General features: G+C 50.8%; 4 protein-coding genes and 1 long non-coding RNA gene across 12 annotated transcripts; 1 reads left to right on the top strand and 4 right to left on the bottom strand.

Annotated features, from left to right (window-relative positions):
- Positions 1-29,948: 29,948 nt before the first annotated feature.
- GOLGA5 (golgin A5) lies at positions 29,949-65,356 on the bottom strand. Of its 3 annotated transcripts, none has more exons than XM_036411575.2 (13): positions 65,190-65,356; positions 62,331-62,904; positions 58,749-58,979; positions 56,125-56,344; positions 55,564-55,687; positions 52,518-52,721; positions 49,601-49,771; positions 45,264-45,392; positions 41,161-41,259; positions 39,096-39,321; positions 35,520-35,625; positions 32,294-32,357; positions 29,949-30,415 (listed from the first exon to the last, which is right to left on the bottom strand). In XM_036411575.2, the coding sequence occupies exons 2-13, from the start codon at positions 62,872-62,874 to the stop codon at positions 30,335-30,337; spliced, it is 2,199 nt and encodes a 732-aa protein (XP_036267468.1). In that variant the 5' UTR covers positions 62,875-62,904; positions 65,190-65,356; the 3' UTR covers positions 29,949-30,334. The 3 variants fall into 3 exon arrangements, with proteins under 3 accessions (XP_036267468.1, XP_036267470.1, XP_045427895.1); XM_036411577.2 differs by having other exon boundaries at positions 58,749-58,976; positions 65,190-65,351; XM_045571939.1 differs by having other exon boundaries at positions 62,331-62,907; positions 65,203-65,351.
- A 2,516-nt stretch (positions 65,357-67,872) lies between these two features.
- LOC118704190 (G-patch domain and KOW motifs-containing protein) lies at positions 67,873-69,065 on the top strand. Its single transcript, XM_036411580.2, has 2 exons — positions 67,873-68,488; positions 68,600-69,065. The coding sequence occupies exons 1-2, from the start codon at positions 68,107-68,109 to the stop codon at positions 68,605-68,607; spliced, it is 390 nt and encodes a 129-aa protein (XP_036267473.1). The 5' UTR covers positions 67,873-68,106; the 3' UTR covers positions 68,608-69,065.
- An 11,594-nt stretch (positions 69,066-80,659) lies between these two features.
- Positions 80,660-207,094, bottom strand: RIN3 (Ras and Rab interactor 3). Of its 5 annotated transcripts, XM_036411571.2 has the most exons (11): positions 206,731-207,092; positions 175,551-175,752; positions 166,012-166,129; positions 140,747-140,819; positions 135,758-135,849; positions 127,362-128,921; positions 125,123-125,431; positions 111,818-111,949; positions 105,228-105,391; positions 103,073-103,441; positions 80,660-80,693 (listed from the first exon to the last, which is right to left on the bottom strand). In XM_036411571.2, exons 1-10 carry the CDS (start codon positions 206,772-206,774, stop codon positions 103,121-103,123), a joined length of 3,015 nt encoding a protein of 1,004 aa, XP_036267464.1. In that variant the 5' UTR covers positions 206,775-207,092; the 3' UTR covers positions 80,660-80,693; positions 103,073-103,120. The 5 variants fall into 5 exon arrangements, with proteins under 5 accessions (XP_036267464.1, XP_045427891.1, XP_045427892.1 ...); XM_045571935.1 differs by lacking the exon at positions 80,660-80,693 and having other exon boundaries at positions 102,402-103,441; XM_045571936.1 differs by lacking the exons at positions 80,660-80,693; positions 206,731-207,092 and adding an exon at positions 182,884-182,888 and having other exon boundaries at positions 102,402-103,441.
- A 10,988-nt stretch (positions 207,095-218,082) lies between these two features.
- Positions 218,083-220,770, bottom strand: LOC123651252. The gene is made up of 2 exons (XR_006739845.1): positions 219,950-220,770; positions 218,083-219,810 (listed from the first exon to the last, which is right to left on the bottom strand). It is a non-coding gene; the product is annotated as an uncharacterized LOC123651252 (long non-coding RNA).
- A 2,987-nt stretch (positions 220,771-223,757) lies between these two features.
- On the bottom strand, positions 223,758-331,139 carry SLC24A4 (solute carrier family 24 member 4). Of its 2 annotated transcripts, none has more exons than XM_036411674.2 (17): positions 330,554-331,139; positions 328,698-328,808; positions 261,995-262,071; positions 258,635-258,709; positions 257,565-257,649; positions 256,943-257,046; positions 256,210-256,284; positions 253,151-253,176; positions 251,287-251,340; positions 249,589-249,731; positions 245,864-246,033; positions 244,612-244,810; positions 232,439-232,605; positions 227,980-228,094; positions 226,150-226,262; positions 225,680-225,745; positions 223,758-225,114 (listed from the first exon to the last, which is right to left on the bottom strand). In XM_036411674.2, the coding sequence occupies exons 1-17, from the start codon at positions 330,684-330,686 to the stop codon at positions 224,962-224,964; spliced, it is 1,866 nt and encodes a 621-aa protein (XP_036267567.1). In that variant the 5' UTR covers positions 330,687-331,139; the 3' UTR covers positions 223,758-224,961. The 2 variants fall into 2 exon arrangements, with proteins under 2 accessions (XP_036267567.1, XP_036267568.1); XM_036411675.2 differs by having other exon boundaries at positions 249,646-249,731.
- Between the last annotated feature and the right edge of the window lie 103,784 nt (positions 331,140-434,923).

The following is a 434,923-nucleotide window of genomic DNA, read 5'->3' as shown; positions in this document are numbered from 1 at the left end:
TGATCACCCCTAACCACTCTGCCTGCCTGCCTGATTGCCCCAAACCACTCACCTGCCTGCCTGATCGCCCCTAACACCTCTACCTGCCTGCCTGATCACCCCTAACCACTCGCCTGCCTGATCACCCCTAACAGCCTCTGCCTTGGCCCCTGCTGTGGTGGGTTCATCTGGAAGGATGCCCAGAAGGTGGCTCGGCTGTCTGGTCTAATTAGCATATTATTATTATTATTATAGATGGTTTTATTATTATAGATGTGACTACTCTATTTTAATTTTAAAAATCCCGCCAGTACATACCTTTAAACACACACACACACACCGCCCCCACGGGATCCAGAGCACATGGAGAGTGCATGTAGCGGTGGGTGTCTGCCAGGCCAGCTGGCTGGACTATCGTGGGGAAGAGTTATGGTCCCCTCTGACCCGTGAGACTCTGACACTCGGACAGGCTACATGTGGGGCCTGAAGCCACACAGCAAGCCCAGGGCAGGTGCGAGCCCTGCCCCCGCCCCCGCCCCCGCCTCCGGACCGCACATTTCCTGCGGCACAGACTGTGCTCCGGGAGTCCTCAGGGCCTGTCAGCACGCCCTGCGCTGAGGGACAGGGTGTCCCTCCACCTGAAGATGTAATCTCTCCCCTCATCGCCCTCCCCCTTGGCCTGTGCCTGTCGCCAGGAGACTGGCTTGATTTGCAGAGAGGCCATGGTTACAGCTGTCCCCGGGGAAGCAATAAAGGGTGAGAGGGAGATAAGGACAAATGCAATTTCCGAATTACCTGCTATCTGTGGCAGAGGCCACACTGTGACCCCCTCCCTAGCTTCTGAGGAGGCTAAGGGCCCCAGGCTGAGGGGTCACATTGGGGAGCAGGAAGGGTGGGGGGTGGGGGGCAGTGCGGGCTGGGGAAGCACCCCCTTGGTTCCTGTCCCTGTGCTCTCAGCCAAGTTTGGAGCTGGAGCTGGAGAGGGACCCTGGCTGGGGCACGGGCACCAGCTTTGTGCACAGACAGAGCTGGATGGGAAGCCGGTGCCAGCTGGGCTCCCTCACCCGGCCTGGGACATGGGGGTAACAGCAGTCCCTGCCTCACCATAACTGCCTGTCCCCTTGCTGTCCTGGTTTACTTTCTCATCGCACTGTGCAAAGCAGAGACTGGACAGGCTGCAGAAGGACGCGCTGTCCCCTGAGGGGTGGGCGGGGTGGAGAGGTGGGGGCGGCCACATCTACCGAGTGTGAACTGTGCCACACACAGGCTGGGTCCCCTCAACCCCACGGCAGCCCCGAGACTGCCTCTGCTCCACCAGCACGGCGCCGCGGCCGTGCCCGATGGCTGCTTTCCCCTGAGTCTCGGAAAGCAGGGAGAGAGAGGCCTGAGCCCAGGCATCCGGTCCCCGAGTCATGGCCCTGGGAAGCTCCCCACTGGGTTTCTGGGCTCTTTCCTTTTCTGAGTCCTGTGCTCCCTTCTCTGCTACCCCCTCCTCCCGCCTGGGAGACTGGTCCAAAAGGGTCAGGCTCTTTCTGCTGCGCAAGCCATCCTCATGGCCCCGCACGTGTGAGCTGCGCTCTACTGTCTGCAAAGCCTCTCCCCTCCCCCATGCCACCAGCGTTCCCGAATCCCTCGGAAAGGACAGGGCTTTGCACACATGGACCACTTTCCCTGCACATCCCCCCTGCGACGCACCTGCCATCGGCCCAGCGTACAGAGGCTACAGCCGAGCCGAGAGAAGGAAATCCTTTGCCTGCATCTACAAAGCTGGGGTGTGGCTGGGCCAGGACTTCCTCCCAGATCTCATGGCCTCCAAAGCCCAAGCTCGTCGCCATTTTGGAATTGAACTTGAACTAGGTCTGATCCTGCTTCCATGAATGGTGTCAATCATGCTGACACCTGGTCTGATCTGGTGCAGAGTGATGGTTAATCCCACCTTCCCCAGCCCCTCCCAGCGGAAAGGTCTGCCGTTCTTCCTGGAAGGTTCAGTCCTGCCAGTTCCTGAGCCAATCAGAAAGCATTCATTCATTCATTCATTCACTCCTCCCTTCCCCTAAGAGGCATGAGCACGTGCTTGTCCCAGCAGACACGTGGACGCCGGTTTCTGAGTGTTCGTAGTCACGGAGTCACGGGTCCCGCCCTGGGAGAGTTCGCCGCCGGGTGAGGAGAGAGAGGAGCAGGCTGGTCAGGAACCTGCCCCCTCTGTGGGCTGCACATGGCAGCGGCCCACACGGACCTTGGTGTACCCAGCACAGAGGAAAACTGTCTGTTCTGAGTTCGCTGCTCAGCAGTTTCCATGGATACCAGATCACAATAACAAATAGACCCAATCAAGTGCAAACCAAGTGTCTGTTTCAATCTTTGCTATGATCCGCTTCCAGCCTCTTATCCCCCCTGCATTTATTTCAATGGCTCATTCAACGCTAACGGAATACCTATAAGGCTCTATACTTGAACAAATAAGGTAATAATATTTGTAACAATTGCCACCATAAAAAAAAAAAATAACATGTATCAAAAACTTATTTTGTGCCAGGCACTGTTCTAAGGATTCACACGCATTCATTCATTCATTCATTCATTCCCCCACCACAGCCCTTTGTGGAAGGAACTGCTTTTGTGCCCTATACGGGATGAGACAGAGGCAATAAGGATTTTCCCCACTGAGTGATATTGGGCAGGTAATCATCATCAGATTTCTGGGTGATCTATATATATAAAAGGCTAATATGCAAAGTGTTCCCTCAGGAGTTTGACCTGCAGACCAGGAGTTTTATCGCTCCCTATGAGGTGTGATGACCACCAGGGGGCGGTGCAGAATGAAGGAAGCCCCAATTGGCCCTGACTGCCAGCCAGGCTTAGGGACCCTACCCTACCCATGCATGAATTTCGTGCACCAGGCCTCTAGTGTAAATATAATCAGAACTAGAGTTAAGACTCCCGCCCCAAAGCAGGCCACCTCTTCTTCCTGGTTCCTGATGTCAGCATCAATCTTGCATGTGCTTGTGGTTTTATTTATTTATTTTTATTATTTAAAAAAAATATATTTTATTGATTTCTTACAGAGAGGAAGGGAGAGAAATTGAGAGCTAGAAACATCGATGAGAGAGAAACATCGATCAGCTGCCTCCTGCACACCCCCTACTGGGGATGTGCCCGCAACCAAGGTACATGCCCTTGACCAGAATCGAACCTGGGACCTTTCAGTCCGCAGACCGATGCTCTACCACTGAGCCAAACCGGTTTCGGCGATCTTGTATGTGCTTGTGCTTTTAATGCAAAGCCCCATGAAGATATAAACACACCACCCCTAGGCTCAGGGCCTGCAGTCTGGCTCCAAGACTGTGCCCTCGATGGCCCAGCCAGCATAGCTCACTGGTTGAGCATCTACCTATGAACCAGGAGGTCACAGTTGGATTCCTGGTCAGGGCACATGCCCGGGTTCCAGCCCGGGGGCCGGTCTCTGTGTCCCTGTGCAGTCCCTTCGCACGTCCCTGACTTCTGGACAGTGTGCCCGCCAGCAGGGAGGGCCGCCCGGGCCCCTGGGGCCACCTCACCCTGCTCCCGCCTGAATCGGTCGGCACCACATTGCTGCTGTTTCCCTCATTTCCATGCAGAGCATTTGCCTCCTTCCAAATCGGGACTGAGCTGAGAAGAAAATAGCTCGCAGCTGCCGGGAAGCTGCCTCCTTTGAGGGGCCACGCAGGGCTGCTTGCCTGGGTGTCCATGTGGCTTCATGACCAGCGTGGCTCTCCCTCCAGCATCTGTTGTGGACCCTCCTTGGACATGGGCTGCAGTGCTGTCCCCCGTGAGAAAAGGGACGCTCACTTCCCCCTGGGATCGCCCCCGTCAGTGGGGGACAGCGGGCAGGGGTACGCACTCCAGCCTCCCACAGCTCAGGATGGTTCCTCAGAGGGTCCCCTTTGAGTGGGGCCTAGCGGCCTCCACAGGGACCAGCTTGCTATGCACACACATGGTTGGCGTCCCCTCCTTGCCTGTCGATGGTCAATCTCCTTCTCTGGCTCCCTCACTGGGGCTTCCTGGGCTCACCTCCCGAGTACACGCCCTGCACCCAGGCTCCGCTTTAGGGAGAAGCCAGAAGTGAGACCAGAATGTGGGTGGGGCTGGCGGGGAAGGTGAATACGAGGAGGGCGGAGCCTTGGCTTTGGTGTCAAAAGACCCAGCACCTCGCACCACGGAGCCCAGTGAGCCCAGTCTGCCAGGGAACGGGCGTGGAGGATGGCAGGGACTGCGTGGCTTGCTTTGCAGATTTGGAGACAGCGGGTGGCATTCACTGACCATTTCTAGACAAACCCAGTCGTCCCCTGAGAGTGTGAGCATCTCTCTGACTCGTTGGCGGTGAAATATGAGCGGAAGCGATGTGTTCCACTCTGGGATGAAGCGATTTGGAGCCAGGTACTCCCTGTTCTCTTCCTGCACCGGCCAATCCTGAAGCTGGATGTGGAGAAGGAAGTGCCAGGAGACGGAACAGTGCGACTGTTCAGACACACATCAATCAGGGCTGGGGCATGAACCTGCATCCCGGGTATAGAACCCAAGACGAATGCTGTACCACTGAGCAGCTCTGGCCAGGGCTGTTTTAAAAGCTCATTTAAAGTGGTGTAGCCCAGCCGAAACCGGTTTGGCTCAGTGGATAGAGCGTCGGTCTGCGAACTGAAAGGTCCCGGGTTCGATTCCAGTCAAGGGCATGTACCTTGGTTGCTGGCACATCCCCAGTGCGGGGTGTGCAGGAGGCAGCTGGTCGATGTTTCTCTCTCATCAATATTTCTGGCTCTCTGTCCCTCTCCCTTCCTCTTTGTAAAAAATCAATAAAATATATATTTAAAAAATAAATAAATAAAAATAAAGTGGTGTAGCCCAGCCGGGGTGGCTCAGTGGCGGGGTGGCTCAGTGGTTGAGCGTCGACCTAGGAAGCAGAAGGTCATGGTTAGATTCCTGGTCAGGGCACATGCCTGGGTTCCAAGCTCCATCTCCAGTGCGGGGCATGCAGAAGGCAGCCCATCAACGATTCTCTCTCATCATTGAAGTTTCTCTCTTTCTCTCCCTCTCCCTTCTCCTCTGAAATCAATAAAAATATATATTTTAAAAAGAAAGAAAACGGTAAAAGGGAGCAGGGTCTGTGGACCAGACAGGTTCCAATCTTGGCTCCAACGCTGGCTATTTTTCCTTGGCCCAGACAACTGAATGCTCTGGCTCTCAGTTTCTGCATCTGTAAAATGGGGGTGACAGTGTCTACTGCTCGTGTCGAATGAGAGAATGTGGGTGGAGCCCCAGCACCCACCTGGCACGGAAGCTGACGGCCTTGAACCGGTGGCTGCTAAGCTGCTGTCCAGGAGAGGAATAGCAGGAGGCAGGATTGCTGCAGGACAGGGGGGACAGAGGGCTTGAGGCTGTGGCGGGAAGCCTGGGCTCCCTGTGGGAGGGACAGATGGGGTGGGGGCGTGGCTGAGGTGGGGAGCTTCAGGGAGGGGGGTGAGAGGGTGCTGCTACCTAGGTTGGCGGCCTGAGAGGCTCCTGGTTCCTGGGGCGGCGTAGAGGCTGCTGTGTGCGCTGGCCTCCACGCTGAATCCCCATCCACAGGTTGCCTGGCAACCATTGTTCCTGTAATCGCCCTTGCCTTTGAAAATAAAAACCAATTTCCTTTATGAGATGAGCCCGCGTTTAAAAAGGGTTCACCACCATGTTTAAATAGTCCAACTTCGTGCTCAAAGACGTATGAGCAAGGATGTACCCAGAGCACTGCGTGTCACAGGAGACGCGTTTTAGAGGCGTTGACCCCACGTGCCTGCCAGGAAGGTGTGATTAAGCCAAGGCCCTCTCTCGCCACAGAACAATAAAAGCCGCAGCTGGAGAGCGGGGTGCGCCAGCGCGGAGACGGCCCCACAATGCGCGTCTCAGAGCACAGGCTTCATTGAACAAAAGAGAGCGTGTGGGCACACCCGTGTGCCCATCAATCGAAAACATTCTGGAGAAACACACAGCAAAATGTGCACAGCGATTTCCTCCGGGGAAGAGATTGTACGTGATTTTAATTTTATCTCCATCTTTCGGGATTAGCTGATCATGAACATAAAACCAGCCTGTATTCCTTTTTCAATCCACAAAACCAGTAAATGTCCTTTCTCTTTGCAAACGGAGAACTCTAACTCTGGGGGCCAGGGGGCCCTCGGGGGGCCCATGAGGGTTGAGATGACAGGGCCAGAAGGGCCAGCGGGGGCCAAGCAGGAGGGGGCGGGAGCCGACACTTCGCCGGGGTGATGAGCCCTCCAGGTAGCGAGTCCCCCGCTCTGGTCTGGAAGCTGAGGAGGAGGACCAGGTGCCTCCCGGGTGCCAGGAAGTGGGCAGAGTGAGCCAGTTCACTGTGTGGGTGGGAGGGACAGGGCCTGGACCACATGCTGAGACCAGCTGCCGAAGGTCAGGGCAGAGGGGAGTCCACCTCCTCTGACCACTCCTCTCCCTCCCCCTCTCTCCAGGCTGTGTCCCTTTAGGTCCTCTCTTAGCTTCACACTCTACACTCAGCTTGTCAAACTCGCGGCCGGTGGGCCGGTACTAGTGGGTGGGAGGTGGATGGATACATGGATGGATGATGGTTGGATGGATGATGGTTGGATGGATGGATGGATGGATGGATAGATGGGTAGATGGATGGATGATGGATGGATGGATGGATGTAGATGAGTGGGTAGATGGATAGATGAATGAATGAGTGGATGGGTGGGTGGGTGGATGATTGGGTAGGTGAGTGAGTGGGTGGATGAATAGATACTGGGATACATTGTTCCTTTCAATATATGAGCATATAATTTCTCCCACCTTAAAAACAAACAAAAACTCCCTTAACCCCACTCCGAGGGGGCATGGAAAGGGATACTGTGGCCAACCACCAGGAGGCGTTCGGTGCCTGTAAGTGCGCAGGTCCTTTCTTTTACTGTATAGCAAAGCTCCCAGACCAGGCGTCTGCCATGCCGGTCTCCATTTCCTCTCTGTAGACTCTTTAGTCAGGTTTTCCGCTCCCCTGAAACCGTGCTGGACCAGGTGGCCAAGGACGTCCGCCCTACACATCTCTCATTACTGAGCTCTCACATGTGGCACCCTTCGTCCTCTTAAAAAATATATCTTTATTAATTTCAGAGAGGAAGGGAGAGGAAGAGAGAGATAAAAGCATCAATTATGAGAGAGAATTTTGATCAACTGCCTCCTGCATGCTCCACTTTGGAGATCGAGCCCACAACCCAGGCATGTGCCCTGACCCCGAATCAAACCATGACGTGTTGTTTTATAAGTCAACACTCAACCACTGAGCCATGCTGGCCGGGCAAGAATATGCATTGTTAATACCATGTGGTACTGTTCTGAGCCTCAGTGTCCCCATCTGGAAAACGGGGATGATAATATAGCTGCTGTGCAACTCTCACAGGTTGTGTGAGGTTCATATAAAATGATGCTTGTGAGTGGATGTCCTTTCAAACTATAAATGTTAACTATTCTCTTTTTCCCTCCTCCACTCTTAAGTGTCAACATCTCACAGGACAGGGACGGAAATGAGGACTGTAGAGGTCATTTGTCTAACTCATTATTCTGCAGGTGGGGGTAAGAGACACTTAAGTTTAGGACTCCAGAGTCAATCGCAACATGTGTCGGATGATTTTGGACAAAAACTGTGGGCTGTCCTCTCAGACTGGTACCTCCCTGTAGGAACAGGGTCTGCAAGCATCCATCTATCTTTCAATCCATTCTTCTACCCATCCTTTCTCCCATCCACCCATCCACCCATCACCCACCCATCCACCACCCATCCATCCAACCACCCACCCACTCATCCATCCACCCATCACCCTCCCATCCACCCACCCATCCACTCATCCATCTATCCATCACCCACCCATCCAAACATCATTCATTCTTCCACCCATCCTTTCTTCCATCCACCCACCCATCCTTCCATCACCCACTCATCCACCCATCCACCCACCCATCCATCCATCACCCACCCATCCACCCATCCACCCACCCATGCATCCATCACCCACCCATCCAAACATTATTCATGCTTCCATACATCCATGTATCCTTTCTTCCATCCATCTGTACATCCTTTCATTATTTTTTCCATCCACCTATCCTTCCCATCACATATCCTTTTATCCATTCATCCTTTCGTTCTCTATTCACTGACCCTTCTTTCCATCTGTCAGTCCATCCATCCTTCCACTCATCTATTTATCCTTCATCCCATGACTCATCCATCTATACATCTAGTCAATTTTCCAACTATTCATCTTCTCACCCCGCCATCATTTTACATAGACCACATCCCCAGGGTCTGCCGTGTGCCAGGCTCTGGGCTTGGAGCTGGGATCACGAAGGCATCTACCCGCCCTCCTGGCGCTGCTGCCAGCCCTGAGGAGGGGGCGCGGAAAGGCATACTGTGGCCAAGCACGCAGGAGGCTCGGTGCCTGTAAGTGCGCAGGCCCCGGAACTCATGGTTAAGCAGCTTTCCAGAGGTTCCACACTAGTGAGTGGGGGCGCCGTCCCCAGAGCCCAAGTTTCAGTAAGTATTCCTCTACCCCACACGCTGCCCTCCTGAGAGACCAGCCTGATGTCAGCTGTGGGCAGAGGATGCTAAGGGGGGAAACGCCAGGGCCAGGATTCACGCAGTGAGGACACCGTGCTGGCCATCCTCCTGGCCACCCCTGACGCCAGTTACCTCTGCGGGAGCCAGGCAGGCAGGAGGCTGCGGAGGGGGAGGGAACAGTTCATTTGTAGATGTGCAGGCAGGCCAAGCTTTTCGCATTAAGCCCCTTTATCTCCTGGCAATTGCAGTCGATCGAGGCAATAGAAAGCAATTGGGTTAAGTGGTGAGTTAATCAGGCTGCAGCCATCAGGAGCCACTTACTGCCTCTCACTGTGATCCAGTTCTGCTTACCTGGGAATCACACCTCCTCCTCCTCCCCCTCCCCATCCCCCTCCTCTTCCCCCTCCTCCTCTTCCCCTCTTCCTCCTCCTCTTCCCCCTCCCCCTCCCCCTCCTTCCCCTCCTCCTCCTCCTCCTCCTCCTCCTCCTTCTTTGGCGCAGGCCTTCCACCCTCAGCTCGCTCTGCAGGATGATGGAGTGACAGAGTATTAGGGCTCTGGGGGGATCTGGGGCGGGGGGGTGGGGGGGTGGGGGGGGAAGAGAGAGAATGTGATGAGTTCTGTTTCTCATCTATTCCTCCCAACCATCCCCCGGGGCACAGGCTCACCTGCTGGGCACAGAGGCTGCCACTGCCACTCAGAGCAGTGAACTTGCTCACCTGAGTTCCAACCCAGACGGTCTGATGCCCAAGCCTTTGCTTCGATTCGTTTGAGTCACTTCTAAATAACCGTATCTTCAATATGACTTTTGTAGTTGACATTTTTCCATTACACTAACCAGCCTCCCGAGTCTTCTCCATTTTATCTCTTAATCTCTCTTTGTAATTTGCTCCCCTTCACCCGCCCTCCCTGGCCACCAGGTTCAGGCCCACATCACTTGGTGCCAGAGTCCCTGCCTCGCCCACTCCGCCCCAATGACCTCTGGGTCCCCGATCTTGATGTCCTCTACTTTTCTGCTGTGATCTTTCTCAAAAGCAAGCCTGGCCACGTCTCCCCCCTGACAGTCCCAGTGGCTCTGTCTCCCGGCAGCTCTGGGTCTCCCAGGGCAGAGGGGCGGAGTGACCAGGGGCCACCGGCTGTCTTCCCGCCAGATCTGCTCTGGAACTCAGCCCCAGGTTCACAGGGTAGCACACAGGCCCCGTCCTGCCTCTTCCTCAGCCCCACTATTTGCAAAATAAAAATATAAGGATGGCCTGGCCCCTGTGGCTCAGTGGTTGCGCGTCCACCCATGAACCTTGAGGTCAAGGTTCGAATCCTGATCAGGGCACATGCCCTAGGGTTCTCGGCTGGGTTCCCCATTGGGGTGTGCAGGAGGCAGCCGATCAACGATTCTCTCTCATCTTTGATGTTTCGATCTCTCCCTCCCTCTCTGAAATAAACAAATATATGTATTTTTAAAATCTAAGGATGGACACGGATAATAATTTAATAAAAATAAATAAAAAATAAAAAATAAAAATTCCTCCTCCAATAACCTGAAAAAAAAAAATAAATAAATCTAAGGATGGCGGTACAGATGCAAAGACCTTCACCCTGCAACTCCGCCCTGTCTTCCCTCCCACAGCACTTCCCAAGCAGAACATGCACTTTCAACCCTCTGCCTCCTCAGGGCCTTTGCGCACACTCTTTCCTCTCCCCGCAAGCCCACCCTCTCCTCCTCATCCTTCTGGCTCTTCCCAGGACCAGCTGCCTCTTGCATTTGAGGTTTGGGCGTCAGGACCCTCTCCTCACAGAGGTTATGTTAAGTCGGGTTCATGTAAAGCAGAGCCTGAGGCGGGGAGTGCGGTGAGTGAGCGATGAAGGACGCACTGGAGTGGGAAAGGGAGACTGAGGGAGTTGGGGAAGCAGGAAGTGTGTGACCCTCAGTCTGACCCCACGGGGAGCCTCAGAGTCCACGATAGCTTGGAGCTCTCCTTGACTCCAGGTAAGGGGTCTGGGCTTTGAACCCCTGCACCAGTCAGTCAGTGGCCTTGAGCCCCCATCCCCTGCCAGAGGGACCTACACTCAGGCCTCTCCTGCTCAATGGCCCGAGGGCAGTTCTCTGAAGAACAGTGTGCCCCCTAAGAAGCAGAGCCAGGTGACGGATCACAGTGTCTGCCCCAGAGGCCATCCTCCCCATCCCCTCCAGGGAGTCTTTCCTCCTTATTCGTAATCGCAGCCCCTTACTCTGTTTCTACAAATAACTTGTGTCTCATTTTCTTACTTCTTCGCCTGTTGGTGGTCTCTCCGGAGAAGGAGGGCCTTCATGTCCTTTCTCCAGCTCTCAGCACAATGCTCGGCATTAGCACTAACAGGCAGTATGGAATGATGAGAGAATGAATGAATGGACAAATGAACCAACGAACAGACACAGCCAGTAAGTGGTCAAGTCTATACCCAAACTTAGAGCTCCAAGCCCAGTTCTTTCCACTCCAGAAACAGAAAAACGTCGTCCTGGGAGGTCACCATGGACAGGAGGACACTGAGCGGAGCAGGGCCTCTAGCAGGATGTGAGAGCCACCTGCAGGGCCCCGTTAGACCAGTCTCCTGGGGGTGGGGGCGGCACTTTATTGGGACAAATACCACCTGGACAACACAGTAACACGACATCCCATGCCACGAAGCTGACAGGCGGGGGCGTGAATAGACGAGCATCCTCCGGACTCACAGACGGACTGGGGGAGCGCGTCCCAGGCCTCCCTTGTCCCCATGATGCCGCTGTGGCGCTTCGCGGGGCTCTGTGGTTGGCCCTGTGATGGGGCAGGGTCCGACCACCAGGGCCCAGAGAGGGAATGGCTCTCCCACAGCTGGTGGGGGCAGAGAGGAACTTGACCCCAGACACCCCGTCCCCTCACCTGTGTGTTGTGCAAGGAGCCCATTTCATGGCGGTGGGCTCCGCTCTGTGCCGCTCTGCCCGCTCTGCCCTAACCCATCCCGCCCCTCAGGCCCTGTCCTGCTGCTCTTCAGTTGCAAAAGGTCCCTGCAGGTTTGGTTAAACAGCAGCTCCCCCTAGTGCACTGAACACGCCGGGTTGATGGTGAAAGAGGGAAAAGCTGAGTGAGCAGAAAGAAGAAAAGGAAAGGAAAGGGACCTTTCTAACAGTCTGGGAGCTGGGAGCTGTGGCTGGAGTCCCAGGCGTCCTGCTGATGCTGGCCCCGGGGTTAGGAAAGGAACTTGGGGCGGGGAGCACACAGCGCTGGTGCAGGTGGGAGCACACAGAGCTGGAGCAGGTGGGAACACACAGCGCTGGGGCAGGTGGGAACACACAGCGCTGGGGCAGGTGGGAACACACAGCGCAGGGACAGGTGGGAACACACAGGGCTGGGACAGGTGGGAACACACAGGGCTGGGACAGGTGGGAACACACAGTAGTGGAGCAGGTGGGAACACACAGTAGTGGGACAGGTGGGAACAGACAGTAGTGGAGCAGGTGGGAACACACAGGGCTGGTGCAGGTGGGAACACACAGCGCTGGTGCAGGTGAGAACACACAGCGCTGGTGCAGGTGAGAACACACAGCGCTGGTGCAGGTGGGAGCACACAGTGCTGGTGCAGGTGGGAACACACAGCGCAGGGACAGGTGGGAACACACAGGGCTGGGACAGGTGGGAACACACAGGGCTGGTGCAGGTGAGAACACACAGCGCTGGTGCAGGTGGGAGCACACAGTGCTGGTGCAGGTGGGAACACACAGCGCAGGGACAGGTGGGAACACACAGGGCTGGTGCAGGTGGGAGCACACAGCGCTGGTGCAGGTGGGAGCACACAGGGCTGGTGCAGGTGGGAGCACACAGGGCTGGTACAGGTGGAAGCACACAGGGCTGGGACAGGTGGGAACACACAGCGCTGGGACAGGTGGGAACACACAGGGCTGGGACAGGTGGGAACACACAGGGCTGGGACAGGTGGGAACACACAGGGCTGGTGCAGGTGGGAACACACAGTGCTGGTGCAGGTGGGAACACAGCGCTGGGACAGGTGGGAACACACAGGGCTGGTGCAGGTGGGAGCACACAGCGCTGGTGCAGGTGGGAGCACACAGGGCTGGTACAGGTGGAAGCACACAGGGCTGGGACAGGTGGGAACACACAGGGCTGGGACAGGTGGGAACACACAGGGCTGGGACAGGTGGGAACACACAGCGCTGGTGCAGGTGGGAACACACAGCACTGGTGCAGGTGGGAACACACAGGGCTGGGACAGGTGGGAACACACAGGGCTGGTGCAAGTGGGAGCACACAGCGCTGGAGCAGGTGGGAACACATAGCGCTGGGACAGGTGGGAACACAGAGTGCTGGTGCAGGTGGGAACACACAGTAGTGGGACAGGTGGGAACAGACAGTAGTGGAGCAGGTGGGAACACACAGTACTGGTGCAGGTGGGAACACACAGTAGTGGAGCAGGTGGGAACACATAGCACTGGTGCAGGCGGTGTGCTGTGGAATTGTGCACCTGAAACCTGTATCACTTTGCTAACCAAGCATCTCAATAAAGTCAATAAAAAGGGGGGTGAGGAGAGCCAGCATTCCTTGGGGGCCTTGGGAAGAAATGTCCCAGTATTTGTGACCAAGAGGCAGTGCATCTAAACACCAGTGGGAACCAGAGCCGGCGGCCCAGCCCCAGCCCCTGGCGCCCTCTCAAGGCTCTCACGGTGGCTGCATGGGAGCTGGGTCTCTGGCACCAGCTGAGCCAGCGGCCTTCACTTCCTGGATTGGAGCGGCTGGCCAAGCTCATCACTGCCAACCGGAGATGCCCCAACCAAGTCCAAGAAGCCAGCACAAAGGAGGAGCTGTGGACCCCCATGGCCCGCACCTGACTGAGACAGACCCGGAGAAGGATGTGCGTGTCCCACCCAAGCGCGGACCCAGCAGGTCGGGAGCAGGGTTGGGCTGTCCACTCCCATCTCTATTGCCCCTATCAATGCAGTCATTCCCAACTCTTCCCAAGCCCCAGGAAACATGGGGGCAGAGGAGCACTCAATGACACTATAGAAATGCCTTCAGGAAAACCCAAAATGCCCAGCCAGTGATTCTCAGTGGTTGAGCATCAACCTAAGAACCAGGAGGTCATGGTTTGAGTCCCGGCCAGGGCACATGCCTGGTTGTGGGCTCCATTCCAGGTGGGGGCCATGCAGGAGGCAGCCTATCAATGATTCTCTCTCATCCTTGATATTTCTATCTCTCTCCCTCTCTCTTCCTCTCTGAAATCAATAAAAATATATTTGGAGGAGAAAAAAAAAAGAAAGAAAAATGCAAAATCTCTTCAGGACACATCACCCAGCTTTTTCCATAAATAAATCGCCAGGGAAACAACGAGGGAGGGGCATAGACGGCAGAGGTGCATCAACCCCATGCAAAGCGCAGCCTCGCCTGGGTCCAATTTGACCAAACCATCGGCACACGAGGACATTCGGCGTTGATCGGTATTTTGGCGGCAGTAAGAAATTGTTCTTCTTAGGTGTGACCCGATATCAGGGCCACGTTTAAAATAAAGAAACCTTATCTCCTGCACAAGAGCTTATAGAGAAAATGATGCGGTGTCCGAAGTCCCTTCTCCACTAACCTAGGGTGGGGGGTGGCAAGGGGTGTGTGCTCGAGGCCAGATATGATGACGGTTACCTGGAGATTCACGATCCTGTTTCTTCTAACTTTTATGTAATTGAATTTTCCCTCATTTAAAAGATTAGCCCACGAAAGAAGGAAAACAACATGTGATTCAGCAGAGTGCGGCCGTGAACATGGAAGAAGTGCCTGTTTTTAATAGTTGCCTTTATACGACTGCACAAAAGAGTGACACCTGGCTCGATAAAATCTACATATAAAATCATAATTACAAGCCATCGTGTGGTGCCCTGGCAACGTGACAGCTGCTTCCCTGCTGGCTGTTGTCTTGGAGGCCGTGGATCAGCATGTGTGTGTGTGTGTGGGGGGGGGGGGGGCGCGGGGAGCCTTGCAGAGGAGGGACCGCGCCCAGCTGGGTCCGGGCTGGGCTGGCCAGGCCGCTGCAGCCCAGGACGGGTGCGGTCTGCCCCTGCAAGGAGCTGTCTCTGTGCACAGCCCCCTCCCGGACACAGCCCCCTCCGGGACACAGCCCCCTCCCGGACACAGCCCCCTCCCGGACACAGCCCCCTCCGGGACACAGCCCTCTCCGGGACACAGCCCCCTCCCAGACACAGCCCCCTCCCGGACACAGCCCCCTCCGGACACAGCCCCCTCCCGGACACAGCCCCCTCCGGACACAGCCCCCTCCCGGACACAGCCCCCTCCGGGACACAGCCCCCTCCCGGACACAGCCCCCTTCCCGGACACAGCCCCCTCCCGGACACAGCCCCCTCCCGGGACACAGCCCCCTCCCGGACACAGCCCCCTCCGGACACAGCCCCCTCCGGGACACAGCCCCCTCCTGGACACAGCCCCCTCCGGGACACAGCCCCCTCCCGGACACAGCCCCCTCCGGACACAGCCCCCTCCGGACACAGCCCCCTCCCGGACACAGCCCCCTCCCGGACACAGCCCCCTCCCAGACACAGCCCCCTTCCCGGACACAGCCCCCTCCCGGACACAGCCCCCTCCGGGACACAGCCCCCTCCGGGACACAGCCCCCTCCCGGACACAGCCCCCTCCCGGACACAGCCCCCTCCGGGACACAGCCCCCTCCCGGACACAGCCCCCTCCCGGACACAGCCCCCTCCCGGATACAGCCCTCTCCGGGACACAGCCCCCTCCGGGACACAGCCCCCTCCCGGACACAGCCCCCTCCCGGACACAGCCCCCTCCGGGACACAGCCCCCTCCCGGACACAGCCCCCTCCCGGACACAGCCCCCTCCCGGACACAGCCCCCTCCGGACACAGCCCCCTCCCGGACACAGCCCCCTCCCAGACACAGCCCCCTCCGGGACACAGCCCCCTCCCGGGACACAGCCCCCTCCGGACACAGCCCCCTCCCGGACACAGCCCCCTCCGGGACACAGCCCCCTCCGGGACACAGCCCTCTCCGGGACACAGCCCCCTCCCGGACACAGCCCCCTCCGGGACACAGCCCCCTCCCAGACACAGCCCCCTCCCGGACACAGCCCCCTCCCGGACACAGCCCCCTCCCGGACACAGCCCCCTCCCAGACACAGCCCGGCCGCTGCGCCAGGACCCATTGATCAAGAGCAGCCTGGGGGCCGCTGACACGCAGCAGGCGGCCTCGGGGAGACAGAGCTGCGTGGGCGGAGGGTCAGACCCACAGGAAACGTCAAAGCCAAACAGGAATCACATCCATCCTCCCGGCGTTCGGGAGGACAGATGGGGTGTCCTCGCCGGGAACAGGCAACTGTGTTCTTTCAAAACCCCGGCCAAGAGGCTGATCGGGGACACGCAGGCGCCTGGAGGACCGAGTCGCTTCTCTCCCCGGGTCAGGGGCCACTCGGGAAAGGTCACGTCGGATTCCTAAAAGGCGGGTATACATTCGTGGGATAGAGCGGGACGCCCTGACGGGCACAAGCAATGGGGACCCCATCGGGCAGCGCACAGAAGGAGGCACGCCAGTGAGCCATTCACACCGCAGCTTCGCCGGGCACCAGGCATGAAAATAACCTCGTACCGTTTGGGGCCCGTCAAGTTGCCCGAGGTTTTGGAAAACACTCACTCTGCCCGGTTCAAGGGGACCAGAGGGACGTGGCAATCCAGCCACACGCTTGGATCGGGGGAGGGGGTGACTTCAGGGGACGTGATTGGGGTCAATGGTAGATTCTGACGATGGATTATGGATTAGAGAACGGAAGCATTGAACCGAGGTTAAATTACTGACGTTTGTAACTGTTCGGTGTTTACACAAGAGGTTGTTGGGAAACACAGCCTGAGATATTTGAGGGTGAAGAGTCACACACCTGCAATTTAATCTCAAATTGTTCAGAAAATAGGGAGGAGGACGAGGAGGGTGCAAAGGGGGAAACATTAGCGCTTGGTCAATCTGGGTAAAGGAGGAGTTCTTGGTGCTGTTCCTGCAATCTTGCTGTAAATTTGAAATTATACCAAAAGTAAGGCTGGGCCAGTGTGGCTCAGTGGTTGAGTGCTTACTCATGAACCAAGAGGTTGCCGGTTTGATTCCTGGTTAGGGAACATGCCCGGGGCTGCAGACTTGACTGCCCCCTCTCCCGTAGAGAATGTATAAGAGGCAGCCGATCCATGTTTCTCTTTCACATCGATGTTCCTATCTCTCTATCCCTCTCCCTCCCCATCTCTAAAATCAATGAAAACATATTTAAAAAAATAACTTGTAAGAAAAGTAATGAAGTGCTGCTCAGTGCTGGCAGAGCCCTTGTCGGGCTGAAGCGAGAGGAAACCAGCGTATCCATGCTGATGGAGGACGAGCGACACATTGCACTTCCGACCCTGCAATTCCACTGCTAGGTAGGTAGTTAGCCTGGGGCCGTGGCCAGCAACCTGCGGCTCGAGAGCCACGTGCGGCTCTCTGGCCCCTTGAGTGTGGCTCTTCCACAAAACACCACGGCCTGGGCGAGTCTATGTTGAAGAAGGGGCGTTAGAAGAAGTTTACGTTTAAAAAATGTGGCTCTCCGAAGAAATGTCAATCGTTGTGCTGTTGATATTTGGCTCTGCGGACTGATGAGTTTGCCGACCACTGGCCTAAGGAAAGGAGATGAGCACAAAGACTGCGCTGAAAGATGGTCACGGAAGCGCTGCGGGCTCCGCAGCGGCCCCGGGAGATGAACGATGGTGCGTCTGCAGGATGGAACACAGCGTGCCCATGGAGTGGCTGCTCTCCTAAAGCCCTGAGGAAGAACCGGCTCTGCGACATCCTGTGAGCACCCGCCAAAACCAGACCAAACTGCGGGCGTGGGCGTGTGAGCCTGTGTCTCCACTGCCGGCTCCTTGAGGTCGGGAATCAGTGCTGTTCTCTGGTCGGAGTCCTGGTGCCCCGGACAGTGCCCAGGAAGAGTCAGTTGTGTGGGTGAGTGAAGAGCCATGGTGTAAAGGACCTGGAGCAATACTCCCAGGAGGGCTGACTACCGGCGGTCTTATCTTCCTTTTCTATGGAAATGCTCTACAAAGAATGTTGACCAGTTTTTGACCAGTAAATTGTTTAAAACAATGAATGCTAGTACTTAAAGCCGAAACCGGTTTGGCTCAGTGTATAGAGCGTCGGCCTGCGGACTGAAGGGTCCCGGGTTCGATTCTGGTCAAGAGCATGTACCTTGGTTGCCCAGTGGGGGGTATGCAAGAGGCAGCTGATCGATGATTCTCTCTCATCGACGTTTCTAACTCTCTATCCCTCTCCCTTCCTCTCTGTAAAAAAATCAATTAAAAAAAATTTTTTTTAAATGCTAATACTTAAAGCAATTGAGAGTTATTTAAAACAATTGTAAATTATTTAAAACAGTGAATTCAAGGCAGGAAAAAAAGTAGCTTCAATCTTGGGGGGAGAGGGGTGTAATTTGATATAGGATCTGTCTGAAAAAAATGTCCTAAACCCCCTGGACATGACCCCAGCCAGCCCTCAAAGCCCACCAGGACTCCCCAGCCCCCGGCACGGAGCGGGCTGTGACCCGGAGCCGGTCCCCAGGTCTCCGTGGCCTCGGCTTCCTCCCCTGTGGGGGGTGAGGATCCGTGTGGCACCAGCACAGAGCGGGCAGTCAGTGCCCCTCCTTAGCCCCTGGAGACCTGGCAGGGCAGGAGCAGGTGGCTGTTCCATTTGAAGACGGGAAGACGGAGGCCCGGATGCTGGAACCCGAACCCCAGAGGGGCTGGTTTTTATGGCTTCGGTCCCTCCACCCCCGCGCCCATATTCCCGACGCCCTCCTGAGCCTGCCCCGGCGGGTGACCCTCGCACGTGTCCCCCGTCTGTGAGCTCCTGGAGGGAGCAGGGTCCCGCCGGGGTGATGAACAGCCGATCTCAAGTGCTGGCTGAGCCGCGTCACCCCTGGCCCCGGGGCGCGCCCCAGCCGACCCTCTCGGCCCAGAGCCTGTCCAGGCCCGTCGGGAAGACACGCAGCCGGCGGCTGGCTCGCTGCGGGACGGCGGCTGACAAGACCCAGGCTTCGTGTCCAGTGCAGAGCGAGGGGAGGGCTTTTAGATGAATGGGCCTCCTCCAGAGCCGCTGTGAGCTGACAGAAACCCTGAGCGGAAAGGACAGTTCCGTACGGCACCCCCCTTCCCCCCCCAAGGCACTTTGCTGCGTGCGGCACATCCGGGAAAGCCCACGAACCAGTGTGGCTCCCCGGTTCTAACGTAACGTCTGTAGGTCCCAGAGGTCACTCTGAGGGTCAGTGGTGGTAAAACACACAGAGCTCAGACACATGTGCCGCTGAGGCCATTGTTTCTAAGTCCACACCGTGTGCCACCGTCACCACCGTCCAACTCCCACACCGAAGCCCTGGGCCCGGAACAGGAAGGCTCGCCGAGGGGTGCGCGCTGTGTGTGCTCAGTGCACAGGGACAGGCAGCCTGCGTCCCGGTGTGGGCAGAGTCCGCTGCCCTGAGCACCCCTGTGCTCCGCGTAGCGCTGTCCCGCCCTCCGAGCCCCTGCCTCCTTCCTGCTGGCACACTTGCAGCTGGACACACTTCCCAGCGCCAGCCGGGGCACCGTTCCTCAGCGGTGGAATGGGACCAGAAGTGACTCGGGCGTGATGAGAGAGAATCACTGATTGGCTGCCTCCTGCACTTCAACAATGGGATCGAGCCCGCAACCCGGGCATGCGCCCTGACTGGAAAAAGAACCGTGACCTCCTGGTTCATAGGCTAATGCTCAACCACTGAGCCACACCAGCTAGGCAACGTTTGTGTTTTTAAAAGAAAGTGGGAGGGTAGATATTTGGATTTGTTTATATATGTACTAGAGGCCCAGTGCATGAAAATTCATGCACTGGGGTGTGGGGGGGGAGTCCCTCAGCCCGGCCCGCGCCTTCTCACTGTCCAGGACCCCTCAGGGGATGTCTGACTGATAGCTTAGGCTCGCTCCCCTCCTAAGCCGTTAGTCGGGCATCCTTAGTGCTGATGTGGAGGTGGAAGAGGCTCCTGCCATTGCCGCTGGGATGGCAGCCATGAGCTGGCTTCTGGCTGAGCAGCACTCCCCTGATGGAAGCACACTGACCACCAGGGGGCAGCTCCTGCATTGAGCATCTGCTCAGGTGGTCAGTGAGCGTGCTGTTAGGGTCAATTTGCATATTACCCTTTTATTATATAGGAGGATAATAGGACTTCTGAAAAGGATCCAGAGAAACCCAGGGCCCGTAGGTACCTATTTTGCCTGTGGATGTGTGTGTGTGTGCAGGCAGTGGGGGTGGGAACTAGGCAGATGGGGGTCAGGGTGCAAGAAAGACTGCCAGGCTGTCTCTTCGCACATTTTGATGTTAGAGCCATGTGAAAATATTACCTGTTCAAAAACTTAACTAATTTCTTTTTCCATTTTTATCGTAACTCAGAGTTCTAGTATGCCCCATCCAGGCTTTTGATGCTGACTCTGGCCTGAAAGCTGCCCACTGAAGGTAGAGTGGCCCAGGGTTCGAGATGTCGTGTGGCCTCCATGCACAAAAGGCAGCCAGGCCACACCCCCTCCCAGGACTGCTGCCCGCATCCCGCCTGCAATGCCCAGCCGAGGGAGGCCCAGCCCTCCATCTGCCACTCAGACAGGCAAGCTGTTCACCCTCTCCCTGCCAACTGAGCATCCTAATTACACAATAAATACTAATTGCCCGGGACCAGAATCTTCCGCCGTCGTAGACGTTAACCAAAGCCCCGCCTAACGAGCCTCACCATTAATTATGTGTGCTCGCTGCTCCAAATTTAATTAAGCCTTGGCAGGAAATAGCACTCGGCAGAGGGTGATTGAGGAAACGGAATTTGCAGAGATGCCCTCTTCTCATCGGGTGGCCTGGCAAAGCTGCTCCTTCTAAGCGCCTGGGGTTTTCCCCATGAGCAGGAGACCCTGGGGAGGGGAGCCTGCACTTACCCAGCTGAACCAGACATGGTCGCACAGGTCATCCCAGCGAATCCTTGCAACCATGGCAGAGCTCGGTCCCTACCTCACAGAGGAGGAAACAGAGGCTCGGAGGGGACCAGTGACTGGCCAGGCCATTGGCAGGACCAGTTCGGTCTGAGTCGCAGGCTTATCCATTTCCACTACTCGTTGCTGGAGGAATGGTCTTAATAACACGCTGACCTTGAACTTGTAGGCCCCCCCCCCCCAAAGCATTTCTAAGCAATGTTTCATTTTAGTTTCATGTTTTTTTACTAAGAAAAAAGCTGAGGCATGTGAAGCTTAGAGAAATGGGGATGTACATGCAGCCCCACAATGGACCTGGGTCAGATTGCCGGGTTCTAGTCCTGGCTCATCCTTCCGGGGTTCCTTAAACTTCTTGAACCGAAGGCTCAATTTCTACATGAGTTAGAGTAAGCATTGCTAGCTGCTACAACAAGCAACTTTCAAACCTCAGTGGCCCAGAAGAGTAAGAGTTCATTTACTGTTCACTCAGAGCAAGTCGGTGGCCCTCAGGGGACCTGCCATGAGCAGTGGCCCAGGGACCCGAGCTCCTTCCATCTATGCAGAGGTTGTGAACGCAGAATCCACTGTTGTACCTTGAGATGAAATTCAGAAGGCCCATTAACTTAAATGGGGGGAAATACATAATTATTTTCTTTATTCTCTAACTAAAATTTGGCATATTTCTTTAATGATAAGTCTAGACAACAACCATTTACCTGTGAATTTGCTACCAATGGAAGTCACAGATATTTCTATATCACATTACAGTTGTTGCAGATGTCCTAGAATTATTGACACCCATTCACGACTTTGAAAGTGGCAGTGTTAAACTGCCACTAGCTTTGCATGTGATCAAAGACTTCCTGTGTATAGATGCTTGGTTTGAAGCAGCAGGCCTAGCTATCATTACTGAACAACTATCTATCTCTATAAAGTCTAAGCGACCAGTAAGGAGGAACAACTGGTCACTATCACACGCACTGAGCAGGCAAGTGAGTGGTTAGGAGTAAGCAGGCAGGCAGGCGAGCTGTTAGGGTCAAGTAGGCAGGCAGGTGAGTGGTTAGAAGCAAGCAGGCAGGCAGGCAAGTGGTGAGGGGCGAGCAGGCAGGCAGACAGGTGAGTGGTTAGAGGCGAGTGGTCCCAGATTGCCAGAGGACTCAGGCAAGGCTGAGGGACGCCTCCTGCACCGGGCCTTTAGTTAGTAATAATTGTTCAGCCACAAAGTGGTAGCATTGCAACCCTCACGTGGGTGACCTCTACCTTGCTTCCCAGCATTCCCTATTGATGATTGTTTATTGATCAGTAAACAACTAAGCCAAGATCTGGCAGGAACCAATTTAACCAAGTGATTAATCTTAGCATCACTGGCATTGTGTGCCTCCTGAATGGATGTGTCAACCCGACATCACCGATACAGTGTCCATCCCCAAAATATTAAACCTGGATCTAATCATTAGGAGTCAGACAAGTCCGTACTGTGGGCCCTTCTACAGGATAAATGTCAAGAAGTCCAGGCATAGTTTAGCTGGGTCCTCTGTTCTGGGTCTTTCATGGCTGCAATCGGCAGCCAGGGCTGTGGTCTACTATGGAAGCCCGACTGGAGGAACATCTGCTGACAAGCTCACTCAGCAGAATTCACTTCCCTGCAGTTGTGTAACTGAGGGCCCCAACTTCTTGCTGCCCATCAGCTAGAGGCTGCCACAAGGTGCTGCATGCTACCCACAGTTCCCTGACACCTAGGCTTCCTCAACACGACCCCTCACTCCATCAAGCCAACGAGGAGAACCCAGCCTGCTAGGATAGAATCTTGCACTGTGTAATGAAATCACCAGGCTGGTGTCCTAACACCTTTGCCTTCTAATGTAACCAAATCGAGACAGTGACATAGCATCACGTCTGCCATGTTCTGTTGGTCCCACCGGCACTCATGAGGAGGGAATTACACACAGGCATGGACGCCAGGAGGTGAGCAATCATTGTCAGTCAGCTTAGGGTCTGGCTGCCACAAAGGGATGGAAACTATTCAACAACTGCCACCCCTACCCCTACCCACTGCTGAACACTTATTTACTGAGTATTTACAGGTGAGCACTAAAGCTGATCTCTTCCTAATTTAACAGTAGTCATCCTGGGAAGGACGTGGATGGGATGGTGCTAAAAGGGCACTAGAACTTTTTGCTCTGTGTACGGGAATGCTTGGAATTTTTACAGTGAGCGTGTATTATGTAACTAGAGGCCTGGTGTGTGAAATTTGTGCACTGGGTGGGGGGTGTCTCTCAGCCCAGCTTGCACCCTCTCCAATCTGGGACATCCCTCTCACAATCCAGGACTTCTAGCTCCTAACCACTCACCTGCCTGCCTGCCTGATTGCCCCTAACTGCTCCCCTGCCAGCCTGATATTCCCCTAACCAGAGATGCCCCTGGAGGCCACTGGCCTAATTGCCCCCAACTTCCCTCTCCTGCTGGCCCAGGCACCCCTAACTGCCCTCCTCTGCTGGTCTGGTCGCCCCTAACTGCCCTTCTTTGCAGGCCTGATCCCCCCAACTGCCCTCCCCTGCAGGCCTAGTCACTCCCAACTGTCCTCCTCTGCAGGCCTGGTTGCCCCAACTGTCCTCCTCTGCTGGCCTGATCGCCCACAACTAACCTCCCCTGCCAGTATCTTATGGTGACCATATTTGACCACATGGGGGTGGATATCTTGTGCAAGGGCATGAGGGTCAATTTACATTACCTCTTTATTCTATAGGATATAGGATTTTAAAATACAATTAAAATTTAAAAAAATTGCATACACAGTGTGACTTCTACTATAAGCTGCTTTTTTCTCCACTTCTGGACTTTCCTACATTCATACACATACACAATGAGGAAAAAAGACTGGAAGGAAACAGGCCAAATGTGAAGACTTATTAGTTTGGACTGCTGGTCTATCAATGCATGAGGCTTTATTCTTTTTATTTTATTTTATTTTATTTTATTTTATTTTATTTTAGAGAGGAAAGAAGAGGGAGGGAGGGAGGGATGAAGGGAGGGAGAGAGAGAGAGAGTGAGTGAGAGAGAGAGAGAGAGAGAGAGAGAGGGAGAAACATCCATGATGAGAGAGAATCATGGATCAATCATGGAACGGCTGCCTCCTGCAAGTCCCCTACTGGGAATCGAGCCCACAACCTAGGCATGTGCCCCCGACTGGAATCGAACCTGGTACCCTTCAGTTTGCAGGCCTACGCTCTGTCCTCTGAACCAAACCATCTAGGGTGAAACTTTATTCTTTATACTTTACTGTATTTTTCACAATTAGGGGATATTACTTTCATAATGAAGAAAACACCCAAAGGATTTAAAATGTTTTTGTAGGTCTCATTTTATGGCTAAAAATAAAGCAAACCCTCTTGTTTACCTTCTGCAGAAAGGCAATTTCCTGCCTGGGTGGCTGATGGAGCGTGGGCTCCTAGAGAGCAGAGGGATAATCGGATGGCAGCAGGGAGCGCACACCTGCTTCCTCTCACACTGATAGAGAACAATTAACTCTCATCGGAACATATCTGGCTTTGCCCCAGGACTAAGTGTTTTTTGAAAAAAAAAAAAAAATATGGCAGGTTTTCTCCAGCAACTACAAAACTCCTGGAAGATTCTAGCCAAGATGGGAAATAGAAGACTCTGTCCCAGACAGATCTGGTAAGCAGACATGTTCAGCAACCAGACAGTTCAAGCCCATGGCTATCTGAAAACAAACAAGAGATATGTTTGATCTCATTTTTATAGCTAATTGGAGGGCCTTAATGTGTTGCTAAACTTGTTTGCTTGTCTGTAAAATCATGGAATTGATTACGAACTTCTATCAAAGTCAACTGACCTGACCACATCTGCAGACAAAACAAACAGAACTCAGACACCCCCTCCATTCCTCCCCAAATGAGGCTTTTCAAGCTTGCTGCAGCAAGGGAGAATGTGTCCTCAGGGGCACCTCAATAGGGGAGACTAGAGGGGCTTCTTACCAGGTTTGTGTTGTGTTGGATGATCATGAGAGGCCAGCCCTAGCCGTTTGGCTCAGTGAGTAGAGCATTGGCCTGCAAACTTAAGGGTCTCAGGTTTGATTCCAGTCAAGGGCACATGCCCAGGTTTCAGGCTTGCTCCCCAGTAGGGGGCGTGCAGGAGGCAGCCGATCAATGATTCTCTCCCATCATTGATGTCTCTCTCTCTCTCTCTCTCTCTCTCTCTCTCTCTCTCTCTCTCTCTCTCTCTCTCTCTTCCTCTCTAAAATCAACAAAAATCTATTTAAAAAAGAATCAGGCGCCAGTCTGGGTTGGATGCTGTGGAGAAGCAGGGGCCGTGTGGTGACTGAGTGCCTCCCTGATGCATCCCGGAGGAGTTCCAGGGGGGACGAGTTGTTACTGGTGAAGCAGCAGCCATTGCCCAGAAAGAAGCGATGCTTGTCCGGGTGTTTAGCAATTTTCATGCTCACAAGAGTGGCCTTGACAATGTGTTGTTCTAGTGTTGTTTATGCTCTGCTGGGAGCATGGCTGGTTGTCAGCAGGGCTGTTTTCCAGTTTCTCAGCCCATATATATACCACCCGATAAAAAACTGACATTTGAATTCATGTTCACCTTGGAAAGTGCCCTTTTTATCTACGAGGAAACTCCATGTGGCTCTTTCAGCTTCCCCATTCTTAAAGATGAGGAGATTGAGGTCAGGGATGGTTAGTGACTTTCCCAGCGCCACAACTAAGAAAGCAAGCCAGAAGCTAGCAGCTGGTTTTAAGTTTATATTTCTTTGTTGTCACATGGCACTGTTCCTCGTTAGTCCTAGTTTTGAAATTGTTTATCCCAGAATTTACATGGAGTACTTGATAAGTGCCTTGTGCTCTTCTAGGCTCTGGAGATACACTAGTGATGAGGCAGATACATCAAGCTTAGAGTCTGGCTTAGAGTTCGGTCTCTTCGGGCCTCCAGAGGCCCTGTGCACCCCTTGGCCAATGGTCCCTTCACCCATCTCCAAGCCCAGCAGTTGAATCATTCTGATTTCTGACTCTGTCATCACATCTCTGTCTGACTCTGCTGCTTTCTTCTCCGTTTTTTTAAAGACCCTTACTTTGGGCACAGCTGGGTAACTCAGGATAATGTCCTTGTGTTATAATCCTTAATTTAGCCATATCTGCAAAGTGTCCCTTTTGCCATTATTCATGGGTTTCAGGGATATCTTTGGAAGGGTCATTTTTCTGCCTTCTGTAGATACCTACCCTAATATTTATATATTCTTTTTTGGGGGGAGTAGGGGGGAAGAGCAGGAGGGATTCCAACTTTATAGAGAAAGTGGCATTTTTGCCGAAACCAGTTTGGCTCAGTGGTAGAGTGTCAGTCTGCGGACTGAAAGGTCCCAGGTTCGATTCCGGTCAAAGCATGTACCTGAGTGGCGGGCACATCCCCAGTAGGGGGTGTGCAAGAGGCAGCTGGTCGATGTTTCTCTCTCATCGACGTTTCTAGCTCTCTATATCTCTCCCTTCCTCTCTGTGAAAAATCAATAAAATATATATATATATATATTTTTAAAAGTGGCATTTAGCTGACACCAAGAGGGAACAGGAGCCAAGAAGGGAAGTGTCCTAAGCAGAGGAGACCAAAAAGTGATGGGAGAAGGCACAAGTTCATCGATTTGGAATTCTTTGTAACCTCAGTGGAAAATTACCTTCTCAGGTTTAGCCTGCCCTCACATCAACAAAACATATTCTGTACTATTTAGCATTTGCATGTGGAACAACTATAGTCTCTAGATTTATTCTGAAACATAGGCTTTTAAAGGTTTTCCCTAAACAAGGTGATGGGTGGCTCAGGGGCAGAAAGTGTTACTGAAGGGAAACGAAAGGGGATTTCAGATTCAAACTCTTTATGTTGACCCACAGGTCCCTACCAGATCGGCCCCCCATTGGCTCCCGTGCCTCCCCCATGGCCCTCACTGTTCCAGCCATGCTGGCCTCCTTGCTGCTCTGCTCCTGTCACACACCAAGCATGCCCCAGTTCAGATCCAGGTCTTGCACAACTGTCACCTCTGCCTTCCTCCCCATCACCTCTTTGTACCTTCACTTCATTTGATTTCATGGCACTTACACTCAGTGATGTGTCTATGGTCTGCCTTCCCTGTCTGAATGTAAGTTTCACCAGGGCAGGGACTTCTGTTGTTCACCACTCTATTCCCACGTCCTGGAAGGGCCAGCACACAGGTCCCCATAATCTGAATGACTTGGTAGTCTTGTTATGGCTTAAAATTATTTTACCACTTAAAAAAAAATTCACTTCAGAGAGAAGGGAAAGGGAGAGATAGCAACATCGATGATGAATCATTGATTATCTGCCTTCTGCATGCCTCCATGGGGGATTGAGCCTAAAACCATGGCATGTGCTCTGACCAGGAATCATACCGTGACCTCCTGGTTCATAGGTTGACACTCAACCACTGAGCCACACTGGCCGGGCACTTTTTTTGAGGCATCTTCTATAAATGAGGCTTCTGTATATAATACACTTGACACTCGAAGTGTTCTTACAAAAGGCAGTTTCGCTTACTGTGAGGCATTAGAGTCCGTGTCTGTGGAAGTGCAGACTCATTTACTCTGTGTTTACTCAGGAGTTTATAGAAATTAACGTGTTAGGAACAACCGCGAAGATTTCCTTCTGTCACTTCTTACAGCCTCATGTGCCTCAGGCCTTTAGTTCCTGACAGTCTTCTTTGGCTTTTCCAGGTCTTTCCTTCCAGTCCATCCGGATCAGGATGCCCCTACTGGCCTTTTCCAAGACAGCTGGCCTCTCGCCACGGGAGCTGCAGCAGATGAGGCACATTTGAGTAGTCCAGTGGTTTGCCCACAGGGCGAGATGGATGTAAGCCTTCCTAAGTCAAGGCCAGACTGCCCAGCCCAGCATCCTACTCCCCATCAACAGCACAGACAGGGTGAGCCTGGTTCCACACATTTTAACAAAGCCCCGGCTCCTCCTTGAAAGTTTTTGTTCCGTAGCAATAGAAATGGTGGGTTTTGGTAAGCACCAAGTCTGGAGAAAGGGACATTTTCTTATGACAACAAACTGGTTTTTACACTGACACATGCATACAGAGCAGTACAAGAGCTCTGCCAACATGTGTGTGTATGTGCACATACATAGGAGGTCCTTAAATGACCACATTGTGTTAGGAAGGAAAAAAATTCGGCCCTCACACAATCCTTTTAATTAGGCCAAAGGTTTTGTGTTCTCTGAGGGTAAGGGACAGCCCTTAAAAATCCCCCGAAGAGTCTGTTAGTGGTCAAGAATACCAAACCTGAAACTCATGAGAGATTTAAGGAATAATCTCGGAAGCACTTTGTCAAACTATTTCCAAAGCCAAGAATGTGTAAAAACTGAACAAAAGATTTAGAGCCATACCAACAAAAGCCAGGACACGCGGAGACGGGAAGTCTGGAATACACGATGATGGAGCATGTGCTGTTTTCCATTTCAAGTATGTAACCTGGTTTTAATCATTTTCCAGAAATGTTTCCAAATTAGAGGGAGGGGGGCAACCTTTAAAAGGTATTGACAAACCCCGCCTGGCTCACTGGTTGAGCATCGACCCATGAACCAGGTCACAATTCCATCCCTGGTGTGGAGCGTATAGGAAGCAGCCGATCAATGATTCTCTCTCATCTCTCTCTCCCTCTCCCTTCCTCTCTGAAATCAATTAAAAAAATATTTTTAAAGAAAAACATTGTTTAAAAATAAGATATTAACAAGAATAAACTTTTTACTCCGTGTAAGACCAGATCTGACTCTGCAGCTCAGACTCTTGACAGGCTAGCACCCTTGAGAACAGACCTGTTACAAATCCTACAGGTTTGTGAGTTGACACCCCAAGCGCCTTTTCCATTCATGCTAAGTGGAGAAAAAGCCCAAACACACCTAGAATGGCCTTTAAACATTTTCTGGTACATGCAGCAGTGCACCCAAACGCTTGAACAATTCTTAACTAAAGTCGCAGGTCAATGGACCTCACAGAGAGATCTCATTAAGAGCAGAAACTCCGGTCAGGTTTCTGGAGGGGCATCGGCAGGCGGCCTCAGACACCTCTGACTGGACGGACTCTCCCTCTCACAGCCCGAGCCTCACGCGGGGTGAGGCAAGGGGAGGTTACGGTTGTGGGGATGTGAGACGTGGCGTGTTATTTATGGATGGTTGTGTTTTTTCCATGTGAACTGTAAACTACTTTTGTCCCACCATGCATATTGATTACATTTGAAGAGAGCCCACGAGAGCCCAGGGGTCAGTAAAAGAACTGAGACGTGTAGAAAAGAAGTCAGAACAGACATTATACTGGACTTAAAGCAAAGGAAGTGTCTCTCTTCAAAGAATAACTCTGTTCTGTCTCTGCACTGGAGTGTTTTAAAAATGCAAAGGTTGCTGAAAGATTCGATTCCTAATTGCACAAGCAGGGGCTGCGATGTCCTGAGGCAGAGGCTGGAGGTGTAGGCTGAGGAAGGAAACAAGGGCGGAGGGGGGCGATGAATGACAGAGTGGAAGGAATTGGGTGCAGGGGTCGGGGAGGGGAAACCCCACACTGGGGAAGGGGCAGCCCACTGAGAACCAACCGTGAGTGATGCCAGCTGCTGCCATTGCCTCTGTCATCTGGCCATCTGGAAAGGTCTGGTTTAATGGGAATAAAAAAAACTATTATTTTTAAAAAGATAAATGCATAGTATATTTTATAAGAAGATTTCTTTCTACCAATCAGGCCTTTAACATGTCAGAAGTAAATTTGCAAAGTTTGCCCTGGCCAGCGTGGTTCAGTGGTTGGAGTGTTGGCCTGTGCCCTAGAGGGTCTCAGGTTCGATTTCCAGTCAAGGGCACGTACCTGGGTTGCAGAGTTTTTTTATTTATTTATTTTATTTTTTATTTTATTGATTTTGTACAGAGAGGAAGGGAGAGAGATAGTTAGAAACATCAATGAGAGAGAGTCATCGATCAGCTGCCTCTTGCACACCCCCTACTGGGGATATGCCCGCAACCAAGGTACATGCCCTTGACCGGAATCGAACCCAGGACCCTTCAGTCCCCAAGCCGACGCTCTATCCATTGAGCCAAACCGGTTTCGGCTGGGTTGCAGGTTTGATCCTTGCCTGGCACCCCTCCCCGAGACTGGGATGCATGCAGGAGGCAACCAATTGATGTATCTCCCTCACATTGATGTTTTGTTCTCCTGTCTCCCTGCCCCTCCCTTATATTCTCTCTAAAAAATAATGGAAACTATATACTCACTCCTTGGGTGAGGCATACCAAAAGGGAAAAAAGTGTATTTGTAAAGTTAAATACAGAAAAATACAAAAGCAGACTGAATTATCAAAAAGAAAACCTTTATTTATGTCACTAAATACAATTAGCTTCCCTGATTACAACCCATAATGAGTATCAGTAAAATACAGGCTGGTCTGTAGAGGTGAACCTCCCAGCATCTGTGTGTACATATATACACGGAGCCACCCATCTCAGAAAAAGCAGAGCTGAGCTTGTTAAATTATCGTCTGTTTTAGAAACTCTTACCATTTGACGGAAATTAGAGGAAGATTTAGGTAGCAGAGTACTTGTATAATAACTTAAAAAGTTAAAAGCTTGTAGTGATAAAACAATCTTGGGCGCCCTCTTGAGGAATTTGAAGCAGTTGACCTTTTACAGATCCAATGTCTGGAAACAGACAACCAGTCATTGAAACAACTAGGTCCAGTTCAATTGCCATGGGGCTGGTCATGGTGCATTTCCGGTGTGTAAGTCAACAGAACAATCATGACCCAGAGGTGGAGCAGAGCCTAAGGAAGAAAAGATAATTTGTGGATTAGTCAAGGATCCCACCTTCACCACAGGCCCAGGGTGAGGCGCATGGAGGGCAGGGACGTCTTAGTTGTCTGTGTACTGTGTTCCTGTCCGCCACTGTGTGTGCAACACTCCAGGGGCTCCGTACGTGTTTACTGGGGACTAATGAAGAAATAGATGTACAACCGATGGAGGGCAATAGTTACAATTCCGGCACATTGCTCAGTCGAATGGAGAAAAGTCCTCAACTCATTCATGATAAGCACATGTACCCAAAACAATTAATGGCTAGAGAGCCACGAAGTGGCCGGAGAGGCTTTTTAAGAGCAGTCAGAGCTGGCTTTCTGCAAGAGGGCTCAGCCATGCTCGACAGGAACGCTGTGCCGGGTTCCAGAGGTGACCTGGGGTCCAGCACAGGACCGCCACCGACAGTCCCACTGCTCCCGCGTGGTCAGGGACAACAGCACGAGGTTCCATCGCCCAGGCATCGCTGGGTGAGGCACCACGTCTCAGGCTGACAGAGTCCGTGTTCCTCAAAACCTCCACCCGGAAATCAGCCCAGATGTGGACATATTCTGAACCCTTTCTGAGGCCAATCTTTCCCCTCTCATTCGCTCCATCCCCCTCTTCCTAAAAACTTTTTAAAAATATATTTTATTGATTTTTTTTACAGAGAGAAAGGGACAAGGATAGAGAGTTAGAAACATCGATGAGAGAGAAACATCGATCAGCTGCCTCCTGCACACTCCCCACCAGGTATATGCCCGAAACCAAGATACATGCCCTTGACCGGAATCGAACCTGGGACCCTTGAGTCTGCAGGCCGACACTCTATCCATTGAGCAAAACCTGTTAGGGCTTCTTAAAAACTTCTTATTTTTTAAGTAACTCTTCCCTCTAGTGGATCAAAAAGAAATTTCTTTCTCAGGGTGCTTTCATTCCTTTAGAAGAAAAAATTGCCTGTTTTAATTCAACTCAACTACTTTTAGCATCCCCATTCAGAACGGTGAGTTTTTTAGGCTCACAGGACACGTGAAATGGCATGCCTGACTCTGGTAACCATTATTAGAGCTAAACAATATGAAAGAAAATAAATCATCCTTGAGACTGTTTTAGAAAACAAAACACATGGGAAGCAACTTTACATCAAGATAAGAAATCAATTGTTTTGTATTGTATTTTTTATCTTAAGAGGGGCTTTAGCAATGGAGGTAACTGTTAAACTGCACTGAAGTTAATTGTAGGACAAGTCTTTGAACAATTTACATTTTAGAAATAACAAATTGTTATCTTCACTTGCATTACTAAAAATGAATTCTCTTTCAAAACTGATTGCTAAACTTTTAGTCAAAAAGACCAGCAGCTGCCTGGCTGGTATACTCAGTGGTTGAGCCTCAGGAGGTTATGGTTTGATTCCTGGTGAGGGAATATGCCTGGGCTGCAGGCTCGATCCCCAGTAGGGAGCATGCAGGAGACAGCTAGTCATCATCATCATTGATGTTTCTGTCTCTCTCTCCCCCTCTCCCTTCCTCTCTGAAGTCAATAAAAACATTTTTTTTAAAAAAGAACAGCAGCTGAAAAAATCAAGTGCAGCATTGCTTTTTTATTTTTTATTTTATTTTTTAAAATATATTTTATTGACTTTTCACAGAGAGGAAGAGAGAGGGATAGAGAGTTAGAAACATCAATGAGAGAGAATCATTGATCAGCTGCCTCTTGCAACCCCCCTCCCCTCCACTGGGGATGTGCCCACAACCAAGGTACATGCTCTTGACTGGAATTGAACCCGGGACCTTTCAATCTGCAGGCCGACGCTCTATCCACTGAGCCAAACCGGTCCCGGCAAAATTGTTTTTTTAAACAAGTTCACTTACCATATATATAATTACAAAAACTCGTGCTATGGGGTATCTTCGGAGAAAAATTCCCAGGCGGATACTATGTAAATGGTGGTGGGGTGGAGAGAAGAAAAGAGAGTTAGACTGACAATAGATCTACCTGTAGTAATATCTAATAATGCTTTTTAACATTCCACTCATTTATACTAGTTCTGTGGCCACCATAAAGATTTATTTATAGTAGATTAAATTGTTATTTGAAATAATCATATAGAAATGCCTTAGTGCAAGCAAATACTACTTGGGTTTAGCTGTTAAACAACTTGGTCCCTCTCTAAATCATTTTTCTTTTAGGAACTAAGTAAGTTATAAAACATAAGGCAAACGTGAAAACAAGAATAGGAAAGTCTAGTTCGAATCAATCTGCAAATTACTAATCAGAAAGCTTTTGTATTGATACCTGCTTCCCAACGACACAAAAGTACAGAAACTCAAGTAAACACTTAAACAAACGAAGTGTGAGGAGCAATCTGATGTCCAGAACTTGCCACTCATGCCTTTTTACATTTCCCCCTACATGACGGACACAGGAACAAGCAAATACACCTTCTCTGCCTTTCCGTTTCTTTGCCACTAGCACAATGCCTTGCATACTGGTTCTCTAAAAGTCATGTAGACTGAATAAAGTTGAAATAGATGTGCATATTAATTTGGAAATGACTATGGCATCCTTGGTCCATGGCTTTGGGAATCTTAGTAAATCCTCCTCCTAATATGTAACACCACAGCTATATTCTGATACATAAAGGTAAGAAAAGATTGCTCTTTTATGCAATAGTTCATTGAAACTGTGATTAATTATAAACACTAAAAGACAAAAGAGTTTAATGCTATATATAAACTATTAAAACATTTTTTCCTTAAAAGATAATAAAAGATTATTAATCTTTTATTATTATACTACTTAGCAGTGAAATTATTTATGGTTAGCACATGTATGAAAATGATAACGGGGTGGTTTAGATTAAATATGCAGGAGTCGTCCCTGAGCCTCAATGAATGTTTGGTGGTTTCTTCCAGCAAGTCTTTTGCTTCATTTGTTCTGACTGCTAAGTATGGAGCTCCACCTTTATCTGGGTGATTCTAATCTCGGCCTTGCCAGCAGATGGGTTTACATCCAAAATAAGAATAGCTTCTCGCCTACTCATTTTCTGTTCAAATCCTCCTTTATGGTAGGATGGAAGGGTAGGTGTGAAATCTTCTGTGATTACTTATTCTACAGGTTTCCAGACCTGAAATGCACAGTGACCTGCAAAAGCTGGACTCCCAGTCCTACAGCATCAAGCTTTTTGCATCTTTGGTCGATCTCCATGTCCATCCACCCATTTGGTCAAGGGAGGTGAGTACTCAGTGTAACATCAGCACTCGCCAAGGGCAGCCACAGCACTGCGGCAGAGGGAGACCTAAAACCTTTCTTTGACAATTATTTAAGAACTTTATTAACAGGTGCTTGCAGTCTGTTGACTTAAAAAAAAAAAAAAATCAAGTTGTAAACTTTTTTTACAAATTAAAAATGAGTTTCTTAAAAAATCTCAACTTGCCAGATATGTAACAATTTAAAAACCTCTAAAGGTGTATTAAGAAAAGCTAGGCTTTTTTTTAAAACGTGTTTGTCATTACCAAAAAAGAGACAACTTTAGGTAAAAATAATAAAACCCCCATGCTGCATAGCTGGTCACGAGCAAAAAGCAAATACTTAAGGTCTTCAGCTCCCATCTTTTCTGTTGTTGTTATTAATCTGACGTGAGGCTATTTTTCCATTGCTTTTCAGAGTGAAAGGGAGATATATATGTGTGTGCGTGCATGCCCCAGGGGCAGTAAGCAAACCCACAGCCCAGGACGTGCCCTTGACTGGGAATCAAGCCCAATACCCTCAGGTGCATGGGCTGACGCTCTAACCACTTAGGACACTGGCCAGACTTGGTCATTTAACACTGCTACAATTTTATATCCATTTCTTCTTGTTGGATGACTAAACTGGATAGTAGAGATAATAAGCTGGCGTTTACTCAGCCCTGCTCTGCTCAGCTTTGGGAGCAGATGAATTCTCAGCTGGTGGACCAGCTGCTTTAGTCTCAGTGCCATCTTGTGCTTGGGGTTTTCCAGGCATCTGCACAAGTTACAGCGGTACTGATGTGGAGGTAGCTGTTGACCTTGGGTCTCTGGTAATCCTGCCGGCAGTTGTGTACAGGGCACTCTGACATGGACAGCACCTACATGCTTGTGGACTGCTGCACATTTACTGCCTTGCACTAACTCCACAGCAGCCTGTAACATTTGCTGCCTCCACATCGAATGGAGCATCATTTAACTACCTCAAACCCCACAGCCTCTCCTTCTCCTACACTGTGAGGGTACTTCCTGGGGTTCTTCTTTATGGCCATCTGGTGTACAAACACATCTTCTTTGGGGTCATTCCTGTTGATTAAACCATATCTGTCTCTTACACTGAACCATTTTACTGTTTCCAAAATCTTCATTGCAATGATTTTGTCTCTGCTGGCAGGTGCCCAGGATATGAGGCTACCTGGGCTGGCATGCCCTATGCCACTGCCCGTAGTGCCAGGCTGGGTGTTGACAGTTCCGAGGGCGGGGGTGGCGGGCCTCGCTGCTGACGGTTGGGGTGATGGTGACTGGGGCTGTCTGCAGGAGTCAGACAGGATGTGATGGTAACTAGGCCGGAGCGATGGCAGTGGTGCTGCTCGAAGCTCTCTAGGGTTCCCCGATAGAGACTAAAACATTTTCTATATAAGGTAGATGTCTGCTAGTATAAAAAGTTTATTTATAAGTATATACATAACATAAATTATGTATTATTTATGTAATATATAAAAACATATTGCAATGAGTACTGTTCGTTTGTAGCATCTTTTGTTCTAATCACATGACAAAGTATTGAGATAAAGCATTCAAATGGATGCATTTACATGCGATAGAGACTTTCTCAATGAAATTTAATGAGTTTTAAATAGAGTTTATTACAGAAAGAAGAGAAATGGTCAGGATTAATCATCTTCAGTAAGTATAGACACTGGCAGATCTCTTAAAGCAATTTCATGACACTGAAATACCATGAAAGGAATAGGTAAATGTCACTTTAAATATCATCTCTATCTGATGGGACTCACAATGATGGAAACCACTAGAAAAGGTTATATAAATATTTTATGGTCCATCACTCATCGTTACTGGCAGAACTTACCTAAATTGGTCAATTGAACTAGCAGCTTTGCGGACTCTTCCATACATTCCTGCCAGACTGGTGTCTGTGTCATTAAAAAGAACAGGAACATTTCGTAGACGTGCCCCTGTTTAAACAAGAGAATAATGAATGGAGGTACAGACAGCAAAGATAAATTTTTTAACAAAATTACAGTTGATTACACATTAAATTACTTATGAAAGAAATTCTCAAGGCCAACTTTCTAAGTATTACATCAGAGATAAAATCATTTAAAAAAAACAGGTAAATTTGATTATATGAAATGTTTGAACTTTCATGCCCAAAAAATCAAAATGTAAAAACTAAAAAAATTATTTCTCTACGAAATTAGCAAAATTTAAAGTTTATAAATACCAAGTGTTGTTAATAGTCAATATTAATGGACACAACTCCTGTGCTAGTAAGAATGGCCTTTCTACAAAGCCAACTCCCACATTTTATCTCCAGCCCAGACCACTCCCAACTCTAGACTTGTCCAATCACCTGTTCCATTTCCATCTGGATACCTCAGTCATCTCAGACTCAGCATGCCAAGACCATGCTACTGACTTCCTGCCTCTGATGCCAACCCACTCGTCCTGCAGTTCTCCCCATCTCAGACATGAGAACTCCATCCTTCCAGCTGCTCAGGCCCCCAATCCTGACTCCTTTCTTCCTGTCACACTTCACAATCTGCTAGCAAATCCTGTCAGCTCACCTTTAAAATGAACCCTCACAATCCCCACTCTGTCCTGAACCACCCCCATCTCTCACATGGATTAATACAACAGCTCCTCCTGGTCCCCTGCCTCCACTCCTAGTTCTTTGTAGTCTAATATGGACACAGCAGCCAGAGGTATCGTGTTAAAATACAGGCTACATCAGCCACCCTTCTCAAGACCCTCCAATGGCTTTCCCTTCCTTCAGAGTCATCCTACAGTCTAAACAGCCTCCTCCAAGTTCTCTGAATTCACCTTACTCTCCGCTCCCCTACTCCTGCGGCCCTGAACTCCATGCTGTTCCCGCAACATTCCCGCCTCAGGGCCTTTGCAGCTCCTGCTCTTCTCCCTGCCTCACTGTCTACTATCTTACTTCCTAGCTTTTCAATGAGGTCTCCCCTGACCACCCTAAAGTGCAATCCCATCTCCACAGCTGGCACCCCATGTCTCCCTTCCTCGGCAGCACACATCACCACCTCACATCATCCATTTACTGCTGTGTCCTCCCCCTGCATTCCTCTCCACGCCACCAGGATGGAAGATCCATAGGGCAGAGATTTTGGTCTCTTTTGTGGCCCAATGTCTAGGATAGTACCTGGTACAAAGCACTTGTAATTATTTGCTGATTCTGCCACCCAAAATAAAAAAGCCTTCAAATGTGTATACCTATTGACCCAGCAATTCCATTTCTTTTTTTTTTTTTTAATATATTTTATTGATTTTGTACAGAGAGGAAGGGAAAGAGATAGAGAGCTAGAAACATTGATGAGAGAGAGAGTCATCGACCAGCTGCCTCCTGCACACCCCCCACTGGGGATGTGCCCGCAACCAAGGCACATGCTCTTGACCGGAATCGAACCCAGGACCTTTCAGTCCCCAAGCCGACGCTCTATCCATTGAGCCAAACCAGTCTTGCCAGCAATTCCATTTCTAATCATTAATCCCAAGAAAATAAAAGAGACGTTCAGAAAATATTTTCCTCAGAACTACTATATTAGCAACAATCTAAATTCCCAACCATAAGGAGAACTGATCAAACAAATTACAGTATTTACACAATAGATTTCTATAAAGTAATATATAAACTATTGTATAAACTATATTATGAAACTTATTAATATGAAAAAAGTTAAAAGTCAATAAAACAGATAATATAAACACATATAGGGAAAAAGTCTAAAAGGACTTTCTAGGATTAAGGCTGTTGAAGCTTACACTAAAATCTTTAACAACCCCCCCCTTTTAAAAAATATATTTTATTGATTTTTTAAAATATATTTTATTGATTTTGTACAGAGAGGAAGGGAGAGAGATAGAGAGTTAGAAACATCAATGAGAGTCAGTCATCGATCAGCTGCCTCTTGCACACCCCCTACTGGGGATATGCCCACAACCAAGGTACATGCCCTTGACCGGAATCGAACCCGGGACCTTTCAGTTCCCAAGCTGACGCTCTATCCATTGAGCCAAACCGGTTTCGGCTCCTTCCCCCTTTTTTAAAGTCCTCACTCGAGGATATGGTGATTTCACTGGTGATTCCTTTTTTTTTTTGAGAGAGAGAATCATGCATCAGTTGCCTCCTATACATGCCACAACCAAGGATCAAACCCTGGCAGGGAATGGAATCCTCCATCTTATATGAGATGACACTCCAACCAACTGAGCCACTCTGGCCAGGGCTTTAATGTCCTTTTTGAATATGTATTTTGGGAGTACAGATTCTCTATTAAAATATGACTACTAGAGGCCCGGTGCACAGATTCACTCACTGGTGAGGTCCCTCGGCCTGACCTGCGCCCACTTGCAATCTGGGACCCATCGGAGGATGTCGGATAGCCTGTTTTGACCCGATCCCCACAGGCCCAATCCAGACAGGAGAGAGCCCCATTCTGTGCATTGAGCATCTGTCCCCTGGTGGTCAGTGCGTATCATAGTGACCGGTGGACCTGTCATTCTGTTGTTAGGTTGTTCAGCTGCTTAGGTTTTTATATATATAGATGTATCAGCTTTAATATTCATAATTATAGCCCTAGTCAGTTTGGCTCAGTGGATAGAGCATTGGCCTGCGGACTGAAGGATCCTGGGTTCGATTTCAGTCAAGGGCACATGCCCAGGCTGCAGACTCAACAATCCTCAATGGGAAGTGTACAGGAGAGAATCAACAATTCTCTCTCATCATTGATGTTTCTATCTTTCTCTCCCTTCCTCTCTGAAATCAATAAAAATACATAAAAAAAGAAAAATAGGGGTTCTTCAACCTATTGCTCATAAAAATTAAAAAATATGTATTCATAATTATGGATTGGAAGATTATTAAAGCAAATTTTGCTTTAACATTCCTGAAAGTCCCTCTGTATTGAATCATTTGCGTTGTCTGTAACATCCTACTGAGCATCCTATGTATTTCAATATGACTATGGATCCTTGGGCCTCTTTCCTCCAAGTCCCACACTAGTGAGGGATATTAATCAGTCCACAGTCCAATTTATTAATGATCATATCCAACAGCACATGGCCCATCTTCACATAAGAAGAAAAGTGGGTGCTTTGTTGGATGAAACCTCTTTCTTAATAAAAATGATATTCTTTTAACTTATCAAAATCATGTTTGAATTAGCAACATTAGAAATTAAGGCAACAAAACATTTTTGTTTTTAATCCTCAACTGAGGATATTTTTCCATTGATTTTCAGGAAGAGTGGAAGAGAGAGGGAGAGACAGAGAGAAACATCAATGTGAGAGAAACACATCGATTGGTTGTCTGTCCCATGCACCCCAACCAGAGCCCAGGCCGGGGAGGAGCCTGCAATCAAGGTCCATGCCCTTGACTGGAACTGAATGGCTGCTCTTTTTTTACCTTCGCCATTGTCAACTCCAGACATATTGATGGCAGAGGCAGTGCTCCCAGCTCCAGTGGCCGATTTCATCTGCTGCTCGAGGCGCTCCAGCTGGAAGACCAGCGAGTTCTTCTCGGTGCTGAGGCTCTCCAGCATGGTCTGCTTCTGGATGAGAGTCTCTGTCAGCTGATGGAGTCGACTCTCCAACTCGGACTGGCTGCTATTGCTCAGGGTTTTATTGGTAAGCTGAAAGGCAACAGTTCATAAAAGCATTACATAAAACCAGGCATACAACACAGAAACCACACTGCCAAATCCCCACAGGTGAACTATAGTGTTCACTGATTTCTCAAAACTCTGTAATGGTTCTTTCATTGACTACAGAAGCAATTTTCAAACTTATTAGGGAGCCACAAAATCAACTTGGTGGTTCAATCAACGCCTTAAAAGGTAGAACAGAATGGACGTATCAGAGCGTACAGCACATAGTATGTGAGAGTATTATCTTATGAAACTTCTGTATCAGTTTTGTACATTGTAAGAATGTGTGAATACTGAGACATGATATAAACCTTACTTCTTACTGTAACATCACGGTCAAAAATATCTGAAAGCATGCCGGGACCGGTTTGGCTCAGTGGATAGAGCGTCGGCCTGTGGACTGAAGGGTCCCGGGTTCGATTCCGGTCAGGGGCATGTACCTTGGTTGCGGGCACATCCCCAGTGGGGGTATGTAAGAGGCAGCTGGTCGATATTTCTCTCTCATCGACGTTTCTAACTCTCTGTCCCTCTCAATTCCTCTCTGTGTAAAATCAATAAAATATATATTAAAAAAATATATATCTGAAAGCACTGATCCCATGAGACATAGTTGAAACATTTCAACCTGGATAACTCAATGGTTGTGCAAAGACCACTCACTTCTGGTGGTTTTCATCCCCGCTCTGCAATTTCCTTGCTATCTGACTTGAACAAACTGCTACACTTCTCTGAATCTGTTTCCTCAAGTGAGGACGAATGTGCTTGTTGTCTGTCTCCTTGTGTGTTAACTGAAGATAACAGTGACTGTTGCACATGGTGTTTAAGGATATTAAATGAGAATTTTCCTAGCAGGGTCTGGCTGACAGTTCTTAGTAACTTCCTTCATTGCATCTTCTATTTATTCTCATGTGTCACCAATTCCCTCCTCCACTCAGCTGTCCACATTTCCTGCTTGGAAAATTCAGTCCCCTTCTCTTATCTAGGCTCTACCTGCCTTCAAAGTCTCTTCCTTGAAGCCTTTTCCAACAAGTCTAGCCCAAGCTGACTTCAGCCTTCTTTTAGACTCCCGCAGACTGCCATAGCATTAATCAATCACTTTGGTAACACTGTTTAAAAGAGTCCATTACTTATTAAGTCAATCGCCTGAAGAGAAGGGAGGAAAGGACAATCTATAACTACAGAGTAAGTGAATGCATGATTTTGGCAGTTAGTGATCAAGACTGGTAAATCTGGGTGCTAGGCACAGACTGTTTTCCTTGTGTTTCTCATTTTAAGAGTTACAAAGAGGTCTTGCTGACTTCATGGAAGACCTATCAATTGCTAACAGAAAGATTTATCCTTGGATTTCTCTTAAGAAAGAGAAAACATACTTATGAAACTGGCAATCAGCACAATCCCCACTGAAGTTAAGAAAGTGTTGAGATAATTCACATCTCCTCAAGTGACTCTGGCTATAAGACCTATAATAATAAAAGTGTAATATGCTAATTAGACCGGACAGCCAGACCTCCTTCCGGACAACCTTCCAGAAGTCGTCAGGCTGCTAGGGCTGAGGGCAGTCTCTGTGGCTGCGAGGGCTGAGCCCCTTTGCACAAATTTCATGCATTGGGCCTCCAGTACTTCTATAAGAAGCAAGCCACAGAATGCAGCAAGTGCAGACTCACAGGCATTAGATGGAAAGTCTATATCAGGTTGAAAATAACATTGTACCACTGCAACAAGAAAACTCAGATAAAAATATGGAAAAGATCTTACTGTATTCTCTGGAAAAAATGTGCCTTTACAATGAATGGTACCTTTGCCCAAGTTGTAAATGACACATACCTGATTCCTAAGTTTCTGAATTTCTTCTTCTCGATCTTTAATTCTGCTTTGCAATGTATTCTTTGTTCGATAAAGATCTTCTTCTATATAATGGAATTCCTACAAAGTGAGGCACAAAATAAAAGTTAAAACAGCGTACCCTATTCCATCGCCAGAACCTAAAACAGTGCCTGACATATAGTAGACACTCAATATGTGCTGAGTATATACTGAATGAGTAAATGAACATATTAGGATGGGTCTAATGAAAAGTTATACTTCAGCATCATGTATCAATCTGTATATGCACGTTTAAGCACAAGTCTTTACGTGGTCTTTGTTTTAGATTTTTCTAGAACTGCTACTGGATCATATGATAAGTGTATGTCTAATTTAAAGGAAAAAAAACCTGCCAATTGTTTTCTGAATTGTTTTCCAAATACCTGTACCAGTTTGCATTCCAACAGCAATATGAGAGCGTGCCAGTTGTTCCACATCCTTCCCACATTTGGTGGTGTCAGTCTCTCTAAGTGTAGCTAATCTGGTTGGGTATGTGGTGCTAGCTCATTGAGGTTTCACTTTGCATTTCCCTAAAGATTAATGATGTTGAGCAGCTTATTCACATGCTTATTTGTGAATAAACTGCTCAACCCCATTAATCATAAGGAAATGCAAAGGCAATATCTTGTACCTTTTTTGCACTGTCATTAATAAAAGAGGGAGAAAGAAACAAAGAAATACCTCTGGGTTCACTATCAACTGCATTAAACCACTGCTAGTCTGTATAATAAATATGATCATTCAGAGTCAAGTCAGAATTTAAGAACAAAACACATTCCAGGAAAGAAAAAGTAATTAGTTAGCTAAATACCTTCAAAAGCATTATGTAGCATAGGGAATATAGTCAATTATATTGTTAATAACTTTGCATGGTGACAGATGGTAACATCCTGGGGATCCTTTTGCAATGTATATAAATATCAAATCACTATAATGTACACCTAAAACTAATGGTATATTGTATGTCAATTTAAAAATGCATTATGCTTCACTGAGCTGGGAGCTTCATATAGCTCCTTCAGTAAAGAGAGCTGAATGAAGACATACATGTGAGATGGACTAAACTGCCAAAGACTGCTTTAGACATTTAGTTCAACCTGCTCATTTCACAGACTGTGAAAACTGAGATAAGTGAAAAAAAGTTAAAACAGCCCTAGCTAGTTTGGCTCAGTGAATGATACTGGGTTCGATTTCTGTCAAGGGCACATGCCTGAGTTGTGGGCTCAATCCCCAGTAGCGGATGAGAGCAGAAGGCAGCCAATCGGTGATTCTCTCTCATCATTGATGTTTCAATCTCTCTCTTCCTCTCCCTTCCTCTCTGAAATCAATAAAAATATATTTTTTTTAAAAAGAGAGACTAAGCCTAACCAATGGACACAGACAACAGAGGGGGGAGGGAATGTGTGTGTGTGTGTGTGTGTGTGTGTGTGTGTGTTTGGGGGGGGGAATAGGAAGGGTAATGGGGAATAAGGACAAATATGTAACACCTTAATCAATAAAGAAATTTTAAAAAGAGAGAGAAAATGAGGAAGGTAATTAGGGTAGGAGAATAACAATTTACAGGTATGCCTTATTTCTAAAGTTCTAAGCTAGCACAAAATTTAAGTTTGAAATGATCTAAAACTGATAAAGAGCACTACAGGACATTTAACCCTAAAATTAAGTACTTCACATCAGAACATCTGATTACTAAATAAACAGCCATAGCTATATTCAGCTCCACTTTCTTCTACTTACCTCCCTCATTTTATAAAAGGGCACTGGAAATGAATGTGGTTGAAACCATGTGCCATAATAAAATGAAAATTATCTCACTAATCATCAAGAACATAAAATTTTTGCCTTTAAATATATATTAGATCCTTAAATAAATTAAAATGCAATTTCTGAAAGAATAGCTAATCTTGTAATTAAATTAAGATAGCCCATGATGTACTCTGTAGGTTGCTACTCAGTTTTTCGCTTAAAAACAGATTTAAGTGCTACTTTCAAAATAAAAACAAATATATCTCTGAGAATTGAACCACTTCTAATCCTAATGAAAGAATCAATCCTAATGAAAAAAAAATCGGCCAGGCTAGAATGGCTCATTTGATTGATTGCCATCATGTGCGCCAAAAGGTTGCCAGTTCAGTTCCCAGTCAGGGCACATACCTGGGCTGCGGTTTTGATCCCCAATTAGGGCATTTATACATGGCAACCAATCAATGTTTCTTTCTCACATTGATGCTTTTCTCCCTCCCTGCCTCCCTCCCTTGGGTGATTAAAAAAAAAAAAAAATCTTTAAAGGACATAAATATGCAAAACTGGAATAATTTTATCTTCTATAAAATAAACACAATAGTGATTTTATTATGTGAAATGAACTAAGATGATGTAAATTAAGTGCCTATAACAATGTCACTGCTCAGTAAATTATAGATGTTACTAGTGGCCTGGTGCACAAAATTCATACATGAGAGGGGCCGTTCCTCAGCCCGGCCTGCACCCTCTCCAATCTGGGACCCCTTGGGGGATGTCTGACTGCCTTGGATGATGTCCCTGGGGTTGGGCCTAAACCAGCAGTTGGACATCCTTCTTGCAATCCAGGACTGCTGGCTCCTAACCGCTCACTTGCCTACCTGCCTGCCTGGTCACACCTAACCACTCTGCCTGCCAGCCTGCTCACCCCCAACTGCCCCCTCACCAGCCTTCTCATCGCCAAGTGCCCGCTCCCCCCATCAGCCTGATCACCCCCAACTGCACTCCTCTGCTGGCCTGATTGCCCCCAACTGCCCCTTCCATTGGCCTGATCACGCCTGCTTACTGCCTACTGCCCCCCGCCGGCCTGCTCACCCCTGGCTGCCCCCCATCCCAGCATGCTTGCCCCAAACTGCCCCTCCCATTGGCCTGATCACGCCCAACTGTCCCTCACTGCCAGCCTGCTAACCCCCGATTGGCCCCCCCTGATGGCCTACTTGCCCCCTACTGCCCCTCTTGCCAGCCTGCTAGCCCCCAACTTCCCCCATCACCGGCCTGATCACCCAACTGCCCTCCCCTCCTAACCTGAACACCCTAACCGTCTCTACCTCAGCCCTGCCACTATGGCTTTGTCTGGGCAGTGGCCATGGAGCCGGCTGGGGTGACCAAGGAAGCCAAGCTTCCCACCCTCTCCAGCCGGTGCCACCATCTTTGTTGCATCAATCTGCATATTCCCTCCTTATTGGCTGTGGGCACAGCCATCTTTATTGTGAAGTGATGGTTAATTGGCATATCACTCTTTTATTAGATAGAATTAATATTAGATATAGAATCTTATTCTGAAAATGTGGCTACAAACTTGTTTAACTGTATTAATATGAAACCTAGAGGCCGGGTGCACGAATTCGTGCACAGGTTGGGCCAGGCCGGCTGAGGGGGAGGGCTATGGGCAGTTGCCAGCCAACCCCAACCCCTGGTCAAACTCCCAGTTGAACTCCTAGTCAAACTCCCGGTTAAGGGGACAATTTGCATTTTAGCCTTTTATTTATAGGAGCAGGACATTCAAGTAAAATATACTTGGGGAGCAGACAACTGCTAATTGAACAATGAAAGAGAATCTAAACCATGATTTGTAAATATAATCTATATAAGAACTTTTTCTCAATCAGAAAAAGTAATCTAATATGGTACTAATGTTATATCTTTATTAACTAGCAATTACAGTTGTGTCTAGAAAGTACAAATGGAGTAAAGTACAAAAATCAACTGATTTTTTAAAAAAGTTTTCTATAGGTATATACTCTGACAAACAAATATAAAAAAATACAGAGTAATAGTAAAAAAAACTCTGGGACAAGAATCATGGATTCTATTCTATTCTGTAATTAGTTGTGTGAAATTAGGCAAGTCTCATAACAATTTTGTGCCTCTATTTTTCAGCTGTTAAAACAAATGAGTGTAGGACAGCAGTGGCAGTCAGGCCTGTCTACCACTAGTTCTCTTAGCATATCCCCTAAAAATGTCAGGAAGCTGCTTTACTGGGATGTGCCCTCGTGTGACAGCTGGGAGACAGTCTTCTCTGATAATCAATCTATAATCCTTACCTGCTTCTGTCGGTCCAATTCCGCCTCAAGTTCTTGTTTAGATGCTTTATGTCCAGCTATTTGGTCTTGCAGATCTTGCAACTGTTCTCTTGTTGATTCTGCTTCACTGACCTGCTGAGCCTCCATATCCTAAAAAGATGAGTTTTATACGTGAAAGCAATTAACTGTCCAGTCCAATATGTACTGAGCAATTATCACGCACCATGAACTGGAGTCAGCAGGCATGGGAGGGACAAAGATGAAAGAGACGGTATCAGCCTAAAAGGAGCACATAAACTGACACTTCATTATATAATACCAGAGGCTCAGTGCACAAAATTCATGTATGGGGGGTGGGGGGAAGCGAGGGGCGGGGGGATTAGAGGGGGTCCTAAGTCTGGGGGGCGTGGGGGGCGGGGGGATTAGAGGGGGCCCTAAGCCTGGCCTGCATCCTCTCTGACCCAGGACCCCTTGGGGGATGTCTGACTGCTGGTTTAGGGATCAGGCCTAAACCAGCAGTCAGACATCCCTCTCGAATCCAAGACTCCTGGATCCTAACTGCTCCCCTGCCGGTCTGGATCACCCCTAACTGCTCTCCCCTGCTGGCCTGATTGCCCCTTAACTGCTCTTCCCTGCCAGCTTAATCACCCCCTAACTGCTCCCCTGCCAGTGTGATCGCTCCTAACCACCTCTGTCTCGGCCCCTGCCACCGTGACTTTGTCTGGAAGGATGTCCAGTCTTATTAGCATATTACCCTTTTATTAGTATAGATGGCAAATGGTGAGAGCAATGAACAGGATAGCATAGCTGCCATATTTAGGTCTAGTAATAATTAATGTTGTTTTCTAATACTTTTTTAAATCGAATTTATTTAAACAATACAACAAAATTTAATCAACAATATAGTTGCCGTTGTTTTCTACTACTTGTGCCCAACGCTCAGGAAGCATTTTAATCCCTCTGTTGTAAAATTCTTGTGATTTTGATGCAAAAAATTCGGTCAATGCATTTTTGAGGCATTCTTCATTATTAAATTTTTTTCCAAGAAGAAAGTTTTGCAAAGAACGAAACAAATGGTAATCGGAAGGGGCAACATCAGGAGAATATGCAGGTTGAGGGAGAACTTCCCATTCCAACTGTCACAGTTTTTCAGCAGTGGTTCTTGCAGTATGCGGTCGTGCGTTATCATGGTGAAGAATTACGCCCTTCTGATTAATCAGCGCGGGTTCTTTTTCTCTTAAAGCTTGGGCTAACCTTTCCAATTGGGCACTATACACTGCACTTGTAATGGTTTGGTTAGATGGTAAAAGTTCATAATGAAAAATTCCTTTAAAATTCCACCAAACACACATCATCACTTTTTTCGCATGCAAGTCAGGTTTTGGCGTGGGCTGCAGAGCCTCATTTTTGTCCAACCATTGGGGCCGCCTTTTCAAATTAACATACAGCACCCATTGTTTATCTCCGGTAACAATTTGCTCTAAAAACGGCAAACGGTTTTGACGAGAGAGGAGCGAACTGCAAATTGTGACTCTTTGATTACGGTTGTTGTCGGTCAACTCATGAGGAACCCATTTTCCAAACTTTTGGACTTTGCCAAGTGCACGCAATTGATTGGAAATTGTTTTTTGTGAACAATTTAAAGTTGTCGCAAGCTCTTGTTGGGTAATTTGAGGATTTTGCACCAAAAGAGCTTGAAGAGCTTCTTGATCAAAATTGGACACACAGCCTCGACCACTCTTGTCATCTAACGAAAAATTTCCCTCGCGAAATTTCTCAAACCAACGCTGGCAATTTCTGGCGCTAACTGCATCTTGACCAAGAGCACTACAGATGTTTTTTGCAGCCTCACTTGCTTTTCTTCCTAATTGGAACTCGTAAAGCATGCAGTGCCGAATATGCTTTTCATCCGCCATCTTCTTAGCCCTAGTTTTGCAACAAAAACCAAACCAAACACAAACTTTTTCAAGCAAAACTTGTTAATTGCACTTCACACGTTCTGTAGATACCACGTGTTTGAAGGTTATGTCAATACAAGTCAACGCCAAGCAAGATTTTAAACGAATGTTTAAAAACGACATTAATTATTACTAGACCCGATAGCACATAAAGTACAAGAAGATGGGGGTGGGTGTGGCTGAGGTAAGGTCAATGGGGAAAAAGGAGACAGATGTAATCCCATATGTAATACTTTATTTTTTATTATTATTATTTTTAAATATATTTTATTGATTTTTTATAGAGAGGAAGGGAGAAGGATAGAGAGGTAGAAACATCAATGAGAAGAAACATCGACCAGCTGCCTCCTGCACACCCCCTACTGGGGATGTGCCCACAACCAATGTACATGTCCTTGATCGGAATTGAACCTGGGACCTTTCAGTCCGCAGACCAACACTCTATCCACTGAGCCAAACTAGTTTTGGCTTATATGTAATACTTTAAACAATAAAGAATTAAAAAGAAGAAGTATGAGAAGACAGTGCCCCATTGGGAGATTTATATCTGTATTTAAAAGCTAACAGTTTCTAAAAGAACTGAACTGCCTGGCCAGCATAGCTCAGTGGTTGAACATATAAAATCAATAAAAAATATATTAATAATAAAAAAAAGAACAAGAACACATGTTCTGGAATCAGACAGACTAGGGATCGCATCCTGGCTCTGCCCCTTTATAAGTATGGGAAGTTACTTTCCTCCATCATACCTCTATTTCTTCAAACTGTCAAATGAAGCTATATTATTTCCCTTACAGGGTTATAGTAAAGAATAAATGAAAGGAGATATGTATATATAGGGGCGTGTGTGTGTGTGTGTGTGTGTGTGTGTGCGCGCATGTGTATAGAGATAGAGAGAGAGAGAGAACGCACACGCGCGCACACTTAGTGGCTTAGTGCAGTGCCTATTATGAAAGTGCTCAGTAAATGATAGCTACTGTAATTATTAACCATTCTTCAATTTTGCTAGACCTAGACCTAATACTATAATCTTTATTATAAACTTAATAAGCTTCTTGAGAAAAGGTAGAAATTGGGTTAATGTCATCAATAAGGTTGGGGTAAGGATGAGATACTAATTCAGAAGAGGAAAGGGAAGGGAGAATGAAAGAGATAGAAACATCAATGATGAGAGAGAATCATTGATCAGCTGCCTCCTGCACGCCCCCTACTGGGAAGCAAGCCCAAAACCCATGAATGTGCCCTGATAGGGAACTGAACAGAGACCTCCTGCTTCATGAGCTGTTGTTCAACCACTGAGAGCCACACCCACTGGGATATTAAATAAACAAATCATATTTTTCACAATTCTACCCAAAAGATATGCTATAAAGAAGGCAAGGCCTGAATAAAATTAGCATTTACTCAATTTCTAAATTCATGGGACTAAAACTGTTTAGAATTGAAAATTATTTACAGGAAAAAAAATCTTACTTTAAAGACTACAAGGACAGAAGTCTTTATTAGCTCTTCTAGTTGGCCAAAAGAAAAAACAGAAATAATAGCAGTACTGAGAGCCTTTTATACATATCCTTATTCTCAAAATAGCCTTTATCTGCATTTTATAAATGAGAAGACTCAAGCTCAGTGAGATAAACTGTCTTGTGCAAGGTAACATGTCAATTAAGGGCCCAGGATGAGACCTATCTCCAGATCTGATATTCAGGCCCATGCTCTAGACAAGCTAGCCTATTCTCACAACTTCCACACTTTCCTTTGTGATTTATGTATGTCTTACAAATCAATAATTCTGAATTAATGCATGGATGAACGACCTTTGTGAATTTTTTTTTTAAAGAAGTCTTGCTACCCTGTAACTTTATCTTCTCTCATCCTCCTATATTTATGTCAAAGACCCTATGTTTAAATTAATGGCTCAATTTACTCTTAGATTAAATATAGTAGTTATAAATAAACTATAAAATTATGTATAGATTATAATTAAAAGACCATCCCCGATCCCATTTTAATATCAAAAAACATTCCAGTTATACAGACAAGCCAAAATCTAATTTGTACTTAATTCTTAAGAATGTCAGATGCAGAAGTATGAAGATTCTGCCCGGTTCCCTGTTACAACTCCAAGCCTAGAAGATGCCTGGCACATGGCAGACACTTGGTAAGCGTTTGATAACTGAGTGATTCTTGTTACCTACATTTATTATTGCCATAACTTGAAGTCAATCAAAGGACAAGATACCTTTTGCTTTAGGTTCACTTCTATATGGTAACTATTATTCCAGAAGTTCCACATGTTATTTCACCAATACCCTTGCCTTAAAGTAAGGAATCCAGCACCTCTTAAACTATTAACAGCTGGGGTAAATGGCTGTCTCTGAAGTAAACTGTAAGGAATCTTACCTGTAACTCAGACCTCAGCTGATGTATCTGACCCATCAGTTTCTGTATTTCTTCCCTTTGCATCTCCTTTTCATGCCGAAGGTCTTCTAGCTCCACGCTATGAGCAGTATTGCTGTCCAGGCCTTCAAAACCAGATCCTTCCTTTAAGCTGTTAATCAATTTTTCTTTAGACTATTACATTAAAAAAAAGAAAGAAATATTTTAAAGCAAAGCAGAGATTAGCTTGTATATTGAATATCATCTATCATACTAACTAAACCACTATGGAAATATTCCAATTATATTCTTCATAGAAGAAACTAATGGAGGAAATCCATTGGGATAAAAATAAAACAGCCTTGCTATATAATGTCCTTGGATTTTAATCCCCAGAACCATGTTATTGAAAAATTATTAAGATTTTTCTCATATTGCCCTAACCGGTTTGGCTCAGTGGATAGAACGTTGGCCTGCAGACTCAAGGGTCCCAGGTTCGATTCCAGTCAAGGGTATGTAAATTGGTTGCGGGCACATACCCAGTGGGGAGTGTGTGGGAGACAGCTGATCGGTATTTCTCTTATCAATATTTCTAACTCTCTATCCCTCTCCTCTCTGTAAAAAATCAATAAAATATATTTAAAAAAAAAAAAGATTTTTCTAATATTTTTTTCTCATTCTTTCTCACCCTTATTTTCCCCAAGACAATCCACTCAAATACTGATGGAGCATCTATGATGGGTTTGGCATTGTGCTAAGTGTCCTGTGTAATAAAAATAGTGTCTCTCACTATTATATATATATATATTAACCTCACAGGGTTAATGCCCAGAACCTTTGCTGAGCTTCAGGCCTTTATTTCTGATTGCCTTCTTGAAATTTTCACATCAATTTTTTTAGAATACTTCCATTTTATTATTATTATTTTTTAAATACTCACCGGAGGATATTTTTCCAATGATTTTTAGAGAGAGTGGGAGAGGAAAAGACAGAGAGAAATATCGATGTGAGAAACACAGATTGGCTGCCTCCTACACACCCTCTACTGAGGTTTGAGTCCACAACCTGGGCACGTGACCTGACCGGGAATCAAACCATGACCTCCTAGTTCATGGGTCGATGCTCAACCACTGAACAACACCAGCCAGGCTTTATCTCCTATCTCTTAAATCTCTAATACTTTATGCACCAGCAATAGAGAACTAACTGTGATTCATTAAATATGCCATGTTCCCAGGGCCCCTTGCTATGTCACAGGCTGCTCTATCTGAAATCTCTTCCCCACCACGAGTCTTACTACTCATCCTTCAAGTTCCTCTTCACTCCCGGGCAGATTTTAAGGGCTTAATGCATCAATAACTCCATCATATCAATCACTGCAGTGTCTTCCCACTAAACCAAACAGTCTTTTTAAGAAAGAGGAACATATTTTAAGCTTTGTACCTCAGCACCTACCATAGTGCCTAGGAAATAGTTAGGGGCTCAATTAGTAACTTTTAAGTGAGTTAATAAATTAGAATGATACCACAAAAATAATTAGAAAGAAGAGTTTGAAGGAGACAGACATGATATTTCATGAAGGTGGAATAAAAAAAGGTGCTTATAACCAATAGGAGGTGGGGGATAAAGGAAAAGATGGAGTCAAAATGAGACCGCACTTTCAAGCTCTATTGAAGATGGCGATGGAAGTGGAACGTCAGAAGATGTTCCACGGAAGATGGCGATACTTACCGAAATACGAGAATGAAGAAGAAGCAGGTTTGAAGGTTGGAATGTCCCATGGCAAGTATTTGAAACTGGGGTAGAAAAGTTAGGACTGGACACATGCTGAAGTCACACTGAGGCAGAAGCAGAGAGAGTATATGATAGTGCAAAGTAAGAAAGAATAACAAAAGGGGTGTAAGAACTTGAGAGAACACTTCCTCTTTGGAGGTTGGGGAGAAGGCCCAACAGAGACAGAAACATCAGTGAGAGAGAAAAGAGAGGTAAGGCAGTGCAGGTCACATCAGAAGGCAAGAGTGTCAAGAAGGTAGGAGGGTTAACATTATCAAATGCTCTACCAAAACCAAAGTGGGTGGAAATTAAGAAAAGGACAGGAAATACACATTTAGGTCATTAAAAACTTTTGAGAAGATAATTTCAGAAAAGTAGTGAGGACAGAAACTGCATGGGGGAGTTAAAGTTAATAATTCTAACATGAAGACAGTAATTATATAATAATTCTGTTAAGAAAGGAGAACAGGCAAAGGGATCAAAGTGGTCCAAAAAGCCAAAATGCTTTTTCTTTGTTCTTCCACTGAGAAAGCACGTGCTCTTGAGTAAGCTGAGCCAGAAAAGGCAGCAGCAGACAGAGCAAGAGGACAGACTTGTGGAGAAAGGGCTTAAATAAGATGGGAGGAAATGGAGTCAATACTCAGGCGGAAAAATTACCCTAGAAAATGAAAGAACATGTTTTCCCTCTGATGTGAGAGGGAAAGGAAAGAGAAGTTGAAAACTATACTTGTTGACTTCATTCTTTTTTAGTAAGGAAGGTAAGGTCACCTTGGATCTAAGGAAGGGGAACAAAGATGGATGAGGCAATTCTGAGAGCTGGAAGAAACCTAGACCAGTTATTTTAAAAAATTCAACAAAGGATTAACAAGGAAGAATAAAATGGCTGTTTTAACAACAAACATTAATATTCTCAAAGTGATTATTAAGGTGATAGGTGGAAGACCTGAACTAGGTAGTGGCAGCATGAATTTTAAATAAAAAAGTGGTAGAAATAAGAGACATTCCTTTCTTTTTATAGTATTTTTAAGTAGAGTACTTAGGAATATTGTCCATGTTTAGCCAATCCAGCTAAACACGAACAAGTCATCTCACAGACTTATAGTCTCAAAGTGTCTCCCAGTTAATGGGCATAATACTTAACATTCAAACATGTACATTTCATGTTTACCTGGAGTATTCGAGAAGCTTTTTGCTTGTAGTCAATTAATTCCTGCTTACAGGACTCCAAGTTGGACTTATTCATCTTGACTTGCTGCTGGAGCTCATCAACTTTCTTCTTCTCATCGGAATACTTTCTTTCTGCCAGAGTAACTGCTTCTGCCAAGTTCTGACGTTCCACTTCCATTTTATTCAGGCGTGCAGCAAACTCACTCTGAAAAATTTTTATATCATCCTTGTAACAGTCTGCTTTGAGATATATTTTACAACCATCTGTTCAGGTATCTGATGGGACTTAGTAGCTCAGCCTGATAACATAACAGGCAGGTAAAAAACACTCTTCAGCCAGGCCAGCATGGCTCAGTGGTTGAGCTTTGACCTGTGAACCAAGAGGTCATGGTTTGATTCCCAGCCAGGGTACATGCCGGGTTGCAAGCTCAATTGCCAGTGTGGGGTGCGCAGAAGGCAGCAGGTCAATGATTCTCTCTCATCACTGATGTTTCTATCTCTCCCTTTCCCTTCCTCTATGAAATCAATAAGAATATATATATTTTTAAACACACACACACACACACACACACACACACACACACACACAAAACACTCATTTGTTAAAAACTGTGCTCCTAAACACAGCAATGTATCAAAATAATTAGGGAGTTTGTTAGAAATACAGCCATCCAAGGTCTCCCCACGTTTATTGAATTGGAATTTCCAAGACTGGGCTTGGAAATCTGTTTTTTAAGAATTTCCCAGGTGAATCTGGTCATTTGGATACCAGATCTGATCTGATATTAGCTGATCAATGAAGAATGGGGTTTACAGAGAACTAGAAAGTCTATTAGAAAACAGATGAAAGCTCTATCCTCATGGTCGGCAAATTGTGGCTCAAGAGCCACATGCGGCCCTTTAGCCCCTTGAATGTGGTTCTTCCACAAAATATCACTGCCTGGGAGAGTCTATTTTGAAGAAGTGGTGTTAGAAGAAGTTTAAGTTTAAAAACTTTGGCCCTCAAAAGAAATTTCAATCATTGTACTGTTAATATTTGGCTCTGTTTGCCGACCACTGCCCTAGCTGATTTGGCTCAGTGGATAGAGGATCAACAGGTGGACTGAAAGGTCCTGGGTTCAATTCTGGTCAAAGGGCACATGCCTGGGTTACAGGCTTGATACCCAGTAGGGAGCATGCAGGAGAAAGCCGATCAATGATTCTCTCTCATCACTGATGTTTCTCTCTCTCTCTCCCCCACTTCCTCTCTGAAATCAATAAAAATATATTTTAAAAAATGAAAATAGAAGACCTAAGTAAACAGTTATATCTTTTCAAACAGCATAGCTAATGTTTTCCATTTTAAAATTTCTAATAAGCTAGTCAATGTAATATTTTAACTTAAGAAACTTAAAGCACACTCAAGAAAACATGTCTGTCGCTTACTAGCCTATGTGGTTCTGAGATTTATAATTTACTCTTTTTCTCAAAAGCTCCCATCATTGAAATAATGCAGGAGATGAGGCAGAAGTCAGAAAGTATTTATCGTTACATGATAATAAACTATAGCCCACAAACCTTTGATCCAATATTAGCTCCTCTTTTAAAGAAAAGGAGCAAGAGAACTACTACTGCTGTCTACTGAGCATGTGCAATGTGTCTAATTCAACTGGGAATGGAATTTTTACATTTATTCATTTTAACTAATTTAAATTTAAACATAAAAACTGTCACATTATATTAGTTAATTTAATTATTCAATTCAATTAACAACAGATTTATTCAGATATAATTCACATACCATAAGTTTCACCCTTTTAAGGTATATAATTCAGTTATTTTTAGTGTATTCACAGAGCTATGCAACCATTATCATTACCTAATTTCAGAACATTTTTACCCCCAAAATAAATCTTACAGTTAAAACATAGGTTTAGGCCTATATTCGCTGTATAAGACTACCCCCCACTTCCGAGGCAACACCAGTTCTTTTTTTAATAGACCGCCTCTTTAACTCAGCCAATCCAAGCAGGCTTTTTATGCATGCAAATTATACATGTTCTGTCCCCGAAGCTACACTGTGTTCTAGTAAAAAGCCTGCTCAGATTGGCCAGAGTCAGAGAGGCGATCTATTAAAAAAAGAACTGGTGTTGCCTCGGAAGTGGGGGGTAGTCTTATACAGCGAATATAGGCCTAAACCTATGTTTTAACTATAAAATTAGGGGGCTGTCTTATATGCTGGAAAATACGGTGTGTGTGTGTGTGTGTGTGTGTGTATCTATGAATCTGTAAGACCAAAACTCCAACACCTATGCCCTACCTCATTATAATGGGACCACTCTCTGGGAGTGGACATTGGGCATTAGAAGGTAGTAAGAGCTACTCAGGTAATTCTAATGTGTAGACAGGGTTGATAATCACTGAAGTAGATGCAAAAATTAATTTAAGAGTAAAACTAAATATTATGTACAATTTTGTCTTAAAATCATCAGATTAAACTGGAATCACTAAAGGCTTAAATACAAAGAATAAACCAGATGCTCCAAATCAGCTTTTAATCAAATAATGGTAAGGTTGGTTGCAAACCACATTAAAGGAAAGATGTCTACCTCTAGTGAATATTAACTATTTTAAGCCCTCTCTCCCTACCTCTCTCTCTCTCTCTCTCTCTCTCTGTCTCGCAAGCCAGCACCTTTCCCGTACCCCTCTTCTTCCCCACAGAGGTGTAAGGCGGGCGCATTACCTTTGCCTGCCTCTCTCATAAGCTCCAAGGGCCCTTCTTCCTGCCTTTGTAACTTGTGACAGTGTAAGCCCACGTGGCCCAGCTACTTCTGTAATTTTCTAAATAAACTTTTTCTTATAATTTGATAAACAAATAAATCTATTTTAATTGTATTCAATATATATAAAATTAAATTTAGCAAGGATCAAGCTAAATTTTCAAATACTCTGTTATGTCACAGAAACAAAATTTTCTGAAATACACTGCAGAACTTTATTAAAGAGTAAATGTGCAATGAAACAGTGTAAGGTCAAATAACAAAAGAACTGTTGTCTCCCATTCTAACCTGCATTTGCTTATAACTCTCCTGCTCTCTCTTCAGAGTGGCGTCCGCTTCATGCAGTCTCTCCTGAAGGGTTTGCAGAGCTTGATTCTGCAGGCTACTCCCTTCGCTGTGATCCTGCGTTATTCTAAACGAAAATGCATCACTTGAAATAACTCATTTGCACAAAGTACAAGTGACAAGGTAGAATAATTTTTAGAGTGTTGTCTTGTTAGCACAAAAGGAGTGGTTTGACTAAAACATTCTTAAAGAAATATTTTCCCTCTAATGGAATGTCATCTACATTTTTAGGTAATATAAATATAACTACACACCACTTATATTTGACACTCTTTAAATATTTTTAAATTCAGAATTTGCTAACAATGCATCTCAAGATTCAAATAATAAATCCACTTTTAACCCACATATTTCCAACATTAATAAAAGCTGAATTTTGGAAATACAAATTCCAAAAGTTAAATTTTCATTAGGTAGTATGCACTACAGTGCTTATCATTACTTGTATTGGAAAAAGAGAATCATCTAGCTCATTTTTTTTTCATTGTTAACAGCATTAGCTACCGTGACTTTTCACTCTGTAAAGCTTCTAAAGCTTCTGTGCGAGTCTTCAGTAGCTGGTCAGCTTCCTGGAGTCTCACTTTCAGCACAGCCAGCTGGGAATCCTTTGCAGCCACCGCTTCAGTCAGGTCATCTACTTGGGCTCGAAGTTCTCGAGTTATTCGATCACTCTTTGAATGGTCAACATTCCACTTTTCAACTCTTGCTCTTGCTTTGTTTAATTCTAAAAAAAAAAAGTTGTTTCTGTATTAGAGCAAACATTTTTTTCAGAACACACACAAATTCTCCTTTAAGTCTCTTTAGAACTTTACTTCTTGCTGACATTAGAAGCTTACAAATATCTTTTGCTCCCATTTTTCAAGGCCAATATTCACATCTGTACTAGTATTACCGGTAACAGGTTGGAAAGGTGCAGGATGCCAACTGCTCTTCTATAAATGTTTTTTTCCGGCAGATATATCATAAACCATTTGGAGACCAAAGAACCAGAGATAGCAGAAAGTTTTAGGCCAGTGAATTTGTAGAGTTCTGCTAGAGACAACAAAAAATGTAGACCCCAATAAAGGTAGATATTGTACACCCCAGCAAGACCAAACCAAACCACGGCAGCACAGAAAAGAATGTTTCTTTCCATTACTGTGGCAAAAAGATTCTTTTAACCTAGGAAACTGATTCAGAAAGAGCAATGCAGTACAGCTTTCCATACCCTCATATGCCACCTATGGTTGAGTTTTCCAGCAAAACAAACTTAGTTTTTAATATTGAAGAAAATGCTATAGGATCTCAAGAAATGCTCTATCTCTATGTCTACATTAGTGTGGGTAAAGAAAAGCTTTTTCTAAAGTCAGTCTAACAAGACTTAAACTACCTTCCTAATGCATTCTTCAGGGCCTTCATCCATGTCTTGGCAAAAACTTTTCTACCCTCCCACATTTCCTCTAATCACTCCCAGGAATCAAGGCAGATTTCTTTCCTTTTTTTTCTCCTCAGCCATGCTTACAATAACACTAATATATTTCTCCATCATTACCTCTATCATGGGATTACTTTTTATTTTTATTTTATTTTTTGTTATGGAATTACTTTTTAATTTGCCCATTTCTGAGCAATTGGAGGGTTTTGTACCCTAGGGCCACTGCACTGCATAATCCATATTCATTTTATGTCCCCTAAAGCAGGGCAAAACAGTGCCTCACTGGCTAGTGTCCACTACCTTTGGTTCATGAACAATTCCTAGAAGGTTCAAAACAGATCAGCCAAATGAATCAGATGATTACTAATGTTCTGTTCTCCTGAGTTCTTAAACTTCATAGCTCTTAAAAGAATAACCAACACTAGCTGGCTTGGCTCAGTGGACAGAGCATCAGCCCATGGACTAAAAGGTCTTGGATACAGTTTCAGTCAAGGGAACATACCTTGGTTGCAGACTCAATCCCTGGCCCTGGATCGGGATAGGTGTGGGAGGCAACCAATCAATGAGTCTCTCTCACATCAATATTTCTCTCTCTGTCTCTCCCTCTCCCTTTCACACTCTCTGAAAATCAATGGAGCCCTAGTTGGTTTGGCTCAATGAATAGAGAATCAGCCTGCTGAATGAAGAGTTCCAGGTTTGATTCTGATCAAGGGCATGTACCTTGGTTGCAGATTCCTGGACCTGGTTGGGGTATGTGCAGGAGGCAATCAATCAATGTCTCTCTCACATCAATGTTTCTCTCTCCCTCTCCCTTCCACTCTCTAAAAATCAATGGAAAAATATCCTTGGGTGAGAATTAACAACAACAACAACAAAAAAAGGCACAAACTTTGCCCCGCTGGTGTGGCTCAGTGATTGAGCATCAACCTATGAACCAAGTCACAGCTCGATTCCCATTCAGGACACATGGCCAGGTTGCAGGTTTAATCCCCAGTAGGGGGTGTGCAAGAGGCAGCCCATCAATGATTCTCTATCATCACTGATGTTTCTCTATCTCTTCCTTTCTCTCTGAAATCAATAAAAATATCCTATATAATGAATGGCTAATAGGCAAATTGTCCCTAAGGGTGGGAGTTCAAACAACCAGGAGTTGGACATTCACTGACCACCAGGGGTGGCCTGGAATATGGCGGGTGTCAGTGATATGGCACTGGCAGTGGAGGTGCTGCCAGGCCCAATGGGCCCTGACAAGAGTGGGACCGTGGCAGGATGGTGAAGCAGGTGAGTGGACAGAGCTAGGCCAAGGATAATGCAAAGGGAGACCCTGGCCAGCAGCTGATAGCTGCTAGGGACTTTACCCATGCACTGATTTCATGCACTGGGCCTCTAGTATTGAAAAAAAACAAAAACAAACAAACAAAAAAACATGACCAAACAAGCCCATGTTTTCTTTTTTGGGTTGGTGAGATGAAGATTGGTCCCATCTGCAAATCTGGACCCTGTATTTCTATGAAAACACTATTTTACAAGTCTCATCTAACATATTTCTTGTATGTGTCATGACTGGGAATTGAACCCACAACCTTGGGGTATCGGGATAAAGTTCTAATCAACTGAGTACATCTAACGTATTTCTAATAGCTTAGCTATAACCAATGTTTTAGTTTATTTTTGAAATTTTAACTTTCTAATCTTGGGCAATATAAGGCCCTACCTTCTTGAGTTTCCCTGGCTCTTTGATGTAATGAGGCCATTTCTTGATTTAAAGACTGAACTTCATTCCTCAGCAGTTGATTCTCCAGTTGAAGATTAGACAGTTCATGGGATTTGCCATCATCAGTAGATAATGATTGGTTGTGATTAATGCAGGAAGCATTTGATGATACAGAGTCCTTTGAAGAATCCTCTTGGATTTCATGGCCAGAATCTGAATTACTAGAGGCTTCTGTGAAAAGGGAATACATTTTTGTTACATTGAAATGCTTACTACATAGATATTAATAGTCTACTTTGGTAGAATGCCTTTTGGCTCATGTGGACTACTATAGCTAAAATACCATAAAAAGAAAACTTAAATTCTCAATAGACTTTCATCTGATGAAATTTCATTCTTATTGATGGAACCTATAGGCTTATAAGGATCCTGGATACACTGAATGGTAATAAGGAATAGATACAAGAATACAGTTCTGCCCCAGTTGGTGTGGCTCAGTGGTTCGGTGTCAAACCATGAACCAGGAGGTCATGGTTCCATTCCCAATCAGGGCATGTGCCAGGGTTTCAGGCTTGATCACCAGTAGGGGGCATGCAGAAGTCAACAAATCAATGATTATCTCTCATTATTGATGTTTTTATCCTTTTCACCCTTTCCCTTCTTCTCTGAAATCATTTTAAAAATACACTTAAAAAAAATAAATAATAATACAGCCCTAGCTGGCTTGCCTCAGTGGATGGAGCTGGTCAGCCTGCGGACTGAAAGGTCCCAGGTTTGATTCCGGTCAAGGGCACAAGCCTGGGTTTCAGGCTCAATCGCCAGAAGGGGGCGTGCAGGAGGCAGCCAATCAATGATTCTCTCATCATTGATGTTTCTCTCCTCCCCTCCTCTCTGAAATCAATAAAGAAATATATATATATAAAGAATACAGTTCTGGAAAGTATAATATCAGGGATAATTTAGGTGACTAGAATTGGTCTCACTTTTGTCTCCAAACTTTTTTGAAAAAAAGAAGTCTCAATATTAAAATATTGGAAAGGCACAAAAGAACAGCTGTGGGTTTCAAGGCAAGAAGAGTTAATAATAGGTCAGAGCAAACTGGAATCTAAATGCCTTATTCAAAGAAACCCTCAGATGAATCAGGAATTCAGATTCATCCTGTTTTTAATTTGCTACTAAATATGATGCAAATATATTTTTCCTTACTAAAAAAAAAAAGTAGATACTAAAATATGGACTATAGTTAATTATTAAAATGGACTCAAATAATGACTTTACAAAGGAAGCTAAATCAATAATCCACTGGGGAAAAATGATAAAAAATAAAAATAAAAAAAATTAAAAAAGCGTGGTCATTTTGAAAAAGTAGGTTTTCGCTATTCCCAAAATATGAAACCCAAATAGTCAAATATTTGAAAAGATGCTTAACCTCAAAGAGCAATGAGAGAAGTAAAAAAGTAATGACATTTTCACACCTGATTAGAAAAATATAAAAAGTCACACTGAAAATTATCAAATTTTGGTGAGAACACAGAGCAAAAGAAACTCTTAGTCACAGCTGGTGAATTATAAATTGGTACAACCTTTTAGGAAAACAGCTTAGTGTTTGTTACTAGTGTATTTGAACATTGTCACATCCTGCAATTCCACTTCTAAGGATCTGAGAGTGAACTTTTCAACCTGGGGTGATTTTGCCCCCCAAAGGACATTTGCTAATGTATGAAGACATATTTGCTTGTCACAACTTAGGGTGCTACTGTCATCTAATGTTCATAGGACAGTCAGTCCCCTACAACAAAGAATTATGCAGCCTAACTGTCAATAGTCACAAAATTGAGAGACTCTGCCTTAGAGAAACAAAACAATTATAGTAACTCCCATGTATTAACTGGTTCTCTCACTAACATCCCTGTCAATCAGGTTGATTCCTCCTTTACAATTAAAATGTAAGCTGTTTTCCTAAAAAGTAGAAAAATAATTCAAGTCAAATCTAGGCTTAAAAGACCTCTCTTAGCCGAAACTGGTTTGGCTCAATGGATAGAACGTCGGCTTGGGGACTGGGGGGTCCCGGGTTCGATTCCGGTCAAGGGCATGTACCTTGGTTGCGGGCATATCCCCAGTGGGGGGTGTGCAAGAGGCAGCTGATCGACTCTCTCTCATCGATGTTTCTAACTCTCTATCTCTCTCCCTTCCTCTCTGTACAAAATCAATAAAATATATTTAAAAAAAAAAAAGTCCTCTCTTAGTATCACATTGCTACGGTACTTGCAATTTTTACTGGCCTAGCAACCACCTAAAAGTCAAAAAAAATTTAGATGCCCTGACTCCATCCCTAGAAAATCTGAATCAGGAGGTCCGGGGAGACACCCAATAATTCATTTTTTATTAAGCACACAAGTGATTCTAATGCAAGAAGTCCAGGGACCACTTTTTAACAAAAAATGATTTATAGGAATCTATCTCACACTCCGGGTTCCCAGGACAACACTAACAAACGTAAAGGATCTCTGCGGGGGATGCTCTCTCCAATCCATTCTTAAAGACCAAGCTCCAATTACAGACCCTCTGAACCCTGACCTGAAAACTTAGGCAATTAGTTGCTTTCTCCTTTATATTTTCAGCACCGTCTGGCAATACCTCAATTACTGCATTTATGACACTATATGTAAATTATGTTAACACGTCTATCTCACCCACTAGATTCTGAACCACTTCATTCACTTACACAGTGTATTTGAAACTATTAGGTTTCGATTAGGTTCTCAATATTTGTGTAACCACTGAAAAGATAGCTGAGAAGAAATTTAGAAGTGTGCATTAATTAATCAACTGCTACTACATGCGCCTGTCTTAAAAGCCCTAAGTGGTCACCTTTATCACTTTTTTATCTTACAGATACAAGCCATATTTTATTCCCTGGCAGCCAAGACTGTGGGAGAAACTGTAACATTTAAGAACGTAACAGGCTTCCATTAATCACCAACTTTATAAGGAATCCCTGTAGGAACCTATCATGTTTATTGCCATTTAAAAATAGTTAGTAGGTACTTGAATTAGCCACATTGACACGTTAACCTCCTTCTGCAGATGAGCAGATGTCCAGGTAGAGGTAATTTCACAGCAATTTAAATGAACTTGGATCACGGTTCAGTCTGTTTTACTTCTGGGTGGAATACAGAAAAAACTGATAATGAAGAATATATGTAGGGGGGAAAAATATATGTGAAGTACAGCCTCCTGTCATTTTTATAATCCCAATGACAAAAAGAAATGAACTGAGAAAGTTCCAAATCCAAAATTACGTTTTCTTTCGTATTTCAGAAAAAAATTTTTTTTTTCTGTACCTTAAAATATGTCAAGAGGATCATTTTGGATGTAATTTCTCAGATGCTGGGGTAATTAGCCTACAGATAAAATTCAAAGGTCCCTACTATAACTGCATATTGACTGACAGAGAGCCTGCCCTTCCACCAGTGGGAACAGGTGACAACACGAGGACGAGAAACACTACCAGAACGTATTGGGCTGGGATGACACATCCAATGTGCTTAACTCTACAAGGAATGAGGACTGATTAGCTACCATGGCTTTGGCTCCCAGCATTTTCTTCAGTGGCTTTGACGGTGGTTACGCTGGTGTTCCCGGCGCTGGCGCTTGTAGTCTGAGAACTCTGGAGGGCAGGGGGCCTGCCCCTTTCTTTTTTTATTTCCACCCTCCCAGCAGGTTCCTTCTGTGAACTATTAAGAAAATCAAACAGCAGCTCATCATCAGGTTCTGACTTTTTTCTCCGAACAAACTGGGACGAAGGCCTGGGAACAGATGAGTTTTCAACAGAATGGGAGGCCTCCACTGATGTCCTCAGTGCTGCTTTCACATTTGTGGTGCCAGCTAGGATGGTGGCTCTTTGATTCCTAATGTTATCAGCGGCTGAGGAGATATAATTAGCTTTAGATCCAGGCTGGTAAGTCAAGTCTGCATTTTGCTGGTGAAGTTCAGGATAGTCGGTATTTTTGCTGTATATGCTGCTGCTGGTGTTCTCTTTTCGACTGAGAGCTGTTGCAGCCCCTTGATCGACTCGGTTTAAAAGATCTTCTGCTTTTCCAGCAAGGTCAGCAAGCCAGGACATGATGGCAGCAGAACAGTCCTATGGGTGAACCTGTAAAAAGGACAAGAAGTGATCAGTGTGGTGTAACAGCAGAGTCTGGAGTCAGGGGACACGGCCCCTGAGTCTCAGGCCATTAACACCCCAAAAGGACTGGTCCTGCCACTGGGCCCCTGCCTCACCTGGGTTGAATGCCTAGCTCTGCTTCTTACTAGCTATGTAATGTTGAGTAAACTACTTTATTGAAACTGAGACACTTTATCTAGAAAATGAGTAAAATAAATGTACCTACATTATATTTTTAAAATGAAATGATACATAAAAACACTCTGAGGGAAGTTTGGTACACAATAGGCACTCAGTTTAGTAGTTCCTAGTGCCATAATTACAACTACCACTATTGTTATTACTCCTATTTCAACAAAAGGATAAATGTTAATGGAGCAAAAGCACCCAAAGAGCATCTAATACAGCAAAATTTCAGTGCAACCCAATAAAAAGAAACTTCTGATTAATACAAAATCTATTTTTTAAATGCAGCACTAAAATGGATAATTTAAGGTGTGCACATAATCTGTCTAAAGCACACTTTCAATAAGTTAAATACTCACTACCTACCATGTGCACATTAAGCGAAATTAAGAATTTAAAAAATAGGACTGCACAGACATTCATTTGATTATATGTTTGAGTACTTACAGCTTGACACAATGAATCTGAGTAATGACAAGCAATTAATCCGTGGAATATAGAAGAAAGAGTCCTGTATTAAAAAGTTAACAAACAGCCCTAGCCAGTTTTGCTCAGTGGATAGTGTTGGCCTGTGAACTGAAGGGTCCCAGGTTCGATTCCGGTCAAGGGCACATGCTGAAGTTGGGGCTTAACCCCCAGTAGGGGGAGCGCAGGAGGCAGCTGATCCATGATTCTTATCATTGATATTTCTCTTTCCCTCTCCCTTCCTCTCTGAAATATATATATAAAAGATCAAGAAAGATAACATTTCTTGAATGTGCACATTGTTCCTTTTGCCTGGAACACTTTCATTTTCTCTCTGCTTCTTACTCTCCCCTTGAATTGTCATCTGCTCCCCAAACCTTTTTCTTTCCATGTAAATCAGGTCTTATCATTCTGTGTTCACACATACTCTTTTCTGTCATAGGCCCTTCTTTGTTTTATAATTATGTTTCCTTTTCTTTCTCTCCCTCTCAGGGAAGGGGAGGAGGTGGGTAAAGGCCCTATTTTGCTCACCAATTAATTCCCAGCATTTAGCACACAGTAAGCACCCATAAATACTGCCGAATGGAATTTTTATGTCAGATGCTGTGCAAGCATTCAGCACATGACTTTCACAACCACGTTATGCGGTAGTAGCAACACATGTATCTTTCTCCCCCCCCCCCCAAGTGGTTTAGAAAGATCTCAGTTGACATGGCAGCTCAGATACTCAAGCCTACATCAGCCAGACCCATTTTTTAATCCCTGCCTTTCCCATCTAGTCGCTCAGTATCCGAATAACCTCAAGAAACCCTCCAAAGCAGTTCCTTATGAAAGAAATGGGACTACGAACTCCCTGGGTAGTTCAGAGAGTGTAGGTGAAATCAAGTGAAAAAATGGAGCTGAAATGCTTTGTAACATCTAAAACCCCTACAGACGTAAAGGATCCCTTATTCTCACGTAAACACTGGTGGCATCGCAGGCAAAGTCTCTCTGCTAATAAAGCACACACACTTATTAATTCCTTACAAGGCACCTCTGATTTTAAAGTTAACAGGGCTTTAAAGCGTGGCGTCACGGTAATGACCCAATTAAACAAATACCGAGAAGGGCCCTGGGCACTGACCGGCCCGGTTGACAAACATCCCGAACGGACCTGAGAGGTCCAAACCCCTCAAAGAATCCCATGGCCGATGCCCCGGGGCCCGGCCGCGCGGGGGTGAGGAGAGGCCACGGGGACGGGGACGGGGATGGGGCTGCGGCGGCAGGGCCGGCCGGAAGGACAGGCGTCCGCACAGAGGAAGGGAAGCTGGCGTCGGAGGGTCGGTCCCAGGGAGTGACCGTCAGCGGATCCCAGGGAGGCGAGTGCAGATCCCCACTCCGCTCCCACCACCTACCTGGTCGAGCCCCCGGAAGGCGAAGAGCGATCCTGCCAGACTGGGGGCGGGGAAGGGAGGAGAGGGGAGGCCCCTAAACAAAGTCGGCTGAGACCCCTTTCCTCACTCAGGCCACCGTCACCCTGCGGGGACCAAAGACTCCGCTAAGGGGACGCCGCCCCCGCGTCTCAGGCCATGAACGCCCCAAGCGGACCGGTCCTGCCCACCGGGGCCCCGCCACCTCCTCACCTGAGGAATGCGGAGCGGCTGCACCTGAGGACTCCTGGGCCGCCCCCGCAGCAGCCCGCCGGGAGAGCGCCCAGGCTGAGCAAGCCGTGTCCGCACCTGCCACGGCCCCGCCACGGCCCGGCTGCTCTTCCGGGAGACGTGGAAGGGCAGCGAGGACCCCGAAACAGAGTGGCTTCCGAGCTGCCTGAGCGGCCGAGAGCGGAGAGCAGCCACCTGGAGGCGATTCAGGCGGCCGCGCCGGCGGCTGCGGGGACCTCGCGCCTGGCCACGCCCTCTTCCGCCTGGGGCAGGGCCGGGCCTCGTGCGTGTGACGTCACTCTATTCCCGCTGACGACAGCCAGCACGCGGCGGACACAACATTGGAGACCACGCCCATCCTGCCGGCGGGGCGGAGTCCCTCTGGCGCTCAGGTGGGTGGTGAGAGCCGTGTCCAGCCCGGAAGGAAGGTGAGGCCTGAGATGGGTGGGGCGTGAGGCTCTAGCGGACCAGGCGACGTTCCCCTTTCTCTTTTCCTGGCTCTGCCCCGCAGGTTATGGGTGAGGATGCTGAGGCCCAGGGCAGGAGGTGAGGATGCATATTAGTAAAACAAGATCCCTGACTTCACGGAGCTTCCTTTGCAGTGATGGAGATAGATATTAAGTAAATCAATGAGTGAACCAGACAATTTCAGAACATTATCAGGGTTGTGACTACAAGAAAACAGAGAGAAGTGACTGGAGGTGGGGGAGGCACTTTTAATTGTGTGGCCAGAGAAGGACTCTGAGGAAGTGACAATTGAGCGGAGACCCAAAAGCAGTTTTGTAGTTATATTATTACAGTTCATTGAATGTTTGAAGGCAGTCTAAAATTCACGTTCAGTAATTCACCAGATACTCAGCACATACTGTGTCAGAGGATTGGGCTAATTTAGCCCTAATGGCAAGTCTACAACAGAGTCCCAAGGATCCTCATTTTCATGTTGAGGAAACTAAAGATCAGCGAGAGTAACTTGTCTAAGATCACCTGCTCTAATAAGGAGTCCATATGACTCCAAAACCTGTGCCATTAGACTTATTGTCTGAAGATTACATATCAGGAGTAATCACAAGTTTTCTTCCTCACAAGTCAGGATTAGCCAAGTCTAGTGGACAGAAAACATTTCAACAGCATGGGAGGTAATAACAACAATAGCATTTAACAGTTTTTGTGTCCTTATTAAGTGCAGAATATTTTATTAAGCATTTGAATGTGCTTCATCTCATTTAATTCTCACAATATCTGCCAGGAAGGTGCTCTTTCTGTTAAGGATTATATATCACCACCTGTCACCAGATAACTGCAATGTGTCCTTTCCAGCCTCACTGATGTCAACATGGATCACGTGACTTCCTTTGACCAATAGAATGTGAATAGAAGTGACTTTCAACACATCTGAGCAGAAGTGTTAAGAGTCATTATGTGTTTTCACTAGCTCTCTTGATCTTTTTCTACTCTCATGAGAATTCCCTGTCCCAGATGGGGCTGCTCCCTCCCTCCTTTCCTCTGGATCCTGGAAGGATAAAGAGATGTGAATCAGCCCACATTTAACATGTCACATGAGTGAAAAATAAACCTTGGTTTTTCTTTCTTTTAAAAAATATTTTAAGAAATATTTTTTGTTGATATCAGAGAGGAAGGGAGGAGAGAGAGAGACAGAAACATTAATGATGAGAGAGAATCACTGATAGGCTGCTTCCTGCATGCTCCATATTGGGGATAGAGCCCGAAACTCAGGCATGTGCCTTGACCAGGCTTTGAACCAGGACCTCTTGGTTCATAGGTTGACGCTCAACCATTGAGCCACACCAGTGGCAAAACTTTGCTTTTGGATACTACTGGGATTTGAGATTACTTCTTATATAGCTTTACCTAAATAAATCTGATTAATATGTACCCCCATTTTAACAGATGAAGGCAGTGAGCTTCAGAGAGCTTTAGTTACTTGCCCAGAGTCAAGTTACATGGAGTAAGTTGTACATCTGGGATTCCAACCTAGGTCAGTGTGACTCCAGAAGCAATGTTCTTAACCACTGAAGAGGTGAGAGAGAAGTTGGAGTAATGAATAAGAATGTCCAGTGAATTGAGATGGCATGATAAAGACGCAGAAATAAGATGATCTGGGTTCTTATTTGGCTATCAACTACTTTCAAGTAAGTTAATCTCTCTGACCCTCAATTTTATCGGGGGGGGGGGGGGGAACGTGTGGAGGGGGAAGAACTGGACTGGCCAGCATAAAAATAATAAAATAAAATGTATAAACCCCTGGCTGAATTTGACATCCACATGGGAAAAAGTAAATCTCAACCCTTCGCTATAGGACTGGATGCTTGTATTCCCCCAAAATTCATGTTCAGCTTGATTGGCACGGCTGCCCAGAGATGGCCGGCAGACCCGGGAGATGGCCTGGGTGCAGCTCCCAAAGAGAAGGGTTTCTTGAAGATTGTGGAAGGAAGGAAATTGCAGAGTGTTAATCCCTCTGAAGCCCCCAAGGAACTCGTCATTCCTCTGATTCAAGATGGCCCTGGGCCGAAACTGGTTTGGCTCAGTGGTAGAGCGTTGGTCTGCAGACTGAAAGGTCCCAGGTTTGATTCTGGTCAGGGGCATGTACGTTGGTTGCGGGCACATCCCGGTAGGGAGTGTGCAGGAGGCAGCTGGTCGATGTTTCTCTCTCGTCGACGTTTCTAGCTCTCTCTCTCCCTTCCTCTCTGTAAAAAATCAATAAGATATATTAAAAAAAAAATGGCCCTGGAAGGCTGCCACCAGCCCAGGCTCCCGGCCCATCTGTTGAGACCGTGGTGGATGGGGCGCTGCCTCAGGCTGTGAAGATGCTCACTGAGGAATCCAAGAAGTCTCTGGATGAGAAAGAGCATGAGGGTGTTGACCCCATACTCCCATCTCCATGATCCAGAACAGACGCATACCCAGTGAGAAAGGGGCAGACAGGAAACCCCGGGCCAAGGCAGTACCCAACGAGGCAGATTATGAGGCAGTCCCTGTGGAGGCCGGTGGGCTGGCCATGTTGCAGGGCATGGGCTGGAAACCTGGCCAGGGCATCGGCTGCACCTTCAGTGAAGTAGTGAGGCTCCATGTCAACACACCGAGGCCTAAAGGGTTAGGACTGATCACCAACCAGATAGAGCTCCAGGCCCTGGCCCCTACCAGCCCCCTCCGCCTGCTGAGGCCAGATGCGGAACACGAGGAAGATAAGGAAGACCAGCCTCCAGGACTTGCCCCCGGAGGAGCTGTGGTGGATCTTTCTGGCCCTCCCCGAGGCCTCTATGGTAAGGTGGAAGGCCCCGATCCTGACAGTGTTCGGGCCACTGTTCACTTGGCCGGGGGGGAACTGCGTGGTCACTGAATGAGGTCACTTTCTAAGGACTGTTTCCCAGCAGGAATTTGATAAGAGCTCCTGGGATCTCAGCCAGGTGAGCAAAACTTCTCCAGGGAGAACAGCCTTGTCCTGGAAAGACATGCTGGAGACCCTTGTCCGCAAGGTCCAGGGCAGCCGAGTGATGGCGGTGCTGGGGCCACAGGCTGGAAGGGTGGGCCGCCTGCTGCACTGGGACGGAGAGCAGAGCCAGGCCGTGTTCACCTGCGGGGAGAGAACCAGCTGGTGGAGCCTCACTGTGATGCTGTCTGCTAGTACGTGGGTCCCCGGGACCCAGACGAAGACTGACCCATGGATTCACTCCTTTCCCCAGGCGGTCACCAGCTCTGAGCTGTGAAAGCCTGTCTGTGTGAAGGGGGGGGTCATTGTTCTGTCCTGCATTTGCATGTGCAGCCCTGGACGGTACAAAATGCATAGACCGGAAGGAATGCCAGAAGCAAACCTAGTATTTACCAGCATTGGTATAAAATGAAAATCATTTTAAAAATGATAAAGGTTGATGCTATCAAGAGATGTTAGGTGTTTGAAGAAAGGATTCACTACCAGTGGAAGTGTACCTTCAAACACTATGGCTACTAACTAGCAAATGGGTATGTCTTAAGACTCAGTGTTTCTTTTTTTTTTTCTTTTTTTTTTTAATATATTTTTTTATTGATTTTTCACAGAGAGGAAGAGAGAGGGATAGAGAGTCAGAAACATTGATGAGAGAGAATCATCAATCAGTTGCCTCTTGCACACCCCCTACTGGGGATGTGCCCGAAACCAAGGTACATGCCCTTGACCGGAATCGAACCTGGGACCCTTCAGTCTGCAGGCCGACGCTCTATCCACTGAGCCAAACCGGTTTCGGCAAGACTCAGTGTTTCTACTTACAGAAAGTAGCCCAGAGAAACACATGTTTATATACAAGAGGAGGAGTATTAGGATGTTTATTGGAACATCATTTAAAATGATTTTTAAAAAATCAAAATAGACTAAATGTCCGATAGTAGGGGAGTGTTTATAAAGTGGATATGTTTTCTAAAAGTATAAAATATATTGATTGGAAAGATATGCTAGCTTCCTATATTGGTTACCTTGTGGTGTGGGGAGAATGGAACAGCACAAAGGGAAAATTTCATCTTTAATGTTTTGTTTGTTTTAAGGGGAAAGAGAATTAACAGATGAACAGAATATTAGCTGTTGATGGCCTTTGATAGGTAATAAGATGTCTTGTGTTATATTTTGTATATGTCTGAGGTTCAGTATCTACACTTCAATTTCTTGCAACATAAATCAGAACAAATTTTAACTTAATTAATATGTAGCTATAAAAGTCACTTGGGGAAAAGATTATAAACTGCAATGATACCAGGTTTCCAAAATGGAAATTCAAGTGTTAAATAAGCAGGGAAAATAAAAATTTGGAAAAAACGATTAACCATTGGCCAATCTTACTTTGCCAGATTTCTAATTTTTTTTTTTTTACCATTAATAGATGTAAAAATGAATTTTGCCCTATTTGGGTGGTTCAGTTGGTCAGAGTGTCTTCCCATACATCAAAAGATTGCAGGTTCAGTTTCTGGGCAGGGCACATGTTTAGGTTGTGGGTTCAGTCCCTTGTGGGCTGGTATGGGAGGCAACGGATCAGTGTTTTCACTCTCATATCTATGTTTCTCTCTCTCCCTCTCCCTTTCTCTCTCTCTGAAGATTAAAAAAACGAAATTTTTTTTTTTTTTACTATTTTGATGTACAATTAGTTGTTTATACCTTTGTAACGTTAAAATATAATTTATTTTTTTAAAAAAAGAGTAAAGTCCATCACTCCACACAAATATAAGGATGAGCAAGTGAGTTAAAGATTATATTTAACTCATTCATGAGGAAACTTGTAGGTCAGAAAATAGTGAAATGAGTGTGCAAATGAAGGCAAAACTGGCTTATTTCTACAGTGAAAGAAGTCAGTCAATCCTCCACTTGATAGAATTAATTTGAATGTCTTTGGGCAAGAATCATTTGCATTGTGGTTACCCAAAGTTTACAGAGATGTAAGAAAAATTCCAGTAGAATTTTTAGATATTAGATACCCTAGAATAGGGGTGTCGAACTCAATCAGAGAAGGGGCCAAAATCTAAAATCCAGCCTAAATCGTGGGTGGAATGGTTTACTGAACAGTCATAAACTGTCATTGTGATGGAAACGCAGCGGAGTGCAGTGATGACAGCGTGGTGCGGGCCACATTGCAAGGCCTGGCGGGACGGATTTGGCCCGAGGGCCTTGTGTTTGACACATGTGCCCTAGAAGGACATGCTCTGATATAGAATCTAATTTTCCATTGAATCAAATACTTTTTTGAGAGTTCAGATGAGAAATAATATCAAATTCCGAAGGAAGAAAATGACTTCCTTTTGAACATAAATATAGGGTGTTCTCACCCCCCCCACACACCGTCCCTCCTCCCCTCCCCCCCCTGGGGCCACAAACATACACTCAGGTGTGACTCTGGTGGAAGGGAATGACTCCCAATGGAACAGAATGCAGTGTTCCAAAAAAAAAAATGTGCACCCACTTTAACAGCTGACAACTCACTGAATTTCCACCTCTTTTCAAGTCTCACTGATTTGAAGAAATGGCTGAAGAAGGTCTAGGCTTTGAGCGAAGAAAATTTCCCCACTCGGCTTTCTATGGGGATCCATAAAAGATAAAGGTACGGTACACGACCAACAACGACTGAGGAGTCCAGGGCAGCTGTGGAGAGAGAGATGTACACCCCAAACCGAAGGGACGATTCTTGTTGTTTGCGCCTCCATCGTTCACCTCAGTCCTGGCGCTGCTGCTGAGGAAGCAATGGAACCGCAAACACCGAGATCTGCTGCTTCTGTTTGGGCGCCTCCTCTGTCCACAACTGCTGCCACGCCTGGAGTGTGGCCCAGACACCTCATCCTTTATGTGTCCCCAAAAGATAGTCCAGAGGATACATTTCCTCTGCTCAAAGCTTACCTGGCTTCACCCATTACGTCAAATCCGCTAACCCTGAAATGGAGTGAAAAATGAGTTATCAGCGTTAAAGTGTGCTTACAGTTGGGGGGACACCCTGTAGTGTATACATTTTGGGGACACCTCAAAGCACATATATTTCGAGGAAAAAAACAAGATGGTGGCGTAGGTGAGCAACTAATCTGCCGCATCGCACAACAATTTCAAAACTACAACTAAAAGACAAAATGTCTATCACCCAGAACCACGGGAAAGTTGGCTGAAAGAGAAAGGAGCACAAGCACTGAAAAGCTAAAAAGACTGGGCGTGGGGCTTTTTTTCAACCCGAAGGGAAACAAGCTCCCGATCACTTTGAAATCCAGTTTCTGGGGTCACTCGGGGGACCCAGACACCTAAGGGGAGGAGCTGGTCTGTCGGCCATCGGGTCTGAAAGTGAGGGTGACTTTTTTGCAGAGGTGTGCGCAGCAATCATTGTTTACTGCGCTGGAGCGCGTGGACTTGGAAACACTGAAAGGCAGAGATGAATGATGGCAGTCATCGCTGTTTGCCACACCCCAGCCTAGTGATGTCCTGAGACCCCACCCCACCCTTAGGCCCCTCCCCACCCTGAGGCCGCACCCTGCACATTCTACAACCCCACCCCGGCTCCACACAGCTGCTTTTGCATAAGCAGAGAAAATGCTGAGAAAAGGAAGGAGATCTCAAACAAAAGAAATGGAGAACAAAAGACTGGATATAGAGTTCAAAACCACGGTTATAAGGTTTTTCAAGAATTTCCTAGAAAAGGCTGATAAATTTAACGAGACCCTTGAGAAAATGAAAAAGAAATTAAACCAACTAGAAGTTAAATATACACTGACTGAAATAAAAAATATTATACAGAGACCCAACAGCAGACTAGAAGAACACAAGAATCAAGTCAAATATTTGGTTTTGTACAGAGAGGAAGGGAGAGAGAGAGAGAGAGTTAGAAACATTGATGAGAGAGAATCATTGATCAGCTGCCTCTTGCTCAGCCCCTACTGAGGATATGCCCACAACCAAGGTACATGCCCTTGACCGGAATTGAACCCGGGAACTTTCAGTCCCCAAGCCGACGCTCTATCCATTGAGCCAAACCGGTTTCGGCAAGTCAAAGATTTGGAATACAAAGAGACAAAGGACACTCTTCCGGAGAAGCAAGAAGAGAAGAGAATGCAGCAAGTTGAAGATAGTGTAAGAAGCCTCTGGGACAATTTCAAGTGTACCAACATCAGAATTATGGGCGTGCCAGAAGAGAGAGAGAGAGAGAGAGAGAGAGAGAGAGAGAGAGAGAGAGAGAGAGCGCGCGTGCGCGCGCGACACTGAAAACCTATTTGAAGAAATAATGACCGAAAACTTCCCCCACCTGGTAAAAGAAATAGACTTACAAGTCCAGGAAGTGTACAGAACCCCAAACAAAAGGAATCCAAAGAGGACCACACCAAGACACATCATAATTAAAATGCCCAGAGCAAAAGACAAAGAGAGAATCTTACAAGCAGCAAGAGAAAAACAATTAGTTACCTACAAGTGAGCACCCATATGATTATCAGCTGATTTCTCAACAGAAACTATGAAGGCCAGATGGGAGTGGCAAGAAATATTCAAAGTGAAGAATAGCAAGAACCTACAACAGAGATTACTCTACCCAGCAAAGTTATTCAGAATTGAAGGGCAGATAAAAAGCTTCACAGATCAGAAAAAGCTAAAGGAGTACATCATCACCAACCCAGTATTATATGAAATGCTAAAAGGTTCTTTAAAAAGAGGAAAAAGAAGAAAAAAGTAAAGATAAAAATTAGGAACAACAAATACATATCTATCAACAAGTGAATCTAAAAGTCAAGTGAATTAAAAATTTGAGGAACAGAATAATCTGGTGAATATAATAGAATCAGGGGCATAGAATGGGAGGGGATTGATAATTCTCAGGGGGACAGGGGTGTCTGTGTTGGGGGTATGGAAAGAGACTGGACAAAAATCATATATCTATGGATGAGGACAGCGAGGGAGGGGGGGTAAAGGGCAGAGGGTGGAGTGGGGACCAGGTGGAGGGGAGCTTATGTGGGGGGAAAAAAAGAGAAACAATTGTAACTATCGGAACAATAAACATTTATTAAAAAAATAGAATTTTTAAAAAGCACATATATTTCATGAGGGGGTACACCTGAATGTAATATATTAAATGTGGTTTCTACCCCGGGAAGTCCCTCAGAAACAATAAATCAGAGTCTCATCTCCATGGGGACACTGGGGCGCTGCAGCCATTTCCAAATCAGGCTGCCCCTGCCTCGCACACGCTCCCCTCTGCACACTCTGGACACTTGCTGGGAGGGGCGGGCAGGGCTTCTCTCTGCCCCGTCACCCAGGCCGGGCAGACCCAGTGTTTATAGAAAAGTGAGCAGGGGAGGCAGGTCCCCGTGTGGCCCCAGGAGCCAGCTGCACAGAGGCAAAGCCTGAGGCCACCTGCCTGGAAGCCCACCCTGGCCTGCAGGACGTGGGGCCCGGGCCGGGCTTGGCCACGCTCTGGGTTAACAGTGAGCCTGACTCCAGGGTCCACCCAGGACTCAACGTCTTTGTAGTCTGGCTGGTCTGGGCTTCCCCTGGGACCACCAGGCTTCTGGGAAAGGGAGTTGAGTTTCCGGACCACGAGGGCCCAGCCCTGAGAGAGTGCGTGCATGTGTGTATCTGCTCACCCGCACACGCACACGCACACGCACGCTTTAATGGAGGTGATGTAGCTAACACGTGTTCTAAGGGGCCCGCTCACATAGTGTCTGCCTCTGGGAAGTCTGTTTGCATTGTGAGCGTCCCCAGGCCACAGTGGATTTGTTCCAAAGACAGCAGTTCTGGAGGATCAGACGGAGTCCCACATGTGGTGTGTGACCCTTAGGGCTGGCGCAGCGTTGTCACTAACGGACAAATGGAAGCAGCCCGGGAACCTCGTTCCTCTCCTACAGCCGCTCCAGGCTCCGCAGGCCGACAGGAGAGGAGGCCGTTGTCCCTGAGGGCACGTTGGTAGTTTGAAGGCTCGGGAGCTGCTTTGGTGTCGGGAGGAGGAGGGGGCCACTACGGGTTCTTTGCCTTTTCGCTACAAGTCACCGGTGGTCTTTTATGGGTGGGCTTTTTTGTTGTTTTTTGAATTGGGGGGGGGGGGCATTTTTTTAGAATTTTTTTTTGATTTTTTTGTTTGTTTTGTTTTTGTTTTATATACGAGGGAGGGTATTTGGTGAGGAACTGGTAAAGGGAACGGAATATCTAGTGTTCGGAAGAGGGAGAGCCTATTTGGAAGGGGGTGGGGTGTCCAAGGATGACCAGAACTGAAGGCGCTTCAGCAAAGCCGGGCGAGCCGCTGGTGACTTGTCTTCTTTCTTCTTTTTGTTCTTTTTGGGTGGAACAGCTAAAGGGTTATCCCCAGATAACCAAGAGAAGAAGGAAAAAAGAAAACAACACAAAACAGCCAATAAATGAATTGAATAATAACAAATGACACTACCTTAGCTAAAGGTACTTGGGAATCAGAGTCCTGCCCAGCCCAGGAGAGATGGAAACAATACCCATGGCACAACCCGAACCAGGACTCGGTGAATCATTTAGGCTCCGACTCCGTTTAGTTAACTCAGTGGCACCCTTGTGCCAATGCTTCCCTTGGCACGTGAGGAGAAGTCTATATTGCTCTAGGAGCTGATGTGTTAGATCATTTTTCAGTTTCAATGTGTTAGATTATTAAATAAGATGTTTATTAACTTAGGACTTGGCTTTTCCCTCTCATCCTTTTTAAAAAATATGTTTTTATTGATTTCAGAAAGGAAGGGAAGGGGAGAGAAAAACAGGAAGATCATGCTGTTTCTATCATGGATTGGCTGCCGCCTGAATTGAGCCTGAAACCCAGGCACGTGCCCTGACCAGGAATCGAACCGTGACCTCCCGGTTCATGGGATGATGCTCAGCCAACTGAGCCACACCAGCTGGGCTTCCTCATCCATTTTAATGACAGGCTCCCTGACACCTTGGCTCACACACAACTAACGCCTGCTCCTGTTCCAAGAGCTTGGAACGCTTAATGGTATGTTTCTATAGTAAAATTGTCTACCTCCACTATTCACTAGTAATTTTTTCTTAAATCCTCACTGGAGGATATTGTTCCATTGATCTTTAGAGAGAATGTGGAAGAGGCGGGAGAGAGGGAGAAACAGAGGGAAGGAGAGATAGAAAGAGAGGGAGAGGGAAAGGGAGAGGGAGAGGGAGAGAGAGAGAGAAACATCCATGTGAGAGAGACTGGTTGCTTCTTGAATGAATCCCAAATGGGGCCCAGGATCAAATCTGCAACCGAGGTACATGCCCTTGACCAAGAGTCAAACCTGTGCCCCTTCGTACCGTAGGTCAGCACTCTAACCACTGAGCCAAAACCAGCCAGGGCTCACCAATAATTCTTATACATCTAACATAACCTCTTATAGAGGATAAGTTTGAAAATAATGAAAATAACTACCTCTGACAAAGCAGATAAGTCTCTACCTCTTTTTGATGCCAAAACACTCTAAACTTCAAGAATTATTCCTGCTTCGTTGGTTTCGCTCCGTTGACAGAGCATAGGCCTGTGGAGTAAAAGGTCCCAAGGGCACAATCCTGGAATGCGGCCCAATCCCTAGTAGGAGGAGTGCTGGAGGCAGCCAATCAATAGTTCTTTCTCATTATTGATGTTTCTCTCTCTCTCTCTCTCTCTCTCTCTCTCTCTCTCTCTCTCTCTCTCTCTGCCTTCATCTCTGAAATCAATAAAAAATATATTTTGAAAAAATATTCCTGTTTAGATCCCTACACATCCTCTACTCTAAACCTGCCCTTCATGGCCTTTAAATTATAGTCTTATCAGAGCAGACAATTGGTCTAACTTTCTGAGCATGTCATGCACACGTACATGAGCATAACTGATTTACCAGATGATTTGATTGAGGGTTCAAGTCCATAGAGGAACTTTGGTTACTTGGTTACTTCTTTCCCCACAGCGCCACCTGCTGGTCAAAGCTCACAGCACAAGATAAGGACTGACTACTCAATGCAGGGGCCCAGGGACCAGGGACCAAAGCAGCTGGAAGTGCAGGCAGTGCTCACAGGGGGTAAAGTTCAAGCCCCATAATCTGTCTGACCTGGATTCAGATCCCAGCTCCACCACTTATTCTCTGGGCCAGTGCTTAACCCTGTCAAACCTCACTTTCCCAGCTCTGGAAAGGGGATAGGAGTCGTGCCTACCTCCCCCGGCAGTTAGACCTAAAGGCAGTAGATAAAGCAGGGGCACTACCTAAAGGTGCTGAGCCCAGGAAGCACCACTGCACGGCTGCCGTTACTAATATTTACACTGACATGCTCCTTCATGGAGCCCAACCACAGTTTGGATCAGTCAAGCTTTTCTTTCTCTGAAAGGGTTGCTAACTCAATTAGGCTGATTATATTCATTAAGTCAATGTAACACAAGTTGAGGTGATAAATGTCACAACATTTAAGGAGCCAGTATGAAATCCTGAGGCAACAGAACCCTTCTAGATAAAACAAATGTTAGTAAGCTTCATGATCATCTACCTGCAAGAGAGCATTTCATCTGCTGTACAGACTGGGAATGCAAGCATCAGTCCCCACACAGGGGGCATGCGTGTGCACACTTCACCTTTGCATCCTGAGTGACACACCAGGACTTGAAGTGGTGAATGCCACCCGGAGAGGCTTGTGCACACGTCACACTCCGAAGGCGGCTTGTCAGAGGCCCTGGGGCCTGTCTGGTGCTGTGACACCAGCTTCTGAGAGCACAGGAGTCTCAGGCACGGCCCTGGTCCTCAGAAAGCCCTAGTGTCCTTCCTAACATTTAGCTTTCTCAGGGGGCATGTTGGGCAGGTTTACAGCTAAGTAATCTACCCAATATTATTTAATTAAAAGTGAATTTAAAAAGGAAGTCACGTTCAATTGGTTATAAGATGCACATTTTCACCTCCAAACCTCACATCTCTGAAATCAGGATGCAGCTTCAAGGATCTCTCTCAGTCACTGTTGGCTAGGTGGCAATTCTGCCAAAATCATCACTGGCACCACCCATTCATTTATTTTTATGGGCACATAATTGTGCAGCTTCTATATTGGGTATATAACTGACAGTTCTCAGATCTGATAAAACACATGCAGCTCATGCAACTAGAAATCCACTGCAGAGCCTCTGGCTCACTCCCATCCACAGCCCTCAATGACCAGGCACAGCGCCCCCTGGTGGGAGGACTCAAGGCCAGGAAGATAGGAGAAGAGAACCCCACCTGCTATTCAGAGGGACAGAAAGATCAGAGTCCCCGAGGCCTTGCTGAAGACCTTGCACATGTCCATCACGTGTTAAATGCACTGGGATCTCCCTCCTGAAGTGCCTTATCCTAGGCCTGGAAGATACAAGGAACCCCAAATCATACCCTCTTGAGCTCTCTCTGTGGGAACTGTATGGAGATCTGCTATGGCCATTCCAGGACCCACCACCTGTGTGTGATGGGGGAGGGTCTCATGCTGAAGGAACTAAATTGTTCTGGGATGAGACTGCCCCAACACTGACGCGAGCTTATATTTTCTATCTGGTTGTTCACATATCTAAGGAGGGAGCACACGCCCTTCAGGCTCCTCACACGTGTGCACACCCAGCACGCCATGTGGTTGGTGCTGCCCTGTCCACGAAGGAGACCTGAGGTCCTTCCCTTCGTTTCCCGCCTGCAGCCAAGTCAGCCTCCTACCTTTCCCCACAGGCGCACTGAGGGTGACTCGCTCTTCCGCCCACGTCGAGCACGATGGCGTGGCCTCCACGGGCTCGGGAGGACAGTCGGGGGTCGTCTTTCCTGGTTTTCTCAAATCACTATTTTTGCGTTTGAAGAATTTGACAATCGCTCTAGCTCGCATCCAGCGCTTTTTCCTATTGGAAGTAGAGGTTTAGGACACTCCAACCCTCACTGTCCCTCCAGCCCAGCAAGTGGTTGTTAATTTGGGGTTCAGAAGGATGGAGCTCTTCGCTAGCAACATGATCTTCCTATGTGGGGCGCAGGAGGCAGAACACAATTTGCAGTGAATTCACACAGACCTCGCTCTGGTCCTGCCATAGAGGGGAAGGTGCGGGCCAACAAACGGGTCCCTGCTCTAGACGGCCACAGCTTTCCCACTCGTGAAAGAGCAAGCTCTCTGTTCTGGGCTTAAGTTACTGCCATCAAATCAACTCACTTCTTGTGAACCGGAGCCTGTGACTCGAAGGAATCCACTATTGTTTCCTCCTCCTCCTCCACTTTGACCGTTGGTAAATTTACTTTCTCTCTGTAAACAGAGGAGAAAGAAAAACAATCTGGTTTTTAAAATAAAACACGCAAATTGACTCACAGGCCCAGCCTGGGACCCGGCCCAGAAGGACCGGCATTTTCCTGGGACTCGGACATCACGGTGCTCATGGCCTGTATGATCGCGGGGTCCGGACTGTGAGGATGAAGCATGTGACGTGGGTCCAGGCACCCTAACAGCTGAGGAGACCCGAAGCTCCGATCAAGCTGAACATCAGCTCAGGAGAGCAAGCCCCGACCCATGTGACACTCAGGGTCGGAAACCGTGGGCCTTGACAGCTCAGACCCTGGTTTCCTCGCTGGAAAATGAGTCCTCTGGATCAAGGCAGCTGCTCAGACTCCATCAGCACAAGGAAATTTCTGCAAGTTCACCGTGAAGTAAGCGCCCCATGAGAAGTGATGGCTCTCAAACTGCTAGGCCCCTGAACACCCTCTCTGCTCCCAGCGCCCTTGGCACTGTTCTTCGTCTGTGCCCTTCTCTTCACAGCCGTGCTGCTTGGCCTTCTGCCAGAGCGCTTTCCCATAGGGCTCTGACCAGCCCTCCACCCCTAGGCGCACAGACTCCCGCAGGGCAGGCACCACACCCTCCCCGGACTGGGGCACACTCTGCTCAGAGCAGGCTCAGCAAGCCTGCCATCTCCCTGGCCTCCTGCAGACACTGTCTAATGCAAAACCACTGGGCACCAGGCCCCATGATTCTCCCTGGCACCTGCCCAACCTCTGCTAGTCATTTTTACCTGCTGCATTACGGAGAGCCAACTTCAGGCCACAGTCATCTCTACCCCAAAACTACAGTGTGGCTTTCCATGTCAGCATCCTGGGTAGGTGGCCAACCACCTGTAGACGAGCAGAAGAATCCAAGAGAATAGGAAAGCAGCACCGTGACCCCGGGGAGCTGGGACAGTGCCCCCGTGGTCACTGTGGCCATGTCCCTCTGTCCCACATGGCCAGCCATTCCTGACCACAGGGAAGAACAGTCCAGCATCTCGGGTTACCTGACTTCCAACCACAAGGCTTCCAACACCAAAGCTCTTCCTCCTGCCCTCCTTTCTGGCAGCTCCTGGGCCTGCAGACCAGCTTCCCATCAACACTCACTTCCCTGTGATCCCGACCCTTTAGCCGGGCATGGACGCCTTCCACAGCTGGGCGCCACCTGCTGCCGCCTTCCCTCCTGCCACTGCCTGCACCTTCCCTGCACCCAGACCCCCTTGCTCCACCTTCACGTCCCCCCAGCGGCCCGCCCTGTCCCCATCCGGGTCAGCAGCAGCACCCCAACTCCCACCACCATGCTTCCTTCTAGGCCTCTATGAAGCTCCTCATCATCTGTCTGCTGTGCACACAGCTCTGCTCACATCCCATCATGCCTACTAGTTCCTGGCCCCCAGGTCACTGGTCTGTGCACCTCGCAGGGCCTATGCCAAAGCCAGGAATGTGTCCTGTCGGCCGAGGGAGGATAACCACGGTGCATCAATGACCCCCTCTCCAGCCTGTTAAGGGAAATCACACAGAAACGGCTCAGCCCACCATCTGAGTTCCTCCCCTGGGCACCACTCTTTACCGCTGTCATATTTTTTAAATTGAACTGAATTCCAAAAGCCAATGAAGAACCCTCTGGCAGTGGGCATTATCTATGAAAAGCCAACCACCCCTACTTGCAGAAATTGAGAACCATTCCAGGAAAAGGAGAGGAGGATGCACGGGAAAGATGGTGTGTCCCTTGTCCTTGGGACACCAGTGTGCCCGCGGCTCTCTGCCCAGAAGGCCAGGCCTAGGCATGGAGCTGGAAGCCAGGACCCCTGTGTTGACAGGTCAGCACACACCACTCACATGAGCCAAGCCTGGTCCTCATTCTCTGTTAGAAGTTTTCTGTTCCTGTTAGTCAATGTCTCAATCTGGTTTCTCAGGTTATCTTGTTCTTCTTCTAGGTTCTCCTTCTCATCAACCAGCATCTAAAACACAGGGCAGCAATGTCTCCCACACCATGTGCCCTGTGACTCCACTGCTGGGAAATGTTCCCAAAAGAAGAAACAGGCCACGTGCTCAAAGAGGCCACTGCGGTATGGTTTAGGCCAGTGGGAATGACCCAGCCAGCCAATGACATGGGGACAACCAGTGCACCGTCCCATCAGCCAACCACGGCCTCCTGTGGCCACCGAGCACTGAAAACACCGCCGGTCTGAGCTGAGATGTGCCGCAAGTGCAAAATAGACAACTGATTCTGAGGCCTTAATCACAGTCTTAAAAAACAATGTAGAACATCTTATTAATAAGCTGCCTGACTGTGTGGCTCAGTTGGTGGAGGGTCCTCCCAGGCACCATGAGGTCGCTGGTCAAGGACCTTCCCAGGTTGTGGGGGTTGATCCCCAGTAGGGGGTCTGCAGGAGGCAGCCCATTGGTGATTCTCTCTCATTATGGATGTTTCCACCCCTCTCGCCCTCTACTTTCCTCTCGCTGATATCAATAAAATTTAAATATATATATAATATATAATATTACATATATATATAATATATAATATTACATATATATATATATATATATATTTTTTTTTTTTTTCTTGTTTCACAGACATAGAAACACACAGGGGAGGGGCTGATATGAATTTCAGGCTGAGGTTGGTCTGCTCTTGTTCTAGAATAGCATTGGGTTGGTACAGCAGGAAAGTTGCAACTTTTGGCTTCAGACAAATGGATTGGAACCCACTACTTAAGAGGGAACAGGATGGGTACTCCAGCTTACAACATCATTGCAAGGATTCAATGAGAGGACATGGGTGAGCACGGAGCAAAGTGCTAAGCTGAGGGGTCAGAAATAAAACAGTATTTGGTTGTTACCATGGACCACCCTGACCCTGCAAAAAGCCTAGGTCAGGTGAAAGGTGTTTCTAACCAGTCATGGGGTTTGTCCCCTTCAAACGCCCTAGCTTCCTCTCGGCCTGTGTGTGGCATTCACCCAGTCTTTGAGCACAGACACCAGTGAGGACCCATTCTGACCTGGCTGAGCCAAGGCTGTCGCCCAGGGCACAAGCCCGGTGTCCTGAGCTCACTGCCCAGGCCTCACCTCGCACTGGCTCTTGAGCTTCCTCACGTTGACCTCCATCCTCTGCAGGTCCTCCTGGGCCCCTTCGTAGCGGATCTGCCACAGCCTCACCTCCTCCTGAAGGTGCTCCAGAGACGCCTGCATGTCTTTGTTCTTACTGCGCAGCTCCTTCTGCTCCCCCTCCACCATCTGGGTCCAAAAGGTGACCCTGGGGGAGAAGAGCCACAGGGCCAAAGGCTGAGGAGCACTCCCGGCCTCGGTCCCCCGTGTGCATCTTAATCAAAACCACACCCTCCCTGGGCCCCCGTTCTTCCCGTGTGTAAACGAGGATTGAACAAAATCAGCGGTTTTCACACTGTGTCCATGGGGCTCTAGGCGGCTAGCCCAGCTGCCCACCGTGGGCTGGGGGGACAGGACGGGCAGGCTCGGACACCACTTCAACAGAGCACCCGAGAGAGTTCTTCCCAGGGAAGGCGTGGGCGTGACTGTCGACTTGGAACAAAGGGTTCTTCGGCTGAAAGTCTTTTGAAATACGTGGAATCAGAACAGTTTTGCTCTAAATCTATATAAAATATGCCCAGCTCTTTCCCCAATTCCAAGTCTCTTTCTAATTTCAACTCCTGAGACAAGTAAAATATGAGATTCGGGAGTGTTATGTAAATCCTCTGAAATCATCAGCATCATCATCGTCGTCGTCATAACTGCCCGACTGGATTCCAGGGAAAGGTTTATACCAGAAAGCTCACATGACCATAGGCTCATGGACTCAATTTGAACACAGATGTGCCCTGTTTGCCCCACATCACGGTCTTTTTCAATTTAAGTTAATTAGTTCATCAATATTTAAAAATGTTAAGTTTCACATCAACATTCAAATATCTAGCTCCTCAGAGGGTGGGAGGAAAGCATAAATAAAAGGTGTGGCTCAGCAGTTCCAGCACCAGCCCATGTACAGAAAGGTCATGGGTTCAAGTCTCAGTCAAGGGAACAGAGCTGGGTTGTGAGTTTGTTCCTCAGTGTAGTTGGGTTGTGTGCTGTAGACATCCAAGAGATGTGACACTCTCACATCGATGTTTCTCTCTCTCTCTCTCTCTCTCTCTCTCTCTCTCTCTCTCTCTCTCTCTCTCTCTCTCTCTCCATCTCCTTCTCTCCCTTTAACTCTCCCTAAAAGTCAATGGAAAAATTATCCTGGGCTAAGGACTAAAAAAATAAATAATTAACAAAAGGATGACCTGGCAGCCCGGGCCTGCCTCCCAGCTCACAGCCCTCAGAGGGTGTGGATTCTCCACAAGGGTCTGCTCTCACGCTGACACTCCTTCCCCACCTGCTGGACCTGCCGGGACACTGGAGGCACCTGAGCCTGTAGCCCTGATACATATGAAAACCAGGCTGTGGGAAGGAAGGCTTCATATGGTCCTGCCTCTGGGTTGAGACAAGACCTGGATTTGAATCCTGATTAAGAGCATGAACTTGAACAAGTTATTTAATCTCTCTGAGCCTCTTTCCTCAACTGTTTTTTATTGTGTGTGTGTTTTTCAAGAAAAGGAATAACAATAGTGGAGTCAATTCTCATGATTCATGGTATAATGTCTTATCAAGCCACCGAGAACACTCATTTAGTGGATACTGAAACTGTCCCCGACAGTTCCTGTGAGTCTCTGGCCACATTTTTGTCAACTGATCAAGTTGTCAAGTTGCCTTGTGCAATATACTCACAGCCAAGAGCACCACATTTGGGACCAAAATGAACCCCATGTGACGCTGCTTTATTCCCCATGAGGCCCAGTGTAGCCTTGCATTTGGGGACACTTCAGCACTCCATTTGGGGACCATTTCAAACAGCAATGTCGCCACCAAAAAGCACAAAACAGAACTCCATGGCACTCACTGGACCACAGAGGGGACTCTGGTTTGCAGTGTGAGAGCTGAAACAAGGCAGGAGCCAAAGGTCTTGTTCAACCTCATCTGCAAACGTGCCCATCAGGCGACTCCAGTAGCTCACAGTCTGGACAGGCCCATGAAAGGCCACAGCTACTGATTTGGGGCTCAAGTGCATTCAGCGAGGAGGTGAATGCACCAATAGGGAATACATGAATGCCGAGGACCGAGTGTCTCTCCCTCACGGGGTGGCTGGTGTGGAGGATGAAGGGGCCCATGCCCGATACAGTCATCACCATCATCAAGGTGGGAGGGGAGGGCACCCAAGCCTAGACAATGCGGCATCCCAGTGCTGCTATCCTTCCATCCAGCCACCAGCTGGCGGGCCTTTACCTTGTGACCGTCCAGCTGTGACATGACAGGGAGGGGAAGATACTCCACTGCCAGGAGACTGGCTTGAGCTTAGCTCAGTGGTGCTGAGTGAGCTGCTCTGAATGAAACCTGGCAGAGGCGCTGCAGGGGCGGAGGCGGTTACCTGTGGACCTCCTGCTGCAGCCTGTGCTTCTCCTGCGAGGCCAGGGCGTTGGCCTCCTGCTCCTGTTTCAGAGCCTCCCTCTCGCTGCTCAGGAGAGTTCTCAGCTCCTGCAGAGCTGTTTTGTGCTGGAGCTGGTCCTGCTCCCTGAGGAGGGAAACACACCCGCTAGGCACCCACAGACAGGAGACTGCACAGCCTCAGTGAGCGGCTTCTCTCTGCAGAGCTGAGGGAGGCGGGGATGGACACGAGTCTCCTCCAGCCCGGGAGCCGAGTGTCCCTCCTCACACCCGACCCTTCTCCAGGGTCCCTTCCAGTCCCTGTCTAAGCAGCCTCTCTCTGTGAGCCAGCTGGGAGCACCAACACTGTTTTCTGAACTCACACGTCTCAAAGAAACTAGCACATATTCAGGGAATTCTAGCCCCGTCCCCCCACCCCCCTCACCAGGCCAGATGAACCTCCGCCCTCCTTGGGAACAGAGTTTCCCTGTGCTGAGCCAGGCAGCATGGGGGCCAGCGCCTTCCTGCTGGGACCCCAGCAGCGGCCAGGGGCCAGTGGCACACAGGCATGTGCACACCCACACACCCCCTCCAGGCACCCCAGTCCAGTCCTTACCCTCTCCTTCAGATCCCCCTCTGCTCAGGGCTTTTATTTCCTTCCTGCCTCAGTGTTTATAGGGTCCTGCACAGCCTCTCTGGAGGGCTGCAGAGAACCGTTGGTAACCACCCTACTGCAGGGCAGAAACTGCAAGTCTCACTCCCCACTGAGTCTCCGGGACGAGGCTTGACACCCAGGAAATGTGTGCTGGGGACAAAGTAGTGAGGGTGCCAGTCAGGCGTCCAGTGAAATGAACACAGAGCCACCAGCATGGGCTCCAGGCACCTCACGTCCCAGCCTGCAGCCCTGCTGCAGACAGACCAAGGGCTCCAGCTATCTGAGCAACCAGCCAAACCATGAGTAACACAGGAGGTCTACCAAGCAAGGAGCTACCTGCAGAAGGACAATGAACCCCTCCTTCAGAGCCAGTCAGATGCCACTTGCACAAACCTTCCCATGTGAGCAGATGTTAAGAATATCACTAGAGATCCGGTGCATGAAATTTGTGAAGGGGGAGGAGTCAGAGGGGTCTCTCTGCCCAGCCTGGAACCTCTTCAATCCCAGACCCCTCGGACATCCCTCTCGCAGTCCAAGACTGCTGGCTCTTAACTGCTCTCCTGCCTTCCTGCCTGCCTAATTGCTCCTAAACACTCTGCCTGCCTGCCTGATTGCCCCTAACCACCTCTGCCTGCCTGCCTGATTGTGCTTAACCACCTCTGCCTGCTTGCCGTATCACACCTAACTGCTCCCCTGCTGCTCTGATTGCCCCTAACTCCTCCCCTGCCTGCCTGAATGCCCCTAAAAGTCTTTGCCTCAGCTCCAGCACGCAGGATCCAGGCTTCCCTCCTCCAGCGAGCCTAAGGAGCCCAGAACCCTTATTTCCATCCCTCTGGGCAGCCACAGGCACCCAGGAAGCTGATGGCTTATCTCAGGCCCCGGCTTTGTCAGGATCCGTCCTGGAGGATGTCTGGTAGGACTAATTACCCTATTACCCTTCTAGGGCCTGAAGGATAAGGCCTGCAGAGCTCGCTACTCACCCCGACAGTTGCTGGCACCCACCTGAGCTGGGACACCCTGCTCCCCATCTCTAGAGAACCACGCAGCAGGGTCTTGTGGAGGGTATGCTCCTTCATGAGGGCCTGGTACTGCCCAGACAGGTGGTCATGGAGCGCCCCCAGGCTCCCGTGGTCCTGCAGGAGGGCCTCATGGGCTTCAATCAGCTGCTCCAGCAGATCGTACAGCTCCTCCAACTCCCTGTCCTTGGCCTCCTGCTGGTTCTTGGAGGAAGGCTCCACCTGTGGGAGGGAAAAGCTTATGATGCCTCACCGGGTGCAGGTCCTGGGAGTCACAGACTCAACATCCCCGCACCCCCACAAGCAGTGAGGGGTCAAGAGCAGGGCAAGTTGAAGGCACCAAAATAGCAGGGACCCTCAGGGCAGGCAAAACCCAACTGTGCTGAAAACAGTTCTACCAGCACTTAAGGAAGTGTGCTGAGAGGGCCCAAAGCATAGACGGACTATCACATGGTGCTACACTGAGTCCTGTGCCCCTCCATACACGTGACCTTTTTTGGGAAACTTGTGCCCTTTCTCTGCATAAACTCATTGGGTGCCCTCTCTGACTACTTTGAAAAGCCTACTGAAAAAGACAGTCATAGAAAATTAGTAAGGACACAGAATATCTGAACAACATTACCAACCAATTTACCCGGATATTTACAGAACCACCATCCACCCAACACAGCCAGGAGCACCTCCCTTCCCCTCTCCCAAGTCCTGCCAATCAAATCCAAGATGGCCAGTGTTCCTGGGAGGCAACACCTGTCCCTGTCCCCTTGCCACGGCTGAGAAATGCTGGTCTGAGCTGCAGCTGAACGAGGAACCTAGTCACCCAGGAATCACTGATCAGTGACCAGGACACAGCCGTGATCCCGATGCTCCCCCTCGCAGGCAGGGGCACCAGGGGAGCATGTGCTCTGGAGGGCCTACCTGTGGGGCCTCCGCCTTCAGGTGACCAAGAGCATCGAGCACCTGCTTTAGATCTTTCAGCAGCTCCTTGTTGATGTCTGCCAAGTTCTGGCCATTATCCTTTTCGACCTGGAGTTGCATCTCCAACTCTGCCACCTGCAGAGCCAAAGACCCAGCCCGTGTGAGAGTCCGTTTCATGGAGGGAACTTTAAAGCACAGCCCAAACGTGTCACCTCACAGAACACCTTCCCAGGCCTTTTCTCAAGGAAAAACCTTCCTGCCCACTTGGGGAGGTACAACAGCCACTCCAAAGGGTAGCAGAGCAGGAAGAGGGAAGCCTGGCCCCTGGGAGGCGTCACTGAGCCACTGCCCCAGAGCTGGGCTGCCTCCCATGGCACTTGTGGCAGTGTCATGTGGATCGGCCCTGGAGGTGTGCCAGGTTCTCAGGGTGACTCTGGACATATGGAGCGGGATCATTCTTTGTGCCAGGGGCTGCTGGACATTCAGCAGCATCCCTGGCCTCACTGCAGCACAGCCAGGAGCACCTCCCCTTCCAACCTGCCCCCATGTCCTGTCAATCAATAACGAGATGGCCTGAGTCCCTGGGAGGTGATACCTGTCCCGATCCCCCTGCTGCAGGTGAGGATTGTTGCTCTGAGCGGCAGGTGAGTGAGGAACTGGTCACCCCGGAATCACTGACCAATGACCAGGACAGGGCTGTGATCCCGGACGCTCCCCCTTGCAGGCAGGGGCGCCAGGGGAGGCCTACCTGCAGGGCTCTGTCCGCCTTCAGGGTGCCAACTTCCTTGAGCACCTGCTCTAGTTCGTTCACGAGCTCCTCAGTGAGTGTCTCCCACTCCTGGCTCTTGTCCTTCTCCAGCTGCACTTGCAACTGCAACTCATCCACCTGCAGGGCCAAGACCAGTCGTGAAGCGGCCCCTCCGAGGTCCTACACACACGGGCGTGGCTTCCACGACTGCTTCCCTCCCAGGCCCGCCCTGTGCTGTCTAACAGGGCGCTCGCTGGTCTCCTTTCTGTGAGCACTTACTATGTGCTTGGACCCTTTACCCACACTAACGCATACGGTCCTCACACCACCTACAGGGGCACACCATGAACCCATGTCACAGATGAAGATGAAGGCCATGGGGCACACAGACACCCACAGTGTCCGCTCCCTCAGCTGCAGGGCCAGTCATGCTGCCTCGGGACTCTGCTCCATGAGGACTCGTGTCCCGCTGCTGTGGCTGCCCTGCATTCCGCGCTTCTCCCAGCGGCGCATCCTCTCCGACACCTGGTGCTCCCCTGGCCACCTGCTTGCCCGTATGTTCCAGACACCACCCACGGGTACCTGCTTCCGGAGAAGCTGGTTCTCCTCCTGGAGCTCCTGGATCTTGACGCTCCTCTCCCTGCAGGAGCCACCCCGCACCTCCTGGGCCGTGCCCTCCAGGGTCTGTTCTTCTATTTTCAACTGTATGGCACTGTCGGAGGCTAAAGAGCAAAGTCCAGTCAGAGCCCAGATTCCGGGGCCTGGCTTCCACTCTCTGCCTCCGGCCCCGAGACAACCATCACCCCGAGCTGTCCACATGGGAGCTGAGAAATCTGGCAACACTTACTTGTAGTTCATGTCCTGACTTCAAGGCTGCCAGACCCTTCATGTTCCCCTTGGGGAGAATTGCAATGAAACAGTTCCAATGGCCCTTGAGTAAAACCCTATTCACTTGGGGTGAGGATGGGCTCATACATGAGGTTCAGAGCCAAGGGCTCAGCTCCCTGGAGGAGGGAGAAACCGCAACCAGCCTGGCTCCCAGGCAGCAGGGGCTGCTGCCCACCTTCAGAGAGCTGCTCCAGCTCCCAGCTCCGGTGGGCGCGTTGGTTCATCCTGGGCAGCTGTTGAGCCTCGAGGGCCATGCTGTCCCCCAGCAGCGCCTCAAGGAACTGCTGGGGAACGTGTCCACGATCCTAGTGCAGAAAGAGGGAGTGGTGAGGATGCCCCCAAGCCACCCTCTGGACAGGCCCCGCCCCTGTGCACCCACCCTCCTTCCCCAGGATGAAGGCCTCCATGCACCTGCTCACTTCCCAAAACACAGCTGCACAGAAGTGACTGCAACACAGGGCCCAGCTGGGAGACCTACAGCCACTAAAAGACACACTGGCCCAGTGGCCTAGGTGATGAAGACACCCAACGTCTCTGAGTGGTGTCTGAACAAAGTGGCGCACAGCACAGGGCTTTAAAGCAGGTAATATGACAGGCAGCTCTGCGGTCCCTTAGCAGGTTTAACATGCCTTGGAATGGCTGTAGGAACTCCCAAAGCACAGCTCATCCCACATCCTAAAAACCGGTAGAGACACTTTTTACAACAGTCACTCACAAACACCCGTCATTACAGAAAAGCAACACAGCAGTCAGGCCCTATCTGCTGTTTTGTTTGTGTGTTTCTTGTTTCTTTAAGTATAAATATACACTAGAGGTCCAGTTCATAAATTTGTGCACCAGTGGGGTCCATTGGCCTGGCCTGGAGGATCGAACTGAAAATGGCTCTCAGGGTTTGCTCACATGCCCTGGATTCACCTGGGCACCATCTCTCTGCCCATCCCTGGCCCTCCTGTAGGTGCCCTCTGTCCTTGCACATTCATTCTTCACAGCAGCTCCGAGGGGGAGGCAGGGACAGTCCCTTCTTACATATGAAGAGGCTCTGCACTCACCAACTCCGCGCTCACTGACTCTAAGTTCACCGACTCTACGTCCACCCACTCTTCACAAACCGACTCCTCTCCCACCGACTCTTCACAAAACGACTCCTCTCCCACCGAATCCGCACACAACCAACTCCTCTCCCACCGACTCTGCACCACACATTCCGCTGTTTCCATGCCCCCCATTCCTAACGGCCCGCTGCTCTGCATTCTAAACAGCTCTGCCAGCGGCTCACGCTCATGCTAACTGCTTTGGAACAGACAAAATTAGGACACTTTCCTTATGAAACTTAACATCTAGGTCTAGGGCATATAAAATATAAAGAAACATAAAGGTTATAAATATACATATTATACATCAATGAAAATAAAAATTAACTGCTTATTTCTAATTTTGTCTATCCACATTTCTAAAAATTATTGTTCTCCCATCAGCCAAATTATAGAAGTTAGATCCATTGCTTTTAGATAACAACACATTCATTTTATTTTGTGGACTCTTACCTAGAGAGCTCAGCTCCCAAATTCTCATCATCAATTGTGAAAAGTTCATACATTAGAACACCTGAACTCCACCAGTCAACTGCCTAAAAAACAATTTGACAGACCATTCATTAACGTGTAGCTTATTAGCAAAATGAACAAAGTAAAGCTGTATATTTGGAAAATATTTTATTTACTTACTTTTAGAATCATTGATCGGATGCCTGCTGCATGCTCCATAATGGAGATTGAGCCACAGGCATGTGTCCTGACCAGGTATACAACAGTTGTTTTCTGGTTCAGAGTTTGATGCTCCATCACTGAGCCACACCTGCTGAACTGGAAAACATTTTATCAAAAATATATTGTACATAGTGCTCTGTGCAAGGAGCATTAAATTAGCACATGCAAGAAATATATTTAGAGGACACATATGCAGGTACCCTCAGAACAGAATTTAAACATTTAGGCTGTCAACCGATGTGCTAAGAGTGTTTTAATTATTTCAAAACTAGTAATAGTTTTACTTGGGTAATTTAAAAATTCATTCTTAATTTAAAATAAATTTTGAACATTTTAACTATAATATTTGGACTTGTGTTGGTGGGGGGGAGTACTGATTGGCATTATTAATTGTCCAGTTCCAATAACTGTTAGGAAATTACTTAAAGTAAAACCAGACAACCAATAGGCCCAGGCTGCTGGTTTCTACTGGAACAAATGTAGCAGACACTGGGTTGGCTCATATATGGCGCTTATTCCATCAATGTGGGCAGAATGAGAGAGCAGCAGGTCATCCACAAACATCTGCTCTACTCTCCCCATAAGCCAGCTGCTGATGTTGGGTAGAATGACACAGATTCCATGGGAAAGTTTGAATTACACACATGGGAAAGTAGGCAATGTACAGTGGTTACAGGTTACATGCAATGCGGGCTGGAGTTGGCAGAGGCGGGTGCCTCAGGGACCAGCTTACAGGCAACAAAGGTTAATCTAGGCCATTCTCAGGAGCTGCATTCCCATGTTTGCTCCCCTGCCCCAAGGCCTATAACTCTCAAACAGAATAGAACGTGCTTTCTCTAATCAAACAGAACAATCATAGTTAACAGAGCATGATTAATAGTTATTATTATAGCTAGTCCCCAATATTCAATTCCTGCCCCTAACAAAAGAACAAAAATGGAAAGAAAAAAAAATCCCGCTTAAAGGTGTTATTATTGCCCTAATCGGTTTGGCTCAGAGATAGAGCTTCAGACTGTGCACTGGAAGGTGCCAGGATTGATTCTTGTCATGTACATGTACCTTGGTTGCAGGCACATCCCCAGTGGGAGGTGTGCAAGAGGCAGCTGATCGATGTTTCCCTTTCATCGATGTTTCTAACTCTCTATCCCTCCCCATTCCTCTCTGTAAAATACAATAAAATATATATTTTTTAAAATAAAAAAATTAATGATGTTATTATACAGCACCCATTCTTCATCTCCGGTAACAATTTGCTCTAAAAACGGCAAACGGTTTTGACGAGAGAGGAGTGAACTGCAAATTGTGACTCTTTGATTACGGTTGTTGTCGGTCAACTCATGAGGAACCCATTTTCCAAACTTTTGGACTTTGCCAAGTGCACGTAATTGATTGGAAATTGTTTTTTGTGAACAATTTAAAGTTGTCGCAAGCTCTTGTTGGGTAATTTGAGGATTTTGCACCAAAAGAGCTTGAAGAGCTTCTTGATCAAAATTGGACACACGCCCTTGACCACTGTTGTCATCTAACGAAAAATTTCCCTCGCGAAATTTCTCAAACCAACGCTGGCATTTTCTGGCGCTAACTGCATCTTGACCAAGAGCACTACAGATGTTTTTTGCAGCCTCACTTGCTTTTCTTCCTAATTGGAACTCGTAAAGCATGCAGTGCCGAATATGCTCTTCATCCGCCATCTTAGCCCTAGTTTTGCAACAAAAACCAAACCAAACACAAACTTTTTCAAGCAAAACTTGTTAATTGCACTTCACACGTTCTGTAGATACCACGTGTTTGAAGGTTATGTCAATACAAGTCATCGCCAAGCAAGATTTTAAACGAATGTTTTAAAACGACATTAATTATTACTAGACCTGATAAAATAATAATTCTCTCAAAAAAGTAAAAATAAAAAAGGAAGTTACAGAGTACTTCCCCTGAGGAGACAGAGCAGTGCTTCTCTGCTGTGGCCCCATGTAAAAAAACCGAGGGAGGTTAAACAGATAAGACCCCTCTCCTCCTAGGCTAACGCCACTGGTCCTGGAGGGGCCCTTCTCCAAAGTGATCAAAAGGTTCTGTGGTGACCCTGCTTCACAGCGAGTCCAGCACCACAGGCTAAGTGTGGGGGATGCTTATCACAGGGACTCCCCTGCACACGGGCCACTCACAGGGTCTCACTCAGAAACGCAGGTGCCATTCGATCCCTCAGAACTCCTGCTGACCAGGCCGGCCACCTGACCCACAGCTCCAACTACCTCCCAGACGTCCACGGTGGGTTCACGTCCACAGGAAACTCAAAGCACTTAGGAGTAAAGGTGACTCACCAAAGCTCTTTGCAATTTCCTCAGTGTCTCCACAGGCTCAGGGACAAGGCCCAGAATCCTCTGCATGTTATTATTTTTCAGTACCAACATCATTTCCAGCATAAAGGGAATCCTAAAAATATAAACAAAAGAAAGAGAAAGCCATCATTTCAAATTGTCTATGTAACTGACCTTCAACTTGGGAAGAAATCAACCAATTCTGCACATGGCCATCACCGCTGATACACCAGATGGTCTCAAGCTGACAATCCCACTCCAGCCTCCGCAGTAATTTAACAAATATTGGGCCTCCACGTCGGCCTTGATCACTACCCAGAGTTCTCTAGTTCCCTCTCCCCCTCCTCCACCCCAACTCCTCCCACTGATCCCCCCATGTGCGCTCCCTGTGCTCTGAGTCACCCCTCCTCTCCACAATAGTTGTCATTCCTTCCTCCAATCCTGGCCTTTTCATTTCTTTAACTTTTAATCTGGAATAAAAGTTGCAAGATCAGTAGAGTATTTTCACATACTCCTTTCTGAGATTTCTCCAAATGTTGACTTTTTATCGATATAATTCACGAACCATCAAACACCCATTCAAAGTGAACACTGAGTATATTTAAGGTTGTGCATCCATCTCCACAATTTTAGAACATTCTCACAGCTCACCAAAGAGAAGTTCCAAACACATACTAAAGGCCATGCCCTGATTCCCCAGAACCCACCAGCCCTAGGCATCCCGGCGAGTACTTCCCGAACCTGCTGCCTTCGGTTTTTTAAATTTATTTATTAGAAATATGTTTTTATTGGCCTAGTCTGTTTGTCTCAGTGGATGGAGTGTCAGCCTATGGACCCAAAAGTCCTGGGTTCAATTCCAGTCCAGAGCCGGGAATCAAACCTGGATCTCCTGGTTCATAGGTCCATGCTCAACCACTGAGCCCCATTGGCCAGGCCAAAGTCTGTTTTAAACCTGATCTCTCACCTAGACTTCTGACACAGCCACTGGACAGTAATGTGTAAAACCGGTTTGGCTCAGTGGATAGAGCGTTCGCCTGCGGACTGAAAGGTCCAGGGTTCGATTCCGGTCAATGGCATGTACCTTGATTGCGGGCACATCCCCAGTAGCAGGTGTGCAAGAGGCAGCTGACCCATGTTTCTCTCTCATCGATGTTTCTAACTCTCTATCCCTCTCTCTTCCTCTCTGTAAAAAATCAATAAAATATACATTTTAAAAAACACACAGAAACCTGACCTCTGGGCATCCAATAGAGGGGGAAGCTTCTTCTCTGGGACACTATGGCCTGTTTCCAAGTGACCTTCCTCCCGCTTTTCCTCTCAACTGTCTGAATGTCAGTGATTCTAACCCCAAGGCTTCCCACTTCAGGGCCTCAGGACCACCTCGGAGGGCTCAGACTACAGCTCCTCCCAGTGACTATTACAGGATTTCAGAAAAGAGCCCATCTTCCCTTTTGAGCCTGGGTCTCCTGCAAGTACTCCTGCCCACTGAAGGCCCAAGCTGAGAACACGGGCTGACCCTGGCCTTCCCTCCCATCCACACCCTACCTGTTCAGTCCTCACACGCATACCCACACCCACATCCACACCTATACCCACTCCAACTTATCTAATCCTCCCACCGCCATCTCCGACCACTGAAGGGGGGGTATACCTGCCTGACCACCACCGTCTTCTATGTTGTAGCCCAAGGGACCATTAGCACAAAGACTTTCTGTGCCATTTTCCCACTCAGAACCCTTCAGTTGCCTCCAGAATAGAATCCCAAGCCCTTGCAACAGCCTCTGCCCTGCTCCCCTGTGGGCCCCACACATACCCTTTTCCTGGTTCTCATACATCCCTAAGGGCTTCTCTGCCCTCACCTATCTCTGATTTGTAGAAAAGGAAATGAGGTCAGAGCCATGCCCAGTCCTGCTTTCTAGAAAGGGAAACTGAGGCTTGGAAGACTCAGATCACATTACTGTCCAGTGGCTGTGTCAGAAGTCTAGGTGAGCTGACACCTGAGCCCCAAACCACATAGCCTTCCTCAGTAAGCATTTTTTGAATAGATGAAGGCTAAATAAATAAATTCTTAAACTTGCAAAAATATCCTAGCTCTTAGTAATGAAAACAAGGGAAACACATCCTATATAACAAAAGCCCAGCGACCAAACGGTGGAACAACCAGAACAATGACCGGCCGACCAGTCGCTATGACATGCACTGACCACCAGGGAGCAGACAGTCAATGTAGGAGATGCCCCTTGGTGGTCATGTACTCCCACAGTGGGAGCACTGCTAGGCTGACCAGGATGAGCAGCACTTCCACAGTAGGCCTATCCCTATAGGCCACTCCCCCAACCAGTACACCAATCTTGTGAACCAGACCTCTAGTCTCTCTCTCTATATATATGCCTAATATGCTAATTGTCCCTACAACCGTTTGCCCATTCAAACAAGCAACTATGAATCACACTGACCGCCAAGGGGCAGACACTCTGACTGGTAGGTTAGCTTGCTGCTGGGGTCTGGGTGATTGGAAGTGGGTGAGATGGGAGCCCTCCCACAGTCCCTCTCTGGCCCCAAGCATGCACCAGTGGGGTCTGTCAACCTGGCCTTTGCCCTCTCACAATCTGGGATCGCTGGAGGATGTTGGAGAGCCAAATACATGCACTAGACCTCTAGTTTTAAAGATTAAAACATCAAATCACAAAATCAGAAGATAACAGATTACTAGGAAACGAAACACAGCATCTACCCCACTTATTTCCATGTGCTGGTCAGCTTCTGAGGACTGAGGCACTTAGGAGGCAGGAGTGAGCCATGGTACCTGGTCTGTCCTGGAACTTGCCGCCTGCCTGGCTGGCTTTGGCCTGGGTCTCTGTGATAGCTTCCAGCGACAGAACATCATCTTTTCTCAACGAAAAGCCCACACTTCTCAGCGTTAATAGGAGCAGTTCCCTACCTTTCTCTTTGTGAGTTCCAGTAGGTTTCTCCAAATAGGGAGATACTGTTCCACGTAGAAATCATACAAATGGGCAATGATGGTGAACAGGCTGCCACTCTCTCTGCCCTCGCTTCCCTTTTTATAGACGTCATCAAACTTCCTCACTGGGGCCTCCAGAAAGGGAGCTCTGACCTGCATGAATTAAACACACCAAACATCATTGCAAACACCTGACAATGTGACAGCAAGTTCCTCTCAGGGACCCTCCTTTTCAACAAGCTGAAGTGTTTATGCTGAAAGAGTCAGTACTTTTAAAATCAACGCATCCATGTACATGGGAGGATACACACGCCCACAGGGTAACCGCTTTAAAAACCAGTCTGAGTGTACAGTATGGATACACGGCCACACGGACTGGTGGGTGCCGCACAGAGCAATCCGCCACAGCACTGGAGCCTCCCTGTAAGCACAGCCTCCCGTCTTCTAGGTCCAGGTGGACTGCCTCGGCCAGCAGCCACCTGGCTCACTGGAGAAGGACCACCGCCCAGCTCTGTCTGCAAGGCTGCCATCTAACAGCACTCATTCTGAAGGCGCGCTGAGCCTGGAGGAGGCATGCAGCAGTGTCCATGGTCCAGTTGGGAAGTGAGACCTGCACAAATGCAGACCTGGGGGACCTGGGAAGGAAGACCCCGAGACAGAACTAGCAGCTGTGGCCAGCCACTCAGCCACTGGACATAAAAGGTTCAACTCCGAGAATCAGGAGCTGGAAGAGGAAACCTGGAGGGGAAGAGCAGGCTATGGGGAGCTGCTTCAATTGTGGCTGCAGGTGAGCTCAACCGGACAGGTGAGAGTGTGATACACACGTGCCATTGCTGAAGGGCAAACACTAAAGGCTAGAAGACTCCAGAGAAAGGCGCAGATGGGCAGGAGGGAGTGACTTCACAGAGGCCAGCGCCCGCAGACAGGGGACACTCTGTGGGTAACAAATAATAATGGAACCTGTAAACTCCCCACTGAGCCCCTTCACGAAAACCAACCTGCAGAGCATACTCTGACCACACATTATGCTCAAATGTAACTTATAAAAGGGAAATTAGCCCAGCCGGCATCACTCAGTGGTTGAGAGTCGACCTATGAACCAGGGGCTCGAGGTATGAATTCTGGTCAGGGCCCAGGCCCAGGTTGCAGGCTCAGTCTCCAATGTGGGGCCTGCAGGAGGCAGCTCATCAGATTCTCTCCCATCATTGATGTTTTCTCTCTCTCCCTTTCCCTTCCTCTCTGAAATCAAGAGAAAGATAATTTAAAATAGAGAAATTAGAATTCTGCTGAAAAATAATGTATGAATACTCAGGTTGAATGTTTTCAACACCCATTTGGAATTACTTTACATCGGATATCTGAAATTCTGAATGTATTTGATGTCTACAATATAAACTAGAACTTAGGAGAGCATTTAAAAGGAGCAATGCCATTCATGTTGCTGCAGTTGCTAAGCACGTACATTAGTTCCAATGGGGCTTTCACACAGCTCTGCAGAGACCTCATGTTTGATCAGTGACTCAGGAGCAGCTCAGTAACGGATCCATGGGCTCAGGACACACTCTGGGTCCCACGAGGCCGCTCCTGTCACCACAGAACTGGAGCTTCAGGGCCGCCCCCGGAGAGCTCGTGGCTCTGCACAGGGTTCAGGGCCGCCATGGGCCGAGGCGCCATGAGGAGGCCCCGCACGGAGTCCTTCCCGGTGCCCTTCCGGCCAGGAGGGCAGCTGCCGTGGGGAGTGGCCAGGCCTCCTGTGCTCACGGCCATGGACCCTGAGCTGCAGCAGGTGGTCAGGCAGATGGCTCCGTTCTGAGCCCAAAGCCTCTGGTGGAGGGTCCGGTCCGTCCAGGAGGACTTGGGCCGGGAAGCCCTGGAGCAGTGCCCTGAGGGGGCCACAGGCAGAGGAGGCGCGGCGCCATCGCCCTCTGCGGGGAGCGGCCCGGCCTGGGAGGAGGCGTCTCCTCAGGAACAACCCGCTCAGAAGGCGCCCTGGGCGGCTGGTCCCGCAGAGCGGGGCGTCCACCCGGAGGACCGGCCTGAGCGGGGTCCTCAGCCCGCGCCCCGGGGCCCCGCTCCCCATCTTGTGCAGAAGCTGCCTGACTCCCCAGTGAGCACGGCTCCCCACGGGCTGCCCGCCAGGGTCGCCCGCCGCCCCAGGCCCACGGCCCCCTCAAGGTTTCCCGGGTCCCGTGCTGCCAGCAGCCACCCTGGCCAGGCCCTCCTAGGCCCTGGACCTGCCATCTTCCCCAGGCCCCTGGCTGACTTCCTGCGGGGGCGGGACTTCCGGGCGCAGAGCGGGCTCTGGGAGAGGAGGGGAGGGGCGGGGCCCCCTGCTGGCGGGCGGCGGCAGTGCAGGGAGCCGCGCAGCCGCAGTGTGTCTCCTCTCCAGCCAAGCTGCACCAGGAGCAGGTGGTGAGAGCAGAGATGAGTTCTCCCTTCTTCCTGGGAAGCCCTGCAGGTCCTGGCACAAAGGCCTCTTCCCGCCCTGCCACGGAAGGGGCCGTGCTTGTCGCAGGGCGTGAGTCTTGTCATACATGGGAGCACTGACGGGGAGAGAACATGCTCATAGGGAAAGGTGTCCTTGTGCCTGGGCGTGTATTTACCAGTATTTACAGGAAATTCCTGCTCTGCTGTTCTGAGACTGGTGTTTCCACTCCCCCTTGGGCTCGTGCTTCCTCTTGTGAGGTGCGTTCTACAGTGTCCCCATATCCATTAGGTGGGACACAGGGACCGTGGCCTTCTTTGGGAACAGGGCCTTTGCAGGTGTAATCACGTTCAGAGGAGGCCTTGGGTCTTGGATGGGTGGGCCCTCACTGCAGTGGCAGGTGTCCTTGTAAGAGGGAAGTTAGACTCACTCGCAGAGAGGAGGTCATGTGACGTGGATGCAGAGATGGGTGGGGAGGAAGGGTCTCCAAGCCAAGGAACCAAGGACAGCTGGCAGCACCAGAAGCTGGGAGAGATTTCCCTTGCATCCCCAGAAGGACCAACCTTGCCCTCACCCTGATTCTGGGAGTGAGCGTTTCACAGGCAGCATGGGGAGCTCTGGTCCCTGCCCACTCACTGTCCCCTCAGCTCCTGGAGAGAAGCCACAGGAGAGGAAGGGACTCCCAGGGACCCCAGTCTAGGGGTGAGGAGCAGGAGGAGGGGTGCCTGAGCACCTCCCATCCTGGGCCCTGACAGGTGGACCAGGGCTGGTATCTGCCAGAGGGCTGAGGACCCATGTGCAGGGCTATGCCAGGGAGACTCAAGAGCAGGCCTGACAAAGTTCGTCTTTCGTTTGTCCCACCTCCTCCAGTGCTGCATGTGGATACTCAGCACCCTCACTACCCCCACCCAGGTCTCTGGAGGGTCTCCCTTCTGTCTCAGACCCTGGAGCCCATGCCTGCCTCTCACCCAGTGATTTCCCTGGTGCCTGTTGGGAAGAAGGAGTCAGAATCCCTTTCTGTCAGCACATGTAACAAATGAAGTAAACCTGTTTATTCCATGGGGTGTTGGGAAGGGGTCTGGCCCACAGTAGCTGCTCAGTGAATGGATGTCAGCGCCCTCCCCAGGCATTCAGCGCAGTTGGTGGACAGGAACTTCTGCTTCTCTGGACCTGGTGAAAGGGCTGGTTGCAAACATACAACATCCTATGAATAACACAGAGGCTGATGGGTGTGCAACAGAACAAATGGTAGGGCCAGGTGCTGGTGTGCACGCATGTATGCATGAGTGTGTGTGTAAGAGTATGTGTGTGTGTATTTTGAAGATGTGCCAGTGTTTCACAGGTTATCATCTAGAAAAAGCTTAGGGAAAAATGTATAAATATGTTTTTATATTAACAGATTGTGCCAAATTTCCAACCCCATTCTGTGCTAGCTCACACTCAGATTGAGAGTGAGCGCCTGCTCCTCATCCCCCACCTTCATTGACTCCTTTCTGGGTTTCCATCCTTGCCCAGCTGGTAGGTGACAGATCAGCATGGAGATGCCCTGTGAGAGGGGATGGGGGTCGGGGCCCTAGGCTGCCAGGTCACCCAAACCCCCTTCTCCAGCTCCCTTCACCAGCCGGCCATGGGGCCACAACCCAGCTGTCTTCCCTGGCCTCCACCCCACTGAGCCTGGCGGAGAACATTCAGCAGACCCTGGGAGCCGCCAGCTCTTCTCCCATCCTGACTGTGGTCCCCTGCGCCCCTCCTGTGGGTCCTCTTTGGTGCATGTGCTGGCAGAGGCCTCTCTCTCACCCTTGCTGGCCCCTTCCGCTCAGCCACCCGGCCGGGCAGTGCCCTGGCTGTGCTGGAGCCAGCCTGTGCTGGCTTGGGAGAGCCCATGGGGATTCCCGGGACTTCACCAGCCAGGTGTTCACTCAGCCCTGGCTGAAAAGTAACTTATGTGAACTTGGGATTAAATAATTTATATTAAAACCAAGGGCAATACCCCTGACCAGTGTCGCTCAGTGAGTTGGGCATTGATTGTCCTGTGCACCAAAAGATCACCAGTTCCATTCCCAGTGAGGGCACAAGCCCAGGTGGTGTGTTTGATCTCTGGTAGGGGCCGGTGGGGGTTGCAACTGATCAATGTCTCTCTCTCATCTCTCACTCCCCATTCCTATTCTTAAAATAAATAAAAACATTTTAAACGAACAAAGGCAATAAATACTCCAAATGTGCCACTTGTAATTGTTTTCCTGTTACCTATGCTCTTGGGTTATTCACAGGTACAGTATCAGCATGACACATCTATTCCCATCTTGGTGGTGAGGGACTCCAGGTTGGCAGTTAGAAATTGCTTGTGGTGAAAATATTTACACCAGGGAAATTGGCAAATGTTACCAAATCAGGGCTTGATTTGTTTTCTTTAGTGTCTACTGAATCTAGACTTGAGAAAACGACGAAGAAAATGTTAATAGTAAAGATTAAAACTAAAAGTGGGTTTGGTGAATATTATGGTATGTAAATTGTATCTCTGGGTTTTTTTTGGTGTTTTTTTTTTTTTCCAATGTGTGTAGGCATTACAATGCAAATACATCACAAGAACTAAGGAACTGCCCTGGCTGGTTTGTTCAGTGGATAGAGCGTCGTCCTGCAGACCAAAGGGTCCTGGGTTCGATTCTGATCAAGGGCATGTACCTTGGTTGCGGGCTCCTCCAGCCTGGGCCCTCTCATTGAGGTCCTATGGGTGGGCCTAATCCAACAGGACTGGGTCCTCAGTAGGAAAGGGAAGGACACCTGGGCCCATGGTGTTCTGTTATGGCAGCCCGAGCATACGAACACCCCCTTTCCTTGAGCTCACGTCCTCATCCATGATATCTCCCTCACGAGGCTGTGCAGATTCAGTAAAACCGCACAGGGGCATTGGTGACAGCACCAGGCCCACCAAGGGCTGTGCATGCGTAATGGCCCTGTCCCGTGGCCCTGGGTCAGGCCCCACACCCGAGGTTGTCCCATCACACCTCGCTTGGGGCAGAGGCATCCGGATGACAGGGGCCTCAGGTGGTCCCACCCCTCCTCATCTGGCCTCTCCTGATGATGGGTGGACCTCTGCCTTGGCTTAAGGATGGTGGACCTATTGGCCTCAGGATGGTGGGCCTGGGGTATAGCCATGATACACTGTATACACACACACACACACACACACACACACACACACACATCTGTTCTGACAGTGGCCCCTCAGCCCGCTCGCTGGCTGGCTCTGTTCCCTTACGTGGGAGCTTAACACAATCCCCCCCAGCCTAGGCTTGTGCCCAATCTGCCCCTGAATTCTGCCCCACTCCAAGCTAAGGCCCGCCCTGGGCAAGAGGGTGTTTGGGTCATGGACCTCCGTGACTTTCCCCACCATTTCAGGCCTTGTTGGAGGCAGCTCAGCCCGGGGCTATGGGACACCCTGGAAGCTCAGGAAGGAGAGAGGGTCTGCATGGGGGAGGGACATCCTGGGGTCCTGGCTGGCTGCCCTCAGCTCTGGGTTTGCATATTCTCATGTCTGCTATACCGAACCCCAGCCTGCAAAGTCCTCCAGGACTGGCTGTATCTGGCTGGAGCAAGTCCCCCCACCCCCACCCCCACCCCCATCTCATACAGGGCCGGCCCAGGGCCAGAGTCCTACAGGTGTTTGGCTGGAGGAGATGATTGGTGCTCAGGAGTTTAATTCAGGTGGGTCCGGCCGACTCCTTTGGGCACCCTGCTCATTGCCACATGAACTTTGTTTTGTTCTCTGCTGTTTCCCAGGGCCTGACAGAGCAGGCACTCCATAAATACACATTTTTAATTAATGCTGCGGACACACATGAATGGTCCAAACCTGGTGGTAAAGGCAGAAGCATCAACAGACAACAGCACTCTTGTGAGAGAGATGAGCCAAGGGGGCTGTGGGGATGTGGACAAGGTCTATCTGGCCAGTCTAAGAAACCAGAGGAGCCTTCCTGGAGAGGGTGGGCTTTGAAGGATGAATAGGAGCTGGACCGGGCAAAGACTTTAGGGAATGGGATTTCTGGGATAGGTGGCGGAAGCAGGAAGGTAAGAGACTGGAAAACACTCCAGAGTTGGGAAGGATGGGAACCAAGGATGGTGAGGAGGCAGGAGAGGACCGGGCTGAGGGGCACACAGAGGCCAGAGCTCTGAGGGCAGAGACTACACAGCAAATTCCCAAAAGATAGGGCCCTCGGTGGAAAGGAGGGAGTCTTCTGAACCCCTCCTGGGGTGGGAGTTAGGCTATTAATGGGTTGTCTGGCCGGCTGAGCGGAGTCCCAGCCCCTTGAGAAAAGGACGCCATTTTTAAAAGGGCTTTTTATTAAACTGTCCCCGCACAGCGCCTCTTGCCACCATGGCACCGTCCTGGTGTCCACCGGGGGAAGGGCCCCGCCAGTGTTCCTGAGTGGCCAGGACTGGGCTCGTCCCTGGAGCAGCGGAGCTGCCCCTGTTTGGGGTCCCGGTGCACGTCTGGCTGCTTCTGGAGGAGCTCAGAAGCTGCGGGAGAGACTGTCGGTGCTGACAGCTGAGGGCAGGCTCCGGCGCAGGGAGGGGGGCCTGTCTCTTCCACACACGCCCTGAGAGATACTCTTGAGATCCTGTGCGTCCAAAACACCCCAGCGCCACCCTGGGGCGCAGGGGAAACACTTCAGGCAGGACGATGCCGGCGCGGGAAGGCAGGGCCTGTGTGTGAGAACAGGGCCCAGTCTTGAATGCTTTTGGCTGCAGCTGGCTCAGAGCCCATTTCTCTTTCTGTCTAACAAGCAATCCCAGGGCTATGACTCTGCCTCGGGAAGCATGCTTGGCCACTGCCTCTTGTCATTTCCACAGCTGTCCTGCCCCGTTGGCCTCCGCATGCTCGGTGGGCTGCAAGCATGTATGACACATACAGGCACCCATGTTGGGTGTGTGTGTGTGTGTGTGTGGTCCGATGGGGGGCTCCTGCATGTATGAGACACAGCTGAGTGTGAGCATGGGGCCAGTCTCAGTAAGCACTGCCCTCCAGGGGGCTGTAGGGGCCTGGGCCTCACAGGAAGTTGGGCTCCCGCACCACGAGGCAGGGCGGGTCCCCGCCGCCCCCGCCGCTGTCCAGGGGCCGGTACACGAAGTGGAAGTCGCGCTTGGGCTCGCTGCGCAGCAGGTAGCCCTTGATGTGGTGCGGCAGCGCCTCGTCGGCCAGCTGGAAGCAGCGCCCGTCCACCAGCACGAAGAGCCGGTGGTCCTGCGGCTGCGGCACCTCGAACTTCTCCGCGCACTGCGCGCACAGCGCCGCCGCCGCCGTGTCCGCGCGCGAGGCCAGCGTCCGCGCCTGCTGCTCCGGCTCCAGGTACGACACGCAGATGAAGTCCTGCGGGGCGGGATGCAGGGGGCTCCGGGTCACCAGCTGGCCAGAAGGGCGCCCCGTCTCACCCCCTTCCCGCCCCCCACAGCTGGGACGGGGACGAGGAGCGGAGGGGCCTTGCACCAGACCTTGTCCCTCCCTGGGCCCCAGACACCTCGCTGCAGAGAGAAGGGGTGGCAGGGGTGCCTGTGGCCGACCCTGCTGGGTGACCTAGCAGTGGTCAGCAAACTCATCAGTCCACAGGGCCAACTATCAACGGCACAACGATTGACATTTCTTTGGAGAGCCGAAAAGCGACTTCTGTGCACGGGTCACAAAGTTTCAAATGCACTGGACATGTGTGTGCGCCCGCACGTGGCATTTTGTGGAGGAGGGGCCAAAGAGGGCTGGAAGAGCCTGGAGTGGGGACAAGCTGGAGACGGGGGTGGGGAGGGAAGAAAGAGGCTTGGTGGAAGGGGGAGTGGACCTGGGCCTGAAAGGTGGCGGGTTTCGGCCAGGTGGAGAGGGGCAGGGCAGGGTGAGGCGATGCTTTTGCATGTGGCTGGGGATGGGAGCACGCATATGTGCATGAACACACACACGCACACCAATGGCACATACGTCTTCCTCCACCAGCCTGGGAGGGAGGACCCTATGGTGGAAGGATGGGCCCTCCAGTCCCTGCTCCCACTCGCTGTGTGACCCTGACCTCTCTGAGCCTCCATTTCAACTGTCAATGGGATAACATCAGCCCTTTACCCATGGCCGCGAGGAAGCATGTACCATGAGCTCCGAGCCCGCAAGAGGCCTCTTTTTCCAGCCCCCGAGGGCAGGCAGAAAGGGGGACATGTGGAGCTGCCCCTGTGGGGGGATGGTGACAGGGATGCATACCAGGCGCCAGGCCCTGACTCAAGAGCGTCACTGGGATCGCCCTTTCTTCCCTGATGGGGAGCCCAGCTCACTCCTCCCCTGACAGTGGGATGGTGTGCGGGCACCTCCCCTCCCCTGGCAGTGGGATGGTGTGTGGGCACAGTCCCCTCCCCGGCAGTGGGATGGTGTGTGGGCACAGTCCCCTCCCCGGCAGTGGGATGGTGTGTGGGCACAGTCCCTCCCCTGGCAGTGGGATGGTGTGTGGGCCTGGCAGTGGGATGGTGTGTGGGCACAGTCCCCTCCCCTGGCAGTGGGGATGGTGTGTGGGCACAGTCCCCTCCCCTGGCAGTGGGGATGGTGTGTGGGCCTGGTCCCCTCCCCTGGCAGTGGGATGGTGTGTGGGCCTGGCAGTGGGATGGTGTGTGGGCACAGTCCCTCCCCTGGCAGTGGGATGGTGTGTGGGCACAGTCCCTCCCCTGGCAGTGGGATGGTGTGTGGGCCTGGCAGTGGGATGGTGTGTGGGCCTGGCAGTGGGATGGTGTGTGGGCACAGTCCCCTCCCCTGGCAGTGGGATGGTGTGTGGGCCTGGCAGTGGGATGGTGTGTGGGCACAGTCCCTCCCCTGGCAGTGGGATGGTGTGTGGGCCTGGCAGTGGGATGGTGTGTGGGCCTGGCAGTGGGATGGTGTGTGGGCCTGGCAGTGGGATGGTGTGTGGGCCTGGCAGTGGGATGGTGTGTGGGCCTGGCAGTGGGATGGTGTGTGGGCCTGGCAGTGGGATGGTGTGTGGGCCTGGCAGTGGGATGGTGTGTGGGCACAGTCCCCTCCCCTGGCAGTGGGATGGTGTGTGGGCCTGGCAGTGGGATGGTGTGTGGGCACAGTCCCTTCCCCTGGCAGTGGGATGGTGTGTGGGCCTGGTCCCCTCCCGCCCCCGTCCCCGCGGCACCTGCACGGAGGAGCGGGAGGCGCGGGCCTTGTTGAGCGTGCGCCGGCGCTCCCAGCGGTGGATGGAGTCCTGCACCTCCACGCTCAGCTGCCTGGTCACCGTGATCTTGTCATAGTTCTTGATGTGCTCCAGGGCCCCGTAGGTGGTGGTCAGGTAGTAGGAACCTGCGGAGACCAGGGTGTGCAGGTTGGCTAGGCCCGCCCGGGCCCACCCACAAAGGGAGCACCTCACTTTCGAGAGGAAGGAGGACTTTCGTGGGGTTCCCTCCCACCCCCCGGGCCTCTCCCCCAGCCCTTCAGGCACCAGGACAATGATTTTTGACATGAGGCTGATTCTCCTAGTGACCCGCCCAAACTCCATCTTCTCTTTTCTCCTTACTAACCGACCTTTACCTTTTTGAGGGAAATAACAATTAGTTGAAAATGCTGACTGCCTTGACTCCCTTGCAACTTGGGGTAGAGAACAGGAGACCCCATTCTGGCTATTTAGATGTAAGTGCAAGTCTATCCCAGGTAGGGCAGACTCTTGGGTAGGGAGCACACAATACAGATGGATGTATTAGAGAATTGTACACCTGAAACCTATGTAATTTTATTAACCAATGTCACCCCAATAAATCCAATTAAAAAATAAGAAATAGCCAAAACCGGTTTGGCTCAGCGGTAGAGCGTCGGACTGCAGACTGAAGGGTCCCGGTTCAATTCCGGTCAAGGGCATGTACATTGGTTGCAGGCACATCCCCGGTGGGGGGTGTGCAAGAGGCAGCAGGTCGATGTTTCTCTCTCATTGACGTTTCTAGCTCTCTATCTCTCTCTCTTCCTCTCTGTAAAAAATCAATAAAATATATATTTTTTAAAAAAGTAAGAAATAGTAGCTTCTATTAATCCTATATAATAGAAGGCTAATATGCAAATCAACCCAACGGCGGAACAACCAGTCGCTATGACGCGCACTGACCAACAGGGGGCAGACGCTCAATGCAAGAGCTGTCCCCTGGTGGCCAGTGCACTCCCACAAGGGGAGCGCCACTCAGTCAGAAGCCAGGCTCAGAGCTGGTGAGACCTGAGGACCCCTAAGCACTAAGCCGGGCTCACAGTTCCACAGCAGTACTCAGGACCCCTCAGGAGATGTCCGCCAAGGGGTCCTGGACTGAGGGACCCCCACCTCAGTGCATGAATGTCGTGCACTGGGCCTCTAGTTCACGTATATGAAAAGGAGCAGACTCAGCTGATATGCCCCTTTGGGTTTTGCCGTTCCCTTCTTCGGGCCTGGAGCACAGAAGTAAGCCCCAAGGCTCAGCAGCAGTTTTGTGACAGGGTGAGGGGTACACAGACAGAGCCTCCCACCCTAAGAACAAGGGAGAGGCTGGGTCCATGCTCTCCTGAGGGCAAGGCTAAAAACCGCCGTCACGATCAGTTGCATGTTCCCCCACAACTTCTTGGTGCAGGAGAGGGACAGCCCTGCACGCTGATTTAAACCACGATCAGCTGCATCGTGAGTTATCGGCAGCTTAAAGCATCCTTAACTTCCCCTGGATCCGTGGTCGGCAAACTCATCAGTCCACGGAGCCAAATACCAACAGTGCAACGACTGAAACTTCTTCTGAGAGCCACGTGTTTTCAACGTAAACTTCTTCTAACGCCACTTCCTCAAAATAGGCTCGCCCAGGCCGTGGCGTTTTGTGGAAGAGCCACACTCAAGGGGTCAAAGGGCCGCATGTGGCTCGCGAGCCTCAGTTTGCCGACCACGGCCCTGGATGAAGCTACATTTACCTACAAACTCTACAACCGACATGAGAGAAGGCCGCGCCCCGGCTGGGTTGGGCGGAGGTTACAATAAAGGGGTTCATGGCCACAGGATCGCACACCCTGTCATAGTAGGAAGGAGACACTAAAAAGGAATAGGTGTGCTGAGGCCCGTGTAGAACTTGGCCTGGCGTTCCGTGTCGGAGAAGGGCCAGTGAACCACCCGTGCGTCTCCTTTCTCAGGGGAGCAGGAAGCCTGCGTGTGCCTGGAAGTCTTTCCGAGTGCCTCCAGCCCTCGCTGCCCGGGAGTCCCTGTCCTCTAGCTGGTGTGCCTCAATGGTCCTGTTTCCCAACCCTGATCGCGTCTCCCTGGCTGGGACCCGAGTGGGGTGGGCTGATGGAGAACAGAGTTCTGGAGTCAGAGCAGGATCTAGAACTCTGCCCTGTGATCTCAGGTGAGTTAGTGTCCACGCTGCACCTGTTTCCTCATCCGCCAATCCCATAATACCCGTGTGGGGACTATATGGACAGTGCTTAGTAATGAGGTGACCTAAGAGAGGTGCTCTGGGGCTTCTCACCCTCTCAGGAGAAGGGGAAGGAACCCCAAGTCCTGCAGCGCACTCCTCTTGCTCATGTCCTGATTTATTTTCATGGTCCAGGAGACAAGACCCTTCAGGCCACTTCCCTTTGACCTGAAGCTATGCTGTGCCACCGCGGGCCACTAGGTGGCAGGCGACTCCAACCACAGTGAGGTTTGCAGCTGGTGGTTCTCTTTGGGGAGAAAGTGATTCCCATGGACGGGTAAAGCTCACTGCCCCTAGTAAGATATTGGCCCATGATGGCCAACTGTCAGCCAGCGTGGAGAGTGGATATGGGGGAATGAGTCCAGGAGGCTGCTTCTGGGAGCGGTTTGGAATTGGAGCTGTCTATCCCACAGTGGCAGAATGGTGGGAGCTGCAGGAAGAGGCTAGCAGGGGGCTGGGGCACCATCAGCCTAAGGCTTAGGAACTCTCTACTTCGCATCTCCCCAGCCTGATCTACCCTGACCTCTCACATCGATAGATAGGCTTGCTACAGAGAAAACGGGACCCCGTCACTTGTTCTTTGCCAAGCTACAGCAGGTGGAACACGATGGTCCCACAGGGCCCAGACTCCGGAGCCCAGCTTTCGGGCTTTCTGTTGAATGCAGAGCCGTGTGCTACTATGAACCGTGAAACACGAGAAGGCAGAGCCCAGCTCCTCCACTCCCTCTGTCTCTGGCTATCTCTGCAGAACACAAAATGGCTCAGACAGTGGAAAACCCCAAATCCTGCCCAATGCCTTCCCTTTGCCGAGCCAGAGAGGTCAAACCACTTGGCCCAGGTCTCCAGCCAATCAGAGGCAGAGCCAGGACCGAAATCCAGCCTCCACACTGCTCTTTTTACTACATCCTGTGCTACTTCTCCTCTCAGGTTCTAGCAACTGAAGTGCTCCAGACTGGGGACTCCCCAAGGACGCCTATGTCCCAAACATCTCTGAGCTCCGTGAGGACCAAGGGCAGGGACCGTTCGCACCCTCTTTACCTGCACTCAGGGGCTTTAGCGCTGGGGCCCCCTTGGACCTTGCATCCTGGGACCTTGCACTCTGTAAGCCCTGTACGTATATTCACCATCTGTTCACCCTCCCCCACCCAGCTAGGACGTGAGGGTGAAGCGGGAGAAACACAGTGCCTGTCCCTCATCCTTGGGCCCAGATACTTCCAGATGGGGGTCTGACAGCTGGCAGACTTGAAGGTTGGGAGCCCCTGCCCAAGCTGGAGACTCCCCAAGTCATCTCACAACGGGAGGCTAATAGGTGTTGAGGCCTGGCCTGGGTGCTGTGACCTCCCACCCTGGCTATCGGCCTAGGATCACAGACGCAGGTGTGTGCAGCATGGTGTGACATTTGCCCCCTGGCAGGGCAGCTGGGAGGGGCAAGTGTAGCAGCCTGGCTAGGTTTGTCCCATTTAATTGCTATTCCAGCAAACACCCCACAGATTCCTTTGAAATCCCCTCACAGGGCCAGAAGTGGGATGAGGTTTTTTTTGGCTACTTAAGTCTGAAAGAGGGCAGGCTGCAGGGGATTGAAGCAGCCTTGGGTTAGAAACGATAAACCATTTAAGACCTTTATATATTTATTTATACTTTCATTTTTCCACTAGAACCCACAAGCTTCAGGAACAGGAAGGAGGACGCAGGAGGCCATGGCAGGATTGGGGTGGGGGTGAGGTCCATAAGGAGAGAGTAGTTGGGCCAAGGATGTCCCTGCTCAGCCCCTGTGCCTGGCGTGGAGGACCATTTAGGAGTCCACCCACAGAGCCTCCCGGCCTCGTGCCATCTTTTGTCTCTAAGACTCCATAACAGCCCTGGGGGCCTGGGGTCAATCCTTTCACAGGATTTGTAAATGATTTCTTCCCAGGAAGATGAGCAACATATGCACACTGTGGGACATTCGAAAAACAAAAAAAGCAACGAGAAGATTCTGTGTTCAGTGACTCTATTGGTCATCTGAGCCTTGTCCTGCCCGACTGTCCTATCCCACCAGTCTTCTCCCTGTCTTCTCCACATATACTAGACGTGACAGAGCAGAATAAGGCATCCATTCATTTTCATGAGACTATCAGCCTCACCTGTCTTGCCTGCACTGCAACCCAAGTGCCTGGCAGGGGCCCTAAGCACACAGAAGGGCTCATAGAGTAGCTGCTAGATGAACGAATGAATGGGTGGATGGATGGGTGGGAGGGTGGGTGGATGGATGGATGAATGAATGGAAGGATTGGTGGGTAGGCATCTAGGTAGATAGATGGATGGGTGCATAGGTGGATAGATGGGTGGATGGATGGATGGATGAGTAGATGGATAGGCTGGTAGATAGATAGATGGGTGAATATATGGGTAGATGGATGGTGGGTATATGGGTAGGTAGGTATCTGGGTAGATAGACAGAAGGGTGGGTAGATGGATAGATGGGTCGATGGATGAACAGGTGGGAGGATGGGTATGTGGGTAGACATATGGGTGAGTGGATGGGTGAGTGGGTGGATAGATGGGTGGATAGATGGGGATGGATGGGTAAGTGGGTGGATAGATGGGTGGATAGATGGGGATAGATGGGTGAGTGGGTAGATAGATGGGTGGATGGATGGGAGGTGGATAGATGGATGGATGGATGGGTGGGTGGGTGGGTGAGTGAGTGGACAGATGGGTATGTGGGTAGACAGATGGGTGAGTGGGTGGGTGAGTGGGTGGATAGATGGGTGGATAGATGGAGGTGGATGAGTGAGTGGGTGGATAAATGGGGGTGGATGGGTGAGTGGGTAGATAGATGGGTGGATGGATGGGAGGAAGATGGATGGGTGGATGGATGGGTGGGTGAGTCGGTGGATAGATGGGTAGATGGATGGGGGATAGATGGATAGATAGATGGATGGGTGGGTGAATGGGTGAGTGGATAGATGATGGGTGGATAGATGGGGGTGGATGGATGGGTGGGTAGGTGGATGGGTGAGTGAGTGGATAGATGGGTGGATGGATGGATGTACTGGGTGGCTGATAATCACTGTTGAAGAAGTCTGGCTTCTACTGAATTCCTACACCCCCTGGAAGACAGGTTGTTCCAACTGCAGGGAAGTTTTAACTATGGAGGAGAGAAAAATAGATCTCGTGGTCCCAGGGCACAAACCGAAGTCATATGTGACAGTAAACTTCACGCTTTACACGCTCCTCTGACCTTCCAAGAAATCACAGAAGCTGTTGCTCAGAGATGAGGACTGATGTTTGCTAAAAATGCAAACAAATGCAAAGAGGGCCAGTTTAGCATAAAACCACAAAGCCCAAAGGGGCCTCTTGGGGCCTGAAAGCCTTGTCTTAGAGGACAATTCTGGGTCCCTCGGAGCTGATACTGGGCGGGCTGCACCTCTGGGATTCTTGGTGGAGGCGTGGCTGAGGCTGAGTGGGTGGAGGAAAGGGAGGGAAGGGAGAAAGGGGAAGGAAAACTGGGGGTGGGCGGAGCAGACCACAGCCTTGTTACTTACTCATGGCCTTAACCTCCGCCCACTGAGGACCTGGCCCAGGGCTGGCTGAGCAGGGGGCTGAGAGCCCACGGGGGCTGAGAAATGACCATCGTTCTGCTCAGAATCCCCATGGCCACTGCCTGCGGCATAGCCTTCTCTCTCACACTTCTAGCAACTGCTGCTCCCCCTGCTGTTTTCTTGTTAATCCTCACCAGAGGATATTTTTTCCATTGATCTTTAGAAAGTGGAAGGCAGGGGTAGAGACAGAGAGAGAAAAACATCTATATGAGAGAAATACATCGATTGGTTGCCTCCCGCGCACTCCCCAACCAGGGCCGGGGATGGGGCCTGCAACCGAGGTATGTGCCCTTCATCAAAATCAAAATCCCACGACCTTCAGTCTTTGGGCTGATGCTCTAACCATTGAGCAAACCCAGCTAGGGCCATTTCCCATTCTTTATCTGGCTGGTTCCTAGTCAATCTTCCTTGTTCAGCTCAGGTGTGACCTCCTCCGGGAAGCCTTCTCTGACTGCACGGCCTGGGTAAACAAGCTCCCATACCCTCTGGGCTTCTCACCATCTCAGCATATGTCCAGCAGCAGTGACATGGTCCCTTGATTGGCCCAGCTCCCCTGCTCGTCTGTGAGCTCCACCAGCACAGGGTCTGTGTCGGGTTCTATGCTGGGTCCCCAAAGCTCAGTGGAATCTGACACCTGGGAGGTGCTCATTGGGTTGCCCCGTGTACCCCCCGGCCAGGCTGGGTTGGGGGTGTGCCCTAGGCCCCTGGGGCCTAGAGACCGCCTCGGAGTGACTCACCCTCCCCCAGCTGCAGGGCGGGGTCCATGAGCTCCATCATGTACTCCACGTTGAGAAGCATCTCGGTGAGGTTGCTGCGGGCCAGCACGTACATGAGCACGGGCAGGAAGTCGTCTGCCCCGTAGGGCTTCCCTGCGAGGAGGAAGGAGGCAGAAGGTGGTGGGTGGGAGGCTCTCCCTGGGAGCGGCCCCCTGCCCAGGCGAAGGGGCCAGTGGCTTTCTGGGCAGCTGGTAGTCACCGCTAGAAGAGGAACCGTCCTGCTTGCTTACGACTCTCAGGACCAGGGCGGCCCTGGAACCAGACTTCATGGGGTGGGCTGTGACACGGTCTGGGCTTGGGAAGAAGGAACCGAGAAAGATGCCCTCTGAAGGTACTCAGTCCGTTCCTCTTTCCCAGCTCTTCCCCTCAATGCCACTTGCTGCCTAACTGACAGTCAAGTTCACACCACGCTTATCCACGGGCCCACCCAGAAGCACCTGTCTTCTGCGAAGGCTCCCTGTCCCTTTATTATTATTTTTAAATTCTTTATTGTTGAAAGTATTACATAGTATGTCTCCCTTTTCCCCTACTGACCTCTCCCCAGCCATTCCCACCCCCAGCACACGCCCTCACCCCTCTACTGTTTGTGTCCATGGGTTATGCTTATATGCATGCTTACAAGTCCTTTGGTTGATCTTTAACCCCCCCTTCCCCACCCCCCACTGTCCCTCTGGAACCACACATTTCCCTCCATCTGCAACACAGAAAGCCCTCCCTCAATCAACGCTATCAGGTCAGAAATCCCACATTCGACATTCCTTCCTTGGGCTGAAGTGGCGCCCTTTCCAGAGGGTTTCCTTTAAAAGGGAGAGCGCCTCCCTGCTGCTTCTGTGGGTCAGATGTTAAGATGAGTAATCATTTAATTCATTATTTTAAAAAATAAAATGAGTGCCCAAAAATGTATAATGAGCCAAAACCGGTTTGGCTCAGTGGATAGAGCGTTGGCCTGTGGACTGAAAGGTCCCAGGTTAGATTCTGGTCAAGGGCATGTACCTTGGTTGCGGGCACATCCCCAGTGGGGGATGTGTAAGAGGCAGCTGATGGATGATTCTCTCTCATCGATGTTTCTAACTCTCTGTCCCTCTCTCTTCTTCTCTGTAAAAAATTCAATAAAATATATTTTAAAAAATGTGTAATGAACAAAACATCAACCTCTTCCCAGGAACGAGGCACATTTCACAGTTAGCTGTGCATGTGCACATCATTCCTTACAACGATCACACAGTGGGTATTTTGCCCGAAGAAGAGACCGAGGCTCAGAGAGCTTAAGTGGCTCTCTCTTGGCCACACGTATTATGAAGCCATGAGAGGGGCAGTGAGTGGTGTAGAGCTAGGCCTCTGGCCTCGGGCCCAGGTTCAAATCCCAGCTCTCCCACTCACTAGCTGCAAACCCGGGGACATTCCTGCCCTCCTCTAACCTTGGCAGAGAGGCTGGAGAATGAGGTGGAGATTTGAGAATTAAATGAAAACCATGTCAGCAGTCAGTGCTTTATTGAGTCATATTGGGGTCTCTGGCAACAGGAAATGTGTGCGCCTACAGCTACTTATCAAAATATCCCCTCATATTTTGAACCCAAGTGGAAGAAGTTAGTGAAAAAACATGACTGCATGTCAAACCCGGGTTACAAAGCTGACTGCATGCCATAGTCAGCTCCATAAACTCACGCGAGCCCAGGAAGTCCCCAGCTGATTGGAAATGACCGTTTCTGTTGTGTAATCACACCAGGCCACAAAACAGACAACACCCTGCCTTGGCTTAAAAAGGTGGATGTTTTGTTCCTTACGAATTTTTGTGCACTGATTTTTATTTTTTAAAATAATGAATTAAACGATTACTCATCTTAATGCTTGACCCAGGAATTCCACTCCTGGTCACACACCTGAGAGAAATGTTCACACACAGGGTTGTGCAACATCATTCATAAAAGCCCAAAGGCAGAAAACAGCAAAAATATTTATCGGCTGGTGAACGAACAGACAAAATGTAGTCGATGCAGACAATGGGACACCAGCTGGCAATAAATAGAACACACTACTGGTACATGCTCTGACACCAATTAACCTTGAGATCATTATGCTACGTGAAAGGAGCAATCCTCGAAGACCTCATGTTGCACATACTGTATGATTCCATTTTTATGAACTAGAGGCCCAGTGCATGAAATTCATGGGGGCGGGGGGGAGAATGCAGGGGGGGAGTGGTGGGGTGCCTCTCAGCCCAGCCTGCACTCTCTCCAATCTGGGAACCCTCAGGGGATGTCTGACTGACAGTTTAGGCCTGATCCCTGTGGCAGTTGGACATCCCTCTCACAATCCAGGACCACTGGCTCCTAACCACTCACCTGCCTGACTGCTAATGCCCCCAATTGCCCTCCCCTGCTGGCCTGGTCACCCCCAACTTCCCTCCCCTGCTGGCCTGGTCACCCCCAACTTCCCTCCCCTGCTGGCCTGGTCACCCCCAACTTCCCTCCCCTGCTGGCCTGGTCACCCCCAACTTCCCTCCCCTGCCAGCCTGATCACCCCTAACTGCCCCCCCCCCCCCCCCCCCCAATCATGGCTTTGTGGGGAAGACAGCTGGATGTCCTGAAGATGGCTGGTCGGCCAGGTCTAATTAGCATATTATCTATTTTTTAGTATAGATGTCCAGGATAAACCCGGGATAAGCAAATCCAGGGAGACAGAAGTAGACTAGTGGTTGCCAAGCACTGGGGGGAAGAGGAGATGGGGAGTGGCTACTAATGGGAACAGAGTTTCTTTTGAAGAAATACAGGAGCTCAGTGTTTACTATCCCAGCACCTCGGGAACATTCTGTCCCCACAGCCCTCATGAGGGTCTCTAGATCACACCCCGAGAAGCATAAGCCAGCACTGTCTCAGTGGGTTCTGAGTGGGCATGGGCATCTCCATATTTCCACTCCTCCTTGCTTGCTTTCAGAGAAAGGTGTGCCTGTGGCCTGTCTTCCTGGCCGCACTCAGCTTATTTTTTTTTCTCTTTCTTTTTTTTGGTCACACTCAGTTTTTACATCTGCAACATGGGGCCAGCACCACAGGCCCTGATGGTCTTTCAGGTTTTCAAGAGAATAACATGAGGAAAATAACATAAACGTGATATGGAACCCACACAGTGCTATGGGAAGGTGAGCCATTACTGACTCCCATGCTTTGTTCGCTTGACATATGCTGAAATGGTGAGAAGCCCAGAGGGTATGGGAGCTTTCTACCTGTAAGACGAATGGGCTGAAGGGGTTGGGAACACAGCACTGAATGGCAGAGTCAGGCAGAGCCACGGGGAGTCCCAGCAAACTGCTGCCGAGCTGTGTGACCTTGGGCCAATTGCTTTACTTCTCTGAGCCTGCGTCTCCAGTCCGAGGTGAACTGGCCCAGAGAACATGCTATCCCATGGGATTAGGCTGAGAACACCACCTTCTGGGGGTGTTATACCGAGGAACACCGTCAGGCATGCTCATTTGCTTTTGACCCGTGGCTGTCAAGCGGGGGGCCTTGACCTTTGAGGGGCCGTGTGACAGCATCTGGAGTCGCTTTTTCATTGTCCCCACTAGAGTGATGGTCCCCCGGGCACCGAGGCCATGGATGCTGCCACACATGTTAGGGTGCACAGGACAGCCCCCGCAATACAGAACTACTCATCCCTTAACTGTCTCTAGTGCCAACATGGGAAATCCTGCTTGAGGGACAGTGGCTTTCAGCCAAAAGGATGGTCCAGCGTGGGCCCGGGTTTGAGGACTTACAGACGGGGGAAGGAAGCTCTCAGACTGTGGCTCTGTGCTCTGCGGGATTGGAGAGTCCTTTCCCCTTTCTTTTTCTTCTCTTCTTGAGAATCTTGGCTGACGTGGTGCATCAAGAGGCGGGTTTGGGGGCGCATCTCCTTGATTCCCACCATACTGTATTCAGCCACCCGCTGCAGGGGACTCCGACACATGTCTCTCCACCTACCCATGAGCCACTCTCTGTCTCCCCAGTACACGGAGCATGGCACAGTGCTGGGCATGGCACAATGCTGGAGGAATGAATGAGTGAATGAATGGGTGATGGATGACTGCTGAGCTCCCAGCAAGGCCTCAGAGCTAGTGGCTTGGCACCAACTCAGATAAGTCTTTGCAGAGACTCCACGATTCCTTCCCCATCAGGGGCCAGGCCAGAGTGTGCATCATCTTTTCCTGGAAACCAGCCCTTGCTGAGGCCTCCCATTTCCACCAAGGAATCCATCCCCTCCTCCTCCTCAAGTGCGAGCTGCAAGGCCTGGGACTCCCCCTTTTCTTCCGGGGCTCTCTCTCCCCTGTGGCCAGCCTGACCAGAGCCCAGGTGTCTGCCTTCTGACTGCCTCCTGTGCTCAGCCTTTGCTTTACCCAGCCCCACTCTCCAGGCCTGTCTCCCAGCAGGCTCCGTGTCCTACGATCTACTCTGTCTCCCAGCTCACCTCGAGTGACAGCTCTGATCATGCTACGTCTCTTCACGAGAGCCACCAATGGCTCCCCACTGGCCTAGGGAATCAGGTCCAGATCCCTTACCCTGACCTTCAAGGCCTTCCGCAATGGGGCCCACAGATCCCAGTCCCACGTGATTGACCCTCCTCTCCTCCAGCCACATGGCCCAGTCGATGGCCTCAGAGCAAGTCACCTGCATTCCTGCCCCTTGGTCTTCACCACACTCACCCACCTGGCAAGCCCTCCCCTTTCCTTCCAAAGGCCGTGCCTCCGTCTCCCACACAGCAACGACATTGGTGTGCGTCTTTAAAGAAGCAGCGCGTGTTTTGTAAACAGTATACCAGTGAACTCCACTTACAGCCACATCCTTTCTCTAGGAAGTCTTACCAAAGACCCCACCCCCCACCAACTAGGTCAAGCATGTCAAACTCGAGGTCAGTGGGCCGCATGCTTCACAAATAAACGAAATGAATGAAAAAACAAATATTATACACAAACTAGAGGCCCGGTGGATGACATTCATGTACGAGGGTGGAGGAGGTTAGTGCCTCAGCCTGGCCTATGCCCTCTCACAGTCTGGGACTCCTCAGGAGATGTCCAACGGGAAGCGTGCCTAGGCCGGCAGTTGGACATCCCCCCAGGGGGGTCCTTAGTGCTGCCATGGAGGTGGCTTCTGGCTGAGTGGTGCTCCCTCTGTGGGAATGCACGGGCCACCAGGAGGCAGCTCCCGTGTTGAGCGTCTGCCCCCTGGTGGTCAGTGTGCATCACAGCGACCGGTCGTTCGGCGGATTTGCATATTAGCCTTTTATTATATAGGACATTTGTATTAATGCATAAGAGAGGCCCTTACCCCCCACCCCGACCTCCCAACCCAGGCAGCAAACTCCTTCAGCACTGCCTGGACCCCTCCTTGTATAGCCAGGCAACATGTTCCAGCATCCGAGGATGTGTTTGGTGTTTGTTTCCTTGTTTCGTACCTGTCTCTCCCCACTGGAATGGAAGGTCTGTGAGGGCAGGGACTTTCTGGTGCTTACTGCTGATAGGAAACGCCCCGCCAGTGCCCCTGGTTGGTGTGGAATAAATATATTTGCTCCGTGAATGAGTCGCGTTTATCTCACTGCACGGATGTCGTTTGTTTGGTGCTGTTTTTCTGCCTGCACAGTGACCACCCTGAAGACAGGGGCTGTTCTTCTGTCAACAGCCCTATCACGCACGCATGTCTGAGAAGCTGCTGGATAAGTGAAGCTACTTGATGAAAACGTAGGATGGCAGGAAGCAGACAGTCTCTGGAGCAGGAGGCTGTACAGTTACTCCGGCAGCGGGAGCCGTCTGCTAGGGGTGCTGTAAACAGACGGCGGCTTCTCCGGCTGACTGACTGAGACGGGAGCCTGCCCCTCTCCCCCATGGAGCCCTCAAAGCTGTCCGGTCCGGCTGTCTGACCTGCGTGCCGGTTTGGCCTCGGTCTCAGTTCTGCTTTGAGCAAGGCCACATCCCCAAGGAAATCACTCCAGCTCCCTGGGTTCCTCTTTGGAGAGCTCAGCCCGCAAGCCAGCCAGCCCAGGAGCTGTGAGCTCAGAGACCTGAGGCCGAAAGTCCCCGCCTGGCTGAGAAGCCCGGAGGCCGCCTATGACGTGGGCCCCTCTCCTCCGAGACACCCTGGACAGGCAGGAGAAGGCAGCCGCTCAGCGTGGCACCGGGCTCCAAGTCCCAAGTCTGCCACTCACCTGCCCAGGAGGACCCTGAGCATGCTGCCTCAGCTCGCTGAGCCTCAGTTTCCTCGGCTCTGAAACGGGGAGCGCAAGAGTGTCCACACCTTGTGGGTGTCTGTGAGGGTTCAATGAGACAGGTGGGAGGAGATTAACACTGTGCCTGCTGGGTTACTGGCACATGAGGAATGTTAGACGTGGTTAGTATGCAAGACAGGGGATGACATGTCTAGTAATCCTCAGAACATGGCATCTTTGAGGGTCTGAACCCGTTTCTGTTGTGGGGTGTAAAAGCAAGCCTGTGCTTCACTGCCAGGCTTGGTTCATACGGGCATCTCTCCCTCCTGGATGTCAAGGTCCAGGGGCACTTAGAAAGCCTGCCTCGCTCTGGCTCCCTGACTGACTCTATGGAGCAGAGTGCACCCCCCACCCCCACCCCCCAAACCATCTTCCATTGGACTGGACTTCATGATTGAGAAATGAACTTCCCTCAAGCTAGAGACTGAAGGGTTTTTCTGTTACAGCCACAAGTGTTTCCTTAACGACTTACCTATCTAGCTCCCTATCTGTGTCTATTTCTAAAACATCACAAAGAAATCCATCGAAATACTAATTTTTCTTCTTACAACAAACAGGAGTGACTTTTAGTTTAGAAATTCAGAAATTCAGTTTAGATATTTTTCAACACAGATTTTAAAACAGCCACAGCCTGACCTCTCTCTGCCCTTGCCACCCCAGTCAATCCCATAGGCCTGTCATTTCATGCTTTTAGGGTCTCCATTGAGGTTCCTGCTCTCTCCCAACCCCCGGCTTCTGGCCCACCCTGAAGAGTTGCAGATTCTGAGCTCCCTGTGTGGTCTCTGCCAGGGAGGTGGAGGGCAAAGGGCCTGAGAGACTTTGGGACTCCAAGACCACCCCTTGGCCCCCATAGTCAACCACCTGGCTGTTGGGTACCCTGTCCTCCAGGGTCAGGACCCAGATTCCATTCCCTGAAATCCAGGGTGTTAAGACATATAGCTGAAGGGACAGAAGAAGGCAGCCAGCTTTCACTGCCCTCTGGGGGACAGGGTAACCCAAACAAGTCTGTGCCTGCCCTTTATCTATGTCAGAAGAAGGTTCTTCGTATTCTTTTTTAAAGAATCCCATGGCCCTGGCCAGTGTTGCCAAGTGGTTAGAGCGCTGGCCCATGCACCGAAGGCTCATGGGTTTGATTCACGGTTAAGGGCATGTACCTGGGTTGTAGGTTAGCTCCCTGCCCCTGGTGAGTACCTTTCCCTATTCTTAGAAGAGTACTTAGGGGTAAAGAGCCAAGATGTATGTGACTTACTCTCCTGTGGTTCAGAAAAACAATTAAGTATGCTCAGAGATAGCAGACCGTTCCTAAACCAGCAGAGGAGGTTGCACAGAAGGAAAAGATATCCCAGATGTAGGTTCTCTGATCACTGAGCACATCTGGGTCTCTCTCACATAGATGTTTCTCTCTTTCTCTTTCTCCTTTCTCTTCCTCCCACTCTCTGACAAGCACTGGAAAAAATATCCTCTAACGAGGATTAGCAAATAAAATAAAATAAAAAATATAAATATAAAAAGTAAAGAAAAGAAAAAGAAGAAAGAATCCCACATTTGCCAACACTGCATTCCTCCTACCTTTCTCCCCCTCCCATCTAAGAGAGGAGTGCTTTGGCTTGAATCTATCTCTCTCAAATAACAGGCCAGTTATCTGGTCTTAGACACTGAAGAGGTGGGAATCACTTCCTTGTCAAAGTAATGGGGACATGATTCTAGAAGTCCCAACTGGTCTCACTGAGCCTCATGACACCCATGAGATGCCTGGCTGCTCCTGGCTGAGGATGGAGGGCCATGTTTATCCAAAGGCTTTATGTCCTTGAACTTTCCCCTCTGCCTGACTCGGGCCCCTCACTTGCTGCAATGGTGGAGGAAGCTCTTGATCAGGAATCAGGAACCTTGAGATCTGTTCCTAGGCTGGCTGCTCGGCACGGCGATAAAAGCACACGTGTTTCAGAGTAAGAACACGCTCGGTTTGAATCCTGGCCCACATGTATCCTGGGCATAAATACCAACCATGTTTCTGGAAAAGTTGGCCCGGCCAGTGACCTCGGGGAGCACAGGAAACTTGGTTGGAGAGTTTGTAAGGAGAAAATTTCGACCTAGGGGAGTTGGACAAAGGCGGCTACCCCTAATTGTTCCTTAACTTTTCCAAACAAGTCTGTGCATGTGCAGGCCCTCAGGTGTTTACTAGAATCTTTATGCTTAATCTTTAGGTGTCCTTGCTTAAAGGACACTGCAGACACATGTGTCCTCCCAAGATTACTTAGCCATCTGATTGTATTGAAAAGACAAACTCTATTCCAAACTGCTGTTATAATAAAAGCCTGAAGAGGCAGGCAAAGGAGACTGTCTGGTTCCTTTAGCCAGGCAGACCCTTAGCCCTCTCTTTCACAGAAATCGTGTGTCAGAGTAATCATTTATCCGTCATTCAGGGTCTGCTGGACAGTCCCAGCATTGTGCCTCCAACTTTAACCCTCTGCCCACTGTTCCAACAGGTCTTGTCAACAGCCAGGCCCTATGTTTACATTTGTCTCACGTGGCCACAGCTGGACCACAGATTATTCTGCCAGCTTCTTCCCTGGAGATGGAAGGGCTGGGGGAGGGCGAGTGGGGGTGGAAGGGAGGGTGAGAAGGAAGGGCTGATTGCTTTGAGTGTGCCAGGGGTGGAGGCATTCTGCCCTCTATGGGGTCACTGGCCAACAGCTCCAGGGCCACTGTGCAGGGCTGCTGGGACCATTTTGAGCAGCCAGGCACTGGGAGCATCTGGCGGGAGGGAGGTGTGGATTAGATGCTTGGGGTCAAGGGCCTGATCCTAAGATGCTGACTGTCCAAGTCAGGAGAGTTAAGGAGTCAGTGGGGGCAGGGAGGGTTCTGCCTGAAAACGTTCACCCTCTATCTGGTCATGAGGAAAAGTCTGACAAAGACAAAATGAGGAACTTTAATTAAGAAGAAGAGTGGGTCTTCCTCTTTTGAAAGCCGCCCGAGGTGACCTCTGAAAATGGTTCACTCTCCCCCTGACCCAAAAAAACCCACAGAATCACGCAAACCAAGAGGTTCAAATTTCCGTGTTCACCTTAAGAACCCCCGTGACACTGCCCAGGCCATCGAGGATGTGCGTTGCCGGGAAGCCACTGTGTATCTGCAGGAGGTCAGCTTACAGGAGCAGCAGGTGCCGTGCCATCGTTACCACGGTGGCGCTGGGAGCTTGCGCAGGCCAAGCAGTGGTGCTGGACACAGGGTCGGGGCCCACAAAGAGAGCTAGATTTTCGCTGCAGAGAGCAATGCAGAGTGCAGAGAGCAATGCCAGGGTTAGGGGTTTAGATGTAGACTCTCTGGTCACTGAGCACATCAAGGGGAACAGAGCTCCCAAGATGCGGCGCGGACCTTACAGAGCTCATGGGCAGGTGGACCCCAACCGGGCCCCTCCCTGGCGCCTGGCAGGGATCCTACGGAAAACAGCAGACGTTTCCTGAACCAGCAGAGGAGGCTGCACAGGAGGAAAAGATCCCTGAAAAAAAAACTGAGGACAAAAACGTATGGCCCAGGAGCAAATTCAACATAAATACTAAAAAAAGTTAAAAAAAAAAAAAAAAGGTGGGGGATGGGGAAGGACACTTCTATTCCTTAAAAATACCGATGCCACACCGAACGAAGAAGGGCCGTGGGGATGTCCCGCACGACGCAGACTAAACGTGATGCGGGACCCTGGATCTGCGCTGGGGGCGGAAATGCTAACGAGGACCCTGTGGGCTCAAGCGCCAACCAGGAATGCAGATGGCAGCTCAGCTACACATAGTGCCCATGCAAATTTGCAAAGTGGACGAATTTGCTGTGGTTACATGGGAGAGTTTCCCTATTCTTAGAAAAGCACTTAGGGGCAAAGAGCCAATGATTCAGAAAGAAAGTGAAGTGTGCACAGAGACAGCATAAATGAAAAAAGCAAACGGGACAGTAACAATCCACAGAGGATTATGTGGATGTTTCCATCGGTAACGTACTCTTTCCATGGTTGGTGTTTTTGAAGTCTGACGTTATTTCCAACTGAAAGATTTTTAAAAAGCCAAAGGATTTCACAGCAGAACTGGTCATTTCGCACAGAATCCCACGTGGAACCCCATGTGTGAAACAGGGACAAGCTGGATTATCCGGGTGAAGCCAGGGTGGGCCCCACTCGCCTGGGCCCCTTTGGTGGCCTTGGGGGTTGCCTCCTGGAACCTAGTTTGGAAACCACTGAGCGGGTTCAGCCTTCACGTTCCTGGGAACACAGTGAGGAGGCAGTCACTCCTGCATCCTCACGTCCATTGGACACACATACACACACACACACACATACTTATTTGCATCTGATCCTCAAAACAGCACTGAGAGAGACGTCCTCAGTCCCACTTTGTAAGTGAGAAGATCAAGATTCTGGAATGTAAGTACCTCCTTGAGGCGAAGCTGTCCAGGTGTTTTCTATATGCTCTCTGCACCACAGCTGGGGTTCAAACCCAGGCCCGTGAATGAACCCCAAAGACCCTGCTCATAGCCGAACCTGCCTGCTCCCAGGGGAAGGGGCAGCCTCGGCCTGCTCAGGGCAGGGGTGAGACTGGGAGCTGCAGGACTCGCTGTCCGGTGCTCACCCAGCGGTGGGGAGTACGCTGTCTGTTCCTCTGTGAGAAGCTCACCTGGGCCTGGCGGGGAGCCTTTCCGTGGAGCCCGGTCCCGGCCTGAATATCTCGACTCAGAGACTCCCACGGGGGCTGGCTTCTGGCTCAGGAGAGCTCCCAGCCTCTCTCGGCGAGGGCGGGGGACTCTGAGCGCCCCGCTGCTCTGCTCTTCCTCACGCTGTGCCAGGCAGGCCCTCTCACAAAAAGAACGGCAGGCCTTTCGTTTCTTTCTTCTCTCAAAATCAGCCATTCCTACCCCCCACACCCCTAACCTCCTCACCCCCCCGGCTCTGCTCTCTGGTTTTTATTGAGCGAATTCACTGTCAGTAAAACCATTGTGTTTGGAGTTAGCCGAGAGACTGTGTGTTTAAAATCCAGGATGCCCAAGCTTTCTGAGTAAACTGGGACTCCCTGAGAATAGAATTGCCCCTTTCAGGCCCAGAGCTGTCGCTCTGACAGTCTCAGAGCATATAGCGTCCTTGGCCCTGACTTTGCTCTGAGCCCCATCCTGGCCCGGGCGGGAGAGATGATTCTCCAGATTAGAAGTTCTGAAGGGAAGGCCTCTGAAGAGAGCTTTTCTAGGGTGAGTGGACCATGCCCCGTCCTCCGGTCACATACGGACCCTGTTTTCTGTGGGCCTTTGGCCAGACTGGTCTGCCCTCCTCCGAGGGAGGAGGGGAGAGTCCCTCCCTTGAAACAGCCACCGTTGGCTGGGCCTGCTGGGTGCTGGGCTCAGAGGTCCACACTGAACATCTGTTGTTTCTGGGTCTCCAGGGAACCAGTGTGGCTTCTGAGTCATTAGGAGCCGTGGTTCCCCTCTTTGTAAAACAGCTGCCCCCGGTGAGGACACTGGGCCTTAAGGGGCTAGCTCACTCAAGGTCACCTAGGCATAAGTGATAGCAGGAATTTGCCCCCCAGTCTGTGTGGCTATAGAGGAGATGGTCCTTCTACTCCCCATGGCCATGCTGTCACGGACAGTTACCCAGGCTGCTTGCTGATGGGGCGACGGGGGGACCAGGTCCAGCCAGCGCCCGCTCACTAAGGTGCGCTCCCTGGTGCAGGACCCTGTGCTTCTCCCCTGTTGGGGTGCTGTGAGAAGCCGATTATAAATGGCCCACTGACTCCCTTCCCCACATCTGCACCCCTTGAGGTTCTTGCCTTTGCAGCCCTTCCCATCAAGTTTAGTCTTATGACTAAACAGATCGATGAAATATTTCCGAGTGACATCATGCCAATTCAAGCTCAGGCTCTGAGAGAGCCTCGCAGGCTTTGCTCCTTCTCTTGGACTGCCTATTGCCATGGGCACAAGCCCAGGCTAACCTGCCAGAGATGAGAAATGCATGTCCCAGTCACTCCCTTTCCAGACCAGCCAATCAACCACCCAGCATCTGTGCAAGGCCATCCTAGACCAGCCAGCAACCCTTGCTGACCACAGACCCAGGAGCCAGCCCCGCCATGCTCAGCCCACCTGACCAGATCAGCATAACCGGTCCAATCTGTGACCAAGAATACATGCTAACCAATTCAGGTGGCTGCTATGGGGTGAATTGTGTCCCTCCAAAATTCATACGATGACATCTTTTTTTTTTTTTTTTTTTTTTCATGAGCCCTGATGGAGGTGGGGGATCGAGCCTGCAACCGAGGTACATGCCCTTGACTGGAATCGAACCTGAGACTCTTCTGTCTGAGGGCCAATGCTTTATCCACTGAGCCAAACGGGCCAGGGCCCTATGTTGACATCATAACCCCCAGTCCCTGAGAATGTGACCTTACTTGGAAATGGAGTGGTTGCAGATGTAATTCGTTAAGACGAGGTTGTACTGCAGCAGGGTGGGCCCCTAATCCAAGATGACCGACGGGGACATTCAGACACAGACATGCTCACAGGTGAAAAGCCATGTGAAGATGGGAGTGGTGCTGCCACAAGCCAAGAACTAGCAGAGGCTGGGAGCGAGGCCCGGGACACATTCACCCCGGAGCCTTCGCAGGCAGCACGGCCCTGCAGACACCTGGACCTCAAACTTCCTGCCTCAAGAACTGCGGGGGAACAAACTTCTGCTGCTGCAGACACCCATTTGCGGTACTTTATCACACAGCCCTATAAGCTATACAGCATCTCTTCATGATTCACAAAAACGCACAGCCTGAGCTGGCCACCCTGCCTACCTCTAACTGACTGTGGCCCCATCCTAATACCAGGCAATCCTTCAAGGTGCACAGGAACTGCATTCCACCATGCCCACTTCTGCCCCAGCAGGCCCCTGAACCGGTCAAGGCTCCTCTAGTGCCTTCCGGAGGCCCCGGAGGCCTCAGCGGGGGAGGAGTCGCAGTCCCAGGAGCCGCAGCCCGGGATCCCCAGCCCAGGCCCCGCCGGCCGGCCGGCCGGCCAGCCGCCTACCTGGGTTGCCGAGGGCCATGGAGTCATAGATGAGCTTGCAGGTCTTGAGCAGGATGGCGATCTTCTTCTCGGGCGAGTAGGCCTTGTGCATGCTGTTGAACTTCTGCAGGATCTTCTCCATGACGGGCACCTCGGGCACGCTGGTGGTCACGCCCAGGTCGGTGGTGGTGGTGGCCAGGATCACCAGCTGGTTCTCCTTGAGCTGCTGCAGGGAGCCGTCCTTGCTGTGGATCTCATGGAGGCACGAGTTGATGGCTTCTTTCAGGGGCTTCAGCACGCACTTGTACAAGGCGGACTCCACAATCGCTTCTGCGGGTGGGAGAGAGTCGTAGGGTGAGGACCCCAGTGGCAGGGGTCCTGGCCCCGGGCCGTGTGGCCCTGCAGTGTGGCCATGCCCATCTTCTCATCCCTGGAAAAACGTACTCACAGCCCCAGCAGGTACAGCAGCCATTCTGACACATGAGACCGTGAAGTACATGCCACGGAAAGCCACACTCGGAGCCCTCTGACTGACACATTGCATCTTCTTGCCTTTCCCAAGGCCTGGCCCAGATTAAACTCTCACAGAGCTGCCCACCGTACACAGCTTGGGAGGGCACTGTTCACATGGGAGTTGCGCAGTGTACAACCTGTGTAGCTGTACTTTGAGGTACCAGGTACCCAGCACATGCGTGGTGGAATTATTCTTTTATTTTTTTTTAATTGCACTAGCTAGCATTTATTCAATGCTCACTAAGTTCCAGACGTAGGGCAAAATGCTTTATACAGGCAATCTCATTGAATTCTGTCAACTACCCTAATTACCATGGTTTTACACACTGAGGTTAGAGTCACTGCCCTTAACTAAGAAGCCTCCCACTGATAACATAACAGCCTCAGAGGTTACCAAAGAAGGTACTGGCAGCTCCATCACAGGCCCTGGAATTATTCTTGATTCTCTCTTTCAATCCCCAAGTCCACTTGACTTCAGACTCAAGAATCTAGTATATCCATAACCTGACTTCTCACCACCTCCAAGGTATGACCTTGACCTGAGCTACCACCTGTTGCCTGAGTTATGTTGGTAGCCTCTTGCTCTGGCCCCTAACAGTCCATTCTCAACACAGAAGCCAGAGTCATCCCGCTATAGCATGTGCGGCCATGACATTACTGTGCTGAGAACCCTCCAATGGCTCCATCTCATGGACAACAGAAACCACAGCGGTCCCTGTGCCGTTCAAGGCCCCTAAATGACTTGTCCCTGTGACCTCTCTCACTCAGCACCTCGCTCACTCCCCTGTGCATGCTGCTCCAGCCACAATGGTCTCCTTGCTGTGTTACCACCTGCCATGCCTGCTCTTGCCTCAGAGCCTCTACACCTGCTTTTCCTTTTGCCTGGAGGAGTCCAAAGGCACCCTGATCATCTAGCCCAGTGGTCGGCCAACTAATTAGTCAACAGAGCCAAATAGCAACAGTACAACGATCGAAATTTCTTTTGAGAGCCACATTTTTTTTTAACTTAAACTTCTTCTAACGCCACTTCTTCAACATAGACTCACTCAGGCCGTGGTATTTTGTGGAAGAGCCACACTCAAGGGGCCAAAGAGTCGCATGTGGCTCACAAGCTGAGGTTTGCTGACCACTGATCTAGTAGAATGGGAGTCAGCCGGTTTTTATCTCATAGCAGCCTGCAACCCACCTGCCATTACCCCCGCTCTACAGACAGACCAACTCAGGCTCTGATGGTGTGGGCCACTCAGCTCGCCGGGGCTGACCAGAGATCTGAACTCATGTCTACCGGACACCAGGGCCATGCCCAGCTGCCTTGGGTGACAGTAGAGAAATATTCCTGGGAAGCCTTTTTTGGCTTTACCCTGTCCCCAGAAGGGTCTCAGCTATTGTTTCCTCATCTGCAAAGTGAGAGAGGGCTTCGGCCCAGCCCTCCGGCTCCTTCATCCCTGAGAGCCGCCACATCCCCTGCAGAGACCGCCTCTGGCCCTCAGCGGTCACAGGTCAGTACTCCTTTGGCCTCTAATTGCTCCTGTGACTGTCCCCCTAATAAAAGCAGGAGCATCCTCAGGGTGGGGTCCTGCCCAGCGTCTGATGTGGGCGCAAGAGCAGAGCTGGGAAGCAGGAGGCAGAACAGCAGAGGGATTAGTTCAGTTAGTTCAGGAGGGGGTGGGGACAGCGAATTGTCTGGAATGACCCTGCCCACCCACTCTCAGACCCCCCCTCTGCCCCTCCCCGCCCCCAGACTGACCCAGCTCCTCCTCAGAGTACTGGGTGTGGTCCCCCAGTGCCTTGAGCTCCGTGCTCTGCAGCAGGTAGCTCTTGAGCTGGGTCATCATGGTGCGGATCTCCTGCAGCATCTCGGTGCTGGAGGCCTGGCGCGCCATCATCTCCAGGCTGTACACTTTGTAGTCCTGCACCAGGTTGCCGAAGTACGAGGCCTTGTCCTGGGCCAGCTCCACCACCTTCTTGTACAGCTTGCGGTCGTTGGAGAGGAAGGCCTGGAAGACGCTGGTGAAGCTGGCGAGGCTCAGGCGGTGCCGCGCCTTGCCCAGGATCATGGACGGCTTCTTCCTCACGCTGGGGCTGCTGAACTGCTCCAGCTCCTCCTCCGTGCTGCTGGTCGAGTAGGAGTCTTGATCGGTGGCTGGGGTGTGCGCCCCTGTACTGTCTGAGAGGGAGGCCAGGGAGCCCTTGAACTCCGGGGGACTCTGGCGCCGGGCGCTGGCCGGGTCTTCTGGGCTCTGGGTCCCAGCTTGGGAGGCGGGGGGGCGTTGTTTCTCTCCGGGCGGGCCAGGGCTGGGTTTCTCGGGGGCTGCGTCCTCCGTGGAGAGCTCAGCGCTCTCCAAGGGGCTCGGGAGGACCGAGGCCAGCTGCCGAGAAATCCGCTTCTTCCTAGGAGGGGGCACTGGGGGTTGCCGGATCTTCCTTGCCGACTCTGGCAGGATGCCCAGCTGGCTGGCTTGGGGCACTACTTCCTGTCCTTGCTCTGTGGTCCTCGGAGGCCTGTCCCCAGGGCTGTCTGAGGTCCCCTGGGGAGGCGGGGCGAGGGAGGGCGGCCGGGAAAGAGCCGGCTGGTCCCACTGGGCGGTGGTGGCCCTGTCCACCTTCTCCACCTTCAGGTCCTCCAGGGAGAGCTTCTCAGAGAGGCGGCGTCTGGGAGGAGCTGCAGGGGCGCCCTTCCTCCCCGGCCCCGGAGGGGCGGGGGCCTGCTGCAGGGGGCTGGGGGCCGCCTCTGGCTTCTTCTCTTCCTCCCGGACGGCGCCCAGGCCCGTGGCGGGGCATGGGGGCCTCTCGCAGGCTGTCATGGGTAGCTGGCTTGGATGGTCCCGGGGGCCCAGGACATGGGGGGCCAGGTGGGGGGCAGATGCTGGGGCTGCAGGACGGAGGGCGTCTGGAGGTGGGGGAGAACTGGGCAGAGGGCAGGCCGGAGCTGGGGCAGGGGGTGGAAGAGGCCGGGCAGGACTGGGGGGGTGGAGAGGGGGTGCTGGGGGCGGGGGCGCCGGGCGGCGAGGGGCCCACCGGGAGGCGGTTGAGGTAGAGTCAGAGGTGGGAGGCAACGGGCTGGAGGGGCATCTTCTCAGGGGCGGCAGGTCGGCAGGCAGGGCGCTGCCACAGTCCTCGATGAAGATGGGATTCACAAACCACAGGCGGTCATTTCCTACGGAGAGCTCAATCTCACACGCGCAGTTTTCCTGGTGGGAAGCGGGCCTGAGGCTGGCGGCGGGGGGCGCCCTTGGGGCTGGGTCTCTCGGGGGTTCCGCTGGGCTGCCAGCTGCTCGCCGGGGGTTCAGCGAGGAGTCCCAGAAGCCTGTGGAAACAAGAGAAGAAGAGGCGGTCAATCCTGGAGCCGGCCCCCTGGGTGGGGTGGGATGGGTGGGGACGGGGCAAGGGAGGGCTGGGGGGCCTCACAGCGTTGGCTTCTCTGCTCCCCAGGTTGTTTTCCCCTCTTGGACTGTTTTAAACCTCTCCCACCACTTCCTGTCTCGAGAGGGGAAGCCCCGTGAGATCCTCCCCTGCGGTGCTGGGGAGCCGGGGTGGGGCCAGGCGCCCTGTGACAGGGCAGCGTCAGCTCTGTCCCTGGCTGTGAGGGCCCCCATGGAGGGCTCAGTGACGCCAGTGCAGGCCGGTGGGGACGGAGGGGCCCACAGCCGGAGTTCCTGCAGCCGGCCGGCTGGGGACTCCGGGGCAGGTGGCTGGATCTTTCTAGGCCCCCGTCTAGTCACCCCTAGAATCGGGGTGGCTGCGTGGGGTCTGTTCTCTGTGGGGAGAACACACCTATGGACTGCGGCTGGTGAGCTCAGACCTGACCTTCCACGTGGGGAGCACCTGCCACTGCAAAACCATGGGTCTGGTCAGTCTCGGCGTTCACCCCGGGGGAGGGGTGTCAGCAAACGGGGTGGCGTTCTGGCCCGTGCCTTTCTCCAGACCTAGCCCTCAAGATGCAGCCCGTGGCTGTGGCCATGAAGGCACACTTGTCCCTATCGGCATTGCTGGTCTGCACCAGGCATGTTCTGGGAAGGAGCATGGGACATCCAAACGGAAGCACACTGGGGGGTCCCCAAGCTCAGAGTTCTTGACTCCTGGGTCCCAAGCCCTGAGGAGACTCTGACAGAAGCCCAGGAGGCTCCACGAAGGGCACAGGCCTGGTGACTCAGAACCATTCCGTCGGCCTGCAGCCTCTCGGAGCCCCAGGCAGTTCCTCTTGGACCAGGGAACCCAGGTCTGGGTCTGCCTGCTAATGGTAGAGATTCTGTGTGCGGGCTCCCTTGTTAAGGAGGGGCCAGGCCTCTGGACGCGCACAGGGAGCCCCTTGCTTCTGGGAAGGATTCATCAGGAAGAAAACCACCAACATTGCTTCCAGGACAGTCACAGGGCAGACCCACCCTGAGTTCTGGCGGTGAGGGCCACTGGCTCCACCCGGATCCTCTCACGGGTCCTGACCCCAGGCCTTCGGGGTCAGTCCTGATCCGTCCCGCATTACACGTGAGGAGGAGAGACCCAGAGAGAGTCCAGAACCTGCCCACAGCCAGCCGGGCTGCGTGGCTCAGCGGTTAAAGCATCGACCTATGAACCAGGAGGTCACAGTTTGATTCCTGGTTAGGGCACAAGCCAGGGTTGCAGCTCAATTTCCAATGTGGGGTGTGCAGGCGGCAGCCGATCCATGGTTCTCCCTCATCTCATGGATGTGTGTCTCTCTCTCACCTCTCTGAAATTAATAAAAATATATTTAGAAAAAAGGAACCAGCCATGGTCCCCGGGCTGGTGAGCGAGGGAGCTGGGGTGCGGGGCGGGTCTGCAGGCCTGAAGCCTGTGAGCCCGGCCGCTCACTGTGCGGCCTCCCTTCTTGGGAACTTGCGACACTTCCCGTCTCCGCGGCTCGGCCGGCGTGAGTGAGGGGCAGCCTGCACCTCAGAACTGGGGATGTGGTAAGCACACGGCAGGCTCTTGACACCGAGAGAAAGTGGGTGTCACACAAAGGCTGAGGGCAGTGTGCTGCCTGAGGCGGGCACGCCCAGGGACGCAGGGGTTTGCCCCTTGCTGGCCAGGGGACTGCAAACCCCATCCAGGTGAGCACATCTCCGGGACAAGGGGGCTGCTGAGAGACCCCGACATGTGAGCCTACGCATCCTCTCTGAGCGTGGCCGTGACCGGAGGACTCTGGGGCTCCTGTCTCAGGATAGCAAGGTGGGTCCATCCTGCACACATTAAAAGACAAAACAGCCCTAACCGGTTTGGCTCCGTGGATAGAGCGTCGGTCTGCGGACTGAAAGGTCCCAGGATCGATTCCGGTCAAAGGCATGTACCTTGGTTGCGGGCACATCCCCAGCAGGAGGTGTGCAGGAGGCAGCTGGTTGATGGTTCTCTCTCATTGATGTTTCTAACTCTCTCTCCCTTCCTCTCTGTTAAAAAAAAAAAATCAATAGAATATGTTTAAAAAATAAATAAAAAACAAAACAGCACACATTTCCCAGAGCCCAAACTTGGAGCAAAGGCACGGAGCAAACATTGGGGTTCAGGGAAATGAGCCCAGAGTCTGGGGGACTAGGAACTGCTTCCCTGCTCCTAAGACAGCCTGCTAGATGCACCTCGGCAGGGCAGCGCCAACGCCACTCTGAGCGGTGAGGGGAGCAGAAGCCCGAGGGGCTGCAGTTTAGGGGCTGGGCGCCTGCTAAGGAATGGCAGTGGCAGTGCAGGGTTTTATGTAAAAAAAAAAAGAAAGAAAGAAAGAAAAAAGGAAGTGGGTCACTTTCTTTGCAGCCTGCAGAACATCGAGAAAAAGCGGAACACGGTCATGCAAGCCAGTGGTTGGCAAAGCTGAGGCATCTGTGTCTAGTGGCACAATGCCAGGCCGTGGCTCAGGGCCCTGCCTCCACTGCCTCCGTGCTGCCCTGGGACTGAGGGACGTTTTGCTGGCCTGTGGCCACCCCCGCCTTAGATGGAGAGACCTCTTGCCAGGTGTCCACTCCTATAATCCTTGGGGGAGGGGAGCCAGGGCCAGGCCAGGTGCTGGGCTGTAGGCCCTGGGGGCAGAGGTGACGAAGGTTTCCCTCTTGGGGAGCCGGGGCTAGTAGCAGGGCAGAGAGGGCATGAGTAAATGCAGTGAAGTATTCCAGGTGCCAGGGAAGCAGCTCCAAAGTCCAGGGGTTCGAGAAGAAATATTTGGTGGCATCCCAACCCCAAAGACGGGTGGTGGGACAGCTTGACTTCAATGAGTTTTCAATAACTAGGAAAGTTCTCACATGTGATATGAAGGAAGAAGCAAGTCCCATGCCAACCCGGAGGAGCTATAAACATATGCCTTTTCTAGACATATTTTAAGCCCATTAAGCACACAGCAGACAAATCAGAGAACATCGGCAAGCCTAACCCTTACCTACCAGCACTTTCTCTAGATTCCTTTGCTCTTAGGATCAACCGCACACAGGTAAGTGCTAAATTGCTCCCAGTGTTAGTTTTGTGGCCTCAAGGTCATTCCTTTACCGCCTGGCCTGCCCTTTCCAGTGATGGCTTTTCCAAGGCCAAACTCAGAGTTCCTTGCGTCAGCTCACGAGCGAACGTCCCATGCTATCGTGGGCACTGAGCCTGCAAACCAACAGCTCCCTTTCAAACAAACACACGGCACCACCCGGGCCTGACCAGCAGGGCTTGTGCAGCTGCTTGGATGTTTATTACATTCTATTCATTCTGTAAAAAGTGAGTAGAAGGCCGGTGATGGGAAACACACACGCACGCCTCATAAACGAATTCCATGCAGAGTGGCGTGGCCACTGAGGAAAGCAATCTACAGGATCCTCACACCATGAAAAACGGAACTGACCCAGAGCACCCACTTCGGGAATATATCAGAAGAAACACAAGACACTCATTGGAAAGAATACATGCACCCCTATGTACACTGCGACACTGCTTACAACCAGGAGCCCTGCACACAAATCCGGGCGCCAGTAGCTCACTGCCGCCCTCCATAGCTCTCGCCTGCTGCCCCGCCCTACTGCAGCTCTCCTCGCCCCCCATTCCCTCCTGGGCCCCCATCACAGCTTGCTGCCCTGCCCCCTCCTCTAGCTCTCCACCGCCGGCTTGTAGCTCACTGCCCCACCCTCCTGCTGATCTGTGATCCGGTCGATACGTGGTTGGTCATTACGCTTCACAGTGTAATGGCCATTTGCATATTACATCTTTATTATGTAGGATAGGCAATATTTGGAAGCAACCCAAGTGCCCAACAATAGACGGATGGGTAGATCAAAAAGTTTTGCTACATATATACAATGGAATATTACTCGGTCATAAGAAAAGCATGAAATCTTACCATTTGTGACAGCATGGATGGACCTAGAGGGTATTATGCTAAGTGAAATAATTCAGTCAGAGAAAGACAAATATCACATGATTTCACTTATGTGTGGAACCTAAAGAGCAAAACAAGCAAACAAACAAACAAACCTAATAGAAACAGATGCATGGATACAGAGAGAGAACTGGTGGCTGCCGGATGGGAGGTCAGTAGGGTGACTGGGTGGAAAAGGGTGAAGGGATTAAAAGGCACAGACTAGCAGTTACAAGATCGTCACGGGGATATAAAACACAGGGTAGGGAAGATTCTCAATAACCTTGTAATAATTGTTATTATTACAAGTAGGTACTGGAAATATGGGGGAGAGGGGGTTGTGCTTTGTAAAGTATGGTTGTCTAACCATGACTCTGCCCACCCGAAACCAATACAAAATAATATTGCATGTCAACTGTAATTGAAAAAATAAAAACAACGTATTCTGATTCCAAGTGTGCAGGAGCCGGGACCTAACGGGACGGGATGCTGCGTGTGGGGGCAGCTGTGCCCGCCACACCCGCCGACCCTCCTCGCCGCTGCTGGGAGGTTCCCGTCCCTTCACTGAATCCTGCTGGGAGGTTCCCGTCCCTTCACTGGTTCCCGTCCCTTCACTGAGTCCTGTCCTACGCCAGTGTGCCGGGGTTCAGTTCTCCGCCACAAGCGTGCTTTGCCTGGAACACTGTGTGAGGTGCCTGGGTATGTCCTGGCCCTCGGCAAACGCTGCTCTTTGCACATTTGTTATCACAGAACACAGGTTAGGGCGGCCAGGCTAGGCCGGAACATCTCAGAGCCAAGCCCTGGCCTCTGACCGGGTGTGCCCTCACAGCTCCGGTTTCCATCCATGCAGGGGATGGACAGGCCCCGGGATGCACGGAACCCGGGTGCGGACGGAGCCAGGAAAAGCTTTCCGATGAGCCTCGCTGTACACCCTTCAGCCCTCGGGGACGCCAGGTCTGATCAGAATCCTTTGTTTCCTCAGCTGCCGAGTCTAAGGGTTTCATGTGAATCCCCTTCTCAGGGGCATGAGTGCTGACAGACGGGTCTGAACCGCCACTGGCTTCCCAGATGACAACCTCCCTTCCCCACTTCATCGCACTGGCGGTCGGTCAAGCTCTCCTCCAGGGAAGGGCTCGCCTCGTCCAGAAAGGAATGTCTCAGGGATGCCTGCCTGAACCCCACCTGGGGCCAAGGGCTGCAGCCAAGCACCCCTCCTCTCACAGGTCACCCTCCCAACTAACTCCCCTGCCAACTGGCCCCAAACTGGCCACTGACTGCTCGTGGCGAAGACACCGAGAAGGTCATGAGGGGCGGTGGAGAGCTGGGCTGGGAGTCAGGGTGCTCATCCCAATGTGTTCATTCCCTCCCAGCCCCCCGACACGTCTCTAAGCTCACACTAGATCTCCCGCCTCTACAGGGACACAGGGTTACCCAAGACAGTGCTAAGGGTGTTGCGAGGAGAGTGTCATTCATGCCACTGTAGACCTCAGGGACTGTGCGAATTTCAAAACTGTCACCAGGTACACATTCAAACTTTTGGGAGGGTCAGAGGCCAAAACTAACATTATGTGGGGGGTGAGATCAGTGTTTTTTCCCACCAGCAGCTGAGAACCGGCCCTGAAGTTCCCGATCAGGGTAAATCCGACCCTGGAGAGTCGGATAAAGAGTCAGGGGCGGGGTGGCAGCTGAACCAGCCGTGTGACACTGGACACGCCAATCAAGCTCCTGTGCCTCAGTTTTCTCTGCCAGGAAGTGAGGGCTCCAATAACAGAACCCACTGTCTAGGGCTGCTTGAAGACCTGAGGAGTCGGTGCAGGTCAAGAGGTTAGGGCATAGTCAGCACTCGTTAGAGGTCGACACCCCCGGCTTGGCGGGTTCTACTTGCTCATCGGGACCCTGAGCTTCTTGTGGCTTCCCATGCCCGGCTGACCAAGGGCCCCTCAGGGTGGTGGGCTGCAGCCTGGCCTGGGAACTGGTGTGCTCTGATCCCACGTGTGCCCCCAACTTCTTCTATGACCGAGTCCTGGCCCCTCGGTCATCGCTGTCCCCCCTGGCCCTGCTTTCTCCAGCCGCGTGCTGTGCCATCCTGTGTGTGGCTCAGTCTTGGTAAAGGCCTAGTGATTGGCTGCTGGTTCGTTAATGTGACCAGATCTCTCTGCCCGGGTGTCCGAGCCCGCAGAGGCGGCTGGGGCCAGCACGGCGAGGCCCCGTCAGAGCGCCCAGCAAAGCCTGGCCCAGGGGAGGGCCCGTGGATGTGAGATCTCACTGTGACGTGGAAGGGCGAGGGTCAGAAACACGCCTGTCTTTTCTCCTCCTTTCTTCCCTCTCCGTCTTCATCCCCCAAAAGGCAGGAAGGGTAAGGCGCAGGCTCCGTTGGTTGGGGGAGGGGGGGGCAGGCCAGATGGGGGCGCACGCTTTAGTCCATGGTCCTGTTAGTGCTGCTCTTCCTCTGACAAGGATGGGGCTGGGACCAGGGCTGTGGTGGCAGCTGGTCCCCCCTCTTTGGCCACCGTTGAGAAGGACCTTGGCATTCGGTTTAGCCTCTCCCAGAGCCACGCCTGACCACATGCGGCCCTGACCAGCCCAGCCCCGCAGGTGCCCTGGAGAGCCGCTAGCAGGCATCTTTGTGAAGCCTGGCGGCTCTCCCTGGTGTTGGGCTCAGCAGCGGGCAGCCTGGGTCCCGTGGGAGCCGAGACTCAGGATCCGCCTGGGTCTCAGCGGCGGGGTCACTTCTCTGCACAGTGGTCAGCAGGGGCAGTCCTGGGGCCCCGTCTCATCGAGCCCCGCCACCTCCCCGGCCCTCGGGGAGGACTTACCCAGGCCCAGGTTGGCGATGGTCTTGAGGTCTGTGAAGCTGCTGGCCTCAAGGATGGCCGGTGGCAGCCTCAGTGTGAAGGGCAGTAAATCTCTGTGGAAACAAGAAGGGTCAAGGTCATGTTTGAGAGGGACCTGTGTGTCCATTCCCACCCCTCAGCCCCACACCCAGAGCCCATAAAGGAGAAACCCCAGCAACCTTGCTGGCTGCTGGGCCTCCAAGCAGACGGGAAACTTCCCTGGGGCGGAGGGCACAGCCCGAGGCTGACAGAGCATCCAGGCAGGTCCAGGCCCCGGGCCAGCACGATGGGCCTGAGAAGGGGGAGACCCCACGGGAGTGGGGAGGGGGCCCAGCTTCCCCACTTTTCCTGCCTGGGAGCCAGGGAGCTTCCAGGGAGGCCTCTGCTCTGGGTCAAGCCAGTGACCTGCCCCTTTCTGCTCCACACTGAGATGGGCAGTGAGCGAGCACACAGTCAGACATCCCCAGTGAGCACACAGTGAGGCTTCTCCAGTGAGCGAGCACACAGTTAGACATCCCCAGTGAGCACACAGTGAGGCTTCTTCTGTGAGCACACAGTCAGACATCCCCAGTGAGCACACAGTGAGGCTTCTCCAGTGAGCGAGCACACAGTCAGACATCCCCAGTGAGCACACAGTGAGGCTTCTCCAGTGAGCGCACAGTCAGACATCCCCAGTGAGCACACAGTCAGGCTTCCCCAGTGAGCGCAGTCAGACATCCCTGACAGCGCATAGTCAGACAGCTCAATCTGCTGCCTTTGGTTGAATGGGGAAGTACTCAGGGGTCTCCCCAGAGACCTCCTGGCAGGGACTCAGACACTCTTCCCTTTACTGTGCAGACAGGGAAACTGAGGCCCAGAGAGGAAAAGGAATATGTCCGGGCCGTACAACAGGTTGAAGGCAGAGTGTGCTAAGCCTTGGGCTTCCTGAGTTCTAGCCCGGGGCTGTTTCAAGGGGCCGGGAAGGGGAGGAGCCCCAGGATGATGGTCCCAATTCTACATCTCAGCCTGGCATCCCAGGCCCATCACAGTCTGACCCTGAACTCCCCCTCCCTCCTTTCCAGCTCTATCCACCTTCTCCCCAAACCCCAATTCCAATCCTATGGGTAGGCATTAGTACCTTTGTGTTAAATCACTGATTTGGCATTGAACCCCTAGGGCAGCTACTAAAAATGCATATTCCAGATCCACGCCGGGGGTGCCCAGGGCCAGGTCTGGGGGTGGGCCAGGAAGCACATTTTGAACAGCTCTCGAGGGGATCCTGATGGACACCGCCTTGGGTGGGAATCATGTCCCCCAAAGCAAGGGCGATCAATAAAAACAAAAATTAAGTAGCTCTCCAGACACGTATGTATGTCCAAACTTCCTCATTAACTACTAAGACCGCTGAAAAGCTTTCATGAAGAGAAAATGACAAAGTGAGATTTTTAGAACAAGTGTCCTAACCTTCCCCCACCACCTACACACACTCTGGGGGTCAGCTTGCACCTCCTAGGACCCCAACACTCCTCCCTGGAGGCTGCTGTTCTAGCTGATGCTTTTCAAACTTGTTGGATTATGACTGTCAGCAAGAAACACATCTGGCATCATGGTGCAGTGCGTACACACACACACACACACACACACCCCTAAAATAGGTGTAGCATGAGACAGTCCAGCCACATGAGACACATACATGCTGGTCTTTTCTAGTCTAGTTTAATTTTTCATTAAAAAAGAGCCAGTTGTGCCCTGGCCGATGTGGCTCAATTGATTGAGCTTTGCAGGTCAGGACACATGCCCAGATTGGGGGCTTGATCTCCAGTAGGGGGCATGTGGGAGGTGTACGATCAATGTTTCTCACATCGATGTTCTCTCTCTCTCTCTCTCTCTCTCTCTCTCTCTCTCTCTCATCAATAAAAACATATATATTTTTAAAAGAGCCAGTCATGATCTACTCAATTGATTTGACGACCCCTCTGGGTATCTTCTGACATCACCAACCAATCCACTGACACCGGCTGGTGGGGTGGGGGGGAGGGAGGTGTCCCCCAAGGTAATGCAGTCTGACACCATCTGCCTGGAATTAGTGCAGACCCCGTTAGGGTGCCCTCTGCGAATCCCAGGCTACCTGGACTTCTGACCGGCTAGAAACCAGGGACTCCCAAGACCCCGTCCTCAGGCTCGACAATTTGCCGGGATGGCTCTCAGAACTCAGGGAAACACTTTACTTCTATGTCTACTGGTTTATTATAAAGCAAGAGCCCCACGGAAGAGATGCACCGCCAAGGGGTGGGGCAGGGGCAGGGAACGTCCACACCTCCCCAGACCCAATGCCATCCCTGCACCTGCGCGTCCGTCTGGGAGGTGGGGGGTGGGGCTGAAAGACTAGCTAGGGCCCCCACCTGTGTCACCTCAGATAAGCTCAGCAGAGGGGGGCTCATCCTGAACAATGAAAGCCACCCCACCATCAGGAAGCCCCGAGGCGAGCCGTGCCAGGGACCTGATAGAGATGTGACAGCGGTGTGACCTTGAGCAAGTGACTTCCCTCAGTCTTAGTTTTCTCATGTATAAAATGGGAACCACGTCTTTCTGTTCTGCCCCCCCGCCCCCACCCCCGGCTTTGGTCCCAGATGAAAAAGCCCCACACACCACATCTATTGTTGCACTAACTCCTTGGCACAGGCTGGTTTCTCCCCCACACCCCTGAGGGGCTGGGCACCTCCCGAGGTCCTGGAACATTTGGGGGTGACCTGGGGAGCACTTCTAAGATGTCAGGCCCGGCCTGGGAGAACAACTTCTGAACCCCTCTGATGCCCACGGGCCTGAGACCCACCTCCTCACACATCCCGGTGACGTGTGGTTTGGAAAGGCGACCACTAACTATAGAGGGAAGAGCATGAGTTCACTTTGGTGCCTTTTTTTTTTTTTTGAGAGAGAGGAGAGAGAGAGAGAAAGACAGAAAAAAGCCAGCTGAACTTTTAGCATCTGCGGGCCCAGCTCAAACCCTAGCTGCGTTCCCTGCGGGGTGTCCTTTCCATTTCCCCAGTAACGGTGGGGGCATGATGCCTGCTAATGGGGTCGTTTTGTGAAGCCAAGGAGCTGGGGTGTAGGGGCCGCCGAGCTCCGGCTGGACCTAGAGGCAGTGGCTGTGGGTTGTGTTCCCTCCTCCTCCGGGAAGCGCAGGCCACGGGCACCGCTCAGGGCCTCGCCCCGCTCACCAGGCGGCTCCTGGCTGAGGGGGCAAGGCCCAGCTCCAGGCAGTGATCACAGCTCTTTCCTCAAAGGCAGAGGGGCCCGCTGGCCCCCTCCTCCAGCTGGCAGGAAGATGGCAGCTTAGTCACAGCCCCTGGCATCTGGACACCTCCTCCAGAGGGCAGGCCCAGGGGCTCCTCCCTTCCTTCCTCATTTCTCTTCGCTGCACCCTCTTCACGCAGCTGCAGACACCTGGCCCTGGCCGGGCGGGTAGAGGACCAGACCTCCCGGGCCCTGGAGCAAGGATGTCGCACTTGTGGTGCATGTCCCGATGTCCCACCGGCAGCGCGTTTGACATGCTTGCTAAGGGCTCAGCCGAGACCTACCACGTGGTGACTGCTTCAGACACGGTCAAGTGTGTTCCCCCTCCGGCTGCTCAGGACAGGAGCCCCAGCATCTCCCCCGCAGCCCCTGCTCCCACCCCCTCCCTCGGGCAGAGGTTCTCAGCCTTTCTAATGCCGACCCTTTCATACCGCTCCTCACGTGGTGGTGACCCCCAACCATAAAATTATCTTCGTTGCTACTTCATAACTGTAATTTTGCTACTGTTATGAAAAATAGAACCGCTAGCAGAGTCGCCTAAGGCCGTCAGAAAACACAGATATTTACATTATGATTCATAACAGTAGCAAAATTGGAGAGAGAGAGAGAGAGAGAGAGAGAAACATTGATATGAAAGAGAGAAAGAGAAACATTGATATGAAAGAGAAATGTATTGACTGCCTCTCACACATGCCCAACTGGGGGGCTGGGAATCAAACTTGCAACCCAGGTACGTGCCCTTGACTGGGAATCGGTGCGTGGACCCATGCTCTAACCACTGAACCCCCAACCAGGGCGCTTTATCCACCTTGAATCTCCCCTCTGCCATTTACCAGCTGTGTGACCTTGAGCAAGTGACTTCCCTCAGTCTTAGTTTCCTCGTGTATAAAACGGGAACTACAAGAGCACTAGCCTCGTGTAATTGTTGGCGAGACTGAGAAGGGTAAAATGGTTGTCAGAGCTCAGCGCTGGGCACCAGGGAAGAGCTCAGCGGGCAGCAGCTCTTTGCACCTGTTCTCACCAGCACCAGCTTTTCTGCCCATCGGGGCCCGGGGCGTCCTGGCAGGTGGCAGGTGGAGGTGGTGTTCTAGCTTAGTGCGGTTTTCACCAGCGAGAGCGGTGTCTTTGAAGGAGGGAGAAGTGGGCCTGGAGCCCCGGACCCCGAGACTCCTATCTGGCCTCCAGCCAGTTTTAGTCAAGACACGGGAGCGTAAGCCAGCGGCTTCTGACACCAACTAGTATTTTTAAATCCTTGTTGACCTGCCACCAGTTCTGAATAAATAGAGCAGCTCTGAGGGCGGTTACCAGACACCCGCTCCACCCAGCAGCTGCTCAACAATCACAAGCTCCCTCCCACGGAGGGCACCAGCCCTTCCTGCGGCCCCTACAGGAAGCTCTTCTTCTAACCCTCACGGGTGCACCAGGTCCCCACAGAACCCCAGGCTGCCCCGGATGCTAAGGTCATAGGCAGTGAGGCGGGGAGCAGGTGGTGGTGAGGAGGGGTCCTTACTGGCAGATCTCAGAAAGCACCACCCTCCAGGGCTCCCAGGGCGTAGCCAGGGACTGCCCCCCTCCTCTGCATCCTGGGGGCCGCCCCCTTCCCTCTGGGGGCTTCTCTGGGACTTCCCGCCCCCCACCCACCTTGGCGTGGTCATCTGTCGCCCCAGGACGCCCTCCTGTGGGGCCAGGCGTACTCACCTACTGACACAGTAGAACGCGATCAGTCTGAAGATGTCCTCAAACACAAGAACCGAGCCTTCCAGGTACAATACTGAGGAGAGAGCACAGAGGCTCGGATGAGTGTCCCCATCAGAGGGAGGGAGGGAGAGTCCCTGAGGGTGGGGCGGTGTCTTTGGAGTTCATTATTGGAAGGCCTGGCCTGCGGTGGCCACGTGTCCATCAGCTGCCCTGGGGACCACAGGGGGTGAGAAACAAACTTCTACAGCAGCGATGTCCAGCCTTTCTCATCTCCCAGCACGGAGGCTAATTACAAAAATTCTGCAGCACACCGGAAGTGTCTGTTTTTGGCCTATCCGAAAAACAAAAGGTTTGCGATGGGTTCCTTCACACCAGACGGCTATTGCTGTATTGGCTGCTGTCATTTTTTTGATTTGTCAGTCTAGGGGGGAAAGGAGTCGGTGCCCCTGACTACACAGTCAGGTGTCGCATGGTTTAAACATTCTGGCAGCGCCGGCTGAGAATCACTGTTCGGTCGGGTTAATCCACTGAGGTTTGGGTGGTGACTATCTGAACGAACACACATCATTTTGGGCACAAAAACACACAAGCCTCCAGAATAAAAGCAGAGTGAAACGTTTAAGTCCACGGTCGGCAAACTGTGGCTCTCGAGCCACATGCGGCTCTTTGGCCCCTGGAGTGTGGCTCTTCCACAAAACACCACGGCCTGGGCAAGTCTATTTTGAAGAAGTGGCGTGAGAAGAAGTTCAAGTTGAAAAAATTTGGCTCCCAAAAGAAAGGTCAACGTTTTGTCCTGTTGATATTTGGCTCTGCTGACTAACGAGTTTGCCGACCACCGGTTTAACTGATCAGGGTCATCTCCACGTGGCAATTCTGAGGGCTGCGGGGACGGCGGGAGAAGGCCGTCCGGTTCTGTGTTGGCCGCGGGGAGGACCATCGGTCCGGGGCGCTGACCTGGGGCCCCCAGCCCTCCACCCAAGAGGACCTGGCCGGACCTCACTTGCCTCGCCTGCATGGCAACCCCAGGGCGAGGCTGACCCTGATGTTTCCCAGCTCTGACAGGGAAAGGGACCAAGGCATTTGCCCAAGCTCCCACCCCGGGGTGCGGGGGGGAGGTTTCCTTGGAGAGACGGGGTGCCAGGATGTGGCACCAGTGCCCGGAGCTGGGGGTGCAGTGACCAGAGGATGTGGCACAGCGCCACACCCTGGTTTGGCCGCGGGCAAGGGCCCGGGGACGCTGAGTGAGCTGCTCTCCAGGGCTCCTGGCGCCCTCCTCACCCAAGACCCCTGACTCTCACTCAGGACTCATTTGCCCATCAGAGGGGCTCCCCGTGCTGGGGACCCCCCACTGCACTTTCTTGGGCATCAGAAGGGCCGAGAGACGTGTGTGCATCACCCCTCAGTTCCAGTTTCTTGAGGGCTTTCTAGCAGCTGTGTGATGGAGGGAAGGCAGGTCCTGGTCCCAGGCCGGGCTCTGACCCTGGGCTCTTCCCCTCCTAGCACTGCAGTTCTTCCACCAGTTCTGACCAGAGCACCCCCACCCCCCCAACCAGGTGACACCGGCCGGCCGGCCCGTTTCCATAGCCTAGGACAGCACGCCTTGCACTGGTGGTCTGCGTGGTGGTTATAGGTGACACGTGGATCAACAGTTTTAATAGCTTTTCTTTTACATTTGCCTTCTTTCCATGTTCTAAGCAGTAAACATGTTTTTTAAAAAACATGTTATCATCTATTTATGGCAAAGAGGTCCTGATTTCCCATCAGGACAGATATGAGAAGTTTAAGGGGAGTTTAGAGAAAAACATTCAGCAGGTGATAGCGCGGGAGGTTCTCTGAAGGTGCCTACAGTCTGAGGAGCACTCCATGGAGCCTGCTCCATGAAGTACTAGCGGTGGGGCGGCCCACAGCGCCACCTGGTGCTGGTATTTGGTACATCGCCTACTCTCCTCGGCACAGGCCAAGGGAGCCCGGGTCCCAAAGACCTGCAGCCCTAAGAGCTAGAGACCATTCCACCTGCAAAAGGAGACCAGGAAACAGGAGCCCCTCCGGGGTGGTGGTGATGTACGCACAAAGCCCGCTTCCTGCAGAAACTCGTTTGGCTCAGCGGTAGAGCGTCGGTCTGAGGACTGAAAGGTCCCAGGTTCGATTCCGGTCAGGGGCATGTACATTGGTTGCGGGCACATCCCCGATAGGGGGTGTGCAATAGGCAGCTGGTCGATGTTTCTCTCTCATCAACGTTTCTAGCTCTCTATCTCTCTCCCTTCCTCTCTGTAAAAAATCAATAACATATATTTAAAAAAAAAAAAAGAAAGAAAAGAAAAGAAAGAAAGCCCTCCTCCTACATGGGATGTGCTCAACCGTGAGCAGCTCTCCTTCGCTGTGGAGACCTGGTCTGACCTCGGCTGACACAGACGGAGCCTTTGAGATGAAGCAGGCACTCCCGCTGGGCCTGCTGGCACTTGACTCAAAGCTGTACTTCTTTCGATGTCATTTACCGATGGCTGGTCGGGTCCTCCAGGGCAGGGGGCCAGGCTCACTCACTTTTGTCAGGAGGACAGAGCTCAGTTCTAGCCATAGCACCAGTTGCCTTCCTACCGTTAAAACGGTCGCGTTTTACAATCACAAGCCAGAGTCAAGGCTCTTGTTTGTTCCTTGTGACCTCTTCTGCCCCCACCCAGCCAGCTGTCCACGTCTGCCCCCACCCCCCCACCCCTCCCCCGAGGAGGGCCTCCCTCAGCATCCAGCAGAGCCACTTGAAATGGGTAAACTGAAGGTACAGGATACAAGACAGGAATATGTCTCAATAAAGCCATTATTAAACAGAGAAAAAATGCTTGCCGAGAGGACAATTTCACTGCCTGTATTAAGGTTTTCTGGGATTTTTATAACGAGCATCTATGAGTTCTGTAAGCAGAGAAACTGTCAAGCTTCTCTACATGTTTCTCTAATTTTCTACCGTTCTCTGTAAACGTGTCTCTGAAGCTGACTGGCTTCCGGTGTCCTCTAGCTCCTGTCCCCATAGAACCGCACACAGCCCTGCAGGGCACAGCCAATAGGCCACCATCCACCCACCAGGTCACCCCTTAACCCACACCCCGCCCCCAAGCCAGCTTCTAAAGAGCCTTGGGAGCGTCCAGTGCCCACCCTGCCCTTGGCAGCAGCTCACGCTGGGACCCGGCCAGCGGCTCCTCCCAGTAAAGATGCCAGAGCCAGCAGTGACCTGTGAAAAGCTCGGGCAGCAGCCCCTCCACTGAGTGCCGTCTCCAGGGTCCCTCGGCAGAAACCCTGGTGGGAACACCCAGACCCTCTCTAACCATTTCTCTTTCAAAGGGGGAGGAGAGAGAATGGGCACCAGCCAGCAGCATCCGGCATGTCCCAAGGTGACCACAGGTGACAACAACAGAACTCTGCCTCCACTCAGAGAAAAGGAAACCTTTCACCCATGACTGAGTGGGGACAAGGTCCAGATGCCAGGCCACACACGCCGGAATGGCTCCCAGCATTCACAGCCCCAACGTCAGGATGAGATATCCACAGCCTGACTGGCGTGGCTCGGTGGCTGAGTGTTGACCTACGAACCAGGAGGACATGGTTCAACTCCTGGTCAGGGCACATGCCTGGATTATGGGCTGGGTCCCCGGTGGGGGTGGGGAGCGTGCAGAAGACAGCCCATAGATGATTCTCTCTCATCAATGATGTTTTCTATCTCTCTCTACCTCTCCCTTTCTCTCAGAAATCAATAAAGATATATTTTTAATATTTTAATTTAATTTAATTTTAATTTTTAAAATATATTTTATTGATTTTTCACAGAGAGGAAGAGAGAGGGATAGAGAGTTAGAAACATCGATGAGAGAGAATCATCGATCAGTTGCCTCCTGCACAGCCCCTACTGGGGATGTGCCTGCAACTAAGGTACATGCCCCTTGATCGGAATCGAACCCGGGACCTTCCAGTCTGCAGGCCGACGCTCTATCCACTGAGCCAAACCGGTTTCGGCTGATGTATTTTTTAAAAAAAGAGATATCCACAAAGAATAAAAAGCTAGTAGATCTTTAAAAAAAAAAAAAGCCACTTAATCACTCAATCATCCAAATGAACTGCCAAGGAGAGGGGCTGTGTGTGTATTTTCTGTTCTTCATGGTTACCCAGACCCAGGCATGGTGCTTAGCATGTTGCCGGCTCTCCTTATTTAGTGATTTATTTACAAAGCGTTTAATTTGAAAATACTTAGAAGAGTCATAAGAAGTTCCAGAGATGCACAGGAATGGCCTGGGCACCCTTCACCTAATTTTACATGGGTGCGTGTGTGTGTGCGTGCGTGTGCGTGTTTGTACCATGCTATGAATTGTATCCCGTGTGTAGCTGTATGTAATCACCACCACAATCAAGATATGTCACTGCACCATCCCTGCAGGGCTCCCTGTGCTCCCCCCTTAGAGTGACAGCCACTCTTCCGCTCACCCCTGACCCCTGGCAGCCACCAATCTGTTCTCCATCTCTTGGGTGACGTTACTTCACGAATGTCTTATAAGTGGAGTCACACAGTATCCAGCCTTGACACTGGCTTGCTTCACTCAGCATGATTTCCTCGAGGGTCATCCAGGCCGCTGGCCGAGCCAATCGCCCGTTCCTCTTTAGTGCTAAGCCAGCATCCATGGTTTGGATGGAGCATTCTTTGTTTGACTAGTCACCGCTGAAGGACATCGGGGGAGTCTCCAGTTTTGAGTTATTATGCACAAAGCCACTGTGGACACTTGTGTACAAGTTTCTGCATGAAAATATGCCTTCTGGGCGACAGCTGTGATACTGTCAATAATAAAAAAAATATATATGAAAAAAGAAAATATACTTTCCTTTCTCTGGGATCTATGCCCAGGAGTGCTATTGCTGGGTCATACGGTATGTCCATCAAAGGAACTGCCAGACTGCTTTCCTGAGTGGCCAGCAATGCAGGCAGGGTCCAGTGTCTCCCCGGGCCTGCCAATTTGTTGTCGCTGTTCCTTATTGTAGCCATTCCAGGAGGTGTAGAGTGACATCTCAAGATGGTTTTGATTTGCATTTCTCTAATTTAGATTTTGGAAAGATGTTGACCATCTTTTCATGTGTTTATTTGTTATCTGAATATCTATCCTCTTTGGTGAAATGTCTCTATTATCCTTTGCCAATTTTCTAATTGGGTATTTTTTTTTTTAGCATTGATGTTTTTTAAAATCACTTCATTAAGATGTTCACGTACCATACAATTCACCAATTTAAAGTGCACAATCAATGGTCTTACCATATTCACAGAGTTGTGCAACCATCACCACAATCAATTGCAGAACATTTTCACCATCCCAATGTGTGTGCGTGCCCTCGGCTTAGTCATTTTATTGATCTTTTTGTGCTTCGATTTTCTCATCTTTAAATGGTGACAATAGTATTTTCATCATAGGTTGTTGTTGTTGAGGCAAATTAATGGAAAGCATGTAACCTAGCATACATTGTATCCACTTTTTGACCACTACAAGGCAGTAGTGTTAAAAAAGTGGATGAAATCTGTATGTAAGTTTTTTATGTGGACATATTACCCTATCCTGCAAAGCTATCGTTTAGAAATGATGGTCCAAAATAGACTAAAGGGGGGGGGGGGGGAAGCTGAAGGAGTTCATCACTACCAATCCAGTATCACATGAAATCAAAGGGTCTTCTTTAAGAAGAAGAAGATAAAAATATGAACACTAAAATGCCAATAAATACATATCTATCAACAATTGAATTTAAAACACAAAAAGAACAAGCAGAACAGAAACAGACTCATAGATACAGAGAACTTTTTGTTGGTTGGTGGGTGGGAGGGGCGTTGGGGAGATATACAAGAAAGGTGATGGGATTAAGAAGTACAAATTGGTTGTTACAGAATAGTCATGGAGTGTAAAGCACAGCATGGGGAACATAGTCAGTACTATTCTAATAACTAGGTGTGGTGCTGGATGGGTGTGGGATTTATTGGGGTTATCACTTAGTAAGTTATGCAATGTCTGGTCACTGGGGTGTATACCTGAAACTATTATAATGATGCATGTAAAATGTAATAGAATATAAAAAATAAATAAATTTGCTACCCCCCCCCCCCAACTACCAATTACTAAACGGTTTTCAAAGTTACTATTCACTTTGTTTCCACAAGCAATGTATGAGGGTTCTAACTCCTCCACATCCTTGTCAACACTTGACTTTTCTAGTGCAGCCTTCCTAGTGGGCGGGAGGTGACATCTCTCTGTGGTTTTGATCTGCATTTGCCTAATTATTAGTGATGTTGAATGTCTTTGCATGTGTTAACAGGCCATTTGTGTATAGTCTTTGGAAATAAGTTTATTCAGATCCTTTCCCCATTTTAAATTGGGATACTTGTCTTTTATGTTGAGTTTTGAGAGTTTTTTTCTAATACAAGGCCTTTGTCAGTTGTGTGATTTGCAAATATTTTCTCCCAGTCTGTAATTTGCCTTTTCATAAGGTCTTTCAAACATCTATTTTTGCAAATGAAAAAAAAGAAAAGAAAAAGAAAAGAAAGGCCCTGGCTAGGTGGCTGGATCGGTTGGAGTGTCATTCCATACACCAAAAAGTTGGAGGTTCGATTCCCATCAGGGCACATACCTAGACTGTGGGTTCAACCCTGGCTGGGGCACATATGGGAGGCAACCAATCAATGTTTCTTTTTGTTTTTTCTAATCCTCACCTGAGGATATTTTCCTATCGATTTTTAGAGAGAGTGGAAGGGAAGGGGAGAAACATCGATGTGACAGAGACACAAGAATTGGCTGCTGCATGCATGCACCCTGACTATAGCAAGGGATCACAAGCTTGCAACCAAGGTATCATGCCCTTGACTGGAATTGAACCCAGGACCTTCAGTTCACAGGCCAACACTTTAGCCATTGAGCCAAACCAGCTAGGGCTGATTGATGTTTCTTACATTGAAGTTTCTCCCTCTCTCAAATCAATAAAAGCATATCCTTAGGTGTGGGTTAAAAAAATAAAAGAAGGAGGAAAATGATGAATGCTGTCCAAGTTTGTTTGCAAAATAGTAAGCATCAACTGGTGGTGTATAACTGATTCCATAGGGGTATCTCCAACCTGTTATAGTGAACAGCTAACTCTGACTTGTAGTTGGCAGCGTCTATGGTTATAATTACTGCTTAACGAGCCTTTAACCAGCTATTACCATAATCTAGGCCAAAGTCCCTCTGCAATCTCGACACTGCTAATTCCCTTTCCAGACACTTTCCTCACGGACGGTGCAAAGGTAAACTTGAGACAAGCCTGGTTTTCATGACCACGAGCTCCCAGGGACTGAGGTGAGTGAGTCTGACAAACGGAAACCCTTTCACACCACGTTCACGCTGAGCAGAGAATGGGCCAGGCACGTCTTCGAGGAAATGAAGGATGGATGTTCGTCCCCCTGAGCCTGACCCTCGGCTTCTCGGAGGAACAGATCCATACACAGAAACGTGGAATGAGGCCACACCTTGCCAGGGGTCACTAAGATGGCCACGGGAACTCGGACTGAGAAACGTGAGCCCCGTCGTTCCTGTTAGCAGATGGCCTTGTCACCCCAGAGATCAAACACGGCAGTGGTTCACACATTCCCAGTTCTGAGCCCCCTAGGGACGGCTGGGTCAGAGTTACTCCTCAGCTAAAACGTTTTCATTGTATTATCATCACTGACAAATATGGACCATGTTCATGGTCTGTAGGAAGAAAGGGGAAAGGGACATAGAAAGTGAGAGGAAGCCGTGCAGTTTGAAGGGTGACAGGGAACTCGCCAACAGCATGAGCACAGGACTAGCTGAACTCCCTCCTGAGGGCCAGAGATTCAAACAGCTGGCCCACTCGCTTTTAAAAAAATATATTTTCATTGCTTTCAGAGAGGAAGGAAGAGAGAGAGAGAGAGAGAGAGAGAGAGAGAGAGAGATACAATGATGAGAGAGAATCAATGACTGGTTGCCTCCATCACGCCCCCTACTAGGGATCGAGGCTGCAACCTGGGTATGTGCCCTGACCGTGAATCGAACCGTGACCTCATAGGTCAATGCTCAACCACTGAGCCACCTCGGCTGGGCCTGCTCACACTCTTTTCATAATGGAAAATTTGCATGGTTGGGGCGGGAGAGGCAGGAATTGATTTCATCTAAGAGGAAACCTGGCATGTAAAAAGGTCCCAACGTGCCCCTTTACGGGCTGAGCATTGGGCAGGTGAGAATTGCCCCAGGAGGAAAGTGTCTCCAGAGGGTCCCAGGAAGGACCACATGTGGGCAGTCAGAGGGCTCTCCACCTGGCTGGCGGGGGGTGGGGCGGGGACTTGGGGGCCCCGGAAGTGGCCCTGAGCCAAAGCCTCATGGGACATTGCCAAGCGCACCTCCCTGAAACCTGGCACCCAGGATGGGTGGGAAGCCTGAGCCTACTGGATTCCGATCCGCCTTTGTACAAGGGGCACTGGCTGCCCAGGCTGGGTCCCTGCCCGGAGATGCCAGGAGTGCAGACAAGAGGTCAGGGCGTGGTGCCCCGCTGGGCGCGGGAGGGAGGGGCCCCTGCAGACAGGAGACAAGCAGGGCCAGACCCGCTTGGAAGGTCACAGTGGCCTTTTTCTCCGCAGGATCCACTGCTGCCCGGCAACACCACAGTTGCCATGGGAACTACACCTGGACAGTCTGTGGCTGGGATGCAAAAAGACTGTCTGTTACCTCCGAAGGCCCCACTTTCTGTAACAGGTGAAAACTACTCCCACTGTTTCCCGAGGAAAAGTGAGGACACCAGCAGTCTCTCCGAAGCCCAGGACCCCGTGGTTCCAGCCTCCCCTGCACCCCATCCCTGGCTCTCACCTGCTGGGCGATGCTGCTGCAGCCACCGCGCCACCCATAGGGCGGGAGCACGCACCCTCCTGCCCAGAGGAGGTGCTGCTACTCTCGGGTTTCTTCAGCCATCCCCGGTTCCCACGGTGCCAGGAGAAGCGAGAAACGCACTGACCCCACGCGGGCAGCAGGCCTCCTGTGTCCTCTGGGCAGACGTGCTGCCCAACCACACAGGGACGGGCGCACGGACGTGTTCCTGCTCCGGGCCAAGCCCAAGCCTGGCCGGGACTGACCAGGCCAGCTGCCGGCTCCGCCCATCACACTCCCTGCGATCAAAGACCTGGACTCTGAGCCGAGGCCCTCCGGACACCCCCCCCCGCCCTCCTGCAGAGGCTCTGAGTGAGAAGACAACGGAGGTCTGGAAGGACTGGGGTGGCAGGCGGGGAGTAAAGGGCAGGGGGCAAGTTAGGGTTCAGGGAGCAGCGGGGAGAGAAGGTAGATTTGAAAATGTGCTGGAATCAGCTCCCCCTCTCTCCCCTGGGCTGTCACTGACTGACAGGCCAGGCGGGCACCTTGGCCTCTGCCTCACGGGCTGGCCCTGGAGCTCCTCACTGTGCTTACCAGCCTGCTCGAGCCTATTTCTGTAAAGGCCCACACCCCTTCCAGCCCTGAAGTGTCGCCCCCCTGCCCGTCTCCTCCACCCACCACAGGCCCCTGTGCAGGCCCAGCTGCAGGCCCTCCTGTGCAGGCGGGAAGGGAACAGGGGAGGCCCTGGCCGCCACGGTCAGGGGCTAAGCAGGGAGCCCTGTTGCAGGTTTGGTCCAGGAGCAGAGAAGTGTCTCGTGGTCCAGGGAACGGCTGCCCGGCACAAAAATGCACAACCTGACAAGTGCCACCCCAGCTGGGTGTCACCCCCACTCAGCTCACCTCCCCGGCTCTCTGGGCCGTGCACGGCTGTGCCGCTGTCCGTGGCAGCCCTGGGGACGAGCCATGGCCATCTTTGCTGGTCGTGGTTGGCATAAAGTGCAGTCGCCTCTTGATTACATCTTACAAAATGTCAGCATGGAAAAGGCAGCCATGCCTTTTTACCGAGTTCAGCACCACATTTACTCACACTGGAGACCCAACCACACCCGCAGGTCCCTCCCAGTGGACGGGAAACCACTGGAAGCCGAACCAGAGGGCCCCGAGAGACCCCTGTGGTCCGGCCTCCCCCACTGCACCGACGGGGAAACTGAGGCCCAGAGGAGGGGTGTCATTGTGCCGTGAGAGAGGGTGAGCCTGGGCGCTTTCCCGAGTTTGACTCTGGTCTCTCTGGAATCTAGATTCCGACTGCTATTCCCCTTCCCCCAGCTCTCCAGCATGGGCTCTGAGCCTGATGAATAGTGGTGGGTTATTGTTGTCAACTTTTAATAACAGCATTAATAGTAATCATAACATCATCTGCCATTTATTGCGTCTACTGTGTACCAGTGTCTATATTTCGAATCATCATAACAACTCCATGTCCTCATTTACAGGCAAGGAAGTAGAGGCTCAGAGAGGGTTAGCAACTGGCCCTAGGCCCACAGTGATGGCCTGGGAGCAGCCTTTGACCAGGAGAGGGGGTGTGGGGTGAAGGGAGGGAGTCCCTGTGCCTCACCCTGGTTGCTCTCACCCTGTCCCGGCCTCACTGGTTGGCTACATAGACTCCTCCCATCTTCGCACACCTCTCCCCCGTCACTGGGCAGGCCCTGTGCTCCCCTGGGAGAAGCCTTCCCGGGCAGGGCAGAACTCCCAGCCCCTCTTGTAGGCCCCGGCACTGGGCTCACCCCACCTGAGAGCATCACTCCCCATCCCGATGTGCTCACAGGCCCACCACTGGCCCAAATGACGCTCTCAGAGAGCAGGGGCCAGGCCTTCCTTCTTCCCACAATCCCGAGACCTGCCTGGATCACACCACACGCCTCACGGCCTCGGGGCTGTTGCAAGCACCGTGTCCGACCCCATGTTGGCGGTCACATCTGCAGCAGCTGCCACCACCCTGTCCAAGCTGTAATGAAAGCCTCTCTCTCACACTGCGCTTCCATATTTAGCCACACGGAGAAGCGGACTGCAGTCCGGGAACAGGAGGACAGAATAAACTGTCACAAGCAGACAGGACTCTGCCTGGGAACTATTTATAGGTTCGGATGCCAAAATAGAAGGGGAGACATTAGACAGATGTGTGAATTGCCAAGTGCCAGGAAAGACTAAATAAAGCGCAAGGAGACAGGGAGGTGTTGCGGAGAAGAACCTGGAAGGGGTGGAGGAGGAGACGCCGAGCAGGGACCTGCCATTCATCCCCACCCGCATGCTGGTCCTATGGGGGCATTGAATCACCCACAGGGAACTGGCTGCCCCTCCACTCACATGCAGGGTGGGGTGGTGTCTGTGCCCGAACTGCCATGAAGAAGCACTTGGCTCTCTTGGGAGCAGAAACAGGAAAGGGAGGTGGCCCGGGGCACCTCCTGGTCGTGAGAACAGCTCTGAGTGCCACGGGAGGACCCATTAAGCCTGCATGGCTCAGTGCTTGAGCATCTACCTAGGAATCAGGAGATCACGGTTCAATTCCCTGTCAGGGCATATGCCCAGGGTTTCGGACTTGGTCCCTAGTGTGGGGCGTGTAGGAGGCAGCCAATCAATGATTCTCTCTTATCCTGGATGTTTCTATTGCTCTCTTCCTCCCCCTTGCTCTCTGAAATCAGTAAAAATATATTAGAAAAGGAAAAACAAATAACCCAGAAAACATCACACCTTCAATGTCAGGGTCTTACAGGGTTTGACCCACCCCAGAGTCTGGGAACTTTGATCTGAGGCCCAGAAGAAAGTAACGGCCACTGATGAGCTGTGAGACACAGAGAGGGTAAGTGGCTTTCTGTCAGTCACGGAGCTGGGCAGCCATGTCTCCCAGGCAACGCTCTCACCCAGCACACAGGCTGCTGTGCTCCAGATCCTGCTGTCCAGTGGCAGGGCGGTGAGGGCTCCACGTGCAATGTTCAGTGTTCTCACAGTCACATCAGAACCAGGAGACAGACGTTAGGTGACATTAATCTCCATCATATATTCTACTTAACCCGATCTATCCAAATATTATCACTTCAAAAACCTTAAACATAATGAGGCACTGGATGCTCCTTTTTTCACACTAAGTGTTCAAATCTGGTGTGTATTTTACACGGACAGCACATCTCCATTCAGACTGACCACATCGCACAGGTTCAACAGCCCCATGCAGCTCGTGGCTGCCACATGGGACGGCAGGGCCTAAGAGATGCTCTCATCCAGGAGCAAATGTGTCCCCAGGCACATCTGGGAGTGTGGAGATAGTCTCGGTTGTCACATCGGGGGTGGGGGCGGTACTACCAGTGGGCAGAGGCCAGGGACGCCAGGAGACATTCCTCAGGGCACAGGACAGCCTCCACAGCCCGGGATGACCCAACACAAATGCCAGGCACCGAGTTTCAGAAGCTCCTGTGCAGCTCCGCTGGGAGAGCCTTCTGCTCCTCCTGGCACTGACCAGGTCACTTGGTGGTATTCAGGGGAGGACTGTTCTTGTCCACAGGGCCCAGCAGCCTTCCCCTGGTGCCTTGGTAGGACAGCAGAAAGACTAGATTCAGCCAGGCCCCCCTGGGACTCTCTCCCTAGAGTTTCGGAGCCTGTCCAGGTGGTCGCTCCATCACTGGACTTCTTACATGGCAACGCAGGCCTCCCAGAGTCCAAGCAGAGGCCGCCAGTTCCCCTAAAAGGTGCACAAAGACCTGGCTTAGTACCATTTCACCTTATTCCATTGGCCACAGCAGTCCCAGGCCACCCAGGTTCAAGGGGAGGGGCCACAGCCTTCAGCTCCTGATGGGAAGAGTGTCAGTGAAAGTATAGCCACCTTTCTCTGCCACATGATAGTGTTTCTATCTAGGACTCAAATGTCATCCCGTGATTTCTCTGGGGGCCTACATTACACCCGTCATACTTCTTCCTGATCCCAATGTATCTCATGTTTCTGCAAAGATTCAGCCCCCCTTTTTCTAAAGATATATCTTTTCTTGTAAAAATTATAATTTTTACCCGTACATCACCTCCCAATGGTTCCATAAGGTGGGCATTACTGTCCACTTGACAGATGAGGAAGCAGTGGTGGAGTGCTGGTACATGTTTAGCAACAGGCTCCCCAGAGAGAAAGCTCCGATTTGCAGCATTTGCCAATTTCCATAATGTAAATACGCCTGCCATGTGACTGGGGGAGAGATGGGCACAATGAACTCTCACGGGCTGGGACAAGCCAGCTCCGGTATGTCACCAAAGCCACAGCTCAGAGACAGGTCTACTTTGAGATGGTCCTTAAGAGTAAGAACCATCATCCTTTTTAACAGCATGGAAGGACCTGGAGATTATTATGCTAAGCGAAATACTGTAAGCCAGTTAGAGAGAGACAAACATCACATGATCTCACTTATGTGTGGAAGCTAACCAACCAAATAAACTGATGAGGCATGGATGCATGGAACAGAACAATAGAGATCAGTGGGGAGGGGAGTGGAGGAGATTAACCAAAGATCATATATGCAAATGTGAATATCCCATGGACACAGACAATAGTGGGAAAAGACCAGGATGGAGCAGGGGTTGTGTGGTGGGAGAGAAAAAGAGGGGTTGAGGGGACATCTGTGATACTAATGACGACGATGATGACATCAACAACAACAATAACAACAGAGCCAGAATCATTCAGAGACCTGAAGCTCAGGTGACCTCACCGACTCTCGAGACCCCTCCTCACCTGTTGAAGCCATCCAGTCCCTGTCTGCCACCTCTCTGTCCAGCTCTGGTTCTTTGCAATGCACATCAAGCCACGGGGTCTAAGCTTAGCTTAGGCCTGATTCTAGGGTAACTTTAGAGTTCTTCGATGTACTCAATCACTGTCTGCTCTACCTCCCTCTCTGGCGTCCTCCACCTCCCCAGACTTGAAGAGCCACGTGCATAAGGGGCATATGAGATCAGCAAAAAAAGCACCTGGCAGCGGTGACAGTGGAGTTAACAGCCCCGGTTCAACCCATTTCCCTCCTTAGGCACCATTTCTTCAGTTAAAATGGGGGTCCTAGCACCTGCTCCCTAGGGCTGTGATGAAGACAAGAGGGAAGGGTTCTATGGAAGCCCACCCGTGCCTGGTACACGGTGGGCCCCCAGTAACTGGGGAAGGCTGGATAGAATGGCCTGGGTAAGGCCTAGTTATTGGGGAACTGGCTGCCCTGGGGGCTGCTCAGGGCAGCCTGGGCTGGCAACAAAGACTGCATTAAAGGAACATCCCAGCAGGGGAAGTTTTGCTCGGCAGGTTCCCTAAAAGTTTCCATTGTGCAAACCAAGGCCAAGACAGCCACAAGCACAACAAAAGGTGTGTAACAGGATCAGGGCTGCTGATAAGAGCAGCACAGACTAATCATTGATTCTCGAGAGATAAGGGGAGATGGACACAAAGAGCTGCAAAGATACCAGTCCATTTCTACAGAACTTTCCAGAAGGCCTCACCTCTGACTGCTTCTTTAAGTAGTCTGCGCAGAAAGGAGAAGTTGATGGGACAGGCACAATAGCATGACTTCCCAGGAGGCCAGGGGGGCTCCCTAGGCACTGAGCATCCTGTATTTTCCTTGGCTGTGGTGAGGCTTTAGAATTCAGGTGCTTGGGTCAAGTAAATGAAGAATAGCACCTCTGTGTGGGCCTTTATCCTTCCAATACATTTTTTAATTTTAATTTTAATTTTTTTATTTTAAAATATATTTTATTGATTTTCCACAGAGAGGAAGAGAGAGGGATAGAGAGTTAGAAACGTCGATGAGAGAGAAACATTGACCAGCTGGGATGTGCCTGCAACCAATGTACATGCCCTTGACTGGATTCGAACCCAGGACCTTTCAGTCTGCAGGCCGATGCTCTATCCACTGAGCCAAACCGGTTTCAACTCAATGCATTTTTTTTTTATTAGTTTCAGGTGTACACCCCAGTGATTAGACATTATATAACACACTAAGTGATAAATCTCATACCCATCAGATACCAGACATAGTTTTCAGGATATTATTGACTATGTCCCCTGTTTGCATCCCCATGACTGTTCTATAACCACCAATTTGTACTTCTTAATCCCTTCACCATTTTAACCCCCACCCCCACCTCCTTCCCATCTGGCAACCATCAAAATGTTCTCTGTATCTATGAGTCTGTTTCTGTTCTGCTTGTTCATTTATTTTGTGTGTGTTTTTAAGATTCAATTGTTGATAGATATGTATTTATTGCCATTTTATTGTTCACATTTTTAATCTTTTTTTTTTCTTTCTTCTTAAAGAAAACCCTTAACATTTCATGTTATACTGGTCTGATGGTGATGAACTCCTTTAGCTTTTTCTTGCCTGTGAGACTCTTTATATGTCTTTTGCCTCTAAATGAGAACTTTGCTGGGTAGAGTAATCTTGGTTATAGGCCCTTGCTTTTCATCACTTTGAATATTTCTTGCCACTCCCTTCTGGCCTGCAAAGTTTCTGTTGAGAAATTAGCTGATAGTCTTACGGGAGCTCTCTTGTAGGTAACTAACTGCTTTTCTCTTGCTGCTTTTAAGATTCTCTTTATCTTTAACTTTTTCCAGGGCATTTTGTATCCATCTCTTGCTGGGTGAAGTCAGGATGGCCGGAGACACTGAGTGACTTGCTTAAAGTCATGTAGCAAGCTACCGAGGGAACCATATTAGAACCCATTTCATGGTCCTTACCCCTGGCTTTGCAAAGCTCACAATGGCCCTAAAGCTGCTCACTCTTCCAAGTGGGGGAGCTGCCTGGAAACTCCCAGAGCAAAATTAACCTGGGAGGCCCTCCAGAGGTGCTCAGAAGTAACAATTGACTTCTTCTTTTTGGAAAAAAACAAACAAACCAAAGCTGAGTCCCCTAGAAATATCTACTTACAAGTCCTGGATGTGGGTAATCCTCCCAGGGCCAGCTGAGCCTCCGCACAGGGACCCATGGCAGCCTCAAAGCACTTTCCCTCATTGCTTCCATTCTTGCCCCAATCTACTCAGCTACCCACGTGAGCCTTTTAAGAGTAGAATCTGGTCTTATCCCAGCCCAGGACTCCATGGTTGCTAGCTATATATATATATACACACACAAATGCATGCCTGCCACAGTGTTCAGCTCACTCTTGCATTTCTGCCAGGTTTTCAATATGTTCTCATGTTTTCTCATCAGTCTCTCGTAACAGTTCCCTTAGAGGCATCATTAACCCTTTTGTGGTGGATGACAGTGAGGCCATGAAGTCAAACAAGTTGCTTCAGTTAAGCAGCAGCACCGAATACAAATCCAGGTTTTTGAACCCTAAGACCCAGGCCAAGGGGGAAGGCGGGCAGTCAGGGAAGGGGAGGGGCAACTAACGTTTAGGATAGGGGTGTCGAACTCAATCAGAGAAGGGGCCAAAATCTAAAATCCAGCCTAAATCGCGGGCCGAATGGTTTACTGAACAGTCATAAACTGTCATTGTGATGGAAACGCAGCGGAGTGCAGTGATGACAGCGTGGTGCGGGCCACATTGCAAGGCCTGGCGGGACGGATTTGGCCCGTGGGCCTTGTGTTTGACACATGTGGTTTAGGAGCACCTTCTGTATGTCTTTCCACCGGGATTATGAGTCCATTTCACAGTTGAGAAAACCAAGGCTTAGTAAGGTAGAGGATTGAGCAGCATCACCAAAGACCTCACAGCTGATGAATGCAAAGGGGTCAGATTTGGACTGGGGTCCACTGGGTTGTGTAGGCTACTTTCTCTGTCCTTCCAGACCAGGTTGTCTCTCTGCTCAAGTGTGAGGTGTTATTAACTGGCAGGTCAGTGGCCTGGTGTTTCCCAAACACTTGCTACAGGCCCTGTCCTCCTACTAGGCTCTGGAGACCTCAGATGTTATATCAGACACACCAGACACATGCACTACCCTCAGGAGCTTCCAGCCACCAGGGGACGGAGTTGTGAAAACATAAAACAGACAATGAAGGATGAGCCCTCATTGGCCGAGGAGAACAGGGAGACACCTCAGTAAAGCAAATGTTGTGTAATAAAGCAAGTCCCACAACTCTTTTGGTTTCCCAGTGCATATAATAGTTATGTTTATATTATACCGTAGCATATTCAATGTGTAATCACATTGTGTCTATAAAGTGTACATAACCTTAATTTAAAAATAGTTCATTGATAAAAACTGCTGACTATCACCTGGGCCTGGTGGAAAGATGCCGCCAACAGATGTGCTCAATGCAACGTTGCCATAAACCTTTAATTTGTAAAAAACAGAATATCTGCAAAGTGCAAATAAAGTGAAGCTCAACAAAATGAGGTATGCCTGTATTTAATTAGTTGGAACAACTTTAAATGTTTAATAACACGGAAAAAGCTCACAATAAAATGCTCAAGTGAACAAAGGAAGGCTAAAAACTATAGGGACCACTATGATTCAAAAATCTATTAAAAAATCAAAAAACTATCAAAGTTTTGTAATAATAAATTCTTAGAGTTGAATTACACAATGATGTATTGTTTCTTCTGGGTGAACTCCAATTTTAAAATGAGGCTAAAAAGGAAGTTGCAAAAAACCGAAAGAAACAAACTCTGTTAAGTTTTTAGCCCAAACCTCCATGGGTAATAACTGATGTGCGATAAGAAATTAAATTCTTAGTTCTATCTAGTTTGGCTGAAGGGATAGAGCATTGGCCTGTGGACTGAAGGGTCCCGGGTTCGATTCTGGTCCAGAGCACAGGCCCAGGGTTTTGGGCTTGATCCCCAGTGGGGGGTGTGCAGGAGGCAGCCGATCAATAATTCTCTCTCATCTTTGATGTTTCCATCTCTCTCTCCCTCTCCCTTCCTCTCTCTGAAATAAAAAAATATGTTTTTAAAAATTAAAATGTTAAAAAAAAGAAAAGAAATCAACTTCTTAGAGGAGTTCTCAAGAGCAGGTGTTGCAGGAAATGTAGGTGTGTTTTTTTATAATATATTTTATTGATTTTTTACAGAGAGTAAGAGAGAGGGTTAGGAGTTAGAAACATTGATGAGAGAGAAACATCCATCAGCTGCCTCCTGCACACTCCCTACTGGGTATGTGCCTGCAATCAAGGTACATGCCCTTGACCAGAATCGATGTTGGAGCCCTTCAGTCCACAGGCCGATGTTCTATCCACTGAGCCAAACCAGTTAGGGCAGGAAATGATGGTTTTGAGGTGTGAGCTGCATGCTACTCAGTCCCCGTAGCTAATTATAACTGCTGGCTTCATTGAGTGTTTACGACACATGGGTACTGTGATAGCTCTTCCCCCAAAATGTCTCCATTTCATCCAGGAGACAACGCTATGATGTTAGACAGTGACTCCAACTCTGACATCAATTCCAAAGCATGTTTTACCCCCACTCCAAAAACAATTCTCTGACACCAGCTGGGGGTCCTACATTTTAGCTTAATGCTGATTTTACTTACTGGTGTATAAGTACCGCGCGCTAACCGATTGCGCCACTGGAGCTCCTGATTTTACTTACTGGGAGACAGTGTCAAACTCTGCAGGTTAGGGGCTCAGTCCTATAAGAATGCCTCCTGCCCTACTCCTAAGCTGCCAATTATAAGCCCACGTGACAACTACAGATTTGACCTTCCAATGACCTCCTTCTTGTCATTTGCTAGAGCGACTCACAGAATTCAGGGAAACATGTGACTTCCTGGGTCACCGGTTTATTATAAAATGACATGAGTCTGGAACAGCCAGATGGGAGTGAGGCACAGGTAAGTGGGAAGGGCCATGGAGCTTGCATCGGGCAAAGTAACGGTCTCTGAGGGGCCACTCTCCCTAAATCTCCACGTGTTCATCAGCCTGGAAGCTCTCCAAACCGGGCCTTTTGGGTTTTACGGAGGCATCATTACCAAGGCCTGCTGCATTGGGCCATCAGGAATTGACTCAACCTCTAGACTGGAAGTTCCAACCTTCTAATCACATGGCGTCTCCCCTGTCAACTGGTCCCTGTCCTTGGGTGCCATTCACATAAGCTCATGTTAAAGGGGCTTGTTCTGAGCATCAAGCCACCTTTATTGCTCCTATCACTTAGAAAATTCCAAGGGTTTGAGAGTTCTGTGCCAGGAGTGGAACAATAACCAAATAGGCTATTTCTTACTACAAATCACAGTATTACAGGCACGATGCTACTGAGTGCTTCCCACGTGCCAGGCAATATTGTCTTGTGTCCCCACACGTATTCACTCATCACTCCTCCAAGAGCTGTGCTGCACACGAGGACACTGAAGCACAGAGAAGTGAAGGAACTTGGCTGATGTCACAAGGTGACAGAGAGAGGCAGAGACAGACCTGGAACGGCCTGCATTTCCAAAGCTCATGCTCTCAAAAGAGCTTGGCATTGACAAGAGTGCCAAACCCACCACGAGGCAATACCGCCCCTGCTAACACAGAAAGAGTGGCCTTCTCCATTCCAACCTGACGTTAATAAACTTTCCTTACCATTTGTTGGACTTGACACATTTTTTAAAAATATATATTTTATTGATTTTTCACAGAGAGAAAGAGAGAGTGATAGAGAGTTACAATAGAAACATTGATGAGAGAGAAAATCATCGATCAGATGCCTCTTGCACACCCCCTACTGGAGATGTGCCCGCAACCAAAGGTACATGCCCTTGACCGGAATCGAACCTGGGATATTTCAGTCCGCAGGCCGATGCTCTATCCACTGGGCCAAACCGGTTTTGGCTGGACTTGGCACACATTTTGGTGTGAATGCCGGTGTAAACCTCACTCTAGGATAATGGGTCAGTTGGTGAAGGGGTCAAACCCAAGAGCTCTCATGCAATGTTCCTGTGCGGACTTCAAAGTCATTCTGGGTGACACTTTTGACAGGCCCATACATACGGATCATTGCTCCAGGAGGACTCAGCTAGAATTTCCCCTTCCTTGGTTTAAAAGGTACCCCTGTTCAGCCAGTGTGGCGCAGTAGTTGAGCACTGACCCATGAACCAGCAGGTCAAAGTTTGATTCCCAGTCAGAGCACAGGCCCGGGCTGCTCTTTCAGCCCTGACTGCAGGATGAAGATGTTTTTATCAAGAGCCTCAGCTGACATGTAACATGAGAGAAAAATACACTCACGCTGCTTTGTGTGCAGGACTCCATGTGCGTACATACCTGCGTGAGTGCCACTGTAGTTTAGTGTTGTTTGTTATTGCGGCATAACGAGTCTGAGCTGTCTGCTTCAGGGTTTTGCAAAGAAACCCTGAACAAGGAACCGGAGGACAACCCAAGCACGCAGACTCAGAGAGGTGGTCCAGGGGAGTCTTTCTCCCCCAAAGCAAACAGAGCAGGGCCCCAATGAGACTGACCACCCACTTTTGGGGGATCCCCTTGTCTCCCTTGGCCTCAGCTTTGGGTGGGGAATCCCAACAAAAGGCCCCAGTTCTAGGCCCTGGGCCTTTCCCTGCCCACTTCCTCCTCAGGCTGCCCCTCACTGCGGCCACCACAGCCACAGGAGGACTTGGGAGGCTGGTGGCTCCCTCCTCTCAAGAGGGACCACAAAGTAGTCCCAAGTATGGGCTGGGACTTACCCAGAGCCCTGGAACCACGTGTGTAGCAGGCTCATTCCACTCCTCCTTTCGGCTTAATCCTGCAGGAGGATTAACAGCAACAACAACAAACACTAACTGTTATTGTCCCCTGTATGAGCCTAAGCACCTTATTATTTTTTTTAAAAAGATCTAATTGGCTTTATTGAGAGATTCATGAATCAGGCAGCATCCCATCTAGCACTTTATTTATTTGTTTAAAAATATATTTTTATTTATTTCAGAGAGGTAGGGAGAGGGAGAGAGTGATAGAAACATCAATGATGAGAATAATTGATTGGCTGCCTCCTGCATGCCCCCTACTGGGGATCGAGCCTGCAACCTGGGCATCTGCCCATGTCCAGAATTGAACCCAGGATCCTTCAGTCTTTAGGCGGACGCTCTATCCACTGAGCCAAGCCGGCTAGGGCTCTAGACACTTTAGACACACTAACTCCACTGAGGGAGGCACCGCTATCCCACTGTAGGACCCTGGTGCCCAAAGTCACACAGGGAGAAAAAGCAGCCCTGGGGTGCCATCACAGGCTGTGTTGTTCCTGCAGTCTGTGCTCCAGCACGAGGCTAAGGAAGGAACCGCCGAACAGGAAGACAAGGAGAAAGGTAGGTTCAGCGAAGCAACATGGCAAAAATACATATTACTGCTGCTCTCTGTTACTGTCTGGGTTTGGGGCAGGCAGACCTCAGGGACCAGAGGTATGGGGAGCAGTGAAGTAATATAAAGAAAGAGCAAAACAAAACGCATTCAGTGAGTGAACACGAATCAAGGTTAGAAAAGTTATGTTACCTAAAGGATTTTTGGTTTGGGTGTTGATAGTCTTTTCAGCAAAGCTGGGTACTGAACTTTCTAAAAGTTTAAAAATGGAAAATGAGCCTGACTGGCATGGTTCAGCGGCTGAGCATTGACCTATAAACCAGGAGGTCATGGTTCAGTTCCGGTCAGGGCACAGGCCTGGGTTGTGGGCTTGATCCCCAGTTCGGGGGAGTGCAGTCGATCAATGATTCTCTCTCATCGTTGATGTTTCTATCTCTCTCTCCCTCTCCCTTCCTCTCTGAAATCAATAACTATATATATATATATATATATATATATATATATATATATATATATATATATAATGGAAACTGAGATTCTACTGCATGGCTCTGGGAGGAAGTCCCAAACCCAGAGGAGTAAGCTGCCTCCATCCCTAAGTGCCCTGGTTGGTCCCTTGGTCTCCTAATCAGAAAGGAGACATCCCATCAGACTCAATGTCCTGGTTCCATTGGGAAGGCTTGTGCTTTCTGACCGAGTTCCAAGAAGCTGGGGCGGCTGGGGGGTGGGTTGGGTTGGAGAGACCTAGAAAGGATTGCTCTGGGGGCAGAGAGATGGGAAAGAAGCAGCTGGGCAAAGGAGAAGAGCAGAACTTCCAGACTCTCCTTCGGTCCAGCACGATTCCCTCTTCCTCCAAGAAGCCTTCCCGATCAGCCTGACCTTGCACGATGCTCCCCGCTTGCACTTCTAGAGCACATGTTGACGTGTAACACGCTCAGCGCATCCCTACTCCCCACTTCCAGCTTCTTTCCTAAGGTTGGTGATAAAATGTCAAGTCCATTTGGCCCTTGGGTTTCTAAAGGATTGTAGTAGCTAACTAGTGTCTAGGTTAGTTCCCACAGCCCAGTTACTCTCATTAAGAGGCAGGACTACACAAGTCCACACAAGGCTCATGTGTGTCCCTCTCCCATGACCTCAAGAGAGCATCTAGGGTGTTTGCAGCCCCAGAAGCACCTGCTGAGAACATCTAAGAAAGGGTGCTTGGAGAGCAGTAGATACCCCAACTGACTTCACCACTTCTGCAGTTGGTAGAAGGTGCTAAATATTTGATCTGGGGAGACTATGAGGTTCTTTCTTTCCTCTTTGAGATTCCTACACTTTCTTTCCTGCTGGACACTGCATGATGGGGGAGGGGGGTGTCACTAAGGTTTGCTATATAAATTAACAATTGTACACACTCTATAACCTTAGACTCTAGCAGTTCACCAAAATCTAGGCCCTCTGCTTCTGCTTGGACACAGGTGTGGACCACATTTCCCAGTCTCCCTTGCAGTTGGGTATGGTCACATAACTGGTTCTAGCCAATGGAATACAAGCACAAGTAACACTTCCAGGATTGGACTTGGTAAATCCGCCCACAAGCCTCCTCCAGGTGGTTTCCTCTGCCAGCCTATTGGGTGGAGTCAACCATGGGAAACTGGAAGCTGTGTGCTGAAGGTGGCAGGGCCTCCATCAGCCAGGATCCCTGAGCCTTACCCACGGACCAGGAATGGTGCATATGAGTGGGAAACTAGCCTCTTCTATGGTTAAGCCATTAGACATTTTTATCATCGTCCCAGCAGCTGGCTGATCTCCCACCTCCACGTTCTGCGTAGCCTGGCTCCATCTGCCTGACAGTCACCCAATATGGTTTCCTTATTGTCTCCTCCCTCCACCCCAACCTAAGCTCTGAGAGGCAGGGACTGGGTTTTGTTTCTTGTGTGTCCCCAGTGGGAGGACAGTGCCTGACACAGAGCAGATGCTTCATAACAATCTGTTGGACACACAAGTGAGAGAGTTCCGTTTTACCCATTCTTCGTGAGTCCTGGTCTCCATAGCCAGGACCCTAGGACAGCAAGAGTGGGAACCAGCCTCTGCCTTCAGTTTCTCCTCCAACCGCGAGCTAGAAAACCAGCCTTTATCTCACACACTCACCCTCAGGACCCAGCCTGGGCCCCCTCCTGCCTGGCACCCTCTCAAATCCTTCTCACCACGGTCTGTGAGGAACCGGCTGAAGAAATGAACGCAGTCCCCAGAGACAAGATGCTAAGTTACCAAACTCAAGCAGGTGGAGGCCTGAGGAAGCGATTATATTCTTGTTCTCACGAGCCTGGAACGTAAACGCTTTGAACTTTCCAGTCCTGCATCGGAGCCTGGCTATACATCTGCACACATTCCGGCCTCCAGATAACCTTCCGATGATCTCCCGGAGGGCTCGTGTGCTCAGACCACATGACATCACCCTGACCACTGGACATGACCAGACCTCCTGGCACCCATCCTCCAGGTCACCTGACATCCGGTAATGGCCCTGGAGGCCCGCTAAGAATGCAGGGCCAGAATGTGCTTTATATGATAAGAATTCTCAACTTTTCTTTCTTCTTTGGAACATTTCTGGGTTGTTGCCTGGCCTGTGGACTGAATCGCTATCATTTATTTCTAGCCGAATCCTCCAGACTCTTTGAATTCATTCAATAACCGTGGCCTCTGTGCCCCTCAGCCCGGGGCACAGTCACACCTGCCACACTGCACAGCGAGTGCGGATGTCTGTCTTTATCACCCACCATGCCCCACCCGCTGTTAGACTGGGAGACCCTGGAAGCCAGGGCTCTCTTATTCATCTTGGCATAGTCCCAGGGGTGGGCATAAGTGCCTCTTAGGAAACAAGCATTCCAAAATATTTAGTAAATGTTTAAAAATATGTAGATAATAGTTATCCTATATAATAAAGATATAATATGCAAATGGTCATTACGCCATGAAGCGTAACGACCGACCACATAACAACTGGATCACAAATCAGCAGGAGGGTGGGGCAGTGAGCTACCAGTGGGCGGCGGAGAACTACAGCAAGCTGTGAGGGAGGACAGGGGGGAGCTATGGGAGGATGGCAGTGAGCTATTGGAGAGCTTCTGGTGCACGAATTCATGCACAGGGCTACTAGTGTAAACATAAATTACTTAAGTATATACTATATAAGTGTGTTATATACTTATAATACTTATATACTACTTAATAAATATTTTATTTATTTATTTATTTATTTATTTATTTATTTAGTTTTTTTGGTTAATCCTCATCCAAGGATATTTTCCCACTAATTTTTAGAGAGAGTGGAGGGGGAGGGAGAGACACACAGAGAGAAACATCAATGTGAGAGAGACACATTGATTTGTTGCATCCTGCACTCATCGATTGGGGCCAGGGGTTGAGCCTGCAACTGAGGTATGTGTCCTTGACCGGAATAAAATCTGTGACCCTTCTGTCAGCAGGCAATGCTTTATCCATTGAGCCAAACCAGCTAGGGCTATTTTCTTTCCTTTAACTGTTGTCACTATTGCTAACTAAGAGTAAAAAGCTGCCCACACTCCCTGGACCTAGTTATAAGAGGATTTAAGCTGGTACTTGGAATATTCTTCAGATTCTTCTAACAGGCTTTTGGGCCCTTAATATGGGGCATGGCCCACGAGAGGCGGGGGAAGCCCAAACGCTCTTATTGTGTCTCAGTACAAACCCACCCTGGATTGGAGGTCCCTAAACGTTTCCCCATTGAGGTGCAAGCCCAACCCCATGCACACATAGGGGTTTTGTCTTTCAAAGCGCTTGCTCCTTGAGGCGACTACTGTGCCCATTTGACAGATGAGAAAACAGAGGCCCAGAGGGGATCAGTGACTTGTCTGAGATCATGAGTGTGTCTGGGCTGTCACCACGCCCCAGGGCCCCAGACGTTCCTGCTCCATCTCTCCCCTCTCTCCAGCCTGGGCGGACAGGAGGAAACCCCACAGCGGCCTCCAGGAAGCCAGCCAGCAGGCAGCGACACAGGGAGCGGAAACTGACAGTGACCCGGCAATGGCGTCCGCGCTGAGAACTTCCCCTGGTTCTAATTCTACACCCTCCGGCCCGGGGGGCGGGTGGGGGGGGTGGGGGGGCCTGTGGTTAGAGGCGCAGCATCTGCTGCTGTGGTCGGAGGCCGAGCAGAAGGACGGGTACTCACTCGACTTTTCTTCTCTGATGGTGTACTCGAGCACCTCGGACGAGCTCCCGTTCCGGGAAGGGAAGTGGACACAGAGCACCAGGTGCCTCGAGCCGCCGTCCCTGCGCACCAGGAAGGTCTGCAACAGAGAAGGGGGCTGTGTGAACCCACCAGGATAACAGAGAGACGGGAGTCATCTGGAATGTTCCAGAAACAAGCAGGCGGGGCAGACAGTCAAGCATCTCTCAGGAGAATGGGGGATTCTGGCCAACGAGCCACGTGTCACCCAGCCCATGTCCAACGGCCATTTTCTCATTTGCCCACAGATCGGGGTTCCACTAAATTGTTGTTTCCCCAAGAATTCTGTGCTGGAGACAGGGTTAGGCAGGAGGGGTTTAACACACAGAGTCCCATGTCCCATCTCCGAGATGCTGGTTTGGTTGCGGAGGGGGGGGGGGGGTGTCCCCAGAATCAGCTGATTTTGACCCGGGTGGTGGTCCAGGATCCACACTTAGGAGAGTCCTAACGTCCATGAGTCAGGTTGAATGTCAGCTCTCTGGGGAGGCCGGTGGACACGGTCACAGACATGGGTCCATTCACACTATTGTCCCCACAGAAATGAAAACAGCTAACGATTACCATAGAGCTTTCTTTGGGACAGGAACTGTGATAAATACTTTGCATACATTCACTTGCTCCTTCCTATCAATAACCCTCTGACTTGAGCTGTGTTGTCCCCATTTCACAGATGAAGAAACAGAGGCGCTCGCAGATCCTGACGGGGCCCCTCTCCTCTGGCTGCTGTGATGCCTGAGTGCATGCCCATCGGGGCCTGGCTCCCCGGGTGGGACTGTCCTTTCTCCTCCTGTGGGTTTGCTGGGGTCGAATGAGACAACGCCGCTCAGCCTGGAGGATGCGTCTCTCTCTCTCTAGTAACTGAGGCGTCACCAGACTACACCAGACTGGTGTTCACAGCCCCCCACTTCTGCTTCCCCAGTGCTTCCGCTCCATGAAGAGGCTGCACCTCCCACCGCCATCCTGGGGAGGGGGTCCCTGCTTCATTCACAAACTCTGCCCTCCTTCCAGGAGAGGATCGACACCTTCTAGAATGTCCCCAGCCTACAGGGGCACAGCCTCCCCTGAGGAGGGGGGCTGGGTGTCCTTAGCCAAGGAAAGGTCATGCCTTCCTTTCCTGAGAAAGGAGTTGGTCACGGAGGCACCGCCCCTCCCTCACATCCCATCCAGGTCCAGAGCTGGGAAGACCAGGAGTCCCGCCAAAGCGGCAGAGGGAAGGTGGGGTGGAGGGCCCTGGGGAGGGGGGCTGGGACAGCTCAGAGACGTGGCCCACACATGAGGGGCTCTGGAGGACCACTGAGACGGCCCTTCCCCCCTTTTCCCACCGAGGCCCACGTTTCTACCAGCCCCCCGTGATGCCCCAATTTCTCTGCCATTGCTATTATGATCATATTACTTTGTCATTAACACAATGTTGCTATAACGGTTAATGAAGCATAATAATATCGTTATTATTGATAGTAACAGCTAACTCGTATCACCTCCCTCCTCCGCCCCAAGCCCTAACACCAGTTCCTCAGAGTCCACAGTCTTAGTTCTCTTACTAACACATGGGGGCGGGTGCTGTGATTATCCCCATCTCATAGGGAAGGAAACGAAGAGCATTCCGTCATGCCCAAGGCCGAAAGGTGAGGAAGTGCTGGCCCTGGATCTGAGCTCAGGCACCGCCCTACCCTCCACCAGCCCAGAGGGTGCCCTTGCCTGAAGGCTGTGCTCTCCCTCCTGAGGGAGCCTGTCCCCCTGGGGGCAGTGACACAAAGAGCCTCTTAGTCATTGAACGGGGGCTGCCCATGAGTTCACCAGCCCCTCTCTTGGAGCACGCTGAGGCAGAAAGGACGGGAGGGTGGGAGGGAGGCTTCCGGGGCAGAGAGGAGGAGCAAGCGGGATGCTGCCTGCAAAGGGGCCCACGCTGGAGGGGCCCTTCTCCAGGGGACCGTCAGGAAGGCGGCTCCCTTCCAGACGCCGCCGTCCTCTGCTCCGTGGTGTCCTGGGCTCCCAGTACGCCTGGCCTTGCTCTGAGCTGAGCCAGGAGCACGTGGTCTTTCAGAGAAAGGAGGTCCCTCTGCCCCTTCCTCCGAGGACCAAGTGGGAACCAGTGATCAAGGGAACGGGAGAGAGTGTGTGTGTGTGTGAGAATGAGTGTGGGGGTGATTTACAAAAATACATCTGGCCTTTGTCCCCTTTCCTGGCAAAGCTTCAGAAATCCCTGGAATTTCCTGAGTGACAGGATAGGAGTGTCTTCTGTTATTCACAAATAGCCCCTCGCTACCACACCTGAGTTTAAGCTAACAGGTGACTCCTGGTGGGCCCTGAGTTTCAAAGGGGGTTGGAATTGCAGCCCCCTCCCTTCCCCTGACTCTCCACCCCTCCCCCCTCCCCTCCTAATAGACCTCTGTAGCCAGAAGCTCAGAGGAGCCCTGGTTGGTGACACATCGGTGTACTGGGAGGGTGATGGGCCCAGACCCACCAGGAGGGGGGCTGGGGCTTGCATGAGGACTTGTCAGAGGCCAGCAGGGGAGCAGCCAGCTCTGAGTTCTGTGGGCCTGGGAAATTCCACGGCTTCCCTGAGCCTCAGTGTTCTGGTCTGCAAATGGGGTTACTAACACCGAAGACCACCCACCGAAGCCAGAAAGGAAGTCAAAGCCCTCAGGGTTGGGAGAAGTACCTGAGATACTGCCTAGGAGCATGCCCTTCTGGACACGTGGGTCTCCACAGACGACCCCACCCCCACCCCGCTGCTGGCCTTTGTTCCTCGGTCTCCATCTAGAACCACACGTGCTTACTGTGGAGAGAAGGAGGAGGGGCTTCCTGGAGAGAGGGAACCAGTCGGTAGGAAGGAGCCACAAGTTAAAAGAGTGGCTAAGGCCTGCGCTCCGGCCCAGGCACCTGACACGGGGCATCACCCAGTTCTCGCCACAGGCCTCTGGGGCTGGTCCTATTACTGCTCCCTCTGATGGATGAAGGTATGGGGCACAGACAGACCAAAGGAACCCAGGGCCATGTGGACAGGAAGTGCAGACACAGGATGCAGCCCCAGGTGTCACCGTGAGCATCTCGCTTATCTCTTGCCATCACCTGCATGATCTAGTACTTACTTCCTCGGGGGCCGGCGTGAGGGGGTGGTGTGAGGGGTGGAACGCTCCTCTGGCTGGTCTCTGACAAGCCCTCAGTTCTGAACCCGAAGTCCCCCCTCTGTCAGCATGGCTACAGCTCACCCAGCACCTCCTCTGCCGTGGCCGAGTCCCGGGCTTCTCATCTGAGGAGCCAAGACAGGCCCTGGGGGAAAGGGGGCGGGGGTATAAGAGACTGCTAGTTAGTGGGGAGGAGGCACTCACAGGTGCCTGCTGTGGGCACAACTCCACCAAGTGGTCTGTTCTGGCCACTGTCCTTTGGAGTAAGAGGGCCTGCTCCTCATTCCCCTTCAGGGAGCTTTAGCTGCTCAGCTAGTCACAGAGTCGCTTCTGGGAAGTAACCACAGTGTGAAAACAGGGTCTCTGTGCAGCACAGTGGGGAAGCGCAGCAGAGCAGGGACTCCTGCAAAGCATTCTAAGTTGTAGCGCATCTCCTGGGCTCACACCCGGGGGAGTGCAACCAAGGCCATTGCTAGGAGGGAGACCACCAAGGCCACTGCTAGGAGGGAGACCACCAAGGCCATTGCTAGGAGGGAGACCACCAAGGTCATTGCTAGGAGGGAGACCACCAATTCCCCTGGTCCCCACCCTCACTGGTTGCCCACTTGTTATCCTCTAAAGAGATGCTTCCCACAGAGGGGGCAAAAGTGCTGGGTGGGCCACCCAGAGCTCTTCCTCCAACACCCTTGGGGGTTCCATGTGCAAATTCTCCAAGCCCCCCTTGCTTCTCTTTCTCTACCCGCTGCAAGTAGCTTTGGAGACTCGCTTGGACCAAAAGAATGCAGCAGAAGTGATGCGTGGCTTTCTGAGCCAGGCCTCAGAGGCATGTCAGTTTCCACACTCACCCTTCGGATCACAGCCAGGTGAAGACCCTGCAGGAGCCTGCGGGCCCAGCCGACAGCGGGCCCAGCCGCTGGACATGTGAGTGAAGTCATCTCAGGCCAGCCAGCTCGTCACACTGCCAGACAATGTGACTGCATGCTGACCCCGGGAGAGATGGGCAGAAGAACCGCTCAGCAGAACTCAGCCCAAACTGCTGACCCACAGAATCGTGAGCAAATCCAATGGTGACTGTTGTAAGTCACTGAATTTTGGAGCAGTTTGTTAAGCAACAGAAGGTACTGACATAGCCATCGGGTAGATAAACACACAGCCTCAACTTCTGGGTGCCCTTTTCCTCTCTTCCTTTTATGAGGATTTTGTGTTAAGGCCCATGGGCCGGACATTCCCCACCCCAGGTACTGTCCCAGCACAGTCAGACCCCAAGAGGCTTTCACAAAAGTGAGTTTAGCTTCACAGGTAAATGACTGCAGTGCTGGAGGCAGGGGTCAGCGGTCCCGGGAGCCCCTTCCTGCTACCTTTGCCAGCGGGGGTTGGAAAGACCAGCTGATTCCAGTGACGGTTGGCACAGGGATGCTTAGGGAGAGAAGTCTGCAGCCACTGCGCCCCCCCTCCTCCCCACACACAAGTCTGAAAACCCAACACTCGATACTCTAAATGGTTTTGTGTTCACTAGCCCAGCGTTTTTCAACCGCTGTTCCACGGCGCACTAGTGTGCCGCGAGATGTTGCCTGGTGTGCCGTAGGTGCAGACAAGACAAGAATTTTATAATTTTTCACTATTTTGTTTACTTAATATTTCATAATAAAGTAATTATAAAATACTTTCTTTGTGTTTATTTGATTCCTATTCAAGAGAATTACTTTATATATAGTCAATATAGGCACAGAGTTAAATTTTTTAACATTTTCTAATGGTGGTGTGCCTCGTGATTTTTTTCATGAAACAAGTGTGCCTTTGCCCAAAAAAGGTTGAAAAACACTGCACTAGCCATTGTTGGCCTGGACAATCCCGAGCTGTCTGCTTTCCCACTTTTGTTACTGTAGGACTATTTTCCAGTTGCTTGGGGAGATTTTATAATCGGGCCCATCAGGGCAGGAACGGAGTGGTTAGCCTTCCTGAGGCCACGGGTGCAGGGGCTGCCTCACCTGTGGAGGTCGGCGATTGAGTTGCCAGAGCCTGCTATGGATGTACGTGGCCCACCTTCCCATGGCTGACACCGGAGCTGTATCCTGGCCTGGACTGGAGTTTCTCAATCCTGGCTGCAGGACAGAATCACCTGGGGAGCTTTTAAAGCCTATCGGTGCCTAAGTCCCTTTCCGAGCCAAAGAATCAGCATTTCTAAGGCTGAGGCTGAGACATGGTGGTTTTTAAAACAGATTTTAATTGATTTCAGAGAGGAAGGGAGAGAGGGAGATGGATAGAATCATCAATGAGGAGGGAGGATCACTGATGGACTGCCCCCTGCAAGACCCCTACTGGGAATTATGCCCACAAGCCAGGCATGTTACTGACTAGGAATTGAACAGTGACCTCCTGGTTCATATTGATAGGTTGACGCTCAACCACTGAGCCACGCCAGTTAGGCTGTGGTGGTTTTTTAAAAGCTTTTGAAAGCATTGCCGGCTCTATTCCTCAGTCAGGCTCCTTACCATCACAGTAGAGTTTCCTTAGTTATGAACTAGAGAGCCCGCCCCTGTTCTGCAGGGCTGTTGGAGAGATGAGAGACAGTGCATGGCACAGAGTAGACCTGTAGTAACTGCTAACTGTGAGCTCTTCCCTGGCCCCAGCAAGAGAAGGGGCAAGAGAGGGCTTCAGTGATGCTTCCACCAAACTAACATGGATCAGAAGTGTCATCCTTGGACTCACACCTGGGAAGGTGCCCTGGACCTCCCACATGGCTGTTCTGCATCACAGCTCAGGTTCCTGCAACTCTTCAGCTTATCTTCTCTTCCCCCCACCAACCCCCCCCCACACACACACATCACCACAGGCAATCTTATAGGGAGTCTGTCATTAAACACCACCTGTGGGCCTGGAAGCAAGGACACTCCAGCAGCAATGAACACACATGGCCTTGTGATCTTGGTTTCAAATACTACCCTCCAGTAAAAGGAGTGAAGGCTCCTTGGAGAAATGGCTGGTTCTAGAACTAGGGCAAAAAATATGAGAGCCCTGGCTGGTTTGGCTCAGTGGATAGAACACTGGCCTGAGGACAAAAGGGTCCCAGGTTCAATTCTGGTCAAGGGCACATATCTGGGTTGCAGACTCAGTCCCCAGGCACGTGCTGGAGGCAACCAATCAATGTGTCTCTCTCACATTGATGTTTCTCTCTATCTCTCTCCCTCCTTTCCATTATCTCTTAAAAAAAAAAAAAAAAAAAAAGGAAAGAAAATCAATGGAAAAATATCCTTGGGTGAGGATTAATAAGAAAATACAAGATAAGCCTGGAGCATCTTGTAGTGACAGAAAGTAAGGGAGGACTCCAAAAACTAATGAGCAAACAAAACCAAACACAATGGGGGAATGTCAAAGAGACACAGGAGCCCACGGAGAGACTCCCAGTGGCCAACGCTGGAGTAATTTGAGCAAGAAAATAATGAAAGTAGTATTGCATTGTCACCCCAAGCATAAAATAAACATCCAGAGTCCATATTGCTTCAAGTCAATGACTGAATAAATAAGTAAACAGGGAAGAAGAGACACATGTCTTAGGCAGAAGAATTGCAAATAATTTATGTAGCTTCTCAAAGAGGTGGAGAGTGACTTCTTCCTAAGTGTGGGTTGTACACCGTGACTTCCTTATGAAGAGGGAGCTACCTGGCAGGGGAGGAAGTGACACATAATGGTCTTAGCCAGGTGACCAAGGTCAACATCCACAGTGACTAATCATGTTGCTAGTATTGAGAGGATGTGAATAACCCCAGTCTAACTATCTAATAACTCCCCGCTGAGGGGCATTCTACAAAATGTCCAACCACTACTCCTCAAAACTGTCAAGGTCGTCAAAAACGAAGTCTGAGAAACTATCACAGCCATGTGACATGCTGACAAGGAGACTGGATGAGTACATGGTGCCCTGGGGGGGATCCTGGTATAGAACAAGGATATTTGACAAAAACTAAGGGAATCTGAGTAAACTGCGGGGTTTCGTTGATATGGGTGTATCAGTCTTGGCTCATTCATTGGGACAAATGTGCCCTACTAATGTTAGATGTCAACAAGAGAAACTGGGTGAGGGATCTATAAGGGATATAGATCTCTTTGCCACTTTTCTATACATCTAAAACCTCTAAAAATAAAATGAACACACAAAAACACCACTTGGGTGCAGAATGAATAAAGGTGTCTTTTTGATTGCCTTGCTTCTTGATAGAAACACACACACACACACACACACACACACACACACACAAATTTAAAATTGAGCCAATATGTTCCCACCTTATCAGAAAAAAGCAGGCTGCTGGGAGGGGAGACGGGGAGTGGTGAAAGGGGTGGACAGGGTCAAGGTCACATAGATATTTGGGAAAAAAGGGCCGGGATCTCCAATCTCTTGACCACTGGCCCCAGACTGGATGAAGCACTGTCTCTCATTGGTGCCAGCAGAAGTGGGTCCAGGTGACCTTGGATGACCCTATGAGCTCTCACAGCCTGAGGACCACCCACACCGTATCTGCATCTTTAAAACACTAGAGGCACTGCGCTGGGGGGTGGGGCGGGATTTTGGACAGTTCAGTGGGGGTGACGTTATGCAGCAAAGGCTTTCCCAGGATCCCCGAAGACCAGGCCGTGCAGGCTCTGCTCTTCTAGCTGTGTGAGCTCAGGCAACTGAGGCCAGGTCTCTGTGCCTTCGTTTCCTTCCCTGGAAACGGGACCACTGAGAACAGAGGCAAATCGCTGTGAGGATGAGTAAGATCAGGCGAAGAGCAATGTTGGGTAACGTCGGCCAATCTTTTGTGCAGAACATGAACTTAGGGCTTTGCTTCTGCTTGAAAATACAGCAGCTCCTGGGGCAGAGTGGGGGGAAGGTCAGAGCAGGGAACAGAAGGGGCATCTGCTCCAACTCTAGAACTTAGCTGGAGGCCCCCTACGTAGCAGGAATTCCTATTTTCAGGTACCATCGCCAACTCAATGGATTTTACCTCGGCCAAGGTCAGAATGAGTCCACTGACCAACTCAGCTCATGAATTAGTGGGCATGGTCTATGCCCCGGACCCAGGGCAGCACCTCAGGCTGCACGGAAGGTGTCACCTGGGGGAAGACACTCAACAGTGCACCTCAGTTACCTCATCTGTAAAATGGGCAGAACAGTCCTTCCTGCCTCAGAGGGCCGCTGTGAGGAGAAATTGTTCGGATTTACGGGAAGAATTTAGACGAGTGCCTGGGACAGGAAGCAGTACTGAGTGAACACCAGCTGTCATGGATGTGGGACTCTCCATGGCAAAGGGCTGGAGAGCTACACATGCGTTTCTAGCAGAACTGACCTCTGGGAGCGGACTGGTGGTTGCCGGGGCCCGGGGAGGGAGGAACGGGGCACGGCTAAGGGCTAAGGGTTCACCTGGGGGTGATGCCATGTTTGGAATTAAACAGAGGTGGTGGCTACACAACATCGTGAATGTTAAATCGTGCATTTGGAAATGGCTACTTTTATGTTAACTGAATTTCACCTCCTGAAAAAACAAAGCAAAACAAAAAGACTTGTAGGAACTGGGTTCGTTGAAGAAAAACTGGTGGAAGAACTTTTATGAAACTCCTTTTTATTTTATCAATTTTGTCCAGTTTGATTTTTTTTTTTTTACAGTGAACACGCATATCCCTTTTATAATTAAACAAATTCATGTATATTCTTTTTTAAAAGGGAAGGGGCACGTAAGAGGAACTGCGTGGGGGGGAGGTGGGGGTGGCATTGGGTGAGCGCTGACTCATCCTTCCTGCCCCCCTGCCCACTCCCGTGGGGTTACCCCGCTGGGAGGAAAGTGCTCCTCGTGGCTCCGTCTCCACGGGGGAAAGCGAGACTCAGCAAATGTAAGCACTTGCCCAACCCACCGAGCCTGACTCCAAAGAAGTCTTGTGGCCCCGTCACACAGCCCTGTTTTCATGTGTCAATAAGGGATGTGAGGTGACTTCTCAGGTCTGTCTGCTTCTGGCTCTCTCTGGTCCACAGCCCTGTTTTCATGTGTCAATAAGGGATGTAAGGTGACTTCTCAGGTCTGTCTGCTTCTGGCTCTCTCTGGTCCCCAGACACCTGGCTTAGTTCTCAAAGTATCAGTCCTGCCTCCGGAGCCCAAAGGCCCAGAGGCCCCAGCCAGCCACACCGCCCTGCTCTCCAGCGGGACACTTGCTCTCCACACAGAGCCCAGCCCTCCCCGCAGCCCCCACTCTCTCCTGAGTTCTGGAGAAACCACCCTGGTGGGGAAGCTGATGAACATAACAAAGGAAACTAATGTGCAGCTCCCGGAAGGAAGCTATACCTGCCCCACCGACCACGCGATGGCGAGACCCCGGACTCACCCCGGCCGCCTCCCGGTGCAGGATCCGGGCCGCCTCCGCCCGGCCCAGGCCCAGCTGCAGCCACACCGGGCACGTTTTGACGAGTTTCTCCAGGACGCTGATGCCCCGGGGAGCAAAGCAGTTCTTCGGGGTGACTGGCGGACAAGGCCCCATGCCATCTTCCTCCTCCTCTTCCTCTCTTTTATCAGCCTCTGGACTAGGACTGAAAACAGAATGGAATGGTCAGCCGGTTCTGCAGCCTCACGGAGAGGTAGGTTTAGAACCCATGGGGCATCAATGCAACCCGCTGACTTATTTAGCATCTCAGAAGCCTGTGGCCCTCGAGGGAGTTAGAAATGGATGAACTCTTCACCTTCCCATGCTTGTAACAACACTAGAGGCCCGTTGCACGAAATTCTTGCAAGGGAAGGCCCTCGCAGCCACCATGGCCCCGCCCCCTGCGCACTGGTTGTTCCCGAAGGTCGTTCTGGAAGGTTGTTCCGGAAGGTCGTTCTGCCATTTGGTTGATTGGCATATTGGGCTTTCATTATATAGGGTGGGTTAAGCATACATAGAAACAACCAGCTGTAGGACAGCACTGGAGTGAACATCACAGAAACACAATGTAAGGTGGGTTCAGAGGCCTGGGGGAGGGGTGAGGCAGAGGGTGCTTTTGGCGTAACTGCGTGCAGGCTCTTAAAAACCTTTTTAATGCACATGTAGCTTACACACACTGAAATGCACGAGTCTCTAGCATACAGTGAGCCACATTCTGGCTCTAACCCGGATCAAGACAGAAAACTGTTCTGTCTGAAACCGTAGCTGCATGTGGGAACTGAGCTCTGAAAAATGGGCGTTCAAGCCTGGCCCACGTGGCTCAGTGGTTGTGTGTCAACCTATGAACCAGGAGGTTGTGGTTCCATTCCCGGTCAGGGCACATGCCCGGGCTGCGGGCTTGATCCCCAGTGTGGGGCGTGCAGGAAGCAGCCGATCAATGATTCTTTTTCATCATTGATGTTTCTATCTCTTGCTCACTCTCCCTTCCTCTCTGAAATCAAAACAAAAATATATTTTTAAAGAAGGGTGGTTTGGGGGCCAGGAGTTTAGAGTACTGGGTGAAAAGGTGGAGGGATTGCCAAAACCGGTTTGTCTCAGTGGATGGAGCAGCAGCCTGCAGACTGAAGGGTCCCCGGTTCGATTCCGGTCAAGGGCATGTGCCTTCGTTGCGGGAGACAGCTGATCGATGTTACTCTCTCATCGATGTTTCTAACTCTCTATCCCTCTCTCTTCCTCTCTGTAAAAAATCAATAAAATATATTTTAAAACAGGTGGAGGGATTGAGGAGTACAGATTGGTAGTTTCACAACAGTCACAGGGACATGAAGTACAGCACAGGGAATATAGTCAATGATATTGCAATAACTTTTATGGTGCCAGCTGGGTACTGGCAATATTGGGGGGGACATTTTGCAAAATAATGATTGTCTAACCACAATGCTGTACACCTGAAATGAATACAAGCTAATATTGAATGTACAGTTATTTAAAAAAAAAAAAAAGTGGGTTGTCTGAGTTGAGACTTGCACACAGGGTTTTGAACACTATTGATATGAAAAAAAAAAAAGACTGGAAATAGCTCATTAATAATAACTTATGTTGATTATATCTGAAATGATAATCATTTAGATATACTGGGTTAAATAAGACATTAGTAAAATTAATGCCACTGATTTCCTTTTGCTTTCTAAATGTGGCTACTAGAAAATCTAAAACTACATATGAAGCTTGTGTTCCACCTGTTGGACACGCTGATACAGACATTTCCGGAGGTGTCTCCTGGCCCCCCCAGGAGGACGTGACAGGCCAGGGCAGGCCAAGGAGGAGAGTCTCAGGCTTAAGAAACAGCAAAACCAAAGCAGAGGTCCAGTTTAGGAGATCTTCTGCCGGGAGCACCCCACACCCCCCACACACTGATTCTAGAAAAGGAGGGAGGCATCTGAGGGACTCAAACCCGGAGTCAGGTGGGCTGCGTGGTCTGTTTGCATCCTACCGGAGGCGGGGACCAAGTTTGCAGGGGTGAAGCCTTAATCAGACCAAAGGGGGTAGTTCGCTATGAAGCCAGGAAGGTTGGCTCTTTGCCCTGGGAGTCCCTGTGATGCTGCCCAGGGGTCCCCGTGGTCTGGGTTGGCATTTGCTGTTGGGAAAGGCCCGGAGAGGTTGGGGGATGAGCCAGGATGGAGCCACTTCCTGGGGCATGGGGAGGGGGCGGAGGGCAGCAGGACCCAGAAGCCCTGATAAGGGAACAGCATTTCCTAAAGAGGAGGGTGGGGGAGAAGGTGAGGAGGCCCTGGGAAGTGCTGGATTAAACCGTCCAGCAGACCTGTGCGTCCAGCAGACCTGTGCTGTGTTAAGCAGGTGGGTTTTGCAGGGACCTGAGCAGGGAGATGTGAGGTATGAGGGTCACTGAGCTAACATCCCTGCTCTGCCGCCCCCACCCCAAAGCCTCCGGGAGGCCCTCCCTCTCACGGATGCTGTGTGGTGTGTGCGCGTGGGTGTTTGTGGATTTCCCTCTGGGTCCACACAGAAGCCGGTGCTGGCTTACCAGGACAACAGGAGTGTCCCAGGCGGCAGCGGGCACCGTGGGGCTGGGGGCATGGGGGCAGCAGGGCAGTCTCAGGGGTGTTCACAGGCTGTGAAATTGGGGCCTGGTGGGTCTCATTTGGAGCTCAAGACCGGGGAGGCCCAGCTGATGTTGATGTAACCTCTTCCCAGGCCCTAACAGGGGTCCTCAAACTTTTTAAAGTGGGGGCCAGATCACGGTCCCTCAGAGAGCTGGAGGGCCGGACTATATGAACTACTAATTCCTACTGTAACACCTCGGCTGCGCTCACTGCCCAAAAAACCTGGCGGGCCGGATCAGACTCCTCTGCGGGCCGCATGTGGCCCGCGGGCTGTAGTTTGAAGACGCCTGCGCGTGGCTGCAGTTTCTCCTCTGGGAGAGAAGTTGAATCAGAGGAGCCAGAATTACCCAGAAAACAAGCACTTCGGGGCCCATTAGTTTCCTCTAACCTCCCCCACTCCCCTGAAAACCAAAAATATCTTCTGGCACCAAAAGGCTTGATGATCATCCTCAGATCTCCTCCCTCGGCCCAGGGCCTCCCTGCGGGGCAATTAGGACTCTAATGGCAGCTGGGGTGAGAGCTATAGGCTCCTTTCTGCCCTGCCACAGACTAGGCAAGTCCGGTCCCTCTCAGGGCCTCACTCTCCTCATCTGTGCAATGGGCAGGGGGTGGCCGGGAAGATTCCTCCATTGGCTGAGTGGCCCTGGGTGACCCCTGGGAGAAATGAGGTGTTTGCTTCGCATTCATTCATTCTATGAATACAATATTTTCTGAGGGCCTGCAAGTGCCAGATGTTGGTCTAGGCACTGGGTTAGAGTAGGGAACAAAATGATTTAAACACACACACACACACACACACACACACACTGAAACCTAGTTATAGAGCCAGGAAGACATGGCTCCTTGCCCTGTGAGTTCCTGTGATGTGGCCCAGGGGCACCCAGGATCAGGGCTGGCATGTGCTGTTGGGAGAGGCCTGGGGGAGGGATGAGCCAGGATGGAGTCACTTCCTGTGGGGGTGGGGGTGGTGGTGATGGACAAGGACAATCAGTGACGTAGAGTATGTCATGATGAATGGTGCTAGCGAGGGGAAGAGAGTCCAGACACAGGGCTTATGTTATCTGGTCTAGAAAAAAAACTGCAAGGAAGCCAGGGAGGTGGCGGAGCCAGGGAGGGGGCGAGGTCCGCATGGGGAAGGACAGGGGTCCCGGTAAGGATGCTGGGAGAATTGGCTCTAAACCCATGTACATGGAGCCCTAACTGGTTTGGCTTATGGACAGAGCGTTGGCCCTTGGACTGAAGGATCCCGGGTTTGATTCCAGCCAAGGGCAGGCTTGATCCCCGGCTCTGGTCGGGGTGTGTGTGTGTGTGTGCAGGAGGCAACCAATTGATGTGTCACTCTCACATCCATGTTTCTCTCTGTGTGTCTCTCCTCCCTTCCACTCTCTCTAAAAAACAATGGGAAAATATCCTCAGGTGGGGATTAGCAATAAATAGATAAATAAATAAGTAAATAAATAAATAAACAAACCAATGCACGTGGACGCCTTCCTGGGCTACCCTCTAACAACTGGCCCACGCCAGCTGCAGGCCTCTTTGGTAAGAAATGGGCCCCGTAAGTCCTAGTGGGGACTGGAGAGTCTTTGAGGAGCCACAGAGACGAACCTGCAGCTCCCAGCTCCCTGGCAGGGGGCACACATTGCTTTCAAGGTGACCAAGAAGAAACTCTGCTCTCGCTTCCCTGGGAGTATGCCATCCCTCTCTTGCAATCACACCCTCCCCTGCTCTGAAGCCTGCAATGGCCCGCACTGCCCTAAGGAATCAGTCCCACCTCCTAACACTGAAGGTGTTCCTTTTCTGAACAGCACCTCCCTGCAGACTCCCCTACACAGGGCTGTTCATCACCCAGCCAAGGCTGCCTTCCCTGCCTGGGGCTCCTGCAGGTTCTCTATCACCTCCTCCAACATGCTCTCCAATGGCTGGGCATCGGCTTACTGGATTGGACCCAGAAGGCAAGAGCCATATAGGAAAACACGGATAAACCAGATGCATCACAATTTAAACCTGTGCCCATCAAAATACCTCCTTCAGAAAAACGAATACTCAAACCACAGGTGGGGAGAAAATATTTGCAAAGCACGCATGCAACAGAGAACAAGCAAATTAATTTATAAAACGGGCCGAAGATGGGGAGAGCCCTCAAAGAAGAAGGCATACCAATGGCCAAAAAAGAAAGCAGGTGAGAGAGAGCTCACCTCATTAGTCACCAGGGAAATGCAAATTGAAACCACAATGAAATACCCCGTCCCAACCACCAGCATGGCTAACATTACAAAGCCCGCCACCATCGCACGGTGGAGGATGGATGTAACCAGAACTCTCCTATATTGCCAGGGAGAATGCACAACCACTTTGGGAAAAGGCATTTTTTTTTTTTAATAAACCTTAACATACACACTTGTCCTCTGGTCCAGCCATTCCAGGCCTACATGCATCCCCAAGGAAAAAGGGGAGCGGATATCCACTAAGAGACTGAGGATGCCCTTGTCAGTTTGGCTCAGTGGAGAGAGTGTCAGCCGGTAGACCACAGGGTCCTCGTTCAAGTCCAGTCAAGGCCATGTACCTTGGTTGCAGGCTCCTCCCCTGCCTGGGCTTTTTGATTGGGGCTTCTGCAGGAGGCAGCCAATGGATGTATTTCTCTCACCTCGATGTTTCTTATTGTCTTTCCCTCTCTTTCCCTCTCTCCCTAAAAATCAATGGGAAAATATCCTCGGGTGACAATTAACAAAAAAACAAACAAAAGACCTGAAGCGAAAGCGGCTTTACTCCTAATAGCCCCAGTCTGGTCCAGGGGTCCACCGATGGGAGAATGGACAAACAGATGCTGGGGCATGGCAGAATGGAACAGCAATACATACGCAACTACAGAAACACCCCGCCCTCATGGATGACCCTCAAAAGCTTTCTGCTGAGTGAAAGGAGCCAGAGGCAAGAAAATTCATACTGCATGAATCCACTGATATGAAATTCAAGTGTACACTCAGTATGTGTATTTACATTTTATCACGTGTAAATTTTACACTAAGACAATCAAAGAGAACCATAGATAAGTACTGGACTCCAGTTAATGACATGCATTCTTACATATTCAGGGGATGCCCAAAACTTTCTTTGAAATGAAAAAAAAAAAAAAGAACACCAAGAAAAAGTAGATGGATAGAGATATGTAATAAAGCAAATATATAAAAACATTCAAGGTAAGGGGATAGTATCTGAGAGTTAACTGCAAAATCCTTTCAACTCTTCTGTATGTTTAAATTTTTTTTTGTAGTAAACTACTAGGGATAAAGTTTGCCCAATCCTTGAAGGCCCGTTCCGAAGAAGCCTGCCTGCTGTTGATAGAAGCCCTAGGTTTGAATCCAGGCTGTGTGATCTCTGTCTAGATACTTTACCTCTCTGGGCTTCAGCATAAGCATTTAAAAAAAGACTAATAATAATAGTCCAACTGGTAGTAGAGGTGTTGTGCTGATTTGATAAGACGTCTCTCAAGTACTTTGCCCAGCACACACAATCATAGTCAATGTCAACTATTATTTTTCTAGTTCAAATACTCTTTTTTCTCTTCTTGCTACAATTCTCCCACTTGATAGCCTTGATTTTAGGACCTAGCGCATCGGATAGAGTGACTGAGGTATGCATCTGGGTGTGTACTCAGCTGAAACCCACGATAACATCTGGTCCCAGAGACACCGCAAGTTCAAGTGCCTGGGAACCCCATGGCTTGACATGCAAAAGGACGTCAGTTTGTTTTGGCACAGAAACACCCTGGGAGGGTTCCTTTGACACAGCGAGCCCAGCGGGTGCTGGCTGTCCCAGAAACCTGGCTATAACGTGTGCCATAGAGGCCCTCGTGGCGGCTCTGACTAAACCACCGGAGAGGCCAAAGGCTCTTAAGATACTGCTTTCCAGGAATTGTCCACGCCGCTCAGCGTCCTCCCCTCCCGGGGGCAGGGGCAGCCGTAACGAAGGCCTGTGCAAGGCCCCTAAGAGTGACTTGGCAGCTGTGGGATCTGAGCGGGGAGAGGATCTCTAAGTGCCAAAGGCTTCAGCAAGTGGAGAAGTTTGAGAAGGAACAGCTGAGCGGGGGAAGGCTTGGGTCACAAGAGCAGAGAAGCCCTGAGGACACAGAGTGACAGGGGCACCCGCTCTGACATGGCCAAGGAGGGGTAACGGGGCCGGGCGCGCACCTGTGACTGCACCACACCCATGGCCATGATGGTGGCCTTCATGCTCTGGCGGATGGCACCGCTGGGGATCCCCGGAGCTGGCACCAGGTCTGGCTCTATTTTAGGACAGTGATTACTGTTCTACAGCAGCCTGGCCATGTCAGCGCTAATTGCCAGGGACCGTCGTGGAGCCCACACAGCCCTGGATATATCATCTGCCAGCAGAACCAGTGACCCCGACACCCACACCTCCCTTCTCAGCAGCCAAACTCCGCTCAGGGCCTTGCAGAGGCAGCCCGGGGGCCTTGGCTAGTTAATGGCACTGTTGGCGTAAAAACAACGAGCCTCAGAAACTTTAGGGCAATTCCACCGGAAACAGAAACCATTCCAGGGCTAGTTTTCCTTCTGCTCCTGGGAGCAGAGCCCTTAGCTCGAACCTGCAGCGCTGCCAGCCTCTGACACCCATGCTGCACCGCCCGGCTGCCGAGTGGTCAGACACGCCAGGACCCTGGCCCAGGGCTGCAGGGACCAGGTCGGACTTAGCATCCAGTTCCTGGGGGACATTTTCTCACTAGCTCTCGGAAGGAAGGAGTAAACTGGCATGGCGTGTCCCTGCTTCCTGGCCTGGTACCTGTGTCCCCGTCACAGGCTTATGCAACGTGAATGAGAAGAAGAGAAAGATCTGCTCCAGGGGGAGAGGCATCCACGGGGACCACTGAGCACAGAGGTGGAGCCAGGGGTAGGCTGCCCCGGGTGGGGCTCCCTGGACTCTGCTTCTCCGAAAGGAAGGCGAGAGGTTTCCCACCTCTGCCCCAGGGCAGCCGCTCAGGAAGTTCCAACGATGCCTCCCAGGGGAGAGAGCGGAGGCCCCTTGTGCAGACTTGGCAGAACCCCAGGGAGTGTGGGATGGAAGGGGAGGACTGGGAAAAGGCCACCTCGTCCCATCCACCACTCCGACCTCGGCTGGCCGGCCTCCAGCCACCATAAGACCAAGGGAGAGGCCTGGACCCCAGGCTCACGGGGCTCCAGGCCGGCAGGGGCAGGCGAGGCTGCAGTGGTCCCTGCTAAGGTGTGGCCCCACCCTCTGAGCAAGGAGTGTGATACCAGACAAAGCCCCTCTCTCCAGTTTGAAGTGGCACTTCTTTCTCAAGCTGGGACAGGACCCTCCAGCAGCCTGGGGAGGAGTGTTGCCTGACTCTGACCCCGGAGCCTAAGGCCACACCGTGCCTCGGTCCTTCCTCCCTCCCTCCCTCTCGGGTGAGGGGGGACAGGCACTCACCACCACCCCCACACTTTCTCCTCTCCCTTCTCCTCCATGCTCAATGCTGCTCACCCATTCCTTCTGCACAGTGCACAGAGGGGAAGGAACCGAGAAGATGGGGCAGGAGCTGGAGTGGGGGATGTCACAGGAAGAGGCCTTGACCTCTCAGCTGACATCCTCTCACTGCAAATCCACAGTCAGAGACTTGGTGCTTATTTCACACCATCTGCCAGCCTGAAGATAAAGCACTAGCTCTCACACCAACCCGGCCACCTCTCGGCCATTGGGACCTCGGCAGGGTGTTTAACCTCCCCTGGCCTCAGTTTCTTGTCAGTACAACAGAGCTGGTAACGCCTGCCACTTGTAAGGTGCATCAGGCAGCATCCAGAACACAAGAGCCCCTCAAACAGGTGGCTATTCTAGCTGGGGTGACCATGTGTACGGTCATGCCTTTTCTCCCAGGAACACCTGTTGCTATAGCAACAGCATGAGACCTGGCCTGAGAGAGGTGGGAATCCATCAGTCAGCCCCCTAAAAGCCATCAGAGGACCAAGGGGGTAAAGTACCCCAAGAATGAAAATGGTTTCACCTACTTGGAAGACAATCTGTCAAAATCTATGAGATGGGGACCCTGGAGCCCAGGTCCCAGCAGCCCCCCTCCCAGGACACACTCAAGAGCGTAAGGCAACAGCAAGCATGTTCACTGCAGCAGCACTCACACTGAGAGGCTGGGAACAACCAATGTCCATCCACAGAGAAGGGGAAACAGGATGGGCCTCATCCACCCTGGACTGGCACACAGCTGTGAGGAGGTAGAAACCAACACCTCACCATTTCATCTCGAAACCCTGTGTATAGCACACATTGATTTCCTGATTTTGACCCCGATGCCTAGGTTAGTAGGAGAATGTCCTTGAGTTTGGGAAATCCCCACTGAAATAAATGGGACTAAAGGGGCACAAAGCCTGCTTCTTTCTCTCACAAGGTTCAGGAAAACATGAACGAGAGAGAGAGAGAGAGAGAGAGAGAGAGAGAGAGAGAGAGAGAGAGAGAGAGAGAGAGAAAGGAAGGGAGAGAGAACAAGTAGGTGTGACAAAAATCTACACTAATAAAAGAGAAACATGCTAATTGCCGTACCTTCGCAATGCCCACCAGCCACTCAGGAGTGCGTATGCAAATTAACCCAAGGAAGGTGGAGGGTTAATTTGCATACGAAGGCACTGAGTGGCTGGGGGTGGGGCAGGATGCAGGTGTTCTGCACCAACCCAGCTCCTCGGAGCCTCAGGGCAGCATGGGAAGGCGGAAAGGTGGCTCCAGATAGAGCAAAGTCAGTGCTGGTAGCCAGGGGAAGGAAGGTCCATTCTTGCATGAATCTTTGTGCATCGGGCCTCTAGTCTTACCTAATAATAGACAAACATGTAAAGCAGGGGTCCTCAAACTTTTTAAAGTGGGGGCCAGATCACGGTCCCTCAGAGAGCTGGAGGGCCGGACTATATGAACTACTAATTCCTACTGTAACACCTTGGCTACGCTCACTGCCCAAAAAACCTGGCGGGCCGGATCAGACTCCTCTGCGGGCCGCATGTGGCCCTCGGGCCGTAGTTTGAAGACACCTGATGTAAGTTGACCCTACCTCTGCTACACCCACAGCCAATCAGGTGTGAATATGCAAATTAACCTGACAAAGATGGCAGGTTAATTTGCCTATGCAAGCACAGAGTGGCTGGGGGGAAGGACGCCTGCTATGAGGGGGAGGGGAGGCAGAGGAAGCTGTGGCCAGGAGCAAGGACTTGCCAGCTCCTGGGCGGCCGGGAGCAAAGCCAGGGGAAGGAAGGCCTATTCACAAATATCCTGCAGTGGGCCTCTAGGATTAATATAATTGGTGAATATGGGTGAAGAGTGTCCACATGGGGATTCATGGGCCTATTCCTGTAACTCTTCTTGGAGTCTGGAGTCATGCCAAATGAAAAAATTTTTAAATCAAACAAACCCCAAAACCTAATGTTAAGTGCCAGGAGCAAATCACAGAAGGAACATCCATGTAGATGAGGTATAAAAACACACACAACAGTTCTGTGTCTTGATTGTGGGCGTGTACGCACACCAAAGTCAGGATGGTGGCCCGTCTGGGAGGGGGAGGTGGGGAGAAACCAGGATGGGGAGGGGTGTGAAGGAGGCCTCAGCCAGTTCTATAACGATTTACTGGTTTTGAAAAGATCTGAGGCAATGAGGCAAAAGATAGGATCGAACAAAGCTGACGTGTGAGTACTCAGGGTATTGTTAGGCTTTTCCCTAGATTTCGCTGTGCTAGAAATATTTAATTAAACAGCAAAATAGAATGCCCACGTGCACACACTTGTCCCCAGGCCCCAGAGCCTGGCACAGCCGAGCAGATACGGCGTGGGGTTCTCAAGCACCGAGCTCATCAATTTCTCGGAGATGACTCCGGCTATTTTTCCTTGGTGTTGTCAACTCAGTCTGGAGCTGGGGGCCAGGGTTGGAAATAATCAGGATGAGTCCACCAAAGAATCAGCCCCAGGGACTTTTTGAGAAATCCTCGGAGAGCTGCCACAGAGGTCAACAGAGCAGAGCCAGGGAGAGTGAGTCACGGGCCATTTTTCTGCCACGGGAGTTGGGCCAGCAGTAGCAGCTGGAGCCAGAGGGAATGATGCCCAGGAATTCCCGATTGCAGGTGAAGATGGTGGCAGGGATCTGCAACAGCCTGGCAGGAATGTGGGGCTGGAGAACTCCCGAGGCCCTGGTGTGATGACAAAGGCCGGCCGCTCCGCCCCTCCATGCCTCAAGGGTCCCGCCCTGCAGGTGGGGAGACTGTGGCCCTCCCTGAGGATCATATGGAAAAGTGTAAGGAAAGGATCCAGCCGCAGCTGACCCTTAGCCAGTGCCAACTACTAGGTTGGATGGAAGCTCGGGGACAGTTCATGGAGGAAGCCAAGACCCTAGGCCCCAGGGAAGGAATTCTGGTTGGCGAGGGAGGAGGATCTGAGAACGTTGGGAGGGCAAGCACACCCGAAGACCAGTGGGAACACTGGGTTTGGATCAGTGGTGAGCCAGTAAAGCACTTGTCTCGGACCCAAAAGAATAAGCCCTGGAGTGTTTGCCAGTTCCCATGATGTCAATACTCCCACCGTGATTGATATGAAGCCATCAATGGTTTAACAAGAACCTTGCAAAACTCCCGAGTAGATACAGTATGTCTCTGAGAGCCGACCAGCTGCAGCACCATTGGGATGAAGGCTGCCCTCGGCCTCCATTGTTCCCCTCCTTGTAGTCCTCTACCATCTCTATATGTGGTTATTGGACTCGAGGGGATCACATTGTGGAAATGAAGGGAGGTAAGAGCTGGTGAGCTGCGTAGTGACATGGCACATGCTGCACTCACAGAACGGGTGTGACACAAAGGAAATGGCACTGAGCTCTGTCTCAGGAGACCTGGGTCTGGTCTGTCCTCCCCTCTCTAGGTTCAGTGAGTGGCCTCTTCAGAAAAATGAGACGGTTGGACAGGATCTGAGACGGCAGGTAGGTTGAGTTTCCACGTGACCCCAGGTGACTGGCAGCAGCTGCCCAGATGCTTATGCTTCAGGCCGGTCAGAGAGAGAAGGTCAGGGTCTCTCTGTGACGTCTGCCCCGGGCTCTGCACCATTACTGAGCGTGCCCAGACCAGGGACGGAGGTCCTTCCAGCACAAAGAATTCCAGGGCTCTGTGACGCATTGAACCTTGGCCAGCCGCCAACTCAGGCTTGTCTGCTAAGCCAGGCTGGCTCGGCCCCAGCAGCAGCCGGGGAGCAGGCGGGCGGCCAGGCCAGGCCAGCTCCTCGGTGGCTTCCTCTCTGCCAGATGCTTCTGCCTGGACGTGTGGGAGCTGAGCCGCAGCTGCGGCCTGCTTCACCTCTGGCCCTGCCTTGGGTGGACTCAGCACCAAAACCACATCTCCCAGCTGACCGTGGCAGCCGTGTGGGGATGGGAGAGAAACAGCCGGGTCCAGAATCAGACTTTCTCACATACTTAGTGGCAAACACATGGCAAATGCCCCCAGCCCAGGTCCACAGGCTAAATACTGACATGGGCCTTGGTGGATCCATCCTGTGTGGCCAAAATCCCTGGGTTTCTCTCGCCCAGAACCCAGAGCCTTCTATGTTGAGGGGGACACACGGGCAGCTTCAGGCCCCTGGCCCTCCATGTGTCAGCCTAAGCTTGTGGGCCTCTGCCCGCAGCTTCTGGGGGAAGCCAGCCCCCCAGGCCTTCCGGACCCAGGAAGTGCTGAGAGCCGGTCAGGCTGTCTCGCTTGCACGTCACAGACCACATCAAGGGGTCTAGCAGGCAAAGGCCTTTAAAGTTTCCGCACCTGTGTGTGTTGCAGACCCTGCTGCTCGGCAGGTGTCAGGCCCGGCACCCAGCCTGCCTTCCAGGAGGACTGCTGGGTGTGCAGCTGTTCCCTGGGGGTTATGCCTACCCAGATGAGGCCTGGTGGAGCCTGCAGGGGCACCAGCTTCAGGGCTGCGGGCCTTCCTGATGGCTGCTCCCTCTGTGCCAGGCCTGCCCCCCAAAACCGCTTCGTCAGCCACTCCAGTCACTGCCTCACGGCTTCCCTCGGCCTGCCTTCTGGCCCTGGCGGCTCTGTGCTCTTGAGAGCCCTAGACACCCTAACCTCCTGCAACCCTGGTTCCTCCCCGCTCACTCTGTGACCTCCTCTGGCTCTCAGGCCCCAGCCCCTTGAACCAGCCTAACCAGACTCAGCCTGCCATGCTGCCGACCCTCCCACCCTGCCCCCAGTGCTGTGTGTGATGAGGCACTGAGTGCTGGCCAGGGCTGCTGACAATAGTTTAAGCACAGGCTCGGGAACCAGGCAGCTCAGTTAGAATCCCGGTTTGGTTGCCTTGGCAAGTGATTAAACCTCCCTTTGCCTCAATTTCTTCCTACATTTAATGTAAGTATGAAATATAATACTCATAGCCCTGACCGGTTTGGCTCAGTGGATAGAGCATCAGCCTGTGGACTGAAGGGTCCCAGGTTCGATTCCGGTCAAGGGTACACCCCTTGGTTGTGGGCACATCCCTGGTGGGAGGTGTGCAGGAGGTAGCTGAATTGATATTTCTCTCTCATCGATGATTCTGACTCTCTATCCCTCTCCCTTCCTCTCGGTAAAAAAAATCAATAAAAAATTAAAAATATACATAATACTTATAAATATTTTAAGTATTATATCAATATTTTATACTTATATTAACTATAATATAAGTATTGCTACCCTATAGCAGCGTTTTTCAACCGCTGTTCCGCGGCACACTAGTGTGCTGCGAGATGTTGCCTGGTGTGCCGTAGGTGCAGACAAGACAAGAATTTTATAATTTTTCACTATTTTGTTTACTTAATATTTCATAATAAAGTAATTATAAAATACTTTCTTTGTGTTTATTTGATTCCTATTCAAGAGAATTACTTTATATATAGTCAATATAGGCACAGAGTTAAATTTTTTAACATTTTCTAATGGTGGTGTGCCTCGTGATTTTTTTTCATGAAACAAGTGTGCCTTTGCCCAAAAAAGGTTGAAAAACACTGCCCTATAGGATTGATGTAAAAAGTTCAGAATAGCACCCGGCATATGGCAAACATCCCATCATGCTATCATCCATCCATTCATCCCATGAGTATTTATTGAGCATACACTATGGACCAGACACCACTCTAGACTTATCATCATAATAATGACAATAATAGTTACACATGGTCAAAGAGCAGCTGACATTTCTCCCCTTCTCTTCCCTACAAAGCAATCCTTAGAAAGCTCACTAAACATAGGCATGGTTCCTGAAGAAGACAGGATTTGGGCGGCTAGTTTCCTGACTGGGACTGAAGCTGGAGGCAGCAGGGACACAGGAACCCAGGTCAGCAAGGGCCCTGGGCAGGCCCCGTGTGTCTAGGTGACACATGGACGGTGAGATGGGCGGAGGCCACCTCTGCAAGGAGACAGGGAGGGTGACCACGTGGTGCCGCTGGGGAGTGAGGGACTGAGAAGCTGACGGGCAGGGGTGGAGGGAGGCACTTCACCTCATACCCTTTGTACCTTCTGAATTTGAGCCATCACCTAGTGTGGCTCAGTGATTGAGCATCGACCTATGAACCAGGAGGTCACTGTTTGATTCCTGGTCAGGATACACACCCATGTTGTGAACCCCATCCCTAGGGTGGGGCGTGCAGGAGAAAGCATGCCCGATTCTCTCTCATTATTAATGTTTCTATTTCTCTCTCCCTGTCCCTTCTTCTCTGGGACCAATAACAACATATAAAAAAAAAACAAAAAACAACAACAAAGAATTAAAACAATTTGGCCTTTTGCCTCATTGCTTCAGAGGGAGCAAGAAGGGTGGGTCACCAGTAACCCCACTTCAGCCTCGGGAGAAAACCCAGCCGGGTTCTCGTTCGTGCGGGAAGGATAGAGGCTCATTAAGCTGGACTGAGTGAACGTCCAGGAATGGGTCACTCAAGACATCCACCTCACTGCAGCATGCGATCTCTTTGTGTATAAAAATTTAAAACTGCAAATAATAGCAATAAAACAACCACCACCACCAATTTGGGACTTTGAACAAGAAAGGTTCTTATTAAGGGGATTGCAGGTGTGGAACTGAGCTTTCTTGTTTGGGCTAAGATTGCACATTGGAGGTCATCTCCCTTCTGGAATCTATCTCAAAGCCATACTTTAAAGATGTACACTGCCCAGCTGGCATGGCTCAGTGGTTGAGCGTCAACCTCTGTCAGGAGGTCACGTTTCAATTCTCCGTCAGGGCACTTGCCTGGGTTGCAGGCTTGTTCCCCAGGGTGGGGAGCGCAAGCAGCAGCTGATCAATGTTCTCTCTCATCACTGATGTTTCTACCTCTCTCTCCCCCACCTCCCTTCCTCTCTGAAACCAATAAAAATATATTTTTAAAAAATGCAGATAACGTTTGATGGACAAGGATGTTCACTGCAGTGTGATTTACAGTCGCCCAGAACTGGAAACAAATGATGAGCAACACCGCTTGTCACATGCCTGGCTCCTCCCCTAACTCTGCGTCCCAGGTCCCAGTGATGGTCACTTGTACTGCCGTGTCCAGGCTCAGTACGGAATGTGTGTTCAATAGAATTGTGTTAATGATCAAGTGGGTCAGGAAATATCAGTGCTATGTAAAATTGGAAACATTCAGCCACTTCAGGCCTACAAGGGAAGTACGCTTAGATATTTAATCTAAATGCAAACCTAGGATCACAGATCTATCAAGGTAGAGTTGCACAGGTCAAAAGGATGCGGAGACAAAGATACTCACTGGGTTCATTGGAGCCTTGTCTGAAATGGGGAAGTGACTGGAAACATTCTAAATGCACACCATAGAGGGACCAGGTAAACAAATGGATACTACGCAAGTGTTTAAAAAAAGAAAAAGGAAAGAATGAGGAAGGTCTCTGTGTCCTGACAGGGAAAGGTCTCTGGGGTACGTGGATAAATGACAAAAGCACACAACAGTAGGCTACTTGCTCCCCTGCTGGGGAAGGAAGAGAAATTACTGGTATTTGCCTAAAGAAGCCCTGGAAGAAGGCACAAGAAATTAATAATTAGCGGGCCAGATGTGGGAACAAGTAGGAGACTTTTTCACTGTATGTACTTTTAAAAATTACATTTTATTGTGCATCTGTGAGTGTATCACCTACTTGAAAAATAAATTAGTAATGTTTCCAGAAATTTCTAAGGGCCAGGCATTGCTCTAACTGCTTTTGTATACATTAACTTCCACTTAATCCTTTAAAACAACCATATAACTCTGGTTATCATTCCCGTGTTCCAGAGGGGGAAACTGAGACACAGAGAATCTGAGCAGCTCACTAAGGCTGTGAAATTAGGGAGTGACAGAGCTGGGATTCGAACCCTGGTAGTCTGTATGTGTACAGTCCCAGGACCTTAACTCCCCTGCCAAATCCCTCCAGATGCCTGCTTGTGACATAAGATTAAACTTGACAAACATACAACAGGAGAATAAAGAGATGGGAGGGTATATCTTGCCCATAGAGTGGAAGACAAAATACTGTCAAGCTGCGAACTCTGTCCCATCCCAGCTCAGACCCAAAGGTGCTCTGTGAAAAGGCACAGAGAGACACAAAGGACCCAGATATCAAAGTTGCGTGTGATGAAGGGGGTAGGGTTGGCTCTGCTGGATACCAAGTCTTGTTCTGAAGCTACACCGATTGAGACAGAGAAGTAGGTCAGCGGACCAGACCAGTCCAGAAATATGCAGTCACCTGATTTATGTGTGGCCACAGTGGAACACTGCAGAATGGACAGTCTTTGCAACAAAATGTGCTGAGACAACCGGGGAGCCACATGGGAAAAAAAGAAACTTGACTCCTCTTCACAGCGTCTACAAAAACCAGTTCCAGGAAGACTGTCCTGACCTAAGTGTGCAAACCAAAACGGAAAATCTTTTGGAAGAAAATAAAGAACGTCTTCATAATCTGGTGGACAAGAGTCTTCTTTTTAAAAAAAAAATTTTTATTGATGTTTTACAGAGAGGAAGGGAGAGGGATAGAGAGTTAGAAACACCGATGAGAGAGAAACATGGATCATCTGCCACCTGCACACTCCCTACTGAGGATGTGCCTGCAACCAAGGTACATGCCCTTGACCAGAATTGAACCTGGGACCCTCAGTCCACAGGCCGATGCTCTATCCACTGAGCCAAACTGGTTAGGGCATGAGTCTTCTTAATAGCACGCGTGCATGCACACACACACACACACACACACACACACCCTTAAAAGAAGACTGCTGACTTGGACTGCATTCAAATGAAGACTTTCTGTTCATTAAGACACCATGGAGGGGGGTGGAAGTCCAGCCCCAAGTGGGAGAAGATATCTGTAACCCACACAACCACCCAACGGCTCAGAACCGGCGTATGCACAGAGCTCCCACACACCCACAAGGAAAAGATGGAATGAATAAAAACATGGAACTTCATACAGAGGACATCTGAATGGCCAACAAGTGTATGTGAAGGTTCTCAAAGGCAGGAGGATGCAGGCACCCTGGAATGAGAACCATAGTGAGCAGAGCGTCACGAAGACCAACTTCGCCAAGGACTGGGGGGCAGTGCGAGGCCCCAGGCGCCCTGCTCTGCTGGTGGGAGTGCTCATCCCGCCGTGAGGAGACTCTTTTCACGCTTCTTGGTACATTCCAAAGTTTTACACTGAGCGTGTCCTATTGTGAAGACCAGGAAGCAGTGGGTGATCAGCTCGATCTGGGTCTCTCCCTCACACACAACAAGGTGGAAAGTGCTGGAGCCAGACAAGCTCACCGCAGGCCCCGCTGGCTATCCCTCAGCCATGTGGACTCGCCACGGGCACTGGCCTCTATCCTAGGGAGCAACCTGGTCCAACACTCCCCTTACCGGTGGCCCATCAACCTTCTCTGAACCTCAGTCTCCTCTGGAAAAACATGGGCCAGGGAGCTGAGCGGGTCAGATGGCACTGCATACCAGGAGAGGTGGGAACCCAGACCCAACGGGTTCCAAACACTAATTTCCAGCCTAGGGCATTCCCAGTCCTCAATCTAGCCGCGCCGCCGGACGTGCTGTGCGCGAAGGTGGAAGTGTCTCCCGTCTGCATCGCCCAGTGTGGCCAGCGCCCGCTGTCTGTGGCTGTGACTTCATGTTAATTAATTTATAAAACAAACAGCCACCCAGGGCTCCTAGCGAAGGAGTGAGCGTAGCTGCATCTCCACTACGTCTTTTCAGTGTGTGAACTCGTGCTATGGGCGGGACATGTTTTTAACTAGGGAGAGAGAACGAGACGATGAAGGAAACTGTATGCATATGCTGCGTGTTGTTTGCCCTAGCCACCCCCCTCTGCAGGGGGTGAGAGTTTCTCCGGGCCATCTGTCCCGAGCCTTAAGGGCCCCTTCTCTCAGGAGCGGCCCCATGGGGCTGGCAGCAGGATCGGGCTCTTTTCGGGTCTGGCTTCTGCACCTGATCCCAGCCCAGCCCTCCCCAGGCTTGTCCCTGCAGGGCTGCGCGAGTCCCTGTCCTGTCCGGGGATGGACCAGGCTCAGAAAGCAGGAGGCTCGCAGGGCTCCGGGGAGGCACGTCCTTGACCCCTGCTGGCCTCCCTCCCCTCTCCCCCCTCCCCCACAGGAGCACCCGCAAGCTGGGGCGACCCGCAAGCCTCGTCCAACTGTGACCCGGGCCTCAGGCCATGCTGCTGCTGACTCAGAGGTTCCCCATCCTCCGGGGAAACGGGAAGGAGGTCACAGGCCTATCCTCCCCACCTGACCCTGGGCCGAGAGGGGAGGCGTGCAGGGGGGCAGCCCCACGGGGGACGTGACTCACCCCAGAAGGAGACACAAGGGGCCCCTGTGCCCTCTCTCCGGCCCCTCCTGCGGGATCTCTGCTAGGATTTCTCTTCCCCTCACCCTGGGGCCTGGCCGAAGCCCACGCTGCTCCTGACTTCATGTCTGCAAAATGAGGCTGAGGACAGTACCGAGCTCGGAGGGTGGTTGCGAGGGCAGCGTGGACCACAGACCTAACGATGGCTCCAGGAACGGTCCCTGCAGACGGCATTCTTCCTGGATGGCCTCCAGGGGAGATGGGGGGAGAGGTGCAGAAGAGGTGTGGCCCGGAAAGGGAGCCGGGGCCTATTCCAGCCTCTGCCACAGGCCTGCTGGGTGTCCTTGGGCAAGTCTCCCTGCCTCTCTGAGCCCCCATTGCTCAGTAAGGAAGTGAGCAGGATACTCACACCCACCTGCTTCAGAGCTTGCTAGAAGGGTGACACATGGCCCATGTGTGGGGGATGTGCTTTGACCAAGTGAACCCCCATTTCTGAGCTGGAGGGGGGCCTGGCACAGAGCCAGCCCAGGGGCCGAATGCAGTGATCCCTGCCAGCGGCCTCCCAGGGGCAGGCTGTGGACACGGCCCCCGCCTGCGCCTTGCAGGAAACTACTGCCGCCTCACATTCCTTCCACCCCTGGTGACACTGAGTCAGCCTGCAACCCACCTCACCGTGTGGTGACCACATTTCCTCTGGGGGGAGGAGCCGTCATGTGCACGCTCAGTCCCGGTGCCGGGAAAATGAAATGGGCCCGGAGTCCCACCCGCAGGGCGCCTTTCTCTCTCTCTCTCTCTCTCTCTCTCTCTTTAAAAAAATATATTTTATTGATTTTTTACAGAGAGGAAGGGAGAGGAATAGAGAGCTAGAAACATCGATGAGAGAGAAACATCGACCAGCTGCCTCCTGCACACCCCCTACCAGGGATGTGCCCGCAACCAAGGTACGTGCCCTTGACCAGAATCGAACCTGGGACCTTTCAGTCCGCAGACCAACACTCTATCCACTAAGCCAAACTGGTTTCGGCCATAGTAGACCTTTTAAACAGCAAAACCATCAACAAAAAGCCTAAAAGCGTGAAAAACGTGGCCCTAAGGACAAGGACGCTTGTTCGGAGAGTGAGCCCTGGGCCAGGAAGGCTGAGCGTCCCCTGGTGCGGCCTCAGGTGGGGCCGTGCGTGTCGGGAGAGTCACAATGTTCCTCGCTCTGCCATGTCTGCAGTGACTCCCCAGGCACTCCGGTTTGGGGGTACCAAATGAGTTTTGGCAAGTAGGAGAGCTCACAGATTCTGAATCTGTGTGTAATGAGGATGGACTGCAAATGTCCTTTCACTAGGCTGGTCCCCTTTGTGGCCAACCCGGACACGGACCCTGGTCTCAGAGCAGGGCTCTCCGTCCCACACTGGGAGCTGCTGTGCCATTTGAACTTGAACCCCCCCGTGGTCCATGCCAAGCAGCCAGTTCCTCAGCGACTGTTTCGCTGCTGAGGCTGCCCGGCTGCCTGGTTCCTGTCGGAGGCAGAGCTGATATTTGGCTGGGAAAACAGAGAAAGATATCTGCAGCAGCTTTGGGGGAGCCTCTGCCAGCCCTGAAACCTAGGGGTGTCCCGAGAGCCACTCCCTCAGGCTTCCCCTCACCGCATCCTGAGAGGGTCACACAATCCTAAGTTTTGATGAAGAGCCTCCGGTGTGGGGGCTGCTGCGGCACACGCTTCCTCGCAGAGCCCAGCACACAGTGGGGCTCGGTATGGATGGAGGAGGCAACGATGAGGGCAGAGGGCCAGCTCTAGGTCTCACAGCAAGTCAGGACAGGCCTGGGAAAGGACAGGGTGCACAGGGTGGCTCGTGGCCCAAGGGGCGGGTGGAGTGGACTCAGGGGTATGGAGTTGAGAGCCAAAGACTACATTCCTTAAGCATCTCGTGTGAGTCAGATTCTGCTCAAGCTCCTTATAGGGATTAACTCATATAACACATCAACAGTACTATGAATTGGGCATCATTGGAGCCCCCATTTTACAGAGGAGAAAACTGAGGCACAGAGTGGAATGTGAACTCTCACAAGTTCGATCCAGCGCCCGCACCCATAGCCCCCACGCTGTTCTCTTCACCCCTCAACGCCCACAGGTCCAGAGAGCCACGGCAGCCATCCTCCCCTGGGGACACGGGGGATGGGTGAGCGGGAGGCCATGAAGGTGGCACACCCCACCAGCACCAAGTCTGTCCCCTCTGCCCCCTGGGGCTGCTTGTCCCCGTCCCTGTTTAGCTGCTGAGACCCTAGTCCAGGCCACCATCACTGCTGGCTGGACCCCTGCAGTAGCCTCCTTCTGGTCTCTCCATGTGCCTCCCCAGCTCCTGACCCCACGCCCTTCTTCACACAGCAAGCCAGCCCATGTGGCTCCCCACGCAAAAACCTATTCCCTCTATGCCAGTGGTCGGCAAACTCATTAGTCCACAGAGCCAAACATCAACAGCACAATGATTGACATTTCTTTTGAGAGCCAATTTTTTTAAACTTAAACCTCTTCTAATGCCACTTCTTCAAAATAGACTCACCCTCAGGCCGTGGTATTTTATGGAAGAGCCACACTCAAGGGACCAAAGAGCCGCATGTGGCTTGCGAGCCACAGTTTGCCGACCACGGCCTATGCAAATGTTTGTAGCAGCTTTATTTGTAATCGCCCCAAACTGGAAACAACCCAGAGGCGCCTCGACGGCTACACAAACGGCGACTCGTCCACAAGAGGCCATTCTCTCGGCACTGAAGGAGCACTGCCCCGAGACAGACAGGATGAGCGGGGCCCCGATGCAGTCCGCAGCGCGAGAGGAGCCAGGCTCACAGGCAGCATAGACACGGCTTTCTCAAAAAGACAGAACGTCAGGATGCAGAAATGCCAGATCCCACTTGGCTCACTCTCAGCCAGGTGCTTCGTGCGTGAACAACATGCACAGCTGATGCAGCAGCCCTGGAGGCCTGGCAGCCTGGAGGGCTTCCTGCAGGAGGCAGAAGTGGGGCATCTGTGCTTAGTCCCTGCCAGGGGTACGAGCTCAGCACTTTCCAGAGGCTGGAGGGAGAGGCGGCTGGAGGAAGCTGACGTGCCCTGAGTCCCCTCTCTTCATCTCCAGTGCCTCAGGCGAGGGAGCGGGCTGTGGTGGCTGCACAGAGTCTTGGAAGGGGCCTAGGTCCAGCCTTGAGACTTCGAGGCAACCCCTTCCCCCCTCTGAGCCTCAGACTCCCCTGTGAGCAGGGCCTGGGCTAGGGGTTTCCAGAGCATCAAAGGGCTCTGATGCCTGACAATGCTAGGGCCAGGGAAGACCCTGATGGCTCTCAAACCAGTCTCTCAATCCCTGGCCATGCACAGGGCCCAGGCCCAGGGCCAATCAAGGTGACCGTGGGCCAGTAGTCAGCTCAAACCCAGCCTGACCCCCCCGCATGTGCTCGATAAAGAAGCAACGAGTGAATGAATGAATGAATGAATGATGTCAGCCAGCAAGCACTCAGGCCTGTGCCAGGTGGGTCCTGGCCTGCCTAGTGCTGGTTGGTGGGAGACCCAATCTCAGAAGGAGCACGGGAGAGTTAACCCAGGAGCATTCTCCCTCCAAAGCAGAGAGGAGGAAACGGAGGCTGAGGGAAGAGACATGTGGCCAGGCCTTGCACTAGTTACAGTAGTTTGGGAGTCAGAACTCAAACCAAAGTAACTATTGTTTGAATAGTTTGAAGTAATAGTTTGAAGCTTCTAATGAAACCTAAAATTCACAAACACCCAAAATGGAAAAAAAAAAAAAAAAAAAGTTTGTAGCCTAGTCGTTGGAGTAAGAGCCTCAGCCAATGCAAACATGCCTCTCCTGTCTCCTTCTCTTCGACCTCTTCAAGGAATAGACTTGCAGGTGACCCTGAAAAGCAGCTTTACTATTTCCGGCACATAATTGGGTACAATATGACAAGAGAGAAAACATTCTGTTAGGATTAAGTTTGTAAGTGACAGAAAATCGAAAATAACAGTGATAAGTAAGTATGTACTCCTCTCTCATACAAAAGCCTGAATAAGGAGTCCAGGGCTTGAATGGTACTCTGATGTGTCTTGAACCCTTACTCAATTGTTGCTTCCCCCTGCATAGCTTCCATTCTCAAGTTCTCCTCAGAGTCCAAGGTGGCTGCTTCCATTCCAGCCATCACATCTGCAGCCCACCCACCAGGAAAGAGGAAGGAAAAGTAGGCCCTTTTTCTTTAGGGACATCTCCGAGAAAACTGCACTCCCCACTTAGGTTTCACTGTCGTGAACTTCCTCACATGCCAGACCTTGCTGGGAGGCAACTGGGAAGTGTTCTTCAGCTAAAAGGTACACCCAGCTGAACCTCAGGACCAATCCACAGGCTCTGCTTCACCCCTGAACTCAAACTCCCGGGATGGGGATGGATCTAGACCCATGTGAGTTTTTAGGAGCTTCTAAAACTGAGAGGACTTGGAAAGATGTTGTCCACCGCAACCATTAAAATGATCACACTGTGATGAGACCGCCAAAGACGGGAGGTAGGTAACTTATGTCCACAGCACGCCATGGGAAAAGGTGTACAGGAAATACGAGTAAGAAAAGAGAAATGCAAATTCACATGTAGACAGATCACAATTGTGCACATAGAGATTGAAATTAGGTTAACATGTACTTGGACAAAGATAGTAACCTTGTTCGATGCCTGAAATGTCACTGTTCTGTGGGTATGTTTATGAAAATCAGGCATGTAATGCTATTATTATTTTGTTTTTTAAATAAACAACACACAGGCACACACATATCCCATATAATGCAAGTAACAGCTTCCAACAGGTCTCACAGCCCAGAGAATTAAGGACATCCTCTCATGTAACCATGGCAGCAGCCCTGTGAGGTAGGGGTCATGGCTCCACTTGGCAGAGGAGGAGGGGGAAGGGGTGACCTGGCAGGTGCAGGTGAAGTCACTGGCCCGGGGTTGCCCAGCTCTAAGTGGCAGAGCAGACCCGCGGTCTTCACCACCGAGGGAAAAATCCAAACGTTCCCACGGGTAGCCGAGTGGGCCCAGGGCACCTCTGGACCATCACACACACACAGCACCCCCCTCCTTGTCCCCAAAACAGCCTCCCAGGACTCCCAGCATGTGCTCCCCCACTTTCCCGCTTTGTGCTCTTCTCCTGTCCGGGGCACCTGTCTCTGCACATGCCCGGTTTCAGCTGTTTCCATCCTACTCACCCTTCAAAACCCAATGGGTGCCACCTCTGCGGCGAGTCTTTCCTCTCAGCACAGGTGAGTGTAAAGGCGCCTTGTGCTGAGACTTTTACAGTGCCCTGTGCTGCGACTTTCTCTTCTTTTCCCTAGTAAACCGGAAACTCTTGCATGTTCAACAAATGTTCGGTGGATGGATGGATGGATGGATCGGTGGGTGGTTGAGTGGATTGGGTAGATGGTGGGTGGATGAAGGGATGAAGGGATGCAGGGAAGGGGGAAGGAAGGAAGAAGGAAGGAAGGGGAAGGGAAGGAGGGAAGAAGAGAGGGAGGAAAGGAAGGAGGGAGGGAGGGAGGTATTTGGATAGATGGGTATGTAGCTGTAGAGATGGATGGGTGAGGATGGCTGAGAAAGACATTAGTTGAGAAAAGAGTCTCTGGATATATTTTAGATGAATGCTCTGTCGAAAATGTCAAGACCAGAGAAAAGAAAGCATAATAAATGTCACCACAGGTAGAGAGCTAAGAGCTAAGTATCCCTAGAGCAATGTGCAGCGCCAGTCTCTGCCAGTGACCGCGATGAGGCAGCGGGGACAGGGAGGCAGGATGAGAGTCCCCAGTGAACTCCTCCCTGACAGCTTGCTCCCTTAGCCAGAGACACATGCACACACACACACACACACACACACACACGTACGTGTGCATACACACATACATACACACATGCATGCATATACACACACTGCAGATGGTAAATTTCAGAAGCAGCCCTTTATTTGTTTTGTTCTGGAGGTGGCTGACCCGGGGAACCATTGAGCCTCTGCAGGAGTTTCTCTGGTACACGGGGATTCGCTCTCTTCCTTCAGGGCTGTTCCCCCCTCCCCCCCATCTCCTGTCTTCCATAAAACGGGCCCTTACTCCACCCTGACACCTCCGATTGAATGCCAGTCAAGGAGTCAGGCCGCTGCTTGGCATTTGAAGTCCCATCTCTTATCTAAGGGACAAAACGTCCTTGGCTCTGATCAAGATGCCAGGGCCAGTGATGCAATGGGGCCGCCTCTGTGGGGGGAAGTGTGTCGCAGGAAGCCCTGCAGCCGGCCCCGCACACACCCGCCCGGAGGCGCCCACCGGGTCCTCTGTGAGCCCCCGGCGTGGGGGGAGGTCTGGGGGCTCTCAGGAGGCCTGGCCCCGGATGGACGGAGGGAGCAGGGCCTGGTCCTCGGGCGGACGGATGAAGGGAGCAGGGCCTGGTCCTCGGGCGGATGGACGGAGGGAGCAGGGCCTGGTCCTCGGGCGGGCGCAGTTGCCCCAGAGGATGTGGCCTGAGCGTGTTCTGCCTCTGTGCACACGCGCGCACAGGGCTTGACCACAACCGCTCCCTGTGCCGTTTCTTCTAAAAGGGAACTGACACTCTAGGGCGGGCGGCTTGTTGTTCAAACACGTACTGACTGGAGTAGGGGCACCCCAGGAATGACTGGCAAGATAGGGAGAGGAGTTCTGTGCCATTTTGGAAGCTCCTGACCTCAGAGTTGTCTCAGCCATTGGGGAGCCTCCTCCAAGCGTCACCCATTGGGTGGGGGTGGGGGGGGGTGCGTCTGAGGCTGCACAGGGGCTTATGGCAGGCCAGGCGGGGAGAGTGGAGGCTGTCCTCTCTGCGAACGGCGCTTCCATCCCTGAACCCCACGGCTGCTCTGGGACACCAGCTCCCACTGTTCGCGCGGAATGTCAGACCCGCGGGGCCTCAGACATCGCTGAGTTCATGTTAACAGGGCAACTGAGGCCCAGAGAGGAAAGGATCTGCTTCCTAGAACACAACCCCGAGTCAGCGGAGGGCACCCCACAGACGTCCCCCAACTCCCCTTTGGTCAGCACAGAGCCACACAAAGAGGCCCACTCCCGACTCCCGCAGCCCTGCACTCCAGACTTCCCTCCGGCAACCTTCTATTTTGCTAAAAAAGACATTAAAAAGGAACAACCACCATCAACTCACCCAATTGTTTCATAACAGAAAAGACTGGGTCAGTTCTGCCCGCGAAGAGAGTTGGGCGCCGCTGGCTGATAAGCACACCACATGCACGCGCACACACTGACATCTTCCTAAGTTATCGGTGGACCACAGGCCTGCATCTGGGACCCCCCAGAACCCGCGCACCCAGCGAACTCCCTTCTTTCGTCTGAGGACGCAGTGTGGGTCCCTGAGCCGCCTTCTCCCGCTCCCGGCCTCTCTCCCACAGGAGTGAGGGGAGCTCAGCTGACGGAGGCGGGGAGGGAGAGGGGAACACAACTGGGAGTGGGGGTGACACAGGGTCTCCCCTCAACTCCCTAGGAAGCTGGCAAGACTAGGGGAGGGGGCTCTTCCCCTCCCAATCCTGGGCCCCACCCTTCCGGGCCCCACCCCGAGGTCTGGGCTGCCTGGCTGAGGATGTCAAAGGCTCAGGTGCTTCCAGACTTAAAAGAGAGGGCTCTGAGGCGATTTTAAAAATGCCATTCAGTATATCCTCCTCCTCCTCCTCCTCCTCCTCCTCCAACATTTGCTGAGTGCCAACTGTATGCAGGGCAGGAAGACCTGGAATCGGATCCCTTTAATTTGGAACTTTATAATGAAGCAGGAAGACATGATAGTAAAGGACTTTGGCTTCTCTAAAGTTGCTAGGCGACTAAGCAGTCCATGTGAAAAGGTTTTGGAGGATTCAAAAAGGAGACATCTCCGAGAACTGGGGGACGGAGAGCTTTGTGGAGGAGGTGGCGGCACCATGTGGGGAGGCTGAGGGCAGGTCTGCACGTCGAAGGGCAGAATGGTGACGCGGGATATTGGTTTCATGCAGGACTGGAATGGGCAGGAGGGACAGGGATTCCTCTAGGGCACATGTGTCAAACACAAGGCCCTCGGGCCAAATCCGTCCCGCCAGGCCTTGCAATGTGGCCCGCACAGCGCTGTCATCACTGCACTCCGCTGCGTTTCCATCACAATGACAGTTTATGACTGTTCAGTAAACCATTCGGCCCGCGATTTAGGCTGGATTTTAGATTTTGGCCCCTTCTCTGATTGAGTTCGACACCCCTACTCTAGGGTCTTCTTTTATTTATTTATTTTTAATAATATATTTTATTTATGTTTTACAGAGAGGGAGAGAGAGGGATAGAGAGTTAGAAACATCGATGAGAGAGAATCATCGATCAGCTGCCTCCTGCCCCCCCCCCTGCCACCCCCACTGGGGATGTGCCCACAACCAAGGTACATGCCCCTGACCGGAATCGAACCTGGGACCTTTCAGCCCGCAGGCCAACACTCTATCCACTGAGCCAAACCGGTTTTGGCGGGCACCTAAGTGTGATTACTGGGAGAAGGGGAGCTGGGGGGCATGCTTCTTTCCTCACTGGGCCTGGAGCAGCTGTCATCTGTCTCTATCAGCGAACACACAGCACCAGAAGGGGTCATGGGGAGGGGGAGGGGTACAGGGGAGACCAGCAGTTTGGGAAAGTCATTAATGTTGTGATTCTCCCCTTGAGCACCACCTTGAAGAAGACACCCATGTTTTGGGCACCCCTGTGTTGTAGGGTGAATGGCAGGTTCAGGGTAATAGTTAAATCAACCAAAAGTTCTAGAGTCGGCCATCAGAGCAGCACCGACTGTCTCTAAGCCGACTTGCCTAGAATGAGGTGACTCCTGGCCCCTCATTGGCTCTACGGTGACTTCCTAATGGGGGGCCGGTGGGAGAGGGGGTACACAGGGGCTTCACAGGGCCCAGAGTGCAGGCCTGAGCCGTGAGCCTGCGGGCCAGAGTTTCTTTTAGGAGTGGGAGGGGGTGGGTCTCCCGGGTGAGCACCAGCCAGGAGCACCAGGGAGCATTGGCCCCTGAAAGCAGAGGCCCAGGTCAGTGGGCAGAGCTGGAGCTGGAAGCTGGATCCCTGAAGTCATCACTGGGGTTGTTGAGGGGCTCCTCTCAAGGGGCTCAGCAGGACCCCCCACTTTATGTTAGCGGGAGACAGAAAGCCAGGCCCTGCTGGGGCAGCCCCTAGCACCCCCTGGGCTGAGGGGCCCAGACTTCTAGGCCCAGCTCCACCTCGGGCTCCTAAGACCTTGGGTAAGGCACTTCCTCTTTGGGGGTCCCCATTGCCTTGTTGTTACTTTTGGGGATTGGATTAGGTCTGTGAGTGGAATCCTTTTTCAAATGAAATCTCACACAGGCCCTCATTGGTCAAGCATAGGAGAGCATGGGCTCAGCACTCACACCCTCAGGGACTCCTGCACAGAATTCAGCACCTCGCCCTTGAGCTGTCCCGCCCCCTCCCCTCACAGAGGCATCCTGGATGCCCCGCCTCCCCCCCCCCTCCCCCGCTCCCAACTACCAGCACCACCGTCCTGTGTTCCAGCGTCCACATTTCCACTCTCACTCCAGCCCTGCCTCCAGCCCTCTGTCCTGGCCGCCACACCCCGCAGGGCCCTCCCCCAGTCATGTCCTCAGGACAGCCCACACCACGTCAGGTCACCCCTCCCTGTGAACCCCATCCGTGGGCCTGGCTCACAGGGTCCCCAAAGCCTTTCCCCCACTTGACCAGCCTTCATCTGTCCTCAGCACCCACACTCCGCTCCTCGCACAGTTCCCAGCAGGCCACCCACATCCCCGAGGTCTGGCTTCCCGCTCCCCGCTTCCTCCAGGCCTCTGCTAGACGCCACCTCCTCTGAGCGGACGTCCCTGACCCCCTGCTTCAGAACAGCACCCCTGGGCTCCCCACGCCCCTCATCTTAACTTTCTGCCTCTTATCCTGGGAATGCCAGCGGCCACAGGGCAGCGTCTTGGTTAAACACCGGGTCCCCGCCCACACCTCATGCCGACACTGTCTGTTGAATGAGTCTTGCGTGAATCAGCAGAACCCTGAACGGAGGGAGAGGTACTGGGCATCCTGTCTGCAGTTCCTTTGTCCCCAGTTGACATTTTCAACCAGAAGTAGGCAGGGTTTGCTTGTCAAGATCCTCACGCTCCTCTTCCAGGGAGCCAACACCCAAGGGACACCCTCCGGGTCCCTGGGGGTTGAGTGTGGGAGACGTTCTCCAGCTGTCTGAACATCCGTTCCCACCATCCATTTGGGCAGCCAGGTGGACAGCTGTGCTCAGCTGAGGACCCGGGACCCTGGACCCGGCAGGTGTGCAGGTGGCCCAGGGGACAGGGGCTGCACCGGAGAGCCGCCCTCTGGCCCCTGAGAGACAAGAGGGTTGGGCTCCTGAGGGGAGAGCAGCGTCTCCAATGATAGACCTTAGAAGGAGGCAGACTGCAACTCAGGAATTCCTTTCGTAGGTAAGCTGCCTGTCGAGTGGTGGCAAACTCTCTGTCACGGGGCCTTTCAGAAATGTCGTCAAAGGGATTCTTGTTCCTCAAGCATGTCAAACTCTCGGCCCGAAGGCCGCATGCCTCGGCGTATTTGGCCCGTGTTAGCCTTTGAGTTGGGCATGCTTGCTGTGCCTGGGGCAAGGCTAAAGGAGATGGGATCTAGGAAACCTTCCAACCCGTGGGGTCCTCTTAAAGCAACATTTTCAGCAACAAACCAATATTCATCTGACCTTCAGTATGTGCCAGGCACTGCTCTAAGAAGGCCTGACAAGATCCTGCAGCCTCCTTCACCCTCACGCCACCCCCACTCCCTCCCGGGCCCTTGGTCCGGGGTCCCCAGCTGAGTTGGTGTGTTAACCCTTAGCTCATCCAACGCTCATAACCACCCTATGAGTGGACGTTATCAGCACCCCCCATTTACAGATGAGGCGAAGGCCAGATCTCTGGTCCAAGGTTAAACAGCTGGCAAACAGAGGGGCTGCACAAATAACAATATTGACAAATAACAACAGTAGTAATGACAGCAAAAGCCAAGGTACAAAGCTCTTCTAGGCACTCTCTCTTTTATCCTGAAGACAACGGTGAGGGGTAGTTATTACTCATTTTACAGATGAGCTCAGGGAGGTACGGAGAGTTTAAGTCACCGGCCCACTAATGAACAAAGACAGGCAAGAGGAAGTGGGTCAGGCTCAGTCACCGCTGGGAGGGAAATGGGAAGTTGGAGAGGTTAGGACGCTGGCCTCTCACCCCTCTTTCCTCCCAGGGAAACGCCTCCTTACCGGCTTCACCCAGAAATACTGGGTGTACCCGATACCTGCCCCTGGGTGGGTGGGGGATGAGGGAGCCTTCCCCAGCAGAACTCCCAGTTCCTCCCACTGGATGGCATTTGTCTCTCCAGAAGCCACTTCCAAGGGAAAGCGTGCAGGCACACCACGGGGGCCACAACGGGTGTGTGTGTGTGTGTGTGTGTGGGAGTGGGGAAGGGGTTGGGCAGGAGGAGGAAGGCGTTCCAATCTAGAGGAATGGAAGGGCCCCTCCAAGCCACCCCACCCACCAGAGTGGGAGCCAACATCTCCAGCTGCTCCCCCCACCCCCACCTCCACTCAGGACGGCATCAGACGGGCCCAAGCCTCCAGTTTTACCAGCGGACAACCGAGAAGGCCCTGGGAGCTGAGCTCACCCAGCTAGGCCAGGCAGCGTCTGGGTCTGGGTGTCCATCACAGAAGTAGGCCAGGACTTTTTAAACCAAAAACAAAACCAAAAACAAAAACACCTGGGAATGGCGCTCCTAGAGGCGTCCCGCCAACCCTGGCACCCAGAAAGGTTCTGAGAGTCTTTCCCGGGAATCTGCCTGCGAATGGGAGTCCCCTCGCCTCCCTGCAGCTGCCCTGGGCTCCCGCTGGGCTGAGTGAGGCCACAGAACCTCCTCGGAGCGCGCCCAGGGCGCCGTCCCAAAGCCCGGGGTTTGGAGGCGGTGACACTGGTCCCCAGAGACCTGGTTCCCACACATTCCAAGCGGCGCCCTCCCCAGCGATGCCGCCGGACACGCTCAGCCCACGCGCGCCCTGGTCCCTCCCCAAGCACCCGGCTTGGCAAAGGCCGGTCCGAAGGTCACCGTCCCCGGATGCCCCGGAGGGCAGTGCAGGGGTGGGGGTGCGAGGAGGGATGGGGTGGGGGGAGTGGATCCCGGTGGGTCCTCAGTCCAGGCGGGCTGGCCATGGATGGGCCGCGGGCGCCCAGAGTTACGGGGATCCCGGCCTCCCACTCCAAGTCCTGCCGGCACCGGCGCCTGTGCACGCCCGGCGAGCAGGCGGAGCCTCGGGAGTTTGCATCCAAAGTTCCGGAGGGACGGGAGCCGGCGGGCCACGTCCACACGGCCCCTCGCCCGGCTCTGACAGGTAGAGACAGGCGCCCTGCTGGCACCCGCGCCGGCTGGCTCTCCCCGCGAGCGAGCGCCGCCGGAGCCGGGAAGTTTAGCCAAGTCTCCTCCGGCCCCGCAGGCTCCCCGGGGCCGCCCCTTCCGCGCTGCACCGGGGCTCGGCCTGGGCTCAGCGGGACTCCCCGAGGTCCCCAGCCCAGGCTCCCCGGAGCTCCGAGCGCCCTGGAGGACGGGGGTGCGGGTGGGGCGGCTGGAGGACGCGGCCCGGGGAGGGGGGACGGGGGCCACCCAGGCAGGAGGGGCTCGGCCCCGGACTTACCCCGCGGGGTCCTCGCGCGCCAGCGCCCCGGCGCGTCGGCTCATGCCGCCGGCAGTCGCGGAGGCGGAGGCTCAGGCGGCCGGCGGCGCGGGCCGCGGTGGCCGCGGGGGTCCCGGCGCCCGCATCCCCGGCGCCGCCTCGGGAAGGGCCGCGGGCGCCGCCGCAGCCGCGCGCCCAGTGGAAGCCGCGCTCCGGGCGCCCGCGCCCCGCTACTTCCTGTATCGGAGCGAGCGGGGCTCTCAGGAAGAGGCCGGCCTTGGTGGTCAAGGGTGTTTTTTTTTTTTTTTTGGTCAAAGCCTTTCGGCGGCGGCTCGCGGCCCGGAGCCCTCCAGGGCGCACGGAAAGCGGCGACCGCGCCCCCGGGGCCGGGCCTGGCGCGGGCGGTGCCTGGCGGAGGCTCCCAACCACGGGTGCTGCCTCGGCGGCGGGGCTGGGGCTGGGGCTGGGGCTGGGGCTGGGGCTGGGGTTGGGGTTAGTGCTGTGGCCCGGGAGGCCCCCGGAGGGCCGGGAAGGAAACTCTGAGAAACGTCTCCAACTTGGCCAGGAGTCCCGTGGGGAGGAGGGCGCTCCCTGCTCCCACTGCCCGCCACGGTCATGGTCGCGGGCTGGCAGGTGGGGAAGGCCAGGAGCTCTGCGCGGGGCACTCTTGGGACGAGGAGTCCCCCAATCGCCCAGGGATGGTCCCAGAACAGAAACAAAGCGCCCCCCCCCTGACAGGTGGCCGTGCTTCCTGCTCTTGGATGCCTCCACTGACGATGAGCTCACTATCTCACAAGGCAGTCAGTTCCCCCGCCCAGCCAGGGACCTCATCCATCTGCCCCACACCTAGAGGGGAGCAGAGGGTGAAGCTACATACAACACCCACCGCAACCGTGGACATATATACAGCACCCACAGCAACCCCCGTGGGAGGGTGAGGCCTCTAGTCCGAGTGCCTGGGACACCCAAAAATGCCCTCAGAGCATTTCACAGCGAGCGGAGCGGGACACTATGAAGTCTCCTCAGTCTAATGCCAGGTGGAATGCCTTGTCACTACTGGGGGCCAGTTAATGCTTTGTTTTTGGAGCTGTTGCATGCATTGCAGGATATTTAGCAGCATTCATGGTCTCTACCCACTAGATACCAATAGTATCACTCTCTCCTTATTATAAGCAAAACTTCCTCTAGAGTCCCAGTGTTTCCCAAACTTTTGACATATGTGTACCCCTTCTATAATTTTTGTAACGCTGATACCCCTCGTCCTCATGAGAACGTAGAATTAGGCGCAGCTAAGCACGGTGCAGTGCATATCCCCACCAAACTCCGGTGCAACACGTACCCCCACCAAACTCTTCCCGTACCCCTGGGGGTACGCGTACCACACTTTGGGAAACACTGCTGGTCTAGACATTTTAGGTGGCCCTTGTGGGGGGAGAGGGGGGTATTGAGACCCACTGGTCAACACCTCCTTGGATAAATAAGGAAGCTGAGACCTAAAGAGAGGAGATGACAGGCCTGGGACCACACAGTAGCTTAAGTGCAGACAGGCCGGAGGCTCTGGTAGAAGCCTCCTGAGGCCGCCACGCCTCTGCCCTGCTGGTCTCCGCTCACGTGCTCCTCCCTGTCTTTCCTGACATTCAGGTCAGCCTGGCAGGAATGGGAGAGAAATGCACTGAAAGTGCAGCCTCCAAGGAGGAGTGTAAAAGGGTGCCGCCGCTTTGGGAAACAGTCTGGCAGCTCCCCAAAAGGAAAAGGAGTGACCCAGCAGTGCCACACCCAAAAAAAGAAAATACATGTTCCCACACAAAAAATGTACACGAGTGTCCATAGCAATGTTATTCACAATCGCCTCCAGACGGAAACAAACCCAGTGTCCATTAGTTAATGCACTGATGGACAAGATGTGGCCTCTCTGTAGTAGGCAGACAGGCCTGAGCAGCGTGGGGCCGATAGGCCAGGTGCCTAGCAATGGGCAAAACTCCAAGCTCTAGAACCACCACTCCCTTACACATTAACCTTGGAGATGACATGTAGGCCTCAGGTGTGCTTCAGCTCCAGGCCCAGAAAAGCAGCAAAACCAGGTTGGGAGATGCCATGGCTGACATCAGGACCAGCTGCCATGACTAATAACCCCCTGCCCTGGGGCCTGACCAATTAGTGAGACCTCAACCCTGAAAGGGCCCAGCTGGGAAGCTGATGAATATTCTATTGAGATTCTCCCCTGAGACCTCAGGGCAAGGACCCTGCCAAGGAGCTCTCTGTGGAGCATGCCTGAGCCCTTCCCCACCCCCTCCCCCTGGGTGCATTTTTCTTGCTTCTCTTTCTCCTAAGCTCCCAGGGCCCCGCCTTTTGCATCTATAACTCCTTTCCTTGCTTCTCTTTCTCCTAAGCTCCCAGGGCCCCGCCTTTTGCATCTATAACTCGTTTCCTGAGCCCATTTCTTCCAAGGCTCACTTCCTCTACCTCTGTGACTTGCTAAATAAACTTTCTCTTACAGTTTGAGTCTTGGCTCTGAATTCTTTCTTAGCCACAACTCAAGTACCCAGGTTGTTGAACCAAGGTCCTGCATGACTCCACTGGTCTAACACCCGGCGCTGTTTTTCTGCTGCTGACATGCCCATCCAATGGAATATCATTAGGCCACAAAAAGGGATGACATATGATACATGCTACAGCATGGATGAACTGGGAAAACATTACGCTAAGGGAAAGAAGCCAGTCACAGAGAACCACATATTGTAGGGTACTATTTACATGAAATGTTCAGAATAGACAAATCTGTAGAGACAGCCACTGGCAGTTGTCGGAGGCTGGAGAAGAAGGGAGGATGGGGTTGGCTGCTGATGGTTACAGGGTTTCTTTCTGGGGAGAAAATGTTCTAGCGTTGATGGTGGTGATGGTTGCATAACTTTGTGGCTACACTGAAAAGATTGAATTGTGCACTTTAAGTGGGTGAATTGTATGTTATATGAATTCTATCTTAAACTATTATTTAAAAAAAAAAAAAAAATACAGCCTCCTGGAGGCCACCCTGACTGCTCCAGCCACTCCACTTCCTCCTCTGCTCAGATTCCCACCCAGCCCCCATTCGTTCATGACCAGGACCCATTGACCTCTCCTCTCCTCTGGAGGCTAAACGCTCTCCTCACTGGATGGGAACATCTTCTCCTCATGTCGCTGGACAGGACTATAGCTCCCTGATTGAAAACACAGGCTTCGGCCACAAACTTGCATCCAAATCTAAGCCCAAGCCTTCCAGCTGGGTAGTCTGGGATAATTTACTTCCTAGTGCCTCAGCTTGTACAAGTCACAAGCACCAGTGAGGTGGCAAGAAGGTACCCAGCCCAGGGTGCTGTTAGTAGTCCTTTGCTGTTGCTAAAACAAACCCTTCAACCACTCCCAGGCCTCCCTGGGCCCCAGGGACAAGATCTATCCAACGATAGCATCTAGAACAGTCCCTCAGGCCCTTCTAGGCTGGTGTGAGCTGTCAGTAATCCCACTTTTCCACATCTTCCCCCAAAAGAGGTTTCCTTCTGCTCCCTGGGCCGTTGCTGAGAAACTCAGGACGAGCCCCTCAAAGCCTGGTTCCATGGGGCCAACCCCGAGGCTCTCGCCTTGTGCCCACAGAGGCCTCCACAGGCCCACCTCTCGCCTGCTCCATGAAGATGGAGTTCCTCTGGTGAGGACACCAGACGAAGCCCCACCCTGACCCTGTTGCTACTAGAGGGGTTCAGAATGAGTCACCCCAAGATGTGCCTCTGTAGTATGCAGGTTATTATGAGAGCTCAAGAGAAACTTATTCCAGCCCCACTCCCCACCCCCAAACTACCTAGAAGGACTTAAACTCGAGGCCTTGCTCATAAGAAATGATTATCAGGAAGAACTTTTTTTACCTATTTTTAAGACAAGGCAAGCATGTAATTACTAAACATCTGCTCTTCTTATCATCATCCAATGACCTTCCCCTCTGAAGTCTTTCCTGACTTCCAACCTCTCATGTATGTGGGGACTCTGACTCTCGTGTAGGTGGGGTTCCATACATACCTATGTAAAGAAACTGGGCAATTTTCTCTTGTTAATCTGCTTCATGTGGAGCAGGGCAGGGGCTTGCATCAAGGGACACAGCCTGTCACGACAGTCTTGAGGGAGGCGACCAGGAAAATAAATACTCTTGTCTCCTCCCTTCCTCCCTTCAATCTCATGTAGTCTCCCCCCCCCCCCCCCAACTTTCCTTTCCCCCCACCCTGCCCCCGCCAGCAGGACAGCAACGTGGGAGCGAGGAGACACCTGGAAGGAAATGAGGGAGGACAGGAGACGCGGAGAAATAGAGGCAAGACAGGGTTCTGATCAAGCCTCAAATTTTATTTGTTGCAGCCGCAATATAAGTAGGGGGAAGTTGCCACGGAGACATTCCAGGGCGGGAAGGGTTGTGTATCAGCAGGATGTGCCTGCAGGGGAGGATACAGCAGAAATTCTCCGGGGCGGGGCAAGTTATCACAACAGGTGTGTCTTGCTTAATGTCCAGATATGCTGCTAGGCATTTAGATTGTTTCTAGTTAACTGCCACACCGCAGCTTGTCACATGAGTTCTGGTAAGTCAGAAACTCAATGTCTAAGATGGAGGTGTCTTTTAAGATGCAGTCACTAATTCTTTTTCGGCTCCCGACACCACCCCACCCCCAATTACAAAGCCAGCTGGAAGCAGAAAGCTTGGGAGCCCATTGGTCAGTCCCTATGGGTGTGGAGTCCCTATGGGTCAGCCTCCTGGGATGTAGAGAAAGGCTGGGGGGGGTGGGCAGCAGGAAGGCAAAGCTGTGGAGTCAGACAAATTGGGCTCAAACCTTACACAGGACCAGCCCATTTGCTGGTTGAACACCGTCGTGCAGTGACCTCTGTCCCTGTCACATGGAATGGGAGAACTCCCAGCCAGGCCCTGCCTGAATTCCTGAATGTAAAATTGTGAACTAGAGTAAAACGGTTGCTGTATGCTGTATTTTGTTTTGCAAAAGTAGGTACCAAACCCAGTTCTTTCTGTGACTTTTTCCCTCTTCTCTGACTCCCAGTAAGCCCCACAGGGTTTTGAAAATTTCTCCCTGTTACTTTGGAGAAATCCTTATGAAGAGGGGAAGAGGGCGGGTTGGGGGCCCAGGGGGGGGGGGCGGGCGCTTATTGTAAAATCAACCAGTATTCTCAGGGGTCAGCAGGGAACAAAGCCTCTGCACTGGCTGGCAATATCAGAGAGAGAGAGAGAGAGAGAGAGCGCGCTCATGAACTGAGGAGACACCCAAAAAAGTTTTCAAAGCACCCCCAACCTGGATTATCAGTGGGCTTCTTGCCTGGTGTCCCACTTCCCCTTGACCAGCCCCACCCACCCCTGTGGCAGAAACTGGAGGCTTCCCAGATCTTTCTCAGGGAACCTGGGTCCTGCCCTGACCACAGCTGCATCGGTTCATCTGACTCAAAGGCCTGTCCCTGAAGCTCGTCTGCTCCCAACTGAAGTGTCCTCTTAACCTGCACTTGTCATATATTTCAGACACTACACGGGTCTCATGCTTCAATTATCCTTCTGAGTGCAGGCTCCTCGGGAGCAGGGACTACACTGTCCTTTTAATTTTTTCCTCTCCCTCCCCTCCGCTCCTGCCAATATCCAGTGGAGGGCTTTGCAAACAGCAGACACTTAATAAGCACTTGTGGGCTAAATGAGAACAGCTTGGAGACAAAGAGAAAGGCTTTTCCATTTCTGAGTTCTGTTCCACTGTGAGTATTGTGCCAACTTTGTGCCATCAGAGGATGGGCTAAAATTAGGGTCAAGAATGCCCTGAATTCGTTGTCTATCAAGTGGTGACATCAGTGAGGCCCTGGGAGGTCATGGTGGGTGGGATGAGCCTTGCCATTGGAAGATGCTCTTGGATTTATGTGACAGAAAACCCAGACTCTAGGGATTGAGTACAAAGGAACTGGATTGTCCTGTGTAAATCAAAAGCTAGCGCTTCAGTTAGCTATTGCTGTGTAACAAATTACCCTAAAACTTAGTGTCTTAAGACAATACATTTATTATCTCAACAGTCTCTAGGAATTGGGAGTCTTGGCATAATTTTGATGGTTGCCTCTGCTTTGGGGTCTCTCTTAGGCTGCAATCAAGTTGTTGGCCAGGGTTGTATCTGAAAACTTAGCTAGGGAAGGATCTGTTTCCAGACTCACATGGTGGTTGGTAGGATTCAGTTCCCTGCCGGCTGTGGGCTGGAGGTCATTGTCATTGCCTGGCTGTGTGGGAATCTTCAGTGTGACCACTGCTTCATCAAAGTGTGCAAGCTGCGAAGGCAATAGAGAGTCCACCAGCAAGATGGGCATCACAACCATATATAACCTACTCATAGATGTGGCATACCACCGCCTTTGCCCTATTCTGTCAGAAGCAAGTCAGAGATCCTGCCTACCCTCAAGAGGAAGGGATTAAACAAAGGTGTGGACATTAAGAGGCAGGGTTCATTGGGAGCCACCTTAGGCACCACAGGCCCAGGTGCAAACCATCAAGGCTCAACTGCCATCCGTCACTCAGGTTGGTCCCTCTCTCTTCTCTGTAGGAGAGTTCTTCATGGTTCCAAGACAACTTCCAGTGCCCGCCGGAATCAGGGTCTCTGGGGGCCGTCCTGCAAGAAAGGGGGAAAGCCTCCCTGCTATGCCTGGAACAGAAGTCCATGCAGTGTGGTTGGCCAGGACACATGCCTGGCCCAGTCACCAGGAGAATATCATGCACCGATGGGCTTATGTTAATTAAGACCCACATGGGGTCCTGGGTGTGGAAGTGATCTTTCCTGATCATGTTAGAGAGAGGATGAGACCTCATCAAAATTAGGGTTCTGTTGGGAAGGAAGAAGAGAATGGATGTCTGGTAGATAACCAACAGTGTCCACTACAACTGCATAGAAATTACCAGAAAAACAATGCCATACACGAGGAAACGTTCGGGGTTGGTTGATATAATTATTATCTTGATTGTGGTGGCAGTTTCATGGACATTTACCTCTCTATCAAGACTAATCAGACTGTGGATTTTAAACATGTGCCATTGTTGTATATCAATTATACTTCAAAAGAGCTGTTTTTAAAAGCATGCCATAGCTCTAGACATTAATCTACAAAAAGCACAAAAGATAAAGCAAGTATTCTTCTGGTTTTCAAAGGCGATTGTCTGGTTATTCAGAGAAGTCATTCATGTCATCCATGTATGAGTCAGGTGTTGACTTACATGTTGATTGTTTCACATTGGTGGCACCCACGAGGGTAAACAAAAACATGTTCATTTACAACATTCTTATTGCTCCTCAGTTGCAATAAGAGGTTTGTTATAGATACAAGTGTTTTTGCAAAAGTCTGTGAAAGCCCCCAGTGAGAATTAATTGGCCATGTGGATTATATAGTAGAGTAGTGCACAGCTTATAATTTAAGAAAACAAGGTCATGTTGTAGGTAAAATTCAATATGCTCTGACAACAAGATTCGGCATGAGAGAGTCATTTTCAAGATCATTTTCTTTCTTCCCTCCACCCCAATGAAGGATGGTCCAGGAGGCCTAAAGGAGAAGGGAACCCTTGGTGGGTGTGAAGGACTCAGCCCTTAACTTTGGCTGCAGGCAAGGGGGAAGGCAGCTGGCCCAGGAAAGACTCACTTGCCTGGTTATCACATCCTTTCTCTTGGCAGCACTTGGAGTGAGAGAATGGAAAGAGACTTTGAAACTGTGACCTCTGGGAAACAAATCCACATTTTTGAGAAGAGGCCAGGTAATTGAGCATTAGCAGCTCATCATCTCCAAGTTGGCTCATCTACCAGAAGGCAAGCCAGGAGGCTGAAGCTGTTCTCTGGGAAGCAGAGTTCCCACTATGTGCCAGGCACTGTGACCCTACTGTGTGTGATGGTCAGAAAGGGCTCCAAGGGCAAGGACGCATACCACATGATTTTGCTCCACCCCCCAGGAACTCCTCATGTTCTAATGGCAATCTTTCATCATGTCTGATTCATCGTGCGTGTCCAAGTTTAGGATTTAGGACAGTTGAACAAATGAGCTAACAGGCTAACACCTGTATACATAATTTACTAGTTATCCATTGATGCATAACAAATTACTCTAGCATTTTATAGCTTTAAAAAACAATAAAATTTTTTTGTTTGTTCTCTTACACAGTTTTTTTTAAAATATATTTTATTGATTTTATACAGAGAGGAAGGGAGAGAGATAGAGAGTTAGAAACATCGATGAGAGAGTGTCATCGATCAGCTGCCTCTTGCACACCCCTTACTGGGGATATGCCCGCAACCAAGGTACATGCCCCCGACCAGAATCGAACCCGGGACCCTTCAGTCCCCAAGCCGACGCTCTATCCATTGAGCCAAACCGGTCCCGGCCACAGTTTCTATGGGCCATAAATTTGGGAGCAGCTTAACTGGTTGGGTCTGACTTAAGATCTCATGAGACTGCAGTCAAGATGAAGGTAGGCAGCCTTTTGGGGCTATGAGGCAGAAGCGATATGCTGAGGAAGATAGAGCAGCAATGAAGAGACTGGGTTGCCAGTGGCCACCATTGAGAGGTAATTGCTAATCCTCTTCATTTGTCTTTTTCTTTTTCTTTTCTTTTTTTTTTTTTTGTAGAGTGTGCTTGGAGGAGAAGACTGCCCATAACTACTTAAGGGTGAAGCCGTGATTTATTTCTCTCACTTCTCCCTTTCAGGGACATTTACTTCCTCTAAAAATCAAGTGTGGTGTCCTCAAGCCTTCTGCGTGAGAAAGCCTGGGTGGGACCAGGTCGGTCCGTGTGAGGAAGTCTGAGCTCATGCTGGTCTTCTTAGCCACAGTCCCAGCCTGGGCTTCTGAGCTCATCTCAGTGAAGGGTCCGAAGACAGGTGTGCCCTCAGCAGGAGGCTCCTGGGACCTCAGGTAAGAGCATTCCCAAAAGTGGACTCACTTCCTGAACGAGCCCCGGTGAGAGTGGCTGAGTGCCGGGAGAGGACCGCTCTGGCTGCTTCAGCAGCACAAAGCACAGTTCCCGTCTCAGCCCCACTCTTGTCCTCTGTGTGACCTCGGACGAGTTTCTCAGCCTCTCTGGGCCCACGTTTCCTCTTCTGGAAGATGGATGGAGGCACACGGCCCTCACAGCTGGAGGTGATCAAGAAGGTGGTGAACAGTGTCTGTTGAATATAAGGCTGGTGACAAATGTTAGTTTCCCTTCCTTGACTTACTTTTGTCCCTTTACTTGTTTTTATAAGAGTAGACCATATGCCCAGCTCCATGGGTGCTTCCGTGCCTTCCATCTTGTGCCTTTTCTGTGTCAGGGGAGCCCAGAGAAATGTTTTGAGAAGTTTGAATCCAACTCGGTGGGCCGTAATTAATACTGCCTTGAGCAAGGTGATGTTGAGGCTCAGAAAGGAAGATGTGATCTCCCTCCTGCCCTGGGAGTCTTGTCCACAGAAGTCTCAGATGCTGGCCCTGCATGGCTGATCCTCACAGGGACCTTGGCCTAGGCCAGGGCTGGCTACGTGACATGCAGGACCCCATGCAAAATGAACATGGGAGACCCCTTGCTCAAAAAGGATGCAAATTTCAAGACAGCTTCTGCTGAGTGTTAAACGAAGCACGGGACCCTTCTAAGTGTGGGATCCTCTAAGCCTGGGCCTGGGACTACATAGGTGGCGTGCCCATGAAGCTGGCCCTGACGTGGGGTGTCCCCCACCAGCTATTTTGTCTGGTCTGGGCAGCCCCAGGGAAATGGAAGGAGACCTGGTTTCCAAAGCTGGCTCTCACAGTGAATCACTGAGGCACCCAGTGCTCTCTGTGCCTCATTTTTCCCATCTGTGAAATGGGGACAATACGCACTATGTTATTCGCTGACATGATACGCCAGGAGGCGCCTGATGGGTTGATATGCTCAGAACTAAGACCTCGTGGCTTGAGGACCCACAACGCTTCAGGACTGGAATTAGCAAGACAAAGTCTTCATACACTGTGGATTGACTTAAACAGGAAAGAGTTAAAGGAAAGGGGTGTCTGACTTACTCATCTGAAGTAGAACCTGTGGGAGAGATGTTTCCCAAATATTTAAAAAATTCCAATTCACTGTGGATTGATGTTTTTTATAAGTATAATAAAAACCACCAGAAAAAATGCAATAAAAAGGTTCCGGCATAAAATTAACTCATCCTGTTGCCATAAGTATTTCTATTCTCTCAGTTTCTATGCTCATTGTGGTGCAGACTAATGTTTGTGAGCCTGTGCAGGAGCCCAGGGCAGTGGTCGGCAAACTCATTAGTCAACAGAGCCAAATATCAACAGTACAATGATAGGAATTTCTTTTGAGAGCCAAATTTTTTAAACTTAAACTTCTTCTAACACTACTTCTTCAAAATAGACTTGCCAAGGCCGTGGTATTTTATGAAAAAGCCACACTCAAGGGGCCAAAGAGCCGCATGTGGCTCACGAGCCGCAGTTTGCCAACCACTGGCCCAGGGCACACTCTGAGTAGGACTGATCTCCTCACCGCTCAGTGTGAGCCAGGAGCATTCAAATCACCTGGGAATGTGCTAGAAATGGAGCATGTTGGGCCCCATCCTGCTCACACTGAGCCAATCTGCTTTTTTAACAAAATGGCCCGGTGATTCATGTGCATGTTAAAGTCTGGAGTGACACCCGAGGTAGCTGCGGCTCAGGAAACCTGTTGGATAAAGGAATTAACCAGAACCTCTCCCGAAATTTCAACTTCTCCAGGCCCAAGAGCTGATGGCATAGCCTCATTCCGGTGAGCAGGAGCAGCCACATTGCAAGACTCAGTGTGAACATGAAAACGTACAAAACAACATTGAGACTTTTGAGATGGGCTCAATGGTTGAGCATCAACCTATGAACCAGGAGGTCACAGTTCAATTCCCAGTTAGGTCACCTGCCCAGGTAGCAGGCTCAATCCCCAGAGTGGGGCGTGCAAGAGGCAGCCAATCAATAATTCTCTCTCATCATTGATGATTCTATTTCCCTCTCTCTCTCTGAAATCAATAAAAATATATTTATAAAAAAAAAAAAAAAGAATTTCAAGATGGTGACAGCTTGGCCCAGGGCCCTTCTGTGTGACCACAAGGGGCCTGATGAGGTAGTAAAGGGTTGGTCATTCTGGACCCATTTGCACTGGCTAAATTATGAGATTTCTGCATTGTTTTATTCATTACCAATCATTATCATTCAAAAGCTCCAACCCTCATCCTTTTGAATTTCTTTTTTTTTTCTTTTCAGTGTGCAAATATAAATGGTTTCCAATGGCTATTATTCCAGTGTAAATATTCTTTTAAAAAAATACACATATGTATGCCTAGTAAAATGCGAACGGAAGCTCTGCATAGGGAAAGACAACTTGTGCTCATTTGTTTTATTGACGTGTATAGACTTTGATAGATTGCATTACAACACTGACTGCTATATTTCTGATCAAGATTTCGTTCATGTTTACTCTAGGTTTTTTCTTCACAATGAAAACAGACTCGTGCCAGTGTTTAGTAACCAATAATATCAATTCGTTCCCATGGAATGACACCTTTATTAAGCTAAGAATCTCAGGTCACACACAGAGCATTCACAGTGCAGGAGGTCACAGTTATTGAAAAGTAAAAAGCGGGATAAATAGATTTACTATTTACAACTTTTCGGCTCACGGATCCTGCTCCGTCCGAGGAGAGTGAACAAAGGAGGTAGGATTCGGCCCAGTACACCGAGATGTCATGTGGGGGACTCAAGTGATGTCTAAGGGCCCCCAAAGTTCTTAGCTTGGGCTGTTTGTTTAGGGGTTTCTCTCTGGGCACAGGGCTCTCTGGTTCTATCTGCCTGCTATTGGGCAGGTCATGGCGGGGCCGCAGGAAGGTCACACGGCCGGCTCTGTAGAAACGGTGCCCAGCCCGCCTCCTGGGCATCCGGGCAGTGCGGGCCTCTCCTCCCCCCACCTTCTCTTTGGCAGCTTCTGCCTCTGCTCCTGGGACTGGCCCCATCTGGCTGGCAGCCCTCTTTCCTCTCTAGGTAATCAAGGCTCTCTTTGTGTGAGGACACAGAGCATCCACTCCCTCTGGCAGCTGCTGGACCAGAGACACACGCAGAGGGCGCCTGCCAGGCAGAGTGCGCTCTGAACCAGACACCAGCCGTCCCGACGAGCAGTTCCCGAGGAGACTCCCCAGGAGCCGGCCACAGCTCTCTCCACTGTCCCCACATATGCTTAAGCCAAGCCACGTGGGGGCAGCTCCAGGAAGTGTCCTACAGCTCGGAAGGGTACCTCTGGGGGTGAGGGCAGTGGTAACCCCGTGGCCAGAAAAAAACAAAACATTAGAATACCTGATCTGAAAAAACAGCTGCCTTGCTCACCCAGCCACCTTTCCTGGGAGGAGAGGCCTCGCTCCTCTGTTGAAGGGGCTTGGTGTCCGTCTGGATGTCTGGGAATCCCAAGGGGACCCTCCCTGTATTCCTACCACGCAGCTAGAAGCGGAAGCTGCACACACTCTCTCTTGACAGCTTCAAACAAATTGTTCTGCAGCGGCGGCGGGGCGGGCAGGGCACAGACTTTCTCCGGGATTAAGGGTTCCGTTGGCCATGACTGTGGAAAAGCCCCAACCCACATGCAGCATAAAAAGCAACTGTTTGAATTCTGGCAGCGGTGGGAAGAGGTGTGGATCATGCCTGTATTTGTGATCAGGCTTTTACCCAAGCAACAGCCAACCAGACCCACCGATCTACCGAAGGCCACACAGCCACGGCTGGACTTCCCTTCCCCTGGTACAGAAAGTGTCTTCCACGCTCATCGCCCCCGTCTGTGCAAGGACGCCAGGCAGCGGGCATTCTCCTAGACCAGAAGAGAGGGTTTCTCGGGCCCTGCTGCCAAGAGGGGGAAGGCTCCAGGACCTCAGCCGCTAGACAGACACTGAGAGGCGACGAGAAGCCTAGAAATACATAGACAAAAGGTGATGCCAAGCCAGTCCCTGGAACCCGGAGCCATTTGTCATTGGAAAGCTAGAATTCTCTAAACCCCCATAAAAGTTCAAAGCTCTAAGGCCACTCCTCTGGCTTTGCTGTTGGGACAGAAAAACTAGGTCCACCTGGGAGGCGGAAGAGGAGAAAAGCACCCCTCCTCCTGACTGCACGCGGCACCAGCTCCCCAGGGTCGGGCAGCGGGGACAGGCTGGGTGGGCCTTCTCCTCTCGGCCACCAGCCTGAAGTCAGTGCACAACCAGCGTCCCAATTTAGTCTTTCGTATTAAAAAGCAAATACCACCACCTAAATGCCCTTTGGAAATCTGTGCCCCTGAGGACCGTGCCCTCTGGGGGGGCTTCTCTGCAGCACAGCCCAGGGGTCCCCACCCACCAGGTTGGCAACAGGCAGGGCTCAAAGTGAGGGGCAGAATTTGTCCCCCACTGTGTCCTCTGCCCTGTGGGCTGGGCCAATGGAAGGACCCACGTGACTGACAGGAGGAGGATTTACCGAGGGCTGAGGGGCCCTTCCCCATGCTTTGAGGAACTGAGGGAACCTTGAGGGGCGGCAGAGTGCAAAGCCAGAGAGAGTAGGTGCTCACATGTTGTGGGGGGCCCAGACACTCTGGGTGAATCCACAGGGAGAGAAAGGGAGGGAGGGAGACAGGGAGAGAGGGACTGGGGAGGCAGGGAGTTGGGTGAGGAGGGATGATGACTTCCTGCCACCGAAGAACCCCCCAGAGAGCATTTTCAGAAACTTCTGGAAGTTCCTATGGGCACGATGTGACAATGAAGCTCCCAAGATTTGGATCATCTCAGATGCCCTGCACACATCTGCTAACTGCCCGAAAGGGAGGCAGGCAGGCATGGAAGCCATGTTGGAGGCACTAGAACAAGCGTGTCAAACTCAAGGCCCGCGGGCCGTATGCGGCCCATAACGTGTTTTTGTGGCCCAGTCAATATAACGGTATGTAAGAAACATGTTAATAAAAATTTCGTAACTTAATTTTTACAATATCCTATTATATGTAATTATTAATAATGAACTACAACACTTGCTAATGACCGGTTACTATAATCGTGTTGCATTCATTTCCCTTCCTCACCTTCCACGCAGGTGCACCATTTCTCTCCGCTAATACCAACAGCGAATATTTTAGCAGCCAATGGCCACATCATTAGTCTTGGACTGACTTGTTTGGTGTACACAACAGGAAATATTTTGCTTTTGGAGAAGAAAAATAGGTTTGTTTGCGTTACCCTTATTAATTTGTGCAGTTATTCAGTGTCCGGTAAGTTAATGTTCAAGAAAAAAATATTGATTTTTATTAAAATGTTCTATTATTTTATGTTAACCATGACTCATTTATTTCAGCCCTTTGTATTCAGCATGTCTCTATTGAAATAAACCTACATTTCTATGAAAATTGAAGCTTTTGTTTTCTTGCGGACCACATACACTTCAGCCTTATCTGGCCCGTGTGAGCCTTTGAGTGTGACTTGCTTGCACTGGAGGGACTGAGAATATTTACTTCATGGCACATGCGAACAACCCCCTGATGATTGTTACCCCACCAGGCATGTGCTGGAGCTGTCACATTCTCCAGCCGGGGAGGGTCATGCCAGAGGGAACAGAGGTTGGTGGAAGGGGAGAGACCACGCCCAGCCCTCAGTGCCCTCAGGGTCAGGCGGGGGAGGGCACCATGCACTGAGGGGCACCAGCACCAGCTGCAGGGCTTGGCTACGCGCTCCCTGACTCCCGGGGGAAAGTCCCCAAATGTGACAGCCGACCTCGCACTGCCCAGCACGGTGACCCACTAGTCCATTTCATACCTCCCAGTCCCTCTCACCTGTGCGCACCCCACCCTCAGGGCAGGGAGGGGCCCAGGGCTCAGGGAAGAGAAAGACTCAGAGGAAAGAAGGACCCACTCCCCCCTGGTCCCACCTTGGGGTGACTCTGGTGTCCCTGAGTGCTGGGCTCCTGCAGATACAACAAGGCTTTCACATCCTCATCCCGGGAAGACGCCCTGGAGCCTGGCAGCCCAGGAGGAGGGTTCTCTGGTCGGGGTCTCCATGGCCGCTCTAGAGAGGTGTGCACACCGGGCCTGGGTTAGCTCGGAGGGCTGGTGCCCAATCAGCTGCTCAGGTCCGCAAAGGCCGGGGATTGGCAGGCAGAGCGAGAAGTCGCCCTGACAGGTGGCAGCAGGAGCTGATGGAAACTCACCAGGGCAGCAAGGCCTGTGCCCAGGAATGGGTGGGTGGACGGACGGACGGACAGAAAACACAGAGGCCAGCTGATGGTGGCTCATGGGAAGGGTGGGAGGAATCTGACCCCCTCCCCCCACCCTCCAAAATGCCCTCACCCATTCGTCTCTCTCCGCAGCTGACCCAGAACTTGCCTTCAGGGCCAGTTCTCAAGACATCACACACCTTCCACTCGGGCTGGTTAGGGCGAATTCCAAACCAGCCATCAGAAGGAACACCTGCTCCTGCTTCCACAGACATTTTCTATCCGAGGGCAATTGTTTGTTTTCCTTTTCTGTTGCTCCCCCGCCCCCCCACTACAAGAGCTAAATTAAAAAATTTTTAATTGCTTATTTTGGTAGCAGAGTAATTACCCCATGCTAATTAGCTTGGGGGAGAAAAGGGATATTCCTGCATGGGGAAAAAAGCATTATTTTAAAACGAAGGCCTAATTAATCAAGCAGTCGTTTAAATGTGTGATGGAAAAATTTTTTGAAAAGAGACATTTTCACCTACAGTGTATATATCGTTTCCTAAGCACGATAAATGCATCAAGGCTTTAAGGAGGTAACACTGGCACATTCAAGTCAAAAGAGAATTAACCGGGAGTGCTCTGCATGTTAAACACATTATTTTTAGTCTCAAACGCTAACTGCAGTGTACTTCATAAATGCGGGAGGATTCCGCTGAGGAAAAGGCCGGTACCTAGGAAGCGTTCTCTGAACACGATACACACGTTCAGACTAGTGACACTGGCAGGGATAGCATCCTGGGGCCATGCCATGTGGCCTGCGCCTTGCAGCTGAAACTATTTCCCTTTATCAGGAACAATGTAGGGACGTTGGATAGGGAGAGATATTGGGGTACGAGCTGGGGCACCCAGGAATCAAGTGAACATCTGATGGAGTTTTAACTCAAATGATAAAAACCAACCACAAGGGCAAAATCATACTCACACCTGCACAGCCTGAGCCCCCATTCCCCAAGGATCGCCACCCCGCTGGACTGGCGGAGCCACAATGGGTGGCAATCTGGAGTTCAGTCCCTGCTCTGCTACTTACTGTGACCTAGAGTCACTTCTCCAAGACGAATTTTTCCGTTCAAAGGGAGAAAAATCCCTACTTATGTAACGGGGGGAGGAAGAGAAGGGGGTTGAGAATGAAGATAAGAGACAGATGCGCTTTGAAACCCAATGGGTCTGTAAAGATGGAGGCCCCGGGCCAGCTGCTAGGATGCTAGGAGGACAGAGTATCTGGGGCCCTCGGAACCCCTTGCATCTTAAGTTAATACCGATGACCTATGGCCTCCCCGCCTCTCACTTAGCTAATTTCTTAGGAAAATCACCTTTATCCTCAACTTGAAGGCCACGGAGACCCCCCATCTAGATAGAGCAGCAAAGAGAAGCCTTCATGGGGTGTAGCTGCTAACACTGCTATCAATCCAGGAAGGAAGCCTGGAGGCAGAGTCCAGGCCCAGCGTAGGCTCATGCTCACTGAAAGGACACACGCTTGAACACTTCCTCCTGCTGAAATCCGAGAGGCCTTAGAGATCTCAGCCCCGAACCCCACCTTGGGTCCCAACTGCTGTGTGTCCGGAAGGAACCGGCCACTGGATTTCACCGCACCACTACCGGGAGTCATCACTAAAAACCTTCCTTCCTCTCACCACCACGGGTGATTCCCACTCAGTCTTCTGTGCAAAACAGCTTCCTGTTAAAAGTGCATCGAATCGGACAGACGCCTGCGATAGGAACATTACAAAAATAAGAATACCTCTGTACATACAAAATGAATTGTGCTCTCTTTTCAGAAACCACAAATGGTTTGTGTTCATAAACCTTTTTAATATATATATATATATATTTGAGAGCCCGGAAGCGATCGGAAATGAATATTTCTCTATCTCTGAGTCAGCCTCCCGCCCTTGGCCTTTCCCGTGGAGCAAGCTGTGAAGGTTCAAGAAACTTAGCTCTAACCATTCCAAGTCCCGGTTCCGGGATCTCTCTCTTCTGGTTGTGAACCGAACGCCAGCCCACCCCTTCCCGCTCCACGTGCGATGAGATCTGCTGGGCCGATCAACCACTGGGTCTTTCAACGGGATGGTTCTGAGAGTCGGGCATGAACAGAGCGACGACAAACCCCAGGGGACCTCGCACCACCTCGCACGGAAGGTCCGGAACGTATGGCTGTGAACCACGAGCTCCGCCTCTGCATCAGCGCCCGTTTCGAGGTTTGTCTCTCACTCCTTCCCAAGCTCCAAGCCACGTGTGTCAGCGTGTTCACACACCACCACACACACAGGGCCCGTTCTCCATGAGTGTTACCGTGTTGGTCCCCATTTCAAGTATGATGTCCTGCAGGACATTTCGTTTTCAATAGATCATTGCTCCGTTCTCTGAAATGCATCAGTACAAGGAGGAGAATATTGTGTTCTTGCTTTCTCGCTTCTGCCGTAAAAACAACGATAAACAAACCTGAAAAGCTGTTCCCCTTCTCCCAGTTGGTCTGGAGAAAGGGGTAGGGTGTCTGCCGTCACAGCCTCACACGCCTGGCAGGAGGAGGCCCCTGCTCCAGCGGAAGTCAGCTCTCCTTCCCTTTGCAGCAAACGTTGCCTAAGCGACGCCCCCCTCTGGCCCGCAGGAGACACTGGAGGACAACACTCCCATTTTGCAGGTGCCCCAGGAGACGTCACTGTCACCGATCCCCCATCTCTCAGGAACGGAAAGACAAACCGCACCCAGAAGTCCTTCTGACCCAAGTGTCCCAGAGACGGGGCACGCGCCACACGCCTGTGACTTCAAAGATGCTCAAATAGCGACCCCTGCATCTGGCCTTCGGCAGGGCAGAACTAGCTCCGAGGAGGAGGAGGATGCCCGGCAGCCTGGTCCAAGGCCCAAGACCACGATGGCTCTTCCTTCCAGTGTGAGAAAAGACAGCAGCGGCTGCCCGTGCGGGGGACGCGCGGGGAGGAGGCGCGGGGAGGACCTAGGCCGGCGTCCACACAGCTCCCGGCGGGCGGGCCCTGCTTTAGTCATCTTCTCGGCACATGGGCAGGTTGACGAAGGTGAAGACGTTGAACTCGATCATGATGGAGAAGCACAGGAAGATGGCGTAGAGGACCAGCACGTAGACGCCCAGCTTCCAATCCAGCCTCCATTTGTTGAGATGGATGCCCAGGACCTGGCGGGAGAGAGGGCGACGGTTGGGTGGGTGGAAGAGGGAGGGGGGGGCAGAGAAATACAGACAAAAGGCCTCTGTACTGGGAAACCCTGTCACTTCCTCCAAAGTGCGGGCTGGAGCAGAGGGGTGATGCCTGCAGGCTTCAGACTTGTCCACGCCAGGCGAGACCCGGCCCGGCCCTGAGGGACACACGCTAGCTGCCCGCAGGGAACAGGCCCTCCCCATCCCAGCCTCCATCAACTACATCTTCGGCCAGGCCCCCCCTTTGCTTCAGAACTTGGTAACCTCGGCCTCCTTCAGCGAAACTTCCAAGGCTCCTGTTGGCCCACTTCAGCTTGGACTGCCTTCTCCTACGTGAGCATGTGTATGCGTGCATGTGTGCATGTGTGTGTGTGTGTGTGTGTGTGTGTTTGGAGGGACAGTTTGGAGCACACCCTCATTCTAAATCCACACCTCCCTGGCAGGGCTTTCAAACACTCATAAGTGACCGGGTAGATCCAACGTCATGACGCATGAGGCTTTTTTTTTTTTTTTTTTTTTTTTTTTTTTAAATGTAAAAACTCACGGTGAGCGCCACGGAGCCCAGCAGCAATACCACGGAGTAGACCAGGCCCCGGCTGTTGATCTTCACCTGCAGAGAAAAACACGGCCTGACTCTGCGGGCTGCTCAGGGCCCATCCGTCTGCAAGCCCAGTGCATCCCCTCCCCCGCCCGAAAGCCTGTCCCAGGTGAGCAGGGGGCTGTGGGCCGTCAGCTGACAGTGGATCGAGTCTGGACTCTGCTTGTCTGAGGGAAGGACCAGGAGGGGGCAGGCCGGGCAGTGGCTGAGAGACGGGGCAAAAGCACCGATGAGGCTGGGCTCAGGGGCTTCCCTTGCAGGCCCCCTCAGGCTGCTCTGGAGGCCTTTGTGGAAAGTGGGCACTGGGTGCCAAGGAGAAGTGTGGCTCCCCGCGCCCTCGGCTGGGAAAGGCCCACAGCACCCTCCTTCTCGTGCCCGGTGTCTGGCTCGCTTGCTGAGGAGCCGCGGGAACTTACTGTGGATCCGTAATTGATCACCATGGTCTGCAGCCCCCACGGGATGCCCAGGCCCACGAGGATGTCGAACACGTTGCTCCCGATGGTGTTGGAGACCGCCATGTCGCCCAGGCCTGCAGGGGGCAGTGGCCACGGGTCATCCATGAGGAGCAGGTCATGGGGAACGCTTGTTCTTCCCCTAAACTGCTCTGTCAGCACCATTCCTTCCAGGCCCCACGTTGCTAAGCCCTCCTTCTGAGATCCAAGACCCAGCCCTCAGGGAGTCCGCAGGGGCCTGGGATGGGCTGAAGGGCGACCCCAAGGCTCATATGCTGGAGTCCTAATTCCTAAGGCCGTGGTCGGCAAACTGTGGCTCGTGAGCCACACGCAGCTCTTTGGCCCCTTGAGTGTGGCTCTTCCACAAAACACCACGGCCTGGGGAGTCTATCTTGAAGAAGTGGCGTTAGAGGAAGTTTAAGTTTAAAAAAATGTGTCTCTCAAAAGAAATTTCAATCATTGTACTGTTGACATTTGGCTCTGTGGACTAATGAGTTTGCTGCCCACTGGCCTAGGGCCTCAGAATGTGAGTTGGTTCAGAGACAGGGTCTCTGAAGAGATAACCAAAGTGAGGTCATGAGGGTGGGCCCCAATCCAACAGGACTGGTTTCCGTAGGAAAAGGGGAAGCGTGGACACAGACAGCACAGGGAGGACGGCATGGGGACCTGAAGGTGGTCATCTATAAGGCAAGGACAGAGGCCTGGGACAGGTGCTCCCTCACAGCCCCCAGCGAGGAGGCGGGCACCAGCTGGCCAGGTGGACTGTGTAATGAGGGAGGGAGGAGACGACGAGGCCTCTCTGCCTGACCGGCTTCCCGCTCTGCCCGGGCTGCCCCAGGCGAATCTCTGGCTGGGCTCGCTTCCGATTGTGAGGAATGCACGACCCCCGTCCCCTCTCTCCAGGGCCACCTTCCCCGTTGGGCGCCTCTCTCCTCCCCCGTCTGCTCTGAGATTTCACCCCATAGTCACAGCCCTGGCCCCCAGGCTTTCCAACTGTCCCCCACGGAGGGAGGCCTGTGGGAGTCCGCGCTGGACGGCAGCAGACACAAACGCTGGCTCTTGGGTTCGCCCGCAGAGAGCACACAGGTCCTGCTCCCCTGGCTCCACACATGCCGTGGGGAAAGCCCTAGAGAAACGACCGAACCAGCCAAAACACTGCACAAGTTCCAGGACATAGAAGAAGCAGAGGGAAACAGCTGGAGGTACAGGACACCCCCGCCCCCGCCTTCCCGGGACCAGAACATTCCTCGTTACTACCTCATTAGCTAGAAGCAGTCTGGGCTTCAGCCCGGCTGGTATGGCTCAGTGGTTGAGCATCAAATATGAACCAGGAGGTCACGGTTTGATTCCGTCACGGCTCAGACCCTGGTTGTGGGCTTGATCCCCAGTGGGGGGCGTGCAGGAGGCAGCGGATCAATGATTCTCCCTCATCATTGATGCTTCTATCTCTCCTTCTCCCTTCCTCTTGCTGAAATCAATTTAAAAATATTAAAAAACAACAACAACAAAATACACAACGAAGTCTGGGCTTCAGCCCTGTGTAATCTCACACTGGGGATTTCAGAACAAGTTCATTTTTATACAACTGCAGGCATGCAAATGCTTCTCGAGGCCGGGAGTTCATCCCGGGAGCATTCTCCCCATGGGTGGAGCCCGACACGTGCTTTCCAGCCGTCACAGTTTCCTCCAGGGCTGAGGGAACTGCACGCCCTAAGAGCTGGGAGCTGTCACTGGGGCGGGATGAGGGGCTGCAGCGTGGGGCTGATGGTGCGGGAGCTGAGATGCGACAGGTACCTTGTCTCGCCACGATCAAGCTGGCCATGCAGTCTGGAACGCTGGTGCCCGCCGCCAGGAAAGTGATGCCCATGATGACGTCGGGGATCCCAAACGTGTACCCGATAATAGTCACCTGCAGGAGGGGGGGCGCTGCTTGTCCTGAGGGCTTTTCACTTGGACACAGTCCTGCTGTGACCAATGAAAGAGCCTGGAACAGGGTTTTGTTTTAAAAACATCTTACGTTGCCCTGACCAGTTTGGCTCAGTGGATAGAGCGTCCGCCTGTGGACTCAAGGGTCCTAGGTTCGATTCCGGTCAAGGGCATGTACCTTGGATGCAGGCACATCCCCAGTAGGGGGTGTGCAAGAGGTAGCTGATCGATGTTTCTAACTCTCTATATCCCTCTCTCTTCCTCTCTGTAAAAACTCAATAAAATATATATATATATATATATATTTTTAATATATTTTATTGATTTTTTTACAGAGAGGAAGGAGAGAGATAGAGAGTTAGAAACGTCGATGAGAGAGAAGCATCGACCAGCTGCCTCTTGCACACGCCCCACTGGGGATGTGCCTGCAGCCAAGGTACATGCCCTTGACCGGAATCGAACCTGGGACCTTTCAGTCCGCAGACCGACGCTCTACCACTGAGCCAAACCGGTTTCGGCAATAAAATATATTAAAAATAAATAAATAACATCTTATGAGTGTTCTTCTCTACCCCACCCCCCATTATAGGAGTAATATGCATCTTGGGAAGTGTCACCAGGAGGGCGGGATGTCCTTGTCTCTCAGAGCGCAGGGCAGAGCACACACGAACCGGCCTGCTTGGGCTGAGCAAGAAGAGACTCTGAGGAGGCCTGACGCACCGGCGCTTCACCCGTGTGGCCACGAAGGCCTTCACAAGCACAGCAGGCTGTGGCTGACGGGTTTTAAGGTCGTACCTGACATTACACACCCAGGACCTGGGTTATCTCGCGTTCCTGAGGATGCCTCCATTTCTTTCTCCAATCATCTTACTACCTCGCTGAGAACTTGAAGGATGGAAGGACAAAGGAAGGGTGTGTGTGTGTGTGTGTGTGTGTGTGTAAGTGTGTGTGTGTGTGTGTGTGTGTGTGTGTGCACTCTGTCCAGGTGTTCAGGAGCAAAGATGTTACCAACTTTCGCTTTGCCCTGGGACCTCCCTATCCTTCCAGAGGCTCAGTCTTCTCTTGTCCTCTGTCTCCCCAGCTGTGCCAGGGTGCCAGCCAGGATGATCCATTTAGATGTCCCTCCGTTTTGACACGTTCAATAATTTTTTTTTTATTGTCTAAAGTTTTACATAGTTTTATTGTCTTTTCCCCGAATTGACTACCCCCAGCCATTCCCACCCCAGGCAAGCTCCCACTGCCCCAGTGTCTGTGTCCATTGGTTATGCTAATATGCATGCATGCAAATCCTTTGGTTGCTCTCTAACTGACCCCTCTCCCCTGCTATTGGTCGCTGAATCTATTCTTGCTTATCAAGTTATATTGATCATTATATCCCACATGGAGTGAGATCACGTGATATTTATCTTTCTCCGACTGGCTAATTTAGCTTAGCATAATGCTCTCCAGTTCCATCCATGCTGCTGCAAATTGTAAAAGTTTCTTCTTTTTTATAGTGTTGCGGCATAGTATTCCATTGTGTAGATGTACCACAGTTTTTCAATCCACTCATCTGCTGATGGGCACTTGGGCTGTTTCCAAATCTTAGCTATTGTAAATTGTGCTGCTATGAACACAGGGGTCTTGTATCTTTTCTGAAGGGTGTTTCTGGTTTCTTGGGACATACATTCAATAATTTGTCCCCCCCAAAGGGCTGCACGTCTTGCTTGGGTAGAAATTAGGCTAACATGGGGGCTGGCCTGGTGGCTCGGTTGGTTGTAGCATCATCTGTACACCAACAGGTCATGGGGTTGATTCTCAGTCAGGGCACATACACAGGTTGCGGGTTTGATCTCAGACAACTGATCAGGTTTCTCACATTGGTGTTTCTCGCTCTAATAATAATAATAATAATAATATATCCTCAAGTGAGGATAAAAAAAGAAACGAGGCTATCCTGTGGTACTCCACTATTGTCTGTAGTGGAAATTCCCTTAAACGAAGGCCAGCTGCAGTCCACAGCCACAGGGGAGAGGCCTGAGCAAGGGGGGTCCTCGGACGTCTGCCAGGCCGTTTGCTAAGACTCTGCTTTTAGAAGTGGGGGTCGGGCAGACTAGAAGGGGTCAATGGGGGAGAAAGGGGGACATATATACTTTCAACAATAAAGATTTAATTTAAAAAAGTGGGGGTGGTAGAGTTACTAAGTGTCCAAACTCACTGCTAATTAGCAGGACTGATTTAATAATACTGTATTTTCAGTAACTAGAGAAGAAAACAATTTCACACATTCGTTAATTTCATCTTCCCTAATTCTCTTCCCCACTCAAATATCATAAAATGCTATTTTTATTTATTTATTTATTTTTACTGCTATGTTGTTTTGGGAATGCATTTTAGTAAGAGATACCACTGGATTTAAAAAAAAACCAAATGTAAAGATGGGCTGGCCTTTAACCCTACTTGGAAAACTTTAAGTTTGCAAATTACATTCCTCTAAGGCAGTGCTTGGCAAACTCATTAGTCAACAGAGCCAAATACCAACAGTACAACTATTGAAATTTCTTTAGAGAGCCACATTTTTTAAACTTAAACTTCTAATGCCACTTCTTCAAAATAGACTCACCCAGGCTGTGGTATTTTGTGGAAGAGCCACACGCAAGGGGCCAAAGGGCTGCATGTGGCCCACAAGCCATGGTTTGCCGACCACTGATTTAAGGCATAGTTTTTGTTATCTCAGACTGACATCCTTTCTGGGAAATTTGGGTAATAGCTAGATCCAGCTCTTCTCCCATCCGAAAACACACACACAGGCGCACACATGAGCACAAACACATATACACATTAGCATACATGCACACAGGTGCACACACACTGGCACACATGCGCACATGTGCACACACGTACACACACACCAGCATCCATTTCGCCTGCATCTGACCAAGCATGGAGCGGCAGTGCTGGCTGTATCTCATGTGCAGGCAGCTGATGTGCACAGTTATGAGCAGTTTTCTCTGCTGCCTGCTCAGAGTATGGCGCCTGCGCAGAGACCTCTCCTTCCCATCACCTTGTCAGACAGGGAGGATTTTCCTGTTTTGGAGAGGGGGGCCATGGTTCAGAGACGTTGGGCACCTCCCTAAGTCTCATGGAACCTAAGTGGCAAAATGAGGGTTCAAATCCACTGCCATGTGACCCCCTCAGCCCACCTTTCCCCATCACGCTGCTCCCCTCTGGCTGAGGGAGCGGTGGCCCTTCTGCCTCTGAAACCAAGGCTCGCTCGCCCTTTCGGCAGCGGCACCTGGTGTGAGGAGGGGGAACCCTGCCAGTGAGCTCCACAACAGAAATGCAGCCATCCTGCACCGCGTCTGCTCTGTGTGCTCCTGGCCTCCCCACATGGAAGGAGGTGGGGGGGCGGGGAATAGGGAAAAGAAGGAGGGAGAAAAGATGGAAGAGGGAAAAGAAAGAAAGGACCCTATAAGGGAGTCCTTGGTAGCCCAGCCAATGAAGGTTTGTACTGAGAGCTGTGATGCGTGGCCGGAGGAGCTGACCAGGACCTATGTCCGGGCCTCTCCACCTGAAAAACTCCAGCTCAAACGCCACTGAAAATTCCAGCAATAAACTGAGAGGCAGTTCAGGACGGTGGGCTGAGATCATGGACTCAGGAGAACAATAGACCAGGACTCTAATCCCAACCTAGAACTCACTAATGATGTAACTAATTGTGTTATTAGATGCTAACTGTGTAACCAACTGGGCAAATTACTCAATCTCTCTGCCTCAGCTTCTTCATCTGTAAAATGCACATCATAAAAATGGTTGTTATGAGGACTAAGAGAGTTTATATACAGTCTGTACATGTGCCTGAACACAGAAGGGGGAGAGGAACATCCCTTGGCAAGGAGCATAGAAGGGCTGCTTGCATTCATCTCGCACTAACTCCAGTCTCCCTCACATTCCCCAGGGACCCTGGAAAGGACGGGGGCTGAGTGATGAGCTCTCTAGAGCTCTTCACAGCGACATCTTCAAGGGATCAGGCCCAGTCCTTGACTTCCAGTCCATGCCATCCCCGCCATATTATCTGCCCATCCTGCCAGGGGAAAAGGCTCATCTCCATCCTGCCATGCCTGCAATGCATGCAAGTGCCACACTGTATCTGTCTGGGCATCCCTGGTGCAGAGCTCAGCAACATGCACCTCTGCCAATACCCCTTCTCACTGAAAAATAAGCCAAGGTCAGGGAGGGGCGGGCAACTAGCTCAAGGTGGCACAGCAGTGCCTGAGTTCACTCTCCCGCCTCTAGCAGGTACTGGGCAGAGGCTGTCTGTCTGGTCCACCCAGCCCCTGCCACTCACCAGCCACACCATTAGGTAGGAGAAGACGGCGATCCACAGCGTGGCGGTGAGGAAGGTGACCATGAAGAACTTCTCCCAGCGTGGCTTGCTGCAGTTGGGGATGGTGACGCACAGGAGGAAGATGAGCGGCCAGGTGAACACCCACTTGGCTTTGTCCCCGCTTGCCTCTGCCGGGGATGGGATGGAGCAAGAGGGGAGGAGATAGAAGTATACAAAGGGTTACACACCTGTCAGTCTATCTGTCTGTCTATTTATTTCAAGTCAAACAAGAGAATGCTGCCAATGTGACTCTGAGCAGCTGATCTCATAGCATCACATACCTCCATAAGGTCACCGCAAACGTGCTCTTAGCAACACAACCCATTAAGTATGTGTTGTTTGAATAACTTCAGTCGGTCCAAATCCTTCAGCATAAGGAAAATGAGACCCCGAGTGAGAACGGGATTGGGATGTGGAATTTGGATGGGCTTTGGAATCAGACAGACCTGGGTTGGCATTCAAATGGCCTGAAGGAATCTCATCAACTCTCCTCTGATAATAACAGCTGCAGTAACAATAACAACATAATATTCAATGCATGAAATATTTTCTATCAATATGTGTACCTGGCCCAGTCTAAGTTCTTTTTCTTTAATAGTGTCTCCATCTGTTCAATGGGAACATTCTCTCTTTCTTGGTTGCGGCAAGAAAGACATGATACGATGTATGTAACACACTCCCACATACACAAAACACTCAGCAAAGAGAGAGCCAGCCTGGCACACGGTAGGTACTCTGGAAATTTCAGCTTCTTTGCTCCAAGGTCACACACTCAGCCCTCAGCAGGTGCAAGACTAAAATGCGGACGTCCTGGCTGGCAGGTATGACCTTACTGGCTGCTACCAAATGAATCCACAAACACTTCATCCAAGGAGAGACGTCTCCAAAAACCACCAAGTACAAGCGTGGTGTGCTTCATGAGCCACTGGGCATGGTGTGCATAGGCAGGCTCAGAACCAGCTCCTGGGTGATGCCCCTGAAATATGGAAGGGACCTCGAAAATGCTCTACTCCATAGACGCAGCGAAAAAACCGGCCAAAAATGGTCACAATCCACCCTTTTCAGACACTTCGAAACTAACCAAAGACTTGCAGCAATCCAAGGAGTGTTTCCTTAATACTGACTGGGTCTCAGTAAGAACAGCGAGCTCTGTGGCATTTTAACTTGCCCTGTTTCCATTCCCTCTCACCAGCTCTGCAGAAGCCTTGAAGACAGCAGCCAGGACCCCACTGGAGGGCACAGGAGAAGGATGTATTTGGGGGCATCCTTCCAAATCCATTCCCAGAGAAGGGGCATTATTTGACCTGTCTGGCGCAATCTTGGAAGGTCCCGCTTCCAGGGTGTCCTTTTAGCTGAACCAGAGTTCCGCCAATGTGAATATCCTCTTCCTTGGGGCCTTTGTTGAAAACAATCAGAGGCCATGGTTGAGCATCATACTGCTGAAGGTGGTGGGTAACAGGACAGACAAGCGTGAACCAAAAACATACAAAGAAAAGCTAGGGAATATGGTATCTATGGAGGGCTTCGCAAAGCTCCTACATATTTCTGGGAATCTAAAAACCACAAGCATGTGTAGGGCTGTGTCAAGGATTATTTGAATGCTCAGGAAAAGCTTGAGAATGCTCTAAGCTTTCACCCTGACCTAACGTTGAGGCTCTGAGTGAGGAAGAAGTAAAGGCTGTAGTGGTGTTGTAAACGGCCTGCTTGAGTATTACCCCCAAATACACAGAACCCATCAGAGATGACTCGGAGAATCAGTGGATCCAGACACCTCAGGAAATCCCTGCACAATCATTAGATAACCCTGGGCTAACCTAGCAAGTATTTCAGTGACCACATGCAACAATAAAAAAAACAAGCTTTATGGAATTATTTGAGAAAAATCGCCAAACAAAAGACAACAATAAATTATAACAATAAGCAGACTTGAAGGGAGAAGAGTATATTTTCTAGAGTTGTCAAATTATATTATTCTAAATGTCCAACAACAATAAAAAACAACAATTTAGGAGACATGCAAAGAAACAAGAAAGGACAGCCCATGCACAGTGGGAAAAAAGCAGTCATTAAGAACTATCTCTGAGAATTTCAAGACACTGGATTTACTAGACAAAGACTTTAAATCAGATATTTTAAAATATGCACAAAGAAGTTTTTTTTAAATGCCTAAAAAAATGAAAGGAAAGTATGAGAATAATTTGTCATCATAGAATATTGAATAAAAAAGTAAAAAGTATGAAAGAGTCAAAAGAATTCTGGAATTGAAAAGTACAATAACTAAAATGAAAAATTTACTAGAGAGGCCCAACAGTAGATTTGAGTAGGAAGAAGAAAAATATCATCAGCCTTGAAGTAGGTCAATTATCTTGTCTCAGGAACAGAAAGAAAAAGAATAAAAAGAAATGAACAGTGTCTCAGAGACCTATGGCACACCATCAAACATGTCAACATGGGCTCAATGAGGGTGCCAGGCAGAGAGGAGAGAGAATAAGGGGAAGGAAGAATACTTGAAGACTCATTAAAAAACTCCCCAAATCTGATGGAAAACCTTAATATCTACTTTCAAGAATACACATTCTGCCATAACCGGTTTGGCTCAGTGGATAGAGTGTTGGTCTGCGGACTGGAAGGTCCCAGGTTCGATTTCGGTCAAGGGCATATACAATACATTGGTTGTGGGCTCATCCCTGGTGTGGGGTGTGCAAGAGGCAGCTGGTCGATGTCTCTCTTCCATCGATGTTTCTAGCTCTCTAGCTCTCTCCTCTCCCTTCCTCTCTGTAAAAAATCAATAAAATATATTAAAAAAAAGAAAAAAAGAATACAAATTCATCTCAAATTCACATGGAACACTTTCCAGATTAAATGATGTTACATCATAAAACAAGCATCAAGGAGTTTAAAAGGATTTAAATCATGCCTAGTATGTTCTATAATCATTCCACCATGGAAAGAAATTAGAAATCAATAGCAGAAGAGAAATTGGAAGATTCACCAATATGCGGAAATTAAATAGCACACTTCTTTTTTTTAAATATATTTTATTGATTTTTAACAGAGAGGAAGGGAGAGACATAGAGAGCTAGAAACGTCGATGAGAGAGAAACATCGGCCAGCTGCCTCTTGCACACCCCCTACCGGGGATGTGCCCGCAACCAAAGTACATGCCCTTGACCGGAATCGAACCTGGGACCCTTCAGTCCGCAGACCGACGCTCTACCACTGAGCCAAACCGGCTTTGGCAATAACACACTTCTTAATAACCAATGGATCAAAGAAGAAATCACAAGGGAAATTAGAAAATACTTTGAGATGAATGAAAATAACAACACCACATACCAAAACCTCTGGGATGCAGTTAAAGTAGTACTTAGAACTTTATAGCTGGAAATGACTATATTAAGGATCTTAAATCAGTGACCTAATTTCTTCCTTAAGAAACAAAAATGGGAGAGCAAATTGAATCCAAAGAAAACAGAAAGAAGGAAATAATTAAGATTAAAGTGGAAATAAGTGAAAAAGAAAATTAAAAAATGAAAGAATCAATGAAACTAAAGGTTGGTTGTTTAAAAAGATCAATACAATTGCTGAGACCGGTTTGGCTCAATGAATAGAGCGTAGGCTTGGGGACTAAAGGGTCCCGGGTTCGATTCTGGTCAGGGGCGTGTACCTTGGTTGCGGGCATATCCCCAGTAGGGGGTGTGCAAGAGGTAGCTGATCGATGACTCTCTCTCATCGATGTTTCTAACTCTCTATCTCTCTCCCTTCTTCTCTGTACAAAATCAATAAAATATATTTAAAATAAATAAATAAATAAAAAATAAAAAGATCAACACAATTGACAAACCTTTAGCCAAAATGACCAAGCAAAAAAAGAGAAAAGATTCAAATTACTAAAATCAGTAATGAGAGGGGGTCATCACTTTGAACCTTAGAGAAATAAAAAGAATTATTAAGGAATATGATGAACAATTGTGCCCAAGGAATTAGATTATGTAGGTACAACAAACAAAATTCTACAAAGACAGGAACTTATCCAAACTGACTAAAGAAGATAGAAAAGCTGGATAGATTTATAATAAGAGATTGACATAGTAATAAAATAAATAAATAAATAAAAAACTTCCTTTAAAGTAAAGCCAGGGCCAGATGGCTTCCTGGTGATTTCTACCAAATGTTTAAAGGAGAATCAGCATGAATCCTTCAAATATTCTTCCAAAAGATAGAAGGAGAGGGAACATTTCCAAGCGCTCTCTATGAAGCCACTGTTACCCTGATATCAAAGCCAGACACCAAGAGGACAGAAAACGGCAGACCAATATCCCTTATGAAGACAGATGCAAAAACCCTTCACAAAATTCTGGGAAATGGAATCCAATAACATATAAAAATGATTATACATCTGGACTGAGTGGTCTTATCACAGGAATACAAGCTTGGTTCAACATATGAAACTTAACCCATCCAAAATACCAGGGTAATACAATAATGGGCAAAACTACAATCATGTCCATCAAGGCAAAAAAGGCATTTGACAAAAACTAACGCCTTTTCATCATAAAACACTCAATGATCTAGAAATAGAAAATAATTTCCTCAATTCGGTAAGGGGCATCTACAATGAACCCACAGTTAACATCATACTTAATGGTGAAAGACTAGGTGAGGATATCTGCTCTCACCCTTTAGACTAGCTCAGCATTGTGTGGAAGGTTTAGCTGGGGAAACTAGGCAAGAAAAAAACACACGTAAAAGTAACTCAGATTAGAGAGAAAGAAGGAAAAGTATCCCTATTTGTAGATGGCATGGCCTTATATAAAGAAAATTCCAAGTAATACATACACAAAAAATAATTAGAACTACAAAGAAGGTCAGCCAAGTTGCAAGATACAAGATCAATATACAAAATCCAGGTGTACTTCTATACAGTAGAAATGACCAATCCAAAAATGAAATTAAGGAGATAATTTACCAAAGCATCAAAAAGAAAAAAAATGTTTATGAATCAGTGCAACAAGAGAAGTACATGATTTACATGCTGAAAATTATCAAATGTCATTGAAGAAAATTTGAGACAATCTAAATACATGGAAAGACGTACTGTACGGGGATCAAAAGACTTAATGTTAAGATGGAAATAGTCCCCAAACTGATCTACAGATATATATATATATATATATATATATTAACCCTATTAAAATTCCAGCTCTTTTTGCAGAAATTGATAAGCTGATTCTAATATTATTATGAAAATGCAAGGGAACCAGAATAGCCAAACCCATCTTGAAAAAAGAACAAAGTTAGGAGCTCTCTGGCTTAAACCTGCCTGAATTGGGTTTCTCTAACATTAAGCGAGTCTGAACTAATTCATGGTTTCATTGCTAACAGGGTCCGGGGCTACTGGGGTAATGGAACAATGTCCATACCCAGGGTCATCGTCCCAACACCACCAGGAGCCCCTTCTGGTCAGAGACATCTGAGAAATGCTCCTATCATGGCTCTGATAAACATGCAAACATCAGCAAGAGGAAAAAGCGCTGCTATTGTTCTTTCCCTAAGCTTTCAGAGTTCTCTTTTGAAGTAGAAAATGACAATTTAATTATGTAAAAAGATCTTTAAAATGAACTGTAACAAAACAGATGACTAATCATGGTGAAGGATAAATTATGAACAGATGCAGCTGCTTGTGAAAAACTTCAAACAAATTAGCTTGGACAGTCAACTAACTAGACAGTCCAACGAAGGGAGCGGTTAACTTGAGGCGCGTGGGGAAGTGGGTGTCCCTGGACGCTGTCAAGTAGATACTCACGGACCCTGGACCTAGGAGTGTCTTCGTGATCTAGAAAGCATAGCTCCAGACCAGTGGTTCTCAAATCTGAATATAAATCAAAACTCCCTGCAGAGCTTGTTACAGCCCCAGAGCTAATGATCTGGCAGGTGAGGGGGGGGGGGGGGGGGCGGGGGAGAGGCCCAATAATTTGTATTTCTAATAGGATCCCAGGTCCTGGTAATGCTATTCTCTTGGAACCACATTTTTAAGAATCACCAGTTTAGATGAACTCCATTTAAAAACAACTATGATTAACGTATCGTCAAATTTACCTACTTAAACGTACATGGCTTTTAGCAAATTAGAAAGCTGTGTAATTATCACCACACTGTAATTCTGAAGACTCTCATCACCCTCCAGAAAAACCCCATACCCATTAAGCTTTCACCCCCCATTCCCTCTCCTCACTCAGACTCTGGCAACCACTAAACTACCTGTGTCTGTAGACTTGACTACTTTGGACATTCCATTGTGTCTGGCTTCTTTCAGATACCATATGTCTGCAAAGTGCACCCACGCTGCAGCATATATCAGTCCTGCATTCCCTTTTATGGATGAATAATCATCCACTTTATGGAGGTGCCCTGTTGCGTTTACCCATTTATCACTTGCTGGGTATCTGGGTTGTTTCTGCTTTCTGGCTGCTATGAACGTTCATGTAGAAGTTTGTGTGTGTGTGTGCATTTCATTTCTCTTGGATAGAGAGCCAGGGGTGGGACTGCGTGTCACGCAGGGACTGTGTTTAACTCTGAGGAACTGCCAGCCTGTTTCCCAAGTGGCTGCACCAGAGGCAACACTTGCTGCTCCTCCTCCCCACTGGCAGGCTCTCTGCCTTAAACACTCAGCAAACTGGAGATGGCAAGGTGGAGCTGTCGGGTCCCTGGGTTTGCAAACCACACACACAGGCCCAGCTGCTGGCCTCCTCCCGCCCCCTTCCTTCCTGCCCCTTCTCCCCCCCCCCCCCCCCCCCCCCCCGCCCCTGAATCCCAGAGCAGACGTTCCAACTCAGCAGAGGGCCCTCTTGCCCACGTCAGCATTGTGACCAGGCAGAGGACAGCACTTTGGTGTCAGGTAGCCTGGGTACCAGCCTTGCCCGTGGCATCTGCTCACCTGTGTGTGGCTTCCTGAGCCCCCGTTTCCTCATTCCTGAAGTGGGGACCACGCCAGCCATTCAGCAGGGCTCTGTCAGACTCCAAGTACTGAACCTAAGGTGCTGAGTGCAACGCTTGATCGAAGGATGTGTTTGCCAAGCTACAAACTGTGGCTGACCCTCCTCCTCTGCCTCATTACGGGACTGAAGCCACATGGGTCCCTGACCAGGTTTGCTCTAAGGTAAATCATCTGTTAAGACTTAGAGCAGAATGCTATTGCTGTTCTCCAGGCTGCACGGCAACATGGAGGTGGACATACTAAACTGGCCTTCAGCAGCCTCATTCCAACCTCCTTCACTGGTGTCTGCAGAGCCATTTCCCAGAATGCCTTGCAGCTGAAGTCCAGGATTCATAATAGATTCCTCGATTTGAAGAGGAGAATTGAGGTAGGGGTGCATTCAGATGCATTCCGGTTAAATCGGGGCATCCATGCCCAAGCACTAGACCATCCCGAAGGCCTGACCCGCATCCCAGTGCCCAGCTCATGTTGCTATGGGAGTCAAGACACAGCTGTGGCAGACACCTCCTTGTGCCAGCTCACAGCTCTGGTGCTGAGCTCTTGAACTCAACAGTTCTGATGCATTCTGGCTCTCTGCCCCCTTGTTCTAGCAAGGCGGCAGTGCCACTCCAGTGCAGACATTACAGTGCCCTTCCCACGACTGTGTAAGGCACCCATGCCCCTGTACTTGAACTTTCCTGCATCTGAGATGGGCTGCATCCTTCACCTTCCAATAACGCTAGAGGCGTTTGTGTGCGTGTGTGTGTATGTGTGTGTATGTGCGCGTGCGCGCACGCGCGCTCAGTGTCCCTTCCCTCAGAACCACACTCCCAACGGCCACCAGAGCCAAATGGCCAGCACAGCTGAGTGCCCGGGGTGGACACCTGACGTCTGGGTTGATGGCATTTTCTCTCTCGGGGCTCTGGACCTCACATGTAATACGGTACTAGGGAGCTGCTAGGAGGCGGGAGCCGTCATGCATCAGTCTGGGGCCAGTGGAGGCCTGTCTGCCATCTGGACCAACCATGAATTTGCAGCCAGTCTGTAGCCAAGGAACAGATGAGACAGGCACGGATGGAGAAATGAAGAGCCAGGAAGAGGCTCGACCCCCACTGAGGCCTCAAATCAGCCCTCAGCAAGTCCAACTGCTTCTCTGCTCTTGGGACTCTAATACTCCCCTATAACCGTATTTTCGTTGTTGTTTTTTTACATTTTTTATTGCGTTTTCTTTACAGAGAGGAAGAGAGAGGAATAGAGAGTTAGAAACATCAATGAGAGAAAAACATCGATCAGCTGCCTCTTGCACACCCCCTACTGGGGATGTGCCCGCAACCAAGGTACATGCCCTTGACCGGGATTGAACCTGGGACCCTTCAGTCCGCAGGCCGACGCTCTATCCGCTGAGCCAAACCGGAAAGGGCTATAACCGTATTTTTGAAAAGGTTCCTCTTTAGCTCAAGGCGGCCTGTGTGGGCTCCTGTTATTGGCAGGTAAGGAGGCTTCAGGACCCAGCTCCCATCCACTCCATGGGAGTCCTGGGCCCTTTACCTCCCACCTCCCAGCCTGCACTGCTCTGGCCTGGCTGCGGGGCCACCGCGGAGTGGATCCCAGATACCTGGTTCTGTCTAGTTGTTGAGACTGCCCCTTGGGCAAGCCCCCGCCTCTCTTTGGGCCTCAGTTTCCCACTTTGGAATATAAAATGTCTGGTCTAAAAACATCCAAGATCCCTTTGAATCCTAGTTTTCAGAGACTGTTGCTAACCACAAGGAACTCAGAGGAAAATGGTTTTCATTTAGATGAAAAAAAAATATATATATATATATTGAGCCTCTTTCTCCACTGAGCTCTATTAGCTGTTTTTACAGACCACTTCTAGCCAGAAAGTGGAAAGAACCCAAATTTCCATGAACCGATGGGTAGATATATTATTCAGCCATACAAAGGAACAAAGTACTGATACATGCTATAACACGGATAAACCTTGCAAACATCATGCTAAGTAGCAGCCAGTCATGAAAGGCCATATGTTGAACGATTCCATTTATATGAAATGCCCAGAACTGATAAATCTAAAGAGACAGAAAGTGGCTCAGTGGTTGCCAGGAGGTGGGATTGGGAATAATTGCTAATGGGTAGAGGGTTTTTTTGGGGGCGGAACATTCTGAAATGGATTGTAGTGACGGTTGCACAACTTCGTGAACACAGAACCTTGTGAAAACCCCTCCATGGAATACCTTAAAGCTATGGCTCTGTGATAGGTGGACTGTATCTCCATGAAGCTGCCATTCACCAATAAAAACACTCAGCCAACGGCTGTTCTAATCAGGCTGTGGGCTGGCCCCTCAGCGAGCCACAGTGACCGATTCACAAGGGTGCATCCTTGAAACCATGACCTTGACTTAGGAGCCAACCGACCACACGTGCAATTACTCTGACGGCTCCCAAGACCTATGCCAGAACAAGGTCACTTCCACCACCAAGCGCCGTGTGTCTCTGGGGGCCTGGACAGACAGGAACTGCGTGTGGCATTTCACGTGGGAATGAGCCCACAGCACCTGTAGGTTCTCCTGTTTCCCCCCATGTGCTGAGGGGCCGAGAGGAAAGGCCCGGTGCATGGAGTTTTCTGGAGTTTTCTAGAGTTCCGTCTGTGTAGTTCCCCCTCCTGGGGTTCAGAGACACGAAACAGACCTTGCTCTCCCCAGCCAGGTGCTTTGGAGAACGGAGGAACACGGGGGTGGGGTGAGAGGAAGAGGCCCTAAAACGCCGGAAATTTCCAATTGCCCGCGCTGAGTTTTATTATAACGAAGGAAGACAAGATGTAGGGCTGCCATCCAAGCTCTGGCAAGAGCACGTGAGGTCCCAAAGGCCCATCATCCAACTCAGTTCCACACGGTTCGCACACAAGATGTACAAGCCAGCGCAGAGGCAAGCACTTCGCCGGCGGCTCTGAAGGAAAGGAGCCAGGAGCATCCATTGGTTGGTGAAATGTTGTCCCCTCAGCACGCCTGGGGTCAGAGTGTCAGTGTGCAAACCCCAGCTTTGCCCCCTCCTCCTGGGTGACCCTGGGCAGGCTAGACCTCAATGTGCCTGCGTCTCTTCCCCTGGGGAGTGGCATCATGGTGACAGCAGCCACCTTCTAAGTCGTCAGGAGAACATGTGAGTTGATACCGGGGAGGCACCCTGTCTGGTCCATAGGAAGTCCTCAGTGGGTTTTATCCCCCGTTGCTGTTCAAGAACCTCCAAGGGCCTGCACTTCTGAAAAAGACACATTCACCCCAGGTTCTCCCTTAAAGTGGGCTGAACTATATTGTAGGTCCGGGGCACCTATCTATCTGCCATTCGCCTGACCCCTCTGTGACCACTAAGGCCATTCGAATGCCCCCTCTGTGACCGCCGAGGGCCAATCCATGCCGGCATTCACAGCTCAGGAGGCTCAGGGTGGGAGAGAGGCTGCCCACCTAATGGCAGTGCGACTCAGGAAGTCTCAGAGCCCCTCCGAGCCTCAGTTTCCCACAAGGCAGCTGCGAGGGTTTGATGGGAGTGCGCCTAAAGCAGCAGCCACGCCTGTCCTCTTCCTGCCCCTGCTTCTCATGGCCAGGAGGGGAAGACGGGGAGGAAGTGACTCCTGGTTTCCAAGGGCAACCACTGGAAACACATCCGTCGGGGCACAAAGGGAGCTTTCCACAGGGACCACACTGGGCAGTTCCGTTATGAGCCGTTATGAGCTGGCCCAGGAATGTCCTGGAGCCTCTGGCCTGAGGTGGACCCATAGAAACGGAAGCCCCAGCCCGCCAGGAAGGCAGCACTCCCTGCAGAGGGCCTCAGGGTGCCGAGGCCCTGGGAGCTCCCGGTCCCAGCTCTAGGAAGGCAGCAGTGTTCTAAACACCCACCCCAGGAGGTGACCCGCCCAGGGTCCCCTCGAGGAGCCAGATCTGATTTCCCATCACAGCTTCTGGGAGGAGCACCAAATCCTGGGGCAAGGGGAGGGGGCGGCTGGCCCTGGGTCCAACCCATCCAACCCACCACCGAGGTTTCGAGGAAGCGGAGACGCGTGGGCCTCACAGGTGAACACCTCACTCTGCAGGGTCAGAGCTGCCACGGGCATGTCCCTTCTCGGGGTCCCTGCAGAGCCCTGGACGGGGGGGCAGCCCCAGGACCAGGACTCAGATGAAGTGGCCCATGGAGGGTGGTGGCTGAGGCCCCATCAGGCTCCTCGTCTGTAAAATGGAGCCCCGCCATCCACCTCCTGGGGCTGGAGGGCAGAACTCAAGAACGGGAGGTCCTCGGTCCCCCCGGGGCCAGGCCGCTCAGTCCTGGATGGTGGCTGCAGCCACGCGTGGCCCTCCCTGGCATCTGGGCTCCAGGCCCGAGGAACTGGAGGCCCTTCCGTGACCAGAGTCCCTGTGCTGGGCACACGGTGGCTCCGGGCTGTGTGGGGTACCCAGGGCCGTGGTCCTCTTATGAATGCGGAAGTTAAAAAACATGAGGTGGGCCAGCCCAGTCCCTGCCCCAGGATCCTGCTCATGTGTCCAACAGGTAATCTCATATACGTTCCTGGGGTGTAGAGAAGATCACCCCCTTTCTCTCAGTGTCCAGACCCCAAAACTGAGCTCCTGCCGACCACAGGATAACCGTTAGCCCACCAGACCAGCTGGCTGCACATGCCCCGTGCTCCCACAGGGTCCCAGCAGGTGCGCTGATGTGCTGGCGGTGTGAGGTGAGGGCCGAGACCCGCCTCTATCCCCTCAGCCCCCGGTCAGCAGAGGGAGGTCTTGGGGGCCCAAACCCCTGTGCTGGGCCCCCTGCAGCCTGAGGGGGGAGACACACGTCACTCTCTGGGTGTGGCCTCCAGGTGAGAGGAGGCTGGGAGGTGCCTGCACAGTCACAGGATGCACAGAGAGGGCTTGGCATGCTGAGTCCCAGGCCTCCCTCCAGGATGCTGGTTTTGGTTTGGGAACCAGGCCCTGAATTTCGGGGAGATCCTGGGTAGGGGTGACCAGCATGTCCCGGAAGCTCCAATCTAGAAACCCCCAGGAAGCCCTGGATCCCACACAGAGCCTCTGTTTTCAACATAAAGCACGTGGCAGAGCCGGGGGCAGGGGTGTCCTGGCAGGAACCCGGACAGCACGGCCGAGGGCCTCGCGCCCTCCGTACTCACCGGGCACGGAGAACGGGGTCAGGAAGACGGCCTCCACCGGCTCTGCCTCTGGGGGCGGCGGCGGGGGTGGGGGCGGCTGCTCCCGCGGGGGGTCCTCTGGGTTCTCCGTGGGGACATTCCCGTTCTTGATGCTTTCTTGCCTCCCGTTCTGGAGGGGCTTTCTGCTCACCCCGTTGGCCGAGTTGATCAGTCTCTGCCTCTGTGCGGACGGGGGCAAGACAAGCAATTCGTGACTGTGTCAGACGGCTGCTTAACACACACACAGCCCTCAGAGGTTTCTAGAACTCAGCCCTGGGATGGGTTGGCCGGTGGGTGACCCAAGGACTTCGAATCCACCCAAGTTCGCTCATTTCCTTTTGGACCAACACCAGCCAGCCTTTCGGGAACGGCCAGAGGCCTGGCCTCTCCTCGGTGCCCAAGACACTGAGGACAGTGATTGTGCTGGCTCCCCGGTGGTCACTCGCCAGCTACCTGAAGACAGTCACAGGACAAAAGAAGTCCCAGAGGTAGCTGCTGCCCACCAGTGCCCCAGTCTCCCTCTAGAGCTGTTCTTTGCATACAGAACAGCTAGGTATTCCTCTCAATCTCTCCCTCCCTCCTTCCCTCCCTCCCTCTCTCCCTCCCATCCTCCCTCCCTCCCTCCTTCGCTCCATCCCTTCCATCCCTTCCATCCCTTCATCCCTTCATCCCTTCCATGCTCCCTCCCTCAATAACATCTTCAGGAAACAAGCCATAGCCGGGACCAGTTTGGCTCAGTGGATAGAGCGTCGGCCTGTGGACTGAAGGGTCCCGGGTTCGATTCCGGTCAAGGGCATGTACCTTGGTTGCGGGCACATCCCCGGTGAGGGTGTGCAGGAGGCAGCTGGTCGATGTTTCTCTCTCATCGACGTTTCTAACTCTCTGTCCCTCTCAATTCCTCTCTATGTAAAATCAATAAAATATATTAAAAAAAAGAAAAGAAACAAGCCATACGTCAGACTGGCCTTTCTCCTGTTAGTTTCACTCTAGTGCTTGACAAACACTTGGTCAAACATCTGGACGTAGTGTCCGATTGCTCTTGGCTCGCATTCCCTCCCGATCAGATCCTTTGCTCCTGGGGTGATGTCCGGGCTTCCTCCCTCACCCAGGTGCCCCAGGTACGGTGCCACATGCCAGCCTGGCAGAGGATGCCCCGGGGGCCCGACACCAGGAAGTGCCATCGCACGTGTCTCCCCCGCGGCCGCCCGCCCTCTCGGTCCTCATGCGAGCGCACCTCGTTGATGATGATCCTGCTGGCCATCCGCAGCCGGGTCCGGGGCCCAAACTTGTTGGTGATCATGACGCGCAGGCCCGCCTCGGGGAAGCTGAACTTGGGCGGGCTGGAGCTCAGGACCTCGTCCACCATCACCACCGGGCTTTTGCTGTACCGCGGCTCCTCCTTCACTGTGACGAGCACGAGGCCAGGATTACTGCTGAGGCCCCCTGCCCGGGGACACCCCTAAGTGCTGAGGCAGCCGACCACCTGTCCCTCTGGCACAGACTTCTGTCTCAGGCTGAGGTCCTGGCTGCTGGCCTTGGCCTGGGAGCCTGGCTTCAGCTCCTCCCTCCAGTCAAGGGGCCAGTGGCGCTGAACCACCTTCCACCTTGAAGAATGAGGCACAGCCCCGCGGTGGCCCCACTACATGCCCTCTCCCGGGCAGGCCTCCACCTCCAGCCCCCCTGCCGATCGATGCCCCCTCGCTTCTGCCTGCCTTAGATCGCTCCCCATCGGATCCTGTGGCCCCCCCCCCCCCCCCGCCACTGATACCCAATGTGGCTAACGGCAAGGGTCTTCCCGCTCCTCCTCTGAGCCTGTGACTGTGGGGACCCTGCTTTCTCCTGATGACAGAGGCTCCAGGGAACCTCTGGGATGGAACAGTCTGGAAAGCACAGGAGGACACTGGCTCTAAGCTTCTCACAAGGCCACCTGCTCTGTCTTTGAGGGACCACCTCCTCCCGGCACAGAAGGATGCTCCCAACTTTATTCCCCTGGAGGGAGGCAGCCAGGGCCAAGCGCGGACCCTGGACGAGGCGACTGAGACTGGGAGGGGGTGGTGCTGCTTGCTGCGGGCACAGGGAGGGCTGCTGGCTGAGCCCGGCATCTCTGGTGAACCTGCCGCCCTCCAGTCCGGAAGCCGGTGTCCCTGACCCCATGCTTCTCATGAGGCCGGAGCCCTCTCCCTGCCGCCTCCCTGCGCACGCTCAGGGCTGGAGTCTGGGGGGAGGGGGGGGTGTTTGACATCTAACGCAGAGGTGACAGGACCCCTCGTTGGCACTAGCCCAGCACACAGAGCAGGCGGCTTCCCCCCCAGGGGCTGTCACCACAGCCAGGCCCGCCCCTCTGCACGGGCCCCCGGCCGCCCGCCGAGAGGGTCATCGTGAGTGTCCCTCCCCGGGGACGGGGGAAGCAGGAGTGGTCGGGGTGACCCCACAGGAGCGAGTTAGTGGCACAAACAGGCACAGACGCACACGAGACGCGCACCCTCACCCGACAGCAGCAAGGCTCAGCAGACAGGAGGCGTGGGGGTTAGAGACAGAGCCGGGGGGGCCAGGCCTCTGTCGGAGACGGACACCGCCCTCCGGCGAGGCGTGCGCTGGGCCCGCGCGTGGGTTCTGAACGCGCGTGTTATTGCTCGGGGGGAAGCGGGTTACTTACAATTTGGAAGAGAAGCGGGGAGGAGACAGAGGCCGGCCGGCAGGGATTGCCAGAGGCGACGAGCGTGCGGAGGATGCCCAGAGCCTGGGGCAGCGTCCTCGATGGCGGCCGAGGTGCCGGGGTTATGGGCGGGAGGGTTAGTAGAGGGGCTGCTGCCATGGGGATCTCAGTGCTCGGGCCTCGGGCCTTCGGGGCGGCTCCTCTCCTGGCTGAATCCCATGACTGCGTCCCACTCTCAGGAGTAGGGGCCCCCGTGCCCACTGCCCTTCTGTGCGGCAGGAAAGCCCAACCCCCCCTGCTCCGGACCCTGCCTCTGTCGCAGAGGGAGGCGGAACTGCGGAGCCACAGAGCCTGTCCCGGGCTCCGTCCCAGTGACGGAGCCTACAGAGTGTGACACCTGACGCCCTGGGTACCATGACCTGGCGCTGCCACCAAGTGGCACACAGGGTGGTGCTTCCAAGCCCGGAGTGGGGGCTGCCCAGAAGGTAACGGGATCGCAGAGTGGCTCTGGCTGCTCAGCCAAGGCCAGGCAGCGCTCCCCCGCCCCCCCCCCCCCCCACTCCCTGCTCCACGCCCACGCTGAGTCCCTGGCCGGGGCAGGCCGGCGAGGTCCACGGGGAGCCCAGCCAGCGGTCAGGGTGGCACTGCCTGGCAGGCTGTGAGCAGGACCCCGAGACCAGCGAGACAGGCTGTGCTCCCAGCAGGGGCGGGCCACACGGCCTCTCCGCCTCGGTCCCGGGGACCTTTGCTTGCTGTCCTGGGCTCTGCTGTCTTGAGCAGCAATGACATGTGACGTGAAACATTCGTACACGTTTTAGAAAACCCAGGGCCCTGGGGATGGGCCTCCTCCGCCAGCCACACGGGCAGTAGGTAGCTCTCGGGCGGGCACTGAGGAAGCGGGCGTTTCCCGCCGGCCTGCGCTGACTCACCCCTTGGAAAATCTCTCTCTCTCTCTCTCTCTCTGCCATGAAGGACACTATGTCCCGGACAGGAATCAGCCTGTCCTGAGGGACTGTGTGGGGACCTGGCAGCCACTGTTTGTGGAGCTGAAGTCCCAAACAGAAGTCCCACAGTTCCCTCGCCTGCTGAGGGGTTGCCCTGCAAATGGCTCTCCCCTGGGGCAGGGCACGGGGAGCCGGGACTGGACACAGCCCGGCGCTGCAGGCCGCCTTAACTATGGCTCACAGGGGCCTCTGGCAGCCAGGCTGTGGCCTTGGCCACGCCCGCACCCCCAGCCCAGGAGGCTTCCTCCTTCTGCTGGAGAGAGTCGGCCCTCAGGACTGGCGATGGAGGTGCCCACGGGAGGCGCCCGAGGTGCCCACGGGAGGCGGCATGAGCCTGACCCGCCCCCGGGAGGAGACTTCGGAGGGGCCAAGGGGTACGGACTTTGGCCCCACATGCCAGGCACAGGCACACAGGCTCCTCCAGACCGCCTGGTCCCGCCACTGAATTAGAGTGGCCTCAAAGAGGACCGGCCTGCCCAGGGCCCCGGGCAGAAGGGAAGAGACCCCTCAGGGGGCCAGTCCCGCCTCTCAGCTTCACCAGCTCCATGGGTGGAACTCGAGGGAACGGCCAAGTCCTGTTTTTCCATAACAACCCGCTCAGGCTGAACCCTGGCTTTGAGTGAGGAAGGGAGTAAATTCCCGCCCCTGCTGGCAGCTGCCCCACCTGGTAACCGGCTGGCTGAAGACAAGGCTTTTAAAGCAGCCAGTGGTCAGGAGGCAATTAGGAGAACTGGCAAGAGAGGACACAGGCCAGCTCCAGAGGCCAGAACGTCCAGACCAGGGGACCAAAGAGAAGCTGCGGAGGCCGGGCTGCAGCCCCTGGGAAGGGCCCGGGCAGGCTTTCTGGGACGGTCCGGGAATTCCTGCTCAGCGCCGTGCCCGCCTGCCCTGGCCTTGCTGTTCCTCTGGGCAATGAGTCAGAAGTCTCTCCAGAACAGTCCTCCAGACCCAGGCCTTGAGAAACTTCGGGGGACCCAGGCCTGCTCTGTTTACCCCAAGTCCTCAGCTTCCCATCACTGGCCTACCACATGGGATAGAGGCATGAGTCCCTGAATCTCGGACGAGCCAGGCAGGCCCTGGGTTCTCCTAGCACGGCCCCGGGAACTGCCGGGGATGTGATCGCGGACATGCTCTTCCGTTTTAAGCCAATGCCAATCAGCAGCATCTCCGTCACTGACCCCCTCCCTCAGGGTCCTGTGACCACAGGTGGGAGAGTGGGAATTTAGAGGGAGGGTATGTGTGTAGGAGGAGAAGGGATTTGATGTCACGACATGGCCGCTCCTGTCTGCTCAGCCTTACCTGACCCCAGCAATGGCAGGGAAGGGTCATCAGAGCTACTACCACAGTAATCATTACCATCCTCCAGCTCGCTGCTGACCGTGTTGCCGTTTGCAATGGTCTTTTGTTTGACTGTGAAGAAGGCCTGTATCTTCACATTGTACCTGGAAGCGAAGGCAGGAGGAGGTCAGTGCTGGGGGAGAGACCTGGCAGGGAGGAGGGCTGGGCACCTCCAGCACCTCACGCCCCTGGGCACACAGTCAGCTGTGCCTGGACCGTCCCCACGAGGGACCTGGGGAGCCAAAGCGTTTCAGCCGAGCTGACAGCATCCCTAACAGGAAGTGGAGAACATCGTGCAGGCGGACGCCCTGCTCCCCCTGAGTGTCTGTGGGCTTCCTGGGAGCAGGAAAGGCCTTCAGCCCAGGAAAGTGCCGGATGCCTCCTCCCTGCGGGGCACAGGCCAGCCCGGAGCTAAGGAGTTCGGCTCAGCCTCGGGGACCGGCTCGAAGGAGGCGTGGCTGGGCCCAGCGCCTGACCCAGGACTAGGGACCCTCCCCACCATGGTTACCCCCCCAGGGGACTGAGTCTTTGGGTCTCCCCGTGTCGCTGACAATCAGCACCCTAGCCCTCACCCAGGCCGCCCCCTGGCTGAGAGGCACTCAGAGAGGGCACCATTGTGGGGCAATTCTCTGAGTGTCTACCACCCGTTTTATAAAGCATTTTGATTCATAGCCTCCTAAAACTCAGTGTTGTTTTTTAACTAACTGCAGAGATATAAACAAGATAAAACCTGCATACGGCTCACCTCATGGGTACTTTTTTCTTTTTTAAATGGGGAGAAACAACATAACACGCTCTGCTTTAGTGATTTTCCATTTCGAGGCACACAATTCAGTGGCATTAATTACACTTACGACGGGAAATCATCACCACTACTTCTATGACTTCTTCAGCGTCCCAACCAGAACGCCTCGCCCACCGACACATTTGTGGCTGACCGCCCTTCCTCCTCGCTCGCCCTCTCTCCCTCGCTCTCTGCCTCTGAGTGTGACTCTGCTCAGCACCTCATCTTAAGGCATCAGACAAGACTTGTCCCTTTGGGACGGGCTCCTTTCACTCTGCACATTTGCAAGCCTCCACCCCCCCTCCCCGGTCCCCCCCTTCCCACCCCCATCTGCCACGGTGCAGCATCTGGCAGAATTCCCTTCCGTTTTAACGGTCAGTCGAATATCATTCCTGGGATTTTTGAGATGCGTCTGACCTGGGCAGCTTCCAGAGGCCATAGGGAACCACAATCCCGGCCCCTGGGTCTGCCTCCTCCACACTGAGTGGCGCCCCCTGCCGTGGCACAAGTCAGCGGCCCCAGAAGCGCCGTTTTACACAGCTTAGAGCAGAAGCAAGGCTGCCTGGCTCTTTCGGAAAGAGTGGGATTGATTTACCAGATTTTTATAGATAGAAAAATAAATAAATAATTTAAAAAAGCACAGAGTGGGTAGGAGAGAGGTCCCAGTTTGCTGCTGTTTGGGAATGGCTTTGTCTTTTACCTGCCAGCCCTGACTCCCCTGGCCTGGTGTGGACAGCACCCCAAACAGTGTCCGAACATCTCCCTCCCATCCCAGCCTCCCCAGTGGAGTGTCCCCCAGAAAACTGGGGCTGACCCGAGGCTGGCTAGCTGTGACTCAGGCATCAGCCAGCCCAGAAGAAGAGAAAGGCACTTACTTCATGATCAGAATGTAAAACACGTACAACATGATGAGCACCAGGCCTTCCCACCTCGAAGAGAGAAAGAAGGCTGTGGTTAGAGCGGGGAAGGCCCGCGCTGAGGGCGGGGTGAGGCCGTGCAGAGGGCGAGGCAGGGGTCTTCCTTCCCTGTGCCCAGCACCCGGCCGGGGACCCGGGACCCAGGCACGCAGGTGTGAGCCCAGCCTGGTGGGCCCGCACACTAACGTTGTCTGGGTGACACAGAGAGAAGGCTGACAGTGGGGTCCTCTCAGCTCCAGAGGGTCTGCAGGGCTCCGCTGGAGTCCCCCCACTACCAGAACAAGGAGGGCCAGGGCCACCACCTCCCAGGACTCGAAGGGGAGGGGCCAGGGGTCCCCTAGGCCTGATATAAAGAGGCCCCGGGATCACCTGAGATTCTGGCCACGGAGCAGAGAAGCTGTGGGTGCAGGCAGGAAGGGGCCCCGAGGGCTGCCTTAAGAGGGGCACGGGACCTCCTGGGTGCACAGTAGGGCAGCGTCTTCCCGAGACAATGAGATTACCGCTGTCTTGCATGTGCAGTGCCCAGCTCCGGGCACCGTGCAGTTTCTGACCACAGGCCTCTGAGGAGCCACACAGCTTCAGTGTGTTCGTTCACCTGACACATGTGCCCGGCATGGGCGATCATCGCTTTGGGAGCGCTTCCTTGGCTGACAAGGACCAAGGACCAGCAGAGCCACAAAGGGTCTGGGAGGTGATCTGACCCCCACCCCTAACTCCATCCACAGGTGAGGAAAAGGAGACTGGGGGGTGGAGAGGTTCCTGGGTCACCGGGCAGGTTAGGGGCCAGGCGGGGCCAGCACCAGGCCTCCCTGAGCCCACAGTACGCAGCCCCTCCCATCAGGCCTCCTGAATATAACCCCAAATAGTCACTCACAGGGTGCAGATTCTGACTGTCATGCAGGGGACACTGTGGTTTATACGAAGGGAAGATATAGTCACGCTCCAGATAGTGCACACACCCACCTTTTCTTTAAAGTCTGCGCCGTACGATCTTAGTGAAGGACTCATTCCCGCCTTCAAGGTCATAAAGGTGAGTCCCCATGTTTTATTCTATGTTATTTTAATGTTGCTTCTTACAGCGAGGACTTTCGCTCCCCTGGGATGTATAAGGTGTGAGGGACAGAGGTGACGGTACCTTGTTTTGTGTGGATTCCTGGTGGTCCCAGCAGCAGCTGAGCCCCCCTCCCCAGCTCACTGCCTTGTCACACATGACACCTGCCATATCCCCATGCCCAGAAGTGGGCCTACTCCTGGGCTCTCGGTTCCATACTCCACACTGGCCTATGCTTCTCCCTGTGCAAAACATTGCACCATTTGAATCACGTTAGCTTTATGCTTCACTGAGTGGCCAGATGATTATGATCTTTGCATGCATAATCATCTGGCCACTCAGCGTATCTCCAATGGGTACCAAACGTATTCTAGACTTTTGCTGGAGATCAACCATCTATTTGCCCTGAGCTTTCTATCTGCCGGTGCAAAGGGGAAAACTGATCAGGTGCACGATGTATAGTATCTTTGATATTCAATAAACGAGGTACTCAAGAGAAGTACACTGAGTGGCCAGATTATGATGTGTTCAAAGATCATCACAATCTGGCCACTCAGTGCATATCTTGGTATCTGGTAGGATGGGAATAGTAAGGGAAACCATGTTTGTCACTTTGAAAGAACAAATTAAGGCATGACTGCTTAGAATCATACCCTTTTTATTTTTACAAGTTCATAAGCCTGTGTTTGTAAAAATAATTCCGAAGAAGATCCAACACACCCAAGAAGGACACTAACAAAACCGAAGGAGAAACAAACTTTAAAAACTTACCACACAATTTCTTCATCATATATGAACTGGAAGGCAAAAGACACAAAAGGAGGAAAACATATTTATTCAAAAAAACAACAGAAAAACAAAAACCAAACACAGGCCTGGCAGTACCCAGAGCGGCCACACCTCTGTGCTTCCACAGAAAGCCGGGCCCTCTCTCCATTCCCGGCTCCCCACCTCCAGGTGACCTGGCCTTCAGTGAAACCCGGGTCAGCAGGCGAGGCAACCGACAGCCCGCAGAGCGGGGGGCCTCTCCGAGAAATGGCTTGTGCTTCATTGTGGTCCGACTAGCGGCTGGGGCCAACCTGGCAGGGACTGGCCCTCACTAATGGAACAGAGTTGCTGCAATCACAAATCTTAAAAACTGAAGACATCCATCCATCCATTCATCCATCCATCCATTCATCCATCCATCCACCCATCTATCCACCCACCCACCCATCCATCCATCCATCCATCCATCCATCCATCTACCCACCCAACCATCCACCCTACCTGCCTACTTATCTGCCTGCTTATTTACTTACTTACCTATGGTGCCTGCGTGTATAGGAAAGAAGGGGTGTTATTTTCATAAAAATAAAGAGTAAACCCTTTGGAACTTCTGGAGGCATAAGACCCACTTGTACTGTTTGAAGGGAGGCAGGGGGCCATGGTGGGGGACTCCATGCTTTCCTAATCGGGCACTGACATGGCCCGTCAACCCCACCCTGCATCTTTGACATGTGGCCCAGAGGAGGATATTAGTTATCTATCACTGGAAGGGAGAGGGGGAGAGAGAAACATCAGTGTGGGAGAGGAATATTGATCAGTGGCCTGGGAGCACCCAAGCCAAGCCCAAGGGGGACAGGTTGTTGGAGGGGCTGCACCCCCCCCCATTGGATCTTGGAGACACAGAGGTTTCCACAGGGGACCCCAGCAGAGGCCAGGGGCTTCTGTCTGAACCCGGGCCCACTGCACCCCGCTCCCAGCTGTCATGTGGGCGGCCGCACACAGGACCTGCTTTGGAGGTGCTGCTTCTGAGAAGGTCATCCTGACCGGGCATCGCTGGAGTCTCCCCGAACTCTAGGCTCTGAGAAAGTGGCACTCCACCTGGGGACACTTCGGGACCCTTATGGAGCTATTTTTGGGTTTTACAACCCCATGGAGGGCCCCTGGCTTTCAGAGGCAGTGAAAGCCGGGCTGCTGGCCAGCCTGGAACGCGTGAGACGGTTCTATTAGAGTTTCTCACATTTGGCACAAGTGTTAAGCGTCCTGCTAAATATTCAGGTAAATGACAAAAACAGATAAAATATCGGGAGCCTAGAATGTAGGTGTTTTTTTTTTTTTTTTTTTGTTTTTTTTTTACATGGTTTAGGAAAATACTTAATTTTCTAGTGAGGCAACTGTCATGCCATGGGGAGAAATTGCACTTGGCTCTTTTAGGATTTTATCGGGAGTCGCTCATCATTTTGGGAAATCATGTCGGTGATGTCAGCACCACTCAGGTTTAAGGGCCAGTCCGGCACAAGGGCCTAGGTCTGAGCTAAGAGTTGTCAGGCTGCTGTCCATGGCGGGGGATAGGGGTGGGGGTGGGCAGCAGAATATATCCTGGCATGTTCTAGCAGGTTCCTGCCCAAACCTTTAAGCACTGAAAGGTGTATTCTTTTGTTATAAATCACTTTTACGGGTCCTTTTTGTATTGTTTAGGCGTTAATGTGTGTGTGTTTTTTTTTTTTTTTGTTTTTTTTTAATATGTATTTGTATTGATTTTAGAGAGAGAGGAGAGAGGGAGAGAAACATCAATAGGAGAGGGGAATATTGATCAGTGGCCTGCCTCCCCTATGCACCCTCAACCCGGGCATGTGCTTTGACAAAACCAGCAACTTTTTGGCGCATGGAACGACGCTCAAGCAACTGACCCACGCCGGCCAAGGCTGGTTTTTGTTCATTCCGTGCAGGTGAATTATTTTATCTAGAACTCATTTTCCAGGGTGCGAGAGGCAGCCTCTCGGATGGCCCCAATGACCCCCCGCCTGACTTCACGGTCCCCCTGTGTACAAGGCCTGGACTAGCCCTTGTCCCTAAGAATCAGCGATGGGCGGCCACTCCGGGGGTTAGGTCACACACACTGTGGCTTCCATCCTGGCTCCTCCATGCCTCACTCTGAAAGCCCTGGGGGTGGGTTCTCAGGCAGGTTTGGAGGCAGGGGGCTTTGAGGTGACTAAGCCCCTGACGATACCTGTGGGAGAGCCTGAGCCAGAAGACTCCCCTCCAGAATTCAATCCACAGAAATGGGAGTAATAAGCGCCTGTTGCTTTAAGCCACTGAGTTTTGGGGAAACTTCGCACACAGTGACAGATAACGGACTGTCACACACAGCAGGCGCTAGGTCTTGTGAGGTTGAGAACTGTCACTCTAGGGCACATGCCCTAACAACTGGGCACACCATGCCATCTGCCCTCTCTGAATACAACCTAAAACTCCTTTTGGATTGAAATTGCTTCCCTGTGGGTGACACACTCTTGGGCAGTAGCCTGACTGTGTGTCATGTGCTTCACAGTCATGTGCCATGATGTGACCTCAAGCCCTGAGGGGAGAGGGGGACACAGGGATACTCTCACACATACCAGCAAGCCCCTGGGATTCCTATTTCATCTCCTTTGCCTCCCCCCCCTGCGCTCCCCCCTCCCCTCCCGCTGACTCCCACCGCTCATCTCGCTGCCAACTCTGACAGCTCCCAGCTGCGTCTCTGCTCTGCTCGGCAGTGAGGGTGACCCCGGAACTCGGCTCCTTAGGAAACGGGCTCTGTGTGAGGGTCCCCAGGCCTCAGAGGAGATGCATGAAGGGAACCGCGTGGACCATGCAGCATGCTTGGCTCTGCAGAGGCCTTTTTGCCCTCAAGGTCGTCCCTGGATTTGCTCCAGATGCAAGGTGTCTGAGATTCTGGGGGCAAGTGGGCACAGGCAAGGCAACTGGTCAAAGCGACCGCAGGGCCTGGGAGCCGGGGTCCTCTGGTCACAGGGCTAGGGACGGAGATGGGGGAGGGCCTGCGACTTGAGGGGGAGGGCACTCACAGCGATGAGCACGATGACAGAGAGGGTGTAGTACACGGAGTCCCGGCACACAGCCCACCACGTCAGCTGGACCACCTGCACGCAAAGGGCTGTCAGTGGCTATTGGCTGGAGAGATGGGGGAGGGAGCGGGTACAGCTGCTGGGGGGGGGGCCCCTCCCAGCCCCCCAGGCCGCACAGGGACATGCCCTTGGAGCTCCTCCTAACTGTGCCACCAGGAACAATCGTGCCTGGCTGCTCGGGGCCACACTGTGCTCTCCATTAGACTCTGGGGACAGCATGGAGCCATGGAATGACACTCAGAAGTGACGGGAAAGCCACCCCCTGCTCCTCCAAAGTAAGGACCCCACCCACTGAGCGGTGAAGCCCTATGTCAAGGCCAAGGCCAGAGGCACTGGAACCTCCTGGTGGTAAGTGGCTACCCTTCTCTGCCTCCCTCGGCCAAGCAGGACCTGCCCATGAGCTCAGTGCTCTGAGGTCACGTCTCACAGCGGCATCCACCCGCCTCCCGCGGCCCTGAGCACCAGGAAGATGAAGGTGGGTAGCAACGACCGGCCCATTATGTGTTCCCTGCTGGGAGCCCCAGGGCCCCAAACCCTTCCAGAATCCTGCTCAGGGCAGCAGGAGATAGGCTCGCTCCAAGCCCCAGGGGTCAGGGCCATGGCCAAGGCTGGTCCTCAGGTCTCCCCACTGCTGTCCCTGACGTCATTTCCTGAGGGGAGAGAAACCACGGACCTGCCCCGCAAATAAGCCGCACACGCCGATGATACACAGGATGTTGAACACGGCGGAGCCCACGATGGTCCCGACCCCGACGTCTCCGTGGGTGATGAACACGCCTGCAAGGGAAAGGCACAGATCCTCACCTGCAGGGCCCAGGCCCGCCCCGTCCGCACACCCAGGCCGGCTGCAAGGTCTGTGTCTCCCTGACTGCCCCCCGATCCCCAAACCAGGGGAGCTGTTCCCGCTATCAAACAGAACGCCCTCAATGCCCTGAAAGACCAGCTACTCTAATTCCATTTTCTTGAGCCGCTTTATTAAGATATAATTCGCATGCCATAAAATTCACCCGTTTAAAGTATCAATTCAGCGTTTTGCAGGATAGTCACAGAATTGTGCAACCATCACCACGATCTAATTTGGGGACATTTTCATCTCCCCGTACGCATTAGCACCCCGGCCCCACCCACTAGTGGTCCCACCCCAGGGAACCACTAATGTACTTCCTGTCTCTCCCACTCCCCCGTTTTACAGATGAGAAAACCGAGGCCAGGAGCTGACAAATGCCTTGACTTGTCAGGGCACCACACCTGGGAACTCTCCAGATCCTGTGTCTCTGGCTGGTGGGATTTCTTACCGATAATAGAAGCAAACAGCTCCGGCGTTGAGCTTCCCGCAGCCATGAAGGTGGCTCCAGCCACATCTTCACTCAGATGGAGTTTCTGAAACAGAAGTGACTGCAGACCCTCAGGCTGAGACGTGGGGGCGGGGGACGCACTGACTGGACACCTCGGCAGCCAGGGAGAGCGTGGAGTCAGCTCAGCTCCTCCCCTGGCAGTGTCTCCTCCCTGGCCCTCAGCCTCAGCCGCTCTACTGGGCCCTCAATCCAGAATCCCACCCCTCCCGGACCTGGAGGGGAACACGTGGCTCCCTCTGAGGGGGGCAAGAGGAGGTGAGACAAAGCATTTGCATAACTGTGCCGGGTCACTCATTATTTAGGAGAACCAGCTCAAGGAGCCAGCCCCTGATCTTTGCCTGTCCCTAACAATCCATGTCCCCAGCAATAAAGGTCACACCAATACGGCCTCAAAAAGCTGGGAGATTTCATGCGGGTAAAGTGTGGCAAAGCCCCGAGCAGCCTGCACACAGTAGGTGCTTTTCCTTCCTTGACTGGAAGCCAAGACTGAGGCAGGATAGAAACAGGCTGGGGTCTTGTGTACGGCTACAGAGAAGAAAAGCGAAAACTTAACAGAATAATTGAAAGGAGGAAATGTCAATCTGCAATGGTTGGGACAGAGGGTGTTCCCTGCCCTGGCAGCTCCGCCTCCTCCTCCCCCGGACACAGATCCCCACCTGGCACCTGCCTCTGTCACCTGGTTATGGCAAATGCTCCCTAACTTGCCAGGTTTGGCTTCACTGTGGGCAGCCGGCTGGCCTGCCTGCCTGGGAGCCAGACATGTGGGTAGCAGTTACGCCCTGGGAGCACTTGCTCTGCCCGGTCTGGGGAAGGACGCGGGCAGCCCGCAAACTCTAGTCTGAGTGTCTCAGAGTGAGGCTTCGCCATGGCGACACTGAGTGACCGGCCTGCCAGGCTGCACTGCCAGGCGTTCCCGGTCCCCCTCGGCCTGGCACCGACGTGCCCCGTGTCCTCCATCACCCCCGACCCCTCCCAGACTTGGCTGCAGGCCGCACATCTCTCCCACGCACCTCGCAGATCTTCTCCAGGGACGGAACGAAGAAGTCATCGCACACGATGGCCAGCGCGTAGAACATGTACAGAGCCTGTGGGGGGAGCGGAACAGAGAGTCAGAGAGGGCACCTGCCCCCAAGAGGGCATGGCCGGGCATCCATCACACCCAAACCGGCCTGCGGGCAGAGGCCGGGCACACAGGCAGGCTTAGAGGAAAATGCCGGCACCACAGTGACCGACTCCCTTGATCCCCTCACTGACAAAATGGGAAACTGAGGCCCAGAGAGAAGCACTTGCTGGGTAGCAGAGGGGACTGAAACCCAGGCTACAGGGCCTCATGCTCTGTCCCTCGCCTTAAAGCAGCAGCTCTCCCAGCACAGAGCATGCCCTCCAAAGGCAACACCGAACCTTTGAGGGAAAGCATTTAAAATCACCATTGTCAGCCCGGCTGGGAGGGCTCCGTGGCTGAGCACTGACCTATGAACCAGGAGGTCACGGCTCGATTCCCGGTCAGGGGACATGCTCAGGTTGCGGGCTTGATCCCCAGTGTGGGGCGTGCAGGAGGCAGCTGATCAATGATTCTCTCTCATCGTTGATGTTTCTATCTCTCTCTCTCTTTCCCTTCCTCTCTGAAATCAATAAAAATGTCTTTAAATCAGCCAAAGCCGGTTTGGCTCAGTGCACTCAGTAGAGCATTGGTCTGCGGACTGAAAGGTCCCGGGTTCGATTCTGGTCAAGGGCATGTACGTTGGTTGCAGGCACGTCCCCGGTGGAGGTGTGTGCAAGAGGCAGCTGGTCGATGTTACTCTCTCATCGACGTTTCTAGCTCTCCCTTCCTCTCTGTAAAAAATTAAAAAATTATATATTTTTTAAATGTCTTTAAATCACCATCTTAAGAATTTAAAAATCGATAATCCAGCTTTTTCTTTAGTGAAGGCACCATTTCCTTGAGATCTGGCATTTCCCAGGGTGCTGCTTGGTGTTGGCACAAGTCCCTGACAACGGGAGGTCCATGGAACAGAGAGTCTGAGTTCTAATGCCGCTGCTCACACTATGTGCCAAGTGACTCTGGGTAAGTTACGCCTCTAGGTCTCAGTGTCTGCCTCTGTTTAAAGACAGAGTGGGGACAGATCATTGAAGAATGGCTTTCCATCCAGAACCCCTCCTCTGCCCTGTCCACCCAACGCAGCTCTACTGGGCCCACCCAGGTACTGGGCACTATGCTCGGCGTCAGGGACGCACGGTGAGGACACCAATAAAAGCCCCTGCCTCCTGTCGCTTAGCTTAGCGGGGGACAAACAGACAGGCAAATAAAGCATCTCTTACTGCCAGGAAAGAGGACGTGCAAAGGTCCTGAGGCAGGGGTGCGCTCGATGCCTTTGAGGAACGACAGGTAGAACGGGTGGAGGTAGAACACAGAGTGAGGTGGGAAATGGAGGAGGTGAGGCTGGAGGGAGAGGCAAGGGTGAGGACCCGCAGGAAAGAGATGGGACTTCACAGTCAGCACCGGGGGGAGCCGCTTCTTTCCGCGAAGAAAACGTGATATGAACGCCCCGTGCGCCAAGGAGGGCCAGCCTGGCTGCTCCACCCGCAGCAGTGCCACCTGACACTGCACAGCTACTTAGCTACGACCAAATAAAATAAACGGAAGGCACATCAGCTGTGGCCAAGGCATCGGGGGCAGGTGTCCACGGCCGTCCAGGTGTGGCCGTCCTGGATTTGATTATCTTTGGGAGGAAGCAAAATGAAACAAATACTGGGGGTACAGTTGAAGGAAGAGAGTGAGGTGGGAGAGACCCCACAGCAAATCTCAGGATTCTGACTTGAACTGACACCTCCAGGGATTCCCCTAACGTTGTCTCCTAGGCAAAAGGTTTTCTGCGAGGCCAGAGCCTCTTGCTCCCCTGCGATCTCTGAAACACTGGAGAGAAAGGGGGGCCAAGGAGGGACTACTGCTCCCATCACTTGAATCTGGCGCTAAAGCTGGAGTCTTCGCCTCCTCCAAAATGGGGATCAGTAAACCTCTTCTTAAAGGGCCAGATAGTAAGTATTTTAGGCTTTGAGGTCTCCATTGCTGGAAAACAGCCATAGAATGCCCATAGCTGTGTTCCAATAAAACTTTATTTATAAAAATAGGAGGTGGGCTGGAATGAGCCCGCCAGCCACGGTCTGCAATCCCTGCTCTATTGAGTTTCTGCAAAATTCCCGAAGGGCCCTGAGGTTCCGGGTTTTGTCTCGGCATTGCCAAGATGTGAGGCAGAGCAACAAAACTAAGGGCTTACTTCACACTCTCTTAGTGAAAAAGGGGGGAGTGCATGAAAAAATAAAACAAAAAACCCAAAAAATAAAACACAGAGAAACTAGGGAGATAATAACTCTATTACAGAAATAATATACAGGCCTGTCACTCAAACTCTGCCGCCGATCTTCATTCTACCCTTCATTTCCATTAACAGTGCATCCTGTTAATTAAAACTTCACTCATTCATTACCCCCGGCTGGCTGCTACCAATGTGAGAATCCCAGCTTTTACTTTCTTAATTATCTCTTGCAGAGACTACTCTCTGGTCGGGTTTGAATATCTAAGCAGATGGTGCTGAGCGGCCGGGAACCTAATCAAGAGGAGAACGGGCTGTGTCTGATCTAACGTGGCCGCCTGCATACTACAATGGGGCTGGCAAGCCTTCTCTGCCGAGGGACACAGAGCTAACGGCTTGTGGCTCCACGGGCGTGGAGTCTCGGTCACAGCTCCTCGGCGCTGCCACCGAAGCAGAAGCAGCCGTTGATAACACAGAAACGAATGGGCATGAACGGCCGTGTTCCAATAATACTTTATTTACAAACACGGGCAGTGGCCACAGCCTGTGGTTTGCCTACCTCAAACCCAAGGAGAGCGACTTTCACCTGTCACATGGGTTTGAACCCATGATTCCTTTTTGAATTGCTACTTCAGCGCCCCCATTTGGCACCAACACCCCTCTGAGTACAGAGGAAAGTCTGAGAAGTGCACTGGAGTCTTACACTACAGCTGTGCAAGGTGGTAAATTTGGGGGGATCCGGGCAGCAAGCGCGCGCAGAGCACTTATGATGCGCCAGGCAAGGCCTACATTCATTCCCGCTTGCGAGTCTGGGAAAGATGCAGAAACTGAGGAATCAGGACTCAGATTCTAGTCTTGGCTCGGGCCTCTCACTCTGTGACACGGAGCAAGTCACCTCTCATCGTTGACTTTGTTTCTTTGTGGGTCCAGCATCTGCCCCCCCACGGGCTCTGACAAGGGCTGCACGTGACCTTGGGCACGCCGTGGCTCAGCCGTGCTCTGTGGGCCGGCTCCACCTGCCTCGCCTGGGGGAGTGCCCGCCTCGGGAGGGCCACTTACACCGAGGATGTGCAGCAGGACGGCTCCGTGCTGTCGCTCCGTGTTGGAGAACAGGTCTGTGGGGAACTCGTGAATGGCTGGAAGACAAGAGGACGCGCCGTGTTAGTGCACTCTCTCACTCCCAGGCGTCTCCCTCCCCCCACTGTGTGCAGGGCCACGGAGCAGGGCGGGGTCTTTCCTTCCACTGTCATCCTAGACAGCGGAAAGGAAGCCACAGGTCCCTGGGCCAGAGCGTCTGCCACCCCCTCCCACACCAGCTGCCACGTCCTCTAGCGCTGCACCCACGAGACCACTCCGGGCGCTCTTGACCTTTCGGTCGACACACTGAGCTCCGTGGTGACACCGTTCCACCTCAGCAACCTGAGTCAGCGCTGCCCTTTCGAGGGCTATCCTTTCGCCAACATCGCTGCTCGCTCTCCAGACGCATTCCTTTGTTCCGAGCAGCAGGTGCTGCCCTCGCTCTGCGAGCAGGCGGGTGAGATCCCCGTGCGAACGGGACCCGAGCCACTCATCTCGGGGCTGATCCCACTCTCACAGAAGCCACCGTGTTCAGAAAGCGGCAAGCACCCTGATTCTGCAATGGGGGGTGGCAAGTCCATGTATCTTTTTTTAAAAAAAAAATTCTTTATTGATTATGGTATCACATAATTGTCCTCATCCCCCCATTCCCATCCCAAACCCCTCCCCACGTATGCCCCCCCCCCCCTGTGGTCCGTGACCACTGGTTAGGCTTATATGCACACGTATGTTTCTTGAGCACTTCCTAGGTGCCAGGCACGGGGCTAGGCACTGGGCCCTGCAGGTGTGTCCTGAGGGGCTGGTGGGGGGGTGGGGGGCAAATGGCCAAGAGGCCATGAGAAGCTTGCTGTGCTGGTGAGGGGTGACCAAGCCAGGGGTCACTGACTTGGACAGGTGGGGCAGGCAGCAAGCCCATGGACAGAGTGCCACCCACGTCAAGTTTTGAAGGCTGTTACTCAATTCCCATACCCTTCAATGTGTCCTGTCCGTCCTGAGAAGATTGTTATTGATGGAGAAATAGAAGATTTTACTGATGGAGAAACAGAGGCTCTGAGAGGCTAAGGAGTCAAGGTTTGGCACAGGTGAGAGGAGAACCTAGGGTGGGAGCCCACCCAACATCAGGCCTTTGTCACCTGAGTATTTCACCCACAACAGGCACACAACAAGGTCCTCTTTACCCAAGGAGCAGGCTCTGCACGTCCGGAAGCTCAGGGGGCATGACAAGAAGTCATGTTCTTGAAAATAAAAAAGGCACATTGCATCTTTAAAATATATATATTCTCTATAATATGTATATATTATTATCTATAATATATATATATTATTATCTAATATATATATGTATAAAATTGGCATCAGAGAGGAAGGAGAAGGAGAGATGGAAACATCAATGATGAGAGAGTGTCATTGACTGGCTGACTCCTGCATGCCCCCAACCAGGGATCAAGCCTGCAGCCCAGGCATGTGCCCTTGATGGGGGTTGAACCTGGGACCCTTCTATCCACTGAGCCAAACCAGCTGTGGCCACATTGCATCTTGTAGGTCAGTTCCGCTGAGAGCCCAGACCCCACCCATGCAGAGGCCTAGGCCACGATTCCATGCGCCCAGGGGAACCTGTCACTCGTCTTCCTTGACTTCCTTGAAGCATTTCATAAAACTGACCAATTCTCGTTTGGACATGGATGAACACAGGGATGCATGCATGCATGCATGAATGAAGGATCATCTGTCCATTCATCCACCCATCCTGAGAAGATCGTGATTCCCATTTTATTGATGGAGAAATAGAGGCTCTGAGATCCACATGCAGTGAAGCTCATCCTTTGCGGTGTGGCTTCTATGGGTTCTGAGACCCGCAGGGCTGTGTACCCGCCACCTCACTGCTGGATGCTGAACCACGACGGAGACGCCCTCCCACCCGATGCCCAGCTTTCGCAAACCTTTCAATTAGTTGATGCCCTTGGGGAAATATAAACTATGATCTGAATCCTTCAAAAAGGAATAAAATTGCCTCAAAACATGCCATTCTCTCTCTGCGTTCTACCCCGGTTAAAAATAACCCCGCGTTCTAAACCCTGACATTTATTCTGGAACTATGAAAGCTAGACTGGAAGGCTGGCAAATCATTTACATAACTTCACATTTCTATCATTTTCACGTATGTCGTAGGAGCCACCCCAGGGCCAGAAACCACGAGCAAAAATATGTCTGCCATTCCGTGGGGTACAACAACTTAAGAACTTTGTGCCTTTCCTGGGCAATGATGGGAATGTGTAGGTTTTATACCATCACCCTCCCGTCCCAGACAAAAGTCAAAACAATGAGATTAAGTTGTTGGCTTAATCAGCATGAAAAGGAATTTCAAATTTCTCCCACCTCTCCCTCTCCCCCTCTCTCTCTCTCTCTCTCTCTCTCTCTCCTCTCTCCCTCTCTCTCTCTCTCTCTCTCTCTCTCTCTCTCTCTCTCTCTCTCTCTCTCTCTCTCTCTCTCGTCCAGCACATTCCAAAAGAGATTAGGTAACAGGAAAAGTAAAAGCAGGATTGGAAAACCCAAAAGGATCGCTCTCTCCAGGAGCAATGGCCGTGGGGTTTAGGCTGGAAGAGGCCCCAGGTGCCACGTGGTCTGATGGCTCTCCACCGAGGATGCACGAGGGCTTATCAAAATCCCTGGGGCAACACGCCCTAAGCCATCCTTGCTGCCCCCACCTCTCGCCCTGCCCTGTTGCTGAGCATCCTGGTCCCACCCATGGGGAACTGCTGAGCCTCCCCCTTTAAAGGGAGGAAGAACGCTCAAGTGCCGAGAGCTCAGGTTCCTTAGTGAGCATCACAGCGGATTAGCACAGAATGACGAGCCTGAGCATTCCGAGGGGCCACGGCCAGGCCCACAGGACACCAGAACTCTGGCCCACGGCCTACGCTGAGAGCCCAGTGACCACTGGCCCAGACGGTCAGGATGTGGTCCATGCAGCACAGCTTCCCCACCGTTTGCATCTGCTTCTAACTCAAGTCAGGCCACAGAAAGCTAAATATGCCCCCATGATGGGTTCCATGGTGCCCCCCACCCCAATTCATGTCCCCCAGGAACCTCAGAACAGGGCCTTATTTGGAAACGAGGTGTATTAGACTGCTAGGGCTGCCGTAACAAAATACTACAGACTTGTGGGAGGGGGACGGGGGAGGGCTTAACCACAGACATTTATTTTCTCGGAGTTCTGGAAGCTAGAGGTCCAAAATCAGGACGCCAGCAGGTGACGCCTCTCTTCGGAGCTTGCAGGTGGCCATCTTCTTGCTGTGTCCTCCTGGTCCTTCTTCTGGGGCCCCTTCCTCTTCATATAAAGACACCGGTCCTACCTTCTGACCTCTGATAACTTAACCTTAATCATCTCCCTAAAAGTGTTATATCCAAATACCATTACTTTGGGGGTCAGGGTTTCAAACGCTTGGATTTTGAGGGGCCACAACTCAGGCCCTCCATGAGGTCTTTGCAGAAGTTAAAATGGGGTCACACTGGATCAGGGGGTCCTTACATCCCATAGGGAGTCCCATGAGAAGAGAGGAGGACACACCGAGAAGGCTACGGGATGCCACATGCAGGGAGGAGAGTGACTGACGGGTGTCATTTGGACACATAATTCCTCTTTCCTTAGATCAGGACAAAAAGTCCGCCTAATTCTGTGTAATTTCTATGCTAATTCTCACCGACAGAGAGCCCCTCAGGCCTGGGTTGTATTCTTGGCTTTCCTCCGGGAGCTGGTGGAAAATTACTTAGCTCCTCCGCTTCCACAGAGCACGGTGAGTTTACGGAGGTTACCAGCTTGTTACCAACAGGAGGTTCATCACGTCGTAGAATAAAATGGAAGGTGAACCACACGAGCTCATAGAACCTGCGCTGTGGCCTCTTCTCTGCTTAGCCGGCTTCTCAGGACCACCCTCCCTCCCTCTTCAAGAACATCAACAAAGTGAAGAGCCGTGAGGCAATCAAGACGCAGACAACGCACACGGGGCTGGGCGGCCAGGGAGTTCCTTTGGCCTCAGATCCCGCCACTGCCTGTACCTCTGACAGCCAGCCCACTTCCTCTCAGGAAGAGGGGTGTGGGGTCATCGGTGAGACCCCGGCCACTCTGCTTCTCAGCTCAGCTGCATTCTTCCCTGTCCTGCCAGCCTCGCTCCCCCTCCACTTACCTGCCCAATACTCCGGATTCTTCGCCACGTGCACTACACCTTGGATTTAGGTTAAAATGGCAAACACCATAGAAATCACTGGCCCTCCTCAATTCTCACCCTATATGCCCACCACACACACACACACACACACACGCACACACACACCAGCACCATGTCTCCCGGAAAGGTGCTGGGAATTTCTCTCTGTCTCAAGAGTCTCAGGATTTAAACTCCTGCATCCGCCATCGTGTACGAGCCCATTCTGGATCACAGGATGGAAGGCAAGCGCCTGCACCTTCTGAGGTTGACCCCCCACATGGAAAGACGCCGTCCTGGACCCTGGCCTGCATCCAGGGATAGCCTGGCAGAGCGAGGTGCCAGCACGAGCCTGACCTCTGACCTCTGGCCCCACGACCAGCAGCTTTGGGCATGACCAGAGGGTGAAATAACACCTAAGGAGACCAGCAGGAAGTACGGCCCCAGCCGCACCCAGGGGGGTTCTGAGCAACAGGCTCCACAGAGGCATTATCCCCCAAACAGCCACTACACTCCTTCCGACAGAGTCATCACCTCGCCTCAGTGGCTCCAACAACGTCCCCCCGCCCGACCCCGCATGTGTAGGTACACACAGAGGGACAGTCACTGCAAGGTGACCAACGAACATCGGGTCCAGGGCCTGGAAGTGACACGGATCCTGGGGCGCATGGCAACTTCCATCGAGCACAGATGCTCTCTGATTTCCGGGGCCTAGGGCTGTGCTTACCGCGTGGTCCGGAACAATGTGATAGGAGAGAGTGAGACAAAGCTTTTCAACACTTTTCATACAATTAGACACGTGACATCTGGAGACATTCTGGTTGTCACAACAAACAGGGGCAGGGGTGTTCCTGGCCTCCGGTGGGCAGAGTCCAGGATACAGCTAAGCATCCTACAGGGCACAGGATGGCCTCCTTCCCCCAAATCACACCCAGGTGAGAGATGCTGGGCTGGGGGTCGGATGCGTTCAACGGTGGCTGCCGTCCTTGTCCACAGAACCCTGCCACCTGCCTCCTGGTAGCTCAGTCCTGCCCATTCTCTCCGCTCACACCCGGTGTCACTACCCACCCATGTGCTGTTAAACCAAGTCCTCCTAGCTCACAGAACTCACTACCCAGAGCGGAGGGCTGGGAACAAGCCGGAGAGCTCTCTGATTCTCACCCCTTCCCGGTACCCCACTGTCTCCTTTAAGTCCCAGGAACTCAACCCGAATCCACGTCCTCCCAACTTAGCCAGGAGCGTGCACAAGACAACTCCTCCTTGTCAGGTCTGGCTCGGCCTCCTCGTTCCCTCCTGCCCGCCGCCTGGCCCGCAGCCCCTGTGTGTTCCTCTGAGCCTCAGCTTTCCCCCTGCAGCAGCCTCTGCTCCCAGGCTGAGCTCTGACTTCCGTTCCTTCCACAAGCGCCACCCACCAGGAGGAGTTAAGCTGTGAAGGAATCAGGATAAATCAGGCCAAGTTTGCAATCCCCCGGGGGAGGGGAGACAGATGTGGAGCTGGCGGTGACAGTAACAAATGCCACGGGAGAGGTCTCCATGAGCTTTGAGCTTCGGTGGAATCCGAGAGAGGAAACCAATCCGTCTAACTCAGAAAGGATGACTGGGGGAAGAGCAGGAGACAGCTGGGCTCCGAAGGATTTCCTGGATTCTCCCCAGGAAGGAGAGAGGCTTTCTAGCAAAGGGAGGAACTGGATGCTGAGGCAAGAAGGTGGGAGGGAGCTAGGAGACTGGGAATTCTGTGCTGTCAGGAGCCAAGGCGAGGGAGGAGCCGGGGAGGGGACAATGGGAAGAGATACTGGAGACAGGAGGCCCTTCAGTGCAGGATAGGAACTGCCCCAGGGGCCCAGGGAGCCCTGGAAGCTTTATGAGCTCAGGAATGACAGGAGTAGCGCATTTCAAACCAACAATTGGCAAACTTATTTCTGTAAAGAGCCAGAAAGTGAGTATTTCAGGTTTCGCAGGCCATATGGTCTGCACTGCAGCTCCTGGGCTCCGCCCTGCGGCATGAGAACAGCCATCTGTACCATAAACAAAGGTGGCGAGTGCCAATAAAACTTTATTCGTGTTCACCGAACTACGGATTCCACGTCATCTTCATGTGTCACCAACTATTCTTCTTTCTAAGTCTACCCTGACCGTTTCAACACCTAGAAAGTAAGTTGCGCTCGTGGACCATCCACACACGGGCGGTGAGCTGGGTTTGGCCAGCAGGTGGTTGTGGGCCCAAGCCCGTTTCAGGAATGTGGTTCCCGATGGTGGGGAGATGGGAGACCTTTCTGAACTAGGTGTAATTGTTCCCTCTCTCCATTCCACTAAAGCCGAAACCTCTCCCTGGGGCACTTGCCTTGTTAATGTCATTCAGGGGCCCCTGGTAGAGGCTGCTGGGCTCCTGTGTGATGGAGAGGGAGGGACAGAAGCACGGATGCCGTGGCCACCAGAGCCCTGGGATGGAAGACGGAGGGAAGGAAGGAGGGAGGAGCCTGAGATCTCCGGCTGGGGTGACAAGAGGGCACTGTGATGCCATGAACCTAGACAGGTGATGGATGACACGGGTCAGGAAGATCTGTGGCCATACACCCTGTGCCCCAGAGGACAGACGCGTCTGGCCCAAATGCAGGCCAGCCTGTCAGAGAGCCCGATTACACCAGAGCCAGGTACTCAGGCTGCCGGGCAGTTGATAGAGGTGACACCCGTGGTTTGTCCTGCCAGCACCCTAGAACCCTGGCCCTCCTCAGGCACCACCTCTCCCCTGTTCTGGTCGGTACGGCTTGAGAGGGGCCGGTTCCTCCCCAGGGCTCCAGGATCGGTTCAGAGATAGCGAACGGTCCAAAGACTCAACCCCAGGACTTTGGAGGAAGGAGAAGCCCAAACATGGTCAAATGCAAGCCGGGACTTCCCTGGCCTCTGTGTAGACAGAGCCTGCCAGGGAAGGGAGCCAGCATGAGAGAGAGCTGAGCCGATCCTGATGCCACTGGGACCATACCTACCTACCGCCAACCCTGGGCCTCCCAGCTCAGGAGCCAACCGTTCCCCTCACTCCCTCAGGCCCGGCCAGGCTGGGCTCTGGTGAGCTGCAACCCAAGTCCTAAGACATCCGGCTGCTGTTAGGATGGAGCCCTGGAGGGCAGAGGCCTTGCCCTGGGGATCATGTGGGACCAAGTGCCCACCTTCGAGGGCTGCTTGACAAATGGCCTTGCCTAAGAGCATTTGCATCTCCCTCATTTACCTCTGGACAGCGCCCCTTAAACAGCAGGTGCTCAATAACTGCTGGTGCCAGGATGGAGGCGCAGAGCCCCAGGGCACCAAGCAGTCTGAGCTAGAGGCAACTCTGAAAAACAACAGCAGGCAGAATGGATTATTTTTCTTTCTCCTTCTCCCCTTCCTCCTCCTCCTTCTCTTCCCCCTTCTCCCCCTCCTCCTCTTCCTCCTTCTCCACCGAGTGCTCAGAAAACCCGTGAGCTTCAGGGACCTGCTTCTGCCTCATACAAACAACCGAGGCAGCTCGGGCAGGCTCCCGGGGCCCCGGCTATAAATGTGTTCTGGTAAGAGCCTAAATGAAGGAAGGGAATTACCTGGTCCCAGAGATGGCTGGGGAAGGGGCAGGCCTCACGCCGGGCATGGAAAATGTTGGCTGTTAGCAGCAGCTCTCTGGGCAGAGAGAGTGCACCGGCCACGGAGCTCTGCTGAGGGTCTCACCCCGATTCCCCTGCACCCCAAGACTCAGCCAGATGTCCCCAGGCCAGTTGTCCTTCCCTGTAGCTTATCTCAGAACGATTCACCTCCCCACCCCCCCATACTCCCCGCAGTCCTGAGGGCGGTGGCTTGTAATTCACACTCCGGAACCACAGTTCCCCAGGGCCTCACGTGAGGGAAATGCTTCCATAAATATGTCTGCTCTCCCTAAACGTTCCCACGGGGAGACTCTCTGTGGGGAGGGCAGGTAAGGATGAACCTGCCTCAGCACCACGAATGGGGTGAGACAAATACAGGGTGACCCCCACACACACACACACCAAATGGTATACACACTTGGAATGATGATAACGTCAGTCTGATTAACATCCAGCTCATTTTCAAAATGTGAAAGAATCCGCAGAAATGAATCGTTGTTTTGGTCAATACCTGAGCTGGAATCAAACCGTGGCCTCCTGGTTCATAGGTCGATGGTCAACCAGTGAGCCAGCCCTGCTGGGCAAACCGAGAGAACGCTTAAACAACAAGAATGTCAGCAGCAGCTGCACAGCACCCATAATAACAACAATGTTGAATGCACACTGTTTTCAAACCGATGCCCGTTCTGGCCCAGGCACTGCTGCTAATTCGAAGCAATGGAATCACAAGCATCAAGAATCATTCTGTTCGATATTTATGCGCTTTCAGTTCGTCAGCGGTTGTCAGTTTTGTACCGTAAACTTTAGCTTGTATGTGTCCCCATTAAAAAAAAAAAAAAAAAAAGTCTAGAGGATACATTTTCTTTTGTTCAAAGCTTAGTCTGGCTTCACCCATTATTTCAAATCAGTTAAACCTGAAAAGGAGTGAAAATTAAGTGAGTTCTATCAGCTGTTAAAGTGTGTATATTTTGGGAGGGGGCCACTATACCCCCCAAAATGTATACACACTTTGAATAATTAGAAAGGCAGTAATCGTACTTCAACTGCATTTTCAAACTTCCATTGCATTTTAGGATAAATTTCCTTTGTTCAAAGCTTAGTCTGGCTGAGAAGAAAGTAACATCAATTGGGCTATCAGCTGTTAAAATGTGTGTGTGCATGTTTTTTGAGACACCGTGTGTGTGTGTGTGTAGAGAAATAAAAGAGCCAACATCTGTAAGTGGTTATCTTACTTGATCCTAACTACCACCTGAAGGGAAGTCTCATAATGCCCATTTGGCAGATGAGAAAACCGAGGCTCCAAAAGGCACAGTGGCCAAGAACTCATCTGAAGCCAGCTGGGCCTGGCTCCAGTGCCTGGAGTTTCTCCATCTCGGCCCTGCTCACGGCCGTCATCTGAAAACAAGGAGCCCCCCTCGATGTGTGCACCCCAGGGGACATGAGCTCACACACGTGCACAGGTGGGAGAGCGTTGGCTGCAGTTTCCAACACAGGCACTAATTGCCTGCTATTCTGGGATAATCGGGTAAATAATGAAGTAAGCCACTTCCTTCAACAAGTAAACCCAGAAGACTCGCTCAGACCACAGGGAACACAAGAATAGATTCGAATCCCAGGTCAATTTAATCACCCCCATCTCCCATCCTGACTCACACCCCCTTGTGAATTTGAAACAAATCTCTCTCTTCCTCTCTGTCTCTCTCTCTCTCTGCTCTCTCCTCTCTCAGCCCCTGCCACAGCAACAGGCATACATATACCATATGAGCATCCCTTGTCAACACTGGTTCATTGCATCCACACTGGGAACAAGCCCACCCCACCCCCACCTCCTATCCTATATAATAAAAGGCAATATGCAAATCGACAGAACTGTGGAATGACTGGTCGCTATGACACACACTGACCACCAGGGGGAAGATGCTCAATGCAGGAGCTGCCCCCTGGTGGTCAGTGTGCTCCCCTGTGGGAGCCAGAAGCCGGGCTCACGGATAGTGAGTTCAGTGGCACTGATGGGAGCCTCTCCCACCTTCGCAATGGTGCTAAGTATGTCTGACTGACGGCTTAGGCGTCAATCGGACATCCCCTGAGGGCTCCCAGCCTGTGAGAGGGTGCAGGCTGGGCTGAGGGACCACTCCCAGGTGCACAAATTTCATGCACCAGGCCTCTAGTGAGTGTGTGTGTGTGTGTGTGTGTGTCAATCCTGCTGCCTTGGTTATATCCGTCACTCTGCAAACTGGCTCCAATGCTGTTATCAGGGTTAATGCAGGACACCGCTGAGCAGAAGCCTGTGCTAAATAGCTCCTGGCTCCTCCTCTTGACCACTCAGGGGAGGACCGAAAAGCTTCCACTCAGGTTCACATGTTCCCTTTTATTGCAAACGCAAACAGCTCCTAAGCCCTGTTCTTAAATGCTATCATTTTTCTAACTCCCGGTTGAAGGGTTCACTGGTCTAGCTGGTCTGCTTGGCTGGGCACACACCACTCCTGAGCTATTACAGACATTTCTGCACTAGCTGTGTTTAAAGCACAGAGGTCAGCTAACTTGCCCACAGTCACACAGCAAGTGGGAGAGGTGGGGTTTGTACACAGGCAGTCAACCCCTCATCACTACACTGTATCCATGGTACCCACACACTAAGGACAAATACGTGGGGGTTTTTTCTGTTTCTTTTTTTTTTTTTTTTTAATCTGTGTTTAAATTCACATGACTCTCCCTCTTCTCACAGCGTCACTGAACGGAGGCTCCGGCAAGCCCAGAGGGAAGCTTGTTCAAACATCTTCTTTCAAAAATGCAATTATGTCCCCGAGAAAAAGAGCCGTCCAGGAGCTCCGTGTGAGTAGAAGTTAGCCCATTGGCTCTCCCTCGTGATGCTGAGCAGCAGCAGCAGCGGGCAGGGTGCGGGGTCTGGCTGCGGACGAGGAGGAGGGGACTGTGGGCGCAGAGCATATGTGGAGCGGGTGGGGTGTGAGGGCCCAAATGGAGATCTTAGCAGAGTCTGCCGAGGAGGAGGTGGAAGAAGAAACAGATGAGAGGAGACTGGCCCCAACCCTGTCTGGAAGAGTTAGGGGGCAATTCTCCCTGATTTCTGGTCCCGTTTCCAGGACCTCCACCCCCAGTCAGTGCTCTCTGCGCTTTACAGAGCCTCAGCTTTGAACTCATACTAGGGAGTCGGGTGGGGAGGGGGCTATCGCCCATGCCCGCCTGGGGACAGGGTGGAGGTGCCACAGCCGCCTCCCCTGAGAACTGCCCCCAGAGGTCCTGGTCAGCCAGACCACGGGGGCTGCGTGTCCCTTCTGTCCCGAAGGGCTTCAGCAGCAGGCGCGCCTCTCCAACGCACTCTCCCTCCCACAGGGCCCTGATGAGGCCCCGATGGAAGGAGCCTGGTCCCCGTGTCACCGCCCGGAAGGCGTCCTACACAACACCCACACGGGACTGCGTGCGAGTGAAAGGCAGCCTCTGCCTGGGGCAGCTGCTGAGACTGGGGGCGCCCTTGTCACTGCTGAGACCCGCACCCTAACCACTGTGTGTGTGTACACCACTGTGTGTGTACACCACTGTGTGTGTGTACCACTGTGTGTGTGTGTACACCACTGTGTGTGTACCACTGTGTGTGTGTGTGTACCACTGTGTGTGTACCACTGTGTGTGTACCACTGTGTGTGTACCACTCTGTGTGTGTACCACTGTGTGTGTGTACCACTCTGTGTGTGTACCACTGTGTGTGTCTACCACTGTGTGTGTGTACCACTGTGTGTGTGTACCACTGTGTGTACCACTCTGTGTGTGTGTACCACTGTGTGTGTGTACCACTGTGTGTGTGTACCACTGTGTGTGTGTACCACTCTGTGTGTGTGTACCACTGTGTGTGTACCACTGTGTGTGTGTACCACTGTGTGTGTACCACTGTGTGTGTGTACCACTGTGTGTGTACCACTGTGTGTGTGTACACCACTGTGTGTGTGTACCACTGTGTGTGTGTACCACTGTGTGTGTCTACCACTGTGTGTGTGTACCACTGTGTGTACCACTCTGTGTGTGTGTACCACTGTGTGTGTACCACTGTGTGTACCACTCTGTATACCACTGTGTGTGTACCACTGTGTGTGTACCACTGTGTGTGTGTACCACTGTGTGTACCACTCTGTGTACCACTCTGTGTGTGTGTACCACTGTGTGTGTACCACTGTGTGTACCACTCTGTGTGTGTGTACACCACTGTGTGTGTGTACCACTGTGTGTGTGTACACCACTGTGTGTGTACACCACTGTGTGTGTGTACCACTGTGTGTGTGTACCACTGTGTGTACCACTCTGTGTGTGTGTACCACTGTGTGTGTGTACCACTCTGTGTGTGTACCACTGTGTGTGTGCACCACTCTGTGTGTGTACCACTGTGTGTTTGTGTACCACTGTGTGTGTGTACCACTGTGTGTGTGTGTGTACACCACTGTGTGTGTACACCACTGTGTGTGTGTACCACTGTGTGTACTACTCTGTGTGTGTGTACCACTGTGTGTGTGTACCACTGTGTGTACCACTCTGTGTGTGTGTACCACTCTGTGTATGAAGGACTGGATGTCCTTCATGGCCATCCCCCAGGATGCACATTCAGGGAAGGAAAACATTTAGAATTGATATATGTCACTCAATATCCGTCAGCCATCACAGCCAGGAGGTGGGTGGCCACACCTCGCACTCAGTAATCCTGCTGGCCTCCCACGGGCATTTTCAGATGCCAGGGTAACCATTGTATGTCTTGCTTATGACATACGGTTCACTTACTGCAGCAAACATCTCGTTCAACAGCTTTGCCCTCGTACCTTAAACCAAGAGTAAAGTTAAGTGACGACCGGCCACAATCAGCAAACCATGAAGAGCTGAAATGTACAAACCATTGCTTTTATCAGCCCCTGGTCAAGGAAACGGGCCACGGGCCTAGATGCGTTTGCATATGTTGTTTTCTGTTTTTAAATTCTTTATTGTTTTAAGTATCCCATATAGTCTTACATATGTCTCCTCCCCCCCCCCCCCCCCCACTGACCTCTCCCCGGCCACCCCCATATTTGCATGTTTTTACGGGCATTGTGTTTAGAGGAAAACAGAATGGGTTTGTTATAAGTGAGTGTATTTGAACTTTGGTTTGCACCCAGGAAAGGTAAAAGTGTCCCCCAACATCCGACCCCCCCCCCACTTTCCGAGGTTCCATAATTATAGATCATTAGCAGGGGAGGGGCATGAGTTATCAGGCCGCACGGAAGGACCGAGAGGCCCCTCTGCCCCCCATGCTTCACCCCTACAAAACCACCTGCCTGGCCACGAGTCCTGGGGAACCGAGGAGTCAGCAGCAACTCACATAGGGCCCAGAGAGGTCAGGCAACTTGCCCAAGATCACACAGCACAGGGCACATCTGAATCCAGGCAGCCTGGGGGTGAACATGATCTCTTTGCCACTACAGAACTATCACTATGTAAACTGCTCTGGGATGGTCTTTCGAAGAACTGACCTCTGTGAAGCTTAACATGACTCTCAGGTGCACGGGGTGTCTCTGCTACGTCCCCTGTCTTTGGACACAGATCCATTCTGGCCACCGTCATATTGTCCTGCAACTGTTTCCCTGTCTACCTCCACTTTCTGGGCGTTCTAGCCCACGGGATGTCTCAAATTAGAAAAAGGCGGCCCTTCCTCAAGACGTGTGGCTCCCATGTATTGTAATACTGCCATAATTCAGAGTCAAATCCACAGTCTATGCTTTGAGCGGCGCCCCCTAGGGCTGTGCAGGGCACAGCTGTCTAAGGCAGTGGTCGGCAAATTCATTAGTCAACAGAGCCAAACACCAACAATACAACGATTGAAATTTCTTTTGAGAGCCAAATGTTTTAAACTTAAACTTCTTCTAATGCCACTTCCTCAAAATAGACTCGCCCAGGCCCTGGTATTTTGTGGAAGAGCCACACTCAAGGGGCCAAAGAGCCGCATGTGGCTCAGGAGCTGCAGTTTGTCAACCATGGGTCTAGGGCACATGTGTCAAACACAAGGCCCGCGGGCCAAATCCGTCCCGCCAGGCCTTGCAATGTGGCCCGCACCGCGCTGTCATCACAATGACAGTTTATGACTGTTCAGTAAACCATTCGGCCCGCAATTTAGGCTGGATTTTAGATTTTGGCCCCTTCTCTGATTGAGTTCGACACCCCTAGTCTAGGGTGATCTGTTCGCAGACTTACAGCTCAAGCTCCTTGAGGACAGTACTTTATCCTCCCCTTGGTGGCCACAGCTTCTAGCACCGCGCCAGGCACATAAGACGGTGCAGTCAATTCTTGTTGACTTCATTTGCAAGCGTTGCCAGCTAATAACTCTGACTTTTCCTTTTGAGGCCATGAGGCGAGGCTGTGTCTCTTCTCTTTACTATTTCCTCCTGCCCCAGGGAAGCTAGGATCTTGGTCCCTGGCACCACGGGTGAGTGCCTCCCTACCCACAAAGTGGAGATGCTTTCAGAACAACCCTCTCCAGGAAGGCTCCCCCCTCCCAGTTCCCGATGTCTGCTCTCCAGTGGGACTGGCTCAAGCACCAACGAGATTGGAGATTTGTTTCCTTCCTTCAGCCAATAACTCTTCAAACACGCTATGTACACCAGGCGTCAAGAGTATTGACAAAAGCTCTTCCTCTCCTGCATCTGCAGAGGGAACCCACCGATCAACTTCTCATCACTGCAGCTACCAAGGACGTGGTCTCTCGTGCTGTGGGTGACGGCGTGCTCAGGGGCACTCAGTTCACGCTACCCCAGGAAGGCAGGGGTGGGCCTGCCGAATGGGGCTTCAAAACCACGAGTAAAAGGAGCCACCACCCGGGCGGCCCCAACCAGGTGGCTGTGGCCAGAGCCTCCTACTCAAGCCCCACTGAGTCTCCTGCCCCCGGGGTACCTGTCCTCTGGGTGGGGTGGGTGCGTAGATAAGTAGGTGTGTGTCCCCCAACTCTGAGCTAGCGTCTGATTTCCCCCCATTTATGGAGGTACCGTAATTACAGATCATTAGCAGGAAGCCACTGTTCCCACATACTGGTCCTTTACTGAAAACTGGGCCCCACCCCCTCTTCCCTCCTCCCTGACCCCCAGCTTCCAAAGGAGACACATTCTCCTCCTCTGCCAAGCTTTCTTTTGCCTCAGTTGACTCTCTTCTCCAGCTGCCTTTGCCACAAACATACTACACGGCCATCCATTAACAAGCGCGATCAAAACTCTCCCGGGAGAGCGTGCTGGGGGCACCAGCTCCCATCTCTGCATCGCCAAAGTGGATGGAGGTGACTGAAGATGCTCGGAAGATTTCACGCCATCAAATACCGATTCTTCCTCCATTGACACCTTGCGCATGAGAAGGAACAGTGGCATCAGGTTATTTCCTACCCAAATTCCTGTGAAAACCCAGCTGCCTCTTCCTTGCGTCTTCGAGATTATTTGTCTTCCCCCTTCTTCTTGGAGAAAAGAAACGTCAGAGCTATCTGTCTGTGCTCCACCTGCCGAGAGGGAACCCTGCATCCCTGGCCAGTAGGTGTCAGAATCCAGATTCGTCCAGCAGCATGAGCAAGTTCACGGCCATGTGGACTCCACGGAGGAACCTTTTTAATTCAGTGGGCGTGAAATTAACAACACGTTCTTTCCCCAGAGCCCGGTCTCAGCAGCTCTGTTTCCTCATGAAGATGCACTTTCAGACCCATGGAGCCTGAACCAACGAGCTGCGCTCTCCCCGGTCTCCCATGCGCCTGATGGCATTTCAAGGCCCTCTAACAAGGCTCAGCGGGGTTCAGTCGTTGAGATCGTTAATTAGGATCCCGAATCTCGCTGGAAGCCCCTGGAAGGAGGCCACAGGATCATCCTCAGACACTGTACAGTCACCTAGTGTGTCACATGGCCCTTGCCCGGGAGGATCTCATCGCGAGAAAGAAGCGGTCACTCAGTGAGGGCAGGCCGCCCTGTGGCAAAGACCAGCGTCGCTTCTGTGCGGCTCCGCCTAGCACAGCCGTCTCTCTCGATGGGGATTCTCTGCACCTTGCACCGTGCTCAGCCCAGCGTGCCCAGCCACGTAGCAGTGGCCTCTTCCCACCTGAGCTAGCCTCGCAGGGCGGTGTTTGAGACGGCCAGGTGGGACGGATGTGAGGGAACCCATCCCACAGCCCTGGGCTGCCCGGGGGTCCTGGGAAGCAAGGGCCTGAGGCTAACAGGCTGTTCTCAGGACATGGGAAGCTGCAGGGAGGAGGAGGGGATGCAAAAAGATGGGGCCTCGGAGGCTGGCCCAGGCTGGGTTCCTCCCCCTCCCTTCTTCCCTCTCCGACAGTCCTACCGGTTGTTCTTCCCAAACGGCTCCCACACGCCCACCTCCCCAGCCCCCCCCGTGCGATGCCTGCTGCCAGCCTCACTGCTTAGCGCCTGAGCCCTGCTGCGTCTGTGCCAGGCCACTCCTCAGAGGCCCTCCGTGGCCCCTCCTGTCCCCGGGGATGAGGCACTGGACCATCCCTCTGCTGCCAGCTGACTTCCGACTACCAATGTACGAACCACAAGGGCCCATGTGAATGCTTATGCCAACTGAAGCATGCCAACAGCAGGGATGTTTGACAAACAGAGACAAGGCCGAGATTGGGGGTGTGGATGCAAAAGGGGCAAGAGCAGCGTCCCGTCCTCCTCCGGGCCCAGCCCGGAGCCCGGCGGGGGCCCAGGTGCAGAGGCTGTGAAGGAGAAGGTGTGACTGCGGCTCCGACTCAGGGTTGGCCCCGTGTCCCCTCCTGGGTTGCATGGCTGGGTCTCAAAGAGCAGCTGTGAAGGGTTGGGCTGGGCTCCTGCCGACCTGCGTCAAGCTCTCTGCCGCAGGACCGTGTTGGAGCCAAAGCCTCCTTATTCTAGGAACTCCAAATATCAGTATGCCACTTGCTTCTATCTTTAGGGTGAGAAGCATACTATAGGTAGCAGAAGCCTCGCTGCCAGATGGGCTCTTACTTTTATTAAATCATGTCGCTCACCGTTAGGTAATCACAGACAGAACGTGCAGAGACAGCCTCGTTCCCCTAAAACACATGTGTCAAACACAAGGCCCGCGGGCCAAATCCGTCCCGCCAGGCCTTGCAATGTGGCCCGCACCGCGCTGTCATCACTGCACTCCGCTGCGTTTCCATCACAATGACAGTTTATGACTGTTCAGTAAACCATTCGGCCCGCGATTTAGGCTGGATTTTAGATTTTGGCCCCTTCTCTGATTGAGTTCGACACCCCTACTAAAACGTGGCCCTGCCCGAACCGTCCCAGGCTCGCCCGCGGCTGTCTTTCAGGACCCACATCCCGGCCTGACCACTGTCCTGCATACAACCTCCAGCCATTCCGACCCCATGCCTTGCTCACCCCCCATCCCCCATCCCCTTGAGTACCAATTGAAATCCCCCCTGAATGCAGACTGTCGCCTCCTGCAGGATACTCGGGCAACTGCTCTCACGCACAATCTCCCCTCCTTCTGAAACAGGAGGAAGCGCTAGGCCAGGCGTCCAGGGAGCTGCACCAGGCTCATCGCGGGCTTGTTTTTAAGACACGGACGCACCCAAATAGCTCCAGGCCGAGCTGCTCAGCAGACGCACAGATGGCCGCTCCACATGGTGACTCAGGGATCCTCTCAGCGCCACCCAGCCAGGAGCAGCCAGGAGGGGCGGAGGAGCGGGGCTCAGAGGGAGGCCGTCTCCCGGGATTCTGAGAGATAGAGAGATGCCTCTGCATTCCAAGTGCACGTTTTGGATTCGCCACTGGGATGAATTTCACGCCGTCCCTCAGCCTCAGAGCAGTGGAACTGGCTGGGTGAATTACCATGAAAAGGTGCACAGCACTCACCCATGTTCTGATGCTTCTCTGTGAAAGACTATCCGCAGTCACAACTCAGCGATCAGGAGCATGTCTGCTGTCTTCCCACAGTTTCTCACCCGACTGAGAGAAAATGCCCTCAGTGCCTTAAAGGCGGGAACCAGAGGCTGGTCCGTATTAGAACTGCTAGAGGCTGAGACTGCTAGAGGTCTCAGATTCTCATCTCTACCCTGGCAAAACGTTTCTAGCTCTCTATCTCTCTCCCTTCCTCCTCTCTGTAAAATATCAATAAAATATATTTAAAAAAAAAGACATGCTCATTTTCTGCCAACTAATCTCTAAATCCAGAAATCCTGCCTTACCTCTAGAAAATTATACTACAACTAGAGGCCTGGTGCATGACACTGGTGCCTGGGTAGGGTTCCTAGGCCTGGCTGGTGATCAGGGCCGATCGGAGCCTTCCTTCCCCCAGCTGCTGGCTGCCAGCTGCTGGCCAGGGCCTTCCTTTGTTCCATGCCACCTCCTGGTGGTCAGCGCACGTCATAGTGAGCAGTCGACTTCCAAACTCCAGAGGTGACAATTTGCATATTACCCTGTTTCCCCGAAAATAAGACAGTGTCTTATATTAATTTTTGCTCCCAAAGACACGCTAGGTCTTAGTTTCAAGGGATGTCTTATTTTTCTATGAAGAAGAATACGGTACACATTTATTGTTAAATGAAAATAAAGAAAATTTATTACCTATATACGGTACAGTAGTACAGTAGTTGTCAACACTGTACTACAAACTGAATCCTACAGTATCAAGAATTTACTCATTTATTCAATGACAATCATGTCATCATCTTCTGGAGCATCATCATAACAATCCAATTCCTGGATTTCCTGGTGAATTTCTTGTGACTCCATTTCTTTCAGAATCAGTGGACCAAATCTCTCATGTTTAGCAATAGCATTCTGAGACAGAGCCTAGGGGGGGCCTTATTTTCAGGGGATGCCTTATATTTCACCCAGAAGGAAACCTGTAAGTAGGTCTTATTTTTGGAAGATGTCTTATTTTCGGGGAAACCTGGTAGCCTTTTATTACATAGGATGAGTGTCTGACCATGGTGAAAGAGCAGGGTCAATGAAGCATTAGGCCCCCGGGGAGGAGGAAAGAGCTTTTGGAAAAAGGTGCCTTCCAGAAGGTCCACAGGCAGCCAGGGCTGGTGGCCATGGTTCAGCCTGGGCTGGGGCTTCATGGGAAGAGTGGGCCGCAGAGAGAATGTGGGGTTGGGGTCACAAGAGTCGCTCTCATGTGGCGTCCCCCATGCAGTTGTAGTCAGATGTCCACTGAAGTTACTGTCGTTGGAGGGCTTGACTGGGCCGGATGCCCACAAGGACGCACTCATACGGCTGGCAGTGGATGCAGGCAGTTGGCCAGGAGCCCAGCTGGGCTGCCAAGTGGAATGTCTCCAATGTCGCTTGGGACACTCAGAACATGACAGCGGGGTTCTGAGAGGGAGTCTCGAGAGATGCAGATGAAAGCTGCAAGGCTTCTTATGGTCTAGCCTCAAAGGTCCACAGTGTCTCTTCTGCCACATTCTACCAGTGGAAAAGTCAGTAGACCCACCAGCCTAGCCTTCAGGGGAGGGGACTTGATCGGGAAGGGAACATGATGGGGGAGGGAATTTGATAGAGGAGGGAAGATGATGGAGGAGGGGAGATGAAGGGGGAGGGAATTTGATGGAGGAGGGGAGATGATGGAGGAGGGGAGATGAAGGGGGAGGGGAGATGATGGGGGAGGGAATTTGATGGGGGAGGGGAATTGATGGGGGAGGGGAGAGGAAGGGGGAGGGGAGGTAATGGAGGAGGGGAGGTGATGGGGGAGGAGACTCGATGGGAGAGGAAATTTTTAAAAAATATATTTTATTGATTTTTTACAGAGAGGAATGGAGAGGGATAGAAAGTTAGAAATATCGATGAGAGAGAAACATCGATCAGCCGCCCCCTCACACCCCCTACTGGGACGTGCCTGCAACCAAGATACATGCCCTTGACTGGAATCAAACCTAGGACCTTTCAGTCTGCAGGCCGATGCTCTACCCACTGAGCCAAACTGGTTTCGGCTGCGAGAGGGAATTTGATAGAGGAGGGGATTTGATGGGGGAGGGAATTTGATGGAGTAAGGGAGATGATGGGGGAGGGAACTTGATGGGGGAGGGGAGATAATAGAGGAGGGGACTTTAAGGGGAGGGAATTTGATGGAGAAGAGGAGATGATGGGGGAGGAGACTTGATGGGAGAGGGGAGATGATGGGGGAGGGAATTGATGGGGGAGGGGACATGATGGGGAGATGGTGGGGGAAGGGAGATGATGGGGAGTGACAAGGTCACTGCAGAAGAACAGGGGATTCTGTGTTTTCTGAAGATGGCGACAACAATCACCTATACCCACAGGTACCCCATACTATTTCAGGGCCCTGGGATGAAGGAGTGTGTACAGAGGTGAGTCAGACAGATTGAGCTTACGCCCAGCTGCGTGTGGGGTGATGGGCACCAAGAGGAACTTGGGGAACCATAGTGGAAGTGGTAATGATCCACACCAGGCCCTCAGCACCTGAGCCCAGAGCACAAGGGTTGGGCTGCAGCATACACAAAGTCTACAGATCACACCTGATGGAAGATGTGGTGCTTTTTTCTTTAGTGAAACTCAGAGCTTGATGGAAACGGCGAGTTTCTCCTCCCTCTCTCTCTGCACCCCCCTCCCCTGGCTAGCTGCCCTCCGGAGACTTGGCCCTCTCCTCCTCTGAGGAGCTGTTGCTCGGAAGTACTGTCTAGCCAGGGCCCCTCGCCCCAGCTCTCCCTGGGCAGCGCTATGTGCCCTTCCAGACGTCTGCCAAGCATCGGTGTGTTTATTCCAACCTCTCCTTCCCCCATCCCCTGGACGCGTGTGTAACACACAGAGGCCTAGCAAGACGAAGCCACCGATGGAAGGAGCCTGGCCCCAGAGGGACCACACGGGGGAAGCTCCCGGGCCAGGAACGCACCCGAGTGGCACACAGGGAAGCAGGCCTTTCCTGTGCTAAGGCGCTGAGCTCGGAGGGTCTGCTGTGCCGGCTGGTGTCCTACCCACTACTATACACAGTCAACTCGGGGTTCCTAACAGACTGCCGCTTCCCCAGCAGACTGGGTGTCTGTGTCCCTTTTGTAAAAAGGCTTGTCAGGGACAGCGCAGTGACACAGCCGGGCCAGGGCAGCCCATGGACCCTGCAGGGTGGCCCCAGCCCAGCCCAGGGCAGAGGACCAAGGACGGTCACAGAGGACATTCTAGCCAGCACCTTTGCGACTGCTTATTTCCGAGTCATGGTGCTGAAGCGATAAAGTTTCAGAAAACATGGAAGAAAATATTTTGTCAGCTCTAAGGGCACAGATTAGCTGGAGGGAGAGCCACGTTTTTACTGGGGGAGGGTAGGGGGGGAAGGCAGAGTGAAATGAAGGCAAATGTGTGAAATGTCAAAAATATCTTAACTGTGATGAAGGCTGACAGGCTGAGGAAACCGAGTGGGAGGATGGGAACAGGTCCTGCTCCGCAGTCGCTGTGCCCTCTGCTCAGGGAAGGGGAGGGGGTGGGCACACCTGATGTGAGTGGAGAAATATGCTCCCCCAGGTGGGACGGACACTGCCCACCCGGGCTGTGAGACCAGAGGGGGCAGCAGTGGAGGCACCTCAGGCTGGGGAATCATGAGCTCAAGAGGAGCAGGGAGACCTGGGAGCTGAGTGATCTGGGAGGAGGAAGGAGGGAGGAGGGAGGAGGGAAGGGAGAGGGAGGAGGGAGAAGAAGAGAGGGAGGAGGGAGGAAGAGAGAGGGAGAGGGAAGAGGGAGGAGGGAAGAGGGAGGAGGGATGAGAGAGGGGGGAGGGAGGAAGGGAGAGGAGAGAGGAGCAGGGAGACCTGGGAGCTGGGTGATCTGGAAGGAGGGAGGAGGGAAGAAAGAGAGGGAGGAGGGAGGAGGGAAGAGGAAAGAGGAGAGAGGGAGGAAGGAGGAGGGGGGAGGAGAGAGGAGGAAGAGGGAAGGGGGAAGAGGGAGGAAGGAGGAGGGAGGAGGGAGGGAGGGGGGGGGGAGAGGAGCAGGGAGACCTGGGAGCTGGGCGATTTGGAAGGAGGGAGGAGGAAGGGGAGGGAGGAGGGAGGAAAAGAGAAGAAAGAAAGAAGAGGAAGGATGGGAGGAAGGGAGAGGAGGAGAGAGGAGCAGGGCGGGAATCGATGTGAGGACTCTGCAAGGGGCTAGGAGAGGGAACGCATCACAATACCACTGCGAGGGACCAGCTGGCACCAGACCAGCTGAGCAGAAGCGCGAGTGCAGAAACCAGAAAGCCAGCCAACTGCAGAGGGTGCAGAAGGCAGCAGCCCAGGGAGAGGGGCATTTGAGCAGCAAAGCGCAGGGGCCAGGGGACAACACAGGAGGCGGGAGCTTGCTAAGGCAGCAGGCGGCCCCGGGGCAGCAGCACCAGCTGGGCACAGAGAGTGGCTCTGCCCCCAGGAGCTGTGCAGTGTGGGCCAGGGTCAGCATGTGAGCTCCAGAACCACCGCCTGGAACTGGTGTGCACACCCCAGACGAGCAGATGGACAAGGGTGCACTTTCTCCTCTTTGGTACGCCCTCCTCCTGGCTGGCAGCCGGCAGCCACTAGGGACTCTACTTGTGCATGAATTTTGTGCACTGAGCCTCAAACACACACACACACACACACACACTCTCTCTCTCTCTCTCTCTCTCTCTCTTAAAAGATCTTTAAACTTTTAAAAGAAGGAATGACACATGCCACAGCAGGGATGACCCTTGAGGACACTGTGCTAAGTGAAATGAGCTTGTCACAAAAAGACAAATTCTCCATGATTCCACTTACATAAGTTCCCTAGACAAGCCAAACTCCTACAGACAGAGACTCGAACGGGGGCTGGGGGAGCTGTGAGGAGTTGGGGGCTGTGAGGGTATGTCTCAGGGTATGGAGGTTAGTTTGGGGCATTTAAAAGTTCTGCAGGGGGTGGTGGTGATGGTTGCACAGCGATGTGAACGCACTTAGACAGTGTTACAACGGTGAGTTTCATGTTATGCACTAGCAGCCCTGCACGCAAATCCGTGCGCCAGGAGCTCGCTGCCTGCCCCCTCCTGTAGCTCTCCACCCACTGCCCCACCCTCCTGCTGATCCATGTTCTCATCATTACGTGGCAGGTCATTACCCCTCAGGGCGTAGTGGATAATTAGCATATTCCTCTTTTTATATAGGATATTTCCCACAATTAAAAACACAGCAATAAAATTGGTTTACTTATGGTCTCTACTGGCCAGCAATTTTAAACATCAAGGTAAAAACTCTTCCCTTCCCGAGGCAGACCACGCCCACTGCTCCCCGACCCGCCATCCCCTGGACGCCACAGCTCCCACGGTGCTGTGTCCTCCTGCAGGGCGGCAGGAGGCTGAGGAAGAGGGTCTACAGGGCTGAAGACGATTCCTGCAGGGGCCGGGGTGAGAGCAGGGCTGCTCTGGGAGCCTCTCGGAGGGGAAGGCTGAATGCACTGTTCTCACAGACGCCTGCTGGACAGGTTTTTACAGCCCTAGACCCCCACCCCAATCTCAGGTGGGCCACCTGAAATTTCAACACAAAGAGTGAAGGAGCCTCAAGGGCAGCGTCACAGGCCAGCAGCCCGGCCTGGGCCGGGCACACCATCCTGCACAGAAGCCGCGGTTCTGCTCCGATCACCTGCTTACACACCAAACAGATTCACGGGAACATCAAACAAGCCCTCCTGGGGGTGGGTCCAGGCAGATCCACTCTCTTCTTTCCCTTTTGCTGAAGGGACTCCTGGGGTGGGGGAGGGTGTGCCTAGAAAAGCTCTGGGGAGAGGGGGTGGGGGAAGAATGACATTGGCTTTAAATAATACAAAGTCTGCGAAACCGGTTTGGCTCAGTGGATAGGGCGTCGGCCTGCGGACTGAAAGGTCCCAGGTTCGATTCCAGTCAAGGGCATGTGCCTTGGTTGCAGGCACATCCCCAGGGGGTGGTGTACAGGAGGCAGCTGATGGATGTCTCTCTCCCATCGATGTTTCTAGCTCTGCTATCCCTCTCCCTTCCTCTCTGTGGAAAGTCAATAAAATATATATATTTTTTAATAATAATTAAAAAAATAAATAATACAAATTCTGACTAACAGCAGGCACCGTGCATGATGGGAGAGCTTATCGCCTGCCAGCTCCCAAGAGCTGTGTCGTAAAGCACCTGAGAGGGGCCTGTGCAGTGGCTCCCGTCCCCAAAGAGGGGAAAGAAGCCCAGCTGGAGGTCAAGGTCACACAGGCCCATTTAGATGCACAGCCGGGGCTTCTGATTGACAGCTTTTGATGGCTGCTTGGCAACAGCATGGCCCTTGTCACAGGTTCCAGTAGAGCTACCCCAGCCCCCAAGACGGGCGTCTCCAAGAGGCAGGGTCCGTCTTGCTCACCGCTGGACCTCAGGTGCCCGCCATCGTAGGCGCTCAGGAAAATCGTAAAAGAAAGAAAAGGCACGTGCTTTTTGTGCAGGCAATCTGCACAGGGACGGCGGGAGGCAGGTTTGATCCCATTTTACAGCGGAGAAACTGAGGCACAAAGAGGGCAGCTGACTTGCCGAGGGTACAGGAGTGGAGCCCAGGCGCATCTCTTCCCAATACCACTCCGGAGCCTGTCACGTCCTTCCGGGCCACGCATTTCCCAGAAGGTGGCCTTGCCGCCCCCACGAATCTAGAACCCTCTGCCAGAGGGGGAAAGCTGAAGCCAGTGGGAAAGCACCTACGTCTAGGCTCCTAAGAATGGAGATGTGGAGCGTGAATATTCCCCTTCAGAAGGACCTCCTGGGTCTTTTAAAATATATATCTTATTGGTTTTTTTACAGAGAGGAAGGGAGAGAGGCATAGAGAGTTAGTAACATCGATGAGACAGAAACATGAATCAGCTGCCTCCTGCACAACCCCTACCAGGGATGTGCCTGCAGCCAAGGTACATGCCCTTGACCGGAATTGAACTTGGGACCCTTGAGTCCGCAGGCCGACGCTCTATCCACTGAGCCAAACCAGTCAGGGTCTCACGGGTCTTTTAGATAGTCCCCCACCCCTCATACTGGTACAGGACCCAACTCCCTCACCAGACGGGTAGCTGCCTGGAATTCACTGGGGACATGGGATCTGAGCGCCCAGAGCCAGCTCACCTGGAGGTCCTTCCCCCTCCGTCACTGCTCACCTGTGCTACCCTGCTGCAGAGGCCAATACCCAGCCCCCTGCCCTCTCCTCACACATCCCGGGAGGCGGGACTTTGATTTCCAGAAGAGCACAGAGGGCAGAGAGGAAGGGACATGCGATGGGCACACTCTGTCCTTGGGCTCAGCCGCCCTAGGAGGCGGAGCCCCACCCAAAGCACGTGGTACCAGCTCTACTGGAACCTGTGACAAGGGCCAGGCTGTTCCCAAGCAGCCATCAAAAGCTGTCAATCAGAAGCCCCGGCTGTGCATCTAAATGGGCCTGTGTGACCTTGACCTCCAGCTGGGCTTCTTTCCCCTCTTTGGGGATGGGAGCCACTGCGCAGGCCCCTCCCAGGTGCTTTACGACACAGCTCTTGGGAGCTGGCAGGCGCCGTGTCTTAGCCAAGATGCTAAGAGTTGCGGTGTGATCCACGCTGGGCAGGATCGGCCAGACGGCAGCCCCCGCAAAGGAGCAGCAGCCACACGTACCGAGCACGCGCTGCTCGCAAGGCACGGTTCTGAGAGGGCGCTTCCTGTCCTGCTCAGGGCAACCTACGGTCGTAGTGCTGTGCTGCTCACAAGACCCCACTACACAGCAGATGGGGAAACGGGGGCCCAGAGAGGGTCGGTAACTCACCTGAACCCGCACAGCCAGCCTGAGCAAGAGCCAGGCAACGTGTCTCACCAAGCTCAGTCTCCTGACGACTCCCTCTCCTCTCAGCAGATGGGAGTGGGGGCGGAGGCAGCGAGAAGCCAGATCCCAGCTCCCCTTGCACGCTGCCATGGGGTCACTGAGTAACCACCCCCTCTAAGCTGTCTTCCGAGCTGAGGGGTAGGAAGTCCTTCGAGCAGATCACAGCTGTCCGAGGCAGGCAGACTTCTCATGCCGGGCAATTTTCCATCACCCCTGCCCAGCACGGGCAGGGCACGGCCCTGAGAGCGCCCCCTCCGTGCCACTCCCTAATCCAGGGGTCGTTGGCAAACACATGAGTCCACAGAGCCACATATCAACGGTACGGCGATTGAAATTTTCCTTTGGGGGTCACATTTTTTTAAACTTAAACTATCTAGGTAGGTACATTGTTATTAACTTCATTAGGGTACTCCTAAGCTGGCCTTTTCTAAAAACTCAAGGGGGCCAAAGAGCCACATGTGGCTCGCGAGCCGCAGTTTGCCCACCACTGCCCTAAGACAGCATCCGCTCTAAAACTGTGACCAGGCTCCTGTGCACAGCCCCTGCAGCCTGGATAAACACGGCCCTGGAACGTCAAGTCCGTTTTAATTACCAAAAGGGAGGCTGCAACCTCCGCCCAAGAGGCCTGTCCTTTTCCTTTCTCAGGCTGGTCATTCCCAGCATCCCCCCAAAGGCCTGCTGCTGGGCTCTGGCGAGGAGCAGCAGGTGTATTTCATGCGGGAGTTGGGGGAGAGATGGGGTGGGGGTGGGGCACGTGGGAGACATAGGCGAGGCGGAAAGCAACATTCACAGTGCCAGCGGTAATTAAAAATCCATTCTGCCCGGCGTTTCCTCGGCTCATGTCCCATCCGAGTCAGCCGGGGTCACTGAACGGCTTGCTCCAGACCAGCGGTCGCCAACCCGTGTTCCGTGAGGTCCCAGAAGTTGGCGACCGCTGCTCCAGACGCCTCCTGGCTCCCATGTGGGAGCCAGGCCGCTCTCCGCGGGGCCTGTTCCCACCGTCGTGGGTGGGGTGCAGGTGCAGGGCTGGGCCACCCTGAGGCTCTGAGCAAGGGGTGGACAGAGAAGGTGCGCCTGCCGGGACGGGGACGCCACGCCTGCTGTCTGGGATGCGGGCTCACCTTTGGCCTGACCACTCACTCCACTGCAAGCGCTGGAGAGCGCGTGCGGGGCACTGCGGGGAGGGGAGCGACTCCCATCGCTGAGGCAGGCTCTGCCCCCTGAGTCCCAGTCCAGCAGGGAGGCCACGTGGAAGCAGCGAGGGCATGGGCATGGGCATGGCATGGGCGTGGCCTGTGCATGGGGGTGGGGGTTAGGGGTGGGGGCAGGGTTAGCACGTGGCAGCAGCAGAAGAGGAAGCAGTTCCCGCTGACAGGTGATGCTCCAAAGAGGGGAGATCCAGCAGCCCCTGAAGGCTGCGTGGGCGGGCGTCTGGAGACAGAGAAGGAAGGGCCACCAGATGGAGGCTGGCGCGGGCAATGCCTCCCACACCAGGCTGGTCTGTCTTGCGTCTGGGCACCTGCGGGGCTGCCTTCCCCAGCTTGTCAACGCCACAACTGCGTCCCATTCTCTCAGTGCCCGCCAGGGTCTGCGTGAGGGGTGTACAGGAGCGGGGTGTGCAGGAGGGAGAGAGTCTTCCATTAAGTTTCCAGCTCGGACCAAGCCTTAGGTCTCTCCCCCAGCCCTGAGGGCCCCTGGGGTCTTTCCGTGTGAAAATAACAAGAACGTGTCCTCTGCTTAACGAGATGCCTGGGAGGCGACGTAAATGACAGCTTGGGGAGAGGAACGACAGCAGTAGTCCAGGCTCGGCTGGAAGGGGCCGGTCTAAGGTGGGGTGGGTGAGGAAACCACAGCTGAGATTAGCCAATGGCCTCAGTGCGATCCAGTGAAGAGAAGAGTCGGAGATACAGGTTTTCTGACTCTGAATCCATTGCCCTACAGACCCCAAACCACCAGCGTCTGTGGCCTAGTAGAGATGCACTTCCCATGTCGGCCACTGGAGGGCAGGGCGCCCAAGGCAGGACCCTTGGAGTCACAGCATCAAAAAAGTCCCCACCCACACCCTCAACCCCACGACCCCACCCCCACCCACTGGACACTTTGGAGCCCAGGATTGTCCAAGAATTGCTCCAGGACTGACCAACTTCTTTGTGGAGACAGGTGGTCAACGAATGACCTCCTGAGGTGGTAGCTTGAACCCGTGTCCCCATTCCTGCTCTGACATCAATGGCAAGGTACATCTCACTTCTCTGTATCTGCTTCCTCCCTACCACACAGGTTTGTTCGACAGACTGAGATATTGTACTTAGAAGAGCCTAACCTGGTACCTCAGTAGCAGCAAACATAGCAGCTAATACATGCTGAGTGCCTCTTAGGTGCCAGTTGAAGATCTAAGCACTTTATATATATTAATGCATTTCATCCTCACCATAACAATAAAGCAGGGACTGGATTCTCCCCACTTAACAGATGATAAAACTGAGGCCCAGAGAGGTTAACTACTTTGTCTAAGGTAGAGTTCGTAAGTCATAGAGCCATGTTGATTTCAGGGCCAGAAGCTTTTATATATATATATATATATATATATATATATATATATATATAATCATTTTGGCAAACTAGAGTATTTTTTAATTTTTATTTTTTTGTTGAATGGGTGGGGTTGACATTAGTTAACAAAAGTATATATGTTTCAGGTGTACAATTCTATAATGTATCATCTGGCCCTGGCTGGTTCAGCTCAGTGAATAGAGCGTTGGCCTGCAGACTGAAAGGTCCCATGTTCAATTCCGGCCAAGGGCACATGCCCAGGTTGTGGGCTTGGTCCCTTGGTGTGGGACATGTCAGAGGCAGCCAATCTCTTCCTCTTCCTTCTTCTCTGAAATCAATTTTTAAAAAAATTTATAATATATCATCTGTATATTGTATTGTGTGTTCACCACCCAATGTCAAATCTCCTTTGCCACCCTATGCTCCATTATGCAAAGTGTTGAGACCCTAGAAAACCTCAGTGTATTGTCTGTGATTCCAAAGAAATAGCCCGGAGGACTGGCTGCGAACCACATGGGACTCCTAGGACTTACGTGCACACTGGTGGCGGCCCACCGGTGACGGTGACCCCCTGAGTCCCATCCGGCCTGCGTACAGTCTAGTGCTATTGTTTGCCACCACCAGGACTTTCCCAGCACAAGGTTTTATGGAGCACAGAACACAGCGGGAGGGGGACGCATGGAAGCTGTGTAAGACCAAAACACTGGCTGTTTATACCCCAGCTCACATCGAGCAGCTTCTCTTTGACCTTAGACTGGGTGGCTGGCCAGGTTCCCAAGGTCTCACAGTCCACAGGGTGGGAAGGGCGGAGGGGAACATGGGAAGGTGCCCATGTTTCCATTCACCATGTACCCCTGTACCCTCTTCTACCTCCCCAACCCCATTCCCTCTGGTAATCACCTTAGTAGGGGCTTCTCCCCTCTTTGGAGAATCACCTGTCACCTTTGTCTGTGTCTACGAGGTTTGAGGGTAGTTGTTTGTTTTTTGGGGGTGTTTTTTTTTCTTTCTTAATCCTATCACCTTTTCACCCAGCCCTGCAGCCCCCATGCCCTCTGACAGCTGCCAGTCTGTCCTCTATGTATGAATGTATTTCTGTTTGTTAGTTTCTTTTGTTCACTGGAGTCCATACATGAATGAAATCGCATGTTACCTGTCTTTCTCTGACTGGTTTACTTCACTTAGCATAATACTCTCCAGGTCCCTCCCATGCTGTCACAAAAGATGACGTTGCTTGCTTTTTTACAGCCGAGTAGTATTTCGCTGCTTAAATGCACCATAGCTTCTTCATCCACTCCCCTACTTGATTTTTTGAGGAGCCTCCATACTGTTTTCCGCAGTGGCTGCACCCACCTGCACTCCCACCAGCAGCGCACACGGGTTCCCTTTTCTCCACATCCTTGCCAGCACTCGATGTTTGTTGATTTATTGATGGTAGTCATTCTGGCAGGTATGAGGTGATAACTACAGTATGTAAACCACTGAACCAGAAACATTGAAAAATATAACTCCCCACCTTTAAAATATAATGTTTCAGGTTGTAGAAAATATGTTCACAATAGAGATTTTTCAAATATAAAACAAACATGAAGTTTCTGGCCTATATATTTACAAACTGTTAGATTTATGGGACCCCAAAGTAGAATCGTACATTGCTCTTTTGTAACCTACCTCATTTCAACCTCCCTTTGTAATAACCTAGAACAAATCCTAAAATAGACTAGTCTTTTTAGTTTAGATGCTTAATCATCATCCTAAAGGATCCAAAGGATCCCACCCTGTCGAAACTTGGGAAAAGTGTTCCAGAGAGAGGGGACAGCAGGCACAAAGGCCCTGAGGTAGGAAGGGGGTTAGAGGACTCATAAGAAAAACAGTGCAGGTTTTCAGCTGGGACGTTGACCAATATCCTATCTAATAAAGAGGGGATATGCTAACTGACCCTCCCACTGTCGCAAAGAGGGTGGTGCCCACAGCCAATAAGGAGAGAATATGCTAATTGACTGCCATGCACTCAAAAGATGGTGGCACCCATAGCCAATAAGGAGGCAATATGCTAATTGACTGCCATGCCCTGAAAGATGGCAGTACCCACAGCCACAAGATGGTGGTGCCCAGTCCCCTCAGCCCCTCTGGGGTGCCTGCCTCCAGAGTCTCCCAGTCCCCTCAGCCCCCCAGCCCCCCAGGACCGGCCCAAAGCACAGGCAAGCCTCCGATGGTGGCTGCCCAGCCACCCAGGCCCGCCCAAGGCTTGGGTAACCAGCGCCAGCTGAGGCTTGCACTGCCAGCAGTGGCAGCAGCAGAGGTGTGATGGGGCGCTGCCAGCCCAGCTCTAAGGGCTCCCGGACTGTGAGAGGGAGCAGGATGGGCTGAGGGAACCCCTCCCCCCACATTCCAGTGCATGAGTTATCATGCCTCGGGCCTCTAGTATTTCCAATAATAGACAAGATATAAACTAACACAATAAGGCAAATTTTTTTTAAATAACTTCCATGCATTTTTAAATCACCTATGTTGGGTTTCCTGCAGATTTCTGAAAGGTGGTAAGTAAAAGAATACACATGTCTACCTACAACAAGCTCTCAGCCTGGGAATCCTAAGGTCCGGGCACATCATGGACCTTTATACCGTGCTCTTTCTCCCAATGCCAGCTGAGTATGGAATTCTCCCTTTACGTCATGTGCCTCCTTCGAGGCAGAGTTCAAACGCCTCCTCCCCCATAAAGCTTCCCTCATCCAGGCACCGTGGTGACTCGAGCGTCTCACACTCTCAGGGCAGGTTCATTCCATCACAGCGTCACAGTCCCCCTCAGAGTTAGATGTCCCTTGTGGTGAGGACGTCTGTCTAAGTAATTTGCATACATAAAACCCCCGAAGATGTGCAGAGGGATTCTAATTCCCTTAAAAGTCATACCAGCCTCAGCATGGTCTTCCTCTAAGGTACCGCTTGGCTCCACGTTTTATAAAGACTTCGCTGCCGTCTTTATTAACTTCAACTGATTGAAATGAAAAACTTGCACAGAAAAGACACCAGAGAGTGAGAACGAAGTGCACGGGGGTGCGAAGATCCTCCCGGGCACACGTCTGCTAACGGACCCGGGCCCCAGTCAGAAAAGGGAGCGGACGGAAGACGGGACGAGCCTCAGACACATGCTGGGCGGAGAGAACAAGGTGCCGGAACAGACACAGGCAGGGGTGCTCAGAGCTGTCCATCTTCTGGGAAAGGTGCACAAAAACCACCGCGTACCAGGAGACACGCGCTGGCCAGGAGCTGGGTAACGGGAACTCCGAATGTTCGCTCTGGTGGGAGCCCCCGGGGATGCACTGGGGAAAGCTACGTGGCCGGGTCTACGAAAGCAGCCCTGGCGCATGCCCAGGACCCAGCAATTCCCCTCCACACCCAACCAGCACGAGAGCACGTGTCCCCCCAAGGTCCAAGAAGATCCGAAAGTCCACGGCGACATTATTCCCGATCGCCCCCAAACAACCTAAATGCCACTCAACAGCTGAGTGGAGGGACCAAATTCAGCAGAGCCGTGGAAAGAGGGACTGCTACTCACACATGTCTGCATGTCACAGACAATGTGCGTGAAAGCTGCCCGTCTGCTGGCACATCACCAGGTCAGACCCCTCCTGGTCCTGGCCAAACACCCCTGTTGGGGATGGGGGATGGTTGCTCGTCACACAGCAGCCCAAATGCAAACCTCTCACCCCATTTCCATTAGGATCCCAGCACTTCCCCCCGTCCCCCCCCCCCCCCCCCCGTCACCCAAACTAGAAGCCCCAGTGACCCAAGGCCCCTCCCTGTCTCTCCCAGAAGGCAAACTTCACCCCCTGCCTCCGATCCGCTTCCCTCTCCACACCCGGTTCAGCCTAACCCCACTGCCCGAAGCCCCCTCTGACAGCCTGGCCCACTGCCCCTCCCGCCCCGCCTCCCACACAGCAGCCGGAGGCCTGATCCGGATCACACACCTGACCTGTCGCTCCCCCATCACCCTCAGGACACGGTCCTGGCCCTTCTGCCGGGCACACAGTCCACACGTCTTCCCGTCGGCTCAGCGTTCAGTGTCTGCCACAGCTCCATGCCGTCTGACAATCCCTTTGTTCACGCTGTTCCATTCGCTGAGAACACCCTTCCCGCCTTGCCTCCAGAGGCGGCTGCCCCTTCCTTATCTTCATACTCCGCTCCACGGCACCTCCTCAGGCCGGGCACACCGTTCCCCTTGGGCGCTTGGTCCTCAGCAGGCTGGACTGCATCTGCCCGTGTCAAGGTCTGTCTCACACTCACACACACACACCTCCCTCCAGAGCCCATTCACTCACCCACTGTGCCCAGCTGCCCTGTCAGAACACCCAGCCCACCTGGCCTCATGGTAAGTAGAACAGCAGTGTGCCACAAGAATCTAAAATGTCTCTCCTTTCCTACAGGAGAGGTGGAAGGCACATAACATAACCTTTTTTATTTTTAATATATTTCATTGATTGTTTACAGAGAGGAAGCGAGAGGGATAGAGAGTTAGAAACATGATGAGAGAGAAAAATCAACCGGCTACCTCCTGCATATCCCCCACTGGGGATGTGCCCACAACCAAGATACATGCCCTTGACCGGAATTGAACCTGGGACCCTTGAGTCCACAGGCCGACGCTCTATCCACTGAGCCAAACCGGTTTCAGCATCATAACCTTTTTAAAGTATGCACGAATTGGCGTTTAGTGCATTCATGCTGTTGTGCACGCCCCCCTCCATTTAACTGCAAAGCATCTTCTTCACCCCCAAATAAAACTCTCTACCCTTAGCCAGTTGCCCCTCCAGCTCCCTTCTCCCTCCAACAGTGGTCTTCTTGTCTCTGTGGATTTGCCTTCTCTGGACATTTCATGTCAACGGAGCCACACAGTAAGTGGCTTCTCTCACCTGGCACGCTGTGTGGCAGGTTTCTCCTCAGGGTGGCATGCATCAGCCCGTCCACGGCATGGACATACCATGCAATTGGTTTTGTTTACATCGGCTCCTGGGTATCTGGGCAGTTTCCACCTTCCGGCTCTGAATAACACTGCTGTGAGGATGCGCACACGCGTTTTTGTCTGAGCACCTGTTTTCAGTTATATTGGGTAAGTGCCGAGGAGCAGAACTGCTGAGTCATATGGAAATTTTACATTTAATTTATTTAGGAACCTCCGATCTGTCTTCCACAGCAGCCGCAGCCACTTACATTCCCACCAGCAATATACAAAGGTCCCAATTTCTCCACTTTCTTCCCAAAACTTGTTGGTTTTTGTTTTTGTTTGTTTGTTTGTTTGTTTGTTTTTAATCATGGCCATCCCAATGGGTGTGAAGTGGCGTCTCCCAAGTTCATTCTTGATCAAACCCTCAATGCACCTTGTTCTCGGGGTGCTCAGCTCCCCGCCTTGAGTACAAGGTTGACTTACACTTCATCCTCCCAAGCCCAATCCCCAGAAAAGAATGTGGGGGGGAAATTATAAATATTTGGGTGGAAACTAATCATCGGTTTAATTTCTCACGTTTCCCTGGTCTTATTATTAGACTCTCTGGGGTAAGAGGGGGTCATAACCTCATTTCTAATTGGATTTAGGTTATTGTTGTAACTCGGCAGGCCAGCGGGCAATGAAAAAAATGAATTCCATAATCTGTTGACATTTCATTACCCAGAGGACTCGAAAACACATGTGCATTTCAAAATTTAATAAAAACAAAAGATAGAAACAAATGTTTAAAGAGAATTAAAGATCTATTAACAAATATAGGGCAGGCAAGCCAATTGCAAAATATCGCACCCAAGGTTTAAAGGTTCCTTAACTTTGCATACTAGGGTATTGAAATGTCCTATTTTTTTTAAGCTCGGTATATTGAAAGCATGAATTAAAATTCAGACTTGGCTCTCAAACGCTGAGCATAATGAGAAAATATGACAAGAGCTGGAGTGGCTGAGCATTGAGGAAGAGAGGGGGGAGCTGGGGTTGTTGTAAGGGAGGTTTCTGGAACACCCCAGCTCCCTGCAACCGGGTGCTTGGTGCTTGGTGCTCGGTGCTCGGTGCTCGGTGCTCAGTGCTCCATGCCTGCCCCACAGGCACCTGCCACGGAGCAGCCTTAGGCGCGGGAGATCTGCACCGATCAGCTCCGGATCATGGAGATTTGCTTTGTGATTTGATGTCACCTTCCAAGGGACAGACAATGGATATGTCCACAGCCAGACTGTGTTGGGTCCTTCAATATTGTCTTTGATCCCAGCCTTTCCCTTCGCTGCCTGAGGGGCCTCCCAGCCTCCCAGATCTCTGTGCAGTGGACCCACATCAACTCCCCCACTAGAAGGAGACGGGGTCTGCCCTCCTCCCATCGGAGGGGCCCTAGCTCCTAGTGCTCCCTCCTCGCCTTCTGGGCACCAGCATGGTGGCCCTGCTTTCTCTGCCTTTTCCCTTTCACCTCCTCAAGGGCAGTGATCCTCCCTCCTGCCTCCCCCTCCCCCCCTACACACACTTTTCTTTGTGGTTCTCCCCACCCCCTCTGCCCAGAGAAGACAGAAGTCGTCCAAGGAGGTAACGATGAGCACCGTGGGCTCAGTCTGTTCTGTGAGTGTCTGGGACCATCACCTGCAGCCACTGCCGGATGCCGGGCGGTGAGCCGAGGTGCTCACAGCATGCCTGGAGAGAGAGCTGATCGCCATAAGCGAATCGCAGGACACGGGTCATTATAATCTAATTAGGTTAGAAAGCGGTAATGGAGAAACAAAAGGAAGCACTGCCTGAGGGAGTCACGAGTGTGGAAGGCAGGCTGTTGAAGTTGGTGTCACCAGATAGAGGAGGTGGGATTCACCCGCAGAGAGGAGCCGGTGAGTGCAGAGGCAGCGAGGAAGCAGCAGGGGGCGCTGTCAGGGAACACCAGGTGGTGCAGGTGGCGCAGGAGGGAGCCGGGGCAGCTGGGGCCAGGGAGCCAAGGTTCCAGACACCAGGCTGGGAAGAGACTGTTCATCCCGAGGGCATGAGGAGCTCTGGAGCTGTTACCCGTTACTCGGAGGAGGAGGGATGTGGACAATGAGAACTTTCAGAAGGGCAGTGCCCTGGCCCCGGGCAGAGAAAACCTACAGGCACTGCTCCCGCACCGTTAACACAGCCATCCTGGGCCTTAACTGCGCTGGCCGAGCAGCAGCCACTGCCCCGAGCTGGTGGCCCACTGGGCATGGCACACAGGCCAGTCTCCGGACAGGGTGCAGGAACAGATTCGCTCCCACATAGCAGATGTCCGTGCAGAGGAAAGCCCTGCACCCCATCTCTGCTCAGCTCGAGCTGGCCTGCTCTGCCCTCAGGCCCTCACCGGTTACCGCTGGGACTCCATGGAACCGGCTTGTCCTGCAGGCACAGACCGAGCTGAGCCGTCTGCTGACTCACAGTCCGCACATCACACCCACGGAAGAGGGAGACAGTCAGAGGACTGACAAATGGAAGGGGCGTTTCCCTCCTTGGTTTTCTTTCTCTCTTCCCCTTTGTCAGTTTTCAAAATCCACCAGCACACTCCGAGCTTCACGCACTGGGCTGGGCAGACACAGGGGGGACTCCTACAAGCTAAGAGAACTCCAGCCAGGCCGGCAGTTCTTCTCGCGCATTCCTCGCAGACCGCCACCCCCTGGCTCAGCTCTGGGCATACAGTAGGTGTCCAGTAGTGGCTGAACAAGTAGCAATCGCATTGCCGATTATCCCTGGAGCTGGTTCTTCTCCTGACAGATTCATTTTGCAGAATTTTCTGGACAAATCGTGCTGGCCCAGCACAGACTGCTTGGGGTGGTGGAGTGGGGGTGGGGGCGAGTAGGGGGAGGTACCAGGGACAGGGCTCCAGGACTGGGAATGGCTTCCTTATTGCTAAGACAAAACCTCCACTTCTGTGGAAGCTCTGAAGCGAGGAGCCACCTCAGCAATGACTCCCTAGATCCGCTTTACGGGTGCCCACTTGTGTCAGTGGCCGTGTGAACGTATCTGAGTTGCTCGCAAATTTCAGCTCAACCTACAGCTGTCCAACTGGTTCGTCTACCCGCCCCCAAGTCTGTTCTGAATTGGGGATGGTGGGGGAGCTGAGGGCAGAGGCCCAGAGGACAGGAAGGACTGAAGTCCGACCGGGAGAAGCATAGGCATTGATAGGCGGGGACCCAGCCCCGCAGGAGGAGGTACCCGGGTGCCCCCAGGCAGGCTTTTGGGAAGGGGAACTTGAAAGCTCTCTCTCTCTCTCCAGGGGCCCAGAGGAGCAGAATTGAGACAGCTAGAGAAGCCTGAGCTGCAGAGAACCTAGTGAATGAGAGGCCCCTGAGGTCAGACACCAGAGCGCCTGCTTCAGGCTGGGGCTGACAGGGAACCCGAGGCCTCGGGCTTCTATTTTAGTCCCAAAGGCAAGGTTAGGCAAGAGCCAGGCCTCATGCCCAAGTTCCATGGTCGGGGATCCACACCTGCTCTAACGTCCCCACCTAGCCCTAAGGTCCTATGCCCAGCCCCCATCTCTCCAGGCTCCCGTTCCAGCCACCAGCTGGGCACTTGCTCCTGCATGGAGGACCCAGGGACACCTCAAACCCCACCCCATCAAAACCAAGCTCATGGTCATACCCCATCCCAGGTCCCCTCCCCAAGTGGGCTCACTCTGAGGCCTCCACTTGGCACCTCCTCAATCACCCCCTGCTTTGTTTTCCCACCAGATGCAATATCTAGCACTTCTCTTCCCCCGACACAGAGACTGCGGCATCACGAGGGCAGAGACTTGGACTTTACTGCAGACAAAGAGCAAAGCTGTTGAATCTGTTGACTGAGCAGATCCGGCCAGGCTGCCCCCAGCTCTGAAAGCTCTCGCCATTCTTCTGTCCATGTTCCCCTTCCGTTTCCAGCAGCTTAGCAACCAGAAATGCATGTGGCGGAGACCTGACAGTCTGAAGAAAATGCACAAAACAGCCCCCCTTTCTACCTTCCCAAACCCTGCCCTCCCCCCGCCCCTGCAGCATTTTCCCAGGAGGACGCCTGAAGCAGGCGTTTTGGACTTGGTAGCCAGCACTGGGGACGGGCATGTGGTTTCCAACGCTATCTTCAGCAAAAAAATGTTCTCTTACATAACCAGCCAGCACCCTGAGATGGGGAGCATGTGGGAGCAACGCCAGCTGCAGGAGCACCTTCTGGAACGCTTCCCAGCCCCGGGCACATGTTGGCCACGAACACTTGTGGCTTTTTCCATCCTCATGCCTCCCACCTGAACGCTGAGGCCGGGCGCCTGGCAACGCCATCGCTTTCCACACGCTGACAATGCTCCCTTCCCCTTCACACGTGCACTGCAAAGGCCGGCTGCTCTGTAATAATTACTCTCTCACCCACAATGCCCTCCGAAACCAAGGCCCTCCCCGGGCAGCCTGGCTGGGCACCAAGGTGCTGGTGTCGGAGAAACTCTGGAGCTCCTGGTGACGCGGAAGCCTGGGGTGCGAAGGGGAAGAAGACGGGGTCCAGAGGCTCACTTGCCACTGACGAGCTGGGTCATCCTGGCAAATGGCTCGAACTGGACAGAGGGTGGGCAGTGTGCTGGCTCCGCACGCATGGAGGGAAGGACCGTTGACCTATGAAGATGTGCAAACCTGGTGGTGATGGCAGAAGCCATCACTTCCTCACCTGTCCAACCAGGCACCCCTGCGTCTGTCCACGGGTGTGTGTGTGTGTGTGTGTGTGTGTGTGTGTGTGTGTGTGTGCGCGTCAGGGCAGCCATAGAGAGGTCTAGCAGTGTAAGCTCTGGGTAGGCATTGCTGTCCAAAGTATCTTCTCCACTAACCAGTTCAAAGGCCTGAAATCCCTTAAGATTTTCCTGTTTGAACTTCGGAAGCTTGAGGTTGCGGGGGAGAGGTGTCTTCAAGATGTTATTAAGCCTAGCCGACGTGGCTCTGTGGTTGAGCACCAAGCTAAGAACCAGGAGGTCATGGTTTGATTCCCAGTCAAGGGCATACGTCCGGGTTGCGGGCTTGATCCCCAGGTGGGGTGTGCAGGAGGCAGCCGATCAATGATTCTCATCATTGATGTTTCTTTCTCTCTCTCTCTCCTCTCTCTCTCTCTCTCTCCCTCCCTCCCTCCCTCCCTCCCTCCCTCCCTCTCTCCCTCTCTGAAATCAATAAAAAATGTATGTTTTTTAAAAAGATATTATTAAAATGTGGATGACTTGGAACAAATAAACTCGTCTTCTCTACCAGCTCGAGTGTGAGTAGAAGGGATTGTATGCAGAGCCTTTTGAGGGGCGTCTCACATGCTGGCCTGGGCTCGGCCAGGAAGAGGTGCTCCCCCAGACCAAGGGCCCGGCTCTTAGGCACCCCACCCTGAGTAGCCACACTGAGTCTCCTCAGAAGCTGGCCAGGCCTCCCCTCGGTCTGTTTAAACCACACGATCCACATGTTATATAACCACACCGTCCCCAGACAGCCCGGGAACAAACACAGCCGCTATTGACTTGACAGAAAAGAGAAATCACAAAACCGGAAATGAGGGAGAATGGTCTTCGAACAACAGTCTTGCTTCCACTCCTAGGAAACAAGGCTAGATGCAAAACAATCCACAGCACCAATGATCCATCTCGGAAAAGAACTTCCTAATTAAACATGGGTCACCAAAGTTTGTTTAAAAACCAGGAAGAATTTTACAGCCCGTCAGTGGCACACTGACAGGACTCTTTTGGATAGCAGTTTGATAGGTTGAAGCCTAAAAATGTGTGTCCTATGCCCAAGTAATTCCATTTTCGGAAAGTATTTTAAGGAAACCGTTGCCAATATATTTTTCAAAAGCTTTTTCCCAGAAGACATTTATCTCAACATTATTTATGATAACAACATAAACCACCCAAACCAGAAACCTCACCAAAACACAGGTTAGCTTAACCAAGTCACTTTTCAGGATATCACGCAATTATAAAAAGTAAACTTTTCAAAGACAATGAAACAAAGTGTATTTATGAGTCAAATGCTAAGTAGAAAAAAAATAAAAGGACAGAAAGCACTTTAACATAACCAGCTATGTTTTTAAAAAAAAAACAAAAAACCAAACTCAAGTGCAACAGAATTACTGGAAGGAAATATACCAAAAATTTAACAATAGTTGTGTTTATCTCATGTTCCCTTACTTCTTAAATCTACATAAGCAGTTTTAGTTATTATACGATAGTGTTATTTCCTAAAACGTGCTCCTCGAACACCAGTTAATACAGTTAATAGTTACAGGGAAGGGGGCTGTCCGGGAAGCTGGGAACATTTCTGCCACAGGCTCTCTCCTGACCACGTGCGCGTGGGCCTGGCTCCCTCAAAGACACAAACACACAACACTTCTCAACGTCCTTTACCAAAGGACCAAGGCAGGGTACCCGGGAAGATGCTACAGTGAACTCTGCTGTTCTCCAGGCACACCTGCCGAGAGAGAGAGAGAGAGAGAGAGAGAGAGAGAGAGAGAGAGAGAGAGAGAGAGAGACAGAGAGACTCCCTCCCACCATCCCAGTGCCACTGCTTCAGATGACTTCTGTCTGGTTTTGCTTCCCAGCTCAACACCGCCAGCTAAGTGACCTTGGCGATTTTCATGTGTCTCTTCTTCATTTTCCTCATCTGTAAAATGGGGCAACCAGCTTCAAATAATTTTTTAGAAAAATTAAATGAGTTCTTATTTTTATAGGCAATTAAAAATGTCTAGTACACGCCAGCACTATGGGTTTGCTAACTAAGGAAAATCCTCTCGGTACACGTCAACCACCTCTTCAAAGCTTGGGAAGTCCTGGGTGGCACTGGGTGGCTGTTTTTCAGAGAGTTTCCCGTTTCACACACTTCTGATGGGTTGATTTAATCATTTGATGACAAATGAGCATCGACAACTAGCGAGGCTCTGTTCTGGGACCAGGAACACAGCAGAGGGCAAGCCAAAAGATGTCTGCTTTCAAAGCATTTATAATCCAATGGGAGAGAGAAAGAAAAAACGTAAGATAGTGACCAGTGCTTTTAATACAGGAGAAAGAGTAACGAGGGGAGCCGTCTGCTAGGTAAGCAAAGGCGGATCTCTGAGAGGCTGACATCAATATTAGACACAAAAAATACCCAGACAAAATTCTGGGGAAATAATGTCCCAGGGAAAGAGAGCAGTAGGTGCAAAGGAGCAGAGGCAGAAAGGAGCTTGGCACGTCTGAGAGTCAGAACTAAAGCCAAGATGGCTCCATGGCAGGGACAGACGGAAGCTGTCTGAGGATTCACTGTGACTGGTTAAATGAGGGGGCGACCTGACATGATTCCTTTTAAAGGTCACCCAACGGTAATGGGACATCGGGTTTATTTACCAGAAAAAGTGACAATGGGATCCTCTCTTACAACTCTCTGGGAAATCAATACCAGGAGAATTACCGAATTTGATGTGAAATGAAAAACCAGAGTTTTTAGAAGATGAAGTAGGAGGATCTCTTTGTGACCTGGATAGAGGCAAAATCAACCTTGAGCCGAACACAGGGAAAAGTAATTACAGAGACCGATGTACTTTATATATCAAAATTAGTCTTCTGAGAAGACACTCTTAAGAGAAAAAAGGCAAGCCACAGAATGAGAGACATAAGCCAAAAAAAAAAGAACTCTTATCCAAAATAAACAACTCCTACGAATCAGTAAGTCAGAAAAATGAGTAAAAGACAGAAACTTCATACAGAGGGCATCAAGTAGCCCTTTGACTGATGAAAAGGTGCTCAATCTCATTAGAAGTGAGGGAGATGTAACCCCAATGAGATACGACTACACACACACACACACACACACACACACACACAACCTCCAGGAAGACTATCAGTCCAAAGGCCACCGATGCTAAGTGTTGCCGAGGATAAGGGGCAAAAAGAACTCACAATACCACTAGCAGGAATGTGACTGGATACAGATGCCCTGGAGGACTGCTTAGTGGCATGACCCTGCAATCCTATTTTTAGATATTACCCTGGAAATAGGGTGAGCAGGTGCACCAGGCAGCATGACCAAGGATGCAGAACAGGAGCAATACTGTAGCCCCGTAAGGAAACAACCTACATACCCAACAAATGGATATGCAAATGGACATGTAAATTGTACAGTATCCCGCTAGGGCAGCGGTTCCCAACCTTGTTTTTGGCCACGCCCCACCTAAGCATCTCTAACATTCTGATGCCCCCCAGTGACATATAATTTTTATTATTCAAAAAGTGAACACCTATTTGCGTGGAGGAAGCCTAAAAGGCCATGAACTTGGTTTAAACAGGCTTCCAAAGAACATGGCATCCATGAAAGAGAAAAACAAAAGAACAAAAGGACAGTTAAGTATGGAGGAAGAAATCACTAAGAAATTGTTAACATAATAACAATTATATGAAGTGATATAAAAAATAGCAAATAAAGTTTCAAAACATTTAATAGAACTGAAATGCATAAAGTCACAATATATGTTTATATACTGTATATGAGGCCTCTAGAACCATAAGAAATGCAAAAAATCACTGTTCATAACTCATTCTCAAATTGCCCCCCCTTAAAAATTAAATTGCCCCCCTGAAGGCCTGTGCCCCACGTTGGGAACCACTGATCTATAGGAAATAATCATGATGATGATGAACTACAGCTACAAGCAGCACGTGGGCCAAACTACTGCTGAGAGAAAACATGTACATACGTGTGTGTATGTGTGTGTGTGTGTGTCTTTGTATAACTCCATTAATATAAAGGTACCTCAAAGGCGAAATCACATTGGCTTTTACCTAGTTTAAGAAATGCAAGTCAGTGATTGCATCTAAGACCTGATGGTGGTTCCTGGAGAAAAAGGGGTGTGGCTGGCAGGAAGCATGCTGGGAGCTTTGGGGGGTGGGGGAGGGGAGGGATGGCAATGCTCTATTTCTTGGCTTGAGTGATCTTTACATGCGTGTTCACTTTATAATAATTTGTTATGCTTGACGTTTATGTTTTATGCACATTGCTGCATGTGTGGTCACACTTGACATTTCTTAAAAGGTTTTAGCAAATCATCCAGGCTGTATGGAGAGGGGACTTGGGGGAGAGGGAAGCAGGGAGCTCAGAAGGATGCCCTTCCACCAGTCTAGAGAAAAGCCCGCTAGACTAGACCAGACCAGAGCAGATATCTCCCTAGGCCCGTGGTCGGCAAACTGCAGCTCGCGAGCCACATGAGGCTCTCTGGCCCCTTGAGTGTAGCTCTTCCACAAAATACCATGGCCTGGGCGCATCTATTTGAAGAAGTGGCACTAGAAGATATTTAAAAAATGTGGCTCTCAAAAGAAATTTCAATTGTTGTACTGTTGATATTTGGCTCTGTTAACTAATGAGTTTGCCGACCACTGCCTTAGGCCAGGCTGAGGCCAGAGGAGACTAGCTCCCAGGGCTAGACCCAGTGATTTTCCCCTGGCGACACTAGAAAGGATGGCTGCTGGGACCGAGGAGGTGATGAGGAGGTGGGGAAAGCAGACAGGCTGGGGATAAGTTTTGGAGGTAGAAGGGGCCGGCAGTGGGGTGCAGGGAAGAAGGACATTGGGAGCTTCCGGATTGTGCACCTGGGCGGCTGAGATGATGATGAGCTGGGGCAGGCAGGGGGAGGGCACACGAGGACATCAAGAATCTGCACTGATCATATTGAGTTGGAGGGGCCTGGACGTCCCAGAGGAGGTGCCGGAGGCCACTGGGCATTTGAGCCTGGAGCTCAACACGCTAAGACGAGTAGAGAGCCGAGAGGTGGTCACAGGGAAGCCCAGTCAAGCCACTCACTCTCCTGCACAGCGGTCTCCTGGCACCCACCGAACACTGTGGATTGGCAAATAATATACTATTCTACGCAATGGGGTTTCAGCATGGGCTCTCAAACAGTGCGGCCCATTAGCATTCTGTCATTGCCAAGGGCCAATGAAATGAGAAATAAACATGTTTCAAATGGGTCACCATCATTTGCTCTTGACAGGGAGGAAAAAGACCCATCCCAGTTGCATAAATTAACTGGCGTATTTGAATATCCTATCTCTTTCTTTCCTAGGTCCCTATACTGTTCCCACCTGAGGTCTCCGATAGGCAGAACTGGAACAAATCATTTTAGGGAAAGGAGTATTTTTGAGTAGAAAGAACTCAAATTTCTCTCTCCACTCCACACTTTTTGCCGAAGCAGCCTCAAATGGCAGACCTTCCAGGAGCACTTTTTCAGAAGTTACCTTTCTGAAAACAAACATTGGCTCAGGCTCAGCTTTGTGTTGTAAGGAGTTCCGTCTGGAGGACTTCACCTCCACTGATGTCATTCCACTAAAAGCAGCCTAAGGTAAAACAAACTGCCTTCACTTGTCAGAATCTTGAAACACAACACACATTCTTTTTTTTAAATATATTTTTATAGATTTTTTACAGAGAGGAAGGGAGAGAGATAGAGAGCTAGAAACGTCAATGACAGAGAAACACCGACCAGCTGCCTCTTGCACACCTCCCACCGGGAAGGGAGAGAGATAGAGAGCTAGAAACGTCAATGACAGAGAAACACCCACCAGCTGCCTCTTGCACACCTCCCACCGGGAATGCAACCAACATACATGCCCCTGACCAGAATTGAACCTGGGACCTTTCAGTCCGCAGACTGATGCTCTACCACTGAGCCAAACTGGTTTTGGCACAACACACATTCTTTAAAAAAAAAAAAAAATGTTTAAGCTGTGGTAAAGTACACAACATAAATATACTTATGTTAATAATTTTTAAGTATACAGTGCAGTGGCACTAAGTACATTCACGATGTTGTGCAACCATCACCACCATCCATCCACAGAACTCATTTCATCTTGTTAAAACAAAACTGTACCCATTAAACAATAACTTCCCAGTCCCTAGTAACCACCATTCTACTTCTGTCTTTATGGCTTTGACTGCTCTAGGCCCCACATGTAAGTAGGATCATACGTGTCCTTTGGTGGCTGACTTATTTCACTTAGTATAATGTCCTCCAAGTTCATCTGTGTTGTAGTATATGCCCGAATTGCCTTCCTTTTGAAAGCTGAATAACAGTCCATTGTATGGCTAGACCCATGTATCTACTCATATCAATGCACACTTAGCTATTGTGAATAAGGCTGCGATGAACATGGCTGTACAAAAATCTCTTTAAAGTCCCAAAAAGTAGCGTGTATTCTTCACAGTTATATTTCCCAAGTGACTGGTCATCAAGCTGACCAACTTCCTGTTTTATACCCGGCTATCCGATTCCTGCTTTCAACCAAGCTTTCTGCCTGGATCTGTATTGACTTAGAACTTCTTCCTAGATCTTACTTGTGCCGAGACCTACCACAGAGGATCCCAACCTTAACCTGGAGGAAAGGTTATGGCACCAGCTTAACCTTCACTGTTGAAATAGCCTGAGTGCCGCTCAAGAAACTAAGGGATGTTGTTCTAATACTGAAGGGAGAACACACGTAGCCAACCACTATTCATCAAAGCCAGAACTCCGAGTAGAATACAAAGGAAACAACTCACTCAACCCCAACACAAGCAAATGTCCCTCCTCCAGTTAGTTACCTTGGAAACCTGAACCAACATCAGGCCATCTCCATGCAATGGTACTCCCATCAGAGCAGCTCCAACTCATTCAGCACGTAAACGTGTTTTTTCTGTATGGAGTGGGGTGTGAAGGGTTTCAGCTTAGGAATAGATCTTCGGGGTTGTGTAGGTGATATATATGTGTGATACAGCTGGGTATCAGGCAGGTGACGGGTAGCAGAGGAGCCAGAGAGGGGAGCAGGAGCCAGATCTCAGAGCACAGACTCCACCCTGTATCCATGGGACCCACAGAAGCGTCATCAAGCATTCACTGAGCATGTCCTACCTTCCTGGCACTGTGCTGTGTGATGTGCAACTATTAATCCTTTTAATCCTCATGGCAGCCCGGGCAGTATCATTGTTGTCCCTTTACACTTAGAGGAACTGAGGCATGGAAGGGTCACATGACTTGCACATTTTCAAAAATCAACTGAACCACAGGATACTCTTCGGGGTCACCTTAAAGTTTACGCACCCCCAGGAAACCCTCGTCAGAAGCTGAGCTTCCCCAAACCCTCCAGAACTTCCTTCTCAGACCACAGAACTATTATGGGCTGTGTCCCCCCAACATTCAGAGCAGAAACGCTAATGTGACGGTGCTAGGAAGGAGGACCTCTGGGAGGTGATTAGGTCATGAGGGTGAAGCCCTCCCAGGTGGATTGGCAGCTTTATATAAGGGACCCCAGAGAGCTCTCTCGCCCTCCTTCTGCCACGTAAAGACACAATGAGAAGTCAGCAACCTGCCACCCGGAGGAGGACCCTCACCAGAACCAGACCATGCTGGCATCTGACCTCTGACCTCCAGCCTGACCTCTGACCTCCAGCCTCCAGACCATGAGAACTAGACTTCTGCTGTCTAAAGCCACCCAGCCTCTGGCCTTCTGATACAGCAGTCCAAGCGGACTTATTTCCACAGGCGGCCGATGGCATCCCTCAGATGTTGCTTTCATTTTCAACTTAGCGGGCCACCTCCAGTCCTTCCTCGCATGTTCTCAAGGAGGCACCTTGGTCTCCCCCCCAAGGAAGGCCCTTTGACACTCTCACTCACTCTAATTTAGCTGGAATGGACCTCAGGCCCCAGCTGTACCCTCCCTTCTGGGAAGATGGAGAAACAAGGCCCAGGGAATGAATGAGTCTCGGGGCCACTTTTAGGCTTCCGAAGTACTGAATCTGCCAGGACCTGTGGACGAAAAAGGACCACCTACTCCACCTGACGAGCTCAGGGGAGGCCTGCGTGGCGGGCCTTCCAAACGCAGAGACTAGAAGGAACCCCTGGGATGGTCTGAACATACAAAGTCCCAGCTAGAAGCAAGTCCCAGCAGGGGGTCACCTCCTAGGCCCGTAGCTCCCTTGCAAAGGTCAGTCTTTACCTGTCCGCTGTCTTGGTGCAGCTAAGGTAACTGCCTTTGAAATGTTAGGGCAATGATCTTCTCCAGCCCCCTAAGGCGTGACTGCCAGCATCAGGCACATCCCGGAACCCACTGCTCCCCTGCTCCCCACACACACCTCTATGTGCCCAGGATGTTCAATGTTCACTACCCTGTAACCAGCAATGCGAAAGGAGCATGTGTCTCTCCAGTACTTCTTATCAAACCTCAGAGATTTCCCCGATATGCTTTCTCCCGCCCCTTCATCTACCACCAATGTAGGCTTCCTGCCATCCTCCTTCGTCTCCTCCTCTTGTTCTAGTGTATAAAATAAACTGCAAACGGCCGGTCTCCAGAGCACTTTCTCAGTCTGAGGTTTTGCTTCCCGGCAATTGTCATCGGTTTGGCTCAAATGAACTCAAAAAAATGCTCTACAGGTTTGGACTTTCCTTTTGTCGACAGCTCAAATCCTCATCGGCAAGATGAGAATGCCACACTCCAGACAAGCATCTTCTGAAATCTGAGCCTATGCCAGTGGCCATGCAAAGCCCCAAAGGCCAGGGAGAGCCTCTATCTACATGCAAATGCCAGCCCTGGCCTGGAGGGTCCTGCTCAAAGAGGTTGCCTCTTGAATGTGTTTATATTTCACTCTCGCCCCCTTGGCTCAAGGTTTCTCCTCCCTGGAAGAGCCTCCTCTTCTCCCTGGGGCTCCATTGTCACCTGCTGACTGAATGCAAGAGCTCAGATGTGAGTTCCCTTCCTTCTTTCTTTAACCCCAACACTTGCCATTCTTACCCCCATCACTCCAACCAATACCAAGCCGGCAACTTTCCCAAGAGAGAGGGCGCACTGAAGGGTGATTTTGATGGGCACATGTCTCGCTCATACAGAAGCAGAAGGAAGCTGAGAAGCATTTATTTATTTATTTATTATTCTTTTTTTTTTTTCCAGGTCTCAACAGCAGCTCACATTTAATGAGCTTTCACAGCTACCCTCTAGGCAGGTCTTATTATCCCTATTTCATGGATGGGGAAACAGCAGTTAAAAACAAAAAATCCCGGAGTCCCCCAGATGGTGTTAGAGATGGCGTTCTGATCCCAGCCTGTCCTCACCACTTTTAGGGTGCCATGAGTGACTGAGCTTCCAGCACAGTGTAGGTTGGGGTGTGTATATATGTGTATGTGTGTGTGTTTTCAGCGGTGGAGGTCCGTTGCCCTCATCAGGAATTCCCACCCCAGGGCTGATGAGTGAGCATGATGACCGGCCGAACTCCAAAGTTTTCAGCTGTCTCCGTTTCCCATCAACATCCGGGACTCTACTAATCTGCATACTGAGCTGGGTTTACTGGCAACCTAGTGACTTGGTAATTGGCATACCGGGTGATGGACGTGGACTCTCGTGGCTGAACGCAATGGCATTTGAGATGTGTGGACAGGCGGAGACGTCAGAGGCCCGCCCACCGGGGGGACTACAGACAGAAGCCTGTATCCTGCGCCTTAGGGATGGCTCCAAGGCCCCATCCCCAAATGGTCCGAGTCTGGCCAGTGGCTTGGGTGGGTTCTGGTGCCTGATGCTGACTATGAGGCTAACTGAATCCTGACCCGTGAGTATTATCGATTCTATATGGAGTCCACCTTCCCTGCAAGTTGTGCTCAGAATGCCTGAGAGGGTAGGCTGTTGGGACTCCATTCATCTTACTGAAGGTCGTACGTCTGGGGTAGCGGGATCTGACTGGCTCTCGCCCACCACAGTTAGCAGCTCCATGGAAAAGTCACCCTGTACCCACACCACCTAAATGAAGAGGCTTCGATGGGGCCCAGGACACGCAAAAGCCTGTAACTGTCGTTTACACAGGCATTACTCTGAGCTTGGCCACACTTACCCAGAGGGATCAGCCCTAAATGATTCCTTTTGGTCAAACATCTGCCGAGCCGAGTGGGGAGTGTCTGTCCCCTGGGGCCAGGGCAGGGGCAGGTCCTCAAACCCACAAGAACTGCCTCTCAGGAAGACAATCAATTACGAAGCTCCTTTATCCATAATTCAGGAAGGAGGCGTTCTGCTATGGGAAACAAGAGTCTCGGCCACAGAGAGCTTTTGAAAAAAAACCATCATTAGAATGATGGGATGGCTGGGCTGGCATGCCTCCCTGCTGGAAGGCCCCACAATTCAATAAACATTTGGGTTTTTAAATGCCCTTGATGGCCGAGACTGATATGGCTCAGTGGCTAGAGCGTTGGCCTGCGGACTGAAAGGTTCCGGATTCGATTCCGGTCAAGGGCATGTACTGTAGTTGCGGGCACATCCCCGGTGGGGGGTGTGCAGGAGGCAGCTGATCGATGTTTCTCTCTCATCGATGTTTCTCTCTCTCCCTCTCTCTTCCTCCTTGTAAAAAATCAATAAAAAATAAATAAATAAAATAAAATGCCCTTGATGGATATACTCTGCGTCTCAACTCTATCAATAGCACTATCTTGATTCTGGTAGTGTACTACAGTCTCTCAAAATATTTCCATTGGAGCAGAATGCAAGATAAAGGGTCTGTGGACTCTCTCTGTACTATTTCTCACAACTGAGTCTAACTTTATAATTATCTCAAAATAAAAAGTTTAGGAAGGTCAATGGTGGGAAAAAGGAGATATATGCACCACTATTTGTAATACTTTAAACAATAAAACAAAATTAAAAAAAAATAAAATAAAATAAAAAGTTTAAGAAAACAAACTAAAAATGAATAACTTCTATATCCTAGGTGATATCTTCCAATTGCTTTTATTATTTAGGACATTGAAAGTCTGGAGGCCGGGGACTGGAATTCACAGCAATCATTATATCAGCTTTCTTCTATTTTAAAAAAATATATATTTTTTATTGATTTTAGAGAGTGAGGAAGGGAGAGGGAGAGGGTGAGAGAAACACTGACTGGTAGCTGGGACCAAACCAACAGCACAGGCATGTGCCCTGATGGGGAATTGAACCAGCAACCTTTCAGTGCACGGGGCACTGCTCCACCACCTGAGCCACACAGGAACATCACCTTCTTACATGGAACCGGGGGCGCTCTCATCCTCTCCCTTTTGTTTTGGGAGCCAGCAGCAGGATTCACTGCACCCCAAAGTGCTGGGAACTTCACATCCTAAGCCACGGCCGCAGCTCCAGCGAACACTATGACATTTGCTGTCACGATGCTCTCAATGCACAGGACCCGGCTCCACCCCTTGGTGCCCTGAGCGCCAACAAGCCCTCACCAGACGAGGCCCCAGAATGCCGCTCTTCAGAAGGGTTTTCCGCACATCTAGGTGAGGCCCAGAGCAAACACCTGTTTCAGATCCCGAGGTGAAACGCTGCCTTAGTGTGAACCTGAGGAAAAAACCCACACCCCAAGCGGAGATGGACCACAGGAAACTGATGACCGTGCGGTCTCCATCCGGGTTGCTGTGCAGCGGTGGTGGTGGGAGCCTCTCCGGCATCCGTGGCAGTGTTAAGGATGTCCGACTGATGGCTCCCAGACTGGGAGAGGGTGCAGTCTGCAGGCTGAGGGACCCTCTCCCCCTCTGAGTGCACAAATTTTGTGCACTGGGCCTCTAGCATATATAAATTTGGCAGAAACAGGGTGACTTTCCTCATTATGCCTTGCTAATTTCTGGGTGCATATTTCCTCTTCCCTCCTGCCCTGCATGTGAGGGTGAGCCTTAGTTGGATGCATCCCCTCTTGGCAAAGAGTGGCCCACATCTGAGGCTCTTGAATTGCCTGGATAAATGAACAAATGAGTAAATAAACAAGAGCGTAGACAGGCTGAGCAGACTTTGACCCCAGAGGTGGCAGAAGAGATTGAGTGGGGAAACCAAGCAGCCTGCGGGGCAGGAGAAGCTGGCTGGAGTATCTGGCCTTGAGGAGTAGCTAGACTCCAGGTAACGATTACTCAATCCCATGGAGAGTGACAGCCAACTCTGAAGTTTGCAGATTGCTTCTCACTGTGTCTGCCAACTACTCCTGGGAAGAGACCACGGGGCACTACCACTTAAGACACAGATTGTGTCCAAAAGACAACTTGCAAGATATGAATACCCGAAAACAAGGTGAATGAACAGGTGCACCCTCACAAACCCTACCAAGCACCTCACGGCCCCAGGATCACACACACCTGGGAACACAGAAGACTTACCTTCGAGTAAAAACAGAGTTTGGGTTTGTTTTCCCAGGCCCACGATATGGTTTTAAAAATAATAGTTTAGCCCTAACCGGTTTGGCTCAATGGATAGAGCGTCAACCTGTGGACTGAAAGGTCCCAGGGTCAATTCTAGTCAAGGGCATGTACTTGGTTGCGGGCACATCCCTAGTGGGGGTTGTGCAGGAGGCAGCTTATTGATGTTTCTCTCTCATCAATGTTTCTAGCTCTCTATCCCTTTCCTCTCTGTACAAAATCAATAAAATATATTAAAAAATAGTAATAATTTAAATGCCTTTAAGTCTTTCCTCCACACGATTACACATGCAACCAAAGTGAGACTGTCAAGACTGCCAGACCTTGGGAATTAAACAGGCACAGCAGACCACTACACAGGGGCTGCTGAGGTCAAGCCTTGCCCAGGCAAACCCCTGGCTGGGAAGGGCAGTGCTGCCCAGCCCCAGCCGTCTGGCTGACAGCATGAAGGCCAGAGAGTCCACTTCTCAATCAAGCAACGAGGAGGATCAACGGGTCAGCCTGGATGAGAAATACCTGGGCCTGGTGCTCTGACTGCTCCTGTGAACACACACTGTCCACTGTCCTCACACTCAGGAACGCTCCGTCCAGCCTGCCTTTACCCTGCCCTGCGGTGAGGGGGCCTACCTCCCGGCCAGGTCCTGCCCTAGAGGACAGGATCTTTGCCAGCCTCCCTCGCAGAGATCGGCAATCGCCACGTGGGCTGAAGGGAGGGAAACCCATGGCCAAGGGGCTGCCAACCACAAGGTCACCCCCTTGCTCTTGGGTATCCATTCTCCCACCCTGTGCCCCGCAGGCCGGCAGGAGCTCCAGGGTAGGATCCTGCTGGGCTGGGGGAGGACATGACGGCTGCAGTTCCTGTCCTGGCCCTGCACTGTCGCTGTGTGTCCGTCCGAAAGTCTCTGACTCCGGCTGCTCACTAGCATCACCCGGGAGCTTTCGGAATACCTCAGGTCCTGACCTTAGAGATCCTTCTGAGGTAAGAGCCCAGGTAGGGCCTGGGCATGGGAGTTTTTTTTGGAAAGCTCTCTGGGCAAGTCTAAAGCACAATGAGGGTTGAAACCTCAGCTACAGACCGGAGAGTCCCACCAAGTACTGGACCATATAGCACTGGGGATAATGGGCTGGACTGTTCGGCCTTTCTCCATCCACACATCCACCTCAAATATTTGGGAAATACTAGGCTTAAAAATGCTGAAAGCTCAGATACTTGCCCTTGCATATTCCTAGCAACATCATCCACCATGGTTAAAAGATGGAAATACGTGTCCATCAATAGATAAGTGGACAAAGACTATGTGGTCTATCCATACAGCAGAATATTACTCAGCCTTAAAAAGGAGTGAAATTCTGGCACATGTTCCAACATGGATGAAGCTTGAGGACACTATGCTGAGTGAAGTAAGCCAGTCACAAAAGGACAAATATTGTGTGATTCTACTTATACTAGAGGCCCAGTGCACAAAAGTCATGCACCGGTAGGGTCCCTAGGACTGGCCGGCGATCAGGGCTGATCCCCCGCCTCCCCACCTCTTCCTTTCCTCACTCCCTCAGTGCCCCACAGCCACCACTGGTCACCCGGCATGTTCCACACCGCCCCCTGGTGGTCAGCACACGTCACAGTGAATGATCGCACTTCCGTTCTCCTGGTCGAACTCCTGAGGGGATACTTTGCGTATTAGCCTTTTATATAGAGAGCCTAGAGGCCTGGTGCACGCTATTTGTGCATGAGAGGCCTAGAGCGAGCAGTCAAAGTCACAAAGACAGAAAGCAGAATGGAGCATGAAGGCCAGAGAGTCTGGGGCGGGCGGAGGGGAGAATAGGACATTACTGTTTCTTGGGTACAGGGGCTTCATTTTAACAAGATGAAGAACATTCTGGAGATAGATGGTGGTGATGGTTACGTAACAATGTGAGTGTACTTAATGCCACAGAACTGCAGCGGTATTTATCGTTTAAATGTTTAAAACAGAAAACTGTATGTGTATTTTCCCACAATGAAATGGTTCTTAAGTATAAATATTTCTTTACTTTTACTGCAGCCGATCTCTAAACCTTGACCATGCTGTGGTGGCTCAATCTGTGTCCACTAGAGGCAGACTTCGGTGTTTCCCAAACTCATTTGACCCTGGAAGCTTTTCCCAGCAGGAGACAGGGAGAGGGGCGGGCCCCCTGGTGGCCCAGGACCCCTCAGAGCAGCCTGCGGACGCCGCATCGCGCTGTCGGCACTGAGCAAAGCGGCTCCCAAGCCTGACCTCCTTTCCCTCTGCCAAGACTCCTGCCAGCTAAGTACCATGACCCCCTTTCACGGATGGGGAAAACCGAGGCTCAAAGAGACAGCCATTCCCCCAAGGACCCACACCCAGGCCAGGCAGGCTCTGTTCTCTCACTTCTCAACGTGTGGTCTGCGGAGAGGGAGAAGCGGCCGCCAGGAGCTGGGGAGAAACGCAGAGCCCTAGCCCCACCCCAGGCCCCACCGCAGCTGCATTTAACAGGCTCCCGGTGACCCTGGCCCTGGGATGGAGAGGCACAGCTCGGAGCTCCAATGACACGCGGACCTTCCCCCAGGGTCTCTCGGGTCCCTCCTGACTTCACTGTGTGAGCCGAGCATTCCTTGTGAACACCCTCCCAGCGCCTGCGGCCTGCAAGTGAGATGCAGCCCCCTCCCCTTTTTTCCTTTTTTTTTTTTTTAAATATATTTTATTGATTTTGTACAGAGAGGAAGGGAGAGAGATAGAGAGCTAGAAACATCGATGAGAGAGAGTCATCGATCAGCTGCCTCTTGCACACCCCCCACTGGGGATATGCCCACAACCAAGGTACATGCCCTTGACCGGAATCGAACCCAGGTCCCTTCAGTCCCCAAGCTGACACTCTATCCATTGAGCCAAACCGGTTTCGGCTTTTTTAAAATTTTTATTTTATATTAAGGTATTATATGTGTACATATCTTTCCATTGCCCCCCCACACACACACACACACACTCCTATACATCCCCTTTCCCCGAGTTTTTCATCCATTGGTTTTGCTTATATGCATGCATACAAGTCCATTCTCCCTTCTGACGCCGAAGCCCACCAGCCATTCGTGACCCGTCACACCACACTGCATTGGGGTTTTCGCCAGCTCAGGGAAAACAAGCGTGGCTTAAAAGATCAAAGCCAGCTGAGAGCATTTCTCTCAGGGGCTTGCTGCCTCCGAAGCCCACAGCAGACTTATCTGGAAATCAGAGCAAAGCTGCAGCCGCCCAGCCAGGCCCTTCTGCCGCTGGCACGGGGCCTCTGGCTTCAGACCCTCCCACGTGCGAGGCCCGGTCTAATGGCAACGTCCCAGGGGATGTCTGTCCCTCCCTTGTCCTGGGGAGGCTGTTGAGAAGCCAGGGTTTCCTTTAAGAGGCACTGGGGGAGGGACCTGCCCCCGGCTCCTTCTCTCCGGGCGGAGGGCTCTGCAGGTGCAGCCTTTGCAGCCAGGTGAGTCAGTGCAGGCCCGTCTCAGGTGCCCGTCCCCACACAGCCCCCTCACAAAGGCTCCGCTGAGAAGCCAGAGCAACTCAGCGGCTCTAATCTTTGCTTAGAAGTCATTCTATCTGCTCCATTAATTGCCTTTATCGAGGATCCTGCAGCCCGTTCTCCCCCCGGGAGTTCCCACCTCTTTCTGGCGCTGGTGTCTGCAGGCCGCAGGCCAGCCTCTCCGCGCAGGGACTCCCGCTCCTGGCTGCCATCCACGTCTTGTGGATTGTGCCCTGCATGGCCCGAGTGCTGCCCGCCGCTCTGCCCACACCGCGGGCCCAGCCAGGGCACCTGCCGCCTCCGGGAAGCATGCCTGGCCCCCGTCCCAGTGCTCATCCGCAAAGAAGGTGCCCAGGTGTAAGGTGACCAGACATCCCGCTTTTGGCAAGACAGTCCCGATTTTTAACAATTTGTTCCGCATCCCGCGGCGTTTTAAAAAAATCTTTCCAAAAATCGAGACTGTCCCGCCAAAAGCAGGATGTCTGGTCGCCTTACCCAAGTGGTGACATAAATCCTCTCTTGGGACGAGGGCTCAGCCACCCCCTTGCATACCCACCACGGGGACGGCACAGAGAGACAAGCAGGAGGCGGCGCGGGGTGCCGGCTGCCCCCAGAGCCAGGGCACGGCCTTGCTTTTGTCTGCATGCGCCATGCTCCCCGTCGTAACTCTGCACCGGGACCTCTGCACAACCCCGCTGGGACTGGGCCCTGCTCATATAAAAAGTGCAATACACGGGGTGTCTCCACATGCCAGGCAATGTGCAGACGGGGCACCAAGAATGCAGGAGATCACCCCACCTACACACACCCCCAGATACGCCCCCACACCCTCCTCCAGTCCCCTGACTCTCACAGGACAGAAAAACAGTGTCTCTGTCACCCCCTCAGCTCCCTGCCCGCAGGTGCCACGGCTCCCGTGTGGGTGGAAAGGGAGCAGCTCCTGGAGAGTGGAGAGCCACCGCTCCTGCACCTCACGTCAGACATGGGCCAGACGGAGGCCCGGCCTCCGCAGGGGGGAAGGTACCTGGTGCTTGGCACGATGCAGCTACAAAGCCTGCCCATGTACCTGACCTCAGGCCACTGAAAGCACCCCCCTCGTCCATGTTCTGTCCATGACCCGGCCAGGTTCGCTCTCTCCACCCTGCTTCTGCCATTGCCATATCCTCGGCCAGGGGTGTCTTCCACTCCCCACCTGCCCAGCAAATACCCACACAGCTCAGATGCTGTGTGCCGCCTCCCGCGTGCAGCTGTCCTGTGTCCTCCAGGTCACCCGGGAGACCCTGAGTCCACCTGCCCCCTAACCTGCGGCTCTCTGGGCCGGGATGTCTCCTGGGAGGCTTCTGGGTGTGCCCTGTGGAGGATGAAATACAGGGTGGAAGCCAACCCCTGTGCCTGCTGCAGGCCTTCCCGGATGAAGGGACGGAGAGGGTCCCAGGCTAAAGGAAAGAAGGGGTGCTCCCCGAGCCCCCCTCTTGGATAAGTGGTGCCGCGGGCAGTTTACCTGCCTCTGGGAGCAGAGCTGAGCCTCCCACCTCAGTTCGCACATCGACACCTGCCACTGCCTATCCCTCGACACCTCGCACACAACGGTCAATTTGCCTAGATCGGCAATTCCCGCTGTTCTGTGCGCACTGTATGTTGGCCTTACACAATGTATGCTAAAACGGAAGTTACCCCCGCGCTGCCAGCAGTCACCTTCCTCAAACACAGACCTGCCCAGAGACCAGCCACGGCCTCCACCCTGTAGGTAAAGTCCCAAAGCCCCTGGGGTTTAAGGCTCTCGGTCCCACACACACCACAGGAGGACTCGCCGGCCTCACCCACCCACCCGTGCCCATGCTCACCCAGCGGCCGGGGACCCTTCATCTTCGTTCCCCAAAGAGCATGGGCTCTGGGGCCAGGCTGCCCAGCTCGCTCCCTGCTCTGCCAAGTCCCAGCCGGGAGGACTGGGCAAGTCACCTGACCCCTCTGTGCCTGACTCGCACCTCGTGTCGATGGTCCTGTGCCGAAGGACGTAATCACAACAAGAATGCCCACCCCTCCGCTCACGGGACTGGCACAAGGCTCCCGAGGGAGCATGAGGGCTGCCTATGTGTCTGCTCCGTGATTTTCCTCTCGGGGGCCCCTCCGATGTGATGCCGACATCCAGGACTTCTCAGTCCCCTTCTGTTCTTACCACCAGGATTACAGCTCGTCACCCTCTCCCCTGGATCACGGGTCTGCTTTGTAGATTTGAGTCCTCTGGACTGGAACGGGAGCTCCCCAGAGGCAGGCTCCGTCCACACCTACGTCAGTCCGCATTTCCCTAGAGCAGTGGTCGGCAAACTCTTTAGACAACAGAGCCAAATATCAACAGGATAACGACTGACATTTCTTTTGAGAGCCGAAAACCGACTTCTGCGCATGGGCCACGAAATTTCAATCGCAGTGGGCTAAAGAGCCGCAGTTTGCCAACCACTGCCCTCCAGGCCCAGCAGACAGGGCTGCTCCACCAGCCTTCGTCCAGAAACCAAACAGTAACCCCAGGAATGCCTTCCTCCCTGAGCACAGAGAAACGGCCCTCAGGCAGCCTCCTAACGGGGGTCGTTGGTTTACACGTGCAGGTATTTTAATAAAAATAAAACTCACCAAAAACACCACCAAAAACGAGTTAAAGGAAGTCCAAATCTCATTTGGATAGGAGACCAGGGAATGCATCTGTGCTCCAAGCCCCTCTCTCCTGATTATGTGTTCCACCAAATTACAAATGATGTATAAAAACTGAAATGAAGGTTTAGGGGGGGAAATTGGTAGCATTACATTAAAGGGGCCACATCTATGTCAAATCTTCACTACACTCTAGCCTAGGGGTGTCGAACTCAATCAGAGAAGGGGCCAAAATCTAAAATCCAGCCTAAATCGCGGGCCGAATGGTTTACTGAACAGTCATAAACTGTCATTGTGATGTAAACGCAGCGGAGTGCAGTGATGACAGCACGGTGCGGGCCACATTGCAAGGCCTGGCGGGATGGATTTGGCCCGCGGGCCTTGTGTTTGACACATGTGCTCTAGCCCATCAACTACAATACAATATATCCAATGTAGTTAACGCCCCTCGATTTTGTTATCACCTGCAACAGATGGTAAATAAGGGTTTGGTTACCCTAAGCCTATTAATTTTCTACAACATAGGTCTACACAGGGAAGAAGTATTTAAATCAACTCTTCAATGAAATAAAGGATGAGGAGGCCCCGGGAAAGGGAGTCTAAATGAGCCTCATCTTTCTGTTCTAAGTCAGACACACCACCAACAACAGGCCCTTTGGTGCCCACGAGCCAAGCACAGGCTTTTGTCCAATCCCACTGGTGGTTTCATGGCCGATTCTGAAAAAGCACCAGGTAACTGATTTCCTCTGTTTCACAAGGAAGGCGTGTTCTTCAGAGGGTTAAGCATCGACTACAGTTCTGCAAACAACAACAACATTTGCACAGCACTTTGCGCTTAATCCTTAAAAGCCGATAGGGTAAGATAGGGTAAACAGCGTCGTCACTGTGTCCATTTCACAGGTAGAAAACTGAGGCTGGATAGCCAATGTGACATGAGAAAAATTGCACACACTATGTCAGGGCCAAAACCCACACTCTGGCCTCCGAATTCAAGATCTCATTCACCAGGCCCCACATGACCAACAGAAAGAGCAGATGTAGAAAATTCCCTCTCTTTCTCTCCCTCTCTCTCTCTCTCTCTCTCTCTCTCTCTCTCTCTCTCTCTTTCTCTCTCTCCCTCCGTCCTGCACGGTCTGGGCACTCTCAGCATCAGTCATGCAAAAAAGTCAACAGCTTCTTGTCCTCAAAGAATTGATGACAAGCCAATGTAAGACCAGATATGCCTTTTTAACTCTAACTCAAAATAAAGCGAGTCCTGCACTTACCGACGTTCCCGCTCCATCCTTCATCAGAGGCCAGCTCCAAGAATGCACCCTGTCACGTGACAGACAGTTCAAGTTCTCTTTCAGAGATCATTTCACCGGCAAGAAATGTGTAGGGCACTTGCTCTGCACCGGGCACTCTTGTAAGCACTTGACACAGATGAGACATTCAGTGCTCACAGCCCTGGGAGGAAGGGACCAGATGGGCCCCTGCAGACACGTGTCCACGTGCACAACGTGCGGGCACACACACCACACAATGTTCTAGAGTAGGGGTGTCGAATCAGAGAAGGGGCCAAATCTAAAATCCAGCCTAAATCTCGGGCTGAATGGTTTACTGAACAGTCATAAACTGTCATTGTGATGGAAACGCAGCGGAGTGCAGTGATGACAGCGCGGTGCGGGCCACATTGCAAGGCCTGGCGGGACAGATTTGGCCCGCGGGCCGTGTGTTTGACACATGTGTTCTAGAGCGTAGATGCACCAGTGAGCAACACAAACCCTGCCCCAGCCCTACGGCCAGACGGTCAAGTAACTAGTTCAACGCCAAGTAATAAGGACGGGGAGAGGCAGGCCTGGAGGCCAGGCGGGCAGCTTGGCTCCAGAGTCCGTGTTCTTAACCCCTGAAGCTCTTAACCCTGGGTCCTCCTGGCTGGGTGTCCTGGCCTGTCCCAAGGCACCAACAGGCTGGAATGCACAGCCAGGGACACAGGAGCTGCTTTAGGGACAGGGCTCCCAGAGGGTGGAATGAGGGATCAGTGGGGAGAGACAGGCAAATACCTCCATCAGGATCACTGCCATCTGCCCCAAGCCATCGCTGGGCCCAGCGTCTCCTGTGAACTGGGGTGACGGCCCACCGGTGGCTTTGCGGGGCCACTGTGAACCAGTTCTCCAACTTCATCCTGGGTCAGTATCCCCCACGTCCCGGACCCCTCCTCCTTCTACTTAACAAAACAGCAAAGAGCAGAGTAATCTGACTCAGCCAAACCCTGGGTGCTAAATCCCCAACGCCTAATTACTTACCGGTGTGCCAGTGTGCCTGGATCTGAGGAGGTGTTTGTGTTCTCTCCCTGCCCGCAGCCAGGGAGCTGAGCGAGCTGCGGCCTCGCTGGTAAGTCAGCCCCACTCAGGGGGGGAGGCGCTGCTCCCAGGCTCAGAGGGCACCGCCCAGCACATGGTGCTGGGCGCTGGGCAGCAGCTCTGAGGGGCCTTCCGCTGCCACCTCCCCAGTATCGCCTCTGGGGTGGGCACCCTTGCCCCAAACCCCCAAGCTCTTTCCTCCGGAGCAGCCATGTCCCGCCTTGTTCATTTCATGGCACATCAATGCGTTACTAAAATCCCGTGGCATGCCAAAAAATAGATTTTTCTGCTGATCTGACCCCTCCAAAAAATGTGTAATTTTGATTCATTCACACCGAATGACTATTGTTGCATTGACTGCCATTTTTTTACATATATATTTTATTGATTTTTTTTTTTTTTTTACAGAGGGAAGGAAGAGGGATAGAGAGTTAGAAACACTGATGAGAGAGAAACATCCATCAGCTGCCTCCTGCACACCCCCTACTGGGGATGTGCCTGCAACCAAGGTACATGCCCTTGACCGGAATTGTACCTGGGACCCGTCAGTCCACAGACCAATGCTCGATCCACTGAGCTAAATTGGTTAGGACTGTTGTCATTTTTTTCACTTGCCCAACTAAGGAGAAGAGGTCAGAGCCCCTGACTAAACAGCCAGGTACTGCATGGTTTAACATTTCTCGTGGCGCACTGGTTCAAGGTCGCTGCCCCAGGGGTACCTGCCTCAGGCCGCTCTGTCTGTTATTTACACCCTGGCCTGTGTAGCCGCTTCCACTGTGCATCCCCCCTGGCAGGGACTGGGTCCCCTTTGGCTCCGGTGCCCACACAGCGTGGGTGCGCAGACACTCGGGCGGCACGGCGCGTTGCATTTCTCGGGCCATTACCTCGGGACCCAGGGAGGCGCCGCAGCAGCAAAGGGGGCTGTAGGCCCGCAGGCCATCGGCAGCGTGACAACCCACTGGGCAGTGACTTCCTGTTCCTTTCCCACAGGGTCGGCCACTCTCCTTTCAGGAGGCACTGCAAATTCTTCCCACACATTTCCTTTTTTTTTTTTTTTTTTTTTTAAATAAAGTGTCATGCTCCAATGACCTCTTCCCTGATGTTTAATAAAATAAAAGCCTTTTCAAGCATTTGACGTTCCTGGTGAGTCCAGCGGCTGGATCCCCGCAGCCCCAGGCAACACATGGCAACGCCTCATAATTTCCATTTTTAAATGCAGGGAGGAGTGTCCCTTCGAGTTCAAGAGGAAGCCGGGCGGGGGCTTTCTGGGCTGCTCCAGGCCCGCCTCTCGTCACGAGCGGAGAATCTGAAGTCAGGGGTAGCAGATGGCCGGCAAGGAGGAGGGATTGGTAGCAGATGGCCCGATAGTTTGGATAAGGGGGAAAAAATAACTTTTGATTGCAAACAAATCAGAAACATACCGAGACGCAGGCCCACACAGATGTTCGCTGCGGCGACGGACGGACAGACAGCCCCTGCTTCTCAGAGGGGCGCCCAGACGGCGACGGAAGCTGGGAGACAGTTCTGATCTGTCTTGTTCACCCCACTTATGAGCAATTATGCAAGGGCACAGGCTCACATTCAAACCCGATGTCTCCCCTGGCGACCGTTCGGGCACGGGGACTACGGCTGCATGCTATCGCAGTGGTGGATACATGCTGTTATACATCTATCCAAACTCACAAAATGTGCGCTACAAAGAGTGGACTGGTGTCATCTATGGACTCCAGAGCAGTTTGGGGGCAGTCATGCAGGCAGATGAGCGGTTAGAAGCCAGTGGTCCCAAATTGGAGAGGGTGCAGGCTGGGCTGAGGGACACCTTCCCCAGTGCACGAATTTCATGCACTGGGCCTCTAATAAATAAATAAAGCCTATTAAAAACACATACCCACACCTGGCCCTGCTTCTGGTTTGGCTGGGTGACCTTGAACTAGTCACTTCATCGCTTTGGTCTTCTTTTCCTGGCCTGTAACACGAGGGCACTAAGAGCGCCTGCCTAAAGGAGTATTTGTGAGAAGTCAATTCACAGAAGCACTCAGAACAGCCCCCAGTCCTTAATGCATTGGTTTTTAGCAAGGAGGGCGATGATGGCAGCCACCGTGAGCTCCGCCTGCCTTCACTCCTTCTAGCCGCCACGTGGGCTAAGGCTGGCAGCAGCCCGCGGGGCAGGCAGGAACTGCTGTCTTGCTCACTTTATAAAAGAGAAGACGGGACGCTTGGAGGGATCATGCACTTGCTCAAGGTCACACAACCGGCTCACACTTCTGTCTCCACACGCCCAGCTGCCATCTGCGAGCAGAGCCCGTGCTTGCTGGGACGGGCGCTTTTTCTACCTACTGGACACGGTGGGCGCGCCCAGTGCAATCTCGTTTTGTTGGGAGAGGGCAGGAGGAGGAGAGGGAGGGATTCCCCAAATGTCAGGCAGCATCTTGGCAGAACCGGAACGAGGAACCAGACCTTTGGTCAAGCCCCTTGACCCAACGCACAGCATGCCCATCCCAAAGGCAGAGTGATCCCACCCATGAAGGGCTGCATTCATCAGCTCCGTTTGTGACCAGGTGGGCTGGGCCAGTCTATCACCATCACAAAGGGGCTGGTGACCCTTTCCTAAGAAGCCCCCTGGGTCCCTGGAGGTTGTCGTGCCCAGGGTCCCCCTCCCCAGGCTGGAGCCTGCGTCTACCTTCTACCCTCTGGGATAATACTGACTGAACTGTGAGCTCCCCTCCCCCCCGCCCGCCCCCTGCTGAGCAGCAATGAGTTCAATTCTTGCCTTTCCTACTCAGAATTTGCTCTTACATAACTCTGATGCTTGGGGCGTGCGGCTTGCTTGTCTCCCAAGCCTGCTGAAGGTGCATTCTCACAGACCTTGGCTGGGCCTCACCTCCACGCCCACGGGCCCTGATGTACTTTTTGCAGCTCCAGGTCTCCTCCTCCCACTCATGCTTTCTGCACCTCCACTCCCCGAGCTGGGGCTCCTACAGAGATGGCTTCCGCAGCGGAGCCATCTCCTCTTCTCCTCCTCTCCTCCTCTCCTCCTAGCCCAGGCCCAATGCCAGCTCCTGCACAGGCTCCGCCCTCACCAGACCCACCACGTGACTTCACCCCAGTCCTGGTGGCTTCACCCCAGTCCTGGTACCGGATGCAAAGTGAGGGTGGATCAGAACCAGGGTGACCAGGGAAGATCCTGCCTCCAACTCCTCCAGTCTCCTGAAATGCTAGGAACCATCTTCATCTTCAGTTCTCTCTCAGGCACCCCTCCCTAAGCCCTCTTTCTTTCTTTCTTTCTTTCTTTTTTTAATAAATATATTTTTATTAACTTCCAAGAGGGAGAGGGAGAGAGAGTTAGAAATATTGATGAGAGAGAATCATTGATCAGCTGCCTCCTGCGCACCCCCTACTGTGGATCGAACCCTCAATCCAGGTATGTGCCCTGACCGGGAATCGAACCCTCATCTCCTGATTCACAGATCAACACTCAACCGCTGAGCCACATCAACTGGGCCCTCAGCCCTCTTTTCCCAGCATTCCTTCTATGAACACTGTGATGGACAAAATGTTTGTGTGCTCCCATCTACCCATCCCCCCAATTCTCATGTTGAAGCCCTAACCCAAAGCAAAGCAATGTATTTGAACATGGGGCCTTTGGAAGGTAATATGGGTATATGGGTCCCCAGGGTGGGGCCCCAGTCTGATGGGATCAGCAGCCTTCCAATGGACTCTTTGCAGCTCCAGAAGAGCCTCCAGAGACCTCCATGAGGACTGAGCAAGAAGGCACAGTCTGCAAGCCAGAACCCCAATACGGGGGAGCCCTGACCTTGGACCTCCAGCCTCCAGAACTGTGAGAAAATACTTTTCCTCTGTGCTTTATGCATCCAGGCCATGGTATTGTCCCCAGCAGCCTGAGCTAAGGTGCACAGCCACCGGGCATTCCAAAAGACAAGTGTTAAACCACAAAAGATAAAATAGACACCCCACCACCACCACCACCAAACATAAACCCACACGCACGCACGCAAGCACGCACACGCGTGCACCAATGACAACAGGGGGAACCAAGCCACCCTCTGTCCCTGCTGCTCCTTCTAAACACGGGGCAGAGGAAGGATGACCAGGTGACCCAGGGGAGGATGGATCGCTGATCCAGTCTCAGACATGGGAGGAAGCCAGGCCCACGTGAGCTAAACACCAACATGTAACATAACACCAGCCAAGGGACAAATTCCTTTTAGAGGCAAGCTCTGCAAGGTCTGCCACCCTCTCGCATCCCAAATCCTCAAAACATTAAAAAAAAAAAAAAAAATCAAACCAAGACATGTGTTTCCAGGAGAGAAGAAGAAACAGTGTTTGGCAAGACGTTTACCTCTCAACGTGTCCTGACATTTGATTGACAGTAGTTTTTCCAGTACCTACTGTACACAGACATGGTATCGTCTCTGGAGTAGGCCGATAAGAAAAGAACCAAAGGCAGGCTGAAGCCAGAGCATGGGTGTGTGTATCACTTGGTGGAAGGGAACTCATTTAATTCTAACAACCCTATGAGGTGGATTCAATTTTCACCCACCTTTTACAGAAGGAAAACCTGAAGCACACGCTGTGGTTTTAGAAAGCAAACAAGGCTTTCACCTTCTAGAGTCTACTTGGAGGAAGCAAGCCAACAGGAAAAAGAGGGATAGAATTCTTGCCTGCAAAGAGCTAAGCCAGAGAGCCCGGGACTCGGAAGCAACTTGGGTTGCATGACCAGGGCAGGCCTGGGGATGCTGCAATGACAAAGGGGAGCCCACCATGGAGGATTTGGGGGGAGGGGGGGGGTGAGCCAGTTTCCCAGAAGCTCTGAAAACTGGCCACAGAACAGGTCCATCTCTGGTTCTGATGTCACGAACTGGGGCCAGAGCCAGGGCCAGGCATCTGTATTTGTCAGAGCCCACAGGTGTTTCTCACCTGCAGGCCAGGTGTCAGACGCTGTCCTCAAACACTCCGGGTGCCACTCCTGCGAGATGAGTGGAAACTCTTTGGTTCCTGATCTGGACTGAAGGACTGCGTCTCCCCCAAATTCCTATGTTAAAGCCCTAACCCCCTAATGTGATGGTTGTTGGAGGTAATTAGGGTTAGATGAGGTCATGAAGGTGGGTGGGGTCCCTATGATGGGATTAGTGCCCTCCTAAGAAAAGGAAGAGACACCAGAGCTCAGGCCTTCTCCCCACAACGTGAGCAGCTTGATGATAAGAATTGACTCTCACACATGCTCATACTCCCTACCCAGTGCCCCCACACGATTGTGAAATGGGAAGGAGGCTGGATATTCTCCCAGCCCAGAGACCAGGGGCTGGCAGGGAAGACAGGCCTCAGCCTACCGGGACTGGGAGGAGAGCTGGGGCTTGTGCAGTAGGGATGGGGGTAGGGATGGGATAGGGACTAGGGGGAGGCGAATGCAGTGCTGTGTGAGAGGGCAGGTACATGGGATCTGGAGCCAGAACACCAGGGATGCTCCCACCAGCAAGAGATCTTGGAAAGTCACTACACTTCAGTGCTTCTTGCTCCTCATCTTTGCAGAAACACTCTAAGAATTAAAGTGCTTAATATTCAAAATACACTTTCATTCTATCATTTTACCAATATTTACTGAGTCCCTTCTGTGTACAGGGCCCTATTCCAGAAACAGTCAACACACCATAACACAAGTGTTAATTATTGCAAAAAAAGGTTGCTGATTCCCCTCCATTTCCTCTCCGGAAGGGGCACAAGTCCAGGCCCTCCTGCCAGGTAGGACTGCCTGCTCCACAGTTAGTGGGGTTATTTTTTTTAAAAAACATATATATATATATATACTTTTATTGACTTCAGAGAGGAAGAGAAAGAGAGAGAAACATCAATGATGAGAGAAAATTACTGACCGGCTGCCTCCTGCACAACCCCACTGGGGATCCAGCCCACAACCCAGGCATGTGCCCTGACCGGAAATCAAACCTTGACCTCCTGGTTCATAGGTCGACGCTCACCACTGAGCAACACCAGCCAGGCTAGTGTGATCATTTTTCATCAGAGAATTCACTGAAAATTCAGGAAACAGTTGAGCATAGGAGACTCTAAGAAAGGGGAGTTTATCTAAGCCAATTTGCCCAGTCCAAGACCAAGTGCACCATGAGCTAGAAACCAGTCAAAACTGCACCAACGCCAATTTTTTTTTTTTTTTTTTTTTAGAGAGGAAGGGAGAGAGAGAGAGAGAGAGAGAGAGAGAGAGCTAGATGAATGATGAGAGAGAAATCATTGATTGGCTGCATCCTGCATGACCCACACTGGGGACTGAGCCCGCAATCCAGGCATGTGCCCTGACAGGGAATCAAACCTGGGACCCTTCAGTCCACAGGCCAATGCTCTATCTACTGAGCCAAACAGGCTAGGGCGCCAACCCCAATTCCTTTCCCAGAAAAGCCCTGTGTTCCCTGCCTGCCTGGTGCTAATTAGCATCTCAGGTCACTGGAGTGCAAGGACGGCCTTGTCTGTGCGCCCATGTCAGTCCGGGGCGCGTGCACACACGCACACACACACACACACACACACACACATTTCTGGCTGATGAAAGGTGCCCTGGGGGAGGTTAAATGACAGGGTGGGTACCACTGCTGCTGAGTCACCAGGATAGGTGAGAGTTCAAAGTTCAAAGGGAATTCTAGTTGCTTCTCTGCAAGCCTGTGCTCACCTGCCCTCCATGCCCACCTGTACTTCTCAGAAGAATCCTGGGAGAAGGGAAGGAGATGGTGTAGAAAGCAGGCTTGGAGGAAAGGCCCCAGCCGCCCTGTGCACATGGAACCACCAAACATGCTAATCGCACTGCCTAGGCTCCGAGGAAGCCTCACGCCACAGGTTCCGTGACTTAGGCAAGTCGTGTGTCCCTCCCTGACCCGTGAAACGCAGCTGAGACCTGCCTGTAAAAAATGAGCCACCGGACGACGCCATTCAAACCTGCTCCTTGGCCCTGGGGTTCCATTTCCTCTCACACAGCCCCACCCAGAGTCTTACCAGATTCTTCCAACAACCCCGAGCAGGCAAGCACGAGTCTGCCCATTTCACAGGCGGGAAAGCAGAGGCCTAAACACATCACGTGACTCACCAGCAACTCAGTGGAAAAGCTAAGTGGTATCCACCTGTCATAAAGCCTCATTTTCTCAAAGCCTCCAAATACATCACCCCACCGGGTCCTTCTATCAGAGACCACCACGCGCTGGCGCCAGAGACACAGCCCAGGATGCCCTGCAGAGGCCTGGGCAGTTTCCCTCCGCCCCTCTGCCTGCCAGGAGCACTGTCCCCTCCCGGACCCTCCCCTCCTCTAGCAAAGCCTGCCTGCGGAAGGACAGGGACCAGCTGTCATCCCTGGGTCCCAAAGCCTCCACCCACCTCCAGACGTCTCAGAAGGAACATGGAAACTGCTTCCAGGGCAGGCAGCACTCATCCCTGAGCTGAGATGACACCCCAGAAACTCCCACTTCAGAGAAGGGGCCCGGGACCCCGAGTCTTCCCCTGCAGCTGCCCTGGCTGACAGGTCTTCCCCAGGCGCCATCCATCAGAGCAGCTGGGCTTGGTGCCCCTAGAGCTCCAGCAAGTGGGCACAACAAGAAAAGACGCCCGGGCCAACAAAATCAAGAGAGTGGGGAACTCTGAGCCTTCGGAGCATTGTGAGAAAATGAAAATTTAAAACTCTTGAATGTGACCTTTTTCAGATGTTGGATAAAGAAAGTACTTGAGTTGCTTAGCAGCACAACTGATCAACATGTGTACATTACCTTGAGATGCCCTCCCGCTCGCCTCCCACCCTGGTGCATAAAACCCCCTTTCCCAGCTCTGGCTTCACTGGCCACACAGGCCCGGTCTCCAGGCCCAGCTGAATGCCGGGGGCGGGAGGGGGTGTCGGAGGAGGGTGAAGAATCTATTTCTTACCAGGATCTGTGCAGTTCTTAGCTGTCTGAGTCCCATTCAGCGGTGCCATCAGCTTTCTGTTTCTCCACGAGGCGGGCAGAGCCTGCTTGCTTGCAGAAGCTGTCTTGTGCCCTGGGTTGGAAATTAAGTCAACAGACACCATTAGGCCAAGGTGGCGCCTGCATTCTCACCATGACCTCACCTACCGGTCATCTAGCCGCAGCAGCCCTCTTTGACTACTTACAGCCACTGTACGGAGTGATACAATGATTGGAAACACAATAGATATCACCTACAGTCATCTGGTTCCCAGATGGAGTCCATTGTCCCCAGCCCCAGGTGGGTCAGCGTGTGCTCTGACCTTGGCCAACATCTCTCCTTTTTTGGCCCCTCCCAAGGGCAACAAAGAGTGTAGAAAAGCGAACGGGAAGTTCTCTGCTAGTGAAGATGCTCAGGTGCCCCAGCTCTAACCCAACCCAGCTCTGCAGGGCCTGCACATGGACAGGAAGCCAGCAGGCAGGTGGAGAAGATCGATGGGGTCTGGCCCAGGGCTTCTCACGCTTGAATGTGACAATGACCTGGGGACCCCGGTAAAATGCAGATTCTGGTTCGGATTCAGCACTAGCCGGCTCCCAGGAGATGCTGACTCTGTTGGTCCAAGGGCCACACGGAGGACCACGTGAGGTCACAAGTGTGAATGGCAGGGACCACACGCGGTTAAACTCCTAACAGCAAGACCTGATGCAGCAAACACGGGCGATTCTCACTACGGGAACTTTACAGCATTCATGTACCTCTCCGATGCCTACAGGGCCTCAGCGGGGTGACAACCCTTCTCCAATGCTGATACCTAAGAGCCTCTGGGGGTTTTGTTATCTCTGGTGTGTAGTTAAGGGGGGAAACACATCACCTCGCCCCATTGCAAACCACCGGGTATTAAGATGTGCAAATAACCATTCTGGTTTTGTTGGAAACAGTGGCCGCTTAACCTTACATCCTCAGTCACTGAGTATGGGTTTGAAGAGCAGTATTCTTTTTTTTTTTTTTTTTAACTTTAATCAAGTTCCAGCTAAATGTTGCCTGTCCCTCACTATAAACCTCTCTACATCGTCCCTTTCTCACTGCTCCAGAAGGTACTGCCTCTTTATGCCGTGTCCACTTTGCTAAATCACCTGCGTTCTTCATATTTTTAAAATGTGAAAAACAAAAGGCCCCCAGCATCCCATTAAAAATGGCAATGTGGGCCAAGTGGGTGTCTCCTGAAGACTCCAGAGGGGCTCCCATGCCCACTGCCACCACCCGATCTTTTCTTTTTTTGTAAGTTTCTCCTGCTCTCCACCTCGGATTTGCCTTTCCTATGGGACTCGGGTGAAGGAGGTGTGGGCTGTGCCCCAGACGCCAGAGCTCCTCCCCGGGGGATGAGAGGAGTTGGGAGAGCGATGCTGGAACATGGCAGCAGCCTCCGGGGAGGGAAGAGGGGTTCACAGCCTCTGAATGGGGGTGTTCCGGGGACGCGGAGAACAACCGTCTCCGCTCCGCAGCGGAGGAAGGCGGACCCCGCAGGTCAAGGGAGCCCACACCTGGACCCCGGCCGCGCTGCCCATCCCCGCACACCCCGGACACAGATTCCTAGTAACTCCACCGGCGGCTGCGTCCGGAGCCCCCGGGGGCCGCACGCAGCTCGGGGACCCGGCGCCGGGGCTCGGAGCGCCGCCACCAGCCCTCCGGGGTGCGCGCTACCTGCTCCGCGGGGAGGGGACTGCGTGGGCCCTTGGGACCCACCTGACGGGGCAGGAAGGGGCGACATCTCGGAGCTGCCCGAGGCTTCCCAGCCCGAGCCCCCCAACTCCCGGTTCGGCCCGCACGCCGGCACCTACCCGGGCTGCCGAAGAGGCCGGGCGCGCAGCACGCCAGCGCCAGCACGGCGCACACGAAGCCGATCTGCTGCAGCAGCAGCTCTCGCCTCCTGCGAACTTTGCGCGGCGGCCGGAGGGGGCCTGGCAGCGCCATCCCGGAGCGCTGGGGGCCGGTCCCGGGGGTGCGGAGGCTCTGCCGCCGGAGCGCTGTCTGGGGTCCAGCGGCGCCGCTCCGCTCAGAGGCGAGGGTCCCCGGACCGGAGCCTCATGCCCCGGAGGAAGGTCGGCGGGGAGCCCGGGAGAGGCGGCGGGCGCGCGGCGTGGCGGAGCTCAGAGTCCCGCTCCGGGCGTGCGCGCCCCGCGCACCATGGCTCCGTGGCGAGGAGGCGACGCGGGCGCGGTGGCGGTGGCGCTGGCGGCCCTGGCTGGCAGGGCTGGCAGGGCTGGCGCAGTCCCGGCGCGGGAGCCGCTACCTGGCAGCCCGGGCTCGGCGGGCTCGCGGGGCCGCGGCGCCGGCTGCCTCACCTGGGGCCGCCCCCGGGGAGCACTCAGTGCGCCCCCGCGTCCCGCGCCGCCGCTCCCGCTCGCAGCATCCTCCTCCTTCTCCTCCTCCTCCTTCTCCTCCTCCTCCTCCTCCTCCTCCTCCTCCTCCTCCTCCTCCTCCTCCTCCTCCTCCGCCTCCAAGTTTGGCCGCGGCAGCTCCCCGAGGAGCCGGGCCGGGCGGTCCAGGGCGCGCAGGAGGCAGGCAGGCCGGGCGCGCAGGACCCGCGACCTCCGCTGCGAGCGGCCTCGACGCCGGCCCTCCCCGGGGCGCGCTCTCCGCGGGAACTTTCTCTCCGGCTGCCGGCGCCTGCGTCTCCAGGCCGTGGCGCCTCCCGCCTGCAGCTCACGCCTCCCTTCCCCTCCCTCCCGCCCGCCTCTCACCCCCTGGCAGCACGTGTACTCCTCCTCCTGGGCGCACTCGCCCGCTCCATCACCCTCCTCCTCCTCCCTCCTCCCTCCTCCTCTGCCTCTCCCCCTGTGGACCCGCGCCCAACCCCGCCTCCAGGGCCCTCGGAGGCTGCTGCCCAGAGGAACAGGTTATGGCTCCGCGGCGACTCCTGGAACCAGGGTTTCCATAGCGCAATCGCTCTTGTCTGAGCTCCCCACGACCTCCGGGGTGGCTCGACACCCTCCCCCCACCTCGAGGGTGCAGGAGATGCTGGAGAAGATTAATTCCTGAAGCAGAGCCAGCAGGAAGCCCATGAGCTCCTGTGCCGGCTGGGACGGCTCCCGGCTCCCCAAGGGCCTGGGGGCGGGCGGGGAGCCGGCGGCGGGGGCGCAGGGCCGACCTGCAGACCAGGCGGAGGGAAACCTGAGAGTTGGGCGGAGAGCCGAGTTTTGGATGTGCCTGAGCCTCACCGCCCCGCAGGGCTTTCTGGGTTTTGTTTTGTTTTGTTTTGTTTTCCTCCTCTGGCCAGCTCTCTAGGGTAAACCGATTTTAAAATGGGGTTAGAAGAGAGAATTTCAAAAGAGCAGCAGCCGAGGTGTAACCCAGGTACCCGGAGGTGATGGGGACCTTTGGGGGAAGGGTCTCAGCCCAGGGCCTGACTTCCTTCCCTGGCCAGTGCGTCAGGCACCTGGCTAGAGCCTGCTGGGGTTTCAGTCCACTTGCAATCCCGTTTGGAACGAGGCCAGCTCTGTTTAATTAAATAAATACACACCCACCGTGTGCGGGACCTGTGCCAAGTGCCAGCCAGAGAACAAAACAAAACCAAAAAAATAATGTTTCAAAACGGTAAGATCCAGTCCCTGCTTTTAAGGAATCCTAAATCAAAATGGAGCCAGGCCCTTCCATCAATGCCCGTGGAGCAGCGTCTGTCCTGGAAGTCACGGTGTTGCAGAATGTGCTTATCCCCTCGCCGTTCATAACGTGGGCCACGGCAGCAGAGTCTTGCCTGGGAGCTTGCAAGCGATTCAGGCTCTGAGGCTCCAGTCCACTGAGTCAGAATGTGCATGTTTCACATTCACGTGCCAGAAGCATGCATGGCCCTTCTGAGTCTGTCCCAGCGTCTCTAGCCCATCACCATCTGCATGGCTCCTCGTGGGCTGAGTAAGCAGGATCCTTTTGCTTGGCTAAGCCTGGCAGAGTGGCACGGGTAAGAGGTACCTGAAGAGCCAGGGGAGGCAGCAGGTCCCCTAATTGCTTATTTTCAGCAGCCCAGTTTCCGTGCCTACAGAGATACTGAAGGCATGAACACGTCTAATTGCAGCGGAAGCCCCTAGAGAAAATGCAGTGGAAAAGGCTGGAGTTGGCCTCGCAGAGTCTAACAGCCAGGCTCTGTAGCAATGCCTTACCCCTGAGGTGCCCTCCGCATGGGTGCCCTGGACCAGGCATGCCTGCCAGGGATGGCCAAGACACCTCTCATACGTCTGCCGAATAAATATCCTTGTCATTGGCGAGGCTGTACAAGGATGCATTTATCAACAGCAAAGAGAAGGCCACGGAACAGTGTTAGCTATATCAGCCGGAAAGCAAGCCAAGGGCTCCTGGCATCAAATTTAAGGCAAAGGAGAGAGATAAAGTGATCGTATGCAGTCAGGGTCATAGTCATACTGATTAAAGCAGATCCAAAGAACAGAATGGCATCTGGTTACCAGGATTTAAATTTTTTCTTAAAATGTTTTTCCATGGAGCTCACCTAGGGCTGGTGAAAATAGACGTCTTTTCATCCAAAACAGGCCAGAGGCGTCGTCAGGCGTCCGTCTTTAAACATTCGCTAGCTCTTTCTAGAACATTTCTTTTCGTTGACATCTCTCACCTGCTTTCAGCTAATAGTTAGAACCCTTGAAATAATTTCACATGCACAGATGGATTCCTTTTGCTTGACAGTTTAAAAAGCAATTGCTTTGAAATTGTACTTTTTGCTTCATTTAAGCAGGTGCCCATTACCACACAGCCTCTGCGGAAGCTCTGATGGCTCACCCAGCAGAGGGAAGAATTGGGTTGTATGTGCTTTTGGGATTCCAAGCATTCAGGAGCATTCTCCAAGTCAGCAAGGCCATGGGGAGAAATGGAAGCAGGTTGTGAGTTTCTCTTAGGCCCGAGGTGTGACTTCTGTGACACTGGGTTTGGAGTATTCTTTCTGCAGCAGCATTATCTTCTGATGCAACAGAGGGGGAGACTGTTCACGCAGCCAGTTTTCACCATCTTGGGGATGGGTACAATAATTTCTTGTTAAAAAATATTTTCTCACCCTAGCTGGTTTGGCTCAGTGGATAGACCATTGGCCTGTGGACTGAAAGGTCCCCAGTTTGATTCCAGTCAACAGGCCTGGATTGCCGGCTTGATCCCCAGTGGTGGGGGGAGGGGTGCAGGAGGCGGCTGATCAATGATTCTCATCATTGATGTTTCTATCACTCTCTCCTTTCCTCTCCAAAATTAATAAAAATATATATATTTAAAATATATATTTCTCTCCCCGTGGGCATAGCTCAGTGGTTGAGTGTTGACCTATGAATCAGGAAGTCATGGTTTGATCCGATGAGGGCACATGCCCAGGCTGTGGCGTGCACAAGGCAGTCGATCAATGACTCTCTCTCATGATTGATGTTTCTATTCCTCTCCTTTCCTCTCTCTCTAAAAAAGAAAAAAAAAAATAATAACAACACAAAAATGATTTTCTATGACATGAACACCTCGCCTTTAATTGGTGTTTTTACTCTGTTTTCAAGTTTACTAGGATGAGCTCTGGATTCTAATTCCTCCTGCTTGGCCTTCCAGATGGGCAGATGAGTCTGCACCAGCCAGGACAGCAGTTCTCAAACCTGAGCGAGAATCCGAATCCCCTGTAGTGGGGTGTTCTTTAAAGCCCTAGGGCTTCAGCTTCAGTAAGTCTGGGGTGGGGCCTGAGAATCTGTATTTCTAACAAGTTCCCAGGTGGAGCTGATGCTAGTGGTCTAGGGACTACTCTGGGCTAGGTTATGCTATAGTGACAGTAAATAGCAAAAGTTTGCTTCAGGGTAGCTGAGTATGCCACCTCCAAAAATGCCACTTTGGTATAAGGATTATTTTGAGCTAAAGGCAGATTAGAAGAAACAATTTCAAGAAAAGCTCTCTGTTTTTCCCCTATTTGCCTAAAAGCAGGTCATGAATTTGTAGAGATGCCTCCACCCCCTCCACCAGGGAGAACATAAGTCAATCACTGGTGACAACTCTGGATCTGTATTGGCCCAGAGACAGCACCAGAGGAATCTAACAAACCTGGCTAAAACTAGCCTTCATCTACCAATAGTTTCCCCATATATTTGCCTTTCCACAATTTGCTATCCCTAAAAGTTCAAAGTCTTTTTCCTTTGTGGTCAGTTCTCTAAAAATGTACTATTCCTTTTTTAAAAATATATATATATTTTATTGATTTTTTTACAGAGAGAAAGGGAGAGCGATAGAGAGCCAGAAATGTCGATGAGAGAGAAACATCGACCAGCCACCTCTTGCACACCTCCCACCGGGAATGTGCCCGCAACCAGCGTACATGCCCTTGACCGGAATCAAACCCAGGACCTTTCAGTCCGCAGACCGATGCTCTACCACTGAGCCAAACCAGTTTCGGCAAAATGTACTGTTCTTTAGGATGCTATATTAGCCCAAGTTAGTATTAACAGTGAAGTTTTTGTATTTCTTATGGTTCTAGGAGCCTCATATACAGTATATAAATATATATTGTGACATATTTATGCATTACAGTTCTGTTACATATTTTGAAACTTTATTAACTATTTTTTCATATCACTTAATTTTACTATTTTTTTAACAACTATTTGTGATTTCTTCCTCCGTACTTCAACTGTCCTTTCGTTCTTTCACTTTTCTCATTCATAGATGCCATGTTCTTTGGAAGCCTGTTGAGACCAAGTTAATGGCCTTTTAGGCTTCCTCCATGTGAAAATGGAGTTCACTTTTTGAATAATAAAAATTATATGTCATGGGGAGGGGCATCAGGATGTTAGAGATGCTTAGGTGGGGCGTGGTCAAAGAAAGGTTGGGGACCACTGCTCTAGACAATGAACCTAAGATAGATGGGTGGAGGGAAAATAATATTTTCTCCCTTATACTTGTTTATCAAGAGAAATGTGTCTTGAAGGTAGTTACTCAGGTACCTAGAAGCAGCCACAGCTTCGCACAGTACTGCTCACCCTGCGAGAGGGAGGAGAGACCTCCGGAGGATCTTGCACTGGCAAATGAGTGTTCCCGCCTGGACGTGATGTGCTCCTCACTCCTCACCATTCACTGCCCAAATTCAGTCACATGATCCCATCCAACTGCTAGGAGGTCTTCAAATGCTGTTCCACCTCTGCTAGTTGAGACCTGAACTCTGCAGTGGACACCCAATGACAGCCATACCAGCGCAAGCCTTGTTCCGCTTCCTTTCCAGGACCTTTCCTGCCTGCTCCTTCCCTCCTCCCTAGGACCATTGATCCTGCTTTTTTCAAAGCTCCTGGCTGGCATGCATCTCTGTGATAGCACTCACATCACGCGCCTTTCTGATATGAATGAGAGTATCTGTCTCCTTGCTTGTCTTCTGCGTCAAGGACTTGCCTTATCCACAGCTCTGAACACAGTGCCCAGTGCTTAATAAAGAAAGTACTTATGGAATGAATAAGTAAGCACATTCTGGCTACAATGTGAAAAAGATAAAGAATAGCTGCCCCTGTTAGGTGGCGCCAGCTCTCACCATCACTTCAGCACCACCCCAGGCTTCCGCTCATTTTCACTGTCAAGGTCACCAGTGACCTTTGGGTCCAACTCCAAAGAATCTGATGCTCTGGAATGCACCCTTCTTACAAAAGCCACATCCTTAGCTTTCGTGATGGTGCACACTTATGACATTCCTCTTCCTTCTATGGCCAGCTTTTCCCTGGGCCCCCTGGGCTCCCTGGGCCTCTGTCCTATGCCATCCTTTCTTCTCACTCTTTACCCCTCTTCCCAGAGAGCTAATCAATTCTCTGGCTGAAATTACTTGCTCTCTAGTATTGACTCAAGTCTGGAGCTAGAGCTGGCGCTGGAGCCTTTTCAGAGGATTGTCCAAGTCAGGAACCAGGTCTTAACCTCGTCTTCTCGCCCCTCTAGCCCATCTTCCCCCGCACCTCAGATTGGCCCACTTCCTGCCATCTCCATTGACACCTCAGGCGCTGTTCCTCACCTGGACCCTGCAGCAACCTTCTTAACCAGTGTCTCCAACCCCAGCCTTTCCAGCCCTTTCCTTGGGCCACCCAGCAGCTGGAGTAATCTTCCTGAAGAAACAAAAATCCAGTTATGCCCGTTCCTTCTATAAAACCCTCAGAGAACCCCTGTGGCTCTCAGGATAGACTTCCAGCTCTTTCGCTTGGTATACAAGATCCTGCATGGGGCTTCACATTTGTTCCACCTGGGAGCTTTTAAACCACCTGGGGTGGGAACTGGGCATTAGCATTTTCTCCAAGCTGCAGCCAGGTTGGCAAACCACTGCTCCAGACCCTCTTGGCCCTTCCTCCCCAATCTTTCATCATGACCTTCCTTTCACTTCAGTTTTCTTGTTCCTCAGAGGTAACCCTTGTTTCATTTTCCTGGAACATGCCTTCCCACCTCCAAAGCCCCCTTGTGCCTGGTGGTATGGACTGAATATTTGTGACCCTCTCTCTTCCCATTCACTGGTTGAAACCTATTGCCCAGGTGATGGTTAGAAGGTGGGGCATTTGCCAGGTGATTAGGTCATGAGGGTGGAGCCTCATGAATGGGATTAGTGCCCTGCTAAAAGAGACCCCAGAGAGCCCTGTCACGTGAGGACACAGTGAGAGAGGGCTCTCACCACACCCTAAATCTTCCAGCACCTTGATCTTAGACTCCCCAGCCTCCAAAATGGTAAGAAATAAATCTAGTTTTTAAATATATTTTATTGATTTATTTTATTTATTTTTTCACAAAGAGGAAGGGAGAGAGATAGAGAGTTAGAAACATTGATGAGAGAGAAACATTAATCAGCTGCCTTCTGCACACCCACTACTGTGGTTGTACCTGCAACCAAGGTACATGCACTTGACCGGAATGAACCTGGGACCTTTGAGTCTGCAGACTGACGCTCTATCCACTGAGCCAAAACGGTTTCTGCTAAATTTATTTTTTTATAAGCCATGCAACTTGTGGTCTTTCTGTTATAGCAGCCAGAACGGACTAAGATACCTAAATCTTCCTTTTGCTTCCAGTCCTAGAGGAGATAGCATTTCCTCTGAGAAGCCTTCTAGGACCATTGAAGTCTGAGTATAGAGCCCCCTTTTTTGTATTTTTATGGTGCTTTGTGGTTCTATCATAATTCATCATGCCGTGTTGTAATTATCATTTGTTTATGTGTAGTTTCCACCAGATTCTAAGCCCTATTGGAACCAGAACCACAACTTCCATGCACACTACCTGGACTTAGTAGGCGCTCAATAAATCCTCGGGGAAGAAAGAGGCAAGCATACCTGGCCCTTTGGCAAATGTGGCCTGGCCCACCATGTTTCTCCCATTGGCATCTGCCATAAGCAGTGTTTTTATCCTTATGTAACATGTAATTCCCATACTAGCCCTGCAGAGTAGACAGAGGCAGAATTAGCATCCCACTGCCCGTCTACTCATTCAGCTATTGCCTTTCAAGAATAAAGGTAGGTTGAGCTGACCACAGGGACAGTACAAAGGGTTATTTGGCAAAGGACCCGGCTCAAAGGTGCCTCCAATTCACCCTTACTAATTTTCTGCTGTTCGATTGGCCTCTCCATGCGTAGTGTAGCCAAAGGCTGCAGCAGCGTGCGCTTTTATTTCTCTGTGAAAGCATTCTAGTTTGTTTTCATGTTTCTTTAATTCTTTCTAATGGCCCTGGCCTCAAAATCCTTGGCCTCCCTGCATCTTCGGAAGGGTCTCGATCCATGGGTAGAAATGACCATCAGATCAGGTGAAAAATGACAAGTGCTTGGAGAAAGGGCAGATAGAGTGCTGGAGGGGAGAGATTCTCATCAAAGGGGGAGCAAACCTGGAACAAGGGCAACTAGTAAATGCCGCTGAGACTGCTGGGACACTTGCATCTCCCACTCAGATGCACACTCTGAAAACCACCCCACACCAGGGGCCAGTTCCACGAGATAAGCCTCCTTCCAGCCCTGAGCGTGGACTCTGTTTTGAGTTTTCCTGAGGGAAAGTTTCACTTTGCCCATTTTGATGGCTCCTACACAAACATTCCTGCTAATTCTCATTCAAGGGGCAATCACAGCTGGGAAGACGGCGAAGGACCACAACCTGAGTACTAAATGCCACCCTTGAACATGGGTGACTGCCTGGGGAACCTGAGCAGCTCCCTGTGGCATCTGGGCAGAAGTGTGGTCCCGTTGTCCAGACAGTGAGGGTGGCCAGCTTGGGCAGCTGACTGGAGGACTCACCAGATTCCCGGCCAGCACTTGCTAGACATACAAGCTCTCATCCCCAGCCTGAGAACTGGGCATCCTTTGGATCAGTTACCCAGATAATAACAGAAACTCAGAGTCAAGCAAGTGAACAATCACAGCCTGACTCAGCCCCTTTGGAAAGATGTCTTAGTCCCTATCCAACTCTGTACCTAGCCCAGGAACTTGCTATAGTAGCTCTAGCTGCCCCCAGATCTCGCTGGCTTCATGAAGGTTATCTTTTATTTGCTTCCATCTCGTGGCTGTGCCATCCTCAGCATCTGGCCTCAGAGGTTGCCAGGCTCACCTCCGCTGGAACTGCAGAGGGGGGCAGACATGGAGAACCTCAGATGGAAGGTTTTCATGGCTTCCACCCACATTCCGTGGGTTAGAACTCAGCCACCTGACCACGACTGCATGGGAGTTTGGAAATGAGGTCCAGCCGTGTACCCAGAGAGTCAGGAAATGGCCTGATGAGTCTTGCCAGAGCCTCAACAAGAGCAATCATACCTACATATAGGTTTTATCTATCTTTGATCTGGGCCAGCCAGTGTTCAAAGCACTTTATAACTATTGACCCATTTAATCCTCTCAACAACTCTGTCTGCTAAGTAACAATATAATCATCAGTTCACAGGCTCTGAGTGCTTAAGTAACTTCCCCAAAGCCACACAGCAAATAAGTGACAAAGCAGGGATTCAACGCTGGGCAGGCTGAATCCAGGATCCCTACTCTTTGTCCTGCCTCAAGAATGAGCCTTCCTTTTATAGGTGACAAAACTGAGACTCAGAAAGGACAAAGCGAGACTGGAGCTCAGAGTTTCCATTCCAGGTACAGAGCCCAGCCTTCTGACACACAAGTGAACACTTGCTAAATGAATGGCTGGGTGGCTCTGCCTTTGCATACATTTGAGAGTGTTTTTAAAATACCAAGCAGGGCTGTCATGAAGATACCAAATCTCACATGGCCCACCATCCTTGTGCTGAGGTAAAAGGCTGAACTGGAGGCTGGGATCTACTCAGACTCAGCCCATTTGAAAATGAATTAGCAAAATATTTTTAAAAAGAGAGAGATCTCATGGACATGGACAACATAGCAGGGAGGTGAGGAAGGTGGGAGGAGGTGAAAAAGGGGACAGAGGGGATAAATGGTGATGAAAAATAAAATCTGCACTAATAAAAGAGTAACATGCTAATTGACCGTACCTTCGTAATGCCCACCAGCCAATCAGGAGTGAGTATGCAAATTAACCCAACAAAGATGGCATGTTAATTTGCATATGCAGGCACTGAGTGGCTGGGAGCAGGACACTTGTGTCATCACCATGGTGATGGTGCAGGCATCCTGCATCACCCCAGTTACTCAGGGCCTCTGGGCAGCATGGGAAGGCAAAAAGGCAGCTCTAGCCAGAGAGAAGGTACTGCCAGCAACCGAGGGAAGGAAGGCCCATTCTTGCATGAGTCTTTGTGCATCAGGCCTCTAGTTAATAATTATAAAAAACATAGTATATGCATTGGCAATAGACACAGACAATAGTGTTGTAAGGGCTAAGAAAAGAGGGCAGGGGCTCAATGGATGTGAGCAAAGGGGGCTTAATTGGGGACCTCTGCAATAGCGTCAACAATAAACAATTTAAATTTAAAGAAACAAATTTTTTTCAAAGTCCTCATAACACACACACAAAATTGTGACTATGTGAGGTAATGGATGTTAACTAGATTTACTGTGGGGAGCATTTCACAACATAGACAAATATTGAATCATTGTGTTGAACACCTGAAACTAATACAATGCTATATGTCAATCATTTCTGAATTAAAAGTAAAATTTTTAATCTGAAAATATAAAGAAAATAAATTAGTGAAGTGCAACTCTTTTGGGGAATTAAAAAAAAAAAAAAAAAGGCCCCAGAGGAGATTTGCCATGGAGTTGCATAATAAAGTGTCCCCCAAAGTCACACTAATACTTTAATGGCTGTTATGCAACGTTGATGGGTCTGTATGACTCAGTGTTTGAAATTAATTTAAAGGATTTCTGGTGAACGTCGCTGGTTAGCTCCGGGGCCTCCCCCTCCTTTCTCTCTCCCGCCTTTTAACCAGGTTCTGGAAAGCCAATTTTCCAGCAAATTCTTACCTGCAGGGTGGAGATATTTTGGGTAGGAAAACGCAGATACTTCAGCAGATAACCAAGGAAAGAAAGAAAAGAGCTTTTGTGATCAACACACAGTATCGCTCTGCCAGCCACCAATTGCTGAAACTGCCCCACTCTTGGGACTGAGCCTGTGAACAGTAGAGGAGTTCAAGCCGAGAGAATTCTAATCTCTCGGGCTGATGGTAAATAATAATGTATAAACTCATGATTGGGATTCCGTTTCAAAGGCCAGTGATCAAAAGACAGTGAGCAGCCAGCCATCAGGGTCAGCTTCAGAACCCTGCTTTTGAATTCACCCTTCCCAGGCTGCCTCTGTGGACCCCGACCTCTCACCTGGCGATTCCACCAGAACCTTCTCTAGGTCACCTGCACCCATGTCTCGGCGTCACTCTCTGGTTTGCATGGAGGGAGTCCAAGGTGGAGCCCCGGTGTCCCTGAGGGGAAGAGAGGAAGTGTCTGGCCTCAAGGAGACGCACACTGTCAGGACCCTTGTGCCCTTGGGCAACAAGTTAATGAATGGAGCCCCCAGAACCTGTAAGAGACAGAGCCTCGTTACAACAGCAGTCACTTTCTCCTGCCACAGAGCATCCATATGCAGGAGCAAAGTTCTATAACTAAGAACCCGTGATGATTTTTTAAAAATACATTTGTATTGATTTCAGAGAGGAAGAGATAGGAACATCAATGATGAGAGAGAATCATGGGTCAACTGCCTCCTGCACGCCCCATATGGGGGATTGAGCCCATAACCTGGGCATGTGCCCTTGACCAGAATCGAACCCCGGACCCTTCATTCCACAGGCTGGCGCTCTATCCACTGAGCCAAACCAGCTAGGACCCGTGTGATGATTTTGAGAAGCATTCACAGCAGAACCAGGGAAGAAAGTAAGAAGGCCGCGCTCTGCCTGCTACAGATGTGCTGCTGACCTCTCTGGTTTCCCCATCTCCTGTCCACTCTCCCATCTTTTCTGTTCCCTGTCCCACTGCCCTGGATGCCATCAAGCTATCTGAGCTTCTCTTCAGCTTCCCAAGACATCTGGCTCATTGTTGAAGACACAGCAATCATGGGATCATTTGCTCAGAAATCAAAGGCTGCTAGGGTTGCTAAGAAGTTGAAAGCAAAAGTCTGTGGTTTTTCTATTTAAAAAAAAAATCAACAACCCTCCTTGTCATACTTTCACTATGTGGAAAATGTGTGCGTTACTATGTGTGCGTAAAAGACGAAATAAAAAACAGCTCCTTTGATATAAAGAAAAAACCATGCCATCTCTTCCTCTCTGAAAGCAATACATAATTCCTATGTGTTAGGCGGTAAGGCTCTGAGAAGGATTCAAGGAGGTCAGGAGGGTAGAACCCTTAAGGGTGAGATTGTTGCCCTGATTAGAGTCACGAGCGAGCTTGCTTCCACCCTGCAGGCGGCCACATGAAGATGTAACAAGAAGCCCACCGTCTGCACCCCAACGAGGCCCTCACCAGGGTTTGGCCACCCGGCACTCTGCTCTCAGGCCTTAGACTCCAGAGCTCCGAGCCATGAGGAATTCGTTTCTGTTGTGTATAAGCCACCCAGCCTATGCACTTTGTGCTGTTTTGTTTTGTTTTTCAAGTAGTCAAGGGCAATACTTTTTAAAGATTTTACCCATCCTCCCCACCCCTTCCTTCTAGCAATCATTGGCTTGTTCTCTTTATCTATTCATTTATTCTGTTTTGTCTAATTTATTTATTGTTGCTTTTAGATTCCACATATAAGCAAGATTATGTAGGATTTGTCTTTCCCTTTTGGGCTTCTTTCACTTAACCTGATATCCGTTGGGTCCGTTCATGTTGTCACCATTGGCAAGATTTCATTATTTTGTATTCAGTGATATTCTGGTGTGTGTGTGTGTGTGTGTGTGTGTGTGTGTGTGTGTGTGTCACAGCTTCCTTATCCATCCATCTACTGATGGACACCGAGGCTGCTTCCATATTTCGGCTATTATAAATAAGGCTGCCATGGGCACAGCGTGCATATCTCTTAGAACTGGCGTTTTTGTTTTCTTTTGATAAAATACTCAGAAGTGGAGTTGCTGGGTCTTATGGCAGCTCTATTTTTAAATGTTGGAAGCATCTCCATAGTGCTTTCCACAGTGGCTGCACCCATCTGCAATCCCATCCGCAGTGCAAGAGGGTTCCCTTTTGTCCACATCCTCACCAGCACTCATTACCCATCGAGTTGTTGACGGTGCCATCCTGCCAGCTATGAGGTGGCGTCTCACTGTGGTTTCCATTGGCTTTTCCCTAGTGATTCGTGACGTTAGGCATCTTGGCACAGCTCTGTTGGCCATCTGTATGTCCTCTTTGGAGATGAGTCTGTTCAGGTCCTCCAGTTTTCTTTAGCAGAGAAACCGCTCCAGTAGAGACGCTGGGGCCCTCAGATGCCCGTCAGGGCTGTCTCTGTCCTCTGGGAACCCTGCCTGGGTGCACCAGTGCCTGGCCCCGAGGGGGAGGCCAGGTACCAGTCTGTAACATTCCTGCAACTAGCAAGCCCAGAAGAGGCAATTATCAAGACAAGAGGCACAAAGGCTGTCGCCACAAGAAGCCCCAAGTCAGGCGGCTCTGGACAGCCAGTGTTACCCTGGCACTAGACCCCTGAAGAAAAGAAAGCACCCTATCTGGGTGCCTGTCTCCCTAGGGTCCCTCTGCTCCATTCCTCCTTTCCCCATGTCTGTCCATCAGCCGTACTTCTCCGCAGACCCAGGACCTGCACGCTGCCCCTCCACCTGTTCTCTCTAACTCGGAAGCAGGATAGTCAGTGATGCAGAGCTGAGAGCAGGGCTGGAGTCTACAGACTTGAACTTCCATCTCACAGGTTTGGTGCCCTGAGACTGTTATTGAGTTTCTTTGTGCCTGTTTCCTGGCTGTGAACACAGGGATGATCTTGGCTTAAAGGTTTGTCGCTGTCCACCGAGCCCTGCGCGCCTACAGGAGCCTCTCTCGTGTGTCACGTGCCCCGAAGCACACAGAGGGGACCCATGGACACTCTAACTGCAGGACACACTCCCAGGGCCCGTGTGCAACCTTGGTTTCCCTCTTCCATCCCGCTCAGCGCCCAGCCCTGGGTTGGTCTCCCAGTCTGGGTCTCACTGCTGACCTTCTGGTTTGTCTGTTGGTCTTGGTTTCCCCACACATGCCTCAGAGCTCCTCATGAACTTGCTTTGTCTGGTGCCTCCGGCTGCGTCCACGCTAAGTTTCTCTCTAAAGTCCTCCACCGGGCTCTGCTTCTCTGTTGGTTGTCATGCAGACTGAGCCCACCCTTGGCTCCGGTCGAATGGACGTTGGTGAGTTTCACAAGTGAGACAAGACCATGCGTAGGGAAGCACCAACCTCAGTCGGTATGGGGTACACAGAGGATGCCCGATGAGCTGCTTGCCTCCTGCTCTATCGTCATATTTCCTCGATCTCGGGGCTCTGGGCATCTGTGAGAGACCCATACCAATGCCGTTCCCTTTGCGGTTACTGGGCCTGGTGCTGGTTATGCCAGAATAACAACTGAACATCACCTCACATGTTCTTTCTGCTCCACTGGCAGTGACTTCCCAGAGCCTGGTGCTGAAATTGAGAAACACAAGTCTAGGCCAATGGGAAAGAGTACCAGGGCGGACCCACAAGGTCTGCCCTGAGCACAGGGTGCTGAGGGACCATGCGCTGGGTGAGCATGGGCAGTCTCTGCACATGTCCCAGTTCAGGCCTTGACTCTTCACAAATGGTGACAACAGGAAAGTCACTTCACTTCATGGAGCCTTAGTTCCCTCATTTCTACGTGATGGAGGGGTCCCTGCCAGTTCCATAAGTCACCCAGAGCCCCTCCTGTGCTAAATGCCCACGAATGAAGGGGCAGAGTACTTAGGGAGTGGCCTTCTGCCCCCCAGTCCTTCTGACCTGGCTCTGGCACCGCTCTCACCGTGTCCCCACAGCCTCCCCTTCTGGCAGCTTCCTAGGGTTGGAGTCTCGCTTTTATCCCTGATGGCAGGCCTGCTGGCTATGGCTTCCAACCCCTAAATTGGGAAATGTTCAACTGCAGATTGTTTACATTGTGTATGCAGAGTATGAAGTGGTGTTTGAGAAGCGTCGCCATGGAAACAGTGAAGTGAGGAGGCAGCTAACTACGGAGAGAAATAATCCAATATTAACACGCGCAGCTACGCTCTTGGGCTGCTGTACAGGAAAGATCACGTTATCGGGCCGGCAGCCACTGTCCACGTGCCTACCCTTCGTTCTAGAAACTAGAGAAGCTGTCTGTTGGGTCCAGCTTGTTGGAGAAACCGTGGCAAATTCAGAGGCTCCTTGACATTGGGACCAGGTCCCTCCCAGCTCTAAGTGCTGATGCCTTCAGGCCAGTGCTGCTCAAACTTTGTTTCCGGCCACCCGCTGGGTAAAAGATCCCATGGCCCACTGTCCCAACCAGTACCAATTACCGATGGAAAAGGACTGGGTGTCACAAGTAATGCTGCCATCCAAGCCAATGCGAGGGGGTCAGAGATGCGTGTTCAGATCTGCCTTTGCTACAGGGTGTGGATGGTTTGCAAGCGAATCCTAGGGCCCAGTTATTGGAAACTTACAAACCTCCAGGTGGTCGGTGTAAACAGGCATCACGCACACTGCAGGGCTAACCAAACCGCTGCCCACCTCCCCGGAGACTGGTGAAGCCGGAAAGCATCACAGTCAACTGGAGGCAGCACGGATGGGCCGCTGGCAGTGTGACTCCTCCACGTCACAGGACCCCAGCCAGCTCTGCTGCCAGGAGCCGAGTGGCAGCCAGATTTCTCAGCAGGATGCTGAATTTGAGTCCTCGGGACTCTCTTGCGATAGGCTCATGTTATCCTATAAACACCAAATACGAGAAATCCTCAACACTCATTTACTGACTAAGCTTGGTCCCACGTGACATTGACAACCTCCAAATGGTGTGGCCGCTGCCTGGGGGAAGGGTTTACATGTTCGTGTCAGGAGGGTCCCCAAGGCCCTCCCAGGGGCTGCAGGTCACTGAGAATCATGAGTGAGTCAAGTCCAGGAGGGAGGTTTGCCTGTAGTTCTGCAGCTGTGCCCCCTGCCCCCCCAGCCACTCGGGGTGGTGGGGTGGCAAAGTGCTGGAAAGTTCCAGCCCTGACCTCGGTCTTTGGGCCAGCTCCATCAGTCACCTGGCGAGTTTTGGAAAAAATGTTTTCCTGGGCCCCAGCTCTGAAAATGCTGATCTGCAAGGTCAGGGGTAGAACTCAGGGATACACATTTTTAAAAATATATATCTTTATTGATTTCAGAGAGGAAGGGAAAGGGAGAGAGAGATAGAAACATCAATGAGGAAAGAGAATCATTGATCACACATGCCCACCCCCTCCTCCCCACAACCCGGGCATGTGCCCTTGACTGGAACTGAACCCAGGACCCTTGAGTCTACAGGTTGACGCTCTATCCACTAAGCCAAACCAGCTAGCCAGGAGATCCACATTTTCAAGTGTCCCCAGAGGCTGTGACAGGGCCCAGCTGTGGACGCCTCGGGTTCTGGGAACTTCAGTCGCCATGCCTTCCTTGGCCTCAGTTTCTCCACCTGCGTGCTGAGGAGGACATGCCTGCTTCCAGGGGATGGGAGAGTCACGGGACAAAACTCTAAAGCTCATGGCTCAGCTTGGTTCCTGGCAGGTCCCTGAGGGGTGGCCCGCGGAGGGCCCGAGAGGGCGGGGTCACGGGGACCTTCCCTGCCTCCCATTGAAACCTACGTGAACGTTACCTGCGCTCTTTCACGTGCAACAAATGCTGCAGAGTTTCCCCTAAAAAGCCTGAGAGGGAGAAAAAGAGACCACGAATTGTGCCCACTGGCTGTGCGGCGTTCCCTCTCTAAGCGGCAGTTCAAGGTCTAAAATAGAAATACTAATCCTCACTCAGGGGTTTTTGTGAGGGTTAAAAAACAAATTCACCTTCAAATCCTTTGGAGATGAATGCGGATATGAATAAAACAAATGGCTGGATCAAAACGGGAGAAAGTGCAGAGAAGAGCTGGCTCCATGCCCGGGGACAGAAGAGGCGTTCCACAGCCCTTGCTCCCGGCTTCTGGCGGCTGCCCCCACAGGCCCGTCAGGCGGCCAGCACGGGGATCCAGCACGGGGATCCAGCACGGGGATCCAGCACGGGGATCCAGCACGGGGATCCAGCACGGGGACTGGCCGAGCATCAGCCACCCCGGGTGCTGAGGTTCTGCTCGGTGGACAGAGGATCGGCAGCTCCCCACTCCCGATCAGGGTGGCCAGCGCCCCAACTCCAAGATGAGATTCCCCTTGGTCCCATCCAATGAGCAGAGCCGAGCTTCAAATAATTAAAAGGAATAAAGTCTTGCATCATTAGCAGATCCTGCTTCATGTTAAGTTCTCATGGTCCCATGTTAAAAGGAGCTGTTTGCATCCCTCCACAGCTCACTGCATCCCATGCCAACCTGACAGGGCGCCCAGGCCTTGGCCTTTGGAGCCTCACTCTGCCAGGTTCAGGGCTTCACAGAGGTGCTTCCATGTGCCCAGTCCCGGCTGTCTCCACCGCCCACCCATAACTCGGGCACAACCCTCAAGGTAGAAACCCTTCAGGTGTGGTCCACAGGCCCCCAGTAGCAGCAGCAGCAGCATCCAGTTAGAAATCACTCAGACATGCAATTCTCAGGTCCCCTCCCTGAGACCCTGGGGGTGGGCCCAGCCAGCTGCGGTTTAACAAGCTCTCTGGGTGATTCTGAGGAGCTCAGGTGTGAGAACCATGGCTCTAGGTTCTATGGAAGTTGGGTCCCTGCCACATCCTGTATCCCAGATGGTGGGAGGGAGAGAAGAGGAGAGGAGAGGAGAGGAGAGGAGAGGAGAGGAGAGGAGAGGAGAGGAGAGGAGAGGAGAGGAGAGGAGAGGAGAGGAGAGGAGAGGAGAGCATGGAGGAACCCCAACCAGTTTTCTGAGGCCCAGACCAGCCAGTGGCTCACAACACGCTGGTGAGCACATCACACGGTCACACTCTGCCAGGAGGGCTGGGAAGTATCATCTCTAGCATGTGGCCACCTGGCCAACAGGGACTCTGCAGCTCCTGGCAGGGAGAACAGGGTTGGTTGGACCACTAGCAATTTCTGCTGTCCAGGTCCTCAGTCACCTTGGCAACCACAAAAGGAGGGATTGAAATAGCTTAGTCAACAAATGCAGTTTCTGAACTTGGGGCCTTGCAAGGGAGGGCAGACAAAGAGGCTGCCATGTGGCTGGTCCAGGGCCCTCTTTTCCTAGTCCAGCTCTGACTGCCCTTTTTAGCAGCCCAGACCCCCAAGGTCCTCACCATACTGTCACCAGTGTCACCTCTCCACTGGCATTTCGTGATTTCTTGTTTTCCTCTGATCAAAACTCACCTGTTTTGTGTCTCATTATTCTAGGATCATTTTAACGAGCCTTCCCTGCCTTATATCCCATTATTCTAGGTCAGTGGTGGGCAAACTCATTAGTCAACAGAGCCAGATATCAACAGTACAATGATTGACATTTCTTTTGAGAGCCAAATTTTTAAACTTAAACTTCTTCTAACGCCACTTCTTCAAACTAGACTCGTATTTTGTGGAAGAGCCACACTCAAGGGGCCAAACAGCCACATGTCTCAAGCTGCAGTTTGCCGACCACGGTTCTACGTGAAAGCTGGAGAAAAAAAACGAAGCAAACTCTGATGGCATTAATACAAGCACAGGTACTAATCCAAGTGATGATAGGACTAGTTCTGTTTCTCAAGCCACATGCAGAATATCATGTTAAGTTCTCACGGTCCCCTTTTGAAAGGAGTGCTAACAACTTAAAACATTTTCAGAGGAGGGTAACAATGACAGTACTGGAATCTCAAAACGTTGGGGAATTATTTAGCTTGAAGAAGAACACCCGGAAGTCAAAGGCATAGAAATTATCCTCAAACACATGAAAGATGGTCATACAGAAGGACTCAACCTATTCCATGTTGCCAAAAAGGATCAGAGCACTGGATGTAAGCTACAGGGAGCAAGATGTGGGTTCTGTGATAGAGAGAACAAACACTGGGGTAACCAACAGTGGATGGGCAGTTGTCTTGTGAAGTAGCCTCATTGCTGGAAGTATCTGGCTGGACAGGTAACTGTCTCTCTAGGGTACTGTGGAAGAGATGCCTGGCACTCGGCAGACTTGGAGTCAGTCTCAGCCATGAGAGTCTTTGGGCCCTGGCCAGGTAGGTCAGTTGGTGGAAATGTCATCCCAGTATGCCAAGGTTGTGGATTTGATCTCTGGTCAGGGTACATACAGGAACCAATGAATGCATAAATAAGTGGAACAACAAATCTCTCTCTCTCTCTCTCTCTCTCTCTCTCTCTCTCTCTCTCTCTCTGTGTGTGTGTGTGTGTGTGTGTGTGTGTGTGTCTGTGTGTGTGTGTGTGAAACCAATAAATAAAACTTTTTTTAAGTCTTTGGTTCCAATATGTGTATAGGGATGACTCTGAGCTAGTCACTTTAACCCATCTAAGTCTCTGTTTCCTTGTGCATAAATGTGGGAAACTCTGCCTCATTTACCTCAACAGAGGTATTGCAAGGGTCAAGTAATAAAATAGCAAAGGCCCTGGTGACTGTAAATCATAGTCAGAGGCACACCTGATGATGACGGTGAGGAGGAGGATAAGCACGTCTACTACTCCTGTACGTTACAGAGAAGTTTTAGGGGCCCAGGGCCTCTAATACTCTTAAAGAGTGGCCACTCCCTACGTTGAACCCCTCAGGCATGAATGAGGATCGCTGGGGGAAGGAAGATGGTATTTTCATCTGAACGTGACATTGTGAAACCTCTCAGGTCGCACGCCTACATCTGTGAGAAACCCTTCCAGCTGGAACTCAGCCAGGCCGGCAGGACGTGGCCTCCAAGCTCTGCTCCTGGATCCAAAACTCACCTGGCATTCGGGTGGGTTGACTGAGAGTCTGCTGTCCTCTGGCTCGTGCTCAGGAAAAGCCCCGTCTCATTAGGGCCCAGCTTGGCTCCGCTTATCTTTTCCAGTCTCCAGCAGGGCTGGGGCCGGGAGGACACATTAGTATGTGCGTTTCAGAGTGGGCTTTGCGTGATGCTGCGGGGCAGCACTGAGCCGTTGTCAGTGGGTAAGTGCCGGGCTGACGTGTGTGGGCCTATTACCCGAACTGTTCAACCGCCCAGGAAGAGCAGGCTTGCTGACCCTTGTCAGGACTCACCTGACCAAAAGAGCAAAGGGGAGAAGAGGTGGTGAGCCCAGCTCCCTGCTGACTGTGACGTGAGGGGCCTCGAGAACGCCGCATCGACTGGCACAGGACATCTGTGGCAGAGCGAGAGCCGGTAGGGCTTCTGTTCTTCCTCTGGCTCTTGAAAACCATGCCAACGACGAAAAAAAAAAAAAAAAGCAATTACTCATTCTACATTTCACTGTCTGTTCTATTGGATTCCCAATTTTCCCTGTTTCTAGCATCAATTAGTACTATCTGGGCCCACAGGGTGGATGGTGACATTTTAGAAAGCACGACGTTTATAATATTTTGTTAGATTAGTTTCTTCCATTTGGAAAGATCAAGATACATAAGACATGGCACGGAATGGCACACTCTCGATATTATTAGGATCAAACCCTTAACTTTTCATAGGTTAAGCACATCTTTTTCACAGATAAAGAAACTGATTTGCTTCTAATCTGATGCTAGGATTCAAGCTCAGGTTTCTTTCCATTACCACATAACGCTTTTGTTCCTTTACTCATTCATTTGCTAAGTATTGGTGAACCCCAACACTATATGGTGGGTATCGTTACAGGGACTCGCAATAGAGCTGTGACTCAGATAAGCAAAGTCCCTTCCACGGAGCTTGCATTCTTGCAGGGGAAGATGTGTTTTTCAATGCACGTGAGTATATTTCCTCATACATGTTACCTGGTGCTGAGCACTTAATTTGCTGTTAATAAACAGTTAATAAGTGAATGAACGAATGCCCCAACAGTGACCTTGATCCATGGTTCTTCATTTGTTTTCCCAAGGCCACACCAAGGGCGTGTTCCAGCAAATAGCATGCCCAGACGTGGGGTGGGTCACTTGCGGATGGTACATTAGCTCCATCTCAGGGAGCAATTTGTAATTTTTCTCACGAAGCATGAACTTGGAATAATTTCTGAAAGGCAGGTGCACCGATTATTTCTCCAAGGAGAAGACAATTTCATCTTCTCACTTTTCATCATGCAAATCTTCCAACTGCAGTTGATAATAAGCAGACACAGATCAATGAGATCCAAAATTCACATTTAACTGTTTGGAGGGACAGTTTTTGTTGAAAAAGCAGCTGAACAGAACAGGGGGCTGATGAGAGTAGGGCCTGTTTCTGAGATAAAACTGAAGCTGAAGCCGAGGTACATGTCCCAGCAGAGAAGTCAAGAGGACCAAGTTTAGATATGTATTTTTTAATTTTTTAAAATGAGAATTTAGTGTCCCAGGACTAGAGGGCAATGGTTAGTTCCTCTGTCCAGGCCTCTGTGCCTTCAGAATCAGACTCAGTGGTCTTGGCGGGGTATGCAAAGCCCTCCACGGTCCACCCCCCACTTGCCTTTCTCATCTCATCCCAGCCGCTGTCCTCCAGGCCCTCACGCAGTCGGCTCCAGCTCTCTCTCACCCAGCCCCTTGCTCTTCCCCAACATACAACTGTTTTCTCTTCCTGGGGAAACCCTACTCCATCCATCAAGGTCCTATTCAAATGTCACCCCATCTGCAAAGCCTTCCCTTAGGCCCATCAGGACATGGCGTTCCTTCTGTGTTCATCAGGCCCGTATGCCTCTCATGTACAGTGTTTGAGTCCCTCTTCTGGCTAGTTAGCAAGTCAATCTCTTCTACTAGGTTTTGAGTTCTTGGAGTCTTTATTACCTTAACTACCAAATTATCCATGGTCTCTGAACTGTGCCTGGCATCCATGAATGTTATAGCAGGAGGACATAAGTACCAATTGGAAGTGAGGTTTACGTTGGGGAAATGCTTGTTGGGTAGAAAGGACTGACCATTGCATCGATGACTCGGGCAGGATTATGGAACAGCTTCTTGGGAAAATCTCAAAGACATTCATTTGTTTGCGATCCATCTGTACCTGGAGGCAGAAGGATGAGTCAAACTTGGGATGAGGATGGGTGACAGGGCACATATCAACTCCAGAGAAAACAGACTGTGGAGAGAGGTCAGAGGGCGCATGACCCTCCTGGCTCCCTTCCTGACGTGGTGCTCGTGTCCCACCACAGCCACTGCGTCTGCCTCAGGGCTCCTGTCCCAAGGCCACGGCTCTTACTCAGGCTCCAGAAACACCACTTCGTTCCCTCCCCCCTTCAGGCCCTGGGGTGGCAATGGCTTCTGGCTGCTGGGGGTCCCCGGGGAGGCTCAACATCCCTTGTCAGTTCCTTTACTCCACTCACACCTTTAGTAACAGGCCCTTTATCTTCAAAATGTCCGTTGAGGACCCTGATGGAGAGTCACTGCACAAACCCTGGGTCCAAGCTGCTCAGAATTCTGGTGAAGAAAATGCTGGGTACCACTCTGCTGTGAGCAGGACCAGCAAAGCACAACCCACAGGCCATATTGCTTATAAATAAAGTTTTATTAGAACACAGCCACACCCTTTCATTTAGAAACTGTCTCTGGCTGCTTTCACACAGTTGTTCTGGCCAAGTTGTGTAGTGGTGACAGAGAGACAGAAAGGCCTGAAGAGCCCAGGATGCTTACTCTCTGGCCCGTATGGAAAAAGGCTGCCCACCCTTGTCCTGCACTAACTATTCAGAAACTGGTCATCATTTTAACATTCATCTGTGAAGTGCCTTCTACAGATTTCTCCCTCCTACCTCCTTCCCTTCTCATTGTTTTCCAATCCCTTCTTCACAGGCCTTCCAGAAAGATCTTGCCAAAATGCCAATTTGAATCTTCCCATCTGCTTTAGGGGCCTCCACTGAAGTCTCAAGTCCAAAGCACATCTCCCTCCATTTCTTGCCGGACTCGCCAAACAGATTGTCACCTCTGCCACTGCTAGCCCTCTGATCCTACGTATTATTGATGAGATGATGCACCAATGATTACCAACACTTTCTCAGGGAGAAAACCAAAACACGAAGCCTCTATGTCAGTTTTAGACATATCTGACTTTTCTGAATGTGACACAGAGAAGCAATGAGGCGACCGTTGATTGAGAAATGACAATTTCATGGCAGAAGTCAATGTGGGGGGCTGGAGGGAGATGGGGGGGGCCCTCAAGTGCTCCTGGAGGAGGCAGCCACGTGGCAACCGAGTTTGGGCTTTTCCTGGAGACAATAACGGGCTCCTCATGAAGGCTGCAGTGGGGGAGACATGGTCAGATTTGCCTTTAAAGAGATCACTGTGTAGCCTGCTTGGAAAGGTGGATTGAAGAGGGCTGATTAGGAAGGACAATGAGACAAAGGAATGAGACAAAGGAAGCCAGAAGTGGACTGAGCTCCGAGAGTGGGGACAGACCCCAGGGCATGGGCTCAAAATAAATTTCAGAGACGAGTTAACTGGAGTTGCTGACTGAAGAGGCCGGGGGCAGTGGAGAAGAGGGCGGAGTTGGGACCACCAGGCTTCTGACTTGGGAATCGGGAAGAATGGGTATGCCCTCTGACTGAGGTGCCCAAGGGAAACCTATTTCCTGGATCCTTAAGTTCAAGTTCAGTCCCTGATCCCTTGAACAGGTTCAAGTGTGACTCATATGCCCCCCCCTTTTTTTTTAATCCTCACAAAGACATTTTTTCCCATTGATTCCAGAGAGAGTGGAAGGAAGGGAAGAGTGGGAAAGAGAGTGAAACGTTGATGTGAGAGAGACACATTAACTGGTTGCCTCCCACACACACCCCTTTTGCAGGTGAAGAACCTGCAGCCAGAGGTATGTGTCCTTGACAGAATCATACTTGCGACCCTTTGGTCAGCAGGCTAACACTCTAACCCCTGAGCCAAACCATCAAGAGCACATATGCCTTGTCTTGACTTGATGAATTTAGTAACAGAACTCACAGTCTAGAACTGCATGGGGCAGAGTAGACTGGACCAGAGCTGCCCATAGAGGGGAAGGGGTTCTCTCTTTTGCTGGAAGGATACTCCTGCACCCACCAGAACCTGTAAGTGTTCTGGTGGGTGCAGGAGTGAAGACGCCTGGCTCTCCTTCTGAAGGACTGCCTGCAGAATAGTCACCCCAAATCTCCCTAGGGTCACTATGTCCCTGTCGCTTCTCATCCACCAGCTCTAACAATCAGCCGAAACTGGTTTGGCTCAGTGGATAGAGCATTGGCCTGTGGACTGGAGGGTCCCAGGTTCAATTCCGGTCAAGGGCATGTATGTTGGTTGCAGGCACATCCCTAGTAGGGGGTGTGCAGGTGGCAGCTGATCGATGATTCTCTCTCATCGATGTTTCTCTCTATCCCTCTCTCTTCCTCTCTATAAAAAATCAATAAAATATATTAATTTAAAAAAAAGAAAAAAGAATCAGGGTACCGATGAAAGAGAGTGAGGGCTTCCTTTGGTGGGCAGAGCACCATGAGGAGTACTCCTTCCATTCATCCTTCCCGGAGTGTTCTCTCTCCCAGAGCCAGGCACAGCGCCCCTGGTCTCTTCGGCCCTCAGAAAAGAGCATCAATTTGACAAGAGTGAAGCATGTGTCCTGGGGTCGAGCTTAGCTTAGTTCAGACCTTCCTGGTGCAAGGTGGGATTGGAGAAGAGTAGCCGCCATCCCTGGGAAATCACAGTGCAGTCAGTGGGAATGGCTTGGATGCAGGTGAGTTTCCATCCATGTCTGGAGTAGTGACAGGTGCCAAAGGTGCCAGAGGCGAGAGCAGGCTAGCCCTCATCTGGTCCCCTAAGGCTTTGTCTTCAGCAAGCAAGACCAGAAATGCCATGGGAGCAGCAGACCCCCAGGGAGATCGAAGGATTGGGTTTACTGAGGGAGACCTTCACTTCCTTTGGAGGTGGTGTCAATCCATGGGGGAGGGCATGTCAGGAAGATGGAAAGGTCTTTCTGGCTCAGAATGTCAAGGCCAGCTCCTGATAGAGGCTTGAGCTGGGGGCTCATTTGAAGTTTAACTCAAAAAAATCAATATTGCAGGCGTGTCCCTCGCTCCATTCAGTTCTCTCTAAGGTCATACTGCGCTGAGAGCAGCCCTTCCCATTTCTATGGAGCTTTGCAACTTGAGTTCAATGTTGTTCACTTTCATTTTCTTATATGGATGGCACAGGCGAGGGCAGGAATCACTTCTCTCTCCCCCTGTTGAGGGTCTTTCTTTCCCAGTGACCCTCACACTTTTCTGAAGTCCCACAGTTTGTAAGAGACAGGGTTTCCAGCCTGAGATGATGGTTATTATCTCCATGGAGATAATAGGACATGATCTGATCCAATTGTCTCTGCCCGATACCTGTAATCAGGTCTTGAAACAGGTCCCCCAGAGACAATCAAGCTTTTCATTGCATTACAAGAGGCCTCGGATGAAAGAGATGCTCCCCTAGGTTGGGGTACCTGCTGTGACCATATCTACCAGGAAGGGCTTGTTGGCTCATGTGAATGCTGGTTCCAAACCCACCGAGACATGCATTGTATAGGAAAATGTTTTAGCTCAGCCAAGATATCTTTTTAAAATCAACCCAATATTAGAGATGATAATTGCCCCCTTCCAAACATTGAGACAATTATTCTGGAATATTTGATTAGTCCTAATAACCAACTGCCATTAAAAATTTATTTAAATTCGCCCAATTAATTAAGTCTCCAATTATGAAGAAGGTAAAGAGAGGTACTTGCAAGATTTTCTCAGTCCTAGTTAATAAGGCTTTTAGTCTGAAGAGTACCGTGTCATTTTGTTCTAACACCACAGAAACCTGCCTTGGAGGAGATTAAAGTAGAGATTCTTCAAAGGAGATAATTTCTGTTGAAGTGCATAGTAAGCTCTTTATGTGCAGGCTTGTCTGAGAACACTGAATTCATTCTGCTTGAGACTTTTCAAAGGAAAGATGGGGTTTGAAAGCAAGAGAGAGAGGGTGGGGGAAGGGAAGGACAGAGAAAGGGACAGGCATTGAGAGAGGGAGAAGTAGAAGCAGAAATTTCCTAAATTATAAATGTAATTTAGAGAAGAAATGGGTAGGGCGGGTTTGGGGTGAGGGGAGGTATTGCAGTGAGAAGATAAGAATAGAGCAGAGCGTTCTGTTTTAGAGACACAAGTTCTGGATCTCTGGTTGTACGGGTTGGTCCTGAGCAGATCCCTTCGTGCTGGGCTCTGCCTGAGAAACACGCTGGTATCAGATCCCCGTAGCCTCTCCCTCCTTCCCTAAGCAATGGGTTTTGTGGCCAACCTGGTAAAACCGGCGCCTTAGATCTGTATGCAGTTTCTATTTCGGACTGATTTGCTCACTTTCTCTCTCATTTGATCCCCAAACAACCCTAAGAAATTGGCAGGGCAGGAACTGTAGACCCATTTGACAGATGAGAAGCCTGAGGTTCACAGAGCTTCAGTGTGAATTATATTTCAGAAGCAAGTCTTTGGAGCCAATGTACTTCAACAAGAACATGCAGATTTGGGGGGCGGGGGGGCGGGGGGGCAGGGGGAGAGGAGGGCTCAGGAGTTAATTCATGCCCAGATCAACTCTTATATTGTTTCTCTATCCAAATATCCCTTTTCTAAATGGTGTTGTCTGGTTGGTGAGACTTAACTCGGAAAGTCGAAGGTTCTTCAATGTTGGAGTCAGAAAAGGAACACGGTGACTCTGGCAGGTAGCCGTGGCAGCAGAGCTGAGTATCTGAAGTCACTTCCCGTCACTCAGATGACTTAGGACCTGTGTTTCTCCACAGAGCCAGGGAGGGAAGGGAACTGGGTCTTGCTCTGTCTGAGAGAAGACTTTACGGTCCACGTGGCTGTATGAATTTTCTTGAGCTACCATAACGAAGTACCACAAACTGGATTCTTGAAACAACACAAACCCATTCCCTCATGGTTTTGGAGGCCAGAACCCCAGATCAAGATGTTAATAGGAACGTGTGCTATCAGAAGGGTTTAGGGAAGAGTCCTTCCTGCCTCTTTCTAGCTTCTGGATGGTTGCAGGCAGCCCTGGGTGTTCTTTGGCTGCACCACTCCCATCTCTGGCTCTGTTATCACACGTTCCCTCTCTGGGTCTGTCTCTGGGTCCAAAGGGTCTCTCCTTATAGACACTGGTAGGGTTAGGGCCCACCCCAGTTGGCAGGACTGCATCTGAACTTGATGACATCTGCAAACACTTAAATTTGCAAATAACGTCTCATTCACAAGTTCTGAGGGTTTGGACTTCAACATGTCTTTTTGAGGAATACAGTCCAACCCATAACAATAGCAGTCCCCTCTTCCACCACTTCTCAGAGTTTCATCAACAATTGTCAGGAGGGTTCTCAGAGTGAACACATTTCAAATGTTTTGGCTTTGAAAAATACCTGAGCGACTTTTTAAAAAATGTATTTGTGCATTTGTGCAAAGAGGGAATTTCACCACGTGTTAACCATTTTTTCCCAGCACCACGTGATTTAAAGAAAACTGGAGAGCCCCAGAGAAGCACCTCCAAGTGTGACAATTACTTAGACATAAGTGGGGTTTATAAGGCTTTCTAAGTAAAGTCACTATTTAATAGAGTTTGTGGGGCTTTTATCACTCCAAACTTAAGGTGCTCGTTACAGCCCTGGCCGGTGTTGCTCAGAGGTTAGAGAGTTGGCTCACACACCAAAGGCTCTTAGGTTGAATTTCCAGTCAAGGGCACATACCTGAGTTGCAGGTTCATTCCTGGGCCCTGATTGAGGCATGTCCAGGAGGAAACCAAGTGATATGTCTCTCTCACATTGATGTTTCTCTCACTTTCACTCTGTCTCTGTCTCTCCTTTCTCCTTTCCTCCTTTCTACGCTATCTAAAAGCAATGGGTTTTATGTTACTTACATCTGAAAGATTCATTTTTTCTCTCCCTTATTTCCCTTTGTCACCCTTGCCACACACACCACTATCCTTCTGATAATCTGTTTGAGGCATGATGAATTTGAGATGCTAGTGGAATACTCAGGCAGCCATATCTAGAACAGCGCTGTCCGATAAAACTTTCTGCAACGATGGCCGTATTCTCCAGCTGCTCTGTCCAACATGTAGCCACATCCAGCTCTCAAGCCCTTAAAATGTGGCTTATGTAAACGAAGAACCAAATGTTACATTTTATTTTAAGATTTTTAGTTTAAATAGCCATGTGTGGCTAGCGAAGACTATGTTGAATAGCACAGTTCTAGAAAGAACTTGAAAACGTGGAGCTCAGACAGATTGGGTGAAGACAGAAACGTGGGACTCTCAAAATTGCTCTGAGTATGTAGAGTGAGAAGACAGAGTGAAGGTCAGCCCTTGAGGGACATCAACATTCAAGGACAAGGAGAGAGAAGGAGCCAGCAAAGGATGCTGAGGACATGGGGATGAGAAGTGAACAAAAGCATGCGGTGCAGGTATCCTGAAAGCTAAAAGGGGCACATTTCAAGGGAGGAGGGGGTCAATAACAGTACCATATACAGCAGGAGATCAAATAAGACACGTGTTCATTGGCAGAACCAACAAGGAGGTCATTGGTGGTCATCAGAAGAGTAGATGCATGATGGGAGAGGAACCAGATGGTTTGAGGTCACAGAACTGAGACACTTCCAGTCATGGTCATCAATGATCATGAAGAGATCAGACCAGGAATATCCAGGAGACATTATTCAAGTGGGGACTAAATTCATACTCCCGTGGGCCTTTACCATGTTTAATTGGATTTATTTCTAAGGGACACTGCAACATTTCTTTCCTCAACTACCCCTTTGGGGAGTCTTGTCAAATCAAACTCGGCTGCCTAGGAAATACGGCAATGTCCCCCATGGAACCTCTGATTCTAATTTCTGTATTGTCCATTTAGGCCATCAAGCAATTCATTCTAAATCATTTTCTCTTTCCTACCTCTGATATAATATTTATTTGGGGCTTCTATTTTTAGCCTGTCTAGAAAAAAAAAAAAAGTAATGGGAATTCACAGGATTTATTACACAAATCACTTCTCTGGCTCCCTCCCACCTCCATCAAGGCTTCTGACAGTGGGATTGCATTTCATGTGTATTCCATTTTTAAGTGCTCTGTTAGGTAGCTTACAAGCTTTCCTTGATGTCTCTGCAACCCAAGTGCACAACAGACACTGAAAATGGACCACAGGTCAGACGTGGCCCGTCTTTACATTTGAATCATACATACTTTCCAAATCGATTCAGGCTTCCAATGGAGATTGTTGTAGACCTTCAAGGGGAATGTCTTCACAGTTATTTATAGTATACATACCAAGCATTGCTAATCCTTAACACTAATGGTCAAAGTCAAAGCCAAACAATCTAAATAACCTCTGCACAACATTGCATTTCCCATAACTAGTGAGAAGACTCGTCGTTCACTGCCCCTAACTACTATGTGATAATGAGGTTTTCAAGGAACTTTCCCTCAGATGGACTCATTTTTCGGGTCTCACTGAGCAGCATTTTATCAGGACACAATAATCATGGAACTGCTAAAACCATCCTACACTGCCCTTGGGCCTTGGGGGACCCTGAGAGCTGTGGCCCTGGTCCACAAGTGGATTGCATTCCACACTGGTTCTCCCACCCTCAGCTGTGGCTGATGCTGGGTCTTTTCAAGCTTCTTACCTGAATGGCATTTCTCTCTTTCCAATGCCTTCCTCTACTTACCTATCTGCAAATTCCTACTGATCCTTCAAGACCCATTCCTTCTCTAGCCACTCATGCCCATTTTATAGCTTGAGTGCATTGCCTTTTGTTTATTGGTGGGTCTTTCACCTCTGCTACATTGTTCCATGGTAGGGGCCATATCTCATTCATCTACCACAAAAGCCTAGCATAGGGCTTGATGTATAAATAATATTCCCCAAGTGTGGCTGGATGTAGAGTGAGTGAGCGAATGATATCTATGAAATCCAAAGCCATCCAAGTTTGCAAGGTTAGTGCAAAGCAGTAAATACACAAGAAATGTGGATTAAAATAATCTCTGAGCAAAGAAGGCACATTGGAGAGAGGTGCTGGACGGAGGGTGAAAAGACAGGGCATTCAGAACTGGCTATGGCACTACCTCCTAATGTGACTTTGATAAGACATTTCATCTCCAGGCCCTCAGCATAAAAGAGTGGGTTCAACCAATTGATCACTAATCCCTCTTCTTCTAGCTCTAAATCCTTTTAATCCTCAACCACAAAATGACATTTCTAAGAACCAAGTTGATGCTGCTGATGACTTGCTGTATAGCAGATGCCAACCAACATCAGATTGAGAGAGGAGGGAAACTATTTTCATGGATTTGGGTCCAGCTTATTTCCACATTAGCACAAAGATTATAACTATACTTTTTCGTAAACACATTTTTGCTCCAGCACTTCTTTCTGCTACCCAGCACAGTACTGGTATAGGAGAGGTTCCATAACATTGATTGATGGGTCTGAATATTTCCAAGTTGGCTTCCTCTACTTTTTGAGCCATAATTTCATCCATCCATTGATCTAGTTTTTCAACCACCCACCTGTCAATCCATCATGTATTCACCTATCCTAGTATCCACCCAACAAATACTTATTGAGTTCCTCTATGTGCCCAGCATTATGTCAAGTAGTGAGGTAGTGATAGGCATCAATGTAGATGGCTGTGAATGGCCATTGCGTGCCCATCTTGGGGAGAAGTAAGTGGACTGTGCCACTGGGAGCTCTCCCCAAATGGTTCATTATTAGAATAACTCCATTGTGTGGGAAAGGGGTACAAGAAATGTGGGCTCCCATTCCCCCACAGAGACAGTGTATGGGCACCAGGAATGGTTAGCCTGAACCAGGAAAAACCTCAAGTCTTCAAAGACCGTCTCTGCATGACACAAGCAGGCACAAGCAAGGCCTTCCCCTAGACATTGCTGAGACGGGGAGGTCAGCTTGACCTACGAGAAAGCTGGCGAGCGGAGCAATCTGAAAGCGGAGTGGGCTGCCTGAGAAGGCAATGAGCTCTCCGGGGCTGGAAGCAATTGGACCAAGGCTGGGTGATCACCATTTGCTGAGAATGTCACAAAGGCAGCGCAAGCCGGAGAGGAGGACTGGGCAAGGTGACCTCAAAATCCTTCTCCCCAGAAGTTGCAGAATTCGAGGATCAAGACCTTATTGTTGATGTCCAACTCGGCCCCCATCAGTCCATTTAGGGTTGGCCGTCCTTCCCTCCTCCAAGTCTCTACTTCTACTGAACCTGGGCAGAGATTACAACAGCCTCTCCCCAGATCAGCTGCTGTTCAGCACCAGGAATCCTTAGAGAGACACAATCCTCCACTAGGAGAAACAGAAAGGAAGAGGTTTCTCTCAGAGACATCAGGTGGGTTTCGCCCTCACCCCTAAAGACTGAACTTGTACCCAAATGCTTGGTGTTGGGCAGAAATTCTCCAGCAGTCTTGGGCCACCCGAACCGTCCTGGCCTGTGTTTCTGCAGTTTGGAGTTTGGAACCTACTGTGCTTGCCAACAACCACACCCGCCATCTCGCCATCCCTTTCAGAACACAAACCTGCGATGGGCTTTTGTTCATCCCACACATGAAAGCAGTGAATAGATCACAGGAAAGAATTCGGAGGTTTTCTTCCCTCTCAAGCATCTCATCGAGCCCTGCCAACACAGGAGACAAAAGCCAGGCGAGCGACCTTGAGCAACAGCCCGTGGGGACTTGCAAGAAGGTGCCCCTGTCCTGTTTCCTGCATCGCCAGCCAGCACAGGAGTTCGGTGCATCCTGCCACGCCCTCTCGTTTCCCAGCTGGAGCAGCAGATGCATGTGGCCGTCGGGAGAGCAGGGTTTATTGGAGAAATAAATCTCTTTGGCTAAATATGAACCTCGCAGAGGAAACAAAGGAACTGCTTTTCTAATGACCACGGTTTAAATGAAGCCCAGCAGCCTGAGGCAGAAGCCCAATTAAGAAGAGATGGGAAATTAGTCCAAGAGACCACTTAAAGTTACATACAGAGTTACTGAGCACCCACGATGGACCAGGAATGGTGTTCGTTGCGGGGGGGCGGGGGGTGAGGGGGGGGTGCGGTGTGTGTTAAAGATACGAAAGACACTCCCCCCTGACTATGTGGGATGAGGGGTAGAATTGCCAGTGGAGTTAAAGGGAAGCAGCCAGAATGGGGCTACAACAGAAACGCTATAACTGCGGTATGATGTTGTGCATTGGAAACAAATACTTCATCAGGAGGAGGCCTCCAGAGGGGTTGCTGTTTGATCTTATCTGAGAAGATGTGTAAGAGCTTGCAAGGGAGAAAGGAGGGAGAGTTCTTCAAGGCAGGAGGAAGAGCAGCGCAGAGGAGCTACAGTAAGAAATGCATGTGAACGATGACAAATTCAACGCAAACCTGGTTGTGAAAAATGAGGCTGGATAGGTAGACCAGAGCCCAGCCGTGAAGGCCAGGGGCGGGCATAGAGGCATTTGGCCTTTATTATGTAGATCAGAGGTTCCCAAATGGCACAGAACCATAGAGGGAGCGCGAATGAAGACACTGCTCCCAGGGCCATATTTCCAGAAATTGTGATTCTGTGGCTCCAGGACGAACCTGGGAACCTGCATTTGACATGCACCGGTCAGGAGGTCCACACGTGGAGGACTCTCCCTGCAGGTGCTGAGGAGCTGCTGTGGGTGGGTGGGTGAGGGGGTAGGTGCCAAGGAGGAGCATGGCTTTGTGTATTGGGATCCTCAGCTGGAGGCCTGTGGAACCGGGCGTGGACGATGAGATGCAGGCCATGCAGAGCTGCCTCACAATGCCCACGGGACCGCTTCCGGCTCAGGGTCCCGGAGGCCCCTCTCTGGTGGACGTTCCGTGTCACCTGGAGCAGAAGGCCCGGAAAAAGTAACCTGGGCCAGGAAGGGAGGTTGGGCAAGATCTGCTGCTCCCCGGCAGCGCCTGGGGGAGGCTGGCCGTCCCACGGGAGCCAGACCTCGTTTATGTTGAGCTACTAATGAAGCCCGAGGCCCCAAGGCTGGGAGGAGCTGGTACCCAGGCTTGGAATGAACCTGAACACAAACAAGTGGCAAAGCAGCAAGTGGGCCTGTCCCAGGGTGCACACTGCACTGATGCCCCACCCAGTCACATTGCAAGTGACAGCCCAGTACCCACAGCTCTGTCCCAGTCTGGCCTCAGGTGACCAGCTTCGTGGGCTGTTGCCATCTGCTTGGCACATGTGGCCTGGCTCAGAGGGTTTGTTCTTTCAGCCATGCCCCCTACACCTACAGGCTTCCAGTGCCGGGCAGCAGGTGACAGAAGTCCAGAGGCCTCAGCCAACACCGTTGTCTACAGTAATGAGTAGTGGCCCAGGGCTGATGTGAGAGGCAGGAGAAATGACAAAAGCCAGGAAGCTCCCTTCCTCCTGAGGATGTGTTACTGCCAACAAACCCCCCCCCCCCCCGCACCCCCGACTCCCCTGGCTGTGTCAGGGGCCACGGTGCCAGGAGCCGGAGCGATGTGAAATCCCCAAACTGCCACCCAGCAAAAGGTGGCACTCAAATGGTACCTTAGAGAATTTCTCAACCCCTGTGTGTTAGCCCCACTTAAAAAAAAAATTATCTCTCCCTGTAATATCTTTAAATGAAATTCAGAGGTAGTATAGCCACCCAACTCCTCATTTCAAGATCATATATAATGCTCTGGCTGTGCGAGGAGACACATGAGGAGGACACCTGCACCTGTAACTAGAACAGAGAGACTGCTCCCTGTGCAAACTGGTGTGTGTTATGTCGATGCCGAAAGTACTGCTGTGAACAGTGTTGGGGACCCTCCACTGGAGGCCTGTGGAACCCGGCCTGGAAGAGACCTGTTTTCGAAATATGTGTCACAGAAAATGTGTTTTCTTCAGTGGTAAATATTTTTATTTTTTTAATATATATATATATATTTTATTGATTTCAGAAAGGGAGAAGAAGAGAGAAGTAGAAACATCAATGATGAGAGAGAATCATTGGTTGGCTGCCTCCTGCACACCTCTCTCCTTTCTTCCCGCAATGGGGGTCGAGCCCACAATCGGGCATGTGCCCTGACTGGGAATTGAACTATGACCTCCTGGTTCATAGGTCAACACTCAACCACTAAGCCATGCCAGCTAGGTGGTGAATAATTTTATAGAAGGTTCCAAGCAAAGTAAGATACCACCTTCCCTTGATTTGCTTGGCAGTAGCTTGATAAAAAGCGCACACACGTTGCAAAAAGGAGTATTTTGAGTTTGTATGTATTGATAAAACAGAATTTGGTACTAGGTTTGGGTGATGTTGGGTTGTTTTTTTCCACCTAATTGAAAGCATGGAGGATATCAGAAAGTCGGGAGTGACTGAGGACTGTTGAGGGTGTGGGACCGTCCCTACCTGGTTCCTGCCCACTCGATGCCATGGGGTCCCCCAACTATGGTGACAACCCAAAGGACAAGCCATGGATTTCCAAAAGACTTTCCAGGGATGGTGCTGTCCCTCCTAGGACAGCTGGGCAGCTGACAAAGCACTTCCTTGTACATTAACTGATTGCACCTCCCAATTGTGGGGGGCAGAGAGACTGTCACACCCAGGTTCATGGGGAGTTGGCAGCAGAGGGAACTCAGAACCTCTGAATCTTGGGGTTGGATGAACTCATTGGCTGAACTGTGCACCCACAAATTCATACATTGAAGTCGTAACCCCCCTGTATTTTAGAATGTGACTGTGTTTGGAGATAGGATCTTTAAAGGGGTAATTAAGTTAAAATGACCTCATTTGGGTTAGGGCCCTAATCCAAAATGACTGGTGACAAGAGAGGGAACTAAGACACAGACACACAGAGGGAAGAACATTTGAGGACACAAGAAGGCAGCCATCTACAAGTCAAGAAGAGAGACTTCAGAAGAAGCCATACCAGCACCTCGAACTTGGACTTCTAGACTCCAAGACTACGAGACAATGCACTTCTGAACCATTCCTGTGGTTCTTTGTTATGGCAGCTCTCACTGACTAATACAGCTGGGGTCTGGAAGATCATCTAGCCTGACCACCTGCGCCCTGTGTAAATTGCCTTGGGATTACCACAAGCCAGTCTCGTGGCTTCCTGTCTACCACCTACTCTTCCCCACACAGCACAGGGCTGAAAATGTAGACACTGCGTTTTACTCCATAAACCAGATGAAGTCATTCACATTCCTCCAGGTAAACTCCAAAGGAGTCTCCCGCAAGTGGGAGGGTCAATAGGGAAACATATAACAACCTCTAATTGTATCTCAGATGTTGTAGCAAGACCTGTATAGTCCAAGTGAGACCGAATCAGGCCAATTAATTACCCGAATTACATTAATTACCCACATTTCTGAGTTGAGGCTGACTGCTTGGCTGAAGGGAAACTTAATCATTGTCTGGGGTTTGGAATCGCCAGGTGTGCTGACTCATGTCTGGAAACCAGAAGTTTTGTCCTCACATCTCGCCTGTCCTAAGGGTGGGGTAGAAAACCAGGGGCCCCGTGGTGGCCAGACTCCCCAGAGATAATCCCCTCCCACTCCTGGCATGCCATTCCCAGCTGCGTAGGACTCTGGCCCAGTCGTGTTGATCCCCCTGAGTTGGAACAGCTCTGGGTTGCCTTCTAAGTGAGAACACCTTCTCTTTTATGCTTGGGCAAAGGGTCCCACAGCAAAGTGACCTGAGCCCCCTTATGGTCCAGCTCCTTTCATCCCACACCACCCTCCCCCGCCCCCCCAGACATATTTCCCCAAAGTACATAGCTTTTCAGGAGCCAGCCTCCAATGGGCTCCTTGACCAGCTGCTCTGTTGACCCGCCTTCCAACATTGTCACCTGGGTACTGAGGCCACGGGCAAGTTCACAGCCTAGTTCCCCTATGTTGGTTCCTACCAGGTTGAGGGGTAGGGGAGATGTGGTCTTTCCTAAATCTGGAAAATGTGATCTTTCCTAAATGTGGTCTCAGAAAGGGGCCACCCCAGTGCATCTCATGGTGGCCAGTGGCTCCCATACTGGCCAATGCAGCAAGGCAATGAGAAGCTGATGGAAAGTTTTAAGTGGGAGAACATGACCAGACTCTGCCTTAGAAGCAGTGGTGCTCAGCACTACCTACAGACATGGGTACATTGATCTCCATGTGGTTGATTAGGAAATCAAGCTTCAGAGAAGAGAAACTGGCTTCTTTAAGGTTTCAGAGGTAGTAAGTAGCTGAGGTGGTTCTTGAGTCAGGTTTCTAGCACCAAACCTGGGAGCCAGCCAGGGATACGGGTACCAGGGAGCATGTCCAAGGGATTTATAAGCATTCTGTTAGTGACTAGAGGCCTGAGGCACAGAATTCGTACAAGGGTAGGCCTTCACTGTCCCACTCCCACCCGCACCTGCCTTGGCCTGGAGCTGCCCGCTCCATGCCACACATTCCTGGTTCCCCGGTTCTGCAGAGCCACCTCCCAGACCCCCATCGATCTTCCTGCAGAGGATGGCCTGGGCCTCCTTCTGTGGGGCGATCATGGGGCAATGGCAGAGCTCCCACCACCACCAATTGCATCACACCCAACTTGGCTGGCCTGGAACAGGTGGATGTCATAGTGTGGTTGTCCCGAGGGTTGTTCAGTAAATTTGCATATTACACTTTAATTATTATCGATAATTAAGACTGTACAGATACCATTTGCCAAGCAAAGTACCTGTCTGCCCTATACTGGACACACCCTGAATTCTGCTTTAGAAAAAATGAGCCAATATAATTGTACATGAAAGATTTATAGTTGTGCCAAAACCGGTTTGGCTCAGTGGATAGAGCATCAGCCTGTGGACTGAAAGGTTCCAGGTTCGATTCCAGTGAAGGGCATATACATTGTTTGCGGGCACATCCCTGGTAAGGAGTGTGCAGGAGGCAGCTGGTTGATGTTTCTCTCTCATCGATGTTTCTAGCTCTCTATCCCTAACCTTTCCTCTCTGTAAAAAATCAATAAAACATATATTTTTTAAAAGATTTATAGTTGTAGAGTTTCCTCAACAGGAAGTTTTCTGCTAAAATTTAAGTCCTCTAAGTCCATACACTTGCTTTTCTGAACTCATCCACCGTGGGCATGATTAGACATTAAAATTCTTATGCATGTAATCAGCTTTCCCTGGTAATAAGTCTGAGGCAAGCAGTGAATTGGACTACAGTAACAATCCCTCTTGATATTATTCATAGCAAATCATGCCATCTACCAACACCACTGAAAACCACAGGGAAAGTTCTCATCCTCACCTGGGCTCTTAAAGATAAATTTCCTAATGAATATTTTCTTTTTTTCCTGGCAGGTAAAATAGTAAGTTGGGAAAAGTCTTTCGGACTCGTCCCTGAACCATTAAGTTGTCTTGCTTCCCCTTCCTTGACTGTTTTCTCGTCCACCTGGCTCAGAAAGGAAGCTCCTGTGCTGGGAAATAGGGTCTGGTTGGGGAGGGGAGGCAGAAGACGTACAGGCCTTGCATCCCAGGGCATCTAAACTGGCACAACATGAACTTGTACAGACATTCACATCTATTGTGTATTTCCAAGGCTTCTCGATCCCAGAACATTGCCCACTGGAGATGGGAAGGAAAGACCTGGCTAGACTTCCAAGTAGGCATTTTGTGCTTATCACTCTTGCTAATGGAGGATTAATGGAAGTTGCTCAAAGGAAAGTAAGCACATTCTCCACTCCTCTTGACAGAATCTAGGTTTGTGTAATAGTCAGGACATACAGGGTTATGCTGCAGTAACAAGCAACCCCCAAATCTCAGTGCCCTAAGCCAACAAATGATATTTCTCTCTCATATTACACATCTATCTAAGGTCAGCTGGAGTCTTTGCTTAACATAGTCATTCAGAGACCCAGACTGACAGAGCAAATTTCTTCTCAAACATTGTCAAGAGCTCTCAAAGGTTTCCACTGTCACCTAAATGCTCTCGCCTGGAACTGATGTACATCTTATTGGCTATAACTAGTTCAACCACATTGTACCCATCCAACCACATTAGGTCAGCAAGTAAAATCCCACCACTCACTCGAGAGGCAGACCTAAGGTTTGTTCTGCCTATGCTTTTCTCACTTTGGAATTCCGCCCTCCTCTTGATTATCAGCAGCAGGAAGTGGGTTGAGAAAGTGGCAGGTGTTGCAAGATGCAATGATCATTAGAAAGTCTTACTTGAACGAGTGCCCCCACAACCAATGTTTGTCAAATCACAAACCACTGTTCAGCACACACCTGTCCTTGCGGGAGCTGCCGAAGAATAGTGACCCAGCAAATGGCAGGGAAGACAAAATGCCTGGTCAAACTGGGAGCTAAGGGGGCCTCAGAGGTCATCTAATCACCCTGTCATCACAGGGATGGGAAATTGGGGCTCACAAAGAGGATTTCCTAGGGTCACAGGGCAGAGGTAGGACTGGAACCCAGATATCCTGGCATCTAGGACTGAAAAATAAATTTCCCCATGGGTCCCCACCGGCCATCTGTACACAGACCCTGATCTGCAGGAGTGAAAGGAAGGAGGGGCTGGAGTGTCATGGCGGTGGTCCCAGCCCAGGTGCCTTTCTTAAGCAGACCCTGGGCAAGCATTCACCTCCTGAGGTTGCTTGATCAGGCCTTGCTCACCCCTAAACCAACACCGTCAGTGGGCCCCATAGGAGTTCCATTTCGTGTTGGTGCCAGATGCTTCTAGCTTCTTGTGACCTTCTGAGAAAACTGGAGCTGTGTGTCCAAGCAAGAGAGGGGCAGTTAGACTGCATTCCTTCATTCACTCGCCCATTCATTCACTCAGTTCACGCTCGCTTCCCTGGAGGGAGCAGTGAGGATAGAAGATGGCACATATGAGGAAAACTAAAAAAATAGTGTCATCTCAAACCCCATTGTGTATGTTATGGCTCTGCCATCTCCTGACCTTGTAGATGAGATTGTGTGGTGGGTCAGTTTAAACTCTGGGCTCCATTCCCCCTGCACAGACCTGCTTCACCTAGTTACTCCTGGGAGAATTGAGCCAAAAGCAGAAACTCAACAGGGACCGAATAATCCCTGGACTAGTCAGACAAGCTAGCATAACGGAGAGCTGACGGGAGCATTGCATAGATCAGGGGGGGAAGAGAAGGGAAGGGGATGGGAAAGAGAGAGAGTAGACGGGAGGGGGGAGAAAGGGGTGGAGGAGGAGGGAAGGAGGAAGGGGATGGGGAGAGAGGTCAAGGTCAAATTCAGGCTGACAAGACAAAGCTATGGTTCTGGAGACTGAAACGACACTCCACTAAGCTGGGGGATCTTTGCTCTGCACCCTAACCTAGGCCCCACGTGCTCACCTACTCTCCGCTCCCCATCTCAGCCCACTGCTAAAGCCCCTCCACTCACTCACTCACTCACTCCACACCTCTCCACGGAGCCCACCAATCTCTCTCTCTCCTTTTAGGGGACTGTTTGGGACACGTGCATTTTCTCTTCTGAGCCAAGATTTTCTTGGTCAAAGAGAATAGTCCCTGGAGGCACCTTTCTACCCTATGTGGTTTAAGAGGATCAGGAACAAGGAAAGTTGTGGGAGTGCTAGCAACTGGTAGGGTCCCCAGGGCAGCCCGAGCACAGAGCACTCCTGCCTCAGGAAGGAGATTAAAGGCACCAGGAGAGACGTGCTGCAACCTCTGCAAACCTTAGAGCACCTCTAAGCCCAGCCTGTAATTAGCTCCCTTCCCCAAACCGAGTCTCTTCGGGTGGACCAGAAGGAGAAGTGCTTTCAAGGTGAAGGTCTCCCAGACATGAAGCAATAAAAAACAAAACACAAAAAGCCCCGCTTGAATAACATGTTATAAATAACAATCTTGCTATTTAAAGCAAAGGTGCGGGGAGAATCCAATTGAAGCATAGCTGACATTTTCCCATTAATGCCAAGGGAGTTCATCATGATGCATGGCTCCAATAAGCAGCCAGGAATGAGAAGTGACTGATTAGGCCATCTCTATAAAAGGTTGCCAAAAACTGCCTCGGAGAACGTACTTGGTCTCCACCAGTGACGAATGCAAGTTCAAATCATGCCAATGTGTTGCACTATCACCCTTCTGTCTGGATAGGCACAAATCGACCTGCTGGTATGGGGCAGAGGTGTGAAGTTGAGAATTTTGGGATGTGTCATCTGTGCATAGCTGTGTACAAGTGTCCATGTTGTCACCTGTGGCGCCGGCAGGTAGCTCTGGTGGTTAAAGTTGGGGGCATGACGTTGAGGTCACTGTGAGCATCTCCTGTGTCCAGATAGTAATGCTTCGCTTGGATGCAGAGGCTGAAGCTGGCCATGGCCAACTAACCTGCATGACCACAGCATGATACTGGTCCTAAGGAGGACTCTGGGAGGGGTGTGGGGTTCAGAGCAGTGAAGGGGTCAGGGGGGTGCGGGGATCTGAGGGGTGCCTGGCTATCTCCTTCCCATCACAGCCTGGTTTCATGGAATTGCTCCTGTATCTCCACACTTCCTCTACCTCATTAGCTTCCCAGCCACTTGGTGTCCCCTGCACCTCACTCCCTATGCTACTGAAAAACCACTAACATGGCTGGTGACCACAGCCTGAGGTCAGCACCCACACCACAGGGCATGTGATTCTTTCTACTCTACATCTTGACTCCCACGGCAGCACATTCTCCTCAAGTTCAGGTGGCTGTGCTTCCCCCCTTGGGACTTGATCTTGGTTCTCCTAGGGTTCCAGCATCACTTCTCTGCCGGGTGGACATCCCCTACATCCCACAGATGCCAGCGCTCAGCACATCCTGTGCATAACTCAGACTCTTCACAGGACCTGTGCTTCTCCCCATGTCCCTCATCTCAGGAGTGTCCACTGAGAATAAATGGGGGTCATCCCAGTGCCCCCAAGCTCTGTCAACCACCCTTACGTATGCTGGTGTGTGACCACATGTGGGAATCCTACCTTCTGCATCTCTCAACAGATCTCTTCTCGACCCTCCTCCGTCCACACCTTAGGTCTGGCCCTCATCATGTATGACCAGACCACTGAGATTTTCTCCTAGATGGTCCCTCTGCTCTCTGAACTATCTGCACTGTTGTTAGAGTGATTTGTGCAAAATGCAAATCGGACCACACTCCATCCTACCTCATCTCTCAGTGGCATCCCACTGCCCGTGAGCCACTCCTTTGAAGGACTTAGAAAGCTTTCAGAGTCTGCTCCCCCAGCACCCACATCCCAGCCATATAAAATGACCCGTGGGGAGGCAGGTTACTATGCTGGTTCCTACCTCCATGCTTCTCATACTCGGTTCCTTCTGTCCGGATGGTCTTTGATTTTTGGTTGACAGGCTTTTATTTACCCCTCCCTCTGGCTCTGTTCAAGCTTTCCTTCCTCAGTGAAGCCGCTGACGTTGGTCCCTGGAAGCAGAGCTGAGACAGGGCTTCTTGTTCAAGTGGTTAACTGGGGTGCTCTCAAGAGAAGGGTGTGAGGGATGCAGGACTGGGGAGGGAACAAGCTGAGCAAGGACATGGACTCAGCTGGGGACGAACATGATCCTGGATCACACTCGGCCTCCCACCCCTATCCCCATCCCCAGAGTTAGCCACTGACCCAGAATCGAGGCCAAGGCCACAGCCCTTAATAGCCTGTGCCTGTGGGGGTGGAGAATGGTGGTGACCGCCCAGGTGAGGCTACTTCGGGGCGGAGGGCAGGTCTCCAGAGAAGGGGGCAGCTGCGAGGGGTTAGCAGCCAACGCTGCAGCAGCTGGGGCTGCTCACCTGACCTGTGCGGGCGCGGGGGACAGCGCCCACAGCACCCACGGCCGCGGGTGGCTCTCAAACAGGAGTGGCTCTAAATTCCTCTGCACAGCTTCTTAGCACCCGGACTGCTGGGCCCAGCCCCTGAGATTCAGACTCAGGACGTCTGAGTTGGGCTGACAATTTGCATTTCCAGTAAGTTCCCAGTTGATGCTGATGTCTTTAAGAGTCTCTGCATCACACCTCCTCTTCCCTGCCCCCCACCCAGCGCCAGGCACAAATGACCAGGTCCTCAGCCAGCGCACCCAGCAGCTGGCAGACTGCCCCGTACGGAACCCTGGCAGTGTCGTACCATGGCTGCTATTGCTGGTCCGGCTCCCTCACTGACAGAGAACTGGCAGAGAGCCAGTGTTGACAGGGTTGGCCTTGTTCATCTTTGCGCCTACATCAGGGCCCGGCACGTGGCAGGTGTCCATAAATGAATCCTGAGAGAATTCATAAACGAATGCCTGCAATAACGATGCAAACCCATTTCCTACTGCCCCGGGGTCCAGAGCTGGATAAGCTGCACTTTCAGAGCCGCCTTGCTCCGGGAAGGGCTGCCGAGGTCACCGGCGGAGGGAAGGAAGCGCTGACTGTTTTGAGAAAACCGGGCCAATGGATCCTCTCACTGTGCAGAGGGGAACCAGGCCGGGGCGTGTGAGAACAGCTGACAGGGCTGTTACAGTTAGAGTCGGCCTTCCCCAGGGGAGCACCTTAGGAAAGATCAGGCTCTTGAGTGGGAAGAGGGAAGGCTGTTAGCCATCTGGACTCCAAGGGCAGAGGGCCGCGGTCAAGGTCCTCTGGGGAGAAAAGGAAGGTAGGGGGGCATCTTCCAACATGGGCCACACACTGACCCACTCTCAGCAGCAACAGGCTGGGGGCCGAGGAGAGCAAGCCAGCCATGAGCTAGGGTCCCGGGCAGCCAGGAGCCTTGAGGCCCACTCAGGCTTTAGGTTGCTCTCTTTCCCACAGGATAGATCCCAAGTCTTCAGAGAAATTGCCAAGCAAGAGACATCCTGGCTCTAGCTGGGCCTTGGAGAACCATGAGGGTGGGCAGAAGACAGCCTGCCCGGCCCATCATGAGATGATAGGAGGTGACCTGAGGGGAAGGAGCAGCTGTGCAGGCAGGGAGCTGACTGGAAGGGAGGCCACCCGCCCTGCCCGTCCAGGATAGAGGGGCCTCCCAGGGAGTGGGGCCCTCAGTGCTGACAAGGGAGAGCTCTAGATGCACCAGGATGACTTGTTTGTTCTAGAACAGTCCTCGGCACACTCATCAGTCCACAGAGCCAAATATCAACAGCACAACGATTGAAATTTCTTTGGAGAGCCACATTTTTTAAACTTAAACTTCTTCTAATGCCACTTCTTCAAATAGACTCGCCCAGGCCGTGGTATTTTGTGGAGGAGCCACACTCAAGGGGCCAAAGGGCCGCATGTGGCTCGGGAGCCGCAGTTTGCCCACCACAGCCCTAGAAGATGGGTGATCAGAGAAAACTAGTACAATTTGGGAAAGCATTCTTCCAAGATCCCCCAAAGAGGGGGATGGGAAAGCAGCTAAAAGCCCGCCTTTCTTCCATCTCTCAGGAGAGGGATGGGGGTAGTGGTAGGGGAGGGTCTCACCACCCTCACCTCTGAGTGTGCAGTGGGTGCAGCTCTCATGGGTGACCCTGAAGGCTACGTACCTGGGGGACATTCATGGTACGCTAGTGACCTGAAGGGATTGGGAAAATGTACAGCATGGCTAACGGCTTCACACCAGCCTTCGTCAGAGGAGCACAGGCAGCCCATGTGACAGCGTGGACCAAGGAGCGGACCGGGAATCAGACAGCCCAGCCCTCCCACTGACCAGCTGTGTGACCACAGAGACACGAATGATGCCCGCTGGGCCCCAGGTTCCTCCCTGTAAAAGAAAAGGTTGGCACTAGATCCAGGGTCCTTTTAAGCACCTCGGGTCCCTTTAGCTGTCTGATGAGGCTCAATGGCCCCTTCTCAGAAGAATGTTTTTTGTTTGTTTGTTTGTTTGTTTGTTTGTTTTAAGTACATTTTATTGATTTTTTACAGAGAGGAAGAGAGAGGGATAGAGAGTTAGAAACATTGATCAGCTGCCCTTTGCACACCCCGAACTGGGGATGTGCCCAAAACCAAGGTACATGCCCTTGACAAGAATCGAACTTGGACCAATGCTCTATCCACTTAGCCAAACCGGTTTCGGCTCAGAAGAATGCTTTGAAGTACATGAGTAAGATTGAAATTACTAGGGAGATCGATTATATGGTTATAAAATTATCAACACGTTGAAAAAATAACTCTTATATAATAACATATGTGCTTCTTAATAAATGCAATGAAGAACGAGACCCTGCCGTGGGTCTAACACCGTCATTTTAAAGCCGTGATGAGCATGGATAACACGTCAGGGGGTCTGTGACAACTTTTATGTAAACTAATTTGTGCTTTTCAATGGACACAATGTCACAGGTGCTAATACACTGTGGTTTGTTGCCCACACGTGTCATGTAGAAAGGAAAGCTGCATTTCAGTCAAAGGTTAGTGCCCCCCCAAAAAATGTACCTTTTCTCTTTCCATCTCCCCCATTTTATGTCCAGACCCTCTTGTGGACTAAATTGTGTCCCCTCAAATTCATATGTTCAAGCCCTAAACCCCAGTACCTCAAAGAGTGACTGTCTTTGGAAACAGGGTCTTCAAAGAGGTGATTAAGTTCAAACGAGGTCATTGGATGGACCCTAATCCAATCTGACTGTGTCCTGATAAGAAGAGATCGGGGCACAGACACACACCGAGGGACACAGGGAGAAGGCAGCCATCTGCATGCCAAGGAGGGGGACCTCAGAAAAGCTCAGCCCTGCTGACACCTTGATTTTAGACTTCCAGCCTCCGGGACAGGGAGAAAGTACCTTTGTGTTGTGTGAGCCGCCCACACTGTGATGGCAGCCAACCTGACTCACACAGACCTCCTGTCCATAGACCCCAGGCCAAGCATTCCGGGCGGGAAAAATGTCCAAGGTGCCTTCAGCCCGGCCCACGTCGACACCACGCTGGGAAACAGGGGCTCGGGCATCTTCTTTGAGCCACTGCCGGGCTGGAGAGGAGGCCCCTCCCTGGTCCAGGCCCCTCACTGCCTGTGGCCGCTGAGAGGTCTCCCCTCTGAGTGTGCGGCGGGCCAGCTCTCAGGATGGCCCTGTGACCTCACGGTGCCTCTGAAGAAGCCTTTGGCCTGAGGGCTTGCCGACTTTTCTCCTGAGGCTCACTGGATGGTGCCTCCGAACGAAAGAACGTGGTTTGAGAGCATCTCCTGCCAGTTCCTGGTGAGAGGCTGAGGATGATTTCCCAGATGCTCGCGATTTTGCCAGCACCGTTGGGCCTGCCCGGGGTGCCACCCACCGCTCAGCAGGGGACATTTGCCAGGGGGGTGGTGAGGACAGGTGGGAGCTTTCTGGAGGTCCAGAGGAGCAGGGGAGTGGATACAGGAGGAGGGGCAGAGGGAGCAGAGAAAGGGAAGACAGAGGAGAAGGGGGTTATGGGAACAGAAGGAAGAAAGAAAAGGAATAAGAGGAGGGGAAAGGAGAAGTCAGAGACAGAGGATGGAGATAAAGGAAGAGAAGGAAGAAAAGGAGCGTGGGTGGGGAACAGGGAACTCTCCATCCCTGGGCTCCTGGCGTCCGCAGGGACTGCCAGTGACAAGGGACAATGAGGACTGGGAGGAGGATGGAGAGAGGACCCCTCCACCTCACACCTGGCACTCGATTCCTAATGACCGGAGCCCGGCTCATGAGTCAGCTGTTGCATCAGCAAGCTGTGACAGGACACGAGACATTGCCCCACAGAGCCCCAACTCCGCCTTCTGGGGGTGCAGGACAAGGAGGAATCTTTCAGCGGAATCTGTGTATGTTTCCGAGGGGGGCTGCCTCCACACCGGCAGGAGGCTGGCTGACCCCAAGCTCCTCCTCCCCAGAAGCCCAGCCCCCTGCCTTCTCATGGAAAATCGTGGACATGGTTTATTTTCCTGAGGCCGGTTTGTTTTTCAGTCCTGCCGGCCCAGATCTGATGCTTAATGCTTCCCCCGGGAAGCAGGGTGAAGCTGTTGCAATCTCGGAGGTAAATACCTAATTAGGATGCTTCTGAAGAAAGTATTATTTGCTTGGCATAATGCATCTTGGGTCAGTGTGCAACCAGGAAGGGTATTATTTTCTCCAGAGAGGGAGATGGTTTCGCAGGTCCTGTACTTCAATAAGTCATTAGGCGCTGCTTAGAGAATCCAGGGTACCCATAACCCACCCTTCCTTTCTTTTTAAGAAGCAAGCCTATTGCAGCATGCGTACAGCTGGGCCGCTGGGATGAGGAGAGACTGTTCTCATTCTAACGATGCAGCTGAGGGAGGCAAAGCCAGACTCTGGGTTACCATCCAACTAAACCAGCAGCAAATGAATGACGTAGAGCCAGAGAGGCCCATCAGTTCCACCCAGAATCTGGTTTATACCAGCACAGAGCTCGTGCTTGCACTTACGACTTCATTTAACCCTCAGGACTGCTCTACCAGGGGACAGCATTGTTCTTATTGCATGGATGATATATTCTTTTTATCCTGATTTTTCTTGCCAGTATTTCTATGAATCTAGATACTTTATAGAGTAATATAAATGGCATGGAATCTTGTCCTTTCTGTATAACACAATATTCCACTATATGATAACTTGTAACAATTAGTTATAAAAAAAGCATAGTAGAATCTATTTAATATGCATATGTAAATAGAATATGATCACTTATAACAATCAGTTATAAATGAAAACATAGTAGAATCTATTTAATATGCATATGCAAATAGAATATAATTATTATTTCCTTATTTGACAAAGCTTCAGTGAAAGGATGTGCCCAAAGTCACAAAACAAACAAATAGCAAAGCTACCACACTGAAAGAGCACCCATGTAATAATGGTGGATTACCGTGGAGAGGGCTTCCGGCCACAGACTTGCATGGAGAAGTGATGCTTAGAGAAACCCAACGCAAGAAGAGGTGGAAGCAAAACCACGGAAGGCATCTGCGGCCTGGGGAACGCAGCCCAGGCAAACACTGAGCACAGCTCCTGAAAAGATTGATGTTCACCCTGAAGGCCTATTTACCTCAGATCCCATTACCCAAAACACATCCGACTTCCCACAGGAAATCACAGAGCATGGCAGAAGGCGGGAGAAGACAGTGTGAAGGGACGAAGCAGTCATCAAAGCCAGACTCAGCTCTGATACACATGCTGGAAGTCAGACCGAGCACGAACATAAATGTGGCCGGTACCCTAAAGGCTGTAATAGGAAAACATATAAGAAAGTAGAGGTAATGGAAGCAGAGAGAAGAAACCTCTAAGACAGAGTGGAAAAGGAAATGCTAGAAATCAAAAACACAGAATGTGGGGAAGCGCGGGACATGGTGGGAAGGTCTGTAAGGAGGCTGCTCCAAAAGATCGGGGGGCCTCTGGGGGGACCTGGCCGAAGGCGGCAGCCCCTACCTTGACTTTTCCAAACAAGTCCGAGCCCCCGGGGTGTTTGCTATAATCTCCATGTTCTTAGCCTTTAAAGATCTGGCCTTGTAGAAGTGTGTGCTTCCTCAAGGATGCTTCCCCTGCTGGTTGCATGTAGAGGTTAATTTCAGTTCAAGTGGTTGTGACAATAAAAGCCTAAGGAGACAGGCAAACAGGGCTACGTGGGGGCGATAATCACGTTGTCCCTTCCCTTTCACAGAAACGTGTGTCAGAGCAGTCTGTTCATCTGCTGCAGGTCAGCCCTGGCAAAGTAGTGCCCTGTGTGAGGAAGAACTGGGAATGGATTGAAACGCAATGGAACCCTCAAAAACTAAGAGTAAGAAAATGAAAGTGACTGCGCAGTAATTGGGGAGGTGACTCGGCTGTGAATCCAGCAAGCAGAACCGGTAAGCGCAGTCAGACCAACCCACCAGGCGTCAACATCATCTCCTCAGCATCATCTCAGCACCTAACAAGAGCTGATGTCTACAGACCCCAGGCCTGCACGTAGCTACATTCCTGACCCTAGCCCCTTCCCCTTTATAATCCTGTCCCCTACACCTTGCTAGAAGGTAAGGCTTAATGCTTATAAATGCCCTGTCTTTTAAAAAATATATATTTTATTGATTTTTTTTTTTTTTTTACAGAGAGGAAGGGAGAGAGACGGAGAGAAACATCGACAAAAGAGAAACATCAATTAGCTGCCTCCTGCATACCTCCTATTGGGGATGTGCCCACAACCAAAGTACAAGCTCTTGACCAGAATCAAACCTGGGACCCTTAAGTCTGCAGGCTGATGTTCTATCCACTAAGCCAAACAGTATAGGGCAAATGCCCTGTCTTCTTAATAAGACTAACCATTGCTGTCATTGTAATTCTCTGTTTTTCCTATAGTCTACAAAATCAGAACTCAAGCAATAAATGCGCTTCTGGGACCCTGCCATTCCAGAGCAGAAAGTTTGCTGCCTCCCTCTGTCTTCTGCAGCCAGCAAAATAAAAAGGGGGGAGATGTGGGGAAGCGCTGGACTTGGCTGGAACATCTGTAAGGAGGCTTCTCCAAAAGGTTGGGGGCTTCTGTGGAGACCTTGCCGAAGCCCCTACCTTGACTTTTCCAAACAAGTCTGACCCCCCTAGGTGTTATGTTTAATCTTCAAAGTGTCCTTGCTCAAAGGACGCATATACTTTCTCAAGGATGCTTACCCTGCTGATGGTATCTAGAGGTTAATTTTAGATTAATCTGTTGTGACAATAAAAATCTGAGGAGGCAAGAGAACAGGGCTACTTGGTAGCAAGAGCCAACTAGTCCCTTAGCCTCTCTTTCACAGAAACATGTGTCAGAACAGTCTCTTCATTGGTCGCTCAGGATCTGCCGGTCAGCCCCGGCAATGTAATAGAAGTGAAAGATGCCTTTGAAGAGCTCACCAGGAGACTAAGCATGGTCAAGGAAAGAATCCGTGAGCTTGGAGACAGATTGGTAGGAATTTCCCAAACTGAAATGCAAGGAGAAAAAAGCATGGCACACACAGAACCAAACATCTAAGAGCTGTGAGACAACATAAAAAGCTATAGAATGTGCATACTTCGAATACCAGAAGGACGAGAAAGAGAAAATGGAGCACAAGAAGCATTTGAAGTAATAATGGCCAGGAACTTCCCAAATCAAAGATCAAGGAGCTCAGAGAACATCAAGTAGAATAAGTACCAAATTCAAGCAGTAGGAGTTACAGGGGACTTCTCAACAGAAACAGTGCAAACAACAAGAGAATGGAGTGGAATGTGTGAAATGTGGAAAGAAAAAACCCACCAACCTAGAAGTCTATAGCCTGTGAAGTTAGTCTTCAAAAATGAAAGAGATATAAGTTTTTCAAACAAACAAAAACAAAGGGGATTCCTCACCAGCAGACCCGCCCTGCAAAAAAATAATAATAATAATAAAAGGAGTTCTACAGGCAGAAATAAAAGTACACAGGTCAGAAACTTACTTCCATAAAGAAAGGAATAAAGGCAGAGAAGGAATAAATAAAGGTGAAATATTTTATTTTTCTTATTCTAAATTGATCTAAAATATAACTTTGTTTAAAGCAAAGTAGTAGTAACTATGTATTCTATAATTATAACATATGGATAAACGAAGTGAATGACAGCATTGTCACAAGGGATAAAAGGGAAAAATACTATACCACGTGAAGTGGTACAGTGTTATTTAAAAATGGACCTACATTAATTAAAAGTGTATTTTTTTAACTCTAGGACAACCACTGAAACAAAGTTAGAGTTATAATTGACATGCTAAGAGGAGAGATAGAATAATTTAAAATAATTAAAATGAGGAGAGGGAAGGAGACAGAATCACAGTCAGGCATGAGGAGGGCCAAAGCGCCGATGCTGTCTGAGCACAGAGGAGGCCACGGGAGAAAGAGTGCAGAGTCCTGGAGAGGCAGAGTGGCCTGGTGACGGGCAGCACAAGCAGGGACCTCAGTCCTACAACCACAGCAAATGCATTCCGGCAAGAACTGTCGTGAGCCTGGAAGAAGAACCTGAGCTTGAGATGAAAATGCAGACCCCCGGCCAACCTGGATTTTGGTTTCATGAGACACTGAGCAGAGAACCAGCCAGTGCCTTCCAGACTCTGATCTACACATGTGTGAGATAACAAACGTGTGTTGTTTCAAACCACTTGTTTTTGTAAAACACACACACACACACACACACACACACACACACACACACCGGGGCTGGCATGTAAGAAGCTTGGAAGTCACCACTCCGTCCCATCAAGTAAAAAGCTGAACAAACTGAAAAATGAACAACAAGTTCCCTACAGACAGAAAAGCAGTGAGGTCACAGGGCAGACCACTGCCCCGCAAATGGGAGACACCAACAGATAAACACAGGGACTCACAGCTTAGCAGGGCAAAAACCCACAAGCAGCAACCTCAGAGGGAGCCAGGGCCGGGGTGGAGAAATCTGAACTGTAATTAGCAAATTGCTGAAGGCTCAGTGTGGGCAAGTCTGGAAGTGAAAAAGTCCAGGGCAACCCAGTCATAGGGAGTCCCCCCAACTTCTGCGTAGCATTAGCCTTCCACACAAGAGAAGGGAAACCCTCAGCTCCAGCCCCCTCCTGTCCCACCTGAGGGGGAGGAGAGACATTCAAGAAGCATGTGTGAAGTTCACAATCCCCAGGTGCAGCCTCAGTAAGAGGGGAGGCCTAATCATCGGACTCCAGAGTATTTCCATGGGCCCTCCACGCACCTTAGCACCACATTACTAATGTCCTACTCCAGCATTACCCACTATATTGTGTCCAACTGCCAGGAAACAATGACAAGACATGCTAAAAACACAGTTTGGAGAGACAGAGCAAACAACAAAACCAGATCCAGATAAGGGAGTGATGTTGGAATTATGAGACCAGGAGTTTAAAACAATTATCAATATGCTAAGGTCGCTAATTGGTAAGTAAACAGCATGAAAGAACAGATGGGCAATGTAAGCAGAGAGGTAGAAATTCTAAGAAAGAACCAAAAGAAATGCCAGACATAAAAAGCACTGTAACAGAAATAAAGAATGCCTTTGATGGTCTTTTTTTTCTTTTAATATACTAGTATTTTTTATTGATTTCAGAGAGGGAATGGAGCCCGGAACCTGAGAATGTGCCCTGACGGGGAATCAAACCATGGCCTCCTGGTTCATAGGTGGACACTCAGCCACTGAGCCACCGCAGCTGGGCAGGAATGCCTTTGATGATCTTATTAACAAACTGGACACAGTAGAGGAAAAAAATCCCTGAGCTTGAGGATGTAGAAATATATACTTCTAGCACTAAAAAGCAAAGCAACAAAAACTAAAAAACAAAAACAAACAACAACAACAACAAAAAACACACCACAACAACAATAAGAGAATATCCATGACTGTGAGACAACTACAAAAGGTTATAATGGGAAACCAGAACGGGAGGAGAGGGGGAAGAAAAAAGAAGAAATATTTGAAACAATAATGGCTGAGGATTTTGTGAAATTATTATCAGAAACCAAACCACAAATCCAGGAAGCTCAGAGAACACCAAGCAAGATACTTGGGAAAGCAAAAAAACAAAAAGCACACCTAAACCTAGGCGTATCGTTTTTAAACTAAAGAAAATCAAAGATAAAGAAAAAACCCTGAAAAAAGCCAATGGGGAGAAAAGTTGCCCGCAAAGGAACAAAGATAATTAACAGCTTCTCAGAAACCACACAGCAAGGAGAGAGTGAAGTGAAACATTAAGTGTTGAGAGAGAAAAACTACTTAGAGTTCCGTTCTTCAGAATTAAAGTGAAATAAAGACTTTGACAAACAGAAATTGAGGAAACTGGTTACCAGTAGAATTGCCTTGCAAGAAATGTTAAAAGCAGTTCTTTAGAGAGCAGGAAAATGATACAGGTCAGAAACACGAGTCTATGCAAAAAAAGAAAAATTAAAAAAAGAAAAAAGAAAAAAGAAAGCACATTGGAGAATAAATAATTGAAGGAAAAAACTTTTATTTTTCTTAATTGATCTAATAGATTACAATTTGTTTAAAATAATAGCAAGAATGCATCCTATTATGTATACTTACATGTGTATACATATATACTTATTTATATGAACTTATGTACCAGTGTATGTGAAATGAATAACAGCAATGACACTGTGAAGATTAAAAGTAAGGATATACATGGCTCACACAAATCAAAACAAGGCAGGAGTAGCCATATTAATCTTCGACAGAACAGAAGATTTCAGAGCAAAACAAGTTATCAGAGTTAAAGACCATCACATAACAATGAAGGGATTGATTTCTAACAGCCAGACACAATATAGTGGGCAATGCTGTGATGATCCTTAATGTGAATGAGCCTAACAACAAGGCGAAGGGGAGCACAGTCAGTTATGCTGTGATCCGTTTGCACGGTGACCGGTGATTGCTAGGCATTGCGTGGTGTCACATGAGGGGGTGAGGTGTTGGGTCAGCCCAGGGGACAATCGCGGGAGATTGGAAAGGGGGAAGCAGGGGTATTTTCCTCCTCCATCCTCCCTCCTCAGGTGGCATCCTGGCAATGGCTGAGTCCTCTGCGGTTCCAATCCCAACCCTGTGACCTGACCCCTGGGCTGCAGTGCCTCCTCCCGGGGGCCCTCCAGCCCCAGGGGGTCTTGTGCTGATCCCTGCATTGCCTCTCCTTCCCCAATGGCTCTGCCATGTGTGCAAAGGTCCCCTGCACTGAAGTCGCTCCGTTTCAGTCCTCCAGGCGCTTCTGCTTCCTCATCAGACCCAGGACTCCCTCTGTGCTACCCGAGAAAGCGGAGCTGCAGGGCTAAGTACGTTGCCTTGGGGTGGAACAGCTAGCAAGTGGCAATGCTGCATTTGAACCCAGCTCTGCCGACTCTGAGGCCACGTTTCACGCACACACTTCCTGCCATTACCCTTGAACATCCCTCACCCACTAGGGACCTTGGCATCGGTTCCACCTGTGCCCACGCTGTCTGGGGAAGGCCTAGCACACTCCCTGGATGGCAAACCCCGAGCAACTTGGCATCCGTTGCTGGGCTCCCTGTGAAGGTCAGGATGGCTGCAGCCCTGAAGCTCTGTTCCTCCTATTGGAAAGTGTCCGCCCGCCTTTCCCAGAAACGGTGAGAACAGACTGTTCTGAGGAGACTTGAGAAGCTGCCTCTGGCCCCGCTGCTGTGTGGCTCAGTAGCTGAGCGTCAGACGTCAGACTATGAACCAGGAGGTCACCCTTAGATTCCCAGTCAGAGCATATGCCCGGGGCAGCCGACGGGTGATTCTCCCTCATCACTGATATTTCTGTCTCTCTCTCCCTCTCGCCTGCTCTCTGAGATCAATAAAAATCGGTTTTAAAATAAATAAAAGCTGCCCTTGGTTGGCTCGCTTCATCCGTCTCTCAAAGGATGCCGATCCTGAGAATCCATAACCTTTTGCTACCAAGTAAGACAGTTCTTTTTCCAGAGTGTTTCCTGCCCCCGTCCGCATCCCCGGAGGGACTAGATGTTTCCTCTTTAACGATGTGTTCCATGGCCTCGAGCTTCGATGCTCACAGTGCGGCCTGCTGTCCGGCCGCATCACATGGGGGCCTGCAGGCAGCGCAGCCCCTCCGGAGTCAGGATGTGTGCTTTAACGAGATCACAATCCCCAGATGACTCCTGCGTGTGTCACAGCCGGACCCGTGCTGCCCTAGATGCGTCAGTACACATTTACCGGGGCCCCGTTCTGCGTAATTTCATAACAGCAGCACGTACCTCGTGGGAATGCAGGGAGAATGAAACGAATTCATACATTAGAGCAGCACCCAGCACATAATAAATGCTGGAGGTTTTGGAATAATAATCACCCTTAGGGTAACTATTGGCTGGATTTCAAGTCAGGCACTAGGGAGCCCAGAAATTAATCAATGACTAAGACAGGGCGCCCCAGGCGCTCTCGGGCTGTGGAGAGACATGTATGCAAACGGGTCACTCCGGCCGGCTGTGACACGCCAGCTACAGGACCTGAGGTGTGGTCAGCAACCTGCGATCCATAGACAGAGTTCACACATTACACCACTCGAGCACAGGGCAGCTTCCTAGAGGAGGTGATATGACCATTGCTATCCCGTTATTGAGTTCAGAGGGGCAATGGCCAAGGTCACAAAGAGACCTGAATCTCAATCTTTTACCTCCAAATCCAGTGCTTTTCCGTCCACTGCCCACCCCAGGGCCTCTCCCAAAGAGGAGGTGCAGGTGCCAGTGCGTCTGGAGGAGCAGGAGGTGGAAAGAGAACCGCAGCCAGGGGCCAGCATCATAGGTGACCCTGGAGTGGCCCTTGTTTTGTATCATTGTTAGAGAGGCCAGTGGTCAACGTGGGAACTGCAGTCGCCCCTGCTCAGAGCTTAAGACAGGTGGAAACACGGCCCCCGGGGGAGGGTTATTCTGGTGGGTTTTGGGGTGTTCTTTTTTGTTTTTTTGCAAACCCAGAAATGCACTCCGCTGTCCACTGTTTGACCTTCTAGATGCTCTCATCTGAGGGGAGCTGTGTCCACTGGACACTCCTTCCCATGGCCAGTCCAGATCGGCACGTGGAGTGTTCAGAGCAGGCTCTCCCAGCGGTGGGTGAATGGCATTGGTTCTCAAAGTGTGGGCTCCGGACCAGCTGCTATGCAAGGAAGGGGAACATCCAGCCCCGGGCTGCATAAGGCCCTGGGAATCATTTGGTCCAGCCCTGCCAAGGCATTAGGGGTGAGTTAATGAAAGGCTTGACCAAATAGAGCAAGCTAATTTTTAAGATGAGAATTTTGTTTGGCCCATGAATCTATATATAAAAAACCATAATATGCAATTAGACTGAATGGTGGCAACCAAACAACCGGTCCCTATGACGTGCACTGACCACCAGGGGGTGCACACAGAACATGACGGGTGTTTGCAGCAGGCGGCAGAGCACAGAACATGGCGGGCATGGGCCACGGCAGGATGGTGGAGCAGGTGAGCAGGGGCACCAGACCAAGGTGGGTGAGCCACTGGTGGTTACTGAAAATCCTTTGCTCTCGCGTGCTGCAGTCCCATTGGGAGCTTGCACCTGCTGCCAGTGCTGGCCCCACTTGGCACCTGTAGCTGCCACTTGCACCCACTGGTGGTGCCCACCCGGAGCCAGTCCCGATCGCTCAGTGCCATCAGCGGCTGCCAGCCCTGATCACCCCTGAGGGCTTCTCCACCTCTCTCTGCTCCTGAGAGGTGATAATGGCCGGCAGCCACTCGCACCAGCTGACGGTGCCACCCCACTCGTACCTGCTGCTGTGCAGGCCCCAATCGCTCCGCGCCCATCAGCAGGTGCAAGCGGGGCTGTGGGCCGTGGCAGGAGGGGCCAGGCAGGGCGTGGAGGATGGGCTGAGACCTGCCCCTGTGCCCTCTGCAGCCTCACAGCCCACAGTTCCTTTAGCAGCACTGAGGAAATGGTTAAAAACAAAATTCTTCCAGCTCACCCCAGTCCCACTGAGGCAGAGACTGTGGAGGCGAGGCCTCAGCCTTGGGTGCTGTAACGAGCTCTCCAGGCGATGGTGAGTTTGAGGACCACAGGGAGTCCTGGCCAACAGAACCTGCTGCTGTGGGGAATGGTCTGACTCCGCACTGTCCAGCAGAGAGCGCTCGCCACAGGTGGCTGTCGAGCACCTGAAACATGGCTGGTGCAGCTGAGGACCTGGGCTTTACATTTCAGTTACCTTTAATCGATGGACACAGCATGGCTCGTGGTCGCCTTGGACAGTGACATCTGCAGGACAGTCTCCCCATCCCTGGTTCACGTATTGGAAAGCCACAGGACTCCCCAGCCAGGTGGAAGATGGGGGAGTGGGGGGAAGTCCTGGAAGTACAAGAAAGATGTGGGGAAGGTAGCACTTCATTGCCAGCCTGGGGAGAAGCCAGATCCTGCTAAAGCTCAGCAAGAGGGGACATTGCCCGGAGACCCTGGTCATTTGTCCCTGAAGGCGGCACAGGAAAGCATCGGCCACATCTTCAAGGAGAGGCCCTAGGGTGCGCATGTAAGGACACACCGGGCAGAGCTGGGTGGCAGAACTGGGTGGCAGGTGGGAAGGCTCATTGACTCACTAGCTAAATATACCAATAGACCAGAAAAAGGCCTCTAGAGATTTAACAGAAGACACTGGGCATAAATTAAAGAAGGATGGATTTTGGTTGGACACGAGGAAGAACAGCTCGATGGCCATAGTGGGTGAGACGAATCGGCTATGGGATCCTAATGAGCCTCTGTCCCTGTAGGGGGAGGGGAAGCTCCCATCCCATTGACTAGCTGGGTAACCGTGAACTAGGGGCTTGACCTCGCTGGCCTTCGTTCTTTATCTGCTGTAGAGAACCCAATGAGGAGAAGTCACCAAAGTGCTGCTGAGAGAGGATTTCCTCACTGATACCAAAAGCCCCACCAGAGAAATGGCCTTCCCTGAGGACACTCCTAAGGCCTGTGACTACTGCAGCCACTTTGTGGCCATGAGGAAGAGCCAAGAGGATCACAGAGAAGCTGGGACCTAGTATCATGGAGCCCCTGAATGAGCCAGCCCCACAGCTAGCAGGATCACGGGGTTACTTTTCATGGAGATCATGAACCTGTTGCTGTTTAAATCATTTTGGGTCCAGTGTTCTTTTTCTTGCAGCCAAATGCACTCTACACTGAGTGGCCAGATTATTATGATCTCTGAACTCATAATAATCTGGCCACTCATTGTATATATACACTAATAAAAGAGAAACATGCAAATTGACTGTTCCTCTGCTACGCCCACCAGCCAATCAGGAGCGACTGTGCAAATTAACTCAAAAAATATGGCAGTTAATTTGCATACACAGGTGCGGCACAAAGACTAAAGACAGCATAGAAGGAAGCCAAGCACTGCAGAAGGGAGCAAAGAGGTGGAAAAAGGAGCAAGGCAGAAGAGGAAGGAGTGAGGCAGTGGAAATGGAGGGAGTGAGGCAGTGGAGACAGGAGGGAGCAAGGCAGCGGAGAAGGGAGTGAAGCCCGCCTCAGCTTCGCTCAGGCCACAGGAAGCCTATTCTTACATGAATAGGCCTGAGGAAGGCTTATTCTTGCAGGAATCTTCCTGCAACCAGCTCCATGATACATATATACTAGAGGCCAAGTATATATATAAACTAGAGGCCCAGTGCATGAATTCATGCATGGGTGGCATCCAGCCAGCCTGGCTAGGGGGAGGGGACATGGGTGGTTGGTCGGCCTCCCTCCTGATAGAGGAGATAATTTGCATATTAGCCTTTTATTATATAAAATATACACTGAGTAGCCAGATTATTATGCATTTAGAGATCATAATAATCTGGCCACTCAGTATAACTTACATAGTTACTTTCCTCCTTTATCAAGTGAAGATGATACCACCCGGTGCTTGTGAGGATAAAATGAGATGAAAGACCTGAATGCTAAACAGCATCTATGAGAGCATCCAGTTTCAGTGGCCTGAAAGCTAGCAGCTTGAAAGATGGGGGTGGGAGACTGTTAGTCCCGTTGGAACCCACAGATAGGTGACGTAAAGCCTAAGGGGCTTTTCTATGGGGGAAAGAAACCCCTACAATTGTGCGGACTTTCCTTAATGCTTAATTTGTTACCCGTACGTCTAATGAACAGAACCCAGAAAACCAATTTTTCTCAGTTATGAATATGATGAATTAAACGTTTGTCAACAACTTGAAGTGCAGTGACAAACACTGCATTGGATTCTTTAGAATACTTCCAATGCCTCAAGTGTGGGCCAAACATCCAGAAACGCAATGGCTGCACAACCATGACCCACTCTCCTGTGCCCCCTAAAAAAACAGACCCACCGCGGCCTTTATTCATTATTCTGCACTTGATATATTACCTTCCCAGGATTATTGCTACATTTAGTTGTTCTTTATTGCATTTTTCTATCATCCTAGGGTTTGGTAATATTTTACTCCCTCCTGGGAAGTCATTAGTCTTCCCAGAGCCAGACAGAGGACACTTTCTCAGACAAGCTGAGGACACCGAATTGGGCTATTGGCCAACGGATTCTTGGCTGAGACCTGGGACCTGCATGTACAATGTAAGGTGACTCAAACATGAGTCCCAGGTCTCCAGGCTCGGTTTCTTTGGATTGAATAAATTTAAAAATCAAAACAAAACATTTTTACTTGTGATTGAAGGGAGTTTTAAGCATCTGTCTTTTTGAAGAACTTTTTAAGTTTTGAAAATTTGGTGTCTTTGCTGAGATGATGTAATGAGAAGAGCACTTCACCTGTGAGATATTCTTTCCTCAAACCCATCGCTCTCGTTGTGTGACGAATTTGCTGCTGGGGAGCATGCTGTTGTAGCAGTGTCCTCTCCTTGCTCTTGGCATGTGCCCACCGGAGCCCATCAGCTTTGGGTCCCTCTGCCCGGATTGTGTGACCACAGTGCTCATTGCCCCTTCCTGCCCTTGCTACTGTGTCTGTTTGTTCTGGGATTATTTGGTTTATGTACCAGCAGTTCCTGGGGATTATTCTCTCCTGCTTAGGCAGCTAGAAATAATGACATAACCTATCGGATACTAACCAGGAGGAAAGAGGTCATTTAGTCATTTACATGGAACCTCTTGAAGGGCATTGGTTAGATAGCTGAGAAGCCAAATGGGGTGGGGGTGAGGTAACCAGAGATTAGCAAGGAGAGGACAGTGCTGGCACTTCTGGGCTGGTGGGACAGAGAAGAGGAGGTGTTTCCGGGCCCCAGAGAAGGGAGCCCTGATGCCGGAGAGACAGAGCTGGCTTCTCCATCCTCCCACTCCCCAGGCCACACCTGGCCAGGATCCTGGGAAACGCAGCCTCTGGGGGCTGGCCATTGCATGAGGCCAAGAGGGAAGGTGAGGCTCAGACACACCCCTCAACCACAATAACCAGCCACACGCCTTACAGAGAAACAAATTCCTCATGTACACTAACCCTCCCTTGCTTATTAGAATACAATGTATGTATACCCTGCAGGTCACTCACCTCAAACCATTCAACTACCCTTTTGTTCAGTGCTAGAGTGATTTTTCTCATTGGAGAATCTTTCTAACCTCATGGCCTTTCATGAGTTGGCACCAATTAACTACATCGTAAGATGGTCAACCTGTCAAACTTGCCCAGAGGAGCATCTTCAAGAAGCTCTCGGCATCCTTGAAAGCATTCTTCCTTTCTGGCGACAATAATATGATCTAGAACTTTCCATCCTGATTTTTCTCCGGCCCCAATGCAGCTACCTTCCAAGGAGTCCTGATTCTAGTAGCAAAGAACAACCTGCACCTGACAGCCAGGCTGTGGTCCCCAGACAAACCACCTCTGAGCCACAGCCACGCTCTGTGATGCTGTCTGCTCTATCCCTATGCTTGGGATCCCTTTCACCTTCAAGTTCCAGCTAAATCTCAATACACGTTAGAGCTGTGTGTGTGTGTGTGTGTGTGTGTGTGTGTGTCCCATTATACTGTGACCCCTAAAGGGTAGGTTCTGCATTACATTCACCTTCATATCCACACTGCACAGGCCTGACATGTAGTAGGTGCTCCAGTCACTCTGAGTGATGGAAGGAAGAGGGAGCCTGACTCTGGTAGCTCAAGGAAGTGCTCCCACACCTGAGCCTGCTGAGGGGTCCCCCTCCTCCAAAGTCACTTCCTATTTATTAAAAGGGCCCTCCCCACCTACATCTTAAATATGCACCAATATTAGATGGCTGCTTTTCTTAAAATGAGCAGTCTCTATCTGCTAAGGAAAATAGCCTGATAGGCTCTATCTTCAAGGTTTTAGGTAACAATCCAAGAGGCCACAGAGGAGATCTGGCCTGGGGACAGGACTAAGGACTCACAGTCCTCTCTCCTCTCAGAGTTCAGGGCTTGTGAGAAATCACCACATGTCAAGTGGTGATCCTGCCAGCTGGCCTCAATATTTCTCTCTCTCTCTCTCTCTCTCTCTCTCTCTCTCTCTCTCTCTCTCTCTCTCTCTCTCTCTCCCTCCCTCCCTCCCTCCGTCCCTCCGCCTCCCTCCTTCTCTCTCTCCTACCCATTCTCTCCCCCTCCCCCTCTCTCTCTATCTCTCCCCCTTTCTAAGTGCACACACGCTGCCTTGGTAACCAGTGGTTACTAAAAGAGCCCACATGCAACCACATTGCCTACAGTGAGAAATGCTCTGACAATGCACAGGGCACAGGCAAGCTTCCTCTGACATGTCTCACATGCGTTGCTTTGGAGCAGCCCATGAGCATGTGATTCCTGGTGCACACACTGCCGTCCAGTGCCTGTGCCACGGAGCATCCGTCATCAGGATTCCTCAGACTGGAAATCCGTGAACATTCGGGCAGTGCAGGCTTGGGCTGAGCCTGCTTCCCTGAATGCATAATTAGCACTGGGTTGTTCTGCCAATGGCCACTGCTGAGTCCTTGAAAACACTCTGTTTCCTGAAATAGGTTAACCCCCCAACCACCTGTTACCTCGAATACACTATTGACTTAGCCACACTGCCATATAGGTGAAGAAAAATCCCCAAAGAAATTATTAGTGTTGGCATGGCAACAATATGTTAATTGTCTTCCCTCAACCGGTCCAGCAGGACCTCCAGCCGGTGTTGAGTTACTGAGAACTCCAGAATAATAGCACTGCATTTTTTTGAATAGATGCTGAATTTCAGACTCTCCCCTGTTTAACCCAAGTTCATAAGACTTGGGTGATTTTCAATGTGTCCGTGTTAAAAGAGAAAAAAAAACCTGAGACTTAGTCCATAAAACTGTCTTGATGTCAAGCTGTCAAAGAGAAAAGAGTCCACTGTCTTTTCCACCTTCTTCCTTTCTCTTCCACCCTCAGAACCTCTCTAGGCCCCGGAAGTCTGCCTAGTCAGCAGGGCCCCTAAGATGAGTGAGGGGGACAGCTTATCACACTCACCGTGTTTGGGGCCAAAAATAGTAGGAGACCCAACTCTCACTGAACTAAACTGAAGAGAAGATTGTCAACTTCATGGCAAGACATGCATGAAGGTGCCAATGTTGTGCTCAAGGACAGAATGGAGGACGTGGGTTCTTTCCAGAGCTCCACCCTGAGGACTGACCTCATTCCAAGTCTGGCCCCTGTGGTCATGGCTACTGGCAGCCCAACAATGGGGAGAGAGGTGAACACAGAGAGACAATTAGAGACAAAGAATGGTCCTGGCTTGTCATTCCTCCACGAAAGATGGAGCATTCTCCCAGAGACCTTCAGCAAGCCGCTTCTTCTGTCTCATTGGCAAAATCAGGTCATGCCCGTCCCAGAATCAGTCAGTAGCAGGATAAATGGGATTCCTTTCAAGGATGACCCTGTGAGCTTCGGATGGGAGTTCTGGAGTGTGCTGTGGGAGGGACAGATGGACAGTGGGAAGACCGTCATAACACCCACTGTTAACAATACAAGTGAGCACTACTGGAATACAGTGAGCACCACTGGGACACGGGTTATCATGAGTAAGCACTCCCAGGATGTGGGTGCTGTACATTCTGCCACCGCTGCCTCCTCTTAGCTACCCTCAAGCTTGGGCTGGCTCATGAGACCTTGCACAGCGATGGGCTCTAGAATCCTTCTCTCACTTGTAAAGAGCCACATCCTTCCTCTCTCGTCTCTTTTTCATCTTCAATTATGACATGTCAACAGGAGAGCTGGGCTCTGCTCATGATCCCCAGGACAGACTATGTCCCGAGGAGCTTCTCATGCTGGTGGCTCGCCCCCTACCTGACCTGTAGCACCTTCCTGCTGAGTCTCTGCAACTCTGGGAGGGGGTATTGTGCTCCAGGTTCTGGCTGAGATCAAAGAGTATCGCTTGTCAGCAAAAACCATTTCTCCACACATTTCCCCTTTAACCTGAGCCTTTTTAATCTGTCAAATACAAGCTTGGAAGGAGCATAACATTATGCAAATAAATACTCATTAGCCACAGACCATTCACAGAAGAACCTGGGTCATTCAAACAGCAATGGGGTTGCTTCCCAATTTCCAGTGTGTCACGTGCCTTTGTCATTTGACCCTCAGAGCAACACTGGGACACAGGTAGAGAAAACCACATAATCCATATTTAATAAGAGAGGAAGCTCAGATGCTTAAGTAATTTGCGTAAACATTTATGGATCTCAGATCTGACAAAGGACTTGTATCCAAAGATATAAAGAACTCTTAAAACTCAACAATAAAAAAAAAACAACCTTGAAAACAATGACAAAGAACTTGAATAGACACTGTATCAAAGAGGATATAAGATTGGCAAATAAGCATATGAAAAGATGTTTCACTTCCTTAGACATTAAAAAAATGCAAATCAAAAATCACAATGAAATTCTAATTCAGCCACTGGGATGATTCTAATAATAATAATAATCTTTTTAAAAGACAGACAATACCAAGTGCTGACAAGAATGTAGGGCAACTGGAAATTACCGGTGGGAATGCAAAATAGCACAGCCACTCTGGAAAATGATTTAGCAGTTTCTTATAAAATTAGACATATAGTTTCCATATGACCCAGCAAACTCACTCCTGGATATTTACCTTAGAGAAACGAAAACTAAAGTCCACATAAAAATGTGGACACCAATGCTAATAGTAGCTGGAAAATCCCCAATGTTCCTCAACAATATAATGGAATTCTACTCAGCAGTAAAAAGCAATGAGCTTTTGATAGACTCAATAACGGGGATGAATCTCAAAGACATTATGTTGAAGGGGGGAAACCAGTCTCAACAAGCTACAAGCTATATGACTTTCCTGAAAAAATGAAACTGTGGTGATGGCGAACAGGGCTTCTGGGTGGGAAAGAGCCTGGCCACATGGAGAGTCATCTAGTCATCTGCTCCATTCCCTGACTAGGGGGGTGCTTATCCAGATTTATACATGTGCTAACATTTAGACAACTGTACACTAAAAGGAAAAAGAGTCAAATTTACTGTATGATAATTTTTTAATAAAGCTTTTTAAACATCAGTGATTGGAGACCAGGTCGACTCCTTGCCCACTGCTGTCTCTACCACAGTACACAGCCCCCACCTGCTCTAGGCGTTGCTCATGGCACAGCCCTCAGGCTCTCCCTCAAAGCCTTGTCTCTTCCAGGAAATGCTAATAAGTTTTAACCTCGGGTTTCCCAGCCCATGGACGCAGGAAATGAGCAGGAGGGGAGCTGCTGGAAGCAGGCACACTGACAATAACAGCAACCAGCCGCTGGCAGGAAGAGAAGGCAGGAAACTATGAAATGCAAACATTCACATTCAAAACACGCTATTGTCCATACCATTTTGTTCAAGGGCTAACAGCCCCAAACACACACCTCAGAGACGTGTGAGGACTCATCTGCATGGCAGTCCTGGTTCCTCAGAAGGAACGTGAATCCCAATAGAAAGGTCCTTTCAGGCTCCTGGCTCTCTGCTGCCACAGGAAGTACCCAGCAGTGTAGACCCTCGGTGTCTACTCTGTTCTCGAGCAACCCTGAAGTTGGACCTGCAGTGATTTCCTTTTTAGTTGGGATGAAGATTTAGCACAAGGATGCCCATGAGTACACCTGTCAGTGGCCAGAGTCCGCCCTCAACATTATCCCTTTTACCAGTGATCATCACCTTTGATATTTATTGAGCACCTACTATGTTCCAGGCACTTTCTTAAAAGTTTTATGTGGGCCCTAATCAGTGTGGCTCAGTGGATAGGGCATCGGCCTACGAACTGAAAGGTCCCAGGTTCAATTTCGGTCAAGGGCATGTACCTTGGTTGCAGACACATCCCCAGTGTGGGGTGCACAGCAGGCAGTTGATCGATGTTTTTCTCTTATCAGTGTTTCTCTCTAGCCCTCTCCCTTCCTCTCTGTAAAAAATCAATTGAAAATACATTTTTAAAAAGAAGTTTTATATGGGTTGTTCTGTTTAACCCTCTCAAGAGCCCCGTGAGTAGAACCACAATAAGCCCCATTTTACAGTGAGGAAACTGAAGCCAGAGAGGACCAGTGACTTACTTGAAGCCAAACATCCAATAAGCGGTAGAGCCAAGCCTGTATGGCTCCAGGGCCTTCCCTCACGACCACTGTGCCCACTGCCTCAGAGAGTGGGCGCACACACAAAGCTGGTTTCCAGAGGTGCGATAAAAGCGAAGAGATGGAGAGGACAACTAAGAAATTGGTGCTCCTTTTGCAGAAAACAGATGTTTGGAGTAACCTACAGAACTAAGTGTTTCATTTACACCACAACATGTTTATACTTTATCCTAGCTTTGTTCCCTCTTCACATTTGAATTTTTGTCCGTTGTATCATTTCTGGACCTTTTAGAATCTATTCTCCCATCCCAGTCACTGCCTGTGTTTTCTCGATCTACAGCAACATGGGGACCCTACTCAGAGTACGCCGGATGCTCAAGGCCAGTTGGATCCAGAAACAAGACAAATTTACTCCTCGATCTATTTCAGCGTTTGCTCCAACAAGCACAAAATATGTTAATCAAGTGAGAGAGATTTTAGCACACGTGTGGAGAACTTGTCAAACAAGTGTCGTGAGATTCTGATGCCTGAGCAATCCAATCACATATGTACGCCCTTCCTTTTGTAATCTAGGTATTCTCCAGGTCTCAGGAATCCTATGCCAGAATGACATTCTGTATACTATGGAAAGAATATGGGTGCTTAAAAGGAAATGCCCTCAGTAGTCTGAAAAACCTACTCTGTGAAATATTTGTCCCAAAACAATGGAGGATTAAAAACCCTTTAACCACTGGATAGAATTCCCTCTCCAATGCCAAGACTTAGATCCCAAGAACTCCCTTGCTGAGGAGTGTGTGTCTGAGGAAGTTCTAGCCTTAAAGAAAAAACTAGTAGGAACACCAGGTTAACAGTTAAGCCAGCCCAGCTGGCATGGCTCATTGATATGAACCAGGAGGTCACAGTTCGATTCCTGGTGGGGGCACATGCCCGGATTTCGGGCTCAATCCCCAACGTGAGGTGTGCAAGCAACAGCTGATCAATTATTCTCTCTCATCACTGATGTTTCTCTCTCTCTCTTCCTCTCCCTTTCTCTTTGAAATCAACAAAAAATATTTAAAAACAAAAATAATAAAACCATTAAGCAAAAGGAATGAGTCCCTGAGGCATTTGTGATGCTTTGAAAAAAGAAGGTAGAAACTGTGGAAGGCAGCCTCTGGCGTGGCCTCTTGGCTTTCTTCCCTTTGCTGGAGTGTGGGCTGGATGGAGCAACTTACTTCTAACAAAGAGAATGTGGAAGGACGAATGGGATACCACTCTCAAGATTAGGTTATACAACGACTTTGGCTTCTGCTGTGGGCCTGTCTCTCTGAGGGCACTCACTCTGGGGAAGCCACTGTCATGTCATGTGGCAGCACGGTGGAGAGCGTGACCGTCAGCATGAGCTTGGATGCAGATCCCTACCTTGGTCAAGCCTTCATGTGGCTGCAGCCCTGGCCGACAGGTTGACTGAGCTAAGCCATTCCTAATTTCTGACCCACAGAAACTCTGAGCTAATGAGTGTTGTTTTAAGCTGCTGCTTTGGGGGGTGACGTGTTATGCAGCGATAGATAACTAGTACACAAATTAAATAGATTGCCAGTGACAGGTAACACATTTTCAGCTGGTGATAAAGAATATCGTGCCATTATATTGCATTTACCATCTCCTGCAAGCATGTCAAACTCTCAAGAGCCTCTCACTATCACATTTTCAAAAAGATTTGGTCAGATCTGGCTGGGTAGCAGGTTCAAAACCCAGTCAGAATCAATCAATCAATGCATCAATAAGTGGAATAATAAAACTTTCTCTCTCTCTCTCTTTCTCTCTCTCTCTCCCCCCCCCCCCTTTCTCTTTTCCTAAAATCAATTAAAAATTTTTATTTTAAAGGCATTGGCATTTGTAACTGGGTATGCACAGAACATTTGAATGGAGATCTGGGGGCAGAAAAAATAAATCTTTTTAAAAATATATATATTTTATTGATTTTTTACAGAGAGGAAGAGAGAGGGATAGTGAGCTAGAAACATCGGTGAGAGAGAATCATTGATCAGCTGCCTCCTGCACACCCCCTACTGGGGATATGCCTGCAACCAAGGTACATGCCCTTGACCGGAATCGTACCCGAGTCCTTTCAGTCTGCAGGCCGACGCTCTATCCACTGAGCCAAACCAGTTTCGGCAGGAAAAACAAATCTTGCCTGATGAGAACTTTGGTAATAAAAGTTTTCCTGGGCTGTGGTGCAAGACACCCCAAGATCCCGTCTCCCAAAGTATTATTTAATTTTTACTTTTACTGAAAGTAAAAATTAAACAATAGCACAGAATATTATACCTTTCTAGAGTTTTCCAAGAAGATGCATTAACTCCTAAAAGCTTTTGTGTGTGGTGACTGGCAGAATATCTTGCTCCGTCAGGGCCTCGGCCTCCCTCCCACACACTCAGGGAAGATGTCTGGGTTTACAGGACGCAAGGGACTGAGTTTGCTTCCTTTGGATTGAAGCAGGGGTGAGGGGAGGACCTTGCCCAGGCAGGTAGAGAAACAACCACAGGAGCCATTTCCCTGGGAAGGCTGCCGTGGGGAGCTTTCCTGGGCCTCGATGTCCACACCGCGGCCCCCTCTCCTGCTGCCTCAGGACCTCCGCAGAGCAATGACCCTCTGAAGCCTTAAGACTCTGGGAAGGAAGGAGGCTGGACTCTGGACAGCCTGACACTTGACTGAGTTGCCTCACTGAGTCCAACCCCCGGATTCTTGGTGGAAAGTAACACCCAGACTTCTCTTCTGTCCTGGGGGTTTGGGGGGCCTGGGTCAAGGAGGGAACAGGAGGTGGGGGAACAGGGGTATGATGAGTCCCCCGCCCCATAATCCTGCCCGGGAGAAGCCCACTTCTCGCAGTTGATAAACATGAAAGGAAGCCATCTCTTGACTTGGCCCATTCATTTCATTTGTTTGGGGAATGTTACTTATTCTCCTTTTTGTTAGTCAAATTCCTTTAACAAGACGGATTTCTAGAATGGGCTGAGGGCTGATTTCCTGCTTTCAGAACAACGAAAGTCGTTCTAACCATCATGAGTCCAAGAACGATGAAGGCCTCTGTGTCAACTGTTGCCTGGATTCAGGTCAGCATGGTGGGAGAGGGAAGCAGGCAACCCAGGCAACCCAGGGCTATTTAGAACAAGTCAGACCGCAGAAGGCCATCGTGAATTGTCGGAGCAGATGGTTCTAGCTGACACAGTGTTCCTGAGTCCCAGTCTCAACCCAAGTCTTGGCATCTTGCAGGGCAGGGCCCTAAAGGGCCAGCAAGTGGGAAAGAGGGAAGGGCCTCTAAGGGGCATATCAGCACATAGCTGATTGCGAAGCATTTTCCCCACCCCGTTCGGCCCTCTGGCAGGCTCGGCCCTCTGCATTGCAGCCCAGGCCGACAGATGGAAGGAGTTGACCACCTACACATATAAAGGAAAGAGAGCGCTAATTTTTATTGAACCCCATGTGTTCAGAACTGTGCCAGACCACGTATTATAAGAATAGCTACAATATGATAAACATAGCCTGTGCGCCACGCACTTTGAAACTACCGCATCAGCCCTATATTACCGACCTTCAGGGTTTAGGCGAGAGAAACAATCCTCCACCATATATGAGCCAATGTTATTGCAAGTCTCAGTCATCAGCAGCCAGAAGGAATCCTAAGCAATACATCCCTTTTCTTGCTTAAGTTAGAGACAGTAAATTTGCTTCCCATTAGAGAGGAGACCAACCCCTTGAAATTAAAGTGTAACTAGGAGCCCAAGAAACGTAAGGTACCCCTCAAGAGCTACTAAGGTAGTCTCTCTCTCTCTCTCTCTCTCTCTCTCTCTCTCTCTCTCTCTCTCTCTGTCTCATCTATTTTATTGATTTTTTTTATAGAGAGGAAGAGAGAGGGATAGAGAGTTAGAAACATTGAAGAGAGAGAAACATTGACCAGCTGCCTCCTGCACGCCCCCTACTGGGGATGTGCCCACAACCAAGGTATATGCCCTAGACCAAAATTAAACCTGGAACCCTTGAGTCTGCAGACCAACCTTTTATCCACTGAGCCAAACTGGTTAGGGCTAGTTTCTCTCTCTTGAATAATAAATACCTCTGCCCTTGGTCCTGTCTTGATGACTCCCCCATTGGAAGGTGGGAGGCGAGGCAGGTGAAGGAGGGACCCAGAGCTTGTGGGTGCGGAAACAGGTGTGCATATGGTGATCCAAGACAGAACCCTTAGGGCTCTGCTCACTGGGGTTGGATCTAGAAGACAGGAAGTAGGCACTGTCTTGAAACCAGCAGCTCAGGTTCAAGCTCTTGCCCTGTCATTGCCTCTATAGTCTTTACTCCCTTAGCCTCTCTAAGCCTGTTTCCTCATCTTTAAAATGGGGAGGAAGCCAAAACCGGTTTGGCTCAGTGCATCGGCTCAGAGCATGGGCTTGCAGACTGAAAGGTCCCAGGTTTGATTCCAGTCAAGGGCATGTACGTTGGTTGCGGGCGCATCCCCAGTAGGGGGTGTGCAGGAGGCAGCTGGTCGATGTTTCTCTCTCATCGACATTTCTATAATAGTTCTCTATCTCTCTCCCTTCCTCTCTGTAAATAATCAATAAAATATATTTAAAAAATAAAATGGGGAGGAAGTAAAAATTAGTGAAAATAGAAATGATTTGTAAACCATAATGCTCTTCACACACGATGGCTAGTACTTGTTATTGTTGTTGGACTTATGTTATTATGTTAAGAGGTAAATGGGCGTGTGACCCAACTCAGAGACTCAGACAACATTAACAATATTGGTTGCATTGGTTGTGAAATGAGCTAACTTCCAAACCACTCACTTGCTTTTAGAATCCTGCTGATTTTTAAACTGGAAGAGGCCTGTGCTGTTACATAGTACTCATAGCTGCTGCATGAGCTAATGTACATTTAACAACTTAAACAACGGCTAAGCTGTTTACCCAGCTGGCTTCTTTTGAAGGTGGTCAAAATGCAAAGGGTTTGCAAATGTCTGCTTGGATTAAGATGGGACCAACACCAATATATTTTACCGTTTTTACTGTTCCCTGCATTCATCCCACGGTGCCTATGGCCAAGGCCCATGTGAAATTGGTTCTTCATAAGTCAACACAGAAAGTTTTGCCCCCCCCCCCACTCCCCGCTTCTCTTGTTTTTTTATGATAATCCCTCGCATTTGCAAATTTACAATTTCCAAATTGCTTCTGGACTTGGTGGGTCATCCGGACTCACAAGGGACAGCTCTGACTTTCCCCCTTTTACAAAGGAGCAGCTATTTCTAAAGAATGAACTGAAAGTGAAACGATTCTCCCCGCATCGCCCAGACAGCATGTGGCAGCAGTGGGACTTGGGAGCCCTTCTGGTTCCCTCGACATCCCCATGACGAGGGGCAGGGCTAGTGTGTGATGTTGACTCTCCCACTATTTGGGCTGTAGTTTAAATTTAAAAGGCAAAAGATTAGCCGAGACCGGTTTGGCTCAGTGGATAGAGCATCGGCTTGGGGACTGAAGGGTCCAGGGTTCGATTCCGGTCAAGGGCATGTACCTTGGTTGCGGGCACATCCCCAGTAGGGGGTGTGCAAGAGGCAGCTGATCGATGACTCTCTCTCATCAATGTTTCTTGCTCTCTATCTCTCTCCCTTCCTCTCTGTAAAAAATCAATAAAATATATTAAAATAATAATAATAAATAAATAAATAAATAAATAAAAGGCAAAAGATTAAGGTTGCCCTAGCTGGTTTGGCTCCATAGATAGAGTGTCGGCCCACAGACTGAAGGGTCCTGGTTTCCATTAGGGCAGTGGTCGGCAAACTCACTAGACAACAGAGCCAAATATCAATAGTAGAATGATTGAAATTTCTTTGAGAGCCAAATTTTTTTAACTTAAACTATCTAGGTAGGTACATTGTTATTAACTTAATGAGGGGACTCCTAAGCTGGCCTTTGCTAACAACTCACGGGGCCAAAGAGCCACATGTGGCTCCAGAGCCCAAGATTGTTGGCCACTGGATTAGGGTCAAAAGCACATACCTCAATTCCTGCCCTGGTCAGTGTGTGCAGGAGGCATACCATGTGTCTCTCTCCCATCATGTTTCTCTTCTCCCTCTGTCTCTCCCCCTCCCTTCTACTCTCTCTAAAAATCAATGAGATAATATCCTCAGGAGAGGATTAACAACAACAACAAAAGATTAGGTTTAATTTTTTTGAGAAATGCAAATTCTCAAGCCTCATCCCAGACCTACTGGGTAAAAACGGTCATTCAGACCAGGGCCCAGGTGAGTTGTCTGCACGTGCAAGTTTAAGAAGCCCTGCCCTGGGTGTCTCAGGGCCGGTCTTCAAGACCCCGCTTTCCCAGACAGCATCCTGGGAAAAACAACAGCTTACTATGCATTTAGTTCGTTTACTCAACTCCATGCAAAGGGTAAGTCAAGCAAGGAAAATAATTGACCAACGGCCTGAAACACCTTGTCATTGCTGTGTCAGACTCCGGGACACAGACTAAGGAAAAGGTGGTATGTGACGGCTAAACTTTCTTTCTCGTCTGCTCAGCAACCCAGCCCAGAGCGCAGCACAATCACTGATTTCTAGTTGATTGCCCTATGACAGGGCCCACGTGGTACCCTGGTTTCAGCGACTCTGCAACAGTGGTAGCCAAGCCTGGCCCTCGGACCTGCAGCACCAGCATCATTTGAAACGCAGATTCTTGGGACCCACCCTGACGGATGGAATCAGAGGATGTACAGAATAGGGCCCAGCCAGCTGCGAGGCTTGAGAACTGCACGCTCCAGCTTGAGACCAGGGGACGGGGGTGACAGGGGGGTGATGTGACAGGGGCCTGTGGTACTCGAAAACACTCCAGCCTCCCATGGTAGCTGCAATTCCAGCACAGATTTCCCCTCCTTTATATGAGGGGAGGAGGCGCTCTCTATTCAAAAGGCAAGAACAGCATCTGGATCACCTGAGAGCTTGTTGTAAATGCGGGAACTAGGGCCGTGGTCGGCAAACATGTGGCTCTTTAGCCTCTGGAGTGTGGCTCTTCCACAAAACACCACGGCCTGGGCGAGACTATTTTGAAGAAGTGGTGTTCGAAGAAGTTTAAGTTTAAAAAATGTAGCTCTCCAAAGAAATTTCAATTGTTGTGCTGTTGATATTCAGGTCTGCTGACTAATGAGTTTGCCGACCACTGAACTAGGGCAACTTGATCACCTGTGGCCCACCCGGCACTTCTGTCTGGATTCTTCTCCCTCCGGTATCTCTTGGACCCAGAGGATGGCAGGACACCACAGACGGCGTGTTGTCAACAACAGAAACGCGTTTCTCACCGTTCTGGAGGAGGAAAGTCCAACCTCAAGGCACGGGCAGGGTGGGCTGGCAGGGAGGCCTCGCCTCCTGGCTGGCAGGCACCCGTGTTCTCGTGTGTCCTCAGAGTCTTTCCCAGGTGCGCACACAGCGCGACCCACAGAACGCTCAGCGTCTCCCCTCCTCTGACGACACCAGTCCTGTTACATCGGGGCCCACCTGAGGAACTCACTTGACCTCAATTCCCTCCTCAAGGCCCTGTCTCATTAGGGGTTAGGATTTCAACCTGTGGATTTCGAGAACAGAGACATAATTCAGCACCAAAGTCGGGGCTGAGACACGAGGCCCCAGTCACTCATCCAGAAGCTGCTCGTGGGGCTGTCACTGGTAGATGGTGCCCCAAAGGCGACAGCCCGGGTAGCAGAGGCGGGTCTCCCGGTCCCCGCCCTCGGCTTCCTCCTCCGGAGGGAAGGAAGTGAGGGAAGGAAGTGGGACAAAGCCCTGCTGTGGCCCTGACCCCCTGGTTCTGACTCAGGCCCTGCCACCACCCAGCGAGTGCCTGTGGATAAACTCAGGCTTTCTAAGACTCATTTTGTGATATATGTAAGAAGAGGAGTCAACTCAACAACAACAAAAAAATCCAATTTAAAAACAGACTAAATACATGGAAGTACTCCAAGGAGGATATACAGGTGGCCGATCAGCACGTGCGAAGATGCACCACATCGCTCATTATCAGGGAAATGTGATTTAAAGCCATAGTGAAATAAACAATGTCAAACCACTATGTCGTACAACCTGAAGCTAATATGAGTAATATAATAGTGTAGACCAGTGGTCGGCAAACTGTGGCTTCTTGAGTTTTTAGCAAAGGGCAGTTTAGGAGAATCCTATTTAACTTAATAACAATGTACCTACCTATATAGCTTAAGTTTTAAAAATTTGGCTCTCAAAAGAAATTTCAATCGTTGTACTGTTGACTAATGAGTTTGCCAACCACTGCTGTTTTTTTGGTTTTTAATATATTTTATTGATTTTTTTACAGAGAGGAAGGAAGAGGGATAGAGAGTTAGAAACATCGATGAGAGAGAGTCATCGATAAGCTGCCTCCTGCACACCCCCTCCTGGGGATGTGCCCACAACCAAGGTATATGCCCTTGACCAGAATCGAACCTGGGACCCTTCAGTCCATAGGCGGATGCTCTATCCACTGAGCCAAACCAGTTTCGGCTGCCAACCACGGTTGTATACCACCCATGGTTAAATTAAAAAATAAAATAAAAAATTTTAAACTATGGAGAGATACCATCTTATACACATAGAGATGGGGGACAATATAACAATATATAACAAGTGCTGGTGAGGATGTGAAGAAACTGGAACCCTTGTGCTCTGCGGGTGGGAATATAAAATGGCGTGGCCAGTGTGAAAAACCTTATGGCACATCCTCAATAAAAATGTAGAATTGCTGTATGACCTAGTAATTCCACTTCCGGGTTTAAAGCCAAAAGAATGAAAAGCAGGGACTCAGACAGGTATTTGACACTGATGTGCATAGCACAATTTTTCAGAAAGGGGGAGACAACCCAAATGTTTGTTAACCGGAGATAAATGGACAAACAAACTGTGATATAAATACATGCAACGGAACATTATGCAGCCTTAAAAAGGGAGGCAATCCTGTCGCATGCTACAACAGGGATGCACCTTGAGGACATCATGCTAAGTGAAATAAACCGCTCACAAAAGAACAGCTATTGTATGATTCCACTTAAGTGAAGGACCGAGAGTAATTAAAATCAGAGGGGTGGCCGCCAGGGGCTGAGGTGGGGGGAGAGCGGAGAGTTCCTGTTTAATGGGGACATCATTTCCGCTTGGGAAAGATGGAAAAGTCCAGAAAATGGACACCACAGACGGCTGTCACCCAGCTCTGAAGTTGGATGCCTCTTGGTACTCACAGCATGAAACGAGATTCCTCCCTCCCTTTGCCATAGGGCAAAACCAAACTCTCAGCCCTTCAGCCTGTGCTCCGGGGCCTGTTTAAAAACTAGCGCCTGGTGAGTCTGTGGGGTTGGCTGCTCTGTTATCTTGCCAAAGGGATGTTGGGAATCCCTAAAGAAACCTGTACTTGGAGGCAGCTCAGGGCAAGTATCTGGTGACCCATAAAAATTCTTTAAAAACCGGGGTGTGGCCAAAACCTGTGAAGGCCTGCGGACTGAAAGGTCCCAGGTTCGATTCCTGTTAAGGGCATGTACCTTGGTTTCAGGAACATCCCCAGTAGGGTGTGTGCAGGAAGCAGCTGATCGATGTTTCTCTCTCATTGATGTTTCTAACTCTCTATCCCTCTCCTTTCTTCTCTGTAAAAAAATCAATAAAAAATATATTTAAAAAATAAAAATAAAAATCAGGATGTGTGTTTTTTGTATGTGAGTATGTGTTAACTGAATAGTTTAAAGCAAGAGCTTCCTTTAAAAAAAAAATTTTATTGATTACGGAGAGGAAGAGGGAGATAGAAACATCAATGATGAGAGAGGATCATTGATCAGCTGCCTCCTACACATCCTTCACCAGGGATCAAGCCCACAATCCGGACAAGTGCCCTGACCAGGAATCAAATCATGGCCTTCTGGTTCATATCGCTAGGTTGATTCTTACTCACTGAGCCACCAGCTGGGCAAACATACGTAGGTGTTTTTATGCTGTGGGGTGAGTCCTGCTCATTGTATTTCTGAACAGGGTGAGGTTTCTGGGGTCCAGAATCAGGAACACGCGACTCAGAGCCCATCTGTTCAGTTTCTGGACGAAAACATGGTCAGGGCTCAAGCTGAAAGTGGCCTAGGGTTCTGGTGTTGGTCTAAAAAGAAAAACCCGGGAGATAAGAGATCAACCGAAGGACTTGTATACATGCATATAAGTACAACCAATGGACACAAAACTCTGGGAAGGGAGGGCATGGATGGGGGGGGGAGGAATGGTAAAATATGTACACAGATAATAATTTAATTTTTAAAAAAGACTGAATAGCAGTCTATTCTACATATATTACTAAATAAATAAATAAATCCCAAAATTCCTTCAACCGCCGTGCAGATGAGCATAATGTCTTAAAACACGCCACCTTATGAAAATCCACCGAATCTCATCTGCTCTCCTGATCTTTGCGTATTCTAATTTCAGATGTCTGCCCTTCAACGTGATGCGTGGCTGTCACTTTAAATGCCAGACTCTCGATTCAGGAGAGCCTTCAGGGATCGGCAGGCTCTGTGGCTATTTGAGGGGATGCTGGCCTCTGTGGGTGCCAATTCCACAGAACTCCCAGGACAGAATACATGTTGAAGTGTCTGTCTGCAGGTTTGGCCACTGTGAGGTCACCGGAGGATGCAGCCTGGTCCCCCCTCCCAGGCAGCTGCACGGTGCCCGCCTGGCCAGCAGCCACAAGGAGCAGAGCAGCTCATCCCTGGGTCTCTTCCCACGTCCTTGAGAGCCAGCAAGTCTCACCAGACTCTGTCCTTGGCCAGCACACATGCTGTTCCAGGCATGGCACCACCCCCACCCCTCTGCTCGGTGTTCCCCTGCACAGTGTGGGAACTTTCCCGACCGGCCACCATCAGGTCTTCCCCGTGTGTAAGAATGGTTATGTCCTTCCCCTCGGGCCCCCGGCATGGTCTTTTCAGACTAACCAAGACAGCATGGCGCTCCGGGGATTGGAGCTCCTAATTGCGGGAGAGGTCTCTCCTTCAGACCCAGGGGCTGAGGCTGGGGCTCATCTCCAAGAGCCTGCATACAACTGAAGGGCGAGGAAGCCCATGCCACTCACCTGTGCGTCTCCAGCTTGGGAGCAAAAGAGAAACTCAGTCCGTCTCTGCTGAGCTGAGCTGAATGCCATCTTGGGAGGCAGAGAATGGAGCACACACATCAAACTCTCGCCACCCCAAAGAAGCCAGCCTAAACACAAATCCTTCATCTTCCCAGCATGTGGAACCCAGGATTTGTTCTCTGCACCAATTAATTCTCACATGGTAAGCTCCAAAATCACTGTATTATTTTTATGACCTAGGATTTATCAGTCCCGAGAAACAAAGGCAATCCTAATGAGAGGTTGATAATTAATTGTTCTCATTGGAGCATATCCCGTCTAGCTAGTGTCCTCTTTCTGTTAAATAACAAATTCAGAACCCGGGGGTGAGGGGGGCAGTCTGTATGCAACTCGAACAGATCTGCCAACCCTGTGAGAGAAGTGAGACCGGACCCCCATTATCCCTAACGGTGGGAAGGCCTGAGTCTTGCTTGCCACTAGGTTGGGCAAAACCCTTGCATTCTGGATTAACACCATACTTTTCAAAGCATTTCTACAAGTATCTTATTCTCACCACCACCCACTTCAATGAGAAGGCGTCCCATTTTGCAGAGAAGAAGACTGAGGCATGGAGAGGTCCAGTGATCTGCTGGCTTGAGTTCATAGCCTCGTTTGGATCCCCACGACTTCCCTGCTCCTCCAGTTCAATAATTTCTGATTTTAGTGCACGTTTGTAAGTTTGGCATTTAGGAGGGCCTTGCCAGGGTTTTAAAGTGTCTGCCCACCTTCCCTTCCCTCAGGCACGTACCCGCCAGTGCCGACACCCAGAGCCCTGCCAGCTGCCAGTCCTCTCTTTTCTGGGGCAAGAGCCTGTTCCGACTCAGCCGGCTTCTTAGACTCCACGCCGCCGTCCAGCTAGGTCTTCGGTTGCTAGGCACAGGATCCGTTTCAGGAGTTAGAGAATTTAGGGTCAGGATTCAGAGGCGGGGTAACTCGGGACATGCCGAAGAGCTGGGCCTCAGGGACAACAGGGAGTGATGGCCGGTTCTGGGTCCAAAGCAGGCCCGTCCGCAGCGGCAGAAGTTAGCAGCAGTCCCCAGGCTCGCACCCCGCTGTTCCTGAGCCCCAGCTCACAGGGAGGCAGTTCGGGGGGGTTGTCCTCTGTCTTGCCTCCACTTCCCCAATGCTTTCCTGCAGCTCGGAGCATGTGGGGCTACTGTTCTGAGGTCAGCACATTAGCAGACATTCCAGCGGAGTCAAAATTTGCCCTTGGAAATACGTTTAGGCCTCCGGAGAGTGCAGTTGGTGTGGTCTGATGCATAAAGCCCTGTTTAGTAACACGTGGTACGTGCAGAATGGATGAGGTACGACGCTTTACAAACACTGAACCTTTTGTCTGGCACATCACTCAGGGACTCCTGAGCTGATTTGCCCAAGGAAAACAGTTCCACCAAAACCCAGGTTTCTAATGTCTGACTGATGACTTGCCACAAGGAAAGAACGCATGCGCCACTCGGCAACATACTTTTTGAATACTCTGTCAGCTCAATCGCAGTTCCTCTGCATACAGAAAAAATATTTGTCATGTTTCACAGCCGCGGCTTCTATTTCAGTCAGCGGAATGTCACAGCTGGTTTGGATGAGTTAGAAATTACACGTGCATCCTAGCCAATGCCAAGGTCACTGTTACTTGATAGTTTAATGTAGTAATGAGAAGGCATCCCATGATAAAAACATCATTTTTATCATGAACCTGCGTTTCACCGAAATACATACTTGGACTGAGACCATAAGAATTTCATCTTCAATGCCAGATATGTTAACTCAATGTACAGTTGCTGGTTACATTCATTTAGGATGTTTTACCTTTGCTAGAAAAAAACTTCCTAACACTTTATTTTGGTTTTATGAACGGGTTGAAAAAACACACATAAATCCTCAGCAGAGTTATGGATCTACTTAAAGCATCAGATCAAATTGGCATCATTGAACTGTTTGCAAAACTGTTCTGCCAGTGGAGCCCACACATTAAGTTGCCATTTCTCTTTGTGTGTGGGGAAAAAAAAAAAAAAAAAAAAAAAAAAGCAAGCCCTAACCGGTTTGACTCAGTGGATAGAGCGTCGGCCTGCAGACTGAAAGGTCCCAGGGCCGATTCTGGTCAAGGGCATGTACCTTGGTTGCGGGCACATCCCCAGTAGAAGGTGTGCTGGAGGCAGCTGATGGATGTTTCTAACTCTCTATCTCTCTCCCTTTCTCTCTTTAAAAATCAATATTTTTTTTTTAAGTAGAATAAAAAATGAGCAAGATTAATTTTTTTGTTGTGGTAAAATGTACATAACAAAATTTACCATTTAAACCATTTTTAAAGGTACAGTTTAGTGGCATTCAGTACATTCACATTGCTGTGCATCCATCTCCGTCATCCATCTACAGAATTCTTCATCTTCCCAGACTGAAACCCAGTACCCCATTAACCACTAACTCCCCATTTCTCTCTCCCTCCAGCTTCTGGAAACCAGTTTTTATTCTACTCTACCCTATCCTATCCTTTCTCTATGAACGTCACTATTCTAGATACTCATGTAAGTAGAGTCAGAGAGCATTTAGATTTTTGTGTCACTGGGTATGACATGTTCCAGGTTCGTCTATATTGTAGCATGTGTCAGAATTTCATTCTTTTTTAAGCAAAATGATATTCCATTGTAACATTCTGTTCATCCGTTCATCTGTTGGTGGACATTTCGTTTGCTTCTGCCTTTTGGCCGGTGGGAATAATGCTACTGTGAGTGTGGCGATCCAAATATCTGTTCAAGCCCCTGATTTCAACTCGTTGGGGTTTATGCCTGGAAGTAGAGTGGCTGGATCGTACGGTAATTCTGTTTCACTTTTTGAGGAACTATCACACCATTTCCATAGAGGTTACACTGTTCTGTATTCTCATCAGCAGTGCACAGGGTTCCAATTTCCTCATATCCTCGTGGTTGAGTGTCAACCTATGAACCAGGAGGTAACAGTACGATCCCTGGTCAGGGTATATGTCCAGTTTGTGGGCTTGATCTCAGTAGGGGATATGCAGGAGGCAGCCAATCAATTTCTCTCTCATCATTGAGTTCCTATCTAGCTCTCCTTCTCCCTTCCTCTCTGAAATAAATTTAAAAAAATTTTTTTTTTTTTTTTTAAAGAATGACACTGAATTGAGTGGGTAGAGTATAGGCCTGTGGACTGAAAGGTCCCAGGTTCAAGTCCAGTCAAGGGCACATGCTTGCCTGGATTTTGGGTTGATCCCCAGTAAGGGACATGCAGGAGGCAGCTGATCAATGATTCTCATCATTATATTTCAATTCTCTCCCTCTTCCTTCCTCAGTGAAATCAATAAAAAAAATTTTTTTTTAAAGAATGACACTGAGCATCTTTTCATGTGCCTTTTGATCATTTGTATATCTTCTTTGAAGAAAGGTCTATTTAACTCCTTTACCCCAAAAATGGGCAAGATGAATTTTAATGAACAGTCATTGGATTGTAACAAAACATCCTGGTCCACAGTGGCATGTAAATATAAACCTCCCAGACCTGGCCCAGGCAACCGTCTAGGCCTGTGGTCGGTGAACTGTGGCTCGCGAGACACATGCAGCTCGTTGGCCCCTTGAGTGTGGCTCTTCCACAAAATATCATGACCTGGGCGAGTCTATTTTGAAGAAGTGGCATTAGAAGAAGTTTAAAAAAGTTGGCTCTCAGAAGAAATTTTAATCATTATACTGTTGATATTTGGTTCTGTTGACTAATGAGTTTGCTGACCACTATTCTAGGCTGTTCCTTTCCCATCTCCAAGGCTGCATTCACAGGCCCCTGTATCTTCTCCTGTCTGGGCTAAATCAACATCCCTGGTTCCTTCACCTCGTCTTTGCAGCATGCTTGTGTTTTTATTTGACCAGAAGAACCCTCGGTCCAAGGCAGCTGTGAGTGAGGAAGGCAGAGGTGGGAAGCTGGGCCCTGTGTTTGGACTTGGGCTGAGTGTGTGGGATGGCTGGCAAGGCCAGCTGGTAAGGAACTCAGGGGCAGAAGGCCTGGCCTTGGTCTGAACTATCTTGTTCCAATCGTCTCCGAAGCCAGATGGTCCTGCTCCCTTCTGTCTCCAGGAGGAGCAGCTCGGCAGGAGGTGAGGAGCTTGGTCTGGGCCACCCACACCCAGCCAGCTGGCCAGGAAACTGAAGAAGATCGGTCTGCTGGTGACTGAGAGGACTGCCCCACGGCCTGTGGGACCCCCAAAAGCAAAGGAAGTGTCTGTAAAAAAGAACGCCCCCTGAGATGGACCTAGAGGAAGGCCATTTCCCTCCGTTGGGACCTCTTCATGAGGAGAGGACCTTTTCATCAGGGACGCTAATAGGATTGGACAGATAACAAAATAGGCTAAGCAGACCAAAGGAACACAAGCACCCAGGCGTGTCGGATTATAGTTTCTGTCTGAGTTCAATAGCTCTAACTCACCCTGGCCCCTCTTAGAATTGAACCCTCCTGAGTCCAGCCAGTGACTCAATGCCACCCAGAGGCTTTCGTGAGTTGTTCATGGCTTCTGTCGCCATCAGAATTGGCTTTTCCTTTAGTTACTAACTCTTCTTTTCTTTTCTTCTTTTTTAAATATATATTATTGATTTTTTTTACAGAGGGGAAGGGAGAGGAATAGAGAGTTAGAAACATGATGAGAGAGAAACATCAATCAGCTGCCTCCTGCACACCTCCTACTGGGGATGTGCCTGCAATCAAAGTACAAGCCCTTGACTGGAATCGAAACTGGGACCTTTCAGTCCGCAGGCTATCACTCTATCCACTGAGCCGAACTGGTTAGGGCTAGATACCAACTCTTTTGATTTTACTGAGATTGCCATAACCAGTCACCACAAACTGGGTGGCTTAAAACAACAGGAATGTATCCCCTCACAGTTCTGAGGCCAGAAGTCTGAGATCAATGTGTTGGCAGAGCTGCACTCCCCGGAGGGCTCCTTGCTCTTCTAGTTTTAGGTGGATGTCAGCATTCCTTGGCTCGTGGCCACATCCCTCCAATCTCTGCCTCCACCTTCACATCACCTTCTCTTCTTTACTTCTTCTCCTCTCCCGTCTCTCATCTCATTGGATGTAGAGCCCAGGAAGATGTCATGTCAAGATATTGAACTTAATTACACCTTCAAAATCCTCTTCCCAAATAAGCTCAGTCACAGACTCCTAGGATTTATGCGTAGACATATCTTTTTGCAAGCCACCATTCAACCCATGGTACCAACTAATTGAAAAGTTTGCTCATGGAGTATTTGTTGGTTGCCAACTCTGTGTCAGGCTTGTGTGGGGCTGGGTCTCCCCTGCAACACCCCTCACTTGAGGCCTCGTGGGGTTTGGAGAAATTTCTACTCTACCTTCGTCTCAGTCCACACCTGGCCAGCCAGCCATTGGCAGTTGTGGTCTCCAGCGACCTAGGGAGGGCCAGTGTTGGCCAAGCAAGGGCTCACCTTGTCCTGGTCAGTCAGGCTGTGACATTTTCACCGGCACCCAGGAAACAGACCCCCACCAGGAGGCCAGCCCGGCGTAGCCTGCATAGCACAGCATCCCACAAATGCTGACTCGGCCGGCCGCTGGAACTGGGGGGGTCAGGGCATTCGTTTGCCTGGCCGCTCTAACGGAGAGCCCCACATGGACGACAGAAACTTATTCTCCCACAGTTCTGGAGGCTGGAAGTCTGAAGTTCAAGGTGTCAGCAGGGTCACGCTCTCTCTCTCTCTGAGAGTCTGGGTTGAACACCTCTGTGTCTGTTCCTGGGTTCTAGTGGTGGCCTGGGTCCTGGATGAGCCTTGACCTGCAGAAGCGTCACTCCAGTCTCTGCCTCTGTCATCACGTGGCCTCCCTGTGTGTCTGTCCTCACGTCATCTCCCCTGTTCTTAGAAGGATGACAGTCCTATTGGGTGAAGGGCCACCTACTCCACCCTAACTAATCACATCCGCACAATCCTATCCCAAATGAGGCTGCCCTCTGAGGTGCCAGGCGTTGGGGCTTCAGCATGTATTTTGAGAAGACACCTTCACTGACTAGAAGCAAAGGGCAACACAGTCAAAAGCATCTTACAAACAATGTCTGTCTTTGGCATGCTTCTTGTCTATTTCCTCTGCCACCAGGACAGAGATTCCTTCGGAAACATGTGACTTTGGTTTGTTCATGGAGCTATGTCCCCAGTACCTCGAACAATTCCTGACACGTATTGGGCATTTATTCATTTATTCACTCAAGAAATAGTTCTTGGGTTTCATAATGTGCCAGGCACTCTCTAGGCATGCAAACACTGTCTTCACCCTCTTCCTTGTCTTGCTTCCTTTCCCTTTCCTGGCCTCTGGCTCACTACTACCCACACCCTCTGTCCGCCCTGCATGGCCATCCCAGGACGCCAGCCCTCCAGGCTCCATGGCCGGAAGGGCAGAGGGAGCCAGGAGCCCCATGATCACAGGCGAGGCTCTCCCGACTGCTTCCGCGGCTGTTGGCGGCTGGGCCTTTGGAAGCCAGCGCTCCTGGGGTGGCTCATTTTTAAACAACGATGCCGTGTCTGCATTCAGCACTTCTGCCCGGGGCCCTTGGTAACCGCTGGAGCCAGCTTCCTTGCAGCGCTGATAAATTGGCTTCTGAGCCAGCCTCTTTCGGTCCGAGCTCGGCAGAATCTCACCTTGGAAGTCACTTCATCAGAACGTGACGAGACCAGGTCTGCGGAGGTGTGAGGGAGGCTCTGTGCACCATCTCTCGGGACTAATGACTATGCTGTCGACCAGACATTCTCTCGCAACTCTCCCTCGGAGTTCTGGAAGCGGAGCAAGACATACGCCTCAAAGAAAATCGATGCACGCGAATTAGCCTTGTTAGCAGGCGTGTTGTGTCTGCCAATTGGGAAAAGCAAGGGCTTCTGCTGACAGAAGGGAGTGGGGTTTGTGCCTGCTGAGGCCCTGGAGGCAGAGGATGCTCCTGGAGGGGATCGAGACAACGGGTTATCGAGATGAGGGGATCAAGCTGCCTCCACTCTTACTCCTTACAGTCCAGTTTCCACACAGCATCCAGAGAAACGCATCAAAAACACATAAAACAACCAGGCTGCTGTGGCTCAGTGGTTAGAGTGTCAGCCCACACACCAAAGGTCACTGGTTCGATTCCCAGTCAAGGGCACATAGCTGGATTATAGGCTCAATCCTGAGATAGCCAATCTATGTGCCTCCCTCACATCAATGTTTCTCTCCACCCCCCCCCACACACACACATACAGACTCTCTAAAAATCCATGAGAAAAATGTCCTCAGCTGAGAATTAACCAACAAACACACATAAAGCAGGTGCTTCTCCGCTGCTTAAAACCTTCCAGTGATTCCTCCCTCAGAATAATATCAGCCCTTCCCAGGCGTATGCTTTCCAGGAGGGCTCCTCGGCCTTTCTCCCAGCTGAGCCATCTCTGCAATCCCCACGCAGACTGAGGTCAATCACAGTGGCCTCCTCTCAGCACCTCAAAGGCCCTGCTCTTCGCTGCCTCGGGGACCTGGCACCTGCCTGGAATGCCCTTCCCTGGGTCTTCACAAAGTGATGGCAGCTTCTTCGTGTCCCCCAAGGCTGAGTTCAGATGTGACTCCTCCAAGGAGCCCTCCCCAGTCACTCCCTCCCCTCCAGCACACACCAGAAACCCGAATCCCTTCTCACCGTATGGCCCTATGTATTCCCTTAGCAATCATCACTAACCTACAGTGACCTTGCTCTACATCTACCTGTCAACTGCCAGCCCGCTCTATGGGGATGGAACCTGCAGGAGGGCTGGGTCTGCCCCTTTCCCACCGCAGCCCCAGCCCCTGGAGAGGCCTGACAGGTGGCATATGCTCAGTAACTCATTTAGTCACAGTAGCTTGTCTCTGGGACTTAATATGTGACCCTGTGCACATGGCCTTGGTTTCCTCTCATGGAAAATGGAGATAGTCCTATATAATAAAAGGCTAAGTTGCACACTGAACCCTCGACTGGGAGTTTGACCGGGAGTTTAACCAGGTGTCGGGACTTTAGTTACCTTATAAAAGCTCCCAGCACAGTCCCACATGCTGCTCTGGGAATTCAGCAGATGCTGGTTCATTTCTGCACCCATCTGAACACTTTCAGCTGTGCAGACCAAAGCACCCAGGTTCAGCAATAAGGGGCTTCCTGGTCTCACATAATTAGAACAGCCGCCCAGGGCTGGTTCTCAGCGATGTCATCTTTCCGCATAATAGCTCAGTCCCAGGCTTGTCCCCATGGCACAGGCGGCTGCCAGAAGTCCAGCATCACAAGTAGACATGACAACATCTGCCTGGAAAGGAAGAGCATTTCTACTTGCGCGTCTCCTGTGAATGAGGGAAGACTTCCTTTCCCAGAATGCACCTCCTCTCATTGGCCCCCTTGCCAGGCTGGAGCCTATGCCCCTACATCTGTTGCAAAGGAGGAAGGTGAGGTGCCATGTCTGCTCTGTGGGAGGAGGGGAAGCGGTGGAGAATGGTGGTGGGTGTGCGTCCAGGAGGCTCCCTGCCCTTCTCTTCCCCTCCTCTCTGCTCTTCTTGTGTATTTTGAATTAGGGGCCCATCCTCCATCTCCGCTGTGGTAGGCCCTGTTTGAAAGAAGGCCTACGGTGTCCTTTGGCCAGTGTGGGGTGTGGTGAGGCTGGGTTGAAGAGAGTTAGTAAGAACTAGGCATCGCGAGAGCAGATGAATCTGGAGGCGGGTTGAAGACAGAGCTGAGCAGCCTGGGAGGGCCAAGGAGGCTGAGGCAGAAGCAGGTGGGTGCCTGGCTGCCGTGAGCCCCACATGCTAGCCTTCCAACGTCGGGCAAGTTCCCTAATAGCCTGGAATAGCCTGAGCCTGGATAGAAGCCTGTGACAGAAACGCACGTCCTTATACTTCTTCCACCTAAAGAAAATAGCTGTGGTCATCGGTAAGGCTATTCCCTTGCCCTTAATTGATTATTTTCCTCCCGCTCCACTCTCCAATAACCTTGTTGATTGTATGTAATGATATAAGTAACATATACTCCTTGGAAAGAACCTGAACGATCCATGAAGATAGAAAGCAGGGAGTGAAGGTTGCCTGGCGGTCACTGTCCTGAGGTAGCCATCACTAGCAGTTTGGTGATCATCTTCCAAGCACCTCTTGATGCATGTCCACATATACATACGTGCTTTTACACGTGTGCTGCTTGATCCCGGGCATGCTGCCACCACCCCTTCCTCCTATATCAGCGCTGCTCCCCACACGCCTCTCTCCTGGTTCTCAGGATCGCCTGTGCTCGCCTGCACCGTCTCTGCCGGAGGTGCCATCGTAGAGCAGCAGCTCCTGGATGCTCCTCTCTCCTGGAAGTCCAAGTTGGCTCACTGTTGGGGTCAGCAGTTTGCACCTCCTGTCACCTGTGAGCCCAACTGGGGCTGTTGACTGAAGCACCTACACGTGGCCTCTCTGAGTGCCTGGACTGCCCAAAGCCAGAAGGCCAGGCTCCGGGCAGGAGCGACCCGGGAGCAGGGCCTCCGAAAGGCGCAGGAGGAGCCTGTGCAGCTCCGGTGCCCGAGCTTCAGGAGCCCCGGAGCACCCCTCGGCCGTGTGGTGCGGGTCCAGCAAGCCGCTAAGGCCAGCCTGGCTTCCCAGGGAGGAGCACTAGCCAGGAATTCAGGCCGTCTTTCTTTAATCAACCACATTCATTAAACAACAAACAAACCCACCACGTGCCCCGGGCTATTGTAAGGGGGGGTGGGGTGGGCGGGGGATACAGAGATGAGGAGACCAAGTTCTTGCTCTCCTGGAAATTACTTTTTTCCTTTTAATCCTCACCCAAGGATATTTTTTTCCATTGACTTGTTTAGACAGAGTGGAGGGGAAGAAGGAGGGGGGAAGAGAGAGACACATCAATTGGTTGCCTCTGGCATGTGCCCTACCTGGGGGCTGGGGATTGAATCTGCAACTGAGGTACGTGCCCTTGACCCGTACCTCAAATCCCCCTGACGCTCTGACCACTGAGCTACCGGCATGGCTGGAATTGACTTTCCAGCATGAGTACACAGACAATAGACAAGCTAATAAATAAAGCTAAACACAAAAAAAAGCATTTGCATGGATTAAATTGAATACATCAAATGAGAGGCTCTCTTCCCCGAGGCCCCGGGAGCTTTATCAGGACTTTGCTCCTGGCTCCGTTGCCTCTGTGCCTCGCACTCCAGGGGCTGATATTCCAGCTCCGGGGAGGGGCCATGCCCACTTCCTAGGGCTGCGCGTGGAGGGACACTCAACAGCAACTGTACATACAGTGTGGGTTGCTGTGAGAACTGACATTGATGAGCCACTTGCAACAGAGCCTGGAGCATAGTAGGTGCTTAGTCTGTGTTTGTTGGACGAAGGACATCTCTTCAAGCCTCTGAGGAATGGAGTCAGTGCTTCTGCTGCAGTGGCCCAGCCACCCTGCCCGCCACACACACAGACACACACACGCACACAAACACACACTCACACACACACTGGCCTCCAGGCCACACTGACTTGTTCACACATAAGCCTTTCGTGGCGGTGATGAGCATGCCCGCTCCAACTGTCATTTCAGGAAAACCAGCTGGGCAGTCCCCGTGGGGGCTGCAGCCAGGCAGTCACTCATCGTTAGCCCAGCCCCAGAAAGGCAGGAGCAGGGCCTCCTAAATAATTGACGCCTCCCAAGGGAGGCCCAACCTTCCCCCAGTCAAGCTTCTCCGTGCAGTGTCAGAATTCAAATGCCATGGCTGTGTGGCCTGGGGCTCCCAGCCCGCAGCCCCGGGGACCTGCAGCCACCCTTACAGGTGATTTGTGCTAGTGACACGCTATGGGTTCGGAGCCTGGCGCTCTGTCGTTAAGCTGAGTGGCTTACCTCCTGTGCCATCCAGCCCCGGGTAAGTAGGCTAAGGCCAGCCTGGGAAGATTATTTGCAGGGAATTAGATCAGGGGGAGCAGGATTAGGGCAACCTTCCAGCCGGTGGCTCCTCTGCACCTGCCATCTGCAAAGGACGGGCGCCACCGTTAGCTGAGGTGCCACCAACAGGAGAGTCGGCCGGGAGCGGGGGGATCCACTGAAGAGGCGCCTTGTGAACTTAGGGCAGGTGTTGCTCTGCCCCCGCTCCCCCTGCCAGGACCTCTGACCAGCTGCACCAGCTTTGCAGAGATGGGCAGGTGGCAGCTGGGAAGGCAGGGGTCTGAGTGGGTCCCGGCCCTGTCACTCACTGTGGGACCTGGGCGAGCCACCTTTTCTGCTGGGGGCTTCTGTTTCCTCACCTGTCAGACCACCTAGCTTGATTGGTCCTGAGATGCCAGTCAAATCCAAAGGGAGGTGGTTGGAAAGGAAAGATAGATTTGGGATTCCTACTGGGTTTGAAGGCAACAACAGCAGAGAAAGAGACCAAGCTGTCACCTACAGGGAGATGGAATTTAATGCATGAATAAGTGACAAGTGCGTGAGAGAAAAAATGGGAGAAATGGTAGGTGTGGATGGTATATAAGGCTGTTAAAGGGCAACAGAGTCTCCTCCCAAAGATGTGGAGACAATATAACTAAATAGACTTCTGAAGGTAAATTATATAACCCACATGAAATCATTTATCCAGGTACTCTAAATAATATGAATAGTAGCATAAATGGAGCACTTAGTGACAGGATTGTTCTTTGTTTCACAACTTCCTTTAATCCTCACAATAATATCTCCATATATAAAAGCCTAAGCAACCATCACAACTGAATGGGTGATCGAACAGGCTGCGTGCAGTGACCCGGCCAACAGGGGGAGCAGTAAGGGGCAACCAGGCTGGTGGAGGGAGTAGTTGGGGGTGACCAGGTCGGGGGGGAGGGCAGTTAGGGGCAATCTGGCAGGCAGGTGAGCAGTTAGGAGCCAGTGGTCCCAGATTGTGAGAGGGATGTCTGACTGCTGGTTTAGGCCCAATCCAGGATCCAGGATCCGGCCTAAACCAATAGTCAGACATCCGCCGAGGAGTCCAAGATTGGACAGGGTGCAGGCTGGGCTGAGGGGAACTCCCCCTGTGAACAAATTTCATGCACCAGGCCTCCAGTAAAGTAGATAATGTTATCAACCCAAATCTATAGGTGGGGAAATTGAGGCACAGAAATGTCCAGGCTAACCTACAAGTCTTGCTTCAGGCCCATGGACTCACTCTCCCTAGAGTAGCCCGAATGGCTCTTTGGCCAGAGCCAGCCTGGGCCACCATGTCACTGAGGCAGGCACCGTTTCCCCTGTTCAAGGGGAAGAGTCCTTGGCAACAAGTGGGGCAGGAAAGGGGCTGAGCTTCAGACTCCCTGCCTTGTCCAGGCAAAACCCTGGGGTCCCCCACGTCCTGTACCAGCACTGCCAAGCACCAGACTCACAACTCAGCTGCTTGCAGCTGGAGCCCAGCCACAGCGCCCCTCCCCAGGCACTGGCAGAGTTGGGGCTGTGAGACAGGAGCACCCCACACACACCCGCATGCTCCGGTGCCACACACAGGCCTGGCCTCCCTCCAGGTTCCCTCCCCGTCTCCAGCAGGAGTTTTCTGCCGGATGGATTCATCAGGGGCTGGGGATTGGGCCCTGCAGAATGACAGCATTGGCAAAAAGCCCCCAAGGCCACCCAGTGGCACAGGGCTCAGCACATGGGGGAAGAGCATGTGGTGGGCTCGGTCCTCAGGCTGGTTCCACGACTGAAAACTGACTTCAGGTAGGTCATGGCCTCTGCCTGGTTACCGGGAGCCCTGGGTGCCTGCACGGGGCTGAAACGACAGGCGCATTCTTTTTCTGTCGCAAACACGTGATTTCTAGCCCACAGAGGTCAGCCCTACCTTTGTCCATCAACTCTAAGACACACTGTTTTGTGGGTTGTTTTTAAAGAATAGTTTACTGGAGGGAAAAGGAGAGAGAGAGAGAGAGAGAGAGAGAGAGAGAGAGAGAGAGAGAGAGAGAGAGAGAAACATTGATGTCAGAGTGCAGCATTGATCAGCTGCCTCCTACAAACCCCCACAGGGACGGAGCCCGAAACCCAGGCATGTGCCCTGACCGGGAATCCAACCAGCAACCTCCTGGTGCGTGGAACGACACCCAACCAACGGAGCCACACTGGCCAGGGCCACGCCGTTCTATACCACTGAGAAAGAGAGGTGGGAGGAGATGCAACTTGCCAATTCTTTTCCTACTTGTCAAATTTTGACACGCAAACAATTTTAAGACTCAGCCCACTTTCAGAGGTGGGAAGATGTGCTTCTCGGCACTGCTGAAATGCGGCATGATCCCGGTTTTATAGATCAGGAAACCAGAAGCCTATGTGTGGGTTATGCTCTCAAGGTCCCATGGGAATGAGAGACGTAGTGCCCCAGACCAGCTCTGATAACAAAGCCCACACACACGTTTTGTGTGCTGTGACCCAGTCCCCTGAGGGCGGTGTCAGGAGAGGGAGAGGGAGTGCCAGCCTCGCCAACGGATTCGCACCCCACCCCCACACCCCAGTCCCTGTTCACGGTGGGCCAGACACTGCCTGGCGCCACTTTGGGATGCTCTGGTGGCAGTGACTCGGAGAAAGATTGCAGGGGTGAGGAAGGGATGCTGGAAGGTCAGGGGCGAAGGCAGGACCAAGCCGTGGTGAGGGGAGAGAAGCAGGGTGGAGATCCCCAAATCTCAACCCTCCTGCTTGTCACCTGGGTGGCCCATGAATTTAAGTGTGTCAGTATTACAGGAAAAGCACAGGCTGCTGTGTGAGGCCCACCCTTGCACACTAGCCCAGCAAAAGACCCCCCTCCCCAACAAAGAGGGGGAGGGGCGCAAGGGAGATGAGAGCGGAAGGGAAGGAGGAGGAGGAGAAGGGAAGGAGGAGGGAGGGACCAAGGCTAGCCACAGTGGCCTTTGCCCTTTCCCTCAAATCTCCCCATTTCAGGATCTTCCCCTTTTCTCTTGCACGCAGATCTCTGCCCTTTTTGGAAATAGCTTCATTCTGTTTTCCTTGATCTTAAAATCCTGCAGTCCTACCGCTGTCATCATTAGCACACCAGCCTCCCGGGCCCAGAAGTGCCCACACAGTCCAGGATCCTTTCCTGTGTGGGCGGGGGCGTGGGAGCCTGCTAATACCTTTTGTTCCCGGCGTATAAATAATCCTTGACCAATCACGTAGCTGCTGTTGGGTTCATGATTGGCAGGTACATACAGTGCACAGTGTAAGCTCTCCTGGTGACTACGCTGTTACTATAGACCCACAAGCATAGGTCAAGAATCCCCCCTCGCCCTCAGGAGCTGCCTAATATCCAAGTCCTCACAAACTCTAGCGTACTGCTGGAAGCTTTCTTGCTGTCCTGAACATTAAAAGAGTGTTTTGAGAAGATGCATCAGTCTGGAAAAAAAAAAAAAATCAGTCAGTGCTAATTTGGAAAGCTCATAAAGATCCCGATAACCACCTAATGGAAACAATCACAAGGGGCCAAAGGCGTTAGACACAGTGGTTGAGAACCATCCCGCGCTCATCAAAATGCTGGGCACCTCCTCGGGCCTCGCCAAGCGCAGACCTCCTGGATGCCTCTCTCCACTCCTCTGGGGCTTTCAGATCCAGCTCAACCCAACCCAGGTCTTAGGGCTGAGGACCTGGGGCCCCGCACGCCGTCTCTGCAGTGGGCAGGACAGTGGCCCACTGAGATGTGCACCCCCGCACCCCCAGAACCTGCGAATATGGGGCCTCACATGGCAAAAGGGCCACGGCAGGTGTGGCTCCGGTGCCTGCGGAAGGGGGTGGGAGGGGCACAGGCATGCTCCGCAGAGAGCCTCCTGGGTAGTGCTGCTCTTTTTTTTTTTTTTTTAATATATATTTTATTGATATTTTACAGAAAGAAAGGGAGAGAGATAGAGAGCTAGAAATGTTGATGAGAAACATCAACCAGCTGCTTCTTGCACACCCCCTACTGGGGATGTGCCCGCAACCAATGTACATGCCCTTGACCGGAATCGAACCTGGGACCTTTCAGTCCGCAGACCGATGCTCTACCACTGAGCCAAACCGGTTTTGGCTGGGTAGTACTGTTCTTGAAGACAAGAAAAGAACTTTCAAAAGGAATTTGGTGTCCTATTTTGAAAAAGTTTTTAAAAAGAGGGAGGGGCCGAATCTGGTTTCGCTCAGTGGATAGAGCATCGGCTTGGGGACTGAAGGGTCCCGGGTTCGATTCCGGTCAAGGGCATGTACCTTGGTTGCGGGCATATCCCCAGTAGGGGGTGTGCAAGAGGCAGCTGATCGATGACTCTCTCTCATCGATGTTTCTAACTCTATATCTCTCTCCCTTTCTCTCTGTACAAAATCAATAAAATATTTTAAAAAGAGGGAGGGGATTCTGATTTGGCACTGGTCTAGCACCCTCCTGCACAGAGTCAGCCTTCAGAACCTGAGTCTGACTTGCACTAGACACAATTTGGGGGCGACTTGAGGGTGACAGACAATAGACTAGAGAAGGCATAGTGGTAGGCAGGACTCATATCTATTCCTATTTCTAAATGTTCTGATCACAGGTTATTTCAAGAGCCATACGTTGTTCTGGGGTGGATGGGAGCAATTTCAGAAGGTATGAATTGGTCTGAGAGTTATTTTTCTAATCAAAGCATCTTTCAGTTGCTTCACAGTGTATTTTTTCAGAAAACAATTTCTCCAAATGGTGTTCTTTTTAGTTCCTCACGGTGAAAGAGCCCCTCTTTCTCATTTCTCTTTTCATTCCTTGGCATTCTCGTTCTTTCTAGAAGTGGAGATTTCTAAGGAGATCTGTAGATACAGATAAATGTATAGATAGATATATTTTTGTTTCCCTCAAATGTTTGTGTCGTCTCTGGATTCTAATTCCTACTTCAGACTGAGCCTAGGGAGTTAGATGGTCCAGAGCATCAAAGATTTATCAACTCCATCACTCTTCATAGGACTTTCTCTCTTCCTAGGAGCTATCTCCTTTGTTTAGGTTATTACCCAGAAGAAAGGGGAATTAATGTTTTCTGAAGCCCAGCATGACTTTTCAAAAATCTGTAGGATGGTGAGTTTTTATTTTTTTTTTTTTATTTTTTTTTTTTAAATATATTTTTATTGATTTTATACAGAGAGGAAGGGAGAGAGACAGAGAGCTAGAAACATCGATGAGAGAGAGTCATCGATCAGCCGCCTCCTGCACACCCCCCACTGGGGATATGCCCGCAACCAAGGTACATGCCCTTGACCGGAATCGAACCCGGGACCCTTCAGTCCCCAAGCCGACGCTCTATCCATTGAGCCAAACCGGTCCCGGCGGATGGTGAGTTTTTAATAACTTCAACTAACTACCTCTTAAGATTAGATGTTAGGTGGAAGCCTGTATGTGGACCACCACTGAAACTAATAAAACCAACTAGAGGCCCAGTGCACAAAATCATGCACAGGTAGGATCCCTAGGCCTAGTCTGCAATCAGGGCCATCTTCTACCCACTCACCAGTCCCCAGTCCTGCTCTGCCACCACCAGTCACCACCATTCACCTCAGTACCCTATTTGCCATCTGATAATCAATCAGTGCCTGTGGGACAGGACGACGGACCAAGAGGTCAGCTGTTCTCCCAATTGACAGTCCCCAATCCAGCCCCACCGCTACCACCTATCCTGGTTCCCCTTGCCAGTCCCAGTCCCACCCCGCTGCCACCCTCCCTAGTTCCCTTTTCACCATCTGGTGATCAGAGCCTGCGGGCCAAGGGGAGGGATCAAGAGGTTGGCCGTTCCGCCCACTTGCCAGTCCCCAGTGCCACCCCACCTCCACCCACCCCAGTACCCCTTCGCCATCCGGTGATCGGAGCCTGAGGGCCAGGGGGAAGGGACCAAGAGGTGGTCAATGTATCTTATAGTTGAGTGGTTGTTCTGGTCATTATGCCATTATGGTCACTGGGCTTTTATTATATAGGATTTATTATGAACAAAATGTAGTAGTTTCAGTGGGAAGATACCTGCATGGAAGAGCCATCTGTACAAGGAAGACTATATATATATATATATATTTTTTTACAGAGAGAAAGGGAGAGAAATAAAGAGCTATAAACATCGATGAGAGAGAAACATCAATCAGCTGCCTTGTGCACACCCCCCACCGGGGATGTGCCTGTAACCAAGGTACATGCCCTTGACAGGAATTGAATCCGGGACCCTTCAGTCTGCAGGCTGACGCTCTATCCACTGAGCCAAACCAGTTTCGGCTGTACAAGGAAGATTTCCCCCAGTTCAGGTTTGAGGAGACCTATAGTAATTCATCCAACAAAGGAATGTTGGCTGAAAGTGCTAAAATTATAGGCACAGTTTTCCCCTGCCAGGAGCAGTGGACAGAATTCATGTTCTATTTGTTTTCTACCCACTCGGTTACAATGATAGTGAGGAAGGATGTAGGATGGGAGCTTGGTGGACCCAGAAAAGCATTTATTTGCCAGGTTTTGCTTTCCTTACCTATTCCCCACAGTGTCTTGGTTCTAAACAAGAGAGTGCCATGCCCTAAGTACCGAAATACAGTATATTTGACTTGGATAATAGAATCATCATGTTGAAAAGGGTCTTATAAGTTATCCAGACTAACCCCACCCAGGCCCATTTCACAGATAAATAAACTGAGCACCAGAGAGGAGCAGAGACTTGGTCAAGCCCCCATAGAAAGTATCAATCTCAAGCCTTCCCAATCCCCAGGTAGTGTTCATTCCACACGGAGACGCTCCTTTGTTTTCACATGTTCTCAACCCATTTGGGATGGCTAAGCTGGGGACAAAATCCAAAACACCAGTGCCAAGCCAAGTGTCCTTGTTAAACTCCTCACCCGAAGCCACATTAAATGTCAGAACTCATCTGGACTCTACAGCTTTTAAAGGGCAATGAGGCCTATGTTGGACATGAGGTGGCATAGACTGGACTACATGTGATGTCTTCAAAGGCAGGGTCTATTCTGGGTAGGCAGCGGGAGGCCAAGGACAGCCAAGGGCAGCCTTCTCTGCTACCTGCTCTTTTTCCCCTCCCCTTGGTCCCTACCCTCCCCCTGCCGCCTCTCTGTAGTTCTGTTATACACAGGCACTAGGATCACCGAGGAAAGGGGAGGTGGACATTTTCAGGTGACATCCATAACTGTCCTTTCAGACTAGGTCCTCACTGAGACAAAAAGAACTAGTAAAAGTCATGAACTGAAAACTGGGACATTGTTCATCTTTCATGCAGGCCTGGGTTAAAATTATCCCTCAGGCATTTGCATAGGTCAGTGGTCGGCAAGCTCATTAGTCAACAGAGCTAAATATCAACCGTATAACGATTGAAATTTCTTTTGAAAGCCAAATTTTTTAAACTTAAACTTCTTCTAACGCCACTTCTTCAAAATAGACTCATCCAGGCTGTGGTATTTTGTGGAAGAGCCACACTCAAGGGGCCAAAGAGCCGCAGGTGGCTCTTGACTGGCATAGTTGGTTATAAAAAAAAAAATGGAATCATACTTTATAGATTCCTCTGCAACTTAGTTTTTTGTCGTTTTAATAAAACATTAGCATCATGGACACAGACAACAGCGTGGTGTGACTATAGTACAAGGAGGGGGGTGGAGGGATGTGAAAGATGATATATGGGGGTAAACGGTGATGGGGAAAAAACATATACATATATAATATTACAAACTAGAGGCCTGGTGCATGAAATTCCTGCATGGGTAGGCTCCCTAGCCCTGGCTAGCAATCAGGGCCGATCTGTGGGGCAACCGGCAGGGCGATTGAAGGGCCCCTGCTGGCACCCACGTTGGCTGGCCTGGCGCTACCCACTCATTGGCCCTGGCCCCCACTACCAGTCACTTCCCTCTCTATCCATCTCCCTTCCTCTCTGTAAAAAATCAATAAAATGTTTTTTAAAATGTTGGTCTTGTTTCATAAAAGTCTTCATGCCCTTTCAAGCCATACAACTAATCCCCTCCTCTTTCCTTAAATACCTATATATTGTTGCAATGAGATACAAAGGTCTACCATCATATTCACTCCTTTAATGTCTTTCATCCCAGTGTGAACTTTGGAATACTCAGAAATCGGGATTTGTATTCGGGCTACGGCTTCTAATTACTGGCAATGGATAGAGAAATTCTTAGCCTCTCTGAGTCTTCACTTCATCTATAAAATGGGACTAAATTGTTAGATCTGCAGTAAGGAGCAATAAAGTAATACATGCAAGTATGAAATACGTAGTTCAGTGTTCAATACCAGTCCTCTTCATTCAGCAACTAAATGGAAGCACTGCCCCTGCCCCTCCATGGCATAGTGCATAGTGTATAACAGACTCTGTGGTTATGGTTTGTAATCTATTTCCATTGTCCTTCATTGATTTCCACAGATTGTGAGTGGAAAGTAGCCCTTTCTCTCCCAGTTTCCATTTGGGAGCAAAAGATGCTTTGGTCTCACTTTCTAGGAAACTAAAATGACAGAATGAAGAACTCACCTAAGCTGAGGCCGGTTTGGCTCAGTGGTAGAGCGTCCGTCTGCGGACTGAGGGGTCCCAGGTTTGATTCCGGTCAAGGGCATGTGCATTGGTTGCGGGCACATCCAGGAGGCAGCTAGTCGATGTTTCTCTCTCATCGACGTTTCTGGCTCTCTATCTCTCTCCCTTCCTCTCTGTAAAAAATTAATAAAATATATTAAAAAAAAAAAAAACTCACTAAGATTTAAGCGTTTGGTGCTTCTCGGGATGGCTGCCAGAGGCCAGTGTCTGTGGGAAAGTTTTGTAGTTGTCACACTCAATAGCCTCGATTTTTCCCACTGTGAAACATATCTATATCCATGACTATGTCTATGTCTATGTCTATATCTATATCTATCTATCTATCTATCTATCTATCTATCTATCTATATATGGCTAATATGCTGTGTCCAACCATCTGACTGGTCGCTATGACAGGCAGTGACCACCAGGGGTCAGACACTCAATGCAGGAGCTGCTGTGATGTGCACTGGCTATTTACAGAGAAACAACATTGCTGACCTGGCACCCACAAAGCAACACTTGGCTTCCCCCAGGGAGGACACAGAGTCCGCCACCACCCCAGGGTGACACCCCACTAGATCATAGCCAATGCTGCCAAGACCCCATGGCACAAAATGTGGCCCACAGCCCAGCCCAGGCCAGCCCGAAAACAGTGGCTGTGGGCGCCAGGTAATGACATCACATAGCAAAGCCCGGCTTCCTCTCCCTAATGACTAGCCTCCTTGGAGTTTCTGCAACCCAGGAACATGACTTGCTTTATAGCCAGGTGGAAACATTTTAGAATTTAACCAAATGTCTGTGAAGTGTTTTTCTGTGCCTCATCTCATTTGATCTTCACAGATGTCCTGGAGTAGGTAGATAGGAAACTTGCTGGAATCCTGTTTTCTTTTCATTAGATGGAAAACAGATTTAGAAAGCTTAGAAATTTGACCCAACTGAAAAGAAGAAATGGTTGGCCTTGAAAATGACTTCAGGTTTTTTCACTGCACAGAATATAGTTTAACATTGCTGCAGTTAAATATTTTACCCTTTGTTCTTCCTGTGTGATCTACAATAATAATCTGCTTCGTGTTGATATTTACTGCTGTGGTGCTTCACTGGGCTGGAAAAAGTTTAGCTAGTAAATCAGAAAGCAATTCTAATTAAGCAAGTTTATTCTATATATATAAAAGGCTGTTGACTCACACATGCACCATATATTATATATAAAGCTCTTGCTGGTGCCAATTGCACGTGTGTTTCGATCTGTCATTGTCGATCATGAATTTGGTTGACACTTCTATTATAGAGAAAGGGCAAATAGCGATGTTAAAATATTTCTTCTCATTAATTTCCTTTGAATGTGCATGAATCTGTGCACCAGGCCACTAGTTTTCAATAATTACTAGCAACAAGGTAATGGAGTGACCGTTCTAATAAACCTCTCATTATTCTGGCTCCACTGGGATGGTCAGGTTCAAATGTGGTCTCACAATTTTGAGAGAAAACTTGTGGGAAGGGGAGGGAAGATAGCAAAAGAAGGAAAGCCAAATCTAGATGGCACTGGAAGCAAATTCTTGGAACAGTTACGTTTGGGGGTTGGATTAGGTTATTGATGCTCTAGTTTAGTTGTTGAATGTTGATTTCATGCCTCTTCTCCAAAGAAAGGCTTTCTGCACATGGAATACATAAAACCAGGTCCCTTTTGGGAACCTGAAGAACCCTTAGACTTACCTGAGACTCAGCTTCTTGGCTGCTTTGGGAGCCCTCTTTTCCAAAAGCTCGCCCTATGGCTCCACCAACCTGTCCTTAGTCCTATTTGCTGTGGTTTCCAGTCATTCACCAAGCTGGCTCCTCTCCTCTGGACCTAATTCAGACACTAATGTCCTTAAACAGTGGTATTTTGGCTGTTTTTTTATGTGCTAGCATTAATATAACCATGATGTGTGGCTTTGTGAATAAATCCGTCTGCATTTCAGGTTACAGAAAAAAAGTGAGAATCCATCCAACAATTGGAAAGAGCTAAATAACTAATGATACACCCATATGATGGGCTATTTGTAGCCATTAAGAGATGTTTATAAACATGGGGAAATTTTCTCTGAAGGCACAATGAAAAAGTATATCAATCAATTATATGAACATCTCATTGGGAGAAAAAAAAAAATAGATGAAAATAGGCCAAAATAATAAAAGGACTCTATTTAGTATAGGGCTTGGTCCTGTTTCTTTATGTTTGTAAATTTTCTATAATGTGTACTACTTATTAGAGGGAAGAGTAAAAAGAAAATAAGGAGGTATGTGGGGGGGGGGGGGGGGGGAGTGCTTACCGAATGAAGGCTCTAAGGGGGTTACCAAAGAATGAGACAGGGCCATCACTGTCTCCATTATACCAGTAAACAGTCAACTAGTAATTAGAGTCCATTAGTCACGTGGCCTCAAGTCCTTACCTTTATTGGCAACCATCTTTATGGCCCAGTAAAATGCTCTTATTTTAAACCTAGAGCTCTAGGATTTTCCTCCCCATTACATTTTTGTGTCATTGCTTTAGAAGGACAGGTGAGATGTCATTTCTTAGATTTTGCCCATTGTCCAAACTTGTTGGAATCCCTGTGGGTTCCAGTTCTGTCGTCTTGTACAGGAGCTCCTTCTTCCAGTTGGCAGGTCATTTGCATATTTCCTCAGCCTGCCACCAACACCCTCAACCAGAAAACTTAAAGTGTCAAGTAGGGTGAGATGAGGACAGCGCCTGTTAAATCAGAATAACATGTGTCCTCAGTGAGCCACCGCTTTGGAGAGGTGAGAAACCCACTTCACTAAGTCTGAACACAACCATCCCTACCTCTTACCCATATTTTGTGGGAAAGTGCTAGATGGTTTTTGGAATCATTCCTGGACGAGTATGGCCCAAGAGTCTCGTGCAGCCTGTGAATTTTCTCATTTTCAGCCAAGGGATGCCTGTTCTCTGTAATCCTATGAGAATAGCAGAAAATCGGCAGTCAAGACAAGAAACGGCTCAGGATCTCCAGATTCATGCTATCCCTTTGACCAAACCTCAAAATCTGCTGCATTTAGACTGTCCTAGAGCATGTCTAAAGATAAAAATACCTTAGGTCTGCATTAGGTCATGGTGTGAATCCCTCCGTTAGAGAAGAAATTATGAACAACCCATCAGAAGTCACTTCGAGAAGCTAAAAGGATAAATATCGAAGCTCCTGTTTGTGGGTCACGTGGCTTGGCCTCAGCACGGATCACTACTGACCAGCTGTGACACTGAAAAAGCCCCTCAGACCTCCCAAAGCCCGTTTCTGCACGTATGAAACTGGAGGGCCACACACTGCCCTCGTGGAGCCTGGGAAGACTGCCAGGCCTGCTGCCGGGATCCCCACAGCTACCTGGGGTTAGTGTCCCAGGAAACTCCCTCCTCCCTATGTCAGCCAGAGACAGTTTCTTTTGCTCAAAACGAAAGAACTCTGATAATACACTGAGTGGCCACATTATTGTGATCTCTGAACGCATAATAATCTGGCCACTCAGTGTATATCCTATATAGTAAAAGGCTAATATGCAAATTGTCCTCTCAATCAGGAGTTCAACTAGCAGGCAGGCTGACCCACCTCCCTGCCGCCAGGCTGGCCAGACCCCACCCATGCACGAATTCATGCACCAGGCCTCATATTTTATTTATTTATATATATATATATATATATATATATATATATATATATATATGCCGAGATTATTATGAGTTGGGATCTTTTTTTAAAAATATATATTTTATTGATTTTGTACAGAGAGGAAGGGAGAGAGATAGAGAGTCAGAAACATCGATGAGAGAGTTATTGTTCAGCTGCCTCTTGCACACTCCTACTGGGGATATGCCCGCAACCAAGGTACATGCCCTTGACCGGAATCAAACCCGGGACCCTTCAGTCCCCAAGCCGACGCTCTATCCATTGAGCCAAACTGGCCTCGGCCAGAGATCTTAATAATCTGGCCACTCAGTGTACACAGAAACCAGTGAACTCCGCAGTGCCTATCACGTAAGAGACCTGGAGGACGAACAGCAGACGGAAGCTTCCGTACCCTCATCAGTAAGATGGGTGACAGCAGGGCCTGCTCTGCCCATGATCATTAAGGAGACAGAGCATGTCAAGTACTTGGCTCAGTAACTGATACACAGAAAATACTCAGTGCCAGTTATTATTGCTAGGGGCTCTGTTATTTTTTAGTTAAAAAAAAAAAAAAAAAAAGCACCTGAGCAATTTAATCCGTTAAGTGAACTGAATCTCTAAAACACCAATAATGGCCACAAAGACCCCATGTTCCCACATGCAGGAATAAGTTCTAATAAGTATTCAGGTGCCCACATTTGTTACATAACCAGACTCCATCCTGAGCTAAGGAATCCTTTGTCCAGGGGCAAATGATATTATTCCTCCCACCACAAATGGTTAGGATTGAAGAACAACTGTTTAATAAATGAACACCTCAGCACTCAATACAGTGAACTTGGTCTTGACACTCCTAAAACTTAAGGCGTAAGGGGGTGGCTGATCCAAATGAACTGACAGGCCGAGTTTTCTGCAAGGTCGGTTATGAAATAACACAGAACTTGAGATTTTTACCTGCGAGTGTGTCTTAAGTTTAGAGGCGATCGCAACTGTGTACCCTCCCAACACACCCACTACTCCCCTCCAGGCTGTTTCCCCTCCTCCCCTTCCGTTTATACTCTCCTGCATAGCCCCCCTCCACTGCCATGGCTACTTTGTCTGCCTCCATAAAGGAGCGAGTACTGAGGAAAATATGGTAACAAAATAACCGCGACAAATACCCAAAGACTATACAGTCCCAATCAAAGTAGAAACCTTTGGAATCTGTTGTGTGTTTTTTTCTTCCCTACTGCTAGGCCATGAATCCTGGAAGGAAACATCTACCATGGCACTGTCCTCTGAGCTAGCATGTTGCTGCCCTCTGAGCTAGTGTGGCGCTGCCCTCTGAGCTAGCAGTGGCTTCTTTAACTTGCTCTGGGGTTCAGTTGGCAAGTGCTGCCATGGACTGAGGAATGGGAGGAAACTCAGTCCTTACAGCCAACCCCATGGCCATGAGACTGGTTATTCACAGGGGTGAACAAGTGAGTATATTGAAGATTACGGGAGCCTGTCTTTTACAATACAGGAAGTACAACATGGAAAGGGGGAAGGCAGACTAAGGCTTGTGGACAAGAGGAACTGAAGGTCAGTGTGAATTGTGGCTTGTCATGTGCATAGCTGGGTGAGGAAACAAGCACAGATGTACGTATTTCCACGCTGCCCACGGAGAGGTCCAAGTAGCAACAGCAGCACAGTGGCCATGAGCACAGCCCGCTCCCAGATCCTGGTTCTAAATACTGTTCTCCACTCTAATGGACCAGGACTGGGAGGGGAAACACAAGTGGAGCCTGGAGCATCTTGTGGAAGTGCGCAACGAACCATGAGGATGTGCAGCCATTGTGGAAAACAGGACATTTCCTCAAAATATTAAAAACAGATTTAGCATAAAACCCAACAATTCCACTTATATACATACGAAGGAATTGAAAGCAGGCTCTCAAAGAGGTATTTGCACACCCATGTTCCTCACAGCATGATTCACAATAGCCAAGTGGTAGGAGCAACCCAAATGTACATCAATAAATGAGTGGATAAAGAAATGTGGTAGATCCATAACAGAGTATTGTGCAACCTTAAAAAAGAGAGATCCTGCCCCAGCCATGGCTCAGTGATTGAGCATTAACCTATGAACCAGGAGGTCACAGTTCAATTCCCAGGCAGGGCAGATGCCTGGGTTGTGGGCTTGATCCCCAGTGGGGGTTGTGCAGGAGGCAGCCGATCAATGATTCTCATCATTGATGTCTCTCTCTCTCCCTTCCTCTCTGTTATCGTTAAAAATATTTTTTCAAATAAAATAAAAATAATTGACCTTTCTCATATACTTATTAAATGATGAATGTGAAAAGAAATGAACAAGGACAACAGCAGCTCTGCTGGGATCAAACAGCTTCCCACAGAGGTTAGTTTGAAGGACTTCACTAGTTTTGAACATATAGTTTAGTAGCACCTTTTTAAAAAGAATAGCAATCGTGTCAAAAAAAAATGGAAATACATACAATAAATTGGAAAATCAACAAACCCTCACAAAAAAAAAATGATGTAGGAAGTCCTTCTGAGTCATTTGTATATCCTCCACTGGAGGTCATCACTTAAAATTTGAGTAGCATCTGCGGAGCCCATCAACAATTTCACAAAAGCAGCACATCCACTTGTGATTCTCTTTCTCTAAGGCGGAGAGAGAGGTAAACTCTCCAAACTTCTGTTTTTCACCTTGAAATCACATTTTGATTTCAATAGCTAAAACAAACTAGATACTGAAATGAAAAGACCAAACAACGGAGCTGTGAGTGATGGTGGGAGGAAAGGAATCGCAGAGAAGCAAAGATACCCAGACGTCCAGAAAGTCCGGGTTTTTAATTTATTTTAGTAATTTGTAGTGTTTTTCTCATAAACACAATTGAGGTGGTTAAGGGAAAAACCTTTCCGGGGTCCCTGCCCAGGTAGGCAGATCTGAATGGTCCTTCTCTAGTTCCGCTGCATCGTCACTTATACACTCATTCTACCGCTACTGAACGATTGAACAAAACAGGGGGACCACCACCACCCAAACAAACCAACAAAAAACCAACCCCTCAGTCATTGAGTTATTGACCACCATGTACATCCTTTGACTTAAGTGGTAATCAACTCATCAAAGTTTATTTTTTTTAGATTCCACACTGCAACTAATTTTTGTTAATCTTTACCCAAGGATATTTTTGTCATTGAATTTTACATTTTAGAGAGAGTGGGAGAGGGAGAGACAGAAAGAGAGCTACATCAATGTGAGAGAGACACATCGATTGGTTGCCTCCCACACTTGCCCAGACTGGGATTCGAGCCTGCAAAGGAGTACATGCCCTTGACTGGAGTCGAACCTGGGACCCTTTATTCTGTAGGCCATGCTCTAACCACTGAGCAAAACCAGCAAGGGCAATTCATCAATATTTAAAGCCAAGAACCTTGTGATAAAACCCTAGAACTTTACAACCAAAGAAAACACACACACACACACACACACACACACACATACACACACACAACACAATGTAGAGGGTGACTTTTACCTTTTCTCCCCCACCATATAGAATGGATACCAATCTTTCAGCATGCTATCGTCCTAAGTAATGGTTTGCCAGGTGCCATTTTTAAACAGGATAATAGAACATATTATTTTAAGCAAAGTGAACATAAACTAAGCAATTGAAAAAAAAAAAGCAGTGTAGGGGGGAAAAAAAGCTGAAATTTATAGCTTAAGATCTCAGAATGTTATGACTGAGAGGGACTGTAGAAATCATTTAGTTCAACGCATATTAGTATTGAATGACTGGATTCTGTAAGGATCCTAGATTTATTCATTTAGTATTGAATAAATGGACTATGAAAGGCTGGGTTCCAATTCCAACTCTGTCTCTAACTGGCTATTGGCTCTCAAGCGAATCCCTTCTCTTCCATTGGCCCCGTCATTTATTACCAAAATAAGTACGTTGAAATACATGAATTCCACAGTCCTTCTTACGTAGCCATAACATTCTAAGATTTCAAGCTGTAAATTTCAATCCCTTCCCTCTCCCCCCATGGCTCTTTTTGCAGAAATTTATAAGCTAAAGTTCATATGGAAATGCAAGGCAACCAGAATAGCCAAAACAATCTTGAAAGACAACAACGTTGGAGGACTCACACTTGTCGATTTTATTTTATTTTTAAATGTATTTTATTGATTTTTTACAGAGAGGAAGGGAGAGAGATAGAGAGTTAGAAACATCGATGAGAGAGAGTCATCGATCAGAGTCATCGATCAGCTGCCTCTTGCACACCCTCTACTGGCGATATGCCCGCAACCAAGGTACATGCCCTTGACCGGAATCAAACCCGGGACCCTTCAGTCCCCAAGCCGACGCTCTATCCATTGAGCCAAACCGGTTTCGGCACACTTGTTGATTTTAAAACTTAAGAATCAAGACTACAAAACTACAGTAATCAAGATAATGTGGTAGTGGTATATAGATAGATACAAAATAGAATTTAGAGTCTGAGAACACACACATGTATTTATGGACAACTGCTTTCCAGCAAAGGTGGCAAGAAAATTTGATGAAGGAATAGTTTTTTCAACAAATGATCATGGGACAACTGGATATCCACATGCAAAAGAATAAAATTGGACCCCTATTTCACGCCTATATAAAAATAAACTTGAGATGGATCAAAGATTTAAATATAAGAGCTAAAACTATGTTAGAAGAGAAAAACAGTCATAAATCTTTGTGACCTTGGATGAAGCAATGATTTCTAAGATATGATACCAATAACATATGGAACCAAAGTGGGGGGAAAGACAAATGAGACTTACCGTATTTTTCGGACCATAAGACGCTCCGGACCATAAGACGCACCAGTTTTTAGAGAAGGGAAATGAAGAAAAAAAGATTCTGAAACAAATAGTGTCCTAAAATATTTTATGTGCATTAAAACCCAACATCACAGTCATAAACACATGTAATCAATCCTGTAAAGTAAACAGCAGCATTTAGAACCATTTTAGAGCCGGGCAAGCACACAGAGACCACACAGAGCCGGGCAAGTAAAAAAACTTTTTTTTTAAAGTATATGTGTAGGCTATATTTGGACCATAAGACGCAGGGACTTTTCCCCCCCACTTCTGGGGGGAAAAAAGTGCGTCTTATGGTCCGAAAAATACAGTAATCAAAATCCAAAGCTTTTATGCTTCAAATGACACAATCAAGAAAATAAACACATAGAATGGGGAAAAGATATTTGCAAATCATGTATCTAATAAAGAGTTAGTATCCAGATTGTATAAAAAACTCATAATTCAAGAACACAAAGATAAAAACCCAATTAAAAAATAGGCAAAGGTCCTGAATAGACATTTCTCCAAAAAAGATACACAAATGGCCAATGAGTACAGGATAGATGCTCAACATCCTTAGGCATCAGGGAAATGCAAATCAAAAGCATAATGAGATACCTATTCACACACATGAAGATTGCTAAAATAAAAAAGATGGTGAATGACAAGTGTTACTGCACACATGGGGAAAACGGAATTCTCAGACACTGCTGATGGGAATGTAAAATGTAAAAACAGTCTGGCAGTTTCTCAAAAGGCTAAATATAGTTACCATATGATCCAGCATTCCTATTCTCAGATACAGGGTTGGGCAATAGGTTTACAGTTGTGAGTACATGAAACAGAGTTCATTCTTGTATTACTATTTATTAATTATTGTATTATTTTCCATATGTAAGCCTTTTGCCCCATCTTGTATATACCCAAGAAAACTTAAAACATGTTTATGCAAAAAACTTGCACTCAACTGTTCACAGCATCATTCATAATAGCAAAAAACCACCAAAATGTCCATCAATTGATGAATAAACAAAATGTGGCATGTCCACACAACAGATTATTGAGCCATAAAAAGGATACTGATGCATACGACCACATCAATGCATCTTGAAAATATTATGCTAAGTGAAAGAAGTCAGACACCAAAAACCACATATTTTGTGATTCAATTTTTTTTTTTTTTAAACATCCAGAACAGGCACATTCATAGAGACAAAATAAGTTAATGGTTGCCGGGGACTGGAGAAAAGGGAGAATGGGAACTTCATGGGTATGAAGATTTTTTTGGGGGGTGATGAAAATATTCTGGAATTAGATAGTGGTAATGACTGAACAATGCTGTAAACATACTAAAAAACCAATGAAATGTGCCCTTCAGAGGAGTGAACTTTATGGTATGTGCATATCATATCTCAAATTTTTAATAAAAGGCAAATGGCCCTTAGAAAATTGATTTCCTCGCTTCTATTTGAGACCACCTACTGGTTCATAAGAATATTTAATAGTTTGCAATGATATTTGACATTTATAATACCACTGTAACAAAATACTACAAAATTTATTTTTAGCCTAATTATGTATAGATCTCATCTGAATGTCTACTTGTATTTATTTTGCTTCTAAACAATAAAGATCTAAAAATTCCTCTGAGTTCATGATTTATGTCATAGTCCTTTTTAAAATTTGTGTTTTTCTTAAGTAAATGAAGTAAACAAGTACCTTTATTTTAGAAATTTTAGTAATATTGTCATCTAGAAACGGGCAAAAAATACTGCTCCTGCAATGACATCAGTTTATCTTCAA

Source organism: Pipistrellus kuhlii, unplaced genomic scaffold (assembly GCF_014108245.1).
Source record: "Pipistrellus kuhlii isolate mPipKuh1 unplaced genomic scaffold, mPipKuh1.p scaffold_m20_p_41, whole genome shotgun sequence".
Lineage (NCBI taxonomy): Eukaryota > Metazoa > Chordata > Mammalia > Chiroptera > Vespertilionidae > Pipistrellus > Pipistrellus kuhlii.
Note: the sequence above shows the minus strand (reverse complement) of the source record. Positions and strands in the feature narration are given on the sequence as shown.

What these genes read in the sequence shown, in the direction of transcription:
- GOLGA5 (XM_036411575.2), bottom strand. Translation starts at nt 62,874, where the DNA reads ATGTCCTGGCTTGCTGACCTTGCTGGAAAAGCAGAAGATCTTTTAAAC. An exon ending in TTCAGAAACTTAGGAATCAG is followed by an intron (nt 39,322 to 41,160) that starts GTATGTGTCATT and finishes GTTGCCTTTCAG; the next exon opens with CTTACCAATAAAACCCTGAG. An exon ending in TGGAGTTGACAATGGCGAAG is followed by an intron (nt 35,626 to 39,095) that starts GTAAAAAAAGAG and finishes TTGTTTAAACAG; the next exon opens with GGGCACGTCTACGAAATGTT.
- RIN3 (XM_036411571.2), bottom strand. Translation starts at nt 206,774, where the DNA reads ATGAGCCGACGCGCCGGGGCGCTGGCGCGCGAGGACCCCGCGGG. An exon ending in CATCAGAGAAGAAAAGTCGA is followed by an intron (nt 140,820 to 166,011) that starts GTGAGTACCCGT and finishes CTCTCTCCTCAG; the next exon opens with TATTGTACCTGGAAGGCTCG. An exon ending in CGCCCTGCAGCTGGGGGAGG is followed by an intron (nt 105,392 to 111,817) that starts GTGAGTCACTCC and finishes TGGTCTCCGCAG; the next exon opens with GTTCCTACTACCTGACCACC.
- LOC118704190 (XM_036411580.2), top strand. Translation starts at nt 68,107, where the DNA reads ATGATCCAGAACAGACGCATACCCAGTGAGAAAGGGGCAGACAGGAAA.
- SLC24A4 (XM_036411674.2), bottom strand. Translation starts at nt 330,686, where the DNA reads ATGGCGCTGCCAGGCCCCCTCCGGCCGCCGCGCAAAGTTCGCAGGAGG. An exon ending in CGGCCTCTTCGGCAGCCCGG is followed by an intron (nt 328,809 to 330,553) that starts GTAGGTGCCGGC and finishes TTTCCAACCCAG; the next exon opens with GGCACAAGACAGCTTCTGCA. An exon ending in GACCCCGTTCTCCGTGCCCG is followed by an intron (nt 232,606 to 244,611) that starts GTGAGTACGGAG and finishes CATCCCCGGCAG; the next exon opens with AGGCAAGCGGGGACAAAGCC.